The sequence below is a fragment of the Gorilla gorilla genome, chromosome 4 (assembly GCF_029281585.2).
Source record: "Gorilla gorilla gorilla isolate KB3781 chromosome 4, NHGRI_mGorGor1-v2.1_pri, whole genome shotgun sequence".
NCBI lineage: Eukaryota > Metazoa > Chordata > Mammalia > Primates > Hominidae > Gorilla > Gorilla gorilla.
The window spans coordinates 60,109,694-60,568,369 of record NC_073228.2 but is presented as its reverse complement, the minus strand read 5'-3'; the positions used below and the strand labels follow the sequence as shown (position 1 = coordinate 60,568,369).

Below are 458,676 nucleotides of genomic sequence, written 5' to 3'. Positions count from 1 at the left end.
CCTCGTGATCCGTCCACCTTGGCCTCCCAAAGCGCTGGGATTACAGGTATGAGCCACCGTGCCCAGCCCTCATCATCTTTATTTTTAACCTTTGTGATATGTTCATGTGTTTGCTTAAGTTGTCTTATTTATTAGTTTTTTAATGATGCTGTTTTGATCCTGTCTGTTTCCTTGTCTCTTCAGTCTTCCTCTTCATCTCAAGTTGGCTTATCGTATTGTCTTTGGGCCTTTTTTAAAAACAGAATTCATGGCCAGGCATGGTGGCTCATGCCTGTAATCCCAGCACTTTGGGAGGCCGAGGTGGGTAGATCACCTGAGGTCAGGAGTTCAAGACCAGCCTGGCAAACCTGGTGAAACTCCATCTCTACTAAAAATACAAAAATTAGCTGGGCGTGGCAGTGGGCACCTGTAATCCCAGCTACTCGGGAGGCTGAGGCAGGAGAATAACTTGAACCCTGGAGGCAGAGGTTGCAGTGAGCTGAGATCATGCCATTGCACTCCAGCCTGGGTGACAGAGCGAGACTCCATCTCAAAAAAAAAAAAAGAAAGATAATCGATTCTATTATTAGATTGTTGTATAAAACAAATCGCTTGTGGTAATTTCCTTTCATTTCTTGAGTTATGCTGTCTTCCAGAATGAGGTTGGTTATTGCAGGTTTGGAAAGGTCTTTATTTTCCCTCATGCCTGACTGGTAGAGGATCAAATTCTAAGCTGAAAACAGAGTTTTATTTATTTATTTTTTTGAGACAGGGTCTCACTCTGTAGATCCTGTACAGAGGCTGTAGTGTAGTGGCACAGTCACGGCTCACTGCAGCCTTGACCTCCTGGGCTCAAGTGATCCTCCCACCTCACTCTCCTGAGTAGCTGGGACTACAGGCGCAAGCCACCATTCCCGGCTAATTTTTGTATTTTTTGTAGAGACAGGTTTTCGCCATGTTGCCTAGGCTGGTCTAGGACTCCTGGGCTCAAGCGATCTGCTTGCCTTGGCCTCCTAAAGTGCTGAGTCTGCAGGCATGAGCCACTGCACCCGGCCACTGAAAACAATAGTTTAATTTTTATTATATTTATAGATATTTTTCAGCAACCATACTTTTTATTTCCAAGATCTCTTTCTTGTTCTCTGCTTGTTCCTTTTCTATAGCAGACTATATTTTGTTAAACTGATTAAATATATTCCTAAAAACTTTCTGAGTATACTTTCTGAAATTTGGAATTTCAAAATAGTTCCTTTCCATTAAATTCTGTTTGTTTACTTTGGTTCTGCTCTGTTTGCTTTGCTATTTCTTCAAATGTCTGGGAGTTCTTGGCTGTCCATTCCTATTTAAGAATATAGGCATGTAGTATGGACCATCTATACTGTCTTGTAGGTAATCTGTTTCTCTAGTATAGGCTCACTCCAGGATGGGTAAGCTGGCTCAGGTTTCTTTCTACAAGGGTGGTATATGTCAAGTGGTAGGCACAGAATGCACAGAGAAGGAGCAGTCTGGGAGGTTAGGTCCTCTGAAATTCCAAGATGAGAGAGGTTCCCACTCTTAGGGCCAGCACTCACTCTAGAAGACCTACTGTATCCAGGCAGATCATTATTTTCTGAGACAGTCTTGCTCTGTTGCCCAGGCTGGAGTGCAATGGCACAATCTCGGCTCACTAAAACCTCCACCACCTGGGTTCAAGCAATTCTCCTGTCTCAGCCTCCTGAGTAGCTGGGACTACAGGCGCATGCCACAAAGCCCAGCTAATTTTTGTATTTTTAATAGAGATGGGGTTTCACCATATTGGTCAGGCTGGTTTCGAACTCCTGACCTCAGGTGATCCACCTGCCTCGGCCTCCCAAAGTGTTGGGATTACAGACTTGAGCCACCGCCCTCAGCCAGATCATTCTTTTTAATCTTTGCTTATCTGATGTGCAAAAAAGTCAGAAGCTTTTATGATTAAGAAAGTAAATGGACTAAGCATTTTTGAGAAACTAAAAAATGAACAACAAAATAAATGAAAGGAAAATAAAGAAAAAGAAGTAAAGGCTGGGCGCGGTGGCTCACACCTGTAATCCCAGCACTTCGGGAGGCCAAGGCAGGTGGATCACGAGGTCAGGAGATCGAGACCATCCTGGCTAACAATGGTGAAACCCCATCTCTATTAAAATATACAAAAAATTAGCCAGGCATGGTGGCGGGTGCCTGTAGTCCCAGCTACTCAGGAGGCTGAGGCAGGATAATGGCGTGAACCCAGGAAAAAAAAAAAGAAAAAGAAGTGAAGATCAGCTGGGTGTGGTGGTTCGTGCTTCCACTTTGGGAGGCTGAGGTGAGAGGATTGCTTGAGCTCAGGACTTTGAGGCCAGCTTGGGCAACACTGGGAGAAACAGCCTCTATAACAAAAAATAAATCAAAAAAATTAGCTGAGTGTGATGGTGCATACCTGCAGTCACAGCTACTTGGGAGGCTGAGGTGGGAGGATCGCTTGAGCCTGGGAGTTGGAAGTTGCAGTGAGCCAAGAACGCACCACCACACACTGCATTCCAGCTTGTGTGACAGACCAGGACCCTGTCTTGGAAAAAAAAAACAACAGTAAAGATTAAAGCAGAAATTAGTGAATAAAACCCAGAAAACAATCAAATTAATGACAAATCTAAGAACTTGTCTTTTAAAATAGCATTGAAATAGAAAAATCTCTATTAAGATAAATATAAAGAAGCAAATTAAATACAAAGAAGCATTAAATATATTGCATTAGTAATGAGACAAATGAATGTGATCAGATTTCATGGAGGTTTAAAACATTCAAGATAATCTTTTAAATTTAATTTTATTATTATTATTAAATTTTTTTTTATAGAGATGAGGTCTGGCTGGGTGTGGCAGCTCACGCCTGTAATCCCAGCACTTTGGGAGGCCGAGGCGGGTGGATCACCCGAGGTTGGGAGTTTGACACTAGCCTGGCCAATGTGGTAAAACCCTGTCTCTACTAAAAATACCAAATTAGCTGGGTGTGATGGCACACACCTGTAGTCCCAGCTACTCAGGAGGCTGAGACAGGAGAATCGCTTGAGCTTGGGAGGTGGGGATTGCAGTGAGCCAAGATCATGCCACTGCACTACAGCCTGGGTGACGAGTGAGACTCTGTCATAAAATAAAATAAAATAAAATAATAAAATAAAAAATAAAATAAAAAATATAAGGTTTTGCTGTGTTTCCCAGGCTGGTCTTGAACTCCTGGGCTCAAGAGATGCTCCCACTTAGGCCTCCTAAAGTGCTGGGATTACAGGTGTGAGCCACCATGCCCAGCCTCAAGAGAATCTTGTGCTAATAATTCTGAAACTCATAATGAAATAAATATTTTAGGAAGGTGTATATTACCAAAATTTAGTCAAGAAGTAGGAAAAGTAGCTGGACGCAGTGGCTTATGCCTGTAATCCAGCACTTTGGGAGGCTGAGGCAGGAGAATCACTCGAGGCTAGGAGTTTGAGACCAGCCTGGGCAACATAGTGAGATCCACATCTAAAAAAAAAAAAAAAAGCAGAAGAAGAAGAAGTAAAAAAGGTGATAGGTGGGATGCAGTGGCTTATTCCTATAATCCCAGCACTTTGGTTTGGGAGGCTGAGGTGGGCAGATCATGAGATCAGGAGTTCGAGACCAGCCTGGCCAACATGATGAAAACCTGTCTCTACTAAAAATACAAAAATCAGCTGAGTGTGGTGGTATGCGCCTGTAATCCCAGCTACTCAGGAGGCTGAGGCAGGAGAATCGCTTGAACCTGGGAGGTGGAGGTTGCAGTGAGCAAAGATCGCGCCACTGCACTCCAGCCTGGGCAACAAGAGCAAAACTACATCTCAAAAAATAAATAAATAAATAAATAAATAAAGGTGATAAAAGTTGGTAGAAAAGTGAGAAATTATCCTAAGACTCTCCCTACTCCAACTAGAATTGGGCTGGTTCTATAGAGTTTTATGGGCAAGCTCTAATTGTGATACTTTACTTCCTATCTGAATATTGCCACACCTCTAACAAAACATCCATAGTATTTACTTCTTTCTGTTCAGTTCTCTGGTAAATTAGATAAGAAAAGGCAGATGTTGTAAACTTGTACTATCTATCTACCTACTCAACAGATGCTAATAGGTGTCAAGCCTTGCCCCAAGAGCTGGTAACAAAGATGAACGAAAGATCCACAACTTAAAAATATTAAGATATATTTATATCATTTATATCAAAGATATATTTATATCATTTCATTTGGGGGCAGCAAGCTCCTCTTTTATTATTATATCCCTGCTGGTGAGAAATAACCCCATTTGTATCTTATGGTGAATATGATCTCTGATTATGTTAAATACTTAGAAGGCCCGGCACGACGGCTCATGCCTGTAATTCCAGAACTTTGGGAGGCCAGGGCGGGCAGATAACCTGAGGTCAGGAGTTCAAAACCACCTGGCCAACATGGCGAAAACCCATCTCTACAAAAAATACGAAAATTAGCCAGGCGTAGTGGCACATGCCTATAATCCCAGCTACTCGTGAAGCTGAGGCAGGAGAATCCCTTGAACCCGGGAGGCAGAGGATGCAGTGAGCTGAGATCATGCCACTTGCACTCCAGCCTGGGTGACAGAGCGAGACTTCATCTAAAAAAAAAAAAAAAATTGTGCACGTATAGTCCCAGCTACTCAGGAGGCTGAGGCAGGAGAATCGCTTGAACCCGGGAGGCAGAAGTTGCAGTGAACTGAGATCGCGCCACTGCACTCCAGCCTGAGCAATGGAGCAGGACTCCATCTCCAAAAAAATAAATAAATGAATAAATAAATAAAAATAACATAAAAAATAAAAAATAAATAAAAATTAAGAAACCACAACAAATACTCAGAGATAGAGGATGTTGGTGGGCTTAAGAGGAGGAAAAATCTAGTACTAGGAATGTTGTGGAAGTGGTGGCTATTTTTTGATTTTTTATTTTTATTTACATATACTTTTTGAGACAGAGTATCTCTCTGTTGCCCAGGCTGGTGTGCAATGGCAAAATCTCGACTCACCGCAACCTCTGCCTCCCAGGTTCAAGCGATTCTCCTGTCTCAGCCTCCCGAGTAGCTGGGTTACAGGTGCCTGAGTGGTGGCTGTTTTAAAGGAATTGGTTTCAAGTTTTTACAATTGTGAACTCCATCAATAAAAACGGGGGGGTATATATCCCCCATTATATGTATATCTGTTTATTCATAAATAATATTAATGTATCATATTTAATTTATATAAATTAAATTATAAGTAATACTCCATGTGTTTAATTATATATTAATTATAAAACGAATAAAATACATTTTAAAGTTAAAGATGAAAAATAATATTTTAAAATCAATTTTTTTTCTTTGTTTTAGAGATGGGTTCTCACTCTGTTGGCTAGATTTGTCTTGAACTGCCGACCTCAAGCAATCCTCCTGCCTCAGCCTCCCAAAGTGCTAGGATTACAGGTGTGAGCCACCATGCCCGGCTAATTTTGGTATTCTTAGTAGAGACAAGGTTTTGCCATGTTGGCCAGACTGGTCTCGAACTCCTGATCTCAGGTGATCTGCGGTCCTTGGCCTCACAAAGCGCTGGGATTACAAGCGTGAGTCACCACACCTGGCCCATAATTGTCTTTCTAATTGAGTAGAATATAGGGGCCAAGGACTTCACATTGTTTCTGTATTCCCAGTACCTAGATTAGTACCTGGAAAATAGTAGGGGCTCAATAAATGTCTGATAAATGAATGAATATTAAGAATGATAGGCTGGGCATGGTGGCTCACGCTTGTAATTCCAGCACTTTGGGAGGCTGAGTTGGGTGGATTACCCTCAGGAGTTCAAGACCAGCATGGCCAACATGGTGAAACTCCATCTGTACTAAAAATACAAAAATTAGCCAGGTGTGGTGGCCTGTGCCTGTACTCTCAGATACTCGGGAGGCTGAGGCGGGAGAATTGCTTGAATTTGGGAGGTAGAGGTTGGAGTGAGCCAAGATCATGCGACTGCACTGCAGCCTAGGTGACAAGAGTGAGACTTTGTCTCAAAAAAAAAAAAAAAAAAAAAGGAAGGAAGAAAGAAAGATTGGCTGATACCAGGCAGGAGGATCTCTCAAGCCCAGGAGTTCAAGACCAGCCTGGGCAACATAGTGAGACTTTAAAAACAAAAGAATGATAGGTTGGGCATGTTGGCTCACACCTATAATCCCAGAGCTTCGGGAGGCCAAGCTGGAAGGATCACTCGAGGCCAGGAGTAGTTCAAGACCAGTCTGGGCAACACATAGTGAGTCCCTGTGTTAAAAAGGCTGGGCACAGTGGCTCATGCCTGTAATCCCAGCACTTTGGGAGGCCGAGGTGGGTGGATCATGAGGTCAAGAGTTTGAGACCAGCCTGGCCAACATGGTGAAACCCCGTCTCTACTAAGAATACAAAAATTAGCCGGGGGTGGTGGCGTGTGACTGTAATCCCAGCTACTTGGGAGGCTGAGGCAGGAGAATCGCTTGAACCCGGCAGGCAGAGGTTGCAGTGAGCCAAGATCATGCCACTGCACTCCAGCCTGGGTGACAGAGCAAGACTTTATCTCAAAAAAAAAAAAAAAGAAAAAGAAAAAAGATAAAGGAAAAAAAGGAATCATAGTTAAAAAGCAAAGAAAAAAAGTGTAAGATCAGAGTAGTAAGCATGAGTGTATATTTCAGCAGCCCTGGTTGGAGGAGGGATGGTGATATGGTTTGGCTTTGTGTCCCTGTCCAAATCTAAGGTCTAATTGTAATCCCCCGTGTTGGAGGAGGGGTCTGATGGGAGGTGATTGGATCATGGGGCAGCTTCTAATGGTTTAGCACCATCCCTCTAGGGCTGCTTGTTTAAATGCATGTATCACCTCTCCCACTCACCTCTCTGTTGCTGGTCATGTGAATATGTGCTTGCTTCCCTTTTGCTTTCTGCTATGATTGCAAGTTTCCTGAGGCCTCCCCAGAAGCAAAAGCTTGTACAGCCCACAGAACGATGAACGATTAAATCTCATTTCTTTATAAATTACCCAGTCTCGGGTAGTTCTTTATAGCAGTGTTAGAATGGACTAATACAGAAAATTGGTACCAGAGAAGTGGGGCATTGCTATAAACATACCTGAAAATGTGGAAGTGACTTTGGGACTGGGTAATGGGCAGAGGTTGAAACAGTTTGGAGAGCTCAGAAGAAGACAGGAAGATGAGGGAAAGTTTGGAACTTCCTAGAGACTTATTGAATGGTTGTGACCAAAATGCTGATAGTGATATGGACAATGAAGTCCAGGCCAAGGTGGTCTCAGATGCAGATGAGGAACTTACTGGAAACTGGAGTGAAGGTCACTCTTGCTATGCTTTAGCAAAGAGACTGGTGGCATTGTGCCCCTGCTCTAGGGATCTGTTGAACTTTGAACTTGAGAGAGATGATTTAGGCTATCTGGTGGAAGAAATTTCTAAGTAGTAAAGCATTTAACAGTGGGTGCTTCTAACGGTGTATGCTTATATGCATGTGCAAAGAGATTATCTGAAACTGGAATTTATATTTAAAAGAGAAGCAGAGCATAAATTTTGGAAAATTTGCAGCCCAGCTGTGTGGTAGAAAAGAAAAACCCATTTTCTGGGGAAGAATTCAAGCAGGTTGCAGAAATTTGAATAAGTGAAGAGAAGCCAAATGTTAATAGCCAAGACAATGGGGAAAATGCCTCCAAGGCACTTCAGAGACCTTCTTGGCAGCCCCTCCCATCACAGGCCTGGAGGCCTGGGCTGAGGGCCCTGCTGCTGTGTGAAGCCTTGAAACCTGGCACCCTGCATTGTGATCACTCAGCTCCAGCCATGGCTAAAAGGGGCCAAGGTACAGCTCAGCCATTGTTTCAGAGGATGCAAGCTAAAAGCCTTAGTGGCTTCCATGTGGTATTAAGCCTGCATGTGTGCAGAGGGCAAGAATTGAGGCTTGGGAGCTTCCACCTACATTTCAGATGGAAACACCTGGATGTCCAGGCAGAAGTCTGCTGCAGGGGTGGAGCCCTCATGGAGACCCCCTACTAGGGCAATGCAGAGGGGAAATATGGGGTTGGAGTCCCCACACAAGAGTCCCCACTGGGGCACTGCCTAGTGGGGCTGTGAGAAGAAGGCCACCACCTTCCAGACCCCAGAATGGTAGATCCATGAATGGCTCACACTGTGCACCTGGAAAAGCCACAGGCACTCAACATCAGCCCATGAAAGCACCTGCAGGGGCTGTGCCCTGCAAGGTTACAGAGATACAACTGTCTAAGGCCTTGGGAGCCCACCCCTTGCATCAGTGTGGACTGGATGTGACACATAGAGTCAAAGGAGATTATTTTGGAGCTTTAAGGTTTAATGACTGCCCTGCTGGGTTTTGGACTTGCATGGGGCATATAGCCCCTTTGTTTTGGCTGAATTCTTTCTCTTAGAATGGGTGTATTTACCCAAGGCCTATATCCCCATTGTATCTTGAAAGCAACTAACTTGATTACTTGTTTTTGACTTTACAGGCTTGTCGGTGGAAGGGGAGTCTTGCCTTGTCTCAGATGAGACTTTGGACTTGGACTTTTGAGTTAATGCTAGAATGAGTTAAGACTTTGAGGGACTGTTAGGAAGGCATGATTTTGTTTTGAAATGTGAGAAGGACATGAGATTTGTGAGGGGCCAGGGGCAGAATGATATGGTTTGGCTCTGTGTCCTTGCCCTAATCTCATGTCTAATTATAATCCTCAGTGTTGAAGGAGGGGCCTGGTGGAAGGTGATTGGATCATGGGGGCAGTTTCTAATGGTTTAGCACCATCCCGTTAGTGCTGCTTGTTTAAAAGTGTGTAGCACCTCCCCCACCCCCCTCTCTTCTGCCAGCCATGTGAAGATGTGCTTGCTTCCCCTTTGCCTTCCACTATGATTGTAAGTTTTCTGAGGCCTCTCAAGAAGCAGAAACCTGTACCGCCCACAGAACCATGAGCTGATTAAACCTCTTACCTTTTTCTTCTTTTTCCCCTGAGAGGAGTCTCACTCTGTCACTCAGGCTGGAGTTCAGTGGTGCGATCTCAACTTATTGCAACCTCTGCCTCCCAGGTTCAAGTGATTCTCGTGCCTCAGCCAACTGAGTAGCGGGGATTACAGGCACCCACCACCATGCCTGGCTAATTTTTGTATTTTTAGTAGAGATGGGGTTTTGCCATGTTGGCCAGGCTGGTCTCGAACTCCTGACCTCAGGTGATCCACCCACCTTGGCCTCCCAAAGTGCTGGGATTACAGGCATGAGCTACTGTGCCTGGCCTAAATCTCTTTTCCTTATAAATTACCCAGTCTTAGGTAGTTCATTTTGGCAATGTGATAACAGACTAATACAGATGGAATTTATCTTCTGATAATCTTGGGGCTTGGATTTTAAACCACACATAGGGAAAGAGACAAGAGCTTTAGCTTGGTCAACATGGAAGTTGAAACTAAGATACCTATCTAAAGCCAGGATGCTCAAAGGGCTGTCCCTTCAATGAAAGAGGTAGCCAGGAAAAAAAAAAAAAAAAAAAAAGCTATCCCCTGTATCCCCTGACACAGGCAGCCAACAAGGAAACCTATTTGTTTCAGCCTGGGTAGAAAAATAAATAAAAATCTTCTCTGGTAAATTGTAACTTTATGACTTTCTCATTTGGGAATTGTATTAGGCTGTTTTTGTGTTGCTACAAAGAAATACCAGAGGCCAGGTGTAGTGGCTCACACCTATAATCCCAGTACTTTGGAAGGCCAAGTCAGGTGGATCACTTGAGGTCAGGAGTTTGAGACCAGCCTGGCCAACATGGCAAAACCCCATCTCTACTAAAACTACAAAAAAATTAGCCGAGTATGGTGGCTCATGCCTGTAATCCCAGCTACTCGGGAGGCTGAGGGACAAGAATCGCTTGAGTCCAGGAGGCAGAGGTTGCAGTGAGCCGAGATTGCACTACTGCACTCCAGCATGGGCAACAGAGCGAGCCTCTGTCTCAAAAAAGTAAAAGAAAAAGAAATACCTGAGACTGAATAATTTATCAGAAATGCAGCTTAATTGGCTCATGGTTCTGCAGCTGCACAGGAAGCCATGTGGCATCTGCTTTTGGGGAAGCTTCAGGAAGCTTCTAATCATGGCAGAAGGCAAAGTGGGAGCAGGCACATCATGTGGTGAAAGCAGGAGCAAGAGAGAGCAAGGTGCCACACTTTTATGTTTTATATATATATATATATATATATATATATATATATATTTTTTTTTTTTTTAGATAGAGTCTCGCTCTGTCACCAGGCTGGAGTACAGTGGTGCAATCTTGGCTCACTGCAACCTCTGCCTCCTGGGTTCAAGTGATTCTCCTGCCTCAGCCTCATGAGTAGCTGGGACTACTGGCGTGCACCACCATACCCAGCTAATTTTTATATTTTTAGTAGAAGACGGGGTTTCACCATGTTGGCCAGGATGGTCTTGATCTCTTGACCTCGTGATCTGCCCGCCTTGGCCTTCCAAAGTGCTGGGATTACAGGTGTGAGCCACTGCACCCAGCCTGTTGTTTTTATATATTTTTTATTTTATATTTTTCAGACTGCTCAGCCTCTTGAGTAGCTAGGATTATAGGTGCCCACGACCATGCCTGGCCAATTTTTGTATTTTTACTAGAGGTGGGGTTTCACCATGTTGGCCAGGCTGATCTCGAACTCTTGGCCTCAAGTGATTTACCCACCTTGGCCTCCCAAAGTGCTGTGATTACAGGTGTGAGCCACCATGCCCAGCCAAGGTGCCACACTTTTAAACAGCCAGGTCTTGAGAGAAGTCACTTGCTATCATGAGGACAGCACCAAGGGATGGTACTAAACCATTCATAAGAAATCAACCCCCATGATCCAATCACCTCCCTCCAGGTGCCACCCCCAATACTGGGAATTACAATTCAACATGAGATTTGGGCAGAGACACACGTTCAAACTATATCAGGGATTAAATCATATTATCTTTGTAGTGGAGAAATTCCCCAAACTCTGTAAACTAACATCAATGTAGTCATGAACACATAATATTGAGATGTGATTGCAGAAGTGAACTCAACCCAGATCTCCTAGCAATAACAAAGATAAAACCCAGTTGAAGATGAGCTCATAATCCATAATTACAAATACAGGAGAAAACAATCCTGCAGGAGGGAGAGTCAGCAGACACAACAAACTGCAGGATCAGGCTCCCACGAATAGCAATAATGATCAGATACAGATTAGAGACTTTGTTTTAAAGAATGAAAAACACAAAAGAAGGAACCCAAAGCATAAGCAAATAATATGATACTTTGAAAAAAGTCAGCTTTAGAGAAGGACCAAACCAATCTTGTAGAAATAAAAAAATAGGTTTTATTTATTTTTTTCTTAAAATTTTCATTATTTTCTCTGGGCACGGTGGCTCACGCCTGTAATCCCAGCACTAGGGGAGGCCAAGGCGGGCAGATCACCTGAGGTTGGGAATTCAAGACCAGCCTGACCAACCTGGAGAAACCCCGTCTCTACTAAAAATACAAAATTAGCTGGGCATGGTGGCTCATGCCTGTAATCTCAGCTACTCGGGAGGCTGAGTCAGGAGAATCGCTTGAACCCAGGAGGCAGAGGTTGCGGTGAGCCGAGATCACCCCATTGCACTCCTACCTGGGCAACAAGAGTGAAACTCCATCTCAAAAAAAAAAATTACTAATTATTTACGAGTAACGAAAGCCCAATATGTGTTAAATTAAATAATTTTTTTGAAAAATAGCTATTTTTTCACATAGTAAGACTCACAAAAAATAACTATTTTTCTAAACAACAAGAAAAATTCATTAGTGAGAAGAGTCCCAACTGCTTTACTTTTTTGAGACAGTCTTGCTGTGTTGCCCAGGCTGGAGTGCAGTGGCGTGATCTCGTCTCACTGCAACCTCCGCCTCCCCAGTTCACGCCATTCTTCTGCCTCAGCCTCCCGAGTAGCTGGGACTACAGGTGCCCACCACCACGCACGGCTAATTTTTTGTATTTTTAGTAGAGACGAGATTTCACCATGTTAGCCAGGATGGTCTCGATCTCCTGACCTCGTGATCCGCCTGCCTCGGCCTCCCAAAGTGCTGGGATTACAGGCGTGAGCCACCGTGCCCAGCCATGCTTTACATTTTTGCAAGTATCTTTAATGTCTGACGGTAGATGAAAGCTAGATTCTCATATCTACTTCTTTATTCAGCCTGTTATAATGTCACACCAGATAGCTGCTCAAAAATTCCTCTGGACACTCATGAGAAAATGAGAGTGCAAAAGATAAATTATGTCTTAGTATTATAAAAATAGCTTTGACCTAGAATACTCTTCAAGAATACTCTTGAAGACCCCCAGACCATACTTTGAGAACCACTGCTCTAGACGAATGTCATCATTTTACAAATAAGGACCCTGGACCTCTGAGAGAGTAAATGAGAAATCCAACATCACACAACCTGTCAATAGTAGGATACAGACATTAGATGGTTTGTCTCACTTCTCTGGGTTTAGGTTCTCAGTTGGAAACCTGGGAAATACACCCTAATGGCCTGTCCTATTCCCTGTAAGTTGCAAAGACTATCACAATATATTACCCCCAATCCACTTTTTAAAAATAAATTAGTAATTTTAAAAATAATTTAAATTAATAAATCAACAAACTTGGTAAATTTTGCAACAGGCATACTGTGTTTGAATCTAAACTACAATATTTGAATTCTGATTTCTATTTGAACAGAACACTAAGGCAAATTTGACTGCATCCTATTCCATGCAAGCTAGTAATGACAAACTGCACAGTAAATATCACAGATAAATATGGAAAGCAGATTACCCATAATATCAGTATTTATCATATATCCTGTGTCTGAAATATAATTCAATTATACATATTTCAGAAAAATGTTATCAAGTACTAGCTGAAAGGGTGGTGGGTACATTAAGAGACTGCAAATAAACTGGTGATCACAAGAACTTTTTTAGATAAAATGGAGTTGCACCGAAATGTAGATATTTTTCATTCCCTAACCTGACCTTATTTTTGTCTTTTAAAGAAAATCAAGAAATCTTCTTGGCCACCTAGAGATGATTTCCTTTGTATCCTACCAGATGGTTCAGATCTTCTTTAAATGGAACATAGTTTTGTTCTTTTAAAGAACACAGGGCCCAGAAGGAGGAAATTGTTCCCAGGGAACCCACTCCCAACTTTCATTTTTTTCAGGCTCTACATTCTTTGGTTCTGAATCATGAGTCACGTCCACTTCTCCTTTCATTAATACAGTAACATAATGGTAATTCTTCTCAGTGAAAGAATTCACAACTGAGGCAAAGCGAACATTTTTCAGGTGAAGAGCTTCTTCCCAGGTTTCCCTTTGAGCACATTCTTCCCAGTTCTCACTGAACTCCAAATGACCCCCAGAAAGCTGAAAACTGCTGGCTCCAAATGACCCTTTCCTCTTCCCCAGGAGGACACAACACGGATGCTTGCAGCTGGTCACCACAACTCAGACTCTGACTCTGGGCGGCCGCCCCTGCGGCTTCACGTTGGCTGTCATAGTGCAAGCAGGAGGACCAAAAAATATGTTTTAAGTTGGTTAACACTAAAGTTGAGTGAATGGGCTGGGCGCGATGGCTCACGCCTGTAATCCCAGCACTTTGGGAGGCCAAGGCAGGTGGATCACTTGAGGTCAGGAGTACAAAACCAGCCTGGCCAACATGGTGAAACCCCATCTCTACTAAAAATACAAAAAAAAACCCCAACAACAACAACAATAACAACAAAATAGGCATGGTGGCATGCGCTTGTAGTACCAGCTGCTCAGGGGACTGAGGCCAGAGAATCGCTTGAACCCGGAAGGCAGAGGTTGCAGTGAGCTGAGATTGCACCACTGCACTCCAGCCTGGGCAACAGAGCGAGACTCTGTCTGGAAAACAAAGCAAAACAAGTTTAGTGGATGGATTACGTAGCAGATTAGAAAGAGCTGATGATATAATCCAGTAACTATTAAATGAAATTAAGAAAATTCCTTGCAAGGTAGTATGGAGAGACAAGGAGATAGAAAATATAAAAGATATGGAAAAGAGATGCAGATAGTTTTACGCAGTCCAATAGAAATATAATATGAGATACATACATACATAATTTAAATTTTCTAGTACCAACCTAACAGAAAGTAAAAAGAAACACATGAAATTAATCCAAAATATTATTTCATCGTGTAATATAAAGTCACGAATAAATATTTTATATTCTTTTTTTCCTACTGTCTTTGAAACCCAGTGTGTATTTTGCACTTATACCACACGCAGCTCAGTTTGGACTAGCTAGTGCTCAACAGCCATATGCAGCTAGTGACTATTATACTGGACAATGCAGATCTAACTTACATGTAATAAGATTTCCAAGATAGAAGGGAGACAGAGAAGGCAATATTTGAAGAGATAATGGCAGATAATTTTCCAGGATTACTGGGAGGCAGGAATCCTGAGATTCAGGAAAGCTGGTGCATCATGATCAGGATGTAAATATTTTGTAGTGAAGCTGATAAAAGCTGAAAGCAAAAAATTTGTTAAAATTAACTACAGGGAAAAGATGGATTACCTACAAAGGAACTTCGATTAGACTGAAGACAGTCACCTTTAAAATGTTGACTGAAAAGTTACAAATGTAGGAATTTTATACCCACTTGAACTATCAATAAAGAGTGAGAGTAAAATAAAGTCAAAGACAAGGTTATCACTAACAGACTTTCACTAAAAGAGAACTGTAATACAATTCAAATACGATAAGGTGTCTGGAGGTCTGGGGAGATGTGGCAGTATGTGAGAGAAGGGTTCCCCAAAAGAGATAAAAATATAATGTACATTTTCCTTGTTTTTTACTATTTTTCCCCCTCTCCAGAGCTCCAATGGTAATGAATGCATAGTTACGGAGTCAGCACTAGTGTAGAACTGCAAGCCTTAACTCCTTGTCATAGCGTTAGGGAAGCAGGAGCCTAGGAGAGCCAGAATAAGGTCATTTTAAAATCAACTCCATCTTTTTTTTTTTTGAGACGGAATCTCCCTCTTGTTGCCCAGGCTGGAGTGCAGTGGCCCAATCTCAGCTCACTGCAACCTCTGCCTCCTGGGTTCAAGTGATTCTCCTGCCTCAGCCTCCTGGGTAGCTGGGATTACAGGCGCCTGCCACCACGCCCGGCTAATTTTTCTACTTTTAGTAGAGATGGGGTTTCGCCATGTTGGCCAGGTTGGTCTCGAACTCCTGACCTCAGGTGATCTGCCCACCTCAGCCTCCCAAGGTATTGGGATTACAGGTGTGAGCCACCTCACCCAGCCAATCAACTCCATCTTTTTTTTTTTTTTTTTTTTTTTTTTTTGAGACGGAGTCTTGCTTTGTCGCCCAGGCTGGAGTGCAGTGGCGCGATCTCAGCTCACTGCAAGCTCCACCTCCCGGGTTCACGCCATTCTCCTGCCTCAGCCTCCCGAGTAGCTGGGACTACAGGCGCCCACTACCACGCCCGGCTAATTTTTTGTATTTTTAGTAGAGACGGGGTTTCACCGTGTTAGCCAGGATGGTCTCGATCTCCTGACCTCGTGATCCACCCGCCTCGGCCTCCCAAAGTGCTGGGATTACAGGCGTGAGCCACCGCGCCCGGCCTGATCAACTCCATCTTAAAACCAGCAAGACACACCATGCGCAGTGGCTCACTCCTGTAATCCCAGCACGTTGGGAGGCTGGGCTGGGCAGATCACCTGAGATCAGGAGTTCAAGACCAGCCTGGCCAACATGGCGAAAGCCTGTCTTTACTAAAAATACAAAAATTAGGCCCAGTGTGATGGTGGGCACCTTTAATCCCAGCTACTCAGGAGGCTGAGGCAGGAGAATCGCTTGAACCTTGGAGGCAGAGGTTGCAGTGAGCTAAGATCGCACCACTGCACTCCAGCCTGGGCAACAGGAGCGAAACTCCATTTCAAAAAAAAAAATTAGCTGGGTGTGGTGGTGCACGCCTGTAATCCCAGCTACTTGGGAGGCTGAGGCAGGAGAATCGCTTGAACCCAGAAGGCAGAGGTTGCAGTGAGCCGAGATTGCACCATTGCACTCCAGCCTGGGCAACAAGAGTGAGATTCTGAAGAAAAAAAAAACTAGCATGACCCATGGTCATAAGATGTTTATAGTTGAGGAAACAACCTAAAGATTACCTGCAAGGACAGACTTCTACAAAAACAGAAAAGCCCAGATGTCCCAATACCCATAACAAGATTTGCTTTCAAGATAATTATGCTTTTTTTTAAAGATAGTTATGCTTTGATGTACTCACACAGTAGAATGTCAAGGATAGGTTTCTTTAAATCAATACCATAATAAATTTGGTCATGCTGTCTGCCCATCCGCATGTAGGCACAGCTTAGTTTAGTCTTTGTATAGACAAAGATCCCTGTAGAAGAAAAACTTAAAGACTATGTGTTCCTCTACTTGCTTTCCAAGGACACTCTATTCTATAATGGAGTAGCTTTCAATAAACTATCTCTTCTCACTGCACTCCGATTCTCCTTGAATTCTTCCCAGTGCGAGAGCCAAGAACCTTCTCTTGGGGTCTGGACCAAGACTCCTTTTTCCAGTAACAATAGGGTAGGAGAGAAGGGAGAAGGAGGAGCATATATGCTTGTATTGGCAGGATAGTACATCATAGTATTCCTCTATTTGCTCAACTTTGGGATACAAAATGTTTAGAAAGATCAGTGAACAATCAAGAGCTATATAGAAAAAAATTGTTTTGGAATATAGAGTAGCATAGGGAAGATTAGGGCTGTGTAGCATGTTTGGGGGTGGCATGAGGGCAGAAAGAAGCGTGACAGGGAGGGGAGGGAGACGAGACTGAGGGTGAGGAAGCTTAAGATGGGAACTAGAACTGACAATTGATCACCACTCTATTACTACAAAAATTACCTGTTGGGCTGCGGGCAGTGGCTGATGCCTGTAATCCCAGCACTTTGGGAGGCCGAGGTGGGTGGATCACCTGAGGTTGGGAGTTTAAGACCAGCCTGACCAACATGGAGTAACCCCATCTCTATTAAAAATACAAAATCAGTCGGGTGTGGTGGTGGGCGCCTGTGATCCCAGGTACTCGGGAGGCTGAAGCAGGAGAATTGCTTGAACCTGGGAGGCGGAGGTTGAGGTGAGCCGAGATCACGCCATTGCACTCGAGCCCAGGCAACAAGAACGAACACTGTCTCCTAAAAAAAATAAAATAAAATAAAAGGGAAATAGAACTGACAATTGATCACCACTCTATTACTATGAAAATTATCTATTAAAGATTCATTTAGCCCTCCAACTGGGCTCCCTGAGGATGGGGAGTAGTGGGTGCTAATCAGCTAATTTAATCAGCAACTTAATTGCAATTTTAATAACTGCCACTGATTGAATACTTATATATGTGTCAGTAATAGCACTCAAGTGTTCTAATGTCTTTAAAAATTTAAACTTCAAAGCTGGGCACAGTGGTGTGTACCTGTAGTTCTGGCTAGTTGGGAGACTAAGGCAGGAGGATGTCTTGAATCCAGGAGTTGCCTTGGCAACACAGCAAGACCTTGTCTCTTAAAAAAAATAAATTTCAACAAATCTGTGAAGTAAAATTTTAAACTTGTGGTGAAATATGAATAACATCAAATTTACCATTTTAACCATTTAAAATTGTACAGTTCTGGCCTGGCGCGGTGGCTCACCCATGTAATCCCAGCACTTTGGGCGGCCAAGGCAGGCAGATCACTTGAGGTCAGAAGTTCGTGACTAGCCTGGCCAACATGGTGAAACCCTGTCTCTACTAAAAATGCAAAAATTAGCAGAGCGTGGTGGCGGGTGCCTGTAGTCCCAGCTACTCAGGAGGCCGAGGCATGATAATCTCTTGAACCCAGGAGGCAGAGGTTACAGTGAGCCGAGATCACACCACTGCACTCCAGCCTGGGTGACAATATGAGACTCCATCTCAAAAAAAAAACAAAAAACAAAAAACAAAACAAAACAAAAAAAAGTTCTGTGGCATTAAATACAATCACATTATTGTACAACCATTAAGTAAAATCAATTTTTAAAATAGTTTTACTGATGATCAAACTTTGTATCAGATAGTTAAGTAATTTGACTATTAGTTGGTAGCAGAGATAATATTGAGCTCCATGTTTGTCTGACTTCAAATTCTGTGCTCATTTTCTATAGCATGTAGTCCTGCAACCTTTTGGAGGGAGATGAGATTCAAACAAGTGAAACAGGCTGGGCATAGTGGCTCATGCCTGTCATCCCAGCACTTTGGGAGGTCAAGGTGGGAGGAATCCCTTGAGGCCAGGAGTTTGATACCAGCCTGGGCAACATAGCAAGACCTTGTCTCTCAAAAAAAAAAATCAGCCGGGTGAGGCACGGTGGCTGACGCCTGTAATCCCAGCACTTTGGGAGACCGAGGCGGGCAGATTACGAGGTCAGCAGATCGAGATCATCCTGGCTAACACGGTGAAACCCTCTCTCCACTAAAAATACAAAAAATTAGCTGGGCATGGTGGCAGGCGCCTGTAGTCCCAGCTACTCAGGAGGCTGAGGCAGGAGAATGGTATGAACCCAGGAGGCGGAGGTTGCAGTGAGCAGAGATCGCACCACTGCACTCCAGCCTGGACAAGAGAGCAAGACTCCATCTCAAAAAAAAAAAAAATCAGCCCGGCGTTGTAGGGCATCCCTATAGTCCCAGCTACTCAGGAGGCTGAGGCAGGAGGATCACTTGAGCCCAGGAGTTCAAGGCTACAGTGAGCTATGATCATGCCACTGCTCTCCAGCCTAGGCAACAGAGCATGACTCTGTCTCTAAAATCCTTTTTTTTTTTTGAGACGAAGTCTTGCTCTGTTGCCCAGGCTGGAGTGCAGTGGTCTGATCTCGGCTCACTGTAACCTCCACCTCCCGGGTTCAAGTGATTCTCCCGCCTCAGCCTCCCGAGTAGCTGGGATTACAAGTGCCTGCCACCATGTCCAGCTAATTTTTGTATTTTTAGTAGAGACGGGTTTTTGCCATGTTGGCCAGGCAGGTCTTGAACTCTGACCTCAGGTGATCCACCCACCTCAGCCTCCCAAAGTGCTGGGATTACAGGTGTAAGCCACTGTGCCCGGCCTGTGTCTAAAAAACTTAAAATTAAAAAAAAAATGTAAAAATAAAATTTACATTAAAAAAATTTAAAAATTGACGTAATAAAATCACAGACTGTGTTAAATGCTAGGAAGGAAATAGAATGATGTGATGGTTACTAGATTGAAGGCATAAGAGATTACTTATGATGGGATTGCACAGAAGGCCACTTTGTGGAAATGACCTTTCAGCTGAAACCTTTGAGGGGAAAATATAAAGGCTTTGAAGTGAGAAGGAACGTGGCATGTTAGAGACAAAAAAAAAAAAAAAAAGAAAAAAAAGAAAAAGTCAGCTGAGCAAAGTGTGTAAGGGGCAAAGTGATAAGAGTCGAAGGTGGAGAAGTAGGCAGGCGCCAGATTATGCGACACTTTGTGGACCACAGTAAGGAGGATGCTAACCAGACTCTTACAAGGCCAGAGCATTAGAGATATACAGAGGAGGTACAAAGAATCTCAAAGTGGGGAAGAATGGCATAGAAAGTGGGTGAGTGTGACATTGAGAATGTCACATTTCTGAGAATGACTTTCATTTTAGTAATACTTACATTTAGGGACATTGTTAACCTATGGATGCAATCAGTGACAGGTGACTACTACACAGTAGTTTGTGATCCCTATAATATAGAGTCTCAGTATTATGTAATGAAGATGGGCTCCCAAAGTGCTGGAATTACAGGTGGTGAGCTAGATTTTATTATCCCTGTTTTGTAGATGAGAAAACCAAAGATCAGAGAAATTAAGAAACATGTTAAAGTCATCAGCTACTAAGTGGCTAGCCTAGTTGAAGGCAAATATTGGATTTTCCTTCCTTTGCCCTGGAGATGCCATGGGAAAATCTCATAAATCTCTATCTCTCTCCCTTTTTTTTTTGAGACAGAGTCCCACTCTGTCACCCAGGCTGGAGTACAGTGGGGTGATCTTGGCTCACTGCAACCTCCGCTTCCTGGGTTCAAGCAATTCTCCTGCCTCAGCCTCCTGAGTAGCTGGGATTACAGGCACACGCCACCATGCCTGGCTAATTTTTTTGTACTTTCAGTAGAGACGGGGTTTTGCCATGTTGGCCAGGCTGGTCTCAAACTCCTGACCTCGTGATCCGCCCGCCTCAGCCTCCCAAAGTGCTGAGATTACAGGCATGAACCACTACACCTGGCCCCTAAATCTCTTTTATGCCATTTGTAATGATTGAAAGTCCAGTCTAGCCTAAAGCAAAACTTTAATTTCATATCTAACTTAAAGCTTTTCCCCTGTCTCTAAGTCTCAGGCAGTTGAAAATTTGTGTTTGGTCTGCAGTTTCACTCTTTTCATTCTCCACCCTCTCATTCTGCTGTTTCTGGGTTTCCTCCAGGGTGGAGGAGGTTTTGGTGAAAGCAGAGAAGTAGGAGGTATTAAAAGAGGTCAAGGTCTCTTCTCTTACATGACTGATGACGTCAGAGGCAGAGACCCAGGTGCTGGTTCTTTCTCGTTGGGAGCATTTATGTATTCTTGTGTTCTTTGGAGGATCTACCTGTGGATCTCAAGACTCCCATCAGTGACTGCCTCCTGAAGTCCACACTTCCAGCAACTTATTTCTGGGTCTCCTTACACTAGCATACGGCCCTACTGAATAGGTTCCTTTAAGAAGGTCGTGGATGATCTACCTTTTCAGCATCCTCTTGGCTCATAAGAACCTTGCCATGTCAAACACAGGGAGTGGAAGCTACCCTATTGTTGCCTTTTCTCCCTGTCCTATTGTAGAGTGTGCCAGCCAGCTTCCCTAATTCAGAATTCTGCAGGCTAGAAGTGGGTGCCCATCTTCATGAATGTGCACACATGCCAAACTCCTCGAGAGACATGTCTAGTTCATCTCAAAACTTTCACCATGATGATCACACAGGGATGGGCTCATAAGTTTCCACAGTCAGCAAGACTCAGCAAGACTCACTAGCTTGGGAGAAAGATCTGGCAGACACTCCTAGTCTTTTACAGTGGGGGTCCCCAACCCTGGGCCAAGGACCACTACTGGTCAGTGGCCTGTTAGGAATCAGGCCTCACAGCAGGAGGTGAGCGGTTGGGGAGCCAGCATTACTGCCTGAGCTCCGCCCCCTGTCAGATCGGCTGCAGCATTATATTCTCATAGGAGGCAAACCCTATTGTGAACTGAGCATGCCAGGGATTTAGGTTGCCTGCTCCTTATGAGAATCTAATGCCTGATGATCTGAGGTGGAACAGTTTCATCCCAAAACCATCCCCCCTCCTCACATCCGTGGAAAAATTGTCTTCCACAAAACTGGTCCCTGGTGCCAAAAATGTTGGGGTCCACTGTTTTATAGTACTCCCTCTTTGTAGTGAGGCCAGCACTCTATCCTCTCCTATGATTTCTTCTAAAGCCTCCCACCTCAGCCTCCCAAGTAGCTGAGACTACAGGCGTGCGCCACCATGCCCGGATAATTTTTGTATTTTTAGTAGAGTCGGGGGTCTATGTTGCCCAGGCTGGTCTCAAACTCCTGGGCTCAAGCAATATGCCCACCTTGCTCTCCCAAAGTGCTGGGATTACAGGCATGAGCCACCACGCCTTGCTAGAAGCCATTTAATCCAACTCTCCATCAAAGTCATGAATCCTGTTTACAATAACCTGATGAGATGTCATCTACTTTTCACGTGAACACACCCAGGAATTAGGAAGGCATTCCCTAACCGGCAGCTCTTATCTCTCCCAATCACGATTTGAGCTTCACCAAATAACTCAAACCCCTGTTTCCTCACATATTAAAGGGGAGTAAATATGTGCTTTACAGAACATTGTTGGGAGAATAAAAGGAGATAGAGGAATATAAATGGCCTAATCAACTTACAGAGGAGGGTGTGCAATGTTAGTCCCCTTTTTGCGTCCTTTTATGGGACAGCACATTCCATTTTTGGATCGTCATCACCTAGAGAAAGGTCTTCCTTAATACTGAATTGTCTTTGTATCCTTTAAGCACCTTTCTTAAGTTTAACCCTAAGTGGCCTCATAGAATGTCATTTTTCCGTCCACACGACGTCTTCACTGATATCTGTGACTTTAGTTGAAGGGGCTGAAGATATTGGGAAGAATAATTCAATTTTTTCCTTCCTCCGTCCCTCCCTCCCTCCCTTCTTTCCTTCCTTTTTTTTTTTTCTTTGAGCTGGGGAGCTGGGTGAGGCTTCTGTGGATTCCCAAGAGGTATTTGTGGCGTGAATGGAGCAAAGGTGATGTTTCACTTCATCACGTCCAGCACTGTCCCAAGGTTAAATGGGCGCGTGAGGACAGTTTTCTCCGGTCCTGGCGGGTTTGCCCACCTGCCGGCCAGCGTTCTGCGGGAGTCAAGCCTGGAAAGCGTGTGTGCGGCGCACAGGCGTCAGACACTGGAATGCATTCGAATGGTGCTATTCTTTGCCACATAGCGAGCACTTTATAAGGTCACTTATCGTCCCGAATGAATGGTTAAATCGTGGAAGCCGCAAAGAAAGCCACGCAGCTTTGACTCAATACCTAGCCCGGTACTCAGGAACCCCTCTCAGGGGTGCGCGAGCGGGGCCGGAATCAAGAAGCCTCTTTTGGGGTGGGCGGGGACCGATCTAGAGCTCCCACTGCGGGGCACCGCCTCTTTTCCTCGCCGGCCGCCCGCTAGGAGGCGCTGGGGAGCTTGCAGCCCACCTGCGAGGCGGTCCCGCTCTCCCCACCCCTCAGCCCGCGCCCGGCGGAGAGACTACAACTCCCGGAGTGCTCTGAAAACGGAGCCGCGGGAGCTACAGGCGGAGGGACCCGAGGGCGGGCTTTCCGGGTGTGTGTTTCCGGCGTCGGCGGCCGCGGCCGGGGACGGTGTGAGAGCGGTAAGATGGCGGCGGCGGCGGTGGTGGAGTTCCAGAGAGCCCAGTCTCTGCTCAGCACCGACCGGGAGGCCTCCATCGACATCCTCCACTCCATCGGTAAAGGTCGCCGCGCCGCCTCCCCGGCCCCGCCGGCCCAGCTCGGCTTATGTCGGTCGGCGGCAGCGGAGAGGGGCCGGGCTAGCCGGCTCTGATGCTGCTGACTCACTGTGTGTGTGAGGGGGGCCGGGCCGGGGGCGCAGGCCGCTCGGAGCTCCCCAGAGCCTCCCAGGTCGCACTCTTGTGGGAGGGCTTGAGGCAATCCCCGGGTCCCCTCGCCGGCTGCTGACTCACGGGGGGCTCAGCGTAGGGTGGGAGAGTGGGCCGAGCCGGGCCCCCATCCCTCCCTAGCCGTGTCCCCGGCTCTGGCCCGCACGAGCTGGTCTGGGACCCGGAGCAGTGCCGGCCGGCGTGCTTGTCACGGACTGGTCCTAGAGTCTCTACTTGAAAGGCCTTGGCGAAACCAGCTCAGGACAGGCATTTCCCGCCGTTGTAATCAGCACAGCCTGCTCCGGGTGGGAGCGCGAGCGCTTGCTCTTCTCTGGGAGTTTCCTTCCACGGGACGCTGGGAGCTGCTACTCCTCAGCCCCACGGCAGAAAGCTCCACTAAGAGGAGGGTCTCTTTCAGAATGTGGGAAATTCAGGGGTGACACACACCTCAGATTGGCATTTGGTTTGTGGAGGTGGCCGAGACGCTCATCTGCTCTGTGTAGGGTGTAAGAGTGAGGTGTTGGAGCGGGACCGCCCGGCTAGAGGAGGTGACTAATCTTTCCAGACTCCCTGTAGGGGTTGGAAGTGAGTTAAGGGAGTTAGTTGTCAGCCGCGGAGTTCAGGGAATTCTTTGGAACGGGTCGGCTGCATGTTGCCGGAAAAATTAAAATTTCTTAACACTGTAATACGATGGTCTTAAACCTGCACACAACAGGAAAACTGAAATGGGAACCCCAGCCAGTCGCTTCCGGCAGCTTTCTGTTGGGATTCAAGTGTGAACAGAAATTTATAATGACAGAAGAAGACGTTAATGTTCTCTCATAAAAGATTCAGTTAGGGCTTGGACTAGCTCTTCACTGCACATGTAATGGAATCTTTGTAGTGTAGTTTGGGAAGATCTGAATTGGCTCAACAAGTAGTATGAGAATGCACCTGTATGTGGGACTTGCAAGATGTTGGCATTTGACTTAGTGTGTTGAATTTTGGTATTCCAGACCTGCACGGAGAAAGGACAATGACAAGATCTTGATACTTTATCATTGGGGATACTAGAGAAGGAGAGGAAGTGGGCGTCAAGTTGTATCTTTGGATGATATTGGTAAAAGGTGTTTCATTTTAAAAGTTCTGATCTTAGGTCAGTTACTTCTACGGAACCAGAGTCATCTCAATCACCGTTACATGGGTATTTTATTCTGAGTACACACTATTATTTAGAACTAATGTGAGGAGCATGAATTTTAATTGTCTGTGTCTAGTGTCTAATATTTTGTCTTTCATAAAGTAGAAATTACGTCAAATATTACAATTAGAGTATTTCCTGTTGGCCCACTATTCTAGGGGAGAGTTCCCTGAAAGCTTCACTGTTAGAGCAAGCTTGAGTCATGGTGGTTGACGGCCTTACTTTTTCTGGACTCCATCATGGTTTTTGTCAAGTCATGATGCTTTGTAAGAGTAGTAGTAACTAGTGATGATCACTACAAACTTGGAGAGGCTATTCCATGTTTGAATGTTAAAATAGTTATTAACTGTTGAAAATAGGACAGATAGCACAAAGTTATTTTAACAGACCTCAATGCATTAAAAAGCAGCAGTCTCTCCTAAGGGTAGCTGTGCAGGATCTGGGGCTTTGATAGAGTTGTTTTTCTTGAATGGCTTTATAGACCTGCTTATCCCTAACACACCCATCAGCTGAGGCTTTGCACAGACCTAAAGTTTATTGAAACGCTTTTGACTTACAGGCATCAGTAACTTGGTCAATTGATTTTAGTTTGTGGCATAAACGCACAGGCATGTTTAATATCTTCCCATAAGAAGATAGTGACTGGAACAGATCTTGGCACCATAAGTATGAAGGATTTGTTTTGTTTTAATTTCGCTTTAACCAAGTGACCACAACAGAAACTTAGTGTATGTAGGTAAGCAAAATTCTGCTGGGTAGAATGAAAAGGCACATTTAAAATCAAAGAGAAGAATCCTTTTTTTATGGTTTACATGGAGCATATTCTACGTACATATGATCTTTTTTTTTTTTCCTGGCTTAGAGTTTTTTTTTTTTAACTCTAGAATTTGTCTTTTGGTAAATATGTTTGAGTTTGTAATGGATCTTATGAGGGTGAAATTTCCCTCAGTCTTCATTTTTTGGTCAGAATTTTAAGAGGGTTTGCATTTTCCTCTCCCAGTGAAGCGTGACATTCAGGAAAACGATGAAGAGGCAGTGCAAGTCAAAGAGCAGAGCATCCTGGAACTGGGATCTCTCCTGGCAAAGACTGGACAAGCTGCAGGTAAGTGCTACACATGGATTGTACCTGAAATGCTCAGTGAAATTCCTGTCTTTTGTTGGAGTGAAGAATCATGGGACTGATCCACAAACTGAATTCAGCTTTATTTTCTTGGCAACTTGTTGAGCTTCAGTTTTTTAGCAGGCAATTAAGTGGCCTTTAAACTCACTTCTTTCATGGTAGTTTAGTTTTGCAAATGAGAGACAATCTTACTTTTGTTGGGATATAGTGATTTCTGATTTGTTTCTGGTTTTTGAATTCTCACTGTATTCCCTTACATAGAGGCAGCAACAGTCTTCAATAATTTCACTAAGCAACTCTGATGTATTTAAGATAGATAACAACTTTAAGCGCCTGATTTAAAAATGACAAAGGATTTTGTATCCAAGTGACTCACTGTCATTTTTTTTGATAGATTCAGAATGAGAATGAGTAAGGCATTAAATGGAGCCTTCCCAAGACTTCTCCATTCATACCTAGGACTTTGTGCACATCATTGCTCAAACATTCTAGTTGTAATTGAACCATTGACTGATTAGATTTGACATAATATTCTGATGATGGGTGTGTCCTTGGAATGAGAAGGGAGTCCTTTTGATCAGGAAGGACCTTTTACCGGTAAAGTGGTAATAGTATTTAGAGAGAAGTCTGTTTAAACTTAAATGGGTGATTTTTGTCAAGTTTAAAGTGAATTTAGAGCTCATTTGATTAGATTGGATTAAGATCTGGTAAGTGACCTCATGAATTATTTTCCCTAAAATTATGTTGTTCAAGAGAATGATGGGGGTTAGTTAGCACAACTTCTTCAACTTGAGAACTAAAGATTTTTTTTTCTTTTTCTTTTTTTTTTTTTTTGAGACGGGGTCTCGCTGTGTCACCTGGGTTGGAGTGCAGTGGTGCGATCTTGGCTCACTGCAACCTCCGCCTCCTGGGTTCAAGTGATTCTCCTGCCTCAGCCTCCGGAATAGCTGGAATTACAGGCACGCGCCACCAAGCCTGGCTAATTTTTGTATTTTTAATAGAGACGAGGTTTCACTGTGTTGATCAGGCTGGTCTTGAACTCCTGACCTCATGATCCACCCACCTCGGCCTCCCAAAGTGCTGGGATTCCAGGCGTGAGCCATTGTGCCCGGCCAGTGATTTTTTTCAATTAAAGATAACTAACTTATTAATTATTAGGCTCAGTCTATAGAGCTGAATAAAGATGTATGAAATTGTGAGGATGTATTTACATGGGCCTTATATCTTACTTAAAACATCATTAAGTAGCTATAAAAAGAACCAACCATCCATAATGGTTTTTGAGTGCTGTGAACTCTTTTTTTTTTTTTTAATTATTATTTTTTTTGAGACAGAGTTTTGCTCTCGTTGCCCAGGCTGGAGTGCAAATGGTGCGATCTCGGCTCACTGCAACCTCTGCCTCCCAGGTTCAAGCGATTCTACTATCTCAGCCTCCCGAGTAGCTGGGATTGCCAGCATGCACCACTATGCCCGGCTAATTTTGTATTTTTTTTTTTAGTAGAGGCGAGGTTTCACCATGTTGGTCAGGCTGGTCTTGAACTCCTGACCTCAGGTGATCTACCTGCCTTGGCCTCCCAAAATGATGGGATTACAGGTGTGAGCCACTGCACCTGGCCAAGTGGTTACTCTTTTAAACACATACATGGTTTAACTTAATTGAATCCTCGAAACAACTTGAAGTAGGTACTGTTACCATTTTACACATGAGGATACTGAGCACAGAAAAATTAAATAACTTACCAAAGCTCATTCAACTAATAACTGGTAGACCTAGGATTTGAACTCATGTAGTCTTACTTCAGAACCCATATAGCCACATGACATCATGGTTATTGCTTTCCTATAACTGTCTACTTAAATGAATTATCATGGTGGGTGGTGTCTTTTCATCTTAGGCTGACTTCCTTCCTATTTAACATACATAAGGATTCCACTTGTCTGTCAGTTAATTTGAGCTTGGGGGGGTTCCAAAACAGTTTTGATAATTACTCCATGCAAAATATAATAAGGTAATTTTTCTGAATTATAAAGCCAACTGAAGTGATGTGAAAATTGTTTTTGTTGTTAGCCAGGCGTGGTGGCTCATGCCTGTAATCCCAGCACTTTGGTAGGCTGAGGTAGGAGGATCCCTTGAGCCCAGGAATTTGAGACCAGCTCTGGCAACATAGTGAGACCCTGTCTCTACAAAAAATAGAAAAATTAGCTGGGTGTGGTGTTATGTGCCTGTAGTCCCAGCTACTCTGGAGGCTGAGGTGGGAGGATTGCTTGAGCCGAGGAGGCTGAGGCTGTAGTGAGCTATGGTCACACTGCTATGCTCTAGCCTGGGTGACAGAGCAAGACCCTGTCTCAAAAAAAGATTTTTTTGTTGTTGAAATATCCAAATTTCTACTTTCCTCCAGTGGCATGAATTAAGAACAGTGTGTGGTATATAGTCAACACTTCAGTAATTTTCATCCAAAAATGTTACTGTTTTGCTTGAAATTCCTATTTTATATGTATTCTCCCCTTATTTCTTGCCCTTCCTGCCTTGTGACCTGAGAAGTTTAGAAGTGTACTGCTAAAGCTATTGGAATTTAATAGATGAATTATAAGAACTTTCAAAAACATTTCCATGTTACTTATTGTTTTCTAAGAAAGTTTGATGAGTATAGGTATACACAATGGGAACTCTAAGGAAGTGTTGAGGCCTACATGTATTTAGCTGTTTTTGCTATTAATGATACGTTTGTATTGTTTGCTCCTGAGAACAGAAAATATGTCTGTTCCATTAATGTTCAGTTTTTTTATGCATTTAATAAATGCATAGCATTGTGCTAAGTATTCTACTCAAAAATTTAAGATAGGATCCCTGGCCAACAAAAATCACTTGGTGATTACCAAATAAAACAATGTCTGATGTGTAATTGTGATTGCAAGTAGTGTTAGTAGTGTTGAGCATCATCAGACATGATGCCTTGGCTCAGGATTTCATAGCCTAAAACTTTTAAAAGGAATCTGTTGAGTTCTGTGAGGTCCTGCCTCAGGCTCCCAAGTGGCTGGAACTACAGGCGCCCACCACCACCCCCGGTTAATTTTTGTATTTTTAGTAGAGGCGGAGTTTCATCATGTTGTCCAGGCTGATCTTGGGCTCCTGACCTCAAATGATCCACCCACCTCAGCCTTTCAAAGTGTTGTGATTATAGGCATGAGCCACTGTGCCTGGCCTTTTTTTTTTTGAGACCGAGTTTCATTCTGTTGCCCAGGCTGGAGTGCGGTGGTGTGATCTCGGCTCGCTGCAACTTCTGCCTCCTGGGTTCAAGCAATTCTCGGGCCTCAGCCTCCCCAAGTAGCTGGGACTACAGGTGTGAGCCACCATGTTCGGCTAATTTTTTTTTTTTTTTTTTCTTTTAGTAGAGACGAGGTTTCACCATGTTGGCCAGGATGGTCTTGGACTCCTGACCTCAGGTGATCCACCCGCCTTGGCCTCCCAAAGTGCTGGGATTCCAGGTGTGAGCCACCGCGCCCAGCCAAGTTCTGTGAGGTTCTGACAAGGAAAATCTGGTCATATAATTACAGATAATCCCAGTAAGAATAGGAGGAAGTCAGTATGATTTTATGGGACTTAAAAAAAAATTAACTCAGTATGTATGAAAGTGGAAGGAAACAGGAAATACAAACAAGAATGAATATAAAACAGTAGTAGACTAAAACAGATGATGAACTGAGTCTGAAAAATGCAGGTGGGCACAGTGGCTCACACCTGTAATCCCAGGACTTTGGGAAGCTGAGGTGGGAGGATTGCTTGAAGCCAGGAGTTATGTGGACCAGTTTGGACCACACAGCAAAGACCCTATCTCTGTTAAAAATTTTTTTTTTTTAAAGCAGCATGGGTAACATAAGGAGACCCCATATCTACAAAAAAAATCAAAAAATTGATTGGGTGTGGTGGTGCGTGCCTGTGTCCAAGGTACTTGGGAAACAGAGGCAGGAGGATCACTTGAGCCTGGGAAGTCAAGGCTGCAGTGAGCCACAATTGTGCCATTGTACTACAGCCTGGGTGACTGAGTGAGGCTCTTTCTCAAAAAAAAAAAAAAAAAAAAAAAAGAAAAAAGAAAAAGAAATGCAGGGGGACAACTAAGAGATCACTTGCTTCTCTCTTGGCGTAAGAAGGATAACACTCAGTGCTTAGAGAAAATATTGTAATGCTAGCAGGTGTTAGAAAGGCAGACTGCTTAGCTCATATTTCACTTCTGCCTTTTCTAGGAAGGAAAATGATTTTCAAACTGCAAAAGATAGAAATAACAGCAGAAAGAGATAATTAATGGTAGGTGAGAGAAGACAGAGCAGATAGTCTCTGTAAATAAGTTCAGGTCTCTAGGCTCTAACAGTTTCTTTTATTATCAAAAAAATAGTTTTAGCAGATATAACTATAGAGCCATATATTATTCTGAGAAAAATCATGGAGAGGTATAAGGAAGCTGAGGCAAATGTTATCCTGCCTTTCAAGAGGATAATGCAAAGAATAGATGTATTCACTGTGAGCTGCACATTGAAATAAAGAAATTAAAAATAAAGAGTAGACGCTATACATGGTCATCAGTGGTAGAGTTCTGGGACAGATTATTTGATAAGGAGATAGTAATCTCTTAAAAAACAGTGGATTTATTGTGAACAGATTATTCCAAATTCACCTTAGTTCTCTCTGTTTTGTTTTGTTTTTTTTGAGACAGAGTCTCACTTTGTCACCCAAGCTGGAGTGCAGTGGCACAACCTTGGCTCACTGCAGCCTCGACCTCCTGGGCTCAAGCAATGCTCTTGCCTCAGCCCGCCAAGTAACTGGGACTACAGGCCTTCACCACCATGCCTGGCTAATTTTTGTAGAGAGGGGGTTTCGCCGTATTGCCCAGGCTGGTCTTAAACTCCTGGGCTCAAGCAGTCTGCCCGTCTTGGCCTTCCAAAGTGCTAGGATTATAGGTGTGAGCCACTGCACCCAGCCTAGTTCTCTTTTTGGTTAGCTTTATCAGACCCATAGATTTTCAGGGGTCTGCATGCCACCTGTTTTTGTAAATAAAGTTTTATTGGAACAAAGCCACGCCCATTTGTTTCCACATTGTGTGTGACTGGCTGAGTTCAGGACCTGCTACTAAGACCATATAATCTGCGAAACCAAAAAAATTTACTATCTGGCTCTTCACAGAAAAAGTTCGCCAGCCTCTGGATTAGAGGAATGATATAGACTGCATATCTGATGTAAGCAGGGTAGTTGAACATTTGCCATAATATTAATATCACAGGTACAGGTTATGAATTTACAATGGGCTGAATAACTGTATCCAAAACATGTTAATAAATGGATGATTTGTCAACCTGAAGGGAAGTCTTCAGGCATTGTGTCATGAGGATCTGTCCTTGTTTTTCTGGTCAGCATCTGGAATCATGGTTAAAGCCATTTCAGAAGGGATGCTTATTTTTGTAGATGACTCAGTACAGTTAGAAGACAGAATTAAAATTCACAGTTATTGCCAAAGCCAGGAAGATTAAATTCAGTTGCGATAAGGATTAAGTTATATACTTAAAGTATTTTTCAAAACAGAGGAAGTTGGGGGAATTACCTGTTTTGACAGTAGTCTATTAAAAAGAACTTTAATGGGCTCAGTCTGAACAAAGAGAGGTGTTAGAAAAAGCAAAACATGCTATCTTGTGTTACATATCATGGCCAGATCAAGAGAATTAAATTGCCTCCTGGTCTACTGTCAGACCCTACCTGGAGCAATTGTTTTCATTTCTGGGTACCACAAAATACCACAAGTAGTACCTTTACAAAGTAGAGTTTGTTCAGAGGAGAGCAACTAAGTTACCTAGAAACAAGGACTTCGGAGGAACAGTTGAAATAGCCAAAGATGTTAAGCTTGGATAAAGGGAAAATTAGGGAAATGTAAATGATAATTATCTTTAAGTATTTAAAGCCATGTGAAAGAAGGTATAGATTTGTGTTTTGTGTTTCAAAAAGGAATAATTTGTTTTGGCCAACATTGGAATAGGCTGCTTTGTGAACATTTCTGTGACTAGAAATCATTCAGAATTGTTCAGGCACAGGAGGAAATTCTGTGGGAGAAGGGACATTGCTTCAGACTACTTTTAAAAAGCTATCATTACATAATATAATTGAAATAAATGCAAAAGGAATTTGAGGGGGAGAATCACTGTAGACTGGAGTTACATGGAAAACTCAATAGGACTTCAGATGGACCTAAAAGGATATATAAGATTTATATAGACTGAGAAGATGGCAAGACATTTCAGATGGGATTATGGCATTAGTGCCTCTTGAAAGCAGGAGTATATACTGTAGTCTTGTGCAGAGGTGAATGAGGTGGCAGAATGGCAAAAAGTTTTAAACATTGGGAATCAAAGGTCATTACTGGGGAGTGAAGGGAAAAGATGAACTTTTCTACTCTATATCAAGTTCTTAAGTACCGGACACAGTCCCATGCATTCTCTGACTATTCAGGCAGATGAAGATTTCAGGGCCTTGAATTAGCATTCTCTGGAGGGTGAGGTTTGCTTGCCCTGAATTAGAGTTCTCAGGAGGGTGAGTCTGCAATTGGAGAATATTAAAGAGGCAGTGGCACTAAAGTAATTTTAACCTACATTCCAAAATACCTCCTTAGTTGTTTAGTTGAACCATTCTCTAATTTTTACTATTTGACAAAGCATATCTCTAGTTTATTGTTTCAAAAGATGTTTCTTTAGAGTTCATATACTGCCCTCTTCTATATAGTGGGGGAAAAGCTCTATGATGGATCCCTTTTTTGGTCATAGTTTAAGACTTAGGTTTTGAAGATTAATGAGGAATTTAAAAGAGATATAGCAGCACTTTAAGGGCAAAACACTCTTCTATGTGAAAAGTTTATTCAGAAGAGTGCCAGGGAAGTGACAATGCAGAAAGGCTAAACTGGGGAGCACTGCAGAAAGACAGGAAAAAGGAATCTGGAGTAGAAAATCTCTGTCTAAGGGGAACAGCTGAAGCAGACTTGGAAGTTAGAAAAAAATTACTTCTATGACCTGATCATATTTATTGGTTGTGAGGAAGTAATTTTGTGAAGGTGGCAGGGACACAGCATATTTCATGTTCTAGAAAGCTGGTTTTTGAGATTATGAATACTTTGCTGTTTATCTTTCATTAAGATGGATAAATGAAGCAGAGACATGAGCTTTTCCTGCAACTTCATAGTGATCCAGTGGCTGAGTAGGGAACAGAATGCAAATTTGGTATATGACGTTAACTTATTTTTGCTATTCTGCTATTTGCTAGGAATGCTTTAAACTCCTAGTAAGTTTCACTTAGACTGATTCCAGTGATGTAAGTACTGATTTTTATGACGTTGGGTCAGTTTCTTAAGTGGGTAGTTTGTCTCAAATGTTGATGTTTACTTCTCTTTTTGAATTGCCTTTCATACAGAGCTTGGAGGACTCCTGAAGTATGTACGACCCTTCTTGAATTCCATCAGCAAGGCTAAAGCAGCTCGCCTGGTCCGATCTCTTCTTGATCTGTTTCTTGATATGGAAGCAGCTACAGGGCAGGAGGTAAGTGATATTAATGACAGAAAGTAGACAATATGGAGAAAAGTTTGTTTCCATGAAAGAAATGCCTACCTGCACTTTAGTACTAATGTGGAAGGGAAAACTGGGAGGACAGCGCAGGACTTATCATGTCAGTTTCTCTTTGTTACAGGGCATTTGATACTTTGGGTCTGTTCCATGCTTTGCTTTGTAAGTGGAGATTGTCAGTGGTCCCTGGAATCCTCATTACATCAGGGTCACAAACTGATTCTTGTCTTTGAGGTATTGTATTGCCACACCTTTGTAATGTTTTCTGTGTCTGTGGTACCTTTCATCTTGTGTCACAAAGCTCCTTCTGAGCACTAATTAAGTCTTGTGGTATTCCTTCTTAGCATGTTTTGTACTGCATATATGCCTTTATTGAGGGGTGAGCATCCATCCATTTGTGTCTCATTGTGCAGAAGTGACTCTGGTGTTCCTGTATGTGTCCCACAAGTTCAGACTAGACCCTGAGCTGTATTAAAGAGTGCTTCTCAGTAATCACTGAATCTTCCAACCTTCTCAAAGATAACTGTATTTTCTGCAATTCAGGAAGAGACACATACCAAAATTAAACATCATTCTGTAAAAAGTGGCAGATTGAAGCAGGGTATATTGTCATTGCTTGAATCTGTTTGTAGGAAAAATATAGTTGTTTTTCTCATGGATATATTGATCAGTACTCATTGAGTGCCTGCTACGTGTTAGGCACTGTTTTAGGTATTGGGGATACAGTTGTAAAAACACAGTCACTGTTGTCATGAGGATTATTTTTTAACGGGGAACGCAGGCAATAAACAAATGTAAAATGTCAGATAATATAAGGGCAGAATTGCTAGTTGGTTATGTGTGTGATTGTTTGCTGTAGCCTCTGTGGGCGTGAAAGGTATGAAAGGCCATAGTAGCATATTGAATAAATGGGAATTTCAGAAACCTAGGACACATGGATCCTACTTTGGAATCATACCTTTTGTAAAATCTGGCTTTAATGATTCTTTGAATCCTAATTTAAACACTATATACTAACTTTATTTGTAGCAAATTCATTTGTAGAGCAGTCTTCAGATTTATGTCTCTGGCAAAACTGTTTGATGATAGTATATAAAAAGTTAGATGGCTATTTTGAATTAAAGTGTCAGTTATTTTAATGAAAAAATTAAAAGTTATTTAGGGTATTAGTCTTATCTAACTTTTTTTTAAAATTGTACTTTAAAAAACTCATGAGGCCGGGCGCGGTGGCTCACGCCTGTAATCCCAGCACTTTGGGAGGCCAAGGCAGGTGGATCACGAGGTCAGGAGATTGAGACCATCCTGGCTAACATGATGAAACCCCGTTTCTACTAAAAATAAAAAAAAAATTAGCCAGGTGTGGTGGTGGGCGCCTGTAGTCCCAGCTACTTGGGAGGCTGAGGCAGGAGAATGGCGTGAACCCGGGAGGCGGAGCTTGCAGTGAGCCGAGATCACGCCATTGCACTCCAGCCTGGGTGACAGAGCGAGACTCTGTCTCAAAAAAAAAAAACAAAACTCATGAAAGTGGTACCATTCTTTGTTTGAAATAGAGTACCTTAAAATAGACTGATCAGTAAATGTTAATTTGAAACTGACTGATAAATGTTACTTGGAAGTTTTTGGGCAGAAAAGTTAATTATGGAAGCTGCTCCTTTTTGCACACTGAAGTTTCTGAAATTATCCATCCCCATAACCTAGAGCTCACTCAGCGGATAGAACGGCATTTATTTTTTTTTATTGGCGACAGAGTTTCACTCTTGTTGCCCAGGCTGGAGTGCAATGGCGTGATCTTGGCTCACTGCAACCCCCGCCTCCCGGGTTCAAGGGATTCTCCTGCCTCAGCCTTCTGAGTAGCTGGGACTACAAGCATGCATCACCATGCCCGGCTATTTTTTTTTTTTGAGACGGAGTCTCGCTCTGTCGCCCAGGCTGGAGTGCAGTGGCACGATCTCGGCTCACTGCAAGCTCCGCCTCCTGGATTCACAGGATTCTCCTGCCTCAGCCTCCCCAGTAGCTGGGACTACAGGCGCCCGCCACCACGCCTGGCTAAGTTTTTGTAATTTTTTAGTAGAGATGGGGTTTCACAGTGTTAGTCAGGATGGTCTTGATCTCCTGACCTCGTGATCCGCCTGCCTCGGCCTCCCAAAATGCTGGGATTACCGGCGTGAGCCACCGTGCCCGGCCCTAATTTTGTATTTTTAGTAGAGACGGGGTTTCACCATGTTGGTCAGGCTGGTTTTGAACTCCTGACCTCAGGTGATCCACCCACCTTGGCCTCCCAAAGTGCTGGGATTACAGGCGTGAGCCACTGCGCCTGACTTGCATTTATTTAATGATCATTTTTCCTATTCCTTTGTGGAAATCCCTTCGAGTGCTCTGCTATAGTTCGCTAGTAGGATTTCCTGGCCTTTGTCATATGGCTTCCTGACTGGTTAGGTGCTCCCTTAACTGTGGTTATATGTTGTCATTACATTTATATAAAGTATCATTGCACATTACATTTATATAAAGTAAAGACCTTTTTTCCTTAGGGTGAAAGGAAACACTTTTAGGCATTGTATCGTTTTATCATCAGTGTCATTTTACTTTTTAGTAAAGGCTGTTTTTGTTTTCATTTTTTGAGACAGCCTTGCTCTGTTGCCCAGGCTGGAGTGCAGTGGCACAATCTTGGCTCACTGCAGCCTCAACCTCCTGGAGTCAAGTGATCCTCTTGCTTCAGCCTCCTGAGTAGCTGGAACTACAGGCGTGTACCACCACACTCAGCTAATTTTTGTATTTTTGTAGAGATGAGGTTTTGCCATGTTGCCCAGGCTGGTCTTGAACTCCTAGTCTCAAATGATCTGCCTGCCTTGCCCTTCCAAGTCCTGGGATTACAGGCGTGCAGCACTACGCCCGGCTAAGGCTGATTTTTTTGATGGTTAGCAGCTTTGCTTTTATCATGAACCAGAGTCTTATTCCACTAAGTAGGACTTCTTTTGGTAATTTTTGTGGATTATAGGTTATTTGCTTGTTTTGGAGCAAATTGTGAATCATCCAGACTGTCTCACCTGCACCTCAAACTCAATATGGGCAACCTCAACATCCAGCCATTTGTTAAATTTTGTCAATTCAGCTTTCTTCATTGTCTGCTTCTCCACCTCTTTTGTATTTGTTCTCTCTCTCTCTCTTTTTTTTTTTTTTCCCGAGATGGAGTCTTGCTCTGTCACCCAGGCTGGAGTGCAGTGTTGCGATCTTGGCTCACTGCAACCTCTGCCTCCTGGGTTCAAGCAATTCTCCTGCCTCAGCCTCCCAAGTAGCTGGGATTACAGGTGCCCGCCACTGCACCTGGCTAATTTTTGTATTTTTAGTAGAGACGGAGTTTCACCATGTTGGCCAGGCTGGTCTCGAACTCCTGACCTTGTGATCTGCCGGCCTCAGCTTCCCAGAGTACTGGGATTATAGGCGTGAGCTACTGCGCCCAGCCGTGTTCTCTCTTTACAACTACCATCTAGTTTGGTTCTTAATTATTTTTTACTTGGACTACTGTAAAAGCCTCATTCCATCATTGTCAGAGATACCTTACCAAATAGCCCTCTGATAATTTTATTCCTCTCCCTCTTCTCCCACAACTCAAACCTTCAGTGGCTTTCCATTGCCTGCAGAATTAGATAATTAATGGTTTTCTATAATACAACCTACTGCAACCTACTGCAGTAGTCTAATCTCCCAGGACTCTACTAAGCGTATCAAATATGTCAGCCATGTTGGATCCCTGGCTGTTTGCTGAACAAGCCTGTGTAACCCTCATGCTGTACCTTTCTCTTCCATAGTCTTATCTCAAGTTCTACCTCCTCTGAACTCTTTCCTTCCTGACTTTAATGTGGTTTTAACTCTTTCAGTGACTCACATTGTATTTTGTACATGCTCTATTTCTGAGTATTCTGCCTTGTATGACAGTTGCTTTACACTTGCCTTGTCTCCTTTACTGTAATACAATCTCACTCAGGTGAAGCACTGTGTGCCTTGCAGTACCACAGAGCCTTCCTCATTCCCAGTACAGTTCAAATTCCTTAACCATGGCTACCTCTGACCACATCCACTATACTAGTCTCCTTTTACTTTCTTTACAGCTGTAATTACTGGCCTTATTGCCTTATGCTTCAAACTGTCTGGGGTTGGGACATTTGTATACATATGGATTGCTGTCAGCTTGATCTTAATAGGATTTTTTTTCTTTACACTGTTTCAAGTCTTGCTCACATCTTACCTCCTCAGAGACTTTCCTTGATCACCCTATCTTTGTTTCCTTTTTAAAAATATTTATTTTTTACAAAAATTAGCCAGGTGTGGTGGTGCATGCCTGTAATACCAGGTACTCAGGTGGCTGAGGCACAAGAATCACTTGAATCCAGGAGGTAGAGGTTCCAGTGAGCCAAGATCGTGCCACTGCACTCCAGCCTGGGCAAGAGTAAGAAGAGTGAGACTCTGTCTCAAAAAAAAAAAAAAAAAAAAAAAATATATATATATATATATATATTTTGCTTATATACTCTTAAGTTGTATCCCTAGCACTTAGAGTACTTTGGCTTGAAGAAGCTGCATACCTATTTGTCGAAGGAATGTATAGACTGTGCCTGTGCCTTCCCTATGGTAGATGTGCAGTGGTATGCTCACAGCTCACTGCAGCCTCAACTTCCTGGGCTCAGGTGATTCTCCCACCTCAGCCTCCCAAATAACTGGGACTACAGGTACACACCACGACGCCTGGCTAATTTTGTTTGTTTGTTTGTTTGTATTTTTAGTAGAGATGGGATTTTGCTATGTTGCTCAGGCTGGTCTCAAACTTCTGGGCTCAAGTGATCCTCTGGACTCGGCCTCCCAAAGTGCTGGGATTACAGATGTGAGACACCATGCCCAGCCAGGGAATACTTTGTTGAATTAAGATCTGAGTTTATTGAATTGAAATGTAAGCATGGGGTGTTGTTACTACATTCGTTTAGGTAACTCAAGGTCTCTGACTTGGGGAAATAGGATATAATTTTTATTCTTAGTTCTTTTTTCTTTTTGAGATGGAGTCTTACTCTGTCTCCCAGGCTGGAGTGCAGTCGTGTGATCTTGGCTCACTACAACTTCTGCCTCCCGGGTTCAAGTGATTCTCCTGCCTTAGCCTCCTGAGTAGCTGGGATTATAGGTGCACGCCACCACACCTAGCTAATTTTTATATTTTTAGTAGAGATGGGCTTTTGCCATGTTGGCCAGGGTGGTCTTGAACTTCTGACCTCAGGTGATCCGCCTGTCTCGGCCTCCCAAAGTGCCTGGTTTATAGGTGTGAGCCGCCACACCCGGCCTTGTTCTTAGTTCTTTTAAAATTTTTTGACTGGGTGTTGGGAAAGAATAGACAAGCAAGTCATAGGTGGGAAAGAATAGACAAGCAAGACATACCATGGCTATCATGGTAGTATTGAGGCCTGAGGCAAAATGGGAAGTTTTATTTATTTTATTTATTTGAAATGGGGGTCTTGGTCTGTGGCCCACGTTGGGGTGCAGGGTGTGATCGTAGTTCACTGTAACCTTGAACACCTGGGCTCAAGCATTTCTCCTGCCTCAGCCTCCCAAGTTGCTGGGACTGCAGATGTGCACCACTACACCTGGCTAATTAAAACAATTTTTTTGTAGAGATAGGGTCTTGCTATGTTGCCCAGGCTGGTCTCAAACTCCTGGCCTCAAGTGATCTGCTTGCCTCAGCCTCCCAAAGTGCCTGGATTACGGATGTGAGTCACCGTGCCTGGTTTAAATAAGACGTTTTAGAATACTGTTAAGACAGCTAGAATTTTGTGTTAAGGAGTTTGGTACTGAGAATATGAGGGAGGGGATTTCCCTTGCTTTTTTCTATTTGAGGACTAACTATAAGACAGATATATCTGGTCAGGCACGGTGGCTCACGCCTGTGGTCCCAGCACTTTGGGAGGCCGAGTGGGCGGATTGTGAGGTTAGGAGATCGAGACTATCCTGGCTAACACGGTGAAACCTCGTCTCTACTAAAAATACAAAAAATTAGCCGGGCGTGGTGGCGGGCGCCTGTAGTCCCAGCTACTGGGGAGGCAGAGGCAGGAGAATGGCATGAACCCGGGAGGCGGAGCTTGCAGTGAGCGCCACTGCACTCCAGCCTGGGTGAGACACTGTCTCAAAAAAAAAAAAAAAAAGACAGATATATCTAGAGAACCATCTTCAGCTTGCTATTCCCAAAGTTGGTATGATTCAGATTATGATCTGTTCATTTAAATGCAAGGTTTGGAGCCTAGAAAGTGAGGGCATGTGAGTCGGGGAGTGAGAGAGTGAGGATGGGTTGGTTGGCAAGGGCTGGGGAGTGGAAAAGTAAGGTGAAGAGGAGGGAAGGAAGACTGAACCAGACTCTTGCCAAATAGTGAACTCAACTTTCCTTCCAGGGATCTCTGGGGAGTAGCCTGTGGGCAACTTTTCTGGTATAGTCTACCCAACTGAAACACAATAGCACTTTTTCTTTTTTTTGAGACGGAGTCTCGCACCGTCGCCCGGGCTGGAGTGCAATGGCGTGATCTCGGCTCACTGCAACTTCTGCCTCCCAGGTTCATGTGATTCTCCTGCCTCAGCCTCCCGAGTAGCTGGGATTACAGGTGCACACCACCACACCCAGCTAATTTTTTGTATTTTTAGTAGAGATGGGGTTTCACTATGTTGGCCAGACTGGTCTCGAACCCCTGACCTCGTGATCCGCCCGCTTTGGCCTCCCAAAGTGCTGGGATTACAGGCATGAGCCACTGTGCCCGACCCACAATAGCACGTTTTAAGAAACCTCTCTACTAAAAATACAAAAGTTAGCTGAGCATGGTGGCAGGCGCCTGCAATCCCAGCTACTCAGGAGGCTGAGGCAGGAGAAGTGCTTGAACCCAGGAGGTGGAGGTTGCAGTGACCTGAGATTGCGCCATTGCACTCCAGCCTGGGCATCAAGAGTGAGACTCTGTCTCAAAAGAAAAGAAAAAAAAAAAAGGAAAAGGAAAAGAAAAAAAGAAAAAAGAAATCCAGTTCATGTAAAAAAAAAAAATCCTTGCTGTAGGAGAAACATCTGTGATGACCTTAACTTAAGGCTGGGTTAAGATAGGTAGAGTGCTGGAGTTAGGCACAAGTTCTGGTGCCAGCAGCAGATATATGTGATAGTCCAGATATTAACCGATTAGTAGTTCTTAGGTGAATTCATCTTATACAATTGTGATATAGCTTGCTTTTATTTTAGTTTTTCGTTCTGTCTTATTTTTAGAGAATTTTTATGAGGTCAGTTGAGTTTAGAGTTGGAGATTAGGTAGCCACCAGGGGGCTCCAATGAGGAGTTACAAAGGTTTTGCTGGTTCTCTTACTGGCAAATCCTCTAATGTTACCCATCAGTTCACCTTAGGTGAATCACTTAGTATCTGGACTATCAGGGAAATGGAGGCAGGTGAATTGCAGGAGTATAATTCATTGTTTCTTAATTAGAGATATACTTTCAGTGACCAAGCTCTATTCTAGACTAATGAATCAACAGCCCAGGCATTCTTTTTTTTTGGTAGATGAGTGTGGTAAATGATTTATTGAAATAAAACTTACAGAGGAATATTTCTAAGTCCTAGGTATTCATTTTTGTGTCCTTTGAAAAAACTCCCTGGGTAAAACTGTGGGGGGCACTTCTTACCCTTTCAAGTCATGTAGAACTAAACACTTATATTTCCTTTGCTAAGACTATTCAGAGAAATATTTTCAGTTCCATTTATATTAGAAATCTTACTTTGAATTTAGCTTTTCAGAATATAACTCAAAACTCTGCAATTGTGATAAAGCTTGCTTTTATTTTAGTTTTTGGTTCTGTCTTATTTTTAGATAATTTTTGAGGTCAGTTGAGTTTAGAGTTGGAGATTAGGTAGCCACCAGGGGGCTCCAGTGAGGAGTTGTGAAGGTTTTGTTGGTTCTCTTCCTGGTGAATCCTCTGAATACCGTGTAATGTTATCTATTAATTTATTTACAGAGCTAGAATTTAGGATCTAAAAGTAGAAGATCGTGTCAATTGGGATTATGTCCCTGTAGTTTTTCCTTCTTACAGCATTTCTTTTCTTTTCTTTTTTTTGAGACGGAGTTTCACTCTTGTTGCCCAGGCTGGAGTGCAATGGTGCGATCTCGGCTCACCACAACCTCCACCTCCCAGGTTCAAGGGATTATTCTACCTTAGCCTCCCGAGTAGCTGGGATTATAATTATGAGCCACCATACCTGGCTAATTTCTTCTATTTTTAGTAAAGACAGGATTTCTCCATGTTGGTCAGGCTGGTCTTGAACTCCCGACCTCAGGTGATCCACCTGCCTTGGCCTCCCAGATTGCTGGGATTACAGGCATGAGCCACTGTGCCTGGCCAGCATTTCTTAAGAGAACTTTGGATTTATATAAAAACCTGTTGTATTAGCAATTAGTTCTCTGGAGAGCTCAGTTTCTCATTTCATTTCTTTTGCTCTTATGCTCTAGTTAGCAACCTTCATATAAAACTTGCAGTAACCAAAGTGATAGAAGATCTTCAGTACTTAATATTTACTTTGTGAAAGCTAGCATGTCAGGGATACCTGATGGTGTGCTAGACTGTCTAGCATTGAGTGCTGCTTTAAGTCAGTTACTTTGCACCTTACCTCACTACTTAGGTGGCAGATAGTAGTAGGGGTTCAGAGTGCCTTTAAATAAAGCTTAAAAGCGCTTTTACGTGTTAGGCTAATTCTAATTTCTTTTTTTTTTTAATTAAAACAATTTTTTTTAAGACTAGTCAAAGTGCAGTAGTGAGAAGCAGGGAAAGAGTAGATCAGGAGCTCAATCTGTAACTGACTGTGAACAATCGAGATTACTCACTACCTTCAGACCAGCTTTTATCCCCTTTAATGCAAGCTAGGTTACTGTACCTGTTTGCTTTAAGAGTGATGATGAATTGATTAGTTGCACTGCTTAGAATCTGAAAGGGAAAAAGCCAGCTGGACCTTTTGAGTCTTAAAAGCAACTGCTAGGAATGAGGCATTAGTGCTTAGGATGATAATTTCTCCCCTTTATTACCTGTGTATTATACATTACCATTACTATTTCTAACCAGGGAGAAATCTGTGCTTTAAAAATTCCTAATCTGTCATAGAAATCTACATTCCAGGTCTATACATGTTGTTTGGAAGTTCTTGGTCTCTCCTCAATAGGTAGGAGTCTTGAAGATAGAGCTCTTTTCCTAAAAAACATAATCTAAGCACAAAAATATTTTATGTGTGAAAGGCCAAGTTGATGCTCCATTATGATATAACTATTACACATTGAGATACTGTGGATCAGACACTAAATAGAGCAACATGGATAATATTTAAGGAGGGAATTTAAGCTGTTCTCCAAAGCATGGTTTGTGGGAAGAATTCGAGGACATAATGTTGCATGTACTGTCTCTCCTTATTGCAGGTCGAGCTCTGTTTAGAGTGCATCGAATGGGCCAAGTCAGAGAAAAGAACTTTCTTACGCCAAGCTTTGGAGGTAGGTTTTACATTAGTACTCATTTCAGGTCTCTAAGTGTGAGACAGAGGGTGAATGTAAGCAGTACCATCCTTATCAAAAGTATCTTCAGCAACTTTGTAATTACCTAGATACCGAAAGATTATTGATGGTAGCCCCACTTATGATAATTGCTCTGATTGAAGTTTTGAGACAGATTTGCTACTTGACTCAGAGTAGTAAGCAACAACATGGTAAAGTTAACAGTCATTTGCTGGCTATAATAGGAGACAATACATTGGCTAGATCGTCTCTTATGCTGAATTTCATGCTATCATCAGAAGTTGCATATTTAACAGTAACAGTTCTGTGACTGTCAATCTTTGATTTCTTTCTGTGGCTTTTTTTCCCCCCTTCAATCAATGCCTTTTCTCTTTCCTAGGCAAGACTGGTGTCTTTGTACTTTGATACCAAGAGGTACCAGGAAGCATTGCATTTGGGTAAGTAAGCTGGTAATAAGTCATCTCAGCTAGCTAAATGAATGTATTCTAAACCACCTGGCTACTCTTACTAATTACCTGTTAATAATTTATATTCTACTCACTTCTAAGAAGGATTTAAGGTAGCTTACAGTTCTGCATTTGTCATGGGAAAATGTCATTTGAAAGTTTTAAAAACTAGCTAGAGTTAATCTGCCAAATTTAGAGGACAAATGGGTAGTTTTAAGTTTACTTGAATTTAGAGCAGTAAAATCAATTCCATTTTAATAACTGAAATTAAAAAAAATGTGTATCTATATTTTGCATATAGTACTCTGTTAAATTTCAGATTTAGGTTTTTAAAGGCAAATGTTTGGCTTACTGTCCTATTTACTATATCTGCTTATATACTTAAAATCTATTTTAAAAATCAAGAAATTAATTGGGTACCAATATATTTGGAAGCTGGAGTGGCTAACTGAAGCCTTTTTCCTGTGTGGCCTTTAAACACCTTGAAATCTTCCCTGCTTTTTTTTTTTTTTAATCTATCTATCTATCTATTTATTATTATTATTATTATTTTTTGAGACAGAGTCTTACTCTGTTGCCCAGGCTGGAGTGCAGCAGCGTGATCTCAGCTCGCTGCAACCTCTGCCTTTCAGGTTCAAGCGATTCTCCTGCTTTAGCCTCCTGAGTAGCTGGGACTGCAGGCATGTGCCTGGCTAATTTTTGTATTTTTAGTAGAGATGGGGTTTTGCTGTGTTGGCCATGCTGGTCTCAAACTACTGACCTCAAGTGATCTGCCTGCCTTAGCCTCCCAAAGTGCTAGGATTACAGGCATGAGCCACTGTGTCCGGCCACTGCTTGCTTTTTGTGAGTGGGTAGATCTGGACTATTTTTTCCTAACAAAAGAACATGGCTCTTATGATCTATTAGGCTGAAGAGTTTCCAATGTTCAATTTTTGGACTGCAAAAATGGCAATTTCATATGGTTCAAATAGGAGCATTTAAAAAATAACTTTAATAAGATATGGTTCACTTACCATAAAATTCACTTTTAAAGTGTATAATCCAGTGGTTTTTAGTGTATTCACTAAGTTGTACAACCATCACCACTACTTAATTTCAGAAAGTTTTCGGCTGGGCGTGGTGGCTCATGCCTGTAATCCCAGCACTTTGGGAGGCCAAGGCAGGCAGATTGCCTGAGCTCAGGAGTTCGAGACCAGCCTGGGCAACATGGTGAAACCCCGTCTCTACTAAAAATAAAAAAAATTTGCAGGACATGGTGGTGCACACCTGTAATCCCAGCTACTTGTTAGGCTGAGGCAGAAGAATCATTTGAACCCGGGAGGTGGATGTTGCAGTGAGCCAAGATTATGCCACTGTATTCCAGCCTGGGCAACAGAGCGAGACTCTGTCTCCAAAAAAAAGAAAAAAATTTCAGAACTTTTTTTTTTCTTTGAGATGGAGTCTCACTCTGTCGTCCAGGCTGGAGTGCAGTGGTGTGATGTTGGCTCACTGCAACCTCCGTCTCCTGTGTTCAAGCGATTCTCCTGTCTCGGCCTCCCGAATAGCAGAGATTACAGGCACCTGTCACCATGCCTGGCTAATTTTTGTATCTTTTAGTAGAGATGGGGTTTCACCATTTTGGTCAGGCTGGTCTCAAACTCCTGACCTCAAATGATCTGCCTGCCTTGGCCTCCCAAAGTACTGGGATTACAGGTGTGAGCTACCGTGCCTGGCCTCAGAACATTTTCATCACGCCAGAAAGAAACTTCCTATTCATTAGCAGCCCTGGGCAATTACTAAGCTATTTGTATCTTTGTAGATTTGTCTGTTCTGGGTATTTCTTAAAAATGAAATGATACAATATTTGTTTCTCTGTGATTGTCTTCTTTCACGTAGCATTATGTTTTCAGGGTTTATGTTGTAGCATGTGTCAGTACTTCATTCCTTTTTACTGCTGAATAATAGTCAATTGTAAGAATATATCACATGTGTTTATCCATTCATCAGTTGATGGACACTTGTGTTGTTTCTACATTTTACCTCTTAAGAATACTGCTATGAATAGGTTTTATGTGGACATGTTCTTCTGGGTATATACCTAGAAGTGGAATTATACTGTGTCATATGGTAACTGATTAGCTGTTTAAGGAGCTGCTAAGTAAGCTGTTTTCCAAAGTGGCTGCACCATTTTACATTCTCTTTAACATTGTATGAGGGTTCCAATTTTTCCATATCCTTACCAACACTTGTTATTTTTTAATTTTAGCCATCCTAAATAGTATTTCATTATGTTTTTGTTTTGCATCTCCCTAATGACTGATGATACTGAGCATATTTTCATGTGCTTTTTGCTCCTTCGTATGTCTTGTTTTTTTGTTTATTTGTTTGTTTGTTTTTTCTTTTGAGACAGTCTTTCTTTGTTACCCAGGCTGGAGTGCAGTGACGTGATCTTGGCTCACTGCAACCTCCACCTCCTGGGTTCAAGCAATTCTCCTGCCTCAGCCTCCCAAGTACCTGGGATTATGGGCACGCACCACCATGCTCGGCTAATTTTTGTATTCTTAGTAGAGACGGGTTTTCACCATGTTGGCCAGCCTGGTCTCGAACTCTTGACCTAGTGATCTGCCCGCCTTGGCCTCCCAAAGTTCTAGGATTACAGGCGTGAGCCACCATGCCCGGCCCTTTTTTTTTTTTTCTGGAGACAATCTTGCTCTGTCTCCTAGGCTGGAGTGCGGTGGCACGATCTTGGCTCACTGCAACCTCCACCTCCCGGGTTCAAGTGATTCTCCTGCCTCAGCCTCCCGAGTAGCTGAGATTATAGGCGTGCACCACCATGTCCAGCTAATTTGTATATTTTTAGTAGAGACGGGGTTTCACCATGTTAGCCAGGCTGGTGTCGAACTCTTAACCTCAGGTGATGTGCCCGCCTTGGCCTCCCAAAGTGCTGGGATTACAGGCTTGAGCCACTGCGCCCGGCCTCCTTTATATGTATGTCTTCAGATAAATATTCAGATCCTTTGCTTATTTTTTAATTGGGTTATTTGTGTTTTTTATTTTTTAGAAACAGGGTCTCACTCTGTCACCCAACCTGGATGGAGTACAGTGGTGCAGTCATAGCTCACTGCAGCCTGGAAATCCTGGGCTCCAGCAATCCTCCTGCCTCAGTCTCCTGAGTAGCTAGGACTATAGGCGTGTGCCACCACACCCAGCTCTTGTTTTTATTTTTTATTCTGAAGTTCTTTTCTTTTTTTTAAGTTTATTTTAATGTCGGGTACATGTGCAGGTTTGTTACATAGGTAAACTTGTGTCATGCAGTTTGTTGTTCAGATTTTTTGGTGCTCAGGTGTTAAGCCTGGTACCTATTAGTTATTTTTCTTGATCCTTTTCCTCCTCCCACCCTCTGATAGGCCTTAGTGTGTGGTGTTCCCCTCGGTGTTCAGGTATTCTCATCATTTAGCTCCCACTTACAAGTGAGAACATGCGGTATTTGGTTTTCTCTTCCTATTTTAGTTTGCTAAGGATAATAGCCTCCAGCTCCATTCATGTTCCTGCAGAGGACGTGATCTCGTTCTTTTTTATGGCTGCATAGTATTCTGTGGTGTATATGTACATTTTCTTTATTCAGTCTGCCGTTGATGGGCATTTAGGTTTATTTTTTATTCTGTATACAAGTCCCTTACCAGATACATGATTTGCAATTTTTTTTTCTTTGTTCTGTGGGTTGTTTTTTTCCTTCGATGACGTCCTTTGAAGTACATTTTAATTTTGATGAAGTTCTGTTACCTGTTTTTTGTTGTTGCTTATGCTTTTGGTGTTACATCTAAGAAACCATTGCCAAATCCAAAGCCACAGGGATTTATTTCTGTTTTCTTCTAGAAGTTTTATAGGTTTCACTCTTAAATTTATGTCTTTGATCCATTTTGAGTCAATTTATGTATATGGTGTAAGTCTGTTTGAATTTGATATTCTAGTTTGAGATGGGGGAGTCAGGGAAGAAGGTGTATTTGGAGAACATTGGTATATCTAGAACTCTTTACTTCCTTCATCAACCTAGTGCCCCAGTGTTTCTTATATAGCCTTGTGATTGCTAGACAAGAAGAGAGCGAGATTGTGTCTTTCTGAACTGGATAACTAGATTTAGCATTTTCTAGGTAGAGATTCCCACTGTATTTAAATCTTAGGAGTAAGCTCATAGGACTCTTGGCTCTAATATTGTCCTTAGGAAGCAGAAAACTTCAAAGAGGTGTGTTTTTCTCTTGGAAGATAGCACATTAGTGGAAAATTTAATTATTGCATGGGGTCTAGAGGTAACCTTTTTTGAGTTCAGGAATTTTTTTTTTTTTTTTTTTAATGCTGAGTGTTATGAGGGTGGGAGAGTGAGCTATTATTAGGTATTAAGCTGATGGCTATAAAGGAGAATATGTCTTTTCCTTTTTCAGGTTCTCAGCTGCTGCGGGAGTTGAAAAAGATGGACGACAAAGCTCTTTTGGTGGAAGTACAGCTTTTAGAAAGCAAAACATACCATGCCCTGAGCAACCTGCCGAAAGCCCGAGCTGCCTTAACTTCTGCTCGAACCACAGCAAATGCCATCTACTGCCCCCCTAAATTGCAGGCCACCTTGGACATGCAGTCGGGTAACAGACGTAGCTATTCCTGGGATGTGTTTTCTTAAAGCTCATCTTATTTTATAGGTGGAAGGAATGGAGGTTGGGGCTGGAGAATAAAATTGGCTGATTTGGCTCTAGCTTCTTCAGAGAACCAGTTAGAAAGCTACCTTTCTAACTAGCTGCTCCCCTCCTGTTAACTGCCTAAAATGTATTAAGAACATACCTATCTGTGGTTGACCAGGCAGTCTGACTTTTAGAACCAAACTTAGAAAGGTCGCACGTAGAAGACTCCCTTAACTCTTAGCCACTTACTCGGAATAGTAGCATTTTCCTTTGGGATTGGCCTACCCCAAGTCTGTTGACTCTTGGAGATCTTTGTAAGGTTGGTTGACTTTTCCAAAGGGCCTCAAATCAGGGCTGAGGAATGATAACCCAATTTCAGCTGAGTGTGGTATGTAGTTTTCCGATGGAGTGTGTGAATGTGAGGCTGGGAAGCCATGGATTGGCAGGTGGAATACTTTCTTTTGTATTCAGCAGTTTTTTTTTACTGGAGGCGTCATTATTGAAGGAATGTTGGAATTGGAAGCAGAAGACGAGTTTAAGTGCTTGTGTTACCTCTCATCTGTAAAAGATAATGCCTACTCGACTCATCTGTCAGGGATGTACTGATCTAGGATCAGGCTTTCCTAGGTTGACATTTTGTTCTGCTGCTTTCTAGTATGTGACTTTGGGCAAGTTACTTAATTTATGTTTAGCTCATCTGTAAAATGGTAATAATTGGCACATGATAGAGCCTCATTAATGTTTGTGTTGAATGAGTGACAGTCTAGTTTTTTGTTTTGTTTTTACTTTTTTTTTTTTTTGAGACAGGGTCTCACTCTGTTGCCCAGGTTGGAGCACAATGGTGCAGTCACAGCTCACCACAGCCTCAAGTTCCCGGGCTCAAGTGATCCTCCTACCTCAGTCTCTTGAGTAGCTGGGACTACAGGAGCGAGACACCACGCCAAGCTAACTTTTTGTAGAGATAGGGTTTCGCCATGTTGCCCAGACTGGTCTTGAACTCCTGGGCTCAAGAGTTTTCCCACCTTGGCCTCTCAAAGTGCTGGGATTATAGGCATGAGCCACCATGCCTGGCCTTTGTTTCTGTTTTTTTTTGAGATGGGGTCTTGTTTTGTTCAGCCACCCAGGCTGGAATGCAGTGGCGCAATCTTGGCTCACTGCCTCCACTGTCTCCTGGGTTCAAGCGATTCTCCTGGCTCAGCCTCCCGAGTAGCTGGGATTACAGGCACCTGCCATCATGCCCAGCTAATTTTTGTATTTTAGTAGAGATGGGGTTTCACCATGTTGGCCAGGCTGGCCGCACACCTCTGCCTCCCAAAGTGCTAGGATTGTAGGCATGAGCCACTGTGCCTGGCCTGTTTCTGTTTTTAACAATAAACCTCATGTGCCAGCCATGACACTCAGAGTGCTGATATGGCCCCTGTTAACTAATGTGTTTGGCAAAGCAGTATACCAGTTCTTGGGCCTTATTTTATTTATTTGTTTTTTAACCATACATATTTTTGGGTCTGGCCTATTCTCTCTCTATACTGGGAGATGTGGAAAAATGGAGATGTGTCTCATTTAGTTTAGCAGCATTAATGGTTTGTTGGGTTGTTGAAGGGGCTTTCCTTAGCTACAGAGAAGAGCAGATATTCCTTGAGGCCTCTATACTTAACAGTAGTAGAAAAAGGATCTGATTCCCACAAACCCAAAGTGGGAGGTTTTTTGAGTAGGCTGAAAGGACGCATCACTCCATAAATGGTGAAGTCAGAAGGTTCCTGCTGGTATTGAGTTCTTTGGATCATGTGTCAGCAGCGTCATCCTTTGACTCTAGTGTGCTAAATACTTTCTACATGTATCTCGATGTGAAAGATGTTGGGAAGCAGTTGTGGTAAACAAATGGATGGGGCTGAGGTCTGTAACTTCTTAAAGGGCTGGGGCAGAGTTAGAGCTAATATACACAAATAGAGAATTTTAGGGTTTAGATGCCTCCCAAGCTTGGAAAGAACTAATTTTTATGTTATTCCAAGTGATAGCGTAGGTTGGCAGTAGTAGCAGGTTCAATCAAAGTTAAGCTCATTGGGAGCAACTCAACTTCTAAGCAACAGGGGATTGGTTAGGTCAACTATGGTATATCAGTCTGAAGAAATACTGCTTAGCCATGTATAATTAAGTTCATGGATTTGGCATTATGTGAAAGCTGTACACTGAGTGCATTTAGGCAAAAGCACATCCATAAATGATAAATATTTGAAATGAAAATATAAGATGTTGGATTCCCTCTCCCATGCCCCATGACAGTTGCATAAATATAAAACTGTCAGGCTTAGAAAAGCTATCTTAAAGTAGTTAATATTATTAGAACAAGTCATTCAGGCAGTCTAGAGATGTTTAGGTCAACTCCCTGACCTGTGAATGTGATGTCATGGAGGGTAAACATGGCCTTTTCCTGTGACTCCAAAAGATAGCAGGACTGGAATGGTGGTGAGAAGCATGGAAGAAAGATGGTACAGTATGTGTTTTTCAGGTCCCTTTTAAGTTGAGTCTCTAACTCCTTTGGGAAGTTATATTGGCAATATGACATTGAGCTGGGAGGTCAGAGACTTGGATTCTCATCTTCTAATCTCAGCTGTCACATTGCTGACTATGGTGACTTTGGGCAGGTTTTTTTTTTTTTTTTAGACGGTCTCACTTTTTCACCCATGCTGCAGTGCATTTTTGCTATCACAGCTCCCATCGCTATCATCAGCCTCCCAGGCTCACGTGATCCTCCTACCTCAGTCTCATGAGTAAGTAGCTGGGGCTACAGGCATGTGCCACCACGCCTGGCTAATTTTTTGTAGAGATGGGGTTTCACCATGTTGCCTAGGCTGGTCTTGAGCTCCTAGGTTCAGGTGATCCACCTGCCTTGGCCTCCCAAAGTGTTGAGATTACAGATGTGAGCCACTGTGCCTGGCAGAGCAGGTTCTTTATCCTTTCCTGACCTCATCAGTAGGTTGATGGAGTTGAGGTAGAGTTTTTTTTTTTTTTTTGAGACAGTGTCTCGCTCTGTTGCCCAGGCTGGAGTGCAGTGACGTGACCTCGGCTCACTGCAACCTCCACCTCCTGGATTCAAGGATTCTCCTGCCTCAGCCACCTGAGTAGCTGGGATTACAGGCATGTACCACCAAGCCCGGCTAATTTTTGTATTTTTAGTAGAGATGGCGTTTTGCCTTGTTGGCCAAGCTGATCTCGATCTCCTGACCCTCAAGTGATCTGGCTGCCTTGGCCTCCCAAAGTGCTGGGATTATAGACGTTAGAGTTTACAGACGTGAGCCACTGTGCCTGACCTCTTTTTTTTTTTTTTAAGACGGAGTCTCACTCTGTTGCCCAAGTTGGAGTGCTGTGGCGTGATCTCAGCTCACTGCAACCTCCACCTCCTGGGCTCAAGAGATTCTCCTGCCTCAGCCTCCCAAGTAGCTGGGATTACAGGCGCCCGCCACCATGCCCGGCTGGTTTAGTATTTTTAGTAGAGACAGGTTTTTACCATGTTGGCCGGGCTGGTCTTGAAATCCTGACCTCAGATGACCCTCCTGCTTCTGCCTCCCAAAGTGCTGGGATTACAGGCATGAGCCACCATGCCTGGCCTTTTTCTTTTTTTTTTTTTTAAGAGACAAGGTCGGCTGGGTGTGGTGGCTCACACCTGTAATCCCAGCACTTTGGGAAGCCGAGGTGGGTGAATCACTTGAGGTCAGGAGTTCAAGACTAGCCTGGCGAACATACGGTGAAACCAGTCTCTACTAAAAATACAAAAAATTAGCCGGGCGTGGTGGTGGGTGCCTGTAATCCCAGCTACTTGGGAGGCTGAGGCAGGAGAATTGCTTGAACCCACGAGGCGGAGGTTGCCGTGAGCTGAGATTGCGCCACTGCACTCCAGCCTCAGTGACAGAGTGAGACTCGGCTCGAAAAAAAAAATAAAGAGACAACGTCTAACTCTGTTACTTAGGCTCAAACTCTTGGGCTCAAGCTATCCTCCTGCCTCAGCCTCTCAAAAGTGCCGAGATGACAGGAGTGAACCCCTGCACCTGGCTTTTTTTTTTTGAAACGGAAGTTTGCCCTTGTTGCCCAGGCTGGAGTGCAGTGGCGCAATCTTGGCTCACCGCAACCTCCGCTTCCTGGGTTGAAGTGATTCTCCTTCCTCAGCCTCCCGAGTAGCAGGGATTACAGGCATGCGCTACCACACCTGGCTAATTTTTTTTGTAATTTTAGTAGAGATGGGATTTCTCCATGTTGGTCAGTCTGATCTTGAGCTCCTGACCTCAGGTGATCCGCCCGCCTCAGCCTCCCAAAGTGCTGGGATTATAGGCGTGAGCTGAAACCGTGCCCAGCCTTTTTTTTTTTTTTTTTTTCAAGAGATGGGGTCTTACTATGTTACTCAGGCTTGTCGCGAACTCCTGGGCTCACATGATCCTCCCATCTCAGCCTCCCAAAGTGTGGATTTACAGGTGTGAGCCACCGTGCCCATTTAGGTAGATGTCTAAGGTGCCTCCCAGCTCTGATCTTTTATGGCTCTATTATTTTATATGTTCTTATTCCTTTCTTGTCAATGCCCAGGTATTATCCATGCAGCAGAAGAGAAGGACTGGAAAACTGCGTACTCATACTTCTATGAGGCATTTGAGGGTTATGACTCCATCGACAGCCCCAAGGCCATCACATCTCTGAAGTACATGTTGCTGTGCAAAATCATGCTCAACACGTAGGTGCACCTTAACTCTGGACTACAAGAACTCAGATCCTTCAACAAGTCTGTTTGCCATGGCAGAGATGGCCTGAGCAGGGAGTTTGGCCAGTTACAGAAACAGCAGCAGCTGCGGCCTCTAGGGCTGGCTAAGGTAGAGCGGGAGGATCAAAAGTGGTCCAGAAAACTTTCGCTTGCTAGTCTTTCAGAATCAGGGAGGACATTTTAGAAATCCCCTTCCCAGCTCCTCTTGGAGAAGTCTCCTCATCCTTTAAATATTCTGTCCTCATAGGTGCAGAGCACAGGACAGAGGGTCAGGAAATAGCTTACAGATCAGCCAGTAACAGCCAACTGAGCCACCCAGAATGAGGAAGGAAGGGTTAAGGAGAGGTTTGAAAAAGTGGACAACAAAAGTATGACAGACCTACTTATAAAGAAGTCTACAGAATTATTCAATTCTTTTGGGAATAAATGAAGTATTGACTAAGAACTCTCTTTGGATCTTTGGATTACATAAGGGCTATGTTTTAATAATACCTGTTACACTGGGATTTGACTTAAACTTATAGTTCTGCTTGTTGTGTCTATTGCTTTTGGTAGGTTCAGTTCAGCTTTCTAACACTGGAGTTTTTCTACTCTTCAGGCTGAGCTGTGACCCAGAGTGGAGAAAACCTAGCTTTTGCAATGTGATGGGCATATGGGTTTAGGGGTTGGGCTGATTATCTGTGTGGGCAGAGTCTTTATTACAATGGAATTCTGTTAAAAAGAAATTTGCCCAAACCTTCCTTTAGAAGCATAACATCTGCAGCAATTGACCAAGTATGTCTTTTTTTCTAGCCCAGAAGATGTCCAGGCTTTGGTGAGCGGGAAGCTTGCACTTCGGTATGCAGGGAGGCAGGTAGGGACTCCCTTGACTGCAGTTCTGCTCACTCTGAGACCAGCATGTTTTCAGAGTCACAACATTTGATGAGACCAGCACTCTTCGGATCTTCATACTACTCTCTTCCTTCTGCCCCACTCACTTCCTTCCCTTAAGCCCATTCAGTGTGTTTCCCAGACTGTTAAATTCTTGGCCTGGAAAGTCAGCGTTTGGTGCTCTTAAGGACATCACGTTGTTTGAGGGACTTAGGGAACTGAACTGTAGCATTTGCAGTGAGTTAGTTTGCATTTGGCTTTGACCAGAAGATTTATCTACCACGAGTCTGACTTGTGAATTTAACATATGCAGGGTATGAAATCTTAGATTCTCCAGGTTAGGAGCATGGTAAGGTCTGGTGCATATGTGCTTTAGAGAGGTCTGATTGCTTGGTGCAGAAACTAGGTTTTGAGATTTACTTTTGTGCTTCTCAGATCAGTACCTTTCTACTCATGCTTTGAATTTTGGGTGTGGTGCAAAAAGAGGCCCCTTTTTTTTGTTACCTTAATGCCCAAGTAGGTATGAGTGTGACTTCTGAGAGCAGACAGTTAGGACCTATGCAAAGATGATGTCTAGACTGTCTCCTCTTTGTATTTTGCTTGATTATCACTAGTAAAGTAAGTGTAATCTTTCTGGATTTCAACTGCAGTGGTCTCTAAACACAGACTGATTGGCTGTCTATATAATCTCACTGTATCTCTGGAGGAGTGGCCACATAGATGATTTCTTCCCTCTCTACAAGTGGCCCTAATTGGCTTTTTTTTTTTTTTTTTTTTTTTTTTTTGAGTTGGAGTCTCATTCTTTCATCCAGGCTGGAGTGCAGTGGCGTATCTCGGCTCACTGCATCCTCCTCCTCCCAGTTTGAAGTGATTCTCCTGTCTCAGCCTCCCGAGTAGCTGGGATTACAGGCATCCGCCACTATGCCCGGCTAATTTTTTGTAGTAGAGACAGGGTTTTGCCATCTTGGCCAGGCTGTCCCAAACTCCTAACCTCAAGTGATCCGCCCACCTCAACCTCCAAAAGTGTAGGTGTGAGCCACTGCATCCAGCCACGCATCTTCCAGTATAGTAATAACCGGTATTCTTGAGGTCAAAACCAGGAGCTGACCTGAAACTTTTGGTGATAAAAAGCCAATTAGGGGCTGGACGTGGTGGCTCATGCCTGTAATCCCAGCACTTTGGGCGGCTGAGGTGGGCGGATCACTTGAGGTCAGCAGTTTGAGAGCAGCCTGGCCAATGTGGCAAAATCCCAGCTCTATTAAAAATACAAAAATTAGCCGGGCATGGTAGTGCATTGGTGGCTGTAATCCCAGCTGCTCAGGAGGCTGAGGCAGGAGAATCACTTCAAACAGGGAGTGGAAGTTGCAGTAAGCCAAGATAGCACCACTGTACTCTAACCTGGGCGACAGAGTGAGACTCTGTCTTAAAAAATAATAATAATAAATAAGAAAGATGCACTACTCTCACTATAACTAGAGTTGAGGAGACAGGCTCAGGGACATCCAAGTGTTCAGGACAAGGTCAGGTAGCTAATCAGTGGTGGAACTAGACTTTGAATTAGGGTCATTGGCTCTAAGTTCCAGGCTTTTTTCATTTCGACACTTTTTTCTGTCTATAGGACAAATGCTGGAGACAAACACACTAATGATTAGCCTTGCACCATTTAGTCTACTGTATAAGACACACTGTTCTTATATAAGTATGTAGGCTGATAAAAGAGCAGCTTCTCTTAGTCTCTTGAGCCTTTGATGTTAGCTTTTAAGCAGGAGATAGGCTAATCTCCCAGAAAGATGAGTGTTGCAGATTTTTTGCTGAGTAGAGACTTAATAGCTTGGTCAGGTGCCTTTTTTAACCATGTTAGAAGTTGTTCTCAACTATTGATTATACCTTCATCACTCTGTGGGGTCTTAACATTTGGTGTAATATGTTAATGCCGCAACCTTTTTTTGAGACGGATTCTTTTTCTGTCACCCAGCTGCAGTGCAGTGGCATGATCTTGGCTCACTGCAACCTCTGCCTCCTGGGTTCTAGCAATTCTCCTGCCTCAGCCTCCCAAGTAGCTGGGATTACAGGCGTCCACCACTATGCCCGGCTAAGTAGAGAAGGGAGTTTCACCATGTTGGCCAGGCTGGTCTCGAACTCCTGAACCTCAAGTGATCTGCCCACCTCGGCCTCCCAAAGTGGTGGGATTACAGGTGTGAGCCACTGTGCCTGGCCTTGATGCCTCAGTGTTAATGAGGTAGACCTTGTTCAGTGCCTTGTTCCAAACCTAGCAGAAAGAATCTTGATAAAGCACAGATATAATAGGGTCTAAGGGCAAGAAGGAGTCTGGGTGGATGTGGCGATAACGAGCCTTGGAGGAAGAGGGAAGAAATCACAGTTCTCTTGTCATTTTTCCTTTTAGCTTGTCATCTCTAGAGAATGCTGTATTAGGGTCGGTCTGTTTGGAAAATTTCTGTTTCCTAGTATTATTAAGTCATTTCAGGTTTCAAAGGGAAACAGGTTGGCATATAGTGGTATTCAGTACTTGCCGCTCTTCTTCCCAGGCGTCTGAAGAAGAATGATGGTGGGGCGGGTTCTTCCTTTTGGCAGAAGTTGTGTGGACACAGCATACTGCTTATGAGACTTGGGTAAATGTTAGTGTGCAGAATAAATCACTTTCATGATTTGTCTCTTTATTCTCAGACAGAAGCATTAAAATGCGTGGCTCAGGCTAGCAAGAACAGATCACTGGCAGATTTTGAAAAGGTGAGTATGATATTGGGTTGGTATGGAATGTGGGTGGAAGAGAGGGACGTTTAAGTACTTCAAAACACACTTTTAAAAATAATTATAGTTTCAAAAGAAGTTGCAAATGATTCCATGTATCCTTCACCTAGGACAGTATTAAAACCAGGAAATAGTTAAGCACTTTTGTACAATGAAACTTTATTTATATTTATATAAATAAATATATATTATTTATACATAATACCTTTCTATTTCAAAAGTTCTTTCTGTCCTTTTTTCACTTTGATTTTTCACAACACACCTATTTATTATCTGCATTTTATGGTTAAGGGAACTGGGATTCAGGAGGACACTCAAAGTCACACAGCATAGGGTCAGAGTTTGACTCTAGGCCTAGTGCTTGTTCCACATGACGCAGTTGTAGGCATTCCTTCAGTTCCAGAAATGCCAGGTCTGCTCCTCTGTGGACAGAAGGGAAGTCTTGATGTGCGTACTTGGACCCAAAGAAATGTCCTCAGGGTGATGATCTAGGCTTTCTTTAACCCTGGTGCCTTTTGCTCATTGTTTGGGAGTTTTGAAAAGGGAGAAAAGCCTGTCTGGGCATTAGGGTGAGAATTATATAGTCTTTTCTGAACCTCTCTCCTCTTAGTCTGAGTATAATGATCAACTTAATAAAAACAAAACCTAGATCCAGAAAGAAAAACTTAGTGTGGATGGAGACTAGACTGTGTGTCTTTGACTGTCCCTGAGATTCACCATCTTCCTGGAGGGCTCTTGCCAATTCCTACTGCGTCTTACTTGGCATGATTCGCCTGCTTCCCTTAACACCTTGTAGCACAGCTGACATGAGGCTGGGATGTTGAGACCATTACTGATGGTCCAGTAAATCACACACATGAATACTTGGTCTAGATCATTTTATCCCAATGTCTGAGATGTTTGATGGGACACTTTTATTCCAAATAGTTCCTTGGAAGAAGGATTCTGTGATTAGATATTTGGGAAATACTAGGGCTACACAAAATACTAGGGCCAATAATAATTAAAACACCTAATTTTGCTTAATCATTGCAGAGCCATGTTATGCTGATGGTCCTCATAAAACTCCCAAGAGCTAGTTGTGGAATTCAGCATTTCCTGTTCTTTAACCTCAATGTTCTTTTTCTCCCCCTCCATGGAGACCCTATTTATTCTGTAGAATACATGCTGAGAAATGCTTGTGTAGCTAATTTGGTTCATGAGCTGAGTTGCTCTTGGGGCTTACATGGTTTGAGCTGTTGACCTGAAGCCTGCAGACAGAAAGATGGTCCCTAGGGTGACTCCACCTTTTTGTTCTATTTTGTATTTTTTTTTTTCTCTTAGAGACTACCATAAAATAGCATTTTTAAAAATTTATTTTTAGAGATGGAGGCTCTCTGTGTTGCCCAAGCTGGACTTGAACTCTTGGGCTCCAGCAGTCCTCCCACATGAGCCTCCCGAGTAACTGGGACTCCAGGTGCATGCCACCAAGCCAAACTTCCCTTTCAGTTCTTGACATTCCTTTTCTGCTTTGTATCATGCATCTCCCCAGATCTCCCCTAACTTCATTCAACCATGTAGTTTTATAAGGGCCAGCAGACTATCTAGGAAGCAGGAGTAGCATGACTTTAAAGTGATTCTCTGTGCCAATCTCTGCGACTGGTTCCTTTGGCAGGCTCTGACAGATTACCGGGCAGAGCTCCGGGATGACCCAATCATCAGCACACACTTGGCCAAGTTGTATGATAACTTACTAGAACAGAATCTGATCCGAGTCATTGAGCCTTTTTCCAGAGTACAGGTGAGAACCCTCTGGGGACTCCATTTCTGGCCAGGCATTCTCACTGTAGCCACCTCCTTTCCACACCTGTCCAGAATGGGAACTCACTTCTAGGGGTGTGCCTGGTGGGCAAGAGGCCACCAAGAGCTTGGGCCTCTGTTGATAAAATGAACAAAAATCGAGGAGAGAGATGCTGTGGGTAGAGGCATGTGGGTTGCCCCTGCATGTGTTCTGAGCAGTTTCCTCCTCGCTTTTAGTCACTGCATGTGTTGTACCTGTTTTCTGTATTGGGTGTGTGGGATAAGAGTCTGTTTATTGTGTGTAGCAGTGAAGGGCAGGCAGATGGGCAGAGAACAAGAGACTTAAGCACGGCCAAGAAGGGTCTTACATTAGAATTTTGAGAAATACAGCAGTTCTCCCCCTCTTCCCTCCCTTCTCTTATTGGAGGCAAAAGTAAAACTTTCAGTGTTGGTGTCTCTCTGCCTTTCCTTTTAGATTGAACACATATCTAGTCTCATCAAACTCTCCAAGGTAAGGAGTCTTAAGGCCATCTGCAGGGAGGAATGGGAAGGGGTGGCGAGGAGGGGTGGCACATGCACCTGATTGGCCTCATTGGAAAGCTCCCCAGCTTCTCAGTGGGGAATGGGCAGTGTGGGCTAGAGTAGGGGTTGCATTGTTGCTATTTTGTTTTCAGTCCATTTGGCCTAAGACCCCTCCAACAAAGCTACTGTGTCAGGGTGATCTCTGACTAGTGGATACTGGTCCCTTTAATCATGTGCTTTGATTTTAGGCCGACGTGGAAAGGAAATTATCACAGATGATTCTTGACAAGAAATTTCATGGTAAGTAACAGTCACACAGGCAAGGGGGCTGGTGGTGGTGATGAGATGGTTGAAGAAGTTTATTTTCAAAGAAGATGTTCTATTTGTTTCCCCCGATGGTTCACCCTGGGGTCCTGGCCCCTCTTCCCTGTGATGAGAATGTGTAATAAGCATGTGTACATGGAATAGGGAGATGAATTCTATTTCCCTTCTTTTCTGGACACAGTGAGTCAACTAGGGAGTGGGCTGCTTCACAAACACTTTTGTGTCTAACCTCATCTTTTACCTGGGTTGCCCTTGTGTTTCTTGCAGGGATTTTGGACCAGGGGGAGGGTGTCCTGATTATTTTCGATGAACCCCCAGTAGATAAAACTTATGAAGCTGCTCTGGAAACAATTCAGAACATGAGCAAAGTAGTGGATTCCCTCTACAACAAAGCCAAGAAACTGACATAGGTGAGTGCTGGCTTCAGGACCCCAGGGCTGGGCAGCTCTGTCTTCTGCGTGTCGAGACTGAAAACCTCCTCCTGGTGTCCTCATGGCTTCCTGATTGACACTGCTCTGTCTTCTCTTGCAGAGTTGGATCTGTAGCGGTCCTTTGGAGAGTGTGTGTGGCGGGAGAGTGAAACCTTGGGGGAAAATGCTAGGAGATTCTTTTTTCTTTTTGTTCTACTTTTCGCTCGGAAAGTTTTTAAATCCTCATTTGGTGCATCTGTATTCCAGCCAATAGGTGTGCCAGTTTTCATGTAATCTTTACTGGCCCAACTTGGGAGTGGGGAAATTGCTTAAAAAAAAAGAAAAAGAAAAAAAAAAGATTATTCTAAATAAAAGGAAAAAGGCTTACACTACCTAAAGCTGTGCTCTCTGCCTCCTGGGAGAGGGCCGCAAAGCCAGGCACCCCGCCAACCACTGGGGGTCCTAATCCACCTGCTGGGCATCACCTCTCCTCCTCCTCAGCATTGGGTGTTTGCTGACCATCAAAAGCAATGACTTTTTATTCTGTTTGTACTGAACCAAAACAAACAATTGTGTATAGACTGCTGTTTTCTTTTTTATTTGAAATGAGGCATTTTGGTGTTCTTTCCCCTACCATACGGCCTGTCTGCCCTTCCCTCCCCACATTGGCTCCAGCAGAGTAGCCGAAGGTCCTGCCGCCGCCGCCGCCACCACCACCACCACCACCACCACCCACCACTGCAGCAACAAACAGCAGCAGCAGCAGCAGCACCTGCATAGCTCCACTCTGACCTGTGAAGGAATGGGGATGAGGCCAGGAGCTAGTGTCTACCACGGCCACACAGGGAGCAGTGTGGGCCCTTAGCCCCCAAGGGGCCTGCTATGCATGTGGCTTTTTTTTTTTTTTTTTTAAACACAGTAAACTAGATTAGTCGTCAGTGTTTTAATTGCCCCTCTTCTCCTCTCCTGCATTCCTCTCCTCTCTTCTTTCCTCTCTGTCCCTTCTCTTTCCCCTCTCAACCAGGAGACCATCATGTCTCTCTGCCTTCCTCCTCTCCCCTCCAGGGGAGTCAGGCTGTCTGTGAAAGCCATGAGCTTCTCTCCCTCTCCCACTCCTCCTCTCCTACTTTCAGATGGATTTATTCCTTTTTTAAACAATGAACATCGGAAATGAGACTGTGGGGTGTGGTTTCTCTCTCTCTCTCTTTTTTTTTTAATTTTCTTTGTTGGGTTTTTGAGCAACCTCATGTCCCCTTCCCAGGGAGCTTTTTAATTTACCTCTTAGAACTCAAGTGGATGGGAAGTAGAGCACTATGTGTCAGTATGCTTTGTTTTCTGACACGATTACACAGCGAGGCTTTAATGCCATTTGGGTAGGTGAGCTTCTGCACTTCTGTTGTGCTGAACTGTATTTTCTTCTCTCATCTCCTCTTTGTCTTTTTCTCTTTTCCTCTCCTTCCTGCCTTCTTCTGCTGGCCTCCTTTTCTCTTATTTACCTTCCTTGGATTATCCTTCCAGGTTTTCATAATAAATTTATATTTTGTAAAAGGATTTTGTTGTACCAGGTTTTGCATCCTCACTGAATCTGACTGGCTTTTATTTTCCTCTCCAAAATCAGGTTTTTGTTCTCAACATCTTTCCCCATCATGTCTAGTCACTGTTTTGGTTTTGGCACCATCAGTATCAAATGTACAAACGGTTCTTGCTAACCAACACCAGGTATATCTGATGTTCAGATGAGTTCCAATAAAAATAATTTTTTTTTTTTTTTCAAAAGGTGTCTTTTTCTTGAGTGCTGGAGGGCTTCCAAGCAAGCCCAGACGGCTCTGTGTAGCCCCACACTAGTCTAGCTCTCATCTGGCCAAAGCTGTTATCTCATTTGTGTAATGGGAGTCCTTAAGGTAAATTTGGGGTCCAAACTTGGAGGGCTTTGGGGGCAAGAAAGTTGGTGTGTGAGTTCTGAAGTTGGAAATGAGTTCAGGTGTCTTTTTCCAGGGCAGCATGGTCCAGTGAGCACATGTAAGTTTGGGCAGTAGATCCTCTGAGCCTACTTTCTCTTCTCAGTGAGGATGCTGCTTCCTTGGCAGGTGATTGTGATGTGAAGCTTAGTAAGTCATAGACGTGCAGGTGTCTGGAGAGTCCTGACATGCAGTTGTGGTTTCGTTTCCTTTTGGAATCTTCAAAGGCACCGATTTTCATATTGCCTCACGCCCTGGTGGGGGCGGGGGGCTCTGGGACCACTGGGGGACCTGCTAAATCCTCTTCAGTCTGAGCAGTTCAGCCATTGTCAGTTTTAGTATTGTGTCTCTGTATTTCACTTGCAGAAAGAGTTTTGCTTCTATAAAGGACTTTAAAAAGTACTCCAAAGAGATCTAGTTTTGGAGCAGAGGGGAGATGTTTTCTCTAACTTAGGGCAGTCCTGAGGAGCTCAGGCAGTAGCCCTTTTCTCAGTTCCCTTTGCGGGTCTTGGTCAGATGATGCCCTCTAGACCCGTGCTGTCCAATATGTAGCCGCTAGCCATGTGCAGCTGTCAGGCCCTTGCAACGTGGCTGGTTCGAGCTGTGATACACTGCAAGTGTAAACACAAACCAGACTTCGAAGGCTTAGTATGATAACAAAAGAAAAGGAGTGTAAAATATGTCAATAACTTTTTTATATATGTGTTGAAATATTTTGGGTATTGGGTTAAATAAAATATATTATTAAAATTCACCTGTTTCCCTTTTACTTGTGTAATGTGGCTGCTAGAAAATATAAAGTTACCTATGTGGCTTCTATCTGGACAGCGCAGCTCTAGACCTCCAGGACCAGCAGTTGTGCCACTGCCTCCTCTCCCAGGCCTCTCATGACCTGAGTCCAGGCACAGCTGGGAAGGTCAGCTGGCCGGTGGGCTGGCCTGGGCCCGGCTCCCTCACCTCCCTTCTGGGCTCCAGCCTTCATGGTGCCAGGACTTTCTTGTGTGTTAATGAGACTCTACTGGAGTTGGGAGCAGAGGCTCTGGTCCCCTGCTGTGTGCTAGTTATGTAATCTGTGCTGCCCAGAAGGGCCACTAGATGCTGCTCTGTGATCCCTGAAAGAACAAAGCCGACTTCCTCAGGAGTAAGGGCTCAGGCCTGCTCTATTTGGAACCCTTCTTGGAAGCTGTAGCTGGCCCCCGCCTTGACCTCCCTCCCTCGGGATGCTATGGGAAGTGGGGCATGCAGGAAGAGTGGACTCTCCGGCAGTCCACGGGCAGCCCAGCCCAGCAGGGAAGCTAACAAGCAGGCTGGACCTTCAGGCAGCTAGAGATAGGCAATAGGCTAAGTAGGCTGATTGATGGGGGTGGGATTTGGAAATCTTCCCTGCAGTTCTATGATGAAGGCAGCTAGGAAGAAAACAGCTCTGCCTCATTCAGCTGGGTCTGCCTTCTGGGTCCTTGATTCTGCCATTTCTGGCAGTTGACTGCCCTTTCTTCCTTGCTTCCAGTTGGAGCAGTGATAGGAACTGGGGGTGGGGAGGTGGTGGTGGGTTGAGTGAAAAGAGGAGCTCTGTGGTGTCTGAAAACCAGCTTAACAGGCACGGCCTGGGTGATAGGAGCTCCTGGAGACCCCTCCCTCAGTCGCAGCAGCAAGTGGGCTGCCAGTGCCATCCCATTCCTGCTGTGCTGCAACTGTGACTTTGCCTTGGGCAAGTGTGAGGAGGCTGGTGTTCTGCCGAGAGCTCTGTTTGAAGGTGCTAGGGAAAGGCTGGCTGGACAAAGGTGAGAAGACACAGGGTATGGCCTGGCTTGAAAAGGCCCATGCAGAGGCATGCTGCTGCGGTGTGGGAAGCAGGGTAGTGGGGTGAGCTTGGCCCGCCTCCCCGTGAATTGGAATAGCTAGAATTGAGAGTTAAAGGTAACAGAGTGGGCCCAGGTTTTTCTAGGGGATGGATTTTTCTTTTTTTAGCCGAAGTGTCACTCTGTCACCCAGGCTGGAATGCAGTGGCACAATCTCAGCTCACTGCAACCTCTGCCTCCCGGGTTCAAGCTATTCTCCTGCCTCAGCCTCCCGAGTAGCTGGGATTATAGGCATCCGCCACCACGCCCAGCTAATTTTTTTAGTAGAGACGGGTTTCACCATGTTGGCCAGGCTGGTCTCAAACTCCTGACCTCAGGTGATCCGCCCGCCTTGGCCTCTGAAACTGCTGGACACAGTGTGGCCATGACGCCTGGCCGGGGTGGATTATAGGCTTCAAAATTTGGACATATTTTGGGAAGTGGAAAACATTTAACCTTGGCTCAACACTAGAATCTGAAGAGGGGCACAGAGCCAACTCAGGAGCTAGAGGCTCCAAGTAAGGGCTGAGGAAAAGAGGCTGGGGTTTGGCTTTCCTTTGAGAAGGAAAAGGGACACTTGGTCAGGGTCTCAAAGGAAATCGTTTCTTCTGGCGTTTTTTTTTTTTTTTTTTTTTTGAGATGGAGTTTCGCTCTTGTTGCCCAGGCTGGAGTGCAATGGTGCGATCTCGGCCCACTGCAACCTCTGTCTCCCAGGTTCAAGCGATTCTCCTGCCTCAGCCTCCTGAGTAGCTGAGATTACGGGTGCCCGCCACCACGCCTGGCTAATTTTTTTTATATTTTTAGTAGAGACGGGGTTTCACCATGTTGGCTAGGCTGGTCTCGAACTCCTGACCTCAGGTGATCCGCCCGCCTCGGCCTCCCAAAATGCTGGGATTACAAGCGTGAGCCACTGCGTCGGCCTCTTCTGGCTTCTTACTGTTACATGCAGGAGGGTTGAGGACACCTCCATTTAAAGAGCAGGTAGGCTTGTACACTGAGGAACATTCACAGGGAGGGGCGCACTGAGCTGGGGGCCTGCCTTCCTCTTCTGAGTTCCCATAACAGCTGCTGTGGATGTTCTGAAAGGCTGTGGACAAAGTAGCCCTCTGGGTACAGAGCAATGCATTTTCCACTGTATGCCTGCCCCCCAAGGTTCCTAAAGCCTGGAATTCCTATTGACAGAAATCTGAGTGGCACATAAACAAAACCCAGCACTTTCTGCCTTGATTGCACCATTTTGAATGATGCCAGATTCCCTTTCTGTTCCCCCTAGGACAGTTGACAGGGCTGGCGCAGGCTGAAAGCCTAGTCCGCTGGAGTGGTCAGGTAACTGGGTGGCATCCTCTCCTCTGGAGAGCCACTCCCTCATCTCTAGGTCCAGAGATAATCTGGATTAAGACAGGGCTTAAGTTTCCTGTTCTCCAGGTTTGTGGTCAGTTTTGACTCGATCTCCAGAAACAAGGTAAAATAGTAAATGAACAACGGCCTTTGTGAAGGATCTGGATTCACATCTGACAGGAACAGCTTTCAGAAACAGAATTTTCCTCAATTTCGCTAGCATCAAGTTCTCAAATTATACATACTTAGAATTGAAAACGTTTAAGAGGGTCAGAAAGCTGGCCAGAGGGGCAGTTGCTTCAGCTTTAATATGACAAATAAGAGGGCGAGTGGGAACTTAGAGGTCATATTTGTGACGGGCTCAGGCTTGGCTACGGGCCACGCTTCTCTGGCTTGGATTTCTGAGGCCCACTTCGGCCGCGGGCATCTACCCAGGATGAGGGAACAGAGGCCCCGGAAGGGTGGCCAGAACCGATTGGACTGTCCACTCGAGGTGCGCGTGGCACTCGGGAGGCCTCAGTAAAGGCGTCGCCTCTCCCCGCCCAGGGCCTTCTTCCCCGCACTCCCTGGCTGCTTTCCACAGGGACGGGGATGTCAGGTGGAAGGAGGGAGCTCCGGACCCTGGCCTCGGCGGAGGGCTCCTCACCAGGCCAGGGCGGCAGCCTCAGGGCGGGCCGCGCGCTGCCAGGGCAGGGACTCGGCCGAGAGTGCCCCCGCGGCCGGCAGCTGCGGGCGCCGCGGCGGGAACAAAGGCAGCACGTGTCTGGGCGGGACGCGGGTGGGGTCGGCCCTCGGCTCCGCCCTGCTCGGCGCCCGCCCCGCGTCGGCAGAGTTGGGTTGCGCGGGCGCCGAGGACTCTCAGGCGGCCGGGCTGCTGTTGGGCGGCGGCGCGGAGCGGGCGGCGAGCTGTGCGGGAGGGGCGGCCCCCAGGGGCGGGGCGAGCCGAGGCCGCGTGTCCCGCCGCAGCCGCGGAGTCCGGCTCCTAGATGGGGCCCGGCGCGTAGAGGTGCCTCCCGCTCGTTGCCGCGTCCTACCCGCACCGTGCGCGGCTCGAGCTGAGGACACCAACGGCCGCGACTCCCCGGCGAGACCAGGCCGGAGCGTGGGCGGCGCGCGCGCCCCGCGAGGGAGGGCGCTGAGGCGCGCGCCGGAAGCGGGAGCGGGAGCGGGAGCGCGGCGGCGGCGGCGAAGGTGCGGGCGGCCGAGCGGGGGGCGGGGCCGCGGTGCCTGCAGAACCTTGGACAGAAGCTCCCTAGCTGCCGCCGCCGTCGCCGCCGCCGCCGCCGAGCGCGAGCCCAGCCGATCCCCGCCGAGCGCCCCCGAGCGCCGCCGAGCGCCGGGACCGCGGCGGCGGGGCCGCGGCGCGCATTGCGGAGGGCGCGGAGCGCAGGAGCTGCCGCCTGCCGGGTAAGCCTGCGCTGGGCGGCCGTCCTTGGCCTTGGGGAGCGGGGAGCGGGGACCGGGGTTGCGTCCGTGCGGGGTGTCCAGGCGGGGGTCCTCGGCCGCCTCCGTCGGCGCCCGGGCCCCTCCCGGCTGCGCCTGGGGACCGCAGCGGCGGCGGCGGGCGGGGGTGCTGCAGTGGAGGCGGCGAGGCTGCGTCGCGGGGGCGCGGGTACGGCCCGGGACTGGGGCGGCGGGGTGCGCCGAGGCGCGGGGCGGAGGGGCGCAGGGGCGCGGCGCGGAGCCCAGCCTGGCGCTAAGAACCATCTTGTTTTCCAGGCAGATCCAAGGGGGCAGCACGCTTCCCGGGAGCGCCCCCGCCTCCTCTCCGGGGCCGCCGCAGGCTCGGTGAGCGGTTTTATCCATCCGGCCGGCAGGCTGGGCGCGCAGGGGCGCGAGCCCCCGCCCGGCGCGCAGCAGCACCATGGGCACGGTGCTGTCCCTGTCTCCCAGCTACCGGAAGGCCACGCTGTTTGAGGATGGCGCGGCCACCGTGGGCCACTATACGGCCGTACAGAACAGCAAGAACGCCAAGGACAAGAACCTGAAGCGCCACTCCATCATCTCCGTGCTGCCTTGGAAGAGAATCGTGGCCGTGTCGGCCAAGAAGAAGAACTCCAAGAAGGTGCAGCCCAACAGCAGCTACCAGAACAACATCACGCACCTCAACAATGAGAACCTGAAGAAGTCGCTGTCGTGCGCCAACCTGTCCACATTCGCCCAGCCCCCACCGGCCCAGCCGCCTGCACCCCCGGCCAGCCAGCTCTCGGGTTCCCAGACCGGGGGCTCCTCCTCAGTCAAGAAAGCCCCTCACCCTGCCGTCACCTCCGCAGGGACGCCCAAACGGGTCATCGTCCAGGCGTCCACCAGTGAGCTGCTTCGCTGCCTGGGTGAGTTTCTCTGCCGCCGGTGCTACCGCCTGAAGCACCTGTCCCCCACGGACCCCGTGCTCTGGCTGCGCAGCGTGGACCGCTCGCTGCTTCTGCAGGGCTGGCAGGACCAGGGCTTCATCACGCCGGCCAACGTGGTCTTCCTCTACATGCTCTGCAGGGATGTTATCTCCTCCGAGGTGGGCTCGGATCACGAGCTCCAGGCCGTCCTGCTGACATGCCTGTACCTCTCCTACTCCTACATGGGCAACGAGATCTCCTACCCGCTCAAGCCCTTCCTGGTGGAGAGCTGCAAGGAGGCCTTTTGGGACCGTTGCCTCTCTGTCATCAACCTCATGAGCTCAAAGATGCTGCAGATAAATGCCGACCCACACTACTTCACACAGGTCTTCTCCGACCTGAAGAACGAGAGCGGCCAGGAGGACAAGAAGCGGCTCCTCCTAGGCCTGGATCGGTGAGCACTGTAGCCTGCGTCATGGCTTAAGGATTCAATGCATTTTTAAGAATTTATTATTAAATCAGTTTTGTGTACAGTATGTGTCTAGCAAAGCCACCAAGGGCCTCACCTTTCCCACAGTCTCTCCCTGGGGTTTTTTTCATCCCTGCCAAGAACTCTGGGCACTTTTGAACTCACGAGCCTTGCGCAAAACCCAGAAGATGTATTCAGAGCCACCCAGGCCACTGACCTCCCACTTTGGGGAACTCAAAGGACTGACCTGCCCCTGCCGCCTGTGCCCTTGCTGGGTCCAGGGTAGGCAAGGCTGCCGGCTGCACCCTGTATGGAGCTAGAGAGGGGCCTCTGGCTGCCTGGCCCAGGGAGGAATTGGGGTTTCTGGTTGGAGGCCCTTTTCTGGCTCCTGTGTGGAGTTATTCACTCTCCCAGAGGCTCCTGGAGCCAGCCACCCTAACTGAGCTGCCAGTGGGGTCGTGAGGCAAGATCCCCGCCACCCTGGGACATCTTCAATCTAGGCGAGGCGGAGCTGAGCGGGTCTAGTGGAAAGATTGTGTCTGGTCGTTTGACCACACACCGCCCTGATTTGCTGTTTTCTTTTTTTAGGGAGAAGGGCTTTCCTTTAGTGGAGAAATGGAACTCGCTCCCTACCCCCTTGTCTGCTGCTCCCAGCCACGTTGGTGGTACTGGCCGATGAGCTGGTTTGACTCATTAATTTCTCTCAATTTGGGTCCCAGCTAAAGAGGTGGGGTTAAGCTGGGGACAGCTTTCCTGGGTGAGTTTTTCTTTTGAATAATGTAGTGCAGTCACCCTGTGGCAAATGCCAGGACAGCTGCAGGTGCCCATTAGCAACGCCTGCCTTCTGGGCAAGGTGAGGGATGCCATACCTTGAGACCAAGCCGGTGCCCACCTAAGGGCTAAGGCCTCTTGCTGGTGCACATGACATTTGTCCTGCAGAGCTGGGGGGAAGGCGATGTGGTGACCCCACCCCCACCCGTTAATTTAAAGCTGTTTCTAAACAGTTGAGTTTCTTCTAAAGAGGAAGCCTTGCCCAGCAAGGACCAGTGAGACAGCCAGATCTTGGAGACAATTACAAGACGGGGAGTGAGACTCCTGATTGCTCTGGAAGCCTGCTGATTTCTACAACTGATCATTTGCAGCTGCTGGTTTTGGTTTCCACCTTACCCTACTGGCTGTAAAAACACAAATGTGTACTTTATTGATTTTCTTTCTAATTCTCCCGTATTGGTGGCTTGGGACTTGGGAGAGGGAGCAAGCCTTCCTCCATGGCCCATCACTCGGCTGTGGAGAACAAAGACCAATGTGAAGACACTACAGAGGATTCTGTCTTCCAGGCCCAGTCCACTGGGGAGTGCTGGAATGGGGACCTGGGGTGGGGAGGCAGAGGGTCACTTTACATAGGATTAAGTTCGAGGTGGCTACCGATTTCAGCACATGCACTACTGAAATTTACACAAAAAGAAAGCTGTGAAATTGAAGTCCCAATTTAAGAGTCCTGAGGCAGAACCTGGTGGCTGGAGGCATTCCCAGAGGTGGGGAAGAGAGCCTGCCCGGCCGGAGAGCATCTGCCTTGCTGCACCTGAGGCCCAGCAGAGCCGTTCCTGGGACTGTCAGATAATCGGTGCAGCGGTGGAAGGAGCCTGCGGCTGCTGGCACAGACTTCACACAGCACCTCCTCTCTGCTGGGTTTCCACACAGCCTGTCTTCAGATCCTGCTGCCGCGTGCGACCAGAGGTGGGAGGCCCCTGGTGGCATGGAAGAGGGAGGGTCAGTGCCAAGTCTCAGGAGGAGGGCGCATGTGTGTATCACCCTCAGCTGGCGGAACCTGGCTGCGAACTGTGCAGTTACGTTGCATCCACAGGATTCCAGTTGCGTGTCTGTTTCCTTCTCTTTCTCCGTATTTATTTTTTTATTCTTCGGAGGAGGTGGACATTTCAGAAGTGGTGGGGACTAAGGGAAGAACTCTCTAGTTCCCTCAGTGTGAAGCCTGTCGTTCTCTCCCCTTGCACTGGTCATCAGTATTGTGTAAAGGAACAACTGATATACTTGAGTGTGCAAGCAAAGAACCCATTTGCCATGCTGCTATGAAGACTACTTTTAGATCAACAATAAAAAGAACCTACAAAAAAACCTTTATTCTTTAATTGTTGCTTTTACAGTGATATTGTGCATGCAAACCAGGAGCATTTTGTGTCTTAAGAAAAATAATCTTAGAACAGATGGCTGTGAAAATTACACCCATGCACAGAACAAGCCACAGGAATAATAGTTCAGGATTTGGTTTTTCTCTTTTTCTTGTAAACCTGGAGGGTTGATATATTCTTTCCATGCAGTTATTAGAACTTAGTTTTGTTCCAACAGTTAAACTTGCAATGAAAAGAAAATGTGCCATTTTTTTCACTCAGAATTATTCATAGCTGTATATTTGAAACTGCTAATTACACACGTGTGATGTATGTTGGTTTTTTAGTGCAATTTCTTCTGTAGCTATTCTTTGACCAAACTGTGGGTATTGTTAATATTAATTTATATTTGTCTCATTTTGTATGTATGTGTAGTGTGTTTGTGAGTATGTGTGGTTTATAATCTGACAAAGTCATGAAGCTCAGTTTGGCTGTAATTTAATTCCCCTTCCCTTATTTTTATTTATTTTTGTACTGTGCTGATACAATAAAATGCACTGACCATCCATTACAGAGACCTCTTTTTGTGGGCAGGCTGGGGCCCCCTTTACTAAATGATTCATGCACTCAGAACATAATTGGATTTGGGGAGGGGAGGACAGAGTTGGGGGCGAGGGCTTAACACACTAAGGTGATTAAGAAGGAAGCACAGGTTAAGTCAGCTTTGGTTTAGCGTCGGCCGAGGTGAGGGCAGCTGTTTCCCAAAGGCTCCCGTGGCAGAGCTGGGTGACTGGAACCTCCGGCCAAGGAGGGTCAGGCCCAAGCATGGCCTGGTGAGGTCTGGCCGGGTGGGTCCTGCAGGGGCTCTGGACCCTAGACTCCCTGTGAGTTGAGGTGTGACTCTGAAGCTGCTGCTCCCACGTATTCTTGGGCTTGGCTCTGCTCTGTGCTCCCTTCCCCCGGGGTCTCCCAGGCCAGCAGGGGTGGGCTGGCGTCCACATGGGCCAACCCTGCAGGTTTAGCTCCATGCGGGTTTCCAGGAGGGAGAAATCCAGCCCTGTGGCTCCTAGGGAAGCAGCCACTCCAGCCCATAATTGCGGCAAGGGTGGGGTTCCTACCAGCTCTATCTGTACCTGTCCTGACTGCCAGCCTGAGGCCTGCACGTGCCACCAGCGTCAGCCTCAGGAAGAGGGTTATGGGGATGCTGGATGTGGCTCTCCCCAGGCCCTGCACCCTGCGGTCTGAAGCTGCTCCTGAGTACTAGGAAAGTCTTTCTTGTCCTCAAGTTGTAGCTTGGGAGCTGTCAGCCTTGTGATCAAGGCCACTTGCTTTCCGCAAAGCAACTGCCTTCGTCTGAGTTACAGAAGCCACCGCTGCGTGTTCTTTTCTGCCAATGACCAGTGACCGGAAGCACCCTGGCTGCAGGACCCTTGGGTGCTGGCCATGCCCTGTTGCTCCCTCAGGGCCTTGCTCCCTTCCCCAGGAGGAGCTGCTGCTTCCTCTCACTCTCCCTGCCGCCCCCGCACTTCCTCCCAGCCCCTTTCACTCCTCTGGCCTGGCCTATCCCCAGTCTGCTGCTGTAGGTCTCTGCGCCTTTCCTTTCTACATACGTGCTTCTATTGCAGTAAACATATTCCCTGGCACTAAGCAGTGTGCTTCCAGCTGCCAGCGCACAGGCCTCAAGATGGCAGGAGAAAGTGCTGGGACTCAACCCCACGGCCTCCTTCCCTCCTCACACCTCCGGTCCACAGCTTGCTTCTTGCTCACTTTTTGTTCAAAAGCCTCAGGCAAATCATCCTCCATTTTACATGATTTGTGCTTAATTCTCCCTTCTATCCTCTCAGATAATGGTTGACTTTATTTAAGCAAAAATTTCACCAAGTTTTCAGTGACAGATAAGCAGAACACCTTTAAAAATAAGATTTAATGCTTTATTGCTCTTGATGGCAAATCAAAATATGCTTTAGAAATAAAGTTAATTTACTGGAAAATAGGAGTTTTCGCACCAAACCATAAAATTGCATTTCATTACATCAAGAGAACCCCTCATTGTCTACAATCACTGTGCCCGCTTCCTTTCCCCTCAGCGCCCGGGACACATGACCGAGATCATACCCTAAATTCCTGATCCTTTTGCAATTGCCACATACTGTGGCTTTTAGTACATCATAAAAAAGTGCTTGTCCTGTGGCCTCAGCTGGGAGGCCCCGGCGCTGGGGCTAAGGGGCCCAAGGCACCATCCAAAGGCTGGGAGGAAAGAACCCAAACCCAGGCCCTCCTCCTGCCCTCCAGCCTTTGACAGGCAACTCATTTGGCATGATCTGTTTTGGTGTGTTTAAAACATACATTTGCATGTGTCTAGTGTAAAGCAACAAGTTTGAGGAAATAAGTGGAAGGAGAGAGGAAGTTCCAGTTAGATGGTTCCACTAGTGTCTACTGGTAATTGGCAAAACTATGAGTGTTGCTAACCTGGGCTGAGGGCACCTCTGCCTGTGCAGGCAGCTGACCAGGCTTGGAGAATGAGAAAGGGTTCCCAAGGACAGGATGCCAGCGGGATTCTTTGTTGCAAACTGCACACAGTGCAATTTTTGGGAAGCAGGGATGGGGAGTGGGCATGAGACCGGGTTGTTGGGACCACTCTGGGGTCAGGCCCTGGGTGAGGCACAGGAGGCTGCACACAGGCACTTGGTGGGCTCTGCCGGGTCAGGGTGGGAAGGCAGGAGAAGTGTCTGTGGCAGGACGGGAAGAAGCTTCAGTACATCCCTCTCTTGCACCCCTGCCCACTCCACCTGAGGCGTGGGCTCCCCCTCATCCTCTCACCACATGCCTGAGGCGTAGGCTTCCCTCATCCTCTCACCGCATGGGGCATCTGCTCCGAGCCTCTACTTCTCTCAAGGCCTTCTCAGCAGCTGGGGCTCAGTGGGGAAGGTGGTCTCAGAAGGCCCCTGAAGCATACGTGCTTTTGCTGGGCAGAAACTGGCAAGCTGGCAGTGCTCCCTGGCACCCGTTTCACGGGCGCAGGCCCCAAGGGGCCGTGTAGAGGGCAGGGTGGGCATCCTGGCCTGGCCTGCAGTGCCAGGACCCCACGCTGTGCTGCTGCCCCGCTTCCTGCTTCCCGTCATCCCGTGTCTTGACCCTGCCCTTGCTGTTTCTCTGAGTAGGAAACGCAGCAGGAGGTGATCCAGAGGGAAAGCGGCCGACCCTGAGGGCTGCCCTCACCCTGGCAGCTCCCCGTTCTCATTAGGGTTCCTGACCCAAGTGTGGTGACAGCAGGTATCTGATTAGCAACCCTGCAAACGGTGAAAGTATCTATAAGAGGACCACAGCCACAGGCTGCGAGTTAAGTAAGATGATCCTTGGAGCATGCCACACTGTCCTCTCCAGAGCGGTGGTCAGAGGCCCTGGTGGGGGCCTTGGTGGCAAAGGGAGTCTCCCAGGGGAGAACCTGGGAAGGATGGACTCACTCTGCTGGATGGGCTGTTCCGCTCCTGCCACTGGCTCCTGGCTGAGGGGCTGGCCCTGTGGGTGACTCTGCTCACCCAGTGGCTTTGGCTGGCGGCTGGGAGTTGGGTTGGGGTGGGTCCGCCGAACTCTGAACAGAGCCTCCCTGAGCTGGGTCCCCAGGGCTGGCTCACCTTGGGCAAGAGAGGTGGCTATGGGGCTCCCGCAGAGCGGGGGTCCTGCATCCCCACCCCTTCCCTCTGCAGGGTCAGCAGCACGGAGGACACCTGTCCAGGTGCTCTGACTTGACCTGGCCACGGGGCATCCGCACCAACTAAAGGCACCATCCAGTTGCCTCTGGGGTGAGATTGGTCTGGACGTCAGCCCAGGGGTCTGGGCGGGGCACCAGGGTCTTTGGCTTATTGAACAGGGACCGTGGACAGTAAGGACAGAGGAAGATGATACCAAAGGCAGAAAACCAGGAAGGAAATCTTACAGGGGCGGGGCTCCTCTGGGAGGGGCCCTCGCAGCAGGTTTCTAGCGGGCATGGGTTGGGAGGCAGCAGCTGGACTGGGACGCTGGACTCGGAGTGTGGCCGGGCTCCGGGCCAGGCCTCCGCGGGGCGTCAGTTCCCGGGCACGCTGAGGATGAAGCCCGAGCGATTCTTGGTGAAGTCGGGCTGGGGCTGGTTGAGCCGCGTCTCCACGGAGACGGTGCACTTCTTCCCGTGCAGGCTGCACTGTACTGGGTTGGTGACGTTCACTTGAAGGTGGCGCTTCTCACTGCAGGAACCAAAAACACCAGACGGGCAGTTAGCAGGCAGCATGAGAACAGGGCACCTGCCCGGCAGCTCCCGGCCACCATTGGCTCCGGCGCAGCCTGCTTCCTCCACAAGTGCCCGGAGGATGCCTGAAGGGCCCCAGAGAGGCCGAGGCAACGCAAGTGTGGCACTAGCTGGGCCTCCAACCAGAGCCTCGGCACCATGGCAGGGCCCTTGGCTCTCATGCCAGCGCATGGGACTGGACAGTGGAGGGCCATGTGGTTGAACAGACGCCACCAGCTCTCTGGCTGGGGCTGAGGACCAAGCCCCTGGGTCCTTCGGTGTACCAGGGCTGGGGTTCTGACTCTGACACTAATCCATCCTGCGGGAGACCCGTGCCACATGCCCCAGTGAGAGAGAGAGAGAGAGAGAGATGTCTCCTGCTCCTGGCTGGTCCCTGCCTGTCACACCCCGGCTGGTGGAAGTGGGCCTGACTCGGGTTTCCCCAAGCGAGAGGCTGCTCTCATCTGGAGCTGGGCCGCTTGGCTGGTTGCCACCCTGGTGGCCGCAGAACCGTGCAGCCGGTGCCCCACCGGGGGCTGCAGGGAACCCTGTGCAGCAGGAAGCCCCGCTGGCCTGGGAGCACATGAAGGCAGCTTCAGCCGGGCGTTCGGCCGGGCTCCAGGTCGGGTGCAGAGGCGGAAGCTGTGCTCTTCCTGCTGGACAGAGCCCGAGCCCGAGCCCGAGCCCTTCCTCCAGCTCCTCACATGGCGCTGAACATGCTAAGAAGCTGTTGCTGGTTTTAAAAGCAGAGACACTTGTCGCAATAGGCTGGCACCCCGATGTTTGCTCACACAGGCAGCACAATCCCACGCTGTACCTCAGCTTGTGCCTTGTCAGCTCTGAGCTGGGAGGGGAGAGGAGAAAGGAGGAAGCCTCCTGACCTCGGAGCCTCCAGTCAGGACTGGCTGGCTCTGCTCTGTATGCTGAAAGCCCTGGGAATTTTTCACTGCTCTCGGGATGGCGTCTGGGGCGTGGGCAGGTTGGTCCTGCTTTGAACGCTCTGCTGGACTTACGGAGCTGCTCTTAGTGCTGGGCAGTGAATGCCAAGCTGTCGTGTCCACACGGCCAGGGGAACGCCAGGGCCAAGGCCAACATGCGCTGAGCTTCTGCCCAGCCTGGAGTCGCCTTCACCAGGCCATGAGCACGTGAGACACTTTCTAAGCACTGGTTGCCCGGGAGGCGCAACTGCTCAGAGGCCGAGGCAGCTCAAAGGGCTCCAACGTGCAGTGGCTCCACGGGGTCAGCGTGCCCAGAGTAATGGGTGTCACTAGAGCACCTGGCCCAGCACACGCTTTCTGAGGACACCTGGTGGGCGCGCCCCACAGCAGGCCCCAAAGTTTCAGAGGTAAGTGCGGGGTGCTCAGGGCCTCTCCTCATGGCTGTCTCCCCCCTGCTTTCTCACGGACACAGGAAGAGACCCCGGTTGTCACTTGTGGGCATTACGTATCTAATACTTAATGTCTTGTCAGCTGCAGCTAAAACCTGAGCTTAGACAGCTATTTTTAACCAGACTTGGACATAAAAATAGCAGAACCCAGCAGAGGCCGTGACTCAGGCCCTCTTCTACTCTTGTGGGCACCAGGGCCGCTCTGCAGGGCTCATGTGCAGCCCTTGGTGGCGGGGTCCAGGCGGGGCCCCTGCAGCCCTCGTGCTGGACCAGATGCCTCCAGGACCAGGCTGGTTGGTCCCTGAGCTGGGGTGGCCTCCCTGCCTCCCCTCTGTCAACCTGGTATGGCGTTGGGTCCCTCTCACTGGACTCTTGTCCTCTGGGAGCCTCCCTCCTGACCCTGGCAGCGGCTTCCCCCTGCTCGCCCTCCTGGAGGGCCTGTGCCCTTCCCTGTGCAGGGAGTCCAGACTCTGCCCTCGCCCTCCCCTGGGGAACTGCATGTACACAGTGGGTTCCAGAATCACCTGGTGACTCAGTCTGAGGGAATGGGCTCTAAACAGGCCACGCTCCATGTCAGCTCAAAAAAATTAAGAGACAGAAAATGGGAACCATTAGTTCACCCTCACCCTCTCGCGTTCAGACAATCGGGGCATGCTCCTCCGTGCAGGGCTCTCCTGACTCCCGCTCAGCAGGGTGGCCCCCGCCTCCACCCTCCCTGCTTCCTCTGGGCTCCGTGTATCTCCAGGATATGCTCTACAGCCTTGATGCCGGGGTTCGGGCTGGTGGGAAAATGGGGAGGAGCAAATGACTGCTATAAAATGGCACAGGTGCAGTGGCTCATGCTTGTAATCCCAATACTCTGGGAGGCAGAGGAGGGAGGATCAATTGAGGCCAGGAGTTCAAGACCAGCCTGGGCAACATAGCCTGTAGCCCAGGAGCCCATCGCTCCTCTCTACAAAAAATAAAAAAACAAACCAATGAGCCGGGTGTGGTGGCCTGTGCTTGTAATCCTAGTTCCCTGGGAGGCTGAGGCAGGAGGATCGCCTGAGCCTGGGAATTCAAGGCTGTGATGAGCTATGATGATGCCACTGCATTCCAGCCTGGGCAACAGAGTGAGACCTTGTCTCTAAATAAATAAATAAATCAGCACCCAGGATATCATCCTCAGGGAGTTGTTGTAGAATAAAAAATGCAGCAGGAACCACTGCTCCAGATTGCTGCTTCCCACACGGGCTGGGCTGAAACCTTTTCCTCCTGCCCTCTGTTGTCCCTGTCAGTAGGTCCTGTGGAGTACTTGCTGCCTGGGGGAGGCCCTTCCTCAGGGAGTGTCCAGCAGAGGGAAGAGCAGACCACGCTCTGGAAGGTCCAAGCCGATCATGCACAAGTCAACAGTGCTCCCACTGTCTGGCCAGCCCCTCTTCCCCACCCGAGGCCACCACTCTGCTGAAATGAAGGTTCTTGAATAGCAAGAAGGAAGGCAGAAGTTGAACACTGGATCCTTCTGGGTTGTGGATGTGGATGAGCTAGCTGTGGGCCCCTTTCCCTCTCCCTGTCCTACTTCTGCTGTGCCAGCCCCGCAGCTGCTCAGTCCCCTCCCTGGTGGTGGGTACGGTCCCGGGACAGCCAGTTGGTCCTCTCCTTCCCGTTGGCAATTCTGGCTTTCCGGCATTCCACACCACCGGCCCAGCCCATGGGGCTTGGCGGAGGGAGTGTTCCTGCTAGCTCTTCTCTTTGGGCGGAGGAGCCCCAGCGCCGCAGGAGATGGGAGGCAGTGCAGAGACTCGCCTGAGTGCTGAGGGTGGCGGGCCTGTCTCTGTCCGCTCTCGGGGACCTGTCCCTCTCCTGGACCACGGATATTGATCTGAGGCAAACATCTAATTCCCACTTCCCCAGAACATCCCCCAACTGAACAAAAATCAGTGACACTTCAGGAAAGAAAAGGTGGTATTTAGTGGCGGTCCCCACACTGCCCCTCCCAGGACTGTTTTCTAAGCCCACCTGAGATCTCTCCTGATCCCTTTGAGGTCTTAATACAAGAGCCGGGCCTACAGGTGGGAGAGTCTGGATTCTGTCCTGGCCTTGCCAAGCTTCCTGGCTTCATGACCTTGTTCAAGTCACTTAAACCTCTGTCTGGCTTTTACAACCATGAAACCATCTACCCTCCAGGTGCTCCCCAAGGACTGACTCCACCCCGGGCACTGTGTCAGCGCTGGAAACATGAAACCCGAGCTGGGAGCCAGACAGGGGGTCTTCCTGAGAGCCTGGGAAGCCGCCTGCCCTCGTGGAATTTACGGTCTGAGGAGTGATGCACGTGAGGCACTTTGAAAGATGTGAAGGACTGTGTGTAAAACATGTGCCAATTTCTCGCTTCACAGAAGGAATTTCCACTGCTTTCTCAGTTAAGTGTCAAGAACCTCCAAAAGAGATGGTTCAAGAGAGCTATATTATTGAATCAGATTATGTTCTTTACACATTTTAGCATAGCTCACAAAACCATATGAATGTTTCTGTTTTGAATATTCTCTTCCTAAATGTTTTACATCCTGTGGGGAGGGGCTTGGATTCTGATTCTGTGTTTAAATCCTACAAGTAGGCCAGCTGCGTAGCTCACATCTATAATCCCAGCACTTTGGGAGGCTGAGGCGGGCAGATCATGAGGTCAGGAGTTTGAGACCAGCCTGACCAACATAGTGAAACCCCGTCTCTATTGAAAATACGAAAATTAGCCGGGTGTGGTGGTGGGTGCCTGTAGTTCCAGCTACTCGGGAGGCTGAGGCAGGAGAATTGCTTGAACCAGAGAGTCGGAGATTGCAGTGCCGCTGCACTCCAGCCTGGGCAACAGAGCGAGACTCCCTCTCAAACAAAATAAAACAAAAAACATCCTACAAGTGTCAAGCATGGTGGTGCACACCTGTAGTCCCAGCTACTCTGGAGGCTGAGGTGGGAGGATCACTTGAGCCCAGTTCAAGACCAGCCTGGGCAACATAGTGAGACCCTGTCTCTAAAAATAAAATTAAAAAGGCGGCCGGGTGCAGTTGCTCACGCCTGTAATCCCAGCAATTTGGGAGGCAGAGGCAGGTGGATCATGAGGTCCGGAGATCGAGACCATCCTGGCCAACACGGTGAAACCCAGTCTCTACTAAAAATACAAAAATTAGCTGGGTGTGGTGGTGCATGCCTGTAATCCCAGCTACTCGGGAGGCTGAGGCAGGAGAATCGCTTGAACCTGGGAGGCTGAGGTTGCAGTGAGCCAAGAGCATGCCACTGCACTCCAGCCTGGGTGACAGGGCAAGACTCTATCTCCAAAAATAAAAAAATAAATAAAAATAAACAAATAAAAATAAAAAGCCAAGTATGGTGGCTCACACCTGTAATCCCAGCACTTTGGGAGGCGGAAGCCGGCAGATTGCTTGAGCTCAGAGGTTCAAGACCAGCCTGGGCAACATGGTGAATTACTGTCTCTACAAAAAAAAAATTAAAAAGTAGCTGGGTGTGGTGGCATGGGCCTGTAGTCCTAGCTACTTGGGAGACTGAGGTGGAAGAATCGCTGGAGCCTGGGAGGCGGAGGCTGCAGTGAGCCGAGACTGAGCCACCACACTCCAGCCTGAGTGACAGAGCAAGACCCCATCTTTGAAAAATAAAAAATAAAATAAAAATAAAAAATAAACAACCCTACAAGTTTAATGGAGCATTCACACCACATGTACTGGTCTCCACTTTCAGAATGCAAGGTCCTGGCGGGGAGGGGAGGCGTCTTACACAGCTGCATGCGTGGTGCTGCCCTGCACACGGGAGATGCTCCCAGGTGCTGATGGGCAACACTGGCTGGGCCACAGGTTCTGGACATGCTGGGGCCGCGTAAGGCTGCAGGCCTCAGTCCATCTGCTGTGTAAATGGCTCTCTCCCAGTAACACAACTTCATCTGCTCACTTCATCAACTTCGCACACTCACTGCAGCCTCATGAATGAGGAAGACAATGGGCACAACTGGTCAAGAGCCTCCTGGGATGGAGACTCACCCAGTCCATGAAGTTCCTTCTAAACGGAAAGTGGCCAGATACCTGTGAACCAGACCTGGGAAGGAGGTCTGCTCCTTAGCAGAGAGATACTCTGTTTTGCCGCCTTAAGTGACAGTTGCCTGGGTTACTACTTTTTTCCTTGGCACAGACCTGGGCAGCCCTGGCCTGCCTGACTCCCAGCCTGTTTGTGTGGTGCTGCTGTGACGTTTGGGCAGAAGAGGGGGTTGAGTGACTACGTGTGTTGAGCTTACCACCGAACAACAAGGGCAAGAAGAACCAGCCTTCTGCTCTGAAGTTCGGCTGAGCACTGCCCAGCTGACGCCATCTACACACTGCCATCAGCAGATAACGAAGTCAGAAAATGTGGATTGAGGGGCCGGGCGCAGTGGCTCACGCCTGTAATCCCAGCACTTTGGGAGGCCGGGGTGGGTGGATCATGAGATCAGGAGATCGAGACCATCCTGGCCAACATGGTGAAACTCCATCTCTACTAAAAATACACAAAAAAATTAGCCGGGCATGGTCGTGGGCACCTGTAGTCCCAGCTACTCGGGAGGCTGAGGCAGGAGAATGGCGTGAACCCGGGAGGCAGAGCTTGTAGTGAGTCAAGATCGTGCCACTGCACTCCAGCATGGGTGAAAGAGCGAGACTCCATCTCAAAAAAAAAAAAAAAGAAAATGTGGATTGAGGTTGGCAGCTCCTCAGAAAGTTAAACATTGAACTGCCATATCACCCAGCGATTCCACTCCTGGGTATATACCCAAAAGAACTGAGAACAGACAAAAGCTTATACATGAATGTTCATAGCAGCACTGTTTACCAAAGGTAGCAACAGCCTTGTGATGTGATGATGGTGATGATGATGATGATATGATGAGGTGTCATCCACAGTTCCTAGCTCGTATCTCCCATAACCATTGTTAGTCTTTTGTTATAACGTTGGGGTGCTTTAGGCCTCAGAAGCCTCAGAAGCAGTCCTCAGGAAACAAAATCTCTCTCGCTGACCTTCTCCTGCCCAAGTCAGTTCTCTAATCTGATTGTGAGCCCTAACACCCTCATTCCCGAGGGGGTCCTGCCCAACACCTTGGAGGAAGGAATGCTGCACAGAGAGGCCAGGAAAGATCTCAATGGACAGGCCTTGGTGGGTTTAGATCAGTCCCTTTTTGGCCAATCTCATTTCGACACAGTTGTCCATGCTTCAATCATGGACAGCCAATGGAGTCTCCATAAAAAACTCAAGAAGGATGGGTTTGGAGCTTCTGGAGAGCTGGACACATGGAGGCTGACGGGAAGGCAGAGAAGAATCCAGCACGTACCAGGAGGCATCCCAGTCCGCGAGGACAGACGAGCCTCTGCTTCTTGGGACCCTTCCACACCTTGCCCTGTCTGTCTCTTTATCTGCTGTTTATCTGCATCCTTTAGAATATGCTTCTTAATAAATTGGTAAATGTAAGGAAGTGTTTCCCTGAGTTCTGTGAGCAAATTAATTGAACCCAAAGAGGAGGTCCTGGGAACTCCAACTGGAAGCTGGTTGGTCAGAAGTTCCAGAGACCCTGACTTGCAACTGGTGTCTAGGGGTGGCGTGGGGGCTGGTCTGAGCCCTCAACCTGTGGGATCTGACACCATCTCCAGGTAGATGATGTCGGAATTGAATCGGAGGACACCCAGCTGGTGACCACTGGTAGGTGTGTGGCGAAAACCTCCATACCTTTGGTCACAGAAGTCTTCTTCTGTGTTGATGACTGTGGTGGTGGTGTGAGAGCAGAGGAAACAGTTTGATAGAGACTTTTCCTACATAAACCCAAATGTGCATCAGTGGATGAATGAATAAACAAAATGTGGTACATCCATTCAATGAAATATTATTGAGCAATAGAAAGGAATAAAGTATTAGCACATGTTACAACAAGATGAACCTTGAACCTTGAAACATGATGCTAAGTGAAAGGTGGCAGACAACAGGCTACATATTGTATAACTACATTTATATGAAATAGCCAGAAGAGGCAAAGCCACGGAGACAGAAACCAGTTAGTGGCTGCCAAGGGCTGTGGGGAGTGGGGGCGTGGAGGGACTGCTTAGAGGGCATAGGGTCTCCTTTTGGGGTGATAAAAATATTCCGGAACTAGGTAGAGGTGATGGTCGTATAACACTGTGAATGTACTAAATGTGACTAATGATATATTTTATGTTATGTGTATTTTACCACAATAATTTTTTTTTTAAATGTGGATTGACCTAAATGAAAAATTAGAATTTGCCTTCAAACCATGTTTTCTCTCCTCATCTCAAGTTTAGCCAAAATAATTTTAAGACTAATAAGAGATTTCTTGTGCTGATCCTGGAGACAGAGCAGAGAAAGGCCTGGGCAGGAGACGGAGTAGACGCTTGGGGTCAGTGACTTCTTTCTTGTTTGAACTTCGCCACACTCTGGAAATCCAACTAGAGCCAGAATTCTTTCCTTATTTTTTAAAGAAAAGGAAACATCGTACAGATGGAGGCAGGGCGTCTCCCTCTGAGGGTGCGCCAAGCCAAAGGACAGCTGCCGAGGGAGGCTGGCTGCATTGGGGAGGGATATTTTTTTCCCTCCCCATCTTCTGTTATAGGATTTAATGGCCAGCAAACTGTGGAATTCGGGGACTTTCATCTCGTTTCATCTGTTTCAAGCCATCATTGCAGGCAAATGGCCTTTATCAAATTACTTTCCTTCATTTTTCATTTAGACTCTTGTCTTCTGCTCTTAGAGAAACCCATGAGTAAATGCAAGACTTGATCTATGGAATGAACGAACATGTTCCCTGTGCTACCTGTGCCTTCGCAGGCCCTGCACAAAGTGGGACAGGCCACTCCTGTCCAGAAGGTGAATCAGCCCAGAAAACATCCCCTCCCATCCAGGCCCCTGGTCAGCTGGGCAGTGCAGGGTTTTAGGTCAAAGCCAACCGGGAAAGCGGGTCCCGGGAGGTTGCAGGCAGCCCTGGCTCAGCTGGGATTAGGAGACTCTCATTCGCCGGCCTGCCCTGCCCCTGCAGAAGCCAGGCAGGACTTGAAGAAATCAGTGAGTCACTTTTCCTCTCAATGGCATTCCCTATGAGAGTGGGGGTGATCCAGGTTCTAACAAATGCACTTCAAGGGAAAATGCAGTGGAAGTGGGGTGCAGTGCAGTCACTTGGTAAGAACATTTTTCTAGGTGCAGCAAGGAGTGTCTGAGAATATTGTGAGGCTAATGCAATGTTCTCTCAAGTTTGGTAACAGGATGTGGTAGGAGGAACACAGCCTTGCACCAAGCAGAGACAGGTGCTTTTCAAAGTGATAGTAAATGCATTAAGTGCTTCATGAGAAACTCTAGAGTCACAGAGACAGGCCATCCTCCATCTGGATGTCACTAGGACATAATGCATGCTCTCTGGCTCACACTGAGGACAACAGCTACTGACTGGGGCATCAGGAGCTCATGACTGCAGCTGTTTACTCTGTGTTTCAGTTCCTTCAAGAAGTAAATCCCCCTGCTGATGTCAAACCACACAGGGAATCTCTTTCAAAATCTTGCTTTAGGAAATGCCACTTCTGTTTTTGTCAGGGTCGAATGGACACTTTTACCACAGTCACCTATAAGGTGAGGCTATGATTTCAGCAACCAGGCCAAGTCCAGGAGTGGTGGCATGGTGCTTCCTGGCATACTGAGTCCTTTCTGGGTCTGCAGCTGGTGAGGAATGGGGCAAAACCATTTGTATTTGGAAAATAAAACCTTTCTCTTGTCATGAACCAACTGGGTCATATCTGGGTGTTGTCGGCAGCCAGCATGCCCTGAGACCTCACCCAAGCCTGCTGTCTGCCTCTCCACAGCACTGAACTGACCTGGCTCCCAGGCCCGGGGGCGTGATCCACACTCACCCTGCTTGTGTCCCCAACAGGACTGTCACCACCCTCCCAGCCTGGGCTGCCCCTCCCCCATGGCACTCTCCTCATGCTGCCAACACCCATTCTTCCCTTCCCTGCCCACGTTCTCTTTGCAGTGACTCATGGAGCGCCCAGGGTGGAAGGGGCACTGTCCAGAGAAGGACAAATGCGGTGAGGATGACCCGGGCCCAAGCTTGTGGATGCTAGTGCTTTGTAGGAAGCACCTGCTGCATGGAGGAGGGTCACTGACCCTGGGTGGCTGGGGTGGGCTTCCCAGAGGAGGTGACACACAGACTGATACCGCAAGAATAAGTGGGACTCCTGCAGGAGCTGTTTTGGCTTTGCTTTCTCACTCCTTAAATATTGCTTCATCTTCAGCCCCTTTCATTTTATACATTATTTCACAGTGGCATCACTCATGCCTGTGGTTTCAATGACAATGACCCAGTCCGTGTCCCCTCTCTTAGCATGAGGTCCATGCATGTCTTTTCAGCCACTTCCTAGACAAATCCCCGGAATGCTCTGCAGACAGCTGAGTCTTCACATGGCCAATGCTGAGATCATCCTCTTGGCCCCCTCCCTCAAAGTGCTTCCCTCCTCCCATCAAGCCTATGCAGTGAGAGGTGTCGTCTTCACGGTCACTGAGGCCACAGAGCTGGCAGGCAGCCCCGCTCCCGCTCCTTCTCCACTGCCGACGGTCTCTGAGTTCTACTGATTGCACTTTTTGTCTGTGTCCCCTGCCGAGGCCTCAGCCCAGACCCTTTTCTCTCCTTCCTGGTTACTGTCATAGCCCAGACTGGCTTCTCTGCCTTGGGTTTGCCCCAGCACAGGGGCAGACTGTGTGATGTCCTCCACACAGTCATCAGAGAGATCTTTTAAGGGCTCAAAAGACCCTGCGGCTCCCCTGCCAATAGCTCTGCCATCGTCCCCAGAGCTTTCGAGGACCCTCCACCATCGGCGCCAACCCCAGCTGAGCTGGGTGCTCGTCTGCAGGCCTCTGCTCCATCTCAGCCTGAGCATGAGGCTCTGCTGTGCTGCTTCCAGCAGCAGGGACAGGGCTGATGAGCCTGGCCCTTGCAAGCATCTTCCTGTGCCGAATACGATTGCACAGACAGAGGATTTAAAATCCAAGTGGAGGTGACAGGAAAGAAAGGAAAACCTCCAGGTATCAGAAGAAAGGAGGGGGTGTGAAGACAGTATGGGAGGAAGGTCAGGCTGGGGCTCAGCTCTGGGAAGTGCCAGCCTGAACAGGAGTCACGCCCGGGTCCACATGCAAGGGAATGAGGACCGAGGCCCTGCATGTGGCAGGGCCTTCCGCAGGCTGCCCCGTCTGTGAACAGGACACCAGAAGAAGTCTGCCTTCCAGCCTGGCAAAGTGGCAAGGAACCTCTGAGTGGGAAAACAAATCAACAAACAAATTTTCAGTAAAAAACAGAAACCTCACACTTTCCTTTCTCTTGACCTCTTGAAAAAAGCAAATCCACTGCAGCTCGCCAAAGGCAAAGAGAAAACCTTAAGAATACCCAGAGAGAAAAGACACGTTACTTGCAAAAGAACATCTAATGCAGGGAGATAATGAAAATACAGACTCTTCAAAGGGCTGAAGGAAAAAAACTGTCCACCTAGAATTCTATCCCCAAACTGTCATCTGAGAGCAAGGGCAAAACAAAGGCTTTCTCAGACAGGCTGGACGAGGTCGCTCACGCCTGTAATCCTAGCACTTTGGGAGGCCAAGGTGGGAGGACCGCTTTAAGTCAGAAGTTTGAGACCAGTGTGGGTAACATAATGAGACCCCCATCTCTAAGAAAAAAAAAATTAAATAAGAAAAGACTTTTTCAGACAACAAGTGCTCTGAGAGCTGGCCTATCTTGGCTGTCTTGTAAAGAATTGCTGCGAGACACCTCATTAGGAAAGAGACTGAATCTAGAAGGAAAGAGCAGAGCATGAGGTACAACGAGGAGCAAATAAACAGGTCACCATATAAGCAAACCCAAATACACATTCACTATACGAAACAATAAAAATGACTCATTTGGGGGGTTAAAACACTGTTGAACTAAAATCCTGGATAACAGCAGCATGAAAGGTGGGGTGGTGGTCCCAGGAAAGCATTCAAAGGTCCATGTCTCATTTGGGAGGAGGGTAGGGAGACTCATGAACTTGAGGCTCCCTTCAGGCAAGCACAGTGCAAAAAAATAATAATAATGGGAAACAGATACAGTAGACTGTGATGTACAACTCTCAGAGCAGTAGAAGGGAGGGTATAAAACAAATCTGATCCATCAGATAGAAGGCAGGAAAGGGGAACAAAAGTAGCAAAGAAGAAACACGGGAACAAGAAGGCACAAACTAATAATGGAATAAATACATTTAAATATATAAATGAGCACAGTAAACCTAGATGTGCAAACCTCTGGCTAAAAGGGATTTCTCAGATTTAATCTAAAAATGCAGTTATATGCTACTTGTAACAGATGTCATTTAAATCATGATGACAGTTTAGGTAGGGAATATGATATATAAATCAAATACTAATCAAAAGAAAGCTGGGGAAAAGCATTGCTGGAGAAAAAGCTCATTAGAGACCGGGTGCGGTGGCTCATGCCTGTAATCCCAGCACTTTGGGAGGGTGAGGTGGGAGGGTCACTTGATCCCAGGAGTTTGAGGCTGTAATGGGCTATGATTGTGCCACTGCACTCCAGGCCAAGCAACAGAGTGAGACCCTGTCTCAGGAAAATTAAAAAAAAGTTCATTAGATAATTGTTTTGTTTATTTATTAAGGAACAGTTTACCAAGAAGATGCTCTCATACATATGATTTACAAAGATAAAATAACAAGTCCACAATCATAGTAAAAGTAAAAATAGGCTGGGTGTGGTAGCTCATTCCTATAATCCCAGCAATTTGGGAGGCTGAGGCAGATATGGACTGCTTGAGCCCACAAGTTCAAGACCCACTTGGGTAGCAGAATGAGACCCTGTCTTTACAAAAAATAAAAAAGAAACTAGCCAGGTGTGGTGGCAGATGCCTATAGTCCCAGCTACTCAGGAGGCTGAGGTGGGAAGATTGTTTGAGCCTGGGAGGTTGAGGCTGCAGTGAGCTGTGATTGTGCCACTGCACTCCAATCTGGGTGACAGAGCGAGACCCTATCTCAAAAAAACTCCCCCAAAAACAAAAAACTTGGGTGTATGTGTGTGTATTTATTACATTCAACAATTAGAGAGCACACATTCTTCTAAAGTACACACAGAACACATACTAGACCACAGAAGAAAGTTCAATAACAACCTGTGAATTAGCATCACATAGAAACCATCTTCTGTGTCTACGGTGCAGTAAAATTAGAAATCAAATAAAAGGAGAATAAAATAACAATATAACAATAGTACTATGGACTGAATTGTGTCCCCTCCAATTCCTTATATGGAAGCCCTAGCCTTCAACACCACAGTATTGTGAGATCTGGGCTTTACAGAGGTCATTAAGGTTAAATGAGGTCATAGGAGCAGGGCCTTGATCTGACAGAAAGAAGAGAAACCAGGGTGCTTGCTTTCTCTCTCCCCACCACGTGAGGACTCAGAAAGAAGGTGGCAGTCTGCAACCCTTGAAGAGAGCCCTCACCAGAACCCAACCATGCTGGACTTTTTTTTTTTTTTTTTTTTTTTGAGACGGAGTCTCGCTCTGTCGCCCAGGCTAGAGGGCAATGGTGCGATCTTGGCTCACTGCATCCTCTGCCTCCTGGGTTCAAGTGATTCTCCTGCCTCAGCCTCCTGAGTAGCTGGGATTACAGGCATGTGCCACCATGCCCAGGCAATTTTTGTATTTTTAGTAGAGACGGGGTGTCATCATATTGGCCAGGCTGGTCTTGAACTCCTGACCTCATAATCTGCCCGCCTTGGCCTCCCAAAGTGCTGGGATTCCAGGCGTGAGCCACTGCACCCAGCACCATGCTGGACTTTTATCTGGGACTTCTAGTCTCCAGAACTGTGAGAAAATACATTTCTGTTGTTCAAGCCACCCAGTCTATGGTATCTTTTTTTTTTGAGACAGAGTCTTGCTCTGTCACCCAGGCTGGAGTACAGTGGTGCCATCTCTGCTTACTGCAACCTCCGCTTCCCTGGTTCAAGCAATTCTCCTGCCTCAGACTGCCAAGTACTGGAATTAACAGGCGCACACCACCACGCCCAGCTAATTTTTGTATTTTTACTAGAGACGGAATTTTGGTATGTTGGCCAAGCTGCTCTTGAACTCATGACCTCCAGTGGTCCACCTGTCTTGGCCTCCCAAAGTACCAGGATTACAGGCGTGAGCCACCTCCCCTGGCCAGTCTATGGTATCTTGTTATGGCAGCCTGAGCAGACTAAGACAAATAGTCAAACAGTATACAGTGCTTACTAAGTGCCTTACAGATATCAATTCACGGACTTACTACAGCACGAGGTGAATTTCCTTTTCAGAAGAGGAAATGAGAAGGCCCAAAGAGCCTAAGGACCTGCCTGCCCGAAGTGATAGAGTAGAGGCAGGATTTGAACCCAGGCAATCCAGGCCATAGTCCAAGTCTTAACCTCTATGCATCTTGCCCCTAAAATAGCACATCATTAGCCGTGGTCCCTGTTTGCTGTGTGCTTCTGAGCAGAGTGATGAGCTGAGCACTTTCATGTCCCTATCAACAGCTCCTCGTGCAGTGTCTGATACAAAATAGGAGTTCCATAAATGTCTATAGAAAGAATGAATTTTTATAAAATGACATGATTAAGAAAGCAACTGGGGCTAATGTCAACACAAGACATGTCTTCAACTGGGAGACATGAGGCTGGCCTCACGCATCTTCACAGCAGGGTTGTTAAGAAGTGAGGCAAGTGAGGCGGAGCCATCGGTGGGCTGGGGTTGAACACAAAGGGTCAGGTGGGGTACATGTCCCGGCCTGGTATCCTGCTCCGTGTAAGGGGCTGTTTATGTGTCAAGTGTGATGAAAACATATGAAGAGGCACTAGGGACACTCACTGTTCAAGGGGTGCCTTTTGGGAACTGAAGAACCCTCTTGCAAAGTGAGTCATTACCTTGCTTTGTAAACCCAAACATCCCTGTATTAGCTGCTGCCTCCCCACTGCTAATGAAGTTCTCAGTGAAATAAAAACATTTGGTAGGATGGAAAACATTTGGACTGATGGGCTTTGGAAGCACATATGCAAGGTTAGAGAAGCTCTGGGAATTGTATCAATGAACATGTTGCCATTTTTATGTCCTGAGGTTTAATGGAGATGAGCCGACACTGCACTGGCTCCATGCAGATTTCTCAGTAATAGCTTCAGAAATGTGGGCAGATATTTCTTTTTTTCTTTCTTTTTTTTTTTTGAGACAGAGTCTTGCTCTGTCACCAGGCTGGAGTGCAGTGGTGTGATCGATTCCGGCTCACTGCAACCTCCGCCTCCCAGGTTCAGGCAATTCCCCTGCCTCAGCCTCCTGAGTAGCTGGGACTACAGGCATGCGCCACCACACCCAGCTAATTTTTGTATTTTTAGTAGAGACGGGGTTTCACCATGTTGGCCAGGATGGTCTCGATCTCCTGACCTCATGATCTGCCCGCCTCGGCCTCCCAAAGTATGTGGGCAGATATTTCTAGTGAAATATATGGGCCTGGAGCTCCTCAGCAGCATGCCTGCGGAGTTGTAAAGGGGTCTTAGATTGGGAGGAGAAGGTTGAAATTCACTGTCATCCATTTATTTATTAAGAATTTACTAGGCACTGTATTAAACATTTTACATACTTAATTTCATTTAATTCTTATCAAAGCTGTCATTATGGGGCACTGTCATTCTGTTCACTTTATAGATGAGGGTGCAGAAGCATAGAAAGCTCAAGCAACTTCTTGCAGCTGGAAGGTGAGGCTAGGACCTGGCCCAGGGCAACTGTCTCCTCAACAGCATTTGCGCCTCCATTCCACTTAGTTTCCACATTAAAATGCTGTTCTAGCTCTTGCGTGGAGCATAGCCTCTGCAGCATGGAATTCTTTAATACCAGGTGCTTCTGAGTCAGAGGAAAAGGCACTTTGAACCTCCTGTAACGATGCTGAGGTTTGGACATTCTGACCCAGACCCTGACCCCCTGCACAGGCACTTTCACCACTTGTATGTTTTTCTTGCTGGGCATAGCGCCTTTCACTCCTTGGCCTTTGTCTGGCCAGAAGACATTGATGTTTCCAGGCATAGATGATTCCAGGCTGCTAAAGAAAGAGGCACTCTCCTGGTGCTTGGAGAATTTGTATGCATTTTTTACTATTCTCCAGCACACATCTTTGTCTTGACTTTCCAGCTGTAGTCCCTGAGGAGTACTCCATGGAGACTCCTGGTTTCCGGTTTTGTCAACCAAAAGCTTTGTATGCTTTGTGCCTCGGCAGGCTTCCCCTGGCAAGGTGGGCCAGGCAGGGCCTCGGTGCACTGGAGGTGGCCTGATGGCTCCCGGGAGAGGCCTGGCGACCCCTGCGTCGGTTCTCTCTTTTGCTTCCCCTCCACCAACATGAGACTTGGAGGTGTTGAGGAAGCTCCATTTTGCTTTGTCTATCTGGAATCTGTACTCTTTAAAGGCTGCATTCCTCTGACCCTGCCAAAATGCCCAAATTAATACTTTATGCCAGGCATAATGAAACCTTTCAAAACCAGAGTTAAAGAACAAAACTATACCCACAGCTCCCTCAAATATGAGGGAAGAATAAAAAAAAAAAAAGAAACAGAATACCACCAAACCAAACCAAAGCCCCATCACAAAACAAATGAGACAGCAGTTGTGAGCAGAGGGCTGGGGCCACCTCAGTGGGACGCCTGGGCCAGCATCTGACCTTCAAGAGGGAAGTGGGCTCTGGAGCCTTGAGACCCTCCCACATCAATCAGAGGACATCTGTCCTTTCCTCCCCTTCTCTTCACGTCTCTTCCTTCTTCTACCTCCCCTACTCTCCTTAAACTTCTCTCGCTCACTCTGTTTTTTTTTTTGGAAACAGGGTCTTGCTGCTCTGTTGCTCAGGCTGGAGTGTAGTGGCATGATCATAGTTCACTGCAGCCTCAAACGCCCGAACTCAAGCAATCCTTCCATTTCAGCCACCTGAGATGCTAGGACTACAGGTGTGTGCTACCATGCCTGACTAATTTTTTAAATTTCCTGTAGAGATGGGGTCTCACTAGGTTGCCCAGCCTGGTCTTGCCCAGGCTGGTTTGGCCTCCCAAAGTGCTGAGATTACAGGCCAGAGCAACCATATCCAGCTCCCCCCGCGAACTTCTCATCTCTTGATGCTCTTGCTCTAATGTCTGTAGGGCTTTATTTTACATGTTTGAAAGAGGTTTTCGCCTTTGCTGTATTGAGCTTTTTTTTTTTTTTTTTTTTTTTGGACATCTTTGCTATTTCCTGCTTATATTTCTGTTCTCCTCTCTTGACACTTCTATTAACAGCATTTCCAAAGTTAGCACCATCTGTGAACACCAATGCTTATTTTCTATTCACATCATTAATGAAGATGCTAAATAAGACTGGACTGAACATGCACCAGCACCCACACCTTCCTCTGAACAGACGATTTTTAGTGGTTTGTCGGGAACGCCATTATATATTTGCTTATTCAGCTCACCATTATCAAGAAGCATTTAAATTTACATTTGTGTGTAGCTGTGGGTCACTGGATAGAGGAGTTAACAGGATCCCAGTCCCTGCCACCTGAGAATCGAACATTGAAAGCACTTAGCACCTACACACAAACACACTGGGGACATATATATTAAAAAGAGAGCTGGCTCGGTGTGGCAGCTCATGTCTGTAATCCCAGCACTTTGGGAGGCCGAGGTGGGCGGATCACCTGAGGTCAGGTGTTCGAGACCAGACGGACCAACATGGTGAAACCCCATCTCTACTAAAAATACAAAATTAGCCAGGTGTGGTGGTGCATGCCTGTAATCCCAGCTACTTGGGAGGCTGAGGCAGGCGAATCACTTGAACCCAGGAGGCAGAGGTTGCAGTGAGCAGAGATCGCGCCACTGCCTTCCAGCCTGGGCGACAAGAGTGAAACTCTATCTCATAAAAAAAAAAAAAAAGAGCCATCATGAAACATCTGCATCTTCTGGGATGCGAGATAAATAATAAAAAGGCCTCAGTTCTCAAAAAAGCTCAGAGCCTGGGGAAGGAGGCTTCCTGAGCTACTGTATCTGGTGCAACAGAGTCAGCATCACAGAAGGTCTAGAGGGCACTAAGCAGGCCCAGGGTGGAGGGAGGTGCCCAGGACTTCTGCCTGCTCCCTGCAAGGGTGTGGCCTCTTAGGCTGTGTCCTGGCTTTGCGTGGCTTTGCTATGCACGTGCATCACTGGAATAAACTAGGCTCTCAGCACTGGGTCCACAGCATGTCAGGATTTCTCATCCTCGTGCTACTCCCCACAGATAGGGATGAAGACAGAGCCACTGAACAGGGTGCCAAGGGAGACAGCCTGGTGTACCAGGGCTGAAGGTGACTCACCTGCTCAGCCAGTGTCTCTCCTTCCTTTAATAATGTCCCTCAAGCTCTACCTGTCCTTTCTCCCTGAAGCCTAACTGGGCTTCTCCAGCCAGAGTGGTCTCCAAGACCCTACAGACAAGAAGGCGATGAGCTGCCCTTTGGAGGATGAGGAGGACTTGACAATGAGTTCAAGATGAGTGGGGGCTACATTTCAGGCACCTTGAAGCCTCGCCACACCCCGCCAAGGATTCTTGAAGACAGAAAATAGATAATACTTTGTTTTCTTCAGTGTGCTTACCACTAACTGAAATTGACTTGTTTGATACTTAGTTGGTTAACTGTCCGTCTCCTATAGCTTCTATCCCCTGCCCAAAGGTAAGCTCCATGGGAAGGGGGACCTTGTCTGTATCCCCCGTACCTAAAAGAGGGTGTGGTATACAGTAGGTTCTTAATAAAGAGCCAATACGTGAAATTGATAGAGATAAACTAGGAGGTATGGCAGATAGACTGTTGACTGATGGGGGCATTTTGAGGTAGGATGACCAATTAGGAAACTGTAAGTCAAGGCAGAAAGAGCTGTGATCATGAGAGGGCAAGAGTGGGGTCCCGCTGGAGAGACGCTTAGGAGTGAGAACGTGGCGACTGGCTGAATGTGGGTGATAAGAGGGAGACTCTACCATGCCTTCAGGTTTCGAGCTCATGTGATGGAGAAGGAGGTGGAAAGACAGAATGAGTTTGTTTTTTGGACAGTGTTGAGTTTGACTTCCTCTGGAAAAGGATGCAAAGGGTTTCACTATATACCACGTAGACCCAGGAGTACACAGGGCTCAGTGCTCTCTCCCTTAAAGGAATAGATGTAATCCAGCAAGGTAGATCATATGTCAAAACAGTTTATCATGTATCAAAATTGTTTCACAAAACCTATTTTTGTAAGAAAATTCTATTATAAAATCAGCACTTACAATATTACAGTGATGCTGTGCTATATTAAGTGACAGCAAATAAAGTCTAGAATTTGAAAATTTAGTGTTGAAATGGTAAGCCTGCCCGCACAGCTGTGTCTCAGCAACCTGGCTGTCATTCTCACCCACCCCAAACGCCTTAAGATTTCTTTCTTTCTTTCTTTTTTTTTTGGTAGACAGGATCTTACTCTGTTGCCCAGGCTGGAGTATAGGGTGTGAGCATGGCTCATTGCAGCCTTCTGGGACTACAGGCATACACCACCATGCTAATTAAAAAAATTTTTTTGGCCGGGCACAGTGGCTCATGTCTGTAATCCCAGCACTTTGGGAGGTTGAGGTGGGTAGATCATGAGGTCAGGAGTTCAAGACCAGCCTGGCCAAGATGGTGAAACCCCGTCTCTACTAAAAATACAAAAATTAGCCAGGCGTAGTGGCATGTACCTGTAATCCTAGCTACTCAGGAGGCTGAGGCAGGGAACTGCTTAAATCCGCAGGTAGAGATTGTAGTCAGCTGAGATTGTGCCACTGCACTCCAGCCTGGGCGACAGAGCAAGACTTTGTCTCAAAAAAAAAAAAAAAAAAAAAAAAATCGTAGAGACAGGGTTTTCCTATGTTGCCCTGGCTGGTCTTGAACTCCTGGGCTCAAGCCATCCTTCCACACTGGCTTCCCGAAGTGCTGGGATTACAGGTGTAAGCCACCGCGGATGCCCAAGATTTCTATCTTTTTATTCAATGTTAGTCTTTTATTTAAAAAATATTTTTCACACTATTATTTCCAGCAATCTTTATCTGAAAATGTCCAAACTTTAAAAAAACACTATTCTTAGAAGCAATAGTGCAAATTATAAAGGGGAAAGGAGGGAAAGTCTAATCCTTGCTTTGCAAATAGCAGGTCACACTCTCCAAAATCGTGGTGACCTATAAAAATTTGGAAACTAGTCAATGTCCAACAACAATGGGTAAATTATAGTTAGTTTGAATCACGATGAGGGGCGGTTAGTACATCACATTGCTTGCTGAGCTTGAAAAAAGGGATTTTTCTCAGATACTGATCGGTCTTTTAGAAGTTTAGTTATAACACATCCGGGAGTCAGACATTCCAGCTGGCAGCAGCAGCAGGAAAGAGATGGGGACAGGGGCCTTCCAGGTTCCCTGTATTTCTAGGAATGTTGCTTAATCAAAAGAGGAGACAATGGAGGCATAGTGGGAAGAATACAAGGTTTGGAATCAATAGTTTAGGGTTCAAATCTAGCTGTCTGGCTCTGGGCAGTTACTTAATCCTTTTAAACTCAGTTTCCTTAACTGGGATAATGAACAGTGATAATGTTCTTTTTTCTAGAGAGTTAAAGGAGAAAATATATGCACAGTGGCTAGTGCCATGCCTGGCATCGAGTAAGTGCCCCATTAATGTTTGTTAATGGAGTAAGCGCTTGAATGGAGGAGGCTGTTAGAGTGGAATGCTGGTTAGACGAATGAAACCAGGGCTGAAAGGACCTTTGCCCAGCCTCTCAAGGCCTCTGCCCCTGACCACGGATATTCCCCTAAGAAGCAACTATGCCACCTTCCAGGGCAAAAAGGCTTGTCGGTTCCAGAAGGACTTTTTAACTTGTTATTCAGTATTTTTAAATTCCCTCCTCCTGTCTTTTCTTTGAGATAGAGTCTCGCCCAGTCCCCCAGCCATGGCCTACTGCAGTCTTCACCTCCTGGTGAAGTCATCTTCCTGCCTTAGCCTCCTATATAGCTGGGACCACAAGTATGTGCCTCCATGCCCGGCTAATTTTTTGATTTTTTGTAGAGACAGGGTCTCGCTTTGTTGCCCAGGCTTGTCTTAAACTCCTAGGCTCAAGCAATCCTCTTGCCTCAGCCTCCCAAAGTGTTGGTATTACAGGTGTGAGCCACTGTGCCCAGCCTTAAATCCCATTTTTAAGGACAAAGGATAATGCTTTCTTCTTGGGGCTGACGACATAGTTCTTTTTGGATATTTTCCATCACACTGTCACTGAACCTTGCTCCCATCCAGGCAACTATAATCCACAGTGAAGAATATTTGATTAAGTAGCAGGTGGTGGGGGATTTTTGTTCTGAGGGGAATTCAAAGAAGTTAAAACAGAGGCAGCTATCTCATAAACCAAGCCCAGAACACGGAGATGAAAAGAAACAAATTGCCCACTTTCTACCACCTGTTTGAGAACAGAAAGATTTACACTCACTTATGTCAGCTAAAAAAATGTACCCTTGTCTCATTGCGGTAAAAGAGCCTCCACTGCTCAGTTGCTTCTGATGGAAAGTCTACCCCCTGCTCCGATACACACTTTCATGCTGGTAATGACAGGGGCAAAGCAGGCCTTTCTATCAATATGTTCTGCACACTTCCTAGCAGCTTTGCTTTTTCTATTCTGCATTTGCTATTTTAAGCGAGTACATAATGCATCAATTTTCAGACTCTTACTCAATGCCATTGCTACAGAACTGAGAACTCAGTAATCTTGTCAGGCAGAGCAGAACAATATTCCAACAGATGAAACATTCCATGCAGCCTTATTTCCCTTTTCCTGGGATGGGGCATCTATTTCTGGCCTATAATGAGAGATGAACCAGTGGCCACGGTCCAGTGCCTCTTGCCCTGGAATCCCACATCACAGAAACCACTCACCATGCTGCTGCTGGTAGACACATGAAAGGCCCTGTGGAGGTCTCAAGTTCATTTGACTGCTCTCTTATTTTTTATTTTAAGTTCCCAGAAATGGGTTGTTTTGATCCAGGCTGGAGCTTACTGGCTGGGAAAGTGTGGGTTCTCTCAGGCCACATTTCCCCTTTTCCTGCCTGCCATGAAGAGTCCCCATTTTCTCCGGAATCACCAATTGGATTTGAGAGCCCCAGAGGAACCTTTGTCTCCCTGCCCCCAGTCTCGTAGAAGATTTAAATGTGAAGTGTCTCCACATGGCTTCTTGCCAAATTTGGCTTGCCCTTGAGTGCAGACACACTTCCAATAGAAGGCCAATTGCATCTGATACCTCAGTGGGCAGTTTAGGCAAATTTCCCTGTTGTGTGTGTTTACAGCTTTAGTGGCTTCTAATACAGGCCTTATTTACTGCCTGCATTGTTACCTGGGAGAGAGAGAGCAGAATGGATCTGCTGCTACTTGCTACACCATTTGGCTTGTAAGTGGATTAAATAGACACATTTTCCCAAGATTTACTCCACATACCTGGCTGGTGTAAATGGGCTGGGCCACTTCCACCATCCTCTCCAGTTCCTGCTCCTTTTATCTTATATCCATTAACAATGGCACAACAAATTAGCGTGGGTGCATAGTGATTCCATTGGAAGGTGAATAATTCAATAAAAACTACACCACTGCTTTCTAAAGAACTAATTTATAGCATCGAAGGATTCAGCTATACCAATGGGGACCTTGAATTACTGGCCCAACTTTATTGGCATGAAAACAATCAAACCAAATACATTCTTCCTCTGGATCTGGAAGTCAGACACCCTGAGTAATATTTAGGTCACTGCTGCCCAGGCAAATCTGAAAAATGGTTTGTGCCCTGATTAGGCAGTTACACATTTGTTTTAAATGACTGCCATAGGATGGGATCCGGAGGCATTTTAAGGCAAAGAGAAGTCATATGAGCAGTACTGAAACAATCTGAAGTGGGCTGAAGCAAACAGCCTCTTTGTCTAGCCTCAAGTGTATCAGCGTCAGCTTTACAGCTGAAATGGAATCTTTGAGTTTGGTGAGTGTGTCCCCACTTCCTCTTGTCTGTCTCTGGGAGCCCATAGAGCAAAGATTCTCAACCTTGATTGCACGTTAAGCTTATGAAAAATACTGGCCCTAGCAGTGGTCAGGCTCCAACCCCAGAGACTCTGCTTCAATTGGTCTGCCTGTGGGCCCCTGAATGTCGCGTTGCTAAAGCTCCCTGGGTGATTTTCCTGTGCACCACCGCTTTAAACCGTTCAAGCATCACCCTCCCTGGGAACGACCGGAAGAAGAGCTGGCCCCGCTTTGCTTCAGATAAATGCTCCAATTAGCTGCCTGGGAACTGGCCTAGCGCATGATAGGATTCCCCTTACATACAATTTAATTGATTTATCACACTTTTTATTATGACAATTCTTAAACATATACTAGAAAGAAGAATTACAAGAATGATTTGGAACAACATTCTAGAAGTGCCTGTGAAGGAGCGGCTGAGCCCCCAAGGGTCACAGAGCTCAGAGGAGGATGTGAAGATGGGCACCCCTCCTGCCACCCCGGCTCTCCCTCTGGACAGCACCTGGCCCGCCACTCTGCCATCACCCTCTGGACAGCACCTGGCCCGCCACTCTGCCATCACCCTCTGAACAGCACCTGGCCTGCCACTCTGCCATCACCCTCTGGACAGCACCTGGCCTGCCACTCTGTCATCACCCTCTGGACAGCACCTGGTCCACCACTCCGCCATCACCCTCTTTCTTGTCCCCTTCTCATTTCTTTCGTCAACAAACATTGGCTAAAGCTTGTGTGTCAGCCCTTGTGGAACAGTGGTGCATAAGCCAGGTCTTGCTCCTGCCCTCATGGAGCTCAGAGCCTGGTGTGGAAGACTCTTGTAAACATGAGTTACACACTCATTACTGTTTATTCATAATTCTGCGAAGAGCTCTCGCGGTAAAAGTACAGACTGCAATGGAATCGTGACGGGAAACCTAATCTATCTTATTTACTCTCGGGGGAGTCAGTGAACACTTTCTTGAAGAAGTGATATTAAAAACATTTGATTTTAAAGAGTGAATAAGAAATGCACATGGTATGATATTCACAGGTCCCAAAGCATTTAGAGGGAAAGCGTGTTTCCTTCCACCCCTATCACCTGGCCTCGGTTTCCCTCCTCATGAGCAACCACAGTCCCACTTAGGGTGTATCAGTCAACACTAAGACTGGCACACACTAAGAGGGTATCGGCTAGAATATGAGCCAATCTGATGTTTGACGCCACTGCCACTAGAGCTGCTATGTTGCTCCAGGACAAAGAGGGTTCTGGGTTAGGGCCATTACTGTGGCCAAATCCCCAGCACTCTTCATCACTAGGTGACCGTGAATGCTAACAGCAGCACATTTTGCTCACAGAATCCCCTCCCCCCGAATCACGACTTCAACTCTCAGAGGCCCTGGAAATTCTGCTTTCGGCCTCGCAATGCCATCGAGCTGCAGAACTCGGCGGCCGACAGGTTCTCTGCGGCCCGGGTAGGGGATGTGCGCCCCGCCTCGCTGCAGGGAAGGCCGAGCAAGCCAGGCCAAGAGGGCACTGGACGCCGAGTCTCACCTCCTTTTCCTCCCGTCTCCTCCCTCTCACCAAGTGACACCGCTCCCTCTCAAACGGAAGGAAGGGGAAGAGGTCCGTGGGGAATCTCTTGGGTCCTTAAAGGGGGCGGCTGTCACGTCTCCTAGCTCTGCTATGCGCGGTACAGGCCGGCTAGAGGCCAGCGAGGCCGCCCAGGTGAGGGAAGCAAGTTCCTGTGCGGCGCTTCAGCCCGGCACCGCTTTTTGAAACACTGGTTTCATGCCAGGCACTGGGCAGGCCGGGTGGGGGTGGCGGCGAGGCCTGTCCTCGCGGGCCCGGGCACCTGCAGCGGGAGCGGAGCGCAGGAAGGGCGGCTGCCGGGGAATCCGGGGCGACAAAGGAAAGGCGGGAGGGGGAGGACGCAGGGAAGCAGGGAGGAGGGGAGGCGGAGGAGACAAAGGGAATCTGCACCCGCCGGGTGGGCTGCGGCGGCGGGGGCGGAGGCTGCGGCTCCGAGCGCGACGCGGTCGCCAAGGCAACGCCGGCCCCAGCGCCCGCGGCTGAAACGAAGCCGCTGCCCGAGCCCGAGCGCCAGCGCGCACGCCCTCCTTGCAGCCCCCCGCAGCCCCGGCCGGCCGCGCTTCTCCGCCTCGCCGCCGACAGCCCCTCCCAGCCCGCCTGCCCGCCCTCCTTCCGGCTGTTTTTGTTTGTCTGTCTTTCCCGAGAAGGTGATGATTTGGGGCTTAGATCATCTGCTGGCATACTGATGAGCTCACTGCGTTGCTGAAAAGGAAGGGGATGGGGACTTGGGTCAGCTAAGGGTACAGGATCAATATAAGACAAAAACATTAAGAATATAAGACAAAAACATTAAGCAATGGAGATGTGGGTAAACAGCAGGCTTTTTTTTTTTTTTTTTTTTTAAACCAGGGCGATGTCTTAGCCAGAAATAGTTAAGAAGGGAGGAGAAAGGGCTACCCCCGCAGCCATGTGAAATAGGATTAGTGGAAACCCTGAAGACTCAGGCCCACAGGAGCCATACTGCAGCAGTTTGCTTTACGTGACACTTTTCCTGCTCAGATTCCTGCTCCAGAAAAAGAAAATCAATCTGTGCACCTTTTTCTTTTTCTTATTCAAAGCCCAAACTCATGGTATCATCTCTTAAACTGTATTTCAGCACGAACAGGGAAAGGCTCATGAGACTGTACTCTGTGAGGGTGGAAACCGGTCTGAACCATCCCTGTAACTGCTGAGCCCCGGGACCTGCCGCACACTAGCTGAGGGTGATGGACCCTGCCGCTGTGCACAAAGTCCACACAGAGGACTTCCCGAGGTCAGCCTCCGGAATGCAGTAGCGACTGGGCCCAGAAACATCCTGTTAGCACGAATGCCTTGCTATGAAGTCACACAAAGAGCCAAGGAGTGTGGCTGGGGAGGTTTTGAAAACTCAGCGAATAGCAAAACGGGGGCAGGAACATAGGTCTTTTTATCCATCAGGCAAAGTCCCACCTTTATGACATATCTGTCCTGGGTCTGGAGCACCATGCTTTGTGAGATTATAATAGAGAGGCATGTCGATGAATAATAGGCGTGTGACAGGTTGGTGTGGGCTGGCAGGGAGCTGCCTCCCGACTGCTCTGCTCGCGCTGCTGTGGGGCTCCCCCGATACAGGTCATGGGTCTGACTGGAGTACCATCTCCTAACCACTCTTCTGTTCATCTAGACAGATGCTACGTCCATCCTAAGAGTCATATGTGTTCTTTGGTTATCCTAGAAGCCACTGTGGTATCCCAGGGCCTTGACACAGCCACTGACAGAAAAATGATGAATAAAAATAATACGCGTGAACTGCTGTTATTCCTGCATTCCAGAATTCAAACTGCACCATATTCAAAGGTGACTGACAAAGTTCATCTTCTTTGCAGGCGGTATTGGGAATGGCAGGGGGTGGAAATCAATCAGGGAATGGTAGGACTCAGCTGCTGAGAACATGGGGCGGGGAATCGCGCCCCTTTGTTCAGCAAAATCTAGAGCTAACACACAATCTTTCCATTGGCTTACCCAAAAGATCAGACCTCAGTTTGGAAGGCTAGAAGTCTAGAACTGGGCCTTGAGAAAAGATCCGACCTTGAGTTCAGCTTTAAGCAAGAACACATCTAAAATCTGGCCAGCAGGCTGTCTACTGATTTCCTAAAGACCCCTCCCTCAGGGCCAGATGGCCTGCCTCCCTCCGCTGCCTACTCCAGTATTCTTCCATCCTGAACCATGACAACCAACCTACTCCTTAGAAACACACCTAAAATAGGGAAGAGAAGGCTCAAAAAACGCGTATTGTCTCTCATAGCACTCATGAGTGCTATGATAGTGAAGAGTAAAGCAGTCTTTCTGTAGAGGCAGACTTCATGTGATGAAGGCCTGTAAATTCCCGCATAATCAGGAACAAACTGAAAAGAACAGTGAGGAGGTTAAGGAGGAATTTTCAGTTCCTCATACAAATTGCTCCTATGTTTAGTAGCCATAGTGTCAAGGAATATTTAAATATAGATGCTAGTGAAATTCATGATCAATAATTTAAAATGTTTCGGGAAAACATTAATTTGCTGAGATGTGGGTGGTGAGTACTTCTTGGTCCATAGAACCCTAGCCAGCCAACCTGGATTAAATAAATAAATCTCAGGGCCGGGTGCGGCGGCGCACGCCCATAATCTCAGCACTTTGGGAGGCCAAGGCGGGCAGATCATGAAGTCAGGAGTTCAAGACCAGCCAAACATGGTGAAACCTCTTCTCTACTAAAAATAAAAAAATTAGGCCAGGCGCGGTGGCTCACGCCTGTAATCCCCGCACTTTGGGAGGCTGAGGTGGGGGATCATGAAGTCAGAAGTTCAAGATCAGCCTGGCCAAGATGGTGAAACCCTGTCTCTACCAAAAATACAAAAATTAGCCAGGTGCAGTGGCAGGCGCCTGTAATCCCAGCTACTCAGGAGGCTGAGGCAGGAGAATTGCTTGAACCCAGCAGGCAGAAGTTGCAGTGGGCTGAGATCATGCCATTGCACTCCAGCCTGGGCGACAGAGTGAGACTCTGTATCAAAAAAAAAAAAAAAAAAAAAAAGCAAAACTCAGTTTCTCTGAAATATTCCAAATATTCAGGTCGAATAAAATTTACATATCCTCTAGGAGCAAATAATTAAAATTAATCAAGCAAAACATTAACTAAAAATGATAGAGGTATGAAATAAATTCTCTTCATGGATTATGACATAATTCGCTATCCCTGCTTCCATCTCACCACTAAAGGCCTGATGCTGTGGCCTAATGCTGAGTTGAAACCACAGAGTTCAGGGTTATAATGAAAGCCTTTTCACCAAAAATGGGTCCCCCATTGGTGGTCAGAATGAAAGAATTTTGTCCCAAACTATTCTAGTTTCTTGAAGGCCTTAAGTTCTAGCTGCTGACTTACAATGAGTTAAAGCATTATAGTGGCTGGAAGGGATGCATAGTGAACATATTAGGAAGACATGATGCACTGTTTCCTAAATAGACAGCAGAGTTCCCAGGGGATGGGGCACAGAGCACTGAGAGGTGATGCTAAGGTGGGGAGGGACTGGAGGAGGCTAGGATGGCCTGGCACAAAGCAGGAGGGTGAGCTAAGGGGCAGTATGAGGACCCTAATGACATGAAGAACACGGAAAAACGAGTGGGGTAGAGGAGTCACACAGCCAGCTTTTGCTCATTACCCACTGAGGAGGGCCAGTGCTGCCTGTGGACTCCATTAGGAGCATCATGTGGCTGTCAGGCTCCTCAGTCTTAGTGTCCCCCATGTCTTTTTTTTTTTTTTTTTGAGATGGAGTCTCGCTCTGTCGCCCAGGCTGGAGTGCAGTGGTGCGATCTCGGCTCACTGCAAGCTCCGCCTCCCGGGTTCACGCCATTCTCCTGCCTCAGCCTCCCGAGTAGCTGGGACTACAGGTGCCTGCCACCATGCCTGGCTAGTTTTTTGTATTTTTAGTAGAGACGGGGTTTCACCATGTTAGCCAGGATGGTCTCGATCTCCTGACCTTGTGATCTGCCCACCTTGGCTTCCCAAAGTGCTGGGATTACAGGCGTGAGCCACCGCGCCCGGCCCCCCATGCCTCTTAGACAGCAGTGCAACTAACGCCACTGCCTTTGCCTGCCTACCACATGGGAGGAAAGAGGATCAGGTAGGACTCAGGGCTTGCCAGTGGACAGCAAGAGAAGGAAGGGAAAAGAGATGGGAAGGCAGGTGGGGGAGGGGAAAGAGAAGAAAGGTATTTAGCACAGGGGTGGGCTTTGGCTCTGACCCAACTTCCTTTTACAGACAAGAAACCAGGCCCAAAGAGGTTATGAATTGTCAAGATCACTTAGGGGTGGAAGTGAAACTCTCACCTTGGGCTTCACATTTCCGATTCAGTGTTCATTCATCGAGTCCATGAGAGAAAAAGGAAAGGGCAGAAGTGCAAAATGTCACCAATAGCGAAAGAGCATGATGCAAATGAGAAACAGAAAAGCTCTCCACAGGAGACTTAGAAGACTACAAAAATCATTCCATTCAGTCTCATGACAAAACAGTGCCCGAGGAGCTTTACAATCGAGTGCCAGTACTAGCCTGGGCAACATGGAGAAACCCTATCTCTACAAAAAATTACCCAGGCATGGTGGTGTGCACTTATAGTCCCAGCTACTTAGGAGGCTGAGTCCCTGAGCCTGGGAAGTTGAGGCTGCAGTGAACGGTGATTGTACCACTGCACTCCAGCCTGGGCAACAGAAAAAGACCCTGTCTCAAAAAAAAAAAAAAAAAAAAAAAGAGTGCCAACCCTGGAGTGAGAGTGGTTGGGGCAAATCCCATCTTCTCCCAACAACCAGTAAGCCGTGGGGCAAACTTCTTAACCTCTCCAAGCCTCAGTTTCCTCAACCATGAAATGGGGATGACGATAGTATTATTTTCATACAGACTTTGTGAAGATCAAAAGATAATGATCCATGGCAAAGAGTTCTCTCAGCACAGTGCCTGGAGTACAGTGCCGTGCGTAATCAGCATGTGCTGCTGCTATTATGATTGCCACAGAGCTGCTACAACCAGGGTAAACTAGTTTTCTTACAAGAAAAATGGAATAAAAAAGTTGTTCGTGCTTTTCTATGTTTGGGAAAGCATATCTGTTTTCTCTGGGGCTGAATGAATATATGCATCGTTTTGAATTTCCCACAGTAAAAAAAGCATCATTTTGCTTTTGTCTTTGGTGGAGCATGCTTCCTTCCGACGTCAACTCACTCCTCCCTCTATTGGTGAGAAAGTCTCAGTCTCAGTCTTAGTTTCACAACTAAAACACTCTCTGCGCTAACAAGCTCAGGCGTAGGATGGAAAAAATGAACTTACATTTCATTACTTTTTCTTTTTTTTTCTTTGGACAGGGTCATGCTCTGTCACCCAGGCTGGAGTGCGGTGGCACCATCATAGCTCACTGCAGCCTCAAACTTCTGGGTTCAAGCAATCCTCCTGTGTCGGCCTCCAGAGTAGCTGGGACCACACAGGTGGGTGCCATCATGCCTGATTAATTCTTTTTTTTTTTTTTTTTTTGAGACAGAGTCTCGCTCTTTTGCTCAGGCTGGAGTGCAGTGGCATGATCTCGGCTCACTGCAACCTCTGCCTCCGGGTTCAAGCGATTCTCCTGCCTCAGCCTCCTGAGTAGCTGGGATTACAGGTGCCCGCCACCATGCCTGGCTGATTTTTGTATTTTTAGTAGAGATGGGGTTTCACCATGTTGGTTAGGCTGGTCTTGAACTCCTGACCTTGTGATTCACCCACCTTGGCCTCCCAAAGTGCTGGGATTACAATCGTGAGCCACTGCGCCTGGCCTTGACTAATTCTTTTAATTTTTAGTAGAGATAAGGTCTCGCTATGTTGCCCAGGTTGGTCTTAAACTCCTGGGCTCAAGCAGTCCTCCTGCACTGGCCTCCCAAAGTGCTAGGATTATAAGCATGAGCCACCACACCTAGCCTACATCTCGTTACTTTTGTTTTCCTTAGGAAGTCAACTGTATTTGGATTATAGCTGAATTAGGAATTCTCAGTCTGCAAGCATTCAGGGGCCAACATGCTTTTCTCACCATCTGTCAAATGGGCACCATTAGCTTCAATCATTCATAGGAGTGGGGAACTGCAGGCTCCTGGTAGGATTTATTTGGCTGTCAGTTGATAGTCCTCTGACCACTGGTCCAACGGTTTCAAGACAAACCTCCCCTCTCTCCTTCCCCACGTGGATTTCTGTGGCTATCTCACTGAGAGACCTGATCCTGAAGAGTTTTACATTCCTGGCTATTTTAAGCCTCACTAACTATTCAAATGAGGTCGCCACATGGCATGCAGCTGTGGGAAGCAGCTGCTGTGGTTTGATTTCTAGTCAGTATGTCTTGACATTTCTTAACAAGTGATTTCTAAAATTCCTTGGGTTTTTTTTTTTTTCAGGTAACCAATAACTTTTTTTTTTCCTTGGGATATAATAAGGTGTGACATCAGAGTTGTGCATCTGATAACCTGCTCCTCGCTGGGGACAGTTCCAGAACCCTGCTAGACTTGATCTTAGCCAAAAGGCCGAGAAGCGATCAGAACCCTGCTAGAAAGGAACATTTATTTCAACTTTCAGGACCCAACTCTCTCTGCCCCAGAAATATCAGTTCTGGGGCCGAGAGACACTGCAGCGGCCCTCCCTGCAGTTTCTAATTGGAGCCCATCCTGGAGTCTCAGATGTCACAGAAGAAAGTAGAATTGGGCAGCTTGCTGGGCTCCCTGGCGCTACCTTCAGTGACAATAGCTAACATGGAGGAGAGGCAGGGTCACTCAGCCCAAGGAGAAACTGGACCTCCCAACTCCCCACCTACCTGCCCTTCTCGCTAGGTCATTCAGCTATTTGTCTCCTAGTTCACCCTCATACACCTGTTTGCCACGATGGTTTTGCCTTTAGGCTTTTGCACATGCTATTCCCCGCCTGGAAGACTCTTGGTCTCTTTTCCAGATCAACTTCTATTTGTCATTTTTTCCTCAATATTGGCATCACTTTTAGAAGCCTTTCCGATCTTCCAAGAAAGGGTTAACTGCCCCTTTGACGTATATCCCCTATTAATGTACTTAACACATTGCATTGTAATCCCCTGTCTACTCATCTGGTTCCCCCACCAGATTGTAAACCCTGGGCAGGGTCTGGGTTCTGTTCACTGTTTTATCCCCACTTCTGGCTCAGCACATAATAGCTCCTCTGTAAATATCAGCTCTATATTGTTCCGAACTCAACAAGAACTCCCTCTCTTCCTTTCCCTCCAATATATTTCTTAGATTACATCAAATTATTTGCCCTTCAATAGCCTCTAAGTCTTCTATTTTAACGTATCAAATATCTATTCAAATAAAGTCCTTTGTCAGTTATGAGTTTGAAAAAATCTTCAAGTGTGCATATATGTATGAAAATGTGGCACTACAGACTCCTAGATGGTGTCTGTGCCTAAGATTAATACCTAAATACAAAGTGAACGTCTTACCTGGATAACTGAAAGGAGCTAGAGACTCTTTATCTAGATCTTGGTACTTCCTCTTCATAAAGCCTTCTTTTTTTTTGGTGGGCTGGTAAGTATGGACCCCTATTTTCAAGGTATAGTTATTATTTTTTGAGACAGAATCTTGCTGTGTTGCCCAGGCTGGGGTGCAGGTGCACAATCATGGCTCACTGCAGCCTCGACCTCCTGAGCTCCAGCAGTTCTCCCGCTTCAGCTTCCCAAAGTGCTGGGACTAGAGGCGTGAGCTACCGTGCCCAGCCAAGGCATAGTTATTCTTGACAAGGAGGTAGAATAGGTTTCCAACCATGAAACATCTTCCATGGACCATCTGGAACTGTTTTTCATTTTCTTTCAAGAGAATCCTTCTTACAGTAGAGAGGAAGTTTACAGTTACATAAAATCTCCACTAACATTCCTCCTCCCCAGTCCCAACCTTCTGCCTAAGCAGATAGGAACTAACACCAAGAGCAGCAATTATCAGCCATCCCATACAGTCCTGCTTGGTTTCTCTACAAATACTTTTCGTAAGACCACAGTGGGGTCTTTCCCTGGCCCGCCATCACCAGTGAAGGGGGACAGCACATGCCTCTCGGAACTGCAAGGCAGGATTTGGCCTGGGATCCAACTTTCTGCTTTAAAAATGGCCACATGAACAAGGTCACCATCCAGAGAGGGGACTTCAGAAGAACAAGAAAGGCATGTGAAGCTGTGCCTGGCGCTGCCAAACCCACCCTGCATGCTGGCGAGAGGACTGGTTGACGGCGGCTAACCACAGTAAGGAGGAGTCCATGTGGCTGTCCAAGGAGTGTCCAGTCTGTTGAGGCACTGCCAGGCCCTGTGGACTGTAAGCCAAGGATGTGCTTTCTGTTCTCACTAACTTTAAATTCTAGAGATATCCTGACAGAGGGGCAGAGGCAAGACATTTCCTGCGCTTGTCAAAGCTACATAAAAGTAGCCAGGTTTGGTGGCTCACACCTATAATCCTAGCACTTTGGAAGGCTGAGATGGGAGGATCGCTTGAGCCCAGGAGTTTCAGACCGGCCTGGGCAACATAGTGAGACCCCGTCTATACTAAAAATAAAATAAAAAAAATAGCTGGGTATGGTGGTATGTGCCTGTAGTCCCAGCTACTCAGGAGGCTGAGGTGGGAGGATTGCTTAAGCCCTGGAGATCAAGTCTGTAGTGAGCTGTGACTGTGCTACTGCATTCCAGCCTGGGCAACAGAGAGAGACTCTATCAAAATAAAACAAAACAATAAAAGCTACATAAAAGCAAGACAACTTTTTTTTTTTTTTTTTTTTTTTTTTGAGGCAGAGTCTTGCTCTGTCGCCCAGGCTAGACTGCAGTGGCACGATTTTGGCTCACTGCAATCTCTGCCTCTTGGGTTCAAGCAATTCTCCTGCCTCAGCCTCCTGAGTAGCTGGAATTACAGGCGCCCGCCACTAGGCCTGGCTAATTTTTGTATTTTTCTTACAGACAGGGTTTCACCATGTTGGCCAGGCTGGTCTCGAACTCCTGACCTTGTGATCCACATACCTCAGCCTCCCAAAGTGCTGGGATTACAGGCGTGAGCCACTGCGCCCGGCTGACTTGATTCTTATGGTGGTAAAATTGGCCCATTTGGGTTCTACCCCACCTAAGGCTTGCCCTCTCCTGCCCCACTGGGCCAGTGGTTTTGGGGAAGAAGGTATCCAGTACCTTGATCAGAGGTGATGTCTAGCCTCCTCTGCCCTTTGGAGAGCTGGTAGCAAGGCACTGAGGAATTACTGCTTTGCGGGTGGGAGAGGGTGAGATGGGTAGGAAGTGCATGGCAGAGCTGGGAAGCTGGCTCCTCAGAACTGGGAAGTTGAGAGAAGCAGAGCCAGCTCTTGAGTAGAACTTAGGGGTGTGAATATGTGTGTGTGCGTATGTGTGTGTGTGTGTGTATGTGTGTCAGGGGAATTATTGGGAATGGTAGTGTGTGATGCTGAATATGCCCTCCCACCCCCAAATATCCACATCCTAATCCCTGGAACCTGTGAATGTTACCGTACATGGCAAAAAGGCCTGCAGATGGGATTATGTAAGGCTGCTGAGATGGGGAGATTATCCTGGATTATCCAGGTGGACCCGAGATGCAATCACAAGTATTCTTTTAAAAGAGAGGCAGAGGGAGATCTGACACAGACATGAGGAGGGGGAGGCAGTGTGATCCCGGAGGCACAGATCAGGGTGAAGTAGTCACAAACCAAGGAGTGCCGGCAGCTCCCAGAGGCCGGAGGGGTGGAGGAGTGGATTCTCCCTGAGAGCCTCCAGAAGGAACAGGCCCTGCCCAACGCCCTCGTTCTGGCCCAGTGAAATGAATGTGGACTGCTGGCCTTAATAACTGTGAGAAAAAAACATGTCTGTGGTTTAAAGCCACCAAATCTGTGGTAATTTGTTACAGCGGCAATAGGAAACTGACATAGATCGGTAGATGGTGTCCTCGGATGAGACTTCTGGTTTACTTCCTGTAGGCATTAGATGGTGGGACTCCTAAGTGAGAAGAACAAGTGTTGCACATCATTACATGCAATGTGCAGGAGCAGTATCAAAATTCTGCATGTGCGCGTGCACACACACACACACAGCCCAACCCACCCCTCACTTGGATCTGAATCTGTGTCTGTTGTTAACTAGCTTGTACTTGAACAGGGAGCTGCGAATTGAGCAGGAGGATCATGAGACAAGCTGCCCCTGGTAGTCTGGCAGGGTCTCAGAAGGCATCACAGAACATAGCAGAGGCTATAGCAGGAAGCAGGTGAGGTGTCCCTCCAGAGACGTGAGCTGCCTGGACAGAGAGGAGGGAAGAAACCCACCAGAAAAGGGGCGGGTGGGGAGGGCAGGACCTGTTTTGCAGTTGTAAGTTTCTCCCTTAAGAAGAATACAGAGTAAGGGGGGAGGAGCCAAGATGGCCGAATAGGAACAGCTCCGGTCTACAGCTCCCAGTGTGAGCGACGCAGAAGACGGGTGATTTCTGCATTTCCATCTGAGCTTTGAAGAGAGCAGTGGTTCTCCCAGCACGCAGCTGGAGATCTGAGAACGGGCAGACCACCTCCTCAAGTGGGTCTCTGACCCCTGACCCCCGAGCAGCCTAACTGGGAGGCACCCCCCAGCAGGGGCACACTGACACCTCACACGGCAGGGTATTCCAACAGACCTGCAGCTGAGGGTCCTGTCTGTTAGAAGGAAAACTAACAAACAGAAAGGACATCCACATCGAAAACCCATCTGTACATCACCATCATCAAAGACCAAAAGTAGATAAAACCACAAAGATGGGGAAAAAACAGAACAGAAAAACTGGGAACTCTAAAACGCAGAGCACCTCTCCTCCTCCAAAGGAACGCAGTTCCTCACCAGCAACGGAACAAAGCTGGATGGAGAATGATTTTGACGAGCTGAGAGAAGAAGGCTTCAGACGATCAAATTACTCTGAGCTACGGGAGGACATTCAAACCAAAGGCAAAGAAGTTGAAAACTTTGAAAAAAATTTAGAAGAATGTATAACTAGAATAACCAATACAGAGAAGTGCTTAAAGGAGCTGATGGAGCTGAAAACCAAGGCTCGAGAACTACGTGAAGAATGCAGAAGCCTCAGGAGCCGATGCGATCAACTGGAAGAAAGGGTATCAGCGATGGAAGATGAAATGAATGCAATGAAGCGAGAAGGGAAGTTTAGAGAAAAAAGAATAAAAAGAAATGAGCAAAGCCTCCAAGAAATATGGGACTATGTGAAAAGACCAAATCTACGTCTGATTGGTGTACCTGAAAGTGATGCGGAGAATGGAACCAAGTTGGAAAACACTCTGCAGGATATCATCCAGGAGAACTTCCCCAATCTAGCAAGGCAGGCCAACGTTCAGATTCAGGAAATACAGAGAACGCCACAAAGATACTCCTCGAGAAGAGCAACTCCAAGACACATAATTGTCAGATTCACCAAAGTTGAAATGAAGGAAAAAATGTTAAGGGCAGCCAGAGAGAAAGGTCGGGTTACCCTCAAAGGGAAGCCCATCAGACTAACAGAGGATCTCTCGGCAGAAACCCTACAAGCCAGAAGAGAGTGGGGGCCAATATTCAACATTCTTAAAGAAAAGAATTTTCAACCCAGAATTTCATATCCAGCCAAACTAAGCTTCATAAGTGAAGGAGAAATAAAATACTTTACAGACAAGCAAATGCTGAGAGATTTTGTCACCACCAGGCCTGCCCTAAAAGAGCTCCTGAAGGAAGCGCTAAACATGGAAAGGAACAACCGGTACCAGCCACTGCAAAATCATGCCAAAATGTAAAGACCATCGAGACTAGGAAGAAACTGCATCAACTAATGAGCAAAATCACCAGCTAACATCATAATGACAGGATCAAATTCACACATAACAATATTAACTTTAAATGTAAATGGACTAAATTCTCCAATTAAAAGACACAGACTGGCAAGTTGGATAGAGTCACGACCCATCAGTGTGCTATATTCAGGAAACCCATCTCACGTGCAGAGACACACATAGGCTCAAAATAAAAGGATGGAGGAAGATCTACCAAGCAAATGGAAAACAAAAAAAGGCAGGGGTTGCAATCCTAGTCTCTGATAAAACAGACTTTAAACCAACAAAGATCAAAAGAGACAAAGAAGGCCATTACATAATGGTAAAGGGATCAATTCAACAAGAGGAGCTAACTATCCTAAATATATATGCACCCAATACAGGAGCACCAAGATTCATAAAGCAAGTCCTGAGTGACCTACAAAGAGACTTAGACTCCCACACATTAATAATGGGAGACTTTAACACCCCACTGTCAACATTAGACAGATCAACGAAACAGAAAGTCAACAAGGATACCCAGGAATTGAACTCAGCTCTGCACCAAGCAGACCTAATAGACATCTACAGAACTCTCCACCCCAAATCAACAGAATATACATTTTTTTCAGCACCACACCACACCTATTCCAAAATTGACCACATAGTTGGAAGTAAAGCTCTCCTCAGCAAATGTAAAAGAACAGAAATTATAACAAACTGTCTCTCAGACCACAGTGCAATCAAACTAGAACTCAGGATTAAAAATCTCACTCAAAGCCGCTCAACTACATGGAAACTGAACAACCTGCTCCTGAATGACTACTGGGTACATAACGAAATGAAGGCAGAAATAAAGATGTTCTTTGAAACCACCGAGAACAAAGACACAACATACCAGAATCTCTGGGACGCATTCAAAGCAGTGTGTAGAGGGAAATTTATAGCACTAAATGCCCACAAGAGAAAGCAGGAAAGATCCAAAATTGACACCCTAACATCACAATTAAAAGAACTAGAAAAGCAAGAGCAAACACATTCAAAAGCTAGCAGAAGGCAAGAAATAACTAAAATCAGAGCAGAACTGAAGGAAATAGAGACACAAAAAACCCTTCAAAAAATCAATGAATCCAGGAGCTGGTTTTTTGAAAGGATCAACAAAATTGATAGACCGCTAGCAAGACTAATAAAGAAAAAAAGAGAGAAGAATCAAATAGACACAATAAAAAATGATAAAGGGGATACCACCACCAATCCCACAGAAATACAAACTACCATCAGAGAATACTACAAACACCTCTACGCAAATAAACTAGAAAATCTAGAAGAAATGGATACATTCCTCAACACATACACTCTCCCAAGACTAAACCAGGAAGAAGTTGAATCTCTGAATAGACCAATAACAGGAGCTGAAATTGTGGCAATAATTAATAGTTTACCAACCAAAAAGAGTCCAGGACCAGATGGATTCACAGCCAAATTCTACCAGAGGTACAAGGAGGAACTGGTACCATTCCTTCTGAAACTATTCCAATCAATAGAAAAAGAGGGAATCCTCCCTAACTCATTTTATGAGGCCAGCATCATTCTGATACCAAAGCCGGGCAGAGACACAACAAGAAAAGAGAATTTTAGACCAATATCCTTGATGAACATTGATGCAAAAATCCTCAATAAAATACTGGCAAACCAAATCCAGCAGCACATCAAAAAGCTTATCCACCATGATCAAGTGGGCTTCATCCCTGGGATGCAAGGCTGGTTCAATATACGCAAATCAATAAATGTAATCCAGCATATAAACAGAGCCAAAGACAAAAACCACATGATTATCTCAATAGATGCAGAAAAAGCCTTTGACAAAATTCAACAACCTAAAAACTCTCAATAAATTAGGTATTGATAGGACGTATTTCAAAATAATAAGAGCTATCTATGACAAACCCACAGCCAATATCATACTGAATGGGCAAAAACTGGAAGCATTCCCTTTGAAAACTGGCACCAGACAGGGATGCCCTCTCTCACCGCTCCTATTCAACATAGTGTTGGAAGTTCTGGCCAGGGCAATCAGGCAGGAGAAGGAAATAAAGGGTATTCAATTAGGAAAAGAGGAAGTCAAATTGTCCCCGTTTGCAGACGACATGATTGTTTATCTAGAAAACCCCATCGTCTCAGCCCAAAATCTCCTTAAGCTGATAAGCAACTTCAGCAAAGTCTCAGGATACAAAATCAATGTACAAAAATCACAAGCATTCTTATACACCAACAACAGACAAACAGAGAGCCAAATCATGAGTGAACTCCCATTCACAATTGCTTCAAAGAGAATAAAATACCTAGGAATCCAACTTACAAGGGATGTGAAGGACCTCTTCAAGGAGAACTACAAACCACTGCTCAAGGAAATAAAAGAGGATACAAACAAATGGAAGAACATTCCATGCTCATGGGTAGGAAGAATCAATATCGTGAAAATGGCCGTACTGCCCAAGGTAATTTACAGATTCAATGCCATCCCCATCAAGCTACCAATGACTTTCTTCACAGAATTGGAAAAAACTACTGTAAAGTTCATATGGAACCAAAAAAGAGCCTGCATCGCCAAGTCAATCCTAAGCCAAAAGAACAAAGCTGGAGGCATCACGCTACCTGACTTCAAACTATACTGCAAGGCTACAGTAACCAAAACAGCATGGTACTGGTACCAAAACAGAGATATAGATCAATGGAACAGAACAGAGCCCTCAGAAATAACGCCGCATACCTACAACTATCTGATCTTTGACAAACCTGAGAAAAACAAGCAATGGGGAAAGGATTCCCTATTTAATAAATGGTGCTGGGAAAACTGGCTAGCCATATGCAGAAAGCTGAAACTGGATCCCTTCCTTACACCTTATACAAAAATGAATTCAAGATGGATTAAAGATTTAAACGTTAGACCTAAAACCATAAAAACCCTAGAAGAAAACCTAGGCATTACCATTCAGGACATAGGCATGGGCAAGGACTTCATGTCCAAAACACCAAAAGCAATGGCAACAAAAGACAAAATTGACAAATGGGATCTAATTAAACTAAAGAGCTTCTGCACAGCAAAAGAAACTACCATCAGAGTGAACAGGCAACCTACAACATGGGAGAAAATTTTCACAACCTACTCATCTGACAAAGGGCTAATATCCAGAATCTACAATGAACTCAAACAAATTTACAAGAAAAAAACAAACAACCCCATCAAAAAGTGGGCAAAGGACATGAACAGACACTTCTCAAAAGAAGACATTTATGCAGCCAAAAAACACATGAAAAAATGCTCATCATCACTGGCCATCAGAGAAATGCAAATCAAAACCACTATGAGATATCATCTCACACCAGTTAGAATGGTGATCATTAAAAAGTCAGGAAACAACAGGTGCTGGAGAGGATGTGGAGAAATAGGAACACTTTTACACTGTTGGTGGGACTGTAAACTAGTTCAACCATTGTGGAAGTCAGTGTGGCGATTCCTCAGGGATCTAGAACTGGAAATACCATTTGACCCAGCCATCCCATTACTGGGTATATACCCAAAGGACTATAAATCATGCTGCTATAAAGACACATGCACACGTATGTTTATTGCGGCATTATTCACAATAGCAAAGACTTGGAACCAACCCAAATGTCCAACAATGATAGACTGGATTAAGAAAATGTGGCACATATACACCATGGAATACTATGCAGCCAGAAAAAATGATGAGTTCATGTCCTTTGTAGGGACATGGATGAAATTGGAAACCATCATTCTCAGTAAAATATCGCAAGAACAAAAAACCAAACACCGCATATTCTCACTCATAGGTGGGAACTGAACAATGAGATCACATGGACACAGGAAGGGGAACATCACACTCTGGGGACTGTGGTGGGGTGGGGGGAAGGGGGAGGGATAGCACTGGGAGATATACCTAATGCTAGATGACGAGTTAGTGGGTGCAGCGCACCAGCATGGCACATGTATACATATGTAACTAACCTGCACATTGTGCACATGTACCCTAAAACTTAAAGTATAATAAAAAAAAAAAAGGAAAAAAAAAAAAAAAAGAAGAATACAGAGTAAGGGATGCTAGACCCTTTTCTGTTTCATCTGAAAACATTTTCCACAGGGGTAAACTCTATAATCGTGTGTGTGTGTGTGTGTGTCTAATGCAGGGGCAATGAGCTGCTGGGTGTGCTTTGTGGATGTGGCCAGGATGGGCTCAGGGGGTGCTGCTTTCAGGTGGGTGAGACTCACATGGACATATGCGGGTGGGCAGGTGCCTTTTGCTTAAGGAATGGCATCAGGCCCAGGATGCTAATGTGTTTCTATGGGCTGTCTGAGAGAAGACAGGGAAAGGGCACAGGCGGTGAGAGATTTCCCGGATGAGACATGAACACTCCTCTCCACGATCATGGCTGCCTTCCAAGAGGCTCTCCAGGGACAGCGCTCCTCACCGTGGGGGAGGCCCCGTGCTGACTCCCAATGCGTAAACAAACACGGGGAGCCAGGCAGTCTTCCCATTGTACCTGGGCTCCACAACCTCAAAGGCTCCCAGCTGTATCTCCACTTGAACAATAGCGTTTTAAACTCCTTGGTTCATTACCAGTCTGCATCACCTATTCAGCATTCACAAGGTATACAGCACTAGAGGAGGTTTCGTGGAGCTCTGTGGTAAAAGTAGATGGCAGAGTCTCAGTTCTCCAGGGACAATGAGACAAATATAAATTAAAAAACATAGGTGACAGTTATCTAAGGCATGTGACACCAAGGACAGGCAAGGGAGCCAGGTCTGTGTTCATCGAGCCGCTCCATTACACTCTGTCTGTGGTCTTGGGAAAATCACAGAACCTCTCTAAGCCTTTTTGTCCATCTATAAAATAGGCTTAATACATTTAAAAATGGCTTAGAAGATTTTGAGAATTAAATGAGATAATGTATGTGAAAGCCCTTTTAAAACTATAATAATTGCATCTCAACAATTGCTGTAATGTAGAACATAAGGAAATATTTTAAAATTACATGATGAGAAGAGAAAAAATTACAGACTAAGTGCTAGTCTAATTCCAAGAATATAATAATTTCATTGTGGTGCATCAGGACACTCTGGGACAAGAATGAAAGATATCATTCAAGACAAAAGAAAGGCTTAGTGCAGTAGCTCACACCTGTAATCCCTGCACTTTGGGAGGCCGAGGTGGGAGGATCACTTGAGTCCAGGAGTTTGAGATCAGCCTGGGCTACATGGTGAAACCCCATCACTATATGAAATGCAAAAATCAGCCAGGTGTGGTGGTGCATGCCTGTAGTCCCAGCTACTTGGGAGGCTGAGGCGGGAGGATCTTTTGAGCCTAAGAGTTTGAGGTTGTAGTGAGCTATGATGATGCCACTGCACCCCAGCCTGGGCAACAGAGTGAGACCCTGTTGCTAAAAATAATTTTTTTTTTAATAAAAGAGCATCTCACCATTGAGTATAATTGACATTGGTTTCTGTCTGCTCCCTTCTTTTAGTTCTCTGTCCTCACTCCCTTTGAAGAACTGATCCTCCCTCACTGCAACCCAGGGTGGTGCTGCCCAGCATAGGCCGACACTCCCCAGCCTTGAGGATGGGCATGTGATCTACCAATCCCAGGACCTGTTCCCTCTCCTCCATGCCTTGGCCTGGGTACAGGGCATGAGAACCAAATTGGGCCAATCAGAGACTTCCGTTGGGATTCATATATTTTGAAGTCAGATAGGCTTTCTCTTTCTTTCAGGATGCTAAGCTGACATAATGGAAGTCTAGAGCTGCCTGTGACCAAGGTTTCCCCTGTGTAGAAGCCTACTGTCGGAAAAAATGAGGCCAGCACACAGAGACTGAGAGGAGTGGAGAAAGAGAGCTGGGTTGGGAGGAGAAGAAAAGGATCTTGATGGTGATCACGTCCTTGGTTCTAGTGCTTAAAGTCCCCAGGGTCCTGCAACTCTCTGAGTTCCTTCTAGGACATTCAATTTTGGGATTAAATTGGTCACTTCATCAGAAAGAGTTCTGATTTATATAGTAAGCTTACTCTGCAATACCAAATAAAACTTGATGGAAGGCAAATAAGAATGTTGTTGGAAAAAGATTCTATAAAGGTCATTGCTTTTCCTGAAAAAATGGCATCAGCTCTGCATTTAGACATTAATCCCCAATTTTCTAAACCTGGCTCAAGGCATTAACCTTTTGTGTGCATCAAACAAAAATGGCCATGTGCATGCATAATGATGGATAGTGGAGGAGCATTCAGTGAAGGCTTGGCTAGATTATTCTAACACCTGAAAGCATGATCAGCATGGGGAAGTGCATTCAAAATATATGCAGGCAATCATGCTGAAATGTAGAGAAAAGTGATTGGGACAACATTTAAGCTTCTAGAGTATTATGTGTCACTTTTTATGTTCAATATTGTTTGCTTACAGAGAAGGAAAATTTCATGTCTCAACACTAGTATCAGGAATCATACAATGGCACTCATTCTTAATGGCTACATCATCATCTGGCTGCAAACCACCATGACCAAGTAGCCAATCTGTTGGGAAGTGGCAGCTAATCCTTTGTGCTACACGATAAGGACATTCTCAAGGTCCTGCACTGTGCCATCCCTGGCTCCAATATGGCTGCTGAGAATTCAGCTGACAATTTCCAGTTTAAGCGGTGAGAAGTCAGTTCTTTAAAACAAGTATCAGACCAAGGAAGGATAAAAACAGCCCCTCTGTGAATTATTTTCTGATTTGCACCTTTCTTTTACCTTTCAACCAGTAATGATCTGCTTTCTTTTGAACTTCTACACAAGTTTATATCTGCTGCCTCAAGCAGGCTTACTCAATGACGCCAATTCAGAAATTAAAATATTCTTTGTAGCAGAATAAACAGTGTAGTGTCAACGTCTCATGGTGACCCACGGCCTTAAAAGAGGTGCCCTTAGTCGGGCGAATATTAAAAGTAGAAGAAGGGGCCGGACACAGTAGCTCATGCCTATAATCCCAGCACTTTGGGAGGCTGAGGCTGAGGTGGGTGGATCATGAGGTCAGGAGATTGAGACCATCCTGGCTAACACGGTGAAACCCTGTCTCTACTAAAAATACAAAAAATTAGCCGGGCGTGGTGGCGGGTGCCTGTAGTCCCAGCTACTCGGGAGGCTGAGGCAGGAGAATGGCGTGAACCTGGGAGGCGGAGCTTGGAGTAAGCCGAGATTGCCACTGCACTCCAGCCTGGGCGACACAGTGAGACTCCGTCTCAAAAAAAAAAAAAAAAAAAACCAAACGAGTGCACGAGGCTGATATGCTCATTTTACCACAGCAGGGCTGAGGCCCTCCACTCCCATTGTTTGGTGCAAAACAACTCTATTTGGCTTTATCTACACTAAGGTTATTTTGTTTGGTGGTTACAAAATGAATGACAGCAGGTCCTCTTCAAGAAGCCAGACTTGATCATCCCATCTTACTTCCCTGGGTTTTTCAAATCATTGAATTCTGTCAATAGTTGGTTTTCTGCCAACTATTGAATAAGATCATGATGGCTTTATGACACTCTCTCACATGGCTTTCAAGGCACAGCGTGTTCTGGTCTTCCTACTCTTTTACCATTCCTTTTGTCTCCTCTACCCTCTTCTTCCATTCGCAGGACTTCAGGTAATTCTCTATATATTTTTTAGATCTATGGCAAAATGAAACTTTATTTTGTAAATTGATACTCAGGTAATTCCATATGCTGATAACTCCCAAATATATACCTCTAGCCCATTTTAATTCCAAACCTTATATTCAGCTGCCTCTTAGATATTTGCACTTGGATAAGAGACAGCTGGGTTCATGGCCACCCATCACCCAAGCCAGAAGCCTGAGGACCCTCCGTGATGTCACCTCCCTCCCACTCCACAGCAATCCATCACCAAATCCTGAAGATTTTACCTCCAAAACCTGTTTCAAACCCACCTTCTCTTCTTTCCTCCCTTACTACACTTCATTACTCAGACTCATCAGATCTCACCTGAAGCATTTTAACAGCTGCTGCCTGCCACCCACTCTTCAAGCTGCAACCAGAATGATCTTACTAAAGCACACGTCTCTAAGCCACAAATCTGATTTCCTGCTTGAAACTCTCTTTTAGCTCCTCAATTCTCTCAGGAAAAAGACCAAGCTCCTCTGGGTGTCTCTGTGATCCGCTGACCTCTCCAGCTCCCAGGTCTCCTGCTCCTTCCCAGCTCTCCAGGCTCCAGCCCTACTCCACTGTTTTCAGTTCCACCATGTGCTGAGCTCTCTGCTCCTTCCTGGCTTTCATACTTGCTCTTCCATTGGATAACACACACTTTCTTCTTTGCCCGTACCCTATTTGAAGTTACCCTAAAAAAATATGAAGTGTTACAAATATTTATTATAAGGATGCTCATCATAGCATAAATTAAAATTAAAAATGGGAAATTATCAAAATGCCCAATAAACAAAAATTTTTAAATGACTGCATAAAGTTTTCTGTTAATAGGAAATTACTTGTAGTATATTAAATGAGAAAATCAACTTGTGAAACCTGCTTTCTATCATGACTTCATAGCTACTTAAATAGGATAGTAATAGTAATTTCTGCACGGCAAAATTATAGCTGACTTAAATTTTTTCTTTATAAAGTAATTTTTTAAAGTTTTCCAACATTTCCCCATCCATATGCAATAATTACTTTTATTACATTTTTAAAATTAATTAATTAATTTAGAGATGGGGTCTCTCTCTGTCACTGAGGCTGGAGTGCCGTGGTGTGATCATAGCTTACTGCAGCATTGAATTTCTGGGCTCAAGTGATTCTCCTGCCTCATCCTCCTGAGTATCTGGAACTACAGGCATGTGCCACCATACCCACCTAATTTTTTAATTTTTTATTTTTATAGAGATAAGGTCTTGCTATGTTGCCCAGGCTGGTCTTGAAGTCCTGGCCTCAAATGATTCTCCCATCTCAGCTTCATAAAGTGCTGGGTTTACAGGTATGAGCCACGGCGCCCAGCTGGAAAAATATATTTTAAAAGAAGAACACCCCTAAGCAAGGTAATGAGGGCACATATAGACACACAGCAAAGATTCTATTTCTCAAGGAGGAATGTTTTATTTGGAAAGTTTAAATCCTTAATGGGTATGAGATCTAGAGGCTTATCAGTGAGTCCTATAATAATCTGTTGCAAAGGGCGAAGTACAAAAAACAGCTGAAGAGTGCGGCGGAAGCTTCTGCTGATGTTTCTCTGACAAATGCTGGGGCTAATATTAATTCCTTGTTTTTGGGACGTGTGCTTCCATTACTGAAGAAATCCCCCCCTTTTTCTCTTTACACCCCGTAGATATGAGACCAGCTGGAGGGCCACAAGAAGGAATGGAATTGAATGAGCAAAGTACGGTTAAATAAATCTTAAAAACCCCCAGCTGCTGTGCTTCAGTCAACAGGGAACAAGAGGTGCCATTTTAGTCAATCTGTGTGCCCAACTACGTATAGAGAATGGAAAGTTAACACACAAACGTTTTGTTCTTTAGAAAAATGAAAATCATTCGGCTAAGTCCATACAGATATATCTAGTGGCCAGTTGTGAGAAGTCAATCCTTGCAAAGTAATACAAGACATTTGGTGTGGACCTGAGAATATTAAATTTAAGGACAGTTTTCCACCAAATCAAGCATGTATGTTATTTCTATTAGAGGTTCTTTTTCAGTCTTAATTAAATTAAAAGTTTAATCTGTAAACCGTTAGAAGTGAATGGCATACTTTGGGAAAATGAGGCCAAACTTTTAGCTTATGTGAAAATATTTTAAAGCATAAAACTGAAAATGCAGCATCTTTTGCTCACTTAAGTATAATTGCAGATTAAATTTTCACTTTATGACCTAGTACATAGCACCTGCAAAGTAAACCATGTAATAATAATTAAAAACACACTTTTTGAAACATAGGCTTCAATCTCTTTGAAGAGAGATTCAATACATTTGAAGAGAGAAACAATACATTGTACTTGTGGCCGGGCGCGGTGGCTCACGCCTGTAATCCCAGCACTTTGGGAGGCCAAGGTGGACGGATCACAAGGTCAGGAGTTCAAGACCAGCCTGGCCAACATGGTGAAACCCCATCTCTACTAAAAACACACACAAAAAATTAGCTGGGTGTGGTGGTAGGCACCTGTAATCCCAGCTACTCAGGAGGCTGAGGCAGGAGAATCGCTTGAACCCAGGAAGCGGAGCTTGCAGTGAGCTGAGATTGTGCCACTGCACTCCAGTCTGGGGGACAGAGCAAGACTCCTTCTCAACAAAACAAAACAAAACAAAACAAAAATCGTACTTATAGAATATTTATACAAAACTCAATAGCATTTAGATAATATCTTTGAGGATCTCAGGGTGTTTTACCTGCAGAAATAAGACTGTAGTAACTTGAGGGAGAAGGGCAAATTTCTTTTTTAAGCTTAACTCTATTCCTGCAGAGAGTGTTTGTACTCAAAGCCATGAGAGGCAGAGCATAGCTGCAGACTGGAAGAGTGCAGACAGACAAGAGTTATGGGTCTCCCAGGATACAGACTCTTTTTTTTGTTTTTTGTTTTTCTTTTTGAGATGGAGTCTTGCTCTGTTGCCCAGGCTGGAGTGCAGTGATATGATCTTGGCTCACTGCAACCTCCGCCTCCTGGGTTCAAGAGATTCTCCTGCCTCAGCCTCCCGGAGTAGCTGGGATTTACAGGTGCACACCACCACACCTGGCTAATCTTTGTATTTTTAGTAGAGACAGGGTTTCACCATGTTGGCCAGGCTGGTCTCGAACTCCTGACCTCAAGTGATCCACCCACCTCGGCCTCCCAAAGTGCTGGGATTGCAGGCATGAGCCACTGTGCCCGGCCCCAGGATACAGACTCTAATTCTATTATTTTCTAGGTCTAAAAAAGGAAACCTATATTAAATCACAAGTCATATCTTGAAGAGGGAAAACTAAAAGAAGATTCTATTATATCAGGTCATTTTAAACCCGAAACTAACTTTTATTATCATGGCCGAATGAGTGGGTTCTTACTGGTTTAGATATTAAAATGAATCATAAATATGGCTGTTTGGCTTATATGAGTGATAGATCTTATGTGCTGGCTTAAATTCCTAAGTTTTCAAGTTGATAATTCTAAAGACAACGCCAATTAATTAGTTTCCCAGAATTAGATTTAAGCTGGGAAATTAATGATAGTATGAATAAGAAAATATTATGCATTATATTTTTCATTTTAAAGTTTGAAATTATTTCTTAGAATCGGATCTGGGTCACGTCTGTAGAATTTTCCATTCGATACCCTTAAACATTGGCAACATTCCAAAAATTGTTACTGATTCCTTTTAAGCTTTATTACCCAGGATTTCATTTTGGTGGTTAGGAAAAAAGTTCCATGAATTGCATCCTTTCACAGTTAGAAATCCAAGAGTTCACACTTCTTGTCAGCAGGAAGTGGAGGTTGGGAAGAGTTCTATTTTTGGAGTTGAAAGGCCACCTTTGACCCAGAAAATGTGTGGTTGGATGAAAGACGTTTCTCTGTTCTGTCTTACTTGATTTGCCCAAGGAATGGAGAAACATCTAAGAGTGCAACTTCAGCAGACTTGTTTCCTCCTAGGGCCGGAAGATGACCTATATTAATGACATCTAAAGAATTTTAGATTTTCAAATGTTTTTTTCAGTCCCGTGTGGCCCATGTTACAGTCATTTCAATTTAGAGTATTCAAAACCTTCCAAATTGAAATATTCATAGTGTCCCAAGATATGAGGGCCACGATTTATTCTTCTATATCAGGGGTTGGCAAACTAAGACCCAGGGCCAAATCTGGTTGTCTGTTTTTGTAAATAAAGTTTTACTGGAACACAGCCATGTCCATTCATTTCCATATTGTCCGTGGCTGCTTTTGTGACACAATGGAAGAGCCGAATACTTGTTACAGGGACCATATGGTCTGCAAAGCCTAAGATATTTATTATCTGGCTTTTTACAGAAAAAAGTTTGCTGACTCCAGGTTTAGACGATAAGGAATTGAAGAGAAGGTCTACAGATAGAGTGATGTCAAAGAGCAGGGGCTACACATGCCAGTATCATAAATGTTTAGTTTTTAGGGTCTAATTGCTTTTTATAATTAGCCTAAGACTTGACAAACAACATTTAAATACTCCAATTATGAAATGACCAGTTTGAACTGAGGGTTGTCCATTAGCATAGCGGTCCATAGAGACAGAAATGAATCCATAAGAAGGAAATGTCATCCTAGTACACTACCTGGCTCTGAAGGAAACAATGCTTACAAAATCATAGTAATATAAATGTCAGTTATTGGGTTTTGGCTTTAGAATCAATCACCAAAGTGGAAAACAATATAAATATTAATATTAACAATGTAAAAGTAAAGCTATAGTTGTCAAAAGTTCAGAGAGGGACATGGAGCAGTAAGGAGAAAATCTGGGCCACTTATACCTTCATTTGACATGGTGAGTCAAGGGGGTCTGAAGTTGATGGAGCATGAAAAAAAATTCTTGTATATTTTTGTATTTCACTGTTTCTAAGGCCCCATTTTTTTCAACCTGTAATGTCTTTGAACTGGGAAGCTCCTTACTCTTCATGATACTGTAGAAGTATAATTGGCAGTGCTGTTTTTCCTTAGTGGAATAGAAAATAATGGTGCATCTTATAGTAGATGGCATCTTAGATTTGATGATTACAGTATTTTGAGTTGCAATAGTAACTGACAGTAAGCTAAAGATAATGGAAAAACTAGTAAAAATTGGGAGTAGTCAAAGGCATCTAAGTAAAATAAATCATCTTTTTTTTTTTTTAGAGACAGGGTCTAGCTCTGTTGCTCAGGCTGGAGTGCAGTGGCATGCATGATCATAGCTCACTGTAACCTTGAGCTCCTGGGCTCAAGTGATCCTCCTGCCTTAGCTTCCTGAGTAGCTGGGACTACAGGTATGCAACACTGCACCTAGATAATTATTATTATTATTATTATTATTTTTTTAGAGATGGGGTCTTGCTGTGTTGTCCAGGCTGGTCTTGAACTCCTGGACTCAAGTGATCCTTGAGGCTTGGTCTCCAAAAGCATTGGGATTATAGGCATGAGCCACCATGCCTGCCCTAAACTACCATCTTTTATAGTCAAAGGTCAATAGATGATGTCCACATGTATGTTCACTGCAGTACTATTCACAATAGCAAAGACATGGAATCAACCCAAATGACCATCAATGATAGACCGGATAAAGAAAATGTGATATATATACACCATGGAATACTATGCAGCCGTAAAAACGAATGAGATCATGTCCTTTGCAGGAACATGGGTGGAGCTGGAAGCCATAATCCTCAGCAAACTAACATAGGAACAGAAAACCAAACACCGCATGTTCTTCTTGCTTATAAGTGAGAGCTGCTGAACAATGAGAACACATGGACACAGGGAGGGGAACATCACATGGGTGGGGGTTGGGGGAGAGAGAGAGAGTCAGGATAAATAGCTAATGCATGCTGGGCTTAATACCTAGGTGATAGGTTGACTGGTGCAGCAAACCACCATGGCACATGTTTATCTACATAACAAACCTGCACATTCTGCACATGTATCCTGGAACTTAAAATAAATAAATAAATAAAATAGATGATGTTCAAATATGACTTTTTTAAAAGGCCTGGCTCTGTGGCTCATGCCTGTAATGCCAGCACTTTGGGAGGCCAAGGCAGGAGGACCGTTTGAGCCCAGGTGTTCAAGACCAGCCTAGGTGACATAGGAAGACCCTGTCTCTCCACACACACACACACACACACACACACACACACACACAGCAGCATGTTGTTTATCTTTTCATTTAAAACCCTTTCACTTTGATTTTTTGAAAAACCATATTGTATTAGTTTCTTATGGCTGCTGTAAAAAATTACCATAAACGTAGCGGCTTAAAACAACAGGAAATTACTTTTTTACAGTTCTGGAGTCCAAAAGTTTGAAATCAAAGTGTGAGCAGGGCCATGTTCCCTCCAGAGCCTCTAGGGTTCTCTGTCTCTTCCAGCTTCGGGTGGCTGCCAGCACTCCTTGACTTGTGGCTTCATCATTGTAGTCTCTGCCTCTGTCTTCCCATTGCCTTCTCTGTGAGTGTCAAATCTCCCTCTACCTTTCTTTTATAAGGATTTATTAGTGCCACGTAGGGCCCACCTGAATAATCCAGGATAATCTAATTTCGAGATTCTTAATTAAATCTGCAAAGAGCCTTTTTCCAAATAAGATAATATTCACAGGTTCTAGGGATTAGAACATGAACATCTCTTTGGGAATCATCATTAGCCCGCCACACATGTATAAGCATTAGTTTGATTTTTAAAAATTAGAAGTTTTAGGTCATTCTACAACTTTAAGTCCTTAAGTCACTTTCCATAATTCACAGAATCAAGTTCAAATAATGTATTGGTTAAAAATACGGTCTCTCAACCAAAAGCACAAGCAACAAAAGAAAATATAGATAAACTGAATTTCATCAAGATCAAAAACTTTTGTGCTTCAAAGGATACCGCCAAGAAAAAGAAAAGAGGCCAGACACAGTGGCTCATGCCTGTAATCCCAGCACTTTGGGAGTCTGAGGCAGGCGGATCATCTGAGGTCAGTAGTTCAAAACCAATCTGCCAACATGACGAAACCCCGTCTCCACTAAAAGTACAAATTAGCCAGGTGTAGTAATCCCAACTACTCGGGAGGCTGAGGCAGGAGAATTGCTTGAACTCAGGAGGGAGAGGTTGCCGTGAGCCGAGATCGCGCCACTGTACTCCAGTCTAGGTGACAGAGAGAGACTCTGTCTCAAAAAAAAAAAAAAAAAAAAAAAAAGGAAAGTGAAAAGAAAACCCACAGAATAGAAAAAAACTTTGCAAATCATATATCTGATAAGGAACTTGTATCTAGACTACATAAAGAACTCTTAGAACTCAATAATAAAAAGACAGCCCAGTTGAAAAGTAGACAAAGGATCTAAATAGATATTTTTAAAAGAAGATATACAAATAGCCAATAAGCACATGAAAACATACTTTACACCTTTAGTCATCAGGGAAATGCAAATCAAAACTACACTGAGATATCGATTAGGATGACTATAATCAAAAAGACAGATAATGGCCATGCATGGTGGCTCACTCCTGTAATCCCAGCACTTTGGGAGGCTGAGGTGGGCGGATCACTTGAGGTCAGGAGTTCGAGACCAGCCTGGCCAACATGGTGAAACCCCGTCTCTACTAAAAATACAAAAATTAACTAGGCATGGTGGTGTGGGCCTGTAATCCCAGCTACTCAGGAGGCTGAGGCAGGAGAATTGCTTGAACCTGTAAGGCAGAGGTTGTAGTGAGCCGAGATTGTGCCACTGCACTCCAGCCTGGGTGACAGAGTGACTTCGTCTCAAAAAAAAAAAAAAAAAGACAGTAAGTGTTGGCAAGGAATGGAGAAATTAGAAGCTTCATACACTGCTGGTAGAAATACAGTGGTCACCTGCTTTGGGAAATGGTTTGGCAGTTCCTCAAAAAGTTAAAGATATGGTTTACTATATGACTCAAATATTTAACTCAAGAAAAATGAAATCATGTCCATACAAAAACTTATATCCACAAGTTCAAAGCAGCATTATTCATAATAGCCAAAAAGTGGAAACAACTGAAATGTTTATCCACTGACAAACAGGTGAATACAATGTGGTCTATCTATACAGTGGAATATTATTTGGCAATAAAAGGGAATGAAGTCCTGACACATGCTACAACATGGATGAACCTGGAAAATGTTACACCAAGTGGAAGAAGCTGGTCACAAAGGACCACATATTATATAATCCTGTTGATATGAAATGTCCAGTGTAGGCAAAGCTACAGGGGCAGAAAGTAGATTAGTGATTGCCTAGAGTTGGGTGGGGACTTTCAGAGAATGGGGGTGACTGCCAAAGGGTTTCCATTTATGATAATTATTTCTAAATTGATTATGGTCATAGTTGCACAACTCTGAATATACTAGAAACCTTTGAATTGCATACTTCAAGTGAGTGAATTGTATGGTATGTGAATTTATATCACAATAAAGCTCTTTAGATAGTTAGCTAGAAAGTATCTAGAATCAGAGAGTGGTCCAGTCCCAGCTCCAAGAGAATGTGCAGGTGGATTAAAGCAAAAATTCATGTAAAACTTTTGCACAGGACCTGGCACACAGTAGGTACTCGATATGTGCATTCTTATTATTCACCTGGCATTTGAAGCTTCCTAGGACTAGGCCCCTGCCTATCTCTACCCCCTTTTCATCCCTGTAACTCTCCTCCAGGGTGCTTCCCCGCCCCACCCCCTTAGGCAGGTATACTTAACTCTTTGCCTTCCCTGAAACAGCTTCAGCACATCCTGCTTTTACTGTAATACTCTCTTTTCCTCCCCTAACTTCACCCGGCTAATTCCTCTCTTCTTCCTCCTCCGTGTTTCCTCAGCTGTAGCTCTTTCCAGGAAGCTCCCCCAAGGGCTCTGAGACTGTCCTTCCCTCCCCACCAGGTTTGCAGCTCCTTCTAGGAACCCCTGGCTCCCAGAACACACATCTATGACAGCACTTACCCTTCTCAGAGGCATTTGTCTGTGTGCCTCATGTCTTATTCACCTTTTACATTCAGTGACTTGCACAGTGAAAAAGAGTAAGAAATGGAAGTGCCAAATAACCACCGGGCCGACAGAGGATTATCATGGCACCAGCAGTTATAACAAAAAAAGAAAAGAAAGCATTTTCCACTTCTCTATCCAGACTGAAGAACCTCTCTGTTTTCTGGGGCTGAGGAGCCTGGCACACTGCTATTGTGCCTTATCTTAAATGCATATGTGTGCAGACCTGCCCTGCTTCTGCCTCCGTGGTGCGACAGGGAGGGGTGGCCCACTGGCTGTCTTGTGACACTGGTGAAGTCCTATTTCAGCTGTGGTTTGGTCAGTTTATTAACACTTTATTGATCCTCATGTCCAAACATGTGTATTAATGAGAAGGGACGTCCAAAGAGCAAAAGCAGTGTGCTGTTCACACCCGGCAGCATGTGAAAACTGCATTTGCAAACCCTGTAGGAGGTAACGCTAAAAAAAAAAAAAAGCCAACAGTTAGGGGACAAGAACGAATGACTAGTTGCTAAATATTTTCCATATCAATGGTATTTCAGGAATATCTAAGTATTTCCTGATCAATATATGAATGACTAGTTTCTAAATATTTCCTGTATAAGCACAGTCCAGTGAGGCCTGTGGGAATCTGCCCTCCAACCCTTAGAAGTAGTGAGTTCCCTAACCCCAGAGGTATCCAAGCAAGGGTGGGACACCTTGGGGAGCATAGCCTACAGAGGAAGCTGGATTTCATGATCATTAGCTCCACTCCGACCCTGGGATTCGATGATTATAAATTACGTATCTGGGCCGGGCACGGTGGCTCACGCCTGTAATCCCGGCACTTTGGGAGGCCGAGGCAGGTGGATCACGAGGTCAGGAGATCGAGACCATCCTGGCTAACACGGTGAAACCCCGTCTCTACTAAAAACACAAAAAATTAGCCAGGCGTGGTGGCGGGCGCCTGTAGTCCCAGCTACTCGGGAGGCTGAGGCAGGAGAATGGCATGAACCCGGGAGGCGGAGCTTGCAGTGAGCCAAGATCATGCCACTGCACTCCAGCCTGGGTGACAGAGCGAGACTCCGTCTCAAAAAAAAATGAATAAATAAACAAATTACATATCTGATTATTTGGTGAGTCATTTAAAATGTGAGGGCCAGCTGGGTGTGGTGGCTCACGCCTGTAATCCCAGCACTATGGGAGGCCGAGGCGGGCAGATCACGAGGTCAGGAGATCGAGACCATCCTGGCTAACACGGTGAAACCCTGTCTCTACTAAAAATACAAAAAATTAGCCAGGCATGGTGGCGGGCCCCTGTAGTCCCAGCTTCTCGGGAGGCTGAGGCAGGAGAATGGTGTGAACCCAGGAGGCGGAGCTTGCAGTGAGCCGAGATCACGCCACTGCACTCCAGCCTGCGCAACAGCAAGACTCTGTCTCAAAAATAAATAAATAAATAAATAAAATAAAAAATAAAAATAAATAAATAAATAAATAAAATGTGAGGGCTGCCATGCTGTACTACTCCAGGGTGCCCTTCATGTCACAGTCTAGGCGAGCGGCACCTGTGGAGTCTGCATAGCACAGATCTTGTAGCCCTAAGAGGTGGCATGCTAAGTCCTGACTAGATAATCCCATGCATATTAAAGCAATACTTAAATCTTGCTTTTTTTTTGAGATGGAGTCTCGCTCTGTCGCCCAGGCTGGATTGCAATGGCATAGTCTCTGCTCACTGCAACCTCCGCCTCCCAGGCTCAAGCAATTCTCCTGCCTCAGCCTCCCTAGTAGCTGGGACTATAGGCGTGTGCCACCACACCTGGCTAATTTTTGTATTTTTAGTAGAGACGGGGTTTCACTATGTTGGCCAGGCTGGTCTTGACCTCCTGACCTCAAGTGATCCACCCGCCTTGGCCTCCCAAAGTGCTGGGACTACAGGTGTGAGCCACCGCGCCTGGCCAAATCTTGCTTTTTTTTTTTTGAGACAGGGTCTCACTCTGTTGCCCACACTGGAGTGCAGTGGCATGACCACTGCTCACTGCAGCCTTGACCTCCCACACTCAGGTGATCCTCCCGCCTCAGCCTCCCAAGTAGCTGAGACTACAGGTGTGCACTACCATACCCAGCTAATTAAAAAAAAAAAAATTTGTAGAGACACCATCTCACTATGTTGCCCAGGCTGGTCTTGAACTCCTAGGTTCAAGCGATCTTCCTGTCTTGGCCTCCCAAAGTGCTGAGATTACAGGCATGAGCCACTGTGCCCAGCCTAAAGCTTGCTAAGTTTTATATGACACTAGCTTTTCTTTTAAAAATTCTACTGTCCAAATTGTACACATGATTAATGAAATAGTGGTATATTTTAAAGGAATCTCCAAAAATGAGTAGGATTGGGGTGGTAAAAGTTCTGTTACTGACCACGTCTTAGGAAGGTACTCTTAGAGAATACTAGCAATCTTCTCTCTTCCCCATTGTTAGAAAGACAAGGATAGAACAACACCTCTCAGGGATCCTGGGAAAATATGCTAGATGTTTTGGAAAGTAGGTATACTTGCATATAGAAAAATAAGAGGCAATTATGTGTTCTTTGCAAGTATCACATCAGTCAGGCAATTGCTTTCCTTATTTTTATTAAAAGAGAAAATGATCAACACTTGTTCATGCATACACACATACACACACACTCATACTTACAACCTTTACTATGTATGCTTTTCTAAGCATAATATATATATGGCCAAATTAGTCAAATTCCCCATTTCATTAGTTGATCTGGTAAAATATTTGATAAAATGCATATTTTTAGTTCTCTGTGACTTCTCTTTCTCCAAGTTTTCTCTGTTCCCTATATCTGGGCACAGACCTTGTCCACCTGCCTTGCGTATTGATATGGAGTCTCTGCTTAGTGTAGGGGAGCAAGGGGAGGAGGCATCTCTTCCCCTTACAAGATCTATCTTTGTTCCATCTTGCCCCTCTCTGGCCTCTCCCGCTGAATGCCCGTGGCCCCAAGTCTGCATCTCTCTTTGGGCAGAGTGGGCAAGACACAAACCAAGGAGTCAGACTCGAGTTGGAATCCTAACTCTGCACTTCCTAGCTGTGGGCACCTCTGGCTTACACAGCCTCTCCAGGGCTCAGTTTCCTCATATAAAAAATGGGAGCAATGCTCATCTCATGGGGTTATACAGGGTAAGTGAGAAAACGTATGTAAAGCATGTGGCTCAGTGGCAGCACCCAGGAAACATCAGTAAACAGTGGCATATTATTCTCCTGTTTTAGGCTTCCTTCTGAATGTAGTCAGTCCCCATTATTAGATCGTAAACCCTTTGAGGGATCAAATATTTATTGAACTAATGGGGAAAGGAAAGTGAGAGGAGTGGAATACCATTCCACCTCTTATTAGGAAGACACTCACAGAGAATCATGACCGCTGTCTTACTTCTGTCCCTAACTGGTCCCTAGTTAATTGATCAGCCTAAGGCTACATTGTTCTACCAGCCATATGGTAGACTTTAATTAGCAAAGATAGTAAAGCATGAAAGGTCAATTATTATACATTCTTATTGTGATACATAACCTCTCAGCTTAAATTTTATATGCAATTCGCCACATGAATGACATCTCCAATTTCTGAAGTATCCAGGTGATTTTTTTTTTTTTTGGGTTCCACATAAGTGTCAATCTCTACAATACTGAAGAACAGAAAGTAGGATGAAATGCTTTCTCCCTTTCCTCTGTACACAATAAGAATTTAAGGTCTGTTTCTTTTTCTCGGTGTCTTTTCTAAAGGACTTGGGGTACTTGGGAGTATGCATCTGAAGCCCTGAGCTAAACTCCTGTGATATGAATTTTATTGGGTTTGAACCAGGGAAAGCTTCTAGTGGAGACTCATATGATTCTTTCACACTCCTGGAATAACAGCCACTGAGGCCTTGCCAGACCACGTGGCTGCAGATTCACAGTCGGGGTCGCCTTCCCTTCACACACCCGCCCTGGAGCACCCAGGCTGCCTTTGCAATGGCCCTGAGCTGTTAATGGTTCTGATGCTGCACCCGGTAGAAATGGCTCCCTCACTATGGATTTAGCCACTTTGAGGGCTGAACAGTAGCTCATCCACTCTCTGGTTTTCCTTTGGAATTCAGTAATGAACTCATTAAATCACCAACTTGTTGTGACAGGAAGTCATTCAGATGCTGATGCTATTGCCATGGAAACCATCCCTCTGCGAGGAGCTCTGTCTGTCTTTGCCGAGGAGCACTCCAGCTCCATAATTACTGTCACCCCCAAATAACACAGAGCCATCACGACTGTGAGCAAGTCCAAAAGCAGGGGCACACAGAAAACCTATTTTGCTTTCAGATGATGAATCCTTGTTGGTTTTAGTATTTTTAGCACACATTTCTCTTCTGTGCCAGTTGTCTTTTTAATTCCTATGTGCTGGCTGCTTTCCAGCACCTTTCCTAGAGAAGCAGAAAAAGGATTTTTGGGGGGCATGGCTGCCAAGGATATTCATTTAAAAAGAACCTACTGTTTCCCCAAATCCCTGTGCTCCCAAATATGAAAATATGAGTTCTCCTGCCTTTTAGTTGAGACTCCAAGAAAGGAATCTCAAATTCAATTAGTTTACAGCCTATAAAATGCAAAGGTAGTATTGCAAATCAGTAATGCCTGAATGCAAATTCAGAGGTGCACCTCAAAGTGATGTTTGCTTTATTTTGTTTGGGTTATCTAGGCTATCACTGAGTTCCATTATTGAAGGCTGGCCAAGTCACAAAAATAAGAACTTTTTTTTTTTTTTTAGAGACAGGGTCTTGCTTTGTCACCAGGCTGGAGTGTACAGTGGCACAATCACAGCCCACTACAGCCTCAAACTCCTGAGCTCCAGTGATCCTCCTTCCTCAGCCTTCTGAGTAGCTGGAACTACATCACCGTGCCCAGCTAATTAAACATTTTTTTTTTTTTTGTAAAGACAGCATCTTACTAGGTTTCCCAGGCTAGTCTCAAATTCCTGACTTCAAGCAAATCTTCCTACCTCTACCTCCCAAAGTGTTGGCATTACAGGTGTGAGCCATTGTGCTGGCACAAGAACCCATCTAACTCAAAGCAGCAATCAAGTCTTTTTTCATATATGTTACAGCACATGGTATATTGTGAATATTCAAAGATAACCAGCACCTAATGAGTACCTGACAGACACAGTGGCAGGCAATTTACATTATGTTTCATGATTTAAATTAATCTGCATAAAAACCCCATGGGACAGGTATTTTTATCCCAGTTTTACAGCTAAGGAATGTGAGGCTCTAAGTTAGGTAAATTAAATAAATGCCATGCTTTTCCATATGCATAGTCATTAACACGTCACACTTCATGTGTCCATAGGCATAAAGGTGACTTCTGCTGCCGCAGAATCACAGAAGCTCAGATTAGGAAAGGTTGTTCATAATTGTCTTGTCCAACCAACCAACCGCTTCTGCAGCATCCCAAGTGATTGTCTGATCTCAGCCTGAGTATTTCCAGTGATAGAGAATTCACTATAGTGGCTCAGTGCAGTGGGTCACTCCTATAATCCTAGCACTTTGGGAGGCCAAGGCAGGCCGATCACTTGAGGCCAGGAGATCGAGACCAGCCTGGCCAACATGGCAAAATCCTGAATCTACTAAAAAACCTACAAAAATTAGCCGGGGGTGGTGGTGCATGCCTGTAGTCTCAGCTACATGGGAAGCTGAGGTGGGAGAATCGCTTGAACCTGGGAGGCAGAGGTTGCCGTGAGCTGAGATTGCGGCACTGCACTCCAGCCTGGGTGATGGAGCAAGACCCTGTCTTAAAAAAAAAAAAAAAATTCACTACGGAGAGTGGTCCATTTTGGACAGCCCAGTTCTTAATTTCCTTAGTTTGTTCTTAACATGACGAGAGAGCACTCATCATTGCAGTTGCTATAGAACCCTAAGCCCTTTCTTTCTGGGTTTATCATCTGCTGAAGAAATTTGGCTCTGGCCAAAAGTTTGTCCTCTAGGCAGGGCATGGTGGCATGCCTGTAATTCCAGCACTTTGGGTGGCTGAGGTGGGCAGACTGCTTGAGCCCAGGAGTTGGAGACCAGCCTGGGCAACAAGGCTGGTCTTTTATATTTTTTGTCTCTACAAAAAATACAAAAAATTAACTGGGCATGGTGGTGCACGTATATAGTCCCAGCTACTGGGAGGCTGAGGTGGGAGAATGGCTTGATCCCAGGAGAAGGAGGTTGCAACGAGCCAAGATCGCGCCGCTGCACTCCAGCCTGGGTGACAGAGCGAGACCTGTCTCAAGAAAAAAAAAAAAAAAAAAGTTTGTCCTCTAGGATTATCTAGGTATAGAAGGCAGAGGAGGGAAAATGAGAAGGGGCCTAATAAGAAGGAGTTAGAGCTAGGTTAAGATCTGTCTGAGCTCCTCAAGAAGACCTCAGCAGGTCACTGGCTCTATGAGCATTTGGCAACGTGGGGAAAAATCCTGTTTTCCAGTGCCAGTGGGAAGGCATTGTGTTTCATGGGACACCAATGAGGGGAGATCTGACTCCTTATTCAGTACCACTTTAAATTCTTTTTAAATTATTTTTTGGTCTTTTTTTTTTTTTTGAGATGGAGTCTCACTGTGTTGCCCAGGCTGGAGTACAGTGGCATGATCTTGGCTCACTGCAACCTCTGCCTCCTGGGTTCAAGCAATACTCCTGCCTCAGCCTCCCAAGTAGCTGGGATTACAGGTGTGCACCACCGCGCCTAGCTAATTTTTGTATTTTTAGTAGAGATGGGGTCTCACCGTGTTGGCCAAGCTTGTCTTGAATTCCTGACCTCAAATGATCCACCTGCCTCGGCCTCCCAAAGTGTTGGGATTACAGGCGTGAGCCACCGCGCCTGGCAGACTTTTAATTATTTCTATATATCTGTATACACATACATTTACACTGAAAAAATATATGTTACACAAAATGCATAATCCTTTTTGTTTGTTTGTTTGAGACAGGGTCTTGTTCTGTTGTCCAGGCTGGAGTGCAGTGGTGCCATCTCGGCTCACTGCAATCTCTGTCTCTTGGGCTCAAGCGAGCCTCCCACCTCAGCCTCCAGAGCAGCTAGGACTACAGGCACACAGCACCACACCCAGCTAATTTTGTTCATTATTTTTGTAGAGACAAGGTCTCACTATGTTGCCCAGACTTGTCTTAAACTCCTGGGCTCAAGTGATCCACCCAGCTCAGTCTCCCAAAGTGCTGGGATTACAGGTGTGAGCCACTGCACCCTCCCTCTTAATCTTTTGTTACAAATATAAACGTTAAAGATAAGTAGTGAGCAGGAATCCCTGGGCCACCTTCTGAAAATGTTAGCAAGGTCATAGGAGGGGCATAGCATTGACTTTCTAATTTACGAAGCTCTGTTTTCCGTAGTGTTAATGTCACTTCTGTTTGTGGGAATTATAAGTTTAAATGCACAGAGCTAACGTTTGGAGAGGGTCTGCCATGAGTTGGATGCCATGCTAGGAGGGTTACACTCATAAATGGTCATTTGCCTCTGCTTCAGTCTGGGAACTACTTGGTGGCAAGGTGTGTGGTCTATGCAAATACCAATGACCTGAATGACTTTTGTCAAGTCTCTTCAATCCCAGAGCCTCATTTTCCTCATCCGTCACACGAAGGACACGTTAATTGCATTAACTATCTTATGGAAGTATTGTGAAATGGGAGTAAAATGCAGTGTGGAAGCCTTTCGTATCCTCACAGACACACCCAGGATCAATACTTTGCATCTTTCAATCCAATGAAGTTGACACTCAGTATTATCCATCACAAAAAGCATAAAACTATAAAGTTCTATGGAATGTGCCTAATTTAGTGTTCTATGATAGTGAATACTTAACATAATGAAAAGATCAGTATTAATAATATGCTAGGTCAAATCTCCTTTACAATGAATCCCATGAAAACAAAATGATTTTCAAGCTTTGAGCTATAATTGTTTTTTTTTTTTGAGATGGAGTCTAACTCTGTTGCCCAGGCTGGAGTGCAGCGGTGTAATCTCAGCTCACTGCAACCCCTGCCTTGCTGGTTCAAGTGATTCTCGTGCCTCAGCCTTCCAAGTAGCTGGGATTACAGGTGTGCACCACCATGCCCGGCTAATTTTTGTATTTTTAGTAGAGACGGAGTTTCACTGTGTTGGCCAGGCTGGTCTCGAACTCCTGATTTTAGGTGATCTGCCTGCCTTGGCCTCCCAAAGTGCTGGGATTACTGCGCCCAGCCTGAGCTATGAGCTGTTACAAGAAATATGCCATATAAAATTTTTTCAATACTACAGAGTTGCAATTTTTTTTTTTTGGTGTTCACTGTCTCATGATCTAACCTGTTGTAAAGATTAAAGCAAAATTTTCCACAGCTAATCACAGAGGATTAGTAAGGCCTCTATAATACCACACATTAAAAATGAGGAAATCACAAACTGAGTCCCATGTCTTCATTCTTTGTAGATTTGTTTTCTAGGTAATTAAAAAGGTACTTGCGAATATACTCTGCCTACTTCTAAAAAGTATTTGGGGATAGCCTATAATAATAGAAATAGGAGTAATAAAAGTGGGCCAGGCACTGTGGCTCACGCCTGAAATCCCAGCACTTTTGGAGGCTGAGGAGGGAGGACAGCTTGAGCCCAGGAGCTGGAGACCAGCCTGGGTAATGTAGTGAGATGCTGTCTTTACAAAAAATTTAAAAATTAGCTAGGTTTCAGCTACTTGGGTGGCTGAGGTGGGAGGATCACTCGAGCCTGGAAGGTTGAGGTTACAGGGAGCTATGATTGTACCATTGCCTTCCAGCCCTAGGCAACAGAGTGTCAAAAAAAGAAAAAAAAAAAGAGAGAAATGATAATAGTGAAATAATTTTAGAATATTTTCATCCAATTTACAGCCATTTCTTAATATTATCAGCGAAACAGAATTAATCTAGAGTTAGAAATGAGATCTATAGTTTCTGACACTGAAAGTATTTTATTCACTATAACTAAACATTGAGTGGCTGGTAGCTGATAATAAATGACTTCTGGGGGTGGGGAGCCTGTAGAATTGTCCCAAACTATAGGACTCAAAGACAATGAACATAAATGTAATTAAGAAGTGGATTAGATCAAGAGGCAGTGCATGCTCAGATCATACATTTTGCTTCTGTTTGGATGTAACAGCCAGCCTTATGCAGAATATATTAAGAAAACCACACAAAAGGGAAATGAGTCACTTACAAAAGACCAGAAAAGCTTAGGCTAACTGGCTAGACAAGACTTGGCCATGTCTTTTTCTGCCTTGGTTTCACTTGTATATCCTGAAAGCACCACCTTGTCTGAATCACAGGAGAGAAAAATGTTTTTGGCAAATATACATTGGACACGTCCAGCTTTACTTTTGCTCTTTCTCTATGTCCCCCCACCCACCATCCCACCGCCACACACACACACACACACACACACACACACACACACGCATCCAGGTGGCTTTGGAATGTATGTGGCTTTTCCCTTCGGGAGTCTCACCTTCATAATTATGTTTGACCTGGACTAACATTAAAACATTTTGCTCTTCCCGAGAACACACCAATCAGCACGCGGTTCCATCTTCTCATGGATGATGACCCACTATCCTTTCTATTTTCTGCTGGAATGAAAGTTCCATGGCACAGGAACGCTGTCTATATCTTGCTCACTTCCTATACAGAGCCTGGCACACTGTTGGTACTCAATAAATATTCCTTGATTGAATAAATATTTTCAGTCTCTCCTCCAGTGGCTATCTGCTTTGTCCTTAGCCTAGAAGCATGTTCAAATCTCCTCCAGTAAACAAAAGACCAAAAAGCCCACCTGTTCTTCCCTATCCCTCCACCGCTACCAAATGCCTTGAAGTTAAAATAAACTATCCATAGCTAATGTCTTCTCCCTCATTGTACTTTGCAGTCAAGCTTTACTTATGCACTGTTTTTTGTTTTGTTTCATTTGGACAGGGTCTTGCTTTGTTGCCTAGGCAGAGGGGCATTGGCGTAATCATGGCTCACTGCAGCCTCAGCCTCCTGGACTCAAGCAATCCTCCCACCTCAGCCTCCTGAGTAGCTGGGACTAGAGGCACACACTGCCACACCTGGCTAATTTTTGTATTTTTTGTAGAGAATGGGGTCTTACTATATTGCCCAGGCTGGTCTTGAACTCCTGGGTTCAAATAATTGGCCCACCTGGGCCTCCCACAGTGCTGGTATTACAGGCATGAGCCATAGCCTGGCCTGCACTGCTCACTCTTTAACCTGTGTAATCCATCCATCCATCCACCCATCCACCCATCCATCCATCCATCCATCCATTCATCCATCCCTCCCCTCCTTGTCTCCCTCCCAACCATCTGTTCATCTGTTCACCTCCCCTTTTTTGCCCTCCTTCCTTTTATCCATCCATCCACTCTTTCATCTCCTACCTTCCTCCTTCTGTCCTTTGCTTCTGTAAATGTATACACCAATGCTTACTATGTCCTAGGTACTGTGCTGGGTACTAGAGATAGGATGTTTAAGAACAGACACTGCAGTGGAAATGCTCTTGCTCCAATGGAAGATACAGATGTGGAAACTGAAGCTTCTTAAACCGGGACACGATTATTTCCCTTGGATGTGCATCAGGGTGCTATAGTAAGCGAAACCACAGAATGAAGATGGAGAAACTTGCTGGAGACTAAGCTTTACTCCATGTAAGTAACTGGAAACACTTGACACCCAAGTAAATTAAAACCAACATTTAGAATGACAGCATGAAAAACAGCATCAACCATTACCAAAACACAGGCCTTTAAAGAAGCATGCCAGGCTGGGCACAGTGACTCACGCCCATAATCCCAGCACTCTGGGAGGCAGAGGCAGGAGGACTGCTTGAGTCCAGGAGTTCAGGGCCAGTATGGGCAAAATAGTGAGACCCCATTCTCTAAGACAAAAAAAACAAAAAACAAAAAACAAAAAACAAAAAACCCAGCAGCATGTCATAGGCTGTGTTGGGATATGTCCCTGGTGAATGTTGAGTTAACTCTTCCCTGTTGCTGGGGGAACTCCTTAGAGGAGCCTGAAAAGCACTGAGAAGTAGATAACTACTACACAAGGTGGCATGCTAGCTAGAGAGATGAACTATAGTGCCAAGGGAGCTCTGAGAAATTCACAACAGTGTTGAGTGAATTCTGCAGAAGGCTGAATAGGACTGCCTTTACAGAGGAGGTGATATTTGAAGCGGTTCCTGAAAGAGGAGTGGCTCACCAGGAAGAGCAGGGGAGAGTGTTGTGGGTGGAGGAAGCAGTGTGTGCAATTACCAGGGCTGCGAATGGACCTGACATAGAATAGGAAAGAGTCTAGCAGGAAGAATCAGCTCCTCTTCTAGCAGCTGAAAAAGGACGTGGGTTTTGACGGCACAATGAAGGGCCTAGGTATCTTGCTAGAAAGTTCCAAAGCTGAAGACCATTCCCTCTCCTTGAAACTCTTTTTCTCTCGGCACTGCTGTCATTCTGGTTCTCCTACTTCTTTGACAAGTTCTTCTTAGTCCTGTTTACTTATTTCTCCTCCTCAACACCCCTTTCCCACCTTTGGAATTTTATGTTCCTGAGAGTTCCTTATTGGCCATGTTTTTCTTCTTCTCCACACATGGCTTGTTTCATTCACTCCCACCACTTCAACTTCCTTTAAGCTGGCTTCCCGATCCACACTCCCCAGTACAGACTCCTGGGCTCCAGGCTCCCAGTTCTCACTGCTTAGATATTTCCACCTGAACTGAACTATATCCTTTTAAAATAAGTAAGTCCTAACATGTCTGTGTCATCTTCCATGCTCTTCCCCCTCCTTTCTAGGGCTCTGCCTCTGCCTCCCATAGTTGTTATGGTCTAGGCTAATGGAACCATGATCTACCAACTCACCTAAATAAAATACCCGAGTCACCAGTTACTCTGCTCATCACCTACAGCCATTCAGTTGCCTGCCCTCCTGAGCCCCTCTGTTCAATATGTTCTTTCCTTTAAAACTCCACTGGGATTCTCAACTGAGCTGAGAGTCCCTGCCCCTGCCCCTGCCCCTGCCCCTGCCCCTGCGCCTACCTGAGGTTGAGAATCACTGCACATAGTGAGAGCTACTCCTGATGGGTGTACTCTGTACAATTAGACCGTGTGGGGACAGGAAAGGGTTGGAATCACTGCCATGGCCAGATCCCTCTTGGGCAACTGCAACACCTAGTTAATTGGTCTCCCTGATACCAGTTCCTTCCCCTCTGGAACCTTCTCCACATTTCTTCAGTTATCTTTGAAATACAGAAATCTGATTAAAGATGACAACTTATTGAAATGTATAATATAAAAATTATTAAAATTTGTAAAAGTGCTGAAGAATGGGAAGGATATATAAGTGAATATTTACCTGATCTTTCAGTGGGGAAAAGCATTCATGTAAAGGCTAAAGGAAAGGACAGAATTGACCACATACAAATGCAAAACTTTTGTTGAAGAAAGAAGGCAGAAAGACAGACTGGGAAAGTATCTGCAAGTAGTGTAAATGGTCTTAATATATTAAAAAGCTCCTAAAAATTAGTAACCAAATCATAAACACACCAAAAGAAAAAAATCAGCAAAGGATATGAATAATCCATGAAACACGTACAAATCACAGGTAGACCCATGGCAGAAAATGTTCAATTTCATTTAAGAAATGCAGACTGAAACAATGGATATACGAAGTTTTTTCCTTTTCAAACAGGCCAATTAAATCTAGTGCAAAGTGAGTAGCTTGGTAAGTGAAGTATGCTCACACTTGGCTGGTAGGAGCATAACATGGTATAAGCTTTTAGGAAGCTAATCTAGAAAAATGTACGAAAAGCCTTAAAAAATATATACTTTTTGACCCCGCACCTCTGTCTCTAGGAATTCCTAGGGAAACAATTACGGATATGAATAAATACATCATTTTAAGGATAACTATCACAGCACTGTTTGTAAGGCTGAAAATTAGAAACATTCTAGGTGCTCAATCTCAGGGCTTGTTAAATAAATGTACGAATTTAGCACAAATTTCCGGTGTCACTGTTCCTTTCCAGCACAGCCTTTAACACCTGTGTGGTTAGCATGAAATACCACACAGATATTACAAGCTGTGCTGGAAAAGAGTGACACAGGAAAACATTTTCAGAATGATTGCTCTATATTGTTAAGTGAAATCACAATTATAAGATAGAATGTACAGAAAAATCTCATATTTGTAAAACTATACACAGATCTATATGCAAAGAAGATATAAAAATGTGAACAATGGTTTGAATGTGTGCTTCCAGTTTTTTTAAATGTACTTGTGTATATTTTCTAAAATTTCTACAAATAGAGTTACTTTGTTGTCAGAAAAAATATTTTTAAGTGGAAACACAAAATCCTCCTCTGTTTTGGCTGCCTGTTGTCTGTTGCATAAAACCAAAATCTCTTGACCTGGTATCCTAGGCTTGTCACAATCTGCCTCCTCCTTGGCTTTCCAGCCTGCTTTTCCCGCTCGTCCCGGCTAGAATCCTGTATCCGTGGCACATCCACCAACACCCATGCCGTTCCAGACCCTTGCCCACAATAGCCACACCCCTCCTCACACCACGTGCAAAGCCGTGGCTAATGGTCTGTTCCTCCAACTCCTGGCCAGCTTTCAATTCCTCAAGCATACTAAGTTCTTTTCTGCCTCAGGGCCTTTGCACCAACTATTCCTCCTGACTGGGTTGGTCTTCACAGTTCCTGTTCATCTTCTGAGCCTGAGCTGAAGTGTCACCTCTTCATTTGGCCTTCTCCCACCACTCTATCAAAAGAGGGCACCTCGTTTTCTGCCTCAGAACCCTGCTTATTCCTCCTTAGCACTTATTACCATATCAAATTATTTTTACTCATTTGTTTACTTGGGTTTTGTGTGTTTGCCCCACTGGAATGTAAGGTTGAGAACAGGGAGTGTGATGTGTCTAACCCAGGGCCTTGCACATGGCAGGTGCACGTAGTTATTTACGGAATGGGCAAACAGTGGGAAGACCAACTGCTTTGTAAAGCCTTTCTATGTGCTGCCATGGGACTCCCAATGGGGGAGACTCATCTCTACCAATCTTCTCTTACCTATATTTTTCTAACTTAATGCAATTCTTTCTTTGCAGCTGTTGCCTGCCATGGACTGTAGGTGCTCTGACACAGACTGGATAGAGCAGCCAAGGCCTGGCCCACTGCAGCTGGTCAACAAGTGGGTGCTCTGAATGAATGGGTGAGTGGGGCTCCTGAGGGCTCGAAGTGGTTGGAGGAAGCCATTCTATAATTGAACAGTTGCTACAGGTCACACAGATGATGAAACACTGCCTACAGGCCAGCTTCAGCTCACACAAGCCCACTGTAAACCGTGCAGACACAGGGTTTATGGCCACAACTTTTTTTTTTTTTTTTTAAGATGGGATCTTGCTATGTGGCTCAGGCTGGTCTTGAACTCCTGGGCTCAAGAGATCCTCCCACCTCAGCCTCCCAAAGTGTCTGGATTATAGGCATGAGCCACTGCACTCAGCCAAAATGTTTAACTACATATAAAACTGGATTTTAGCAACAAGTTAGCAACTTATTCTTGAGCTTCACATTAAAAAAATGAACATCACATTTAACATTAAGACCATGGGAATTAAATGAAGACAAAATAGGAATATTATAGTGTTTTGGGTCTGTGAGAAAATGATTTGTGCCAAACTCCCTAACCTAAGGAATTTACAGGCTCTTTGTGGAACCTGAAACTTGATGATGTTTGTTTCCTTTACAATGTGGCTTGGTGAGACCTCTAGGAAGAGATCTCACATATTTTACAGACAAATGATGCAGGGAAATCACCCCAATTAAGGCAGTTTAAACTATGATGAATGTAGAGAATGGCGAGCAGCTTGTGGGACACCCTGCAGTTATCATTCAGTGAAATGATGTGTGCCTTTCACTCGGCAGGCTTAGTTTATCCATTTTTTTTTTTTTTTTTGAGATGGAGTTTCACTCTTGTTGCCCAGGCTGGAGTTCAGTGGCGTGATCTCGGCTCACTGCAACCTCTGCCTTCCGGTTTCAAGCTGTTCTCCTGCCTCAGCCTCCTGAGTAGCTGGGATTACAGATGCCCGCTACCACGCCTGGCTAATTTTTTTTATTTTTAGTAGAGATGGGGATTCACCATGTTGGCCTTGAACTCCTGACTTCGTGATCCGCCTGCCTTGGCCTCCCAAAGTGCTGGGATTACAGGTGTGAGCCACTGTGCCCGGCCTAGTTCATCTTTAGTAAAGGTGGCCAAACTGGGTGGGGCTTGAGATGCTCTGGTGCTCTAGTTCAGGAGTCCGCAAACTTCCTTTTTTTTCTTTTTCTTCTTTTTTTGAGACAAGGTCTTGCTCTGTCACTCAGGCCAGAGTGCAGTGGCAGGATCTTGGGTCACTTCAGTCTCAACCTCACAGGTTCAAGCGATCCTCCCGTTACCCACCCTCACCCCCATCCAGTAGCTGGGACTACAGGAGCACGCCACCATGCCTAAATTTTGTATTTTTTGCAGAGATGGGGTTTCGCTCAGCAAAGTCTTTCTATAAGAGGAAAGATGGTAAATATTTCAGCTTTGCAGGTCATACAGTCTGCACTGTAGCTATGTAATCTGGACATAATTATATAATGTTTTGTGACACCTGAAAATTATATAAAATTCAAATTGTGTCTATAAATAACATTTTATGGGAACACAGCCATGCTCATTCATTTATGTCCACACTCCACAGCCATGTCCACATTCATTGAAACTGTGGACGTAAATGAATGGGCATGGCTGTGTTCCCATAAAATGTTATTTATAGACACAATTTGAATTTTACATAATTTTCAGGTGTTACAAAATATTAAACCTCTCTTGAGTTTTTCTCTCCTTAAACATATAAAAATGCAAAGTCATCTTGGGGGTGGGCCAGATTCTATTGTGGATCAAAGTTTGTCAACCTCAGGTCTAGTTTAAAACAGTTTGTGTGGGAAACCATGGGATGATAAAAAGAAACACTCTGAGAGGCAGGGCCCTCCTTGATCTCAAGAGTAGGTTCCAACCCTTGAGTGCCTAGGCCCAATGGAAACAATTTATTTCTGAGCACGGCCAGGCTGGAGATGGGCAGCAGACAGTTAACACTGAACAGAAGATGGAGCAGCAAGGAAACAAGGCTTTGCTCTCAGAAGAGAAGAGCGTTCTTTGAAGTTTGATTAAAAGTGTTCTACTTCACACCTTATGGAAGCACATTACATTGTGCTTTTTCACTGCAGGATAAACAGAAAATCAGTAATGCACTGCTATCATCACATGCTCACACCTGTGGTCTGAAAACAGCAAACAAACCACTCTCCATGCAAGGGCGCATTGTCAGATAACACAACCGCTGAGAATAAGAGCCCAGAAATGTTCTTTCTTTTCAAGAGAACCAGGCTTCCTCCATAGTTCTCCCTGGTTTTGCTATAGAATGAATTCCCAGGGAGATGAGAGGATATAGAGGTCATTAACACGCTCCGTCTCTTCTGCCCCTCTCATTTTCTATTTTAAAATGTGCTTCCGTTTTAAATATTTTACTTCCTCTGCTTTGAATAATACCAGTACCCTACATCTGACAGGGAGTATAGTCTTGGGACAAGACACTGAGGCGGGGAGTACAGATGCTGGAGCCAGACTGTCTGAGCTCTGGTCCATTACTATAATAATTAGCTGTGGTCCTGAGAAAGCCACTGAACCCTTCCATGCCTCAGTTTCTCCAGCTATAAATGGCAGTAATAATAGGACCCACCTTCTAGAGTTATTGTGAGGCTTATATGAGCTAACATATGCATGGTGCTTTCAATATAGCCTAGCACAGACTAAGGACTAGACAAATGTTAACTATTTTTATTATCTGCATGTGTTTACTAAGTATCTCAGAACGTGTGCTTGTGTGTGTGCAATATGAACCAAATTGTCTTTCAAGGGCTTCTAAATTACTGAATTGGATCTTGAATTTCCTGAACTTTGCTTGTTGGGGCATGTTCTTTAAAGAAAAGCTTGTATAAAAAAGGGTTTGTAATCCATATACAATAGGGATCTCAACTGTCTTCTGAAGCGCAATTTATTTTTCTCATATACTTTTCTTAAATTAAGTTTAGCTTAATGTTGCCTCCTTATATATTTTAAGTTTGGACTAAAGGTTTCTCCACACATAATGACCTGTAACCTAACTGGATGTGTGAGCAGACCATAATCTACTCTTGAAACTCGGAGCTGAGTCTCACTCAATCACTTGAGTTTCTTTCAGCTGAGTTTCAGCCAATCACAGGTGTTCAGCTGTTCAAGCCAAGGTCAAATAAGGCACATGCTCAGCTGTAGCCAATCCAGCTGCTTCTGTAGTTTACTTCTGTTTTCTATACTCACTTTCTTTTTCTGTCCATAAACGTTATCTGACCATGTGGCAGCCCCAGAGTTGTTCTCAATCTATTCTGGTTCCGGAGGCTGCCTGATTTGTGAATCATTCTTTGCTCAATTAAACTCTGTTAAATTTAATTTGCCTAAATTGAACACTTCTGGCACTTTGTTACCATTATCTTTTTATCACATTTCATCATTTCCATCCTAATACGTTTTACTATCTTTAACTTCTCTTCTTATTGATATCTATCATTAATTTTTTGTAATTTAAATCAATTATATCCATTCCCAGCCACAGACCTTTAAATGAAGTATTTCTAGACTCTTCAGTGTCACTGTCTGTATTTGTCAATGCTATGGTATTGTAACGCAGTGACACAGTAATTATCCTATAGAAACCCTCATCCAACTGCATAAAAAGTGTGCCAGGCGTGGTGGCTTACGCCTGTAATCCCAGCACTTTGGGAGGCCAAGGAGGGCAGATCACGAGGTCAGGAGTTCAAGACCAGCCTGACCAACATGGTGAAACCCCCATCTCTACTAAAAATACAAAATTAGCCAGGTGTGGTGGCATGTGCCTGTAATCCCAGCTACTCAGGAGGATGAGGCAGGAGAACTGCTTGAACCTGGGAGGCGGAGGTTGCAGTGAGCCAAGATTGCACCACTGAACTCCAGCCTGGGCGACAGAATGAGAATCCGTCTCAAAAAAAAAAAAAAAAAAAAGGAAAAAGTGTTTGTGACAAGCTGTATATGCCTGATGTTAAAATACTAAACTATTCTGAAGAATAAGCTAGTCTCTTCTTTTTGTATAAATATGGTAATTGATTCATATGACTATGGCAGGTTATCAGAGACACAGTTTCTGGAGTTTAAGTACTACTGAGATGAAGCCAAAAGAGACAGTAGTAGTCCACAACAGTTACTGCAAGAAAGAAATGTATGTTATGGAGATATTTAAGTAAAAAAAAAGTAATACCCAGAGACAACCTATATATATATATATATATATATATATATATATATATATATATATAACTTTTATACCTAAAGTTAAAAATTCTGACTCAAGATTAGCCGGTGAATCTTTTTTTTTTTGAGATGGAGTCTTGCTCCGTCACCCAGGCTGGAGGGCAGTTGCGAAATCTCAACTCACTGCAACCTCCGCCTCTCGGGTTCAAGTGATTCTTCTGCCTACTGAGTAGCTGGGATTATAGGCGTGTGCGTCATTCCTAGTTAATTTTTGTATTTTTAGTAGAGACGGGGTTTCATCGTGTTGTTCAGGCAGGTTTCAAACTCCCGATCTCGTGATCTGCCCGCCTTGGCCTCCCAAAGTGCGAGGATTACAGTCATGAGCCACTATGCGTGGCTTTTTTTTTTTTTTTTTTTGAGAGTCTTGCTCTTGCTGCCCAGGCTGGAGTGCAATGGTGTGATCTCGATTCACTGCTACCTCTGCCTCCTGGGTTCAAGTGATTCTCCTGCCTCAACCTCCTGAGTAGCTAGGATTACAGGCACCTGCCACCACGCCCGGCTAATTTTTGTATTTTTACTAGACACAGGGTTCACCATGTTGGCCAGGCTAGTCTCGAACTCCTGACCTCAGGTGATCCACCTGCCTCAACCTCCCAAAGTCTGGCATTACAGGTGTGAGCCACAAAGCCCAGTCTAGCTGATGAATCTTTCAAAGAGAGGTATGTTTTTGAAAATGTGTAAGAGTAAACCGGCACTTATAACATCCATCACTAACTCAGTCCCATTACAAATTCTACATTTATAAGTTCTTTTTTTGCTTCAATTTTTTCCAACTCTCTCCTTTTTTTTAATTCTAAAATTCATACATGTTTATTGTAGAAAATTTGGAAAGTGGCTGGGTGTGGTGGCTCATGCCTGTAATCCTAGCACTTTGAGAGGCCAAGGCAGGCGGATCATGAGGTCAGGAGATCAAGAACATCCTGGCCAACACGGTGAAACCTCGTCTCTACTAAAAATACAAAAAATTAGCTGGGCGTGGTGGTGCGCGCCTGTAGTCCCAGCTACTTGGGAGGCTGAGGCAGGAGAATCGCTTGAACCCAGGAGGAGGAGGTTGCAGTGAGCCGAGATCCCGCCACTGCACTCCAGTCTGGAGACGGAGGGAGACTCTGTCTCAAAAAAAAAAAAAAAAAAGAAAACTTGGAAAGTGACAAAAATCTATAAAGAAATCAAATTTTATCCATAATACCATCTCATCATCTAGAGAGAGAACCACTGTTAATATTTTGACATATTAACATAGAAATATTATATTTTACATATCCTTTTAGTAATTAACTTTTGCTATAAAGAGTTAAAAATTTTCTGTGATTATCAAGCAATATGTCCTCATTGAAGTAAAGCTGGAAAACACAGAAAAGTTCAAAGCAGTAAAAACAAAAGCAGTCAGCATAAACCATTTTGGCATATTTTCTTCTCTCTTTTTTTTTTGGAGACAGGGGTCTTGCTGTGTCGCCCAGGCTGGAGTACAGTGGCACAATCACAGCTCACTGCAGTCTTGGCCTCCTGGGTTTAAGCCACTCTCCCACCTCAGCCACCCGAGGAGCTGGGACTACAGGTGCATGCCATCACGCTGGGCTAAGTAAGTTTTTGTATATTTTTGTAGAAACGGGTATTGCCACGTTGCCCAGGCTGATACGCTCGTTCTTTCAATGAACATTTTTTTTGAAATTGTGACCACAATCAGAATATAATATTACACACATAAAAAAACTTATTTTATCATAAGCACTTTCCTTTGACATCAAAAAGTTTGTAAAGGTAAGCTGCAAAATATTTCATTTCATAATTTCATATCATTATTTAGATATTCTTTAATCATTTAGACTGTTTCCAGTTTTTTACTATTTATAAATAACTTATTTATGGACCTTTACATATAAAATTGTGCCCATATTTCTGATTATTTTCTTAGGATATTTCTTTCCTTTTAAATTTTTAATTTTTTTGAGATAGGCTCTTGCTCTGTTGCCTAGGCTGGAATGCAATGGTGTGATCAAGGCTCACTGCAGCCTTGACCTTCTGGGCTCAAGTGATTATTCTACCTCAGCCTCATGAGTAGCTAGGACTACAGGTGCATGCCACCAGGCCCAGCTAATTTTGAAACTTTTTGTAGAGACGAGGTTCTGCTATGTTGCCCAGGCTGGCCTCAAGTGATCCTCCTGCCTCACCTCCCAAAGTGCTGGGATTATAGGCATGCGCCACCATGCCCGGACAGGATATTTCTTAAAAGGAGATTGTTAGGGAAAATGATGTGAGCATTAAAATATTAGTAATGTTATTTTTGCCTTTAATTCTAAATGTACAACATAACCCTAGAAAAAAGACAGTTCATACTTTCAAATGGTTTTCTAGATTTATATCAATTACCTCTCAGCAGCAATATATCAATGCAGAATCTTACTGCATTCTCGTGAATGTAGACTATTATCAAAATAAATTATACTGACTTGAAGGAAAAATCGTATCTCATTGTTTTGTTAAGACATCTTTGATTATTAATGAAGTTGAGCTTCTGTTTTTCTAAATGTTAACTATTTGTATATGTTGTTATTTTCCATTTTCTTTGCAATTACAGCTCTTTTTTTCTTCTCTTTTTTTTTTTTTTTTTTTGAGACAGAGTCTTGCTCTGTTGCCCAGGCTGGAGCGCAGTGGCACAATCTTGGCTCACAGCAACCTCCGTCTCCTGGGTTCCAGCGATTCTTCTGCCTCAGCCTCCTGAGTAGCTGGGATTACAGACACGCACCACTGTGCCCAGCTAATTTTTTTTTCGTTTTTAGTAGAGATGGGGTTTCAAACCATGTTGGCCAGGCTAGTCTCGAACTCCTGACCTCAAGTGATTCACTCACCTCAGCCTCCCAAAGTGCTGGGATTACAGGCGTGTGCCACCGCACCCAGCCTGCAATTACGGTGATTTCTAAATATATAAATGCATTGATGGAGGATGAGATTGATCTGTGTGTGCTTCAGCACCTGCATCTTAACGTCAGTGGGAGAACTATAATTGCAATGAAAACGGACAATAAAAAGACATACAAATAGTTAACAAACATTTGGAAAAACAGAAGTTCAACTTCATTTCAAATGGAGCCATCAACAGTACACTGAGTTCTACTTCATGAGAAGGAGCTGAACAGTCGCGTGGCTTCCTCATTCCTCACCCTGTCCCTTCGCTGCACACGTGGCATTCAATCACACCTCAAACTGCTACATATTGGTTTAAGATGAGCTATTAAAACATTTGACTTAGTGTATTTAGTTTCTTAAACCCCTTTTGATTCAGTATGATGCTGATCTTGGTTTACTACAATTCTTGCTGGGCTAAAGGCTGCAAGGGAATATGCAAGTAGCAGGAGACAGTGAGATCGATCCATCAATTGATTAAAATCTCTTTGCTGAAATTTATCTGTAGGGGTCCAGAAGCCACTTTGCTGCCTCCAGCCTGCCCATTGACAATTAGCAGATAATGTACAGAAGTATTTCTGTTTGCAATAGTGGCTTCCAAAGACCCTTGTGGAGTCCCTGGCCTGCAGGTGCTGGAGCCCTGCCTGGGGGCAGTAAGCAGAGCCCAGGCTAACCTGGGAATGGATCCTCATGCCCTCTGCTTCTTCCCCTTCATGAGTTGGTCCATATGGGCTGAGAAGGGGGCTGTCAACTAGTAGGCAGATTTTCTTTACCCTCCCTCTGAAGTTTCTAATTACTCACACAAGTCTGGATGTGAAGCTGACATCAGCTTCCTTCACAGTGTCACCTGGGAAAATCTTGGTCAGCATGTGGTCCCTTTCCTTTCTAAGCCGACACCCTCTACTTAGCAATTATGAAGTGGCTTTACAGTCAGTGCTGGAGCATAGCGTACAGCCCAGGGTGAATCCCACACCATCCCTTCCCTCAACCAGAGCCTACTGACCTACCTGCTTTCCTTCCTTCCCTCTTTCGGTATTTATTTAGTGTTTCCTGTGCTAGGTGCTAGGGATGAGTCAAATATATTTATGACATGGTCCCTGTTCTCAATGAACTTGTGGTTTAATGGGGGAGATGGACTAAGTAGACAGACGACTACAAAGTAAGTGGCAAAGCAGCAGTGAGCACAAGACATAACAAAGAACTGGAAGCCCTTCCACATAGCTGCACCTTTAACCCTGACTCTAAGGCATCAACTGAGGCTCCAAGCCATGTGGCGTTTACAGGGAAGAGTATAGGAACAAATCCCCATCAGGCCTGTCTGCATTTTGTGGTCACTGTTACAAAGGTCAATCTGTGTTAATTCTAGAAACAGCATACCCCCCATCTCACAATTATGTAAAACAGTCCATCACCCTTGATGATAACTCTTCCTGCTTCATAATGCATATAACTAGACATCATTTCATTATAAAGAAAAAGAAAATACTTTTTTTTTTTTTGGAGACGGCTTCTTGCTCTGTCACCCAGGCTGGAGTGTAGTGGCACAATCTCAGCTCACTGCAACCTCTGCCTCCCAGGTTCAAGCGATTCTCTTGCCTCAGCTTCTGGAGTAGCTGGGACTACAGGTGTTCACCACCATACCCAGCTAATTTTTGTATTTTTAGTACAGACAGGGTTTCACCATGTTGGCCAGACCGGCCTCGAACTTCTGACCTCAGGTGATCCTCCTGCCTCAGCCTCTCAAAGTGCTGGGATTATAGGCGTGAGCCACCACACCCAGCCTGAAGAAAATACCTTCATGTGCAAAAACTGCTCCTTTAAGATAGGGTTCTTCCTTGTAGCAATGAAAGGCACCCTGGCACTGCTCACTTTTATGATGCAGCTCCCACCTCCATCCCCCTAAAACCTCACCTCTGGACCCTGGAGATATGACCTGGTGAAAGTGGCTGCTCAGATTCTGGAATCTATTCAGCCCTTAGCCCTCGATCATCTGCTTTGTCACCTCTGCTCTCAGGAGTGGCCAGTCTTCATATGGCCGGTGACATAATTGCTAAGTAGGCTGCTGTGAATGTCCATCTACTCAGGACTGAACTGAGCTAGGTCATGGCCATCAGTAAACATTATCAAGTAATGACTTTGTTACCACTGGCATCTGAACAGGAAGTCCAGATCTGAAGGTCAATTCCACACACCGGTTTCAGAGTGTGTGTGTTTTTTTTTTGAGACAGAGTCTCCATCTGTGGCTCAGGCTGGAGTGCAGTGGCGAGATCTTGCCTCACTGCAACCCCTCCCAGGTTCAAGTGATTCTCCTGCCTCAGCCTCCCAAGTAGCTGGGACTACAGGTGCGTGCCACCAGGTGTGGCTAATTTTTTTTTTGTATTTTTCATAGAAACAGGGTTTCGCCATGTTGGCCAGGCTGGTCTTGAACTCCTGACCTCAGGCAATCCACCCACCTCAGCCTCCCAAAGTGCTGGGATTACAGATGTGAGCCACTGCGCCCGGCCTTCAGAGTGTGTTTCTAGCTAAGATTGAATATATGCAGTGATAAGAAATCCATCTACAGCTTCCTATATATTCATTCAACACATAGTTCCTGAGCTTCTAGACTGGGAGGTAGACACAGTCCTCCCCTCATGTGCTCCTTATAACCCCCTGAAAGTGACAGATGTTAAATAAAAAAAAAGTATACAAAAACGAAGTACAACTGTGGTGTTACGAAGGAGAAAACCAGTGTGCTAGAAGACCACACTAACACGAGGACTTAGACTTGTTTGAGGAGAGGGTCAGGAAAAGGCTTCTTTGGGAAAGTAGCATTTAAGCTGAAACCTAGAAGATGCACGGGGGCTTGGGGAAGAGGTTAGGAACAGCATTCCTGGCACAGGGCACGGCACCGGAGCTGTCTCTGAGGTAGGCAGTGAGGGGCTTTCCTTGAGGAAGCCAAGGAAAGCTGGTGTGGCCTGCAGGTGAGCCTGCAGGTAAGTGCAGGAAAATGCAGAGTGAGGAGGTGGGGCTACATCGTGTAGGCTGTGGGAATGACCTCAGACCTGATCTTGAGTAGCCACTGAAGGAGGGGAGTGATATGATTGGAAAGTCAACTGAGTCCAACCACAGTTGGGAAAACATTTTTTGACTCGTGTAATTGGAACCAAATAGAATCAATTAATAGTAGTAACATGACAGTAGTTACGGTTGTTGTTCGAATCACAGGGAGTGCTTCTAAGAACTTAATTAGTTATCTGTTTGAAGCCTCAAACACAAACTTCCAAAGCTTTAAAAAGCAACTTGTAAAAGCTTCCCTCTTTGGTCTTTCCCTTTTAAGCTTCTTTTTAACCAAATCAGGCAGGCACTGTGTACCAAGCCTCTGAGACACATCTGTGTGATCTTTCCAACAGAGGAATGGGAGCCTCTGCATCCAAGGTGGGGAGCGGCAGAGCTGGGACTGAGGGCAGAACGGTTGATTCCAAAGCCTGTGCTCCATTCATGTTCACAGAATGGAGGAAATCAAAAAGGAGCAGATGATGCGGCTGCAGGCTTCTGGGATATTAACAGGACAAAGCTACTGAGAAAACAGGGGTTTCTGGCTGAAGGTAGAGGATGCTGGGAAAGGGCAACAAATGAAGGAGTGGCAGAAAATGAGCAGGAAATGAAAAAAGAAGAGCTGAATTAGAGCATTTGTCTAAGCATCCTGAGGACAGGAACCTTGTTTATCCTGTTCATGGCTATATCCCTAGGGCAGAGAACACTACTCAGCAAGTGACATGTACTCAAGAAATAGATGCTGACTCAGCGAATGAATGTATTTAAACAGAACCTATTCTGTAATAATCACGATGACAACAGTTAATAAAATTAGCCACCGTCAACTAAGCACCTACACGTGCCACACCTGTGCTGGGGGTTTGGCTAGGTTAACACAAACCCAACCACCAGGTACAGCAGGTGTTGCTGTCACAATCCTGGGAAGGAAATAAGGTACACAAAGGTTAAGTAACGTCTGATGTCTCTTGTCTAGTAAGTAGCAGGGATGGACTTAAACACAGACCAATCTCACTCCAAACCTTGTACTCTTTCTCTGCCCTGTGCTGTGTTGCTTCTCAAGCATGAACATGCTAAGAACTTGGGCTTCAGTCATGGCCAGTCCCTTCAGGATGACTTGGCCACTGTAGGGTCTCATTCTTTCATCATTCTTAGTCATCAAGTCCAAGTAGCCCTGGAAGAAGGGAGCATATGTGCACAGAAGGACACCTACAGGAAGCATCTTACCAAAAGTGCCTTGCATCATTGAGGCTGTGTCTGGGTAGTTCAGTGGTGCTAACGAGGCCACTGCTACAGGTTCAGTCTCCACGTCCAATTAACTCAGCTTTGTGCCTTGGAGACTACACCCCAATCCATCTCAGAGGTGCATTCAGTAGTTTCAGAAAAGATGGCTGGGAAGTGTGGGTGGCTTGGTGAAACCTATTTGCAAGACTAGCAAAACAATGCAAAAGGTATGCTGCAATAATGGTGAGCAGCAGCTTCCTAGAAAAAGGTCACGCAAACTTCTGCACCAAACCTGGGTGATCAGAGCTCCTCTGCAACATTAAGTCCTTTTTCCCAAAAGAGTCTTGAGATCTTCCCCCCAAGTATTTATCAGAATCCTCTTTATCTTTCTGTGTTATTACAAAAAAAAAAAAAAAAAGGCTGGTGTCAGGCAGCTAGCATTATTTCTGAAAATTACTGAGAACTTAAAAGACATTCAGAACATCTATGCAACTTGACACAGTTCAAAAAATTGTCATTGGAAACAGAGACAATCTTATAACCAACATTTAGGCAAGTCTGTGTTTAGAATATGGTTAGTTTTCAAGGCAAGTATGTCTCATTCTACTTCTGTCTGTATGGAGAGATTCCGTCTCTAGTCTCATCCCTTTGCAAACTTTTTTCTCATGGCTGCTGGAGTTATCTTTCCAGGACACATATCTGATTCATTCATTTGATTTATATAACCTATCAACCCCCTTTGCACAGCTGTATAAGTCAGGTGTTTGTGGGACTTATCATCTATCTGGGACACTCTTGAGAGTTAAAGGACGCAGCTCTATTGATGATTATGTTGGAGCAACAGACATAAACCTTGGGAAACTGGGATCTGTGGTCACCTCACATGGAATAGAAGGTACTTGGCAATCTGAACTGAACCCACATTTTCTGACTCTTCCTCACCCAGATCAGCCTCTCAGAGGGATCTGACCTTTCCGTGCTTTCTGTCCCAGACCTCAGCCCTTCCAGCTTCTCTTCTGGAAGAGTGAGTGCACACACCTCCAGAGCAGCTCGAAGTGCAGTTGCACCTACTCGCTGGAATTACAGGTCCAGCCTCTATGCTCCTATGCACCTTGACTGGACACAGTCATCATTTGTTTTTATGTGTATTGCCCTCTCTAGACTGGGAACTCCTTGAGGTTGGGGGGTTTAAGTCATCCTTGTGGCCACCCCCAATATGTAGAGAAGTGTTTTGTACATCCTTCGTGTTCAGAAACTGTCAGTTGATAATAAATAAATCCCATGACTAGATAATCTGGTGCCTTTTAAATAAATACATTGAGGTCTGTGTTATAAATAAATGTTTATGACTAAGATGTTTTATGGCAGAGCTGCTGACTGTCCCGGTGTCATAGAAACTTCAGCTGATTTCCATGTGAGTGTATGGAAGAAGTAATATATGAGCAATCTATTTTCTCTGGGTGAAGACAGCAATGGGCATATTTCACTTCCATTGTTAATTGGGGATAGTATTGCTCTAGGCCAAGACACTAAGTCAGCTAAGCGCTGACTAATCGAGGAAGTGTTTGCAGGTGCACTGGGCCCAAGGGCACACAGGCCTCTTGTACTTTAACTTACATGTGGTGCTCTCAGACCTGCATGACCAATTCTGTAATAGTATCTGCCACAGAAAAGACACTGTGTGAAATTCTTGTGCAGCTCTTCCCCATCTAACCTGTTCCTCACAATGGTGAACACCCAGGGGAAGTGAAAGGAAGTGCCCCAGACTGAGACTGGGAACCGTCACCTCCCACTGGATGAGCAATGGGACACGCCCAGGAGTGTGAATTCCCTGCCTCCATAATGCCTTTTATCTCCCAAAGCATTAGTCTTGGAGAGATGAGCAATGATTGGTAACTCTTCTCTCTAGTTAAATCTGAATTTCCAGTTGCTTTACAGAGTGAGAAAGTAAACGCAACACAGTAGTCACCCTGCTCCGAGAGCTTTTGAACTGTTGCTGATCTTTAGCACGTATAACTTGAATATATTAAAGAGCCAGAAAATAAGATCCGGGAATAAAGGAGAGATAAAAGGTCAGAGGATGAGTGTGTGAAGGTATCACAGGGCGAGTCACTAGATGGGGACAGCTGCTTCCCACAGTCTCTGAGAACTAGAAGAAACCACAGCAGATGCAGTTTTGGTTAGAAATAGGACCAAGTTTCCTGAGCAGGATGTTTAAGATCATTAAATAAATCACCAAGGGAACTGTGGAATATATTCCTCTGCTGGTCTTTACAAACAGAGCAGTAACTGAGCAATTAGGGATGAGTTCTGTTTAAGTCTGACCACTGTGCTGAATTGGCTGGAATCTCTAAGTTCCTTCCAGCCTCAGAGTCTCACGATGCCTCACCCTCACCAATTGCCTGTAAGAGACAGTGGAACCCAGAACCAGAGGGCCCTCAAGGAGTTATCATGTAATCAGTCTCTGACAGTCAAAAATTTGTCCTTACATTTAATCAAACTTCCTTGGTTGTAGAATGGGTACAGGATAGTTTCCTCCTATCAACCCTCATGCATGGTAAGCCAAGGTTACCACATTTAAAAAAAATTTTTTTTTTGAGACAGAGTCTCGCTGTGTCACCCAGGCTGGAGTGCAGTGGCATGATCTTGGCTCACTGCAAGCTCCGCCTTCCAGGTTCATGCCATTCTCCTGCCTCAGCCTCCCAAGTAGCTGGGACTACAGGCACCCGCCACATTTTTTTGTATTTTTAGTAGAGACGGGGTTTCACCGTGTTAGCCAGGATGGTCTCGATCTCCTGACCTTGTGATCTGCCTGCCTGGGCCTCCCAAAGTGCTGGGATTACAGGCGTGAGCCACTACACCTGGCCGGTTATTACACTTTTTAAGGCTCTTCTAACAAACATTCTTCATGCTTTCAAAGCTCCTTTCAAAGCGACTCTTGTAAAGTTCACAAACCCCTAAAAACTCAGTGACATCCCAGTTTGATATGATTGATCTGCACAGATGGATTCTACAATGCCAAGTTCTGGGTTCTAAGACAGGAAACTTAACACAACATTCGTGTTTCTAACATGCATATCCTAAAGGTGTCTATTAATACTATAGATATGAATCTAAGTCACCAAGCACACACGTCTGTTGTCGGGAATAGAAGGTAAGAGAAAGAAGTGACAGATTAGTTCCACTTGAGGCTATGGAAAGGGCTGGCTCCCATGAGGAAAAGGTGCTGGAGGGGGAGTGCTGGGCAAAAGGGGACTCAGAAGTCACAAGATGGGTGGGTGGAGGGAAAAGTAAATACAAATGCAGAGAAGGGCCCTTGGAAGAGAGACCTTAAAGGGTGTTTCTACCACTGGTGCTAGAGTAGGTGAATCAGTGGGAAGTATGTGTGGGGCTTGCTGGGCTGAGAGGATGCAGGGTAGCCAGGAGGGAAGAGGAGATGTTGGGGAGTGGGGCGTGGAAGCAGGCAAACAAATGGGTAAAGAAAACCTCATTGGTTGGTAAATGGTCAAAAACTGACCACACTCTTCTGGTTTTTAACCCTGGCAACCCCACCTCTGGCCCTCCCTCCACTGGAAGTTTCCAAGCATCTGTTCCTGCTGCTGCCTTTCTTCTGCTCCCCTGGGCTGTTCCCTGTATCAAGCCTTTCCTCCTTTCCTGGAACTTGCAATTCCACTAAATTTGCCATATGGCCTAGAAAAACTGTAAATTCTGGTGGGGTCGGGTTGATAATTCCTTGTTCTCCAGAAGGTAGCAGAGGACCGAGAATTGGGTTTAAATTAAAAGGGTGGAAACTTCTATAAGTCAAGAAAGGAAGCAGCCATTTCTTTGGACACCTGGTAGCATATCCACTGCCACTTTCTAGCATATTTTAAAATGAAAATTTCTTGGTGGTATATTGAAGAAATAAGACTTTCAAACTCTCTCTCCCCTGTTGAATTAATTTTGGGAAATCAAAAATCACTTCCTTTTCACATCCAGAAAATCTGATTTTGTCGAGGCAATTAAGAATATTACCATTTTACTCTAGCAAAGTAACCCATGCAGAGGACTGAAGAAAATGAAAAGCAACAGTCCCTTAACCCACTGCTGGTTCTTTTGTGCTTGCTTTAAATTGCTTCTACTTTTAGCTCTTTTTATGGTGAACTCCAAACACTAAATAACAGGCTGATATTACCTTTCTGAATTTATCAACTTCAATTTATCTGAAATTATCAACTGTGGATATATATCCACTGACTTCCTTTTACAACAGACCTAGGTTCATATCACTAATAACCCCTGCTCTCCTCCTCATCTGTAATTTCATCAATAGTTGTATTACTTCTTGACCACATTAAATAATATATGTATCCTTTATTTTTGTTCCATCAACAAGAAACTCTCTCTGTATTTCCCATTTTCTAAGGTGCTGATGCCAGTATCTCCACCTTCCTTCCAGCACTTTTACTCCCCCTCACCCACCTCCCACCAGCTATACTTCTACACCAGAGGCTGAGGCTGCTTCCTTTGTGACATCTCCAACACTGATCTCTGGATTTTACCTCCCAAAGATGCTCCTTTCCCAAGTACCCCACTCTCAGCCAGTGCTACTCCATCTACCCAGATGCTCCAGCCACAAACAAATCCTCTCTTTCCCTTTCGCCCACATAAGTCCTGTCATTTCTACCTCCAAATATATTTCACCATCTCCATGGCTAAAATGTTAGTACAAGCCACTGTCTTCTAATTTTAGGAGCAGCCACCCTCTTGTCTTGCTATAATCCACCCTCCACAAAATGGCCAGAGTGATTTTTCAGAAATATAAGTCAGACCACATCACCCCCTTTGCTAAAAATCCTCTTATTAAAATCCCCTTATCATTATCCACGAGGCCTTCAATGATCTGGCCTGGGTGATCTCTAACTTCCATCTCCTATACTCTTCCCTTCATTCACTCTGCTCCAGCAACACAGGCACTTATCGTTCCACTGTCATAAGCTAATTTCCATTTTAGGGCCTTTACTTTTCTGCTTGGTGACATCTCAGATCTTCTCCTTCTTCTCGTCATTCAAATCCTAACTGAAGGGTCACTCTCTGACAGGCTTTCCATGTTAGCAAAAGCAACCTCTTCTCCCTAGCTATGCTCTTTCATGTTACCCTATTTCAGCTTCTTCACAGCACTCCAGACATTATCTTGTTTGTACTTGCTTAGCGTTCATACCCCTTTCTAGAATAAGAGCCCTTTAAGAACTGTTTTGTTCACTGCCTGTATCCCAATCACCTTCTATGCGTGGCACATACAAGGCATTGAAAAAATACTGACCATTATCAACTCGGTGTTCTGTAGCCCTAATTAAGGCTTCTATACTTTGGTTAAGATTAATTCTAAAAGTTGGAAATCAAAGAATGTTTTATTTCTGCAAACCTATAATTATTATTCACTATTTAAATAATGTCCCCAAATATGTTCTATTTTCTTTCTTGGAACTTACAATTGTTTTTTCTCTTCCATGGTCTAGAATTGAATAAAATCCCTTGAATCCCCGCATTTCACAGGTACCAATCATCAGAGCCCCGTGTCTTCTTGCTCTGTCAGTCTGTACCACAGCTGCCACTCTATTTCTCTCTTGATTTGGATCTGCTACCTTTGACTCTCATGTCTTCTTCTTTCCTGTTTTATTACCTTACTTTGCTGGAATATATCCTTAGGAAACTTCACAGGAAAGGGTGTGTGTGAAAGGCTCTGATTGTGCTGTTTTCTTCTTCTTTTTTTTTTTTTGAGGAAAGGTTTTGGTCTGTTACCGAGGCTGGAGTGCAGTGGTGTGATCACTGCACACTGCAGCCTCGAACTCCTGGGCTCAAGCAATCCTCCCACCTCAGCCTCCTGAGTAGATGGGACGACAGGCATGTGCCACCACTTTCGGCTAATTTATTTATTTTTTATTTTTTAGAGACAGGGCCTTCTTATATTCCCCAGGCTGGTCTTGAACTCCTGGCCTCAAGCCATCCTTCCACCTCAGTCTCCTAAAGTGTTGGGATTACAAGTGTGAGCCACCGTGCCCGGTCTCTGACCATATTTTATCCCTTGTTTATTTTTTATTATTATTTTTTGAGACGGAGTCTCGCTCTTTCACCCACGCTGGAGTGCAGTGGCGCAATCTCGACTCACTGCAGGCTCCGCCCCCCAGGGTTCACGCCATTCTCCTGCCTCAGCCTCCTGCGTAGCTGGGACTACAGGCGCCTGCCACCTCGCCCGGCTAATTTTTTGTATTTTTACTAGAGACAGGGTTTCAACGTGTTAGCCAGGATGGTCTTGATCTCCTGACCTCGTGATCTGCCCGCCTCAGCCTCCCAAAGTGCTGGGATTACAGGCGTGAGCCACTACGCCCGGCCCCCTTGTTTATTTTTAACTTTATACCTGACTGATACTTTGGCTGGGAATAGAATTATAGGTGGACAATACTTACCTCTCTGTACTTTACAGAAGCTTGTCTTTTAGCATCTAGTATAAGTGAAGAGAATTCACATACATGTGCACAGTTGTATCACTACTAGCAAAGACTATCCAGATTGATGCACCCAAGATGAAATTTTATAAAGCTAGCTAATTTAAATTAAGTGGGTTAGTTTGAATTATAGTATGTTGAGTAAAGAAATTCTGTTTTCTTTCTTTCAAATGTAAATAGCGTCTCCACAAATTCTTCTCCAAATCAGGCTAATTGTCTTTCTGCAAGTCTTCTTTTCCTAATCATTTTCTTAGTAAACTTCTTATTCACAGCATTTAATTCTCCTTCATGCTGCTCATCACCATTGTATTTGCTTTCAATTATTCATTTGAAAATTCAGTGTGGTAAGAAATAGTATCTTGCTTATTGCTGTATCTTTGGCACCTAACTTATGTAGAAACGGAGCCTGGCACTTCTGAGTGTGGGCTCACTATACAGATTGAGAAAATAAAAGTAAAGGTACAAGAGGTGCAGCTGAAGCCCTCTCAAAGTCAAGAAGCATATCCCTGGTGAGCTGTGTAGGCTCCCTAGTCCTAACATCTAAAACAGTGGTTTGCAGGGATCATGAGCTTTGAAGTCAGAAAAACTGGGTTTGAATCTGTCTGTGCTCGCCACTTGCTGGCTGTATGACCCTGGACAAGTCATTTATATGCTCTGAACTCCGGGTTCTTCATATGTAAAATGAGGATAAATATGTCTACCTTGTAATACAGTGACTTTGAAGGATAAATAAGACAGTTTATGTAAAGTTATTGACATAATCATGGGAGCTGATGGGAAGTATCGGAAGTATTATTGTTATTAATAAAAGCAATGAAATGTTGATATACAGAAATCAAACCTAAAGCACTAATTTTGATGAAAGAATCCCAAATTTATGTACTGTTTCACATAATACTAAGCATGATAAAAAACATTCTAGAGTAAAACTCAAATTATTAGCAGGTATTTAAATGAGGCTACTTTTGGCCCAGCCAAACGTTCTTCCTACTTTCTGTAGCTCCAATCCGAGGACCTTTGATTTACCTTGTCTGTGTATAGCTCAATCCATTAAAAAATCATTAGGCAGCAGCCTCAGGCTACAAAGCCTTACATTTGATTTCTTTTGTATCCTTTAATTTACTGATGAAAATTTTGAAAGAGTAAAATTGAAATTAGTGAGGCTTTATTGAAAGTTCATTACATCCACAATAAATTTTGCTTGGTTAAATAAAATTTTCCATGTGGTGTGATTATATAGTACAAGGAAAGAGATTTTCTGGGGTGACTTATGGATACCCACCTTATTATCTTAGTCCTATCAGATGCATAGTGAGTTCTCTATCTGCTCCTGTTTCCATTTTATGCAGCGAATCCCGTGGACTTCACCCCCCATTCCCTCCGGGGTGTGTTTCTCCTAACTTTGTTTTCACTCCATTATGTTTTAATGGCTCCTGCTTCTTCTCTTTGGAGTTTGCCTGGATCCTGCCCATCAGAGAGATGACTGCGAGATTGATGGGTCAGAAATACATCCATCATACAGACTCCAGAATTACCAAGATGATTCTTTGCTCAACTACCTGTAGTGGCAATCAACCTGCCGGGGATAGCATTCCATGGCAACAGAAAAGAAAACACGGCCTTTTAAAAGGTAGGTTCCTAGTATGCTTGTTGTTGAGGGAGAATCTTTTTGTTTTGGTGTGTGTCAATCAATGCCCTCATCTAAGAGATATGACAACAGTGAAGATGCAAAACCACAGGAACCTCAAAACCACTAAAAGCTGTATATTTGACTCCTTTTACCTATTAAAGGGAATCCATTAGTAGACTTCAAGAACAAAATGAGAGTAAAATTAGTTCACTCTTAGGTAGATCAGGGGTGAGTCAGGAGAAGAAAGAGGAAGCATGTCAAAATATCTACTATCCCAAAGAACTTTGGAGAACTTGCAAGCTTGCTACTCTGCCCCACTTGCTATTTAGGTTCTGAGCACTATGACTGATGGCAAGTTTGTAAACTACAAGGTTTTATATTTAAAGGAACCTGGGTCTCCTGACCTTATTTCTCTATCTAAGAAGCAACAAAGGACAGCATATTTAGGAATCTGCATTAGAATCAACTACCAAGGACAATTTCTGAGGACAATTGTGACTATCTAACTGTAATCTCTTATAAAAGCACGGTGACAAGGTTTTTAAAGCAGTACAAAACTCTAAAGAGAATTCTGTGATACATATCAATAATGTATCACATACTATTCAGGATATCAAAATAACCTTAATTGGACTAAATCATATGATGGTAGTCCATGTGCCTAAGAAATGTGTTTCTGTGGTAACATTCATATTTTGTTAATCTAATATCAGCTTTGATTTACTACTGCCTCTTTTTAAAAAGGGTCATTTATTTATGAATGAGTGAATGAATGAATGAGACAAGGTCTTGCTCTGTCACCCAGGCTGAAGTGCAGTGGCATGATCATAGCTCACGGCAGCCTTGACCTTCCCAGGCTTAAGCGGTCCTCTCACCTCAGGCTCTCAAGTAGCTAGGACTACAGGCACATGCCACCATGCCCAGCTAATTTTTTATTTTTAAATTTTTATTTATCTTTTTTTCAAATAGAGATGAGGTCTCGCTTTGTTGCCCAGGCTGCTCTTGAACTCCTGGGCTCAAACGATCTTCCTGCTTTGGCCTCCCAAAGTGCTAGGATTAAAAGTGTGAGGTAGGCTGGGCATGGTGGCTCACGCCTGTAATCCTAGCACTTTGGGAGGGCGAGGCAGGTGGATTGCCTGAGCTCAGGAGTTTGCGACCAGCCTGGGCAACAGGATGAAACCCTGTCTCTATTACAATACAAAAAAATTAGCCTGGTGTGGCAGTGGGTGCCTGTAATGCCAGCTACTCAGGAGGATGAGACAGGAGAATCACTTGAACCCGGGAGGCGGAGCTTGCAGTGAGCCGACATCGCGCCATTGCACTCCAGCCTGGGCGACAGAGTGGGACTCAGTCTCAGGAAAAAAAAAAAAAAAAAAGCATGAGGTACCGTACCCGGCCTAATTTTTTATTTTGTGTTTTTTGTAGAGACTGGGTCTTGCTACATTGCCAGGGCTGGTCGTGAACTCCTGGGCTCAAGTGATCCTCCCACCTCAGCCTCCCAAAGTGCTGGGACTATAGGTGTGAGCCACCACACCCTGCCAGGATAAGTGATTTAGAACAGAGATAATATATAATGTCTAATGATTAATCAACATTTGTCAGGTGCTGAGATGTTTATTTTTATACCTTTCCTTTTGCAGAAAGGATGCTTTTAGGTTTGAGTTCTGCTCTTCTGAACAGATGGCTATCATTTAACTAACAGCAATACTGAGCTTTTTTTACCAAGGACTCATAGTCTAGTCACAAAAAAAAAGAATGTGATTTAGCTTTCACTAGTAAGAGTTGAAAATAGAGCATAAATAAGAATCCAACAGACACAGAACTTTCAAGATTCAGACACATATTTCTTTTTTTTTTTTTTTTTTCTTTTGAGATGGAGTCTTGCTCTGCCACCCAGGCTGGAGTGCAGTGGCACGATCTCGGCTCACTGCAAGCTCTGCCTCCTGGGTTCATGCCATTCTCCTGCCTCAGCCTCCTGAGTAGCTGAGACTACAGGCACCCGCCACCACACCTGGCTGATTTTTTGTATTTTTAGTAGAGACAGGATTTCACTGTGTTAGCCAGGTTGGTCTCCATCTCCCGACCTCGTGATCCGCTCATCTCGGCCACCCAAAGCGCTGGGATTACAGGCGTGAGCCACTGCGCCCAGCCTCAGAAACATATTTCAAAGAGACCTTAGAGGTAGCTATTAGAATGCCCAGGTTTATAAAACATAAGAGATGGCTGGCACAAACTGCATATAAGAGAATAGCAGAATACGACTTTGAAACCTCATACACATGAAATAAGTTATGTGGTAAAAATATTTCCCTTTGTTAATGGTCCTAAGTTCTTTTATTCAACCCATCAGAGGTCCAATAAATTGCCATCAAATCATAGAGGGTCACATAGGTAATGGGCCCCAAGGGGCATGGCATATCAGATTCCCTATGTGTATAAGATTAGGAAACTATACCCCGTCTTCTCAGGATCAAACACCCAGATTTACAAGGTTACTACTTTCACCTGATAGAATAATAACTTCAGAACCCTGCTCATCTGGGAATCAGCATTAGCTGGCCGAGTTTAGGACATACTCACAATTAGATTTTCAGGTTCTCACCTACAGAACAGATCCTCGGAACTGGGTTTCCTGAACTTGTGCAGTATGAAAAATTAAGCTTTTGAGTTTGAAATAACAGAATTTGTAATACAAAGAGATAATACTCTAAAGATCAGACTATACTTCCATTTAATCTTTTTATTAATTTTAGCATGCAATTTGGCTTTTACCCTCAATGCTTTTACAAAAGGTGCTTTCAAAGGTCACCAAATCAAAGGGACTGCTCTAGGGCTAGGTCTCCTTTAATGCGGAGGCATTTGACCTTGTTGTCTTCTTTCTGGGAGAGTACTTCCCCTAAGTCTCCTCCTGCCTTTTGACCTCCCATTTATTACATGTAGGAATTGCCTAGGGGTCCATCCTGGCCCCTCTTTTCACTCTACATGTTTCCTTGATGACTTCCTCCTGCTTTGGCATAACTTCAGACTCACTTACATTCCCTTCAAGTTCCTTGACAATCTGGTCATATCTACATACCTTTCTGGTAGTTCTTGCCACTCCTCTCAACACAATCTCTGATCTTGCCACTCTAGACTACTCACTGTTTTCAGAACAGTGGCGATGTTTTTTATTTTTTATTTTCTTTTCCCTTTTTCTTTTTTTGAGGTAGGGTCTTGCTCTGTCACCCAGGCGAGAGTGCGGTGGAATGGTCACAGCTCACTACAGCCTCAGCCTCCTGGGCTGAAGCAATCCTTCCCTGCCTCAGCCTGAGTAGCTGGGACTACAGGTGTGTGCCACTATACCCAGGTAATTTTTAATTTTTTTTGTAGAGACAGGGTCTCACCATGTTGCTCAGGCTGATCTCAAACTGCTGGACTCAAGTGATCCTCCTGCCTTGGTCTCCCAAAGTGCTGGGACTACAGGCATGAGCAACCACGTCCAGCCCAATGTATTTTCAAATAGTTCCTTTATGTATTTGTTCGTGCTGTTTTCTTCTATACAAAATTCATGGCCCTGTCTCACCTGAACATCCCTCCCTATACTCCAGATTCTAGTCACTTTTATTAAGGCATGCTTTATTAAGGCATCACTGACATACAATAAACTCCACATATTTAAGGTATACAATTTGACAGGTTTTGAAATATATATTATACCTGTGAAACCATCACTGCACTCAAACTATCCATTACTCCCCAAAGGTTTCTTGTGCTGCTTTGTAATTCCTACTTCCTTCCCCTCCCTATCCACTCTCCATCCCAACAATGACTGATCTACTTCCTGCTCCTATAGTTTGTATTTTCTAGAGTTGTATATAAATGGATAAACTTTTCAGGTTGGCTTCTTTCACCAGGCAAAATTATTTTGAAATTCATCCATGTTGTAGTATCAATAGCTCATTCTTTTTATTACCCAGTAGTAGTTAACTGTATGGATATAACACAGTTTGTTTATCCGTCTTCCAATGCTAATGGACATTTGGGTTATTCCCAGTTTTTGGCTATCACAAATAATTTGATATGAACATTTGTGTATGTCTTTATATGGATAAATGTGTTTATTTCTCCTAGATAAATATCTAGGAGTGGAGTGGCTGGAATATGTGGCCGGGATATGTTTAGCTTAAAACACTGCCAAACTGTTCCCACCATGATAATATAAAATGACAATACAAATTATTCAATGAATACAATTATCCAAAATGGACAAACCAGTTATCCAAAAATTATGCAATAGAGTTAAATCCTATCTTAAGGGGAAAACATTCAGTCTTTCACCATTAAATATGATATTTGCTTTAGATTTTTTCACAGATGTACTTTACCAGGTTGTAGAAGTCCACTTCTATTGTTAGTCTGCTAAGAGGATTTTTTTTTTTTTTTTTTTTTTTTTACCAGAAATGGATGCCGGATTTTAAATGCTTTTTCTGCAACCACTGAGATTATTTTTTTTTTCAGTTTGTTAATCTGGTGAATTTCTTTTTTTTTTTTTTTTTGAGTCAGAGTCTCACTCTGTCACCCAGGCTGGAGTGCAGTGGCGCCATCTCAGCTCACTGCAACCTCTGCCTCCCGGGTTCAAGCGATTCTCCTGCCTCAGCCTCCTGAGTAGCTGGGACTACAGGCGCCCGCCACCAGGCCCAGCTAATTTTTTGTATTTTTAGTAGAGACGGGATTTCACCATATTGGACAGGCTGGTCTCGAACTCCTGACCTCGTGATCCGCCTGCCTTGGGCTCCCAAAGTGCTGGGATTATAGGTGTGAGCCACTGTGCCTGGACTAGCTGGTGAATTTCATATATTGATTATTGGATGTTAAACCAACCTTGCATACCTGGGATAAATCCCACTTGGTCACAATGTATTATCCTTTTTATATATTGTTGCATTTGATTAGTTATTTTATAAAATGCTAAATTGGATGCACTAAATATTGCTTATAATTCCTAAATCTATGCTCTTAATGGACAATGGTCTGTAGTTTTCTTTTCCTGTATTATCTTTGTCTGGTTTGGTATGAGGGGAAGGCTGGCCTCAGAATGAGCTGGAAAGCATTATCTCCTTTTCAATTTTCTCGAAGAGTTTGTGTAGAACTGGTGATATTTCTTAAATCTATAGTAGAACTCCCCAGTAAAGGCATCTAGATCTGGAGTTTCCCTTGTGGAAAGGTTTTAACTATGAATTAAATTTCTTTAATATACATAGAGCTATTCAGGTTATCTATTTCTTCTTGTGTGAGTTTTGGTAGTTTGTGTCTTTCAAGGAGTCTATTTAATCTAAGCCGTCAAATTTACTGGCATAAAGTTGTATAACATTCTTTTGTTACACAGTTAATATCGATAGAATTTGTATTGATGTCACATTTTTCATGTTGATATTGGGAATTTGTGTCTTCTGCTTTTCCTCATCAGTCCTACTAGATGTGTATCAATTTTATTTTGGTACTACTGATGTTTGCTATTGTTTTTCTGATTTCCATTTCATTGGTTTCTGTTCTGACCTTTATTCTGCTTTCTTTGGTTTAATTTGCTCTTATTTTTCTAGTTCCTTCCTTCCTTCCTCCCTCCCTTCCCTTTTCCTTTTCCTTTTCTCTCTCTCTTCCTTCCTTCCTCTCTCTCTCTCTCTCTCTCCCTCTCCATCCCCCCTTCTCTCTCTCTTTTTTTTTCCCGAGAGGGCCTCACTTTGGCTACCCTGGCTAGAGTGCAGTGGCTCAATCTTGGCTCACTGCAGCCTCAACTTCCTGGGCTCAGGTGTTTCTCCCACCTCAGCCTCCTAACTAGCTGAGAATACAGGTGCACACCATCATACCTGGCTAATTTGTGTGTGTGTGTGTGTGTGTATGTGTGTGTGTTTTGAGATGGAATCTTGCTCTGTCACCCAGGCTGGAGTGCAGTAGAGCGATCTCGGCTCACCGCAACCTCTGCTCCGAGGTTCAAGCGATTCTCTTGCCTCAGCCTCCTGAGTAGCTGGGACTACACGTGTGCACCACCACACCTGGCTAATTTTTGTATTTTTAGTAGAGATGGGGTTTCACCATGTTGGCCAGGCTGGTCTTGAACTCCTGACCTGTCTTGGACAGGTGATCCACCTGCCTTGGCCTCCTCCCAAAGTGCTGGGATTACAGATGTGAGGCACCACGGCTGACTGATTTTTTTGTAATTTTTTAGTAGAGATAGGGTTTTACCACGTTGCCCAGGCTGGTCTCGAACTCCTGGACTCAAGCAATCCACCTGCCTCGGCCTCCCAGATTGCTGGGATTACAGGCATGAGCCACCATGCCTGGCTTTTTCTAGTTTCTTGACATAAAAGCTGAGGGCATTGATTTGAGACTTTTAAAATCTACGCATTTTAAAAGAAAAGCATTTTATTGTCCTGTATATTTCCATGTAAGTATTGCTTCAGCAGCATTACATGAATTTTGAAATGTTATTGTTTTCATATTCATGAAGTTCAAAATACTAATGTCTCTTAATTTCCCCTTTGACCTATAACTTACTTTGGAGTGTGTTATTTGGCTCCCATTTAGGAATTTTTCCAGGGATCTTTTTGCTGTTGATTTCTAATTATGTTTCATTATGGCAGAGATTTTGAATGCTTTTACATAATATTTACTGTAACTGTGACATGACCCAGAATATGGTCTATTCTGGCAAATATGCACTTGAAAAGAATGTGTATTCTGATGCTGTTGGGCAGAATGTTTTATAAATGGCAACAAGTTCAACTCAGTTCAACTCAGTTGATAGTGTTCACATTTTCTATATGCTTACTGATTTTCTATTGACTTGTTCTATCAATTATGGAGACAGAAGAATTGAAATTTCCAAATATAATTGTAGATCTGTCCATTTTCCCTTGTTCGTTTTTGCTTTATACAGTTTGAAATTCTTTTAGGGCCATATATATTTAGGTTTGCTATGTTTTCTTCATGAATTCACCCACATTACTTTTACTATTATTTTTAAAACAGATAGTTGTTTTTTAAAAAGATTTAAACAACAAGGAAAAAAATCTTAAAAATTTGCTTGTGTAGCTAATATTTCTAGTGCTCTTCTGTTATTTTTGGAGATCTATATTTCCATGTGGTATATTTTTATTCTTTCTGAAGGACTTTAACATCTCTTGTACTGTGAGTCTTCTGGGAATAAACTGTCTTATCTTTCTTGTGTCTGAAAAGTCTTTTAATTCACCTTTGTTTTGGAAAGCTATTTTTGCTTGGTATGAAATTGTAGGTAGAGGGGGTTTTCCTTCAGTACTTTAAAGATGTTTCTCTATTGCTCTCTTGCTTGCATTGTTTCCAACGAGAAATCCTCTGTCATCTTATCCTTATTCCTCTGTATATAATGTGTCTTTCTCCTCTAGCAATGTTTATCACTGGCTTTGAGCAATTTGAATGTGATATGCCTTAGTGTAGTTTTCTTCATGATTTTTTTTTGTGCCTAGGGTTCATTGAACTTCTTGGATCTAAGGGTTTATATAGTTTTCATCAAATTTGGAAAAATTTCAGCCATTATTTCTTCAAGTATTTTTTCTGTCCTCCTCCTTCCTTCGGGGACTTTGCTTACTAGTCCTTTATATATAGGCCACTTGAAACTGTCCCACAGTTCCCTGATGATTTATTCATTTTTTGAAAATTTATCTTTTCTTTGTGCTTCATTTTGGATAGTTTCTATTGTTATGTCTTTAAATTCACCAACTTTTAGTTCTGTAATATCTAATGTGCTGTTACTCCTAGCCACTATAGTTTAATATCAGACATCATAGTTTTCATTTCTAGAAGTTCGATTTGAGTCTTTTTCTTTGTTTGTTCTTTGTTTTTTTTTGAGGCAAGGTCTTGATCTGTCACCCAGGCTGGAGTGCAGTGGCACAATCAGGGCTCACTGCAGCCTCAACCTCCTGGGCTCAAGTGATCTGCCCGCCCCAACCTCCCAAAGTGTTTGGATTACAGGCATGTGCCACGTGCCCTGCTTAGTTGGGTCTTTTTTGATATCTTGCACATCTTTAATTTTTGTTAAAACACAGTTGTAATAATTATTTTAATGTTGTTACTGGTGATTTCTAACATCTGTGGCAGTTCTGGGCTGCCCTCGAACTCCTGGGCTCAAGTGATCCCCCAGCCTCAGCCTCCCAAAGTGCTGGGATTACAGGCGTGAACCACCATGTCCAGCTGTGTCCTACCTTTTAGGGACCATCTTCATTCTCGTATCCAGAACAAATACTACCTATTTTTTATGATATTTTCCCCAAATCTCACTTCTGTCTAAAGATGTACTTTTACCTCTGTGCTTTAAACCACTTTCTTTATACTTCTACAAACGTATTATACATGATACATTTGTTTTCCTTGATAAGACAATAACCAATGGCAGGAGGTTGGTCTTTGCATCCTTGTGTCTAAAATGTCTGATATGTGACTGAACCTCAAGAAATAGATTTTTCTGGTTTCTATGATGCTGGCCAACCAACACTGACTTTTACATTATTCTTTTACCATCTTAACTATTTTCAAGTATACAGTTCAGTAGTAATATTTCCACTGCCACTGTTGTGAAATAGATCTTCAGAACTTTTTTTTTTTTTTCGAGCCAGGGTCTCACACTGTCATCCAGGCTGGAATAGCTCACTGCAGCCTTGACCTCCTGGCCTCAAGTGATCCTCCCGCCTGCCTCAGCCTTTGGAGTTGGAGTAGCTGGTACTACAGGTGCATGCCACCACACCCTGCTAATTTTTAAATTTTTTTGAAGAGACAAGAGTCTTGCCATGTTGCTCAGCTTGGTCTCAAACTCCTGATCCTCCTGCCTCAGCCTACCAAAGTGCTGGAATTACAGGCATGAGCCATAGCACCTGGCCCAGAACTTTTTCATCTTGTAAAAAGAAATACATATTTTAAAGGAATGAACAAATTTGGAGCTGTCTTTTGATAAACTATGGGACAAAAAAACATTGATTTGCTCAAAGGCCTATAGCTAGCTGGTGGCAGAGTTAGGACTAGAAGCCACATTGTCTGTTTCCTGTCAAATACTCATTCCTAATAGGTCTGTTAATTCAAAGCATATGCCAAGCACAGAAGGCCAAGAATTTCCATGCATCAAAGAAGCCTCAGATGTGGAAAGTTACTAATTCTGATGGCATAATTTAGCTAGGCTGGGCTTGGGTTGTTTTCATTTGTCTTGGTTAGCAAGAAATATAATATTCTTTAACAAATTGTTCTCTCATTTTTTTTTCTTTTTTCTGACAAAGAGTTCTCTGAATCATCTGGTTCTGTAAGGTCGCTTTCCTTTTCTATTTTATATCTAAATTTCTTTTCTTCTTATACCCTCAGATTCTTTTCATTTTGTAAATGACATTCTAGGCCTGGTATCTTTCTTCCTAAGACCAGATATAACTCTTTGCTTCATTTAGTAATGATTCTGTCTTACTAGCGATTGTTGCATGGGGATTTTTTCCACTATGAAAATTTTATGTGAATTTACTGGCTACTAGTTGCTTTGTTTCTGTAAGAAAGGGCAGTCTGGCCAGGCAGGGTGGCTCACGCCTGTAATCCGAGCACTTTGAGAGGCCGAGGTGGGAGGATCACCTGAGGTCAGGAGTTCGAGACCAGTCTGGCCAACATGGTGAAACCTTGTCTCTCCTAAAAATACAAAAATTAGCCAGGTGTGGTAGCGGGCGCCTGTAATCCCAGCTACTCAGGAGGCTGAGGCAAGGGAATCTTTTGAACGTGGGAGGCGGAGGTTGCAGTGAGCTGAGATCGCGCCACTGCACTCCAGCACTCCAGTCTGGGCAACAGAGCAAGAATCTGTCTCAAAATAAAAAAAAAAAAAAAGGAAGGGCAGTCTAAAATAAAATAGTCTCGTATTAATGTTTAAATAATTTTTTCTGGTTATACAATTAATACGTAACAATTATAGGAAATTCAACATTCCATATTTTTTTGAGACAGCTAAAGACCAAAAATAAAAAATATTAAGTGCAAAAAACTTTTTTTTTGACCATAAATATCATGTCGGCTACTTCTTTTGGTTTCAAATATTGAAGAAAAGGAGGCTTTGGAATAATTTCTCTACGCGTCAAAGAGAAGCTAAAGGAAGCAATTGCTATTACCTTTTTAAGACAAGTTAGAGGATGGTCTTTGAATTCAATAGAACAAACCTTTCCCCATTGAACAGAGAAGTCTGGGATTTGCAGAGGGTCTGGTAAGGAATGCATGCCATGGAGAAACACCTGAGCAAACCATAAGAATTCGTTTTCTGAGCCTTTGTCCATGTTCTAAGCTCTAGAAAATACTATGTCCCTCATCCTCTTAAAATTTAGGGGGAAAAATTAATCTGATAGAATGATCTCTTCCTCTCTTCTCTGGTGGTAAGTTTCTCATCTCCACTCTAGTATTGCCTATAACTGAAAGAATCACAGATTCTAGCATCTTGGGGATGGAATGGGCCCAGAGGCTTTCCTATTCCCTATGTGTGCAAATGACATTCTGAACCCAAAGCAGAATTTTACATTTATATAGTTGTGTGGTTTCTTCTCATTATTCTAGTTTGTCAAGATACTTTGAATCCTAACTTGTCATCAAAATATAAGTTATCCTTCCTGGGTTTTTCTTATTTGCATATTTGTAAGTATGTCTTCATTCAAGTCATTGTTTAAGAAAAATTGTGTTAGTTTTACCCAATTTCTTCTCACTGAACTTATGCTTTCTTTGGTTGCTTTTTTCCTCTAAGTACGTATAAACTATGACAATTTTAGAATTTTGCTGAAGATTTATGCCAGGTTCAACAATAATTATATATAATTTTTGCATCTGTGTTCACATTTGCACAAGGAAAACCTTTACCTGCCTTCAGTCTCCTGGCCCTTTTCCACTCTCCATGACTGCTCAAAGATTTCTGAGAGTGAATGGGGGTTCATACGAAGATGCTTTCCAGTGTCTCAGGATGTGAGTCATCTGGCCTGGGGTGTGAATTAATAAAGCATCCAGCAGTCCTCTTTTCCTAGCTGGGCTTTAAATTCCCTCTTGATGCTTGTTCTTCGTTTCAAAAACTTATTTCTTGATGGGTATGATGAAAACAAGTTTCTTTAACATGATACCATTTTCTCTAAACGGTGATGTCTTTCCTACCCTTGTAACAACAAGCAGTGCTCCTCTCTCATTTTTGTTACTAGTTTTTCCAAGACTCATTAGGTTAGGACTCTGTTGGATGCAAGTTACATAAACTCAATTCATAGTGACTTAAGCAAAAAGGAAAAGTTGTTAAGAACTAGGACAATTCATTGAGTAAAAAGTAACTTGCCAGGCCAGGGGCTGTGGCTCACGCCTGTAATTCCAGCACTTTGGGAAGCTGAGGTGAGCGGAACACTTGAGGTCAGGGGTTTGAGACCAGCTTGGCCAACATGGTGAAACCCCGTTTCTACTAAAAATACAAAAATTAGCCAGGCGTGGTGGTGGGCACCTGTAATCCCAGCTACTCGGGAGGCTGAGGCAGAAGAATTGCTTGAACCCAGGAGGTGGGGGTTGCAGTGAGCCAAGATCGTGCCACTGCACTCCAGCCTGGGTGATAAGAGTGAAACTCCGTTTCAAAAAAAAAAAAAAAAAGTCACTTGCCAAATGGTGAATTCACCAAAAGTCATCTGCTGAATGACTAGTTTGCCAAATTTACCAAATTTGCATATTTAACAAGGCTGAGTTTTGTTTATCCAATTTTTGTTGGATGAACTAGCAGGGTCAATGGAGGCTGTGAATACCTGGGGTTCTTGGGCCTTCAGCCTCTCTCCCACCCTTCAGCCTACCCCTTCTTGGCCCCCTAGTCTTCCCCTCCCTCTGCTCTTCAGCTTCCCTTCCCTGTGGGATTGGCGGCCCAGATGCACTGGGCACAGACTCTCCTTTCTTCCCTTCTCTCCTCTGTTCCAGCTACTTCCAGCTGCAGCAGCAGGGCCAGAAACAAACGGACCATTCCTTAAACTGTTGTTATGAAAACAAAATGAAAATCAATCAATTAGAACTTTGTAGAAATCCTCAAAAGCTATTAATTGCCATCTCACCTAGCTGAATTGTATACTTTATATAAAGAGTCAAAAGAAACACATTTTTGGTAAATCTATAAATTTGGTAAATTAGATGAATTAGTCATCTGGCAAATTTGATAGAAGAAAGCTAAATATCAAATGGAAAATAACAAAGAAGATTTCAGAATTTAGGATAAGCTAAAGTCCCCATAGGAAATGCTAAAATCTGTGGATTTTGACAGTTGCTGGTTGGACAGTGTGTAGAGCTACCTTCTAGGAAAAATGTGGATCTGCATGACCTGAAATGTAGGTTGCTTATTTCTGACAGTCAAACCCTAGTATCTGGCACTGCTATCTGGGAGGAGCCCCTTTAAGGGCACGATGCCTGATAAAAGACACACATGCTTGCTAGTTCTTTGGATGCATCTGACAGAGGGATGTCCTTCTCTGATCGTTCAAAATAAACTCCAAACAGCATACCTGTACATTTGAGTGAAGTCCATTTTTTTCTGCTCCACTTAATAAAAAGACTAAACCAACCCAAGAGCCTTAGTTTTTTTCACCCTGAACATGTATTAAAAAGCTGTTAGAAGGGACATATTCAAGGAGTTTTTTCAAGACTAGTTTTTGGTAACTTCACAAATTTTTATAACTTCCATGAACTGGTATTGGGCAAACTGACTTCTGGTGAACTAATTTTTAAAATCCATTTAAAAAACTGTGGCAAAGGCTGGGCATGGTGGCTCAGCCTGTAATCTCAGAACTTTGGGAGGCCGACACAGGTGGATCTCTTGAGGCCAGGAGTTTAAGACCAGCCTGGCCAACATGGTGAAACCCCATCTCTACTAAAAATTAGCCTGGGCGTGGTGGTGGACACCTGTAGTCCCAGCTACTTGGGAGGCTGAGGCAGGAGAATCGCTTGAACTCAGGAGGTGGAGGGTGCAGTGAGCCGAGATCCCACCACTGCACTCCAGTCTGGGTGACAGAGCAAAATTTTGCCTCAAAAAACAAACAAACAAAATAAAACAAAAAAAACCCCCACAAAAAACAAAAACAAAACTTGTGGCACCCCACTGCCCCTGCAAGAGAATAAAATTCACCCTCCCAACAATTTCCAAGTGTACAGTACAACAGTGTCATATTTGTGAACTGCATATTTGTGAACTGGTTTTTGACAAATTGGCCTGCTTTAGGTCACACAAAATCAACAAACGGCATACAGTCTGATGGCCACAAGGTGGCCGGCCTCGTGGGGAGGCAGACCTGGGGCTTGGAAGTTTCAGGTCCTGCTTCACCTTGAGTCCTGCTGCTCCCCGTGGGTTCCCTATGCTCTACGCTGTTCTCTCTTACTGAACCCAACTTCTCACCTTTGGAAACGTGTTGAGCCACAGCTCCCAAATGTTTTGCCTTCATGCATAGGAGAGGTAATGAATTATAAGTCTTCTCTGATCCAAAGCCCAAAAATCTTGAGGGATGGGGAAAGTGGTCCAGGTTGGGTCAGATACTACCTGTGCCCTGTACTCAGCTCTTTCCAGGGAGTAGGGCGATGTAAGGATGTGGTGCCTCTCGTCGGACCATGCAGAAGTGTGACAGGGGAGAGGAAGGTCCCAGAAGAAGGGATTACTGGACAGACCAAACAATAAATGCCTCCACACCCAAGCTCCGCCTCCTCCTCAATTTAACATTTCCATCATTCACACTGTCCCTTGAGAATCTTCTCTCCCTACGAACAGCTGTAGAACAGGAGGAAGCTTCTTTAACTTCGTGCTTCCTTGCTGACCCTGAAGGTAAAAATCTAGGTCCTTCTCATTCTAGGGATTTTTATTGCTAATTACTAAAGGGGTGGCAAAATAACAATTTCAGGGAAGCTACAAAAGCTAAAGAATTTTGTTATAGTTTTTACTCCATGAGGATTTTTGATTTCTGGTTTTATTACTGAGGTTTAACACCTGCCTTTGTAACTTCTATCTTGCTAGCTCTTTCTCTGTTCAATTAACTCTTTTTGGCATGTGGGGCCCACAGATGTATTACATATCAACTAGTGTTCCTCAAGTTCCCACTTCCCTTAAGTGAACAATTATTTTGCATTCTTGAGCATGTACAGGCTAGGTGACATCTGTGTCTTCAGGCTTTGTCTTGTTGGGCAGTTTTATATTTTTATACTTACTTCTCCCCATTACTTATATGATAAAGTTCAAATTCATTGGCATAGGCTTTTATAAGCTTCTACTTATTTTTCCAGTCTCATTTCTTGCTACATACAGCCCCTTTGGTGCCCTGCAATCACTCAACTCTCCAAATGTACCAGCTCCATCAAGTTTTTGCATATTCTCCTCCCTTCTATGGGGAGCATCTCACCTCATCCCCCAGCTCATAACCTCCAACTAGACTTGAAGACCCAACTGGGTGATCATTTGCTCTGCCAGGGATCTCCTGACTCTGGTAGGCAAAGAGGGCTAGTTTATCCCGTGTGTTTCCATGGCCTTTGTCCATGGTTTTATTACAGTACGTACCAGGCAGTGTAATGTACATGCTGTCTTTTCATGGGATTAAGAGCTGTTTGAAGGGAAAGGACTGGAAAGGACCGCAGGGTTCTTCTTGGTATCCCTCCTACCACCCGCAGCCTGACCTGTGATGGGTGCTTAGTGAATGCATGCTGAATGATGGTATAAAAATAGAACAGTGTTTGTGGCAGATAAAACACTTCACTGAGTATATTATGCTTATATAAACTCCTGATTCCAATATAGCTGCTAAGACCTGAAATAAACACATTAAGAGAGCTTTTTAAAAATTGCATTAAGTTAAAGAGTTATATCTGACATTCAATTTAGGAAAAAATTCCAACAGATAGCATGGTATTATTCACTAATCATTTGGTGAATTCATGAATACCTCACAGGAAGATCTCTGTTTTAACATATATTGTAAGGTTTAGAGCTACGGCCTTTAAAAAGTAATATGATTACTCTAAAGGTACAATAGCTACCTGCGGAAATGATGAAAAGATCAGTTTTCCAGTATTTTTGGATTCACTCTTTCAACATAAAAGGCAATGATGAACACGTCACAAAGCAAATAAGAATCTTTGATTTGCACAAAAATCCCCAGAAAATCTCCCGTCATCAAGGCAGGTAAAGCTGAGGATGACTGTGCCCCTGCACAACCTCTTGGTGAGCTCTGCCCAAGGGCAGCCGCTTCTCAGTGCAGATAGGCACCGTGCATAGGGAGAGATGGAAAGTCAGTGGATTGCTCACAGTACACAACAGCTGTTACACTTTAACATTGTTTGATTTTTGCCCCAGCTTAGTCACACTGAAAACCTTTTAAGATTTCTCTCTGTACTCTTTTGTGTATAGCAGGTGGGAGTGAGTGCATATAAATAGGTTAAGTTCATTATGTGGAAGCCTGCTCTTTGCAGGTGGAGTTTCCTATCTGGAAGTGGGCAGGTGGGCCCTCACTGCGAACTTCTTAGGGTAATTAAAAACCATTGCTCAGAATGACAGGCGGCTCTTTCTAGGACAAGTGGATGTGGTAAACAGGATCCTGGTTCTGTGTGATTTCTCTGTAATCCTCCACTCAATTCTACTCTCCATTCCTTCTTTACCCCTTTTCTCTGAGCCTCAGCCCTCTTTCCATCCCACCTTTCTTCACTGGGGCAGTAGGGGATGTTTCTTTTGCACTTGTCACCAATTTCAAAAACATGAATCTTTGGTGATTTCATGAAAAAAAAAAACCCTACTTTCATCGCAATGGCATCAGCAAACTGGCCATATGAAAACATGATGTGCTCATTCTGGTCATTTTCTATGTCAGTTCATGAAACCAGTGGCCATCAAGCTTGAGCATAGGGATCACCTGGGTAGCTTACTAAGCATGTAGGTTCCTGGAGGGTCTGATTTAGAGGGCCTGGGATGGGCCCGGGGAGCTGCCTTTTGAAAAAACACCTTCAGGTTATTCTAATGCTGATGGAGCCCACACTTTAAGGACCCCTGATAAAGAAAGACTGTCATAGTCTTTTTCATGGCTGCATGCTTCTTAATTATATGGAAATACCATCAAGTATTTAACCATGTTTGTTTTGATGAACTTTTATATGGTTTCTAAGTTTTCCCAATTAAAAACAATGTGTTTTCTCTTTATTATATCTTACACACCCTTATGTCAAGGGCTGACTCAATAATTACAGCAAGAGAGCCACTCTGCTATGTACAAAACCCTGACCCAGAAGCAGGTTGTCCAAGAATGGTTTAGCACCAGGTTCCCCAGAAATGTACATGGAATAATTTTATAGCCATCAAAAATCCCCAGTGCTTCACCTTTTTAACCCTCCCTCATCTCCAAACCCCTGGTAACCACAGGCTTTGCCATCTCTATAGTTTTACCTTTTCCAGAATGTCACATAAGTGGAATAATACAGTATGTAGGCTTCTCGGACTGTCTTCTTTCACTTAGCAACATGCACTTAAGATGGATGCATCAATGTCGTTGTGTAGAGTTATTAATCGTTCTTTTGGATTTATCCTTTATTTTACCTAATTCTTTTATGATTTCAGTTTTTACAATTAACTCTTTAGTCAATTTGGTATTTATACCAACAATAATTTTAACAAGCAAAAAATAAAAATAAAATTATTTTATATGGTACTACAGTGGTGGATACATGACACTGCATTTGTCAAAATCCATATAGCACCTTAAAAATACCAACCAGGAGGGGAGGGGATGCCAGAATAAGATGGAACTGTGAGAAAACAATCTAGCTGTGTTACAAATGTTTGATATAACTTGTGTAAAGTACAACAATGTAGGGGCAAGGAAAAAGACTTACTGACCTAAGTAATAACTCTGGAAATGACTGGAACCATAAAACTAAAAACAAACAAAACTGTGTATAGCACTGAAAAAAAACCCAACAAAACAAAACAATGTGAAACCATTTGTTTTTCTTGCCCAGTACCGTATCACTTCCGCTTCTTTCGGGAAATGCTGGCCCCGTACACTTCGTCCCCAGTCACTCCCACCCCACTCTGCTTCACTCTCTTCCAAAACATGCTCTTCCTCAGATTTTACTGGAGACTTCCATGTTCTTGGAAGACACCACTTCTCTGGCCAAAGTGACTCTCACTGGGGTAGGTGTCTTACCCATGCCATGACAATCATTACTCTGGCCACAGTTATTGAGTAAGTGGGAACATTTCCCTGGGGTTTTAGGACAATAGCCCAGAGAACATTCTCTTAATTTCCCACTGGTGGCAAGGCTGGAAAAGGAGATACAGAGTTATTTGGAGACATTTCCAGCCATGTGGAAGCCACCACTACAGGAGAGTGAACCTGGCAAGACAAGAGATGTGAAGATGAGAGATGGAGATTGTGACAGCATTTGACTCCTGGATCACAGCTGCTCCTCCTCCAGAGAGCCCCAGTAGCATGCTTTCTGAGGCTCGTTTGTCTGCTAAACACAAATGACAACTTGGTTGGGCATACAATTGTTGCTCTCTAACCTCTTCTCCTTAGAAGACTAAAGATGTTGCTCCACAGGATTCTGGCATTTACTGCTGCAGTACAGAAGACGGAGGGAATCCTAATTTTTGTTCCTTTGTAAGAGAATCTCATTCCACTCCCAGGTCTGTGTGTTTAATACATACTTTATAATTTCAAGGATTAACTATAAACATAGTTATATATAAAGAAGAGTTATATATATTGGCTGGGCGTTGGGGCTCATGCCTATAATCCCAGCACTTTGGGAAGTTGAGGCGGGCGGATCATGAGGTCAGGAGTTCGAGACCAGTCTGGCCAACATAGTGAAACCCCGTCTCTACTAAAAGCACAAAAAATTAGCCGGGCGTGGTGGAGCATGCCTGTAATCCCAGCTACCTGGGAGGCTGAGGCAGGAAAATTGCATGAACCTGGCAGGCAGAGGTTGCAGTGAGCCGAGATGGTGCCATTGCACTCCAGCCTGGGTGACAGTGTGAGACTCCATCTCAAAAAAACAAAACAAAACCAGTTATATATATTAAAAGCAGACATCTATTCAGTCCTGGTGTTCTTACATAAAGGGGCATATGGACTCTTCGGGGCTCCTTCTTATAGCCCACTTCTTTGTAGCCAAAATCATTTCTCAGCTTTTAAGCTGGAGAATTACATATATTTAGTTAACTCTTGAAATTAAAAAAGGTCATCATGATAACAAAGTAGGCTCTCTGGAGCTTCAGAAAAAGTGCATTCAGTACAGACATATTTTCTTTTTGTATGTTTTAAATTACCATATTTTATTGAATATAAGATGCCTTCTCTGTAAGATGTACCCTTATTTTGTATATTGCTAAGAAAGTTAACATGTTGCCCATTATAACAGTAAATTCTGCACACTGAGAGACTTCAAACTTTCCTTTCACATCAATTCTATTTTCTGCAATATCAACTGTGCCATTTTCAGATTTTAATGTTGATTTACATTTTAAAATATCTTTCCTTACTTCATTCAAATAATTGAACACTTTTGTTTGTTTCTCAGCCAGCATCCTCTTCATCTCAGTTTGCCATGTAATCTTGGGCCTGTTTATGTAGAATCTATGCTTTCTTGAATTTTATTCAGAGTATAAGCAGATGGTTTCTGTAACATAAATTTTATATTATTGGCCTTTTCAGAAATAGGCTTTTTCTTTTAGGTCTTATAATATCTATATCTCTCTTACTGTTAATATCTTCCTTTATAGGCCTCCCAACTAAGGAGACATCTATTCAGTTCTGATGTTCTTACATAAAGGGCATATGGATTTTTTGGGGCTCCTTCTTACAGCCCACCTGTTTGTAGCCAAAATCATTTATCAGTTTTTAAGCTGGAGAGCTGGCTTGTGTGCACAGACTCTAGTTGTGGTTTCAAAGTCTTCTACTTATTATGAAACTGCTGATCTGAGTAGGAATTCCTACATCCTGCTTCCTTGTCAGCTCACTGACAAGGAGAGTCTGAAATTATTTCTAGTTCTGTAGTTGTTAAAGAAAAGTGAATGGAAAGCTGCAGCCCCCAGCATTCAACATACTCATGGCTCTTCCAGCCCACAGCCCTTTTAGTTGCTGATTTAATATCTTGAAATGCCTCCTCCCTTCTGTCCCACACATATTACATTGCTTAGCCCTGTAATCCTGGAATCAATCAAGAAAAGAGACATTCATATGGTGGTATGAAGGCTGGCAAGTGGCAGGGATAGCCAGAAGTTGGTTAACGGATATAAAATTACAGCTAGAGAGGAGGAATGAGTTCTAGCATTCTCTAGCACTGCAGGGTGAATATAGAACCCTATTCTGTAATCTTATCTGTAATCGGTCACAATTAACAATTTATTGCATATTTTCAAATAGCTAGAAGAGAGGATTTTCAATGTTCCTAACAAAAAGAAATGATAAATGTCTGAGGTGACAGATATGCTAATTACCTTGATTTGATCATTATACCTTGTATACAGGTATCAAAATATCACTGTATCCCATAAATATGTATAATCATTGTGTCAGAAAAATAACTTAAAAAAAGGAAAAGAGGTATTCATAAAGGGAAGGAAACTATCAGAAGAATTTTTCCTTTCTTTCATACAGGAGAAGGATTGAGTTACCATCTTCTGGTGGGCAAGGTGCACCTATCAGTAGGAAGGGCTAGAAACGCCCTACCGCGAGTGGGGCCTATCAGTCAGCAATTCTCTGTTTAACAATGAGTATTCAACAGTTATTTACAGGGAACCTTCTGTGTGCCAGGCACTGTTTTGGGCACTAGGGAAACTGCAGGGAACAATAGAAATAAAGTCTCTGCTTACATAAAGCTTGTATTCCAGTTGGAATATATACAATACACAAGTAAAGATACAGCATGTCAGGTGGAGTTGACAGCCATGGGGAAAGATTAGGGGGGTTTGGGGACAGGGTGTGGTGGGACAGGGTGAATTGCTATTCTCCAGAGGACAGTCAGGGAAGACCTGGTGAGACGATACATGAGCAGGGGTGAAGGACGCCCCTCTTGGCAGGTCCAGGATTGAGTCATATTTCTAGTTTCCAGCACTACAGAAAGGTGTCCTTGCTTCCTGTGTTTTCACGTGTATCTCTATTGGAAGGCAGAGGAAAGGGAATTGTGGCCACTCACTTTTCTGTCCCCCATAAGTCAGGTGCCTTCAATAATTATTTTAAATAGCTCAAATACCCTAAATTTGATGGACCAAAATTTAATCAACCAGTCCTCCGCAGCTGGCAATTGACATGGCGTACCTTTATTTTGCTTATGGAATATAAACTATTAAAATGAGTGGCCAGGCATTCAAAGAGAGCAGTCTGGGAACATAGATCAAGGGCCATGGAAACGGGTATTCAGGGTCGGGGCAGAGGAGCCTCACTGCAGGTGCAGCAGAAGGCGTGAGCAGCAGCTCTGCTGGACGGGGAGGGCCAGGCGCTGGGACCTTTGGGAGGTGGCCCCATCCTCTGCCTCCTTCACCTCTTGTCAGGAGGCCTCACCTCCCCTGGCTCCTCACCTGTACTGCCACGGCAGTGACAGCAATGTGCAGCCAGCAACTGCTGGCCTGCTTATCGGTATGGGTCTCCCCATGGCTCTAAGTGTGAGTTATAAAGAACATACACAAACTACAACTGAGAAGCTGGTCGAATGTTCAGTTAAATCCAGTAACAGTGCTCCTTTAATTAAGCAGATATTAAAGAAGAACAAGAAGCAGATGGCATTGATTTCTGGCTTGCATCTACAGAAAGAGAACAGGAAAAATAAGAAATTTTAATGCCTGCAATTGGAGTTATACTGAGGTTTCCAGCATCCAGACAGGCAAATGCCTGGACAGCTGCTTAGGGCAGATGGGTCCTTTGACAGCTTAATACTGCAGAGTTTCTGGTGACTTCATAGTTAGGGCAGCCAACGTGAGACCATCTGTTTAGTAGTGGGCAGAAAAGCTCAGTACCAGCAGGTAGCTGCTGCTGAGAATGAAACGCAAACCAAAAGTCAGCCACACTCAAAACCTCTGTAAACCACTGGCACTACAACCACAGAAAAAGAAACCTCACCTTAGGCTCACGTGATATATACAACAAGACCATACAGAAAGATAATATTCCAAGAGGCTATATTTGGGATTGTTTCAATATATTGAAATGCTATGAGAGATTGTTCACTTGGACAGTTCTTCTGTTCTTTTCTACTTTTCTAAGCAGGAAAGCAAAATAATAATGAATTCAGAGCCACCTACGATATGCTAAAAACTAGCTGCCACTTATTATTAAAATGAAAAAAGTTTAGATCAGTAACACACATATTGGTCACAGAAGATTTAACCATGAAAAACAAATAAATCTCCCTCCTACCTCTTTCTCCCTGTACTGAGGTGTCTCAGTTCCCTCTCTAGAGACAAACACTGTTATCCATTTCCTGAATATCTTCCCAGATATAGCCTGTATTATACATAATCATATGTGTGTATACATATCTATCTGTACCTATATCTATACATTGTTTAGTAGGAGAAAAAGGCAAGGTACAGATGGTATGTGTAGCATATCACCATTTTTGTAAAAAAAAAAAGTCAGGAGATATCTATATATCTATCTATATAAATCGAGATATATCTACCTATAATATAGTTATCCAGTGATAGATACGGATATCTTCCGGTTTAACTTCTTGCCGGGTGCTTGTAATCCCAGCACTTTGGGAGGCTGAGGAGGGTGGATCACCTGAGGTCAGGAGTTTAAGACCAGCCTGGCCAAAATGGTGAAACCCCATCTCTACTAAAACTATAAAAATTAGCCATGTTGGCAGGTGCCTGTAATCCCAGCTACTCGAGAGGCTGAGGCAGGAGAACTGCTTGAACCTGGGAAGGTGGAGGTTGCAGTGAGCCAAGATTGTGCCACTGCACTCCAGCCTGGGTGACAGAGCAAAACTGTCTCAAAAAAAAAAAAAAAAAAAAAAGAAATCTCGTTTCAACTTCTTTACACAAATGGTGGTACGGTACACACACCATTCTGTACCTTGCCCTTTTTTCCTCTTATTTGGAAATGGTTTTATATCAATATAGATAGAATTCTCTTGTTCTTGTATTGGTAGCATTTACAATGAACAAAAGCATATTAATGACTCGGAGAGGTACTGCAGTAAAGAAACCTGTTAGGGCCAGGCACAGTGGCTCACGCTTGTAATCCCAGCATTTTGGGGGGCCAGGGCGGGTGGACTGCTTGAGGCCAGGAGTTCGAAACCAGCCTGGCCAACACGGCCAAATCCCATCTCTACTAAAAACACAAAAATTAGCTGGGCATGGTGACACACGCCTGCAATTCCAGCTACTCAGGAGCCTGAGGCACGAGAATTGCTTGAATACATGAAGCGGAGGTTGCAGTGAGCCGAGATTGCACCACTGCACTCCAGCCTGGGTGACATAGCAAGACTCTGTTTCAAAAAAGAAAAAAAAAGAAACCTGTTTGACTTCATTAGCATATCCCAAATGTATTTGACTTTGGGTCTTCCCACCCCATGGTGGAATTTTTGATTTGTGGAATACAGCCTGGACTTGCTGGTATCAGGTGTTTCTGGATGGTGTCTGTTCTGACTGGTCTGTGCTTGACCCATACTGGTTGTTATATATTCTTAATGTCACCTTTTGGAATATACAGGCATAACCTGGAGATATTTTGGGTTTGGGTGCAGACCACTGCAATAAAGTGAATATCACAATAAAGCAAGTCACACAATTTTTTTTGGTTTTCCAGTGCATATAAAAGTTATGTTTACATTATACTGTAGTCTATTAAGTGTACAATAGCATCATGTCTAAATACTGTACATACTTTAATTAAAAACAATAAGGAAAGTGTGATTTAAAAGAACATAAGCAAACTATAACAGAGAAGCCGGTTGAATGTTCAGTTAAATCCAATGAGAGTGCTCCTTTAATTAAGCGGATATTAAAGAAGAACAAAAAATGCTAAAAATACTAATGATCATCTGAGTCTCCAGTGAGTTGTAATCTTTTTGCTGTTGGAGGGTCTTGCCTTGATGTTGACGGCTGCTTACTGATCAGGGTGGTGGTTGCTGATGGCGGGGGTGGTTGTGGCAATTTCTTTAAATAAGATAACCATGAAGTTTGCCACATTCATTGACTCTTGCTTTCATGAAAGATTTCTCTATAGCATGCGGTGCTGTTTGAGAGCATTTTACCCATAATAGGATGTCTTTCAAAATTGGAGTCAATCCTCTCAAACTCTGTCACTGCTTTATCAACTAAGTTTATAAAATATTTTAGATGCTTTGTCATCATTTCAACAACGTTAACAGCATCTTCATCAGGTGTAGATTCCATCTTAAGAAACCACTTTCTCTGCTCTTCCATAAGAAGCTAGTCCTCATCTATTCAAGTTTTATCATGAGATTGCAGCAATTCAGTCACATCTTCAGGCTCCACTTCCAATTCAAGTTCTCTTGCTATTTCTACCACATCTGCAATAACTTCCTCCAATGAAGTCCTGAACCCCTCAAAGCCATCCATGAGAGTTGGAATCAATGTTTTCCAAACTTCTGTTAGTGTTAACATTTTGACCTCCCATGAATCACAAATGTTCTTAGTGGCATCTAGAATGGTGAATCCTTTTCAGAAGGTTTTCAGTTTACTTTGCCCAGATCCATCAGAGGAATCACTATTTATGGCAGCTGTGGCCTTATGAAATGTTTTTCTTTCATTTTGTTTTTTTTTGAGACAGAGTCTCACTCTGTTGCCCATGCTGGAGTGCAGTGGTGTGATCTTGGCTCACTGCAACCTCCACCTCCCAGGTTCAAGCAATTCTCCTATCTCAGCATCCCAAGTAGCTGGGATTACAGGTGTGTGCCACCACGCCTGGCTAATTTTTGTATTTTTAGTAGAGACGGGGTTTCACCATGTTGGCCAGGCTGGTCTCAAACTCCTGACCTCAGGTGATCAGCCCACCTCGGCCTCCAAAAGTGTTGGGATTATAGGCATGAGCCACCGTGCCCGGCCATGAAATGTGTTTCTTAAATAATTAGGCTTGAAAGTTGAAATTACTCCTTTATCCACAGGCTGCACAATAGATGCTGTGTTTGTAGGCATGGGAACAACATTAATCAAGCTTTGTACATTTCCGTCAGTGCTCTTGGATAACTAGATGTATTGTCAATGCATAGTAATGTTTTGAAAGGAATCTTTTTTTTCTGAGCAGCAGGTCTCAACAGTGGGCTTAAAATATTCAGCAAACTATGCTATAAACAGATGTGCTGTCATCCAGGCCTTGTGTTTCATTTATAGAGCACAGGCAGAGTAGATTTTGTGTAATTTTAAGGGCCCTGGGATTTTTGGAACAGTCAGTGAGCACTGGCTTCAACTTAAAGACACTAGCTGCATTAGCTCCTAACAAAAGAGTCAGCCTGTCCTCTAAAGCTAGGCATTGACCTTCTCCTCTCTAGCTACGGAAGTCCTAGATGGCATCTTCTTCCAGTGTAAGACTATTTTGTCTGCATTGAAAAATCTGTTGTTTCGTGTAGCCACCTTAATCAATTATCTTAGCTAGATCTTCTGAATAACTTGCCACAGCTTCTCCATCATCACTTGCTGCTTCACCTTGCCCTTTTATGTTATGGAGATGTCTTCTTTTCTTAATTCTCATGAACCAACCTCTGTTAGCTTCCACTTTTCGTCTGCAGCTTCCTCACCTCTCTCAGCCTTCAAAGAATTTAAGAGAGTTTAGGGCCTTGCTCTGCATTAGGCTTTGGTTTAAGGGAATGTTGTGGCTGGTTTGAGCTTTTATCCAGACCACTCAAACTTTCTCCGTATCAGCAATAAGACTGTTTCACTTTCTTATTATTCGTGTATTCACTGCAGTAGCACTTTTAATTTCCTTCAAGAACTTTTCCTTTGCATTCACAACTGGGCTGTTTAATTTAAGAGGCCCAGCTTTTGGCCTATCTCAGCTTTCAACCTGCGTTCCTCACTAAGCTTAATCATTTCTAGCTTTTTCTTCCCCCCCCCCCCCTTTTTTTTTTTGAGACAAGGTCTTGTTCTGTCACCCAGGTTGGAGTGCAGTGGCACGATCATCGCTCACTGCAGCCTTGAATTCGGCCTCTTAAGTAGCTGGGACTACAGACTACAGGTGTGCACCACCATGCTTGACTAACTTTTAAATTTTTTTGTACGCACTATGTTGCGTAGACCTTGGTCTGGAACTCCTGGCCTCAAGCAATCCTCCCGCTTTAACTTCCCAAAGTGCTGGGGTCACAGGAATGAGCCATGATACCTGGCTCACTTCTAGTTTTTAAAATAAACTGAGAGATGTGTAACTCTCCCATTCACTTGAACATTTAAAAGCCACTGTAGGGTTGTTAACTGACCTAATTTCAATCTTGTTGTATCTCAGGGAATAGGGGAGCCTGAGGAGAGGAAGAGAGACGAGGGAATAGATGGTCAGTGGAGCAGTCAGAACGCACACAACATTGATCAGTTAAGTCTGTTGTCCTACATGGGTACAGTTTGTGGTGCCCTGAAATGATTACAGTAATAACGAAGATCACTGATCAAAGCCCACCATAGCAGATAATAACAATATAAAGTTTTGAAATATTATGAGAATTATCAAAATTGCTGTGGCAATTTGTTAGCTCCTAACAAAAGAGTCAGCCTGTCCTTTGAAGCTAGGCATTGACCTTCTCCTCTCTAGCTACGAAAGTTCTAGACGGCATCTTCTTCCAGTGTCCAGAGACACAAAGTGAGCATACGCTGTTGGAAAAATGGCGCTAATAGACTTGATCAATGCAGGGTTGCCATAAACCTTCAATTTATAAAACCCACAATATCTGTGAAGTGTAATAATGCCAAGAACAGTAAGACGAGGTATATCTGTACTTTATTAAAGATTGTCTTCAAATGTTTTAGCAAACATGAAATATATGGGTGTGTACTTGGAGAGGCAGAAATAATGGGTCCGGATTGAATAAAGACTGCAGGAGGTGAAAGAGAGACTAATTTATACTTAGTTGGTTTTTGTTTCAAGATTCATGTGAAAGGAAATGCCAGGAAAGTTCTGGCTTCAACTCATGGTGATGAGGAAAAATTTATTCGAGGACATGCTTTGTCTTGTTTTGTTTCCTTTTTAAATCATGGAATATCTCAAACATCAGTGTATTTTTCATCTAGAAGTTCGATTTGGGTCTTTTTCTTACATCTTCCTTATCTCTAGTTAACTTATAAACATCTGAAATCTAGTTATAATGACTTACAATGTCTGTATCTGCTAATTCTAGTATCTTTGTCTGTTCTGGGTTGGTTTCAAAGGGATGATTCTCCCCCTCATAATGGACTGTATTTTCCTATTTGCATGCCCGTAATCTTTGACTGGATGTCAGACATTGTGAATTTTACCTGTTGGGTAGGATATTTTTGTATTTTTAGAAATATACATGAGCTTTGTTTCAGGACATAGCTAAGTTACTTGGAAGCAGTTTGATCCTTTTGGGTCTTGCTTTTAAGATTTATTAGGCGGTACCAGAGCAGCATTTATTCTAGGGCCAATTATTCCCCCCTACTGAGGAAAACCCTTCTGAGTACTCTACCCAATTACCCTGTGAATGACGAAGTTCTTTAGTCTGCCTTGTTAGATCAGAAACTACTCCTGGCTCTTTGTGAGGCTGGGCACTGTTCCCTCTGGTCCTCTTAGCTGGTTCTTGCCTCAGCCTTGGGAAGTTTTGAGCCCTTTCCTCCCAACTGCTGACAAGAACACATCTCAGAATGTACTTTAGGGAAATTATCTGGAAGATAAAGAATTGGTCTGAAGTTAATTCCCTCCCGAACCTTTGGATTTCCATAATTAACTCAGGGACAAATAAGATTATGTGCCACAACATCATGCTTATAAAATACAATGTGAATTTCAATGTCATGGCAATGATACGATAGTTGACAATAAAGGAAAATAGCTAGAAAAAATCAAATTAACCTTTTCCCAAAAAGTAAATAGTAAGTTGATGACTAAAACTCTAAGTCAAAATTTCAAGCCTGACTTTTCTGGGGTCTGGGAGGAAAGATTTTATCTCTCATTTCCACTTCACTCTTAATTCATAAGACAGAAACACCAAGAATTAAAAAAAAAAAAATCCACCAAAAAAATCCTAGCATCTTGATAGTCTTCTCTTCACATTTATAAATTTTAAAGAAATTAAAAATCCTTACATACATTAAAGATAGAGGACATATGCCTAGAAATGTACCTCAGCATGCATATGCTAGTTAGGAAAAGAAAGCAACTGATGAAATCTACATCCAGATTCACGTATTTCTGTCACTTGTAGAAGGCACTTAATAGATCAGAATTTGCTAAATAAGCACCCAGATAAAGATAAAATACTTCAACTTCCCAGGCAAAAACTCTTGCATTCATTAGTACTGGTATCCAAATTAAGAGTAACAAATTAAAATTCCTTTAATTTTCTATACTTTGCTATAAATATTAGCAGGAAAATAAGCTTGCTTATTTGAGTTATAGACATTTATTGCAGAGATGCCTTCTTTATGTCTTTTCCTTACATTCTAAACTTTTTTTTTTTTTTGAGACAGAGTCTCTTTCTGTCGCCCAGGTTGGAGTGCAGTGGCGGGATCTTGGCTCACGGCAAGCTCCGCCTCCCGGGTTCACGCCACTCTCCTGCCTCAGCCTCCTGAGTAGCTGGGACTACAGGTGCCCGCCACCAAGCCCAGCTAATTTTTTGTATTTTTAGTAGAGACGGGGTTTCACTGTGTTACCCAGGATGGTCTCGATCTGCTGACCTCGTGATCCGCCCGCCTCAGCCTCCCAAAGTGCTGGGATTACAGGCGTGAGCCACTGCGCCTGGCCACATTCTAAACTTTTTAAAATTTTTCTTAGCTTTACATTATTTGGCAGATGGAAAGGAATTTCCAAAAGTCTATGCATTTATTATTATTTTTGGTAATTACTTTTTTTTCCCCACAAATGACCATTAAGAATTATTTTACTTACAGCATCTAAAAGCATTTAATGATAGAAAATATTTAAAGATCTACTTTGATCTAGAATGTAAGGTGTAACAACATAAAATAAATGGTCTGTGCAGCCCACCTCTAAAATTATGCTCTATACATTTATCAGCCAAAATGAACACAATAGAATTAGATATGCAGACATCTGATTCCAAATATGTGTTTGTTGAGAGAAAGAGAAGCCACGTCTAAACTGAAAAAAAAAAACATACTAATAAGGAATACTTGATTAATTTTAGGAACTCAGGAAATGTCTTTTAGGAAGAAAAAGAAACTACACTTGTATCATTTCTCAGTCACTGATTTTGATGAGTGGTCTTCTCCCAGCATCAGGTGGGGTTAGGGAGGTGAAGGCAGCATGCCACAAAGAGAGCACTTGACTTTGGAGAGACACACCCACCCAAATATTCCATGACCCCTTATGGGAACAGAAATCCAATCTCTGAAACAACTCCAATAAATAACCAGACAAAATCACTCCCCTGCTTAAAATTATCCATTCACTGGTCCCCATCACTCCCAGGACCTGCTCTCTGTTTGTATTTATTATATCATTGTTCACCCCCCTGCCCCAGGTATCATCAGGGCTTACTATGAAGTTCTCAGATTATGCCATGTTCCATCATGACTCCATGTTTCTGCAGTGGTCACTGCCTCTCTCAGGAATTCTTGTAGTCTTCATGGACTTGCAAACCATCCCAAATCTGCCTTCTAATTTGCTTATGGTCATAGTGGACACACAAACTGATTATACTTGGGGTAAATGAGAAGCTATGACGAGAAGAATATAAAGTAATTTGTCTATCTTTTGGATTTAATTGCATTTGGATCGACAGTGGAATAAAAATCACCATTTAGGGAAATCTCTCATTGTTGGTTCAGCTGGAGGCTGGAAAAGTAGAGGATCATTCCTAATCTTGAAAGTAAGCTGGGATGCTAATTTTACCTTCTGTGAAACAGATGATTTAAGTTGTCCTTATGGAGAAAAATAGCTCAATACATTAAAATTGGCACAAAACAAGCTCAGTGATAATTACGATTAAAGATTTCATAGATTTAAAACGTGTCTTAATTACAAAAATCAAACTTTACCTCTTGAAATGATTCACCAGCACTCCAACAAGTTCTCCAATTCGACTCTCATGGGTTGGCTGTTTACTGAAGAGGCAGACAATGAGGTCTTTGTTGTCTTTCGTATGGAACACTACAAGTTGGTCCTTTCCATTGGAGACACTCAGACCAGTCAACTGCAAAGAGAAAATGCATGGAAAACTATTTGGATCATTCTCAAAAGAATGAATTAAAAAAATACATTTTGGAGCTGGGCATGGTGGCATGTGCCTATAGTCCCAGCTACTTGGGAGGCTGAAACAGGATGATCATTTGAGCCCTGGAGTTTGAATCCAGCCTGGGCAACATAACGAGACACCATCCCTAAAAACAACAAAACACGTCATACATTTTCTAAGGGTTTTGCTCAGTGACCCTCCTGACTTTAATCTTATCAGTTTCACGGAACAAGCAGATGGAAGGAAATAATAAAGAGCAGAAATGAACAAAATTTGAAATAGAAAAACAATACAGAAAAATTAATGAAACAGAGATGGTTCTTTCAGAAGATCAATAAAATTGATAAACCTCTAGCCCAGAACAAAAAAAGAAGGAAGAACTTATTGCCAATATCAGGAATGGAAGAGGAGCCTTCTTTATAGACCACACAGACATTAAAAGGATAATATTAAAATATTTGGACCAATTCTATACAAAAACTTACTCAACAACTTAGTTAAAACCAAATAATTCCGGCAGGGTGCAGTGGCTCACACCTGTAATCCTAGCACTTTGGGAGGCCAAGGCGGGCGGATTGCCTGAGCTCAGGAGTTCGAGACCAGCCTTGGCAACATGGTGAAACCCCATCTCTACTGAAATACAAAAAAAACACACACACACACACAAAAAAACATTAGCCAGGCATGGAGGCGTGCGCCTGTAGTCCCAGCTACTTGGGAGGCTGAGGCAGGAGAATTGTTTGAACCCAGGAGGCAGAGGTTGCCGTGAGCTGAGATCATGCCACTGTACTCCACTCCAGCCTGGTGACAGAGTGAGACTCCATCTCAACAACAACAACAAATAATTATTTAAGAGTCACAAAATACTAAAATTCTCCAAGAAGAAATAACTTGAATAATTCTGTATCTGTTGAAGAAATTAGATTTATATTTAAAAACATTTTGAAAAAGAAAATTCTAGTCCCAGATGATTTCACTAGTGAATTCCACCAAACATTTAAAGAAGAAATAACACCAATTCACCATATTTCTTCTAGAAAATAGGAGAGAAGGGAACACTTCCTAACTCACTTTGAAGCTGGCATTATTCTGATATCAAAAATAAACACAACAGTACAAGAAAACTACAAACTGATATCCTTCATCAACACGGATGTAAAAATGGATGTCAAGAAAATATTAGCAAATTAAATCCAACAATACATAAAAATGATAATACAACATGACCAGGTGGAGTTTATCTAAGAAATGCAAGGCTAGTTAGGTATTCAAAAATTAATCAAGGTAATGACAGAATAAAATGACAGGATAAAAAAGAAAATCCACAGATTGTATCAAGTGACACAGAAAAAGTACTTGACAAAATTCAACATCTATCCATGACAAAAATTTCTCAGCAAACCAGGATTATAAGGGAACTTAACCTGATAAAATGACATATAGAACATGCCACAGCTAACATCATACTTGGTGAAGAAGGACTGAATGTTTTCCCTTAAGATCGGGAGCAATGCAAGGATTTCCACTGTCACTGCAGCTATGCAACATTATACTGGAAGCCCTAGCCAGTGCAGCAAGGCAGGTTAAATAAATTAAAAAGCGGCTGGGTGTGGTGGCTCACGCCTGTAATCCCAGCACTTTGGGAGGCTGAGGTGGGTGGATCACTTGAGGTCAGGGGTTCGAGACCAGCCTGACCAATATGGTGAAACCCTGTATCTACTAAACATACAAAAATTAGCCAGGTGTGGTGGCAGGCGCCTGTAATCCCAGCTACTCAGGAGGCTGAGGCAGGAGAATCACGTGAACCCAGGAGGCGGAGGTTGCAGTGAGTTGAGATCACGTCACTGCACTTCAGCCTGGGCAACAGAGCGAGACTCCATCTCAAAGAAAAAAAAATCAAAAAGCATACAGATTGAAAAGGAAGAAACACATGTCTCTGTTTTCAGATTACATGATTGCCTACATAGAAAATGCCAAGGATCCACAAAATAGCTCCCAGAACTAATAAGCGCATTTAGTAAGGTCAAAGGATACAAGGCTGATATACAAAAATATTTCTATATTAGCAATGAAAAATTTGAAACAAAAATTGAAAAACAAAACCATCTATAACAACTCCAAAAACAAAAATACTTAGATATAAATCTAACAAAACATCTATCTGTAGGACCTACATGTTGAAAACTACAAAATGTTGAACAAGTTAAATTAAAAGGCTGATGAAAGGAATAAAAGAAAACCTAAATAAATGAAGGAAAATAATATCCTCATGGACTAGAAAACACAAATTCTTAAGATACCAATTTTTCCCATATTAATCTATAGATTTAATGAAATCCCAACCAAAATCCCAGCAAGATTTTTTGTAGGTATCAACAAGCAGATTCTAAAATGTGTATGGAAAAGCAAAAGAACTAGAATAGCCATAACAGTTTTGTAAATGAAGAATAAAGTTGGAGGGCTCATAGAGGCTGATTTTAATGCTTAGTATAAAGCTAGGTTAATCAAGACAATAATTTAGAAAGGAAAAAAAAAACATAGATCAGAAACAGACTCACGTGAATATGGCCAATAATTTTTTCACCAGGGTGCAAAGACAGTTCAATGAAGAAAGGATAATGTTGGCATCTGGATAACTTGGAACATTTGGACATCCCCATGCAAACGGAAATAAAAGTCTACCTAAATCTCACATCTCGTAAACAATTCAGAGTGCACTATAAGATCGAAATGCAAAATGTAAAACTAGAAAACTTTAGGAGAAAACATAGAAGAAAATCTTTGTGACCTTGGGTTGGCAAATATTTCTTAGAAATGATACCAAAAGCACAATCCATACAGCAAAAAAATTGATAAATTGAACTTGATCAAATTTAAAACTTTTGCTCCAAGGAAGACACTGGTGGGAGAGTGAAAAGACTAGCCACAGACTGGTAGAAAATATTTGCAAAAATGTATCTGATAAAGGACTTGTATTTAGAATCTATAAAGAGCTCTTAAAACTTAAGATAGTAAACAACTCAATTAAAAATGATGGATAAAAGATTTGAAATCACTTCACCAAAGAAGGCATAGGGGTGAATAAGCACATGAAAGGGTGCTCAACATCAGCAGCCATTAGGGAAATGCAAACTAAAACTGCAATGGGAACCACTGCAAACCCATCAGAATGGCTAAAATAACAAAACAGCCTACAGCAACAAAAGAGTGATAATACTAAATGCTGGTGAGGACACAGAACAAGTGGGACTCACATGCATCACTGGTGAAAATATAAAATGTAAAATGTTACAGCCACTGTGGAAACAGTGGTTGTTAACTCAAAAAATTAAACGGAAAATGACCACATGAGCCAGCAATCTCACTCCTAGGCACATATCCTAGAGAAATAAAAACTTAGCTTCACATGAAAATTTATACATGAATGTTTACAGCAGCTCTACTAATAATTGACAAAAGCTGGAAACGACCCAAATATCCAGCAGTGTGTGCACGGATAAACAAACTGTGGTACATTTAAATAATGGAATGCTACTCAGCAATGAACAAACTAATGATACAGATTACTGACATGCAACAACATGGATAAATCTCACAGGCATTATGGTTGAATGAAAGCAGCCAGTCTCAAAAGGTTACAGCCTGTGTGACTCCATTTATATGATATTCTCTAGAAGATAAAAGGATAAGGATGGACAACAGATCAGTAGCTGCCAGGGTTTGGGGTTATGAGGAGTCCGATACAAGGGAGTTTTTGGGGTATGGAACTACTCTGTATCCTGACTGTGGCAGTGGTTACACAAATTTATGCCCATACTAAGACTCAAGATACCTGTACACCACCATCCACACATGTAAATTATATTCATTGCCTATACATTTAAAAAATAGCACACCCTGGCTGTTTTGATCTCTAGATATTCTACTTTGGTCAATAAAGCAGAAGTCAGAGTGATTTCCTCATTCTGTGGTCTGTTCTTCTACTGCATAAAATACCGAAGGGCCACCTCCTGGCTACCACAGGTGCTATCAGCCAGGCAGGCAGGCAGCATGAACAAGGCAACCACTGGGGGATGGTGCAGTGCCACACGGCCTGTGGTAGGGACAGACGTGCAGAAGATGCTGAGAATGTGATCCCTGTTCTTGGGGGATTCACAATCCAGTTGGATCAGAGGAAGAGGTAAGTATTAAATAACTGAAGAAAAACACCTTAACAATTTACAGATTTGCAATGCCACTTAGTTCCATGCCTATGTTTTACAGATAGAAATTGAGACTGAAGGAGTTCAGCCCGTCTGCAGGCCCGGGAACTAGAACTCAGACCTGCAGACTGATGGGGACTCATGTTCTTTCCACCACACCAGGTTTTTCAAGTATCATGTATAAATGAACATAGAGTATTTATATATTCTATAAATAAGTATTCCCATGAATACATTTTCATAGGAGGTGAGTTCTTGGGTTGATTTTAAAGAATGCCAGGGTCAGGGCTTAATGGAGAGAAGGGAAAATATTAAAGAAATTGGAAATCATTCACCAACCAATGTGGATCATGGGCTTTCTGAGGCCATTGGTAAGAGAATATAGCAAACTCTCTGCCACTTACATGTACTGGATCCAGATGATTTTTATATGATTAAATTAAAAATATCATTTTCATTTTAAAAAAACATTTTATGTCTATCATGCTTCACTCTCATTTCATTATTTTATACGTGAAATTCAAAATTGAATTGATGTAGCACTTCACAGGAGAGCTTGATTAAAGCCTAATGAAATGAGAATGGTAACAGCAGTTAACTCTGCCAGCATATCCCAGGAGCATTAGCTGCAGGGGTTCAGGGAAAAGAGACAGATTCGGCAAAGAATGCTGAAACCACAGGGATAGAGGATCCCCGCCTAGGTGCTACCTGGACCAGAGGACAGGAGCCAATGACTCTGCTCTCGGCCACCACCCCCTCTCAGCGTTGTGGGCTTCTCTCCCTCCCCTTCTCTCTCCCTTTCTGTCTAGGTGGCTTTATCTGCTGTGGATGGGAATTCTTCATGTGTACGCCCAGGCCTAGTGGTGTGTCAGTCTCGGAAGAAATGAGGGAAAACAGCACTTAAGTTGCTCTGTTACACAAATAATGAAAGACTAAGTCCCTATTGTTGCCAAGCAGGACAAACAGCATCCAGAATGTCCCCTTTAGTTCTGGAAGAAAGGATGGTAAGTGGGGATTAGTGTACTAAGGATGACCTGGGTGTTAATCCCAATTCAGCCATGTGATCTTGAGTGACTCATTTAATTTATTGGGGCATCTGTCTCCTTTTCTGCAAAATAAGGATAACATCAGGTGCCTTGTCTACCTTGCAGGGTTGTGGTAAGGATCAAATAGTAGCAACTCTGGAGTACAATAAGTAAATAAGCAAAAAAACCCTCTGTCTTCGAGGGTCTTACACTCTAAGTGAAAATATGTCAGCAAAACTTTATCACTGAAAATATAATTTTAAAACCTTACAACACCATGCAAATGGAAGGTATTTTGTGAAACACCTCAGCTGGGGAAGGGGTCACTACCTCATTGCATTTGGGCAGCCATAACACATAGATGCGTTTCTCCGAACAAAAGGGAAACTCCTTACCAAGGCTCCCCCTGCCCCCGTTGCTTCCTTATTTCTCCTAATCTATGAGATTTCTATGCTATGATAAATCTAAGCCTCCCCCTTCTTTGGCCTTGAAGATTTGAACAGGGAAAAAAGAGTCTCTGATTGCAACCCATTTCAATTCTCCCAGCCTCTCCTTACTAAGAAGGACCAAACAGTGAACACAACTAGATAGGTAAAGAGCTGAGCAGTTCTGGAAGAGGAGGCTGGCCTGAGAAATCAGAGCAGATGTCCTCTCCTCCTTTGCAATGGAATGAGCGCTAGAGAGCAGAGCTCACTATACAAGAAAATCTCTAATCCATATTCTCATTTACGAAATCAGCACAAAACAGACCGATATTAGAAAGAGAAATAATTCGAAAAGACAAATATGATAATTACATACACAATGGAAGCAGTAACTGAATAGATACTGTAGAAAATTAAAGAATAATAGAAGAAAACATCCCAGTCTTTAGATAGAAAGGAATCACAGGTACCAGCCAAACTTAGAGGATCTTCTGGTTGTGTAGCCCAGAGAAGTTTTAGACCTGTAGAATAAAGGAAAAAATCTTCAAGTATCTAGGCATACGAAAATAAGTTATCTACACAGGAAAATAAAATTCAGGTTTATATCCTTTTTTAAAACAGAAAACTTGGCCGAGTATGGTGGCTCACACCAGTAACCTCGACACTTTGGGAGGCCAAGACGGGAGGATCACTTGAGGTCAGGAGTTTGAGACTGGCCTGGCCAACATGGTGAAACCCCGTCTCTACTAAAAATACAAAAATTAGCTGGTTGTGGTGGAGGGTGCCTATAGTCCCAACTAATCAGGAGGCTGGGGCAGAATCGCTTGTATCTGGGAGGCAGAGGTTGCAGTGAGCCGAGATCGTGCCACTGCACTCTAGCCTGGGCATTGAAGCGAGACTCCGTCTCAAAAACAAAAAGAAAACTCATATTAATTTTGTCACAATTCACAGGAGGAGATAAGTAAATCCATTTTATTCTTGATATCAATTAGGAAAGATCAGCTCAAATATTTAACAGTAATCATTAAGATGAAAAAGGATGTGTAAGGTTCTAACCATTAGTAAAAAGACAATAAATAAAACTGGACCAATGCAGCAACAGAAAAAAGAATGAAATAGCGTGGGAGCATAAAAAATAGAAAGCATTTAAATAACATGATTGAATTTAAGAAAAGTTTTTTTGCCAGTTGCTGTAAGAAATGTGAACAGGATACAACTCCTTTATTGGAGGACGAGGGGTTATAGATTTAAGCAAAAAACAAAAATATACCCTGTTTATAAAATTAATTAAGATAAAAGTAGAAGTTTATGAATGAGAACAACATACATAATAAATTAAAGAGCTGGTTCTTTGAACAGACCAAACCCTTGGCAGAGTCTCACCAAGGAAAAAACAGGCAAAACCGCAAATATTTAACATTAGGAATGAGAAAGGGATTTAAGAAAGGGTGTGTTGACTTTCAAAATTATAAGAGGCCAGGAGCAGTTGCTCAAGCCTCTAATCCCAGCACTTTGAGAGACTGAGACAGGAGGATCACTTGAGGCCGGGAGTTCATGACCAGCCTGGGCAACATAGCAAAAACTCCGGTTAAAAAAAAATTAGCTGGAGCTGGATGTGGTGGTGCGTGCCTGTAGTCCCAGCTACTCAGGAGGCTGAGGCAGGAGGACTGCTTGAGCCTAGGAGTTTGAGGTTACAGTGAGCTGATCACGCCACTGCACTCCAGCCTGGGTGACAGAGTGAGACCCGTCTCAAAAAAAAAAAAGAAGAATAAGAAGAAATTACAAGAGAAAAAACTTTTGTAATTGTAATTTCATATTAATGAAATGCATATATATTTTTTTAAAGATGTGGTCTAGCTGTCTTGCCCAGGCTGGAGTGCAGTGGCATGATCTCGGCTCACTGCAGCCTCTACCTCCCAGGCTCAAGCAATCTTCCCACCCCAGCCTCCCATGTAGCTGGGACCACAGGAGCACGTCACCACACCCGGCTAGTTTTTGTATTTTCAGTAGAGACAGGGTTTTGTCATGTTGCCCAGGCTGTCATGAATTCCTAAGCTCAAGCGATCCTCCCGCCTTGGCCTCCCAAAGTGCTGGGTTTACAGGTGTAAGCCACTGCACCAGGACTGAAATGCATGATTTTATAGGAAAATATAAATTAGTAAAATTGACTTAAAGAAAGATACAACAATTAATTTCTATTTATAACTAGCAAAAAAAAAGTTTTTTTTTTAGATTATCAGAAAAATACTCTCCTAGTTCTTACTAGGCACAGGTTATGTTATAGGCCCAGGTAATTTCTATCATACTTAAATGCTCTACAATATGGAAAAAGAGAAAAATCATACTGACTCATTTTATTTATCCTGCTAGCAAAACCTGCTGAATCTCTCTCTCATACACAAAAACAAACACACTCAGAAATCAATGTGACGTACAAATACAGATGCAAAATCCAAAATAATTAACAAACTGGATTCAACAAGATAAACACCATGACCATGAGAGTATATTCACAAGGATAAGGGTGGTTCACTAGTAAGAAATACCTCAATATAGGCCAGGTGCAGTGGCTCACGCCTGTAATCCCAGCACTTTTGGAGGCCGAGGTGGGCAGATCACGAGGTCAGGAGATCAAGATCATCCTAGCCAACATGGTGAAACTCTGTCTCTACTAAAAATACAAAAATTAGCTGGGCGTGGTGGTGCGTGCCTGTAATCCCAGCTACTCGGGGGGCTGAGGCAGGAGAATCGCATCAACCAGGAAGGCAGAGATTGCAGTAAGCCGAAATAGTGCCACTGCACTCCAGCACTCCAGCATTCCAGCCTGGGCGACAGAGCAAGATTCCATCTCAAAAAAAAAAAAAAAAAAAAAAAAAGAAATACCTCAATATAACTCAGTTTATTAATAGTTCACATTTATGTATTATCCGTGTGCTTGTCCAACCAGAATGATCTCCTTGGGGTCAGGCTCGCTGGCTTTCACTTTTTTCAGCCAAGTATGAAGTTTTGTATTTGTATTGTTTTTATTTTACAGTATACCATGGTATATAAAACAATACTTCATTTTACAGTAAGATGGTAAATACTCAAATGTATTTATTGCTATTTCATCACTATAATAATCAAGTTTTAATTTTTTTTTTTTTTTTTTTTAACTCTGGAGCATCTTTGTTCCAAACTTCCTCCCAGTAGCAGCTGCTCCACAATCTTCTGTCCTGGAGAATCTCTCCTCTTCTCTGGTTACTGCTCTCTACATACACCTCTAAGGGACTTCATTCTTGGTATTCCCCCCACCTCCCTGCCCTTCCATGCCCCTGCCCCCCACACCCTGTCCAAAGCTATGCCTGACACACAAAGAACTTTCATGAAATTGTAGCGGTCACTTAATTTCTGCAGGTGTTTGCTCGTATTTTGACATAGACACTTGGGTTTTTGGATGTACTATTCAACTTCTGTTCTTTGATTAGACTGCAGAGATAATGCTTATGTTCTTTTGATCTCAATTAACAAATTTATTTGGCTGCTCCTTGATGGAGAACATTCTGTTCATTCTGTTTTCCATTCAGAAACTTGGGAGACAGTTTGCTCTGGCTTTTTGCAGGACACCTGGTGACTTTCTTTTCACCTTTCTCTGTTCTGTTCATCTGTCTCTCCTAATCTCCCTCCTTCTCCCTTCCCAGTCCCCCACATCTTGTTCCCTCCTTACTCCTCAACTAGCTATAACTCAGGAAGCTCAGCTGTGTGGGCTCATCATGGAAATAGTGGAAGCTGTGGCATAACTGAGAGTTTATCCCTTTATAAGCAAGCATCTCTTGAAAGCGACAACTTGCTTGAGCCCAGAGCCCTCATGCAAGCAGGCTGATGGTCTTGAGGTGCCATGCCGTGAGGCAGCCAAACCTCTCAGAGGGGTGGTGTGCAGGTGCTCTGGTCAGCAGTCCTGGCTTGAGCTCTGCCAGCCGGGGCCAGACAAGTGAGTGTATGAGGGTTCCAGTGATTCCAACTCTCACTCACCAAGTAACCCCCACCTTCGAATCTTCCTAATGGAGGCCCTAGACATTGTGGAGCAGAGGCATGCTGGCCTCACAGTGCCTCTTTCAAATTCTTTACCAACAGAATCCAAGAACATAATAAAGTAGCGGTCGTTTCATTCCACTAAGTCTGGGGTGGATTGTTACACAACAATAGTAATTGGAATAAAAATTTGGAACAGGAGTAGGGTGCTCCTATAACATAATCCCAGATAGTTGGCACTGGCTTTGGGAAGTAGGTGGAAGCTGGAAAGGTTCTGAGAGACTGTTGGGGGAATCATGGCAGGCCTTCAAGAGGAGGTCAGTGAGGGCCTGAGGAAAACAGGGAAAAGATTACTTCGAGCCAGAGGAAAGCGGACCTTTGTTAAGTAGGAGAAAATTTGACAACACTGTTGCCTATGGGAAGGCAGAAAATAGAAAATGTACGTAACAAATGTGATGATCTAGATAAGGAGATTTCTAGACAGAATACTGAAAGTGCCATCTGGCTTCTTCTTGCTGTCTATGAAAAAAATGTGAGAGGAGAGAGAGGACCTTAATAAAGAATGGTTCTGCTCTCATGTAAAATTTAGAGGAAACATAAAGAAGCCTGCAATTGCTAGGCTTGAAAATAAAACTGTTTCTTATTCCCAGCTTCTCCAGATGGCAAATGATTCTCAAATTAAGAAATGGTTTCAGGGCAACGGATCAAACCCAGAGTGGGATGGTAAAATCCTTTGTTAAAACCTTAGAAAGATCGAAGACATCCATAGTATCTTCCAGACAGACTGAACGAGGCTCTAAAGATCTTTAGGGCATGCCTTACAAATTCTATCCGATAAACAACAGGGCTCCTGAATCTTAAGGGTCTTGTCCCACAATAGCTCACGAGGAGCCCAAGGTATGGGAGAGTTTATTTTGCAGAGATTTGTGGGCGTGTTTTTTGTCTAATGGAGTGATTATAAATTGATACACAGTGAATCCACCAAAATTTCAAAGGACTGGACTGAAAGCAACATAGACATGGCAAAATGCAAAGAGGCTCTGGACCTGTGGACAGGAAGCAGCTAAGAAAGCTACTTAGTTGCAAACACAGATGGTCAGTGAGTGTTTTGTGCCTCTCATTCCCCTCCTCTTTGAACAGAAATGTCTGTGGTAGGTATCCCATCCCTAGATCATCATTGCACGTTGGGTATGCGGAGCAGGTAACTTTTCCTTTTAGTTGGTCTTCAGATTGCAGGAACTCTACTTAAGGAACTGTGCCTGGATTGAATTAGATGAGATCCTGGCCCTTGACCTTAAACCTGGTATTATAAGGAGATGAGACTTTTGGGGCATCTTGGGAGTGGGTAAGCACATTCTACTTTATTTTACTTCATTTTTTTGAGTCAGGGTCTCACTCTGTTACCCAGGCTGGAGTGCAGTGGTGCAATGATGGCTCAAACCTTGAGCTCCTGGGCTCAAGCAGTCCTCTGCCTCAGCCTCCCAAGTAGCTGGGACTACAGGCATGTACCACCACATCTGACTAATTAAAAACTTTTTTTTTTTTGGTAGAAATGAGGTCTTGCTGTGTTGCCCAGACTGGTCTTGAATTCCAGGCCTCAAGTGGTCCTCCTGCCTTGGCGTCCTTAAAGTGTTGGGATTACAGGTGTAACCACAGTGGTTGGCCGGTAAGTGCATTTTAAGTAAGAGTAACAAAAATAATTTTTAATCAGCGGGTAGAAAGTGGAGGATTTAAAACAAGTTTGCAAAATTTTTGCCACTCCTCCCATAGAAAGATAGGGGTCTATATCCTCACCCCTTCAATCTAAGCTTACCATATGACTGGCTTTTGACCAATAAAATGCAACAGAATTGGGGCTGTGTGACTTCTGAGGCCTGCTCATAAAAGGCAATGCAGCTTCTGCCTCGTTTAATGGGACACTCATGTTTTGAGCACTAAGTCAGCTCATAAGAAGTCCAACTACCAGCCAGTCGTGGTGGCTCATGCCTGTAATCCCAGCATATTGGGTGGATCACCTGAGGCCAGGTGTTCAAGACCGGGCTGGCCAACATGGCCATTTGTATTAAAAATACAAAAATTAGCTGGGCATGGTGGCGCATGCCTGTAGTTCCAGCTCTTCTGGAGGCTGAGGCACGAGAATTGTTGAACCTGGGAGGCGGAGGTTGCATTGAGCTGAGATCACGCCACTGTACTCTAGCCTGGGCAATAGAGTAGACTGTCTCAAAAAAAGTTAATAAAAAAAATAAAGAAGGCTGACTACCTTGAGGCCACCATGTTGTGAGGAAGCCAGGCATCTCCAAAAGGCCTCATAAGGCTCTCCGGTCAGCAATTTCAGTCTCCGAGTCCTCCCCACCGAGGTGTCAGTAACCTCAGTGAACATGCCTTCAAATGATTCCAGCCCCAGCCCTTAAATCACCCCTAGTCTTTAAGTCTTCCCAGCTAAGGCCTCAGATACTGCAGAGCAGAGAGAAGCCACCTGTTTTGCTCTTTTTTTTGAGACGGAGTTTCGCCGTTGTCTGTTGTTGGCCTGGGCTGGAGTGCAATGGCACGATCTCAGCTCATTGCAACCTCTGCCTCCCGGGTTCCAGCAATCCTCCTGCCTCAGCCTCCTAAGCAGCTGAGATTACAGGCACCCGCCACCATGCCCGGGTAATTTTTATATTTTTAGTAGATATGGGGTTTCACCATGTTGGCCAGGCTGGTCTCGAACTCTTGGCCTCAGGTGATCCACCCGCTTCAGCCTCCCAAAGTGCTGGGGATTACAGGCATGAGCCACTGCTCCCGGCCCACCTATTCTGAATCACTGACCCAAGAACATATGACAGTAACAGAGAGAAACCTTAATTTTGTAAATGCATCATAGAAACAATACATTGTTTGGGATAACTAAGAATTAATTCCTTTATAAACAGTCACTTTCAAAAATTTTTTGTTATTATTTTAACACATCGGATAAACAGTAAAAATACCATATTTATAAATATTTTCCCACTTCATGAAACAGAATAAAATTCTTTTCCTTTCTTAGGGATTCAAAGTTGTTATGGTGAATGTTAATTAGTAAGTATGCTTTAAAACAGATGCATCTTCAGGGCTACTAGGCTTTCTGTGATTGCACGCCTGGATCACATGATCCAAACATCATACCAGTATGTGTGAGCCACATGCTGTTTTAATGGTAAAACAAAACCTATTTCTACAAAACATGAGCTTTGAGCAGTAATGAAAAACTGTCTTGAAACCAGTATAATTCGACTTTATTCCCAAGTGCTTGTTGTGAGCCTAGTACTATTGATCAACATTATTCAGGTCAAGGAAAATAATTGTAATCAACTGATTAAAAGGGTTAAGTTTATATCATTGATTGACAAGGGCTTTCAACCCTTGATTTTAACAGCTTGATGAAAGCCACTCAGCAAAACTCTTCAATAAGTTTCCAACACCAATTCACCTCACTGCACTGAATAAATAAAACATCTCCATATCCAACTTCAATTTCTTCCCAATATTCCACATCCTGACAGGGATCAAGGGCACCATCAAGAAGAACATTTACAACCCACATAATGTTCTCATCACAGTGGATTTTGTACTTAACAAAATTAAATACAAATTCCTCTAGAGAGTGACACACAGGAAGCTGGGCCTCCCATAGCTGCCTCCGTTAATTAATTAATTAATTCTTTTTTTTTTTTTTTGAGACGGAATCTTGCTCTGTTGCCCAGGCCAGAGTACAATGGCATGATCTCGGCTCACTGCAACCTCCGCCTCCCGGGTTTCAGTGATTCTCCTGCCTCAGCCTCCCGAGTAGCTGGGATTACAGGCGACTGCCACCATGCCTGGCTAATTTTTGTATTTTTAGTAGAGACAAGGTTTCACCATGTTGGCCAGGCTGGTCTCAAACTCCAGACTTCAAGTGGTTCACATGCCTCGGCCTCCCAAAGTGCTGGGATTACAGGCGTGAGTCACTGTGCCTCGCAACTCCTCCATTAATTTAAATGCTTGGTGAATTTTTCCTTTTGTTGCAAGAATCTTGTCTTCTTTTTGTTAAAATCTAAGACAAGCCAGATACTTCCCTGAGTATCTGGCAGTTTGAGTTCCTGGGCTCGTCTTGTAACTTGGAGTTCAGTAGTTTCACAAAAAATTCAATTTTAATCCCAAATAGACTGCTCTGAGGACATAGCTCAAGAAATCACTTCAACAAGTTTTTAATACCAAGCCATCTAGTGGAACTGAACTAAATCTCTGAGTCTTCCTATACTTTCAGTTTTCATATATTGCAGTCATCAATATGCCTGCCTGTATAAGATGCTGACTTCCTTTTAATTACTGCTTCAGATTTATTGTTTTGGGCTTGGGAATGAGATAATCAAACTCATCACAAGGGTACATAAAGCAAGACAAATGGCCAAGAAGGCGCTCCTTTGGAAAGAACATACAAAGTTTACCACACGAACTCTGTCCCACCTATTTTGACTCTGTCTCATCTATTTGGGAGGTATAAACATCCTCCCATTTTCCTTCTGATTATGGTTCTTTTGGGCCAATGGCTCTCAACCATGGCTGTGTATGAGAATCACAGGGAAGACTGTGATACATTTGGTCTGGTTTGTGCTGGGCATCTGCAGTTTGTAAAAGCTCCCCAAGTGATTCAAATCACACGTAACCATTGATTTAGGTAAAACTACTAAATAATTGGGTCCTAGATAGTCAAATTATTATTTTACAAAGCTAATTGTTTTACTAATTGAATCAAGCTCTATATTATCTATTTTAAATTTATTTTTTCCTCTCTCTTAAAATACCAACTTAATTAAGCTGCTTTCCTTATTAGTCTTTAACTGAATTTTTTTGACCCTCTCAGTGCAAAATAAAAAAAGATTATTCACTCATCATTTTAGGCTTATTTTCCTTATCCTATTCTGAGTCGGTGTGCAATAACAACTATTTTAGATATGATGAGTGATTTTGTATTGTATCCTGGTCATTCTGGATATTGTGTTAGGAGACTCTGGATCTTACTTAAATCTTCTCTTTTAGCAGGCTTCCACTAAAAGTGGGCCAGGAGCAGAAGGTGAGGACAAATGCTTTACTGCCGGATGGGAGTGGAAGTCCAGGCCCCTCAACATGGCTTCCATTGACACCGCTCTTGTGGGGAGTATGACAGGCGCCTCATAGCCTCCAGGAGTGGGTGGAAACCTAGGCATGTCCCTCTGCTTCCACTGACATACTGAGAGGGGTTGGGTACCTCATTACCCCTATGCTGGCTCCCCACTGAGCCTCCTTGACACCAGCCCAGCAGTGAAGGGTCAGGAGAGAGGTACCTCTTTACTGCCAGGCGAGGGTGGAGGGCTAGGCTTTTCACTAGGCCTTTGCTGATGAGAGCTGGAGGTACCTGCGTATTTTCCCCCTGGTGCTTTTCTGGAGAAGGGTGCTTATTGTCAAAGGATTCTGTTTTGCTAGGTTACCCCTTTCTTGTACTTTTGGCAAGAAAGAGCAGGCTCTTCTCTGTGCCCGCTGGTGTTTCTGGATGGCGGGCTTCTCCAGCAGCCAGTCTGGGATAGAAAGGAGGCAAAAAGAAAAGCCAGGGAACCCCTCCCTGCCAAGTTCCTCCAGAGTCCTGAGGTCCCTAGCTGGTCCACTTTCCTCTCTCCAGCATTCAGAATCTTCTTAAATTTGTTTTATGATATAATGTCTAGGGTTTTTAGCTGTATTCAGTGAGACAGGTAGGGAGAAATGCATCTCTTCCATTTTGTTTAGAACTGGAAGGCCCAACTTCTCATTCTAGATAACGCCCCAAACAAATCAGAAATGTAGTTTCTCCTTCAGTGGTTTCAAACATCACAGGCTGGAGCACACACTCCTTTCAAGAATTTGAAAAAAGCTACGAGAGCCCATCGCAAACATGCACAAGTATTTGCATATACACGTTGAGTGTACCTTATCCAAAGTGCTTAGAACCAGAAATGTTTTAGAGTTTGCATTTTATTCAGATTTTGGAATAGTTGCATATATAATGAGATATCTTCGGGATGGAACCCAAGTCTAAAATGACATTCATTTATGTTTCCTATAAATCTTATATACATAACCTGAAGGTAATTTTATTTTTCCCTTGGGGACACTGAATAAGCTGTGCTGTGTGCCTGCGTTTTCACTGTAACCTGTCACATGCGGTCAGATGTGGATTTCCACTTGTGGCGTCATATTGGTGCTCGAAAAGTTTTGGAATTTGGAGCGTTTTGGATTTTGGATTAGGGATGCTCAACCTGTATGTATGAGCCTCCTCAAACGTTTCCTTGTCCTGAAAAGCCATTTCTGCCATATTCTGCACCCTCTCATAGAACTTCATGCTCACCTTTGCTTTTGCATTTAACAAGCTGCACTGTGATTATTTTTGTTTGCATTTGCCTCTCCCACTAAACGACAAGCAGAAGCTGCATCTTCTCGTCCTTATTTCCCTCCTTACCTACCAGGTAGGTGGTAGATGATAGAATTTATTGAATGTGTGGAAGACAGTAAAAGCTATGGATGGATTAAAAAGGTTCTCCTTGCTTAGAAGACTGATGGTTCCCATGTGTTCCTTATCAAAGCCAACCCTTAATTACAGCCTTAAAAGCTTTATTCTTACTGGTTACCTTGCAGGTACTTTCTCCTTTCTCTCCTCATGCCCCTCCCCAAAGCTCTTGTCCACGGCTTCCAAATCCATGTCTCTGCTAAGGACTGAGAATGTCTGTGACCTCCCATATGTTGAAACCCTAATCCCCAGTGTGATGGTATTTGGAGGTGGGGCCTATGGGAGGTAATTAGGTCATGAGGGTGGAGCCCTCATGCTGGGATTAGTGTCTCTATAAGAAAAGACAGGCCAGAACCTGCTTCCTCCTCTCTTCCCCATGTGAGGATACAATGAGAAGGCAGCCAGTCCTCTGTGAACTGAAAGGAAAGCCCTCACCAGAGCTCAAACGTGCTGGCACCCTGATCTTGGATTTCCAGCCTCCAGACTGGGAAATAAATTCCTGTTGTTTAAGCCACCCGGTCTGTGGTTTCTTGTTACAGCACCCCATGCTAAGACAGTCTCCATCCTAGGTTGCACTTTGACTGTGTATTGGGCCTTGCCTCAAATGAAGCCCATTTGAGACTGACCTTTCTCACACTCTGCTACCACATCCCTGCTTCTTTTCCTGTATTTCCCATCTTGTTGAGTCACCAGCACCAAAGCCTGTTGTTCTCGCACATAAACAGGTCTTGAACCCATCTCCCCCTCTTTATGGTCCTTGCTTGAGTTCAGGTCCTTGTAATTTCTTAAGCAGCATCTTAACTGCTTTTCCTGTCACCAGTCTTGATCTCTCCAGCTCAACCATCAACACTCATTTATTGAACACCTACTGTATGGCAGGCAGTGTTCTGGGAACAAGAGAGTCCCCGACCCTTCTCCCATGGAGTCTATGTTCTAATGGGGGTGTGGGGGAGCCAGACTGAAAAGAACTCTAATAATGTGACAGGTGGTGATGTGGCCTGTGAAGAAGAATAAAGTGTGTAAAGGCATACAGAGGGATAAGATGGAGCTGAGGGTATCATTCTGAACAAGCCTTTTAAAGTTATATTTGGGCAGAGGCCTGAATGAAGTGAGGAAGCCATTCAGTTATCTGGGAGAACACTCCAGGGGAATGAAAACCGAGAGCAAAGATTAGACAGTGAGGGCACTGAAAGCTGACTTCATCCGACTCTGATTTCTACAGGCATGGGATTGCCAGTTTGCAAGGGGGCAAAGAGCAGTTTCTAATTCTAGAGCACTTGACTATGGGATAAGAACGATGCTGAGGACTTTCCACGCATTATTTCATATTCCTCATTTTGGGCCTCAACATTCAACTGAGATGGGTGCTACTGTTAAAATGGGGCATGAATTCAACAACCACCCATCTGCTTCCAAATATCCTAACACTTGTGTTGCCAGACCCCACTGGGGTGTGATTTTTCTTTTGTCCTTTACCATTTACGGTGTAATGATCTTTAAATGCAATATAAGATATTTTTACAACTCAACAAGCTTTGTGAAAGGCTATTAGAGGGGATGGTAAGGGCAGACATCAGAGGTGGCTCCCAAGAAGCAGAATGGCTGCTCCCTTAACAGGAGCCAAAGTAGTAGTTCAGCTAACTCAGGAGAGAGGACCCTGAGCCTGTCAACTTTACTTGTTCCCACTAGATATACCTCTAACCATGGCAAACTGTAAAGAGGTCTATGCTTAGATATGGTTCCAATAAAATGAAATCCTTCTAATGTTTATTATATTAAAAAAATCAGATTCCCCCTGTAGTGCAGAACTTCATCGTAACAATTCTGCATAAAGAAAGTTTGTTCTGGACCTTAGCCAATAACAAAGAAACAAACTCATTTATTTAATGGCTACAGTCCAGGACCAGTATAGGCCACCTCCCAGTGGTGTGTGTGTGGTAGTGGTGGGGATGGGGGGTTGTTGCTAAGTGAGACAATATATGCAGAGGTCCACTACAAGGAATGAAAATCACCAAATATAAGGTGATTTCTTTATCTTATACTACTCTTGTTTAAGGAAAATCTTTTGATGAGACTGTCCTCAAACATTAAACCATGGTCAATGACTTAAAGAAAATTTAATTTTTGATACAGATACGCAATCATGAGGCTTTCTAGAAAACACACACTCTCTCCAACTCTGTCTTAGTCCATTTAGGTGGCTATGACAAAATACCATAAACTGGTGGCTTATAAACAACAGAGATTTACTCCTCACGGTTCTGGAAGCTAGAAGTCCGAGATGAGGGTGCTGGTGGCCCTCGTCCAGGTTGCAGACTGCCAACTTCTCGTAGTGTCCTCACATGGCAAAAGGGCGACGTTCTCTCTGGGGCCTCTTGTATAAGTCGATAATCCCATTATGAGGGTAGAAACCTCCCAAAGGTCCCATCTCCGAGTTCCATCACTTTGGGGGTTAGGATTTTGACATACGAATTTTGGGGGAACACCTTCAGACCTTAGCACTCTGTGTCTCTCTGTCTCTCTCTCACACACATATACGTAAGTGATAAAAAACTCTAATGGCAGAATTGAATTTGGGAGCAAGTCCAACTTTTAACAGGTGTTTCCAAGTAGCCAAAACAACAAAAGTGAAAAAATTTGGGGAACAGAATAGTTAGATAAGTGGTTCTCATCTCTGGCTGCATAGTGCAGTCACCTAGGAAGCTTTATTTTACTTTTTCTTTAAGTTTTTTTTTTTTTTTTTTTTGGAGAGACAGGGTCTTGCTATGTTGGCCAGGCTGGTATTGAACTCCTGGGCTCAAGCAGTCCTCTCACTTTGGCTTCCCAAAGTGCTGGGATTATAGGTGTTAACCATTGCGCCCGGCCGGCCTGGGGAGCTTTAATGCTTGCTGATGCCTAGCTCTACCAGCAGAGATTTGATTTCATTCATCTGGAGTATGACCTGGGTATCAGTAATTTTAAGAACTCTCCAGGCCATTCTAATGTGCAGCTAAAGTTGAGAACCCCTGAGTTAAGACTACTAACATACTCACATTTTTTATTTGGCTTTAAAAGTGAAAACTAAATAAAATAAAAATCAGATCTTCTAAATAGCAGGTTAACAGTAAAACCACTATATTTTTTCTGGCCTTCTTGAGACTGTAGTACCTTTTCTTCTTTGAGGAGGCAGGATTGCAATTGAGAGAAACAAACTGTACAAATAAAAGTATAACGTGGCAGCTCTCTTTAAAGGTGCTGTTTTTTCCCCCCTAAAAGAAATGAAGACATTTTCTTTTTCTTGTTTTCCTTTTTTGTATCTTTTGTTTTTTTTTTTTTCTTCTTTGAGACAGAGTCTTGCTCTTGTTGCCCAGGCTGGTATGCAATGGCATGATCTTGGCTCACTGCAACCTCCGCCTCCCGGGTTCAAGCGATTCTCTTGCCTCAGCCTCCCGAGTAGCTGGGATTACAGGCACCTGCCACTACGTCCAGCTAATTTTTGTATTTTTAGTAGAGATGGGGTTTCACCATGTTGGCCAGGCTGGTCTTGAACTCCTGGACTCAAGTGATCTGCCTGCCTTGGCCTCCCAAAATGTTGGGATTACAGGCGTGAGCCACTGTGCCCAGCCCTTTTTTGTATCCTAATGGACCATACCTTCGGAGCTCCTGATATGCAGACCAGGGCCAATACAAACACTCTCATCTTGATTATTCAGTTTCCTGTGGGCATACAAGTCACTAATCCTCAAAAGGTTAAGACGAACTATTTTAGAAAGCTATTATTAACGTAAGAAACACTTAAATAGATAAATAAAGAAAATGAGAGAGAGAGAGAGCAACTTTGGCAATTAAGTTAGGTAGAAAGATACCTAATTTTGTGGCTACCTCTGGCTTTGAGATTAGAAGAACCTGCACTGAAACACTGCACTAGTGGTCAACTTCTCTGAGAATTTATTTCATCTATAAAATGAGACTTCCTGCCTGGGATTCTTACAATGATTGAGATATAGTCTGGTTAAATCATTTAAGAAACACCTGGCATGACACATGCGATGAATGTGAGTTCTGTTATTTCTTTCCTCTTAAAACAGGATTTTTTTTTTTTAATAGGGTCTCGCTCTATTGCCCAGGCTGGAGTGCAATGGTGCGATCTTAGCTTACTGCAACCTCTGCCTCCTGGGCTCAAGCAATTGTCCTTCCTCAGCCTCCTGAGCAGCTGGGACTACTGGTTAATTTTTGTATTTTTTGTAGAGATGGGGTTTCACTATGTTGCCCAGGCTGGTCTCGAACTCCTGAGTGCAGGTGATCTGCCTGCTTCAGCTTCCCAAGGTGTTGGGATTACAGGTGTGAGCCACTGCTCTGGGCCCCAAACAGGATTTTAGTTTCATGTGTTATCTGTCAAAGGGAGGGGCAGGTAGCAGGTGGCTGTTGGAACTGGCCTAGGTCAAACACACTCGGGATTAGGGGCTAGGTCACACACACAAATGATGAAGCCCAGCTCCATTCTTGGTGAGCTTTGTGACCTGGGCAGATTGCTTCACCTTTCTGAGCACGAGTTTTCTCTTCAGAGCAAGGTATTACCGTGCTGTGCACCTACGGGGCTGCCACAGTGAGCAACCTAGGCACTGTGCCGATGGACTGGTGGCTTCCCTGTCTCTCCCACGGGTCCACAAGGCTTGTAGGCAGAGGCTACGTGATGTATGCTCGCACCACCAGTGCATGCCAAATGCACAGCACATGGGAGGTGCTCCAAAATGTTTACTGAATAAAAGAGAGCTCTGATAAAGACAGCTGTCTAAAGGAAGCCTATTATTGCCGCAGCTTAGTGACATCTATTTCTGCAAATGTAGAGATGTAAAAAATATATATATCTCCGTGTATGGCTTTGTTTTAAAGCCATCCTGCCTCTAGCAATCTGACCTCTGGATAAATTAAGGTGGTACTGCACTAATTTGCTTACACTTTAGTTCTTAAAAGGCATTGTGTTTCTTTAACAACGTAGCTTTTTAAAGGAGTCATAAATTGGCCCTAGTGGTTGGTGCTTTCAGACGTTGCTTTGAGACATCTTTTACATATGAAATTGAATTTCCAAGTACAGTACTGATGAAAATGGACTCTACTTTGTGCCCAAAAGCAGTGACTTTTGGTATTATAAATCGTTTGCTTATTGGTCAGATTTTTGCACATGTAAGGAAAAACACATTAAAAAAAAGAAAGCAGTTTGCTTAGTAGCGTTTGGCATAAGCAGCTGACTCTAACCAGTGTAACAAAAGGCGTTTGCTTCTGAACACATGTCAGGAAAACCATCAATAGGGGAGCTCTGAAATTCTGACTTCTTTCTTTCTTATTAACAAAAAAAGAGAGAGAATGTGGCTTAGTCGTCACATTTCTTAGAAGTATTTTAAAACGACGTGGCTCACTCAAATCCAATAATAAAGTCATTGAGTGTTAAAAAGAAATTATAAGAGGCGGGGAAAGAATGTTTCATTGCCAAAGCCATCAGAATAAGAAAAAAATTTCATCTGTATTTTTCTAAATTTCTCTATAATATAGACATTACTTTTTTTCTAAGAGAGGTTTCCAAATATCTAATTTTGCTAAGTGGCTCTCTTTGTTATAACACGCAGAACTATAAACATTGTGCAAGATGTTCAAAATAATACAGCTCCCAGGACTACTGAGAATTAATTAGGAAGGTAAATTTATTACCTAAATAAATTAATAAAGCCGAGTGCCACTCAGGGTCTGACATTAAGCGATTATATACTTTCCATTAAAGAGAACTAATAAATATAGTTTAAAGGATTGAGGGAGGGCCGAGGGAGTGAGTAGGCTAGCGCACACCAGCACAGGCGGTGCCAGACGTCAGCTGACTGTATCCATTGAGGTTACCATGGAAACCCCTTCCTTTGGGACACTGCCATGAGGGCAGGGTGCTTTAGAAATGGTGATGGGGCACAGACCGGGCGGATGGATTTCAGCAGGGTTCACCCTGTACACATTACAAGGACAATCCATCTTCCAAACGAAATGATATCTTTCTAGCAAGTCACGTCAAATAGAGCAATAAAGCATGAAGTCTGGCATAATTACAGTCCATTTACCTTTATAAAACAGTCACATCGGTTCAGATAATTGTCTCTTTTCTCTCCCCTGCTTGCTTTGTATTCTCCACAGAACGAAAGGAGTTATTTGTGCAATTAATTGTCTGCTTCCTTAGTCATCAAGCCCATACTGATAAAAAGGGATTATATCAAAACAACATTAATGGGCAGATTCAAACATTCTTCAGACCAAACACATCAGGCAAAACTAACACGACTCAACAACAAAAGAAGGGTAAGAAGAATTCTAGCTGAGGTAAGGTTATATGTTTCGGTTAATGTGCTCTCACTCAAAACTGGCGAACAGATTTTTTGTTTACGCAAATTAAACTCAATCCTGGCAACCTGCTCCATGGATGCTGGTTTGGGAGGATTAATGTCCACATGAACTCTAGTGGCAGAAGTGCATTTATTCAAGCAACATGCTTCAGCCACGGGGAGCAATCTTTCCCACCAATTTACAGTGATCTCTAGTATGATTTTCAAAGAGATTGTGATCAAAGTTTTGGACACAATATTGCTAATTATGTAGGCTATTTCTTGCTTCTGTTTTCCATATCAAGCCTCAGCAACCACAAGTTCCCCAGCTCACAAAACATTCAAATTCTGACCCTACTGTCCCTGTAAAAATTTTAACCTTTCTTAACAATTTTACAACTAATGCTTTAATTCAATATTACATACAAATATAGCCTGGTGACTCAAAGGGGATGATGCCAATTTGACAATAATGCAGATTCCAGTTGGCTGAAACCCTAACCTTAGTGTGCAATATTTATACATAGAAAGGGGTCACCCGTAACTTAATGTTTCATGTTGTTTACAATTATATGACCATGCCATTTGTGAGAACAGTGTTTGCTGAAAAGAGTCTCAAAAACCTGTCACGATTTCCTGTTTTTATCTTTCCTGTGTGAGTGACTAGAACCATCATTAAATGGTAAATTGAATAATTCTTGCTAATGGAAGAGGGGAAAAAAGTGCCAAATTCAGCTTTTAATTATGTCTACTTAGGCTTACATGAAGATCAAGCTTTGTCTCCTGAAAACAAACCAACTAATGACAAAGAGTGGAGAGATGGTTCTCATAAAGATTAATTGATAATCCAGTGTGTACTGAGTTATATATTTTAGGATAATAGAAAAATACATGATACAACTACATACCTATTAGAATGGCCAAAATAAAAAAAAAGACACTATCAAATACTGGTGAGGATGGGAAGTAACAGAAACTCATTAATTCCTGGTGGAAATGGAAAATGATACAGCCACTTTGGAAAATACTGGCAGTTCTTACAAAGCTAAATTTAGTCTTATCACAGGATTGAGCAATAGCACTCCTATTTATTCAATAGATTTAAAAACTTGTGTCCATACAAAAAACCTGCTTGCAAATGTTTATAGTAGCTTTATTCATAGTTGCCAAAAAGTGGAAGCAATCAATAGGTGAATGGAGAAACAAATTATGGCACCTCCATATAATGAACTATTTCTTGACTAAAAAAAAAAAAATGTGCCAACAAGCCATGGAAAGACATGACGGAATCTTAAAGGCCTACTGCTAAGTGAAAGAAGACAATCTGAGAAGGCTACATTCTGTATGATTCTAATTATATGACATTCTAGAAAAGGCACAACTGTAGAGACAGTAAAATGATTAGTGGTTCCCGTAGGTTCAGGCGAAAGAGGGAAAGGAATGAACAGGTTACGCACACAGGATCTTTAGAGCAGTGAAACTGTTCTGTGTGATACTGTAATGGTGGATACATGACACTATACATTTGCCAAAACCTACAGAACTCAACAGTATCAAGAGTGAACCTTAATGTGGGCAACTTAAAAAAAATTAGGAGGTTGGGGGGTTTCAGGAAGGAATGCAAAATGTGACAAGAGAATCCACCTATATTAAAAAGTATGGGCCAGGCACAGTGACTCACGCCTGTAATCCCAGCACTTTGGGAGGCCAAGGCAGGTGGGTCATGAGGTCAGGAGTTTAAGACCAGCCTGGCCAAGATGGTGAAACCTCGTCTCTACTAAAAATACAAAAAAATTAGCCAGGCGTGGTGGCGGGCGCCTGTAATTCCAGCTACTTGGGAGGCTGAGGCAGAGAATTGCTTGAACCCGGGAGGCGGAGGTTGCACTGAGCCAAAATTGCGCCACTACACTCCAGCCTGGGTGACAAAGTGAGATTTCATCTCAAGAAAAAAAAAAAAAGGTATCAAACAATCTCACTGAAGAGGGCAGGAAGAAAAGGTGCTGACCTAGGTAACTTTGGAAATGAGTGGAGTGTGTAAGACTAAAGGGAAAAGGAAGTGCATGTAGCACTGTACTCTATTTGATAAAGTCGTGCCTCACAGGAGTACAGGTTAACAATTCTGATACTGCTATGCATGGATACTGGAAATGAACAATTAGGTAAACGGACAGTGGATGGTGCAAGCCAGGTTTCTCACTTTTGGACAGGGAATTTAAAGATAAGCAATGGGGGAAGGCTAGAATGACTCATGTGGTCATGGACTAGAGTGAGAGACACTAGTATAAACTCATGTTTAACTTCATATAAAGATGGTCACATATAAAAATATTTATAAAGATGTGTATATACACAGATTATACACATATATTTCTGTCCTGTGCCAGCTGAGAGGACCTAAAAGAAACGAATCCCTGGTAGCAACAAGCACATCTAGTATGCAGATCTGTTTCTTTCTTTTGTAGAGACAGTGTCTCACTATTTTACCCAGGCTGGTCTCAAACTCCTGGGCCCAAGCAATCTTCCCATCTTGGCCTCCCAAAGTGCTGGGATTACAGACGTCCAGCCTAGTAATATTCTAACACAGGATTATGTGATGATTGCACAACTGCATAAATTACTAAAAATAACTATAACTTACAATGGGCAAATTTTATGGTACGTAAATATATTAGTTTGCTAGGGCTGCCATGATAAAGTATCACAGACTAGGTGGCTTAAACAACAGAAATTTATTTCCTTGAAGTTCTGGAGTCTGGAAGTTTAAAATTAAGATGTTGGTAGAGTTGTTCCTCCTTTTTTTTTTTTTGAGATGGAGTCTCGCTCTGTTGCCCAGGCTGGAGTACAGTGGTGTGATCTCGGCTCACTGCAAGCTCCGCCTCCTGGGTTCACACCATCCTCCTGCCTCAGCCTCCCGATTAGCTGGGACTATAGGTGCCTGCCACCACACCTGGCTAATTTTTTTGTATTTTTAGTAGAGATGGGGTTTCACCTTGTTAGCCAGGATGGTCTCAATCTCCTGACCTCGTGATCCACCCGCCTCGGCCTCTCAAAGTGCTGGGATTACAGGCATGAGCCACCATGCCCTGCCGGTAGAGTTGTTCTTCTGACGGCTTCTCTCCTTGCCTTGTAGATGGCTGTCTTCTCTCTGTCTTCACATGGCCTTCCCTCTGTACCTATGTTGTAATCTCCTCTCATGTGGACACCAGTCATACTGGATTAGGGCCCACTCTTAAGATCCCACTTTAACTTAATTACTACTTTAAAGACCCTATCTCCAAATACAGTCACTTTCTGAGGTACTGGGGGTTTGGACTCTGATACATAAATTTTGGGGGAACACAATTCAGTCTGTAACAATGAATTATACCTCAAGAAAGCTATTTTAAAAAGTCAATATGATGGGAAAAAAACAGGGTAGGGGTATATGTGAGTGGAGGTGCAGTGTGGACTAAAACAGACCAGAGATGTAACTACCAAGTGCCATATGATGGAATAATTTTACTTCTACATATGTAAATGTGAACCTACACAGAATTCTGTTATTAAAAAAACAGGTTTAAAAGGCAGTCTTTGGCCAGGTGTGGTGTGGCTCATGCCTGTAATTCCAGCACTTTGGGATTTGAGGCTGAGGCAGGAGGACTGGCTGAGGCCAGGAGTTCCAGACCAGCTTGGGCAACGTGAGACCCTGTCTCTACAAAAAAAATTTTCAAAGTTTAGCCAAGAGTAGTGGCGTGCATCTGCAGTCCTAGCTACTTGGAAGGCTGAGGAGACAGGAATGCTTGATCCCAGGAGTTTAAGGCTGCAGTGAGTTATGATTGTGCAACTGCACTCCAGCCTGGGCAACAGAGCGAGAACCTGTCTCTTAAAAAAAAAAAAAGGTAGTCTGAACAACTGGGGAAATTTAAATATGTACTGAATATTAGATGATATTATGGAAATATTAATATTTTAGATACGAAAATGGTATTGTGGTTATGAAGGAGAATGTCCTTATTCTTCAGAGATGCACACGTGTATTTCAAGGGTGAAGTGTCACAAGACAGAAATAAAACACATATGGCAAAAAATAAGCCCTTAGTGAATATAGGGGTGGGGAACATGGGTGTTCCCTGTGCTATTCTTTCAAATTCTGTTAGTTTGAAATTTTTCATAATAAAAAGTCAGAGGGATAGAATTAGCAGTGAACTCTGAGGGAACAGAATGCTCTTAAGTTAGGAAAGATTTGCTTATCAGAGATTTCCTTTATTCCCTTCCCTCCTTGCTAACTAAAGTAGAAAATATATTCTCCTAAAGCTTGCACCCAATTATAGCTCCTTATAAGTGAGTGAGAAATGGTTAGTGTCTATCTCTGCTCCATAAAGTCTAGAATAACACATAACATAGATTTTGAGTTTTTAAAGTTTGGCATGGAGGAGGCCAAGGAGTCTGGTTATAGCTCACTTCAAATAACAAATGACAAGACCTCTTTTAATAAGAGTAGCAGACTGGAAACCTGGGGCTGAATATGGCCTATAGACATGTTTTTTTATTTGGCTTGCAAGGCATTTTAAAGTTAGTTCATAATACTTAACAATTAGGAGATTTCACATAAAATGCAGACTTCTGATTTTTCTAGGCATATCCAAAGCTTTGGCCCAGTGGATTCAGGCATGGCCCAAACCTTTTGGAGCGGAGTGGCGGCTGCCGCGTCATGAGGTATATGCTGCATTCGTGTATGTGCCCATCTGACTCCTAAAGGCATTTGACGTCATGAGAAAGAAAACATGCAAACTTAAGTACTATATATATATATATATATATATATAGGCAAATAGGAAGCTGTCCTTTCTGACAGAATTCCTTTTACCATCATCCCCCGCTCTTTTTCCCTTCATATGGTTGTGGCAAATGACAGTGTTATGTTGGGAGGAGGTAAGACTGAAAGGAGGGTATCTGGGAATTTATTGTAATTTTTGGGTTCATAATACCTTTGTCCAACAGTAATCAAAACAGTAACTGGCACAAGGATATCTAACAGACCAATAGAACAGAGCAGAGAATCCGGAAGAGGTGTATGGACACTCGGTTTATGACAAATATGGCACTGAAGAGCAATGGAGAAAAATGATCTCCCCCGCACAGAACACAAAAGCACACGTACCACAAATTACTATCTATGTAGTAATTTAAAAACATACTACCAAACTACTCATGGCTTAAAGAGGAACTCACAATGGAAATCACAAAATAATTAAAACTGAACAACAAAGGTAGTATCACACATGTGAAGTTCAGCTCTAGCCATTCTTAAATACAAATTTACAAATTCAATGAATTTTTAAGACTAAATTTAAAAACAAAACAGTTAAGCCCCCAACTAAAAAGGCTAGAAAAAGAACAACCTAAAGAATGAAGAAGGAAAAATAAGAGCAGAGGTAAATGAAAAGATAACAAAATCAGTAAGAGAGACAGACCTACAGCAAAACTGATCTTGGAAGAAATGAGAAAAAGTACATATAATCAATATTAGGAACACAAAGGGGTATATACCTATAGGTACAATGAAGAGCTCTTCACTCTAGTGTTTCACACATCCCTCTCTTTAAGTATGCTGAAATCTCCCCCAGGCTTGAGTGATCATTTACCTAACTTGCTTCACTTTCCTCTTTACTTACATCCTGCTCTTACCCCCTTCATAGATAGCTTGCTTTCTTCTTCTTTTTCTTCTCTTTCTCCTCCCATTTTTATCAGGGTATAACATGCATGCCCTAGAGTGCACAAATCTCAAGTAAACACCTTGATGAGTTCTTACAAATGTATACATCTGTGAAACCCCCACCAGATCAAGCTATTACACATTTCCAGCCCCCACCCCCATCCCAGAAGGCTCCTTCCTCCCTGCTCATGTCTCTGTGTCTTTGCTCTTCCTTCTAAAATACTTTTCACCAAGTACACATACGGTTCATTCCTTAACTCCTTCAAGTCTTTGCTTAAATGTCAACTTCTCAGTGAGGCCTGGTCACCCTATTTAAACTTACAACACACCTCACACGTTCTATCTTCTTTCCTGATTTTATTTTTTCCCTTATCACCTTCTATGAACTATATCATGTGCGTATGTATATACATACACACACATATACTTTTGCCCATTGGAATGTAAATTCCAAGACTTGCAGAGATTTTGCCTGTTTTGACACCTCTATGTTCCTAATACATATGTGGCTGGCATATAATGAACACTTAGTAATTATCTGAATTGAATGGTTTAGTTATTGAGGGTGTGATCAGATGATCTGATGTATAACTGCCTAAAATCCCAAAGAAGGTAATTTCTAGACTGTCATTCTCTCTGACCCAGATGCAACTTAAAATCGCCCACCTCCTGTCTACTCGAGGTCCCTTAAGTCTCTGTTCATTACAACTCAAAACCTAGCAGGAAGAAATGAGCACCAGGATGCTGCAAAAAGCAACTCTCAAGAGGGGGTGTGCAATTGGCTGCAGCATCTCAACAAGGAGGGGCAAAGGAGGATTGCTCCACCCAGTGTGGAAAGCCAGCAGTTCATGGTCTGTACGGAGGAAGATGTTACTTAACTTATCACTGGTGACCCATGGGAGATGGCTGGTGTGCCCATTAAAGTTAGTTGCTGGTTTATAGAGGTTCAATGCATTAGGAGATGTAAGGATAGTGGGATTGGATGGGTATTTTTTATAGTGCATTAGGAAAACAACAAATATTGGTCCCATAGTGCGTGGCTGGAGGCAGTTAAGGAAACAGAGGAACCACTTTCCACTGAAGGCACTCATGAAGACTACGTTCAAGAATGATTAGACAAACTACCAAATTGCAACATCAGCTGAGTTTTCACCCATCCTGGAGATTCATGAGCACAATTTTAGGTCCTGTTTGACAAAGACTGGGATGCTGGCAATTGGAGTGGGAGTAGCTGGGAAGAATCCAAGGACCTAGGATGCCTGGCCAACCTGGCCTATCTGAAGCACTTCTCTTCTGCTGCTCCTTTCTGCTGGGAAAACTCAATGACCCGCCCCAATATTCAGCGTGATCTGTGACCAAGGTCCAAATATGGCTAGGGCCTAAGGATGACAGTGATAAATAGTGGAGGGAGGAGATCAGTTATACCCCAAAATGAATAGTAGGAATTATCCATGCCATACCAGAAGAAGTAAGGAAAGACTATGCATAGATTTGCAAGCATTCGGCATGAACAAAAGTACCGATCTGGATCACCCAGCATTGGTTGCTATGGCGAGGCCTCATCTGAGACACTGTGTTCAATATGTTACTGCAAGATGAAACTCTAATGGTTTGCTGAGTTGGCTGACTCAGACCTTAGCCTAAAGCTGACCCATGCTGTCTAGCAAGAGAAGTAACTGTGAGTAAGAAGATAGACAAAGAGAAAAAGAGAAAGAATGGCAGAGAAAAAGAGAAAGAATGGCAGAAACATAGGCTATGCAAAACTCAGGTTGTGGAGGAGGCTAAACGATAGCAGGGTCCCTTAAAGCTGCCTTAAAATCTGAATGGTAGCATTTCCTGGGTTTCCATGGGATTTGATTCCCTTACTACCCTTGTACCTTTACTAAAATCAAAAATGGGGCCAGGCGTGGTGGCTCATACCTGTAATCCCAGCGCTTTGAGAGGCCAAGGTGGGCAGATCATGAGGTGAGGAGCTCAAGACCCCTGGTGAAACCCCATCTCTACTAAAAATACAAAAAAAATTAGCTGGGCACAGTGGCAGGTGCCTGTAATCTCAGCTACTTAGGAGGCTGAGGCAGGAGAATTGCTTGAACCTGGGAGGCGGAGGTTGCAGTGAGCCGAGATGGCGCCACTGCACTCCAGACTGGGTGACAGAGCAAGACTCCGTCTCGGAGAGGGGGAAAAAAAGAAACATTACTTAAGACAGAATGCGCTTATAGTCTGTCCTTGGAGCAAGAAAGGACTAACTAAAACAGGAAAGGAGCCTCTATAGAAGGAGAAATGAAAGGTGGAGAATGAGAGAAGTGTGGATGCCCTTAGCTATGCCCTGTATGTTTTTATTGACTACTCTTATTTCTGAAAACTTTCCGATTTGATTTTGAAACATGATGTTCCCATAGTTTTTTTCTTTCGTAGAATAATTTAAAAAGTATAGAACTGAAGGGAAATTAGAGCTCATTTAGTCCATTAAAAGAGAGATGAGAAAATGGAGGTCCATAAAGAAATTTCCTTTTTATTCCATTTCCTTCAGTGATTCTCTTTTTCCCACCATTTAACTGTGGATGTTTTTGAATAATCCACCCCCTTTCTCTCTCTTGACTCATAATTTCAGCCTCCAACTGTACATGGGTCCACTCTTAAATGTGAAGTGATGAATTCTTTCCCACTCTATACCATCAGACTTCCAACTATCTATGGAAAGTATACTTGTACGTTTCACAAAAACCTCAAACTCAATATGGTTAAAATTGAAATCACTTTCCTTCATCCCCTCCCACCTTCTCCAACACTATTATTAGCATCATCATGTTTTAAAAAGGTTCTTTATCTTAAACTTTGTTTTTAATTTCAAAATATTTCAATCATACAGAAAAGTATAAACAATAATATAACAAATACTCATGTCCCTATCATCCATACTTAATATTCTGACATATTTGCTTCAGACTTAAAAACAATGACAGGTCTAGTTGGAAGTTCCCCATCACATCGAACTTGCTCCCTCTGAAAAGGTGGCTGCCCTTCTGAAGTTAGTTCCACCCAGAAGCAGACCCTGAGATAAAGGCTGATGAGTATACAGAGTTGATTTGGGAGGTTCAGGCACACTGGCAAGGAAGTGGGGAGAGAAGGCAGACACCACTGTGGGCAAGTTTACTCCTGCAGGGAAGCTCTAGGAAATGGTGTGAGACAGCCTGGAATTGTCTTGGCCAATGAGTGACGGAGATGGAGTATTTATACCCCACACTTATCACATAATGAGTTCCTAGGCACTTCCAGCCCTCTGTGAGTAAGGGCAAAGCAGGTTTGCCAGCCTGAGGGCAGCTTTTTGACAAAGATGTTGGCTGCTGGAAATCAGGCTGGTATGCACAAATATGGTATGGGAATACAAGACGGTATGGGCAGGGTGTTGACAGCATCTGCAACAGGGTGTATCCATCCCACTGACGTTTTACCTTTACTACTGTAGTTAAACATTGTTAGTTTTTATGATGTCATGATATTATTAATAACAATTAGCAATGATAATGATGAAGATAAAGGGAAACAGTGACTATAAATACAAACCAGTTGACATGAATAAGGGAAAACAACTTCGGTTCAAAGAGCTGTTTAACTATTTATTGAATTTATATCATGTGCCTGATGAATCTCCCCTTAATAGAAAGCAAGGAAAAGGAACAAAACACATACCACAATTAATTTTTTTGGTTTCACACTTCTTTAGACTTGGACAAAATATGATTTTCTGCCTCATCTATCTTCATCTCCTACTTCAAGATTGGAGGGTTATTAGGCTTAAACTGTAACTACAATAGAAGATTATAAGTCTATATATAAGAAGACTATATATAATCAAGAGCGTGTTAGGGCTGGGTGTGGTGGCTTATGCCTGTAATCCCAGCACTTTGGGAGACCACAGCGGGTGGATCACTTGAGGCCAGGAGTTTGAGACCAGCCTGGTCAACTTGGCGAAACCCCATCTCTACTAAAAATACAAAATACCTGGGCATGGTGGCGTGCACCTATAATCCCAGCTACTCAGGAGGCAGAGGCACAAGAATCACCTGAACCTAGGAGGTGGAGGTTGCGGTGACCTGATATCGTGCCACTGCACTCCAGCCTGGGGGACATAGTCAAACTGTCTAAAAAATAAATAAAATAAAATAAAAAAGAGTGTCATATCATTTTAGCCTTAGCTGCAATCTATTGGCCTTTCTATTGAAAGGAAAAAAGGTGTGTGTGTGAGGGGGTTGGGTGAGGGGTGCATAGTGAAGACGGATCTCCACCCCATAGTCTAAAACATTCTAAAGCATTCAGCAAAGCCAGGAATAGTTTGTCTTCCTTGTACCTTGTACCTTATAACTAAAAGGACCCCTGACTTAGCAAAATAAAACTGTAAAACAATATGTTTCCTATTCCCTCTTGCAGCAACCAAAAGGATTTAAAATACTCTCTAAGTAATACTCCTCATAGTTCCCAGTATTAGACAAACACAGTCTTCCTTCTTTAACAACTAACAGAGGAAAATCACCTGACACGTGAAAAGATCCAATATTCCGGTAGGATCTTTCTGAAGAATCAGAATAAACAGTCACTTGTAAAGCAGACTCTATTAAGAAGGACAAATTACAAACAAACAAACAATTTTGTTTGCGATTCAAGGAGATACCCACGAAATTTCGTATTTCAAATAAAAAATGATAACGGAATTAGAAAACTGTATGGTTATAGTGAACAATAAAGTGGACTTACACCAAAGATCACACAATCAACAACTAAATATGCACAAAATATATGGTGAAAAGAATTCTGGAAGCAGCATAAATTTTACATTTAAAAGAGAAAAAGTAATATTTTAAGTAATCCCCTACCAATTTTCTACCATTTCCATATAAAAACAAACCTTATGAAAACAAATAAGAAAATGCATTATACGCCAGTGCATTTAAACAGTGGATCAGGAATAGAGAAAGATCACAAAGAATCAGTAGTCCTTACACTTTAAAAAATGTCTGCATTTATCTCTTGGAAACTTTGGATCCTTTTAGAAAACTGTACATTTCTACAAAACATATGACACATAAAATTTCAGGAATTCATGGGCATCCTAAAGCCCCAAAGATTCTAGAACTCAGTCTATTGACCCATTAGTGGTCCATGAGCACCAGGTTAAGAATCTTTATCCAGAGAGAAGCACAGAGGACTTACATTGTATAGAGGGATAGTCTTCATCACCTTGTACTGTTTAGTGGGATCCATTTTATACAGGTGACGGTCAGTGACAAAAATTGCTCTGTCTTCCACCTTACTAAATCGATTTACCTGTAAGAGAACAAACCAATAAACCATAGTATCTCATCAATAATGAAATCAAGTTGGCTGATTGTGAAGACAAATTCTTTAATAGATGTGAACCATGTATGGCCACTCTACTGGATGCAATAAAGATTTAAAAGGAGTAGCTGTTCCCATACTTGTGGAATTTGGCAATTGAAATTTTACAATTGAACATGGAAAACAAGAAAACCACAGAAGAATTAAAGGACTAAACATATGTAACCCAGACACCATCAAGTAAGTAAAAAGGCAAACCTAGAGAATGGGAGAAAAACTTTGAAAATCATATATCTAAAAAGGGACTTGTATCTGGACTATGTAAAGAACTAATACAATTCAATAAGTAAAAGGCAAATAACCCAATTATACAAAGAAATAATATGAAGCCCTTGGTTATAATAAGAATCTGAGACTAGTATATAGGGATGAGACAAATAGGAAACTAATAAGTAAAAATAATTTCATATAATGATATAAAGAAAATAAACTAGATTATGAGATTGGGAGAAATAGTGTGTGTGTGTGTGTGTGTGTGTGTGTGTAGAATGCTACTTTATTAGACAGAGGGTCAGAGAAGATTCACATGTTCAGGTAAATCTTTTCCTAAGAGCAGAATTAACCACAGGATATTTTATAAGTAGTTAGCTACTTAGACTTGGGTAATAAACACATATGTATTTTAAAAAGATGAGGGTCTCACTCTGTCACCCAAGATAGTGTGTAGTGGCTCAAGCAGTGACTCAGTGCAGCCTCAAACTCCTGGGCTAAAGTGATCCTCCTGCCTCCTAAGTTGTTGAGACTGCCAGCATGCGCCACCATGTCCAGCTAGACTTGGATACTAATCAACGTACCTAGCACTAAACATTTTTGAACCACTACGATATCATGTTTTTCAGTAACTAGAAGGAAAAAGAATGCAAACCAAACCAACAAACAGAAAACTTAAAAAGCCCTCCTCAACTAGAAAAGAAGGCATAGTTGTGATCTATATCCTCCATCCCCTCCTTCAAATTCTTATTTCTAAGATGCAAACAAAGAAGTTAGAGATCAATTTGAAAACATGGTTAGCTTTGGTAGGCTATTTAGCTAACGGAATTAAGATTGGCAGGATGGAACATAGCAGGATATATTGCTATAGGGAGGATATAGCAAACTAAAATTTAAATTTTAGTTTGAATTTTATTCAATCTTCTCCCCTTTGCCCCATAGTTTTAGAAATCAGTCAATTCTCTAAGCATTTCCTTAACAACCAAAGCACATTTTTTTCAGTCTTCAACTTGACAAAAATGGTGTCTGTAATTGAGAGTAAAATAGAACCTATATGGTGGAATAATTATTAGCCTTAGTAAATAACTTTACATAGCAACAGCTTTTGCTATTAACAGAGGATTGGCACTTGTCAGAAAACTTGAAACACAGTGAGTGAAGAGCTTCTATAGCAGCATTTTTCTTTTTTTTTTCTTTTATTATTATACTTTAAGTTTTAGGGTACATGTGCACAACGTGCAGGTTAGTTACATATGTATACATGTGCCATGCTGGTGCACTGCACCCACTAACTTGTCATCTAGCATTAGTGTATCTCCCAATGCTATCCCTCCCCCCTCCCCCCACCCCACAACAGTCCCCAGAGTGTGATGTTCCCCTTCCTGTGTCCATGTGATCTCATTGTTCAATTCCCACCTATGAGTGAGAATATGCGGTGTTTGGTTTTTTGTTCTTGCGATAGTTTACTGAGAATGATGATTTCCAATTTCACCCATGTCCCTACAAAGGACATGAACTCATCATTTTTTATGGCTGCATAGTATTCCATGGTGTATATGTGCCACATTTTCTTAATCCAGTCTATCATTGTTGGACATTTGGGTTGGTTCCAAGTCTTTGTATAGCAGCATTTTTCTAAGCTGTTCAGTTCTAGCCTTATGTGAGGTTTTGTGAAAGTAAGGGTCCATGGACAAGTTGGTTTCAGAAATACTGCAAACCACAGCCTCCACTAGGGATATTCATATCCCATGAATATATATTTTTTCCTTTTTAAAATTTATTTTATTGATTTATTTTTTATATACAGATTTTTAAAATTATACTTTAACTTCTAGGGTACATGTGCACAACATGCAGGTTTGTTACATATGTATACACGTGCCATGTTGGTGTGCTGCACCCATTAACTCGTCATTTAAATTAGGTATATCTCCTGATGCTATCTCTCCCCCCTCCCCCCACCCCACAACAGGCCCCGGTGTGTGATGTTCCCCTTCCTGTGTCCAGGTGTTCTCATTGTTCCATTCCCACCTATGAGTGAGAACATGTGGTGTTTGCTTTTTTGTCCTTGCGATAGTTTGCTGAGAATGATGGTTTCCAGCTTCATCCATGTCCCTACAAAGGACATGAACTCATCCTTTTTTATGGCTGCATAGTATTCCATGGTGTATATGTGCCACATTTTCTTAATCCAGTCTATCATTGTTGGACATTTGGGTTGGTTCCAAGTCTTTGCTATTGTGAATAGTGCCACAAGAAACATACGTGTGCATGTGTCTTTATAGCAGCATGATTTATAATCCTTTGGGTATATACCCAGTAATGGGATGGCTGGGTCAAACGGTATTTCTAGTTCTAGATCCCTGAGGAATCACCACACTGTCTTCCACAATGGTTGAAGTAGTTTACAGTCCAACCAACAGTGTAAAAGTGTTCCTATTTCTCCACATCCTCTCCAGCACCTGTTGTTTCCTGACTTTTTAATGATTGCCATTCTAACTTGTGTGAGATGGCATCTCATTGTGGTTTTGATTTGCATTTCTCTGATGGCCGGTGATGATGAGCATTTTTTCATGTGTGTGTTGGCTGCATAAATGTCTTCTTTTGAGAAGTGTCTGTTCATATCTTTCTCCCACTTGTTGATGGGGTTGCTTTTTTTCTTGTAAATTTGTTTGAGTTCTTTGTAGATTCTGGATATTAGCCCTTTGTCAGATGAGTAGATTGCAAAATTTTTCTCCCATTCTGTAGGTTGCCTGTTCACTCTGATGGTAGTTTCTTTTGCTGTTCAGAAGCTCTTTAGTTTAATTAGATCCCGTTTGTCAATTCTGGCTTTTGTTGCCATTGCTTTTGGTGTTTTAGACGTGAAGTTCTTGCCCATGCCTATGTCTGAATGGTATTGCCTAGGTTTTCTTCTAGGGTTTTTATGGTTTTAGGTCTAACATTTTAGTCTTTAATCCATCTTGAATTAATCTTTGTATGAGGTGTAAGGAAGGGATCCAGTTTCAGCTTTCTGCATATGGCTAGCCAGTTTTCCCAGCACCATTTGTTGAATACGGAATCCTTTCCCCATTTCTTGTTTTTGTCAGGTTTGTCAAAGATGAGATAGTTGTAGATGTGTGGTATTATTTCTGAGGGCTCTGTTCTGTTCCATTGGTCTATATCTCTGTTTTGGTACCAGTACCATGCTGTTTTGGTTACTGTAGCCTTGTAGTATAGTTTGAAGTCAGGTAGTGTGATGCCTCCAGCTTGTTCTTTTGGCTTAGGATTGTCTTGGCAATGCAGGCTCTTTTTTGGTTCCATATGAACTTTACAGTAGTTTCTTCCAATTCTGTGAAGAAAGTCATTGGTAGCTTGATGGGGATGGCATTGAATCTATAAATTACCTTGGGCAGTATGGCCATTTTCACGATATTGATTCTTCCTATCCATGAGCATGGAATGTTCTTCCATTTGTTTTTGTCCTCTTTTATTTCATTGAGCAGTGGTTTGTTCTCCTTGAAGAGGTCCTTCACAACCCTTGTAAGTTGGATTCCTAGGTATTTTATTCTCTTTGAAGCAATTGTGAATGGGAGTACACTCATGATTTGGCTCTCTGTCTGTCTGTTATTGGTGTATAAGAATGCTTGAGATTTTTGAAGACTGATTTTGTATCCTGAGAGTTTGCTGAAGTTGCTTATCAGCTTAAGGAGATTTTGGGCTGAGTCCATGGGGTTTTCTAGATATACAATCATGTCATCTGCAAACAGGGACAATTTGACTTCCTCTTGTCCTAATTGAATACCCTTTATTTCTTTCTCCTGCCTGATTGCCCTGGCCAGAACTTCCAACACTGTTGAATAGGAGTGGTGAGAGAGGGCATCCCTGTCTTGTGCCAGTTTTCAAAGGGAATGCTTCCACTTTTTGCCCATTCAGTATGATATTGGCTGTGGTTTTGTCATAAATAGTTCTTATTATTTTGAGATACGTCCCATCAATACCTAATTTATTTAGAGTGTTTAGCATGAAGGGTTGTTGAATTTTGTCAAAGGCCTTTTCTGCATCTATTGAGATAATCATGTGGTTTTTATCTTTGGTTCTGTTTATATGCTGGATTACGTTTACTGATTTGCATATGTTGAACCAGTCTTGCATCCCAGGGATGAAGACAACTTGATCATGGTGGATAAGCTTTTTGATGTGCTGCTGGACTTGGTTTGCCAGTATTTTATTCAGGATTTTTGCATCGATGTTCATCAGGGATATTGGTCTAAAATTCTCTTTTTTTGTTGTGTCTCTGCCAGGCTTTGGTATCAGGATGATGCTGGCCTCATAAAATAAGTTAGGGAGGATTCCCTCTTTTTCTATTGATTGGAATAGTTTCAGAAGGAATGGTACCAGCTCCTCCTTCTACCTCTGGTAGAATTCAGCTGTGAATCCTGTCTGGTCTTGGACTTTTTTTGGTTGGTAAGCTATTAATTATTGCCTCAATTTTAGATCCTGTTATTGGTCTATTAAGAGATTCACCTTCTTCCTGGTTTAGTCTTGGGAGGGTGTATGTGTCCAGGAATTTATCCATTTCTTCTAGATTTTTTAGTTTATTTGCGTAGAGGTGCTTATGGTATTCTCTGATGGTAGTTTGTATTTCTGTGGGATCAGTGGTGATATCCCCTTTATCATTTTTTATTGTGTCTATTTGATTCTTCTCTCTTTTCTTCTTTATGAGTCTTGCTAGTGGTCTATCAATTTTGTTGATCTTTTCAACAAACCAGCTCCTGGATTCATTGATTTTTTGAAGGGTTTTCTGTGTCTCCATCTCCTTCAGTTCTGCTCTGATCTTAGTTATTTCTTGCCTTCTGCTAGCTTTTGAATATGTTTGCTCTTGCTTCTCTAGTTCTTTTAATTGTGATGTTAGGGTCTCAAGTTTAGATCTTTCCTGCTTTCTCTTGTGGGCATTTAGTGCTATAAATTTCCCTCTACACACTGCTTTGAATGTGTCCCAGAGATTCTGGTATGTTGTGTCTTTGTTCTCGGTGGTTTCAAAGAACATCTTTATTTCTGCCTTCATTTCGTTATGTACCCAGTAGTTATTCAGGAGCAGGTTGTTCAGTTTCCATGTAGTTGAGCAGTTTTGAGTGAGTTTCTTAATCCTGCATTCTAGTTTGATTGCACAGGTCTGAGAGACAGTTTGTTATAATTTCTGTTCTTTTACATTTGTTGAGGAGTGCTTTACTTCCAACTATGTGGTCACTTTTGGAATAAGTGCGGCGTGGTGCTGAGAAGAATGTATATTCTGTTGATTTGGGGTGGAGAGTTCTGTAGATGTCTATTAGGTCCACTTGGTGCAGAGCTGAGTTCAATTCCTGGATATCCTTGTTAACTTTCTGTCTCGTTGATCTGTCCAGTGTTGACAGTGGGGTGTTAAAGTCTCCCATTATTATTGTGTGGGAGTCTAAGTCTCTTTGTAGGTCTCTAAGGACTTGCTTTATGAATCTGGGTGCTCCTGTATTGGGTGCATATATATTTAGGACAGTTAGCTCTTCTTGTTGAATTGATCCCTTTACCATTATGTAGTGGCCTTCTTTGTCTCTTTTGATCTTTGCTGGTTTAAAGTCCATTTTATCAGAGACTAGGATTGCAATCCCTGCCTTTTTTTCTTTTCTATTAGATTGGTAGATCTTCCTCCATCCCTTTATTTTGAGCCTATGTGTGTCTCTACATGTGAGATGGGTTTCTTGAATACAGTACCCTGATGGGTCTTGACTCTTTATCCAATTTGCCAGTCTGTGTCTTTTAATTGGAGCATTTAGCACATTTACATTTAAGGTTAATATTGTTATGTGTGAATCTAATCCTGTCATTATGATGTTAGCTGGTTATTTTGCTCATTAGTTGATGCAGTTTCTTCCTAGCATCGATGGCTTTTACAATTTGGCATGTTTTTGCAGTGGCTGGTACCAGTTGTTCCTTTCCATGTTTAGTGCTTCCTTCAGGAGCTCTTGTAGGGCAGGCCTGGTGGTGACAAAATCTCTCAGCATTTGCTTGTCTGTAAAGGATTTTATTTCTCCTTCACTTATGAAGCTTAGTTTGGCTGGATATGAAATTGCAGGTTGAAAATTCTTTTCTTTAAGAATGTTGAATATTGGCCCCCACTCTCTTCTGGCTTGTAGAGTTTCTGCTGAGAGATCAGCTGTTAGTGTGATGGGCTTCCCTTTGAGGGTAACCCGAGGGCTGCCCTTAACATTTTTTCCTTCATTTCAACTTTGGTGAATCTGACAATTATGTGTCTTGGAGTTGCTCTTCTCGAGGAGTATCTTTGTGGCGTTCTCTGTATTTCCTGAATTTGAATGTTGGCCTGCCTTGTTAGGTTGGGGAAGTTCTCCTGGATAATATCCTGCAGAGTGTTTTCCAACTTGGTTCCACTCTCCCTGTCACTTTCAGGTGCAACAATCAGACGGAGATTTGGTCTTTTCACATAGTCCCATATTTCTTGGAGGCTTTGTGCGTTTCTTTTTATTCTTTTTTCTCTAAACTTCTCTTCTCACTTCATTTCATTCATTTGATCTTCAATCACTGATACCCTTTCTTCCAGTTGATCGAATCAGTTACTGAAGCTTGTGCATTCGCCACGTAGTTCTCGTGCCATGGTTTTCAGCTCCATCAGGTCCTTTAATGACTTCTCTGCATTGGTTATTCTAGTTAGCCATTCATCTAATCTTTTTTCAAGGTTTTTAACTTCTTTGTGATGGGTTCGAACTTCCTCCTTTAGCTCGGAGAAGTTTGATCGTCTGAAGCCTTCTTCTCTCAGCTCGTCAAAGTCATTCTCCATCCAGCTTTGTTCCATTGCTGGTGAGGAGCTGCGTTCCTTTGGAGGAGGAGAGGTGCTCTGATTTTTAGAATTTTCAGTTTTTCTGCTCTGTTTTTTCCACATCTTTGTGGTTTTATCTACCTTTGGTCTTTGATGATGGTGACGTACAGATGGGGTTTTGGTGTGGAAGTCCTTTCTGTTTGTTAGTTTTCCTTCTAACAGTCAGGATCCCATGAATATATTAAAGGCTCTGAGAATTCTGCACTTAAAGAGCATGTTTAACCCAGTATTTACAAAATACTTTTAACTATGAAACCCTTTTTTAGCACCTACAAATATTCAACAGAACACTGGTTCTGTAAAACTCATGTTGAAGAACACTTACTATCACTTGTATGAATCTTAGAGTTCATAGAGAATATCTAAAATAGGCACTGAATAATAGCTAATCCCAGCTACTTGGGAGGCTGAGGCAAGAGCATTGCTTGAGCCCAGGAGTTTGAGGCTGCAGTCACAGCCTGGGCAACAGAAGAAGACCCTCTCTGTAAAAATATATATATATAAAAAAGAAAGGAAACAATAATAAGTAAAAGTCATGCACGTCATCTTTTGTGGAATCATACTGAAAAACATATGAGTGTAGGGCAAAAGAATATGATTAAAAAAAACCTGTTACATAATTTCATAAGGTCATTCCAGAGTCAAAACAAGTAGGTCCCATGTCCTTTTATATGTTCCCGAGTTAATCTAAAAACAACAAAAGAAAACCTCAAAGCAGCAATTGTATGAAAACACTGTTTGAAAATATTACGTTTTTATATGCAAAAAATGTAATTTCTAAAGAGAACATATCACAAATCTTTACCTTCTGTTTCAGCAGCTTAAATTATCCTCAGAATATGAATTGAGTGGGAAGGACATCAGGTAACAAAGTAAAAGCCTCAGATTGCATAATTTAGCTATATTAAAATGGCAAAGGAAAAAATTCTACATATAGATGTAAATTCCAGACTTATAATTATGGCAAAAAAGCACTCTTTTCTCCCACTTAAATTCATATAGTAATAGAAAAACTAGATTATAGACTCTGTATTAGATAAACCCTCATCTTGTTTCTTCTGTTATCCAAAACTAAAATCTTCAACCAAAGAAAAAAATCCCTAGCATTTGTTTTTCCCTAAACACTACAAGTGATCTGTCTATAGGTTTAGTCAGTACCACAGGGGGCCACAGATAAAAGTTTATCTGGAGAGGCAGATAAGGAGAAAACACATTATGGTTGAGAGTAGCTATTTGCAGAAGTCTTTCACCTTAAAGGACATTTTATAATGTGGTTAATGGAAAGTGGCTGTTTCAGAGAGAATCTAAGCATAAAGAAGAGGGCTTTACTGAAATCCTATCAAGTTTACGCTGGCGTAGCCTTGGGATTGAACAGTTTCTAAAGTCGTATTTAAGCTATAGGGTGAACAAAGAGTATTTTGCTTTGAACTTGGAAATACAGGGACATGAATAAGAATGCTTCAGTTTTTAATCCAGCAGGACCCAGGTAAAGACATGTTCTCTGTCAGACATAAAATTGTCATTGCTGGAAAGATAGAGACATCAGGCATTTCTGCAGTAAATGACCTAATTCTTAAAACCATCCAACTGTCTTTGATCAACTGCTCTGATTATTAATTTGATTTCCCAGCTGCTTGATACTAAAGTGTACTAGATAGTGAATATGAGGACTCAGTGACATGGTACATTCCTTTGTTATATTTACAAACTGACATTATAGCTTATACATTTTTTTTTTTGCATGGGTGTGTGAATCTGGTTAGCAAAAGTCTTTTCTTGATAGTCTGATCGACTCTAGGTATACTTATAAAATAGAGTTTCTAAATCTCAGAGTTCAGAACTAAACTCTGGAGTGTGGTAACCCACCCCAAGATACTGCCAGCAGTCTTTCCTTGATGACATTTATTTCATTCTAACTGTAACCAGCTGCTCTCTATTTTGTTAAAAAGCCCCTATCACACTGATGACTGGGCACGGTGGCTCATGCCTGTAATCCCGGCAGTTTGGGAGGCCTAGGTGGGCAGATCACTTGAGGTCAGGAGTTCGAGACCAGCCTGGCCAACATGGCGAAACCCTGTCTGTACTAAAAATATAAAAATTAGCCAGGCGTGGTGATGTGCACCTGTAATTCCAGCTACTGGGGAGGCTGAGGCAGGAGAATCGCTTGAACCCAGGAGGCAGAGGTTGCAGTGAGCCAAAATTGCGCCACAGCACCCTAGCCTGGGTGACAGAGTAAGACTGCCTCAAAAAAACAAAACAAAAAACAAAACAAACAAACAAGCCTCTATCACGTTGAGTTGACCTCTTTCTTCTTCTTTATAATATTCAAACACTGATTGTGATATAATAAGAAATACATATATTTGCTCATCATCCCAGTTCCTGACACAAAGCTCCCAAAACTCTTGTGATTTTATGAGTGATAGGGGTTATAGAATCACCTTTTGTTATGATATTTATTTAGTCTTAGTGCCAGATTCCCAACATAAGAGTTTCTATCTGCTAATCAGATAACTGGTGACTAGGAGCTCCTAGATAGTTTCAGGATTGGGGCTGGTTGCCAGAAAGACCAAGGCATGATTAGAGGGTTGGAACTTTCAGCCCCACCCCTTAACCTTCACAGAGGGGAGAGGGGCTGGAGATTAAGTTAATTACCCATAGCCAATGATTTCATCAACCATGCCTGTGTAATAAAACCTCCATAAACTCAAAATTATGGGGTTTAGAGAGCTTTGGGGGTGGTGCACACATCCACATGCTAAGAAGCCATAATCTTTGCCTTTTAATTGTGGTGTGTTTAGACCATTGACATTTAATGTGATTATCAATACAGTTAGGCCTAAATTTATCATTTTCAATTTGTTTTCTATTTGTCCCATTTGTTCTTTGTTCCCTTTTCCACATTTCTCTGCTTTCTTTTGCATTGAGATTTTTTTTTATAATTTCGTTTCTCTCCTTTGTTGGCTTATTAGTTATAACTTTTTGTATTGCCATTTTAGTGGCTTTTCTAGGATTTACAGAATACGTTTATAACATATCACAGTCTACTGATATTATATCACGTTATGGTATAAAAACCATACAACAGTATATTTCCATTTCCCCCATCTTTGTGCTATTGTTATCATAAATTTTACTTCTACATATATTATAAACTCTACACTACTTTATCACTGTTTCTGTTTAAGTAGCCAATTGTGTTTTTTCATTTAAAAAATTCGGTAAAATACACATAACAAAATTTTCTATTTGGATCATTTTTAAGTGTATAGGTCAATGCTTCATTGGCATTAAGCACATTCACATTGTTGTGCAGCCATCACCACTATCTTTCTCCAGAACTTTCATCATTCCAAACTGAAGCTCTATACCCATTAAACAATAACTCCCCAGTCCTCTCTTTCCCCAACCCCTAGAACTACCATTCTATTTTCTGTCTCTATGAATCAGATCACTCTAGGTACCATATATAACTGGGATCATACAATATTTATCCATGTGTATCTGGTTATTTTTCTTAGTATAATATCAACGTTCACCTTGGTTGTAGCATGTATTTATGGCTTTTTATCCATTGTATGGCTAAACCACATTTTCTTTCTTTCTTTCTTTCTTTTTTTTTTTTTGAGACAGAGTCTCACTCTGTTGCCCAGGCTGGAGTGCAGTAGTGCGATCTCAGCTCACTGCAACCTCCACCCTCCGGGTTCAAGGGATTCTTGTGCTTCAGCCTCCCGAGCAGCTGGGATTGCAGGCCTGTGCCACCATGTCTGGCTAATTTTTGTATTTTTAGTAGAGACACGGTTTCACCATGTTGGCCAGGCTGGTCTCAAACTCCTGGCCTCAAGTGATCCACCCGCCTCAGCCTCCCAAAGTGTTGGGATTATGGGCGTGAGCCACCATGCCTGGCCTATACCACATTTTCTTAATTCATTCATCCATCGATGGACATTTCAATTGCTTTCACCTGTTGGTTATTATGAATTATGCTGCCATAAACATTGGTATATAGTCAATTATCTTTTAAAGACATTTAAGTAAGAAAAGACATGTATTTGTCTATGTAGCTACCACTTCACTTGCTCTTCATTCTTTGGTGAGTGTCCACATTTTCATGTGGTATAATTTTCCTTCTGTCTGGATGACTTCCTTTAACATTTCCTATAGTGTTTATCTTCAGATATGTCTGAAAAAGTCTTTATTTCACTTTGGTTTTTGAAAGATATATTTGCTGGGTATAGAATTCTAAGTTGTTGTTGTTTTTTCACCAGTACTTTAAAGATGTTGCTCCACTGTCTCCTTACTTGCATTGCTTCTAACAAGAAATTGGATGCATCCTTTCTTTGTTCCTTCGTGTCTTTTTTCTCTTTATTACTGGTATTGAGCAATTTAGTTACAATTTACCATAGTATAGTTTACTTCATGTTTCTTGTGCTTAGTGTTTGTTGAGCTTCTTGGATCTGTGCATTTAACATTTCATCAAATTTTTGGGAAATATCAGCTGTTATTTTAAAAAATATTATTTATTTCTCTCCTTCTCTCCTCTCCCTCAGAGACTTCATCTGCACCTATATTAGGCCACAGGAAGTTATCTAACAGCTTCCTGATGCTTTGTTTTAGCCTTTTATTTTTCTCTCTGTGTTTAATTCTGGGTAGTTTTTATTGCTATATCTTCAAATTCACTAGTTTTCCTTCTGCAAAGACTAATCTGCTGTTAATCCCATTGAGTATGTTTTTTCCTCCCAGAAATTGTATTTTTCATCTTTATAACTTCATGCAGGTCATTAAAAAAATCTTCCATGTGTTTATTTAACATGTTAAATCTTTCCTCTAGCTTTCTGAAGATATGGAATACAATCATAATAATTATTTTAATGACCTTGTCTGTTAATTCTATCATCTACATCAGTTCTGGGTCAGTTTGAATGATTAATTTTTTCTCTCCTTATGAGTTGTAGTCTCTTGTTTTGTATGCTTGGAAACTTTTGAGTGGATGTCATATGTTGTGAATTTTACCTTCTGTGAGCAGGATATTTTTGTATTCCTATAAACATTTTTGGGCTTTGTTCTGGTTAGGTTACTTGGGAACAGTTTGATTATCTCTGGTTGTGCTTTCAAGATTTATTAGGTAGGATCAGAACAGTGTTTGGTCAAGGGCTAGTTATAACCCCCCACTGAGGCAATCTCTTGTCAGTACTCTATTCAGTGCCTCATAAATCATGAGGTTTTCCAGTCTGGCTGGTGTGAGCAGGCACTACTTGCAACCCTGTGTGAGTACTGGGCATTGTTGCCTATAATCCTTTTGGGTTGCTGTTTCCCAGCCTTGAGTCATTTCCTCATATGCACATATGTATGTGCTGATCAGTACTCAGACGAACAGTCAAAGTGAACTCTACAGATCTTCAGAGTTTTCTCTCTGCGCAACTCTCTCCTCTCTGATACTCTGCTCCGCAAATTCTAGCTGCCTTAGTCTCTCTCACTATTGAAAAGCTTTGTCTTTGTCTACTGGGCTCTGCCTGGGCTTCCCCCACTGCTCATCCTGGGACTGGAAAGTCTCTCAAGACAGAAAACTAGCAAATTGCAGGGCTCATCACCTCATTTTTTTCTTCATATTTCAGGGAACATTGTCTTTCCTTGCTTGATGTCCACTGTCTTGAAAACCACTGTTTCACACATTTTGTCCTTTTCTCCCCACATAGATATCTTTTTCCCACTTTTTTTTTTTTTTTTTTTTTTTTTAGATGGAGTCTTGTTCTGTCACCCAGCTGGAGTGCAGTGGCACAATCTCGGCTCACTGCAACCTCTGCTTCCCGAGTTCAAGCAATTCTCCTGCCTCAGGCTCCTGAGTAGCTGGGACTACAGGTGCACACCACCAGACCCAGTTAATTTTTTTGTATTTTTAGTAGAGATGGGGTTTCACCATGTTGGCCAGGATGGTCTTGATCGCTTGACCTCATGATCCACCCGCCTCGGCCTTCCAACATGGTGGGATTATAGGCATAAGCCACTGCATCTGGCCTCCCGCTAATTTAATATCAGTGTATATTACTGTGTACATACACAATTGATTAATTACCTATTGATATATATTCACATATTTTCCAGTTTTTCTGGCTGTTACAAATGTACAAACCTGTACATCTCTCTCTCTCTGGGTATTTGTGCAGATATATTTGTAGGGTAAATATGGGTTGTGGAATTCTTAGATTAAGTGGTATGAGAATTTTAAATTTTGATAGATATTGCCAAATTGTCCACTCTAAATGACTATATCTTATACTCCGACCAAAAATGTCTTCTTACATCCTTATAAACATTGGTTATTATCAACACTTTAAAGACTGCCAAATTTATAGTTGAAAAATCATATTTCATTATTTTGATCTGAATAATACTGTAATTATTATTTTTTAAAAGATCTGAAATGAAGCACGTGTAAAATCGCCTATACTTGGGCCTTTAATATGAGGTAATTCTTTGATAATTTTCTTAATTCCTCCTTTGTCTATTGCCATATTTATGTTACTGTCTCTTCTTGGATCAACCTAGTTAATATTTTTTAAAAATTACAATTTCATTAATATTTTAAAATGTATTTGGATAATTCTACAAAATACTCTTTTAATGATAATTTCAATTCTTCTGTGTTCTTCTAAACAAGTATTTTAAGGTTTTTTTTTTAAGACTAGCTACGTCCTTTGCCTTCCACTTCCCAACTTCCATTTGCCCAACTGCTATCATCTCCAGGTAAATAGCAGCCCAAGTATCCTGCACCAGACAAGCAAATACATTCATAGCAGGTAACTTTTCCCTCAACTTCTGAATCTCAATATGCCCTACTCCTCTTTTTAAAACTCAGTTCTTCCTCTCCCAAACCCTGTTTTATAGAAATAACGTAGGTATAGGCTGGGCGCGGTGGCTCACGCCTGTAATCCCAGAACTCTGGGAGGCCGAGGCGGGCGGTTCACGAGGTCAGGAGATCGAGACCATCCTGGCTAACACGGTGAAACCCCGTCTCTACTAAAGAATACAAAAAATTAGCCGGGCATGGTGGTGGGCGCCTGTAGTCCCAGCTACTCGGGAGGCTAAGGCAGGAGAATGGCATGAACCCGGGAGGCGGAGCTTGCAGTGAGCCGAGATTGCACCACTGCACTCCAGCCTGGACGACAGAATGAGACTCCGTTTCAAAAAAAAAAATAAAAGAAATAATGTAGGTATAAAAAGAACTAAATGACAATTAAATATAAAGCAGATATACAGCTGCTATGAAAGATACACATGCAGTGAAATACAAATCCCTGACTTCAAAGAGGTCCCCGCAATCTAGTTTTTTTTTTTTTTTCTAATTTTAAAAAGAAATTGGCTGGGCATGGTGACTCAGTCCTGGAATCCCAGCACTTCGGGAGGCTGAGGCAGGTGAATCACCTGAGATCAGGAGGTCGAGACCAGCCTGACCAACATGGTAAAACCCTGCCTCTACTAAAAATATAAAGTTAGCTAGACATGGTGGTGCATGCCTGTAATCCCAGTTACTTGGGAGGCTGAGACAGGAGAATCACTTGAACCTGGGAAGCGGAGGTTGCAGTGAGCCGAGATTACGCCACTGCTGTCCAGCCTGGACAACATGAGTAAAACACCATCTCCAAAAAAAAAAAAAAAAAAAAAAAAGTTTATCACTTCCCTTAGGAAGGCTTTATAGCCTAACTGTAAAGTTGTAGTCACCTCAGCCATTCCTACAATGCCTCAGCACAGACAGGTCTAGTGAACTGATGATGAAGCTAGTTATGTACCTACTGTTATGTTTTATTACAGGCTTACTTAAGTGAGTTTCATCTGAATCAGTCTTTCCTTTCCAAGATGATCTGGTTTAAGCTTGCCTTACCTTACGGACGTGACAGGAAAAGAGGACATTCATGTATTTGTCCTTCCGTTTCAATTCATTAGCAACAGGGACAAAAGTGCCTGAGGTCTGAGGTGTATCTGGCTTCTGAAAGAGAAAGGAAACAAGACAAAATGAGTATGCTTAGCATTTTAGAAGGAAAGGCAATCTTTCAGTGTACTGCTTTATAACTACACTTATATAGTTTCACACATGCACTCTTTATCTCCTCACCCCAGATGGTAAGCTACTAAATGGTTGTTGTAACATCAAAGATCCTATACAAATTTTAAAATAGGGAATGGGAGAGAGGATAAAGTGTAGCTCTGGGAATAATTAATATAAAGGTAGTAATTAAAAAATCGTCACTGAATGATGTAAGGGAAGGTTTAAATGGTCAAAGGCCAGGTTATAGAGTGTATTTAATACATATGGATACAACACACAGAACCCTTTTAAATATGGGAGAAACATCAAATACTGTACATTTAGAAGCAATAAAATGTTTTAGTATCTCATAGAAATTATTTAGTTTCTAAAAGTGTTTTATCCTTTCTGCAAATTCTTTGGAGATATGTTCTTCTCTTTTTTAGTAGAGGAAATAGAAGTAGATTTCACTTTGTTCCCTTGGACTTACCGAAGCAAGATAGTTGCCCTCCCAGGCCCTCTGGAGCCCGAGGTCAGCCCTTTGACCCTTCAACATTTCCATGGCTGCAACCTTTGCCCTGACCTGGGGCAGGTCTGAGGCTGGAATGCTCTTGATGAGCTGGGATGCTCTCCATCTACAAGTAAATAGACAACATGTATTAGACTTTAGAAATGCAATCCCATGCATTCTCTCTCTCTTTTTTTTTTTTTTTCTTTTTTGAGTCTCCCTCCATCTCCCAGGCTGGAGTGCATGGCATGATCTCAGCTCACTGCAACCTCTGCCTCCCAGGTTCAAGTGATTCTCCTGCCTCAGCCTCCTGGGTAGCTGGGATTACAGGTGCGTGCCACCATGCCTGGTTAATTTTTGTATTTTTATAAGAGATGGGGTTTCACCATGTTGGCCAGGCTGGTCCTGAACTCCTGACCTCAAGTGATCTGCCTGCGTCGGCCTCCCAAAGTGCTGGGATTACAGGCATGAGCCACCATGCCTGGGCTCCATGCATTCTCAAAAATAACTGAAGCTGTCATTAAGTAGAATGAAATCAAAGCACTGGCATGCTAAAAAAAGTAAAATGCCTCCAAAATACACACAGAAGTTGCTAAAATACATATCATTTTATGTAGACAGATCTTTCCTAAAACTTGCTTTGTTGTTTGTGTGTTTTGAAAGCAACTAGAACTTAGTGATACATGGGCTCTCATAATATTTATATTTAGGGCACAGAAAATTGGATTCATCATTCATTCATTCAATGAAGGTTTTCTAGGTGCCCGCTAAACTCCCAGTGCTGTTCTAGGCAGTGGGGGCACAGTAATAAGCAAAACAAAGGTCTTTCTGCTAGGTGCTTGTATTCTGGAGAGAAGTGACAGATAGCAAATATATGAGTAGACATATAGTATGTAGGATGGTGATGGTAAGGCAAGGAGGACCGGGAGTGTGGAAGATGGAAGGAATGCAGACTGGGTGTGGTTTATATAGGGTGGTTTATATAGGGTGGTCTGGGCAGGCACCACTGATAAGGATAGATGAGCAGAGACCTACAGGCCGTGAGGGAGCTGGTCATACGGAGACCTGCACCAGAGTGTTCCAGGAAGAGAAGAGAACACAGCAAGTGCAAAGGCTCCGGGATGTGAGCTTGCTTGGTGCATCAGAGGAGCAGTGTAAGGAGCTGGGAGAGTCAGGGTCAGAATCCACAAAGCCATGAGACCATGATCAGGACTTTGGCCTTTCCTGTGAATGAGATGAGAAGCCATCGGAAGGTTTGGAACAAAGATGGGACATGACCTGACTCATGCTTTAAAAGGGTCATTGTGGTTGCTATAGGCTGGGAACAGGAAGACCTGTTACATGGCTATTTCCGTAACACACATGCTAGAGCAAGGTGGCTTGGATCAGGGAGGTGGAGGTGGAGGTGGAGGTAAGTGTTGGTTCTGCATACTTCTGAAGGAAGAACAAATAGAATTTGACAATGGATTAGATGTGGGGGCCAGAGAGGATTTAAGGACGACTCCAGGATTTTTTGGCTAAGCAACTGAAAGCTTAAACCAAAAATAACCTGTTCCTGATTGGGAAAAAACAGGTACAAGTTCTCTTATGCGCTTGGCGGCACCCTAGCCCTGCACGATGCTTATATCCTCTCTTCTGCCACAGGAGCTTGAAGTACGGAGGTTGGAAGCAAACAGAGAACTTCCTTTTGATCAGACGAATTAATCAAGGCCGGCTGTTCTCAAACTTGTTTCCATAGAATGAGATTTAACTAAAATGGAAAATTCCCACTGAAATAACCAAATAAATATAAAAATAAGGAAACATTTATAACAACACCAGAAAATGGGAATGTCAATAAAGTAGACAGTGTAATGACTTTCTGGAAGACACAAAGCAGATGGGATCCAGCTGATGGGGAAGCGGCTCACTCAGGGCAGAGCACTCTACTCAGTGGAAGGAGAAAACCCCTCAGAGGGATAGATGAGAATCCTGAAGCCTGAAGTGGCAGGGACTGGTAGCAAGGGCAGGAGATGAAGGATTTTAAGGTGAGAGCTGTGCCTGTTCTCTGCACATGGAATGGCTGGCTGCAGTGAGGCAGGCCACATGTTGGTCAGAGATAGTAGGCTGCCAAAGCAACAACCATGAAGAAGTCATGGCTCAGTAGAATAGTGGAATCCTGTCTTTACTTCCTATGGACAACCAACACTCCAACAAGACAGACTGTCCTAAGATCATTCCAGAAGAGACTAGAAGAGTGACAGACTTGGAGCAGTTGGTGGTCAAAGTCAAGGACACTGTGACAGGTGGGTCTTACAATACTCAGTGGCTTCCTAAGCAACTTCTCGAATCAGCCCTTGATCTCCAAATTTCATGACTGGTGGAGAGACATCTTTGCTCTGTCTACTGGTCTGTTTCCAGTCTACAAACCTGGTCAGCCTGTCCTGTCTTTACTGCCCACAGTGGCTCAGGACAAGGTCTGTCCCTGACTGACTCCAAAGGCCACAGAAGCACACTGGGGGATTCAGGACCTGACCTATACGACCATGGAGAAAGCCACCCTTGCTTCTCATCCTAATCAAGCAAACTGCTGTCTATAAATACGTGTAGCCAACAACAGCTGCAGCCATATAAATCACCAGCCTCAATGACATGAAAAGGGGACAAAGCCAGGCATGGAGAAAGCTCAATTAAAAAGAATTACTGTGAAGAACAGGAGTGAACTTAAACATGATTAGATGCACATTGAGATTTTAGAAAAACAAACACAAGAATGCTACAATCACAGTAGAATTCTTTAATACATTGCTCTCTGTATTCCACAGATCAAAAAATTCCTGATAGTGCCTAGATCAGGGGTTGGCAAACTATAGCCTGTGCCAAATCTGGCCAATGGTCTGTCTTGGTACTGCCCACAAGCTAAGAATAGTTTTTACATTTTTACATGTTTACCAAAACCAAAACGAAGAATATGTGACAGAGACCATCTGTAGCCTACAAAGCCTAAAATACTTAATATCTGGCTCTTTCAGAAAAAGTTTGCAGACCCCCGGACTAGATGGACACAACTGGCAAGATTCAGTGTGCGTGTGTATGCGAGTGTGCTTGTGTGCACGCACGTGTGCGTATACAGAACAAATGTAGCAGACCTGTTAGTTTCAAATGCCATTGATTATAAGGCCTGGGAAGGCTGTGACTGTCTTTCACATTTTTCTTGTTTGTCACCGTATCCCTGAAACCTAGGTCAGTGCCTGCAACATAGCAGACATTTAGTAAGTATTTGCTGAATGAGTACATTGAATTTTGTACAAATCAATCAATTCTAGACCACAAGTAAAACCTCAAAATCTAAAAAGAAGACTGTATAGGCTGTAGTGCAATCTAATCAAAATCAATAACAATCTCCTGCAGCTCTTAAAAATCTTACACAGATCTTTATTGGTATGGACAGATCTTCAAGACTTATTTTTGAGTAAAGTCATATAGCCATACATATAATCTTGCCTGTGTAAAAAAGAGGAAAAAAATGCTCAAATCATATGTGACTACGTAAAAAGCCTGCCGAGATTGAAAACTAATTATTTATAGTACTATATCTGAGAACTGAAGGTTGAGGTACTTTTGTTTTCAATAATTCTGTATTTTTTCTTCTTATGAGCAATTATTTCTTTTTTTAAAAAAGCATATGAGATATATATTAAAGAGTTTTCTTCCATGCATTTTTCTTTATCTTTTGATACCTTCCATCAATTATATTTAGAGCAAAATCTAAAGAAGATAACATCTGATTTAGCACAGAATTATACATTAGTTCTTGTACATTCAGCATATCAATTAGTTCAAAGTGTTCTTTATGGAGTATCATGATAAAATGACTATATTTGAGAAGAAGTAGCTTAGTTTATGTGACTAGATGGCTGTATCTAAGACAGAACTAAATATATCTGGTGTATACTGGCAATAAATAAGCTCAAGAAGCGAGGAGAAAGGACTTGGAATAACTACACACTCAGATCCAGGGCAGGTTATAAAAAAATAAAGACCAGTTGGAAAGGTACCCAATTTTACTTGGGTTTTTATTTATTTAAAAGACAGCTCGCTCTAAAAACAGTTATTTTCCCCTTTGGCTGCACTTTAAAATCACGTGGGAAACTTTAAAAAAGGACCTCTGCCTGGGCCCCACCCCTCCAGCACCATTAAACAGGACTCTCTGGTGGTAGGACCTGGGTGCTGGCATATTTCCTAAACTCCTTGTTATTCTAAGGTGCAGCAGAATTGAGAACCACTGCTTTGAAAGGATTAATGGATTTTCTAGTTTGAGTTATGTGTGGTGGTTTTATTTTTAGCTAATAAAAGTAAGTAGAAACAGCATGCTAGTAGCTTATCTTAACTATGGCTTGTGTCCAGGGGTTGTGGCACATTGCTGTCAGCTGCTACAGGAAAAACAAACTGGCAGTTCCTTTATTTTGAGGGGTAAGCAGATGCTCTTTGAAAGCCAAATCTACAAAACTGAAAACATAAGGTAAAGGTAAATGTCATAACAGCAAATAGCTGAGTCAATATCACGGTCTCAGACTTGTGACTTTGCATAGTATTAACTGTGCCACCATAAATGGATGCAGCACACAGCAACACGTTCTTACCTATTGAAAATCGTCTGCAGGGCCTCCTCAAAACGGCGAAGAACTTTAGGAGGGCTTGGCCACTTCACGTGCTTCCCGTAGTCTCGCATGGTCTTGACGCCATGGAAGCGTCTGGCCACCTCGTGGATGTACGACTTCACTTTGTAGCGCCGGTAGTACCTGATTATGGTCAGAGCTGCCTTGGTTCTTTTGTACCGCATGCGGGCCAGGGTGCCCCGCCACACCTTCACAATAGAGAAAGAAAAAGGAAAACATTATTGACTGGCTGAGTTGTGGATGGCTTTGATATTATAGCAGCTCCTCTACTTACAAACTCAACCAGGCAACTTGCAAGTGTGCACATAAATCAGCCAGAGCCAAAGCATGTCAGTTCCACCTGCCACCAACAGATGGCGTGGGGAGTCACGTCAGTCATTTTGTTTCAGCTGTCTAGCTGCTCATTATTCTACACTGAAGTGTGTGCTGAGCCTGAAGCTGAGTCCTGTTTTAACTTTACTGTCATGAAAAGAAGAAAGCCAAAATGCAAATATCTTTGGATAAATATTTTAGGAATGCTGAAGGGAAGCGAGATGAGTCAGAACATCATGCCATAAGCATCTATAGTTTTCTTGTGAAACCTAACTTTACATAGATTATACATGCTGGCCACTGGTGTAACGCCACTTTGGATTTACAAACTGATTTACACACAGCCTGTGCACCTCCTCTCCCGTGGCACTATGTAAACTCTCAAAGATTCATGGGTAAAGGGTAAATCAGATTACGTACTAATATCCTGTGAATCTTTGTTAAAAGTTTTTCAGTGCTCACAAATCAATGACACTATATAAACGCCTCAATGCCAACTTCATCCAAGCATGGTAAAGTCAGAGATACTTATTTTTTTTCAGGATCCTTTGTCAGGTACCCATATTTCTCAACTTCTCAAGCAAAAACAAATTTGGTGTGATCTTCAATTAATCACTGGCTCTTCCCCTGTATATCCTCTCCACCACCACTTTACTCCTTCTTCCACAATATGGAAGTGTAAACCCCTTTCTTTCCCTTTCTGCTACCAGTCTCCAAGATGCCAAACAACCCTAGTTGCTTTCTTCGATGAACTCCTTGTACACATCGCCATCATGCCCCAGTATATTTATTGCTGCTACTTAAATAACTGTTCCAACTCTTAGGTTGATTGTATTATTTCCCTCCCTAGTCCCTGGCCTTTCAGAGCCAAGATTTTCAACCTCTAGTTCAAAGCCCACAGTATGGGTTCTGCAGACTCCCTCAGGTTTCTTTTATTTCTTCTTAAAAATCCCCATCTGTGCCCACCAATTCCTCTAAGCAAAACTTGCGCAATGCCTCATTTGACTCAGTTGTTTTAGGTTTGTCCTCATGCGGACTCCTAAAGTACACCATGTGCTTGCAGTGTTCTCCCTTTTCAGCCTGCTGCACAATACAGATTTGTTTGCACACTACGTGCAAGAAGATCATCAAGAGACCCCAATGGGTCAAGAAAAACCATAACATTTAAGGGAAACATGACACATGGGCAATTTGTGATGGTAATCTAGAGTTCACATATAAACAGAATGTTTAAAGACAATGAGGCAATAAAAACTAACTCGTCATCTCATGTGGCGTCAGTACAGCAGCCCTTTTTAGTCAAAATGGCTCCCTTCCTTGTAGCCAAATCCACCGTACAGATGGCTTTGTTACGCCTCCACCCAAGTGCAAAAATAAAGCTCCCTTCTTTAGCATCTTGAAAAACCAAAAAAATACAATTACAGGGTGAAAGTATGTGATTTAATTTCTTAGACAAAACACATTTTTAAGTTTCCTACTGTTTGTTGCTTTTTTTTTATTGGGAGGAATTTAAGACTCCTTGGAGCCACATCTATAAAGGATATCAATCTTTAATTTTCAAGAAGTGTTTTATAGAGCTTCCTATTAGAATGGTTTTGGTTAGATTCTTTAGCAAATTGAAAAAAACATTTTATAAGTAAGTACTTTTTAAGCAGTAATTTATTTCTTTTACAAGAAACCTACTTTATAAAGGGGGTCTTTTTTTGACAACCTTTATAATTTCATCTGTGTTGGCTTATTTAGGTTTTTAATAGTTGAAAAAATGAAATAGCACAAAAATGCATATAAACAAACACACTAGCCCTTCTCTTCATCCTTCTAAACCCACCTCCCTACCTCCAGTCTCAATCAACACAAACTATTTTAGATGCTTCTTCCATATTTACTGTCATATTTATAGATAATATGGCTAGGTGTGGTGGCTCATGCCTGTAATCCTAGCACTTTAGGAGGTTGAGGTGGGAGGATCACTTGAGCCTAAGAGTTTGAAACCAGCATGGGCAACATGGCGAAACCCTGTCTCCACCAAAAATACAGAAAAATTAGCCAGGTGTGGTGGTGTGCACCTGTAGTCCCAGCTTCTCAGGAGGCTTAGGTGGGAGGATTGCCTGAGTTCAGGAGGTTGAGGCTATAGTGAGCCAAGATTGCACCACTGTACTCCAGCCTGGGCGATGGAAGTGAGACCCTGTCCCCCCCAAAAAAATACCCCCCCCAAAAAACCACGTATATTATGATTTCTTGGTTGATCCTTTTAGACACTATCCAAATCATGCAAGATGGAGATTTAGCTCTCTCACCATCATTCTTTCTTCTCATCTACCTTCCCAATCATAGTTAAAGTATGTTTACATTACCTATATTAACTCTATTATATATTGAATAATTTACATATGATATGTATGTTATATTGCATTGTATTATATATTACACATATAGTTGGTTCATTGCTGTGCTAAGAAGTATGAATGTTCTTTCTTTATTGTGTGTATTTGTTTTTACCTATCATTAGTAACTGCCTTGTTTTTAAAATTTGCTTTATTTACTATAAACCTACTGCTAATTTTTGCCAAATGCTCTTACAGACCCATCAAATGATTAGCAGTAATTTTTTTACTCGTCAGGCACATTAACTGAATCTTTTTCTTTGATATTACCTGTATCCACTGAACAGTTCCCTATCCTGGGGCTTTTTAAACTACTCTTCCACGTTGGATCCTAGTTCTCCCCCACCGCCCCACGCCCAGTAGCTTTCAAGAAAAGGTGTATGGCCAATACATTTCTATTCTCTTAAATTTCCTTGAAAGTAAAAAGCAGTTGTCTAAAATGTTGTCTGTTTCTTGAGTTATAAAAGCAGAGTAGTTGAGAACAAGCTCTGGACTCAGACTGCCTGTTTTCAAATCCTGGTCCCACTCTTAAGAGCTGCGCAGCGGGACGCGGTGGCTCACGCCTGTAATCTCAGCACTTTGGGAGGCCAAGGTGGGCGGATCACAAGGTCAGGAGTTCCAGACCAGCTTGGCCAACATGGTGAAACCCCGTCTCTACTAAAAAATACAAAAAATTAGGCAAGTGTGGTGGTGCGCATCTGTAATTGCAGCTACTCGCGAGGCTGAGGCAGGAGAATCGCCTGAACCTGGGAAGGGAAGGCTGCAGTGAGCTGAGATCGCACCATTGCATTGCAGCCTGGGTGACAGAGCGAGACTGTCTCAAAAGAAAAAAAAAGAGCTGTGTAAACTTGGGCAAGCTTCCTTCTGTGCCTTAGTTTTCTTAGCTGTAAAATGGGGATAATAATGGTGCTTACCTTGTAGTGTTATGAGGATTAATGGAGTTAATACATACGCAACACTTAAAATAGTGCCTGGTGAGTAGTCAGTGCCCAATAAGCATAGGCTGTTATGACTATTTGAAAGTCTGTTCTTTATTTACCTTTAGTGGGTCGTGCTACTTTCTTTTCTTTCTTTTTTTTTTTTTTTTGAGACAGGGTCTCGCTCTGTCACCCAGGCGAGAGTGCAGTGGCGTGATCTTGGCTCACTGCAAGCTCCACCTCCTGGGTTCACGCCATTCTCCTGCCTCAGCCTCCTGAGTAGCTGGGACTATAGGCACCTGCCACCACGCCTGGCTAACTTTTTGTATTTTTAGTAGAGACGGGGTTTCACTGTGTTAGCCAGGATGGTCTCGATCTCCTGACCTTGTGATCCACCCGCCTTGGCTTCCCAAAGTGCTGGGATTACAGGTGTGAGCCACCGCACCCGGCGATTGTGCTACTTTCTTTTTTTGTATGTGCAGATTTTTTGCCTCCATCACTTGTCAGTGTGACCTGAAAACTGTTTAGTAAATGTAAGTCATTCTTTCTCAGTCTGCCATTTGCCCCCAAACAGTGCCTGATTTGATACTGTTTTATTCTTCCACCTATAATATGGACTGGTGTCCATGGTTTATATGCCTTATCCAGTCATTCAGTTGCCCAAGAGGAGAGGAGAGCATGCAGGGGCTTTAAGTAACTGCTTTACTTCATTCTATGAAATAAATGCATCAGAGGTTTGCTTCAAATCTGGGTTGTATCGTAGGCTTTTGGCTTGTTATGGGGCCAAGTGTTCCTTTTTCATGTCTAGTGGAGCTTTTCCTTGGTTCGGCTGTAATAATCATTGCTTGCAGATGCTTTCCTCATTTTACACCCACTTATTGATATATCAGAGGCAGGAAAGATGGCAAAGCTTGCCTACTCTTCTTGCTTGTGAAAGAAGTCTTCTTGGTGAAAGAAAGGGTCCCCGATGAAGGTGTGGGGTATTCTAAGCCCTCCCTCTGGTACACCTTTATACTGAATGTAGCACCTTCAAAAGTAGTACGACTTTTCAGAATTTCCTCCTTGTACTTCTCCATGCTCCATTCTTCTCTTTGAAGAACATATCGATTTTTTAAAAGCATCTTCTTTCAATTTGGCCCAAGTTTTCTTTTTTTGGATGACACTTCTCAAAGTTGATGGTATGGAGTTGGAATCTTTTCTTGGTTTCAGGGTTGATGGCATGTTCTTTGTTATTTTTACATTTGATATTTGTTAATCTTACACAATTCTGTGGGAAGGAAATTTTGTGAACCTGCAGTTATATCACCAACTTTATGAGAAGTCCCTTAGGCTCTATTTTTTAACATCAAAGGACAAGCATTGAAAACTACAGAGGAAAATGATTTTACAGGAAAAAATGATTCATGCGTTTTCCCTTATAATCTAAGCATATTTGGTTTAAATAGATACGCTTCCATAAAAGTTTGTGTGTATGTGTGGCAGGAGGGTTGTTGGTTGGTTTTCCCACCAAGGGTCTGCAGGTTTGGAATTTAAGGTATAAGACAGATTTTCCTGTTTTCTCTCTTTGTTTAAAGCAGCTTAAACTGTTGAGTTTGTTGAGTCATACAAAGCTTACGTTTGTAAAGGACTGTGCCTGATGAAAAAGCCTCAGAAAGCAGAAAATTAAATGTTATATTAAAAAACAAGTGCTTAATACTTATTTGCATATGGCTGAGAGGTTCAACAAACAAGGGAGCCAAAAGGGGCCCTGCTTCAAACAATATTAACACAAAAGTAGAACCAGCCAGACGTTACGTGCTTTAGGATATGAGGCCAGAGGAGTGGGAGCTGAAGGACACACACTGGGACCTGCGAGGTGAAGTCAGCAGAGGATATCGGGTAGAGAGCATACTGACAGAGGAGCAAGCAAGGGACCATTTCTCAGAAAAGAGGACAGCGGCAAACAGAGAGGCCTGCTGACAGGGAACGACTCAGGTATAAACAGAGAATGCTGGCATGGCGTTGCACACCTCCTTGCAACTGAGGTGCCAATTCTCAACACAGCAGCCAGAGTGATCCTTTTAAGACCAAAGCCAGATCATGTCACTTCTCTGCTCAAACTCTGCAGTGGCTATTTCCCTGAGCAGAAAAGCCAAAGTCCTTCCTATAGCGTTCATGGCCCTATGTGGTCTGATACTGTCTCCTCCCCACCTCATCTCCCGCTGTCCTCTCCCCTGCTCGCTCCCGCCATACTGGCCTCCCTGCTGGACCCTACACAGGCCAGGCATCCTCTTGTCTCAGGGCTTTTGTGCTAGTTGCTCCCTCTGCCTGGAATAATCTGCTCCCAGCCATCAGATGGCTGACTTCCTCACTCTCTGCATCTTTGCTCAGTTGTCACCTTCCCAAGGGAGGCCAGCCCTGGCCTTCTGATTTAAAAGTTCAACTTGTCTCCACCTCCCCGCTCCCCCACCCGCCCAGCACTCTTAATTCTCCTTACCATGCTCTGCTTTTTCTTTTTCCCCCAGCACTCAATCCCTTCCAACATATCACGTAACTTACATATTATGGTGTTATTTATGCTCTCTCCCACTAGAATTTAAGGGCTACTAGGCTGGGGATCTTTGTTTTGCTCACTGATGTATTTCCACTGTCTGGAACAATGCCAAGGACCTAGTTAATAATATTTGCTGAATGAATGAATGTATTCTACTTCATCTTCCAAGTCTGATATTGAATCCTTCACTTTGGCTGTCACATTTTCCATCTTCAAGAGCTCATCCTTGCTCTTGTAATATTTCTTTTAAAAGCATGTTGCTCTTACTTTATGAATGCAACATCTCATCCCACCTCTGAGTATATAACTTATGGTTTTATTTTTTGCACTGTTCCTTGTATTGCACCTGTTACCTCTAAATCCCCAGTTTTCCTATTTGTCTTAGTCTTGGCCTTGCCCAAGGCCTTCCTCAAATGTATAGGGATCGTTGGCCCTCTACTCTCACTGAAGGGTGAACAGCCCTTGGAAGCTCTGTATAAGTGCTTCATGGATGGGGAACTTCACTACAGGGTGATTAGGTTGGGAGTAGCCATCTGTGGGGAACCCCAGAATGTCAGGATCATGAAGTGTTTTCTCTTTCCTGCCAGAATCCTCAGAGTGAAGGGGTCTGGGGTGGGTGGTGGGGGGAATCTTACTCCTCAGTGTCTATACTTCCATTTAATATCCTTGGTCTCAATATGGTACCTGACCCCTCTCCTCCACTAAGCCTGGTGTCCCTAAGTTCAGAACTTCTCTAAATCCTATTCAATTTATTCAGACAAGAAACTTCTTGCCATCTATCAGAATGAGGCTGAGGTAGTCCCTTAGCTTTGTGTGGTCTGGGGAGAGACCTAGTGTCTAATTCCTCTTTATATAGATTTTAACCAACCTCCTCTGTCAGGGCCACCCCTCATCCCTACCTACAGAGGCACCCAGTCTTTCCCAGTCTAGAATCTTTCTACAGCCCTACAGTCAGAACAAGGCAAACTGTCTTGCCTGTTTGCCTTGTTCTCTGCAAGCACTTGCCTGGGAGTAACAACTCATTTACTTACTTCTAAACTTATGCTGACACCTCTTGTCTTCTGTTGTTTCCACTATGGTACTATTTGTCCTCGTAGGTTTATCCAATTTTTATTTCTTTTCTGCTCTTTTCGAGATGTTAAGAGAGTGGATATAAACACAACTGTCATGTTTAACCAGATGTTTCATAATGCCATCTTAATTCTACCATTTTTTCTTCTGCTGCTTACTTCTTCAGCAGTCAGACGTTTCAAAGCAACATCTAACAGTCATTAAACTTTGCAAAAAAAAGTAGGATTCTAGGTTACACTCTATTAAGAAGTAGGGCAATTATGTATCTTCCGTTTCGTCTCAGAATCAAACACAGGTCAGCTTTCCCTTTTTTCTCCTAGTTCCCCATGTTTTGTTTTGTTTTGTTTTTCAAAATTCTAGTCATTATGGGCATTGGGGGCTCTTTCTGTCTTGTTGTCAATATAAATCACTACTTCACAGCTCCCTGGTGCTCTGAATTAGACATTCTCTTGGTTTCCACAAACAGAATCGTTCAACATTTCAGCTCCTAGCTTCTCAGGTCCTCCATGCCTAAGGACAATTTTTAGGAGCATCTTTCTTCCATTTCTATCTTTAAGTTCCCCCTATGGGGATCTTCGAGATGTCCATATCGAGATGAGTCTACATAATGGGGAACTTTGAGAGTCCACATTGAGATGAGTCTACATAACCCATATGGTTATTTGGGCAGAGTTCTGACACCTTACGGTTGTTAAAAAGTTGTGGTAGAGGAGGGTTTATTTATGTAAATAATGAACTCTCGTTGAATGAACTCTGAGCAAATTATAAATATACAAAATTTGGTATGGACACATTCCATCAAATTTAGAATATGACAGTCACATTCAATTTAGGATATTTCACGATTGACTGATGAAGGGTGTGGCTCTAAGAGCTATTTTAAAGGAAGACTCAGAGACAGAAAAATCTTTCTGAATTATTCCTCTTCCATTTCTATAAGGGACAAAATGAATAAAGACTTGATGTGCTATTTTTAAAATGCTGGTGCTCATGTTTTTACCAGACTAGCAGGTTAATATGTAACAAGAAGAAAATATAATCCAGTGAATATAATTTATAGGCTATTAGCTTAATTCCTGACACAAAATTCCTTCATTTTACAGATAAATTAATAATATTTTGGAAGACATAGGATAAATCTAAGACACAAAAGAACCAAATCTTTAGTCAATAAACAAATGTAAAAATCATTAAAATGAAGAGCCACACACACACAAAAAGTACATGTGAGTCTGATCATTACAAGCTGTCCTGATGAACTTAACTATTGCAGGTGGTGGTATTGGTATGTGCTTGGTGGAACATAATTTAGAAGTGACCACCCCTGAATATGGCCTTGTCCAGATTCATTAACCTTGCAATTCTTTAGTGCACACAATTGCTGCCTATTAATGATTTCTTCACTATGATGATGACATGATCTGACAGCCTCCTTATAACTGTAACTTCAAGAAGTAATTGAACCTTTTGGTCAATTACTATCAGAAGAACAGCCCAATATCAACACTATTGAAACCCAAATCGCAATTATTTTGCAGACAAATGAAAATAAAATTACTCCAGATAATAGGTTAAGTAACTCTGACAGATTTTCCAGGATTCAATCTTGTAAACACTCTGTGGAGCTGTAGGAAAGTGACTTTTTTCTTTTGTTTGGTTTTGTGTTCTTAAAAGAGGAGGTAAAAACTTGGTAATTCATCTTGAAAATCTCTCAAGACTATCTTTAAACTGCATTTTGATGTAGAACTACAGAGTTTTGGTCAAGAGTTTGAGCATCTGAGCAGATCCAAAGTGGTGTCTGGCAATATTTCAGCTTTTTCAGGAGACTCCTACAGCCTCTACCATCTCCAAGTCTACCTCTGTCTGATAGCGAGGTGGCTTACCACCTGGTAAAGAGTACAGGTCAGGCTTTGACCTTGTGTGACAAATGCCCAGCATTCAAAACACACAGTACTCCATCAAAATAATAACACAGTATACATTTGCTTTAGTGGTTTGCAAATAATCTCAATTTTGACTAGTTCTCTAGATTGCCAAAAAGCTGATATTTGAAAGATCCAGCCAAAGGTATACCCTAACATCGATTCCACAGAGTTCTAAAAGTACATTCTGGAACACAGGGCTTTTGGAATGCTCCCTGAAAAAAGGGTTCCAATTTCAATAAGTTTGGAAAAGCTGCATACTGCAATTCCCTTTATGGAGATTCATGGTGTACATTAGCACATTAGAAGCTCTGAGAATTTCTTTTTCTTTCTTTTTTTTTTTTTTTGAGATGGAGTCTCACTCTGTCACCCAGGCTGGAGTGCAGTGGCGTGATCTCGGCTCACTGCAAGCTCCGCCTCCCAGGTTCATGCCATTCTCCTGCCTCAGCCTCCTGAGTAGCTGGGACTACAGGTGCCCGCCACCCCGCCTGGCTAATTTTTTGTATTTTTTAGTAGAGACGCGGTTTTACCATGTTAGCCAGGATGGTCTTGATCTCCTGACCTCATGATCCACCCGCTTTGGCCTCCCAAAGTGCTGGGATTACAGGTGTGAGCCACTGCGCCTGGCTGAAGCTCTGAGAATTTCTATGTAAATCTACTTTAACAGAATTGAAAAAAACCATAATTGACTACAGATTTCTTTGTACACAGAGTACTAATGTTGAAGGGGATCAGGATATGCCACCCAAAATTATGCCACTTTGGCATAAAGATTATTTTGAGCTAAAGACAACTAAGAAATAGTAGATGCGGGAAAAGCTCTCTGCCCTTCCCCTATCTCCCTGAAAAGGATATATTTCCCATGAGAAAAGTGCCCTCTCCTTGTACTAGGAAGATAAGAACACTCTCACCACCAGAGAGGAAGAGTCCACATCGAGATAAGTCTACATAAATAGGTCTTACTAAAATAGCCTTTACCTTCCATTACTTCCTTTCATGCAGTTCCTAGTCACTTTCTCACAATTTACTGGCCCTAGAATCCCAGATCCCCTATCTCATGTCTAGTCACATTTTATTGCCTTTCTTTAAAATTGTATATAAGACCCTGAGTCTACCACTTCTTTAGGTTTTTCACTTCTTTTCTGTGAAGTTCCTGTGCATATAAAATCCTTACATCAGTAAAAATTGTATGCCTTTTCTCCACTTAACCTGTCTTTTGTGAGTTAAATTTGCAGGCCCCAGGCACTGAATCTAAGCAGGTAGAGGAAGTGTTTTCCTGCTCTACAATTTCCAAAGAACCAGGTTCTATCCTTTTGGGAAGCAATGAAATCAAACAAAATAAAAGAATTATTCAAATAAGATAAAGAGTAATTATACCAGAAAACCTAGACTATGAAAGCTATTGTGTATAAAGCTTACTTTAAAAGTCAAAGCAGAAACAGAAATGGGGTATTTTATACACATTTTATTTAGCTAATAAGAGGCATACACATTTGTCAGGAAAGACATTTTCTTTTTCTTTTTTTTTTTCTTTTCAGGTGGAGTCTCACTCTATCACCCAGGCTGGAGTTGCGGTGGTGTGATCTTGGCTCACTGCAATCTCCATTTCCTGGTTTTAGCAATTCTCTTGTCTCAGCCTCCTGAGTAGCCCAGGATTACAGGTGTGCACCATCATGCCTGGCTAAGTTTTGTCTTTTTTTAGTAGAGACGGGGTTTTGCCATGTAAGCCAGGCTGGTTTCGAATTCCTGACCTCAAGCAATCTGCCCTCATTGGCCTCCCAAAGTGCTGTGATTACAGGTGTGAGCCACTGCGCCTGGCTGAAAGACATTTTCCTAAACCAAGTAAACTCATAGAAAATAGCATTGTATCAGTGTGAATTTTCTGATTTTGATAATTATACTATAGTTACAGAAGAGAATGCTCTTGTTTTTAGAAAATATACATGAAATATTTAGGGGAAAGGGTATTACATCTGCAAATTACTCTCAAATAGTTCCAAAACCAATTGTATATATACACACAAATAGATCTATATACACAGATATACACATATACAGATTGAGAGAGAGAGAGAGAACCAAAGAACAAGCATTGATAGAGGCAGGAGACAGAGAAATCCTAGGCAGACATAGGTGGGTCCCTGGTGCGACCCTACCTTCAAGCCAAAAACAGCTTAAAGCCTGAAGTCCAAGCTACAAGTCAAATCCATGGATGAGACTGAGAACCTGTCTTCCCATTTGGTGTGCTTTCCTTTGATTGATCCCCACCTTTCACCTATTTTACATATACCCTTCCCTGTTTTTACACCGTGTCCACTTTCGACTGGTGCCTTTGTTTTAACCATTTTTGCATACTCACAAACCAATTAGCATGCACTCCCTTATCCTGTGCCTATAAAAGCCCCAGACTCAGCCACACTGGAGAGACGATCTGACCCTCCTGTCCCCTCTCTGCTGAGAGCTGTTTTGTTGCTCAATAAAATGTTCTGCCTTTACCACCCTTCAATTGTCAGCATGACCTCATTCTTCTTGGATGCAGGACAAGAGCTCAGGACCAGATATTCAGAAAGGCTGTAACACTGACCCTCTGTCTGTGTCAATGGAGAGCAGCCACCCCATAGAAGAGAAGCAGCGGTGGTCCTGAGCTGGCCCAGGGCCATGCCTGTCCCGGAGCTGCAGGCCAGAGTGGGGCAAAAGGCTGATGGAGCTGCTAACACATCCCTGTTTGTTGGGCTGCAGATGGCAGAGCTAAAAGAGCTAATAAGCATATTGTAACACTCCCTTTGGGGCTCTGGGGTCATAGGCACCCCTGCCTGCGCATCACTGCATTCCCCTGGGGGTAATATGCCTGGTTTGGTCATGGACCCCGCATGGAGCTTGCTTCTATGTTGGTGCTTGGAGCGGCCAGCCAGATCCCATACTCGCTCGCCCATGTGCTCCCTCCTGCCAGGGGCTGAGTGCAGTGGGCCAAGTAGACAGGGTGCCCGGGCTGCGAGTCCAGCAAAGGGGCCAAGAAAAATCCTGTGTCAATATGATAAAGCAAATATAGTTAAAATTTTAACATTTGGGCGCTGGGGCGAAAGGCATAAGAATTCTATATATTATTCTTGCAACTTTTCTGTAAATCTAAAATTATTTCAAAATAAAACAACAGGTATCTTTAAGGGATAGTGGAGAACAACTGCACAATGTATTTTTAACAATTTTACATAAGAGTGGTCATTATACCTTTTTTAAAAATTTAAATTTTCTTCTAAGGAGTTTGTTGTACTTGTGCTTTCTGAATATTGGTGAGTATATATAAAAATTGAAAATGATGGCAATTTTATGAGTATGTAAATTAGTCTGTGCTAATTTAAAAAACTGGAAACATGTTTAATGGATGCTAAGTTAATTCATATGTTAACCTGCACTGAGTTATATATAAAGGCTGTGCCATGTCGGGCCATATTGGAGCCTGAGGCAAAAGGAAAAAGTTCAATAATATGGATCCTGTCTTTATTTAAAATTTTGATCTTTTGTTCACCACAGATTTGTTCCATTAATTTCGGATTTTTAAAAATATTGCATGAACATATTATCTATCCTGACCACATTTTTGGTACCGCCTTAAATTTTACATTTGAGTCCTGGCCCTGCATAAGGAAACCAAAATTACAGAACAAACATGATGTGGTATTTGGCAGATTGGAGGAAGGGAAGGGAGTGAGTGCCAGTCATGTGCTGGGCTCTGTGCTAGGGGACACATGCTATCTCATTTTAAGTTTTCCAATAGTCCCAATAGGCAGATGTTTTTAGCATTTTACAAAGGAGGATGTTAAGGTTCAAAGAGAGTGATACACTTTGGATAACACAGTAAATGATAAAACTGTATCTTAGCTCTGTCTGGCTCCAAGAATTGATCATGCCATCTCCTAAATGTATCACACTTAAAGCAGTCTAATGGTATATAAAGCAATAATGCCTATTATTTAATTTTCCCTCTGAGAGACTTGGACTTGCTATAATAATTAACAGGAAGCTTGGTTTCAAACATAATCCAAACTACTACACTACTACATTCTTCATATATACGTAGATAATTCCCAATCATAAAGGTTTTTTTTCGTTTGTTTGTTTTTTTGAGATGGAGTCTTGCTCTGTCACCCAGGCTGGAGTGCAGTGGTGTGATCTCAGCTCACTGCCACCTCCAACTCCTGGGTTCAAGCGATTCTCCTGCCTCAGCCTCTTGAGTAGCTGGGATTATAGGCATGCACCACCACACCCAGCTAATTTTAATATTTTTAGTAGAAATGGGGTTTTGCCATGTTGGCCAGGCAGGTCTCCAACTCCTGACCTCAGGTGATCCACCTGCCTCAGCCTCCCAAAGTGCTTGGATTATAGCCAATCATAAAGCGTTGAATTGAGTGTGATCTCTAATGGCATCAGCACAGTTTTCATTGTGCTGATTGTTAATAGGAGTAGGTTTATAGTATTCCAATAATAATAAAGGGCAGAGATGTGGCCACTGAGAGGAAATGGGTTTTGCACACTGCGGCTGTTGCACTTAGTAAAAGGCAGAGAGCATGGTTTGTTGCCAAACTATATACATATTGAAAACTTTTGGCTTCGACCATACTTTAAAGAAAAAAAAGTCTCTTTATTGGTTAGTTAAGGCTTTCTTCATTAACTTCTGGTTGACCATTGTAAGGAATTACATAAACATGCTACTTTTTGTTTGTTTTTTTTTTTTGAGACAGAGACTTGCACTGTTGCCCAGGCTGGAGTGCAGTATCTTGGCTCATTGCAACCTCCACATCCCAGGTTCAAGTGATTCTTGTGCCTCAGCCTCCTGAGTAATTGGGATTACAAGCACGTGCTACCACACCTGGCTAATTTTTTGTATTTTCGTAGAAACGGGGTTTCACCGTGTTGCCCAGGCTGGTCCTGAACTCTTGAGCTCAGGCAATCTGCCCGCCTCGGCCTCCCAAAGTGCTAGGATTACAGGCATGAGCCACTGTGCCCCGCCAACATGCTACATTTTTTAATATGAGAATGAAATCACAGTTTGGGGAAACAGTTTTGAAGGAAGAAAACATATGATTTAAAATTTTGGCAATAAAATAAAATTGGAATTGATAGCTGAGCTAAGTCAACTTTGTGCTCATAAACAAAGGATAACTAAAAAGTATTAATGATGAACAAGGCTTCGGAAAAATGTAATACTTGAAATTTGAAGAGCTGGGCATGGAGGCTAATGCCTGTATTCCCAGCTACTTGAGAGGCTGAGGTGGGAAGATTGCTTGAGGCCAAGAGTTACTAGCCTAGGTGATATAGTGAGACCCTATCTCTTAGCAAAACCGGATAATTGTTTCCAGTTTCCAGATAATCTTTTGCATATAGGCCCAATGACACATTAGATGCTCATCGATAGTTCTTAATTGTTTTGGGGTAACTGGATTTCCATCCAAGTATCAGTTTTGTGTCAATGTATTAAATTGAAAATATTTTTGTATCTTTACAAAATACTGGTGTTTGGATTATTTTCCCTTCCAGTTTTTCTTGATGTATGTTACTGCAATGATTAGAATGGGAAACATCTATGATATTCTAGGAAGAACCAAATATGCCTATGAGATAACTGGGAAACAACTATGACTAATTCCTTAAAAGTAAGATCTGATCAAATGCCACAACAATGCCAACTTCCACGTATGAAGCTTGAATTCCTGAGCTCCAAAGTGAGGCTGTTTCAATGTTCTGACGGACAGCTCCTTGACTGGCACTGTGTGGGGGTGGAGTGGAAACGGCCCTACTTTGGAGGAAGAGGCAAGCATTTCCCACCAACTACTGGGGAATCAGGCAATTCAAACTCTATAGGCTTTGGGTTCTTCACCTATACACTGAGGATGCAACATTAGATGATTCATAAGAGCATATACCAGCATTCTATCATAACAGCTACTGATAATGAGTAAACATTTTAAAATGTTATTGCAAAGTTTTTTTCTGTTCCAAAGTAGACATGGAACTGATAAACACTATATTTGATTTTCATCTGATGACTGGTATTACCCCCCAAGAGAAGGGAGAGAACACATCGTTTTACTGGTATGTGCCATGCCTTGTCCTAGACACTTGACATACGTTAAGAATAGGTTTTTTTTTTTTAAGTACTTATTCTTGACATTTGTTTGTACTGTGCTGCTGTATGTTTCTTACTAATAATTCACCATAAAAAGCAGAAAATATATTTGACATAAGCTTCTTTAAGTAATATATAATATTTTCTTGCTGGCAAATGCTTGGTTTTGGGAAACAGTCATTTTTCAGCCCTATGAACTCTGCTTCTATAGAGAAACGTAATCCATGTTTCCAGTTTTTGCTAGTAGCCTGGCTCTTGTTGTAGGCATTGACCAGTGCTCTTCAATGCAGCCCTGCATCCCAAAATACATCAGTTTCCAGTGCTCACTATAACAGAGATACTGGGCGAAGATGCTTCCTCAAAGGGGATTTTAGAATGTTGCAGGGAAGGGAATAATCTGGAAAAGGCTCCCATTTACTTAGGGTAAACATCAAACATACTTCTTCTTTTTCATTTTCCTTTCTTAGACTGTAATTGATAGAAGGGGGAATGACAGAATAACACAATGTATATTTATTAAGGACATACTTTTTCAACAGTACAAGTTTACATAATGCAAGTTGAACATAACACAATTAACTATGAAGACTGCTACTGGTCATAACTCAATTACAAAAAGAAAAAATATATTGCTAAGGGAATACAACTGTGTTATTTGGGTGCATGGTTTATCATAACAGTGGGTATCAGAAATGATCACAGTAATGAGTAGCTCATGTTGGAATAATGTGACACAGAAATAAATGTCACTGTTATAGAGAAAAACCTAGATAAAGTAGAATGATGGATATACTCCTGTGATGTTGAAGTTTTACATGGTCTTCATAATTAATTAATCATGTTACGTTCAACTTGTACATATAACTGTAACTATCTATCACTGATAAAGTATCATACCTACCAGAAACATAATCTTCTGCTTGTATTACCTCATCTATTTCTTCCTAAATGTTTTATAACACAGTATTTGAAAATTGAGGTTTCTTAATTGAGTTATATAATAACAATCAAGTCAGAACACATTTTAAATAAATGTCAACAGGAATATGATTAATTTTTCAATCAACATCTATTACTGTTGAATCTATTATTTTAAAAATAAATTTATATCTTCTTAGTAATTTGTAATTCTTTTGGTGAACTGTGTATTTCTATCTTTTATCCATTTTCTTTGGGTTTCTATTTTATTAATTTGTATGAGTTCTTCATAAATTAAGTGAACCATCCTTTTGTCACTGGTGTTTTGTTTTCAGTATGTTGATGATCTCTTGATACTGTTTATGGTATACTGCCATACAGAGGTTGTTTTTAAAAAAGTTTTATGTAGTCGAATGTACTCATTTTTCTTTTATGCCTGTGTACATTTTTATACAAAACTATACAGAATCATAGAATGCCTTGCAATGCATTTTGATATATCAGAAATATTTTCCCATGTGATCAAATATCCTCCTATGATGTGATTCTAAGCATCCTTGCAGTACTCAAATATGAAATTCAGTTAACCAATCCCCTATTGTGAGATATTTCTGATGTTTTCTCTTTTTTTTGGAGTTATAAATACAGTAACATTTTAGTAGTATCCTTGTACATAAATTCAAGCACATGAATGATTCATGGCAAAGTTCTCAAAACAGAATTGTTGTTGTGATCCCTTTGTATTTTCAGCTGCCAACATTAAAGCCCTCATTTCCAAAATCTACCATATAAATAGTTTAAAAGAATTAAATAAATTGACGGGATAATGTAGCTCTGATTAAACTGCTTTAATTAGGGTTATTCAACTTTTAAAAATTCATTAGCTATTTAGATTTTTTCTTTTGTGAATTGTTTCTCTATTTTTTTTTTTTTTTTGGTCCATAACATGTTCATTACTTTACATAATGATCTGTAAGGGCTTTTTGTATATGAAAATAAACTTTTTATTACATTTACAAAGATTTCTTAGCATTTTGCCTTTTATCATTTCCTGGCCATGGTTACTGGTTCAGGTCAGTGAAACAGGAGGAATTTTGCTAGGTGTTTCAGAGAAAAACGTTCTCTCCTGTCTGAGAGAATGTCCAAGGGACTTCTAGAGGCGACTCTCCCTGAACCTAGAACCTGTGGCGGCTGAAATTGTTAGCCGCCACCTCACAACCACAAGGGGGAGCCAGACTTAGAAGGAAGACGACCCAAGAGACGGCTGAATAGAGAGGTTTCATGTTCTGTGAAATAAATCTGTTACTCTCTATGCCAGTTTGAATTGCATTTTCTGTATTTGCAACTAAACATATTGTGATACAATGATGTTTCCTGAAAAACAGAATTTTTTTTTTTTTTTTTTTGAGACGGAGTCTCGCTCTGTCGCCCAGACTGGAGTGCAGTGGTGCTATCTTGGCTCACTGCAAGCTGCACCTCCCAGGTTCACGCCATTCTCCTGCCTCAGCCTCCTGAGTGGCTGGGACTACAGGCGCCCACCACCATGCCCGGCTAATTTTTTGTATTTTTAGTAGAGATGGGGTTTCACTGTGTTAGCCAGGATGGTCTTGATCTCCTGACTTCGTGATCTGCCCGCCTCGGCCTCCCAAAGTGATGAGATTACAGGTGTGAGCCACCGTGCCCGGCCAGTTTTAAATTTTTACGCAGGAATATCTAGCAAACTTTGCCTTTGTGAATTCTTTTACTGCTGCTATAGTTAGAAAGGCCTTCCCTACTTTAAAATCAATTACATGCCCATACAATTAATTTATGTTTTTGTTAAAACATTAGGGGAATTGAATCATAATGAGCAGAGAGCCTTTATTTTATAATCACTCCATGAATGGCAGCAGATTCTGCCTATTCCAGTAGATTATCCATAATTAAAAATGTGTGAAATGCCCACTAAAGCTCTGGATTCTTTGAAATACAAACAAGTTTTTGGCTACAGATGATGAAGATGGCAGGAGAAATGTTCCATGTGAGTGATGTGAATCTAGGTCAGCACCTGGTCAGGCAATAAGAAGGGTTAATATTTGAAATCTTTATATATCTCCTCTGAAACAGAGGTGAAAAAAGTCACTGGGAAGTCATCAGGGGATATATAGATAGATAAATATATATATATATATATATATATATATATATGCACACAGACATATAAATACATTACTTGTTTGCAAAAGGCATAAATTATGATGAAAAGGGTATACAGTATAGTTTTTAATATATGTCATAATAAATGAGTGGTTTCATTCGAAGTCAGAAATGCATGTCTTGATTTCAGAAAACAAATCAGACTGCTTTTCAAACGAACACAAGCATTAGGCTGCCTAAACAGTTATTTCTGTATGTGAACCATGGAAATATTTTAGGATCATCAAAATCTGCCCTTCTTTTTTGTCTTTTTTAATTCATCTCAACTGGCTTATGATCAATATTTCATGGAACTCCTCTATAGCCGCCCTCCAGGTGTCCTTCCAGAAAACCAAAACCTAAACTCCAGCATAGACATAAACCCTGCTGCACTGAACCTTGAAGAAATGGATGTGCAATAGCATCAAAAAGTGACAGAAGACGGACACTATGGTGAAACTGCTTAAAAGGTCTTTCAAATGCTCAAGCTCTTTCTCACAGCCTCCTTATTTATGTATTTCCTGCTTGAATTCTCCCTCTTTGAACTTTTCCTAGGGTTAAATCCTTCATATCTATAGGTCCCAGCTTAATAGCACCTCCTCAGAGAGGTCTTCCCTGACCATCCTCTCAAAAATACATTTCCCTTGTCCTCTGAATGCTTGCCTCACTCAGCATTTTCTTTCCTTCATGACTGTTACACAATTTGTAATTATGTGTTCACTCATGTTTTGTCTGACTAGAATGTGTAATCCATGAGGACAAGGACTATTTTCATTTTATTTATTCCTGTATTTCCAAAGAGTACCTAGCAATAAACACATTTGCTGAAGGAATGATTACTGGCTTGAATAGACTAAATATCTTTATTTGAAGTTTAAAGACTCGCTGATCTGTAAAAAGGCCCCGTGGAAGTGTTACATCCAAGGGCTCAGTAACCTTAGGGTATAAGAGCACTAAAAAGAAACAGCCACAGCCCATCCTATTACACAACTGTGAGGATGAGCCAAGCAAACTATGAAACATTCAAGGAAGAAAATACATGGCAGCTGTCATGTATTTTCTCAAGTCTGAAGAGAATTTCAAATTCACTGTTGACGGTTGATGGTTCTAGAGCAGACTAGCATGAATAAGCATCAACTTGAAAAACTGCTGCCAATTTGCCAATGAACAACTTGATGCATGAAAATGTCTGATTTTCAATGAATTTTCCTTTTACATAAAAATTTCACTGAAAATACAAACTCTTCATCTTAAATAAGCTGGTTCTGTTAGAGTATGAAAATGTGGATATTCTAAATTAAGTTCCGGCTTCCCTATTCATTCTAGTTACAGGATTTTTTCATGGAAAATTTCTCTTTATCATTTTCTTTGGAAAAAAAAGTCAATACCTCAATGTCACTGCATTTTATCAAGTGACCAGGGAAAAGATGCACATCCTTATTCTCTCTCTTAAAGTCAACAAGACCTAGAAAGCAATAAATGCTGTGTGTTGTTCATTTTTTCACTGGGCCTGTGAGAATGATATAATTCCTCTATTATTGGAATGAGAGGGAAGAAAAAAAATTAGACTGGGAAATTCTATCAAACTCAGGTATTGTATACTGGTTCTCAAATTAACTCCAAGTAATGCGAAAGGAAACAACTCTTGGTTGGATTATTTAGATGAACTAGATACCCAAGCTCATAGGCCAAAGATGACATGAGAAAATACTGTAATTAATATAGCTTTGGCTTCAAGAAAGCAGCTGGTGAGCAATCTCCAGGTTCACTTCTCATCTTGAGAGGCTATCTAGCAGATATTCTGTTCTTCCAAAGGGGCAGAAAACCCTTGCTTCTTTTTCATAACTCCATGGAATCCACTGATTAACTATATAATGGCAGGTAGCCTAAAGGAGTCCTGGAGTTTCCACGTCTGTAGAGGTTTTTCCCCTAAATAAAAAATCCTAGAACAGGTTTTCTATGATTATTAGATTCAGGAATATATGTATTTAGCCAGACTAGGCCCACAATAGACAGAGCTCCTTGATTTAACCATCAAATAAGAACGATAGAAAACTGTCCTATTACTAAATAACTTTGCTTTTAATTCTGGATTTTCTTCTTCACCCAAATAAGTACGTTGCTAACTTAGCTTTAAGTTATTGTCATCTACAGAGAACCCCATGCTCGGTTACATTATAGTTGAGCAAATATTCACTTCTGCCTTCTTGACCTCCATGGGTTATCCCATTGATATGACCTGCTTTGGCCAATGCGATATAAATTGGATAAACTGAGCCAAAATTGACCAAACCCTAGATGCATGAGCAACAAATAAATTCTGACTGTTATATCCACCAAGTTTTAGAGTGATGTGGTAGGCTGAACAATGGTCCTTAAAAAATAGCCAAAATAGCCAACTGCAAATCTCTGTGAATGTTACCAGCTTTAAGTTATCATCATCTACAGATCTGTGGAAGGGGGAAAAAAACACACACAAAAACTTTGCATATATGATTAAGTTAAGGATTTTGAGATGGGCAGATTATCTGTTTGGACCTTAAATGCAATCATATATATCCTTGTAAAACAGAGGCAGTGGAAAATATGACAACAGAAGAGAAGGCACTGTGACCATGGAGGCAGCCACAAGCCATGGGATGCTGGCAGCTACCAGAAGCTGGGAGAAGCAAGGAATAGATTTTCCCCTGTAACCTTTGGAAGAAATGTGGTCCTGTTGACATTCTGATTTTGGCCCAGTGAAACTGATTTCAAACCTTCCTCCAGAACTGTGAAAGAATAAATTTCTGTGTTTTAAGCTGCCAAGTTTGTGATAATTTTTTTGCAGCAGCCTTAGGACACTAACGCAGGTGGTCTGTCATGTAACTGTGACGATAGTTAACTATTCCAATGAATGGAAACCCAAACCATTCATTGGCTCATGCCTGTAATCCCAGTACTTTGGGAGGCTGAGACAGGAGGATCATTTGAGTCTAGGAGTTCGAGATCAGCCTGGGCAATAAAGTGAGACCCTGTCTGTACAAAAAATAAAAACATTAGCTGAGGTGGTGGTACACACCTGTAGTCCCAGCTACTTGGGAGGCTGAGGCAGGAGGGATCACCTGAGCCCCAGAGGCTGAGGCTGCAGTGAGCCATAATCACACTACTGCACTTCAGCCTGGGTGATAAGAGTGAGACCCTGTTTCAAAGCGGGAGGGATTGCTTGAGCCCTGGAAGTTGAGGCTGCAGTGCCATAATTGTGCCACTGCACTCCAGGGTGATAAGAGTGAGATCCTGTTTCAAAACACACATACACACACACACACACACACACACACACACACACACACACACCAAAAAACAAAAAACAAAAACTAAATACACAGGTACTTACAAAGTGTTCAAATTCTGTCAAATGTATTAACTTATTTAATACGACTATACTATGAGGTGGGTACTATTTTATTTCCCCCTTACCCCCCGCTCACCCCTCAGCCTCCTGAGTAGCTAGTACCACAGGCAAGGGCCAACATGCCTGGCTAATTTTTTTTTTTTTTTTTTTTTGAGACAGAGTCTCGCTCTGTCACCCAGGCTGGAGTGCAGTGGCGCGATCTCAGCTCACTGCAAGCTCCGCCTCCCGGGTTCACGCCATTCTCCTGCCTCAGCCTCCCAAGTAGCTGGGACTACAGGCACCTGCCACCATGCCCGGCTAATTTTTTGTATTTTTCAGTGGAGACAGGGTTTCACCGTGTTAGCCAGGATGGTCTCGATCTCCTGACCTCATGATCCACCCACCTTGGCCTCCCAAAGTGCTGGGATTACAGGTGTGAGCCACCGTGCCTGGCCTCGCCTGGCTAATTTTTAAAATTTTTTGTAGAGACAGGATCTCACCATGTTGCCCAGGCTGGTCTTGAATTCCTGGGCTCAAGCAATCCTCCTGCTTCAGTCTCCCAAAGTGTTGGGATTACAGGCGTGAGCCACTGTGCCTGGCCCAGTTGGGAATAACTCTAGGGCCTACTGATTACTCCATTTGCTTGGTATTACTAAAGTATCTCATTTAAATGCACATAAATAGCTCTTATATATTCAAAAATATCTTTGCGTTCATACATAACATAGCTAATAAGAAATCCTATAAATCCAGAAGCAAATTACTACCTAGTATTGAATCATGATAAGTACATTATTGACAAAATGTTACCTAAGGCTACTGGGTACAGGGCATGATGCTGGGAGTCCTCTGTGGAACATAATCAAGTACAAGGATTCTGCTGCCCTCCATAATTTATAATCTAGCTGAAGAGATCAGACACATCTGCAAAATTAATAAATGATTTAAGATTTAAGCACTGGTTAAAGACTACAAAAAATACAGAATCCACCAGGAATTTCTGAGCTAAAGACTCCTTATAAGTCATCTATTTGAGAGGTTCTCTGCCCCGCCTCTTCCACAGCATAGCTTGGGAGGAACATTCACATGCACAACACCTTTCTGGGAGCTGTGCAATCCCTGAGATTTGCCTTCCTTGCCCACTCAAGAAAGCACATATAAATTCCATAGGAATAACCTTGAATCAACTCCTACTTATAAAATGATTCACAATCTTCAAAACCTTAGTAAAAAATTACCTGCAACACACTTCACACTTGATCATAATAGATATGCCCACATCCATCCCTATTGTTTTACAGACAAACGAAGTGAGAATGACCTAAAACCTTACACGAACCTAAATCCTACAATAAAACTAACAGCAGGCACATTGTTCCTGCTTCCCTTTGACTCACTGTCTCATACAGCCACATACAACTGACAAATGGGTTCTGGCAAAGAAGTAAAGATGACTTTATTTACAGCGGTCTGGTTGGGAGGACTTTAGTGAGGAGGCAGAATCGAACTTGAAGAACACTGTAAGCAAGGCAAACAGTATGTGTAAAAGTATACATACAGGTGAAAAAGCAGAGATGTTTGAGGGTTCAGTAAAAACAAACAATGTCGTGCTATGGCATCACAGGAGACGTGGTTGGTTGGAGCCAGACTCTGGGAAAGTCTAGTCTTAATTTTGTGGGTGATTGAAGGGTTTTTGAATGGAGACACAACACCATAAAACCTAAGATTATGATGCTGTGCAGATGCAAGTCAAGGGAGGAAGCCTGGAAGATCACACAGAAGTGGTTTAGGGGCAGAGTACCACAACCATCACCACGGTTCTGCTGATTTTCAAATGGTAATACTCATTTACAGTGCATATGGTCTCTTTGATTTTTGAAGTGTGTGTGTGTGTGTGTGTGTGTGCGTGCATGTAAGAGAGTAGAACAAAGACTGGAATGATATATCTCAAAATGTTAACAGTGATTTTCTTTTGGTGGTGAGATGATGGGTAATATTATTCTCTTCTTTAAATTAAAAATCTTTCACAATGAACATGTATTACCTTATAATAAAAACTGTTACTTAAAATTTTAGGCTGAAATAATGTGATCATAGTTATATGTTGTTTATAATAGATTTAAAGTACAATAAACTCATGAATACAGTACTTTGTTTGTAAACCTGCATTTAAATTATAAATGCTTGATTATATTTTGAGTTCCCCAAGGATACTTGTCACCAACATATTTTCTATGAGTGTTTGGTTTCTTATCCACACAAATACAATACAACCAACTCAGGACAGCTGAGTAGTAAACATCTTATTTTGAAATTGAATTTCTTAAAAATACTGACTCTCATTATAGTACTAAGTTTGAATAGATAGCGATGTTTGACAACATTAAGACTTTAACAAAAACTACTGAATAAAAATAGTCCTAATTTTCCTTAGTTACAAATGATGCCCGCCTAGCCACCAAAAGTATGACTCATCACGTCCTCTTCAGTAAATATAATGGGTGTGTGTGTAGATATTTCCAGAATTAACAATGTGGTTAAAGAGGAATCGCATTGAATATCCTGTTTTGTAACATATATTTTCACTTAACATTTATGAAGAACACTCTTCATTTTGTTAAAATATCGTCATTATTAATGGCTGCATAGTTTTCCTGTCTTTTTTTTTTTTTGAGATGGAGTCTCGCTCTGTTGCCCAGGCTGGAGTGCAGCGGCGCGATCTCAGCTCACTGCAACCTCTGCCTCCTGGGTTCAAGCGATTCTCCTGCCTCAGCCTCCCGAGTAGCTGGGATTACATGTGCCCACGACCACACCCAGCTAATTTTTAATTTTTGTATTTTTAGTAGAGATGGGGTTTCACCACGTTGGTCAGGCTGGGCTTGAACTCCTGACCTCAGGTTATCCACCCGCCACAGTCTCCCAAAGTGTTGGGATTATAGGCATAAGCTACTGCGCCTGGCCCATAGTTTTCTATTGTATAGATACATCATAATTTATATAACTGTTTTCCTGATATATTTTTACTTATATATAGGTTATGTGTGAGTCTCTGTTACATACATAGAATGTATAAAGATCAAGTTGGGGTATTTGGGGTATCCGTTCCCTTGAGTGTTTATCTTTTTTTTTTTTTTTGAGATGGAGTCTTGCTCTGTCACCCCGGCTGGAGTGCAGTGGTGCGATCTTGGCTCACTGCACCTCCCGGGTTCAAGCAATTCTCCTGCCTCTGCCTCCCAAGTAGCTAGGACTACAGGCACACGCCACCACACCAGCTAATTTTTTGTATTTTAGTAGAGACAGGGTTTCACTGTGTTGCCCAGGCTGGTCGCGAACTCCTGAGCTCAGGCAATCTGCCCGACCCGGCCTCCCAAAGTACTGGGATTACAGGTGTGAGCCACAGCACCTGACTGAGTGTTTATCATTTTTATGTGTCGGCATCTGACATGGTTTGGATGTCTATCCCCTTCGAATCTCCGGTTGAAATTTAATCCCCAGTGTTGGAGGTGGGGCCTGGTAGGAGGGACTGGATCACGGAGCAGATCCCTCATGAATGGCTTAGTGCCATATCCTTTGTGATGAGTGACCTCTTGCTCTGTTAGTTCATGAGATGTCTCCCTCTCTTGCTCCTGCTCTTGCCATGTGATGCCTGCTCCCCCTCTGCCTTCTGCAATGATTGGAAGCTCTTTGAGGGCCTCACCAGGAGCAGATGACCGCACCATGCTTCCTATACAGCCTGCAGAACCATCAGCCAATTAAGCCTCTTTTCCTTATAAATTACCCAGCCACAGGTATTTTTTTATAGCAACTCAAGAACAGACTAACACCATATCCTTTAAAGTCCTGTTTTCTAGTGACTTTGACTTATACATTATATTGTTGCTAAGTACAGTCGCTCTAGTGGGCTCTCAAACTTTAGTATTTATTTCTCCTCATGCTTATAACCTCAGCACTTTGGGAGGCTGAGGTAGGAGCATCACTAGAGCCCAGGAGTTCAACATCAGCCCGGGCAAGATAGTCAGAACTCATCTCTTAAAAAAAAATTTGGCCAGATGTTGTGGCACCTGGCTGTAGACCCAGCTACTGGGGAGGCCAACACAGGAGGATTGCTTGAGCCCAGGAGTTCAAGGCTGCAACATATTAGGATCATACCACTGTACTCCAGCCTGGGTGACAGAGCAAGAAGACACTGCCTCAAAAAAAAAAAAAAAAAGAACTTATTTCTTCTATCTTACCGTATGTTTGTACTCATAGCCAATCGCTCTTCATCTCCACTAACTTCTTAACATTTAAGATTCTTCATTATTTCCCACTGTCATGAGAAATGTTGCAAAGAAAATTCTTTTTTTTTTTTTTTTGAGATGGAGTCTTACTCTGTCGCCCAGGCTGGAGTGCAGTGGTACAATTTCAGCTCACTGCAACCTCTGCCTCCTGGGTTCAAGCGATTCTCCTGCCTCAGCCTCCCGAGTTGCTGGGATTACAGGCGCCTGCCCCTATGCCCGGTTAATTTTTGTATTTTTAGTTGAGACAGGGTTTCACCATGTTGACCAGGCTGGTCTCGAACTCCTGACCTCAGGTGATCCGCCCACCTTGGTCTCCCAAAGTCTGGGATTACAGGTGTGAGCCACCATGCCTGGCCACAAAAAAATTTCTTACAACTAAAGTTTTACATATATTCTTAAGATTTTCCTTGGTATTAATTTCTAGAGGTATAATTGCTGGATTAGAGGCAAATATAATTTTTAGATTTTTTGGAAACACATTGCCAAACTACCCCTCCAGAAAGTTCTCACCAATTTACTCTTATGCCAGTAGTGTACATCCTCAGCAACACTGTGTATGATATTTTGAAAAATCCCGAGTATTTGATAGGTGAAAATATGGTTGCTGGCCATTTTTCTTCTTCTGTGGTCTGAGTGTCCATATTTTTGTTCAGTTTTCTAGTGAGGTATTTATCTCATTTCTTAGGAGGGACCTTTTGTATATTAAAGGTATTCATAATCTGCAGTTGCTGAAATTTTTAAAAATATAGCTTAAGACTGCTATATAGCTCCTCGTTAATAAAAACTGAATGCTCTAAATATACACATTTCCCAGAACATGTTGAATATTTCATAAACTTTCTGTTTTAGGTTAGCAAAACTTGATAGTCCAAGCAGAATGTGTTTACATGTGCCATGACAAAGAATATGAGCAATTTTTGATACACTTAGATCTCTTGGTAGTAGTTATACACATTTGCTATAGCAAGAAGAGAATAAAATAAACCTCAATACTGTAGGCTTCACACTTAAACCACATGTATGCCATTATGTACCTAACTTGGTAAACAGGATATATTTTGTCACCCATAAAGTTTCTTAGCTCAATGAAATACGTGGCAAAATTACATACTTTAGAAAAGCTGTTTCTTTTCATAAAAGTCTGTTCAAAAAATCTTTTTTAGGGTGATATTTTACATTAAATGTCAGCATGGTGACTAAGCAGTGAATGGCTATTACAATAAAGTATTTTCAACATTGCCTTTCATACTTGTTATCTAATTAGTTTTAAAAGGATTAGAGGGAACTTACAAAAAAGGGTATACAGACAACTAAATTACCAAAGTAAGAATAAAAGGACAGCCGGGCAACAGGGGCAGGGTGGTAGGAAGGAAAGGGAGTCAGTTCCACTGAAACTCCCAAACTGAGGATGGTTCCTGGACTTACATATAAATCTGAGCCCTGAGCTTCCTGGCATCTACAGCAAACAGGAAACTTAATGAGTTGCAAGGATTTCATGACTTAATAGGCATTCTTTAATAAGGTTGATAATTAAATACTCCCTCCACCAAAATATGCTCTTTTTATTTTTAAACAAATGTTTTATTGTTGGCAAGGAAGAAAAAAATAATTGCTCAGCAGTAATTCAGTGGGATTTTACATGGCTTGGCTGTGCACATCTTCAGCTACCTCTGTAATACAGTCTTCCTCCAGACAAGCTTTTGATTGTATACATCTTATCTATAAGACCTTTCATTTGAGGTTGGGATAGCAATTCTCATTAAATTGTTCAGAAGTTTTGTAATGTAAGCATCTATTCACGAAATCACTTCCCCTTCATTAATTAATTCCTTACAAAGAGTCAAATCTCTTGAGCTTGTAGCAATTAAAAAAGAAAAGTGAAATGAAAATGTAGCCATTTTTTTTTCTTTCCTTTTTTTCCTATCACCACCTATAGGGGCCAGAAAATGTTGTCATGGAGACAACAGCTGTTGGGTTATGAGTGACAAGTCTCAAGAGAGAAGTGTCTTGGAAAGGGAACACCTCAAGTAAAAAAAAAAAAAAAAGTGGTGAGGGAGAAACCAATGCAAGCTGTTTTACTAAACATAGTGGGGGCTCAATTGAAAGGTGTATTTTAGCTAGCAAAGAATAAAAGCGGTATTTCCCCTCTTTTTTCACCTAACATAGGAAATGTTTTCCTTGCAAAGGCGAACAGATTTCTTTTAAGTAAACCTCAAGCATATGTACATCTCTTGGCATAATTATATTTTAAAATTGAGATTCACACTGATGCGCCAAATTGGTTGCCTTAGTAATGAGATATCACCCAGGCAACGGATTTGCTGCTCTTTCAGGAGAGCAAATCATCTGCTTCCAACTTACAGCAGAGTGGGCTGGGGATGGAGTGGCAATGGTTCCTTACTGGCAGTGTCTGAGAGGAGATAAATAAGAAACAAATTATTTTTGACATGTCACCATTATTTTCCAAATACGCTTTTATCGTTTTATTCACCAAGTAGGTGGGAAGAGAAAAAAGGAGAGTGGGGCCAGGTGGGGGGGAATGTACTGTTGCTTCAACGTTAAGTTTTTGCTGAAGCATTTTTATTGTTCTAAAAGGGCTTTACATTTGCCAGTATGTTAAATACTAAATGGACCAGTTATAGGCTTATATTATAAATCGACCAAATTTTTTTCCCCATAGTAAGTTCAGTGACTTGTACATAGTAATGCTATTCTAATAGCGCTGCTTAGTAATATATGTAGGGGTAAGTCTTCAGTGTTTCAACATTTACTAAATGTCTTATGGAAAATTAACACTTCTTAGTTTCTTCATTACGGACACCTTTTTGCTATACCTATTTTCATTTCTATGATTCACCAACAAATGTTCAAAACACTTTCATTTCCTCGCCGGAGGAATTTGGCAGCTGGTTTTTCTTCTACACTCTGAGCTCATCCTGACCAACTTTAACATGCCGGTTATTAATAAACCAATGACCTACTAATTGCCAGACTAGGTGGGCACTTTTCAGCCGTTATGGTGTTGGACATACCTACTATGTCTGATGCTGTTGACTGTTTCTTCTTATTTAAAATTTGCTACTTCTTTTGTTTCTCTGACTCATATATCCAACTGCTTGCTGGTCATCTCTACTTGAATGTCTCATAGGCACCTCGAACACATCATACCCCACACTACTACCATCTTCCAGATATGCCCCTGCTTCTGTACCTTCTACCTCTATCTTAGTTGTCAGTGATACCAGCTATCCAGGACTCTATGGTGGAAACCTGGGAATCATTGATTCCTGCCTTTCATCAATCTCCTGTCCAATAACTATAGTCTGCTAATTATTTCATGGTCTCCTAAATATTTCTCACATTTTTCTGCATCTTAACTACCACTGCTGCAATTTAAGTTCTCATCAGCTTTCCCCTAGATCAGTGGTCTTGAACCTTTTTGACATCAGGGACCAGTTTTGTGGAAGAAAGATTTTCCATGCACCGGCATGGTGGGGGTGGGGGTGGTTTCAGGATGAAACTGTTCTACCTCAGATCATCAGGCATTAGATTCTCATAAAGAGCGCACAGCCTAGATCCCTTGCATGCGCAGTTCACCATAGGCTTCATGCTCCTATGAGAATCCAATGAGCCACTGATCTTACAGGAGGCGGAGCTCAGGTGGTAATGTTTGCTCACTTGCCACCCACCTGCTGCTGTGCGGCCTGGTTCCTAACAGGCCACAGTCCAGTACCAGTCTGCCGCCTGGGGATTGGGGACCCCTGCCTTAGATTACAGCAACAGGCTCTTAATTGGCCATCCTTCCTTGTCTTATTGACTTCTAATGTTTCCTTGACACTGATCTATTTAACACTCACAAACTGACCACACCACCTCTCTCTTAAACTTCCAGTAGGACTTCCACTGAGTAGGGCAAGAAGGTAGAAGAATAGATACCTTGATATCCCTACTGCTACAACAATGTAACAAATACCCCTATGCACAGCTGAGCTTGTAAGAAAGTAATGGTCATATTCAGGGATCAAAATTTGATTGGCCAAAATTAAAAAATCTGCCAGTGTGAATTGTTGATAAGGATGTAGAAGAATAAAAGCTTTCATACATTTCTTGGTGACCATAAACTGGTACAATTGTTTTGGAAAGCAACTGGGCAAACTTTAGTGAACTTAAAAATGTGCAGACTCTACAACCTAGTATTTGCAATCTGGGGTATATACCCAAGAGTAGCAGTTCTCAAAGTGTGGTTGGGGAACCCTAAGCACTGCTGAGACCCTTTACTTTTAGGGGATCTTCAAGAGAAAAACTAATTTTCTAAGAATAACAGCAGGTTATTTGCGTTTTAAATTCTCACCCTCTCAGCCTATGATAGAATTTTCCAGAGACTGTATCACATGTGATGACATCATCACTCTGATAGCTAATGGAATATGTGCTTGCATATTGTTGCATTTTGTAGAATTTTCTAAGGTAAGCGCTTTGGAATTCTCAAAATTTGAGAATGGCAGCCCCACAGAGACCTATTCACTTGCAGACAAGAGAATATGTACAAAAATGTTCACTGTGGCATTTCATAGAATGACAAAAAACTGAAAAACTGACTATTATTAGGAAATTAAATAAACTGTGACTTTTAAATAGTAAAATAACAAGCAAAAGTAAATAAGCCATTAGTACACTTATGGACCTATAAAAATTTTAAAAACATTATTCTGAGTGGAAAAAAAAACAAGTTGCAGAAGACTATGGACAGTATAATGTGGAAACAGAACATTATACACTATGACAAAATAAGTATAACCAAATTAGAGGCTGCCAAGCTCAACTAGTAGTTAGTAATGAGGAACCTTGACAGAATGGGAGTTTGTTGATCCAGGTGCTTTGAGAAGACAAGTCCTGAGCTAGCTCTTTACATCTTGTTAGATAAATAAGGAAAGGGTTAGTAAATATTTATATACCTGTTATAAAATTCAAGTTATTCTAAGTTTAATTCTGTCTTTCTACGTGGCACTGCTGCCACATGTGTTTGCTTGCTAGTTACCCATTTGGCTGTTTGCTATGCAAGGCAAGCACTTTCCTGTGATATGGAAAGGCTGTTTTAGTAATTCCAAAGACTAAGACTAGTCTATATTTGTTACAGAAAACAATATTTGTTTGAATATTTTTGTAGAAAACTTTGCTTTCTACATTTGTCAAAGGAAGTCCATTTTACCCACTAGCTTTAGTGACAGTTAACCCACTATAATGTCAAGTTCCAGCTCTAATTAACTCAATCTGTATAAATGGCTTATGAAATACAGATTAAGATCTGTCCTCCCTGTTAATGTGTTTTCAAGTAAGATGTGAATCTAACAGAGTTAATTAAGATTTTGGCAAACTTCTTCCAGAAAGTGTCCTCTCCCCAGCTCAGGTAGGTGCCTCTTCTCTGAGCCCACCTGGCAGTCACTGCCTACCCTAGGGCCTCATAATTACTCCATTTCACAGGTTTGGGTGCACACATCTGCCCCCTGTCTGGGTTGTCAGCTTCTGGATGGAGCTTTGTCTTGTTCCTTTTCATGTTTCCATTCAGTAATGAGTGAACAAATCCACATTTATTACTCATTTTAAAATGCATGTGAGCACCTTTTCCTGCATAGCCACATGTCACAGTGTTGTAAACGCTACCCATTTCTTCTCACAGCATACTGGAAAAATACGGAGTCAATGGCCACCATTCAATCAAAGGTACGCGTTTGTTTCTTTCAACACTCAGTCAAGATCAAGCAGCATTTTTTTTTTTTATACTTTAAGTTTTAGGGTACATGTGCACATTGCGCAGGTTAGTTACATATGTATACATGTGCCATGCTGGTGCGCTGCACCCACTAACTCGTCATCTAGCATTAGGTATATCTCCCAATGCTATCCCTCCCCCCTCCCCCCACCCCACCACAGTCCCCAGAGTGTGATGTTCCCCTTCCTGTGTCCATGTGATCTCATTGTTCAATTCCCACCTATGAGTGAGAATATGCGGTGTTCGGTTTTTTGTTCTTGCGATAGTTTACTGAGAATGATGATTTCCAATTTCATCCATGTCCCTACAAAGGACATGAACTCATCCTTTTTTATGGCTGCATAGTATTCCATGGTGTATATGTGCCACATTTTCTTAATCCAGTCTATCCTCGTTGGACATTTGGGTTGGTTCCAAGTCTTTGCTATTGTGAATAATGCCGCAATAAACATACCTGTGTGTGTGTCTTTATAGCAGCATGATTTATAGTCCTTTGGGTATATACCCAGTAATGGGATGGCTGATTCAAATGGTATTTCTAGTTCTAGATCCCTGAGGAATCGCCACACTGACTTCCACAATGGTTGAACTAGTTTACAGTCCCACCAACAGTGTAAAAGTGCTCCTATTTCTCCACATCCTCTCTAGCACCTGTTGTTTCCTGACTTTTTAATGATTGCCATTCTAACTGGTGTGAGATGGTATCTCATAGTGGTTTTGATTTGCATTTCTCTGATGGCCAGTGATGATGAGCATTTTTTCATGTGTTTTTTGGCTGCATAAATGTCTTCTTTTGAGAAGTGCCTGTTCATGTCCTTCGCCCACTTTTTGATGGGGTTGTTTGTTTTTTTCTTGTAAATTTGTTTGAGTTCATTGTAGATTCTGGATATTAGCCCTTTGTCAGATGAGTAGGTTGCGAAAATTTTCTCCCATGTTGTAGGTTGCCTGTTCACTCTGATGGCAGTTTCTTTTGCTGTGCAGAAGCTCTTTAGTTTAATTAGATCCCATTTGTCAATTTTGTCTTTTGTTGCCATTGCTTTTGGTGTTTTGGACATGAAGTCCTTGCCCATGCCTATGTCCTGAATGGTAATGCCTAGGTTTTCTTCTAGGGTTTTTATGGTTTTAGGTCTAACGTTTAAATCTTTAATCCATCTTGAATTCATTTTTGTATAAGGTGTAAGGAAGGGATCCAGTTTCTACATATGGCTAGCCAGTTTTCCCAGCACCATTTATTAAATAGGGAATCCTTTCCCCATTGCTTGTTTTTCTCAGGTTTGTCAAAGATCAGATAGTTGTAGGTATGCGGCGTTATTTCTGAGGGCTCTGTTCTGTTCCATTGATCTATATCTCTGTTTTGGTACCAGTACCATGCTGTTTTGGTTACTGTAGCCTTGTAGTATAGTTTGAAGTCAGGTGGTGTGATGCCTCCAGCTTTGTTCTTTTGGCTTAGGATTGACTTGGCGATGCAGGCTCTTTTTTGGTTCCATATGAACTTTACAGTAGTTTTTTCCAATTCTGTGAAGAAAGTCATTGGTAGCTTGATGGGGATGGCATTGAATCTGTAAATTACCTTGGGCAGTATGGCCATTTTCACGATATTGATTCTTCCTACCCATGAGCATGGAATGTTCTTCCATTTGTTTGTATCCTCTTTTATTTCCTTGAGCAGTGGTTTGTAGTTCTCCTTGAAGAGGTCCTTTACATCCCTTGTAAGTTGGATTCCTAGGTATTTTATTCTCTTTGAAGCAATTGTGAATGGGAGTTCACTCATGATTTGGCTCTCTGTTTGTCTGTTGTTGGTGTATAAGAATGCTTGTGATTTTTGTACATTGATTTTGTATCCTGAGACTTTGCTGAAGTTGCTTATCAGCTTAAGGAGATTTTGGGCTGAGACAATGGGGTTTTCTAGACATACAATCATGTCGTCTGCAAACAGGGACAATTTGACTTCCTCCTTTCCTAATTGAATACCCTTTATTTCCTTCTCCTGCCTAATTGCCCTGGCCAGAACTTCCAACACTATGTTGAATAGGAGTGGTGAGAGAGGGCATCCCTGTCTTGTGCCAGTTTTCAAAGGGAATGCTTCCAGTTTTTGCCCATTCAGTATGATATTGGCTGTGGGTTTGTCATAGATAGCTCTTATTATTTTGAAATACGTCCCATCAATACCTAATTTATTGAGAGTTTTTAGCATGAAGGGTTGTTGAATTTTGTCAAAGGCTTTTTCTGCATCTATTGAGATAATCATGGGGTTTTTGTCTTTGGTTCTGTTTATATGCTGGATTACATTTATTGATTTGCATATATTGAACCAGCCTTGCATCCCAGGTTGCAAAAATCCTCAATAAAATACTGGCAAACCGAATCCAGCAGCACATCAAAAAGCTTATCCACCATGATCAAGCAGCATATTTTTGACCATAAATATTCCCCATCAATAAAGCAATGAATGGACTGGCATTGGGGGCAACCTCTTTCTTTGCCTAGTAGCATACCCCAGCTTCCTGTTTCAGCTGATGCTTTCTTGGTCGCTTTGTAAATGCACCTTTCCCAACCTATCCATAGCTCAAAAGTCACTTTTTCCAAAACCAACAAAAATCTCTTCTCCTGGAGCATGTATTTTCAGCAAAAAAAAAAAAAAAAAAGTCATCGATCACTTTTTGTTACTATACAGGTGTCAAGAGCTGATTCATACTTCAACATCAGGGTTTTTTTTTCCAATTGTATTACTGTATCTTAGTCCACATACTTGACAGTGAATAACTCAGAAGACATTACCAGTTTACCAAGGCTATTTAATAAAGCAATTTTGCAAATTGCATTCTGCTTTCTTTGTGAGCATGATGCACATCACCTTTGAGGACATCCTCTGAACACATCACCTTTGTGACTAGTTTTTCAAACTTTTCAATAGTGTGAGTCATAGCTGTTTCTTGAATGATGCCACTATGGTACAAAAGTGTACAGCAGTCAAAAGAGTGTGTGTGGGAAGCAGGCCTCTTAGGTTCAAATCCCAGCTCTGGTGTTTACTGTGTGTGACCTCTGTCAAGGTCCTTAACCACTCAGTGGCTTTAGCTCCCTTATCTATTAAATGGAAATAATAATGGACACTCATTCACAAGGTTCTTGTAATGACTTAGTTAAACAACCAGAATAGTAAAGTATCCAGAGTAGTGCCTATCACTCAGGAAATACTAGCTACGATATCAGTAGGTTTTGTGTTTTCTTTCTTTTCTCTTTTCTTTTTCCTTCCTTCCTTCCTCCCTCCCGTCCCCCCTCCCCCTCCCCTTCCCTCCTTCCTTCCTTTCTTCTTTACTTCCTTCCTCCCTCCCTCCCTTCCCCCCTCCCCCCCCTTCCCTCCTTCCTTCCTTTCTTTTTTAAGGACAAAAGTAATCAATTTTATATGAGAAATAATTATTTTGCTTTTAGTCTTAGAAATAAAACACTTGATTGGTTTTACAAAGAAGTCAGAGTGCTTTGTTTAGAAATCATATGAAAGCCCCCATCACTTCATGTCTCTACCTGACAGTTTCCTAACAAATAAAACATTAGGCAAATGAATGAGAAAACCAATAAAATCCAATTTTCAGATAATGATTCTATTCACACTTTTTCTTTTGGCTGGTTTACAAAATTATCATACTCACTGAAAATGATTACACTATATTAACCTTTGAGTCTACTTATAATTAACAGTTATTATATTATTCTCAGTTTCAGAATTTACTATTTTCATTATATGTTTATGCTCTAATGAGCCACTTTTAATCCTTCACAAGATCTTTCTTGTGATAAGGGAGCTAAAGCCATAATATAATCCAATAATAAAAAATGCAAAATGCAAATTTAACAAATAAATATAAGAACATATAAATAATATCAAATTGTTAATTAAGACAAACTAACCACGCCACTCCTTGCCATACATAAGCCACATTTATTTTATTTTAATTTTAATTTTTTTCAAGACGAGTCTTGCTCTGTCGCCCAGGTTGGAGTGCAGTGGTACCATCTTGGCTCATTGCAACCTCTGCCTCCGGGGTTCAAGCAATTCTCCTGCCTCAGCCTCCTGAATAGCTGGGATTACAGGTGTGTGTCATCACGCCTGGCTAATTTTTGTATTTTTAGTAGAGATGGGGTTTCACCATGTTGGCCAGGCTGGTCTCAAACTCCTGACCTCATGATCCGCCTGCCTCAGCCTCCAAATAAGCGCTGGGATTACAGGCATGAGCCACCGTGCCCAGCCCATAAGCCACCTTTAAAACATTCAATTTTTAAAGATGAAATGATATGTCACTGGAAATCATAATTAATATTACATAGCAAGTTTCTGAAATATATGGGAACAAAACTCCCAAATGACAGAGATAACTGTCAGACTGCCAGGAACCACTCACTGCCTTAGGTGTTGATGCTGCCCTTTGATAAAGATGAGTGTGCTCCTTTCTCAATGCTGTCTCAGCTCTGGGGGTGGCCACGCCTATCCCTAACCATCTGTGAAAAGATAGTTTCCAGTCAACTCGGAACAATGAACAGGAACGAGGAATTATTAATTTTATATGGTATGATAACAGTATGAAGTCCTTATCTATAAAGTCCTTATCTGTAGATTGGTATTTAAGGGTGACAAAAGATATCTGGGATGTTCTTTAAAAACTTCAACCAAACCAAAACAAACATACATAAAAGCATGAGGTGGGAATTAGATAAAATAAGAATGACAAAATATTGTTAATTGTTGAATCTGCGTGATGGAAACACGGAGATTCATTAAACTGTTCTTCCTATTTTTGTGAATATTTGCAAATTTCCATAATAAAAATATTAAAAGAACATATACCTTATTTCACATTATACTCACAAAAAATCACTGTACACCAGGCCCTAAAGTAAACCTCAATAAATTCCAGAAAGTAGAAACGGAATATTTAACATTCTGTGATCATAAAGCAGTGAAACTAAAAAATTAAGAACAAAATTAGAAAATTAAAGAAAATACACACACAAAACATGTATCACCCGGAAATGATTTAAAAAAATTTTTTTAAACAACTTTCAGGGAAAGAGAAAATGTAAACATAAAAAATAATTAAATAATAATATATCAGGTCCTACAGATCAGCAGTCTCCAACTTTTTGGCACCAAGGACCAGTTTCATGGAAGACAGTTTTTCTATGGACTGGGAGGTGGTAGGGGATGGTTTTGGGATGAAACTGTTCCACCAGATCATCAGGCATCAGATTCTCATAAGGAGTGTACAACCTAGATCCCTTGCATGGGCATTTCACACACAACAGGGTTCCTGCTCCTATGAGAATCCAATGCCGCTGCTGATCTGATAGGACGCGGAGCTTGCTTGCCCTCTGCTCATCTCCTGCTGTGGGGCCCAGTTCCTAACAGGCCACAGACCAGTACCAGTCCGTGGCACAAGGGTTGGGGACCCCTGCTACAGATACAGCAGAAGCAGATCCACAACAAATTTCACAGTTCATTACTAATAAATGTGAAAGAAAAAACTGAACGAAGTGTTCAACTCCAGAAGTTGGAGAAAGATAAACTGATTGCCTCTGCTCTTTATATTCCAAAAAGGAGAGGAATTGATGAAGATAAAGAAAAAAATTAACAAATTAGAAATCAGAAAATGGGCTGGGCACGGTGGCTTACACCTGTAATCCCAGCACTTTGGGAGGCCAAAGCAGGTGGATCACTTGAGGTCAGGAGTTTGAGACCAGCCTGGCCAACATGGTGAAACCCTGTTTTTACTAAAAATACAAAAATTAGCCAGGTATGGTGGTGTGCGCCTGTAATCCCAGCTACTTGGGAGGCTGAGGCAGGAGAATCGCTTGAACCCAGGAGGTGGAGGTTGCAGTGAGCTGAGATCATGCCAGTGCACTCCAGCTTGGATGACAGAGTAAGACTCCATCTCAAAAAAAAAAAAAAAAAAGAAAGAAAAGAAAAAGAAAATAGTAGAATAAATAAATCAGAGGCGATTTTTTGAGGAAAAAATAATACATCATTAACTAAAGCTGATAAAGAAAAAAGATAATAAGCATAAATGAAATTCACAAAATAAGAAATGATAAGAGTGAATGACTACAGATTCAAGGGAAATGAGAAGAAAATGTAAGAGACTACTTCGTTCAATTCTGTTCAATTAAATTAGAGAATCTGAATGATTTTCTAGGAAAATATAAATTACCAAAATTAATCCCACAAAATAAAAACAGATCAATTATCACAAAGAACTAGAGTAAGCTGTTGAAGAGGTACACTCCAACAAATACCCCCTTCCAGATGGCTTCACAAGGGAGTTTAACCTCAACAGATTAACTCCAAGGCTATTTAGACTGTTCCAAAATACAGACAAAAAAAGAAAAGTGTCCATTTTATCTTGTTAGGCAAACATCATATTGCTATCAAATTGGTTAGAATTCTCTGTATTGATAATTCAAGAGAAGAAAATGATATAAGCATCTTGATATCTGTTGAAAAGTAATTTGATATAATTCATCTATTCTTGATTTTTAAGGTACATTACTCTTTTTAAAATTTATTTCATTTTTTTTTTTAGAGACAGGGTCGCACTCTGTCACCTAAGCTGAAGTTCGGTGGCGCAATCATGTCTTACTATAGCCTAGAACTCCTGGGCTCAAGTGATCTTCCTGCCTCAGGCTTCTGAGTAGCTGGGACTACAGGTGTGCTCCACTATGCTCAGTTAATATTTTATTTTTATTTTTGTAGAGATGGGGTTTCTCTGTGTTGCCCAGGCTGGTCTCGAACTCCTGGCCTCAAGTAATAGTCCAGCTTTGGCTTCCCAAAGTGCTAGGATTACAGGGGTGAACCCCCATGCCCTGCCAAAGTACAGTACTCTTAACACAACTGGAATAGATGACTACCTTAGCATGTCTGCATGTTCAAATGTATCTATGTCAACCAGTATCAATCAAAAGTAGAAACCACTAGAAACATTTCCCTTAAGTGCAGGAATATTTCAAGGCTGTCTAACATCATTGCTTAAGGAAAGCTCACAAGCAGGCTACACAGCAGCCTGGCTCCTCCCCATAACATGACTGCCAGATTGAGGACAGTGGCCCAGGAGAAGTACAGCTAATCCTGATATAAGAACAGAAAAAAATTTTCCCATGAACCAGCACAAAAATGATGCTGAGTTTTACATGCTTCTGTTATTTCCTTTCCCACTATTATACTTGTGTGCATATATGTACGTGGTGTGCCTGTTATTTGTATATACATTATGCCTGCACTGATTTATTGATAAAATCACATACCCTATTTTTGAATATTTTCATAATATTAGTTTGCTAGGGGAATGTCAAATGTTTATTATTTTGAATTAAGAAAAGATCCCTAACTACCCTATAATTCCACTTTGAATTCCACATAAAATTAGAAACAATCATATAATTTTAGCCTATATCTTGAATATTTTATTTCACTAGCTTGAGGCTTTTTTTCCCTGTTCTTGGCTTTATCTTTTTCATATCTTTTTCTCTTTCACATCTTTCCACAGACTTTCTTCTCCACTCATTCCTTTGTCCCTCCTCGCCCCCCAGTGCTATCCTGCTTTTGGAATTGCATCAATTTTGCAATGATTTAATAATCAAATTACTATCATCCTCTAATTAGGAATCTACCAGATAAGCAAAAATAAATTCTGGGGACTGAATGCATCTGAATATTTACAGCAAGTATTTCTATTATTTCCTATAAAGACATGTCTGTAGTTTCACACAACTACAATGGAAGACTGCCAACTGACTTCAAATTCAAGCTTGACTGTGGACCCCACAGTTCACTGTATCATGGATGCTACAAGCTGCGAGCCACAATTAGGCCTGAAATAAAAACTGGAAAACTCATAGCATGGAACATGGAGCAGGTAAGGGGTAGCATAATTTAAATTTCCAAAGAGTTGACAGTTCTTGCTGCTGTAGAATTCATAAGCTGTAACTGTGATGCTAAGTTACCTACAAATTGCTCAGGGGAAAATGATTAGAGTCTTAAGATATTACCATTTTGAGAAATAATTTATATGTTTAGTAGCCTTCAGTGAGTGACAGAGGAAAGGCCTTGCCCTCTTAACTACACTGGAAGAGCTGGTTCCATTCCTAGAGCTACAATCAAAGCTATGCAATCTGAAATGGTCCAACTATGTGACACAGTGAGCAATTAAGATCTCTGTCTATAATTAATTATAGATGCCCTTTAAAAAAGGCCAAATCCCCCAAATAAAAACAATTCACAAAGGCACCTATTTGTGTTATAGGTGGGTCAAGAAATCTATTCTTTCAATTTATCTACCTGTCCAAATTTGTTGTTAATGGACACAAAAGACAAACTTTCTCAATTCTTTTCTATCTCCCTTTGAGAATCCATTCTTAACACAACTTTATATATAAATTTTGATCCCTTTTGCTTGTTTTTTTTTTTTTTTGAGATAGGGGTCTTGCTATATTGCCAAGGGTGGTATTGAACTCCTGGGCTAAAGTGATCCTCCTGCCTTAGCCTCCTGGGTAGGTGAGATTACAGGTGCATGCTACCGTGCCTGGCTACTGACGATTTTGATCTTGCCCTATGATTCCCTAGAATGAGAACATAAATATAAACTATATATCTACCAAAAAAGAAAGGAAGTTTTTTTGAAGGTTTTCATATCCCATTCCTTTTCCAAGACAACAAAATATTTTAGTCTGAATGGTTACAGAATATTAGAGGATTATAAATCTTTGTTATGCATTTGGTACATTGTTTTCATTAAAATTCGGCTAATTGTTAATTATTAGTTAAAAGTTAAAACTACAGTCTTCTTTCAGGATTTCCCCAGCCATGCAACAAATAAGTGTCCTATTTTCTGGGAATTAATGAATATGACACATAGAAGATGAATGATAAATCCCAAACCAGAAAGGCCCAGGTTGAAGAAGAAAAAAAGCTAAAATAACAAAATCATTGTGGACAGATTTATCTCATAATATGCTAAATCACTGTATACTTCAACTCAGCTCCATCCACGTGTTTGCTGCTGAAATGACAACATACTTTACTGATTTCTTAGCACCTCCTTTCTTAAAGCTGTAATTTTGAAAACTTACATAGTTTCTTCAGTGCCTTCTAGAAACACCATCTTAGTGATTTCTCATTCAAATGTGATATAAGGAACACACACACAAACTCAAATGTAGAAGGTATATGGGTAAGTGAATCAAATGTGCATTATGAAAGGTAGAGAAGAATGACCTTTATAAAAATCTCACTGGCTACACTGATTCATTTCTTTTAATGGGTATAGTATAACTGGGGCTTTTTATAAAACACATTTTTCAATATTCAGACAAAACATTCAGGTTTTGAGTCATTCACAAAGAGTGCTCTAAAAAATGAAAATAACCAGTGCATCAGTGAGACAAACTCCTTCCCACATTAGTTGGTGGGAACATAAATTGGTACAATCTTTCTAGGGGCCATTTGAAAATGGGTATAGAAAACCTTAACAGTGTACATCTTTTAAACCAACAATTTCGTGTCTGAGAATTTATTCCAACAAAATAATCAAGGATATTTAGAAATAGTCAATGGTAGTAGTAGCAGCACTAGTAGTAATAACAGCAGCTAACATTCACTGAATTGTTAGTACTTGTTAAGCACTGCTCTAGGTAAATGGGGATGTGCACTGTAATGAGACCTGTGACAGTGAAGAATTGGAAACACCTAAATGCCTGGTAATAGTAGACTGATTGAGGAAATGCAGATTGAGGAATCCTATGAAGGACTAAGTCAGCTATTACAAATATGCAATAAATGTGTAGAGAGTAAAGATATAACAAAAAAGTATTACACAACAGTGATGTAACAATTTAAATTTGCATTTAATATAAAATAACATATTTTAAATAATATAAAATTATATTTTTTCATTTTTCAACATGAACTTGTATTGCTATAAATTATCCACTATAAAATCAATAAAAGTTTTTGCAATCTAGATGGTTATTTCTTTAAAAAAAGAGATCTTTCTACTCATTTCACAAATTCCTTACAATATCAAGTACACGACTGAGTACTGTTGACCCTTAAACAGCACAAGTTTGAACTATGTGGGTCCACTCATACAGATTTTTTTTTCACCCCAATGCAGATAGAAAATACAATATTCACAGGATGCGAAACCTTGTATACAGAGGGCTGACTGTATACTAAGAGGAACAATATGCACTAAACAGATTATCTGTAATTCTTTTTTTTTTTTTGAGATGGAGTCTCACTCTGTCGCCCAGGCTGGAGTGCAGTGGCACGATCTCAGCTCACTGCAAGCTCCGCCTCCCAGGTTCACGCCATTCTCCTGTCTCAGCCTCCCGAGTAGCTGGGACTACAGGCGTCCACCACCATGCCCGGCTAATTTTTTGTACTTTTTTTTAGTAGAGACGGGGTTTCACCATGTTAGCCAGGATGGTCTAGAACTCCTGACCTCGTGATCCGCCCGCCTTGGCCTCCCAAAGTGCTGGGATTACAGGCATGGGCCACCACACCTGGCTGATTATCTGTAATTCTTGATACTGAGTAGTTAATGGTTTAGATGATGATAGTGGAAGACTATACATTTTTTTATGCATCGGAAAGTAACACAGTTTGTATCTCTCTAAGAACGATAAATTCTGGAGGTTCTGGTTTTAGTTAATGATATGGTTTGGCTGTGTCCCCACCCAAATCTCATCTTGAATTGTAGCTCCCATAATTCCCACCTGTTGTGGGAGGGACCCAAGCGGAAGGTAATTGAGTCATAGGGGCAGTTTCCCCCATACTGTTCTCATGGTAGTGAATAAGTCTCATGAGATCTGATGGTTTTATAAGAGAAAATCTGTTTCACTTGGCTCTCATCTCTCTCTTTGCCGGCCACCATGTTAAGACATGCCTTTCACCTTCTGCCATGATTGTGAGGCCTCCCAAGTCATGTGGAACTGTGAGTCAATTAAACCTCTTTCCTTTATAAATTACCCAGTCTTGGGTATATCTTTATTAGCAGCATGAGAACAGACTAATACAGTCAACATTCTTGACTGAACCTTCTACAACTTACCAATAAATCTCTAATTTTTTGGAGACAGAGTCTCACTCTGTCATCCAGGCTGGAGTGCGGTGGCACAATCTCGGGTCACTGCAACTTCTGCCTCCAGGTTCAAGCAATTCTCGTTCTTCAGCCTCCTGAGTAGCTGGGATTATAGGTGCACGCTACCACACCAGGTTAATTTTTGTATTTTTAGTAGAGATGGGGTTTTGCCATAGTTGGCCAGGCTGGTTTTGAACTCCTGGCCTCAAGTGATCTGCCCGCCTCAGCCTCCCAAAGTGCTGGGATTATAGGCATGAGCCACTGCACCTGGCCTAAATCTCTATTATGGCACAGAAAAGGTATGAAAATACACTTAAAGCCAGGTTCTCAGATATTAAAATCTATTATGCTGTACTATAACAAAAACAGCATGGTACTGCCATAGGAATTGACTGTAGAATAACATGGTGAGTCCTGAAATACATTCATGGATGTATGGAAGATTAACACTGAACAAAGGTGGAATTTCAATTTAGTGGAAAAAAGAGAAATGTTTAAATAAACAAAATTAAAACAGCTAGTTATTCGCCTGGGACAAAATCATGTGCAAAAATAAATTCCAGATCTATACTTTTTTTTTTTTTTTTTTAAGATGGAGTCTCACTCTGTTGCCCAGGCTGGAGTGCAGTGGCGCAATCTCAGCTCACTGCAAGTTCCACCTCCCGGGTTCACGCCATTCTCCTCTCTCAGCCTCCTGAGTAGCTGGGACTATAGGCACCTGCCACCATGCCTGGCTAATTTTTTGTATTTTTAGTAGAGACGGGGTTTCACTGTGTTAGCCAGGATGGTCCCGATCTCCTGACCCTGTGATCCACCCGCCTCGGCCTCCCAAAGTGCTGGGATTACAGGCGTGAGCCACTGCGCCCAGCCTCCCAGTTCTATAATTTTTTTTTGAAGAAACCCAGATGCTATGAAGAAAAAGAAGACAAATTTCATTACATTGAGAGTGAAAATTTTCACATGGAAGAGTTTATGATTAACAGAGTCAAATGACAACTCTAACAAAAATAACTGTAATACATAATATTAATGCATATTATATACAGATAGCTCCCACAAATTTATAGGAAAAGGATGAACAACCCAATATAAAAATGGGCCAAGAATATGAATAAGTAACAAAAGGGGCAATCCAAAAAGCCAATAAGCACACACTCAAGGGTAGTCATGGAAATTAAAAAATGTAGAAATAAGGTATCATTTCTTATTGATCAGAAGGGAAAAAATTAAAAAGCCTGGTAAAAGCCACTGTGGTCAAATATTCAGAGAAAAGAGTTCACTTGCATTGTGGGTTGAAATATGATTTCTTAAGATTAAAACCATATATACTCTTCAACTTAACAATCTCACTCCTGGGAATTCAGCGCATAGAAATGAAGGTACCAGTATGGAAGGCTACATGTATAAAGATGTCTATTAAAGTTTAGGGAAGACTATGGGGGTCCCCACAAAAGAGTTTACATAGGAGGCCTGAGACTACTATGCTTACAGTGGTCTGTCTGTCGGTCTTTGGCTGGTGTCTGGGAGATTGCTGGTCAACAGCTCCCTACGTTGATACAAAACTTTCCCTAAGTAATAAGATTGGTTTACTGTGTTTAAACTCTGTTTATACAAATAATGTAGATTGTGCTGAATATCTGATTTCCCTTCTGAGAATCTGGAATTTTGGTACATGATAGGCAGAAGGTGCCTAAATGACCGGTTCCTGGTAAAAACTTTTGAGTACTGAGTCTCTAAGGAGCTCCCCTGGTAGACAACAATTGGCATGTGTTGACACAGCTCATTGCTGGAGGAATTGAGTGCATCTGGTGCCACTCTACTGGGAGAAGACTCTTGGAAGCCTGCTCCTGGTTTCCTCTGGATCTCACTCCTTGTGCATTTTCCCTTTGCTGATTTTGCTTTGATCCTCTCGCTGTAATAAATTCTACTCATCAGTACAACACTATGCTGAGTCCTGTGAATCCTTCTAGTGAATCATCAAAACAGGATAGTCTTGAGGACTCTCGACATACGGGGTGAGAAGAAATGTGGGCAGAGAGGACAAATGTGGGGAAAAAAGATAGTACAAAGTATTGCAGAAAAAGATAAAGTTGATCATAGAAATACACTCATATGAACTATGATCTTGTTTATATTACATCAGATATGTTTCTCTATATGCACAGAAAGATATCAAAAAGGATGGCCACCACAATGTTAATGATGTTACTTCTGGATGGTGGGGTTTTAGGTGACTTTTTCACATTTTCCCTTATATTTTTTGTATGCTTTAAATTTGTTCTTACAATGAGCATAATTTATTTATATTATCAGTATAGCTATTTTTCTTTTAAAAGGAAATAAAAATCAATTGTTGGAGATTCTTGTTTAAAATAACAGTTCCTGATACTGTCTCTCCTAACTTCCCATTAAATTTCTGTAAGGATACAGAAAAAGTAAAAACACACATCTCATGGTTAGGTGACTGATGACCCATTCCGAAAAGCCCAGAGAAATTTCCTCTAATTTTATGGCCTGTGGAGTTGACCTAAAAAAACATAATCAGTAGGTCGCACATAAGATACCCTGGAATGGTCTTCTTGAGCATAGGGAAGGAGACCCTTATATTCCCTACTCCACTGCCTCATGGTGAAGAAATGCGAGATCTGTCTCACAGAGAAGACTGGACAGCTTTCCCTTCACTGCATATGTGATAATTTTTGAAGCCACTGTCCCTTCTCTTTTAGAATCTCTTTCCTAGACAGAGACTAATTTCTCACCAGAAAAAAAGCAGAGGTAGGGACTGGTAATGGCACCCTGCATTTCTAGAAGCACAGTGCTGTCAGAGAGAACCAGGAAAGGAAGAAGCCTAGTGGCTGCAGCCCTAGTAGCACACCTGGAATTACATCTTTTTATATATGCGCTGGGCCCATCTTTGGCTAGCAGAGCTGCCACAGACTGAAGTCTGTAGGACACTGACAATTGTGAAGGAAGTAAACAAACTATCGCTGTAGATTTAAAAAGAGGAATCTACCAGGCACCATGTAGAAAGAAAGTGAGTTCCAGGGTAGAGTGATTATGTAGTTTATCCATACTGGAACACTTTGAGAGTAAAAGGGGTACTATTAATAGTCACAACAGGCAATTGCCATAAACCAGGACTGTCCTAAGCAAACTGACAGGTATGGTCACCCTGGTTCAGAGTCTAACTCTGAGCTTGAATCAATCTCTTGAATAGGTAGAAAGAAAGAAAGACATAGCAACAGATCTGGGGGCGGGGGAATCTACCAAAAAAACCCTAAAGACAAGCCTACAGGTAAGTACTTAAGATCCAAGGGTAAGGACTCCAGGACTTGAAGACAGAGAAGAACAGATACTTGAAAATAATTTACTATGGCAGAAAACAGAGATCCAACAGAAAAATTTACAAGCATTCTTGAGAAATAGAACAGAATGAAAGCAACATTTAAAAAAATTAATAGAAGGAAAATGTTTTGGGATGAAACAGAATTTAGTATTCCAGTCCAAATGTTTTCCTGAGTTCTAGGCAAAATAAATAAAAAGAAACCAACACTTAGAAACATCTTGGCAACTGGAAGAAAAAACTCATTATTTACACATGATATAATTATTTACCTAGGAAAGCCAACAGAATCAACAAATATAAATCAAGAAAGGTTTTGTTCTAGATTTAGATAAAGCAACATAAATCAATATTATTTCTCTGTATTAACACTGCCATGTAGGAAACATAATAAAAAAATTCACCCCAGCAACAAAAATAATAAAGTATCTAGGAATTAACCATGAATTCATAGGGCCTAAGTCTAAAGTTCAATAAAGATGATTTAAGTAAACCTATATTACACTCTTAATAAGATGATTTAATATTGTAGAAATGTTAATCATTTCAAATTAATCTATATTCAGTTCAATCCTAATAAAAATTATTGAATTTAATAAACTTATGCACATTAAAATGTATACTGCAGAATAAAGGTCTATGTATAGGTGAATCAACCTTAATAAAGAAGTAGAAAAGATAAACTAACCCTCTAATACACTAATATATATAATAAAAGCTGTGTTGCATTAGTGCAAAAACAGGCAAATAGAAAAATGGAACAGAATAGAGCACACAGGGACAGGATGTGTGTGTAAGTGTGAATAAAACTATTCCCTATCTACATACAGGAACTTAATATATAATAAAAGTGGCACTGCAAATCAATGGGAAAAGGGCAGACTGCTTAGTAGATGATACTGAGAAAACTTTCTCACCATATGGAGAAAAATAAAACTAGTTTCCTATATAAAACCATGTATGAAGGTGGATTCTAAATGAATTAAAGACCTAAATGTGAAAGGTAAAACCATACAGTTCATAGAAGAAAATACAGAATATCTTTGTGACTGAGAGACATGAAAAGTCTTCTTAAAGAAAATTCCAAATCACTAACTATAAGGCAAAATATTGAAGACTTTGATTATGTCAAAATTAAGAATGCGGTCCACAAAGCATCTTATGGATAAAGTTCATTAGAATGCTTACAGAATAGGAGAATATATAACATCTAAGGTAAATAAGAGGTTAATGTTTGGAATATTGAAGGCATTTCTGCTACTCAACAAGAAAGTACCAGCTGGAGTAGAAAAACAAAGAATATGAATAGACAGTTTACAGGAAAACACAGCAAGCAAAGAAGCATTTAATGAGATAATCAAACTCAAAGGTAATCAGAGAAATACAAAGTAAAACAACAATGAGATATCATTCTATCTATTACTCTGACAAAATTTAGGTAGCTGGAATATACTGGTAGGGATATGGCACATAGTAACCCTCCTATACAGCTGTTGGCGGTGCAAACTGGCTCATGCAAGACAACCTGGCACTATTTATATCAATTAGGTATACACATGCCCTATGACCCAGCAACTTTTCACCTAGGTATATATCCCAAGGACATCCTCACAGAGGTATATGATTTTTCACATAGCCCTACAATTTTTTGCATTATTTTAGTTCATATGGAAGATATGGGAAAGGGTATGGGGGATAAAAAGAAATACATGAATTAGTGAATGAAATGAGAAGGGGCCTTGCACAGACCAATGATGACAGGTACAGCACCATCAACTAACGAGCATTGAGTCAGCACTGAGGTCAAGTGGTGGTGAGTGGGTAATGATAGGTGAAGGAGGCAATTTCAAACATGTTGGCAACATTTTTTACTTACAAGATTTAAAAGTCCTTTACGCAGCCAGGCGTGGTGGCTCACGCCTGTAATCCCAGCACTTTGAGAGGCCGAAGTGGGCAGATCACGAGGTCACGAGTTCGAGACCAGCCTGACCAACATGGTGAAACCCCATCTCTACTAAAAACACAAAAATTAGCCAGGTGTGGTGGTGTGCGCCTGTAATCCCAGCTACTCGGGAGGCTGAGGCAAGAGAATCACTTGAACCCTGGAGGTGGAGGTGGCAGTAAGCCAAGATTGTGCCACTGCACTCCAGCCTAGGTGACAGAGTGAGACTCCGTCTTGGGGGGGAAAAAAAGTACTTTATGCATTTAAGCTGAAGGAAAAAATACAGTTAACAGTAAAGGACAGAAAGACTGGTTCAGACATCTCTCCAACTTTAAAAACAAAATATCTTCAGAGTTTTGAAGATAAAATAATTTTGAACTTGGGCAAAAATAAATTTGAACTGGGGCAACCAAGTAAGTTTTCCATGTGTGAAGGCAACAGAAAACATTTTAAGATATGCATAGACACAAAACAACATATCTTCCAGGAATATTTCTTGAATTAAAGAAAATATGCAACAAATTTTTAAGAACTTAAAAGCAAAATCTTATCCTTATATATAAAATATAAAATTACCTTTTGTAGAAAGAGGACAATCCTTATGAGCATCTGGGCACGGAGTTCTTCCAAGGTAAACAATGTTCGGGGTGTTCGAATGAAAATTTTGGTCTTCCCATAAGCTACATCATCCTGAAAACCACACCGTTCAATCAGTTTCTTGACAGCCTCTTTGTCTGAAGGAAGGTCATGGTTGGGCCAGGTGAACTCAGAGATCATCTTATACCTGGATGAAAAAAAGAAACAGGGTTAAGGGAGAAAATCATATGGTCATCTCAATAGAAAACTATTCAATAAAATGCAAGACACCTCATAGAAAACCAAATCTTAGCAAACTATCAATAGAATTTCATTAGCCTCATAAGGTATGCAAAAAAAAAGGCTTCAGTAAAATAAAACACTTTAAGATAACAACTCTTACTAAACTAGGTATAGAAGGGACTTCCTCAAGCTCATACAGTCTATTTGCCAAAATCCTATGGCAAATATTGTTCATAAAGGGGTAACCTTAGAAACATTCTTTTTACAAACAGATACAAGAGAAGGGTGGCTCTGTCATCGGTCCTGCTCGGCGTTGCTCTGGAGGTCTAGTCTACATAGTGAGACCAAGACATAATTGGTAAATGACTGACAGAAAAACAAAATGGATACTACTTATGTATAATGTAACTTTCCTCAAAGGAAATCAAGCAGGTCTCTAGATAAAAAAACTATTATAACTAAAAGAAAATTAAGCAGTGTTGCTGCACATAAGAGCAACACACAAAAATTAATTGCATTTCTACATACGAGCAGTCAACAGCTCCTTGCCATGTGGGCCTCTCATTAAGACAGCTCACCACACAGTGGCTTGCTTCATGAGTGCGAGTGTGAACAAGACAGAAGTCACAGAGTCACAGTCTTTTGTGGTCTAATCTCAAAAGTGACATCCTATCACTTTTGCCATATTCTACTTTGTCAGAAGCAAATCACTAGGTCTAGCCTACACTCACAGGAAGGGGATTACACAGGGCATGGATACCAGGAGGTGGAGGGCATCTTAGAAGGCTGTCTATCACAGAGCTTTTTCCACCATGCAAAGTTGTTTAACACATGTAGTCAAATTTAGTTTTTTTCTTATATTACATCTAAATTTTAAGTCATTGTATGAAAGGCTTTCTTCACTTGGGTTATAGAGTAATGCATTTATGTTTTCTTCTAGTACTTGTATGTTTTCATTTTTCACATTTAGATTTCTGATCATTTAGAGGGTTTTTTGGTATATGGTGTGAGGTATGGATCTAATTTTATCTTTTAACAAATGGCTGTCTAGCTGTTCCAACACTATTAAAAAGTCCATCTTTCCCCTCTGTGACTAACATGCTGCCTTTATCATATGTGCTTCAGTTTATTTCTGGACTTTCTGGTCTGTTTCATTGCTGTGTCTGTCCATCTGTGCATCACTACCACATGGTTTTAATTATAGAGGATACAAGTACATTTTAATGTTTTTCCTAATTCTTTTCTTTTTTAAAGGTCTTTCTAGTTATTCTGGCGCACATATTTTTCCACATGAACTTCAGAATCAAGTTTTATAGTTCCAGGCAAAAAAACCAGAATTCAGTGAATAAACAATTTTTAAAGACCCAAAGCACCCTTGACAGTTTTAGTGAGTTGGAACATTAAATACATTATTATTATTATTATTATTTTGACACAGAGTCTCGCTCTATCTATGAGTGCAGTGGTGCGATCTCAGCTCACTGTAACCCCCGCCTCCTGGTCCAAGCGAATCTCCTGCCTCAGCCTCCTGAGCAGTTGGGATTACAGGCAACTACCACGCCCAGCTAATTTTTGTGTTAACAGTAGAGATGGGGTTTTACCATGTTGGCCAGGCTGGTCTTGAACTTCTGACCTCAAGTGATCTGCCCGCCTTGGCCTCTCAAAATGCTGGGATTATAGGCAAGAGCCACTGCACTCAGCGAATCCATTAATTTTTATATGGTGTTGAGTTGTCCTATTCAAGAACAAGAGATGTTTTCCCACTTGATCTAGTCTGCTTTGTGCCTTACATGAATCTTTAAAGTTTTCTCATATGTCTTTTTTTTTTTTAATAATTATTTTATTTTTTAAGTTCTGAGGTACATGTGTAGGATGTGCAGGTTTGTTACATAGGCAAATGTGTGCCATGGTGGTTTGCTGTACAAATCAACCCATTACCTAGGTATTAAGCCCAGCATCCATTAGCTATTCTTCCTGATGATCTCCATTCTCCCACCCCCACTCCAACAGGCCCCAGTGTGTGTTATTCACCCCCATATGTCCACGTGTTCTCATTGTTCAGCTCCCACTTACAAGTGAGAACATGTGCGGTTTGGTTTTCTGTTCCTCTGTTAGTCTGCTGAGGATAGTGGCTTCCAGCTCCATCCATGTCCCTGCAAAGGGCATTACCTCTTTCCTTTTTATGGCTGCATAGTATTCCATGGTGTGTATGTGCCACATTTTCTTTATCTAGTCTATCATTGATGGGCATTTGGGTTGATTCCATGTCTTTGCTATTGTGAATAGTGCTGCAATGAACATACCTGTGCATGTATCCACAAAAACAAGCAATGGGGAAAGGATTCCCTATTTAATAAATGATGCTGGGAGAACTGGCTAGCCATATGCAGAAAATTGAAATTGGATCCCTTCCTTACACCTTATACAAAAACTAACTCAAGGTGGATTAAAGACTTAAATGTAAAACCCAAAACCATAAAAACCCCAGAAGAAAATCTAGGCAATACCATTCAGGATATAGGCATGGGCAAAGACTTCATGATGAAATCACCAAAAGCAATTGCAAAAAAAGCAAAAATGACAAATTAAACTAAAGAGCTTCTACACAACAAATGAAATTATCATCAGAGCGAACAGACAACTTACAGAATGGGAGAAAATTTTTGCAATCTATCCATCTGATAAAGGACTAATATCCAGAATCTAAAAGGAAATTAAGCAAATGTATAAGAAAAAAATCAAACAACCCCATTAAAAAGTGGGCAAAGGATATAAACAGACACTTCTCAAAAAAAGACATACATGCGGCCAACATATGAAAAATAGCTCAACATCACTGATCATTAGAGAAATGCAAATCAAAACCACAATGAGATACCATCTCACGCCAGTCAGAATGGCAATTAGTAAAAAGTCAAGAAACAACAAATGCTGGCAAGGTTGCAGAGAAACAGGAACACTTTTATACTATTGGTGGGAATGTAAATTAGTTCAACCATTGTGGAAGACAGTGTGGTGATTCCTCAAAGATTTCGAACCGGAAATACCATTTGACCCAGCAATCCCCTTACTGGGTATATACCCAAAGGAATATAAATCATTCACAGGGCTTTTCATATTTCTTGTTAAGATAGTAGATATGTAGGAAGCATCTGTTAATTACTCCCTAATTACAGTTAATTACTTCCTTCTTCTTGACATATCTCTTTTCTTAGATTCCATGACAGCATGCTCTCCCTTCTGCCTCTCTGGATATATCTTGTCAATCTGATTTTCTGGCTACTCTGGCTACTACTATACCCCCAAATGCAGGCGTGTCCCAAGCCTAAGACCTGGACTTCTCTCTATGTATTCTCTCCCCACATTACCTCATCTAGTCCACTTACTTTTAATAAAACATTCCAAATGTAAAAACAAAAATACATATATTTTATAAGTATATAAAATATAAACATATATTTTCAATTTGTGTGTTATCCCTAGTCTAGCCCTCAGTTATGAGCTTCAGATTTATATATCCAATGTCTATACAGGTCTTGAAGGCATCTTAATTACTCCTTCAGTCTTTCCTACCTCAATCTACCCAGTTACTAAAGCCAGGATCCTGAAAATATTTTTATTCTTTCCCTGCCCTATCATGATTTCTAATCCATCATCAAGTTCTATTGACTCTACCTCCAAAATATATTTAACAATTCTCCTCATCTTTATTGCTTCAATTCAAAGGCAAGCCACCTTCTAGTTTACAACAGACTCCTAAATTGTTTTCCATTTCCTTTCCAATCCATTCTGCATACATCAGTCAGAGTAGTTTTCTAAAAAGCTTGAAATCATTTTTGTCTTTGGCTGCTTTCCTTCCTCGCTATCCATCAATCATATTGACTTCTTTGGGGTTCTGTAATGCGGTTGCCTCCTTCCTACTTCAGGGTCTTTGCACATGCTGTTCCCACTGCCCGGAATGCATTTTATCTAGTCCTTGAAAGTCTGGCTCCTTCTCATCCTTTAGTCTTTTCTTGATCTTTGTATATCAACAAACCCCCTACCCCCAATATTCTCTCTAAGGCAACTAGTTTTATTTATTCTTTTCTCACATGATTTATCACAACTTGTAATCATACTGATTTGTGGGTTTATCTGCTTAATGTCAGTCCCCCTCCCTAGTCTGTGGCTAATATGAAGGCAGGGACTTTGTTTTGTTCCCCATTATATACCATGTGCCTATCATGTTGCCTGCCATACTATGAGGCAATAGATATTTGCAGAATGAATGAAAAGAAATCATTTAAAGCCTACTCACTTGCTAGATGGGGGCAGAGATCAAAGCCAAACAAAAAGTTTTAATATAAAGACAGAGGTAATACCAAACAATGTCACATGAAAAAAAGTGAAATCAGAAACCTCTCAAATTCGTTACACCAAACTATAGTAGGGGTCTACATCTGGGTCATCATATGGGTAGTGCTTGTGTTGTTTGTTTCAGGCACGCTTCAGAAACTGGATTGCTATCCTACAGCCCCACTGCTCAGCTCCCATGGCAGGCGAGAGGCACTCTGCCTTCTTTCATGCCAGCAAAGTGCATGACCCTGGTTCTCTGGCAAACCAGCAATCTGAACTTGCTAATTAAAAAGTTGAACTCATCTGCTTTCTGACAATGAGTTTTACCTCCCTAAAGGACTTTAGTAGCTTTTAAGGTTATCAGCATGTTTTAAATCCTTCTCTCTTTTCTCAGTAAAATAAATGAAAATGAAGAAAAGTCACAACCAAAAATTCAGGTTCAAACCTAAACTACTTGCAAAAAATCTGCAGAATCTAAAAGCAAAAATTCACTGTAGAAAATATTATCTTTTCTCTCATCATCACTGGATGAGCCACATAAAAGGGGAATAATGTATACTCCTCAAGTGGTTGTCAGTTCCAGTGACTTCCTACATGTGAAATGTTTAAATCAGTATCTAGTACACCCAGTAAACATTTCAAAATATTCACAACTATTATTATAACTCACTTGAAAATTTCAACACATAATTCTTTTCCTGTCTAGTTAATCACGGTCTATAATATCCTTTCCATAAATAGGACAAAAATCTTTAATTATCTCTACTTCTCACTCCCATTTTAATTTTTGTTCCAGATTATCACTAAAGACTTCTTCCTCACCCTTACAATCAGTACTTGTTTAGATTTAACAAAAAGTTTGACAGATTTCTTTGCTCAATGTTGCTTTTTTGCATATATCTTGCCACGTTTCCTTTCTGCATTCACCTTTCTTTTTGCTGAAGTACATCCTCTAGAAGATTTTTCAGAGGGTCTATGAATAATAAACTTTCTCAAACTAGGTATGCTAGAAAATGCTGTTTATTTTACTCACACTCTTGAATGGTATTTTGACACAGAATACAACTCTAGGCATGAAAGCCCTTTCCTTACACTGTGAAGGCATTTTGCTCCTTCGTCTACTTGATCAAATGTTCATGAGGAACCAGATGTCAGCGTTATTCTCACTCCCCAAAGGCAGTTTGTCTTTTTTTCTTGGGAGCTATAAGTATTTTTCTTTAACATTCTAAAAGTGAACAAATGTATTTTTAAGTTTTTAAAAAATTCTTATGCTTGACAATCAGTGTATCCTTTTAATCTGAAGATTCGTCTTTTTTCAGTTCATGCAAATCCCTGGCCGCTGTTCGAATATGCCTCTCCCCTATTCTTGGTGTTCTTTCCTCTAGTCCTTCTGTTACATGGGTTTTGCTGCTCCTGGATCAACCTTACATGCGGCTAGACCTTTGTTTAATACTTCCCATCTTTTCTTCTTTGTGATGAGATCTGGAACAAGACTTCAGCTTGATCCTCTGGCCCACTAATTTACTTTTTAAAAAAGTTTAGTTTTTAAAAAACATTTTAAAAATTGTGATCAAATTTACATATACTAAAATATACACACTTAAGTATATAATTCAGTAAGTTCTGACAAATGTGTATACTCATGAAACCGACACCCCGATCAAGATATATCATCTCAGAGAGCTCCCCCATTCTGCTTTCTAGTCTGCCATACAAATAGCTAACCACTATTCTGATTTCTATCACCATAAATTAGTTTTGCCTGCTCTTGAACTTCATATAAAGGGCAGCATAAAGTTGCTACACTTTTCTTCTTAAAATGCCATCTTCTGGCTCGGCGTGGTGGCTCATGCCTATAATCCCAGCACTTTGGGAGGCTGAGGCGGGTGGATCACCTGAGGTCAGGAGGTTGAGACCAGCCTGGCCAACATGGTGAAACTCTTGTCTCTATTAAAAATGAAAAAAAAATTAGCTGGGTGTGGTGACGCGCCCCTGTAATCCCAGCTATTTGGGAGGCTGGGGTGGGAGAATCGCTTGAACCTGGGAGGTGGAGCTGCAGTGAGCTGAGATGGCGCCACTGTACTCCAGCTTGGGTGACAGAGCAAGACCCTGTCAAAAAAAGAAAAAAAAAGCCATCTTCTCTTGGCTTCTGTGACATAATCCTCTTCTGGTTTTTCTTCTACCTTATTGGTTGCTGCTTCTCTTATCTTTGCTGGTTCTTTCATGCCAGACCACAAATCTAAACATTATCATGGACCTCCTCCTCTTCACTATCCAGTCCCGAGACTTTCTATGCAATCTATGTTACCAGTGACTCCAAAATCTCTTATTTGCAGCCTAAACTTCTTTCCAGAACTCCAGGTATGAAAGTCTAATGGCTTAATATTTCTGCCTAGATATTTAGTAGGCATTTCAAAGTGAACATAGAGATGTGTCGAAGTTAACATAGTCAAGAGAATAATCTTGATTCCATATTTACTCCTGTTCCACATCCTGTTCCTCAAAATTATTTTACCCAATTTTATCTCAGCAAATGGTACTGCGCTTACCTAGATGCTCAAGCCAAAATATAATTTTCATCCTTCATTCCTCTTTATTCCTGTTTCATCATATCCAATCCATGAGAGAGTCTTGTCAACTTTATCCCTCAAACATATCCCAAATCTGTCCACTGCTCTCATATCTATAATAGTCCCTTACTGAAGGCACTATCATCAAGCCCTGTTTCCTGGACTCCTGCAATAGCATCCTTAAACATCTCCTTGCCCCCCTTTTTTTTTTTTGAGACGGAGTCTCGCTCTGTCGCCCAGGCTGGAGTGCAGTGGCATGATCTTGGCTCACTGCAAGCTCCGCCTCCCAGGTTCAGGCCATTCTCCTGCCTCAGCCTCCCCGAGTAGCTGGGACTACAGGCGCCCGCCACCACGCCCAGCTAATTTTTTGTATTTTTAGTAGAGATGGGGTTTCACCTTGTTAGCCAGGATGGTCTAGATCTCCTGACCTCATGATCTGCCCACCTCAGCCTCCCAAAGTGCTGGGATTACAGATGTGAGCCACTGCGCCTGGCCAACATCTCCTTACCTTCTATTCACACGGTAGCCACAGTGATTCCTTTAAGACATCCATAAGGTTATGTAATTCCATGCTTAAAATCCACCAATGGTTTTGTTTCTTTCTTTGTTTTTTAAATCACGCCTAGCCAAAATCTAAATAGTTTAGTCTGATTACAAAGTTCGACATGATTTGGCTCTTGTCCATCTCTCTGATCTCATCTCACACCACTGTCCTGTCAGTGTCCTCCAACCACAATGGACTACATTTGGCATCTAAAATGCCTCACTTACTACCACAATAGAGCCTTTTCCCTGGCTGTTCCCTCTGCCCCACCTTCTCTTTGCTCTGATCTTTGTATGGCTGGCTGCTTCCTGTCATTGTCAGCTCCTTAGAGACTCTTTTTTGACCAACTAATCTAAAGTATTTTAATTTTCTGCATTTTTCTTATCTATATTTTATGTAAATTTATATTTATTCATTTTTTGGGGGAAATCTATAGTCGAGATTATAGAAAATGTTCAATAAATGTTTTAAAACAGATGGAATTTAAAGTATTCTTGTGATTCCAAGTTATCAATTATCATTATCTTTTTTTATATGACATGGTATCATTAAGCAACATTATGAACAATAAATTAACAATAGCAACAATATATTACACTTATTGAGTGATTACTATACGGAGGTACTACTATTCCAAGTGCTTTGTATATATTATCTTATTTAACCCTCTAGCAATGCTTCAAGGTAGTTATTATTATTATCCCCATTTTACACATGAGGAAACAGGCATGAAAAGGGTATGTAAATTTGTCCAAAGTCACACAACTGAAAAATGACAGAGCCAGGAATCAAACCAGGCAGACTGATTTCAGGTCCTCCATGCTTAACTCCTTAATATTTTATTATTATGATAATTACTGACACCAGTAATGATAGGCAGCATTAATTAAATAGCTATGATGTACCAGGAATCTAGGCTTTTTACTTAGGTTAATTTCTCATAACAGTCCTATGAAATGCTATTTTACTTATTTCACAGATGCAAAAACAGGGTCATAGAAGTTAAATTTCTGGCCCATGATCAAGCAGCAAGTAAGTGGCATAATCAGAATTCCACCCACAATGTGATTTCAGATCAGTGCTCTTTCTGCTATGCTATGATGCCAGTATTTCCTCCCAAAAGGCTGAAACTTTTTCATGGTCCATAAACCATGAATTCAGGGACTCATGTTGAAACTGGGAAAGTCTTTCATATTTGTAATTTCCTCAGCTCTTTTGTTCACCCAACAAATATTTATAGATTGCCTAATATGTGCTGATGCACTATTGTACGGGGAGGACTCCCTTATTCTCAGTGAACTAGGCCTCTCTGACGAGTCTATTCTCACCTGTGAAGAAACTTCTCGTATGTCTGGCGGAAGGCAAATCCTGCCCGACGCACTCTCACATTTTCCAGTAGTCCAAGATATTCTACTTGGTGCCGGCAGCGTTCATCATCAAATATCTGTGGAGATTTCTTGTCATTGGGTTTGATGCAACGAACGTAATATGGTTCCTAAAGAAATAAATCAGCAAATGTTAAGTTTCACTGGAGAAAATTTCCCAGCTAGGGACACTGACATGTAATTAGTGTTAATTGTGTCAAGTTAAGCTCAGTGCCTCTAATTTCTCAGGCATACACTTGTGAATAAAGTAGTTATTCTTCCTTTCTCCTTCAATTCAAGGTTAGAAGTTCTCATGCATTCAGCCAAATTTTTGTTTAATTATGTTTTAGGGTTTATTAGGAATAGTAGAAAAGGGATAAAACTAGGAAGTAAATAACAGAGACGTAAAGATCGAGTTTCTGTGTAGTTATGAAAACAAGGTTAAAGCAGCTGAAGGAGTAATTCAATAGAAAAAGGCAGCAGCTAACGATGAAAATGGATGGAGAACGTAAAAGGACATTCTTTGTTAATGTTAATATTATGTAAGGAATGATAGGGACGGACAGCTCTGGTATATAGTAAGTGCTCCTTAAGTGTCAGCCATCATTAATATTATTGCATTAGTTTGTACTTTTGGAAAAGAGATTAAACTTCACGGGTAAGTAGAGAAGTTCCAAAACCACCTACAGGCATCACTGATTCTATGAAGGAGCTCAGCTAGCAATCCTTCCCTCTGTGCCAATTAAGTTTTATACTACATATTAGATCATAACCCCTTTTAAATATAAAACCATGCTTGGCATAGATCCTGGTACACTGAAGATAATGAATAAATTATCACTGGATGAATCAATGAGGTCAAATGTATCCTACAAGTGTAAAGAATTTCTTTTTCTTCTCTGAATCTGTTATCTATCAGACACACACAGATGCACTTTGATTAAGATACAGAATACTCTGTAGTTAAATTAGGCAGTTTTGAGCTCCGCTGAGGGCTAGAAGTAGAAACGGGTAGTAAATAATTTAAGAAGTAGGAGAGATTTGAAGGATGTAAATTTACTTGCATTTTGAACAGAATAACAGTTTTCAACACCTAAAAAAAGAAACTCCGATAGTACATTTATCATGCTGTCCTACATGGTGAAAGGTAATGCCATTTTTTGCCTTTTTCTAGGCCCTGCTGTAGTAGTTTCCTATTGCTGCTATAGCAGATTATCATAAATCTAGTATATTAAAACAACACAGTTTTATTATCTCACATTTCTGGAGGTCAGAAGTCTGAAATAGGTTTAACTGAGTCAAAAGTCAATGTGTCAGCAGGGTTGGTGTTTTGGGGAGCTCCAGAAGAAAACCCATTTTCTCATATTTTCCAGCTTCTGGAGGCTGCCCACATTCCTTGGCTGGTGGCCCCCTTCCATCTTCAAAGCCAGCAATGGCCAGTTGACTCTTTTATGATGTCACCTCTTCGTTCTGACTTTTCTGCTTCCCTCCTTCCCACTGAAGGACTCGTGATAGCACTGGGCTCACTTGGGTAATGGAGGATAAGCCCTTATTTTCAGGCCCATTTATTAGTAGCCTTATCTCCATCTGCAACCTTAATTCCACCTTACCACAGCACATATCACGTTCATAGGTTCTGGGGATTAGGATGTGGACAACTGGGATGACTATGGTATAGTAATAGTAAGAATAAAAAATATTATCTACCAGCCTTTGTTCCTGGTTTCTGGCATAGCGCTTCAAAAACTTATGAAATTTCTTCAGTGACAGGAGTGCCTTAGTTATGATAATGAGGTGACTCATAGCTGGGCGTCTAGATAGCTTCAGGATGGGAGCTGGTCACCAGAAAACTCCGTCATGTGCTGGAACTTACAGCTGCCTGACCTCTGGGCAGGTTAGGGGGACTAAAGACTAAGCTTAATTATGTGACCAAAGATTTAGTCAGTCATGCCTTTGTGATGAAACACTGATAAAACAAAAAAAACAAAACCTCAGGACACTGAGCCTCACAACGGCTTCTTGGTTGGTGAACACATGGATGTACTCAGAGGGTGGTGCACCCTGATTCCAGGGGGACAGAAGCTCCTGCGCTTGGACCCGAGTTCTGTGAATCATTCTAGTGAATTATCAAACCTGAAGAGGGGGGTCATGGGAATCCTCAAATTTATACCCAAGTTATATATAAGGGCAGGTGTTCTGTGGACCTCACTTGCAGCTGGTGTCTGAAGTAAAGAAGAGTCTTATTAGGGACCCTGTCCTTTAATTTTTTAGATTAATGCTAACTCTGGGTAGTTAGTGTAAGAACTGAATTGAATTGTAGGACACTTAGCTGATGTTAGAGAGTTGCTGTTGCTATGCAGAGGCCATTATTCTGCCTAGTACACCTGCCCTTTTTCATCTTGTCATCTGTAGCAGAACGAAAAACATGACCTCAATATCTTGCACCACCTCCCAGTAAGAGGTGGAGTCTCTACACCACTTCTCGAATCTGGCTTGGCCTGTGACATGCTTTAACCAGTAGAATGCAGCAGAAGCAACACTGGGTTACTTCTGGAAGCCCATCCTCGAGAGGGTCTGCCCTCTTGGACCACTTCTACCATGTGAAGAAGCCCGGGATTAAAGACTACGTGAAGAAAAGATGCTCAGTCATCCAGGCACGCCATTTGAGTGAGCTCATCTTAGCCTATCTAGCCCCAGCTGACTGCAGCTGCTTGGTGAGCCCAGCAGAACTGCCCAGTCAACCCCTGAATCATGACAAAGAACCATTATTTTAAGCACTATATTTTACAGTGATTTGTTATGGATTGATAGATAACTTACACTTCTTCCCTATTCTGGAATACCAACCCTTTCATTAGATATTAAATTTTGGTATATTTTATTATAAAGCACAAGCAGAATCCTACTTTAAAAATAGTGATGGGTGATCAAACGTTCACTAAATCTGTAATGATTTTCAAGTGGAGCATCTATATTGGGGGAACAACTGTAGCTCACTTTAAAAAATGGCTTATAGTAAGTTTTTTAAAAAACTTAATAGGATGGGGAAGTCGGGAGGAGGCACTGTTTACTTACGGATTTTCTACTAGTTTGCTGGAATAGAATGCCTTTACTTTTTGGTGAATAAACCAAGAAAAGTGCACTGAGCACAGTAAATGCCAAAATGCTACCAGATTTATCTGCATGTTTGGCACTAGTGTAACAGAATAAGCATTGTACAAAATCAGAACACTTGAGTCTTGGCTGTAAATTCTCTCTGGAACTAATTAGCTAATTTATGAAATGAAGATACGGGGGCTTTCTTTGAGTAATGACAGACTAGGTAATTTAAACTGACACCCGTGCTGAGGGTTAACTAGAATAGGTAAACAAAATAAACAAAACGTTTGCCTGAAGACATGGGAGATCTAACAAGACAGTGGAGAATTTACTGGGTCAGAATCCAGGAGAGGAAGAAAACCGTGGAGGAGAACCCAGGTTTGAGGCTGCCTTTTTTTCCTGGGGAAATTTGCCAGTTCCAGAGAAGGTAGATGGGCTCTGAGTAGTGATTCTGGCAGCTTCATGGGCCTAGTGGGACAAAGATTAGCGAGTAAGGCCTGAAAAGTGACACAGGTAAACCCCTCTCACTTTGGGTTAGGATCCCACCAACAGGAATAAGGATGAATTAGAAGGAGGCAGTCCTTTACAGAGCCCATAATTCAGCTTTGAATCACCTAAGTCCTTGAAATTGGAATAGCTGATTTGGAATACTATTGTTCTTAGGTAACTAAAAGAAGCAAAATTAACTCTTCCCTGAAGAAAAATCACATAAACTTGGGCCTCCAATTATTTCTGCAGATAATTTTGCAAATATAATATTTGGAACAAAATAAAAAGTAACCAGACATGTAAGTAGCCAAGTAAACTGGAATTAGAAACAGCAAAACAAAATAAAAAAATAAACGAACCTGCAGGTATCCAGACACTGGAGTTATCAGATAGAGATATTAAAATAACTATGCTTACCATGTTCAAGGTGACAAAAGACAATAATGAGAATTTTGTATAGAACCAGAAACTATGAAAAAGAACCAAGCCAAATGGAAACCTAGAACTGAAAAATATAATAAAGGAAATTAAGAACTCAGTGGATCAGTACAAGAGTAGATTAGAAGTAGGTGAAGAAGGCCAGGTGTGGTGGCTCATGCCTGTAATCCCAGCCCTTTAGGAGGCCAAGGCGGGTGGATCACTTGAGGTCAGGAGTTTGAGACCAGCCTGGCCAACATGGTGAAACCCCGTTTCTACTAAAAATACAAAAAATTAGCTGGGCATGGTGGCACGCTCCTGTAATCCCAGTTCACTCAGGAGGCTGAGGCAGGAGAATGTCTTGAACCTGGGAGGCAGAGTTTGCAGTGAGCTGAGATCACGCCACTGCACTCCAGCCTGGGCAATAGAGCAAGACTCCATCTTAAAGAAAAAAAAAAAAGAAATAGTTGAAGAAAAAAAAAAATGAATGTACTAGAAGTTAGGTGAGAAGAAATTTTCTGGAATGAAGCATGGATAGATAAAAAGATGGAAAATAAAGATGGGAGGCTAAGAGGTATAGAAGATACAGTGAGATGGAGTTCTAAAGGAGAGGAGACAGAAGGGACAGAAGAAATATTTGAAAAGAACTTGCTAAAACTGATAAAAAAAAAAAGGGGAGCTACAAACTGAAGAGATTCTACAAACTACAAGCGTATTTTTAAAAAAATCTACACCTAAGCACATCATAGTGAAACTTCTGAAAATCAAAGCAGCCAGAGGGAAAAAAAAGATTACCTTAAGGAGCAACAAAGAGACAGACTGACAGCTAACTTCTCAAAAGAAACTATGAAATCCAGAAGACAAAGGAACATTATCTTTGAAGTGCCAAAAGACACTGCTAACGTAGAATTTTACACTGAGCAAAAATATTCTTCAAGAATGAAAACAGTATAGAAATTTTTTTGGTAAACAAAAACAACATTTGTCATCCTCAGATTTCAAATATAATAGAGTGAGGTTAAGGCAGAAGAAAATGATCCCAGATGGAAGGTCAACAATATAGGGGTTGGGTGCAGTGGCTCACGCCTGTAATCCCAGCACTTTGGGAGGCCAAGGTGGGCAGATAAGTTGAGGTCAGGGGTTTGAGACCAGCCTGGCCAACATGGTGAAACCCCATCTCTACCAAAAAATACAAAAATTAACCGGGTGTGGTGGCGTGCACCTGTAGTCCCAGCTACTTGGGAGGCTGAGGCACAGGAATTGCTTGAACCCAGGAGGTGGAGGTTGCAGTGAGCTGAGATCATGCCAATGCACTCCAGTCTGGGTGACAGAGTGAGACCCTGTCTCAAAAAAAAAAAAGAAAAAGAAAAAAAGTCATGCTTTTCATGAGTAACTTGGCAAAATAAAACCATGATATATTTTAAAAAAATAGGAAGAGAAAAAAAGATAAACAAGTGAATAAATAGATATAATAGATGTAAATTACAATCTAAATAGATATATATTATATCTATATCATCTAATAGCTATAATATATATAATAGATATAGATATTGGATAATATAGATAATATAGTTATAAATAGCTATAGGTAATATAGATACAGATAATATAGATACAACATCTATATCTAATATAATAAATATATTTATATCTAAATAGATATAATAATGTCTTACTGGCTTTAAAAATGTATATGCATGTTATTTTGGTATATAATTAAAATACATGACCAAATATATTTTGGTATATAATTAAAATACATGCATATTATTTTGGTATATAATTAAAATACATGACCAAAATAGCATACAAGTTAGGAGGAAGGTAAATGGAATTAAATTGGCCTTGCATTTTCTAGGAAGGAGGCAAAAGTACCAAATAACATTAGATTTTTATATTCAAGAATGATATTGCAATAAGTCAAGTAACCACTATAACAGTATTTAAGTAAATCTTCCAAAATAATAAAGAGAATAAATAAAATGATAAAAAATACTTGCAACACCAGTGGAGGGGAAAGAGTATGATCTTAGGTCTAACTAAACATTTTGACTCAGAATACTCATAGGCCACATTTGGCACCAATCTCTTCAAAAGGCCAAGAACACGGTTTGCTAGCAGGTAGCATCAGTGTCCTTGGAGCAGTCCACACAGCAGTCAAGTGACAGCTTAGGTGTAAGGAGATGAGATACACATTGGACATGTGTGTGAGGTGAACTTGGCTTAAAAGCCTCATGCCCCACAGGACCAAATATCACTTAGAACAGCTCAGAAGACATAGCTTCCAGGGTCCAGCAAAGGACAGACCTAATACAAGAGTCACTGAGCTCAGGCAAACCCAAAGTATATCAAACCCACCAGACATCATTCTCCCAAGACAGATGCAATTTACTGACAGGGATAATTCTGACCATAAGTAATGTTGTTAAGTGATACATGTCTTACTAGGTTGCCAGAGGAACAGAGCTAGAAATTTAACTGAGGTTAAGCTGTCAAGGGGAAGGAATAAAGTTTTGTTTACCTTTCTCCCACAATAATCAATCTAAAAGAAATATAGAAAAAAAGAAATACAGAAGAGTCAAATAGAAGCATTAACAAGATGCCTGATTTAAATGCAACACACACTATATTAAAAGTAAATGAACTAAATGATTTATTCAAAAGACAAAAATTGTCGGACTGGATTAAAAAAATCAAAGCTAACTATATGCTACTTATGAGAGACACACTTGAAACATAAGGATATAGAAAGATTGAAAGTAAAAGGATGAAAAAGATATACCATGCAAACTCTAGCCAAAAGAAAAGCTGGCATAGCTATATTATTCATGCAAAGCAGATTTCAAGGCAAAAAGCAATATGGAAATAGAGATGTTTCATAATGATAAATGACTCAAACACCAGGAAGATATAACTGTTCTAACTTGAATGAGCCTAACAAATTCTCTAAATATTTACACAAAAAATCAAAGGTACAATGAGGACAAGTAGATAAATTCAGAATCAAGGCAGAGTTTAAAACACCTTTCAATGTTTACAAAACAAAGAAGTCAGGAAGAAAATAGAAAAGTTGAACATTATTATTAGCAAACTTGACCTAATGGACTTGTATAGAATATTGAATGCAATTTTTTTTTTTTTTTTTGAGACAGTCTCACACCGTCACCCAGGCTGGAGTGCAATGGCGTGATCTCAGCTCACTGCAACCTCGGACTCCCAGGTTCATGTGATTCTCCTGCCTCAGCCTCCCGAATAGCTGGGATTACAGGTGCACACCACCATGCCTGGCTAATTTTTTGTACTTTTAGTAGAGACAGGGTTTCACTATGTTGGCCAGGCTGGTCTTGAACTCCTGATCTTGTGATCTGCCCACCTTGGACTCCCAAAGTGCTGGGATTACAGGCGTGAGCCACCGCGCCCGGCTGCAAATTATTTTTTAAAGACAAACAAAACATATACATAAAGCAAATTTAGCAAATTTCTAAAAATTGAAACCACACAGAGTATGTCTTCTGATGAAATAAGACTAAGCTAGAAATCAAGAGCAAAAAGATAATGAGAAAATCCTGTATGTTGAAAATTAAGAAAAATACTTCTGAACAACTAAACCTTAGGTCAAAAAGGAAATTACAATGTGATTTGGAAAATATTTTGGACTGAATAATGTATAAAATCATGTAGGCAACGCAATCTTATAAGGCATCATATGAAGAGTATTAATATAACTTTATTAACCAGGAAACAGTTGAATGGAATATTACCAGTACTGAGTGCTTACGCATAGGAAGTGGCAATATTGAATGAGACACTAACAACCAACTAAGAAATGGGGGGAAGCCCTTTCATCCTGTTTAGTGATATAAAAGTCTTTGGATAAGGAATCTAGTGGGAATACTTTCTCTATATTTAATCAGCATTCTGTCTCAATTTATAAATGCCGCCTCCTCTCTCATTTATAAATACCCAGACTGACTCAGCCTAAGAAATCCTAAATTTGGGAAATTCAGAGTATCTTATAAAGGTTAAACTGCAAAAGTTAATAGTGATCTTATTCTCTTGAACTTTTTCACCTGTCTCTCCCTACGTATTTTACGGGGAAAAAAACACCATTTGTGAAAGTACACCAATCAGTATATAGATTAGCTAGACTACACTACCTAAATATACCTCTATTTAACTTGCTTTGAACACTGTCAAATAGTCATAGCAAATTCAAGTTCATTTAATAATTTACTGACAATCTGTTTTAGTACCTTATTAGGTATTAATACATAAAATTAACAAAACCCATTCTCTAGATTCAAAAGATTTATAATCTGGGTGGGGACACAAGTCATGAACTGAAGGCACTATGGACTCTGTGAAAGTGAGGAGCCAGGGACGTCTACTTCTGGTAATGGAGGACTAGGTAATACTTATCAATCTTCCTGATGAAGTTACTAAAAAAAAGTGCTAGACAAAATATGGGGAAAAGGTTTTGGTAAGTGCATCTTGGAGCTAATAAGATAGTGAGGAAAGACCTGGCCAAAATCAGAAAACTAAAATCAAGTTGAGTGAGCCTACACCTCATGGTTGTTTTTGTCTTAGAAGCTACTGTTGACATGGAAAAGACAGTCATAAGGCTGAACATAGCTTCTGGCTCTCATGGGACTTGGGTACCAAAGTTAGAACCTGGGGTCTTGGATGAGGGACTGTAGTTTGGTCTGGAATCCTGAATAGCTAAACCAGGGAGATAAAGGTGAATGGACGACAGCCCAACACTGAGCTACTACAGGCCCTGAAATGGGATAAAGGTTATCCCAGACTGTCGAACTGATATAAACTTTCAGTTGTTCTATTTCCATACGGGTGTCACTAATAAATAGCATATATCTGGATTCTTTTTCTTCAATCTGAATTGGTTTTTATCCATTTACATTCAATGTAATTACTAATATATTTATATTTGTTTCTACCAAATATCCAGCTTTCCCATGTTCTTTTGTTTCTTCTTTTTTATGTTTTTGTTTTGGGGGCAGGGAGGATTCTTTGTTTTTATTCTGTTTTTTTTTTTTTTCCTTCTCTACTAGTTTGGAATTTATAACCTCTATTTTCTACTATTTTCAATGATTATGTTAGAAAATTTTCACATGTATTTTTAACTCATCAGAGTTGAACGTTAAACAATATTTTTATTATTTTTTTCTGAACTAAGGACCTTAAACACTGGAATTACAATTACCTGCTCTTCTAATTGATATACAATTGTTACTGTGATAACTCTAATCTGTATTTTCCATTCCACAAAATATTATTTTACAGAGTTCATTTACATGCATCTACGTATTTACCAATTCTTTGCTCTTCTTTTCTTTTTGCATTTCAGAGTTTCATTTAGTATACTCTTCCTATTGTCTGATGAATATCTTTTAGAATCTCCTTAAGTGAGGTTGATAAACTCTCTGTTTTTGGTTTTTGTTTTTCAGAAAGATTCTTTATTGTGCCTTTGTTCTGGAAAAAATGTATTCCCTGGGTACAGAATTTTGGTTTACGTTTATTTTCTCTCAGCCTAATTGTCATACTTTTGAATCTAATCTGTCTTTTCTCTGGCTGCTTTTAAGATATTTTCTTTGTCTTTAATGTTCTAGATTTTACTAGGTGTCTATATGCAGATTTCTTTTAATTTTTCCAACTTCAGATTCATTGGGCTTCCTGATTCTGTTAAGTCCTTCAATATTCTTGAAATTCTCAGGAATATGTCTTCAAATATTGTTCTATCCATTTTCTCTTCTATAACTCTGATAAGATACATGTTTGACCACTTTATTTTCTCCTCCACGTGTCTTTTTTTTTTTTTTTTTCAGAGACAGTCTTGCTCTGTCGCCCAGGCGGGAGTGCAGTGGCACAATTTTGGCTCACTGCAACCTCTGCCTCCCGGGTTCAAGCGATTCTCCTTCCTCAGCCTTCTGAGTAGCTGGGATTACATGTGCATGCCACCACACCCGGCTAATTTTTTTGTATTTTTAGTAGAGACAGGGTTTCACTGTGTTAGCCAGAATGGTCTTGATCTCCTGACCTTGTGATCTGCTCGCCTCGGCCTCCCAAAGCGCTGGGATTACAGGTGTGAGCCACCAGCCCCCATGTGTCTTAATGTTTCTTTTATATGTTTCATTTCTTAGTCTAAGTGGAATTCTGGATAATCCTTCAGTTCTTATTTTCATTTCACTACTTTCTCTTCAGCTTTATGTAAACTGATGTTAAACCTATCCATTGAATTTTTAATTTTAATTACTTAGTTTTTATTTCTATCAATTGTCTAGTTGCTTGTTCTCTCTCATTTTCAGGCCTTTCATTTCTTGATGTATATTAAGCATTCTCCTATTCTCTTTCTGATCATTTCTGTATCAGAAGTTTTCATGAGTCTGAACCTGCTGTTTGTTGTTTAGTTTGCCTTTTACTTATAGCATCTTGTAGTGATTCTTTACTGTGAGCTAATTTTCCTTAGAGCTTTGTGGAAATTCTTTAAGGTCTGGTATTGGTGGCCCATCTGGAGCAGCTGCTGCCATGATGCTGGCTGCAGTGGGGGAGGTACATCTGGGGTTGTGTGCTCCGTGGAGCTGGCAGTAGCCAGGAACAGGTGGAAGCCCCGCCCCCTTCCAAGTTGGCTGGGTGGGATCGTCGCGCTTCCTGGGCGCAGCTGTGGCCGCCCAGCTACGGTGCAGGACTCAGGCATCCCTGTGCTCTTGGGGGCTGGGAGCAGGCAGAAGCCCCAACCTCCTGGGTGAAGCCATAACCACCCAGCCATGGCTGTAGACCTGGGTACCTCTGCACTCCTGGGGACATGGGAAGCTCCCCTGCCCCTGTTGGCTTGGATGTGCTGCTCCCAACGTCTGGCCTCTCCCTGGTCTTGGTGCCCACTCTGATTTCAGAGCAAAGTTGAGGCTGAGCCTGGGCACTGTTGCAACCCAGCTGGGTATGCGCACACTTGGGGCAGTGCTGACATGCCAGCCCCCTGCTACCTTGGTCCCCTTCAGACTTTGGATGCCGAAGAGCACAGCGGAAGGCCAACGGGGTGCTGAGGGCAGCTTGGTGTGGGCCTGGAGGCACCCCTTGGCACAAACAGTCTGGACTCTGTGGGCACTGTGGATGGCAGGTTAATGGTGGCAGGAGGCAGACAGGCGCCTGGGCAGAAAGGGGTGGGTCGCTGGTGAAATCCCACCTTTGGGCCAGGCTGCCAGTTCCACGGTCCAGAGTGAGAACTTACAGTGCTTTTTCCAGGCCTGCCTATGGACCAGTCAGCACACACTTCCCCTCCTCTGAAGCCCATAAAAACCCCCAGACTCAGCCAGACTCAGGCAGACAATGGGATAACCTGCCTGTGGAGAGGAGCTACCCACCATGGGTCTCCTCTCTGCTGAGAGCTGAGCAGATGATGGGACGAACTGCCTGCAGAGAGGAGCTAGCTTCATACTGCTGGTCTCCTCTATGCTGAGAGATGAGTAGACAATGGGAGGACCTGACTGCAGAGAGGAGCTACCCACTGAGAGTCTCTTCTGAGCTGTTCTGTCACCCAATAAAGCACCTCTTTGCCTTGCTCACCCTCTATTTGTATGCATACCTCATTCTTCCTGGACACAGGACAACAACTCAGAATCCACTGAATGGCAGGGCTAAAAGAGCTGTAACACAAACAGGGCTGAAACATGCCCTTTGCTTGCCACGTTGTGGGTGATGAGGAGTGAAGAGAGAAGGAGAAGAGCTGTGGCCCTTCAGGGAGCCCAGACCTAGGAGCTCCCCAAGCCAGGGCTGATATACTCTCTTTGGGGCTCTGCAGTTCCTGGTATTTCCAAGCTTCTGGGCACCACTGCATTCCCCAGTGCCAGCCATGGAAGCTGCTTGCAGTATGCCTGGTCCAGCCGCAGCCTCACAGGGAACCAGTGTCTGTGCCGGCACCTGGAGCTGCCCGCCCTGCTGCAGCCTGTGTGCTTGGCTGTGTGCAGTGGCTGGACCTTATGCTCACTCATTCACACTCCCCTTGCCATTCTGTGCCTGGCTCACCCTTGGCAGGTGTGGAATCCAGGCTGGTAGGGCAAGCTGAGTGCAGCCTGCGAGGCTGAGTAGGTGGAACAAGCCTGGCAGGCTTGAGCAAAACTCAGGCAAAGGCACCACCAGGCACAAAGGTTTCTGGTGAGAAAAGTGACACCCCAAGGATTCTGTGACAGTATGAAGATAGTTTCCTAAGGAAAACAGTTTTACTTGCTTTTTTCAGATGCCTGGGGCAATTATAAGACCTGGACCACCTTTAATCAAATTGTCAGTTTGAGGCTTTTTCAAGCTACCCGGCTAGTATGAGTTTGGGTTGCAAACCACCTAAAAGCTCACTTATGATTATAAATTCCCAAGAGAGATTCACACCCCCTCCACCCATGGCTGAGTGCCAAGGACCAAGACAGGCAGTTTTCCTTACTGATAATGGGGAATTACTTCTAGTTCATTCTACATGTAGCCCTTTAAAGACTCACCATTGTGTGTGTGTGTGCACAGAATTCCTTATTAGATACCCTACTTTGGGCAGGCCCTGGGCTTCACTTCAAGGACCCAGCCTTGAATAACTATATTCAAAGTTACCCACTTCAACAAATCCCCACAGGGTGAGGGGCAGCTTTAGGGGTTTTTTCCTTCACTCAGTTAACTTCTGTATTCACTCAACTCCTGGCTTGTATATTTCTTACTTTTCGTTAGTTCATGGCTAGATTCAAGATGTTGATTTTTATATTTTATCTAACATTTTAGGTGTTTTCAGTTGGCTTTAGTGGGCACCTCACTCACCATGTTGCCAGAAAATGCATTATTCATATATTTTTGAGGTCTTTACACCTATGTTTCTAAGTTAAATTGATCTCTAATTTTATTTTCTCATATTAAGCTTGTATTAAGGTAATATTAATCTCATTAAATGAGTTGAGTAGTTGCCTCTCTTCTTCCCACCCTCCAAAACAGTTTCCATATGATAGGGATTAATGGCTCCACAAAGGTTTTATAAAACTGATTTGTAAAACCATCTAGATCTGATGTCCTTGGCAACATTGGGAAAAGGTGGATTTATCATCAGTTATTCGGATTCTTTAAGGTTACTGATATATTCAGGTTGCCCCTTTCTTCTTGAATTAATTTTGATGACTTTTTTTTTCTAGAAAACCATCTACATTTTCAAATTCATTGGCATATAGTTATCCATAATATTCTGATACTTTAAAAAAATCTCCATAATGTCTGCACAGTAATAGCCCTTTTTTTGTTCATACTTTTTAAATTTACCAGCTTTATTAGAGGTCTTATTGATTACTTTTTTGTTCCATTACTTTAAAGTTTTACTATTTTAAAAAATATTTTCTTACTTCTTTCTTCAGGTTTTCTTTGGAGTTCCTTTTCTGGCTTCTTAAGTTGCGCTTAGCTCATTAACTTTTCAGTCTTTCTTGTTATTTTACAAAGGCATAACAAATGGATCACTTTAGCAGTATTCTATAAATTCTGACAAATTTTTTGTCATGCACTTCCTAACATTTTGTAATTTCCATTGTGATTTCTTCTTCAAACTATGACCTGTTTAGGAGAGTACTTTTAAAGTTCCAAAACATATTACATTTTTTTAATGCTGATTTTTATTTTACTTGCTTTGAAGATGAAAACTGTATCTGTATATGCACTTCTTCAAAATAGTTGAGATGGCTGAGCATGGTGGCTCACATCTGTAATCCCAGTGCTTTAGGAGGCCGAGGTGGGTGGATGACCTGAGATCAGGAGTTCAAGACCAACCTGGTCAACACGGTGAAACCCCATCTGTACTAAAAATACAAAAAAAAAAAAAATTTAGCCGGGTGTGGTGGCACACACCTGTAATCCCAGCTACTCAGGAGGCTGAGGTGTGAGAATTGCTTGAACCCAGGAGGCAGAGAGGTTGCAGTGAGCTGAGATCGCACCATGGCACTCCAACCTGGGCAACAAGGCAAGATTCCATCTGAACACACACACACACACACACACACACACGAAACCAAAATGGTTTCCTTTGTCATCTATTATGTGGTCAATTCTTGTAAATGTTCCATGTATACTTTATTTTATTATTTTTTTGAGATGGAGTCTCGCTCTGTTGCCCAGGCTGGAATGCATTGGCACCATCTTGCTCACTGCTATCTCCACCTCCTGGGTTCAAGTGATTCTCCTGCCTCAGCCTCCTGAGTAGCTGGTACAACAGGCCACCATGCCCAGCTTATTTTTGTATTTTTATTAGAGACAGGGTTTCACTATGCTGGACAGGCTGGTCTTGAACTCTTGACCTCAAGTGATCCTCCCACCTTGGCCTCCCAAAGTGCTGGGATTACAGGTGTAAGCCGCCATGTCTGGCCTCGATGTATACTTTAAAGGCATATGTATTTCCTATTTTCTGGGTACGGGGTTCCTTTGATCTATTAGATAAAGTTTAAATTTGGTTTTCAAAGCTTCTGCATTCTCACTAACATTTTTGTCTGCTTCATCTATCATTTATCTTTCTGACAGCACTGGTTTAAAATCTCCCACTATGATGGTGGACTTGTCAATTTTTCCTTTAAAATTTTTCAGGTTTTCTTTTTCTTTATAGAATTTACAAGAAGCATGGGTATGTTGTTAGGTACCATGTTAGTTCAACATGGCTTGTCTTGGATAATTTTGATATCACTAGTTTATCCGTATTAATACTTGCTTTCTTAAATTCTATGTTCTTTCACATGAATGTTGCTTTTAACCATTTTTGGTGAGAGGTGGCTTGATATCTTTCTACGTCTTTGTTTTTGAGCTTTCTGCATAGTGTTATTTATGTGTGTCTTGTTTTTGAGCTTTCTGCATAGTGTTATTTATGTGTGTCTCCTCTAAGGAGCATATAGCTGGATTTTCCACCTATCTAGTCTGCTTAGTCTATTTACATTATGATGAATACCAATTATTTAGATTTATTTCTATCATATTATTTTGTTCTAAATGCAACTCTTTTTTTTTCTGCTGTCCTCTAGAACCCCTCAGTCTGGCTTTACCTTCTTGCCTTCTATTGTACTGATAAGTTGTCTATATTCTTCTGCTTATCTCTGCTCCCTCCCTTCTCCCCTGACCTCCATACACACATGGATTGGGAAGCTGTAGCAGAGATTGCTAGGTTAGTTCCCTACTTTATGTCCAGTATCTTTTTCTTACTTTAAAACAGAATTCTTATTGCTAGCTGAGTGCACTGCTGACCAGAATGAAAATGTCCTTCCCAGCTTCCCTGACAACTCCATATAGCAAATGGGGTGTAGCTAAAGTGTGTCAAACTTCCAGGAAGTCTCTTTAAAAAGGAGGAAGTTCCAGCTGCCATCATGGACCAGGAGGTTGGGTGCCAAGCACTAGGATGGTAGAGCAGAAGGACAGAAAGAACTTGGGTCTCTAATAACTTTGGAGCTGCCATACCAGTCCTGGGATGCCTTCTTCTATACTTCATTTATAGGAGAGAGTAATAAATGTCTCTCTTATTTAAGCTACTAATTCAGGGATCTGTTTTATTAGAAGTTGAATGCAATTCCTGATACAGAAATTACAGAAGGTTCTAGAATTTTTATTTCTTTACATGGCACATTAACTACCAAGTTTAGAAAACAAAACAATTCTTTTTCTAGTTAATTGACTAACTGTAGTTAACTGAATATTTAAAAGTCTTTCATGAAATTCAGTGTTCAACTGTTTCTTGTGTCCTGTGTCTTCCTTCCAGGTTCACTTTTCTTCTTGCTGGATGAAGCAGGCTGCAGTTGACATGCAAAGAAAAGCTGAGATACAAGAGTGAAGAGTCCTAACGGCATCCCGGCCTCCAGTGCCAGTGTCCTTACCCCTGCCTTTCTGGAGGTTTGATTATATAAGCCAACAAATTGTGCTTATATGCGGTCACTTGAGGCCAAAGAATCCTGACAAAAGGAGATAGAAAGCGACCGCACAGATGTGTTCCTGTGGCGTTTGCCTAATTTATCTACAGTGAAGTAACCAGAAACAGTATGGATTCAAATTCTTAGAGAGGAAGTTGATTTTTTAAAAAAAGATAACGAAGAAGAAACTACATAGGAGAAGCACCAGAAGAGAAAGATAAAAATGAAGAAACTAAAAATAACATGGCTCAGAATGCTGCCTAATTTATCAAACTTGCCAACAGCAGCAGTTAGGGGTAGAAATATGTTCTTTAAGGGAAAAAACAGACAAAAGTTATCAAATAGTATTAGTCCTTAAAGAAACAATAAAAAACACAAATAATTGTCAATAATACATCTTTTTTTTTTTTTTTTTTTGAGACAAGGTCCTGCTCTTTCACCCAGACTGGAGTGTAGTGGTGTGATCTTGGCTCACTGCAACCTCTGCCTCCCAGGCTCAAGCAATCCTCCCACCTTAGCCTCCAGAGTAGCTGGGACCACAGGCATGTGCCACCATGCCTGGCTAATTTTGTGACTTTTTGTAGAGGAGGTCTCATTATATTGCCCAGGCTGGTCTCCAGTGATCCTCCCGCCTCAGCCTCCTGAGTAGCTGGGACTGTGGGTGCATGCCACCATGCCTGGCTAATTTTTTAACTTTTTGTAGAAAGGAGGTCTCACTATATTGTCCAGGCTGGTCTCAAGTGATCCTCCTGCCTTGGCCTCCCAAAGTGCTGGGATTACAGGCATAAGCCACAACACCCAGGCCAATACGTCTTTACATTTCAATTATTTAAAACAGCCTAAGGACAATACTTGCATCCTAAATTTCCTCTTAAACCTCTCTGGCCACTTTGTACTCAAACACAATATATAAATGGTACATTTTACAACTTAATTCAAGACTCTACTTATTTATTTTGGCCAGGTCCTGTTTTCAGCACAGCGCTAAAGTTCCTTTTGCTGGGCATGCTGTGCCTTATATATTTTTCAAATCCAAGATTTTTCCCTTGACCATGACAGTAGAATAAAAAGCTCAAATTCAAGACAGATACTAATCTAGGACACAAATAATCGTTCCACTGAGGTGAGATTTTTAAAAATGTAGGAATAAAAATTCTATTATAACATTCACTTTATACATATTCTTCAATCTACATATGATTACCTAAAAAGCAAATCATATATACATTCTTTATAATACATCAAGAGGAAATCTATGAGTTAAAATGGATATTTAGAAAAGAAAATAATTACCTTTGATGCAAGGTTGTCTACTAGAGCAATCATAGAATTCTTAAACAAGGTAGCAGCAGTCAGAGGTCGCTTGGTCACCTCTGTAATGCTCAGTTTGCCTTCAGGCCACATATTCTTGAGCACAGGATTTGAACTGAGAAGCACAGAAAAAACAATTCAAATGTCACATTCAAATAAGCTGGATAAAAACTGATAAGCAATTCTGCTGAAATGTATCCTGAGAATCATAATTGGACTACAGATTCAACTCACAAGGCCTAATTGGAAAGATGATTCCATCCAGAAAATTATGCTACAAGAATAATGACTGATACTGCAATGCAAATTGAGATGTTTTTCCAAACTATAGCATATTTTAAAAATTATTTAAACTTCTTTAAAGTGACATCCTTATTATACCTACCTAGGACCCTCAAATGGTCAATATGGCTCTTACAATACATATATAAAACAAATTCATTTTTATGATGGTTAGAAAATGAGGACAAACCACTAGTAGAAAAATGATCCTCAATGTCACAGCAGAAAACATAAAAGTGGCAATATCTTTGAATTAAAGCAAATAATTTATATATTAATAGAACAGGTAACACTACAGAAAGCCTGCTCTTTAAAAAAAAAACACAGGTAGGAATATAAAATAACCATTTTTATATTGTCCCTAGGAAATCCCTTTACTGCAGTTCAAATTGTGAACAAATTTGTAGGTAGCATTGGCAGTTACAATATTTCATTGATGTGACATTAGGACTGTTGCAATCCAATTCCAAAAATGCATTTCAGGCCAATTTTCAGGTTAAAATTGTATATTCATAATTTTGCTCTGTGGAGATATTTTTAAAAACGTGTAGTGATCTCAACTGTCATTTTTTTTCTGGTTTCATTTTGGGTGCTTTTGATGTTAAAGCAGTTGGAACTCAAAATGTTGCTTGCTTCCTAGAAATTTTTATCAGAAAAAAACTTTTCTTAAAAAATTGGGGGTTGAGCAACCCAAATGTCCATCAATGATAGACTGGATTAAGAAAATGTGGCACATATACACCATGGAATACTATGCAGCCATAAAAAAGGATGAGTTCATGTCCTTTGTAGGAACATGGATGAAGCTGGAAACCATCGTTCTTAGCAAACTATCGCAAGGACAAAAAACCAAACATCACATGTTCTCACTCATAGGTGGGAATTGAACAATGAGAACACTTGGACAGAGGAAACGGAACGTCACACACCAGGGCCTGTCATGGGGTGGGGGGAGGGGGAGAGATAGCATTAGGAGATATACCTAATGTAAATGACGAGTTAATGGGTGCAGCACACCAACATGGCGCATGTATACATATGTAACAAACCTGCATGCTGTGCACATGTACCCTAGAACTAAAAGTATAATAAAAAAAATTGGGGGTTGAGAAGAGAAAATAATTAACATTAGCATTCATTGCTAATTGCTCTTACTACTGCTAACATTTTACCCACTTTTTTTCCCTCATATAAAATTTTAAAAATTGAGTTGGATCCCCAAAGCACTCAGAATATTTCTGTATGTAGGTGCTCAAAATAATAGCTGCAAGATGAAAGAGCAGATGAGCGCAGAGCGAAGAAGATAAATGGTAATGTGTGGATTGACTGGGTCTGTGAACACAGACAGAGCAACACTCCCAGCCCCCACCATCACCAGCAAGCAGTGCCAACTACTGTCAAAGTGGCTACAAAATGCTGCAATAACCTGTGGCTTATGAACCCAGTTTCATTACTTTCTAGTCCTATTCCATAATTTTCCATTTGTACACATATCAAAATGACTACATAGATGTATATTGTTTTTCCTTAACTTTTTCATTCTTATCTTTAGCACAGAAATAATTTAAGGCAACGTTCTCAACTTACAGTGCACATAGTGCCTGAATGCCATTCTAACATTTACTGAATAGAATTTTCAGAAATTAGAAAATTGCACTTTGTGTACTTTGAAAATTCTGACACATGTTAAGAGACTGTTTCTTTTAGTCACTGGTGTTTGGTCTATGCAGTTTCTACTCCAAATTCTTTGTCTACCTTACTCACTGTTGGCCATATTTGGAGACTATTCCTGTACTACACTGTAAAGGTTGGAAATGAAGGAAATAAGGTAATATGTTAAATAGCAGAATTGATACAAAATGAATCCAAACAGTTGTAGGGAGTCATTTTAAAGAGAAAGAAATTTCAGGCCAAGTCATGACTGTAATATTTTTGTTTTTCTGAGACAGGGTCTCACTCTGTCACCTAGGCTGGAGTGCAGTGGTGAGATGATAGCTCACTGCAGCCTCGACCTTCCAGGCTCAAGTGATACTCCACTTCAGTCTCCCAAGTAGCTGGGACTACAGGCACGTGCCACCATGCCTGGCTAACTTTTTAATTTTTTGTAGAATGGTCTCCCTATGTTGTCCAGGCTGGTCTCAAACTCCTGGGCTCAAGCGATTCTCCCACCTCAGCCTCCCAAAGTGCTGGGATTACAGGTGTCAGCCACCATGCCCAGCCTGAATGTAATATTAACAAAATAGTTTTCAACATATTTTAAATACCAGAACCCTTATCTTAAAAGGGAAGCTCCTCCAGAGACCCAGTATGTATAATAGGTAAGGCAGATCTCATCTGGCTAACAAGACAGCAGTAAAGAGTAAAAGTTTGTGCACTTGGAATGCAAAATGCTTGCTCCCTTCCTCCCTCCATTTACACAGACACACACAGACACAGACACACACATACATGCATGCATACATGTGTGTATATTATCAAGGTCTGCAGAACTAGAATCCAAGGAACATTGCTTAAATATAATTATATTGCTGGGTGTAGTGGTGCATGCCTGTACCCTCAGTTACTGGGGAGGCAGAGTTGGGAGAATCACTTGAGCCCAGGAGTTCAGGGTTACAGTGAGCTATGATCACATCACTGTGCTCCAGGCTGGGCGACTGGGATACCACTTCTAAAAAAAAAAAAAAAAAAAAGAAAAGAAAAATCATTATATTAACATATACAAAGAAAAAATGGATTCAAATTTTGGAAGGTTATTAGCCATGGAAGCATCAAATAGTGTCCAGAGATGAAGGTGGCTCATTCCAATACCATCTAGGAGGATGGTTTTATCCAAAAAAAAAAAAAAGTCAAGACTTCCCATCTCATGGGCAAGGCCTTTCCTATTATGGAATATACACAATATGCTGCATTTAATAGACTTTCAATCTTTCACCCCTTTGGCAAAACTATTCCTATTGTGAAATGGAGTCATCTTAGCCTGATGCCTTTATTTGTTGGGTTTATCTAAGTTCCTTTGTTCTGATTCTGTGCTTACCAGGCAACTAAGCATTCTGGATTCCATGGGTAATAATGAATCAGAGTTCTCACTGCTATTTGACTTCCCAAGCAGGTTTTCCAATAGGGAAAAACAGCCTGTTACATCAACACAATTACAGTTGGCTCTCCATATCCATGGCTTCCACATTCAACATATACCATGGATAGAAAATATTTTTCACTTTGGGAGGCCAAGGCGGGCGGATCACGAGGTCAGGAGATCGAGACCATCCTGGCTAACACGGTGAAACCCCGTCTCTACTAAAAATACAAAAAATTAGCCGGGCGTGGTGGTGGGCGCCTGTAGTCCCAGCTACTCAGGAGGCTGAGGCAGGAGAATGGCGTGAACCCGGGAGGCGGAGCTTGCAGTGAGCCAAGCCGTGCCACTGCACTACAGCCTGGGCGACAGAGTGAGACTCCGTCTCAAAAAAAAAAAAAAATAAAGTAAATTAAAAAAAATTTTTTTTTTAAAGATGGTTGTGCCTGTGCTAGACATGTACAGACTTTTTTGAGGGGTCATTATTCTCTAAACAATACAACAACTATTTACATAGCACTTACATTTCATTAGGTTTTATAAGTAATCTAGACATGATTTAAAGTATCTGGGAGGATGTGTGTAGGTTATATGTAAATACCACACCATTTTATATAAGGGACTTGAACATGTATGGATTTTGGTATCTTCAGTGGAGGAGGGTACCAGATGGAATTAATCCCCCATGGATACTTCGGGACAACTGTATTCCATTCCATGTTACTGTCAGATTTTCCACTAGAGATAAATCCACATGCTGTTTGGTTTCTACACTGGCCTGGAGAGCCTGGGCTATGTTAGTTCACCACTGAAAGGTGAAGCTGTTCTCAGCAGCTGAACCTCTGGGCCATGGTACATTCACAAAGTTAACAAACATCACCTCATGCAGCCTCTTGGTACAGAGACTGGCAACACACCCTGATGGTACTACTGGCCAAATAAGGCTGTTTTTTCTAAGTTGAGCTTTTAACATTTTCTGCACAGAGAAATGCTGGACTCTGTCATTTGTCCCTCAAAATGAATGTACCTTACCTGATAAATTAAGCATTGACATTCCCTTCTGAAAGTCCCTTTTCCCCATGCCCAGTTCTTCCAAGGATCCTCTCTCACATTCCTGTCTCTGTAACTTTCTACTGATGATAGTGCCATCATTAATCTTGGTGGCTTCAACATCCACACAGATGAATCATTTGATAACAATTCTTGAAAGAACAGTTTAAACACAATGTCTCTATATTCTCATTTCCTGTATTCCCTTGAGCTCACATCAATGAGATATTTGTCTTCCATGCTACATGGAAACCAGTGTTGTCAAGAGTCCCACTGACCTTGGCGTTAGCAAATCCAATGGTCAATCTTGGTCCTCTCATCACTCCTGCTTTTGACAAGATTTGATGTAGTGTATCGTTTTTTTCTTCTTTAAACATTTTTTCTTGGCTTGGCCTCTGTGACACCAGATTCCTTGTTTACTTCCTTCCTCACTGGCATGCTCTCAGTTTCCTTTGCTAGTTCCTCTTTCCTTGTTTGTCTCTACATGTTACAGTGTCTCAGGAATTAGTCTTTTTAACCTCTTCTCTTTTTAAATCTACGCTCACTCCCTAGATACTCTCATCTAGTCTATGGCTTTAAATACAATCAATACACTGATGACTGTGAATTTATATCTCTAGCCCCACCTTTCCCCTGAGATCCAGATGCATAGTTGCAATTGCTGATTTGGCACTTTTAATTGGGTATCCAAAATGCACTTCAGATATAACATATCCAAAACAAAACTCTTAATTTCCCTGAACCAATTAGCATTTCCTCTTGTCTTCTCCTATCAGGCTCAGGTATCACCTTTGATTTCTGTCTTCCTCTCACACCACACATTGTCTCTACCAGCAAATCTTGTCAACTCTACTTTCAAAATATCACCCAATCTGACCCCCTTTCATTATCTCCGTCACTACCACCCAGGCCTCAGCCTGCATTATTATTATTATTATTGTTATTATTATTATTATTATTTTGAGACAGAGTCTCACTCTGTCGCCCAGGCTGGAGTGCAGTGGCGCGATCTCGGCTCACTGCAAGCTCTGCCTCCCAGGTTCATGCCATTCTCCTGCCTCAGCCTCCTGAGTAGCTGGGAGTACAGGCACTCACCGCCACACCCGGCTAATTTTTTCATATTTTTAGTAGAGATGGGGTTTCACCATGTGAGCCAGGATGGTTTCAATCTCCTGACCTCGTGATCTGCCCGCCTCAGGCTCCCAAAGTGCTGGGATTACAGGTGTGAGCCACTGCGCCCAGCCTCAGCCTGCATTATTAAAATCGCCTCCTTTACTGTCTATTTCCATGCTAGTCCCTTAATGTGTGCATTTTACATAGTAGTAGCAGCAGTGATATCTTTAAAACATAAATCACATCACATCACATCATAAATTCCAACACTTCCCTTCATACTTTCTTCTTACGTGGACTCAGGCTCTTTATGATCCAGGCTCTACCTACCTTTCTAAAGTCACTCTTTCCATCCCTCACTCTGTTTTCAGCCACAATGGCCTTGCTATCAATACACTCAAGCTCATTCCCACCTTGTGGCCTTGGTACTAGCTTTTCTCTCTGCCTGGAATGCTCTTCCTCCAGCATGGCTCCCTCCTTCACTTAACTCAGGTCTCTGCTGAAATGTCACCTCTATAAGAGGCCTTTTCTGACTACCCTATCTATAATTCCTTCCCAGCCCCTCCTCATCTGTACCCTTCAATCTGTTACCTACTTTATTTTTCTGCACAGCACTTGTCACAAACTGAAAGTTGTTTCCTTGTTTATTAACTGTCACCTTTACTAGACTATAATCTCCATGAGGCCAGGGACTTTGCCTACATTTTTTCACAGCTGTATCCCAGAACATAGAAGAAAGTGTGTCTCAAAGGTACTCAATACATTTTTGATAATCTACTGAGCAACTGACTAAGCAGACTTAACAAATGAGTGAATACAGTTCTTTAACCCATAGAAAGATGACCAGGAATCCTCTTTCTTCTTCATGGACCTTCTTTTTAAAGTATCCATACTGGATTTAAACTTGTTATCATTTGCCTAGTTTTATTTTGCCATAACTTTTCCACATTTTGTTGGTTTGTGAGAAGATTCTGTCTGCTCAGTCACTATCAGGGCTCACTGACACTAGATGCCACTCTGATATCAGAGCGGTCTCTTATTTGGGGGTGAAGATACTACAATGGGAATCTGAGTATGCAAAACTTCTAGCTGGGCCAGATGTCACCTGACACTTCTTCATCATACCGGCCTGGCCTGAGGACTGCTGAGTATACTGGTAGGGGATGCTGGAAGGCTGGCAGCAGTGAGCACAGAAGCTGAGGCAACCCAAGGGAAATCAAAGCAAATCATATTATTAGCAGGTCCCCGCCCAAAATTTATAGATTTTATCATCAAGTTAGTTATATGCTATTTATTAAGTCTGATAAAGCAGAACAAGAAAATGTGCCAGAAACTCTTAAAATTGCATATTAATATAACCATGTGCATATATTACATATGTCAATGAGCTTAATCTAGAGTTAATAAAATTTCAATCTTACCTGTTATACATAAGGCGCTTGAAATCTTGAAATAAAGTATCTTTATTTTTGTCAATAAAACCAATGACAGAATAGCTAACAGGGAAAAATCACAGAAAACATGTATTATTTACCAAGCAAGAGCCACATTTAAGTTTTTCCAGGAGGCAACAAGCCTTTCCACCGCTAATTATGCAATCAATAATCTAAAAGCTGATATTGTTCATCTTGTTCTGTATTAAAGGATACCAAATTTACCTACTAAATAGAAGGGAATTTTCATCAGTACTATTATGATTAAGATGATAATTCCCTACTGGTTTATTGCTTACCTCAAGAAGATGACTTTTTAAAAGATAGCTGTATTTATCATCCAGCATTCCTAAGATAAAAGCAAAACAGCAACATACAGGAACTAACAGTCTCATCCGTAGGGAGGTCAAGTGACTTGCCTAAGGTTCACTCAATGTTGAGGGTAGGATAAAAGATTCCAAGAAGAACTGCAAAGGATGGTAATAATTGGATAAGCAGAGGAGAAAAAGGCAGGCAGATCGCACAGGGAAACAGATCAAATGGAGTGACGAAAGCAGGCACATGCATGGTGCTCTGGAGAGAGAATGAGGAGGCCAGTATAGATGGTTTGGAAGGGAGATGAGTAAGGTCTTGAAAGTCCAGCTAAGATTGCAGTTGGTGAGAAGAGTAGGAATAGAACTGTACTACTCCAGTGACTGGCATGGACTCTAGGAGGAGTGAATTCATTTTTGGGGTTATAAAAGTAATTGACGACTCTGGGTGATTAAGACAGAGGCTAGGAGATTAAGCAAATAGGAACTTTAGACACAGCTACACCTTACAGTTCTGCTCTCGTGCCTGTTTTCTCCCTTGACAATCAGATCAGTATAGGCAATTCTCAGATCTCTAACCTGGATTCCTTGCCTTACATATTTAATCCTGCAAGAAAGTTCCTTCAGGCTGTGCTGCCCATGGGTACTTTAAGGTTACCATACCCAAAATTATTTCCTTGCCTGCCCCGACCTAGGTCTTCTTAATACTTTCAAGTCACTTTTGACTGAACCTTTGTGATCTGATCTCAAGCTACTCTTCCAGATAGTTCTACTTCTCTGTGCTACAAAAAAGGATACACTCCAATCAGATGGACCTAGTTGCTATTTCCTGAATATTTTGTAGCACCCTTCCCACTTCTTCCTATAAGAATAATTCCTAGCATTCAAAGACCAGCATCAGCCTTCCTGGGTTTATCACACAAACCTGGAAGTATTTCCTTACTCTAAATTCCAAATGAGTAATTGCTATTACTCATATGGCAATTATTTTAGACCACTGTTATTGTATACATGTATATAAATGTTTATGTGTATATATGCGTGTTTACATGTGTATAAATAAGAACACATACAACCATACATACATGTATATACATATGTATCTTACATGGCAAGCTCTTTGAGGGCAGAGACCATACCTTATGAAGTACTGAGCACATAGAAGATACTCAGTAAAAATCCAGAAAAGGATTGAAGAGTTTAAGAAGTGAAGAGGAAGTCTGAGGCATTGAATATCCCTCAAAAGGGTTAGCTGAAGTTCTAGACTAGGAGTCTAGAAACCTAGTTATTGTCTCAGTTCTTCTGTAAATTTGCTATGTGGCATTGCGTAAGAACTTTACTCATTCTGCATAAGTTTCTTCATCTGTAAAACGAAGTGGCTGGTCTAGGTCATCTCTAAGGCCTCTATCCAGCTCTGCATTTGCGTCATTCTGAGTGGTATGAAAGTACCCTGTAAGTGAGGCTTGGATTTTTAGTGGGAGATATTTGTATAGTACTGGATCTTCCCTCTTCAGTATTATGGAACCTGGGAACAGGACCAGAAAAAGTGGAAAATGGTGCCATTCCATCACTAATGGTTAGTTTGACAGATGGTGTGATAATTTTGAGCCATATTATTTTATGGTCCTAGAATTTTAATTTAAATCAGGAACAGCTATTAAAATTTCTTCAAACATCTTTTCGGCATTTATAGAGAAGATCATTTACCTTTTTTTGTTTAATCTCTTCCTGCAATGGATTACATGTAAAGAATTCCTAATGTAAAAACTAAGAAAAAGAGTTCTTTAAACAATAAGATGAGGAGCAGTGTTCAGTGGACAGTAAAGGCATAATAAATATAGTAGGCTAAGAAATGCAGCCCCAACAAAAGTTTCACATCAAATTCCCTGGAACCTGGGAATGTTACCTTATATCATAAAATATGTGATTAATGATCTTGAGAGGAGAAGCTCATCCTACATTATTCAGATGGGCCCTACATACCATATGAAATGTCACTTTAAAATAGAGGCAGAGTGGCCAGGCTCTGTGGCTCATGACTGTAATCCTAGCACTTTGGGAGGCCAAGGCGGGCAGATCAATTGAGGTCAGGAGTTCGAAACCAGCCTGGTCAACATGGTGAAACCCCGTTTCCACTAAAAATACAAAAATTAGCCAGGCGTGGTGGTATGCGCCTGTAATCCCAGCTACTCAGGAGGCTGAGACAGGAGACTTGCTTGGGCCTGGGAGGCGGAGGTTGCAGTAAGCTGAGATCGCACCACTGCACTCCAGCCTGGGTGACAGAGCGAGACTCCATGTCAAAAAAAAGAAAAAAAAAAAAAAAGATAGACACAGAGGGACAGTTAACACAGACACACAAAGAGGAGGGCAATGTGACTGGAGTGATGCAGCTACAAGCCAAGGAATGTCCAGTGCTACTAGAAGCTGGAAAAAGGAACAGACTCCTCTCTACAGGAACCTCCAGAGAGAGTGTGGCCCTGCTGACATCTTGATTTTGAACTTTTGAACTCCAGAACTGTGAAAGAATAAGTTTTTGTTGACTTAAGCCACCGATCGTGGTTAATTTGTTACAGCAGCCCTTGGAACCTAATGTACTAAGGTAGTTATAATTTTTAGTTATACTTTCTGATCAATTTCTACTTTATTGTATTGTTAATAAAAATACGGCTAGTAAGAGTTTTACTTTTTTAAATAATATTTAGAAAATAATGTAGCAAAAATGGTTTTTGCTTATGCAGTTACCCAACTATTTGCAGATCTTCATGTACAGGAGTTATTCTCACCTAGGGGCCTTTTTATGCCTGCTGTTTCTTCTACTTGGAAAGCTTTCTCTTTTCTCTCCCCTCTTCCTAATTCATTCCCCTGACTAACCCTCTTTTACTTTTAGGACTCAATTTGGATACCACTTCCTCCAGCAAGACCTCTCTATACCCCTCTCAGTGGGTTAATTATTCCTACTCACTGCTCGTATAATGCCTGTGCTTCTCTAGTTTAACTGTTTCCATTCTTCGTTATAGTGACCTTTGATGGACGTACATGCCTATACTCTTCACTAAACTGTTGGTTCTTTAGGGCAAAGACCATCTTATCCATCTTTCTATCCCAGTTCTTAATATACTTCCATGATTTATTGACCCGCCAGCTGATTCTTACTGAACACGAACTATGCCAGGAACTGTACGAAATGTACATGGGCAAGTAGTGTGTGCTTAATAAATGGTTGAAAAGCAAGGAATGAATGAAGCTATGCCATTTTTAAGTTGAACAAATTAAAATATATTGACATATCAAATGACCAAAACATGCAAATGAATATAAAACCAATTTACATTTTTCCTGGTTGTATTTTCTAAAGTGAGGCGGCATGCAAATCATGGTAGGTACCAAGGTAAGATACTCACACTACATCGCCTGCATAATGTCGAATTCGAAAATCTCGATCAAACTCCAGAATTTTGTCTGAGGCACAGAGCTAAGAAATCAAGAAGGATATTATTTTGAAAACAGACATTTTTGCTTTCCTAAAAATATATTCCAGCTTAATATGAAATGATGATAATATCACAAATTATGACATCACATTGTGTGGGGCTTGATTTAAAAATATGGCTTATGTATTATAAAGACTAAACTTTCACTAGAAATCCACACAGCTAGACTACATTTCCTGACCACTCTTACAGCTGGATATGGCCAAGTAACCAAGTTCTGGACAATGGAGGTAAAGTGTGGCTGTTCTAGGCCCAAACTGGTGAAAAGTGAATGACTCCCCTCTGTGCTTTCTTCTCTCCTCCCACTAGTTGGATGCAGAGAGTAGTCCCTAAGGCATGGAATAGTCAGAAGATAGAGGAAGTTTGGGTCCCCGAGAGAGACATAGACTTCTATTATCTTACGACACTTTAATCTTGGCTACAGGCTAGGCATGGTGGCTCAGGCCTGTAATCCCAGCACTTTGGGAGGCTGAGGCAGGCAGATTGCTTGAGCCCAGTAGTTCAAGACCAGCCTGGGCAACATGGTGAAACCCCGTCTCTACTAAAAATACAAAAATTAGGCGTGGTGGTATGCATCTGTAGTCCCACCTAGTCGGGAGGCTGAGATGGGAGAATCACCTGACCATGGAAGGCAGAGACTGCAGTGAGCCAAGATTGGGCCACTGTACTCCAGCCTGGGCAATACAGCGAGACCCTGTCTCAAAAACCAAACCAAACCAAACAAAATTTAGCTACTATCTTCATGCAGTCCAGCCTACCCTGACTGATAGAGTTTCTTTCTCCTCCTTAAGGAGGACCATACTGAAGGAGGACTTAAGGAGGACCATACTGAAGGCTTACTAGTTGTTAGGCATATACATCTTATTCAGTCCTCAATGCTGACATATAAGGTACAACAATCTCTCTGTTACACACATGGAAACTGAGGTTCAAAGAGGTTAAGCAATTGGCCCAAGATCACATAGCTAGTAAGTGGTACCCCTGGAAAGGACTCCTGGAATCGAATGTAACATCTGTGCTCTCTTATGTACACGGAGGCCTGGCTCATCTGTCTGCTAAACTGAGACTCCAGTTCAGGACTATCATTTCACAGAAGATAAAGCTTCTGCAGCTCCTTTTCTCCCTGAAGAGGAATAGTTTATGGGAAGGCAGTTTTTATATGGCTGTGGAGGTCTCTATGACTTTCTACAATCTTCCTTGTTACAGTAGCATCTAGACTTCTTTGTCTGCCCTGTTAAGAATCACTTGGAATCTTACAGTTTCTTAAGCAGACATAGTCTAGGAGAGTCCACAAAAGTTTCCCTGGGGAGGCCAGGCGTGGTGGCTCACGTCTGTAATCCCAGCACTTTGGGAAGCCGAGGCGGGCGGATTCCGAGGTCAGGAGATTGAGACCATCCTGGCTAACACAGTGAAACCCCGTCTCTATTAAAAAAATACAAAAAATTAGCCGGGCGTGGTGGCAGGCGCCTGCAGTCCCAGCTACTTGGAAGGCTGAGGCTGGAGAATAGCATGAACCTGGGAGGCAGAGCTTGTAGTGAGCCGAGATCATGCCACTGCACTCCAGCCTGGGCGACAAGAGCAAGACTCTGTCTCAATGAATAAATAAATAAATAAATTTTCCTAGGGAAATATACAAAAACCACTTAGGTTCTAATGTTCAATAACAAATAATCTCAACCTGAAAGATGTATTCTATTAATTTGACAAGTGAATAATTACAGGAAATTAGAGTCAGACCTCCATGGTTCAAATCTTGCCTCTACCATCTACTCACTCTGACTTCTTTAATAATTACTTATCTCAGAGAGTTGTTCTGAGGATTAAATGAACTATTGAGAACAAAGCATCTACCATACAGAGAAGTCTCCAAAATACTTAATTCCCCTTTTCTGTTCTCTCTCTTATTAACCCCTTTTACAAACCGTTTTATTTATAAAACCCCTTAAGGAAAAGGACCCAAGAGATGTCTACACTAATGGAACATTCTTACATTTGGATACTGCAAAGTTGAACTGATCTGAACACAGCAGGTTTTAGATTTTCCTTTATTTTTTTGGTAATAGCAGTTATGTATTTATCATTTAACTTTTTATATTAATAATTTAAATAATAATTTTATGCTTTATTGGATTATTTGCCTGTCTCTCCATGGTAACTTTAATGTGGAAGAAGAAATGTAGTCCCTAAATGAAATAACTGTTACAAGACAGAAACCTCTAATTTAACATGCCAATAAGTCTAGCTAATCAGTAACCCGTAGCAAATGATAATATCCAGCTCAACACACAGAATAGCATATGTAATAAACAGTTCACAGTGATTAAAATATTTTGATAGTTTGATCATTTCTTTTCTTCATTAGGTAAAAATCCCAAAGAAGAACACATTTTAAAAATCTCTATCTCAAAGAAATAAAAGGTATTCAAACTGGAAAACAGAAGTCAAATAATTCCTGTTCACTGATAACATGATCTAATACCTAGAAAACCCTAAAGACTTCCAAAAGACTCCTAGACTTGATAAGCAACTTCAGTAAAGTTTCAGGATATAAAATCAATGTACAAAAATAAATAAGCATTTCTATACACGACTGATAACACTGAAGCTAAGAACCAAATCAAGAACTCAATCCCATTTACAATATCCACAAACACTCACACAAAAGAAAACCCTAGGAATATATTTAAACAGGGAAGTGAAAGATCTCTACAAGGAGAACTACAAAACACTGACGAAAGAAGTCATAGATGACACAAAAGAATGGAAAAACATACAATGCTAATGGATTGGAAGAATTAATGTCATTAAAATGCCCATACTGACCAAAGCAATCTAAAAATTCAATGCAATTCCTATCAAATTACCAATGTCATTTTTCACAGAATTAGAAAAACAATCCTAAAGTTCATATAGAACCAAAAAACAGCCCAAATAGCCAAAGCAATTCTAAGCAAAAAGAACAAAACCAGAGGCATCACATTACCCTGTCTTCAAAATTATACTACAAGGCTATTGTAACCAAGACAGCATGGAACTGGTACAAAAATAGACATATAGATCAATGGGACACAACAGAGAGCCCAGAAATAAAGCTGTATACCTACAATCAACTGATCTTTGACAAAGTTGACAAAAATAAACAATGGAGAAAGCATACGCTATTCACTAAGTGGTACTGGGAAAAATAGCTAGCCATATACAGAAGAATGAAATTGGACCCCTGTCTCTCACCATACACAAAAACTAACTTAAGATGAATTAAAGACTTAAATATAAAACCTGAAGCTATAAAAATCCTAGAAGAAAACCTAGGAAAAACTCTTCTGGACATTAGCCTAGGCAAAGAATTTATGACCAAGACCTCAAAAACAAATGTGACTTAATTAAACTAAAAAGGTTCTGCCCAGCAAAAGAAATAACCAACAGAGTAAACAAACAACCTACACAATCAGAGAAAATATCTGTAAATTATGCCTCCAACAAAGGACTAATATTCAGAATCTACAAGGAACTCAAATAACTAAATAACAAAAAAATCACATAACCCCATTAAAAAGTAGGCAAAGAACATGAACAGGTATTTTTCAAAAGAAGAAATACAAACAGCCAACAAACATTTGAAAAAATGTTCAACATCACTAATCATCAGAGAAATATAAATTGAAACCACAATAAGATATTGTCTTATACCAGTCAGAATGGCTATTACTAAAAATGTCAAAAACAGATGGCATGGATGTGGAGAAAAGGAAATGCTTATACATTGTTGGTGGGAATGTAAATTAATACAACTTCTATGGGAAACAGTATGGAGATTTCTCAAAGAATGTAAACATTTCTTTTAAATGGTAGTTCTAAAAATAGAACTACCATTTGATCTAGCAATTCCACTACCAGGTATAACGAAAAGATATTTGTACTCGTATGTTTACCATAACATTATTCACAATAGCAAAGTCATGGAAACAATCAATCTAAGTGTCTATCAACAAATGATTGGATAGAAAGAAAATGTGATATACATATATATAATGGAATACTATGCAACCATAAAAAAGAATGAAACCATGTCCTTTGCAGCAACAGGGGTAGAGCTGGAGGCCATTATACTAGGTGAAATAATGTACATTTTCGCTTGTAAGTGGTAGCTAAACAATGCATATGCATGAACACAAAGATGGAAATAAGACACTGGGGACTCCAAAAGCAGGGGTTTTGGAAAAACCCTGAGGGTTGAAAAATTACATATTGGGTACAATGTTCACTATCTGGGTGATAGGTAAGCTAGAGGCCCAAAGTTTACCATTATGCAATATATCCACATAACAAACCTGAACATGTACACCCCCCAGATCTAAAATAATAAAAATAAATAAATAAATAAATAATCACTACCTCAGCACTTGTCTTAGGGATACCAAAAGAAAGAGCTACTTGGTCTGAAAGTTGGGAAACCTGGGCTCCCACAAATTTGAAAAAGAAAAAGAAAATCCTCTCCACAGACAAATTACTATTTAGCATTTCATGTCAAATCAGTAGCAAATACTGACGTAGTATGTACAGTTACTCTTACAAATGACATGGCTGGGTGCGGTGGCTCATGCCTGTAATCCCAGCACTTGTGGAGACCCATGTGGGCAGATGAACTGAGGTCAGGAGTTCAAGACCAGCCTGGCCAACATGGTGAAACCCTGTCTCTACAAAAACACAAAAATTAGCTGGGCATGATGGCGGGTGCCTGTAATCCCAGCTACTTGGGAGGCTGAGGCAGGAGAATCGCTTGAACTCGGGAGGCGGAGGTTGCAGTGAGCCAAGATTGCACCATGCACTCTAGCCTGGGCAACAGAGTGAGACTCCATCTCAAAAGAAAAAAAAAAAAAGGAATGATATTATATTTCAAAATATTTGGTTGACACATTTAATTCAGGTATATAAATGGCCAAGGTAGAAGATATCAAAATGAGGTGGATTTGATTTCTCGTGTGAGACTCATAGCTAATTTAAATGAAAATTTAAATAAGATTTATTTGACATGATTGGGAACAATTCAATTCAACTTTACAAACACTGATTGAATGTCTACCATCTGGTAGGCACCGTGCTAAGTGAGTCTCCAAACCTGAACTGTGATTATAAAGGGCATTTATAAACTTTCCCTCAAAGATAGGACATTTGCCCATGTAATCATGCCATCTTTAAAAGCATCACTCTAAATTATTTAGGTGACTTCTAACTTTGCCCAGTACTCTGTCCCCAGCACCTAGGATTGCACCTGGAAGATGAGAAGCACTTATTAGGTATTTGTGGTGTAAATAGGGAATGACTGAAGCAGTACCTCTAACCCAAAACCCTAACATGAAAGAGCAGACTGTAGTATCTGAAAGCCAACTTGTAGTAGGGTTACTATCAATCCTCAGTAACAGACCAAGGAGAATATTTTAGAAAAATCTGGCCTAAAATAAATGTCAGCTAGTAATCTATTTCTTGACGATTTGGGCTTTAGCTAGTTAATTGTGGAATTTCTCTGTTCTGATTACATAATTTCAAAGGAGATAAGTTAGAAAATAGACTTTATTCACACTAAAAAATGGCAGTGTCAGAGATTTATATGGAACTCTGGAGAGGCAGAAATGTTTGCCCCCTTTTTCTATGGATGTAAAGGAGCAGGGGCCTGTTTTCCCTTTAGCATATGGTTACTAGACAAGACTATGTGTAGGGAAGTCTCAGGGGCGATGATGATGTGTTCCTCTTCTAACACAAATTTCTTGAACAAATATTAATAGCAAACATATTCCATGCAAATGGAATATTCCATGCAAATGATATGTCCATATCAGCACAAAGGTCTGATAATCACAATTGTCACCAATTACTACAGATATGTGATCTGTTTATCACATTTTTAGATCCTGAAAAATGGAGAGTTAAAAGGATACCCATTTATTTAATGAATCAGTTTCTCTGTAATAACTAGAATTACAACTAGAATCTGTTTTCAAGAAAGTCATATGATCTGAAGAAGTACAGCAGAGTGCACAACACATTTTGTTACTGAGGATTACAGTAAAAAGTCAAGGACAAAAGCTATTTTCCATGCCAGAATCATCAGATGCAGGAGTAAAATTCTAGCACATGAGCAAGGACTCTACATCTATTGGTTACAAATGACATCATGCTTTCTAAAGAATCATGCTCATTTTTCCTGTTTCTACCAAATTGCATAGTCTGGAGCTCCCTCTCCTGGATTAACATGATTTTATCAATTTCTTCATACTATAAACCAGAGAGGCAGAATTTATCCACAGCAACAAATCATTTAATGAATGTTTGTGACTTTTCTTTCTTATTAAAGGGGACATTCTTTTATCCCAACATATAAAGTTGTTGAACTCCACCAAACAATAAGGAGAACCTCACAGATAAAAGGAAGAAGGTGTCATTAAACACATTACCTTTCGGCTGGAAAAATGGGCGTGTTTGCCCAATTTACTGTTAAGTGCTTCAAGAAACATTTCATCGGTGACTTTGCCGACATTCATGCAAGCATCATCAAGGATTGCAATGATCCCTTTGTGCTGTTGCTCCACGAGGTCAACAATGATCTGATTGTTGAAGTAGTCAATCTGTAGGACACAGCAAGGAGGGAATTCTGAAGAGAACAGTGACCAGGCCAGGTTAAACCCTGATGTCCCCATTTGTATCAGGAGTTCAGGTAAAACTACTTTGGTGTCAAATGTGTGAATAACATTAAAGAGGTCTTACGCTAAAAAGAGTACACATTCTAACAGAGGTTTATTTTTAAATTTCTTTGTTAACTTTCTATCATGAAATACACTGTCTGAGATTAGTACAGCCCAAGGCAAAGATAATAAGGTAGACACCATTTCTCCCATTACAAACTCATTTTAATCCTGCCTCCAGATCCCACACCCAACCCTACTCCTTCATACCAATCTGCCTGCCATTAACTGTAAGGTCGACCTTCCACAAAGGGCCAACAAATAACCTTAAAGTATTATCTGATATACTACTTCATAATAAAGTTAAGGTACTACACAAAACTTGCAATTTTATAAAAGTAGGGTACAAGTTAAATGTTTAGTTCTAGAAATTTTGTGCAATATGTTCATAAGGATGGCTGCAGTTGCCACAAAGTGCCTCGTTTACCTTTAAATACTGTTAATGTGTCATGCATGCAGATGGAAGGGGTGGAACTGTGCACTAAAGTGGGGGCTTTAACTGTAGTGTTTGGCAGAGTTGCCTTCTACCTGCCAGTTCAAAAGTTCTGTTTTCATACAGAATATATATACTAAAAAATTTCAGTCTTTTAAACAGCCTTACTCTGATTCAGCCTCTTCAGATACTCTTGTGCTGTGCAGTAGTGGCTCTATGTGTAAATGCTATGCACTGAGGGTACACAAAAATATCAACATTATGTGTACAGGATAATGCCTCATCCCAATCAGATGTCCATTTGTCATTGTGTTTGTTAACAACCCTTTATCTCTTAGTGTTAAATAAACTCCACTTAAAACGGAAAAAAAAAAAAAGAACTTGCATTTTTAGTTACATGACCCTGAATGACTAAAATCCAAAAGAGCATTTCTTTTGGTTTCCCCAAAGTTAAAAAGCTTCAATAGAATTTTGAACAATTTGAAAAAATTCAGTAGAATTTTGACATTTTTCTAGGCATAATATAAAGAATTTAATTCTGAGAAATAAATATCTATAAAAGATAAGAAAAAGCTTTTCCTTTACTTCCACAAGCTGAATGAAGTTATAAATAACTTCTGGCTTTTCAGCAACTATACATGTACAAGGTTTGTCCAACAATCCTCTGCCACACCTGTTTATTCTGACAGCCTGCAATGTACCTATCACTACACACAGAAGGCACACAAAGAAAGGCCAACTCAGGCAAGCTGCACATCTCAAAGAGGGGCAGCTTATGATCACACAGTTTAATGTTGCTATGTCCCATCTTATGCAGGAGTTACCTAAACTGATTGCTGTCTCCATTACCTTCTATAAGGTCTATATACTCATAATAGACCATTTAAGTGACTCATGTATTCCCATTTCATGCTTTAAAATCCAAGGTTTTATGCCAGTTATTTGTACGTGGCTTTTAGCTCCATTTCTAGTCTTGCATGTTCTCTTCTGTATCTTATGGACTGAAACCTGTAAACTGGGTAGTTTTTACTTTGTTTTTTATACTTTTCTGACTTGTCTAAACTAAAGTTTCTCAAATAGGGGGAATTTTGCTCACCACGGGACATTTGGCAATATCAGGAGACATTTCTAGTCAAAATGGGGTAGGGGTGCTATTGTCATTTGGTGGGTAGAGGCCAGGGATGCTGCTAAACATCCTACAATGCATAGAACAGCCTCCACAACAAAGAATTAGCTGGCACAAAATTTCAGTAGTACTGAGGTGAAGCAGTTTAGGTCTAAATATTTACTTTCATTATGGGCATTTATTACATTTCTAATTAGGGAGAAAAGTTATTTCCATCTTTGGAAAAAAAATCCTAAAAATACTCAAAAAGCAGGAGCTCTATATTAATAGTTGACATCTTAGACTTCGGGACTATGAAATTAAAGACGAAGTCTTTTGCCCCAGGGACTAAAGAATTACCTTCCCTAAAATCCCAATTATATTACTAAAAGCTATTGGTCTCTGCTAGTAACTTTCAGTTTGTAAGTTTAATACTGCTTCAAACATTGCTTAAACCAGTAGTTTTCAAACTAAGTTCTTCCAGCAACTTGGCATTCCCGTAAGGTTTCCTAAGGGATACCAGGAGCCAGAAGACTTGTGATGGGGTAGCTTAGGGACATGGGGCTCTGGCCTTTCATACCCACTCCAGATAAAACAGCTTTGTGCTTGAGTATCAAGTTCTCAATAGTTAAAATGATTTGCAAACTACAGCATCGAAAGCTTTTAAAAGTGAATGTACCAGATAACCAGACATTATGAACCTCCTGGTGGAAGTTCACACACAGTCTATGAAATGGGCTGTGGAAAAAAACTGACTCTGAATCCAATCAAGACTCTAGATCTAACAACCAATATACAGGACATACAAGAAACAGAGAAACATATTAAATGGCACCTGAGGAATGCAATTAGCAAAATCCAGACTGTGGGGAACTCCATAACAAATGACTCATTCTCTTCAACACAAGATTGCAAAGAGAGATCATTCAAGGAAAAAAAGAAACATGGAGAAAATCTATAGATATGCAAGAGACCTATCAATCAATCATAATGTAAGAAACTTATTTGGATCCAAATTTAACCTGCAAGACAACAACCAGAAGACAACTAAGGAAATATGAAACATGTATACTGACTGGATATTTTATGATATTATGGAATTTTTGTTAATGTTTTAGGTATGATAATGGCATTGTGATTATGGTTTTTGTAAAACTCTCTTAGAGAAATACATGGAAATATTTACTGAATAGATACCCAATTGAATAGATGAAATAATGTGATATCTGAAATTTGCTTCAAAATAATCTGGGAGTAGGTGGGTATAGTACAGATGGCATAAGACTGGCAATCAACTGGTACGTGTTAAAGCCAGGTGATGGGTATATAGGGTTTACTGTACTATAGTCTGTCTTCTTAATGTGTGTTTAAAATTTTCCATAATAAAAAATCTTTTAAAAAGAATCACTATGTTTAGAAGTTTGGGGTTTTACCCAGAATAGAGATTCTAATTGTGGGGGGATCTGCCATGTAGTAAGTAACTGTTACCTTGGAGTTGGCCTTCTGCTCCCTCTAGGACAAATAGTTCTTGGTTTATTTAGCGAAAATTTTTTGCATTTTGGGATTCTTGATTCTTTTTGAGATGTTTGGAACAGTCCACTGCATTACTTACCCTGTTGTCAATTATGTCTGTGAAATTTGATATTCTGATTGTGAAAGGATATTTTTGACTAGTACCTTGAAATCACATTTGAATAACAAGTTTTATGATTAAATTTGGTATTAAAAATCCAAGCTTCAGTTATACCGTGTATTATACAACAGTTTCATTCTTAGAAAGCTTCATATACACTTAATTGAATTGAATTAAATTTTAATTGTATTAGGAGAGTTCATTATTTAAGTCAAACTATAGATAATTCTTACATAAAATAGCCCTTTGGTTTATATGCAGATAGGTAAAATTTATGCCAATATACCTGAGCAACTTTTTTATGGTATTCTAACGTTTAACACATGATGGAAGGCAGATACAATTTTGAGGCGGGAAAGCTATTTGTTATATCATTGTCTCTTTACTTCAGAATGAGAGGAAATAGAAAATAGAAAGGTAGGAAGGAAGATAAAAGTCATTTAAATATAGTATTTCAAATATTTTTTTGCTGCTATTATATTGGATAACAAAAAACAAATACTGGCTTCATTTCTATTCTCTGGCAAGAGGATGAACAATCATATAAACTCAAACTACAGAAACTTAAAAGTTTTTGTATTTTTCAAGTTTATTCTCAAAATTGCTTAAAAATACAAACTTACAAGAAAAATTACTATGTCTCATTTCTATCATAAACAGAAGGTCTTATCACAGGAAATTTAAAAACCAAACAAGTCATGCCTTTTAGCTTTGATCTCTGTGGTTTGCACTGTGCACCCATTATACTTTCCAGCTATATCTTACCAGATTAGTTTGCCTCTGACAAATACAAAAGTTCCCAAAGATTGATTAGAGTAGAGGTGATAATTGAAGTGTAATACACAAGAAAATGCAAAGTAAAACAAGTATTTTAATGTGTAGGTTTCAGAGAATATAAACAACATTAACTGAAGACAATAAAATACCATATAGTCTACAAAGTAGAAGAGGAGAAAAAGGAGGAAAAGGGGAAGAAGAAACTAGATTCTGAAGCAAAGTTCAGCCAATTTAAGGTATAACTTAATAAAGTATGCTAAACCTAACAGACAGATATAAACCAGTAAGTCCACGTGGTATCAGCCATAAAGTGAAAACAAGTTTACTGGTTCTAACTCAGGATGTTCTGGGCATCAACAAGGCAGTCTATCAAATTATAGCAATCCCACCTAAAAATGATGAAATTAATTGTATTTACATATCTCAAAAAGGAAAGCTGAGGTTCAGATGTTTCAAATACCCGCAAAAGATCAAGAAATACCTAAAATAAAATTTGACATTATCAATAATATGAGAAACACATGAAGGCATTTTCCATAAGAGTCCACTCACGTGTTTCCAGGGGATCCCTTCCCGCTGGTATTCCTCTTGTTCTTGCTTCAGAACCAGCTGAATAAATAGCTGCTGCAGTTTCTCATTGCAGTAATTGATACAGAATTGTTCAAAACTACAATAAAAGGAATAAATTAAGTTTCAACAAATAGAAAATAGGCAACAAGGTTTTAAGTATCTTTTCCAGTTTACCTGTTGTTGTCAAAGATTTCAAAGCCATAGATATCCAAGACACCAATAACAGTGTTTTTCCCATGGATTGTGGTGTCATAGTTCTTGACCTCAATAATATCATTGATGCGAGTAACGATCCAACAAAAAAGGCGCTCATATATTGCCTGCAAGGAAAATAGCATCATAAATGCTTGCCAATTTGGGAATGAGTCCTCTGTTTGGATTTGTGATCAGTTTTAAATTCCTGTCCACCTTCTCACTGTTTAGCATAGCCATTACTGGCCTCAGCAGAACAAATGAAAATGTAGACTGTCCATTTAAAAAAATCCAAACTACCTGATGTATGCAAAACTAAAGTAAATAGCTTGTATTTTTAAAAGATTATTACCGGTCATTATACCAATTCCAACGACACTCTCCAGGCATGTTTCCCTGCCCGGCTATATCAATAGTTTGCCTGATCCCTTGAATAAGCCAGTTCATTGCTTTATTATTAATTTCATCAACTATAAAGAGTTGAGAGCTAGTGAGTTAATATCTATGATCCACTAAAGCTATATGAATTCTAAAAAATATAAATATTGATTTCTAATGCTAAATGAAGATCTGAGCCAAAGATCAAGGGTTGAAATTCCCTGAGAATCGAACACACATCCAATGCACAAGAACACACACACTAAGCCACACATGGACAAAGGCACCACATGCTAACACACATTCACATCCCGATACACATGTGCTCTGCAATGTCACATCGTTAGAAAACCTTCCTTAACGTCTCCTGCCAGCTACCCACTCTCTTCACCCATATCCATTACCTCCCCTTTACTCTTCAATCCACTCCAGTCTCCACTTACATCCTATTACTCCATTGAAATGGCTCATCAAAGACTCCCAGCACCTCTACATAGATACTTCTCGTACCTCATATGGACATCTTGCTCTGTCGCTCAGCATCACTCAACCTAGGTTTTCACTGCCTTCTTGGAACACTCTTCTCTCCGGATTTCGGATAATAGCCTTTCTGAATTTTACTCTTTGTTCACTGGATGTTCCTTTTTGGTGACCTTTGGTAGAGTCTCCTCTTCTACCTGACTTGTAAAAGTTGGAGTTCTTCCTGGTCCTCTTCTCTTCACTCTCTAGCACCTTCTAAATCATCTCACCCAGGATTAAATAATACAAATATAATATGACTCCCAAAAGTATTATCCAAATCCAGACTCAGAGAACAGTCTCTGAGCTCCTGACTCAAGAGCTTGACTGTCTACCTGACACTGACTCTTCAATGGCTCACAGCCATCTCAAACTCAAAGGACTCTTGATCTTTCCTCTTCCAACAACTGTTCCTATCCTACTTTTAGCCACAAATAAATAGCACCACTTAGAAATTCACTGATTTATTCAACAAATATTTGCCGAATACTTATTATATATAGTTTGTTAGAGATACAGGTCTAGGCAAACACAAACATGGTCTCAATCTCCAAGAAACTTAGGGAATAGAGTGAAGGAAAAAATTATTCTCTCTGTCTCTCTCACTTGCCCCCCACCTCGCAGATAAACATCCACAGTAAAGGAGAGGTACATGGGGTCTTAGGGGAATTTAATCTATGCAGTGCTCAGGAAGGTTAGGGAAGGCCTCTCTGGGAAAGTGATACTTGAGACCAGAAGGATGAGTAAGAGGTAGCCAAGCAAGAGAGGAGAGAAGAGCAGTCCAAGCAGAGGGAACAGATGTGCACAGGCCCTGTGACTGGAAGGAGAAAGGGATCAGGATAATCTGTGAGGACTGAGAGAAGACTAATGTGCTGGGCTGAAGAAAGGGGGGCTGGGTATGGTATAAAATGAGGTGGGAGGGGTGGGCTGGAGCCAGACCATGTTAAAGTATTATCCTTGCTTCTCTCATTCTCCACATAATAGGTCCTATGGATTTTATTTTCTCAACACAGTCCATTTCAAATCATCCTCCTCTCCCCGTTTGTACTTCCACCTTTCTGATTCAAGCTGCCCTCATCTCTTTCCTGGATTAACAAAATATCCCCTTAACTGACCTCTTTGCTTCCATTCTTACTCTAGCCCCCATAACATTCTCCATACTAAGGCCAGAGTGATCATTTTAAAAATGCAAACTTGCCAGGTGCAGTGCCTCATGCATGTAATCCCAACACTCTGGGAAGCTGAGGTGGGCAGATTACCTGAGGTCAGGAGTTTGAGACCAGCCTGGCCAACATGATGAGACCCCATCTCTACTAAAAATACAAAAATTAGCCAGGCATGGTGGTGGGTGCCTGTAACCCTAGCTACTCAGGAGGCTGAGGCAGGAGAATTGCTTGAACCCGGGAGGTGGAGGTTGCAGTGAGCTGAGATCATACCATTGCACTCCAGCCTGGGTGACAGAGAGAGACACCGTCTCAAAAAAAAAAAAGAAAAAGAAAAAAAAAACGGTCGGGTGCGGTGGCTCACACCTAATCCCAGCACTTTGGGAGGCTGAGGAGGGCGGATCACAAGGTCAGGAGATGGAGACCATCCTGGCTAACATGGTGAAACCCTGTCTCTACTAAAAATATAAAAAATTAGCTGGGTGTGCTGGCGGTCGCCTGTAGTTCCAGCTACTCGGGAGGCTGAGGCAGGAGAATGGCATGAACCCGGAAGGCGGAGCTTGCAGTGAGCTGAGATTGTGCCACTGCACTCCAGCTTGGGCAACAAAGCGAGACTCCATCTCAAAAAAAAAAAAAAAGGCAAACTTGATGTCATTGCCCCTCCTTAAAGTCCTCCCTATTGCTCTCCATTGCACTTAGGAAAAATTCAAATTCCCCCAAAACTAAAAACCAAGCCTAAGACTTACAAGAGTAAAAAATGAAATAGACAGTAAACTAATCAACCAGCAAAACAACAACAACAAAAGTTAGACGTGAGAAAATACAACGCTTGCCACACAGATAACAGACAAAGGGTTAAAGTTTATGATATGCTAAGAACACTTAGAAATTGACAATAAAAAGATAACAGCTCCAAAGAAAAATGCACAAAAAATATACCCAGGCAATTCTTAGAATATGTTAAAATACTCTATAAAAATATGATAAGATGCTCAAATATACTAGTAATGAAATAAAAGTAACAATAAAATATTACCATGCAGCCATCAAATCAGTAAATTTAAAGTTTAAAATAAATATATGGCAGGTGCGGTGGCTCACGCCTGTAATCCCAGCACTTTGGGAGGCCAAGGCAGGTAGATCGCTTGAGGTCAGGAGTCCGAGACCAGCCTGGTCAACATGGTGAAACCTTGTCTCTACTAAAAATACAAAAATTAGCTGGGCGTGGTGGCACACTCCTGTAATCCCAGCTACTTGGGAGGCTGAGACAGGAGAATCACTTGAACCCGGGAGGTGGAGGTTGCAGTGAGCCAAGATTGTGCCACTGCACTCCAGCCTGGATGGCAGAGCAAGACTCGGTCTCAAAAAATAAAAATAAAATAAGTATACCCTTTGACCTGGCAAGCTCACTCCTGGGAATCCATCCAGCTGAAACGAAAGCACTAGTGTATAAGCATAGATGTATAAAGATGTGCAGCATTGTTTGCAGTTGCAAGAAAGGGAAGTAAAGTGGGTGACTTAAGAGTAAGATGGTTAAATAAATTGTGGTACTATCACTGCAGGCTTAGTACACAGCCCTGGAGGACATTATGCTAAGTGAAATAAGCCAGGCACAAAAAGACAAATATTGTGTGATCTCACCTATATGCGATCTGAAAAAGTCAAACTCACAGAAGCAGAGAATAGAATGGTGATTACCAGAGGCTAGAGGAGCGGGGTGGATGGAGAAAGTGTGAGACATTAGTCAAAGGGTAAAGTTTCAGTTAGACAGGAAGAATAATTTGTGGTGATCCACTGCAAAGCGTGGTGACTGTTAATAATAATACTAATAATATTGTTTCAAATTGCTAAGAGTGGATTTTAAATGTTCTCACCACAAATAAATGGTAAGTAGGTGAGGTAAGAGGTACGCTAATTAGTCTGATCTGATCATTCCATAATGTGTACATGTCCTGAAATATCCCATTGTACCCATAAACATATACAATTATTGTCAATTAAAAATAAATAAAACTTAAAAAAAATGGATCAGAGCTCAGTCAGTTGACTCTGGCGAAGCATTATTGAGTGAGAGAAGCAGCACGTGAAGCCCTCATGAGCGCCACCCCCAGTCAGCTTCCACTCTTCTCAGAACCTTTTTTGGCAGTGAGGCTTACATCTGGGAGTTTTACTGAGGCTTCAATGGCCAGAAAGTATCATTATGGTTTCTAAAAGCCTTAACCCTCTTTCAAGAATGTCTGAATACATGCTCACAGGATTTCACTCAATTTGCAACTGCGATCAACACCAGGTGACATAGGGTCAGTTACACTCTCACCTTGGCAAAGGCATCTCTGCCGTAGCTGGCCTCTTGTTCTGTGTGCTGCTTGTCAATGATGTCACGGCCTGTGGCCACGGTCCGGTAAAGAAGGGCTTTCTCAACCATATCTGTCTTAGTAGAGAGCAATTCTGCTATGATAGATACTACTTTGCCATTCTCAATAAGAGGCGTGTCACCATCTACTACAAATTTTAAATTTCCCTGTATCAAAAGTGAAAAAAATAACACATTATGCAACATTATGTCAAGGATATATTTGCCAATATAAAATATAATTCAGGTGACCTTGTTTGTACCTATTTTCCTAAATACATTATACATCTCAACATATAAAAACAGTGTTTCATCTACTTTTTCCCTTTCTCCGGACACTCATCTATCTTTTTGCTTTCAGTGTATGTTTTTGATAGATAAAAGTTTTACATTTTTATGTAATCGAATCTATGAATCTTTTGCCTTAGGGTCTCTCTTTCTTTGGTGTCATACTTAGACCATTCCTACTCCAAAGGGTTTATGAGCATTTGATGTTTTCCTCTAATGCTTTTATAGTTTTTGTTTTCCTTAAACCTTTTATTTTATTTATTTATTTATTTTTGAGACAGAGTCTCGCTCTGTCGCCCAGGCTGGAGTGCAAGTGGTGCGATCTTGGCTCACTGCAAGCTCTGCCTCCTGTGTTCACGCCATTCTCCTGCCTCAGCCTCCCAAATAGCTGGGACTACAGGTGCCTGCCACCACGCCCAGCTAATTTTTTGTATTTTTAGTAGAGACAGGGTTTCACCATGTTAGCTAGGATGGTCTCGACCTCCTGACCTCGTGATCCACCCACCTCGTCCTCCCAAAGTGCTGGGATTACAGGCGTGAGCCACCGTGCCTGGCCTTTTTCCTTAAACTTTTTAATCCATCCACAATTTATTTTGGTATATGTTATCAAGTAAGAATCTAACTTTATTTTTCACATGATTAGTTGCTCTAACGGGATTTATTGAACAGTCTAGCTTTTTCTGATTTGAAATGTCACCATTTTTTTGAGACAGGGTCTGTCACCCAGGCTGGAATGCAGTGGTGCACCATGGCTCACTGCAGCCTCAATGTCCTAGGCTTAAGCGATCCTTCCACCCCCAGCCCCTCTAAATAGCTGGGACTACAGATGCGTGCCACCATGCCTGGCTAATTTTTGTATTTTTTGTATAGATGGGGTTTTGCCATGTTGCCCAGGCTGGTCTTGGAACTCCTGGGTTCAAGCAATCTGTCCACCTCAAACTTTCCAAAGTGCTGGGATTACAGGTGTGAGCAACCCCGCCCAGCTGAAATGTCACCTTTTTAATATGTTAAATCTCCTCAAGTGTTTGAGTCTATTTATATTCCACTCATTCAATAAGCAATACATACTTATAACCATCTACCAAATGTCCAGCACATTAACCAATCAGTTGATTAATCTGTTGATCTGGTGCTGAATTTGTGCAAAGTTATAAAGTACTATAGCTTTTACTATCATTTTAAGTTTGGTAGAACTAGTCATGTTCCCTCTCCTCCCTTACCCTACCCTATACGACACTTCTTTAATATACTTTATTTGATCTTTTTCCAGGTAAATTCTAGAATCAACAGGTCAAGTTAAAAACAAAATAAAGGCCAGGCACGGTGGCTCACGCCTGTAATCCCAGCACTTTGGGAGGCTGAGATGGGCAGATCATGAGGTCAGGAGATCGAGACTGTCCTGGCTATGGTGAAACCCCGTCTCTACTAAAAATAAAAAAAATTAGCCAGGCGTGGTGGCAGGCGCCTGTAGTCCCAGCTACTCAGGAGGCTGAGGCAGGAGAATGGTATGAACTTGGGAGGTGGAGCTTGCAGTGAGCCTAGATTGCACCACTGCACTCCAGCCTGGGTGACAGAGCGAGATTCCATCTCAAAAAGAAAACAAAACAAAAAAAAACAACAAAAAATAAAATTCTTGTCTGGATTCTGAAAAGGACTGCTGCACTGTATTTAAAAACTAATTCAAACAGATGAGACAATTTATAATACTAAAGTCTTCCTAGTCAGGAACATTTATTGTTTATATTGCTATATAATATTTTTCATAAAGATCCTGCACATTTCTGATTCATTTAGAGTTAAATCTTGCTATATTAAGTGAAAAGTAATTTTTATTCCAGATTTGAATCCATGTTGTCATTCTTATTGTAAGATTATATGTTCAGTGTATTTTAAGTATCTCTAATTATATAAATGTTAATGAAAGAAATCTAACACACAGTTCTTCACTTCTAAGTTTGGTGTGGTATAGTGGGAAACAAGTGGCCCAAAAGTGGTCTATGGTGTTGGCTCTGGGATAAGCTGGCTGTGCCTTTGAGGTAGTCATGCCACCCATCAGGGCTATTTCCCAATCTGTAAAATGAGATGATTAAAAATCCAGTTCTGATAACCTATGATTCTATGTTTCAAATGCCACTAGAAATTTATACCACTAGTAGTCACATCACTGCTGAATTCTTTTATCTTTAAAATTAACCAGTTCAAAGTTTGACAATACCAGTTAAGACAATCAACTGAAGTAGTAGTCTCCAACCCTATAGTAGCTTGGAAAATCCCTCATAATATTATAAAATGATGGCAAGAACCACAGACATAGTAATTTCTTCAAAATATGTACAAAATTTTCTCTGAATACTTTTTAAATCTACAGGGAAAAAACAAAATCTTCTGAGAAAGCATCCTGTTCTCAGCAGAAGACAATACATTCTGAGAGGTGTCCCTACTCACCAAGTGCAGAATAGCAGCCAAAATCTTATACACTGTTTGGATCTCCTCAGGTTTGAAGCCAATGACTTTCATGGCATCAGCAACAACTCTGAATTCGGCAGCATCATTGATAGAAGACTGGGGATGAAAATGAAAAACTGAAGTTACAGATATTTCCTATGAGCATTAAAATTCAACAATTATAAAACTAAGTTATACCAAGGTTTTGCCTTCGTAGTAAATCACTTGAGGGGATGGTGAGTCTCCAGAGAAAATAAAAGTGATTTCACGAGTTGCAACATTATTCAGCACGTACAAAGCCCACTTGTGTGTGAAAGCCATCACCTAAAATAAGCACTGTACAGTTTTCTGGAACCTTCAGTGAGGGAGCAAGTCCTGAGCTGGCTCAGACAAGCTGATCCCCCACTCCATGATCAGTGAAGGCAACAGCATGGATGTGAGATCACAAATGCAAGTGCTGAATGTGGGAGCCTCCAAGATACATGCTTGGCTACTGTTGTTTGTGGCTCTTTGTTCCACAATTGTCTTATTTAGGCTGGCAACAACACTTCACTCTCGTATAATCAGGCGGTTTATTTTCCAGGTGAGGCAAGGCGGGCCCTCAAAAGCAAAACAGCCAGCCTCAGTCATTTAGTAAGCTATTAAATAGTCTGGGACTATAACTTCATTCTTTCACTCACTTGATACGCATTTCACAAGTCAGCTCTACTAACTGGTACAGGCAGCTCAAAGATGAATCGCCTGCCCTTTTAGAGCTGTGGCCATCACATTGGAAATACAAGTGCGTAAACAGAAATTCACAATAAAGCAATAGTAACTGCTTATATTAGTTTTACCACAGCAGCAGCCGCAGAGGCTTGACCAATTCTTTCCTCAGTAAGTTTCTCCTCTTGTTTGGATACAGAGACCTGGCCTGATGCTCACTTGTTGAGGAAGGGCCCTGGAAGGGGACCTCTCTGCCTGGTGAGTACAGGTTCCTCTAGTGTCCAGGAGACAACCAGGCCAGCCCCTCCTCCTCCTAGGTTTTTGTTTTTACCTTGGGCAAGATACTTAACCTCATTGAACCTCAACTTCCTCACAAATAAAATGGGCATAATAACATATATCTTACAGGGTGGTTGTCAGAATTGAATGAAAATTTATATAAAGCACCTCTCTAGCACCAGCATACAAAAAAAACTACTCAGCAGTATCAGATATTACTATTATTATAAACTGCAACCATGTTGAAGTCGGAAAGTAACTGGATAAAATCTAAATGTCCTACTATGGGGAACTGTTGGCTGCTTACCTAACAGCCATCCTCTACCCTCATTTCTTTCTTGCCAATCGAACCCTGATTTGTTTACTCCTCTCTAAGTGTGCATGTCCTTTGTGACTGGCATCTACCTAGCCTCAAGAGGTAAATCTTCACTGGTCTAAACTCATCAGAGTGATCTTACTTCCCTTACTAAATGACTGGTTAGCCACAGGCATGGGATGCCATTCTGATCAGTACAACATGAGGGAAAGTGTTTATGGGGGATGAGTGGAGGAGGGTTCTTGGGGAGGTTTCCCTAGCTTATAAAGGACATATGCCATGAACATCTCCTTTGCAGGTGACTCCTGGAACTTCTGATGACATTTTGGGACTAAAAGGAAAACCAGCCTAAGAGGACAGAGCTGTCCATGAGTGTGGCAGAGTTGTAAGTTGGGGAAACAACCAAAAAAACACCTGGGTCCCTGACAACATTGTTAAGGCAACGAACTAATTAATTCTGGAATTGTCCTATCTCAGAGTTTCTTGTTATGCTAGATAATTAAGTTTCTTATTGTTTTTGGAGACTTTTAATTGGGTCTTCTCTTACTTGCAACCCAAAATATCTTAACTGTATATGACTCCTGCATTTTAGGACTGGTTAAGATACACACAGTGCAATACTTAATAGTTATAAAAATTATTATATTAATTTATATTTGCATGGAAAGATTATAACAAAAACAGGTTAAATTAATTAGGATTTATTGTATGATTCCATTTATAAATATAGATGCAAACCATTATCAATAATCATTTCTGTATGGTAAGATTTAGTGTATTTTTGTTTCCTTTTGGTTCATAGTTTAGGTTTTAACTATGATCCTTTATTACTTCTTTGTTTTTCTTAGGAAGCAAAAAAAAAAAAGGTGGGGAAAGCAGACATGGAAATTTTTGATAAAAAGGGAATCTAAGATAAATTTAACCTAGAAAAAAGGCTATTAATTTAATACTTGCTTTCTGTGAGGACTCTACACGACTTGGTCAAAAGTAACTCAGTCGATAAGACAATTTGAAAACAAACATTCCCAGTCACTGGCTTTCCAGGTGTTGATTTTACAATTCTTTAAGTGCCTCTGGCTAGTTCTCAGAGAGCTGGAGTGTTGCCCTCTACTGTTTTTTGTTTTTAATTCATTTTCAGCCAAACATCCTGCTCTCAGATGACCGTAAAAGTAAAGTTGTTGTAACCTAAATGTCAAATAATGGAAAATTAATTGCAAAAACCAAAATATCATTAATTTCTATGCACAGCAATAAAAATACAGCTAAACCAATAATGCAGGTATAATTAGCTTATTTTGATTAATAGAATTTTTTAAAGAAATAGCTCCCATATCTTAGATCTTTTTCCTTTACAGTTTCTTTTATTTCTCCCCCAAATATGAAAGCAGTAAGTTTTTGATATAGAATTTTTTTAAATAAGGAAAAACAGAACACAAATATCCATAATCTCACCCATCTAGAATAAATAATTAATACTGTGATCTATATCCTACCATATCTTATTATATGCATTTATATACCTTCCCTCCTACGAAATAGGATAATAGTGTAACTATTATCAACAAACTATTATTATAATTAGTTGTAAAATTACTAGTAGATGAACTAGAAATAAAATGAACTAGAAATAAAAGAGCAAAAATACGCCTGCATGTAAGTGTATGCAAGTGCTTGCATGCAAGAAAAGAGAAAAAATGGAAAAACTTGAAAGCTGAATAGAAATGTCTCAAAGGTCACAAAATTATTTCTAGGGTACATCAAAATCAACATTTGAACAAACAGTGAATGGAGAATCAAAGTGCATTTTAATTTTGTCTTACTAACTTGCCTTTGGCCAAATCATATGGAATCTTCTTAGGAGGTAGGCTTCCTAGTCCTATCAATATTTTTATAGTTTGAAAATAAACGGAATAGGGATAGGATTAAAAATTAAAATAAAACATTGAACGTGGGAAAAAACTTCTTTCCTGTCAGATGGTGATAAAATATCATAATTGATTTTAAGCAAAGTTGTTGATTCAAAAATGTGCTGAATCTCTGTCCTTGAGAATTTAAAAAATAGAACAGGATAAAAGAGATGTTTATTTGCCTAAAGACAGCAGGCTTGACCAGATAATTATTGAATGTCTCTTCTAATTCTTTGATTGATTTTCTATCAGAGCAATCTCAAAGAGGAAATTCTCACCTTTAATTGAGCTCCCACATGAATATAGTTGTAGGATGAAAGGGATTTCTGGAGATGTAGAGAGCGTAGCATTTGTTCTGAACCTCCTTGGAGTAGCTGAAAAATATTTAATTAGAAATAAATTGGCCAGACATACATTGAACCAAACATGAACTTAGTGGTAATCTAGCTTTTATTCATTTTCTGGGCTTAATTCACTTATGTCTTCCTGTTTCTAGCTTTGAAGAAGTTTTGTTTGTTTGTTTTTTTAGACATTCAAGGTAAATGGTTTCAATGTCATCAGTTACAGAGAATGTTATGCAGTCATAAAGAAAATTACTCTGAAAATGTCTCATCTCATTTACAATATAACTGGCATAAAAGTTTCTTGCTTTGAATGCCGTCATTTGTAAAACAGGATCCTATGCTCTGTGGTGGTTGCTTGCTTAGCAGCCTCATTATAGACAGGATATAGTTCTGTCTCAGAATTTAGAAAAAGTCAATATTGCTACAGAAGTAAGAAACATCAGCAGACAGTCATATGCTGAATCACGCTGGAAACAAACAGCTTTTCCTCATCAATCTGTACCTCTCAGGAAAAGAGGACAGCTGGGGGACCATGATTGTAGTATTGGATAAAGATAAATTTTAATACTTTCACCCAAGTGGGAAGAACACTGGGAAAAAGTTACAGGTTATTGAAATAAACAGAACTCTTTTATATTTGGTAGAAAAATAGCTTATTTAAAACATGGCAAATTGCCAACAGAACCATAAACACAATATTGACAGTGCTTTTATATAGAGCATGTTTTTGGAAGGTATTATGTTTAAATTCTCTAAATTAAACTGTATGCTTTTGTTTACTTAAAAAGTCTAATTATCAGATTTTAAAAATTGATTTTTAAACTTAATATACCAGAACTTATATATACAAATGAGTAGTGTCTATTAAAGCAGTTACCTAGAAGAAACTGAATTCGACTGAATTGCATTCAATTGTATTGTCATCGTTCAGTTACTTTCTGTTAGCCTTGATTTACATTAATTTGGGCTTTAAAAAATTACAATAATATATCATACTTGTTTTCTAAGTGTAAAGACTTGCCAACAGGAAGGCTATTTAAAAGATTTTGCTTTAAAATCTAAAAGCACTCTTGAAAATAAATACTCAAATTTTTTTCTAAACTTGATGGATTAAAAAGGCAATTCTCCCTAGAAGTTATAAATCCAGATTGTTTTTTAAAAGTAATCATATTGCTTTTAGTGTGTATGAGTGAAACAAACTGAATTTGTATTCTGATCTCTAGAACTCCCAAATATGGAAACAACAGCTTCAATTCAAAATAAAACAAAAATTAATTTAACATTTAGAATGTACCATTTCAAAAGCTTTCACAGTCATTAAAGTGTTATCTGTACTGCAAGAAAATATGGGGGATGCTCACCCAAGGCAGTCATCTGGTTGGCTAAGCTCCTGCCAGCGGGGTGGAACAGTCATGTTCATCCAATCTCTTAAGCAGGCAGGGCAGGGCATGTGGTGCGTGCGTGCGTGCGTGCATGCGTGACATGTTACGGGGCCAATGGAGATGAGTGATGCATAGGACAGGGGAAAGCCCAAGACACAAATACTCATTTCCTGCACAACTGGGCAAATGATCAATTATCTGTATAATGGATTACTAACCTGATAGAAAGAATGAAAGCTTCTTTCTCCTGGCTGTTGCACAATCACTCGAGACTAAGAAAAAACACATTAAAATGGTTAACCCGAAAATGTGCCCCTAAAATAAAACAGGAGCCACTTTCTTAGGGAACTGTCAGGCCTCTGAGCCCAAGCCTGCACGTATACATCCAGATGGCCTGAAGCAACTGAAGAATCACATAAGAAGTGAAAATGGCAGATTCTCGCCTTAACTAATGACATTTGGTGCCGTGACTTGGATCGGGGGAGCTCCCTTGGGAGATCAATCCCCTGTCCTCCTGCTCTTTGCTCTGTGAGAAAGATTGACTTACGACCTCAAGTCCTCAGACCAACCAGCCCAAGGAACATCTCATCAATTTTAAATCAGGTAAGCGGCCTCTTTTTACTCTCTTCTCCAACCTCTCTCACTATTCCTCAACCTCTTTCTCCTTTCAATTTCGGCGCCACCCTTCAATCTCCCCCTTCCCTTAATTTCAGTTCCTTTCCTTTTCTGGTAGAGACAGAGGAGACGCGTTTTATCTGTGAACACAAAACTTCAGCACCGGTCACGGACTCAGGAAGACAGTCTTCCCTTGGTGTTTAATCACTGCGGGGACGCCTGCCTGATTATTCACCCACACTCCATTGGTGTCTGATCACTGTGGGGACACTTGCCTTGATCCTTCACCTTGGTGGCAAGCACCAGTTTCCTGGGTGGCAAGTACCAACCCCACCCCACTCCCTACCCCCACCCCCGACCCCGGCCCATGTCTGTACCCTCTCTTTTCTCTGGGCTTGCCTCCTCCACTATGGTCAACCTTCCACCCTCCATTCCTCCTTCTTCTCCCTTAGCCTGTGCTCTCAAGAACTTAAAACCCCTTCAACTCACACCTGACCTAAAACCTAAACACCTTATTTTCTTCTGCAATACCACTTGACCCCAATACAAACTCAACAATGGTTCCAAATAGCCAGAAAACAGCACTTTAAATTTCTCCATCCTACAAGGTCTAGATAATTATTGTCGTACAATGGGCAAATGATCTGAAATGCCTGACGTCCAGGCATTCTTTTACACATTGGTCCCTCCCTAGTCTCTGCTCCCAATGCGACTTGTCCCACATCTTTATTCTTTCTCTCCTGTCTGTTCCTTTAGTCTCCACCCCAAGCTCTGAGTCCTCTGAATCCTCCTTTTCTACAGGACCTCTCCCCACCTCCCCAGGCTGTGCCTTGCCAGGCTGAGCCAGGTCCCAATTCTTCCTCAGCCTGTGCTCTCCCACCCTATAATCCTTTTATTACCTCCCCTCCTCACACTCGATCTGGCTTACAGTTTCGTTCCATGACTAGCCTTCCCCCACCTGCCCAACAATTTCCTCTTAAAGAGGTGGCTGGAGCTAAAGGCATAGTCAAGGTTAATGCTCCTTTTTCTTTATCCGACCTCTCCCAAATCAGTTAAATATCCTAAAGACCCCATGGATTGTATACTCATCTAAGAATGAGTCTTCTCTATGGGGTTTCCCCTGCAATTCTTTGATAATTCTTTTTATTGCTTAAAACAGAGGTCCCTAAAACTTTCTGAAGAATGAAGCTATTTTGATTTTTTTAACCTGGAGCCTAAAGATGGAATTTGGTGGTTGGGGGTGGGGTAAGAATTAGAAGTGGGGAGAATAGGAAGGAATGCTTAGGGAGGAATATTCTCAACATTCCTTTCCCCAGGGTCTGCTGGCATTTCAAAAAGCAATGCCTTATATCCTGTAATAAAAGTCAGTTGAGCAAGATCAATCCATAGAGACCTCTGCCTTAGATGGTTCCAAAAATACTGCTGTTAGGAGAGGGTTCAAAATATGAGTTCATTCAAAAGGATCCTTTTGATTGAATATGTATTACACATAAAGTGAACTGATGAAACATTCTGGAAAAAGGACTGATAATAATACCTGGCATTTCCTGTCCTTTTTCAACTGACTCTGATAATAAATTTATTTCCTTAACAGTCCGACTTCAATATAACAAACAAAAATAAAGATGATACTTCATTATATGGCCATAAAGGATGCTATGGCCTAATTGGGATAGGAAACCCTTAACTGAGAAAACCTGTCGGCTTAGATCTGTGTGAATTCAAGGTGGAGACTTGATTTTATAAAGCACAAGCTTAACTGTAAAAATGAACTCTATGTATTCTCTTGCAGTCATGTCCACTGATAATCAAGATTAGTTAAGACACAACCAGCTGGGTGCAGCAGCTCATACCTGTAATCCCAGCATTTTGGGAGACTGAAGCAGGAGGGCTGCTTGAGCCTAAGAGTTTGAGACCAGCCTGGGCAACACAGGGAGACCCCATCTCTACAAAATAAAAAAAAAAATTGCTGGGTATGGTGGGCCATGCCTGTGGTCCCAGCTACTCAGGAGGCTGAGGTGGGAGGATTGCTTGAGCCTGGGGGGTTGAGGCTGCAGTGAGCCATGTTCATGCTACTACACTCCAGCCTGGATGACAGAGTGAGACCCTGTCTCAAAAAACACAAAACCAAACCAGACACAACCTCTCTGGTGGTCCCAAGAAGAAAATTCTAATTGGAATCCTCTAGAAATTGGGCCTATTTTAAGTTTTTACTGACCAAATACAGTTCGCTTCATAATTAGGATGTAAGATCACAAAATACATATATGTTACTATAAAGCAATGAACAAATAGAAACTAGAAGAAAATGAGATATCAAATTAATTAAAATTAAAATGTATAGAAGATGGTGACGTATAAAAAGTCTAGAACTGATTAGTCTTAGATTGACTTTCGGTTAAACCTTACCCAGAAGCTGGCACACACTCATACCTGTGCCCCTACCCATTCACACGCATAGCTAAATCTATCTACAAAGTCCACAACTTTTTCCAACTTGATAGTGTAAGTGCTAAGAAGAGAAGACAAAAGGAGAATATCTTATCATAAAAAGCTAATGAAGAAGGGAGAATAGGATTTAAAGCTATTTTGAGTCAATAAAAGAAATTCTATAAATATGTTTAAACATTCAGCACTTAAAACATTACCCTCAGAAATTAAGCATATTTTACCTTTTCTAGTAAGTAGTTATTGATATGCCCACCAATAGGGTCACCCTTGAAGTCAAAGTTGATATCCATGTATTTTCCAAACCTGCTTGAGTTGTCATTACGGTTGGTTTTGGCATTTCCAAAAGCTTCCAAAACACAGTTGGACTTAAGCAACATATTCTTCACTCTTTAACACAGATAAATGAAAGTCATTATAAAAACTTACAGAGACTAGAATTTTTTAAAAACTGGATTTTGCTAAACCACATACAAATATTTATACAAAGATGCTAACTCCAGCATTGTTTGCAATATCAAAAAAAACCAAACAAATTAATGTCCACTAATAGGGATAAAAAATAAATTTTTGTTTCCCAATATAATGAAATACTATACAGGTGCTAAAAAGAATGAGGTACCTCAATATGTACTCACATGGAAATGTCCAGCATATATTAATGAATATAAAATCAAGTTGTCAAATAACATGCATTGCAGGATCCTTGTGTGTGTATGTGTATGTTCACGTGTGTGTGTGTGTGCATACACATGTATCAGCAAATGCTTAAAAATCTGGAGGGATCAGCACACCTTACTATGGTTATCTAGACAGGAGACTGATGGAATGGGCAAGGTAGGATTTCAGGGAACTTTTACATCTTCAACTTAATTCTGTAATTTTTGTTTTTCCTTTTATAAATGTACATATTTTATCTACATAAAGAAAATTTTTAAAAAGATGTGTTCTGAAAAGGGAAAGAATAGGTGATACAGAAAATGATACAATTTTTAAGGCACTTGCTTATAAAACCTGGAATTGTGACATTTTATTGTACTTAGTTATACATCATAAATTTAATCTTCACTAGTTCAGAAATTGCTCATTATTTTCTTCGAAGCTGTATGGAATTTCTCCTTTGTACCAGCCATTTAATGCATTCTTTATTCGACGAATGCTAACTTTCTATACAGCAGTCCCTCCCAATGGATACATTTTAAACTTCATGCTATATCCTTGTTTTCATTCCACTGATAAAATTCCTCTTATACAGGCATACCTGCAGAAATAACTTTGGCCTCTGAAATAACTTGATGTAGAAGATCTACTGTTACTCCCGCTAATACTGGAGAGTTCAACCTTATCGCCTCATAAATGAAAGCATATTTAAAAAATATGTGTGTGTGGGGAAACTGCTTGTGATAAGATATGTTTGTGAAAGACTACTAAATTTATATATGCCTTACTCTACTATTGTAGGTGTGAAATTAATTTATTTCTCATCTAGTTGCTCTCCTGAGCTCCTAAGGAAATTAAGAAAACCTACACATATCCCTGTCCTTGTCAAACTAGATTGTAAAGTCAGAGTAAGAAGGAGGGATATGTTACAATTAAGAAAAATGCCTCTCCTGGCCCAGCAATGCAGCCCAATATGATGAAAAGAAGAAAGGCCACGCAGGGTAGTGAAGTGTAAGTTCTCTTCTTTTACATCAACCCAATATCCTTTCTTCTTATTTATAAAACTGAAGATTGTTATGTGTAGATGAGGTGGGACTCTTTACTAAATTAGTACTGAGCTTTGAAGTAACCAATTAGGAAAACAGTTTCTCTCTTCAAAAAGGCTGCACCACATAAGAAAGTGAGTCTTGTTGCTTTATAGCTATCATCCATTCATCCCTTAAGTATTTGTTAAGCAAATACTATGTGACAGCTGCTCCCCTAAATGCTGGGCCCCAGACAGTAGAGATCAGCTTTATTACTAATCTTCCCATGAGCAACAGCACAGTATGGCATGAAATCCTTTTAGAAAATCAATCTTGTTCGGCCGGGCGCGGTGGCTCATGCCTGTAATCCTAGCACTTTGGGAGACCGAGGCGGACGGGTCACGAGGTCAGGAGATCGAGACCACAGTGAAACCCCGTCTCTACTAAAAACACAAAAAAATTAGCCGGGCGTGGTGGCCGGTGCCTGTAGTCCCAGCTACTCGGGAAGCTGAGGCAAGAGAATGGCATGAACCCGGGAGGCGGAGCTTGCAGTGAGCTGATATCGCGCCACTGCACTCCAGCCTGGGCAACAGAGCGAGACTCCATCTCAAAAAAAGAAAAAAAAAGAAAAAAAGAAAATGAATCTTGTTCAGAAATTCCACTGTCAGTGGGTTCTGAATGTTGTAATGATGATAATGTGAAGGCATGGGTCTGCCTTCCAGAGTCCCACTTCTCTCAGAACACAGTTTTTTAAAAACCCTGATGTGGTGCAAAGAGCAAGGAACCTGTGAGAGTTTGAACAATAAAACCTACCAGTGTAAATTATAACAGCTCTGCTGACCACATTTAAGTCAACAGTAATAAACCAGGATGGGAACACTTTCAAATGTTTCAGAGTAATGATTCTTTTGGTCTCATAATTAGGTAAAGCTTACCATAGTATTATTTTTCTATTAAAAACAAATCTAGAAATGGATACAGTGAAATAAATAAAAGTACAGAGACAATATGCACTTAAGAGAATCAAAGTAGCTTAATCATCAAAAAATGCTCAGCCCATAGATTTAGACCCCCAAAATGCTCAACCCCTAGAGTTTAGGTCTAGCCAAGTCCATAGAGAAAACAGAGTGCTAAGAATTCCTCCCCATTATTAGAGTGCTCTTACCTTTCAACCTCTGCTCTCTGACTGGGGTTGGTGATGGCCGCAATATACTGCATAATGTACTTACTGGCTTCCGTTTTACCAGCTCCACTTTCCCCTGGGGGGAAAAATTGTTCAGGGCTTAACATAATAATTTAAACCAAGAGTAAGCTAATTTTTAATAGAATAATTTAAAAATCTGATACTGGTGATGCATTTAAAATCCCACATGTTGCACTGTTTCATTTTTTTGCTTTTTTGAGTTATTTCGTCCTGCCTTGGTATGGTTAGTGGTTCTAACAGACCTGAATATGATGAAGAAAATAAAACTATTATAAAACTAAAATAATGAGTAGACTACAAATAAAGATTTACTTAGGAAAAAGGTACTGATGTGGTAAACTAAGACTAAAGTTTTAGTACTTGGTAGGGACTCATAAGTCTAGCAGAAATGAAATAAGGTGTGAGTCAAACAGTGGTTACAACTAAATTCATATAATCTTATTTTCTATAAGAGAATTTCTTTTAATCTTAAAGGGGACAAAATAATTCGTCTAAAAAATTAAGGTTAGAGTAATTTTAGTGAAAAAACAAAACAGCAAGCTCCAGACACAAGGTATCATAGAAAAAGCATGACAATTGGGATAATGCTGGGGGATGGGGAAAAAGGAACCAATTTTGAAGTATCTTCGAAATGTTAAATGCTTATGCCTTCTGACTCAAAAATTCCACTGGTAGAAATTTCTCCTAAGGAAATACTAAAAAATACTAACATAACCAAATAATAATAATGTTCAAAGGTTTTAAAACATTTCTATAGACTGTACTGTAAGTCATGGCTAAAATCTGGAAATTATATATCCATCAGTAGATAACTGGATAAATTATGATTCAATTATTTAAATGGAACACTATACAATTATTATAAAAGAATGCACTAGCTCTATAGAAACACCAATGAAAATATATTTACTATATATTATTAAATGGAAAAATTAATTATATAACAGACATAATTCTATATATATAATTATATACTTATAATTACACATGCAATTATGACTGTATTTGTTTGCACATCCAGAGAAAATGTATAAAAGGATAAACACTGAACTGTTAACAGCTGTTACTACTGGAATTTTGGGAAGAATAAGGCACTCAAGGTGAAGAAACGTTTTGCTTTTACTCCACACACCCATATAATTGTTTTTATTCTCCCCTTTAAAACCCAGTAATACTGTTTTTGTGATTTGTTTTAAATAAAACATAGTCCTAGGATATAATTTTCTAACTCCAACACTAAGTTACTTAACTCCTCTGACCTTTAATATTCTTATCTATAAAGTAGAAAAATAACTGTTCTACATACCAGAGAGTTGTTTTGCTCGCCAAAATGGAATAATGATTATAAAAGTGTTTCTAAAAGCATAAAACCACCAGTGCAAATGTGAGGTATTATTAGCACCTGAAGAAATTCCCACAATTTGGGAGAGGCCATCCTGGGTCAGTGAACAGATATTTTTCCTGTCCCCATTTCACTACATAAGGGTCCTTGAAGGGCTCCCCTTAACGTAGGCAGTTTGGCTCCAGTCCTCAAACATGTGAGGTGTGCACCCTATCTCGCGCCTATCTCCCCACTTGTTGGGCTTCAATACTCAGCCCCTCAGCTCTGAAAGCTTATTTTTGGCCCCCACGCCTAGGTAGGTCCCTCAACACTAGTTCCCAAGCACCAGTCTGATTTTGAGTTGATTCTTCCTTTTCACACCTCAATATTTCATTTTCGTTGGTTTCATTTTGCTATTTAAAATAATTTTGTTACATTTTATCCAGACTTTTATGTTTTTGAGATGGAAACATTTTCCATGTCAGCTCAATCTAACAAATTGGCCAGAAGTCATCCAAGTGTAATATGTATTCATAAATGAACCAAGATTAGAGGATGATCAGAAATGATATAAATAATTTGGTATTTAACGTTCATCACTTTTCTCTCTCCTATAGAATTGCTCAGGCTTCTACCTTTAAAAAAATATGTAATCAATTGTTTGGATTCTTGAGTATCAAACAAATTAAACACATTGTGACTTTGGAAATACAGGGGATCCCCTCCAATTACCTGATATCACAATACAAGTGTCTTTTGATCGCCTCTTCATAGCCTTGTAAGCAGCATCCGCAATAGCAAAAAGGTGAGGTGGTCTCTCATACAGCTCACGGCCTTTATACTGCTCAATTGTGTCTCTTCCATAGATGTTCAACAACTTGTAAGGGTTCACAGAAACGACGACTTCTCCAATGAACGTATAGATGCGCCCTTTTTCAAATCTGTACAGAAGCAAAAGAAAAGGAAGACGTAGCTGTGGTTACAGAGAAATGATGTATCTGTCCTGTGAGTCTCTTATTTCCAAGGAAGTCCAAATATCCTAGGAATGATTTCTGAACTGACATTTCATTGGCTCTGAGTTAACTTGCAGAGAATGTTTGAGGCTGTGCCCCTTCAGATGCCATTGGTAGAAAAGACCAGTAGGGGTTAAAAGCCAGGCAAGAAGGAAGAATTTAACTTGTTGGAGGCTGGGATTTCCTGTTTCCAAAATACAGAAGGGTAAGAAGATGAAAAAGCTAAAAAGTGTTGAAGACAATCTCAGAGCTCTAGGAGGAAAAGAAATAGAAGTTAAAGTAGATCTTGAAATCCACTTAGTCAGATTTTCAGTTATAAAGAGGACTGTCATATACATTTTTTTCTCCCTCTTGAACCTCACTAAAATGTTAGTAAATTAATATAAACAGTAAAATCCATAACAGAGAGAATGGTGGAGGAGACACTTCTGCTCTAAATCAAACTTATTTTTTTATGACTGCCTAAAGTTCCATGGTGTCGATATATCATTATATATTCAACGATTCCTGTTCCTTCCTGCTTTCTATGAACAATACTGCAGAAAACACTCTTGATACATAATCTTACAGATTGGTGCTTTTACTTCTGTGGTATAGATTCTCAGGAATGGGACACCTGGTTGAAAGGCATGTGTATTTCTAAAGTATATATAATATGATTCTACCTTTTCCCCATAAAATAGGGTTAAAAATCTAATCATACGTATTTGTATCTGTACATAGATATATTTTATAAATGAGTACATAAGTGTGAAAAAATATAGACAAATACATGTTATATTTTATGCATCATTTTATACACACAGCAGGGTTATGTGGAAGGAGAGAAATAAAGAGGAAGGCCACATGGGCAGGTGAGAAGAGGCCACAGGACAAAAAAAAAAAAAAAAAAGAATACAAAGCTTGAGTAGGTATGCTATGACTGCAATTGTGCAACTTTATGTGTCTATTTAAGAAAATTTTTAAATATAAAATTTAGAAAACCCATATATGTCCACTGTTTTTACACAGTAATCCACACATAGAAACATATGTGGCCCAGAGCTTAGATGTTTCCACATAACAAGTGGTTACCACCAACATGCTCTACCAGCTGAGAGATACTGGTAGACATCTCTCTCACATCCAAGAACTGAACAAAGGGTGTGCCCTGACAGGCAAAATGCTGGTTCACAGACAGCATGTCTCTAAGCACGCTTGCTTCATGGCTGGTGGAGCAGGAGAAATAACTAAGCATTTGGGACCAAAAAGCAAGAACCTTAAATTTCCTTTAAGCTGGAATGAAGGCTGTTGGCTATAATTAGGAATGGAAACAAACAGATGTTGATAATTTCAACAATAAATTCAAACCAAGATTTTTATCAAGTATTTAGAGTATTTTAACAGTTATTAACTACTTCAAGGTTTTCAGTGCATTTTTCTACTATGGGTTTTCTATGTATCCTCTCAGTTGTTAGGAAGTTTACATGGCAGCTAAAAGCACTGATTTCGAGTCCTTTACATCTGGGTTTGAATGCTCACATTGCAAACTCAATAGCAGTGATACCTTGTGAAAGGTACTTAACCTCCATGTGTTTCAGCTTATTCATCTGTAAAATGGTCATAATTATACCCCTCTACCCTCGGACATTGAATAAGTACTTTTTAAAAAAGATCCATTAATAGTATGCTTCTGATTATGTTATGCATAAGGGAGATTTTTAAATAACATTTTTGTTTTATAAACATTGCTACTGAAATCACAACAATCCTTACACATGAGGAATGAATGAATTCAATTATCATAATCCAATTCTCTGGCCAGATGCAGTGGCTCTTGCCTATAATCCCAGCACTCTGGGAGGCCAAGGCAGGTGGATTACTTGAGGCCAGGAGTTTGAGACCAGCCTGGGCAACATAGTGAAACTCCATCTCTACCAAAAATACAAAATTAGCTCGGCATGGTGGTGCACACTTATAATCCCAGCTACTTGGGAGGCTGAGGCGGGAGGATCGGTTGAACCTGGGAGGCGGAGGTTGCAGTGAGGCAAGATCGCACCACTGCACTGCAGCCTGGGCAGCAGAGTGAGACTCCATCTTAAAAAAAAAAAATCCAATTCCCTGACTCAGCTGTCAGTCAACTACAAGTCACAAGCAAAATATCTATATAACAACTGTGCAAAGACTCGCAAAAGTAAGAAGCTAAGATTCACTACGCAAGTTTTTCTGGCTTAACCTGCAAATTTGCAGTACATGCTCAAGTATCTCCAAGGAAAAGAATCAAAAGGGCACGATTGTTTAGTTTTGAATAAGCACTGTCCAAACAAACAAAAAAAAAATGCAGAAAAGCAGCAGAAGAATGTCTCATGAGCTGGGAACTCTGCAACTAAGAGATACAGCAAATAATGTATGAGATTAGACTATTTTAAGATTCCATGTTGGTCCAATGATGTACCTTCTTTTTCACTGGATAATTTTTAGAGCCACTAATAGACCATTATGCTCTAAAATAATATTTTATTACAAATAAAATATTTTCTATTAACCTATAGGCACCATGTATAAAATAATTAAATGGCTGGGCACAGTGGCACATGCTTGCAGACCCAGCTATTTGAGATGCTGAGGCAGAAGGATCACTTGAGCCCAGGAGTTTGGGTCCAGCCTGGACAACACAGCAAGATCTCATGTCTTAAGAAAATAACTGAATGCATAACTATTAACTCAAAGATAGTGGCAAATATTAACAGAATATGATATTAAATACAATGCTTCAGCAATTCACAAAACGTTAGAAGCTCATTTTACTTGAAATTCTAAGTTTGGTTATCAAATACAAAACTTTCAATTTGGTTGGGTCTTAAAATCACCACTAGATGGTGCCAATATACACCTTAACAGCAACTCAAATTTCAGTTTGCATTGGAAAGCCATAGGGTAGTAAGTAAGCACTAAAGTAATATAGTCGCTTACTCTGTTTGCCTCCAGGAAGAACTACTAATTATCCTAGATGAGAAATAGGATGTTATCATCTCTTACAAGAGACCAAGGAAGGTGTTCCTATGACTTCTGTGTGCAAACCTTTCATGACAAACTTTTATAATTATTCAGTATCTACTTTGTGCCAGATACCGGGTCAAACCCTGGGAATTAAAAAAGGAGTAGAGAACAGGAAAGCATTGTACATAAATAACAACAATATAGTGTGATAGGTAAGGTAATAAAGCATGTACTGTAGTGACAAAGATTATCCCAATAAACCACCTTCAGTGAGGAACACTAAGAGTAAGAGCATACAGGGTCTGGCCTCCGGGTTTCTGTTGACTTCCGTCTACCATCAACACTTCCACCCACCAAAACCTCCCCTACCACTTCTCTCTGTCTCTGTTACTCTTGTTCTCATTAATGAGCTATTTACAGTTCCCAAGAGCGCCATGTCTTCATGGTTTTGCCCATGGAGTTCATTCTGCCTCACACACCTTTTCCTGGTTCCTTCTTCCCCATGTGCTTGCCAGATTCCCTCTCCTTCTCCAAAAGTCTAAGCACTAGGTCCTCTATGGAGTCACTCTTAATACTCTACCTCCAGCGTCAGTTTTATGGTCTTTGCTCTGTTACCTTTTTTTTTTTTCCTTTTTAGAACTTCCTAAATGGTTAACATAAATAGCAATTGATTTTTTAAACTAGTAAGTTTAAAAATATTTATTAAAAGGGACATATATTTGCACTGGCTTCTAAGTGAAACAAAGAGGTTCTAAAAAGTTCTGAATTAGTGAGTAGTAATGGATAAAATATAAAGGTATAATAATGACATTGGCAAACAATAGTTCACTGTAAAGGAATTCTGAAACCTTTTTTTTAAAGTAGCCTTGTAAATTTGCATGTGTCACTTATATATAGGACAATCTATAGTAGGAAGTCAAGATGAGAGGGGCTCCTTCAGATCAGTCACAGGCAGACTACATGCACAACCCCACAGAAAAGGAAGATACTGTGGGGAGGGGTGGGGTATGGAGAACCGGAAGGTGGTTGGCCCAGTCAGAGTAGAAGGCTGTGTTAAGGAATGCTGGGGAACAGTTGGAAATGTACACGGGGGTCAGATTTGATATGATATGAAAACCAGGCTTAGGGAGTTTACATTTGAGGGAGTTTACATTTGATGTGACTGGAAACAAGGAATCAGTGAAGACTTTTCTAGTTAAAGACATCAGTAAGGTGCTCAGTGAGAGGAATGGTAGGAGAAATGAGGAAAGGAAAATTGGAGTTGTTTCACGGGGAAACTGGACAGAATCTTAAAACTTACTGAACATAAGGGACAAAAATATATTTGAGTTAGGCAGAAGAGAAAAAGGAATTTATTTCAGATGACTATATCTCAAATGTACTCCTGAAGCGTCTAAGTTAGATTCACCCACTAACAGAATTCAGTGTTATCCTTGGTTGACTTCTTGAAATATATGGAACCAATTATAATCAGGAAGAAAATTCTCTGCGAATGGTCTACTAGGTATGGTATTAACAAAATCTTACTCGTAAGTATTATTCATTTACTTGAGGAGGAACGTACACTTTCTGAATAGGTGTTGCTTAATCACACTGATTTGGCCTGTCTTCCTTTTTGAATTTAAATGGAATCTTAAGTTACCATGAACGTTCCTATTTCTCAGGAGAGGTGTCCATCTACCCATGCCATTTTTTTTGGCCTTTCACTATCTCCTTAGACAACTCCAATTTAGGTTCCACTCCTGCACTTCAATAAACCTTGACCAAACTTCCCAAATTGCTAAATTCACTGGTTGGTTTTCTATGCTCATCTTACTTAATTTCTCAGTATTCGACACTGACTCCCATTTCCTCAACACACTCTTCTATTGGCTTCTTTGAGCCATGTTCTGTTCATTTTCCTTCTGCTTCTCTCGTTTTCCTTCTCAGTCTCCTTTGCTGACTCCTCTTTTTCTGCTGATCTCTAAATATTCCAGTTCTCTAGGGTTGAGTCTAGTATCACTTCAAATACCATTCAAGGGTCTTCCATTTAAGGAGGATAAAGTAATGATATCTTGGCCCCCTTTCTACCCTCAGAAAATCAACAAGAATAACAAAAACAGAAAAAGACATCGCCTACGATGAAACAAAAAACTAGCCACAACTCTGAACCACAATCTAGGAAGAAAGATTGTGAAAAGCTATGAAAACTAGACCTAGTTGAGGCAGGTTGCTAAGACTGAATATATGTCTCTCCAAATCTCCGGCACTGGAGTAGAGTTCTCCAGAAGTAGGTTGCAGTTCCTAAGTAGCCAAACCAAAAGCCTTGCTAAGAATGTCAGGGTCTCAGTATGCAGGTGGCTTTGGAACAAAATAAGTCCCATTTGACACTTCTAAGTATATGTAAGGTGAGGTTAAATGAAGAAATAACTAGAAATTCCTTTTTTTAAAAAAAACAGGCTGTCATAGTGGTGAGGCAAAAGAGAAAAAGTGCAGTGGCTCTGCAGCAGATGATCTTGATAAATGAAAAGAGGCAATGCTAAATCACCTCCCAGAAGTCTCAGACATACATAGGGAACTTGCTTTCTAGTTAGGCAATCTTCTTGCCATTTCAGGGCAGACAGTTGGTGAGACAGGGAATGAGCAGCAGACCACCAAACTCAGTGCATTTTATCTTTCAACCCAGAATGAACCATACCTACTCAAAGATGACAATCATTAGGCCGGGCGCGGTGGCTCACGCCTGTAACCCTAGCATTTTGGGAGGCTGAGGTGACTGGATCACCTGAGGTCAGGAGTTTGAGACCAGCCTGGCCAACATGGCGAAACGCCGGCTCTACTAAAAATACAAAAATTAGCTGGGCATGGTGGCGCACACCTGTAATCCCAACTACTTGGGAGGCTGAGGCAGGAGAATCTCTTGAACCCTGGGGGCAGAGGTTGCAGTGAGCTGAGATCGCGCCACTTCACTCCAGCCTGGGTGAAAGAGCAAAACTCCGTCAAAAAAGAAAAAAGACGGTCAGTTGAAGTGAACCAGAATGGGGCACATGATAAGATGTCAGAAGAAAAGAAAAAAAAAAGTAGGTAGTGGGTAAAACATCTGACAAGCAAAAGGCAGACCAAGAATACCCCACTCCCCCAAAGAAAACCACAAAGTAGAAAAATTATGAAAGAACACTCTGTATGAAAGCAAAGAATACAAAAAAAAATGTAGCTCTCTAAAATAAGATATCAAAGAAGGCATCATTTAAAAGGAGAAATTGTGTTTAAAATCATTTTTTCAAGAGATAAAAAGCTAGAAGAGCTCAAGAAAAAAACCAGAAGAGAGAGAAAAAAATCCACAGTAATAAAGGTCATATTAAAAGACATAAAGAGAATGGACACCGCTGAAAATAGAAGGGGACAGGAAGAAAAGGTGGAGAAAAGTAAGCAAAATAATTTTTTGTATTATCTCATTTATATGTAAAATCTTAAATTTTTTTTACCTCAATAGTTTTTGTGGAACAGGTGGGTTTTGTTTACATGGGTAAGTTCTTTAGGGGTGATTTCCAAGATTTTGGTACACTTGTCACCCAAGCAGCAGTGTACACCGTACCAGGTATGTACTCTTTTTTTTTTTTTTTTGAGACGGAGTCTCACTTTGTCGCCCAGGCTGGAGTACAGTGGCATGATCTCGGCTCACTGCAACCTCCACCTCCCGGGTTCAAGCGATTCTCCTGCCTCAACCTCCCAAGTAGCTGGGACTACAGGCGCCCACCACCACGCCCGGCTAATTTTTATATTTTTAGTAGAGACGGGGTTTCACTATGTTGGCCAGGATGGTCTCAATATCTTGACCTTGTGATCTGCCAGCCTCAGCCTCCTAAAGTGCTGGAATTACAGGCGTGAGCCACGGTCCCAGGCCTGGTATGTGGTCTTTTATTCCTCGCCCACCTCCCTCCCTTTCCCCTCAAGTTCCCAAAGTCCATTATATCATTCTTGTGCCTTTGCATCCTCATAGCTTAGCTCCCACTTACAAATGATAACATATGATATTTGGCTTTCCATTCCTGAGTTACTTCACTTAGAATAATGGCCTCCAGCTCCATTCAAGTTGTTACAAAAGACATTATTTTGTTCCTTTTTATGGCCGAGTAGTATTCCATGGTGTATCTATACCACATTTTCTTTATCCACTTATTGGTTCATGGGCATTCAGGTTGGTTTCATATTTTTGCAATTGCAAATTGTACTGCTATAAACGTGTGTGTGTGTGTGTGTGTGTGTGTGTGTGTGTGTGTGTGTGTGTCTGTTTCACTTAATGACCTCTTTTCCTTTGGGTAGATACCCAGTAGTGGGATTACTGAATCAAATGGTAATTCTCCATCCTGTCGTTGTACTGGTGAGTTTACATTCTCACTAGCAGTGTAAAAGTGTTCCCTTTTTCACCATATCCATGCCAATATCTGTTATTTTTTTATTTTTTACTCTGCTGATTATTTCTTTTGCTGTGCAGAAGCTTTTTAGTTTAAGTAGGTCCCATCTATTTATTTTTTGTTGCATTTGCTTTTGGGGTCTTAGTCATGAATTCGTTGCCCAAGCCAATGTCTAGAAGAGTTTTTCTATGTTATCTTCTATAATTTTTATGCTTTCAGGTCTTAGATTTAAGTCTTTGATCCATCTTGAGTTGATTTTTGTATAAGGACCCAGTTTCATTCTTCTACATGTGGCTTGCCAGTTTTCCCAGCACCATTTACTGAATAGGGTGTCTTTTACCCAGTTGTCGAAAATCAGTTGGCTGTACTTGACTTTATTTCTGGGTTATCTGTTCTGTTCCATTGGTCTACATACCTATTTTTATAGCAGTACCATGCTGTTTTGGTAACTATAGCCTTACAGTATAATTTGAAGTCAGGTAATGTCATGCCTTCAGATTTGTTTTTTTTGCTTAGTCTTGCTTTGGGGGTGCAGGCTCTTTTTTGGTTTCATATGAATTTTAGGATTTTTTTTCCAGTTCTGTGAAAAATGATAATGGTATTTTGATAGGAATTGGATTAAATCTATAGATTGCTTTGGGCAGTATGGTCATTTTCACAACACTGATTCTTCCCATTCATAAGCATGGGATATGTTTCCATTTGTTTGTGCCATCTAATATTTCTTTCACGAGTGCTTTGTAGTTTTCCTTGTAATCTTTCACCTCCTTGGTTAAGTATATTCCTAAGTTTTTTTGTTTTTTGTTTTGTTTTGTTTTGTTTTTTCAGCTGTTGTGAAAGGGACTGAGTTCTTGATTTGATTCTCAACTTGGCCATTGTCGGTATATAGCAGTGCTGCTGATTTGTGTACACTGATTTCATATCCTGAGACTTTACTGAATTTGTTTATCAGATCTAGGAGCTTTTTTGATGGGTCTTAGGGGTTTTCTAGGTATATGATCAGATCTCTGGTGAACAGCAACAGTTCAACTTTCTCTTTTCCAATTTGGATGCTCTTTCTTTCTTTCTCTTGTCTGATTGCTCTGGCCAGGACTTCCAGTACTATGTTGAACAGAAGTGGTGAACATGGGCATTCTTGTTTTGTTCTAGTTCTCACGGGGAATGCTTTCAACTTTTCCCCATTCAGTATGATGTTGGCTGTGAGTTTGTCACAGATGTGAGGTATCTGATAATGGTGACATTTCAAAACAGTAAATAAATATACCAACAATAAACATCAATAAACAGTGTTAGAAAATGGGCTAGTCACTTGGAAAAATAAAAAACACACATCATTAGTGTCATAAGTTGAACTGTATTCTCCCAAAACATACGTTGAAATCCTAACCCCTAGTATCTGTGGATGTAACCTTATCTGGAAATAGGGTTTTTGCAGGTGAAATCAAGTTAGGAGGAGGTCATTAGGGTGGACCTGAAACCAATAAAAGAGAAAAATGCCCCATGAAGGGAGAGACAGGGAGAACACTGTGCAATGACAGAGGCAGAGACTAGAAGAAGAATGCAGCCAAAAGTCAAGCCAAGCCAAGGATTGACGACCACTGCCAGCAGCTAGGAAGAGTCCAGGAAGGGTATCTCCCTTGACGGTTTTGGGGGGTATTGCTCTGCTGACACCTTGAATTTGGACTTCTAGTTTTCTGAACTGTGAGACAATACACTTCTTTATTTTAAGCCCCCCTGGTTTGTGGTAATTTGTTACAATAACCGTAGGAATAAAACTAGTTATACTAAAATAAATTCCATAAAAATGTCTCATTCTTCCTTACAAATAAAGAAATGTAAATCAAATCAACAATAAGATATGCTTCTTCACCTATATAGAGCAAGAGTTTTGATAGTGAATGGTGTTAGCAAAAATATACAACCTCAGGTATCTTCACTGTCACAGGTATCATCTTAACTGATCTGCTCAAACCACTCTCCATCCGTTCCCCATACAGTAGCAAGTATGATCTTAAAATATAAATCTTATCTTACTCTGCATTCCTAGCCTTAAATCTTTTCAATGGGAAACTTTAATCTCAAGCCAATCTGACACACAGATATTGGTTCATCTCATGCCATCTACCTCTGATTACTGTGTGCACTGGCCTTTATTCATCTAAATTCCCCTATCCCCATCATTCCACACCTGTTTGTTTCCTAAATTTCACACAAGTTCCTTATCCATCAAAATTTCTCTATCCCCCATCATTCCACACCTGTATGTTTCCTTTGTAATACCGGTCACAAGTTGTTTTTTGTTTACTTGTTTATTGTCTACCTGCAAAGGAATAGAGGACACATCTATCTTGTTCATGTTTTATCTTCAGAACGATCTTCTCTTTATGTGGACAACTTCACATAATCTAGATACAAACAGCAACTTTTATTCTAGAAAAATAAAATTAAATGGTATCTACTCCAACTCAACTTCTGAGACAGACTTTTCATTGCTGGAGAAGAAGGTCACAGAATATATGGGGCTCAATCGGAATTGGAAGAATCAGTACAAACTCATAGTATATGCAGGGCAAAGAGAGAGAAGAGGGAGAGAGGAAGAAATAGGCATGCACACACACACATTTCCTAACTCTGTCCACTTAGAGAAACAGTAACACCAGATAAAGGCCTGGAAATACCATTTTTCTTAACTAAAAGGACTGAGGGCTCCTTGAAGAAAAGCGGATTCTATCACTGGAATAGGGAAAGTACAAAATGAGCTTGGACTGTCTTGTTGAGCCAGAAAGTAGGAAACGCACATGTCAAAAGGACACAGGAGCTAGACTGAATGGACTTTCACTGCACCCATCTGCGACCACATGGGCATTAAAATCATGTCAGTAATGAGCTGGGCATGGTGGCTCACACCTGTAATCCCAGCACTTTGGGAGACTGAGGTGGGTGGATCACCCGAGGTCAGGAGTTTGAGACCAGCCTGGCCAACATAGTGAAACCCCATCTCTACCAAAAATACAAAAATTAATTGGGCATGGTGGCACGTGCCTGTAATCTCAGCTACTCGGGAGGCTGAGGCAGGAGAATCGCTTGAACCGAGGAGGCAGAGGTTGCAGTGAGCCGAGATCACACCACTGCATTCCAGCCTGGGCAGCAGAGCGAGACTCCGTCTCAAAAAAAAAAAAAAAAAAAAAAAAAGAAAGGATATTGTTGGGACAACTGATAAAATCTGAACATCAGCTATGAATTAGAAACCAGAATTGCGTCAAAATTACACTTTCTGACTTTCATCACTGTATTGTGGTTATGTAAGAGAAGATCCTTGTTCTTAAGAAACACACCCTGAATTATTTAATGATAGGGGCCTGATGTCTCCAATTTATTCTCCAATGGTTACAAAAAATAACTACATACATATATAAAAATATACAAAGAGAAATTAGGAAGCAAATAGAGCAAAATGTAAACAACTGGTAAAGAACAAAAGGGGGTTTCTTGTAGTATCGTCTACCTTTTTTGTAAATTTGAAATTATATCAAAATTAGAAGTTGATAATAAAAATCCAACTTCTAATCCTCTTTATATAGTTAATTAATTAATTTAGAATAGGCAAGATAGACTCTTAGTAAAAGACTCAAAAGATGTAAATGAATACACAGTGAAAAGTGTTTCTCTCTCCTCTTTCCTATAGCTTCCCTCCTCAGAGGCAACCACCGCTGCTGGTTTCCTGTGAATTCATTTAGAAACAGTCTAGTTGTTGTTGTTTTTGAATGAATGGCAATTTTTTTTTCTCTAATTAAAATGTTTATCTTGGCAAAAGTCTCATGTAAGTAGATAGAGAAAAGCCAAGTTTTTTATGGCTGCATAGTATTCCATTTCATGGGTGATTATACAATAATATATTTAATCAGTCCCTATTGGACATTTAGTTTTGTTACTACGAACAACGCAAGTATAAATATAATGGTAGCTATTTCTTTGTGCATATGTGTATGTATATCTGTAGAACGCACATCTAGAATTCAAATTATTAGTTCAAAGGATATAAGCAATTTAAATTTATGAATTATATTGCCAAATTAGTCTCCAAAGAGACTGTACCAATTTAAACTTCTGCTTATAATGTATGAGAGTTTCTGTTTCATGGGCGTGGGTTTTTAAACCAACAATACTGGCCTATTTAGAAAGGACAGAGTTTTATTTTCAAAATACACAAAACTTTGACCCCTTTCTTCACAGATGCGCCTAGCTTATGCAATGTTCATTAGGTTACTTTCAATAAGGTTCAGCCCACCTTGCCAGTTCTTAGATGAGAATCTCTCCCAAGGGTGAAAGCATCTTGTTTCTGCTTCTCTTGGCAAAAATCATGGTTTCCATGTGATGGAGTCAATTAGTTTTATCCCCTTGTTAGACTGTGCGTTCCTGAGATGGACAGGGACCATATGTTGGAAAGAGTAGGAGCTTTATTTTATTTTTGTTTTTATTTTTCTAGAGACAGGGTCTTGTTCTGTCACTTAGGCTACAGTGCAGTGGTATGACCATAGCTCGCTGTAACTTCAAACTCCTGGGCTCAAGTGGTTCTTCTGCCTCAGGCTCCCCAATAGCTGGGACTACAGGTGTACACCACCATGCCTGGCCAATTTTTTGATTTTTCTGTAGAGACACGTTCTCTCTATGCTGTCCAGGCTGGTCTGGAGCTCCTGGCCGCAAATGATCCCCCTACCTTGGTCTCCAATTATGAGCTTTAGAGTCATACAGCACTGGAGCCCTGGGTTTGAACCCTGGCTCTGCTAGTTACTGATTGTGTGCATTTATAAACATCTGAGTAACTAGTAAGTGTCCATGTGCCAGGTACTATGTCAAGAGCACTCAAGCTGTCTTAAAATGATTTGGAAAAGGATGGTTTGTTTTGACCTTTTGTTAACACACTGAAGCCTAGAATTGACAACTTGGAAGAGGGCACTTAAGAAGCACCACCACAGTCCACCAGTGCAGCACTCAAGCTCTTGACATAGTACTTGGCACATGGACACTTACTAGTTACTAGAAGAATAAGACATAGTATTATTGTACTCAAAGGCTTATATAAACAGACAATGCTATGCAGTAAGCACAACGATAGAGGGTTTAAAAACTAGGCTTTTTTTTTTTTTTTAACTTATTCCCTTCTTGTTCTCATTCTCCTCTGTCTCTCACTCTCTCTCTCTGTTCCAGAAAAGATTTAAGGCAATAACAAAGATAGAAAGAATGTCATGGAAGCTTAGAGAAGGATACCTAAACCAGCTTTAGGAGTGGGAGGCTTCAAAGAAGACTTCCTAAAAATTGTATTGCTTGACATTTGAATTATTTATGCAATTATATAATCTCCACATAGACAGTTCTAACCACTTCTTGGTTTACACTCTCTTAAAATGATTTGGAAAAGGATGCTTTATTTTGATCTTTTGTTAACACACTGAAGCCTAGAATTAACAACTTGGAAGACAGCACTTAAGAACCACCACCACAGCCCACCAGTGCAGCATATGGGTATTCCCAGGTCCATCGATAGCAGAGGAAAGGGTGTATTGATTAAGAAGGTGGACTCTGGGATCTGGCTGCAGTTTAGCACTGACTAGCTCTATGATCACGTGGAAGCTGTTTAACCTCCCTGTGCCTCACTTTCTTCAACTGATATAGTACCTTTCCCTCAGAGGATTGTTACAAGAAGTGAGATACTCTGCATAAAGTGCTCAGCACACTAATTAGTACATGGTAACAGCACAATAATACCAAGTCCTATTTTTATTATGAGCAATAGCAGAAGTCATAAGAATGGCAGGAAATATCTTTCCTCCACTTGAGACCCATTGTTCAGCATGCGGCATCAGTGCTGTTTCTGTTTAACATCACAGTGAGGGTTACTTCTGCTAGCATAGCGAACGGTGATCCAGCTTGGCTTCATGTTTATAAAGCATTCTTCTAGCAGTTCATGGGGACCCTCTAAGGCCAAATGCCTTCAGTAAAATTGTTTAGGCTTACCACAGGACATAAGAACTAGTTAGGACCACAGGTGGTGGATTAAATGACTGACGTTGTGACTTCATTTCTTGGCTTTCTTCTTCTGGTGCAATATTTCTTCATTTGAGCTGCACAAATGGTAGTTAACCAGAAGATGTGGTCAGGAGATGCCTAGATGAATTATCTTACCTTTCCTCTGCAATGGAAAACAACTGTTTTTGATATATACGTTTTTAGGTGATGCTTGCTTTTTCAAAACACAATTCTTTTATTTATTAAGGCATGCCTAATTTTAAATGTTATTGATGTATTTAATTGTATTTGTATCCAGTTGTTTATTCAATCAATCATTAGTTATTAGCACTCATGTTCCAAGCATTGTGCTGGGAGCCACAAGCAGAAGAATAAACAGCAGACTCATCTCCACCCTAATGCAGGCAATGATAAGGACAGACACTAAATGGAGGTCCAAGGAGAGCCAATAGAATGCACTGTACTGGTGGAGGGAAGCAGCAGTGTTTGAGGAATCCAGAGCAGGGCATGTGACTATACCACAGCAGAGACAGCATAGGGAGAGAGGTGTGAGAGGAGGGCCAGAGCGCGCAAGGCCTTAGGGCTTGTGGACTTTATCCAAGGGTGGAGCTTTAAGTATTGATCACATTTGCTTTTTTGAAAGCTGCAGGCTGCAGGGTGTAAGGAATTGAGTGCCTGCTAATGGACCAGTTAGGAAGCACTACGCTGGTCTCAGGAAGGAATGACGGGGTCTCTGGTTGGGATGGAGCAGTAGAGAGACAGAGAAGTAGACAGGCTTTAAGAGTAGAGATATAATCTATTGGAGACGGTAACTTACTGGGTATGAGAGGCAAGAAAGAAGGAAGTGTCAGGGTAAGTATCTCACATGAGCTACTGAGCAGACCGTGATGCTCCATTAATGAGGATAGGGACAGGAGGCAACTGTGATTCAGACAGACTATGCAATCTGTTTGAGACACCTGAGAGAGATCCAAGTGAAGATGTTTCTCACACTTCTTTCTCTCGTAGAATTAAACCCGATCCCCTGAACACAAAGTGAACAACACCAAGGATGGCAAACACAGATCATCAGCAGTGGAGAGGGCAAGCAGATATCCACACCATCACGGCCAGCAAACACGGCAAGGAGAACACATACTTCATTGCCCCATTTAAAAGTGGAAAAATATTTTAAAGAGACAGGAGATATCTGGGTTCTATTTAAATTTTTTTTTTTTTTTTTTTTACTAACTGAATTCATCATACCAAGTTCCTCAGTGATTCAACCTTCCTGGTATAATAGAAACAAACACAATACCTTCCTCCCATAAAACGTTAACTACTAAGGTCTCATGCAATTCAGTTTTTTAAAAAATACAATAAAGAAGCTATACAATGTCAGCACATGAATAAATCACCATAGCATTATTTAGCTATGAAGTGCTTGTAAGATTCTCCCCGGGGCCTGAAAGCTTAAGGAGATGAATAACTCCTCTCTTCTCAGGCCCAGTTCCAAGGCGCAACTTGGGGCAGCAACTTGCGCCAGCAAGATAGCAGAAGGAGGAAGAGAGTCCGCCTGAAGACAAGTACTAAAGATTGAGAAAGAGGCCATCCGGGTACAACATAGCAGTTACGTCAGACTACGACACTTCCTGTTTACAGGAGACTATAAAACCTTTGCCCCGTCCTCACTTGGTGCTGAGGCCATTTTAGGCCTCAGCCCGCCTGCACCCAGGCGCTCATTAAAACAGCATGTTGCTTCACACCACCTCATGTTGTCTGTTAGTGCGCTCTCGGGGTTCGAACCGATACAAGACCCTTAACAGTGCTGAGTGTCCAATAATGACAGGCATGAAGATTTAAACCAAAACATAAGAATGAAAATTACCTATTAATAATATGACACTGATTTTCTCTTTCAACCAACAATAAACATAATTTATCCAACACAGGGCTCAATATTTATATATTTATTCCTTTTCATCCATTCCATTTAGAAATGATTTCCCATTATGGTAACATTTGGCTACTTGGCATGCCTAGGGAAGTAGTTAGCTGCATTTTACCTTAACTGGGGAGTTAGCTTATTTATAAATCAACACTGCTCAGGAAAATGAAGGATACCTGGACCTGATGCAGAAAACTCTTTAGTAGGCATTGACAATTATATGAATTGATAACAATTATGCATTTTAAATAATATTAAAAACCATGTGAATTACAGTATTAAACATACTTTTTTTTTTTTGAGACTGTCTCACAGTGTTGTCTGGACTGCAGAGCAGTGGCATGATCGCAGCCTCACTACAACCTCCACCTCACAAGCTCAAGTGATCCTCCCACCTCAGCTTCCTGAGTAGCTGGGACTACAGGCGCAGGACACCACATCCAGCTAATTTTTGTATTTCTTGTAGAGACGGGGTTTTTGCCATGTTGCCCAAGCTGTTCTCGAACTCCTAAGCTCAAGCAATCTGCTGGCCTCAGCCTTCCAAAGTGTTGGGATTACAGGTGTGAGCCACCATGCCCAGCCAAACATCCTTTTAAAAAACAAGTAAATCCCACAGATGGCTGAGGACTTTAACTAAATAGAATAAACTTAAGATTCTCATCCCTTCCCACTCTCAAATTTATACTGGTAGGAAGCCTCTCTACCTTACATGGTACTGAGGTATTTCACTCCATGGGACGAGTCTCTGGACGACAGGAAACCTAAACAGTATATCCTGTTACTTTTAAATAACTATGCCTAATTCAGAAAATGACAGAAAACTTAGTACACTGCATCACTTTTTTTTTTTTTTTTGAGATGGAGTGTCATTCTGTCACCAGGCTAGAGTACAGTGGTGCGATCTCAGCTCACTTCAACCTCTGCCTCCCAGGTTCAAGCGATTCCCCTGCCTCAGCCTCCCAAGTAGCTGGGATTACAGGCATCTACCACCACACTCGGCTAATTTTTTGTATTTTAGTAGAGATGGGGTTTCACCATGTTGGTCAAGACAGTCTTGATCTCCTGACCTCGTGATCCACCCGCCTCGGCCTCCCAAAGTGCTGGGATTACAGGCGTGAGCCATCACGCCTGGCCTGCTGCATCACTTTTCTAAAAACGTAGTTTCTTATCCCACTTTTCATAACACGTGAAGACTGTGATGTATTTAAAGAAAGGTTTTCCAAGGTGTTATTAAAAATCCTCAGGTACCCAGATAGGCAGCTTTTGGGCACAGGCTGGGAGGCACAGTAGTCCCCCTTATCCAAAGTTTCGCTTTTCGTGGTTTCAGTTATCTTCGGTCAACCATGGCCCAAAAACATGAAGATATTTCGAGAGAAACATCACATTCATATAACTTTTATTACAGTTTATTGTTATAATTGTTCTATTTTATTATTGCTGTTAATCTCTTACTGTGCCTAAATTAAAAATTAAACGTCATCACATCTATGTACATATAGAAAAAAACAGTATATATAGTGTTCAGTATAGGTGGTCTCAGGCATCCACTAGACGTCTTGGAGTGTATCCCTCACAGATAAGGAGGAGCCATTGTAGTCGTGACAAGAGACACTGAAGACTTTCACAGGTGGTTAACGTCAAGCGCATGGATTACTTTCATTTCAGTTTACTGTCACAAAACTTTTTTAAATTCAATAAACAGATTCATTCTGACCTAATATTTACTATGCATCAACTCTGTGCCTAGAATTATTTTAGATCTTTTCCATGTATGTTGCTAATTATACATTTACTAAATATTAATAGAAAATCTTCTAAAGCCCTCTTTTGTTGACATCATGTGCCCAGTTACAGATAAGAAAGAAATACATTTATGCCAATCATTTAACCATCATCTCTACTTGGAGAAACCTGAATTACAAAGCACAGCTTTCACTGACCTGGCAAGGAGATCTACTTCTACTACAGAATGGATTGCATGAGTAGAAAAACCGGAAAGTTTCCCAGACGCTCCTAAAGTTATTGTTTGACTATTGTTTTTGTTGGGGTGAATTAATAGCCAACAAGGAACTGAGCAAAGTATTTTAAAATCAGCCAAAATATTTATTGAATTAATGAAGGGCCAGACACCTTGTCTGCTGGCTCTCCTTGGCTTTCCTCGTCAGAAGTCTGTAACATCCGTAAGGCTGCATTTCCTCATAGAAAGCTTTTAATACTTCCTATATTCTGCACTATCCTTATACTTCCTATATCTGGCATTTTCTTTTAGCTTAAGTTTACCTTTTTTTAAAGAATAATCTTCCTTGTGTCTAAGATAGAGTAAGTGGTTACTTCCCTTCCCCTGTCCACAGTTAAGGAGGCTCAATCACTGCTTCAACGTTGGGAGTGTCTGGAGGCACATGGAACTTCTACGGTGCTAATCTGGTAATACTGTAACTCTTTTGATGCCAACAGCCCCTAAATGGAAGCTAAGAATGTGAGATGGCATCCCCAAGTGAAATATCAAAAGCTGCTCACTGGGGCCGTCAATAATGTCTGTTCATTTTGGGATAGAGTGATTATGGTAAGGGAAAGGGAGCTGAATTTGGAAGGGTGTAAAGAAGACCTAAAGTAGGTGAAAGACATCAGCTATGGCCACTCTGCAAAGAGTTTTCATCTTTAAATGATGGTTGAGATATGGCATTTTACAGCTTTCTTCCTAGATTGTAATCAAGTTTCCTAAGACAATGTGAACCAAATTTCTTTTTATTTATACTTATTTCTAGTATACTGCTGTGGAGCTCAAAAAGGTTTTTAGTAAGTAAGGTAAAAGGGAACTGGAACTACTAAGAGATTCATTATTAAAATTTCTAAGTATTAAATGGGTCCACATTCAGAAACACAAATCAACACATGCTAAAGACAAACATGATTTGGATAATCTACTACTTTGCTTTAGCCAGCCAGTCCTTTTCCATTTGTGAAAATAACCAAGTATTTTCTATACTCAGGAATACCAGACATCAGGAAGTGAACTAAGAGGATAAAAATGTAGTGGCAAAGAAAAGAGTCAAAAACTAAAAACAGATCAAATACATCAGGAAATGGAAAAAACAAATAATTTTCCCTATTTTTTAGTCCCTCTAGCAGAAATTAAATCTCGTTTATTGCTAGATCTAACTGAGAGAGAAATTTGTGTAGGTAGATTGGTTGCCAATTTAAGACAAATAGTATATTTTTTAAGTATCATCCCAACCATGACTGCATTCTGAGCTTCATAAGCCATTAAGAGAATCTTTAATTGTTCTAAAAAAATAGCTGTCCTCAATCTCTTCAATAAATGGTGTTAGGAAAACTGGATATTCACATATGGAAGAATGAAAATATAACTTTATCTCCCCTCTTAAAGAAGAATCAATTAAAAATGGATTAAAGGCTTAAGCATAAGACCTGAACCTATAAAGCTACTAGAAGAAAACATGGGAAAAGCTCAATGACACTGGTCTGGGCAGTGATTTCTTGGATATAACCTTAAAAGCAAAGAGCAAAACCAAAAAAAAAAAAGAGCAAAACCAGACAAATGGGATTGCATCAAACTAAAAAGTTTCTGCACCGCAAAGGAAACAATTAATGGAGTAAAGAGACAACCTACAGATTGGGAGAACATACCTACAAATTGTACTTTGGAAAGGGGCTAATATCCATAATATACAAGAAACTCAAACTACTCAATAATAAGAAAACAAATAAACTATCTATTTAAAAATGGGCAAAGGACTTGAATTGATATTTCTCAAAAGAAGACATACAAGTGACCAATACATATGAAAAACTGCTCATCTCTAATAATAAGAGAAATGCAAATTAAAACCATAATGAGGTATCACCTCATACCTGTTAGACTGGCTATTATCAAAAAAATGAGATAAGAAGTGTTAGAGACGATGTGGAGAAAAGGGAACCCTTGTACACTGTAGGTGGTATTATAAATTATACAGCCATTTTGGAAGGCAGTATAGAGTTCTTCAAAAAACTGAAAACAGAATTACCTTATGATCCAGCAGTCCCACTACTGGATATATACATACCCAAAGGAATTAAAATCACTGTGTCAAAGATCAGTCTGCACTCTCAATCACTGCACCATTATTCACAATAGCCAAGATATAGAAACAATCTAAGTTTTCATCAACAGAGGAATAGATTTTTAAAATGCGAAATATATATATATAAAACAGAATACTATTTAGCTTTTATTTAAAAAAATAGAAAATTCTGTCATTTTTGATAACATGGATGAACCTAGAGGACATTATGCTAAGTAGAATAAGCCAGGCAGAGAGAGACAAATACCACATGACCACACTTACATGTGGAATCTAAAAAAGTCGAACTTAATAGAAGTAGAGAGTAGATGGTGGCTACCAAAGGCTGGAGACCAGGGGAGGATTGGATGGGGAACTGGGAGATGCTGGTCAACATGTACAAAGTTTCAGCTAGAGAGGAGGAAAAAGTCACAGCAGGGTGACTACAGTTAATAATAATGCATTGCATATTGAAAAACAGCTAAAGGAGCTATTTGCTTTTTTTGTTTGTTTGTTTTTATTTTTGTTTTTCCAGAAACAGGGTCCCACTCTGTTGCCCAGGCTGCAGTGCAGTGGCGTAATCATAGTTCACTATAGCTTCAAACTCCTGGGCTTGAGCAATCCTCCCACCTCAGCCTCCTGAGTAGCTAGGACTACAGGTGCGTGCCACAACACCAGCTAATCTAAAAGAGACTATTTTAACTGTCCTTATCACAAAGAAACGATAAATATTTGAGGTGACAGATATGCTAATTACTCTGATTCGAGCAGTCCACAATGTATACATGTATCAAACATCACACTGTACCCCATAAATATAATTATTTGTAAATTAAAAATAAAACAAGAAAAAAAGGAAAGTGCCTGTCCTCTAGTTCAATCTTGCTCATTTAAGCAGTAAACAGTTTCTCTAAGTGTCTATTAATATGACATTTCAAAAAAGTGAAAGAAAAACTAAGCTTATTTATAAATAATATTATTTACAAATCTTTACTTAAACAAGTCTCACATCTTCTGTGAATAAGATTTGAAACTAAATAATGTGTGATTGAATAACTAAAACTACTAATATTCTTATTTTAAAGTTCCAGGAAATACTTTGTCTCAAGATTTTGCTTATAATTCGTCTAAGTTTAAAAAGTCAAGGGTTTGGCCAGTGTGGCCAGTATATTTGGCAGAGACAGGGCTGAGGATTCGGCTGGATCACTGGGCTGGTGGTGGGGCCAGGGTAAGGATTCCACTGGTGCAGCTGGGTTGTCCAGCAGGGGAGGGGTCTAGGAAGTGGCCTGCATGGCAGGGGGAGTGGAAATTGGTGACATACAGGAAAACTGAGAAAATAAGTATATATGTTGAGGATAATGGGAGCCCAGGTTTCTTCCTACCACAGAAAGAAATTACAAATACGAAAGAGGGAAGGTTAAAATAAACCCCATGGTGTTAGATTGAAATGGTAAATATCAATATGGTACCTGTCAATAAACAGACAAAGAAATAGATGTAGACACGTGTATGTGTGTGTGTGCATTCCCCAAACCCCTTCCTAGCTCTGTTTGTAAGAGCAATGACACACCAATGGCAACAACCATATCTACCACCCAGTTCTTGATTTCTAAATGCTATACTAAAGGAAACGGCCGAATCCATAATGGGGACACAGGAAATACAAGATGAACCTGGACTATCTTTATGAGCCAGAAAATAAGGAAGTTCTCACAGAATGACAGACATGTCCAAAGGATACTGCAGCCAGCTGAAACGGACCTCCACTATCCAAATCTGGGATAGTTTATTGTGGAAAATATGGAGAATCAATTCAGTTGTTGACTATCTGTTCTCAGTCTTGGCTGTGTGGTATACAGCTTGTACCCTGACCAGCCTTCTAGGAGACACATACTATTGATTACAAGGGAGATCAGACCAATGGGAATGAACTGGCACAAATTCATCACCACAAATGAACAAACAGCTCAAGTCTGTGCTCTTCTGACAGTATGATCATTTGTTTAAAGTACCTAACATGTAGATGTCTACACATCACCACATATGTATATATTTTGCTAATAAGCTTCCTCTTTGGACACAGAGAAGCAACGCATTTATTTATGCTTTGAGTACTTTACTATGTCAAAGTACTAACAGTTTGGATGCAGAGACAAATAGTTTCAATTGCTAATGCATTAAAAACATTTTTTCTAAGTTTTATTTTTAATATCAGCTAAAGAAAAATTTTTTTTTCTGGGAAATAACTTGTAAAACATGGTATCAATTAAGTTGGTCTTAAATTTTCCCTTTCTCAAATCCTGACTAATCTGACTAATCTGACAAAGATTAATCACTTAGGGAAGAAAAATATTTTTCACTGTTAAAAATCTGTGGTTAAGAGTTAGTTTGACTTTTAAAAATAATTTTCACATTGAAACAATTTCAAACTTAAAAGTTGTAAGAAGACCATTAAAAACTCCTAAATTTCATTCAGATGAATGCCCAATTGTTAATGTTTTCAAATTTGTCTTATTCTCATATACATGTATGTGTGTATGTAGACCTATAACATATATATACATACAGATCAATTTCACTTGTTTATACAGATTATAATAATCTATTTCTGTGATCAACCAACTAATTTTAAACACAGAATGATACATGATTTTGTTCTTCAAATGATGCTTCATCAAGTTAGGAAAGGTACCTGCTGGTCTAAAAAAGCTGGAGGTTTCATTTTGTCTTGGTTTTAGATTTGGCGGCCAAATCGCACTATTACACACCAGTCCAGTAGCCAAACTGTCTATGGAAGTTAGACCGGCAAAGATAAGTGGAAAAGGAAAGAAGTCAGTCAAACAGGGCATGGTGAGGGCTGTGAGAAGCATGAGCCCTGTATAAAGTAAGCAGCTGTTAACTCTAGCAGACGGTTCCCATTCTGAAATGTGAACCAAGTTGTGCCAGAACTTCCAATCTTTCTTTCTTTTTTTTGAGACAGAGTCTTATTCTGTCGCCCAGGCTTGAGTGCAGTGGCGTGATCTCGGCTCACTGCAAGCTCCGCCTCCCAGGTTCACGCCATTCTCCTGCCTCAGCCTCCCGAGTAGCTGGGACTACAGGTGCCCGCCACCACACCCAGCTAATTTTTTGTATTTTTAGTAGAGACAGGGTTTCACCGTGTTAGCCAGGATGGTCTCGATCTCCTGACCTCCTGATCTGCCTGCCTCGTCCTCCCAAAGTGCTGGGATTACAGGTGTAAGCCACCACGCCTGGCCCAGAACTTCCAATTTTTCAAGAAAAGCTGGAAATATGTATTTTAAAAGGATGTTATCCTATATTAAAACCAAACTAATGTTTACAAATCATGAAATTGGTTTGGGAAAAAAATCATCTATAGCTTATATACATCGCACTACCAGCTGACAGGTGTAATAATCATTCCCAGTTAATTTCTGGTCATGACTAATCTGAAAGTTCTAACATCATAAATAGGCAATACACATTTTGCAAAACAATGAAAAAATAATGACCCTAACCCCAAGGATCCTGCAGTCAATTCTCTTGCAAAGGAAGTGATGCAATATAAACTACACTCTTGCTGGCAAGGATTGATTCCATATTACAAAACAACATCTGCAAAGCAGAGCTTTTAAAGGAACCTTACAGAGTAGTCCCACTTATAAAGAATCTAATCCAAACACAGTAATTACCAGGAAATTTGTAATGATTCAAGAGAACAAAGACTTTTGTTTTTAAATTTTGTAAATTGTTTTAAAAAAGAAGACAAGCAAGGAAGTTCCCTTTGCATTCAAAGGCTCAACGGAAGATTTATCTAGTAATACTAGTATTTATATGCAGTCATCCCTTGATACCAGCGGAGGGTTGGTTCCAGGACCTCTTGTGGATAGCAGAATTCTTGGATGCTCAAGTTCCTGACATAAAATGGCATAGTATTCGCATATAACCTATGCACATCCTCCTGTATACTTTAAATCATCTCCAGATACTTATAATGCCCAATACTATGCAAACGCGATGTAAACAGTTGTTATACTATCTTTTGGGGGAATGATGACCCAAAAAAGTCTGTACATGTTCAGTACAGATGTAGATTTCCACATACTTTCTATTAGCAGTTGATTGAATCCACAGATGCAGGACACATAGATACAGAGGGCTCTAATAGTATGACTAACACTAACTAGTATGACTAGGGTTTACTTTGGAGTTTACAGGAATATACTAAAATTATTAATAAAACTTATGCAATTTTTATTTTTAAATATTGTCCTTTAAGAACTATTTGAAGACCCACCATCTCCATAAGGCTTTTCTTGACACCTCTAGCCTGGAGTGATCTTTCTCCCTCCACTGGACTTTCAGGACAATTACTGTCTCTACAATTTATTTGCCAATTAATTGGATGTTGCACTGGGGCATCTCATCTATTACCCTTTTAAGCAATTAAATGTTTCACTGCTATCTAGTATTTTAAATGCTTCTACATTTGTTTATATTCTCTAATAGTTCCTAGAACAGTGTTATTTCAAGGGTTCCAGTCTGCAAACTGTCTGTTGCTTGGTCTGTGATAAGTAAGGAAATAAAGAGTTTAGTAACTTTTACGACAATTTGACATTACAGTGGCAGCCAAGAGCAAGATTAGTGGACTCATTTTATTCAATAAAGTATAGAGCAGTCTGGATGCTATCAAACTCACATGGTGAGGTTGCATGATGAGGTCCTGAATGATACAAGCTGGATTAGTCACACACAGTCTGACCATGTTACAAAGTGTCATATTTAAGGGTATTATACAAACTCTTAACTCAAAATATTATTTGCACTGTATTAAGAGGTAGGGCCTTTGGGAGGTGATTAGATTATAAGGGTTCTACCCCCATGAATACAATTAGTGCTCTTATAAAAATGGCTTGAGGGAGCTTGCTTGCCCCTTCTGTCATGTAAGGACACAGCAAAAAGGCACCAGCTATGACGAATGGATCCCAACAGACACCAAATCTGCTATCAATATCTTGATCTTGGACTTTCCAAATTCCAGAACTGTGAGCAATACATTTCTGTTGCTTATAAGTTGCTGAGTTTAAGGTATTTTGTTATAGCAGCCCAAACAAACTAAGACATTAGGGAAATAAAAAGTACATTATTTATTTTTAATCCTAATTTGGTTTCACGCCTAATCCTTTGCAAAATAAGCTTTATGGACTCCTTTGTCTCCAAAATACATGTATTTTCTGAGTGTACAGTCATTGCAAACCAAATTATGGTGAAGGAAGCAGGTTCAGAGAAATGAAGACCAAAAGAGATTGTACTAGCTGTTACTTGGAGGTGTGATTTCCTCACATATTGAGTTTGGTTTTGAAGCCAAAACCGATGGAGAAGTGTGTTATTTGAAGAGATGACTAATGAAGCAATCAAACCATCAAAATTAGACAGTATTTATATATAAAACAAACATTACTTCAAGGCCAAAATAATTCTCTGAAAAAAAAATGATAGCTTTAAAAGCTGATGTTTACAGGATAGTCTAACCCTGGTCAAGGCAGCTCATTCAGGTTGGGCTGGTTCAAAGAAGCACTGCTCTTGGATCTGAATTCTGAAGAGCTTTTTCAAAGATTACGTGTTCCTTCCTAGAGTTACTCCCTGGTAGACATAGGACCTCAAGCCACATCTTTAGGGCTTTTCACCATCTTTATTCTCAGGTTATCTGCAACTTCAACAAATAAACTGCCTTCTGGGGTTTGATGAGAGATAAAAGTTCATGATTATTATAAAGTAACCTTATGGCCAGGTGCAGTGGCTCACGCCTGTAATCCCAGCACTTTGGGAGGCCGAGGTGGGCGGATCACAAGGTCAGGAGATTGAGACCATCCTGGCTAGCATGGTGAAACCCTGTCTCTACCAAAAATACAAAAAAATTAGCCAGAAGTGGTGGCACACGCCTGTGGTTCCAGCTACTCGGGAGGTTGAGGCAGAAGAATCACTTGAACTCAGGAGGCGGAGGTTGCAGTGAGCCAAGATCGCGCCACTGCACTCCAGTCTGGGTGACAGAGCGAGACTCTGTCTCAAAAACAAACAAACAAAAACAAAAAAAAGTAACCTTATCACACCATACCTAAGGTGTTATGTTGTTTGTTTTTCAATTAGAGTTTAAATTTATTTTTTAAATGTATATTTAATATGTATCCCATTTGTAAATTAGAATGTTTAGCTTTGTAGAAATAGTCATTAATCTGTGAAAAGTGAATCTTCAGCCTTAACTTCCCGGGCTCAAGTGATTCTCTCACCTCAGCCTCCTAAGTAGCTGAGGACTACAGGTGCATGCCAGCACGCCCAGCTGATCTTTTAAATTTTTAAAAAATTTTCACTAGAGACAAGGTCTCACTATGTTACCCAGACTGGCCTTGAACTCCTGAGCTGAAACAATCCTCCTGCCTCAGCCTCCTGAAGTGCAGGTATTACAGGTATAAGCCACCATGAATGGCCAAACCTCCACATTTTGAATATCTAAAGAGATTAATAATAAATCTTCCGAGTAAGGATTATGTCATCTGTTACTATGTTTTTATAGCTCCAAGGGTGTTTGGCTTTCCAAGGCGTTGCTAGTCTGTTCCTTGCTTGTTCACCATGAATGAATTACTTATTTCTTTGCCTGCCCTTTAGTTCCAGCATATTCAGGAAAGGAGTGGTGCAGAGTCAACAGTGAATGGCATTTCCTATTTTACAAAACTGGCAACACGTAAGGCTTAACTAAATAACATAGGATGTATAAATAAAAATGTAGGTGAATTTGGCAATTCTCTTTGGTCTATACATATTATATACACACATAAATAGGCTATAAGTTAATTTCACTTAAGGTGAAATAACAGTTGCACAACTCAGATTTCTCAAACTTGAATTTATTTTCATGGAGGATTTCACAAAGTCAATTTAAACCAGATTGGAAAAAACTCACAAAAATTAATACACAATAATCCTACTATTTTAATATGTATGAATAAAAGGTAAAGACTATACTATAGTGTTTAAAGCAGTTTAAACACTTTATTACAGTAAAAATTACAGTAAAAATATTTAAACAGGGTAACCTTAGTTCCACTCTCTAGAGGTTCCTATTGTTAACTTATATATTCTTCCATAAAACTTTATGTTCCTATACCCTATGTATATACATATTTAAAACAAAATTATATATAATATGTAAAATATACACTGTATCTTACGTGTCATATTATATTAATATATCTTGTCTGTATGTGATATATATCATATAATCTGATCTACATGTTTTTCTCAATTAGGATGTCTTAAATACTAAAGGTAACATTAGCAGTAAATAGTAAAGCAGGCTTATATCCCAAACATTTCATCTGTTCTCCCACACTTCTGCGGGAGTTAGGCAAGGCCATGCTATTAGCTCTGCCCGACAGGCTGTGGGATACACACACACTTCTGGGCCAAAGCACAGAAAAGCTGGTGTGCACATGCTTTGGTGACTGAGGAACCTCTGTGTTTGAGATGGCAGAGCCACAAGATCAAAGCAGCTTGCATGCTCAGTGATTGCCTGGAGAGTCCCCTGGATTCACAGAAAAGTTTATGTGAGTGAGAAATAAGCCTTTCTTACATTAAAGCCACTGAGACTTTGGGGTTGTTTGTAACTCTAGCATAACCTACCCTATCTTAATCAGCAACCCTTTCACATTACCATATTTGCATACCTCATTTTCCTAAATAACAGCATAGATATGTTATAATTGAGATGTCAGCCCCTACTGATGTACTTTTAGGTTGCTCCTGCTTTTGTGGTTGCTATTGTTACTATAAACAATGTTATCATTAACATCACCTTACCCACAATTTTCCTAACCCAAACAAGCATTTCTGTGGGGGAAAATTTCTTCAAGTGAGAACTGATGGGTCATAGAATACTAAATTTGATGTTTTGGAAGGCCAAGGTGGGAGGATTGTTTGAGGTCAGGAGTTCAAGATCAGCCTGGGCAACATAGTAAAACCTTGTCTCTGCAAAAAAATTTAAAAATTACCCAGGCATGGTGGTGCATGCCTGTGGTCCTAGTTACTCAGGGGGCTGAGGCAGGAGGATTGCTTGAGCCCAGGAGTACGAGGCTGCAGTGAGATATGATCATGCCACTGCACTCCAGCTTGGATGAGAGCCTCTTTAAAAAAAAAAAAAAGTAAATTTGAAAGAAATATTTAAGTAATACGTCAATAATCAGAATTCAAAAGATATAAAAGGAATGCAGTAAAAGGTTTCCCTCACAGCTTATCCCAGAACTTCCAGTGCTTTTATCCGACTATAACCAAGGCTATTGATTTCTAATGTATTCTGAGCACTATGAATGGAATATTTGTGTCCCACCCCCTGCCACGCCAAAATTCATAAATTGAAATCTAACTCCTAATGTGATGGTATTTGGAGAGGGGGCCTTTGGGGTTAACCAGGTCATCAAGGGTACAGCCCTCATGAATGAGACTAGTGCCCTTACAGGAAGAGGCCACAGAGCTAACATACTCTTTTTCCACCATGTAATAATACAATGAGAGGGTGGCAGTCTGCAACCCAGCAGAGGTCACTCACAAAGACTCAACTATGTCAGCACCCTAATATTGGACTTCCTGGCCTCCAGAACTGTCAGAAATAAATTTCTGCCATTTATAAGCTACCTACTTTATAATATTTTGTTAGAGCAGCCTGAAAGAGTAAGACGTTGAGAAATTTTGTATGCAAATTTTATGCCTTTAGGTATAGCCATATGTATATATGTAAACATGTGTATGTATACGTACATATAAATACACACATGCACACGCATACGTATATTTAGGATAGATTTGAGAGATATTACTGAATTGTATCTCAAAGAAAATGCCTGCTCTCCCACACCCTCCTAGGGCTGTTTTTATTCATTTTTATTTTTGATAAAAAAAAAAACAAAAAACTGTCACCCATCCTGGAGTGCAGTTGTGCAATCATAGCTCACTGCAGCCCCAAATTCCTGAGCTCAAGCAATCATCCCACCTCAGCCTCCTGAGCTGCTAAGACTACAGGCATGTGTCACCACACCCAACTAAATTTTTTTGTTTTTTATTCTATAGACATGGGGGTCTTGTTATGTTGCCCAGGCTGGTCTTGCACTCCTGGCCTCAAGCAATCTTCCCCACTTGGCCTTCCAAAGTGTTGGAATTACAGGCATGAGCCACTGTATCTGGCCTAGGCCTTTTTTTTTTTTTTTTCTTTTTCTGAGACAGAGTCTTGCTCTGTTGCCCAGGCTGGAGGGCAGTGGCGTGTTCTTGGCTCACTGCAGCCTCCACTTGCTGGGTTCACACGATTCTCACGCCTCAGCTTCCCATATAGCTGGGATTACAGGCATGTGCCACTATGCCTGGCTGATTTTTGTATTTTTGGTAGAGACAGGGTTTTACCATGTTGGCCAAGCTGGTCTCAAACTCCTGGCCTCAAGTAATCTGCCTGTCTTGGCCTCCCAAAGTGCTGGGATTATAGGTGTAAGCCACTGCGCCCAGCCATTGGGCTGTTTTTAAAATAAGGGGCACTCATGCAGAGTTTCTGTGCTCAGCAATAATAGCAACTGCTAATACTTGGACAGGCCTTTTGCATCATCTTATTAGAAGGGGTCCAACTATAATTGTCAGGTGAGCTAATAATCTATACAGTATTTGCAGTACAAATTCACAATGATCAATGATCTGCTTCTCTAAAGACAGGCAAAAACTAATTAATGCTTCCTCTATACCTAAAGGCAGTGGGAAAGGGCTAAGTAAAGGGTGAAGGGAAAAGGCCAGGACAAAGCAAAAGCAGTGGCGTGCAGATGACCTTGACAGGCATGAGCAGGAAGCAGCCAGGAGAATGACGTGGCTGAAAGGTGTACATGAACACTGGGGAGAAGTGGCGAAGGGGAGGAAGTAGTGGGTAGCCAGAGCCAGGAACCAATGTGACAAGGGACTATATATGAAGGGTGAGGAAGCTGCAGAGAAGAGCACCCAGACAGCAGACAGGGAGGCTGAGAAAGGGAGGAGAGAGTAGGTGGCAAGAGAAACAGAAGGGCAGATAAAAAGAGTTCTAAGGGTGACCCTGAAGTTCAGAGTTCACAGACTCAGAAAAGGTACAGATGGTTGGGTGTCCTGTGTCAGAATGTGCTGGAGGATTTCCCCTGGTAATTTAGGTCTAAATAGCAAATGATTGAAAATTCCTGATCTCTGTTTCTCATGTTTATACTTTTGGGGAACCATAAGGTTAAGTCCGTAACTTTTTTTTTTTTTTTTTTTTTTTGAGACAGAGTCTCGCTCTATTGCCCAGGCTGGAGTGCAATGGCATGATCCTGGCTCACCGCAATCTCTGCCTCCTGGGTTCAAGTGATTCTCCAGCCTCAGCCTCCCAAGTAGCTGGGATTACAGGCACCCACCACCATGCTCGGCTAATTTTTATATTTTTAGTAGAGACGGGGTTTCACCATGTTGGCCAGGCTGGTTTCGAACTCCTGACCTCAAGTGATCTGCCTGCCTCGGCCTCCCACAGTGCTGGGATTACAGGCGTGAGAAATCTAACTTTTAATATGCCTTTAAATAACTCTGTCCACTTATCACAGTTTCCTGGGCTTAGGATAAATCTATTCTGTTTGAGGAGTTGTCTTTTTTTTGGTAATTTAATATTTATGAGTCTTTTAAAAAGTAGATTAAATTATTTGGCCTTTTAAATTCTGAATTAATTTTAATGGGTTTAGGTTATTTGCCTTATGGCATTACACTGAAACCTTGGCAGACAGACAGCAATTGTAGCAACGGCTTCACCAAAAGTGAGTGTATTCCTTAAGAAGAGAGGGAGAAGGCTATCAGCCTGAGAGGCACCAAAGGATGAGGAAGACTTGAAAAAGACTGGGAGATACCATCAATAATGAAGAAAAGAGGAAGGAGCAGTTTCTGCTCTCAAAAGGGCATCTACATTTCCAGTTCAGACATTTCTTCCAACTGCCTATAGGATATTTCAACTAGGATGTCTCACTAGGCATCCCAGACTCAATGCATTTAAAACATAACTCAAGTAAACCTCTACCAGTCAAACCTACTCATCCTGTTGTCTTCCTCATCTCCATGAATGGCTACCCACTTAGCCAAAAAGAAACTGGAAATCAAGTGAGGCCTTTCTTCCCCTCCCTATGTCCAGTCAATGAGGATGCATGCTGCATCTCCCAAATCCATCCCCCCTACTCCAGCCCCAATCCTTGGTCTGAGTTGCTTTTCTACAGTACTTACTACCTAGTTTTCCCTAACTTCAATGTGACTACTAATTCTTCTTCATTTTTATATCTTTTACTTCTAATCATGAAATATTTCAAACCTTGTAGTAGACACTGTATGCCCTCTAGCCACATTTATCTCCCAACCCTCACCCTCTTTTTTTTTTTTTTTTTTTTGCCAGGAGGGCTCTGATGCTGCTCAGGTGCTCATCCCTCACCAAGCCATGTGTTCCAGAAATGGAATGCTATCCCCAGCTCCAAGAGAATGGATCTTGGTTAGTCTAAGGTAAAGCTGGGAATTCCAGTCCTCTTGTCATTGATGAGATTAGGAAGCTTTTCTTGGATCTGAGTAAAGATGTGGGGCAATCCTTTTTGAAAGCTGTCATATGCACATGTTGCCTGAGTTTTCATCTTGAGTTGAGGAGCCAGTCTAAAAGGACAAGTCAAAATGCTGAGGAAATGGAAGGCACCTGGGTCCTTGAAAACATAACTGAGCAACTGAATTACCCAACCCAGGACCCATTCTACTACTACACTTCTTTTTATGGGAGAGAAATAACTTTCCTTGTAGTTTGTCACTTTTATTTGGGTTTTTCTATTACTACTTGTAGCCAACACATTCTGCTACAAAAAGAGATAAGCTTGCCTTAACAGGGAAGTTGATAAGTTTAGTTTTGAATTCTGAGTTTGAGTTTACTTTTCCAAATGGAAACAAGATCAAAGGATGGATGAGAGGACAGAAGTGTAGAAATTCAAGAATTGGTACAGAAGGGATATTGAGGGCTACACAGAAGTGGCTGAAGTCATCAGGCATGATTATGACTCAAAATGGCAAACAATTATTCAGTGTTTCTTATGTGCTAGGCACAATTTCAAATGTACTACAAGAATTATCTCTTTTATTCTCACAGTTCTAAGAGTTTCTCTTCCTATTTTACATATGGTAAAAAATGAGGACAAGAGAGGTCTAGTAACTTGCAAAAGGTTACAAAGGTCAGGGGTGATAGAGCCACAGTTCAAACCCAGCAGTCTGACAGCAGAGTAAATGCTCTTAACTCTTTATGTTGTGTTACCTATGCTTAAGTTAGAGGAAGTCAGAATGAAACATGAGAGTAATAAGCCTTCCAAGTGAGGGAACTGGAGAGAGAAGTAGAGTACCAGGTCAAGAGAAGGAGTACTGACCTTGAGATATAGCCTGTGGGGTTCTGGGTAGGACAACGGAGAGGACTGCAGAAGTTCCAGCAGACACTGGGCACCAACTTCACCTGCTGCACAGTTTTGCTTAGAAACAGCAGCATGTTATAACACATTCAGCTTCCTTGCCTTAACAAAGCACTAAGTCACTTACAAATAGGAAAATAATATTTATTGAGTACCTACAAAATGCCAAGCACTAGACTAGGTAGAGACTTTATATGTATAGGCCATTTAATTCTCACAATCACCTTAACCATAATGGCGACATTAACTTTTCATGAACAATTTTGCCAAGGAAATATAACTTATACACATGGAGTCATCCACACCCATCATCCAATCCATTGGCAAATCTTGTTAGTTCAATCTTCAACAACTATCCAGCATTCAATCATTTCTCCTATAAACGGTCTTCACTGATGATTTCCCAATATGTGAAAAGATACTCTGGCACTGACTTCAGTCTCTTCTTTATTATATCCTCAAACATCACTCTACAGACAAGTCTGAAAAAAGACTAGGTTCTTACACAACCTATTACTCATTCATCTAACAAATATTTTTTGTGCTAAGCAATACGCCAAGGGCTTAGATACAATGGTGATCAACATAACTATGGTCTGTGTTCCTCCAGACAACCCAGTAGGGGATGCAGACAAGTAAAAGGAAAATGTAACAAAGGAGCTATTAGAGGAAATGCAGGGAGATATATTACAGTACAAATGAAAGGCAGTTAACCCATACCTCCAGGACTGAGACGGTGATCCCAGAAGTAACATCTAAGTTGAAAACTAAAGAATGGGTAGGAATTATTGAGGCGACGGGGTGGAGGAGGAGGAGTGGGAAAGAGTAGTGTGCCACATGGAGATCTCAGCAGGAACAGAGGCTGAGAGGCTTCAGAAAGAAAAAAGCATGTTTAAAGGATGGAAAGAAGTTCAGTAAGCCTGGAGCACAAGGCACAGAAAGGACAATAACAGTAAAGGAAAGGAAAAATAGAGAAAAGAGAGGAGAATTAATTGCTGATGATGCAAGGGCCTTCCAAGTCACGTTAAGAAGTTTTGGCTACAGCATGGAAGTCTTAAGACTGGAGCTATGGAGACCAGTTAAGAGACAGCTGCATCCATGGGATGCTTGATAGAAACCTATGCTAGAGCATGGTGGTAGTCACACTCAAAAGATATTTAGGAGACTCAATTGACCTCATCTGGTGATTGATCAGATGGGAGTGGAGATGGTGAGGACAGACATGAATCAAGAATAACTAGATTTCTGCCATGGGCATTAGGTGGAAGGTTTAATACAAACTAGCTTTCACATGTTGGTAACTTTCTCGAGGCAGCAACACTTTTTAGAAAACTGACCTGCCAGAGTTCAGGTCAGCCATCTAAAAAACACTTCTTGCCAGGAGTTGTGGCTCATGTCTGTAATCCCAGCACTCTGGGAGGCCGAGGTGGGCGGATCATAAGGTCAAGAGATCGAGACCATCCTGGTCAACATGGTAAAACCCTGTCTCCACTAAAATTACAAAAAATAGTTGGGTGTGGTGGTGTGCACCTGTAGTCCCAGCTACTCGGAAGGCTGAGGCAGGAGAATCACTTGAACCCGGGAGGCGGAGGTTGCAGTGAGCTGAGATCCCACCACTGCACTCCATCCTGGCGACAGAGCAAGACTCCATCTCAAGAAAACAAAAACAAAAACAAAACACACTTCTGTGTTAACATTCTAAATTTATCCCTTCTTTTTTTCCTACTGCACTTATAAATAAGAGTAAATGCTCAATGAATTTGTAAGCACATAAACCATATAAATGACCTTATAAAACGGTGTGAGAGGAAGGAGGATAATGAAGGGCCTCCTTAATCAGAGTAGCCATTTGTTGGCTGTTAAAAGAAGAGACATGTAATTTGGAGTAATGAAAGCAAGACAAAGAATTAGCAGACTGTTTTAAATGAAAACATGTCTCTTCTAAGCATGATGCATTACAAATAAGACAAATTAATCATTGTTGAAAATTTAAATATTCACACTGGAATTGCTGTATCATCTATTAGAAGTTGGCTAGAATAATGCTAATTGCAATTACAGATAAACTCCAAACTTTCAGTGGCTTTACACAAGAAGTTGATTTATTACCCATACATTAGTCCAATACAAACGTTTCTGTGGGGAGGGAGTAGGCCTTTGCTCCATGCAACTGTTCAGTGACATGTCTGACAAAAACTCTTCCATCTTCAACACATGACTTCAAGTTACGCTGCGCATCAACAGCCAGCCAGCAAAAGGGGCAGAGAATGGAGAATCACTTACGGGAGGCTTTTATGAGTTAGACCTAGAAGTGTCTAGACCTCAGAAATTCCACCAATGAGTACTCTGTCACATGACACGTAACTGCAAGGGAGGATGTGCCTCCAAAGAACAGGAAACACATTTTGCTGAATAATTAGCAGTCTGTTATGGATGGTAAAATACTGAAGACAAGATATATGACTTACTCACCTTTGCAGAGCTTAACAATATCTTGAAAAAAATAGGCGCTCAAGGCTCAAATATAATTCTGTTGAAAAAATACTTAATGAAAAAATTATCTCATAAGAGATCCATTTTGCTACATAAACTACTGCTAAAATACATAAACTGTGGGAAAAAAGATTTTCTGGCTCTTGACTTATAGAAGTTGCCCATTTCAACCTGGATTTTCCTTATTTACCAGGAAGACACCAAAAATATTGTGGTAGAAGAAACCATTCCAAACTTGTGGCTCAAGAATTGTGAGAACTATTTCTAAAGTATAGAAAAATATCAATGATAATGACTTAAATATTTTAAATTTTCATGTTAGTTCTTATTCTCTTAACTTTTTTAAAAGCATAGTTATTATGCTTAAGTCCAATCCTGGTCAGGCAGCCCTCTTCCCTCTCGTAGATTTGCCAATGAGAACAGGAGGCCTAAAGAGCACACGCTTTGGCAAAAGAAAGAAACAAGAAAGCATGCTGGCTCTGAATTCCCTTGGCCTCAAAGTGACACATCACTCTGTGCAGAGTTCATTGGCCAATACCACAGGTTAGTCCTGTGGTCCCCACCTAACTGCAAGCTAGGTAGGAAATGTAGAGAAGGACAAGGTAAGTGATTACCGTCTCTGCCACACCTGTATAGACCACAAGCCCCAGTTTCTAGGTACATTTCCTATGTAAATTTCTGGGTTGTATTCTCTCATACAAATTAGTTTCTTGTAAGTTTGTTTACTAGTATCAATAACTGAGAATCAAGATGATAAAATTAAACTTCTGGGCTTATAAACAAATCTTTTATCCATGGTAACCTAGTAGCAACTAACTGATCTGAAAACCAGTGGGAAGTAGCCAGTTGATTCTTCTCAATATCTCTCAGCTACAATATCCTAGACAAGGAATCCATTCATCTATCAGTCAATAAATATTTATTGAGAATGTCTGTGGGTCTAGTGTGATGTTTAACACTGCATTAAGCGTCTGGGAGTGAAAAGGGCACATTTGGTTCCTGCCCTGATCAAACTTAGAGTCAAGTGAGGAACACAGTTTTAAAAAATTATCAACAATCATATTATTACAACCCAGACAAACAAGAGATATAGGAAGAGGGCACAGTGCTAACACTGTATTAAACATGAGACCTGACCAGGTTAGGAAAGGCTTCACTGAGACAAACGCAGGGCCCAGAAGGATACATAAGGGTTAGACAGCTAAAGAGAGAAGGTTAATGTCCTAGACCAAGGGAAAGGTTGGAAACTTAGTCCAATGTTATTTACTTTTCGTCTTAAACTTTGAAATCATTTTAATAATTATTTTGGTTTCTCTCCACCTGATTGCCGTAGTACTATTAAAACTGAATTTTAAATAATTCTGTTTGATTCTAAACAGTCAAGTTTGCAATAGATTGCCATGTTTTAACAATATCTTCAAATTCTAGGCAAGGGAAAAAACATTTGCATATAATTTTTCTCTAAACATATTTATACTATGTATTTACAATTAGTAAATCCTGAGTTACTTCATTGTTTTTATATTAAGTGGTCTAAATCTAATAAATGGATGCACTCACCTCAACTGCAGATATTATGAAAAATTCCTGGATGTAGCATAAGTATGAGTTTAAAATTCAACATCAAAACCTTAATCCATTTTCATCACACACACAGGATTTAGTCTTTCTTCCAATATAATACAGTCCCTTTTTGAATTTTTTTAAATAATAAAAAAATTAGTATTTTTAACTAAAGAAAAAGATGACAAGTGGTAAGAGATGCCACAGAATAAAAAGTTTTTGGTGAGGAAAAATTATGTAACTTAGGCAAGTAACTACTTGTACCTCAAATTTCTATTTAATGAGGTACTAGATGTATTGCTATAAATAAAATAAAAATAGTAATTATCTGCTAGCTACTTCACAGTGATTTTTTAATTTTTTGTAGATACAGGGTCATGATATGTTGCCCAGGTTGGTCTTGAACTCCTGGCCTCAAGTGATTCTCCCACCTCGGCCTCTCAAAGTGTTAGGATTATAGGCATGAGCCACCATGCCTGGCTAACAGTAATGTTACAAGAATACATTAGCAATCTACAAATTTTATGCATTTCTAAAAAGATATGAAGACTGAAGACTGAAGCTTCTTTATGTTGCTGAATAACAGGAAAACAACAACCAGATTATTTAATGGTTTAGCAACAAAACAACTTGGAACAAGAACATATTTGTACCTCTCTTAATTACAGTAATAAAATGCATATACATTCTATGCCTTTTGAAGGTAATATTTTACACTCATAAAATGACTGCAGTTTAAAAACTGGTTTTGTCAGCTAAACACAGGAGTTACCATTTTCAAGGAAAGTAATCCTTCCCAGCTATAAAAGCCTATACATTTATGACTTGTTTTCAGTTCAAAAACTCAAAATTAACCAAAATAAAAGGATCCAGTAGAGGTTGATGTTCCTCCTCCTTTGCTTTTTCTCTAAACTGTTTTCAAGTAGTATAGTAATAGCCAACACTCAGTGAGCGTTACCATGCCAGGCACTGAGCTAAGTGGTTTACGTGCATTATCACATTTAATCTTCACAACAACCCTATATGGTACGCACTTTTAAAGAAATATCTTACTTTCCAGATAAAGAAATGGAGACTTTAAGAGGTAGTAGGTTCTTGCCCTACAAGTATTGTGAAAGAGTTGAGATTCACCTAAGCAGTCTACTTCTAGAGCCAGTGCTTTTAACCACACCTCTATCCTGCAAATAGTCTGTAAACAAGTCTTAGTGATGCTTCTGTTCAAACTGTGGATCGCTGCTGCCCCTGCAGTCTCTGACCATTCTTCCCAGCACTGCTGAGCTGTGGTCCCATGTGAAGGCCTCATTATGGAAGGAGGGTTGGCTAAGTATCCAATAGTAGCTCCAGCCCAGTGGGAAGGTACCACCACTTGAGATGACACTGCAACGGAGGCAGATGCTCGATGGACACGTTCAAGACCCATTCGGCTCAAGGATCAAAAAAATGGGGCTTGCAAGTTCCCATTCTTCTTTTCTAGAAGAGCTGCTGAGAGAGAGACCAATGGGGGAAATAAAGTGAAAGCCTCATTCTTCTCTAGCCTAAGTTTTAGAGTCCAGTGAAGCATTGCAGCATATGCTTTGTAGTCAGAAAACCCTGAGTTCAAATCCTGGTTCTACCACTTGCTATAGCAATCTTGGGCAAGGGGTCAGATCTCTCTAAGCCTGTTTCCTCATCTGTAAGGAAGGGTATTATATCACATAAGGTTACTGTGAGGACTAAATTAGACTAAGTATGCAATAGGATACCAGGGTCCAGTTTTCTTTGGATGTAATGGGCCTGGAAAATTCCTTAAAATCCTTTTCACCTACAAAATCTTATGAAGTTCTGCCTCATTTTCAGCTTAAAAACTTAAAAAAATTAATAGAAATAAAAGAGAATTCTACTAGAGAGACAGGTTGACGTTACTTCTTCCTTGCTTTTTCCTTAAAGTGGAATGTTAAAAACTAGGATATGCCTGGAAAGTGTTCTATCTACAAAAAAGGAAGTTAGCAGCCGCTGAAAAGTAACTACAGATGGCTATTCACTTTACTCTGAAAGCATTTGCTGTTGATATAATCACACCACAGGAAAACATCATAATGTTGGCTGAAAGAAATCCGAAATGACACAGCAATAATGCTTCATCATGTAGAAGTTGGTTTCAAGTTTTTTTTTTTTTTTTTTCGGTCTGGATAGTGTGATTGCAAGAAGGGAGGCTGTGCTAGCTTGGTTATAAGCAGGGAAGTTGGCTGTGAGGAGATAAACAGAGATCTCACAGGAATTCTGGGGTAGAAATCACTGGACCGGAACTGAAGGGCTATCTCCCAGCTTCTGTTTCTGCCTTTTCATTCAGTCCATTCCCCTCCGTTTACTCAACAGTTCCCTCTGCTTTGGTGGCAGTTTCTGCTCCTTCTCACGGCTGACTTGCACATGGCTCTGACTTGCTGTGGCCTCCCCTTCATCATTCTCTGCATCAGGTGCTTTCAACCTTGATTTTATTGTTTATATATACTTACGAACTTTTCTGCAGGGAATGTCCATACTTTCATCAGATGCTTCAGGAAAGCAATGACCCCAAAAAGGAATAAAAACCACTGTTCTATCTCATGACACTCTACCTTTAGTTTCTACTCTTTTAGTTATTCAGTTTCTTAATTCCAAATTCCTACCAGAATAATAATAATGGCTACCATTTATGAAGCTTTGAGTATGAGCCAGATACTGTTCTAAGGACTTAACTATTTTTAATTCTCAAAACCACATTATATAGGATTTTACAGAGAAGGAAACTGAGGCATAGTGAACTTTGGGTAACCTGCCTAAGGTTACACAACTAGCAAGTGGCTAAGTCCGAATTTCAATCTAGACAACATGCATAGTACTTAAAACTGACTGAGTTAAACTTTGCAAATCAAGCCACAGGTTGTTGGTAAGCCCACAGGTTGGTCATCTTTGGATTATGTCCCATTCCAGATGTGGCAAGAAGGAGAGACGGGAGACAGGAATCCAGTGGTTCAAAACATGGTCACTGTTCAGTAAGGCCATAGAAGGGTAGTTTCTCTTTTAAAAAGTGAGAACAAGGATGCACAGAAATGGGAACTCTTGCACACTGTTGGTGGGAATGTAAACTGGTACAGCCATTATGGAAAACAGTATGTAGGTTCCTCAAAAAATTAAAAATAGAGCTACCATATGACCCAGCAATCCCACTTCTGGGTATATGTTCAAAGGAAAGAAAATCACTATCTTGAAGACAGATCTTCACCCCATGTTCACTGCAGCATATTCACATTAGTCTCAAGATACGAAAGAATCAAAGTGTCTGTTGACAAATGGATGGATAAAGAAAATGTGATATACACACATACACATAAAATGGAATACTATTCAGTTTTAAAAAGCAAATCCTGCCATTTGTGACATGAATGATTAATGAACCTGGAGGATATTATGCTAAGTGAAATAAGCCAGACACAGAAAGACAAATACTACATGATTTCACTTATAATATGGAATCTAAAAAGTTGAACTCATGGAAAAAGAAAGAATGGTTGTTATGAGGTCATAACCTCATACGATTATGACCATATGAGGTCATATATGGTCAAGGGATGGAGGACATGGAGAGATATTGGTCAAAGGGTAGAAACTTTCAGTTAAAGAAGAATATTCTCACCATATACACACAAAAGAGTAACTATATAAGGTGATGACTACGTTAATTAGCTTGACTGTGGTAATAATTACACAATGTATACCTATATCAAAACACCACATTGTATACTTTAAGTATATATATTTTTTCTGTTCATTCTTCCTTTTTTTTTCTTTAACTTTTATTTTAAGTTAAGGGGGTACATATGCAGGTTTGTTATATAGGTAAACTTTTGTGTTGGAGGTATGTTGTACAGATTATTTCATCACCCAGGTATTAAGCCTTGTACCCATTAGTTATTTTTCCTGATCCTCTCCCTCCTCTCACCTTCCACCCGCTGATAGGCCTCAGTGTGTGTTCCCCTCTGTGTGTCCCATGTGTTCTCATCATTTAGCTCCCACTTATAAGTAAGAGCATGCAGTATTTGGTTTTCTGTTCCTGTGTTAGTCTGCTAAGGATAATGGCCTCCAGCTCCATCATGCCCCTGCAAGGGACATGATCTCATTCTTTTTTATGACTGGATGCAAGTATATATAATTTTTGTTTGTCAATAAAACCTCCATTAAGCTGGGGGGAAAATGATGTAGGTGGTGGGCAGGAATAATTAGTCATTCATATGTCTAATATAACTATCACTTTCATTGTTTAACTTGTGGGAATATTCTTAAATCAACAAACAAATAAAGAAATGAATGAATACATATGTACATAAAATTTAATTTAGTTTTAGGAATTACAAATAAGGATGAAGTAATCCTTATTGTAGAGAAATAAGAGATGGCCAAGTGCCCTACGACTGCCAACCTTTGTCAGCTGAAGATAAGTAAAACTAAATCACACACACACACACACACACATCTTTGACTGGAACTTCTCTATGGATCCAGGGAGATCTAGTCCTATATTTGAACTGAATTTCCATGGACAGATCTAAATTCAAACTACCAAATTCAAACTCGTCCATACTAGGGATTGGGGGGAAAAGTTTTTTCAGGGAAAAACTCCCTTTACTTATAAGCATAGGATTTTTGTTCAAAAAGTGAAAGAAAGAGACAAAATACGAATGCAGGGATTAGGTTGTGGACATCCTTTGGGGGTGACGGTGGGGCATTAATTCTGCCAACCACAGGCAGCATTTTAAAATTAGTGGTTTTTAGGAAACAACAGGTGCTGGAGAGGATGTGGAGAAATAGGAACACTTTTACACTGTTGATGGGACTGTAAACTAGTTCAACCATTGTGGAAGTCAGTGTGGCGATTCCTCAGGGATCTAGAACTAGAAATACCATTTGACCCAGCCATCCCATTACTGGGTATATACCCAAAGGATTATAAATCATGCTGCTATAAAGACACATGCACACATATGTTTATTGTGGCACTATTCACAATAGCAAAGACTTGGAACCAACCCAAATGTCCAACAATGATAGACTGGATTAAGAAAATGTGGCACATATACATCATGGAATACCATGCAGCCATAAAAAAGGATGAGTTCATGTCCTTTGTAGGGACATGGATGAAGCTGGAAACCATCATTCTCAGCAAACTATCGCAAGGACAGAAAACCAAACACCGCATGTTCTCACTCATAGGTGGGAATTGAACAATGAGAACACTTGGACACAGGAAGGGGAACATCACACACCGGGGCCTGTTGTGGGGTAGGGGGAGGGGGGAGGTATAACGCGTCCGGCGCCGTCCATCCGTTCGTCTTCCTCCCTCCCGGCCTCTCCCACCGACCACAGGCGGGGGCGGGGGGGGGGGCGGGGGGGAGTGGCGCGTCCCCGGTCGGCGCGCCCCGCTGCTTCGGTTCCCGCCTCCTCCCCGTTCACCGCCGGGGCGGCTCGTCTGCTCCGGGCCGGGACGGGGCTCGGGGAGCGTGGGTGGGAACCGCGGAGGCGGCCGCGCCGAGCCCGGCCCGTGGCCCGCCGGCCCCCGTCCCGGGGGGTGGCCGCGCGGGCCCCGGTGGGGCGGCCACCCGGGGTTCCGGCCCTCGCGCGTCCTTCCTCCTCTTTCCTCCGCACGGGTCGACCAGCAGACCGCGGGTGGCGGGCGGCGGGTGGCGAGGCCTGGGGCGTCCCCGCACCCGGCCGACCTCCGCTCGTGACCGCTCCTCGGTCGGGCCTCCGGGGTCGACCGGCTGCCGCCCGCGGGCGTGAGACTCAGCCGGCGTCTCGCATACCTAATGTAAATGACGAGTTAAGGGGTGCAGCACACCAACATGGCACATGTATACATATGTAACAAACCTGCACGTTGTGCACATGTACCCTAAAACTTAAAGTATAATAAAAATAAATAAAATTAGTGGTTTTAACCATGACTTTTACTTGGTCTGGTAAAATTATCATGGTAAATATTCTTGTTTTATTTCCCACATTCAGGAAGGGGTGATCATGTGACCTAGTTCTGGACAATGAGATGTAAGTTGAGGGTTTCTAGTAAAGTTTTGCTTCCTCAGTATAGGCACCCCTTTTCCTCGTTTTCTTTCTTTCTGTCTAGAATGCTGATGAGAGGTTGGAGGTGGAGTAACTATCATATGACCACAAGACAAGCATGAGCACAAAAGTCACAAGCCAAGGATAGACTGAGTGGGCACCCAGGGTCAGGGCACTGATGACACTACGCAGCTACAAGATCAGCCCAACTACTAACCTCCGCAGCATTCATTTTATATACATATATATATAAAATATTTTACAGAGAAGGAAACTGAGGCATAGTGAACTTTGGGTAACTTGCCTAAGGTTACACAACTAGCAAGTGGCTAAGTCTGAATTTCAATCTAGACAACATGCATATAGTGCTTAAAACTGAGTTAAACTTTGCAAATCAAGCCACTGGTTGTTGGTAAGCCCACAGGTTGGTCATATATATCCCCAATTTGGCGAAATACACCTAGGAAAACTAATAATAGTAATATAAGTAATTAAAAATTGAGTGATCAGAGGGAGAGAGGGAATGTAAAGTTATAGTTATAAAAGTAACTACTAGGAAAAAACCTAATTTTAGATGTTCAAATTATCAAAAGGAAAACATAAAGCCAGGCAACACAAACACTGAACATCATGCAAAAACTATTTAAGAAGTACTAGGCTGGGTACGGTGGCTCATGCCTGTAATCCCAGCACTTTGGGAGGCTGAGGCGGGTAGATCAAGAGGTCAGGGGATCGAGACCATCCTGGCTAACATGGTGAAACCCTGTCTCTACTAAAAATACAAAAAATTAGCCGGGCGTGGTGGTGGGCACCTGTAGTCCCGGCTACTCAGGAGGTTGAGGCATGAGAATGGTGTGAACCCGGGAGGTGGAGCTTGCAGTGAGCCGAGATCAGGCCACTGCATTCCAGCCTGGGCAATAGAGCAAGACTCCGTCTCAAAAAAAAAAAAAAAAAAAAAAAGAAGAAGTACTAAAGGCAGAAAAATTACATAAAGTAAGACAGAACTGAGACCAAACATATCTGTCATGTCAATAAATTGTCATATAAAACGATTAAAAGCAAGACTCTCAGAATGATCACAAAGTAGAATCAAATTATATGCTGAACACAAGAGATTCATTTGGAACAAAACAACCCTGAAAGCTAGTACTAATTCTCCCAAAATTGAACTTATAAATTCAAAGCAACTGCACTCAATAGACTAATAAACTTTCATTTAGGAACTTGAAAAGTTGGCTTTAAAGTTCAATTTTTGCAAAGTAAAGAACAGTAAAGAGATATTTGTCCTTTCACACAGCAAAGCATAGCATAATGGGTCAGCTATCCTAGTTATAGTACCCATAAAACTAACAGCTTACTGTTTGTCCAGAGTTTGGGGTTCTGTGCCAGGCACGTCCCCCAAATACTTTACACATAGTATCTCATTTAATCCTCACAACCCTGTTAAGGAGCAAATAATTACCCCTATTTGATAGATGACAAAATTAGGATTGAAGAAGACTGCATTACTGTCTGAGGTCCCCCGGCTAGTAAGTGATGGCTCAGAATTGACCCAGGACCTCTTTCTTTGGAGCTGGTGCTCTGGTCTAACTTTCCATTTCTAGTAAATAGAAAACAAACCATATACAGAACATTATTATGGCATACTCTCATTATTATTTAATTTGAATGTATGTATGTGTATGCACAATTTCTCTCCCTTGCCTTCTCCCGCTCTTCCTCCCTCCCTCCTCTTATAGTAGCTGGCTGTCCAAATGCTTGCATGTTCTGGAAGGGGACACACTAAACTGCAATGTTTACTTTTGTGGAGTAGAATTGGTGGAGGAGAGGAAAGGGAGGAAATTTCATGTTTTACTTCATTTACTTCTGATTGTTTGACTGTTACTTGCATGTTTTTCTTTAGTAATGAAAAAATAAGGATAAAAAAGTAAGCTAAATTAAAAGTGATGAAAATATTAAAGAATAGCAGCATATCTTTGTTATCTCAACCGTGGCCTTTCGAAAATGTGATATTAGAAATAGTCGTTGAGCTTGTTTGGGTGTACAACATTTTCAAACTGAAATTAAGTACTACTACTACAAAAATTTCCATAATACATTACTTTATAAACACAGGGTATTTATTATTTCAGGATGATTTTTCATTTCTTTTTCTTTTTTCTTTATTTTATTTTATTTTTTTGACACAGTGTTTTGCTCCAATGTCTAGGCTGGAGTACAGTGGTGTGATCACAGCTCACTGCAGCCTTAACTTCCCAGGATCAAATGATTCTCCCACCTCAGTCTCCTGAATAGCTGGGACTACAGGTGTGTGCCACCACACCTGGCTAATTTTTGTATTTTTTTGTAAAGGCAGGGTTTCACCATGTTGCCCAGGCTGATCTCAAAATCTTGGGCTCAGGTGATCCATCCACCTTCGCCTCTCAAATTGCTGGGATTACAGGTGTGCACCACTGCACCCGGCCCAATTTTTCTTTAAGCAAGGTCACATGCTCATATGCACAGAGTTTTAAAACTACTGATAGTTTTAATTGATGGGCATGACAGAAGTCGAATGCTGCTTCCTTAACAGAATACTCATTTCACAAGTGATATATGATATTAAAATGCTATAAAAATGTTTACCATAGCCAGGTGTGGTAGCTCATGCCTCTAATCCCAGCACTCTGGAAGACCCAGGCGGGAAGACTGCTTGAGCCCAGGAGTTCAAGACCAGCCCAGGCAATACAGCAAGATCTCATCTCTACCAAACATTTAAAAAATAAGATAAAAATTAGCCAGGTGCTCTGGCACACGCTTGTAGTCCCAGTTACTGGGAGGCTGAGGCAGGATGATTGCCTCAGCCCAGGAGTTTGAGCTTGCAGTGAGCTATGATGGTGCCACTGCATTCCAGCCCGGGTGATAGAGTGAAACTCCATCTTAAAAAAAAAAAAAAAAAAAAAAAAAAAAGTGTATTACTACTTTATTCTGGGGGTTAACTATTCTAGGGAGAATACACTTCCTGAAGAATTTTGAGGTATTTTAGAGATCTTGATGATACATTCTCCCTTCCTCTCCAACTATTGGTTAGCTTGCCCCATCTCATTTACTCTCAAAGCATTCTGTACTTCCACCTCCACATAACTTAACCATACAAGTCTAATAAAGACTTGCCTGTTCACCTACCTGCAATCAACACCTCCATCCCCACCCATTTAGCAGAGCCTGGCATACAGGAAGTCAACAAAAGTTTGTTGATATGAATGAATGAATGCTTTTAAGGCCTATGTGGAAAAAATACATAGAGATGCTTTTCTTACAGTAGCCAGCTTACTACCTTAAAAAGAATAGGAGCTTAAATATTTAGTTGCAAATGAGTAAATCATGGCTTGAAAATTTATTTGTAGAAAAATGTGCATCCCTTCAGTAATTTCTATGTTACTAAAATCTGAAATCTAACAAAACTTGACATTTAATAAAACTGAATACAATGTAATTTATACAGGTGACACCACACACCAAAAATCCTGCCCTGATATAGAAGACCGTGGACACTGGATCTTCCACACTCTTGTGATAGGAGAAAATTTCTATTTGAATAGAAGACAAACTAGTACTAATAGCAAACTAATTTAATGGACATAAAAATATCTTGAGAAAATATTTCAGAAGTGCAATATTTGGTAATGCATTTATCATACTGTTTCATAATTTCCAGCTAAATTCTGATACAATCATAGTTGAAAACATATACATATATATATCTTAAACTTTTAAAAAATGCTATATGAGTATATTAGGAAACATGGGAATGTAAAATATAAAACATGGGAATGTATGTTAGGAAAAATGGTGCCACCAAATGTGAAAGACAGTATGGTAGTTCCTCAAAATATTAAAAATAGATTTACCATATGATCTAGCATTCCATTCCTGGGTATGCACCCAAAAGAATTGAAAGTAGAGGCCTGAAATTTATTTGCACACTAATGTTCATGGCAGCATTATTCATAATAGCCAAAAAGTGGAAACACCCCAGATGTCCATCGATGGATGAACGGAGAAACAAAATGTGGTATGAACACACAATGGAATATTATTCAGGATTAACAAGGAAAGACATTCTGACACATGCTATAACATGGATAAACCTTGAGAACATTATAATAAGTCATATAATAAGTTGTGACTAAGTCAGTCACAAAAGGACAAATATTGTATGATTCCATTTATATGAAGTACCTGGAATGAAAAAATTCACAGAAGCAGAAAGCATAACGGTGGTTACCAGGGTTGTGAAGAGGGAGGAATGGGAGTTATGGTCCAATGGGTAGAGTTTCAGTTTGAGATGATGACAAAGTTCTGGAAATGGGTAGTGGTGACAGCTGAACAACAATGTGAATGTACTTAATGCTACAGAAATACTGAACTGTACACTTAAAAGTGGCTAAAATGGTAATTTTATGTTACATATATTTTACTACAATAAAAAAATTAATAAGCATTTTGTAAAAAATGTTTGTATTTATTTCTCTATTTTTAAAACCTCCAATCGATTCAACTGACATGAACACCTCCCAAAAAGGAAAGAGTAGAAAAAAAGACATCATTAAGTTTAAAGGCAAACTCTAGAATCTACAGCCCACAAAACAGATGGTCAGTGACTATGTACACAAGGAATTGTCTTTTATGCCAAAGCAATGAGGAAAAAGTAACCTTGAAAAAAAATCCAGCTCTCCCTTAAGCAGAAAAATATTTTCAGAAATCTGATTTACAAGTAAAATATGATGCTTATCATTACTTATAAACTGCAGTTTTCACTAAAGAAATAGGGATAACATTACAAAGCATTAAGAAATAACTCTTACCAAGTCAGAACCACACCAATGGCAAAAGCACATGATCACAAACCGCTAAATATTGGACAAAGACCAAAACGCTGAGCATGGGAGAGGCTGAAAGCACAATGAAAAACACTTCAAGTTAAGGATGAGTGAAAGAAGCTGACGTGGAAGTCAGGGATACTAATGGCAGGCATTATTTTCCAGAAAGGTCCTGGGTAAGAGGTCATTGTTCTGTGTAAGTAAATTGGATTCTGTTTGTTTTCTCCCGTGCTATCAGAAAGAAGACAGGAGGCCGGGCGCAGTGGCTCACGCCTGTAATCCCAACACTTTGGGAGGCCGAGTCGGGCGGATCACCAGGTCAGGAGATCGAGATCATCCAGGCTAACACGGTGAAATCCCGTCTCTACTAAAAATACAAAAAATTAGCCGGGCATAGTGGCGGGTGCCTGTAATCCCAGCTACTCGGGAGGCTGAGGCAGGAGAATGGCGTGAACCAGGGAGGCGGAGCTTGCAGTGAGCGGAGATCGCACCACTGAACTCCAGCCTGGACGACAGAGCGAGACTCCGTCTCAAAAAAAAAAAAAAAAAGAAGAAGACAGGAAACAGGTGTGTACGTGAATGAGTCAAGCAGAGAATGAGCAGGCTCTGGCCAGGTATGCCAGGTTCCAAATGTTCTCTCTAAGCTACTACATGCAGAGAGGGAGGGAGGGAAAATGCTATGTAAGCCAGTGGGCAAAATCAATTATTTCATATTATTTAAAGAGGTAAAAGGGGTAGAAAAGCTAACCTATTCTGAATGCCTGCTTCGTGCTAAGAGGCAAGGTGGTGCTAGATATGCATTTTTCTCATTTAAACTTCAGAGCCACTCTATGGTGTTGTATTCTGTTCTATCAGTTCTGTTGGTGCCATACTACTATACTATATTCATGCTATGGAAACGGAGGTACACACATACAAGTCGGGTAAACCTGCTTAAAGCCACACTATTAGTAAGTGACAGTCAGAAGGCAGACCTTGGGTCTGACTCCAATGCTCAGGACTTAATCACTGAGCTACACCACCTCAATTCCACACAGACAGGAGAAAATAAGTTAGGAACAAAAATGGAAATGCTAGAAAGAAAATATGCTATAGTGTGTGCCAAAGTAAACTACAAAACATTTGCTTTTAAGATGAAATCTTGAAATAGTAGCAAAAAAAGAGTCATCTAACAGGGAGGAGCTAAGAAAGTATTAGAACAGGGGAACTAGATACTTAGATTAAGGGCATTTTTAAGTAAGGTCTTCTCAGGGTGCTTTCATTTACCTCCCCACCTTTTGGGACAGATATTTATCAGAACATCAGACAAAGTCATTTTCAAGTGGATGGATAAAATGATTTGGCTAAAAGTTATTTTATGCACTTTGAATTTATACACATACCTCTGGCTTTGCAGCCAGACCTGAGGTTGTACCCTAGTTCAATTACTTTCTAGGGGTGGGAACTTGAGTCTCATGCTGTTCTTTTCTGTTTTGTTTTTGGAGACAGAGTCTTGCTCTGTCACCCAGGCTGGAGCACAGTGGCGCAATCTCAGCTCGCTGCAACCTGCACCTCCTGGGTTCAAGCGATTCTCATGCCTCAGCCTCCCAAGTAGCTGGGACTACAGAAGTGTGCCACCAAGTGCAGCCAATTTTTTTATATTTTAGTAGAGACAGGGTTTTGCCATGTTGGCCAGGCTGATCTCAAACTCCTGGCATCAAGTATCTGCCCACCTCGGCCTCCCAAAGTGCTGGGATTACAGGTGTGAGCCACCAAGCCCGGCTTCATGTTGTTTTTTAAACTAACAAGGAAATGAGAGAGATACAGAAACTAGAGTACATGCCTTGTGGGATTTTTGTGAAGCAGAAATGAAAAGTCCCTAGCATGAGACCTATCATAAATCAGTCTCTCCAACCACTCACCGCTAATCAAATAAACAGACATCTCTTCTATGAATAATTTAATTCACATATCATCAAATTTTCCAGGTAACTGAAGCTTAGCCCTAGAGTCCTGTCTAAAGCTAGAGAGAAAAAGAGCTCCCAGAAAAGGCATGAGACAGTCTTCTTATGAATAAAGTTAACTGATTACAATATATATTTTAGTTTCCATTAAATAAATTTTACTTTATTCTCTTTATCTGTGCTCTGGATAACTGAGGTAAACCGAGAAAGTGATAACATTTAAATCAAGATACTCAGCATTAGCACAAAATTCTCCATCTGATGAAAATATGTGGGATGCTCATTTTCGAATAGTCAAGTGCAGTAGTGAGAAGGGGGTAAAGAGTAGAATAAGGAGTTTGATCTGCAAGTGACTGAACAATCAACTGAGATAACTCACTACCTTCAGACCAGCCACGATGCTTTAAATAGCATTTATCACACAATTATCATTGAATATAAGAAAATACTAAAAATGTATAACAGCATAGTACCCCCAGGAGCTACTGTCCTAGATTAAAGTGGGATGACTGCAAGCAGGGTAGACAGAAAGAAGGCTGTGAAATACAGCAGAACATGAAGCTAATAAAAATGAATGTGGCAAAGACATTATCTAGTGAAATAAGATGTTAAAAACACAGTAAATGAAAGGATACAGTGTTGTACTGCTTAGTGGTATGAACCCATTTTTATTCTTTAAAATCATATAGGCATTTATCTAACCTATATAAGCAGAAAAAACTCTGGGCAGATAAACACAAAATATTAAGCATGGTTATCACTACATGGAATAATTGGGTTTTTAAATTTTTCCTAATACTCATTTTCTGATTTTTCTACACAAAAAGGGTTTTTAAAAAATACTGACATGGGCGGTGGCTCATGCCTGTAATCCCAGCACTTTGGGAGATCGAGGGGGGCAGATTGCAAAGTCAGGAGATGGAGACCAACCTGTGTAACGGTGAAACCCGTCTCTACTAAAAATACAAAAAAATTAGCTGAGCGTGGTGGCACGCACCTACAGTCCCAGCTACTTGGGAGGCTGAGGCAGGAGAATCGCTTGAACCCGGGAGGCTGAGGCAGGAGAATCGCTTGAACCCAGGAGGCGGAGGTTGCAGCAAGCTGAGATCATGCCACTGCACTCCAGCCTGGGGGACAGTGCAAGACTCCATCTCGAATAAAAAAAAATACTGACATGAGTGCAAAAAGCAGGTATAGATTAAGTTTTCATAAATATATTACTGACTTGTGATCAATAGAATATTGTCAGACTTAAGAAAGTAGAAGTCAACACAATACTAAGCAGCAATTTAATAGAGTGCTAATCTAATCAGAAAAGGCTTCCAAAATTCTGCTGAGAAAGAGAATAACATTTTTTGAAGCACATGATATTCGCTTGGAGGAGAAAGAAACAGCTTTTTGTTATTTTTTGCTGTGTTAGATCACGCTGAGTTTTTACTGCAAGAAACCTATGAAAAGTACCCATTACTAATAGCACTCAGGTTAAGTCCTCACAGATGAATTTATTTCACTTTTGTTCTCACTAATTTGTGAACATTGCTTAGGAAACCCCAAGCTGATGGAGCATTAAGTGCTTTCAGATAATGAGATACTTAGTAATCCAACTAAAATATCTGTTTAAAGAGGAATGTGAGCATAGGGCTTCCACTAATTTGTTTTTAGAATGATGGTTTAGGATCACTTACAAAGTAACATATGCTCAAATCTAAATAAACAAGGTAAACAGCAATGTAATTAATTATTGATGCAATACAAAGTAATAACCAGAATTGTGTGCTGTAAAAACAATGTACTGCATTTAATAACTCAATTTGTGCCCCAGAGAATAAGATTACTTTTCTACATACTTAAATGCTGGGGTGTTTGTACTTAGGTTTACATATTATTCTTAAACAAATATTTAGGTAAGTTCTCAGTGATATGCTGCTTTCATTTCCTGGAATTTGGATGGCCTGATCAGGTAACCAGGGATGCTGTTGTCATTACACATAAGGGCAAGGCATCTTTTACCATCTCCTAACTTTTCTAGGTGAGGCAATGCAGGGGAAACTAACCTTGGAGTCCAACACACCTGGGTCCTCATCTCAGCTCAGCTGTGTAATTTTGGTAATCATCTCACTAGGATTCTGCAGTGTCATGTATACACTAGATCTTAGCCAAAAGGCCACGAAGTGATACATTGTCATGTATAATATGGGGGTTTTCTTTTTTCTTTCTTTCTTTTTTTTTTGAGACAGGGTCTTGCTCTGCTGCCCAGGCAATGGTACAATCATGGCTCACTGCAGCCTCAGCCTCCCTGGGCTCAGGTAGCTCTCCCACCTCAGCTCCCTTGACTCCACTGCTGGAACTACAGGCACGCACCACCACACCTGGCTAATTTTTTTCTTTCTTCTTTTTTTTTTTTTTTTGTATTTTTTTTTGACATGGAGTCACGCTCTTTCACCCAGGCTGAAGTGCAGTGGCACAATCTCGGCTCACTGCAAGCTCCACCTCCTGGTTCATGCCATTCTCCTGCCTCAGCCTCCCAAGTAGCTGGGACTACAGGCGCCCGCCACCACGCCCGGCTAATTTTTGTATTTTTAGTAGACACGGGGTTTCACCGTGTTAGCCAGGATGGTCTCGATCTCCTGACCTTGCGATCCGCCCGCCTCGGCCTCCCAAAGTGCTGGGATTACAGGTGTGAGCCACCGGGCCCGGCTCCTAATTACGTATTTTGCATTTGTTAAAATTAACTTGCAGTCTGTGAATACACATGAATGAGAAGAGCAAGCTAAGAAAAAATTAGGTGTTCTGAGTAAAAGCAGCTGCATTAAAATGGCGAATTTCACCAATTTTATTGACGTGAGAAAAAGGCATGCTTTATTTTTAAACGAAAAGTAAATGTAAAGAATAGAAGTTATATATGATTTAAGAATCTACTGTTCTTTAAAATACAAAGAACTAAGAACTTTTAACTTTGGTACAAGTTGGCAGCTTAATTTATCTGATCTATAAAATGTTTTTATGCCTACAAAACAATCTGAAATTTCTCCCAAGGGACTTTTACATTATTTTAAAGTAGTGTTGTATATGGTACTCCCCCGAGTCTCAGGTGCTCAAATCATAAACTATGCTCACAGTAACAAGTTCCCTCAGAATTAATTTATATTTCCAGCTTGGACTTCTAACCCAAATCTCAGAATTGTACATCCACTTGCCTACTTAGCATTTCTACTTGGATGTCTAGTGGCCACTTCAAACGTAGCATGTTAACACTGAGCCCCTGATAGTGTCCCACACCTGCTCCTCCTGCTCGCTATACCCCATGTCTCATCTGTCAGTAAAGTATGTCCAGAATCCATTTATCTTCAAAGTATATCTAGAATCTGTTTATCTTCAAAGTACATACAGAAGCCACCCGTCTTCAAAGTATATCGAGAATCCATCTATCTTCAAAGTATAAACAGAATCCATCTCTCTTCAAAGCATATCTAGAGTCTGACTACTTCTCACCACCTCTGCTGCGATCATCCAGGTCCAAGTCACTATCACCTCTCCCACCTGAATTATTGTATAGCTTCTCAGCCAAATGGTTCCCCTTCAATTTATTCTTAAAACAGCAGCCGGAGTAATTCCGTTAACATGTAAGTCACATCATGCCATTCCTCTGCTCAAACTCTCCAATGGCACCTCAGCTCCAATGGCACCCCAGGAAAAATGTCAAGTCTATCTATCAGGCTTCCTGGCCTTACTGGCCTTCCTGACCCTGATCCGCCCACAGCTCTGACCGGATCTCCTTCTGCTCTCCTCTTCACGCACACTTCACTCCAGCCTTACTGGCCACCTCCTTGCTCCTCTGAACACACTAGGCAAGCTCCCATCAACAGGTCTCTGCATCTGCTGTTCCCTCTGCCTGGAAGTCTCTCCTCCCAGCTGTCTGCGTGGTTCACCTTCCTTCAGTTCTTTCTTCAAATGCCACCTTCTCGGTGAGGCCTTCCCTGGCCATTCTAGATAAGACACCCTACTACACCTCTCAACACTCCCTCTCTCCACATTGTGCTTTTTCTCCACAGCATTTATCAGCATCTAATGCACTACATACTTTGCTTCTTTATCATTATTTTTAGTCTGTCTCCCCCCACTAGAATTAAAACTCCATGAAGGCTTGCATTTTTATCTTTTTTGCTTACTATTTTACCTGTCAAGACAAGGATGGTGCTCAGCATATTGTAGGCGCCCAACAGATGTTTGCTGAATAAATGAACTTCTCCAAAATGTAATAATACCTGATAATATGTTTAGCCTGATCAATATTAATTAAGTACAACAGACAGAAGTCCCAGAATTGTCATCAAATTAGTAGAACACTTTGGGAGGGATAACAAATTGCTCATTCATTCATTATTCCAGTCACTGGAAAAACAGAAATGAACAAGTAGATATGATACCTGTCCTCATGGAGCTTGCAGTCAAAGTGAAGGTGTCCACTCCCCTGCCCCATAACCAGAACCAAACAGTGCCTGTGGGTAAGGCCAAGGTCACCTGGCCCGCAGTTCTCCAGGCTAACAAAATGTGAATTATCCTCAATTCTTTCTTCTCCCTCACCTTCCAAAACAATTACCCAATTTGTCATCAAGACCTCTTGAGTTTACCTGAGGAACGTTCCAAATGCAGTCCAACTCTCCAACTCCACTATCATTCAATTCCTCATCCTACATCATCTGCCACTTGAGAACTGCAGCATTCTCCAAACTAGGATCTCACCACAGGCTCTCCTACTCCAATCTGTCTTACAACCTTAGCTGGAGTTACCTGCCCCAAAACAAACACTGTTCCTTTTCTTAAACATTTTTTGGCCAGGCACGATAGCTCCCACCTTTAATCCCAGCACTTCGGAAGGCCGAGGCGGGCAGATCCCAAGGTCAAGAGATCAAGACCATCGTGGCCAACATGGTGAAACTCTGTCTTTACTAAAAATACAAAAATTAGCCAGGCATGGTGGTGCGCCCCTGTAGTCCCAGCTACTCGGGATACTGGGGCAGGAGAATCCGCTGAACCCGGAAGGTGGAGGTTGCAGTGAGCCGAGATCGCGCCACTGCATTCCAGCCTGGTGACAGAGCGAGACTCTGCTTCAAAAACAAAAACAAACAAACAAAAAACCACATTTCTTCAACAGCTTCCCATTGCCTACAAAAGGATATATACAAGGTCCTGCACAGTCTGGTCCCAAACATACCTTGACAGGTACAAACACAGCTCTGGTTTTTGGTTTTGCTTTCTTTTGGGTTTTTTTTTTGTTTTTGGTTTTGTGTTTGTTTGTTTTGCCAGATACCATACCCTGCCTGGCTGCTTGGCAAATACCCATTAATCCATTATTCAATACTCAACTAAAATGTTACCCCTTCTGTGAAGCTCTCTCCTATTCCCTGCACAACAGCACATTTCCCTCCTCTAAGCTCCTATAACATTTGTTATACTTCTGTCACAGCACTGAAAAACATGATCTGTTATCATCTGCATAGCTTCCTTGGTCACTACTGAAAGACCATGACTTAGTTATTTTCGGATACTCTATGCTTAGTAGAGGGTCTATAACAGAAATGCACTCAATAAATAACTTGAATAAATGAATGAATAGCATTGTCACAAAGAGCTTTCTTACACAGCCCTGAAATGGATTCCCTGGCATAGGTTCTACCTACTGTTACTGGTTCTGCTTGAGATCACAGAGAACATAACCTACTCTTGTTCACATGGATGCCTTCTGATGTGAAAGCAGACATCAAGTCCTTCTGGGTCTTTCTTCTCCCAGACAAGCATGAGTAGGTCTTTCAGCTTTTGTCACATATCACAAGCTCACATCTCTTTAACACCTGGTCATGCTTCTTCTGAATTCATCCTAGATTATTTATATCCCTTTAGAACGGTGGCACCTAAAACCAAGTGAATATTAATTCCTTTGTTGTAGTCACAACTCTTCAAGTAATCTAACCTAAAAGAGAATTAAGATTTGGGGGTTTACACTAACTGTTGGTTCATACTGCGCTCACTATGGACTGAAAATTACTTTTAAATGTTTTAAATAAGATTTGTTTGCTTTCATTATGAGTATAATGCTCATTCATATTTTTGTAAGCTAAAAATAGGAAGAAAAATAAATCTCATTAACCAAAGACATCTAAACCACTGCATATATTTTGGTAAATTAGTATTTTAATGCAAAGGGGGTTTTGTTTTACACTCCTCCAACCATATGATATATTCACAATTTATACATATTGCAACATATAATATTTTTAAGTATTTCTAGTTGACAGTAACTGCCATTTTTACCCATTAACCATATGCTATTCTAACAACAATCCTGCAAGTGTATTTGTGATTTAGAGAAGAGCATACTGAAGCTTAGGAAAATTAAGTGACTTGCTCAAGGCCATGTGTTATTTTTCCCTCAGTTTATCAGTAAGGAATGTTAAAGAGCACATAAAGGGCACAGTTTGCTGAATTTGGACACATGGATAGTCCTAACCCCTTAGAGATCAATATATAGAATATTTCCATCACACCAGAGGGTTCTCTTCTGCTCATTCCCAGTTAATTCTCCCACCCAGGGGTAACCACTATTCTGCCTTCTATGACGATCAGTCACTATCAATTTGCCTACTCTTCCATCAAATCAGTGGAATCATTTAGTATGTACTCTTTTGGTCTATCTTCCTTTGTTCAACATAGTGTTAGTGAGAATCATTCATGTTGTTGTGTGTGTCACTAATTTGTTATTTCATTATCACCATACAGTATTCTATATAGGAATATACCACAATTTAATTACATTAACTATTATAGTTACATAATGACATCATATAATTATATTAATTATTACATTAGATTATACCACGGTTAAGCCATTCTCCTGTTTATGAACATTTGGATTATTTTCAGTTTTGGTTTAGTTTGAATGAAGCTACTCTTTTTACACTTTTAAAAGTCTCTTGGTAGACATGAATTCTTCTCCTGAGTATATACCTAGGAGTTAAATCGCTAGGTCATAGGATAGGTATAGAGTTAGCCTGAGGAGATACTGCCAGTTTTCGAAAGTGGCTGAAGTAATTTACATGTTTCCCAGCAATGTGTAAGAGTTCCAGTTGCTTCATATCCTCACCAATATTTTTTTCCTTTTTTTTAAATGGTTCATTCTGAATCCTCACCAATATTTGATTTTTGTCAGTTTTTAAAATTTTAGCCATTCTGATGAGTGTGTAATATTATCTCATTGTAGTTTTAGCTCCCATTTTCTTGATGTGCAATGATGTTGTGGACTTTTTAAATGTTTATTGATCATTTGGTTATCTTCTTTTCAAAGTGCCTGCCTTTTCTTTTTTTTTTTTTTTAATTGGGCTGTTTGTCTTTTTTTTTTTTCTTTTGGTAGTTCTTTAAATGTTCTAGCTATGAGTGCTTTGTCAAATCTTATATTATATAGGACTGATAATATATAATAAAAATCTTTTCCCAGACTGTGGCTCATGTTCATTGTTAATGGCTATGCATTATTCAATTAGATCTAACCACCGTTTAACGATTCTCTTACTGCTGGACATTTAGATTATTTTCTTTCTTTTTGCATCCCTAGGTGGGCACAAATAGACTATTTCTAATTTTTGCTTTAATTAAACACTGATAACCAAAATTTAAAGCTTTATTTGTATCTAAAATCTTTCCTTCATCCATACTCACAGAAATTGAATTACTGAATTAATGTACATGACCATTTGGTATTGATGCAGACAGAGCCAAACTGGTTCAGAAAAATTCTATCAGTTGATATTGGTGCCCAATAATGCATCATAATACCAACTCACCATGTCCTCACCAACTCTGGCTTTTCCCCTATTTTTTATCAGTCTGATAGGACAAAAAATTTGTATTTCATTGTTTTAATGTTTAACTCAGTGATTACTAGTAAAATCGAAATTACTTTTGTTTAGTCATTTATATTCTCATTTTCATAAACGGTCTTCATTTTGTGTATGCATTTATCAAGTGCTTTTTAGAGTTCTTCTCATTCACTAAAGGTATTGTGCTTTTCTTTTCATATAATACTTCATAACATTTTTATTTTTATATTTACTGCAATCATTTCCCAAGATGTAATGTTCTTTGTGCTTTTCAAATTTTTATGTAGTTGGATCTGTGATCACACCCAAGCTTAGAAATATTTTTTCCCTACAATATTCCCCATAAATCTAAGTATTTCCCTATAAATATTTATGTCAAACTATATTCTTAAAATTAAAAAAATTAACTCTTTAATGCCTTAGCAACCTTTTTGGGGGTACTATTAACATACTGGTCTCATCTCTAACTCTTATCTTTTTCCAAATTAATAACCAGCTCTGGCAATACCATTTATCAAATGTTCTTTTCCTCTTCAGATTTATGATGCATACCTTATCATTTATTAAATTTTTAGACACGAAATAGTCTGCTTCTGGACTGTCTTTTCAGTTCCATCGATTTGGTCTGTCTAGTCCTACAATATCATCATATTGTTCCATTCTTGTAGCCTTATAATTATTTCATTTGACCAATATTTACTAAGCACCTGCATCATGTTAGATTGTAGGGATAAAACAGGGAACGAGACATAGTGACTAGATAGTCACTATTTTTATGGTGCTTGCAGGCTAGTGAGAAGATGGAGACAAGTAAACAGACAGATGGGAAAAGTATAGGCAAGAGCTCAGGCTGGAGAAGTATTAAGGGCGAGATCACACAGGATATTAAAGATCTAAAAAATGAGTTTGCACTTTATCTTGAGAGCAAAGTAAGCCACCGAAGGGCTTCATCGGGGGCAAAGTGTTCAGATAGGCATTTTAGAAAGATCACTTTATCTATAAGAAAATAAAAATAATTTACTAGAGGAAGTCAGGAGTACAGTCAAGGAGCCCACTTAAGGGACTATGAGGAATATTAACAACTGACTCAATACTCTTCTTCTTCAAACTTTTCTATGCTACTTTCACATATTTAGTTTCCACATAAACTTTGAAATTGTTTAGTCAATTTCCCTCCTATACACCCAACTCCAATCCAATTGTGATTTTATTTGGAAGTACACTAAATGCTTAATATATGAAAAATTACAACTTGATTACATATAATTTTCCATAAGGTTTTTAAACAATTGCTATTCAGCCATGTTTCTTTCCATCATATATTTTTGCAAGAATAACATAAGTTGTTAGCAAAACAAAAAACAAGAAAAACAAGCAGAGTAGGAACACCTTAATAGTTTGTCTCAAAGTACAGGAAATGTCAAGAACTAAAGGAAAGCAAAAGCAAAAAGGACTAAGTCTAAGCCAAGAAGGCAGACTAAGCTGTTGGAGAGAACTATATGGACAATTTGTTAATTCAGTGTTAAACAGAGGTATACCTTGGTCCCAAGGAAGAAAGAACCTTATTTTTCCAAGAGACAAGAAGTGAATAAAGAAAAAACTTCAACCTGAATTCAAAGCAAGCTGGAGCCTTATCAAAATAATTGTAACCTATAGTGGCAGGGCCTAAGAACCAAAGGAGTGGAAAAGACCCTGGCAGAGAATTTAAGTGCTTTTAAATTGGGCCAGACTAAGTGAGGAGTAATTGCGTGTGGCTTTAATCAGTTTGAGTTTGGATTCTCTCATACCATAGTGCAGTGAGGCTGTGAACCTGGAAACACTGTGAGCTGGAATATGGACAGCAAGTTGAAGGTAAGGGGCAATTCCAGAGAAAGGCAGAGGATGAAGGGAAGCATGGGGAAGGAAGCTCACCCTATAGGAAGAGATTAATCCTCCTCAACCTCTTCAGTACAAACAAGACAGGACACATAATTCTGTGAGTGGACAAAACAGAGATACTGCTCATATTTTTAGGCCTGTATTTACTCTCAGGATTTTTAATGCATTTTTTCCACAGGGGATTTGTTATTCTGAAAATGGGTTGAGTCTTATTTTGCAACATGAATAGTGAGATATTTAATACAAGGCAAAATTTAAGAAACTGAAGATCTGACGGTCTGACAAAACTACCAGACACATAATGCCAAAAAGACACAGTTCTCATTCACTTTTCTTTCCAGGGCTGCCATTCAAAGCTGTCTCCTTTTAGAAAGAAAGAATATTTACACAAAAGATCTTGTTTCAATTACAATTTTCTTGTTCCATCTTTTTATGTGGGAAGAGCATAATTCCTTCATTCAGGAGATGTTTACCCCACTGGAGGCACTAGGGCTATAAAGATGAAAAGAGAGATGTAGTTCTTATCCTCCTGGGGTTCATATACAACAGATTATACAGAAAAATAATTAGATAATTACAACAAAAAGCCCAGGGTGTTACTGGAACACACTGGAGAGGATCTGGGGAGTTCAGGAAGCAGCCTGGAGGAAATGGCATCTAAAGGAAGGTTGCAAGGGTATCTCTTAGGACCCAATGGTTAGGACCAAGATAATTAGAACCAGATTCTGGAACAGAGCTTTTCCCAACGTGGGAGTGATTTACAAGTATGACCTCTCAGAACACTGCAGAGTACAGCTTTTTAACCTGTGTTCAGATTACAGGTGTGTCCACCAGCCATAAGCACAGCTTTGTCCATCTCCTTCAATGGGCAGTTTTTATATTACCATTTGCTATGTGTGTCATGACATAAAAAAGGTTAGGAATCACTGCTTGTAAAGAACTAATGAAATGTTTTTGCCTTTTGGCTATAATTCATTCTTATTCTCTCCCTCTCTTACTCTCTCGTCTTTCTTTCCCCTCATTCTTCTCTACTCTTCAACCCTCAGAACTTGACTCCCAACAATTCCAAAACATACACATTCTGAATTTCAGCCACCAAAACAGAGAGAAAGATGAGTTCATTTCAAATATAAAGTCCTGGGGAAGAACTGTGGTTGGTCCAGCTTGAGTCAGATGCCCATCCTTGGACAAATCAACAGTGACCAAAAGGTAGGAATGTCTTGTGCAGATGATCCCTAACTTATGATGGTTTGATTTTTTTGACTTCATAATGGTGCAAAAGTGATAACACATTCAGTAAAGACCATACTTCAAGTACCCATAAAACCATTCTGTTTTTCATTTTCAGAATGGTATTCGATAAATTACAGGAGATATTTAACACTTCAGTATAAAATAGGCTTTGTGTTAGATGATTTTGACCAACTGTAGGCTAATGCAAATGTTCTAAACATGTTCAAGGTAGGCTAGGCTGAGCTATGATGTTTGGTAGGTAAAGTGTATTAAATGCCTTTTTGACTTACAATAGTTTCAACTTATGATGGGTTTATCAGGCTGTAACCCCATTGTAGGCCAGGCGCAGTGGTTCACACCTATAATCCCAGAGCTTTGGGAGACCTAGGCAGACAGATGACTTGAGCCCAGGAGTTCAAGACCAGCCTGGGTAACATGGCAAAAATCCCACCTTTACAAAAAATAGAAAAAATTAGCCAGGCACGGTTGCATGCTGTAGTCCCAGCTACTCAGGAAGCTGAGGTGAGAGAATCACTTGAGCCTGGGGAGGTCAAGACTGCAGTGAGCTATGGTTGTGCCACTGCACTCCAGTTTGGGTGACAGAGTGAGACCCTGTCTCAAAAAAAAAAAAAAAAAAATACACAACCCCTTTGCAAGTCAAGAAGCATCTCATTTAAATTGTAGCTCCCAGAGTTACCATCTGGCTGGATTGGAGAAAAGGGAACTATTCAGATAAAATAATAGGTGTCTACTACAAAGTTTGGATGCTGAAGGGAAGCATCTGGGAGACAGGACAAGGATGAAGATTCAAAAGAGTAAAAAGATAATTTCAGAGATCAATGTCCCTGTGAGGGTGAAAAAAGACAGGACTCACGATAGGGTAGGCAGGATTAGCCTAATAGAGGAGGATAAGCCCCCATCTCCTATTGCAACAGGAAGGAAGGAAGAAAGAATGGATAAAGATGCGGTCTTTAGATGTGCCAGAGGAAGTTGGAGTTCAAGTCTGCAGGGTATTTCTCTGGGAAGCAGGAAGGTGATGCAGAAGACAGGGAGTAGGCTAGTAATAAAAGATTAGTGAAAAGGCTAAGAAAGAGACATTACACAAAATAAAAGAGAGAGAGAGCAGTCTAGGGAAGCACAGAAGTAATGTCCATAAATTTGAAGATCTGAGTGAGATTAGCAATTATACATTTATTTGTACCCATCTGTGCAGTAGTAGTAGTTTCTCCAGCAAGTCTCGGCAGCCCCAATATTGGATCTGTAGGGACAAATTAAGATGAGCCATTTGATAGTTCCAGGACTGGGGTTTTGCCAGGTGACGGTCCCTGAAGGTCAGCGGAACAAGGCAGTTTAAGACTGGGAAGACAGGGATACAATGGAGCTTGGACTGAGAGTTGTGGGTCTGAAGGAAGAAGCAGCAGTACGAGAACAATAAAATAGAATGGCATTCTGGGAGATAATCAAGAACACAGGGGATGTGAAGCGTAAGTTACTGCAAGGTTTCCGAGACAGTTAATCCCAGCAGTGCCCAGGTGGGCAGGGGTCACTTAGGACTCTTAGGAGTTGGCTGCACACTGGATTAATGGGGTTTCTGATATTTTTCTTGATTAGAAATATGCAGTTATTCCTCAAAGTCTTTATATGTAGATACTTTATACACTTTAAGGGGCTCTCTTTCGTTCTCTTTCTCTTTCTCTCCCCCACTCCTCATCTGTTCCTATAAAATGCCTGCATTCTTTCTCAGCAAAGGTGATCTACCCCAACCAGACAAAGCTGTGTGCCATTTCCAAGATGTTGCTGGCACTCGAACTTTCACTCAAGGTGTCTTACATACCTTCTCCTCACTCTCATTCAGAATGTGCTTCCACATTCTATGCGCTCAGACTTCAAAACCTCACCAACTTCAACATCCAGGTAAGTATCCAATTTCTTCTAGGAAAGTCTCTAAGATTCTACCTAACCCAAATCACTATTTCTTTCAATACACAAGTTTTTCGTATTCAACATAGTTATACTGTCATTTGTTTTATTTCTATTTCTTTTTTTTTTTTTTTGAGATGGAGTCTCGCTCTGTAGCCCAGGCTGGAGTGCAGTGGCACGATCTCAGCTCACTGCAATCTCTGCCTCCCGGGTTCAAGCAATTCTCCTGTCTCAGCCTCCCAAGTAGCTGGGACTGCAGGCACCCGCCACCATGGGCCAGCTAATTTTTGTATTTTTAGTAGAGACAGGGTTTCATCATATTAGTCAGGCTGGTCTCGAACTCCTGACCTCAAGTGATCCGCCCGCCTCGGCCTCCCAAAGTGCTGGGATTACAGGCGTGAGCCACCATGCCCAGTCTACTTCTATTTCTCTTTAAGGACAGGAATTCCTCTTAAATTCAAGTTTTAAGCCAAAATATGTGTGAGTGTAGCTGGAGCCTAAGAAAGACTCTTGACTTAAAGTACACAGCCAGCCAAACATGTAGACAACCATCTTTTTATTCTAAAGCTTACATACCACACTGAGTATCCATAAAGAACAAACTCCGATGACTAAGGAAAAAATAGAGGAGTGTGCTTATACAAAATGTATTCAAAGCTGCACAATAACCTGCCAAGTTAGTAATGGAATGTCAAATGAATCAAATGGAAAGCATAATACTGACTACTAGCCTTATGTTTATTAGTCACTAAATCATCATGTTTTCTATCTGGCATGCTAAGAAAATCCAAAGTCACCAAGCTTTATTTTCCCCTATCTTAAGGAGAATAGAAGAGATGGAAATAAAGGAGGCAAGAATGGTTTACAGATCCAGCAGAAACCGAATGGAAGGAAAGGCAGTGGATTTCATCAAGATCCTACAGACAAGGTGTAAGATCTGTAATTTCGAAAGGACATATACACAAACTCATTCAGCCACATTCCAGTCTAGAATTAACATGAAGAAAATCTATTAACAATGGTAAAGCTTTTTTCCTCTCCAAATGAATATGGCAATACCCATTCTGGAGAACTCTTATTCTCTGTTGAAATAACACCACTTTTCTATATGGCGATCTAGCAATAAATATAAAAATGGTTAATTTGCATACATTTGACTTCTTGACTTCTTATTTTACTTCTAGGAATCTATATTAAGAAAAAAGATAAATATATTTTATATATACACATACACACACACACATATATACACATACATACACACACAAGGATATTTATCAGCATAATGATAACCTTATTAACAAAAAACTAGTATCAGCTCACCAGTAAATTTATTAAATATTCTATTATATGTAACACAACAAGTAACATATAAAATAAATACATGTATAAAACATATACTGATAAGTCACAAAAGCAAGTTTAAGAACAGTATTAGGCTGTTCTTAATATGTATATATCATATATGTGTATATATAATATATAATATGTATATATCATATATGTGTATATATAATATATAATATGTATATATCATATATGTGTATATATAATATATAATATGTATATATCATATATGTGTATATATAATATATAATATGTATATATCATATATGATATATATAATATATATGTATATATCATATATGATATAATATATATGTATATATCATATATGATATATATAATATATATGTATATATCATATATGATATATATAATATATATGTATATATCATATATGATATATATAATATATATGTATATATCATATATGATATATATAATATATCATATGTATATATTATTATAATATGCATATGTATATATTATATAATATGTATATGTATATATATTATATATGTATATATTATATATAATATATATGTGTATATATTATATATAATGTATATATATTATATATAGTATATATGTGTATATATATTATATATAATGTATATATGTGTATATATATTATATATAATATGTATATATATAATATGTGGCTCATAACTGTAATCCCAGCACTTTGAGAGGCTGAGACAGGAGGATCACTTGAGGCCAGGAGTTCAGACCAGCCTGGGGAACATAGCAAGACTATGTCTCTGTAAAACATCTTTTAAAAATTAGCTGGGCATGGTGGCACATGCCTGTAGTCCCAGTTACTACAGAGTTACTAAGGCAGGAGGATTGGTTGAGCCCAGGAACTTGAGGCTGCAGTGAGCTATGATCTCACCACTGCACTCCAGCCTGGATGACAGGGCAAGACCCTATCTCTAAAAAAACAATGTATAATGTAATATAGTTTTATAAAAATAAACTTTAAAGTAATACTGACGTGCATGTACCATATAATAATGTCAAATGGGGTATGACTTCTGGGAGACTTTCTCTTTATAAATCTTGTGTTTATGAAACACTTGAGTTAGGAATTTTGTATAACTTTGTATTATATTCATAATTAGAAATGTATAGATATTTTAAAGTAGATGTATATCTATTGACATGTAAAATGTCAACAGTACACCTTTTAAATGAAAAAATGCAGCTTACGGCAACATATTCACGTTTCTAAAAAGTTACATACATACCAAAGGAAAAAAAAAAAATCCGGAAGGCTACACCAAAACATTGTCGATGGCTATTCTGGGTGTTGAGATTTTTGTGTGATTTTTGCTTTCCTCTTTGTAACTTTCTATTTTGACTCCCTTTTTAAAAAAATTAAGACCACATACTATTTTTATAAATGAAGTTTTCACTTAAAAACTTCGTCTTCAATTTTCACTAGTAAACCTTTTTAATAACTAAAAAGGTTCAACAATACTGACTTTAATTATGCTTCCTCTCCCTATTCACTCAGTAGCTTCTAGGTTTACCCCTGCCTAAAGAATCAGCAGTAGAACAGGAGAAGTAATAGGACTGAGATTATCAACAAAAAGTGGCTGGTTTCAGCTTTGCTACGAAAAAAAGATAGAGTGCCATAATATTGATAATGTCATTTTACATTTTCAATTGATGATTTCCAAAGAGGTTTTACAACTACAATCATATTTGGTTCTCAAGTCTATGAAGATGGCAGGGAAGTATAATTCCCCCTTATAAGATAAACAGTCTCAGTTAGAAGAGGTAGAGGGATGTATCCAGGTTCTTGAATTGGGGAGTGACAGTGTTGTCCTGCATAGTCCAACACAGTAGCCACGAGCTACATGTGGCTATTAAACTTAAATTAAAGGGAAATAAAATTTAAAATGCAGTTCCTCAGTTGCACTGGCCACATTTTAAGGGCCCAATTGCCACAGGTGGCTCGTGGCTACTGCTTTGGATAGTACGGTACAGAATATTTCCATCATCACAGAACTGATGTGATTCCCACTCCAAGGACATTTTCCACTCCTGTGGTGGCTTTCTACACCCTTGCTTTGCCCACTTAAAGTAAAGGAAAATATTATTTGAGCATCTTACTCTGCATGGTATGAGCTTCTGAAATACTGTAGAGGAAAAAAAAAAAAAACGGCTGAATTCATAATACAAAGATGGCTAGGGTAGCCAGAGAGTGGTGAGTAGTGGGAGAAGGTACAATGAAAGCCTGAAGGGTGATAGAGTGAACTCTGAGGGTTGCCTACTTAGCACCTATTCCCTCTCTTCTTCCTTTTAATAGGACTAAGATTTTATTTTGGTATCTACCCCTACCCAACATGGGCTTTGTCCCACAGAGTTCAGGAACAGGCCTGCAATGCAATTTGGGCTTCGTCACACAAGACAAAAAGTTAGCTGATAAGAGTAACACCTTTTGAGGCTTTGGTCTTAACCTCTGAAGGGCCAAACAGCAGAATACGTACTTCAACATTATCTCAGGCATTAACCAAAAAGTGTATGTGTATCATGTGATCACACACATGACTATTAATAGTTATATCTCATCAGTATAACAGAGCCCACAATATGGGCCAAGCACGTCACTCTGTTTTACTAATATGTGTAGTATTTCTATTAGCTTTATTAATATGTGTACAGGTGAGTATCTAGGTACATTCTGAGGTTAAAAAAATCTAATTTTGTGCTTTGTGTTTTGAAATCTACCATCTGAAATAGAAATACATTCTTGCAAAAGTAAATTACAGTAATAATTAAATAAAAAGGGAAGCAGACTGATAATACAAATATTAACAAAGCACATTATCTAGGTAGACTTTGTGGAGAACATTACTCCTTTTGTAGCCAAACATTTATAAAAATTTAAACAATCAAGACAAGTCAGGCACAGGAGTGATAACTGATGCCTGTAATCCCAGCACTTTGGGAAGCCGAGGCAGGAAGACTGCTTGAGGCCAGGACTTTGAGACCAGCCTGGGCAACATAGCTGCCCAGCTAAATTTTTTTAAACAAAAAATTTAAAAATTAGCCAGGTGTAGTGGTCTGTGCCTGAAGTTCAAGCTACTCGGGAGGCTGAGGTAAGAGGATTGCTTGAGCCCAGGAGATTGAGGCTGCAGTAAGCTATGATCACACCACTGAACTCCCGCCTGGGGAACAGAACGAGACCCTGTTTCAAACAAACAAACAAATAAGTAAATAAGACAGAATAGGGAGATTAGATGATAGCACAATTCTCCTCTTTATAGAATTTATAGAATCATAACATTAAACAAAACAACCATTTAAAAACTATACCTGAATTTAGTAATTTAATTCCATGTAGCCCATGAGTCTTTTAAGAAAAATCCTAATTTGGGAATTCTTCCTACATGGCATGAATGAGTTAGATACAGAATGTCAACGATGCCAAACTTTTATAGAATGGAATATCAGTACCAAAAACTATCATGCAATTTTCAATGGAACAAACATGGTGAAAGTTACGAGTGATTTTGGAATCGCAAGCATATATATGCTGCTTTGTTCACATACTTCAGAGAATAATTATAGCCAAGAGAAAAGAAACTAAATCACTGGCCCTAAGCAGAAAGATGGTGGCCACTTGTCATTTTTTTCTCAGCTAAAGACAAACTGCAGGACGTATCTTGGAACTTTGGAACTGTCTCATCAGGGACTCACAAAAATGTCCCAATGGGATAGAATAGTTATTACTATTATTTTGAGACTGTGTCTCACTCTGTCACTAGGCTGGAGAGCAGTGGCACAATATCAGCTCATTGCAATCTCCACCTCTGGGGTTCAAGCAATTCTTGTGCCTCAGCCTCCCAAGTAGCTGGGATTACAGGCGTGCCCCATCACACCTGGCTAATTTTTGTATTTTTAGTAGAGACAGGGTTTTGCCATGTTGCCCAGGCTGATCTCCAACTCCTGGGCTCAAGCAATCCACCTGCCTCAGCCTCCCAAAATGCTGGGATTACAGTCATGAGCCACCATGCCTAGCCAGAATAGTTATTATTAATACATGTTAAAAACATGGCTCAAACCAAAGAAAGCTTAATATTGTCCTCAGCACACAACAGTACCTATACAGTAGAATAAGAACCAATGATTGTTTATACAAAAATTAATTCACTGCTGAAAAAGGCACTAACTGAGAAGCCATAAAGTACAAGTATTTCCTACAGGGTACCTGCTATGTACAAGCTTCTGTCATTCTGTTTCAGAGAAGATGCTGAAACGAATACACATGAATGAAAGTGTGCAGTGTGTACTATGAAAAATGGGCCTCTCTCCATTTTAGTTAGTTAATTTATTTCAGATTAAATGAGATTTAAGATATGACTCCTGGACCAGGAAAAATGCTATAAAACATATGATTAAGGCAATTGTAAAATCTAAATATGGACTTTGGTACAAGATTATTATCTACCCCATGTAAAATTTCCTGCTTTTCATAACTATGCTGTGGTTATGTAGGAGACCCTCCTTGTTCTTAGGAAATTCACATCGAAGAATTAGGGGAAAGGGGCAGGATGTCTGCAACTTACTCTCAAATATTGGTAAGTGAGTGATAAGGCAAATGTCAAACAATTGATGAATCTGGGTGAAAAGTACATGGGAGTTCCTGTAACTTTTCTGAAATTTTAAATCATGTCAAAGTAAAACATTACCAAAACATTAATTCTTTACATTTCCTTATGAAAACAAGTAGTTCTGTGGTAGTCAAGTCTCAGAATGATCAAGAAGACTAAATGTTTTGGATGTTACAGAGGCCATTAGTGGGCTTGAGGAGTTGCCATACTCTGTCCTTAGCTCTCTGTTGCTTACACTGGATTTAAAACGGATTCACTCCTTAAAGTGGAAACACTCTTGTTTCTGTGGGGTATCAGTCCCTGATGACTTCCAGCTTGAATTACTGGTGCCGTTGCTACCTAACCACAGTCCCCCGTCCCACACCCTTCTTGCCATAGTAGGTAGCTGGGCTCATTCAGTGCAGTAGTCCCATGTCTCATATTTGTTCCTTAAAGTACATGCTTTAAGAGAATAAGACACACTGTAATAAAGAGGCTCCTAGATGACCATTTCATAGACAATGCCAAGTTCCCTAACATTCTTACGTACCCATGCAAAGTTACATAAACATATGTTATTAAGTATAAGAAGAAATAAATTGTTAGAAATAAACATGTAGTAAGACATGTAAAACTGGAACACAAAATCCCTTAAAAATTAAGTGTTTTCATCTTACAGCTGTAAAAATATGTTTGAAGCCCAAATTGTGGACTTTTGTGTCCCTTCTACAGTTTAAAACAAAACACGGAAGGAAATACACTTCACTATCATGACTTGTAATCCACAAATTATATGTCTAACCCTTGAGCTTCTTTTAGAAACTCTCCTCACTAATTTGCCTGTGTTTTTGAATAGCAAGTAATATGTTTTCAATCATGAAAGGTTACAGGGAAATTTTTGTGGTAAAAACTGGCCTTCCACTGGCATAAAAATCATCAGTCTTACTGCAATCCTTTGGGAAATAACTTTTTTTTCCATTATTGTCAAGCAACTTTCAAACCAGTTTAATCGCTACTGTTCTTGAGATGGCTCTTTACATCCTTTAAAACTGATGTCACTCAAGACCATGTAAGAGAAAACAATGATGGTAAGTTTCATAAAGGAGTTATTTCTTTACAATATTTTGACAGAGAATCAAACTATGTGAAGTTTTAAAAATAATAATTATCCACTGATACTTAAATGGACCATTGCCCATCCTCCAACACATCACACACTCAGACCTGAACTACTGCACTACTCTTTCACCATGGGTACAACAATCCTATCAAAGAATGCAGCCACTTTATTTTGAAATAAAATTGTATTTGATATTAATTTTTTTAAAGTATTCTTCAGGAAAAAATGTCTGAGCAGTATAAAAACTAAGTGACTTTTGTAAGTGCTCTATTTACCTCTCTTTCATTGTTTCTCTATAATTCCTCTGATTAAACACTGCTCCACTTTGTAATATGAAGTAATTTTGCACAGGAATAACACAGTAGAGTAATGCTGTCTGATTTTCTTTCTTCTCCCTAACTCACTCTTATGTACCCTGTTTTTTGTTTGTTTGAGATACACCACATAAGGACATACCAAGTTTTCTAAAATTTAACTACAAGCATTAGTGAATTTGAGGGGAATGGAGTCTTATCAAGGCTTGGATTGGGCTTGATCACCAACTTACCATGGGAGTCAATCTCTGTCTCTTTTTTCTCATTTATGAGAGAATAAACCTCCCTGTACCTACTTTAAATTTTAGTTAAGAATACTTATGAAAACTTTTTTTTTTCAGATGACCAACTGTTTACTTCATTTCTCCCCTGCACCTAGGCTGCCAAGTACTATGAAAAACAACAACAACAACAACAACAACAACAACAACAACAACAAAAACTCAGGTTGACCAATTGGAAACTCTATAAATCCATGGAGTTCAACATCAGGAGGACCTTTGGTATTGTCTGGTGATCCTTGTACTTGTCCTTCAACAGCTCCCAAATCAGAAGGTAAACCTATTCACTCTCACCTCAAGTCGATGTTTCTACCATTCCCCCCACTCTCAGCCAACATCTTGCCTTCTATTTCACAAAGCAAAATAAAACCCAATAGACAGAAACAACTCTGACTTCCTGCCACTTTACCTACATCCACCCTAACCCTGACCACCTTTTTTCCTGAGCCTGAAAAAGAGGGAGCCCCAGAGCTCTGGAATCCATCCTCTCTCACTTCCTCAAGCATCTTGTTCCATCAATGATCAACTCCAATTCCCACAGACATGCCTAAGACTCTTCACCTTTAAAAACAAACAACACAATATTTTCCACCAGTTCTGCAGCCCTTCTATCAAATAGTCCATATCCACCTCATCTACTCCTCAGCTCAATGCAACCTGGCTAACTCCCTACCATTCTACCAAGGCTTCCCATCACCAAACTCAATGGTCTCCTCCATTCTTTGCTTCTGTGATCTCTCTACAGCAGTGGTCCCCAACCTTTTGTGCACCAGGGACAGGTTCTGTGGAAGACAATTTTTCCATGGACCCAGGGGGGTGGTTTCAGGGTGAAACTGTTCCACCTCAGATCATCAGGCATTAGAGTCTCATAAGGAGTGTGCACTCATAAGGAGTGTGCACACACACAGTTCGCAATAGGGTTTGCACTCCTCTGAAAATCTAATGCTGCTGATCTGTCAGGAGGTGGAGCTCAGGCTGTAATGCTTGCTGGCCCGCTGCTCACCTCCTGATGTGCATGCAGCCCAGCCCGGTTCCTAACAGACCACCGTACCGGTCAGGGGCCTGGGGGTTGGGACCCCTGATCTACAGCATTTACTACTGCTGTTGTTTTCTTCTAGAAATTCTCTCCTCTGTTAGTTTCTCTCGTACCATTACTTTCTAGTTTATTTCTTTTATTGACTCTTCTTCCCCTAAAACCTTCAAATGTTAGAACTGTCTGCCAGTGGAAGTAGAAATTGATATGACCATTTTGAAAAACACTTGATGAAATGTAAAGGTTTTTTTGTTGTTTTTTGAGACAGGGTCTCACTCTGTCACCCAGGCTGGTATGATCTCAGCTCACTGCAACCTCTGCCTCCCAGGTTCCAGAGATTCTCTCACCTCAGTCTCCCCAGTAGCTGGGACTACGGGCACATGCTACCACACCCGGCTAGTTTTTGTATATTTTGGTAGAGACAGGGTTTCACCATGTTGACCAGGCTGGTCTCGAACTCCTGACCTCAGGTGATCCACCCACCTCGGCCTCCCAAAGTGCTGGGATTACAGGCATGACCACTGTGCCTGGCCAAAATGTAAAGTTTTACATTTGTTTATGTCTTGTAGCCAAGTTATTCTACTTCTAGGAATCCATACCAAGAAGAATTGTGATCTTAGAGAAATAATTCTCATACAGACATATTAAATGCAATGTTACTTATAATACTAATATGATACTATGCTTGAATTAATGGTAAATAGGGTGCAAAATTGTCTGTAGAACGTCATCTCAACTATGTGGCAAATACATGCATAGTTTTTTCCTAACAGTGACTTTCTTGGGGAATGAGAATTGAATTATGGGTGAATATTATTACCTTATTGTCTTTATATATTTCTATATTTTTCAATTTTTCTACAAGAATCATGTATTTATAAATTTAGATAAAAAAAGAAACAATTTTGAGAAACAAACCAGAGGTCCAAAAGACCTTTTTGTGAAAGATGGTATTTACCTTCACTTCTCACTGTATACATTCTCTAATAAGGTAATCTCATATACTTCAAAAGCATCAAATGTCATCATATACAGATGACTCTAACACCTATGTCCTGACTACACACCACTCTACTCTGCTTCAAAACTGTACAGTCCAGTACTTCCATCTGGCTACTAGACAATTCCATGTGATGACTCGCAAGAACAATAGCCTCAGCCTGTTATCTTACCTTCTAACCCATACTCCAAATTTTCTTTCCTCTTGCATCTCTACTCTTTGTAAACAGCACCATCGAAATCAAATACCAAAGCCAATCAATTCTACCTTCTCAACAGATATGAAAACCACACCTCTGTGTCTCTCTTCCCACTTTCTCACTAGTCTCACTTGGACTCTTTCAACAATTTCCTAAATGTTCTCTCTACTTCCAGCTTCAGTCATGTGATTATATATCTCCTTCATTAACACCACAGTCTTCTAAAATGTAAATCTGATCAAGTCATTTCCCTAATTAAAATCCTTCAATGGCTCCCCATCACCACATAATAAAAAATCTTTAGCATACGATTTGATGAATTTATTCTTATTCTATGGCCAACTTGCCAACTTCCTGCTCACACTTTAGTTCAAACATCTCCTTTGAAGCTTCCCTTTACCTCCCAGAAATAGTTGGATGCATCCTCCTCTGAGTTCCTGAGGCATGCCATCCATATCTCCATCACAGCATGGATTACACTGCTGTAATTATTTCCACATCTGTCTTTCCCTATAGACCTGGATTACACAGGGGCAAGGAAAGGATTCTATTCATTTTTGTATCTCTAAAACCTAGCATATAGTTGATGGATAATTAACTGCTAATTGCTTAAATGAATGATTTGGCTCACAAACGAACAAAAAGTACATGATGGATTAACAAATTATGGATCTTTTTTTCCACACTTCTGAACCAATGCTCTAGAATCAATATATGCAAGATGGCAAATTTACCCAATAAATTTGCCAATAAATTATTGAAACAAACAGTAAATTCAACATTATGAAGCATGGTATCTGCTTCAAGTTCAAACAACTGTCTTGCAGTGATATTTAAAGTATGCACATTTTAAACTTAATTATTAGAATCTTCCCCCAACCTCTTACTTCCTCTTTCTCAGGAATACACTTGAAAGTCACCTTTCATAGCTACTGATTTCAAATATAGGCAAAAATTATCTTAGTTTCCTAAAAATAGAACGAAAATTCAAATACTTTTTTTACTAGCAATATCAACAACTTCAGCATACTGGAATCAGTCCAAACTAAAGAAAAATAAAATCTCCTTTTCACTCCATGGAAAGTTTCTTTTACATTAATTGCAAGCATAGGCAATAGGTAACCCTTGGGAATTTTAGCTTATTAATCAGAATCATCATTAAGATCTAACTCATAAGAGCTTACATGAAGGAATAAAAATGGATCCTGGCAGAGTAGACTAGTAAAAATTTATGAAACTCTGAAAAACAGATCTCTTCCTTACTTAGCCATTCAGAATTCCTCACAAATGAGTCACCTTCCTCCAAGAAAAGCAAAGTTCCACCTGAAATAAACCTGAATGTGAAAAGCTTGCACATCTAAAGGAATCAACTTCAGTTCTTCTCTGGGCTAAAGGGAGAAATCATTGGCGAAGCCAATGGCAAACAACAAATAAGAAATAATTCTTGCTTCACTTTGGGATACATTATACACTTTATGCAGTGGTGACAGATTTAATTTTATTTGACAAGCTAACATCAGAATTAGTTTGTACTCCCTGTACACAGACCAACTGGGCCAGGTTAACACAGTAAAAACATTTATGGAAGTAAAAACATCCCATAAATGTGCAATTCTTGAAAGGCATCTGAGACTCAAAATAAAATTAGAAAGTGATTTGAGAAGTAATAAACACAGGGTAAAGGTTGAATAGGCACAATAAAGTCCGTAACTATAGCTACAGAATACACGAATTGAAAGTAGAGAGCTGGAAGTAGAGTTTCCTGGAATGAGGGCACTGGATGAATCTGCACGCTTTAACTGTGGTCCCTATGAAGATGCCAACATATGATATACAAATGTGTATGTGTACATGTGTGAGTGTAGCTTCACTCACACACACACACATCCCATATTTGGCAGTTACTCTTGCAGTCTCTGCAAATCCACGGAAGTCATGACACACCTTCAACTAACAATAAAATTGTTGGTTCCATCCCCATTGGCTGCAATGAGGTTTATGATGCCATATGTAAGGTCAAAGGATTGCTACAAACCTTTAATTGCTTGCTGATTTTTGTACTGTTTCCTCCATGATTTCCTTGAGGACTTCTTGTGGCCTTTTTTAAAAACACACTTTTATTGAAGTATAACATTCATACATAAGAATGTACACATCTTTAGTACATGTAACCACTGCCTGTGCCAAGACTGTTCCCGGCACCCCCAGATACTCTCCTTTAGTCTCCTCCTAATTACTGTCCCCTCTCTCTTCTCCAAAAATAACTATTAACCTGACTTCTTACACCATAGATTAGTGTTGCTTGTTTTTGAATTCTATATAAATGAAAGCATAGAGTACGTATTGTTTTCTGTCTGGCTTCTTTTGCTCAATGTTATGATTGTGAGATTAATTCATGCTGATGTATGTAGCTGTAATTCATTCACTTTTGTTGTCATCTAGCATTCTATTGTATGAATACAATTTATTTTTCCATCCCACTGTTGATGGACACTTGTGTTTTTTCTTAGGTTTCGACTCCTACTCCTACTGCATTTTAACATCTAACATAGTACTTTCCCCCTTTATTTCTACACTGCAGAAGCTGCAGGTCTAGTATTATTTCTTGCATGCCTAACATCATTCATTCACTTAAAAAAAATCTTTGGCAACTATTACAAATCAAAATAGGTCTGTAGAAGCCAAAATAAATGGAGAAGAGGTCACAACAGAGTAAACAATACATGTTGTGAAACATACTCATCTCTGGAACGCACAGCACAGGGCTCTTTGGATGAGGTTGTCTGAAGCACTAACTCATGGATCCATGCTATGATAGTCTGTAGGACTAGCTTTCATTGGCTGAGAGTATATATTCATTCTTATTCCCTTGTTCTTCTTTTACTGTCATTTTTAAGGCAGGCATTTCAGAATGACAGCATTATAATGACGGTACCGAATTTTGCAGCTTTAAACAAAATGTATCTTAGTTGCCATCAATCAGAATGTGCATGCAGATGCTATTCTTGATTTTTTTTTTTCTTTTTGAAATAGTATAGACCACACAGCAGCTATATTATGGTCAGTGAGACCACCCTGCCTGGGAACACAAAGACTTCTGTTGTATGAGGGAGAGATATGGACAATTTCTGCATAAAGCATAGGAGCCTTCATCCTCTTCATGTCTGCTGCTCCAGATTCCAGTGCTTCACATCTCCTCAGACATCTCATCCTTTGCAGAAGACTCTCTGTCCTCTCAAATGTCTTTCTCTCTCTACGGCCTCCTTCCCATCATTACCTATTCACACTCAACTCTCTTGGCTTAAAAAGTAGCAGAAAAACAAAAACCTGTAGCTATGGTCTTCTCTCCTTTCCTTTACAACACACTTCTTGAAAGCAGTATCACTCAGTCTCTAGTTGTTCACCCCTACTGACTAACCCACTACAAACTGTTTTCCACCTCTACCCGTCCACTGAGACCACCCTAATGAAAGTCATCAATGCCCTCTTGGATGCTGTACTTAATGGACACCTCTTCATCCTTCTCTTCCTTGGCCTTTCTCAAGTGTGCAACTTTGCTGACCCCTCTCTTCTCAACTTCTGTGATATCAGACTTTCCTGTTTTCTTCCAACCTCCATGGACACTCCTCTTCAGACTCCTCTCAGGGTCCTTATTATTCTGACTGTCCCTTAAATACAGATCTCTTTGAAGGTTCAATCCTTGGCCCTTTTCTCACATTTTATGCTCATTTCTGATCATCTAAATCTCAGAGGCATGTTCTAGGAGCACTTTGATCTCAACATGAGAAGAGGTACTGGGAAATATCCTCCTTTTTCCAATATTCTTCTCGATATTCTACACATATAGTCATCCCCTCCCCCCAAGTCTGTATCATTGCTCTCTATTCCTTTCCATATGTATGAAGCAGGGGTAGCAGAAATTTCAAGCACTTTGAAGTCCTGTCAGTCTGGCTTCAAATTCAAACTGCTTCTTAATCAGTTATGTGACTTTGGCAAAGCCATCTTCTTTCTCTGTAAACACGTGTTTCATACCCGTATAACACCTATCTTGTAGGGTTGAATAGATTATAAGAGATTAATGAGTGAAAACCACCTAACACTGCACCTGATGATGCCTAGTAGCTGCCCCAATAATTAGTTTCCTTCCCATTTTCCATTTTATGGAATCTAATCCTGTCTTCCCAACTGTAATGAATTTAAGGCAGAGCTAATCCTTTAAGAATCCTTTGGCCGGGCACGGTGGCTCACGCCTGTAATCCCAGCACTTTGGGAGGACGAGGCGGGCAAATCACCAGGTCAAGAGATAGAGACCATTCTGGCTAACACAGTGAAACACCATCTCTACTAAAAATACAAAAAATTAGCTGGGTGTGGTGGCGGGCACCTGTAGTCCCAGCTACTCAGGAGGCTGAGGCAGGGGAATGGCATGAACCCAGGAGGTGGAGCTTGCAGTGAGCCGAGATCGCACCACTGCACTCCAGCCTGGACGACAGAGCGAGACTCCACCTCAAAAAAAAAAAAAAAAAAAAAAAAAAAAAAAAGACTCCTTTAACCCTATCAGACTGGTCTTCTCACTGTCCCTGAACATGTCACAACCATTCACAGAGGCACCCGTGCATGGAATGCTCTCCCTTGCCATTCTTACTTCATGTATACCTAAGTCTTATTCACATTCCAGCATTCAGCCCAATCCCTTAATCAATAAAGGCCTTCCTTAACCACCAAAGCTCAGACTACTCAGAAATTTTCTCCACATGTGAACTGTAGAATATTGCTACTAATCATCAGGCATTTATTATATGCTACTTTCGGGGGTTACATATCTTTTCATTCCATTTATCTCCAATTATATCATTATTCTTGGAACAAATTATATGTAGTCCTCAGTATACACAGTTTCTAGCAAAAAGCTTTAAGTAATACCTGTTGATTGGTAATGTGTTAATTGTTGATTTGTAATAACTGAGAGCATAACATCATTTAATATTTTCAACTGTTACTTTAAAATATGCATTTAGACAACTGGAATCCTAGAATGTATGACTTTAGAGGCCACATAGACCAATATTCCAGATGCACAACATCTCTTTACAAGAACCTAATGAGTGAACCTTTAACTCCAGTTTCAATAAGTTCACATGATCAGAAACTCATTACCTTCTTTGGGAACCATCTGATGTCTAAGTAGCAGTTCCAAAATACAACTATCAATATCAGGAGATTAACATATGATATACTGCTAAGAATTAATTCTTGAACCCTATTCAAATTCTACCAAATGCCCCAATAAATGTCCCTTATAGCAAAAGTATACAGTTCAGCATCATGCTTCACCTTTAGTTGTTATGTCTTGTTACTCTCGTTGCTTCTAGAATACTTCCTCAGTCTTTCTTGGAATTTAACATTTTTGAAGGTTACAGGCTAGTTATTTTAAAGACTGGCCTTCAATCTGAGCTTGCTAGGTGTTTCCTCTGATTAGATTCAGGCTATGCATCTTTAGCAGGAATGTCACAGAGGAAGTAATGCTGTGTTTTTCTCATTGCACCTGATCACATGGTACATGTTTCTGATTTGTCCCATTTCTGACATTGTTCATTTTGATCACTTCATTAAGGTAGCATCTGTCAGGCTTCTCCACTGTAACAATAATCTTTTTTTCTTTGATATTAATTAATTGAACATTTTGTAGGGAGATACTAAGTAAATATCCCATTCCTCATCAAACTTCAAAAGTTATTTGTTAGTTTATGTAAGTACAGACTCATGGTTTCCGATTTCATTTTGATGATTAAACTGACCCAGATTTAGCTAGTGGGTACTCACTTAAGCTGCTTTCTGAAACTGTTTTACATTTTTCATCATTCTTTGAGGATTTCCTTGCTTTCTGAAAATACAAGATGCCCCCGGCTCACCTTGTATTAATATTTACTTTGTGACAACCCTGGAATTACCCATTTCTCCACAAAGCCCTGATTTCTTTCAGTGGAGGATGGTACTAGGTGTGACCATTGCTATTATATTAAGGTATCACTGCTCCCAGGTCCTCACAATGGACAGAGATGGGGAATACATAATGTATGGATATAGGTGCATACACATTCACATCTATATTTACTCCTCTGTCTAGCTGTATATTGAAAACTTCTGATTCCAATCTAACTACAAAGGGTTGACTGTACTTTTCCCCTTTCCATATTTGGAGCTCTCTTTTATGACCATGAGAAACCTGACTCCATTATCCTCAACATATTTACTTGTTTGTCAATCTCCCTGTTTACCATTTATCTCCCACTGCTGTCACCAAGACCACGCCAGCACGGATGCTCTTTTTCCACACTCAGGTCCTCATGCATTGGCCCCCTCTTTACTCAACTTGGCTCCAAACTCTAATCTGGGCCCCTGTGGCTCCCCTTCCCCTGGGATGGATGCCTACCTTGCTGTGCCCCAACCCAATGGCTTTAGGACCAAATTCTTCAGGAGGAAGAGAAGAAGAGGAAGAAAAGGAGCAGAAAGATAAATCTACATCTCTTCACTTTTACCCACTGGCATGAATTCTGTCTTTTGGGGTCTCCCAGAATAAACATAATCAATTCATACGCAAGTATTTGAGGTTGGTGTTCATGTCCTGTCTTGTTCCTTCAGTCATTCCTTAAATGACATGGTTTCAAGTACCCTCAACATATTGAGCATTCTTTTCTGAATAAATCCTATTCTGTCTACATAGCTTGTAAAACTGTGTAGAGGAGGCACTTTTGGTTGCCTATCCAATATCCTATTCTGCCCCTAAAATTCCTTCTTTCCTAAAAAAGCCTGACTTTGTTCAGGTATCCACTCCCTTCCATACAGCCACATGCTGCAGGAAATGTGAAATCTATCATCAGCGCCTGACTATTCAATCATGATAACCACATTCCTCTTACCAGTGGCAGGTTTAATAATGGGCATGTGACCAAATGCTAACTAACGTGACATGTAAGGAAGTCTTCTGGGGGGCTTCCTAAGCAAGGAGCACAACACAAGCAGAGAGCTCACTCTCCTTCCTCAGGACATTACTGTGCCTGGGTGAGATGCACAGAACTGTTGCAACGACCTTCCACCAGCTGAGGATGAAACAAGCACAACAAGAAGGGCAAAACCAAGGGAATCACAGACAAGTGGAGGCAGAGTCCTCAGGGACTGGCCAGAACCTCTCTTATCATTAGCCTTCTTGTTGTGTGAGATAACATGTTTCTTTTCTGTTTAAGCCAGTTTGGTCTGGTTTTCTTTTTAGCTGCCCCCAACAGCATTCTGACTGATATACAGTGAAGCTAGCAACCACACACCCCTCCAGGAGAGGTGTGATAAGCTAGGGAACTTCTAAGTCCCTGTATTTCCTCTGACATAGCCCAAGTCAATGGTGACACATAACATAGACTACTAAGACCTCCATCTTTCTCACACCTACAACAATGTTATTTTGTATTTGTATTGTTAAATTGTTGCCCTTCAATAGAGAACTAGAGGTTTACTTCTTATTTACATTGTAAGCTTTTCCATTGTTTCAACTAGTTCAGGTCTTTTAAGTGAGAATAATAAAGGAAATTGAAGAGTTGCTACTTGATTGCAAAGCAAAAGAGCTGGGAATAGGGCAAAAACCGAATAATAAACACAAAGCTAGGAGACAGATTTTTGCCCCCATAGTAAATGTGCCACTAGACTAGTAAAAAGTCCTGACTTTCTGTGTTTCTAACTTCATGCATCTATACAACAGTGAGGAACTTCAAGATTCCCTTCCGGCATTAAAATTCTATGACTCAAGAGACTTCATCAGAGAATTCATGGCTCAGAATTTCTCTGGCTTGAAGCATAAAATGAAGAAAAGTAAATCCCCCCAAATCAGTGTTAGCCCATTAGTCATTATCAAGATTCACTTATTTCAAATCAACAAAACACTGCCCTAGGGCTACCTACTCCAAGAAACAACTCTGTTATACTATAGGGATCACGTCTGGGCTGTATTGGTGTTTATTCTTTTTTTTTTTTGGAGACGGAGTCTCGCTCTGTTGCCCAGGCTGGACTGCAGTGGCGCAACCTCAGCTCACTGCAAGCTCCGCCTCCCAGGTTCATGCCATTCTCCTGCTTCAGCCTCCCGAGTAGCTGGGACTACAGGTGCCCACCACCACACGCAGCTAATTTTTTGTATTTTTAGTAGAGATGGGGGTTCCACCATGTTAGCCAGGATGGTCTCAATCTCCTGACCTCGTGATCCACCCGCCTCAGCCTCCCAAAGTGCTAGGATTACAGGCGTGAGCCACCGCACCTGGCCTGTGTTTATTCTTAGCAGAGGAAATGTGTAGAAAACAATTGCCAAATCTACACCCTATTCACGAATGTGACAAAAAACAAACATTCAGCCATCTCCCAGACCAGAGAGATTGTAGGAGCTAAATGAAAGAAAGCCCAGATAGTTAAAAATGTGTTGTCACTCTGATGTAAAGCCCTTCAATTGCTCCCCAACATACTTAAATTTTGAATCTTGGGATTTTATGTCCCAAGCCCCTTCCGCAAAGTGTGGTCCCTGATGAGTGCTCCATCTTCACCTGCCCCTACTTTGCCTGCCCCACTCTGCCCAAAGACTCTAGCCTCACTGGATACCTTTCAGTTTCAGAAACTGAGTCTATCTAAAAATATGTCTCGGCCAGGTGCCACGGTTCACACCTGTAATTCCAACACTGGGAGGCCAAGGCAGTGTGGATCACTTGAGCTCACAAGTTTGAGACCAGCCTGGGCAACATGGCAAAACCCCGTCTCTACAAAAAATATAAAAATTAGCTGGGCATAGTGGTACACGCCTGTAGTCCCCGCTACTCGGGAGGCTGAGATAGGAGAATAGCTTGAGCCCAGGAGGTGGAGGTTGCAGTGAGCTGAGATTGTGCCACTGCACTCCAGCCTGGGCAATAGAGCCAGACCTTGTCTCAATAAATAAATGATCAATAAAAGTTATGTCTCTGTCTTCTCTCTCTTCCCTATCTGATTGTTCCCCCGCTCCCCACCTCTCCCCCAACAGGCACATATTCCGCATCCTTCTGATCTTGCTTAAAGCTATCTTCCCCATAAAGTGCCTTCCCTGTGACACACCCACATACTTGGACACGTCACTTCCATTTCCCCTATGGGGGAACTCTGCTCTTTCTCTTCATAGCACTTATTACTATTTGTAGTTATCCTTTTGTTTGTTTACTGATTTAGTATATTCCCCTTGCTGGTTTATCAGTTCTATGAGAACAAGAACCGTGTCTATCTGGGTTGCTCCTGCATATCCAGAAAAGAGTAAAGACAACGTGGTTGCCACCATACTTTCAAAGGCACCTTAATGGCATGGAAAAGCATTTAAGATACCATGCTATGTGAGAAAACAGTTTACAAAACTATATGTTGTATAAGCAGGAAGATTCCAAAGTTTTGAATATGTACATTTTTTATATGTCTAGAAAAGACTGTAAAGGAAATAAATCAAGGTATTAACAAGGAGGGTGGGATTATACAGTTTTTATGGATAATCTGAGGACAGAAAAATACATACATAGTAGCTAAAACTGGACAACCATAACCATCAGGTGAAAAAATGGAAAACTTGTTGTAAGGATAAAGAATAAAGTATAAAGTGTGATTATCAAACGATTAAATTGATTTAATAACCAAAACAGAACTAAGAACACTGACTATCTGGATAAGTTGTAATACATTTGTTAATAAGTCAGTCAGCTCACATTACAGTGATAGCCCATTTAGTTTTAATAGAACACAACTGTGGAGTGAAAAACGTTAGCCTAGGACAGTGGCTCCGAGCCTGGCTGCATATGAGACTCACCTGGGCACTAAGGAGACTTAATAAATCACCATCTCCAGAAGACAGAGTCCAGGGAATCTGCGTATTTTAAAAGCTGGGTGATCATGACACAAAGCTGGATTTGTGAACCCCAGCCTAGGGTAAATCAAGAAGTTGAAGAAGAGGTTTCTTTTCAGTAAGAGTTTCAGATAAAATAGGAACCTGAGACGTGGAGATGCAAACAGTAACAGATTCTGCCAATAGCAGCTGCCTACCACAAGTCAACAAGCAGTCATAAATTGCACACAGTGTGGAAAAATGCACTCATCATGTTTGGTTTGTTCAACCACACAAATAATTCAAATACCAAGGGCAGTAATATGTTTTAGAGTAGCACCTTACCTACTTAGAACTCAGTTTGACCTACTTGCCTTTCCAGCCAAACACAGCAAAGCAATAAAAAATACCTCTCAGCAGAGAAGATAAAAAACAGACATCTTAAAACTCTTGCCCTACGACTGATATACCCAAGATAACCCCTCAGTCTTCATTACAACATATTAACTCCTTTTTTATACACCCTTCTAATGAGCTCGGCTGACAGCAAAAACCCAGACAGGATTACCTTTGTAAATTAAGAGGGGAAAGGGAATTCACGGGGAGGCACACAGAAAGCAACAATAGAAACTGAACCATATATTTTTAAAAGTTAATTTAGATCAACTTAGTGTGGAATGAAACATTACAAATATGACAATAAATACCAAGGACATGAAAACAACTTTTTATAACTACAGTCATGATGATCTAAGTCATTAAGAAAAAGAATTAAATCACATTCTTTATATTCTGCTTAAGGAAGCAAAAATGAAAAGGCACGAACATCTGAGTGCCCTCTATGTGTAAAGAACAATAAACAACCCAGCTATTATCTCATTTGATATAATAACCTTGTAGTGTAGAAATCAGTCTCATTTTAAGACCGAGCCATTAAAGGCTCAGAGAACTGAAGTAGATTTTTTAAGTTTTACTGTAGAAAGTAGCCATAGCCATGTTGAACTTTGAATAACTGAAATATTTCCTTTGCTCATTATTTTATACCATACCGCCACTTTTAAAATAATTTTGGTTACAAACATTTCTTCCTTTTCTTTTCTTTTCTTTTTTTTTTTTTTTTTTTTTTTTTTGGTGTTTGCAAGAATAAAAGCCTTCTGGAAAAAAAATCATCTAAAACAGTTGTTTGCAAGCTGTTTTTCCAATGTGATAGCATTTTTTCCCAAATGACATATTCCTTGGAACCCCACTATGCAGGAGCAGAGCTGCTCTGTTAAAAGCACTAGAGTGCCAGGGCCTGAAGCCCTACTCCACCTCTACCTGTAATCCAAGACTGCTCCTCAGGCACCTCCATGACCCAAGACACGACAGATTACAGATTTTTTTTAAAAGCACCAATCTAAACAAGCTTAGTCCCTAGATTTGCTGTGTAAAGGCATGTCCCTTAGAAACACTTAGCGAATGACACAAAGCTATATAAAGGCATCACAATGCTGTGAAAAGTTTGGTAGTATGGTAAAATGTAGTTAACTGGCTAAGGCAAGCAACATCATGAGACTGCTCAAGATTACAGCGCCACTAATGTTTCCTGCTTTGTTGTATGGTGTCAAGCTTCACATGTCTGAGTTCTATGAATGAAAAAAAAAAAAAAAAAAAAAAGGAGAGAAATGTCTACCATTTCACAAAGGCCCAAAATCTATTTTAGTGGTTTTTCCAAGAGCAATGGTAATTTCATTTTTCCTGCATTACCAAAAACTGGAGTTATTACAGAAAAATCAGATTATATAAATACATAAAATAGAATACATTAAAAAGCATACATAAAATATAGTAAATGCATAGTTCAGCCAAGAATCAAAGATGCAGAAGTACTATGCATTTATTTGTTTATTCCGTGATAGAGGTGAAAATATTTTGTCCTTAATGCCTGGAAATAAGCCTTGGGAGATAAGACTTTGTCTTGCCCTTAGAACTTTGAGTGTAGAGGTAGGACATAAATATAAACCGATAGGAAAGGTTGAATGCAATAAAAAAAAACAGTTGTACTCACTGACATTTAAACTATTCTAGACATTTTTTGAATTGTTTATAGGTTTTTGTCTTAATAAGACGGAACACGGGATTAGATGGCAGAATCAGGTTAACTCAATCTCATTATCAAGGACTATCCTTATAATAAACTTAAAATGACCTAAATATCTGTAAAACCCAAAGCTGATATATGACCAATGATGGGGTTTATCCAAAATAAATATGTTGTTGGGTTTTTTTCATGGGGTTTGACTTTTAATTGACTATAAAATTTATCTTGACTTTATATTGGACACAAAGCAACAGTCTGAGATAGAACCATTTGGGATAACCCGGCGTTGCTACAGATGATCCTCTATTGTACAAGTTACTCAAAGCCGACTTTGTGGTCAGAGGCGAAATTTGTTTGCTTCATTGTTTTAGATTAAGCCATTTTTTTTTTGACAAATTCATTTGCTTCTACTGCATATGTGAACCTTGTGAATATACAGTAAGTGGTAATGGGTTTTTTCCCAAGACTTAACAATATAACTGTGAGAGATATGAGGAGAGGAGGAATAAAAGGAAAGCTGTGTTTGTTCCTTGGTGTGTTTATCCATCTATTCCAGGAGGTTCTTTTAGAACTCTGAACTGACCTGTGGCTTTTTCTGAAAAACCTATGTTCAGGAGTAAACAATCTTTTTATTAAAGCAGAATAGCTTTACTAGAGTTAATGCTTTAATCTCATTAAAGTGAAATCCATTTCTATATTGTGTATCAAGGAGCAGAAATGTGGGAAAATAAAGGCAATCCCATGCTGGGATAATTGTAACCAGTCCCATGTGGGCAGCTGTGCCTGGAATACAAACTGGGATATCTTCAGGAATGAGGCTAGGACAATGAGGAGCCTGGAAGGTGGACAAAATATCAAGAGGAACTAGCAGATGTTCTTGATTCCCTTCTCCATCAACTGAAGTCACTTACTGGAACCCTTCACTTAAAAAATGATCTACTTTCCAAAACCAGACCATTCTATTTCAATAAGAATGTTGAAAACCATGATTAGAGTCATAGTCTGGCTCTCTAGTGTCTCCCTTTTTATTTTTCATTTTTTTTACAGACAAGGTATCACTATATTGCCTAGGCTGGAGTGCAGTGGCTATTCACAGGCGTGACCATAGTGTCAAACCCGTAGGCTTGAGCAATCCTCCTGCCTCAGCCTCCCCAGTAGCTGGGACCACAGGCATGGGTCATTGCACCTGGCTCCTCAGTAATGTCCCTTTAACCCAAATGTTAGGGCCACAGTATTCAGCACACACACTGGGTGCTGTGTCTTGGAAGTTCTGTAATTGAGCATAAAATAAAAGAAGAAAAAAAAAATTCTCTCTCTCTTCTAGACCCAAAGATAAACCAGAGACACAATTTTTAATTGAGCAAAGTTTTCGTCAGGTACCCTCCCCTCTCTGTCATCAGGACCTGCCTCCCCAAGAATGAACTAACCTTATACTACCCGCTGCCCGTCCCTTCCCACAAGGGTTCAGTTCTCTATCCCAGGTCTGCCGTATCCCGGAACAGTAACATACTGTAAAGTTATTTCTCAAAAATGAAATTCTCTATTCCTTATTCTAACTGATGCCACTGAGGCATGAGAAAGAAATTAACCAGACTGAGCAGATTTACACTAATGTGCTTGTGCTGCATCAGAAGTATTTGACTTTCTAAGGGGATTCTTATCAACCTAACTCAATCTCTAGTTGGGAGAATTTGGGGCAGCATAAGACAAGAATGAAAGAAGTGCAGACAATGTGGGGGAAAATATTTTTGAGCAATGGAAGCTGGCTAGCAGCACAGCCAGCCCACGCATGCTTAAAGTGAGTGGAGAGAGAAGAAAAGAAGGCCAGGATGGCTCAGGCCACAGGGCAGGGGGAGGAAGGACTGTTTCCAAATGAAAGACTATCTCTACTTCAACAAGGGTCTGCTGACATTCTACCTCTTCCATAGGGCATTTTTTACCTACTCCCAACGCCATTTTTTCTTTTTCTGAATTCCCTCATAATATAGTACATACATATAGACAGCTCTTAATTATATTGTCATCAGTTCTCTTTTCTAAAAATATGATACATTGATTCCTTCTCTGTAGGAAGCCCTTAAAAGAATGGATTGTCTTGGGAGGCCAAGGCGGGTGAATCATGAGGTCAGGAGTTTGAGACCAGCCTGGCCAACATGGTGAAATCCCATCTCTACTAAAAATACAAAAATGAGCTGGATGTGGTGGCAGGTGCCTGTAATCCCAGCTACTCAGGAGGCTGAGGCAGTAGAACTGCTTGAACCCAGGAGGCGGAAGTTGCAGTCAGCTGAGATCACGCCACTGCACTTCAGCCCAGGTGACAGTGTGAGACTGTCTCAAAAAAAAAAAAAAAAAGAATTGTCTGTGCTATTCATTTGAGCTCAATCATATTTCACTTTATATTGATCCATTTATTAAGGTATCTCTTACTCCCAATTAAGCTATCCCTCAAAGAGTAACTTTATTAAAAGTAACCCCCACCAAAGTACCCAACCCAGCACTAAGCACACTGTAAGAATTCAAGTAGTTGGCCGGGTACAGTGACTCACGCCTGTAATCCCAGCACTTTGGGAGGACAAAGCGGGCAGATCACCTGAGGTCAGGAGTTCGAGACCAGCCTGGCCAACATGGTGAAACCCTGTCGCTACTAAAAATGCAAAAATCAGCTGGGCATGGTGGCAGGCGCCTGTAATCCCAGCTACTCAGGAGGCTGAGGTAGGAGAATTGCTTGAACCCAGGAGATGGAGGTTGCAGGGAGCCGAGAGATTGTGCCACTGCACTCCAGCCTGGGTGACAGAGCAAGACTCCGTCTCAAAAAAAAAAAAGAATTCAAGTAGTTGCTAGCTTTAATACCAGGAGATTATATGAAAAACATATAGGGTCTATAGATAATGAGGAAATTGGTTATAGATTTAAAAACAAAACAAAACAAAAAAAAACTCTAGACTTAAAGTCTATTACCTAGCAATAGTGCCTAGATGTTACAAACCTTCACGGAGGCTGAGAACAGTGACACGCAGAATAAAATAGTTTAGAAATCTCTTAAATATGAATATATTTCATTTTCCAAAGAGTTTAAAACGATTTCTAGAAATTAAATAGTGATACCTGGAGGGAATGTGATTATGAGAATGCATAGGGTGACAGTTACAGAGTGAATTGGGAATAGCAAGGGCATTTTTGGTCCACAGGGCTGGACCAGGGAATGGAGCAGAGACAGAGGGGTACCCACTGAGTATCTACTATGCTTCAGCCACCACCATAGGTATTTGACACATATTTTAAATGTGCTATAATTTCACAAGAACACATCATCTTTATAGATGAAAAAACTGAGGCTCAAAGAAGCTAAGTCACTTGTCCAAAGTCACACAGGTGGTAGTAAATGAACAAAGACAAGATTAAGGTCCCGATTTGTCTATTTCCAGTGTTCCTGCACTCTCTGCTAGGTAATCTGAATTCCCTAGTTTGCGCCATTGCAAACTTTCATCCTTGCCCCCCAAACAAAATCAAAACAAACAAAAAAGACAAAACTTCGTCTTAGTGAGGGAGGAAGAAATGACAAGGAAGAGATGAAAATATCTAGCTCTCTAGCAGTTATGGGGTCAGGGTAGGGAGGTGAGGCCATTTGGGAAGGATTCAGGAAGAGTTAGCATTAGTTGAGTGAGAATTATATACCAGGCACTTGCTGAACATGTGATTTCATCTCAATAACCCTAAAAGGCGATCATTTTACATATAAGGAAATGAGGCTTAGGGAAGCCTATGCTAAGAGGAGTATGCTCAGCTGAAGCTGAGATTTGAACTTGGTCATTTAAGTCTCAGAGCCTGTGCTCTTTCCATGATTCCCTATTGGAAGCATGCTTTTGATTCTCTTTTCCCACAAATGCTCTTTTTCCCACAAATGCTCAAAACTAAAGTTTGGAAAACATTGTTCTATTCAAGAGATCTTGGCTGGGTTCGGTGGCTCATGCCTGTAATCTCAAAACTTTGGGAGGCTGAGGCGGGCGGATCACTTGAGCTCAGGAGTTTGAGACCAGCCTGACCAACATAGCAAAACCCCATCTCTACTAAAAATACAAAAAAAAAAAAAAAATAGCTGGGAGTGGTGGTACGTGCCTGTAATCCCAGCCACTAGGGAGGCTGAGGCATGAGAATCGCTTGAACCTGGGATGCAGAGGTTGCAGTGAGCCAAGATCGCACTACTGCACTCCAGCCTGGGCAACAGAGCGAGGCCCTGTCTCAAAAAAAAAAAAAAAAAGAGATCCAGCCAGTAATTACATTGTAGTTGAACTGAAAGAAGCCTGCTTCCTACAGGAAATAAAACTGTCATCCAAATCAAGGCATCTAATAAATGATAAAGGAGAGACATACAATGCATATTTTAAAATGCTGTTACCCTCTGACCCCATTATGAATATAGTTGGCATTTTTATAGGCCATGTCGGTGAGGCTCATGAACAGGTAATCTACCCAGCGGAGCTGGAGTCACTGCTGACAGTAAAGTTCCCCGACTTAGCAGTGGCTGGGCAATAATACAATGACCCAAACCAGTTCCAGTGGCAGCACCACAAATGGGTACTAGAGAATTATCATTAAATGAGGTCACTCCTAGAGATAGTGTCCATTTGCTTAGCTGACACACACTTAGGTGAGAATGTCAATGAACAGCTCTCCACATAGAGCTAATAGGGAGATCACTAAATAAACACATTTCTAGCTATATCAGATTCAACATTTTTGTCTCAAAGTTAAGCAAAAAGCCAAAGTGTATCTCTTTAATGTAAAAGTAGTTCCCAAATACAAAAAAAAAAAGATTAGCCAGGCTTGGTGGTGTGCGCCTGTAGTCCCAGCTACTCAGGAGGCTGAAGTAGGAGGGTTGCTTGAGCTGGGGAAGTCAAGGCTGCAGTGAATCATGATTGTGCCACTGCACTCCAGCCTGAGTGACAGAGTGAGACCTCGTCTAAAAAAAAAGAAAAAAGAAAAGTAGATCCCATCAGAACCTGCAATGAAATGAACCAGGAGCAACTTCTAAGTGCTTGATTCCACCCACATCTGGCTCTATTTGGGAACTAAATTCAGCAGAAGTCTCCAGGGTCAAGAAATGACCCTGAATAAAAATAGTCTCGGAAATCTGTCACGGAGTAGGAAAGGAAACCAGGCGGCAGGGTGATTCACTCCAAATGGCAGCTCCAAAACCCAAATTCCCATTTTTGTCCCAATATGAAGCCAATGTACAAAACAGGCAGAGAGCAAACTGTCCTTTTCCAAAGGCCTTCAAAAGAGGTTGCCAAAGAATTTCACATGGAAGCCAAAAAGATTTAGTGTGCCATTCACCTCTCCTATAAATCTAACTAGAGCTATTTCTAACTAGAGCCCTGAACCAATGGCAGGTTTACATTTACTTGAAGACCACCCAGGGTATCTATGGGTTTTTTTCCCTGGCAAGCAAGAGAAACCCTTTGTCCCACCAAATTTTCCAAATGACCAAACAGCCACAGAGAAAGAATACAGGGGTGGTGTGGTGAGTATGTGTGTGTGTGTTTCCTGCCTTTCTTCTAATCTATAACTCACTGCCCCAACACACAGTTAAGTTCTATTAAAGTACAGTATTTTGAGAAGATTGTCTGCTAAAAAAAAAAAAAGAAATAATTCCATTGGTTGAAGACCAATCAGCCAACATTTGAGTACTCGGTTAATTCATTTTAAGATGTATTAAACATGAGGAAGGGCAAATTCTGTAGCATCACAGAAAACGCAAAAGGATTAAAGGTAGGTTTGCTTCACAGCCACTCACTTGCACCTTCCCCTTCCAAAGCCTTGCATCTTATTCTGCATTCATGATTTACATTCTTTTTCTTAAAGGTGGTTGCCCCCAAGCATTATGAGGTTCAAAGCACCAGAAAACCTGGATCTACCTCTGAACAGGCTATCTGCCTTTGAGGATTCCATAGGTTGGTGAGGAAGCAACCTATGAATATGATAAATTCTCTGTTATGAATAAATGTCCATGTATCCTGAGAGCACATAAGAATGTGACATTGACCTGTTTTGGGGGATTGGGAAAGATTTCTCACATCTGGTCTTGAAGGATGAGTAAGAGTATGGCAGGCAGGGAATGAGGGCAGAGATGAGGAAAGGAGGACATTCCAGGGGGTGAAAACAGCAAGAGCCAGTGGCTCTCAGCTAGGGATAATATTGCATGCATGTGAGCACAAAGACACCCACCCACACACAACCCCCCCAGGGACTTGTGGCAATGTCTAGAGACATTTTTGGTTGTCATAAATGAAAGAGGAGTGGAGTTGTTGACATCTAGTGAGTAGAGGCCAGGGATGCTTCTAAACATCCTACAACACACAGGACAGCCCCTACAACAAAGTTTAAAATGTCTAAAATGTCAATAGTGACAAGGCTGAAAATCCCAGGTCTAAGCAAAGGTACAAAAGACATGCTGTGTTAGATTAAAAAAGAGGAGTTGCATGGAGCTTTGGCATGCACAGTGCTTCAGATGATTGCTTTTATGGAAGACAAAACCCAGTAAGAAAAGAGAGGGTGAAAAATTAAATTTCTGAGAAGCCAAGATATCAGACTGAATAGATGCTTTATTCTCAAAACAGGAACCAATAACAAATAAAGTTAAGAAACTGGACCTCTGGAAGTCTAACGTATATTTCATTGTCCTATAAAATGGAAAGCATTTCTGTCAAGGACACCGTCCGTGGCTCAAGTCCACTCCTGAGCAGTAGCCTGCATTCTTCCTTTCACGCACATGGCTGAGAGTGAGGAGTGTGCAGAGTAAGGAGCACACCGAGGAACAGATGCAAGCAGCTTGCCCTGGCAGGACTCTCAGAGGGAGGGTGCAAAGCTGATGTTAATGCTGGAAGAACTCACGTATAGGAATGGCCCATGCAAGGAGAAAAGGAACCAATGAGCTCCACATCCAAAAAGGAAGTGGCTACAGAGAAAGCAGAACATGGTAGGACAGGGATGCTGTGGTTAGGGCTTCAAGTGGTCATCAGGGTTGCTGGCAGGAACTGCTCCTGACCATGGAAGCAGGCAGGACTCATACAGGGGTCTTACTCCTGAGCAGAGATCCTTGGAAATTGGAATGAGGAACTTATCACCACCACCTCCATCTCCACCAAAAAGGCAAAAGAAATATCCCCCAACAAGAGACTTCTGGGAGGGAAAGAAGGAGCCCTCACAATACAAGCAGGTTTTGTTATAAAGCAAGGAATATAAATTGAAGCTCCTTCTCAGATATTCCAGGGTTTTGTTAGAACACAAGCAGGTTTTATTTATTTATTTATTTTGAGACGGAGTCTTGCTCAGTCACCCAGGCTGGAGGGCAATGGCACAATCTTGGCTCACTGCCAGCTCCGCCTCCCGGGTTCACGTCATTCTCCTGCCTCAGCCTCCCAAGTAGCTGGGACCACAGGCGCCCACCACCACGCCTGGCTAATTTTTTTTGTATTTTTAGTAAAGACAGAGTTTCACGGTGTTAGCCAGGATGGTCTCGATCTCCTGACCTCATGATCCGCCCACCTCAGCCTCCCAAAGTGCTGGGATTACAGGCGTGAGCCACCGCGCCCAGCCGCAGGTTTTGTTATAAAGCAAGAAATATAAGTTGAAGCTCCTTCTCAGATATCCTAACTCGCACTAATCCACATCACTCTTTTACTCTTGCCCCATCCAGACACACATCTAGGTCAATTTTTAAAAGTAAAAATGGTAGGAGAAAGTTCCGTCAATTGTGGCAGTTGTCTAAAAATCAAGCTTTAGCTCCAAGAGGGAAAAAGAAGGCTAGATTAATAGCAAAACAAGAAGATAATTCTAAAAGGACAATGCCACATAAGCTTTTTAAAAAAAAAGTAACAAGCATTTTTCCCTCTCTACAAAAAAATGTTGTCACGAAGGAATGTACTCTGTACCCAGCATTATGCTAGGTGCTGCTGTTGAGAAAACACAGACCCATGAAGCACCTGCAACCTTGAGTGCTTGACTATTACATGCCTTAAAGGAAGGAAGCAGGCCTTGCAGAAGAGCCAGGTGGGAAGGGAGGACAGGACATTCCAGACTGGGGAGTAAGAGCAGGAACTACAGCTTGGGAGGGCAGGAGTCATGAGGTACAAGCACACATGGGAATTTCACTCACACATCCATATATACCAATGGACCAAACACGCTCAATTTCAGCTATATACAACCAGAAATATGTGCCCAACCACCAACATTCCAGGAGACAAAAACACTTCAACATCACAGAACAGCACCTGGATTACGCAGTGGTGGGTTTCTGGTCACCTTCTGCAAAGTGAAAGGAAAGAGAGGACTGTTTTCTGTCTGGGTCAGAATTTATAGTTTGAGAGGAGGGTAAGGGTGCTACCCTTTGCTGGCACTGTGTTTATGGCTACAGGGAACCAACTATTTTAATTTATAAGTAAGTCATGAACAATCACTGATCTGTACAATGAGAACCACAGCCAGTTCTCAGAGTCATCAAGGACACACAGATTAGATACATACAAATACATATACATCTGTACACCCAGGATTTTGAATGATGTGGAGATTGGGTATAAAGGTAGACCTAAAAACCTGGGCCTTAGCCAATGGCCATATGGAGAGCTGGTGATTCCTCCCACCTCTCCACAACACCAACCCCTTCCCTTCCAAACAACTTAACTTATTCACTGTCACCCAGAGTCAGCTTTCATGCCGCCAACCCCTGCTCATGCTGCTTAATCCACCTGGAATGCTCTCCAGCCACGAGTCCACCTTTACAAATCCTACCCATCCTTTGGAACTCAGCTCAACTCCTCTCTTCCTCTATAACGTGTTTTGGAGTCAACCTAAGGTATCTCTCTCTCTTCTGAACTTCCAGAACAATTTCTATAATTACTTGACAAATAATCACCTAAGCTTTATAAGGCTTTTATCTTCTCTTTCTTTTCCTTTCTTTCTTTTTTCTTTTATCTTTTCTCTCCTTCCTTCCCTTCCTTCCTCTTTATCTGTCCCTGTCTCTCTCTCTCTCTGTGTCTCTGTCTCTCTCTCTCTTTGTGTCTCTGTCTCTCTCTGTTTTCTTTCTTCTTTTTCTTCTAAGAGACAGGGTTGTGCTCTATTATACAGGCTGGAGTACAGTGGTGTGATCATAGCTCACGGCAGCTTTGAACTCCTGGGCTCAAGCAATCCTTCTGTCTCAGCCTCCTGATGTTGTTTTCTTGAACTATTCTTTAAATCAATAGAAAATTCCACCTTTCTCCATGTCTTCATTGAGATGTCACCTCTTTGAGAGGAAAGCAGCACATCTTGTAGTTCTTTGGATACTCCTAGCTTATCTCCTAGAGTACCTTGCACACAGTAGAATTAAATTGCAGCATTCGGCTGGGCATGGTGGCTCACGCCTATAATCCTAGTGCTTTGGGAGGCCAAGATGTGAGGATTGCTTGAGGCCAGGAATTCAAGAACAGTCTGCTCAGCATAGCAACTCTAAGGGCCCATCTCTAAAAAATATAAATATAAATATAAATAAATTGCAGCATTCTCTTCTGTACACATAGGAGTTGTTAGGCTCACCTTAGTAATCTATCTTGAGATTCAAACTTCACACTTAAGAGACTTAATGCTTTAAAAAAAAAGCAGAAATTCTAAGTGCCTTCCCTCAATTTACTTTTTAAAAACCACAAGAGTTTTAATTCTATTACAGAGGAGTAGTCCTACAAACTAATGTAGCCCTGTTAGACTCTATGCCTTCAATTTCAAATTCTGAAAATTCTGCAAAAGCTCTGGCTAAGCCCATGTATTTGCTGGAGGTGAAAGATGGAGGTTAAAATGAAAGGCTTCATATTCAACTATTACTACAGGGTCTTGTATACAGTATGTACATAATAAACGTACCAATGTCTGAAAAACTGAAATGATTATAACTGAGAGTGACAAAATTATAAAGGCATTTCTCAAAGCACACAACTTATTTCCTGTGGGGGAGGGGAGTAGAATCTCTTAATTTAAAACAACCTTCATCTATGAAATTGCTATGTAACTTACCCCTTTATCTATTTTATGTGCACTTGGGAAAACTTAAAACAGTTTTACTAATATGGATTTGCCAGGCACTAATCTTTGAAGTATGTATACACATATTATTAATAATTCATTTAACCCTCAGGACAACCCCAATCCTACAGACGGGAAGACTGAGGCACAGAGAGGTTAAGTAACTTGCTCAAAGATCACAGCAAGAATGCCGTGGAACTAGAATTTGAATCTCAACAGTCTGACTCTTAATCACTATGATAATGGGTATTGGTTATAGCTGATGTAGAGGTATATCATTTTGATTAATATTTGGGGTGATTTCTATAAAAGTTGTACATCCAAACCTTGATCAGAAATGTAACATCCTATCATTATGCTGGTACGTAATCAACCTGATTGACCCGTCAACTGGATTGACAGGGGTAGTTAACACTGAAATTAGGGTTAAGCACCCAAGCCTAGATTATGACTTTCACTTTATAAGTTTAAGGAATGATGTTTAGCTATAAACCTTAGAAGAAATGGAGCCAAAGCTTGCAGGGAAACATACACACGCACACCAAAACTCAGCTATTTTGAAACTCCACTTACTTTCATGTTTAAGTCAAACTACTTTAAAACTGTTTACATATTACTCTATCAAGGGTGAAATAATCGCATGTAAAGGGCTTTCTAAAACAAATCCACATCTTGGAAGCCCATTTTGGGGCGTTGAGTTGTGACTACGTTCTCAAGGATGTTAATAACACAAGAGCTCCATCCACTAACTCCTTGAAAAAAACCAAAACCATGAACGTCTTGTCAAATTCAGACAGTTTATCTTGGCACTGGCAAGTACAGCAGTCTCTTCGATGTCTGGAAACGTGTCTAATTACGTTTAGAGAGTAACTAAAAAAATAGCCAGTGTCCCGGAACAGACAGCTCAGGGATCACTCCATAGCATCCTGAATGACAGGATGGAACTACGCCAGGAGGAAAAAAAAAAAGAAGGGCGAAGAAAGAAAGAAAAGAAGCAAGTGTAAAGCCGGGATGAGACGCCAGCCTCTCTCCAAAATAATCCTCCAGTCCTCCTAGGGCCTTCGGGGCCACCGCAACTCTCGTTCAAGTTATTTCCCTTCAGTTTCCATGAGGTCACCGGCCCGCCCACATCCCTCACCTGGCGCGGGGAAGCGCGCCCTCCCGAGAGGCACACCCCCTGCACCTAAACCCCGGACAGCGCCCAGGGCTCCCCTCTCAGGGAAGCGCGGCCCTTGAACTCGACACGCCCCCCGCACCCCAAAGCGGCCGCACCCCAGGGGCGTCCGCTCTCGGGAAAGCGCAGCCGCGGAGCTCGGTAGACCCCCGGACACCGCAGCCCGGCCGCGCCTCCATCCCTGGAGCTTGGGCGCCCCCGACACCCCGGATCCGGCCGCGCCCCGAGGCGCCCCCTCTCGGGAAAGCGCAGCCTCGCGCCCCTGCGCGCGGCCGCTCCGCCCTCACCTGAGCCTGAGGTTGGCCATGAACTCGGGCATGGAGACGGTGTCCATCAGCACGAAGTCTGCCTTGCCGAATTCCAGGCTCTCCTGCTCCGCCATGGCGCCAGCGCGGGGGCTCAGGTGGGCGCGCTCGGGCCTCCGGGGCCGCTCCGTGGGCCCGCGATGAGCTCGGGAGGGGCCGGGGCGAGGCCGCGCCGCGAGGCTACGGGGAGGGGGCGCGCACGCCGCTCGGCGGGTCCGGGCCGGACGGAGGCCGCCTCGCTGCTCCTCGGCGCCTTCTCGGCCGGCGCGGCTCCGAACGGGACGCACCCGACAGTTTCCGCTCCTCCCGCCGCGGCTGCCGGGCGCTGTAGGGGCCGGGACACCGAGACGGAGACGGCGGCGGCTGGTCCCGCCTCCAGCCTGGGGCTCGTCCCGGCTCCGCCCCGCCCGGGCCTCCCGGCTCCGCCCCTCCCGGCCCACTGAGGAGCCCGCCCCAGCCGCGGCCCTGGCCGCCGCCTCTTCACCTGGGCGGCGCGCACGCGCGGGTGGGCGGCGGGGACGCGCGCTGGGCCGGGCGGCGGCAGCTGGGTGGCAGCGCCCCCTGGGGACAGGCGCTGGGATCTCAGGCGGCCAAGAGGATGGCCGCCTGCCGCCCACACTTGGTAGCTGCCAACAAAGTTAGAAAAGTAGTTCGTGGAGCTTTTCGCGAGGACAATTCATTATGATTCGGTCACCCTGCTCCAAAACCCACTCCCGCCTCTCTACTCACACCCTGCCCATTCTTGAAGTGGTGGTTCAAGCACAGACTGAGAGGTAACAATAATGGCTAACATTTTTGGGGCACCAAAAATGCCCAGAGCTGTTCTCAGCCCCTTAGAGAACTTTTAAGAAACTTGCCATACGACTAGGAAGTGGAGCAGCTGCGGTTTCACGCAGGTCGTTTGACTTAGGAGCCGCAGCGTTCAACCACGTCTGACTACCTCCATTCTTCAGTGGCCCATTTTCTCTTCCACTCATCCGAGCGTGTCGTCAGACATTACCTTATATGATTATTAAGTTTTTAATGTATCTTTGTATCATCTCTCCAGGATTATTGCGGATGTCTTGAGCATGGGACCATTCTTTTTGCATCCACCAAATAACTATTGTACTACTTTGCATATATAAATATGAAATCCATACTGGTTCAGTGGAATGAAGTGAGTTTAAGTAGTCTCCAATTTATTGATACATTGGTTGAGCTTGGAAAATTCTTTTTGAACTCAATGTATTTTCCCAAAGAAAATATACTACAAATGACTTTCTTTCTTTTTTTTTTTTTCTTTTTCTAGAGACAAATTCTCCCTCTGTCACCCAGGCTGGAGTGCAGTGGTGCAATCACAGCTCACTGCAACCTCAAACTCCTGGGCTCAAGCAATCCTCCAGCCTCAGCCTCCTGAGCAGCTGGGACTACAGGTGTATGACACCATGCCCAGCTATTTTTTTTAAATAAATGACTTTCTAAGGTATCTACATTTATTCAGTCCTGTGTTTCTGTTAGGACATCTTCTATTACAAAATCTACGAGGAAATCTAGAGGCCTCCAAGGACCTGGCTGGGCTTCAACTCTGGCTGAGTTTGAGATGAGTAAACCAGACTGAAGGACCTTGCCCAAGGCCTGCTTCAGCTGCCAGCCACCCACACTTGCTAAGAGAAAGGAAAGTGGCTTTGTCACCTCCTGGGACTGCCTCTGCCATCAGAAAACCACCCCAATCCCTGGCACCAGCAGAGCTGGGCTGCATCTGACTACCGTTAGCAGCTGTCCTTCAGAAGGAGGAGATCCACCTGTCTCGATATCAGTGTCTTCATTTGTGGAATAAAAGCTCTGGAATAAGGTAGGACTGTCCTATGGTTGGGTCATTTGTGGAGGTGTCGGTCAGTGGCTAAGTAGGTTATTGCATAGGGTATGGTTGTATTCCTAATGTTTGTATTGGCATGTTTTAACATAAGCAGAACTGAACTTCAAAAAGGAAAGAAAGAAATCTCAAACTGTGTGCACTTTGGAGCATCCAGGGACCACACCCCAAAACCTTTTGGTAAATTATATATGTGTTCCCTGAGCTCTGTAGGTGTTAAAAATGAGGGCAAAATCCCAGGTGCCAGGAAAAGAAACATCACGGCTTGCAGATGATGAGAGAGTTGCAGAAATTGTACAGTGGTTAGGAGCTATGGTGGGATACAATGTGGTTTCCAAATGGCCAAAGTAAGAGATCCTCATTTTAATCAACATCTTATATAGGAACCCAACATATAAAACACATATACAACATATGCAAAGGGTATTTTATTAATTTCTTGTATAAGTCCAAATTAGTATAAAATTAGGCATTGATGCTCTCATGATGAACCCAAATCTGCTCAATGGGGCTCACTATTAGCCTCAGGATTCCAGTTTACTTTTGTATGTTGTTTTCATTGTACTGTGTCAAGCAAATTCTTGTTTGTATAACTAAGCAGTAATTTGTTACCCATACAACTTTACATTCAGCATTTCTAGGCCAATGTGCAGTTACAACATTATTAATCAATGACACACTTGAGCAAAGTTCAGGTATAGGCACAGCCGGCAGGAGAGACTGAATACTCTGGTCTGCATTCAGTCAAGGTAACCTAGAGCAGATTAGCTCATTATGAATGTTCTTTGTGATAAAATTTGAATAGAAACACATTTGGAGATGCATGTTTTTGTTACAGTTTAAAATATACAAAAAATAAAACAAATAAAAGTTTATATCCCCAATCATGAGACACACAGACACCATGAGCCTCCTGATATGGTCTCCTGAAAAAGACACATATCATTTACCTGCTAAAAATACATAAATGGAATCTAATCATGAAGAAGCATCAAACAAACTCACATTAAGGGGCATCCTACAAAACAATTGACCTGTATTCTTCAAAAATATCAATGGTGTGAAAGGCAAAGAGGCTGAGGCACATCACTATTA

At 41.4% G+C, this 458,676-nt stretch overlaps 3 protein-coding genes, 1 long non-coding RNA gene and 2 pseudogenes across 8 annotated transcripts; 3 read left to right on the top strand and 3 right to left on the bottom strand.

The window, feature by feature from the left end:
- Nucleotides 1-13,081: 13,081 nt before the first annotated feature.
- LOC101147936 (nucleotide triphosphate diphosphatase NUDT15-like) lies at nt 13,082-13,661 on the bottom strand (annotated as a pseudogene).
- Nucleotides 13,662-22,659: 8,998 nt separating this feature from the next.
- Nucleotides 22,660-61,906, top strand: PSMD11 (proteasome 26S subunit, non-ATPase 11). Of its 2 annotated transcripts, none has more exons than XM_004041963.5 (14): nt 22,660-23,089; nt 25,420-25,521; nt 32,981-33,105; nt 42,589-42,660; nt 43,061-43,118; nt 47,546-47,740; nt 52,349-52,493; nt 53,313-53,373; nt 56,076-56,138; nt 57,814-57,939; nt 58,414-58,449; nt 58,709-58,760; nt 59,052-59,194; nt 59,316-61,906. In XM_004041963.5, the coding sequence occupies exons 1-13, from the start codon at nt 22,999-23,001 to the stop codon at nt 59,192-59,194; spliced, it is 1,269 nt and encodes a 422-aa protein (XP_004042011.1). In that variant the 5' UTR covers nt 22,660-22,998; the 3' UTR covers nt 59,316-61,906. The 2 variants fall into 2 exon arrangements, with proteins under 2 accessions (XP_004042011.1, XP_018883024.1); XM_019027479.4 differs by having other exon boundaries at nt 22,924-23,089; nt 59,873-61,906.
- A 4,017-nt stretch (nt 61,907-65,923) lies between these two features.
- CDK5R1 (cyclin dependent kinase 5 regulatory subunit 1) lies at nt 65,924-69,821 on the top strand. The gene is made up of 2 exons (XM_055388517.2): nt 65,924-65,940; nt 66,048-69,821. The coding sequence occupies exon 2, from the start codon at nt 66,193-66,195 to the stop codon at nt 67,114-67,116; it is 924 nt and encodes a 307-aa protein (XP_055244492.1). The 5' UTR covers nt 65,924-65,940; nt 66,048-66,192; the 3' UTR covers nt 67,117-69,821.
- Nucleotides 69,822-71,170: 1,349 nt separating this feature from the next.
- Nucleotides 71,171-456,114, bottom strand: MYO1D (myosin ID). Of its 4 annotated transcripts, XM_055388511.2 has the most exons (23): nt 455,709-456,104; nt 360,351-360,559; nt 358,259-358,352; nt 355,633-355,798; nt 352,564-352,617; nt 350,898-350,993; nt 347,413-347,529; nt 344,644-344,847; nt 340,249-340,394; nt 340,057-340,171; nt 335,269-335,439; nt 328,727-328,797; nt 325,003-325,077; nt 318,046-318,178; nt 300,803-300,969; nt 291,783-291,990; nt 242,984-243,207; nt 238,344-238,488; nt 237,710-237,814; nt 222,591-222,704; nt 188,973-189,127; nt 180,470-180,587; nt 178,237-178,465 (listed from the first exon to the last, which is right to left on the bottom strand). In XM_055388511.2, the coding sequence occupies exons 1-23, from the start codon at nt 455,801-455,803 to the stop codon at nt 178,412-178,414; spliced, it is 3,036 nt and encodes a 1,011-aa protein (XP_055244486.1). In that variant the 5' UTR covers nt 455,804-456,104; the 3' UTR covers nt 178,237-178,411. The 4 variants fall into 4 exon arrangements, 3 of the variants coding, with proteins under 3 accessions (XP_030867582.1, XP_055244486.1, XP_030867583.1); XM_031011722.3 differs by lacking the exons at nt 178,237-178,465; nt 180,470-180,587 and adding an exon at nt 71,171-73,476 and having other exon boundaries at nt 455,709-456,102; XR_010133616.1 differs by lacking the exon at nt 180,470-180,587 and having other exon boundaries at nt 186,451-189,127; nt 455,709-456,102.
- Nucleotides 97,962-99,364, top strand: LOC129533828 (uncharacterized). Its single transcript, XR_008680198.2, has 2 exons — nt 97,962-98,244; nt 98,694-99,364. It is a non-coding gene; the product is annotated as an uncharacterized lncRNA (long non-coding RNA).
- On the bottom strand, nt 183,801-184,931 carry LOC129533826 (tigger transposable element-derived protein 1-like; annotated as a pseudogene).
- Nucleotides 456,115-458,676: the final 2,562 nt, after the last annotated feature.

Excerpts from the sequence above, each read along its gene's own strand:
- PSMD11 (XM_004041963.5), top strand. The coding sequence starts at position 22,999 with ATGGCGGCGGCGGCGGTGGTGGAGTTCCAGAGAGCCCAGTCTCTGCTC. Across the intron at positions 52,494-53,312 it reads TGCAAAATCATGCTCAACAC|CCCAGAAGATGTCCAGGCTT; the intron begins GTAGGTGCACCT and ends CTTTTTTTCTAG. Across the intron at positions 58,761-59,051 it reads TCTTGACAAGAAATTTCATG|GGATTTTGGACCAGGGGGAG; the intron begins GTAAGTAACAGT and ends TGTTTCTTGCAG.
- CDK5R1 (XM_055388517.2), top strand. The coding sequence starts at position 66,193 with ATGGGCACGGTGCTGTCCCTGTCTCCCAGCTACCGGAAGGCCACGCTG.
- MYO1D (XM_055388511.2), bottom strand. The coding sequence starts at position 455,803 with ATGGCGGAGCAGGAGAGCCTGGAATTCGGCAAGGCAGACTTCGTGCTG. Across the intron at positions 355,799-358,258 it reads CAGAGAGCAGAGGTTGAAAG|AGTGAAGAATATGTTGCTTA; the intron begins GTAAGAGCACTC and ends TCTGTGTTAAAG. Across the intron at positions 347,530-350,897 it reads ATGTGGGAGCTCAATTAAAG|TCTTCTATCAATGATGCTGC; the intron begins GTGAGAATTTCC and ends TTTCATCCCCAG.